This window comes from Mustela nivalis, assembly GCF_964662115.1.
Source record: "Mustela nivalis genome assembly, chromosome: 1".
Taxonomy (NCBI): domain Eukaryota; kingdom Metazoa; phylum Chordata; class Mammalia; order Carnivora; family Mustelidae; genus Mustela; species Mustela nivalis.
This window is the reverse complement of record NC_139020.1, coordinates 8,045,203-8,615,816: the sequence shown is the minus strand read 5'-3', so window position 1 is coordinate 8,615,816 and position 570,614 is coordinate 8,045,203. Positions and strand designations below refer to the sequence as shown.

The window sequence follows — 570,614 nt, the reverse complement described above, 5'->3', positions numbered from 1 at the left end:
TCTGGTGCTTAATCCATAACCTAGTTAAGCAGAGAAAGAGCTTGCCTCCCTTTCACGGGTACTCCCTGCACGGGGGTGGCCTAACAGGACAGGGGCACCGTCAGTGGTTTTGAAAGCCCCAGGTCATTCGGGGCCGCAGCCAAGACTGGGAAATCCTAAGGGAAAAGCTCTCCCCGGGTCTGGTCTCTTCTGGTTAAACCGTTTCCACCGACAGCTTTCTCTTGCTTATTCTCTGCGTCATCGCTAATGGGTAGACTGAGACGTTCATGGGTGGGAGGTGCCCTCAGCTCTTCAGAGAAGAAAGATGTTACCTTTCCTGCGGCCGGAGTGAGGGGTTCTGTGGTCACCGATCCGTGGGCAGAGGCATGATCGTGGGTCCTGCGTTCTCGATGCCTGAACCTGCTTTCCTGGCCACGCTCCGGACTTGGCTGCACGTCTGTCTCTTGTGCAGCAACCATGGGGGGAGCAAGGGCACCTTCAGCCCGAAGAGTGCATGTCTGGGCAGAACTAGTCTGTCAGCGGTCACTGAATATCAATTCCAGAATCATCCATAAAAGCTGTTGGATCCGTGTCCCGAGCCAAAACGGTCTGCTTTCAGCCGAGCACTTACTGGGGACCCTTCTGCAACAGGAGCCCGGGGGGAGGGTCCGGCGGGGTCCCTTCACACAATGTCACCATGAGCACGGCTCCCCAGCAGGGGGTGTGCCACCCGATGGGGTGCCTGTTCCTTGTGGCCCACAGCGGCGACCCAGCCCACACCCTCGTGTCCGAAGCCACCTCAAGCGGGCTGTCCACCAGGGCAAAGAGACAAAGAGAGAACAAGCGCTGTCACCAGGGACAGAGCGGTTGTCCCATCCAGTCCCCTTACTCGTTTTCGTCCCTCGCCGGGAGCACTCCCACCTGCGGGTTCACAGTGCTCAGGACCCTTCTGAGCAAAACAGCTGTCAGCGTCCACTTTAGCAAGTAGGTCCCGAGCCCTCGGCTCTGGTGGGGAGAGGACACCGGCCGAGCCTTCGCACCTGGGGCTTGAGAGCCGGCAAGTTCCCCTTGTCACCCTACTGTGGTTCAGCGCGTGGCCTGCCACCTGCTGTGCGCACACATCTCAGGGAGGCAGGCCTCGGACGATGACTTCACCAAAAGCAGTTTCTTGACGGCTTACAAGCTTTCACTTTGCCCACTGTGGCAGGGACCAGGGTGAAGAGAAGGCAGGACAACAGAGATGAGAAATCAAACAGGGTAAACAGGGTCTCATGGTGTCCCACATGTGGAAGGAACAGGTCCCTGCACTCCCACACGAGCTCTGGGGGCTGCCAGGGGTCACTGTGCCCCGCTGTCCCCTCGAAGGCTCTCCCAGCCATGCGGCCCCAACCCCTCCAGGGTGGTGGTCCCAGTCCTCGGAGCAGGCTTGGCCAGAGTGGCCCTGGACGTTGGTTTCAGCCCCGGGTGGCTTGTCCTAGAGGAGCGTGGCTCAGCAGATTGGGGCGGGAGCGGGTGAAGAACGTAGCGTGAGGCTCCATGTCTCCGTCCGTCCGATCATTCTAGAAATGTTTATCCAACACCCGGGTACCAGAGCACACATTAGGGAACAAGAGAGAACCCTCCTCCTGGAGCTTATGTTCTGGCTGGAGGAGACCAGCAATGAAACGGGTCAGCCGTGTTAGGACTATGGGAAGAGGGAGAGGCAGGCGTTGGGAGGGCTGGGTGCGGGCGCTTGCCACGTGCGGCAGGACCGGCCCCTCTGCGGGGGGAGCACCAAGCGGGTCAGGCGTCCCAGCTCTCCCAGGAGCAAGATCACCGCATCTCAGGGACAGGCTGGGTGCTTCGGGCTCCCCTGCACGCAGGCTCCTCCTGAGCGATGGGGACATGGCTCGGGTGGCCCAGCTCTGGTCCATGAGGACCACTGCCCCGTCGTCATTGGGGTCGGGAAGGCGCCTGCCACATTCCAGTGGCCACGAAAGCTTCCTCAGTCGTAACTCGGTCTCTTCCTTCAGCTCAAAGCCAGAGGCATACCTCACACAGCCTTGTCTCCCACGTCCTGCTTTTAAGCAAATCCTGGAAGGTTTCGACCTCTGAGTTGTCAGAGGCGGTGGCCGCAGAAGGCATTTCCTTCAGCTCGGCCTCTGCACCCGAAGTCTTGCCTTCCTCAGCACAAACGAGCAGCTCGCAGAACAAAGTACTCTAACTTGGGTCCCCACAGTAATCCCTGTTTATTCCCTTGCATTTTAGCTCAGAGACTGCCCCGTCCAAAGCTGTGGTAACAGGTGCTTAGCGGTTGTGTGGGGTTCAGGACCTGGCCTCGTTTCTTAATGCCCCAGGTGACTTGATGTCTCCTTCTGTCACTGCGCGTTAGCTGGGAAAGGCATTCCAAGGGTAACAACAAGAATTTGGAACATCTTGGGGTCTCCCCGCTCTGGGTCAGTGCCCCTGGCAGGTCCCTGGAGAAACGCGTGCCTGGGAGAAGGCGGTGCTGTCACCAGTCCCCCTAGACATTCTTTCCCGCACAGGTGCCTCTTCTGTCCCTGTCCCCACCTACCCGCCAAGGACAAGGAGCACCTCTCCTTCCTGTCCCTGTGCCAGGTCACCTGTGGGGCTTTACAGACAAAACAAAACCCACTCAAATCTAGGCTCTGTCTGGAATTGGCTTCCATGGGTGGGAAGACACCCAGCAAGGCACCCCTACATTTTTTTTTTTTTTTTGAAGATTTTATTTATTTACCTAACACAGAGAGAGATCACAAGTAGGCAGAGAGCTAGGCAGAGAGAGAGGCGGGGGGAAGCAGGCTCCCTGCTGAGCAGAGAGCCCGATGTGGGCTCGATCTCAGGACCCTGAGATCATAACCCAAGCCGAAGGCAGAGGCTTAACCCACTGAGCCACCCACGTGCCCCTAAAAGCTGTCTGAGAGATTCAACAGCCAGTCTGCCTGAGAAGTCCCCCTCAGAGGGCTGTGAGATCTGCAAGACACACGGGGAAGGGCAGTTAAATTCTTCGAACTTATTGATCATATAAAGAAATGACATGTTCAGCTACTCAAGAGGAGGCTGAAGCTTGAAGAAACGAGCAGATGCTGTGTTACTGAAGCCGCCCCCAAGCTAGCCACCCACAGTGGCTACCAGCCTGGTTTTGAGCTGGGCTTCAGGAATTTGGGTTCCTAATGAATGAGTACCCGAATAGGCCACTGGGGGGCGATATTGCTAGCCTTCACTCCACTGTCACATTTTTAGTCCCATTGTTATGGAAGTAGTATATTATCTATTTTATTTTTTTCCATCTTGGTTACTTTCTGTATAATTATGTGCTATTTTGTTGTTCCCAAAAGTTCTATAAATCCACGTCGTCTCCTGAATAGGAGCCCTCTGTGAGAACTTCACATTAAAAAATAGCTAAATATTTAAAAGGTGTTTAGGTTAAATGTAGTCAAAGGTACAATGAGTTTGAAGAAGCTAACCTTAAAAGGTTCTTTTCAAAAATTTTTAAGCCAAAAAAAAATTGTCTTGGTGACATTTCTATACATTAGCAACAAACATATTATCCACTGTGCCTTATAAATATACAAGGACATAGGCACACAGAGTGGTTGCAGTATTTTGAGATGGAAAACAAGACTGGAGACCCTCTAAGTGTCTATCAACAGGAGATCCATTAATTGCAGGGCGACCGTATGGTGGCAGGTGATGGAGCTCCGAGCCGCAGCTGTGTGGTCTGCTGTGGGGAAGGTTCAAGGGCAAGAGCAAGGAACAGGGGAAGCCTGGAGTGTGTAGATATCCTCCTCTTGCCTGTGAGGCACCAGGGAACAGAACAGAACAGGGTTGTGCAGCACCGTGCTGTGATAGGAGGGTGTATGGCTCCTGGACCTTAGCATCAGAACAGGGGGTTGGGGGGACTAGCAGGCCATTCAAGGCCCTTCCAGTTTTAGATCACGGCCAGCATGTAATATTAATATGAGGCCTCGGGTCACATGCTGGTGTGCATGGAAAACCAGGGAGGATGTTGTCCTTGATGGTGGCGGGGAACTTAGGCCAAGAAGCTGATGATTGTGGGGGGATGGTGTGAAGTGGGGTGTCGCGGCGGGAGAGTCACCAGGGAGGTGGGAAGGGCTTTGGAGTTGGAAAGGGTGGGGTTTTAATTCTGCCGCAGATGCTAGGTTGCTCTGACTGAGCATCCTGCATCCCTTCCTAGGCCTCAGTCTCCCCATTTGTAAAATACGGGTCTGCTTCATTTGGTGGTTGAAAGGACTGAGTGAGGTACAGACCTTCCTCTTCAGCTGAGCGCTCCACCTTCTCGTGGGAGAAATTCTGTGATTCTGTGATTCCTGGGGAGGTATTTGACCACTGTTTAGCTTTCTCCAGTGACACCAAACCAAGAGCACTATATATAAAATATATAAATTTATAAATATATATATAATACATATATATAAAATACATAAGTATACTTATGTATAAATACATATAAATATAATATGTCTATTAGATATAAATATTAATTAATTATCAAGAATTGGTTCACTGCTTGATGGAGGCTGGCAAGTCCAAAATCCACAGGGTAGGCTGAGAGCTTGGAGAGCCGGGGAAGGTGATGCTACAGCTCCATTTCAAAGGCCCTCAGGTAGAGACCTAGGGGAACTGATGGTGCAGATGAGACCGGGAGGCACTTTGCTGCAGAATTCCTGTGTGCTTGGGGAGACTGGTCTTTTTGTGCTTTTCAAGTCGTCAACTGATTGGACAAGGCCCACCCCCATTATGGAGGGCAATCTGTTCACTGAAAGTTTACTGATTTCAGTGTTAATTTCATCCAAAAGCACCTTACAAATTGACACATAAAATTAATCATCCCAAGCACCTGAAGCCAAACTTGGGCATTGAGAACACAGGTGTCCTGGCAAACTGACCAACAACTGCACTCTGAACAGCAGTGAGTCTAGATCCCTAATCCATGGCTAATCTGATCTACTAGACATTTCGTAGGAAGCCCACCCTCTACCAGAACATCCTAATCTATAGAATGAGAACACACAGTACTCTGAGGACCTCTAAGAGAGCAATTCGGGAACTGCCAAAGCAGCACCAAAGGGCTTTCCTGTGGGCAGGAACGACCACGGTCACCTGTGAGTTCATGTGTTGCGGCTGAACCCAGCAGAACGCAGGTTCTCAATCATAGCGTTTCAAGGTCCCGGGTTCTAGGGGCAGCCAGCTCGGGCTTGAATCCTGGCTCTGCCACTTGCTGTGTGGCCAAGGATTGGTTGCTTAACCTTTCTGAGCCTTGTCTTCTCATTTGTAATATGAGAGGACAGCCCCTGTCTGAAGGACTTGCAGTGTGGGTTAAATGAGAGACCATGGGTGGGATGCATGGTGCAGGGTCCCCCGCACAGTGAGCCTCAAAACACATCAGCCATTACTCTTCCATTCCCCTCACCAGTGAACAAGACCCGATAGGGGTATGGATCCAAAACCAAAGCTTTGGGGCCCCTCCTAGTTGACCTTCGAGATGCCAGAAGCTATAAAATTAACAGCTCAAATAGCTTTCTTGATAACTGGATACTTTGTCATGGGAAGTACTTGTCAACAGAACTCACACTAAACTGAGGAGGGAGTTCGCCTTCCGGGATGGAGGGCTTCAAACTGATCACCAAGAAAGGAGCACCTGCCCTGAAGGACAGCCTGGGTCCTGGGTGCTGTGGGGCGAAGGAGATGAACTCATTCTTGAGCTATAGTCATTGCTCCCCAGGACATGGGCTTTAGGGATACCTGCTAAGGAAGGCCAAGCCAAGCTGAAGTGGCTGATGGCCAGAGGAGTCAACCTTGGACCAGCCATATGAGCTGTGAATGAGCCTGTGCCAGCTGTAGGAGCTTCAAATGACAAAATCATTCACTTCTTGCAGGCTAACAAGGCTCCTACCTGTGACACTGTTTCTAGAGCTATGACAAGATGCTGAGCGAGGTATGCACATGCTCTCTCTCTCTCTCTCTCTCACACACGCGCATGCGCGCCTTTGCCAACAAGCACTTAAGACAGCTAGAAGTTTCTTGCTAGACACATCTCCAAAGGCAAGAGAAACAAAAGCAAAAATGAATTACAGGGACTTCATCAAGATAAAAAAGCTTTTGCACATCAAAGAACACAGTCAACAAAACTAAAAGGCAGCCTATGGAATGGGAAAAGATATTTGCAAATGACATATTAGATAAAGGGCTAGTCTCCAAAATCTATAAATAAAAAAATAAAAAAATCCAGTCAAGAAATAAGCAGAAGACACGAACAGATATTTCTCCAAAGAAGACATATAAATGGTAAACAGACACATGAAAAAAAGAAGTGTTCACCATCACTTGGCATCAGGGAAATATAAATCAAAACTACCACGAGGTATGATCTCACATCAGTCGGAACAGCGAAAATTAACAACTCAGGAAACAACAGATGTGGTGAGGATGTGGAGAAGGGGAGACCCTCTTAAATGGTTCGTGGGAATGCAAACTGGTGCAGCCACTCTGGAAAACAGTATGGAAGTACCTCAAGTTAAAAATAGAGCTACTCTACGACTTAGCAATTATACTACTAAGATACAAACATAGTGATTCAAAGGAGGCACATGCAGCCCAGTGTTTATAGCAGCAACGTCTACAATATCCAAACTGTGGAAAGAGCCCAGATGCCCACGGACAGACGAATGGATCAAGAAGGTGTAGTATATATGTGATGGAATATTACTCAGCCATCAAAAAGAATGAAATGTTGCCATTCGCATTGATGTAGATGGAACATGAGAGTATTATGCTAAGAAAAATAAGTCAGTCCGAGAAAGACAAATACTGTATAATTTCACTCTTTGTAGAATTTAAGAAACAAAACAGATGAACATAGGGGAAGGGAAGGAGAAATAAAAAATAAGATGAAAGTAGGGAGGCAAACCATGTATGATGCTGAACTCTAGGAAACAAATCGCGGGTTGGTGGAGGGAAGGTGGGTGCGGGTGGGGTTACGGGGTATTAGGCATTAGGGAGGGCACGGGTTACAATGAGCACTGGGTGTTGTATGCAACTGATGAAGCACTAAATTCTACCCCCGAAACTAATAATACAGTCTATGTTAACTGAATTGAATTTAAACAATTAAAAATAAAACCGCCAAACACCAAACTCTCCTACTAGGTCTAGGCGGTGTGCAGAAACAGGCAGAGAGGGCAAGACCCTTGCTCAGGGCTTGAAAGCACAGCTAGTAACTGGTGAGTAGCCATTTGGCTCTCAAGTTTATGCCTGGAGCCACTGACTACGCTGTCAGGATTCTATCTTTACATAAAGATGTGGCCACATGGGGCGCCTGGGTGGCTCAGTGGGTTAAGCTGCTGCCTTTGGCTCAGGTCATGATCTCAGGGTCCTGGGATCGAGCCCCGCATCGGGCTCTCTGCTCAGCAGGGAGCCTGCTTCCCTCTCTCTCTCTTTCTCTGCCTGCCTCTCTGCCTACTTGTGATCTCTGTCTGTCAAATAAATAAATAAAATCTTAAAAAAAAAAAAAAAGAATGTGGCCACATACTATTGCCAGAACCTGGGTTATTTGGGCAAAGAAGAAACTCCAGGAGGTCAAGGGCGGTTCATCCATCAACACTGGCTTCCCTTTCACTAGTAAAAGAATGAAAGTCTCTCCCCCTGGCAAGCCAGTCCGTCTGGCGGGCTCGGCTCCCAGCTTAGCTTTTCTGAGCCTCAGCTGTGTAAGGTCAGTGGACCAGGGTCATGGCTAACCCATGGGGACGATGCAGACAGCCCAGGAGAGGCACCTAAAGGAGAAAGGAGGGCGAGGGATGTGTGGCCGAGCTCTAAAGTGCACGAAAGATTTCTTGGCTTGACCTTGGTTCCTGCCCCATGGAGGGGGTCTCAGGGGGCAGCAGTGGAGAGAAACAGGGTCGGAGTAAAGGGAAGGAAGACGTTTCCCGAGTGTGTTCACCTAGGCTGACGCGAGGGATGCTAGTGAGGCAAGAGTTGAAATACGAGGGAGGGTGGGATGTGCATTGCAGCGGTGGTGGTGGTGGGGGCCCCTGCAGGGGCTCTGAGGCGGGAAGCCCCGACCCACTTGGGGAGTAGACAGACAGACAGACGCTCATGTGGCTGGCGCTTTGTGGGCCAGTGTGGGTAGATCGTATGCGAAGGGGAGCGTGGAAAGGAGTCTAGATGCATTCGTAGTGCAGAGGGGCTGCTTTACAGGGACTTGTCCCCCGTGTTCCAGGACCAGCCCTCTGCATGCCACATGGAGAACGGATTGGGGAGGAAGCTGCAGTCAGGAGACTACTGCAGGCATCGGAAGTGGGCCTGGACCAGAACGCTGGCACGGGGGGAGCAAAGGGGCAAGCCCACTTGAACAGGTTGGAGGTAAATCAAGAGGCTCGAAAGGAAGATATTTCTAGTTTTAGATAGGCAAGTCCTGGGATCGTAATCTATGGCATTGTGACTACAGTTCACAGCACTGTATTGTCTATTTCAAAGTTACTAAGAGAGCACTTCTTAAAAGTTCTCATCACAAGAAAAAAGCATTTGCAACTATGTGTGATGATGGATGTTAATGAAACTTATTGTGGTAATCATTCCATGCTAGGTGCCTATATTAGATCCTTATGTTTTATACCTGTAAGTAATAAAGTATTTGGTGGTGGCAGGGGCGACTACAGTGACTCCGTCTCTAATTACTATAGATAGTGAGGATAGAAATTCTAGAAGTCCATTGCTGGGGAGCCTCAGGGATTTGAGTTTCAGAGCTGGAAGCAGCCAGTCTGGTAGGCTTGCTCCTAGCTGCCCAATTTCCCTTTCCCTTTCCCTTTCCTGCAGAAGGAGGGACTGAGGCCTGGGAAGGGTAGGTGCCTATACGAAGGGTAGATGCCAAATTTTGCTTCCGGAAAATAGAGCCCCAGGTCCAGGCTTTTTACCATCAACCCCAGTTCTGCTTATGTAATTCACCCTCTGCCTCATGCAGGGACACCGTGCATTGCTGCTTCATCTCACTCACCCTCAGCTTGAATGCTTCCAGCACTGGGGAGCTCACCACTCTGTGGGAAGTCTGCCCCATTTCCACTTAGCCAAGCTGGATCACTCTCCCATCTATGGCCTCAGCCCCAGCTCTGGTTATGTTCTGTGAGCCACAGAGTATAGCCCATTCCCTCTTCCCAGAATTTCAGAATTTCCACCTGCCCATTTGGAGCCTTCTTTTCCAGGCTACACATACTTCCTGCACAGCAGGACCTCCCAAGCTGTAAGTTGCCAAACCACCCTGCTGCCCGGGCGTTGGAAGCTGCTGCTGCAGCGGAGGTAAAGACAGCTTCAGAGAGCAGCCTGGCTCCAGTGACAAAACCGGGTCTGTCTGGTATGGGCTCCAGCTGGGAGTCACCCACGATCCTTATTTCAAGGCCAGCACCTTGGCTTAATCGGGAGCTCCAGTTTCCTGGCTGATGAAGCAGATGGAAGAAACACGAGCTGGCCAGCTAGAGGTCTGTGCAAAATGCAAGACCAGGCTGAGTGAGAGTCACCTCCATGCCTCTCATGTGTCCGGGTCCACACTTGGCATTTGCCTTGGTCTTCTGGTGGCTTTCTTGTGCTTATCTCATCAGTATGGTGGGAAACCGTGCAACCAGTTTTATTTTCTGATGCAATGTGGGGTCGTCATATTGTACTTAACTAAATGAGATCATTGAAAACAGAGCGTGGGTTGAGACACTCCCAAACACTTTGGTGTCCCTGGACGTTTCCTTTTGGTCTGTCTCCAGGGCTCCGCTCCGGTGATGCTGGAGGAGTTAGGATTGGTCCTTCTTCACACATCTGCATCAGAACTTAGCGCTGGTGGAATGTCACGTGGAGGACCTGGGGTGAGCTCTGTGGAGCCCAGAGTGTTCTGTGGAGGGTCTTGAACATAGTGGGTGTCAGGTGGGAGACCGAACTTACCACCCAGCCCGCTGCCTGGTTTGGCCAAAGGCCCCCACCACCAGTTGCTGTGGTGGATCATCTGGGTTTCCACTGCCAAAAAGAAGGCAGCTGTGGGCCCAGAGAGGTAGCCCGGAGTCCTAGCCGCACCGCTGGATGACGTGGCATTGGCCAAATGATGTGGCCTACTGTGCCTCAGTTTCTCTTGGGAAAGCTGAGAGGACTGGTAACTCTTATCTCCTCAGTTCTGTGAGGATGAAATGAGACACCACAGAGCTTTCTGTATACTAGGCACTCAGTGAATGTCAGTTTTGCTTTTAAATTTGGAAACCATTGATAGAAAATCGAAGATTTGGGATGTGTCCAAGATGGTGACATAGGAAGACCCTGAACTCACCTCCCCCCATGGACACACTGAATCTACACCTATATATAGAGCAAATCCTTCTGAAGAAAAACTGAGACCTGATTGAAGAACTCCTGCTCAGCGGAGGACAGAGGGACCTCAGAGAATGGCAGCAGGAGAGACAGAGAACAGTAACAGTGGGAATGCCAGCCCTGATGCTGAGAAGTACAGGGGGCAGGGATAGCCCTGAGGGACCTACCTACGGATCTGTGTGCCCTGGGATGCGGGGGAAGGAAGGGGCAGCTTAAAGGGAGATGAAACTAGATAAGTGAAGGAAACTCACTAACTCTAGGGCGTCCACTGAGTGGGGCAGCTGCTAGAACTCTCTCTGGGTCAGAGGTGCTTGCAAGTGCCATTGTTTACATCACTCCTCTACATTCATAGGACAGACAGGAGCAGGGTCTGCGCCCTCCAGCTGGCCTGTTGCTTCAGTGAGGCTCGGGCCCCTAGCCCACACCAGCTTTAGCTCCTCCTCCAACCCCCCCACCCCGCCGCCACCCATACCTGCCCAAGCTTGAGCCATCCCACCAATGCAGACCCAACATGGTACACTCTGGAACACCTTCCACCAGTGCCTGCTTCAGCTCCAGCCACCCCAGCAGGGGGCCCCCTATACAGAACACCTTGGGACTGGCCTGCACCTGCTTCAGTTTCAGCCATATCACCACAGTGGCCGCAGTGTGGAGTGCTCCAGGACCCCCAGCTATGTCTGCTCTCGCTTCAGCCAGCCAGGCAAAGCCAGCTGGTACATGCACTCTACGCAGGTGACGTTCCTACATAAGACCAATTCCTTCAAGACAGGGAGAGGTAGTTATTTTACCTAATTCATAGAAACAAACACAGGAAGTCCAACAATGAGGAGACAGAGGAATATTCTCCAAACAAAGTGAGACAAACTCCGGAAAATGAACTAAATGAAACAGAGGTAAGCAGGGGCACCTGGGTGGCTCAGTTGGTTAAGTGTCTGCCTTCAGCTCAGGTCACGATCCCAGCGTCCTGGGATTGAGTCCTGCCTTGGTCTCCCTGCTGAGTGGGGAGGCTGCTTCTCCCTCTCCCTCTGCCTCTCCCACACCTGCTTATGTCCCCTCTCTCAAATACATAAAAATCTTTTTAGAAAAATAGAGGTAAGCAACGTACCTGGTGAAGAGTTCAAAGTCATGGTTATCGATGCTCACCAGACTGAGAAAAGAGAGAGAAAAGTGGAAGAACTGAATGAGAACTTCAAAAACGGGATGGAAATATGAAAAAGGGCCATCGGAGTTGAAGAACAATAACTGAAATGAAAAAGTACACAAGGAATCAGCAGTGGATTAGAGGATGCCCAAGAGTGAATCAGCAATCTGGAAGACAGGGTCATAGGAAACACCCAAGCTGAACAGCAAAAAGAAAACAAAATTTAAATTTAAACAATGAACGTAGGGCACTTCTAGGGGCTTCACCAAATACACCAACGTTCACACTATAGGGAACCTGGAGTGCGGGTGGGGTGGGGTGGCAAAAACTTATTTGAAGGAATAAAAGCTAAAAAATTCCCTAATTTGGGGAAGAAAACAGACCTCCAGGTCCAGGAAACACAGATAGCTTCAAATAAGAACCCAAAAAGCTCCATATCAAGACACATAAAAATTAAAATGTCAAGGAACAAATGTAAAGAGAGAATCTTAAAAGCAGCAAGAAGGGGCGCCTGGATGGCTCAGTGGGTTAAGCCACTGCCTTCGGTTCAGGTCATGATCTCAGGGTCCTGGGATCGAGTCCCACATTGGGCTCTCTGCTCAGCAAGGAGCCTGTTTCCTCCTCTCTCTCTCTGCCTGCCTCTCTGCCTACTTGTGATCTCTCTCTGTCAAATAAATAAATAAAAATCTTTAAATAAAAGCAGCAAGAAAAAAACACAACTAGTTACCATCAGGGAAGCCCCATAAAGATATAAGCTAATTTTTTAGCAAAAACTTTAAATATAATTATGCTACTCCTTTCTGGCCACTAAAGTTTGTGCTGAAAGGAAAAAACCCAATAACCAAAAATACTCTACCCAGCAAGGTTATCATTCAGAATTGAAGAGTTTTCCAGACAAACAAAAACTGGAAGGAGTTCATCACCATTAAATTGGCCATACATGAAATATTAAGGGGATTTTTAATTTTTTAATTTTTAATTTTAATTTTTTTTTTCTCCTTCCCTTCTGGACCCCCTAAAGGGATTTTTTAAAAGTAAGCTCCATGCCCAGTGTAGAGCCCCATGCAGGGCTTGAACTCATGACCAGGAGATCAAGACCTGAGCTGAGATCAAGAGTCAGACGCATGGGCGCCTGGGTGGCTCAGTTGGTTAAGCAACTGCCTTTGGCTCAGGTCATGGTCCCAGAGGCCCAGGATTGAGTCCTGCATCAGGCTCCCAGCTCCATGGGGGAGTCTGCTTCTCCCTCTGACCTTCTCACCTCTATGCTCTCTCTCACTGTCTCTCTCTCAAATAAATAAATAAAATCTTTAAAAAAAAAAAAGAGTCAGACGCTTAACCCACTGAGCCACCCAGGTACCCCTAAAGGGACTTCTTCCTTTTTTTTTTTTTTTTTAAAGATTTTATTTATTTATTTGACAGAGAGAGATCACAAGCAGGCAGAGAGGCAGGCAGAGAGAGAGGAGGAAGCAGGCTCCCTGCCGAGCAGAGAGCCCGATGTGGGACTCGATCCCAGGACCCTGAGATCATGACCTGAGCCGAAGGCAGCGGCTTAACCCACTGAGCCACCCAGGCGCCCGGGACTTCTTTAAGTGGAATAGAAAAGGCCATGACTAGAAGAATTATGAAAGGAAGAAATTTCAGATAAAAAGCAAACCCATAGTAAAGGTAGTAAGTCAATCACTTATAAAACTAGTATGAAGGGTGCCTGGGTGGCTCAGTCGGTTAGGTGGCTACCTTTGGCTCAGGCCATGATCTTAGGGTCCTGGGCTGGAGTCCCACATCAGGCTCCCTGCTGAGCAGGGAGCCTGCTTCTCCCTCTCCCTCTGCTTTCGACTGTGCCTACTTGTGCTCTCCCTCTGTCAAATAAATAAATAAAATCTTAAAGTCAATTATGTGTTAGTTAAGGGATCCACAAATAGGAAGATATAAAATATGACATTGTATACAATAAAACATTGCGGGGAGAAGAAAAATGTAGTGTTTTTAGAATGTGTTTGAATTTAAGTGACCAATGACTTAATATAGACTACTGTATACTTAGAACTTTATATAAGAGCTTCACGGTAATCACAAACCAAAATCTATAATAAATACACAAAAAAGAGAAAGAAAAGAATCTAAGCATAATGCTAAAGATCACAAGGAAAGAGAGCAAGAGAAGAAGAGAGAAAACATACTAAGACAACCAGAAAACAATTAACAAAATGACAATAAGTAAAGACTTAGCAATAATTACTTTAAATGTAAATGATCTAAATGCTCCAATTAAAAGACACAGCATTACAGTGTGGAGGCCAAGAAAAATTAAGGCCATCCCACCTCAGGTTTAGCCTTAGCATAAGTACAACCATCTCAGACCCCTGTGCCCCAGGGCTGAACTTTCCCCTACTTTATTTTAGTTGCAGGAAGCCCCACCCTGTGTTAGTAAGCCCCACCCTGCTTTAGTTCCAGAGACCCCCACTCTGCTTTAGTAACAGGAACCCATAAATACCCTGCTTTAAATAAGCTCAGGGTCCAAGTCCCTACCCCACTGTGCCGGGTATACTTGGGCCCAAGCTTAAGCTTGTCAAATAAACCCTCGTGTGATTGCATTGGTGCTTGGCTCCTTGGTGGTCTCTCAGATGGGAAAACTCAGGCATAACAACAGAATGGATGAAAAAACAAGACCCATCTGGGGAGTTCTGATCCAAGATGGACTTGTAGGAAGATACTGACCTCACCTCTTCCACGGACACACCAAATCTATACTGATTTATACAGCAATTCCTCTGAGAAAGAACTGAGGGCTGACTGAACGCTTTCTGCACGACAAAAGATAGACCACGTAGAGAATATGGTAAGAAGGGAAACCCCATCCCTGCCTGTGGACCGCAGTGGGGGAGGGATAGGACAGAGTGAGCTCCAAGAGCTTCATCTGCCCTCAGGCACAGAAACAAACAAACAAACCATGGCTTAAAACTGCAACTAGAATAAAGAGGAACCAGCCCTAGAACTCTGCCAGATGGCAGGGGAGCTGCTGGAACTTTCTCTGGATCAGAGGGACTGGTGGCCACCATGGCTTGTTTTCCCTCCAACTTAATAGCATGGATGGGAGCAGAGTCTGGGTTCCCTAGCCAGGCCTCAGTGAGCCCTGGGCCCCCACCCCATATCAGTCCTAACCATTGCACCAAGGTCCCAGTGGGGACAGCCAAGGTCAGCACTCACTATTGCTCCAGCCATTTTGCCAAGGTGACATAGGTGTAAAGCGCCCCAGAACACTCTAGGCCCATACTGCTTTGGCTCCAGAAAGCATGCTAGGGCACCCTTGGCACAGAGTGTTACAGTACCTCCCAGCTCATGTCTGTTTTGGCTTCTGTCACCACAGCAGGATGCACCCTGCATTGAATGCCTGGGATCCCCTGGCATGTGCATAGATTTAGCCACCCCATCAGAGAACCTTCTATGAAGAGAGCCTTGTAACCCTTTGGCTTCAACTTCAGCTGCTCTGCCAGGGTGCCTGCTGCACCAAGAGCCCCAGGTCCACCCTGGGCCAAGCCCATTTCAGCTGGGCCATCCCTGGTCGGGCATGCATGGCTTGCGCCAGACCCCCATGCAAGCCATAGCTCTAACCAGCCAGCCAGTCACCAGGCACATGCAGTCTACACAGGGAAAGACCACACAGAAGACCATTCCTTAAGGATAGACAGGAAAACTAGCTATTCTACCAAATTCACAGGAATGAACACAGAACGTCAAACAAAATGAGGAGAGGAATATGCTAAAAATGAAAGTACAAGACAAAACCTCAGAAAAAGAACGAAATTAAATGGAGAAAAACAATATTCTTGCTAAAGAATTCAAACTAATGATAATGAATATGCTCATCAGACTGGAGGGAAGAGTAGAACTCAGTGAGAATTTCAATGAAGAGACAGAAAATATGAAAAATAACCACCAGAGTTGAAGAATACAATAATTAAAATAAAAAATTCCTTGTAACGTATTAACAGTAGATTAGAGGACGCAGAAGAATGAATCAGCAATCTGGAAGACAGGGTAATGGGAAGCACCCAAGCTGAACAATAAAAACAAAAACCTCCAAAACATTAAAACTTGAGAGTTTTGCATCACAGCACATAATAATTAAGATGTCAAAGTTTAAAGATAAAGAGAGAATTGTAAAAGCAGCAAGAGAGAAGCAAAATGTTATGTACAAAGGAAAACCTATAAGGCTATCTGCTGATTTTTTCAGCGGAAACTTTGAATATTTCATCACACTTCCTTCTGGCCTGCAAAGTACTGAAAGGAAAAAAAAACCTAACAGCCAAGAATACACTACTTAGCATGGTTATAATTCAGAAAGGAGAGAGAAAATTTTTCAATCAACCAAGAAATCAAAGAAATAAAAAGTTACATGGAAAAAAATGAAAATGAAAACACAATGATCTAAAATCTTTGGGATACAGCAAAAGTGGTTCTAAGAGAAATTTATAACAATACAGGTCTGCCTCAAGAAACAAGAAAAATCTTTTTTTCTTTAAAGATTTTATTTATTTATTAGACAGACAGAGATCACAAGTAGGCAGAGAGGCAGGCAGAGAGAGAGGGGAAAGCAGGCTCCCCGCCTAGCACAGAGCCCGATTCAGGGCTCGATCCTAGGACCCTGGGATCATGACCTGAGCTGAAGGCAGAGGCTTTAACCCACTGAGCCACCCAGGTGCCCCAAGAAGCAAGAAAAATCTTAAACAAACTAACCTTACACCTAAAGGAGGTAGAAAAAGAACAAAACCCAAACTCCACAAAAGGAAAGAAATAATACAGATTAGAGCACAAATAAGTGATATAGAAACTGAAAAACAATAAAACAGATGGATGAAACCAGGAGATAGTTCTTTGAAAAGATTAACAATATTGATAAACCTCTAGCCAGACTTGTCAAAAGAGAGACAGAGGATCCAAATGAACGAAATCACTAATGAAAGAGAAGTAATCACCAACACCACAGAAATACAAACAATTATAAAAGAATATTATGAAAACCTATATGCCAATAAATTCAACAACTTAGAAGAAATGGATAAATTCCAAGAAGCATATAATCTAATAAAACTTTTGTTTGTTGGGAGTTTTTTTAAGTCCTCTCTACACCCAATGTGGGACTCAAACTCATGGCCCTGAGATCAAGGGTCACATGCTCTACCACCTGAGCCAGTCAGGTGCCCCTCTTTGTTGGTAGTTTTTTGATGACTGATTCAATTTTACTGCTGGTAATTGGCATGTTAAAATTTTCTATTTCCTCCTGCTTTCATTTTATTAGATGAACCTAAGGAGAGGGGTGCCTGGGTGGCTCAGTTGTTGGGCATCTGCCTTCAGCTTAGGTCATGATCCCGGGATTCTGGGATCGAACCCCATATCCAACACTTCACTTGGCAGGGAGCCTGCCTCTCCTTCTCCCTCTCCTTGCTGCTCCTCTTGCTTGTGCTCCTCACTCGCTCTCTGTCAAAAAAAAAAAAAAAAAAAAAAATCTTAAAAAAAAAAAAAAAGATGAACCTAAGGGGCTCACACCACAGCACATAATAATTAAGATGTCAAATTTAAAGATAAAGAGAGACTATTAGGAACTACAAGAGAGAAACAAAAAGTTATCTGCAAGGGAGAACTAGAAGACCATGAGCTGATTTTTCAGCAGAAACTTTGCAGATCAGAAGAGAGTGGCATGATATATTCAAAACGTTGAAAGAAAGAAACTTATAGTGAAGAATACTCTCCCCAGAAAGATTATCATTCAGATATGAAAGTAAGATAAAAAGTTTTCCAGACAAACAAAAGATGCTAGAGTGGAGAAACCAGCTGCAGAGATGAAGTCAAGAAGTGGGCGCTCATCTCAGGGTTACCTTAAACTGATCTGTGGCACAGTCAAGGCACTATTCTTTGAACAGGGACCCCATAAGTGGCAGAGGGGCATGGGAGCATGCTGCAGGAATCTGGGGTTTGGAGACTTCAAATGGGCTATGCACCAGAGATAGAAATGCTGGTCACAGGCTGGGTGAGCACAGAGTGAGGCTGGAGACCAGGGAGATGGGAGGAACTGAATGCTTTTTGTCGCTCTCGGCCCGCAAGAATGACTCGGAGACTCACATAGCGGCGAACCTTCTTCTTTAATCGCTTTTTTCTTTTTCCTCCCCCTTTACCCTCGGCACATGTGTTTTTATACAGGCAGTTTTACCCAATCACAATGCAGTGCTCATGCACCTCCCGCGAGAGTGGACCTAAATGAACAGCCAATCATATTCAGTCCCTTACGGCTCTTAGAGTAGGCCTCCTGTACTGGCTCCTGACATCTCCCCCTTTTTTATTTATTTATAATGGCTGAGATCGTGCCTGTCTTAGGTTGCCAATCCTCAGCACACATGCTTACCCGTCATCGGGTACTCTCCCTGGTCGAAGAGCCCCTGTCTTAGGTTGCTATGGTGTGGGATCAGTCTTACCCGTCTTTGACTACCGATCTAGCATACTTAGCCATATCTGGGGGGAGGTACCAGCTTCAAGAGCCATCATGGCTTGAACCATGAGGTGTTATTGTCGTTGATTGCGACGGACACGGCCACACACCCAACGTAACATTAGTACGTTAGCTGTGATTAAGAGAACAGCCATGGCACCAAGTCCGGCCCACTGTTTGAGGAACGAAACAGATTGCTGTAACATTTTTTCCCCACTCACTAACAGGTGCAATAGTTACTTTGGTAGAATTTATGGATATAATTTGAGCTCGTAATTGCCTAGTTAAATTTTGAAATTGACGGTTCCAGGTACCATTAAGCATTCTTCCCAATTGACGAGACAGATTGGCCGCTATTGACAAGTTATTGTAAGCTACGGGAGTAACACAAAGTCCCGCCATATTATGTATACATCCTGTTGAGATTATAGATTCTAAGACATCTATTTGTTCCTGTACTAGATCAACTCTTTGGTTTACAATAAGGATCCCAGCATGCAAATGTCCGTTAATTTGTTCTTGCGTAGCCAATGCTTCAGCGACCATTCCTGTGACGGTGTTGAGCATGGCGGCTGTTGTCTGTACCAAGGTTGTCAACGCTACCACGGCAGCAGTAGCAGTGGCAGCGGATGCTGCGTTAGCTGCAATAATGGCTGCTGTTATTCCAAAGTCTCATTTATGTCGAAGCAGCACCGGCAGGTTGTCGGGGTTCACCTGTACTGGCATCGGGATATACGTCGGAATCTTGGCTATTACTGCCAAGTCTCCCACCGTGGCGTTCCAACATTCTGATAGCAGACAATTCTGGGACTCACAAGAGAGACTAGATGACTTGTTAATAGTAGAAGCATTAAAAACTATGAAGAGAAAGGGAGCTCTAACACAGACGGGCATTGGTGAGTAACTTATGTGCTTAGCTGAGGTGCAATTGCAAGTAACATTTGTTTCAAATCGAGAGCCTACTTGATAGTTGTACGTACAGTTACGCCATGTAGACCCATTAATAAAGTGAAGGCTTTCCAAGCCTGTACATGCCTGTGCAGCGATGCAGAGCAGCCACCTATCTAGAAGGTGAGCTGATGCGCCTTGCGCCGGGTCTTGGTAGGTATAATTATAGCCAAAAAAAGGTGGAGTTAGAGTAAGTGGGGATTTTAGGACTGAATGAGAATCCTGTTCCCACCCAAACTCCTGAGAGGCTACTATGGCAGCCACTCATGCGGTGCAGCTCGCACAATAGCAGGCCTTGGTGCAGCAAGGTTTATACGGAGGAGGCCCCTCGTAAGGTGGCGCTGTTGGGGCAGGGCGCGTGGGCACAGGATCTAAGTTATCTACCACTTCCGTCTCTGTTTGTAACTGCGCCATAGCTCCTTCTTTCGCTTTTAATTTCAGCTGCGCCATAACTTCCCCCTGCATTTTGAGCTGCGCCATAGCCTTTTTTAGTTCCTCCTCCTTTTTTGCAAGCTCCTTTTGCATCTTGCTCACCTTTTGGCTTTTGGGCGATTTCCCTCCTCTGCTCCTTTCATCATCGCTCGAGCTAGATCCCTCACTGTCTGAGTGTCCGTTTGAGCTTTCACTCTCAGAGCTAGTGTCCTTCAAGGATCCTTTACAAGATTCCTCTTTCACTTGTTCTAAGATCTCCCCTCCCAGTAGCACCGCCTGGCATATGGGCTCTTGCGGGGATTGCAAACAAACTTTCACTAAAGACCAAATGGCCAGGGTTCCCAGCGTAGTGCGCGGATCGCGTCTAAGGTCTTCTCCTAAATGCTCCCACTGAGGGATGTTTAATATCCCTTCCTCCAAAAACCAGGGAGCTGTTTGTCCCACTTCTCTCAAAAACAAACGAGCTGTTTTATTTTTTTAAAGGAGTACCAATTGCTTTAAGGATATCAGAAAGCGGCCCCAGCATTTTATATGTGGCCATCTCGTTTCCCATCCTGGAAAGCTTTACTCTCGTCCTTATCCTAGGAACTTTGCAGCCATCTCGTTTCCCATCCGGGAAAGCTTTACTCTCGTCCTCGACTTGAGGAACTTTCCCTGTCACGGCCATCTCGTTTCCCATACCAGAAAGCTTTACTCTCGTCCTTATCCTAGGAACTTTGCAGCCATCTTGTTTCCCATCCGGGAAAGCTTTCTACGCTCGTCCTCGACTTGAGGAACTTTCCCTGTCACTAGACAGAAATAGGTGCACTCTTTACCTGATCGTCACCGACTCCGTGCGTCTCTCACGATGAGATTCCCGGGTCTCAGCACCACTTGGTGCTCTCGGCCCGCAAGAACGACTCGGAGACTCACATAGCGGCGAACCTTCTTCTTTAATCGCTTTTTTCTTTTTCCTCCCCCTTTACCCTCGGCACATGTGTTTTTATACAGGCAGTGTTACCCAATCACAATGCAGTGCTCATGCACCTCCCGCGAGAGTGGACCTAAATGAACAGCCAATCATATTCAGTCCCTTACGGCTCTTAGAGTAGGCCTCCTGTACCGGCTCCCGACACTTTTCTCTGAAGGCACATTGAGGAGTGGGCTCCTGAGCTCTCAGCTCCTCTGGCCAGAGATTGGGAGACTGCCATTTCATTGTCATCCTCCAAATCTGTATGGAGAGCATTCAGGGAGCTCTACAAAAGCTACTGAAAGCAAACTGGAGCAGATTGCTTACCCTAGGGCGCCTGGGTGGCTCAGTGGGTTGAGCCGCTGCCTTCGGCTCAGGTCATGATCTCAGGGTCCTGGGTTCGAGTCCTGCGTCGGGCTCTCTGCTCAGCAGGGAGCCTGCTTCCTCCTCTCTCTCTCTCTGCCTGCCTCTCTGCCTACTTGTGATCTCTCTCTGTCAAATAAATAAATAAAATCTTACAAAAAAAAAAAAAAAGATTGCTTACCCTAGTTCCTGGCAAGGGTGGTGCAATTCTACCTTGGGCAAAGACACTTGAGAATCACTGCAACAGGCCCCTCTCCCAGAAGATCAGCAAGAATATCCAGCCGAGACCAAGTTTACTGATCAAAGAGAACTGAAAAACACCAGTGCTGGGGGAATAAAGCACATAGAATTCATGGCTTTTCCTCTATGATTCTTCAATCTTTCAAAGTCAGATTTTAAAATTTTTTGTTATTCTTTTTCTTTTTCCATTTTTCTTTTAAAATTTTTCCTCTTTCCTACTTTAACCTATTTTAACTATTTTATCTTATCAATACCTTTTTAAAAGTCTTTTAAATTTTTCATTTTTATACTCACATTCTATCCTTTTGCTGTATTTAACCTTATTTTTGGTATACATATAAGTTTTTCTTTCTTTAAAATTTTTGGGTATAGTTTGTTATAGCAGACCAAAATATACCCTAAATCTAGTATATGGCTTTGTTCTAGTTTCTAGCATGATCACATACTTTCCTTTTTTTCCTTTTTTAAACCAACTTCTTATCTTATCAATTCCTTTTTAAAAATATTTAAAATTTTTATTTTTACAGTTGTATTACATCCTTTCATTGTGTTTACCCATGTGTGCGTGCGTACACACACACACACACACGTTTTTCTTTCTTTAAAATTTTGGGAGGCAGCTTCTTCTAACAGACCAAAATATATCCAAAATCAAGTGAATGGCTCTGTTCTATTCACCAGATTAATCAAAAATTTTTTCTCTCCCCCCGGTTTTGGGTCTCTTCTGATTTGATTAGTGTATATTTTTCTGGGATCATTGTTACCATTTTAGCATTTTGTTGTCTCATTCATCTCTTCTTCTCTGGACAAAATAACAAGGTGGAAAAACTCACCACAAAAAAGGAACAAGAGGCAGTAATGACTTTTGGGGACCTAATCAATACAGACATTAGTAAGATGTCAGAACTAGAGTTCAGAATGACAATTGTAAAGATGCTGGGCTGGAAAAACATATAGTGGAGAATCCCTTTCTGGAGAAATGTCTTTCTGGAGAAATGAAAGAACTAAAATCTAACCAAGTTGAAATCAAAAAAGGTATTAATGAGGTGCAATAAAAAATGGAGGCTCTTACTGCTAGGAGAAGTGAGGCAGAAGAGAGAATTAGTGATATAGAAGACCAAATGATGGAGAATAAAGAATCCAAGAAAAGGAGAGATAAATAACTACTGGATCATGAGTGGAGAATTCAAGAGATAAGTGATACCGAAAAATGAAACAATATTAGAATAATTGGGATCCCAGGAAAAGATGGAAGAGAGAGAAGGGCGGAAAGTATATTGGAGCAAATTAAAGCAGAGAACTTCCCTAATTTCAGGAAGGAAACAGGTATCAAAATCCAGGAGGCACAGAGAATCCACCTCAAAATCAATAAAAATAGGTCCATAACCCATCGTCTAATAGTAAAACTTAAAAGTCTCACTGACAAAGAGAAATCCTGAAAGCAGCTTGGGACAAGAGGTCTGTAGCCTACAATGGTAGAAATATTAGATTGGCAGCAGACCTATCCACAGAGACCTGGCAGACCAGAACGGACTGGAATGATATGTTCAGAGCACCAGATGAGAAAAATATGCAGCAAAGAATACTATATCTAGCTAGGCTGTCATTAAAAATAGAAGGAGAAATAAAAAACTTCCTGGACAAACAAAAACTAAAAGAATTTGCAAATACCAAACCAGCCCTACAGGAAATATTGAGAGGGTTCCTCTCTAAAAGTAACAGACCAGAGAGGAACAGAGACAATGTACAGTAACAGTCACCTTATAGGCAATACAATGGCACTAAATTTATATATTTGAATAGTTACCCTGAATGTAAATGGGCTAAATGCTCCAATCAAAAGGTGCAGGGTATCAGAATGGATAAAAAAAGAAGACCCATTGATATTCTGTCATCAAGAAACTCATTTTAGACCCAAAGACACCTCCAGATTTAAAGTGAGGGGGTGGAAAACAATTTACCATGCTAATGGACATCAAAAGAAAGGTGGGGTGGCAATCCTTATATAAGATAAATTAGATTTTAACTCAAGGACTATAATAAGAGATGAGGAAGGATATATATGACACTTAAAGTGTTTGTCCAACAAGAAGATCTAAAAAATTTTAAATATCTATGTCCCTAACATGGGAGCAGTAAAATATATAAACCAATTAATAACAAAATCAAAGAAACACACTGACAATAATACAATAATAGTAAGGGACTTTAACACCCCCTCACTGAAATGGACAGATCATCTAAGCAAAAGATCAACAAAGAAATAATGGCTTTAAATGACACACCGGACCAGATGGACATCACAAATATATTCAGAACATTTCATCCCAAAGCAACATAGAATGCACATTCTTCTCTAGTGCACATGGAACATTATCCAGAATAGATCACATTCTGGGTCACAAATCATGTCTCAACTGGTACCAAAAATACTAGCCAATAGGTTCCTACAGTACATTAAAAGGATTATTCACCACGACCAAGTGGGATTTACTCCTGGGCTGCAAGGTTGGTTCAAGATCTGCAAATTGATCAATGTGATAGAATACATTAATACAAGAAATGACAAGAACCATATGATACTCTCGATAGAGGATAGAGGCTGAAAAAACATTTGACAAACTACAGCATCCCTTCTTTTTTTTTTTTTTAATTTTATTTGTTTATTTGACAGAGATCATAAGTAGGCAGAGAGACAGGCGGTGGGAGGGGGAAGCAGGCCCCCTGCTGAGCAGAGATTCCCGATGTGGGACTCAATCCCAGGACACTGGGATCATGACCTGAGCCAAAGGTAGAGGCTTTAACCTACTGAGCCACCCAGGTGCCCCTACAGCATCCCTTCTTGATCAAAACTCTTCACAGTGTAGGGATAGAGGGTACATACCTCAATATCATCAACACCATCTATGAAAAAGACACAGCGAATATCATTCTCAATGGGGAAAAATAGACAGCTTTTCCCCTAAGGTCAGGAACATGGCAGGGATGTCCACTATCACCACTGCTATTCAACATAGTACTAAAAGTCCTAGCCTCAGCAATCAGACAACAAAAAGAGATTAAAGGCATCTGAATCAGCAAAGAAGTCAAACTCTCACTCTTTGCAGATGATTGATACTTTATGTGGAAAATCTAAGAGACCCCACTCCAAAACTGCTAGAACTCTACAGGAATTCAGTAAAGTGTCAGGATATAAAATCAATGCACAGAAATCAGTTGCATTTCTATACATCAACAACAAGACAGAAGAAAGAGAAATTAAGGAGTCTATCACATTTACAATTGTGCTAAAAACCATAAGATACCTAGGAATAAATCTAACCAAAGAGGTAAAAAATCTGTACTCAGAAAACTATAGGGTACTCATGAAAGAAATTGAGGAAGACACAAAGTAGTGGAAAAATGTTCATGCTCATGGATTGGAAGAACAAATATTGTGTAAATGTCTATGATACCTAGAGCAATCTACACATTTAATTCTATCCCTATCAAAATACCACCTAATTTTTTTCAAAGAAATGGAACAAATAATCTTAAAATTTATATGGAACCAGAAAAGATCCCCAATAGCCAGAGGAATGTTGAAAAAGAAAACCAAGTTGGCAGCATCACAATTTCAGACTTCAAGCTCTATTACAAAGCTGCCATCATCAAGACAGTATGGTACTGGCACAAAAACAGAAAAACAGATCAATGGAACAGAATAGAGAGCCCAGAAATAGACATTCAACTCTATGGTTAATCTATCTTCAACAAAGCAGGAAAGAAGGTCCAATGGGAAAAAGACAGTCTCTTCAACAAATTGTGTTTGGAAAATTGGACAGGCACATGCAGAGGAACAAAACTGGACCGTTTCCTTATACCACACACAAACACAGACTCAAAATAGATGAAATACCTCAATGTGAGACAGAAGAAATCCTTTAGGAGAACAGAGGCAGCAACCTCTTCAGCCTCAGCCACAGTAACTTCTTTCTAGAAACATTGCCAAAGGCAAGGGAGGCAAGGGCAAAGATGAACTATTGGGACTTCATCAAGATAAAAAGATTTTGCACAGCAAAGGAAACAGTCAACAAAACCAAGACAACTGACAGAATGGGGGAAGATATTTGTAAATGACATATCAGATAAAGGGCTAGTAATCAAAATATATAAAGAACTTACCAAACTCCATACCCAAAGAACAAATAATTCAATCAAGAAATGGGCAGAAGACATGAACAGACATTTCTGCAAAGAAGACATCCAGATGGTCATCAGACACATTAAAAAGTACTCAATATCACTTGGCATCAGAGAAATACAAATCAAAACCACAGTGACATACCACTTCACACCAGTCAGAATGGCTAACATTAACAATTCAGGAAACAACAGGTTTTGGTGAAGATGCAGAGAAAGGGGAACCCTCCTATAGTGTTGGGAATGCAAGCTCGTGCAGGCATTCTGGAAAACAGTATGGATGTTCCTCAAAATGTTGAAAATAGAGCTACCCTATGATCAAGCAATTTCACTACTGGGTATTTACCCTAAAAATAAAAACATAGTGATCTGAAAGGGCACGTGCACCCTAATATTTATAGCAGCAATGTCCACAATAGCCAAACTATGGAAAGAGCCTAGATGTCCATGAACAGATGAGTGGATAAAGAAGATGTGGTATATATACAATGGACTACTATGCAGCCATCAAAAAAAATCCCCGAAATCTTGCCATTTGTAATGACATGGATGGAACTAGAGAGTATTATGCTAAGTGGAATAAATCAATCAGAGAAAGACAATTATCATATGATCTCAATGATATGAGGAATTTGAGAAACAAGATGGAGGATCATAGGGTAAGGGAGGGAAAAATGAAACAAAGTGAAACCAGACTGGAGATAAACCATAAGAGACTCAATCTCAGGAAACAAACTGAGGGTTGCTAAAGGGGAAGGGGGTCAGAGGGTGGAGTGGCTGAGTGATGGACATTGGGTAGGGTATGTGCTATGGTGAGTGCTGTGCATTGTGTAAAACTGGTGAATCACAGACCTGTATCCCTGAAAAAAATAATACATTATATGTTAATTAAGAAAAAAGAAAAGAAACAATGTCTCTAAATGATACATTGCACCAGATAGAAATAACAGATATATACGAAATATTCCATCCAAAAACCAAAAGACTAAGTATTCTTTTCAAGTGCAGATGGAACATTCTCCAGAATAAATCATATATTAGGCCATAAAACAAGCTTCAATAAATTTAAGAAGATTGAAATCAGGGGTAACTGGGTGGCTCAGATGACTAAGTGTCTGTCTTTCTCAATAGAGAAAATCAATGAAACCAAGAGCTGGCTCTTTGAAAAAGTAAACAAAATTGCCAAGCACTTAGCCATAGTCATTGAGAGAGAGACAGAGAGAGAAGCCAAATAAATAAAATCAGAATGAGAGTAAACAACTGACATCACAGAAATACAAATGAGTAGAAGAAAATATTATGAAAAATTACATGCCAACAAACTGGACAACCTAGAAGAAATAGCGAACTCCTAGAAACATATAATCTTCCAAAACTGAACCAGGAAAGAATAGAAAATTTGAACAGAATGATTATGAGTTACAAAATTCAATCAGTGATCAAAAAACTGTGAAAAACCAAACCAAACCAAACCAAACAAACAAACTCCAGGACCAGATCAATTCACAGGGAAAGTCTACCAGGAATTTAAAGAAGAGTTAATATCTATTCTCCTTAAATCATTCCAAAATATGAAAGAGTAAGGAAAGCTTCCAAATACCTTCAACGAGGCCAGCATTACCCTGATACCAAAACCAGATAAAGACATCAAAGAAAAAGAGAACTACAGGCCAATATCCCTGATGAATATAGATGCAAAAATCCTCCACAAAATGTTAGCAAACTGCATACAACAATAAAAAGATCATTCATCACAATTAAGTGGGATTTATTGGTCATTTCTCTCTAATAGCAATTGTAAAAAGCATGCAAGGATGGTTCAATATTCACCAATCAATATCATATACCACATCAACAAAATGATGAATAAAAATCACACGGCCATCTCACTAAATGCAGAAAAGACATTTGGCAAGATTCAATATCTATTCATGAGAAAAGCTGTCAACAAAGTGGGGTTAGAGTGAACATACTTCAACATGATAAAGGCCATATATGAAATGTCCACAGCTAACATCATACTCAATGGTGAAAAACTGAGAGCTTTCCATCTAAGGTCAGGAACAAGACAAGAAAGTCCACTGTTAGCACTTTTATTCAACATGGCACTGGAAGTCCTAGCCACAGCAATCAGACAAGAAAAAGAAATGAGAAGTATCCAATATTGGTAAAGAAGTTAAACTGTCATTATTTGCAGATGACATGAAACTATTCATAGGTAATCCTAAGAACTCCAACAAAAAATAACTTAATTGTGCAATCCAGTGACATTAATTATATTTGTTGTATTGTACAATCATCACCACTATCCATCTCCAGATTTTTAACACGCCTGACAGAAACCCTGTACCCATTAAGCATTAAATTCTTATTTCTCCTCCCTTTGTTCCTGGTGGCTTCTATTTTCTGTCACTCTGAATTTGCCTATTCCAGATACTTTGTAAAACTGGAATCATACAATTTCTGTCCTTTTGTGGCTGGCTTAGTTCACTGAGTGTAACGGTTTTGAAGTTCTTCTACATCACAGCATGTATTAGAGCTTTATACCATGAATAGCGATGTTTGGACACACCACGTTTTGTTTATCCATTCATTTATTGATAACATTTGGGTTGTTTCCACTTTTTGCATATTGTGACTAATGCTACTATGAAGGCTGGTGTACAGTATCTGTTTGAGTCCTTGTTTTCAATTCTTTGAGGGTATATCCCTGAAAGCACAACTCCTGGGTCTTAATTGTAAAATGGGTTGGATTGTATTCTCTGGAAAAGATAATGTCCAAGTCCTAACCCCCAGTATCTCAACATGGAATTTTACTTGGAAATAGGTTTTTTTATAGAAATAAGTAAAAATGAGGTCATTAATATGGGTTCTAATCTAACATGACTATGTCCTTATTTTTAAAAAGTAGGGAGGGTAATTTGGTCACAGGATATACACAGAAGGAAGATTATGTGTACACAGAAGGAAGAAAGAAGACATGGGCAATGCCATCCATAAGCCAAGGAGTGCCCTAGGTCTCAAGAGGTGGGGAGAAGAATGGAACAAATTCTTCCTCACAGCTCTCAGGAGGAACTAACCCTGCCAACACTGCAATCTTAGACTTTTGGCCTCCAGAACCACAAGACAATAAATGTCTGTTGTCTAAGCCCTCAGTCTGTGGTACTTGGTTATGGCAGCCCTAAGAAATGATTACATATAGTGATTCTGTGTTTAGCTTTTGAGAAAATACAAAGCTGTTTTTCCTCAGAGCCTGTACTATCTTATATTCTCACCAACAACATACGAAGGTTCCAATTTCTCCATATCATCACCAACACTTGTTTTGTTTTTCGAAAAAAAAAAAAAAAAAAAAAAAAGTTAGCCATTCCAGTAGGTAGGAAGAGGTATCTCACTGGGGTCTCAACTTGCATTTCCCTAATGACTCATGGCGGTGAGCATCATTTCATGTGCTTATTGGTCATCTGTATTCCTTCTTCATTTTTAAATCTCCCGACTGGCTCTTTGCTGGCCTTCAGGCTATAGCTTCATTCTCTCCTCAGGTCGGCTCTGCTGACCTCTCTTTCTGGCGGGGGACTTTCTGCCCTTCTCCTTCACCGCTCCATGCTCATTGTCTTCATAGCATTTGTCAGTTTATGATTATAAATTCATTTGCTTGCATGCTTTTGTCTGTTTTCCCTAGACTGTAAGCATTTCCCTTTTATTAAAAAAAAAATAGAACTGACATGTTGCATGGTGCCTGACGAAAGCTAGCTACCAAACATAGCTGTTGAATGAGTGAATTATCCATTAAGGTAAGACAAGCACTGTGTGTGACTGTACAAATGGCAGCCGGGAAAGGGTAAAACTTGGCTGAAGATCCACATTCTGCAAAGAGTGAGCTCCACAAGCTGGAAAACATTAAACCCACAAGGAACACTTGTCTCTGGCACTGCTCTGGAGCCAGAGAGTTTGTTGGAATCGCTATAAATCATCGCTAAGCATTGGTCATTTCTCTCTAATAGCAATTGTGAAAATGGCCTCTTATAGTAGTAGCCTCTCCCTCATCTACCTGCCACCGTTCACCTGCCTGCCTCCCGTCCAACATCCATCCACCTAGGTACCATCTACCTGCCTATAAGCACCGCTCCCCCCCATTCATCTACCTCTCCTCTTCCACTCAGTTACCACCAACCTACCTGCCCACCCGTCACCTGCCATGCATCTCTCTATGCCCCTTACACACCCATCCGTGCTGCTTGGGCCCGGTCTTACAACCTCTACCGGTTCCCCCTACCACCTGTCCAGTTTATTTAACACAGTTCCCATTTGATGCATCCTAAGGTGAAAGTTACATGCATTCCAAACAGTGAGGTTTCTCAGGTTTCCTTCCAAACCTCACTGATTTGGGGATGCAGGAAGGCCCAGACCCAGCTGTAGGTTTGGTTCTTCCACTGATCAACCTGTGGGTCTGTCTGGACCCAGTAATTCTGTACCTGAAAATCTTTCACCCACGGACAGAAATGCAGGGCATCTTAAAGGGCCCCTGGAACTGTTCCCTGAACTGCATCCTCTTCTGTTTTTTTTTCCTTCCTTGCCCCCAGCCATGGAATGTGGACTTCAGACCTGCTGATGGAGTCTCATTTACAAGGAGGAACTGAACACCTTCCCCACCCCCCGCATCTTAATGCTCATCTGAGCCGGGGGCTACCATTCCCAGCATCTAGCTCGAAACACTGCCAGGCAGACGAGAAAGGACTCTGCTGCCAGTGGGCCTTCCACTTCCCTTCCACCACACTCCAGCTAGAAGAGTACTGTGCATTTGTGCCCTGTGGTTGGGAGAAAACAGGGCTATTGTCTTTGTGTCTTAAACACAAGGATGGTGACATCTGTTGAACAAATCACATTGATGCCATCTGTGGTTTTAACTTGTGCTGGCTTATGGTATCCCTGGGTAGCCCCTTTTGGAAGTCCACATCAAATGGGAGCCAAAGTCCTGGTTCAGGAGAGAGAGATTTCCAAGAATTAGCCAGGTGGTTTAAGGGCCTGACAAGTCCCAGTAATAGAGAGTGAAATACAGCCACGGGCTCTCCCCGCCTGCAGCTCTTAGCGTATCACTAACACCTTCTAGGCTGTCCTGCTGAGACTGTGTCTGCATCAAAGCATCCTGCAGAATGTTACTCCTCTTGCCAGACAAACTTGAGCTGTTTCCCAAACTCAAAATCACACCTCAGAAGAGATTGCTTTATCAATTCCCTGGCAAGTACATTTCCCCCCGCTCTGCTGCCAACATGTCCCCCATATCCTGCTATGGATTTGGCCTTTTGCAGACTTATTTAGCCCATTTAGAAAAAAAAAAAATGTACCTTGGAGATAAAAAGTAGGTTAAAGAGAGGAAATGACCATGGAAATGCAAAAAACCAAAAGGTAGAATCGGCATGTTAAAAGTCAATAAAATGCCATTTGAAAGGTTCTTTCTCATACTCCCTTGTAACAAGTCCAAGGGATTAACTGAGACCCCCACCTCCGCCCCCCCCCCCCAGGCAGTGCTAATGCTCAGTGGAAAGAGTGTTTTTACAAGTGGACTCCATTTGCAATGACATCTGAAACATGAAACAGTGCAGCCGATTTCACCAGTCACCTGGGCGTGCATATTTATGAGTTTCTGAACTAGGTTTCTCCTGCATATGTCTGTTATTGGCTCCCCATTTTCCAGCCTGAAGATCAGAGGTGATGTCAACTGTTGGACAGTTGGGACAGCTCTTAGATTTATGAATTTTCTTTTTTCCTTTTAAAAATCACTCTGCGGCAGACCAGCATCCAGGAAGATGAAGGAAACAGGAGAAGATCCCATGGTTTACTGAGCTTTGGGGACATCTATAAGTCTGTTTGCAGCTAATTTCTAATTTAGGGGGAGCCAGAAGCCAGACCTGGAATGCAGTAATATGATGACAGCTAATATTGGTCTTCTGGACAAATGACAACTGATCAAGGAAACTTTTCAAAATGTGGGTTTAAAAAAGACACTTCATTATATATATCAAAGTGAATAGCAGATAGTTGGACAGAAGATTTAAACCAAAAACTCAGCCACTTCTTGTATGATGCCTCATGGTGACAAGGTGGCTGCCCACCTTCAGCATCACATCTGTCATCTGTGTTTGAGGCATTGATAAAAGGCTGCTAAAATGACTTCCTGGAGGCTGTAGAAACTTCCACTTACATTTGATTGGTCTACATCTAGATGTGACAGATGCTGGGACCATTTGCTAGTCCCAAACAAAACTGGAATTCTCTGTTAGTAAGAACGAATGGTAGAAAGGATAACAGGTCCACAACTAGTAGCACCTTCCCTGTGTCTTACTGATTGTTTAAGAAGATGGAAATAAGAATGGCACTTAGGTTCTAGGACTGAGGGACTGAGAGGCTGAGGACATCATTTATAGGAAAGAGGGAAACATAGAACTGGGAGAAATCAACACTTCTCTTTTCACCGTGTCGCTTGAGACACCTAGGAGACTTCGGAGTAGAGAAATTGAGGCAGTGGAATGTGCATAGCTAGAGCTCCATGGAGTTACAGCTTTGAGAGAAAGCAGCATATGAATGAAATGTTCAAATCATGGACTGGATAAAATCACCTGACTAGGAAGGGAAGAAAGTCAAGGACAGATCCGGGTCTGGGAGGGAAGAAGAGCAAAGAGACTGCGCTAGAGGAAGCAGCCGTGGGAGGAGACAAGGTGATCTAGTGTCCACAGGTCCGAGAAAGAGGGCTCTGGGCGGAGGGAGTGATCCAGCGTGGGACATGGCTGCTGAGACAGTAAGAGGAAGACAGAAAACTGACCAACGGTTTTGGCTAAGTAGAGCCATGTGGGACCCTAAGAAAAACTTAATAGCTGCCTGGTGGATTTAGCATGCTTTACTTAACCATTCCCCTCTGGAGTCATTCTCTTTTTCCTTTTCTGTTTTGCTAATGAAAACATACTGCAGCGAATGTCTTGTGCTATGTTCTTACTCACAAGTGACAGCATTTCTTCTGGATAAGGCCTAGAAACCATTGAGCCAAAAGGCATGCGTATGTTTAATTAGTCCATATTGTCAAATGTCTGCTAAACGGTCATACTGTCTACACGCCAATTTTTTTTTAAAGATTTTATTTATTTATTTGACAGACAGAAATCACAAGGAGGCAGAGAGGCAGGCAGAGAGAGAGAGAGGCGGAAGCAGGCTTCCTGCTGAGCAGAGAGCCTGAAGTGGGGCTCGATCCCAGGACCCTGAGATCATGACCCGAGCTGAAGTCAGAGGCTTTGACCCACTGAGGCACCCCTGTGCATGCCAATTTAACACAAGTTAAATCTTTGGTAAGCTGGTAGTTGAAAAATACCTTGTTTTCATTTGAATTTCATTAATTTCTTTTTTATTAGTCATTTGTATTCATAGCTTTCCCATTTTTCTTTTCTCTTTTTTCTTGTTGATTTATCAGAGCTCCTTTACATATGTATTTTTTTTTTCCAGTTTGTGGTTTTCCTTGACTTTTTTAAGCTTTTTTTTCCTTAACTATATAATAAATGTGGAATTCAAAGTTAGCTAAGTTTGTTTGTTTTCCTTTCTGCTTAGAAAGCCTTTTGTCACCCTAAGATTATTAAAAAGATTCACTCATTTCCCTCTAGGTTTTACAATGTTTTGTTGTTGTTGTTTTCTTAAAGAGTAAATTTTTGATCTATATGAGATTTATTTCGGTATCAGAAATGAGGGTGATGAGCACTGGGTGTTATATTCAACTAATGAATCATTGAGCACTACATCAAAAACTAGTGTACTATATAGTGGCTAACTGAACATAATAAAAAAATAATATATGGAAGAAAAAAGAAGTGAGAGTGAAAGCCAAGCTTTATTTTCCAAATAAAATGTTTGCCAGCTCATTCAGTATCATTGCTCAAGTAAGTAATTTGTCTTTCCCCAATTAATGTGAAATCATTTTTATTACATATTTCCATATATTGGTCTTTTTCTGTTCTCTCTTGTCCCATGAAGCCATCTGTGAATTTGTCTACTGCTGGGCCAGTACCATACTGTTTTTACTATTAGAGCATTATATATTAGGATGTGTTTCTGTTGCCAGTGATGGATTTTCCATTAAACTGGTTTACATGACACAGATATATGTTGATTTCAGTAACTGTAAAAGACAAGGGAGTGCTACAGTTTCCAAGATGTTTCCTTTTTCTATCCCTGGACTTTGTTCTCAGTCTGGTCAGTGACACCAGGCTCGTGACTCTCAGGTCCTAGTCCACCATGTCCCTCTCTCGCTGCAACATAAGCCATGTTGCCCCCGGTGGCATTGACGGGGTCATGTGCTTATCCCTGGCAAGGCAGGAGTCCATGCAGGGGTGGAATCAACTTCACTCAAAGGACTTGGGTGGAGATGGGGACCCTGGTTGCCAGGTAAAGTGGACGGTGTCACCAGAAGAGACGGTAGAAGTGAGTGGATGTTGGATGACAAGAACAAGAGGTATCTGCTCTATGTTAAGATACTTTTAATATCTTGTACACCATGAACCCCTTTTTTCTCTTTAGAAGTCCCCTGTCTATTCCCAAGTGTTAATTCTTACAGGTGAATTTAAAAACATGTTTTTTTAATTTCTAAAAAAATTATAAAGCTTTTATTAGATTGAGTTAAATTTATAGATCGTCTTAGGGAAAAGGACATCCTTACCATATTGAGTCATCCTTCCCCCAAAACATGAGGCAATTCTCTGTTTACTCAATTTTTCATTAATTTCTCTCAGGAAAGCTGAAAAATTTTCATATGGGTCCTGTATATTTCTTGTTTATGCCTTGAGATTTAAAAAAAATTAATAGTCTTTTTCCCCCAGCAATTTTAGATTAGCAGAAAAATTGTGCAGAAAGTACAGAAAGTTCTGGTATGCCCCCTTCAGCCTTTCCCCTCTGCTCCCTGGCTAGATCCCCCTATTATCAATATCTTCCATTAGTGAGGTACATTTGTGACAACTGATGAACAATATTGATACATTATTATTAACTAAAGTCTATAGTTTACATTAGGGTTCACTCTCTGTGGCACATTCTCTGTCATACAGAGTGGTTTCCCTGCCCTAAAATTCCCCTGTGTTCCATCAACTCAACCCTCTGCCCCTCCGCACCAGCTCCTGGCAGCCACTGATGGTTTTCCTACCTGTGTGGTTTTGTCTTTTTCAGAATGCCGTACACTTGGAATCATATGCAGACTTTTCAGACTGGCTTCTTTGACTGAGCAATATTTAAGCTTTCTTTGTATGTTTTGTGGCTTGAGAGCTCATTTCTTTTTTATCATAGAATAATAATTCCATTGTATAGATGTACTACAGGTTATCCATTCCTTGGGATTTTTTCATCTATTTTTATGATGGCATTTGACGTGAAAGTTTTCAATAACAACTTCAAAGTTTCTCTGCCGGTTATTCACAGCTGTGTCCTAACTCCAAAGTTGCTTCTAGAGCTTTGTGATGATGGGGCTGGGAGTCTGGAAACTCTTTCTTGGATATATTTATATGTTATTATAGGATTGCTTATTGTAGTGGTACTTAGCGCCTCTATCACATTACATAAATATTGGGGTTTTTTTAAGTAAGTAGGTTAAGTTCTAGCCCCTTCGCAACCTGGTTGATTGTAATGCAATATTGTTGCCTATATTCGCTGTACTGTGCATTATATCTCTAGGGCTTATTCTACCTCTAGGGCTTACAAGTTACTACTTGTAACTTTATACCTTTAAACAATATTTGTCGTATCCTTCCCTCGGGGTAACCGCCATTTGATTCTGTTTTTATAAGTGTAGTTTTTAGAAATTCCACATATAAGTTATATATCATAAGTACTCATCTTTTTCTATCTGGCTTAGGTCACTTATATAATGTGTTCAAGATCGGTCCGTGTTGTTGCAAATGGTAGGATGTCCTCCTTTCTCACGGCTGAATAATATTCCATGGTATGTATGTACATTGTAAAAGTCCATTGATAACACTTAGGTTGTTTTCGTATCTTGGCTACTGTAAACAATGCTACAATGAACATGCTGGTGCATAGATATTTGAGTGAGTGTTTTGATTTTCTTTGAATACCCAGAAGTAAAACTGCTGGATCTTAGGATAGCTCTAGTTTTAATCTTTTGAGGAATTTCTATACTGTTTTCCACAGGGGTTGCATCAATTTACATTTCTACTAATAGAACACAAGAGTTCTCTTTTCTTCACATTCTTACTTGCACTTGTTATTTCTTGTCTTTTAGATAGGAGGTAATATCTTGCTGTGGTTTTGATTTGCATTTCCTTGATTACTGATGCAGAACATCTTTCCATGTACCTTTTGGCCATTTGGGGATCTTTTTTTTTTTTTTTTTTAATGCCTATTTAGTTCTTTTCCCCATTTTAAAGTGAATTGTTATTGGGTTGTAGGAATTCTTCATAGATTTTGGATATCAATCCCTTATCTAATATATAGCTTGTAAAAATTCTCCCATTCTATAGGTTGTTTTTTCTTTTGCTGTGCAGAAGTTTTTAAGTTTGATGTATCCCATTTGTTGATTTTTTCTCTTCTTTATGCTTAATGTCAGTTCTGAAAAAATCATTGCCAAGACCAATGCCAAGAAACTCCTTCCTTCATTTTCTTTTAGGAGTTTTATTATATCAGGTCCTATGTTTCAGTCTTCGATCCATTTCAAATTAATTTTTGTGAGTAGTATAAGACCTGGGTCCAATTTTATTGTTCTTCCTGTATTCATCCAGTTTTCCTAACACCATTTTTTAAAAAAGATTTTATTTGTGTGAGAGAGGGAGCACACAAGCAGAGGAAGCAGCAGGCAGAGGGAGAAGCAGACTCCCCACTGAGCAAGGAATCCAGTGTGGTACTTGATCCCGGGACTCTGGGATCATGACCTGAGACAAAGGCAGCCACTTAACCAACTGAGCCACCAGGCGTCCCCTAACACCATTTGTTGAAGAGACTATACTCTCCCCATTGGGTGCTCTTGGCTCCTTTGTCAAATACTAATTGACTGTATAAGTAAAGGTTTAATGGGCTCTCTGGGTTCTATTCTATTGGTCTATGAGTCAATTTTTGTGCCAGTACCACACTTTCTTCACTGTAGCTTTGTAGTATAATTTTATTTATTTTTTTAAAAAATTTTTTTAAAGATTTTATTTATTTATTTGACAGAGAGAGATCACAAGTAGGCAGAGAGGCAGGCAGAGAGAGAGGAGGAAGCAGGCTCCCTGCTGAGCAGAGAGCACGATGTGGGACTTGATCCCAGGACCCCGAGATCATGACCTGAGCCGAAGGCAGCGGCTTAACCCACTGAGCCACCCGGGAGCCCTGTAGTATAATTTTAAATCAGGAAGTGTGAAACCTCCGGCTTTGTTCTTTATCCTGAAGATGGCTTTTTGGCCCTCTGGGGTATTTTGTGGTTCCATACAAATTTAGGATTGTTTTCTTCTATTTGTGAAGATTGCCATTGGTATTTTGATGGGGATTGCATTGAATCTATACAGGGCTTTGGGTAATATGAACATTTTAATAATATTAATTCTTCTGGTCTGTGATGAGAGGTCCTTCCCTTTGTTTATGTTTATTTTGGCAAAGTCTTGTAGTTTTCTTATATAGATTTTTCACTTCCTTGTTTAAGTTTATTTTGTTTTTGATGCTATTGTGATTTGAATAGTTTTTATTTCTTTTTCAGATTATTCACCCTAAGTGTATAGAAATGTAACCGATTTCTGTATGTATTTTGTATCCTGCAACTTTACTGAAATCATTGCTCAGTTTCAACAGTTTTTGATTGAGTCTTTGAGATTTTCTACATACAGAGTCATATGATCTGCCACTATAGTGAGTTTTACTTCTTCCTTCTCAGTTTGGATGACTTTTATTTGTTTGCCTTGCCGAATCATTCTAGCTAGGACTTCTAGGGCTATATTGAGTAGCTGTAATAAGAGAACTGTGGTGAGCAAAGAGACTGAATCAGTAATCAAAAACCTCTCAACACAGAAAACCCCAGGAACCCCAGGACTAGAGGGCCTCACTGGCTAATTCTACCAAACATTCAAAGAAGAATTAATGTCAATCCTTCTCAAACTCTTCCAAAAAAATTAAGGAGGAAATACTTCTAAGCTTGTGCTATGAGGCCAGCATTATCAAAGCCAGATAAGGGCACCAGAAGAAAGTTTTATTTATTTATTTATTTATTTATTTTTTTAAAGATTTTATTTATTTATCTGACATAGAGAGAGATCACAAGTAGGCAGAGAGGCAGGCAAAGAGAGAGGGAGAAGCAGGCTCCCTGCTGAGCAGAGAGCCCGATGCGGGACTCGATCCCAGGACCCTGAGATCATGACCTGAGCCGAAGGCAGAGGCTCAACCACTGAGCCACCCAGGCGCCCCCAGAAGAAAGTTTTAGACTAATATTCCTGATGAACGCAGGTGTAAAAATGCTCAAGAAAACATTAGCAAACTGAATTCAAGGACACATGAAAAAGGTTATACACCATTGACCAAGAGTCCATAAGGATGGTTCAACAGATGCAAATCAATAAATGTATATACATCACTTTAATAAAATGCGAGATAAAAATCACACAATCATCTGAATAGAGGCAGGAAAAGCATTTGACAAAATAGAACATCTGTTCATTATAAAAACTCGCAGCAGTTTGGATAAAGGAGCATAACTAAAGTCCACATATGGCAAACCAACAACTAATATACTGAGTGGAGAAAGATGGAAAGCTTCTCCTCAAGATCAGAAACAAGGCACGGATGCTCACTCTTCCATTTCTGCTTTGAAAGCTGACTGTGTATTAGTTTCTGCTGGCCGTGGTGCAGAGGGAGACTGTGAGCCTGGAGGAGTGCACACTTGTACCTTCCTTGGCTTGCTCTCCTGGTGGCATTGCCTTGCAGGGCCCTCAACCTCTCAGAGTGCTTGGTGCACTCTGGACTGCACTGTCTGAGCCAGCCCCGGCAGGCCCCTCCGAGGGGCGAGAACACTGGCTCCAGCCCCAGAGGTCTGAGCCCAGCTCTGCAGACCTGTCCTCTGAGCTTCCAGACCTGCAGGGGATAGTGGCTTCCTGCAATTACTTTCTCTGTGTTAACCCAGTGTCCCCATATCGATTTCCCACGGCTGCTGTAACAAATGATCAGAAACATCTGGCTTAGAACAACACAAAGATGTTACCTTACAGTTCTGGAGGTTAGAAGTCCAATGCCTGTCTCCCTGGGCTAAAATCAAGGTGTTGGTAGATGGGGTTTCTTCTGGAGGCTCTGGGGAGAATCCATTTACTTTCCTTTTCCAGATCAAGAGGCCGCCCACATTCTTGAGTTCCTGGTCCTTCGTTCCTTTTCAAAGCAGCAGCAACAGTGGATGGAGTCTTTCTCATGCTGTTGTCTCTCTAGTTCTCCCCTCCGGCCTGCTCCCCCACTTCTAAAGACGCTTGTGATTACATTGGGCCCACCTGAGTGCTCCAAGCTAGTCTCCGTATCTTACCTTCGGCTGATAAACAGCCCAAACTCCACCCACAGCCTCCATCCCCGCTTGCAAGGGAACCCAACAGCGTACAAGCTCTGGGTAGAAGTGGGGGGACCCAGTGGCTTTCCTTTTCCTACCACATCCCATCCCCTGTTGCCCAATGCCCGTTTAGCCAATTCCTGATATGAACTACTCTCTCCTATAATAATGGGGCAGTGTCTGTGTTCCTAACTGGATCCTGCCTGAACTTGATACTTAATGGCTATTGCTTATTACACGAAAGCTTTTCATCTATCTATTATCTATCCATCCATTTGTCATCTACTTTGGATATTGGATCTGAACGGCCAAGGGGCCCTAGTCCTGGTATCTGGAGGACCACAGAGAGTCGTTTCCACCACAGAGACTGTAGATGAATAACGAACACCTGCAAGAATCGGGAGGTTTTCCTTCTTCCTCCGGCCTCTGAATGGCTTCAGTAGCCTCGAAAGCATGTGTTCTGTCCAAGTTAAAAAAAAAAAATTGCCATCCAATCATTTGAGTATGAGCCCTTTGTTGGGGGGGAATAATTCACTGGTAGCTTTTTACAGTTTTTACCCAAATTATTGAGGTAGCTTTTCCATCTTTTCCTCAGACCAGTATTATTGAGATATAGTTCCCTAGAAGAGAATTAACTGGCATAGAGTTACCTGAAATATTGTTTATAATTACTTCCCTACTGAGTTTTGATTTTACGTATTTGTGCTCTGCCAGCCCTGTCTTTTTTTTTAAAGTAATCAAACTACTCTGTGGTTTTTCTACTTTGTTTTTTGAAGTATGATCAGTTCTCTTGGCTTTTTTGACCCCTATGTTTTCTTTAAGTTTCGTATTAATTTTTCTAGTTTTTTCTTTCCTCCCAGAAAGCTTGATTAATTTTTGTGTGACGTGTTTAAGGATATGATTATTACTTTGCCTTTAGCTTTGACCTTTTCCTATGGGACTTGATATATAATATCCTTATTATTGTAATTTCCTAGTTATGCTGCAGTTCTAGTTCTATTTCCTCTTCGAAACAAGGGAAAACAGACTTTTTATAAAAACATTTCTGATAGGCTGGGTATTAATATTTTTTATTCAACTTTATTATTTTTAGTTTTATTGGCTTGAGAATGTGGTTTCTGTTTCACTTCTTGGAATTTGTTGAGGTTTCTTTGTAATCTAATATATTGTAAAATTGTGTGAGTCTTTTTTTTTTTTTTAAGATTTTATATATTTATTTGACAGAGAGAGTGTGTGTGTGCATTTGTGTGTGTGTGTGTGTGTGTGTGTGTGTGTGAGTCTGGGGAAGGACAGAAGGACAAGTAGACTCCTCACTGAGTGTGAAGCCTGACACAGGACTGGATCTCAGCACCCTGAGATCTTTTTTTTTTTTTTTTTTAAAGATTTTATTGATTTATTTGACAGAGAGAGATCACAAGTAGGCAGAGAGGCAGGCAGAGAGAGAGAGAGGAGGAAGCAGGCTCCCTGCTGAGCAGAGAGCCCCATGCGGGACTGGATCCCAGAACCCTGAGATCATGACCTGAGCCGAAGGCAGCGGCTTAACCCACTGAGCCACCCAGGCACCCCTCAGCACCCTGAGATCTTGACCTGAGCAGAATCAAAAGACAAACGCTCATTCAACTGAGTCACCCAGGTGCCCCTGTCTTCTGATGATGATTCTTCTTCTGCTTCTTGTTTTTCTTCTTCTTTTTTTAAAGACACTCTATACTGTATTTTATTTTTCTTTTCAGGACACAGAGTAGATATGTATGTACAAGATCAACCTTGCTCCTACTATTATTCAGACCATCTATAGTTGTTTGTTTGTTTGTTTTACTTAATAGGGACTGAAGGAAGTGAATTAAAATATCTAACGATTTATGTGTTTCTGCCATTTTTTCCCAGTTCATGAGAGATATCTTTTCTCTGTGGATTATAAAACCCATTATGATGAAGTGACTTCTATGGGACACTTAATGAGGTTTCCTTCAATTCAAATTTCTCTGATATTAATATTATACAACTTACCCTGCTTCCTTTTATTTCCCTTCATTTTGCCTTTTATTCATCAGTTTCCCTATCGTTTCACTTGTAATTTTACTTTCAGCTTTTCCGAGTCACTTTGTTTTATTATATTAGTATATAGTTAGATTTTATTTTTATTTTTTTTTAAGATTTTATTTATTTATCAGAGAGAGAGGGCGAGAGAGCAAGCACAGGCAGACAGAATGGCAGGCAGAGGCAGAGGGAGAAGCAGGCTCCCTGTGGAGCAAGGAGCCCGATGTGGGACTCGATCCCAAGATGCTGGGATCATGACCTGAGCCGAAGGCAGCTGCTTAACCACCTGAGCCACCCAGGCGTCCCTAGATTTTATTTTTTTAATCAGGTATGAGATTTTTTTTTGTATCTTTTATTAAATCCACTTGATTATACTATAATTGATTACATTTATCTGAAAAAAATTTTTTAAGATGGGGGAGAGAGTGTGTGGGTGGGGAAGGGGCAGAGGAGGAGGGAGAGAGAGAATCTTAAGCATATAGTGTATTATTAGTTTCAGGGGTAGAGTTTAGTGAATCATCAGTTGCATGTAACTCCTAGTGCTCATTCCATCATATGCCCTCCTTAATGTCCATCACTCACTTATCCCATCCCCCACCTACCTCCCCTCCAGCAACCCTGTTTGTTCCGTATAGTGGAGAATGTCTTATGGCTTGCCTCCCTCTCTGTTTTCATCTTATTTTATTTTTCCTTCAATTCCTCTATGTTCATCTGTTTTGTTTCTTAAGTTGAGTGAAATCATATGGTATTTGTCTTTCTCTTACTGACTTATTTGACTTAACATAATACCTTTTAGTTCCAACCACATCATTGTAAATGTCAAGATTTCATTCTTTTTGATGGCTGAGTAATATTCCTGTGTGTGTGTGTGTGTGTGTGTGTGTGTGTGTGTGTACGTACACCACCTCTTCTTTATCCATTCATCTGTCAATGGACATTTGGGGTCTTTCCATATTTTGGTGAATTGTGGACATTACTATAAACACTGGGGTACATGTGCCTGATCAAATCACTACATTTGTATCCTTTGGATAAATACCTAGTAGTGCAATTGTTGTGGACTCATCCTTACTCTTGTGATGATGCAAGATGATAAAATGCCTCCTGATGAAATGAAATAAGGTAAGTGACATAGACAAGTGATCTTGCCTTAGGCTGCTGTTAATCTGACAATACATCAGAAGGAGGATCATCTGCTTCCAGACCCTGGTTGACTGGAGATAATTGGAATCATGGGCAGTGAAATCTTAAATATAGGGGATCCAGTGTCTTCTTGGATTCTCTTCCCCAGTTTTATTTTCTTGTTTTGGAGGTTTTGTACTTTATATTATTATCAATTAAAAATAATTAAATAGACCCCTTTTCCCCAGGAATTGAAATAATTATATTCTTGTTATTAGAATTTCTGCATTATTTGGGTATAATTTATATTTAATAGATTCAATGATCAATGCTTTTTTTAATCCTATGACTTCCCTACTTCTGTGTTATTTTTCTCTCTAAAATAGATTATATCTTTATGTATTTTTAAAAGTTTTACTGAGGTATTATTAGAGTAAATTGACATATACAAATTATAAACTAAAAAAGTAAAAAAAAGTATACAATTTTATCAGTTTATGAACACACACATCTGTGAAACCATTACTGCCATCAAAGTAACATTTGTAAAAAACACATATGGAAAAAAAGATAACACACATTTCTATCTGAGGAAAAGCAATGGTCAATATGGAAGAGAGACAACCCAAATATCCAATATTTGGTTAATTTTGTATACCTAAAAAAATTAGACTAATTAAACAGAAAAACAATTAGAAGATATAATAAAAACCAGAATTTTCTGAAAGGAAGGAAGACCTGAATTTGTACATCAAAAGAGTCCTTTATTTTGAGGGACAAAAATAATAAAGAGCTATGAACTCTGAATGAAATTATTGAAAGATAAGGTTGAAGGAAATATGACAAAAATAAAGTTGTTTACTAAAGAAAAATTAGTCTAACTTCAGATTTCTCCTTAGCAATTTCAAATGAAAGGATAAAATGGAACAGTGTCCATTGAAGGTTTTGTTTGAAGGACTATTTGACCCAATTTTCCATACCCAGCCAAGGTATCATTTGTCTAATAAAGCAACAGATACATGCTCTCAATCGGTTGGGAATTCGTGAAATATATCATTCACACAGACATCTCTGAAATATATTTGGCTAAGCTAACAACACACCAAATGGTGAAAGACTGAGTTGTTTTCCCCAAGTTTGGGAATAAGTCAAGGATATGCATTTTGAACACTTCTATTGAATATTGTTTTGAAGATTACAGACATTGCAAAAAAGTAAGATGAAGAAATAAAAGGCATGAAGATAAAAAATGATACAGTATATTTATCACTGTTTGAATTTTCTTGAGTTTTATATAAATGGAACCACACAGTAGTTACCTGGGTATGGGGGTACAGATGGAGATGCTAAGGGTCACAGCTAAACTTTTGGAGATGATGGAAATGTTTGTTGTCTTGATTGCTCAAAAATAATATAGGTGGGATTTTTCCTTTCATGTGTTTCTGAGCACTATTTAAGTCCTCTTAGCATTTATTCTGAAAGTTTGGAGGTTAATAATTTATGCTCTCTGTTCAGATCTTCACTTGCTTGAGAGTTTAGGAGGACGACCAAGGTTGTGAGCAGATGGATTCTGGAAGCTCTTTTCCTAAATATGTTGAATCCATGGGAAACTGGGTTGATGTCTTATTTTGTTTTGTGCATGTGGGGTCACCCTTAGATTTTGGTTTGTTCCTCTGCACTGGTGTGAGAAGATGAGTAGGAGCGATGTCTGGCAGCCTGGATCTCAGCCAGAAATCTCAGAGCTCGAGAGAACGTGATTCTCTTAGTTGAGAGCCTTTTAAGTCTAATGTGCCTGCCAATCTGCAGGGAGACTGTTCTAAGTGAGGGCTTTTCTGTCCTTCCCCAGACCACACATGTCTTCAGCTCTTTCACATGAGGGGATGTTTTGGGGAGGGAGAGATTCTTTCAGAATTGCCTTTCTATCCTCTGAAAGCACTCATTGTGTTCACAACCTGGGTGTTCCTGTGTACGTTCTTGATAAGTCATGTCTCAGTGGTCTTTGAAGTTGAGAAGTGGTTGGGGCCTTCATAATTTCAGCCCAAATGGAGTTTTCTTTCTCATGGAACCCAAATATCAATTGTCCTGTGTCTTTTTGCTCCGGAATTCACATGTACCATGTGTGTTCCCTGCTGTGCCATCCCAGGCAAGGAACTTCTTCAGCTGCCCTCCAAACATTCCCAGTTGCCCAAAAGCATTTGTGATTTTGCAGATTTTACTGAACGTTTAGTAGGGGAGACAGAGGAGGGAGTTATAGCTTGTATTTCATTGCAAACCCTGAGAAACCATCGTTAGATGTTTTGTTCTTTAGGTCTCTCTTGAGTGAGGGCCAACGCATGGAGGTTTCTGTCTGTGGGTGGTCAGAGCAGAGCAGCAGGGCTGTCGCTGTCCCTTTTTCCTTGCTGGGCTGCAGCCTCAGGCTGTGAGATCCCCCTTTCCTTCCTAGTAACAGCCGTGGAGAACCATCTACTATAACATTTCTTTTAAATGTTTTAAATTTCTTTTAAAGATTTTATTTATTTATTTCAGGGAGAGAAAGCCCATGACAGAGCATAAACAGAGGGGAGGGGAAAGAGGGAGAGGGAGAAGCAGACTCCCTGCTGAGCATGGAGCCCAATGAAGGGCTTGATCCTGGCACTCAGATCATGACCTAAGCTGAAGGCAGATGCTAACCAACTGAGCCACCTAGGTAGTCCTCTATTATAACATTTTTTCAAAAAAAATTGAGGTAAAATTTATGTAACATAAAGTCAGCCATTTTATTTTTTATTTTATTTTATTTTTTTAAGATTTTATTTATTTGTCAGAGAGAGAGCGCAAGCGAAAGTGAGCACAGGCAGACAGAGTGGAAGGCAGAGTCAGAGGGAGAAGCAGGCTCCCTGCGGAGCAAGGAGCCCGATGTGGGACTCGATCCCAGGACGCTGGGATCATGACCTGAGCCGAAGGCAGCTGCTTAACCAACTGAGCCACCCAGGCGTCCCAAGTCAGCCATTTTAAAAATCACAGTAAAATAAAGTCAACCATTTAAAAATGTACAATTCAGTGTCATTTAGTACATTCACAGTTTTGTGCAACTACTACCCCTATGTAGTCTCAAAACATTGTGATCACCTCCAAAGAAAACCTGATACTTGTTAAGCCATCACTCCCTGTTCTTCTCCCTCACCCTAGTCCCTGGGAACCGGCAATCTGACTGGGCTGGCCCAGCAGGGAACACACAGCACTTGTAGTCTAACCATATGAGGGAATATTATTCGGTCATAAAGAGGGATGAAGTTCTGACATATGCCACATGGATAGATCCTGAAGATGTTATGAAATTTCATATAAATGCAGTCCTACAATATGTAACCTTTTGTGTCTGTTTTCTTCATTTAGCATGCTTTCTTTGATGTTCATTCACCTTAAAGCATGTATTCAGAACCTTATTCCTCTTTCTGGCTGAGTAATAGTCCATTGTATGGATAGACTACATTTTGTTTATGCAGTCGTCTGTTGATGGGCATTTGGAATTGTTCCCACCTTTTGTCTATCGTGAAGGTGCTGCTATAAACATTCGTGTACAAGCATGTGTCTGAGTATCTGTCTTCAATCATTCTGGGTATATGTTTAGGACTGGAGTTTCTGGGCCACCATTACATTGTAATTAGGGTTCTCTACTCTTCAAGATGTGCTGAAGTCATTTTCTGGGACTTCCTTTAAGACGCCCATCCATCCTACCACACGCTTTCAATTCTTCAGTCTCGCCTACTGGAAATGCTTCTACATCTGGACTCCGAGCTGCGTGTTGTTAGGGTTTCTTAATTCTGTAAGACCTGGGCCCTCACACACTGCTCTGGATTTGCAGTTTGGTACTTCAGGAGTGGAAAAAGGAGGTGCCAAAATGGAATAAGTCCATAAACGAGGAGGGCTACTCTGCCAGCGTGGCCTGGCCAGCGTGGAAGGGCCAGAGCTCTCGAAGGAAGCTGATTTCTTGGGCTCCCACTCGAGCCTCAGCTGCCACCGAGGGAGAGCGACTTCTGGAGACCGGTGACCCAGAACACCACCACACGGAAGGGAGGATCAGCGGTAAGACCTGCGGTCCTGGGGCTCCCGCAGGGGGTCTGACCAGAGTGTCTGCTCCTCACAGAGCCTCATCATGCCCGAGAAGCACGATGGGGTCTGGACACACAGGACGGGCTGAGGGTCCAGCTGCTGCTCCTGGGGTTCCCACAGTTTCCTCCTCGTGCCGCTGCCCCCCCCATCCGTGCTCCAACCTCCGCTACTCCAGACTTGATGCCCCAGCAAACCAGGCTCCCTTTGGAGTGCATTTAACCCAAACTTCAAAGACATCTTCTGGGCTGAGGCCTCTCCAAAGAATGTTCTTTACCAGTCTTGGTGTTCTGGTTCCCCCTTTGTGTGCTCTTTGCCCTTCATTCTCAGGCACTTGGACTTGGGGAGACGTCAGTCGCACCGTTGTGTGAGTCAAAGCTGCTTTGCTGGGATTGCAAGGAGAAATTCATGCTTCTTGCCTTCTCTGCTTCAAAGGGAACTCCCATTAAATCACAGACCTATTTTTAACCCAGAGCTATGCGAGGTCTTTCACAACCAACACTGATTGACGTTGACAAAATCCCTGCTCCGATTTTTAGACCTGGAGTCTAATGGAGGAGTCAGAAAAAAACAGGTAACAAGGGATAATTACTCACTCTGAGAAGGGCTGAGGGAGTGAGTGGACATTGTGCTGAGATGGGGTTTAACAGGGATGTGGGAACTGCCGCGGATGAGAAGGAACCACTTATTCTTTCAATATGATGTGGTTTTTTTTTTCTTTTCCTCTATGGAAGTTTTTTTTTTTTTTTTAAGATTTTATTTATTTATTTGTCAGAGAGAGGGGGGGAGAGAGCGAGCACAGGCAGACAGAGAGGCAGGCAGAGGCAGAGGGAGAAGCAGGCTCCCTGCCGAGCAAGGAGCCTGATGTGGGACTTGATCCCAGGACACCGGGATCATGACCTGAGCCGAAGGCAGCTGCTTAACCAACTGAGCCATCCAGGCATCCCACTATGGAAGTTTTTTAAACATCTTTTTTTTATGTTCGGAAATTTCATGAGGCTGTATCTTTCTTATTTGTGTCTCTATTCAGTCTACTTAATACTTGTTAAGCCCCTTCAATTTGAAAATTCATGTCTTCCCTCAGGTCTGGGAAAAAATTTTTTTTCAGTTTTTCAGATAATTTCTACGTGTCCATCTCTTTTATAGTTAAAAAAAAAGATTTTATTTATTTATTTGATAGAGATTACAAGTAGCCAGAGAGGCAGGCAGAGCGAGAGGAGGAAGCAGGTTTCCTGCTGCATCTCTTTTATAGTTTTAAAGAGCTCCTATTTGTCAGATGTGTGATCTCCTACAGGGATGCTCTATGTCTTTCATCGTCTAGTCTGTGGTCCCTTATTATTATAATTTTTTAAAGTAATCTCTACATCCAATGTGGGGTTTGAACCCTCAACCCCAAGATCAAGAGTCACATGCTCTACCAACTGAGCCAGACAGGCACCTTATTATTTGTATTGTAATCTTTGTTATGCTCTGAAATATTTTCTCTACTTTATGTTTCAATTCATCTATTTAATTTTTTAAATGTACTTTTTTATATAAAGCTTTTTAAAAAAATTAATTATTTATTTGACACAGAGAGAGAGAGATCACAAGTAGGCAGAGAAGCAGGCAGAGAGATGGGGGGGAAGCAGGCTCCCTGCTGAGCAGAGAGCCCAATGCAGGACTCGATCCCAGGACCCTGAGATCAGGACCTGAGTGAAAGGTAGAGGCTTAACCCACTGACCCACCAAGGCACCCCTTATATAAAGCTTTTAACTATTCTATTAAAATTTTTAACTTAAGAGCCTTTTCCATTTTCTATTTTTTTTTTTCATTGCATTCTCTTTGTATGGAAGAAATAAGATCTTGAATTTCTGTAATAAGAGAACAGAATAGAGATTTTAAAACATTCTCTTTTCTTCCCTGAACTACGGGTTTCTTCTGGTGTCTGTCTTTTTCATGCCGCAGGCTTTCCTCAAATGTCTGATGCTTCCTGGAAGCATGAGGCAATGCAGAAGCTAACAGGGAGTGTGGTTTGTGCAAGCAGGACTTGTCAAAAGGAAGGCTTCCCTTGTGCCAGAGGGAGCAGGAAGCAGGAAGCCGGACTTCCGGAGGACTTCCGCAGTGCCGGAAGTGGAGGGCTTCATGGTGACGTGCAGACACCTGTGCTCCTTGCTCCATGACTCTGTGGCCAGAACATGTGTTCAGCCACGTTAGCTCTTAGACAGATCCTTTGTGTGTGTGGTGGGGGTGAGGAGAAGCAGTAAATGGAGTAATCCCCTGGCATTTGCATTTTCAATCCTTTCCCGCTCAGCTTTCTTGTTGGATTCCCCCAGGAGCTCCACTAGCTCAGCTCTGTCGCCCCAGCTGCAGACCCTCCAGGTGCCCTCCTTGTCCTGCCTCTCACTACTCTGTTTGAAGTTTGTATTTTCACATCAGCTTTTTGTTTTCAAGAATTAAAAAAAAAAAATTAAAGAAAACCCAACGGCCCTTCTTTCATTCTCTTTGTTGTGCACTTCATTCTCTTATTATTTACCGTTTTTTATTAACATATAATGCATCATTTGCTTCAGGGGTACAGGTCTGTGATTTATCAGTCTTTCACAATTCATAGCACTACCATAGCACACAACCTCCCCAATGTCCATCACCCAGCCACCCCTACCCTACCTATATCACCCCACTTGCCTCCAGCAACCCTCAGTTTGTTTCCTGGGATTAAGAGTCTCTGATGTTTTGTCTCCCTCTCCAGTCCCATCTTGTTTCGTTTTTTCCCTTGCTACCCGTCTCGACCCTCTGCCCTACCTCTCAAATTCCTCATATCAGAGAGATCATATGATATTTTTCTTTCTCTGATTGGCTTATTTCGCTTAATGTAATACCCTCTAGTTCCACCCAAGTCTTTGCAAATGGCAAAATTTCATTTTTGATGGCTTCATAGTATTCCATTGTGTGTGTGTGTGTGTGTGCGCGCGCGTGTGTGTGTATTTATATATTCCATTATTATATATATACACCACATGTATATCACATAATATTCCATTATATATATATAATATATTCTATTTCACACACACACACACACACACACACATATATATATCTCACATGTTCTTTATCCATTCATCTGTCAATGGACATCTGGGCTCTTTCCATAGTTGGGCTATTGTGGACATTGCTGCTATAAACATTCGGGTGCATGTGCCCCTTCGGATCACTACATTTGTATCTTTAGGGTAAATACCCAGGAGTGCAATTGCTGGGTTGTAGGGTAGCTCTATTTTCAACTTTTAATAGGATCCAAAGAGGATAGGCCTTTAAATGCATAAACTTAGTCTGCAGTCTTGAATTGGAGGTTCCCAATTTAAAAGGATAACTGACAATGCTGTGAGAAGAAAGCCTAAGAGTGAATAGAACCCCAGAACTGTCCAGGATTCTTACGACCCCTTCATCTTTACAAAATGAACTTCTATATCCCTTTTAATACTCTTTGCCCTGGAATCTACTTTGTCTGATATTATTGTAACCACTCCACCTTTTTTTCTTTAAATCAATGTTAACATTGTATATTTTTCCATCCTTTTACTTTTAGCTTATTCTGCCCTTATTTTTAAAGTAGATTTCTATGCAGGCATCATAGAGTTGGGTCTAGCTTTTTTATCCAATTCGACAATCTCTATTTTTAAAACTGAGGCAATTAGTCCATGTATATTTAATGTGATTATTGATATGGTTATGCTTATATCAAAAGAACATAATTCTAATTTATGTATCTGATAACAGAGCTTCAAAGCACATGAAGTAAAAGCAAACAGAATTGCAAGGAGAAATAGGCAGACCTCAATTTATAATTAGAGATTGCAACACTCCTCTCTCAACAACTGGTAGACCAAACAGAAAAGTCAGGGCAGACATCAAAGAATGGAACAACAACAGGACAGAGAGATACAGTCAAGGAGGCAGTCTGGAGAAGTCTGGCGGGTCTGAGACCCCCAATTTGTGTGAGGAAGGCTCTTGAGAGGGAGAGAGGCAGAGAGGAAGCAGAACCAGGGATTAGACAAGTGAGCTGGAAGATTTGGATATAAGACGGGGGAAGCTTAAAGTCTTTTGCTTAAACACAAATGAAAAGATTTTACTTTCATTAAAAGAATTCCATGCATGGAAGACAAGATGTGCGAATGCTCAGAGCACCAGACTGGGACTTCTGACCACATTTGGGCCCAGTAGGGGACTGCGTCTCTCTGCTGTGTATTATTGACTCTCCCGGTGAAACGAGATTCAACCTCCACTTGGAAAAAGGGCTGGGCTCTGGGGCACTATACAAAATACATCCCTACTTTTTCTTCTCCTTTTCAGCTTTTTGGGCAAGTGGAGTTTCCAACAACTGAGAGGCCCATGATGCTCGGGGGCCCTGTTTTCCACACAATGTGGCCCTGGAAAGTTCTGTGCAAAGAGATTTTTAAAATAAACTAAGTCACATGTAAAATATGTAAGAAGAACTGCATATCTAAAGGGATTCAGTAGCTTTGGGGGAAGCACAAAGCCATGAATTCAACCGCAAGTCACTTGTTGAAGAACTACCTTGTGCAATGCCGTGGGAATAAAGCTCCCTAGATCAGGGAGATTCACAGTCTCATGGCAGACAGAGGCAAACACAGGGAGAGTTTTAAAGAAAACAAAACAGAATAAACATATCCCAATTAGGAATGTCCACCCAGATAAATGATCGTAGAGTGACTATAACTGAGTAACTACCACCCAGATCTAGAAAGGGGACATTAACAGCACCCAGAAGACACCTGAGGACCCCCTGCCCGTGACTGAAGTAATGGTACTGATTTGCCTCCTCCATTCTGGGAACAGAGGTCGCCATTGCTTTCCCTCCCTGTCAACACTTGATATGTTCAATCGTTTACATTTTAGCCATTCTACTGTACATGTAGTGATATCTCATTGTGGTTTGAATCAGAACCGGATTTGATTTCAGAGAATCAAAGTCGTGTGATAGTCGGTTATCTGGGCATCACCGACCAACTGATAGTCATTACAAAGAGGGGTGGTGAATTTCGTAACAGAAGTATCTACAGAGCTGTGAATGGAAAAACAGTCTGCCTCTCCAGCCAAGAAGGTTGTCTGGGGAGAGGCTGGGGACTGGGTTTGGTCTAGGCTCAGGGACTCCCGAACATAGCCCCGGATCTCCTTGTTACACAAGCTCGTCACTGTCCTGGACCCTCATGGCCTCTAGCTCTTGTTGACCAAGGTCGTGGTGAATAGCAACCCAAAGCAAACACCAGCTCCCCCAGACACCGGTTGAAGCCACCAGACCAAAACTCTCCCGCGTTTTCCCGGCTGTTAAATCCTGCCTTTTTGCTATTTATTAGGCTGGATGGGAAATCTATGCAAATGCTTTATTTTGGAAAAATGCCTGGGATGACTAAAAAAAAAAAAAATCCCAGACCTCCCCAGAGCTGGAGGCAGCTGGTGCTCCTGACCGGAGCTGGTAGGCTACCCTGGTGGGATGGAAAGCTTGGGTCAGTCAATCATTTACCCAGCAGGGAGGCAGGGTGACAAGCTTCTACAGAGAGAGCGCCTCAGCAGAAAGGAATTGAGGTGCATGCTGTGCATCGCGCTGAGCTTTCCTGAGGTGAACCTGCTGGAGAGGAGGTTTGAGGAGGACGCAGGTGAATCACCCCCGGGGGCTGGGCTCTCCCAGATTTATGGGGTGACCTCCGCTGGCCTCTCCCAGGCAGGAAATGGGCTGTTGGCTCTTTCCCCTGCCACGCACACCTGCAAAAGCCAGTTGGTAGTATTTTAAAATAATTTACTAGAATGAAATTTCTGTGTTTTCATTTGGATGGTTGCCCAGGAATTGGCTTTGTGCTTTTTGATTCAAGAAATAGCTTCAAATATCCAGGCCCTCCGATTTCGATCTCTCCTCCTCTGTCTCTGTCTCTGTCTCTGTCTGTCTCTGTCTCTGTCTCTCACTCACACACGCCCATGGCTCATCCTGGGTGGGAAAGGTGTGAGGATTCTATAGGAGACGCGTGAAGGCTTGAGTCTTCCAAGTCTTAGTTACACCTGCTTTACTCACCTCTCATTCCCCGGCATCTCCTGCTTGACCCTCCCTCTCCGGCGCATAGTGACTGTTAAGCAACTGAGCATCATTAAAGTTAAAGTTTCATTTGCCTAAAACTGATGCTTCTGGCAGAAGAAATGGGCGCTGGGTTTGCCTTTGCTCTTGGCCTGACTCAGCTCAGCAAGGCCGTTCCCAGGGACGTGTCTCTCTTTCTCTCTCTCTCTGTCCTGTCTCTGGACCTTACAAACAGCCGCCAGCGACACAGGAACCCCCACGCCTGTGTGCTTATGCCTAGTACTGCTCCGGCCACCGTGAGGAGCTCCTGCTCTGTCTACAACACGGGGATACCACCTGCGGGTCACTGGGATTCACTCCCCTGGGCCACCAAGCCGGCTCTAACTGGGTGGTTAAACGTGGAGCCGGGTTTCTGCTCTATTCAGGAATCGTGCTCAGGTCTCGGCTGCTGTTCTGGTGTCCCTTTACCCCCCAGAAATAAGGCCTCTGAGGTCCCCGGGGAGCTTTTAGGGTTTATATTATTTTAATTTTTAACAATTTTTCTTAAACTTATTATTTTTTAGCAATCTCTACAGCCAATGTGGGGCTCGAACTCACAACCTGGGGATCAAGAGTGGCATTCTCTTCCAACTGAGCCACCGGGCACCCCTTCTAGGGTTTATTTTAGTAAAACTATTACTTATGTGCAGAAGGAAATTTGAATTTCTGGTTCCACGAAGTCTTTTCAAGTGATGGGGTTTTAAGCGATGTGATGGGTCTTTACGTCATCTGAACAATTTGCTTTGAAAATTTCTTAAAATACTATTTATGCTGATTATTGTTTTGGCCTTGCAGTATTTATTACTGAGTATTGTCATGTAGTGCATTCACAAAGGAGCACGACTGTCGCTAGTAATGTCCTACTTTATAACTATTTTGACAACACATTTCAATTTCATTGGTTTCCTTTTTGAATCTTACGTAGCTACCTTTTTTTTTATATTCAAAAGTATTAAGGCGGCGTGGAGGCCCTGGGAGCTAGGACAGAACCTGGCGAGAAGACTCCGGATGCGTTATCTCGGGGGAAAATCCATGGTAGGTCTGCCTTAAAGCTTATGTGTGAGCTTCAGATTTTCCCTGAGGGCTGTTGCAACCTTATGAACTGGCAACAAGAGTGTTCTAACCTCAGGGTGTCCACTGTCCACTTGGGTAGCTTGCTGTCTCTGCCTGGCAACCCTCAGCTCTCCCTTTACTTTTCTAAGTCCAGTGCCTCCCCTGCAAATGAGGCCCGTCATAGAGCCCCCATCCCACCTGACTGTGAAGATCAAGTTCATTTAAAGCTTCTGATCACTCCCTTCTCCTTGGTTTCGAGAACATCCTCTTCTTAGTTCTTGCTCACTGGGCACTGCCCCTCTGGCTGCTGGCTAGAGTTATCCAAACCTGAACATCTCTGGCCTTTTTGACTCCTCCTCCGGGTTCACTTCCAATGGGATCCTTTCCAGCTGCTGACTTACGTGGCCTTCCTGGGCTGAGGGCCCCCAGCGTGACCTCTCCCCGGACTTCAGTCCACTCCACATCTGCACTGGAGGCAGCTCAGACCAAAGCCCTGGAAAATGGATTTAATCTACCTTAGCAGACCAGAACATTTTCTTTCCAGAATCTTCTTCACTTCAGAAAATAGTAACCCCATTCTTCCAGTTGATCCAGCCCCAAATCTTGCCATCAACCTTGAAGCCCTTTTTTTTCCCCCACACCCAGAAGCAGGACCTCAGTACATCCTACGGGCTCTGCCTCCAGGCACACCCTGGTCTCTTCCATCCTGCCACCTGGTCCACACCCACATCTCCTGCCCGGATTGTTGCCATTCATGCCTGTCCCTCTGGCTGGCAGGGAGAAAGCAAGGAGGGACCAAGGCAGGGAGAAGCAGGGTAGCATTGTGGCCAAGTATGGGCCTTTGGGGCCAGGCACTGAGGGCAAAATCCTGGCCGTCTTCAGTTTATCGCTACAAAGTAGTACGTGATTGTTGTATAGATCGTAAGTAAGCAGGAGTTCTCAGATTGTTTCCATTTAGAGTGACAATGGGTGACATGAAAGCAGGGTTCTCTGCGAGATGTCAGAGGCTTTTGATTTCAAGAGGCAAAATTCATGAAAGCAATCAGAGTGTGTTATCCAAGAGGGGGACACCCAGGAGCTTCAAGTATGGGAGGGGCGTGGCTCCAGCTTGTCAACTGGCTTCCCAGAGACTGGGCTGGACAGAGGTTCACAGGGTTCAGGTTTCCAGCGTCTGCTCACGTGGGGCCAGGGAGGCCCTGGGACATGACGTGCAAGACTGTGGTGATGGACGGTGATGGAGGGGCGGTGGCCAAGGAGGGGCGTGGAGAGGGCCTGGGCTGGGAAGGCATCGGCGCCAGCTGTCAGTAGGTAACAAGGCATCCCCCAGGACTAAAGAATGGCCTTCACCCCTGCACATCCAGGGCCTCCCTTAGTGCTGGGGCCCAGAGACATCCTAAATGCAGGGGAGGGAATCGGAAAACATGGCAGGCTTTAGACCTCTCTGGAGCAGAGCCAAACTTGGTTTGATTTAGAGAAACACAGAAATGTAGCATTTTTTAATCCCATGAGAGTCATCGTAATTTTTATCCATAACAACGGTGACTTACGTTTCCTTTTTATTCTGAAATTTGGGGCTGTGAGTTGTACCTCCAAAAAGAGATCATATTGTCATCAAAGCAAGCTTGGTTAAGAACACCCAGTCCTGGGGCGCCTGGGTGGCTCAGTGGGTTAAAGCCTCTGCCTTCGGCTCAGGTCATGATCCCAGGGACCTGGATCGAGCCCCGCATCGGGCTTTCTGCAGGGAGACTGCTTCCTCCTCTCTCTCTCTGCCTGTCTCTCTGCCTACTTGTGATCTCTCTCTCTCTGTGAAATAAATAAAATCTTAAAAAAAAAAAAAAAAAAAAAGAACACCCAGTCCTGAAGGTTTGGGCAAAAACGGAAAAAGGCATCTATTTGTTGGCCCTGGTGGTAATTTGGCAAAAGAGGGGCCTGCGTGGCCTGAGGTACTTGTCCTGGGAGTGAAGGAGGAAACTGGGAACTGCATTCTTCACCCTGTTACTTGAGAGAGAGAATCGAGGTCCTGTTCGGACCTCCTTCCTGTTGGGGCCGGCCGGCCAGAGGACAGAGCCGTCCCCGTGTCCCTTCTTGTGTGTTGCTTCCTGCTTTCTATGGGGCCCCAGATTTGGACCTCTGGGTCTGACATCACCATGTTTCACCAGTCCGGCTAGAGCCCAGTTAACAGAAGCTCTACGGAGAGATGATGTGGACGGAACCATACATGGTCATGGACTAATGTCTTAATTATTTGGAAATAGTCTGGATATAAAAGTAATTAGACAGTTGGTCATGACACTATTTGAGGGAACATATTTGTTCCCTGCTTACCTGTCTGGCTTTGAATCCTGAGCCTTTTACTCACAGGCTCTGCGACCCTGGGCAAGTAACTAATCTCTTTGTGCTTTAATTTCCCCCTTGTTAAATGGGGGGAAGGGAATAGTGTTTATCTTATCGGGTTCTCATGGTTCTCATTGGACCAAATTAGTAATCAGAAAGTATGCCTGGCATATAGTAAGTGACCAATAAAATGTAAGCACTATTGTTATTGGTCTTTCCCCTGAGTAGGAGATAGGGACACATTTTATTTCAGCAGTGACAGAATTTTTTTTTTTTTTAAGATTTTATTTATTTATTTGACAGAGAGAGATCACAAGTAGGCAGAGAGGCAGGCAGAGAGAGAGAGGAGGAAGCAGGCTCCCTGCTGAGCAGAGAGCCCGATGCGGGACTCGATCCCAGGACCCTGAGATCATGACCTGAGCCGAAGGCAGCGGCTTAACCCACTGAGCCACCCAAGCGCCCCAAGCAGTGACAGAATTAAAGAAAGAATTTGAAAAAAAAAAAGCCATTTTATTTTTTCCTTTCATTTGTAATAAGTCTATTACCTAGCGTAACTTCACCAGATACCTTCTAGACCGTGACCATCACGGCAGGACTGGCAGAATGTTGTTCAGTTTTTAGAAGATTTTCGTTCCCTTCTTTATTGGTTTAGATTGACTTATTTTTATAATTTAAATAGTAGGTTAAAATTGCTTGTTTTATCCTACATGAACGATGAACTTTCTGGTCTAACTCCCCGGCCTGACGGGACGCAGATCCCAGCCCTCCCAGCTTCTCTGTGGTCAGATGAAGGCTAACGCGTACTGCACCCCCACCTGCCAAACAGGCGTTGTCTGGGGTCATAAGGTCAACAAAAAGGGGTATAGGGCTGCTCCTTTAACCCCCACTTCTCCATGTCAGGAAGCTTCTCCTCTTGTAAGAACTCAGCAACGGGTAGTTTAAGGTAAGGCCTTAACTGGTAAGGCCTCAAGGAGCCAGAGGGTCTCTCAGTGGACACACATTACTCCCGAGAGCCTCTGTCTGCAGGAGAAGTACATGGTGGCTGGGTTTCTCGTTACCGTCTCACTGCCCTGGTCTGAGCGCCTGGAGGACGCCGTCAGGAGGAAGCAGGAAGTCAGCAGAGTATAAACCCGCCTCTGGCCTTGTTGGGTTCAGGGGATCCAGGCTGCGGCCGACCTGGCCCTTTGACTCTTGTCTGGGAGGCTCCCCTTCCTCCCCCACTGGCCCTGTTGCCGCACCAGTTGCCCGCGGGCTCCATGTTTGTCCTGACCGGGGGTGGCTCTCTACTTTGCAGACAGTGGCTGCTGGAGCCCTGGTGGTCTTTCTCCAACACCCCTTGAGAATGCAGGGATTTCTTTAATTGATGCCCCATGTCTAGGTGTGAGGTCCCCCCTTCTGCAGGATAGGGTATGTTCTTACCACGTTCAGAACTTGAGCTTCTGGACAGAGGCAAGAGCAGGGCACACCACAGGGCCCGTGATGGGCAAGGCTATGAAATGGATGGATGTAGCGGAGGACTACGGTCCCTAGGCTAATAGGTGAGCAGTGTGTGTGTGTGTGTGTGTCCATGTACCGCTCTCTGATCGTGAGATTTAGATCATAGCCAGAAAGCATCATCAGTGTTGTTAAAGCAGTCAGAGCTCATCTGGTTCTCTCAGCAGTTTGTTCCAGCTAAAGGAGAGGCCAACATATTCATTACCCCTCTGATGGCAGCTGCCATCCTGCCTCTGTCCCCAGTAAAAAAGCCAGAGGGGTCCCGTGCAGCCCTTGGGCACAAGCAGTGCTCCTAACTGGGCTTCTTGCCAATGCCCAGAGAGCCAAGCAACGAGGCTCCTTTTGCTGTGTTTTTAATGCTGACATTCGCTTCCTAACTAGTGGGGGCTACCGGTAGAAAACATTATCTTTACCGTGGGGTTTCTGACAGCTCGTTCCTCCTAGGAAGTCCTGTACTTCCTGCCCCGCCTCTGGGCTTCAGCTGGAGTGACTGTTTTCAGTGGGTGCTGCTCAAGCAGCTTCTAGACAAACGTCAGCCCAGCCCGTCTCTGATTTCTCATCATGTGTGGGCTGGGGCCACTCCCGGGGTGTCCCCATTGCTTTGCAACATGGGGCCCTGACAGCGTGCTGTGGTCGTAAGACCCCAGCAGACAGAACAGACTGGAAACGGAAGCAGATACTGTCGTTTTCATTAACAACCACATCCACAGGTTTATTCCTATATCGCAAACAAACCCTACAGACCAAACTCCCAAGTTGCCTTTCATTCAGCGGTTATTAAATCACCCACATAAATACATATAATAAATAAAAAACCAGAAAGGATGAAGTCTTTGGTATATAGAGCTTTTCTCCCCCTTTTTTCCCCTCCGTCTCTGTGTTCTAAGCCCACTCCCTTGTGTTCATATTATTCCTCTGGACGCCAAAGGGTAGTCCAGAGGTCAGCTGGCTGCCGGGACACGGCAGGGGTGCGAGCCTGGGTCCTGCGGCGTCTGTGCGCTCGGGGAGGGACAGGCCCTGGGCACTCACACGTAGTCGTTCAGTCTGTACCCGCTGAGCGAGGCCGAGGTGGCCGAGGGGGCCCGGTTGTCCTTGAAGGCGGCGGGGGGTCGGTAGGCAGGTGCGGTGGTGGCCGGGGCGCCCCTGGGCTGGGTCTGGTAGGGCCTGGAGGGCGCCTCGTCCTGGCAGGAGAGGCAGAGCAGTGCGCCACCGATGAGCGACAGGGACGAGGAGATGAAGCCGAGGTACAGGGCCTGCCCGATCTCGAACTTCATGCCGCTGGGCAGCAGCGGGTTGTAGAAGTTCTGCACCACGTCGTGGGTGGTCCAGGACACGGCCACCATGCACAGCAGGCCGGCCAGGATGAAGAGCGCGCCGCCCAGCGCGGCGAACGTGGCCTTGGCCGGCGTGCCCTTGGCGCAGCGGGTGCACTTCATGCCCACCACGGCGCAGGCGCAGGCCGCGCCCGACAGCAGGCAGGAGATGACCATGAGCGCGCGGGCCGCCTGCAGGTCTCGGGGCAGCGCCAGCAGCGAGCGGTAGATCTGGCACTGGTAGATGCCCGTGCTGTGCCACACGCACTCCATCCACAGCCCCTTCAGGTAGGACACGGCCGTCAGGATGTTGGTGCCCACGTGCGCCGTGCGGCGCCAGTGCGGCAGGAGGGTGGTGATGAGGGTGCCCACCAGGCCCAGGAAGCTGAGCAGGAAGCCCAGCAGCTGCACGGCCGCGCTGGCCATGGCCCCGGTGGCCGGCTGCCCGCTCGCTCAGGCGCCCGCCGCAGTCCTAATGAAGCCGGGAGGCGGGGCGGGGAGAGAGAGGAAATGGGTTAAAGATTATCTTGATGCATGCATTTCTGCCGCCGAAACTGAGTTTTCCATAGGCAGTTGGTAGAACAGTTAAGAGTTTTAAAAATAGTTTCTGCGACTTCCCTGGGTGATGGAGTGCGCTGCCCGTCAAAGACAGTTTTCCCCTCCAGGGAGGGGGCGAAGGCAGACATCTGGCTGGCCTGGGCTTCCCAAGGACCCTGAGCAAGGGCAGTCAGAGCCCCTCTCCTGATCTGTCAGCCCTGAGCAAGCCCTGTGGAAAGTTCTACCTTATGTCCACCCTAAACCACTAATGCTGCATTCGAATCTCATTCCGTACCCTCTGATTAGTGGTCACTTTAGTTGTTAAACCAACACAGGGACTGACAAGAGTTAAGGCGTGTGCTACCTACGACTTGAAATTAGCCTCGGATTGCGGCTCAGGATGAGATGTCTTCCAAAAGTGGGTGACTTCCCTGTGCTCTCGGGACGTGAGAGGGTTTGTACCCACAGGCAGGTCTGACGCTTTCTTCCAGAATTCTGGAGCTGGATGTGAACTTAGAGATTGCCCACGGATGCCAGGGGCCAGGAATGACCAAGGTCACTCTGCCTGAGGTGCTGGGGCTGGACCACAGATCAGCAACCACCCCTTCCAGCAGGCCACCTCCTGTCACACCTCTCTGCAGAGGGGTGGGTTTGCTGTGAACTGGGTACTGCTACCGGCCTTCCAGAGAGACAGGAATACAGAGCCATTTCAAAGGTTTAAAAATTCAAACCATGGCAAAATCCAGCACATTGTGTGGGGCAAGGACCCAGGACCTATGTCGTGACAGACAACTAGGGGACACTCGGGAAATATTAGAAAGGAGGAAGGAGAGAAGCAGGGAAAAGGAAGTGAGGAAAGAGTAGGGGAGGAAGAAAGGAAGGTGGGAGGCCAGCAAGCAGAAATACCCCAATGGACCCCGCGGTCTCCTCTCTGGCCTGGGGCACGGTGACCATCCGTGTTGCCACCCCCACCCGCTGGGTGACTCTCAGGGGGTCTTTCCAGGCTCAGCTTCTTTCTCTAATATGAGGGAGCTCGACTCGGTGGACCCAAAGTGTCTCCTGGTCCTGAGGACAGTAAAGGGATGGTTCTCTGCAGGTGAATAAATCTTTTTAAAAAAATTTATTTATTTGACAGACAGAGATCACAAGTAGGCAGAGAGGCAGGCAGAGAGAGAGAGGGAAGCAGGCTCCCTGCTGAGCAGAGAGCCCGATGCGGGGCTCGATCCCAGGACCCTGAGATCATGACCTGAGCCGAAGACAGAGGCTTCAACCCACTGAGCCACCCAGGCGCCCCATAAATACAATCTTTTAAAAAAACAAAAAAAACCCCACATCTGTGCAAGGATGATTTGTTCAGGACGCCGTATTTTTCACACACACTTCACACTGACTGGCCACCTGCACCTTGTCTCCCCACGAAGGGTTTTTCCTTCCACTCAGCAAGGGCACGGTTTATGGAGATGCTGGGCTCAGGGTGGGGGTGTGAGTGGGGGGGACCCTGGCAAGTCCCTGCCGCCCGAGGGCCGGCTGTCCTGCAGTCACTGTGAGGGAGGAGAGGGTCCCACCCAGGGGTCACTCTGCTGTGTGGGCCAGGGCTGCTTCTGCGACCCCCACCCCCCACCACCGATGTGCTGAGCAGGCTGGCCGAGCTGACACCCAAAGCGCCAACTTCCAGATGTAAGCGGTGCCAGGCGCTGTGCAGACACAGTGCCGCCCGGTTTACTCCCCATCGTAACCCAGGGATGCAGCAGCTGCTCATCCCGTTTTATACGCGGGGCAGCTGGGAGCAAGGGATGAAGTACTGGGCCTGCCTGGCTGGTCTTCTCTGTAGTTTAATTCCTCCTTCAAACACTTGCTCAAGTAAATAGTGACACTGCTATGAAGACCTCCCCAGGGGCGGGGGGAGGAGGGGACGGGTATCATCGGTGCCTTCTGGAGAGTTGACTTTTCTCCCCAAAGACGGCCCAGAACATTGGTCCCAGTCCTTTTGCAGTGGTCCAGGCAGCCACGGTGACTGACCATTCTGGTTTGCTGGAGACGGGGAGGCTTTCAGTGTGAAATCGGGATAGTCCCAGGCCGAACCGGACACTCGGTTCCCCCAGGAAGCCCAGAGGCTTCGGACTTTTCCAGGTGGCCTTTAGGATGCTTTCAGTCTTGCCTGGAGGCTGTCCCCAGGCTGAAGGCCGTGCAGCCTGTCCCTGGTCCAGGGCATTCTGAGGCTTCTCAAAGCTCTAGCTTGTCAAGGTCAATCATTAAGTACACTGATCCTCAAGAATGTGGCACAGAAGCTAAGCCTCCCTGACCCCATTAGTCTAGGGAAGTGGACCAGAAGTTTACTGGAGGTCTAAATATTTATGGAGAGCCATGAGTGCTAATTTTAGAAACCATTAGGTTTCTATTTTTAAACTTGTACTAGAAGGATTTGCTAATTTAAGAAGTGGGTGTTAATGAGCCCCCAACTCCCAGCCACCAGCTCCCTCACCCCTTCCCGGTAGTTACCAGCAGCTGCTACTGGCATTAGGTCATAACTCAACTTCCCTGCAACCACATTTCACTTTGGGGCCGTTGGATGGAAAAACAGCTTCAGATGAATGCATCTCCTTGGAAACCACATAAAACTCATCCCTGATACTCCGGAAGGATCCTGCCCAAGCATGCCTCCCAGGAGGGGCCGTGCGTGCAGAACTCAACAAGCCAGCCGTGTTGAAGAGCTGCGACTAGCTTCACCGATGAGCTACTCTTTTCCTGCAGATGTGTGTGTGCTTGTGGAAGCATTTGCTAGAGAGACGTGAGTCCAAGACAAATATGGTCCTAAGACCGAGTTCCAAAAAGACCCTGACAGGCTGGGCAGGTGCGGCTGAGCGTAACAAGATAAGGCACTCCAGGAATAAATGTTGGGTCTTGCACTGGGGTTTGCAAAGTCCCCAAAGCATCCTCTGGGTGGGTAATACGTGGCTTAGTTGTGTGAGCGAGCAGGATTTAGGATTTGCAGGATGTCTTGTGTGAGGAGTGTATGTGTCAGGTGGCTTTGAGAAGGGCTGGTGACTGCTGGTCTTCTCACCGCTCTGTGCAAGCCCTGTGCACCTCCCAGAAAATTCTGTGTAGCATTTGCTAAACTTACTTGACTAGGGACATCGTCTCTTGGCTCTTCCAGGAAAACCTTAAGTCAAATCACTCTGGCAAGCAGACCCAGAGGGTACAAGTCCCTTAAAAGTTTAATGGAGCAATGGTGAGCTAGAGCTGCTAAAAAAGGCAAAACCAAGTAATTTGATTTTCGGGAGGCTGAATGAGCACAGATAGGAAGGCCAGCAGGACGTAGGGTTTGCCCCCAGCAGAGTCTCAGAAAAGCCCGGGGGCTATAAAGTAACATGAAAATCCATGAAGGGCAGCTGTGGAAAACACCAGAGCACTGTCGGCCCCTCAAACTGGATCTGGTTTTATGAGCACCAGATCTGAAAGGTGAGGGGTTTTTTCCATAACTTTTATGTTGCTCCTTCCTCTGTTGTCTGTGAGCTACAGACAGCTTTAGCACATGGTGGAGTTCAACCTCCCAGCCTGCCTGGACTCCAGCTGTCTCCCAGTGGCCAGTGGGGACAGCCTGGCTAGGACAACAGACTGAAGCACTGTTCTCCCAGCCCCCTGCTCCTGCCTTTTTACTGTCCAGCAAAAGATGTCCTGAGCACATCTAGTTCATTCTTCATTTGCTGGAGTGTGAGCTCAGATCTCCCCCACCATCCAGATGGCCTGGAGGGGTGCAGGTGTGAGGCCAGTAAGACATTTGAGTCACATGATGTCCCCATGCCTTAGAAATCTCACCTTTGGCTACCTGTAGCTGTCACCTACCTCCCCCTCGAGAACTCAATCCCATTACGAGTAGCTCAACTGTGGGCAGGCGTGGCTTGCTGGCCCTTCCCCACCCACAGTGCGGAAGGGTGTGTCAGACCTGGCGTGGGGGTGTTGGGGAAGGAGGGTACAGCTGGGTGTGTGGGATTCTTTATCCTGTATCCCCTGGACACTCCTGTCTAGAGGAAGAGTTGGAAGGTTTGGCCACTCAGCCAATTTTCAACTTGGAACTGGCCTGCAGTGGGAACAGACTTATAGCCATCTGGGAATGAGCCAGCCTACACACGTCTGCCCCAAGGGCTCCTGACATGGTGTTGGGTCCATAGTGGAGACAGCATACAACCTGGCTTCCTAGAGCTCATCAAGGACAAGGAAGAGCTGCCTTAAAGAAAAATGGCCCTTGGACTTCGTAAGTATGCAGAGTTGTTTCAACTTTGATATTCAGCAATTTAAGAAAATGTTTGGTTCAAAAAACCCAACTGGACTGGCTCTTTTTTTTTTTTAACTTAATTTAATTTTATTTATTTATCTGACAGAGAGAGAGAGATCACAAGTAGGCAGAGTGGCAGGAAGAGGGAGAGGGGGAAGCAGGCTCCCCACTGAGCAGAGAGATCGCGGGGCTCGATCCCAGGACCCTGAGGACCATGACCTGAGCGCAAGGCAGAGGCTTAACCCTCTGAGCCACCCAGGAGCCCCTGGACTGACTCTTCATTATTGCTTAGCTATTTCATAAATGCTACACCTTAGGAACTAAGAATAAACTCAAAGTAGATTTGGATTCACCTTAATGAGATGAATTAACAAAATGAACATGAGAAAAGAAATGACTTTTGTGCTATATCCAAATGAAATAACTACACCTAGTATTTCCTAAGTATATGTTGGGCACTGTGTTTCTTATTAATGTACAAAGCAAACCGATCTCTTTTCTAGAAGCTCAGGTATACTCTGGAGGTATGTTATAGTGCATCCTCTTACCCAAATATATAAGAATCAAGAGAAAAGGATCAAGTAATATTTTGGAAAAAGCATTTCATATTCATTCAGGATGGGCCACACTGTGGAGTTTTGGGCTCTAAAAATAAAGTTTCCTTCATTACCATTCCAAACATTCTGTAAATTTTCTTGGGTTATTTTTCAGACTGGTAGGCATCTGTAGTTTAAATTTATGAAGATTTCTCTGCCATCTACAGATGTTGCAGAAGAATGGCAGTCTTTCTGTGACAGCCAGAGACAGAATAATTGTATGACTAACTTATTACTATCATGGTGGTTAGAGATTGCTTGTGCTAATTAGGGATATTGATGTGAAATATCATGCCCACATCATATAGATATGACAATTTACAGATTAAATTTTCCCCCTCTCTTTTGGATGACCAAAGAAAAATCTATTTTTCATAACAAGCACTGGTTTGGGGAGAAGCCTGTGTTAATACAGATGAAAACCATGGCTTTGTGGTTAGACCATTTTCAACTCAGTGAGATTGAACAGTCTATTGATTTTAATGAAAACTGTAAGTTTAAGTAACTGCAGCCATAAAAAATTCTAAACCATTTCTCAGGAGACATTATCTCTCTAATTTCAACTCACCGGATTTAATTAGAATCCATTACAAATACAGCAGATAAGTATTTCTAAATAAAATTATTGACTTTCATTTAATAAAATACACTGCTGCTTTTGCATAGCTGTTTTTCCTGATGAGATAGTTGTCTAGATTTGCTATGTTGTTGTTTTTCATTTTTCAAGGCATAGGTGAATAAAAACCTGTTACACAACAAATGTATTAAAAGGTATGGGGCACCTGGGTGGCTCAGTCATTTAGTGTCTGACTCTTGGTTTTGGTTCAGGTATGATCTCATAGGCGGTGAGACTGAGCCCTGGATTGGCCTCCATGCCCAGTGGGGAGTCTGCTTGCGAGTCTCTCCCTTGCTCCTCTCCCAACTTGTATGTCTGTGCTCTCTCTCTCTCTCAAATAAATAAATAAACCTTTTAAAAAAAAATAGGTAAGAAGATATGGGTATTGTCTAAAGTATTAAATGAGGGGCACCTGGGTGACTCAGTGGGTTAAGCCTCTGCCTTCAGCTCAGGTCATGATCTCAGGGTCCTGGGATTGAGCCCCGCATCGGGCTCTCTGCTCAGCAGGGAGCCTGCTTCTCCCTCTCTCTCTGCCTGCCTCTCTGTCTACTTGTGATCTCTGTCTGTCAAATAAATAAATACAATCTTAAAAAAAAAAAAGTGTTAAATGATGATTAGATGACTCACAGTTAAAATGTTTCAAGGGAAAGTCTTGTATAAGGGATGTTATAGGCTGAATTATGCTTCCCCCAAGAAGGTAATGTTGAAGTCCTAATATCTAGTGCCTCAAAATGTGACTTTATTTGGAAATAAGGTTGTTGCAGACATAATTAGTTAAGTGAAGTCATACTGGAGTAGGATAGGTCCCTAAACCAATAAGAATGGTGTTCTTATCACAAGATGACCTTGTGAAGACACAGAAAAATAGGCAGGACACCATATGACAGAGGAGGCAGAGGTTGCAATGATGTATCTTCAAGCCAAGAAATGCTGAGATTTGCCAGCACTCTCAGAAGCTGGGAGAGGGACATGGAACAGAGTTTTCCTCACAGTCCTCAGAAGGAACCAACCTTGCTGACTTCTTGATTTCAGACTCCTGTCTCCAGAATTGTAAGAGAATAAGTTTCTGTTTTTTTAAGCCACCCGATTTGTGGTACTTTGTCACAGCAGCGATAGGAAATCAATACAGGAGACTAGCTGAATGGCAGCATGGGACGTTGTAGAAAAGAAGCGCTCGTGTTTGAATATGAGAAGTGGATCCTTCCCAGAACAGGCATCGAGCACAGTCTGATCACTTCACATTTGTCATGGAAAACAACAAGGCAGTAATTCGCGTTATGTCCCAAAGTGGAGAGGACAGAATCTAAGGAGAGGTTAGAGAACACAGAGAAGGAAGAATCTGGAAGACTGTAGTTGTGGAAACTCAAGAGCAAGTGCCAACTACAGTAAGTAACCCATACAGCAATCAAATAACTCAACCTCTCCAGATTGGAAAAGTGTGTGAATCCATTGATCCCAGACTGCCAGGCTTTCCTGTGGAAATCCAGTAAAGCTCAGTGGTACCTCCCTTAGGACCTTAATGTCAAAACAGAAATGAAAACAAGCAATAGGACATTGTCCTAGCTGGGCCAGAAGCCTCCATGAATAAGGTAACTCTTCCATGAATTTTATAAGCTTGCGAAACTGAACTGGGGATATATTGCAGTGACTAAAAGTGTGGTGTCAAATGAAAAAATATGACTAGATTTATTAATGCTAAATAAAATATAGTTAAAAATGATGTTTAATGTTCATTCTCTGTAAATTTAGCTTTTTGATCCCAGGTGCACAGAAGCTGTTCGTTATTAATGCTAAGAGTAAAGCAATCACAGCTAAATGTACTGTTTGCAAAATGCCAAACATAGGCTACGTGCTTCTGTTGGCATTATCTTATTTAATCCTTTAAGAAATCTGTGATGTGCATGTTGTTGCCCCCATTTACAGATAGGGAAACTGAGGCTTAGAGAGGTAAAGTAACTTGTCCAGGATCACACCTGGGCTGAATCAGAGACCAATGCAGACTCCTGTAATGATCCAGTTGACGATGCTAACAGTAACAAAGGTGAGTGCTGAAAAGAGGTCGGTGAGGCCGACAAGGTTCACCGACAGGTTAGCTGTGGGGTGTGAGAGACGGGAGTCAAACACAGCCCCAGGGGTTCTGCTCAGGCAGCTTGAGGAACGCAGCTGCCAATTATTGAGAAGGTAGAGACAGTAGGGGATGGGCAGGTTTGGAGGGTGAAGGGCAGAAAAGAATCTTGTTTTGAACATGTTGAGTTTGAGATGGCTATCACTGCCCAGGTGGGGACACCCATGGTTAGATGAAGATGTGCAGAGTTCAGGGAAGAGACTGGATTGGAAAAGGCCATTTGAGACACAACAGCACACACCTGGGATTAAGAGCCATGAGACTGGATGACACCCATGGACACGGAAGGGCAGGGCCTGCCCAGTGACTCAGGAACCCTTTAACATCAGAGATTGGGTGACGAGGAGGAGTCAGTAGCATGGGGCACAGGAGTGGCCACGAGAGGGGAGACAACCCAGCGTAGTGAGTGAGGACAGAGATCCATGTTGGGGAGAGTGATGCGCCAGGTCAAGTCATCAGACAAATCAAGCAATCTGAAGGAATACTGAGAAATGTTATTTCTCAGTGGGATTCAGCAGCATGAAGGAAACTGTAGACCCTGGTAAACACAGTTTTGGTGGAATGATTGTAATGGGTTCAAGAGAGGACCAAGATGGGGCAAATGAGCCCAGAACATTCTTTCGAGGACTTGGACAATCAAGTACCCGCATAGCAAGTTTGTTTGGTTTGGTGGTAAGTTTGTTCTTACCACCCAGGCCGCTTTTACCCAGCCCCTCCTGGGTACTCAGCCCATGTCGTGTATCAATCTTGGCCAACATAGGCCATTTGTATTTTCCTGGATGGCCCCCTGAGAACAAATCTCCTGTCCTTGGCCCCAAAGAATATCACTCACGTCAGTAAAGATATGACTGGCTCAGCCCTAGGAGGGAGACCAGTGATACTTCCAGGTATGCGTTTCTAAAATATTTTAAGAAATTTGAAGTTAGGGGGAGCCAGGTGGTGGGTATTATGGAGGGCACGTATTACATGGAGCACTGGGTGTGGTGCATAAATAAGGAATCTGTTACGCTGAAAAGAAATAAATAAATTAAAAAAAAAGAAATTTGAAGTTAATTGAGTGAGGTATGAAAGTCCAGATTGCAGAAGTCTTCATTAAGGCAAAAGCCCGCTGATGAAATAGCGCACGGCGTTTCTAGCTTAGTCTTCAGACACACACAAAGGGCCGTGTTGTGTGTTTTCTCTGAAGAGTACAGGCCACTATAGGTTACATTTGCCCATTCTCAGGACGGGCTACATCATTGCCAGAAGCCAGTGCAAAATGAAATGCGGGGTTCCTTGTTCAAAAATCATTACGAATTTCAAGATGAATGAAATATAATGCAGTGCATCCAACAAGCATGGGCCACTCCTGAGGGTGGGGTCTTGTGGGACCTGGCAGGTGGCAGGCCCTGAAGCCTGTCCTACTGGTTATGGACAGAGCCAGGAGCTGGACGTGGGGAGTTTTCCTTAAGCCCATGAGCACGTCTCATTGAGATGTTGAACAGGAGACACTTTTGCAGTATGCTGCAGAATAAAAAAATATGGTTTCCTATGTTTATTTTTTCCTCATTTAAGTGTAGCCCAGATGCCTCTGTAAATGCCTGGCAAGGAGGAGCCTTTGGAAAACAAAGCTATTGCCGGCCTCCTGTGCCCGAGAGGGGCCTCCAATGGAAACAGACCTGTCGTTCTAAATCTGTTTTCACTTTCCTCTTGTTCCAGGGAAGCTGTAGGTGTGCGTGCCATTGGGTGTGCACGTCCAAGCCCAGGAGCGAACAGCTAGCTGCCTCTGGGTGGCTTGCTTCTTCTTGGAGACTCTGCTCCAAGCCCCTGGAGTCTGGCAGGGCCCCCAGCCCCTAGTGAGAAGGGGTGAGGTGCCTGAGCCCCAGCTGCTCCTCGTTCCTTCCAGGGTCCCCCACACGGAAGCCCTCCGAGAGCAAGCCCTGGGCCCCCTCCCGGCACACAGCCCCCAGTGGAAAATTCCCGATGCCTTATTGCTGTTGGCAGCCCCGGGAAGAAGCCTGTGGCCCTGGCGGCCGCTCGCCCCGCAAACAGTGTAAGGAGTATGAAGATCATCTGGAGGGAGGAATGTTTGCGTTTCAAAGCGCCAAGAATCACTCCTGAACTGGCAGGACGGACGGACCGTCTGTATTTTAAAACAAGGCATCGGAAGAAGCCTTGAAAACAGGCTCTTAGACTTCTTGTTCTGTGTAATGGAAGAGATTCCCTGATAGAAACGAGAGAACAATTTTTTTTTTAAAAGACAAGAATTGGCCTTCAATTGTATTGATTTTTAGCTAGAAAACCCTAGAAAACAAATATTTGCAGTGACATTTTCATGGTACCAAAGGAAGAATCTATGTTTCTTGCCCCGCCCCTTTTTCTGGGACAGGTTTCTCTGCAGATGCTTAAGAAGCATCCATCCCATTGTAGATGTGGGTAAGTGACACACAGTAACTGGTAAGTGACACACAGTAACTGGTAAGTGACACACAGTAACTGTCAGAGATTTTTGCAAAGCAGATGGTGCCAGATAAGAATGGAGGCTGACTTCAAGTCTCACTAATTCGAGCAAACAGCTCAGCCTTACATGACTCACCTGGCTATCTACCTCATAACAGCTGCTTCCCAGAACTGTCTGGAAGATGCTGAGATAATATATGTAAAAACCTGTAAGTGCGGTGAGGACGCCCGGCGCATGCAAGGCCTGTGCTGCAGATTTATGTCATCACGAATAAATCCGCTCCTGACTCCATCCAAGCCAGCCTGGACACCCGCACTGAGCCCAGAGCTGGCACGGAGTGGCCGGAGAACACAGCAACAGAGCTCTTCTCTGGTTTCCCGAGACTTCAAAACTAAACCGAGCGATTAAAAGATTTTTGGTCTTGAAAACTGCAGGAATTAAATGTCTCGGTGGGAATGTGCAGCCAAAAGCCAGTGTCCTGAGTGACTCCACGTTTGGGGACCCTCTCAGGGCACTAATCCCAGATCCTTTTCTACGTTGTCTGTGGCCCTCCCAGCAGGCCTCGGGAAGGCCGCCCATCCTGGGAAGACCGCGGCAGCTGTTGGGATGTGGGGTTCAAGGTAGTTGAAGGATTAACTGACGGATCAGATTGCATGGAATTTCCCCCCGTTTTACCCTTATTAAGAGAGATCTATAACTTTCCTGCCCCTTCTCCCATGCAGTGTGTGTGTGTGTGTGTGTTGGCGGGGAGGGGTGCGGGTTGTGGGGAGGATAAGTCTCCAATGTCTGGAAACTCTGGACGCTCCGCCTGGCCCTCTTTGCAGGAGAAACAAGCCAGTCACAGTGCAAAGGGTCAGGGACAGTGAGCTCAAGCTGACACTGCCTTGAAACACTCAACAGATTTCGTCCTTGCCCCCAGACCGGGGCCAGCCAGTGATGAAAGAGTTCTGCCCGAACACTCAAGAACGGGGTCTTGACCTTCCTGGCTCATTAGGAACCCAGCTGCCCTCACTTCTGGCTGCTGGGGTCCCCCCCAGGGGTCCCCAGGCCCCCTCCAGCTGCCTTCTTGCCTATCACCTGGAGAACACTTGCCTGCCCACGGTTCTGGCCGGTAGGGCCTCACAAAACCCCCAGACAATGGACTGTCAACCCCAAACCCTCCCGACTCATCGCCTCACCGCAGACTCACATGCAGAGGCTCTGAGTTCCATCTGCTTCATCAGGTCCCTCGTCAGTGGGGCTGCTGCAGACCCCGGCCCGGCCAGCCCGTGTGGAACCACAATTCCTCCGGGACGCCGCCACCTCCAGTCTTCCCTCTTCCACCAACTGGAAGCTTCAAGGCCAGAGGATTTGAGAGAAAAGTATTACCTTGCCCTTTGAGAAGGACCTGCGTGGGCACAGGTGTTATCGGTTGAATGGTTAACTGCCCTGGGCACGACAGGAGGCAGCCCGGCCAAGGCGGCCATTCAGGACCAACCAGAAATGTCATTTCTGCACTTTGGAAAAGTGCCCAATATATCTGAACATAGTCATCTCCTCCCTAAAACACCCTCCAGTGACTCTCCAGGGCGGCCGGCAGAAAGCCTTGACTGCCCCGCCAAGCGCCGAGGTCCACCCACTGTCAGCCAGGCCACCGGCCTGCGCTCCCTGCGCCGGGCCCATGGCCTGTGCGCTCCTCCTTGGCGTCGCTCCTGCAAACAGCCCGATGCCTGCCCATGATCCAGCCCCTCCTGTGGCCCTGACCACCCACCATCCCCGGGGCCGGTCAGCTGGCCGTGGTTCCCGTGCCGCTTAGGACTTTTATCAAATTGAGCAACCCAAGAGTTTCTCAACTTGCAGGCCGCTGTGCTCTGGACACAAGCCATCGAATTTTGGCCAACATGCAACCGCGTTTTATTTTTTCAGCCACAATTGCAGATATAGGCAGTTAGGTGATGTCTGCCGGTAGAGTATGGGACGGGGTGGGTCGTGGGGCACGTGTGGAAGGAGGGACGGTTTGCTTTGAGTTGGAGATAAGGGACAAGGCAAAGTCTGAAGCCGGTGCCAAAAGAAGAAGGTGGCTTTCTTGGGATTTATGAGACATTTGCCTGGAGAGCCTGAGAGGACTGGGCATAATCCTGGAAGGTAGGACAGCACCCAAGGGAACGGGGCTGTGCTGGGCGTTCTGGGATCCAGAATTTAGCTAGATTCGTGTGTCTGTCCCTTTCTCACGGATTCCATCATGATGCTCCAAGGGCGGGGACTTGGGCCCCTGTGTTCTCTTCACTGCAGTCCTCGGTCCGCATGGCTTTGGTGGGTGCTCAGCGACAACGAAGGAGCTCAGCCACGGGGGCAAATGGCTCTGAGCAGGGACCAGAGTCTGGCCTCCGTGTCGCTGGCAATGGGAAGGTGAGAGCAGAGGGCGTCTTATGGAAGCGCTGGGAGCTTGGAGCAGTTCAGACGGGTCTGTTACATTATTCCTGACCGAGAACTGACCCACAACCAAATCCACACAGCTTCTTTTTAAAATCTCTTCTTGAGAAGTAACTGTTGTAAACAAAACCACCTTCAGTTCTGAGCCCTCCCAGGACCCGAACCTCTTCTGCCCAGTGAATATCATCTACAGTAAAACGCACCCGCACCATCTGTAATTTTATGCTGGGAGTTTGGGGGGATGATTTTTATCCTTTTGTCTTTGGGGGTGATTTGGCTACGAGTAACACATTTCATTTACAACTGTCTTCGATATCTTGGTACTGATTGTGTATATTTGGGAAACCCTGCACAGACAGACAGAATGTGAACCCCAAATAGTTTCAAAAGATTATGTTTTTATAAATACTACATTTAACAAAGAACAAAGTGCACAGAATGTTATGTTTTGTAGACTTTTAAAAAATTTCCATTTTTAAAAAGCTTTTGTTTATTTATTTGACAGAGAGAGAAAGAGAGAAAGAGCAGTAGGATCCCCGCCCTGGGATCATGACCTGAGCCAAAGGCGGACGCTTAACTGACGGAGCCACCCAGGCGCCCCTATGCTTTATAGACTTTTGTTAAACCTTTGTTAATATCGATTTTCTCTGAAGCAATTCATTCCTGTTCTGGGCTGAAGTGTGAAAACTCCGAGGCCCATGGCCCTGGCCTATGGCTCCTGATGGACCAACGAGCCTTTCCTGGGCGAGAGGATGAAGACACAGGTTCATCAATTTATTGACTGATTGATTGATTGAGCTCAAACCTATGTGAGCAACAGGGGGCTTGGTGAGCAAGATAGACACCGCCCTTGCCCCGTCAGTGTGTGGGGGGTGCGGGCACACAGAGCCTGCTGCACAAGCGACAGTCGGCAGACAGGGAGGTTAGGCTTGGGGGCTCCGTCCCTCCTTTCCAAACAGCCGAGACCCTCATCCTCGTCTCCCCTACCTGCCATCAAAGCCCACTCTTGGATTCTTAACACTTTGTCCCGCCCAGGAGGTATTTTTAAGTCTAAAGGATAAAGGTTTAATCGTGAAATTTCAAACACCAGTCAGGGTACAAAGGCGGATTGGAAGAGGAAGGTTTTGAGCATTTTCTAATACTCCTAAAGTCACTCCATTGACTGGTGACTTCTGTCCTTGCAGATATGATAGAAGCTAGGAGATACTTCAGATTAGATGGATGGACAGATGCACGGATAGATGGATGCATGGACGGATGCATGGACGGATGCATGGACGGATGGACAACAGATGATGGACGATTCTATCACCTTTATTCTCTCAGCTTGTGTTGTGTTAGAAGCTTGATTTGTTTTCTGACTTCTCAGAGAGCTGGGCTAAGGTCTGACAGACATTAGGGAGTTGGTAAAAAGTTTGTTGAATGAACAATTTAATGAAAGGGAGGTTATATATGAAGGAGGCCTGTGTTTTTGGGGTTTCTGTTTTGGGCTCCTTTTGATTTGAGTAACACACAAGCAGGCAACTTGAGTCTGCAGTTAGCAGAGTCTTGGCTCTCTTCTTGGGGTAAAGGCCATTGAAAGCTTGACCTTGCTCAATTTATTGACAGCATATCCAATCGAAGCCACGAGACTCCCATGGAAACCTCTGTTTCAGATTTCATTTTAACTTGGCAGAGGTCTGACCTTGGTGGATTCCTCGTATCAGTAATAACAATAGTAAAATGATACCAAACACTAACATAGCACTCATTGTGTGCTGTTTGTGGTTTTAAGCACATTACATATATTTACTAACTTAACCCTTAAAATAGCCCTTTGCTTTAGGTACTACTATTTATACCATTTTATGGGTGGGGAGATGGAGGCTCCAGGAAGAGAAATGACCTGCCCAGGGTCACCCAGCTCTAAGGGCAGAGGCAGGACTTGAACCCAGGCAGATTGGCCTCAGTGTCTGGGCTCATATCACTGTATATATCACATCCCCAACATCAGCCGGCAGCTGCCATGCTGCCGTCACTGCAGGAGAGTTTTTGCTGCCCCCTCACAGAGAGGGCTCTTGTGGGCACCAGGCGGGTCAGGGGCTGGTCTGGAGTCCTGGCATCGACGATGGTGTAACCTATGGAGGGACCGGCGAGGTGGAGGCTGCTCCTTGCCTGCCTGCTGTCAGCTCAGGGGTGAAGAGAAGCCCAGTTGCAACAAGGAAACAACCAGCCTCGCATCCTTACCCCCCCACAGTGGGCTGAGCGGGGCAGGGACAGGTGTGTATCCATGTATCCATTAGAGGACTGGGCAGTCTGGTCTCTCTCCTGAGGATGACCAGGGACTCACTGGCCCTTCATGGGGAGGCGGGGGGGGGGGCATACCAGACCATCAGGTTCAGCCACAGTCTACTTCAGAATTGGGGGCCCTGAGGCCATTTGGGAGAAAAGATACTAGAAATTTACTCTCTCAATTCTGGAGGAGGCCAAAATCCAGGTGGCAGCAGGGCCACGCTCCAGAGCGCCCGGGTAGGATCCCTTCTTGCCTCTCCCAGCTTCCAGTGTGGCTCGCCATCCTAGCCCTGCTCTGCCTGCAGCTTGTTTCACTCCAATCTCTGCTTCTGTCTTCACTTGGCTTCTGGCTTCTGCGTCCCTCTCTTCACCAGGCATTTTCCTCTTATGAGGACACCAGACGTATTGAATGAGGGCTCAATGACCTCGTCTTCACTTGATTATATCTGCAAAAACCCTATTTTCAAATAAGGTCCCCTTCCCAGGTACCAGAATTAGGACTTAAACATCTTTTTTGGGGGGACAGGACTCAACCCATCACAGCTGGGGGTATCTGTGGCTCACCAGGTACTTCTTACGATTTCTATGCTGTGGGATGAGACTGTGATTTTCATTAGGACCAGGAAGTCTCAGCTGGCAGCATTGATACCTGAATGTCGGCTAGATCGATAGAGCAGAAGGTGCTGTATCAGTGAAGTTCATTTCCAAATACAGAGCAAAAGCAAGATGCCGTCCTAATCTTAGACTTTGCTTTGTTTTCTGAAGCTTCTGCCTTGGCTGCCTCAGGACCCTCTCACCCTGAGTTAAATGGCAACAAAGTGACAACAAAGGCAAACCGAGTAATTATCTGGAAGCCATGCAGCCTCATCGAGGGGAACCCCTCATTTCCTATCAACTGTAAATCACAGCATTTGCCCGTTTCTTGAAAGAATCTTACAGAAATAGCTAGGGTTAATAGTGCTTTGTAGTCTACTTCGAAAGAGTGTTGGAAAAAATTTAGTGGGTACATTTCCAAGTAGGAAATAGACAAGTGAACTGATGGCAAATGTATTTAACAGGGAAGACCATGGAGAAATGAATTAAATAGGATCCTATTCATGCTTTTATCCTAGAAGACGAGGTAGATTTTAGTTCAAGCAGGGCTTCTCTGGTGCTGTCTGAACATAGATATGTTGGCTAAGGCTGGTCTTTTGGTAGGAGATGGGAAGTTTCTGAAATTTAAACAACCCATCTATGAGACATGACCTCCCTTTTATTAATCTGGTGCCCCTAATGCAGCTGACCGCAGTCTCAGCAACACGTATTTCAATGTGATCTTGTATTTGCTAATGGCTCTTTTATACTGTGGACACAGGAAGATTTAACCTGTTAGATGAGATAGATACCAGGAACGCCACAGCCCAAGTGCCCAGAGATCATCTGATACGTAGTGACCACGAAAGAATTATGGCTTAAATACTAAGAGGCCACAAGAATTGAAATTGGAAACTCAAACAGACATTTCTACGCCCATGTTCATTCCAGCATTATTCACAGTAGCCGAAAGGTGGAAAGAGCCCACATGTCCACTGATAGATGAATGGATAAGCAAAATAAGGTTTCTCCAAAACAGTGGAGTATTGTTTAGCCTTAGAAAGGAATGAAATTGTGACACATGCTACAGCACAGGTGAACCTTGAAGACATTATGCTCAGTCAAATAAGCCAGTCACAAGAGTCAATATTACATGGTTCTACTTAAGGAAGGTCCCTAGAGGAGTCTGATTCATAGAGACAGAAAGTAGCAGGACAGTTACTGGGGCCTGGGGAGGGGGAAGGGGGAGTTGGTGTTTAGTGGGGACTGAGTTTCTGATGCTGAACAAGTTCTGGAGACAGTTGGTGGTGATAGTTCCATGAGAATGTGAATGTACTTGATGCCACCGAACTGTACACTTAAAAATGATCAAAATGGTAAGTTGGATGTTCTTTGTATTTTACCACAGTAAAAAACAAACACACACATACACATAAGATGTGTGTCTTGTCTTTGCCATTCCGTGTGGGGCCACCCCATTCCGTGTGGTCTTGGAGGAGTTTGTTAGTTTATGGGAAAGGAGTTTCATTGGGATAAAGGTTCTCAGATATGAACCGGGACAGCTCTGTCCTCTTATCCCTGTTCTAGATAATTCTGAGAGCGAAATGTCAGATCCAGACCCTGGCCCGCCTGGGAGGTTGGAGGACTGTTGGAGGATTTAAGGCCGGGAAACAGGGGCCTCCCTGCAGTGAGTCCTCCTTTCCTCGAGGAGGCACTGTGGGAAGGCCTGCTCAGCCTGGTACAGGTCGGGTGGGCCTTGCAGCCCTTTGCAGGACCTGGTGGAGAGCCCACGGCCAGGTGGGATCAGTGAAGATTGCCACGTCTTCCGCCTGTCATTCTGAACAAAGGCCTCACCTATGCCAGACTCCTAATTGTTACCCTCCCCACGCGCAGACAGTCGGATGACGTTGGTGCCACACCTCTGGGTTCCCCACACCGTCTAATTTACCGAGTGCTTGCGCACAAACTATCATCTAACCCTACAGACGGCTCTGTGAGGCATCTGTTATCAAGTTTAGGCATCCTGTCCAGTCTTCGCAGCTGGTCCTAGAAAAATCTGGGCCTCCAACCCAAGCTTCAGTTCTTTCCTCCACAGGCTGCCAGCTGGGAGCTGCCCGCCCTCTCTCAAGCCTTCGGAAAAGGCCTCGGTGATGAGCAAAGTGGGCTCAGGGCAGAGCCCTGCAGGCCGGCACGGAAGGCTCCATCAAGGTTTGTTGAGTGAACAAGAACAGGGCTCAAGCAGGATTCTCAGAAAGGCCTTGCTCTCCGTTCCGGTCCTGGCTAATGTTCGTTGGGGCTGAGTGACCAGCACAGCTTTGCTGGGGCCCAGATGGAAACTGTTCACAAATATCTCAGCTGCCGCGGATCAGGCAGCATGTGGATGGGAAAATCGGGTTCTCAAGACACACTCAGACACCATCAGGCCCCTTTCCAAAGGGACAGGAATATTCTCAATATTCAGTTTGAGAAGCACAGAGTGACGTTTGCAGGTGCCCTGACGGACCTTACTCAATCTCCCTTCTGAAGTGTGTGCCCTAAAATGAGGCCCTTGAATCTCTACCTTCAGCAATTAGTGATCCAGAATCTCCCTCCCTGACCAGAGGCCTCTTCCATGAAGAGGTTAACCAGAAAACAAGAAAGAACACACAGAGCTTGCAAACGCAGAGCAGCAAGGAATGCACTCTGTTTCAGAGAGTCGACGAAAATAAGAAAGGAGCCCGATGTCAAACTTAACACCATCATTTTAATTTCCAAGTGCTTTGGGGTTTTTTTCATGTTGGTTTCATGGAAATTTATGTTTGCGGAGAACACTGTATTTGCTACAGGATCTTGCTGTATTCATTTAGCCCGGTAATAAAAACCATCTGCTTGAAATCCCTTTTGGAACAAGAAACGGTATAAACAAATAGGCAAATAGGCATAAATGACCATGGGAAGGGGGGGCTGCTTCAGAAAGGGGGAGCGCGGGTGAGCCCGGAGCAAACGCTGCAGGCCAATATTTGCAGGAGCTGTTACCTTTGGAAGGCATGTGTGAGGCTATTATGAAAACCTGTACAGCTTTCAGATAGGTATGGTACATTTTGGGAGAACGGGCAGGCACCTTTCCCTTCCTGAACACTCACTCTGTGCTTGGGGTTTCACCACCAGAGTGAGAACAATATTAGGAAGTACTGACCCACGAGTCTCTGCAGTGGGTTGGGTAGTGTCCCTGCACCCCAAAACTCATATCCACCTGGAACCTGATTTGTGGCCTTGTTTGGAAGCAAGGTCTTTGTAGATGTAATGAAGAGGAGGTCATACTGGATTAGGGGGGAGCTGTCAATCCAATGGCTTCTCCTTGTAAGAGGAGAAGAGGAACAAGAGGAGAGGCGAGAAGAAGGCCATATAAAGATGAGCCAGAGCCTGGGGTGATTCAGCCACAAACCAAGGAATGCTATGGGGTGCCAAGCGCCTCCAGAGGCTGGAAGAGCTAAAAAAAGGATCCTCCCCTACAGCCTTTGGAGCCTCCAGGGAACATAGCCTTGATGACATCTTGATTTCACTCTTCTGGCCTCCAGAACTGTGAGAGAATCAAGTTCTGTGGTTTGGTGGGTCTCCTGATTTGTGGTGATTTATTATAGCAGTTACAGAAAATGCATACAGCCTCCCCCCCTTCTGCCGGGAGCTGTTTAGGCTGAGAGAGATGGGGCATATTAGAACCAAGGAGAACTTGGTGACATTCTTGGCCCTTAAGTTAGGAGCCGAGGTCCTGGAGTGGGAAGAACTGATCTTGAAAGAATCCATATTGAGCCAGTGTTTTGGTCAGCTGGTTTTTGTCTTGCTACCTGTGAGGAGATCGCCGGATGGCCACTAGCTGCTCCTGACCCCCAAGGAGGAAAGAAGGCGGCTCTAGAGCAAGCTGTTGGTCAGAGGCTCTGTCCTATCCTCCTGGACTTGGGGTCAGCTCCACAGAGTGGTGGGGCACCCTAGGAGTCCTGGCTGAGCTGGAGGGTCTGTGGGTAGAAAGGGCTGATCTCCCGGCTGTCCTGGAAGGCATGACATGGAGAAAAACTAGCAAGATACTAGGTTTTCTACTTTTGATACTCAACATAGGATTTTATGTTCTCAGCAAGTCAGTGTTCTTAAAAATCAGGCGTTGAATGGCCAGAGATAATTTTAGAAATTCCTTTAGCTCCTATCACCATATAAGGATTGAGGCCTAGAGATTCAATATCTGAAATTCTTATAATCTAGAAAACTCAAGACATTGCATACAAGTTTCTGCCCCGAGGAACAGGGGACCCTCAGTTCTTTCCAGCCCTGGTGAACAAGGATAAGGAAGACCAAAGAAGGGAAAGTTGGTGATCATATCTGCTTGTGCCAATCTCCGCCAAACTGAATGTTCTGGGGGTAAACCAAAGAAAATGGGCTTTTCTTCTGCTCTCTGTTTGGATCCTTGGAGGAGATAACCCCATCCCCACACGGGGATGCCTGGGTGTCGGGGAGTGAAACATGGTCACAGGAAGGTGGGATGAGTGAGCTCAAGTCGGGATTCCTGGCTCCCTTCACCTCCTCTGAGGCCTGCAGGTGTCCTGGGGATCCTCACATGTCCCCAAAGCAGGTACAGCATGTAGCCGAAAGCCTGGCTGGGAGTCAATGGCTGGAAGGAGCCCACCTTGGCCAGGGATGGAGTGGGCATCCCACCAGACATTGGGGGATCTCCAAAGTGGCTTGGTCGCACATGAGAGCTCCTATGCCTCGTCTCTCAGTCCCTTGCGTTCACAAGGACATCAGCTGGATGCTCAGAGGGCAAAGCCAGCCCATGCTTCCCCGACCGGGCACCTGTCGGTATCAAGACCAACATAGCTTCTTGGTAGAAAAGGCCAGTCAGTACAGGACTGGATGGGAGATCTGTCACCTCCGCGTGGGGACTGGGGGCTTCCCTATGCCCCGGCTGCAGTTCCTCTGTTGAAGTCCCAGCCCCCAGGACCTCAGAATGTGACTGGGTTTGGAGACAGCGCCTTTAAAGAGGCAAGAAGGCAAAATGAAGCCGTATGGGTGGGCACTGGTCCAGTCTGGCTGGTGGTCCTTCCCAGAAAGACACGCGGAGGGAAGACCATGTAACGCCAGGGGCAGAGGCCGGAGCGGTGCCGCCACACGCCAAGGGCGGGCAGGTCTGCTGCGACGGCCGGGAGCGGGAAGACGCAGGGAAGGGTCCTCCCCCGGAGCCGTCAGAGGGAGCGCGGCCCTGCTGCCGACTTCATTTTGGACTTCTAACCTCCAAAATTGAGAGAATAAATTTCGGTTTTTAAAATCACTCAATCTGTGGCACTTATTTCTGGCAGTCCTAGGAACCTGAAAACACAAACAACAACGACCAAAACCCCAAAACCCCATGTCATCAAAATTGGGGTTTCCGAAGGACTGTGCTCTATCGAAGTCTAAGTGCATTTAAAAGCCTTTCTCCTGAGGACAGATGCCTCCAGATTTAGGTGGAGGTGGCAGGGCATGTCCGGGAAGCGTCCCTTGCTCCCCCTTCCTGCTGTAAGTCACCTGGTCTGGAGCCCTAAGAGCAAACTCAGCATCCGGCAGGGCTGCCTCCGGCGGCCGGAGGAGCAAGCCCGAGGCGCGAAGGAAAGAGACACACGGCACACAGGCTGCCTTTGCCTCCCTGAAGGACGCAGCTCCAAGTCTGTTTTCTTTTCTCTTCTGTCAGATTGCTCTTTCCTATCTCCAACAACTCCTATCTTTCCGCAAACTCAAGCAGGCCGGCCAAGAGCTGTGAGGGTAGCTAACTTCAAAGGCTTCACATAAATCCTCTTCAAGCCCTCAGCCCAGGAAGCCGGATGGAGGCCGAGAAGTCACTCCGTATTTCATCGCTGTGTAACTGCGACTCTGTTCCCCCTGCAGGTCCCATCTGTCACCTTCATGGCCGCCACCAGGATCCCCGCCACCTCCGGACACCTGCATGAGCCACCCTGCAAGGGCTGAGGGACCGAGCCGCACCCCAGAGCTGCGGCTCGCGGCTTCCAATTATTCCAGGGGCGCAATCGCTGGGGCAGCCTCGTGGTTCCATTTCCTTTGCCGATTTCAGGGTAGCTTTGAAGCAAACGGAGGGACGCGATGGGGCTCCAAGGGGGTCCGTCTTTGGTCTCAACCCCTGGCAGTGACCTTGTTGGCAAGGGGGGAATGCCTTTGTGCGCAGGGACAAAGGTGAGTGGAGAGCAAAGGAAAAAACATGACATGATAATAATCATGCCTTCTCTCTGGTCCGGAGGGATGAAACGTGCGCTTTTCCTTCTACCCAGAATTTTGTCTTCCATCTCCTGTCTGGGTTTAGTTATCCAAGACCTGGAGGACAGCAGACGGCAGAAGCTGCTTGGCGGCGGGCTGGTGGGATAACATAAGGTTTCCAGTCTCGGATGAGGTATGTGCCCTGAAGCTCACCAGCTGGGTTATGAGGATGAGCCGTGTCTGGAAGAGACTGACAGTGGCAGGCAAGACAGGCCCGCAAGGCAGCCCACCGTCAGGCGGGAGCCCCTGGAGCAGAATCCTTGAGCTCCAAGGCAGAGATGACCAAGGATCCCTGGTTCTGGAGCGGGACCGGGCTTGCCGCGCCCTCCGGTGCCACGCAGGCTCGGTGCCCGTGGGGTCCTCGCGGGAAGCTGAAACCCAACCAGGGCTCCGCTCTCCAAGCCCCAGTCCCTGTCCCGGGGTCACGTCCTTTCCTCCTAAGTGACTGACTTACTCAGCACTGAAATATTTTTTGGACTCAGCCACCCAGACGGGGATGTCCTTTTGCAATCCGGCCAACGGGTGAGGCCCCCCCCCCTTTTTTAGAAACCAATTTTCAGTTTCCATGTGCATGAGCCGCCCTGATAGGACAGAAGAGAAACCTTTGTACGGTTGTTTTTAGGAAACTTCACAGAGGGCAGGAGGCAGAGCGACATGATATCAATGATGGCGAGTCGTAAGTGACTTCACACACGGGTTGGGGGTGGGGAGCACAGAAGCCCGCAACTCGCGGGAAAGCTATCCTTTGGAGTTATTGTGTGAATGGGGCCATTCTGCCCTCAGCCTTCTCCAATTTTGAATTTATAGGGGGAACTCCAGGGCTATAATTTAGTGAGGAAAATGGGGGCATTGTGTTTTCTCTTTGAAACGACCCAATACTTAAATGGAAAAACAAGACCTGCTCTTAACAATCATTTGGTACACATTTAATAACCAGAAAAATCCTTTAATTTCCGGAGGAGGCTCAGAAACCTTTAGGAACGAAGCATGTGGCTGCGGTGGTATCTGTTTAGGAAACGCGTGGAACAGGAACTAGGAAGATGTGCAGGGGCGCCGAGGGGCAAGCCGTCTGTCTGCAGGCTGCCTCCTGGGAGGACTTCGCCCCCTGTCTTCTGTGGATGGGGCTGGAGGGAGGCAGGCAGGGCTTCCTGCCGGCTTCCTTGCTCAGGTTCCTCTGCTGAGCCACTGCCCAGCCATCCTTCACTCCCCAGGGTGCCCTCACTTTCTCTTCTTCCTCAAGCCCCCTCCCCTACGCCCCTTCCTGGCTTCCTGGGGGAGGGGGCAGGCAGGAGCCAACACCCACAATCTGCATGCCTTCAAACAACAGAAATTTGTTCTCTGATACTCAGGAGGCTACAAGTCCCAAATCAAGGTGTCAGCAGGTTGATTCCTCAGGGGGACTCAGGGGGTTGCCCTCAATCACTGGCCCTCCTTGGGTTGCAGAAGCATCACCCCGATCTCTGCTTCCCTCATCATCCCTCTGTGTCTGTGTCTTTTCTCTTCTTAGAAGGACACCCGTCATACTGGATTCAGAGGTCACCTTCCTCGGGTATGATCTTGTCTTAACTCTATGGCCCTATTTCTAAATAAGGTCACATTCTGGGAATCTAGGAAGGACATGAGTTTGGGGAGGGGGACACTGTTCAACATAGCGTACCCTCATTCTGCACACACTGAAGTCCCCAGAACTCGGAATCCCAAGGACGTCACCCATGGGAGTTCCCCGCCTTACAGCCCTTCTCTGAACGTTATGCCCCAGCGACTAAATCCATTCCCCTCTACCCCTGTCGTTAGGACCAGACTCCTCTACCTCCATTTTCAACATCCCCCCCCGCCCCACAAGGTGCGTCCCCTACCGCCCATGCGTTCCCACGCCCTGTATCTCCTCTGCCCTGCAGCCACCACACCTGGTCTCGTGGCTCCTGTCCTCGCTCCTTCCAACCGTTCCTCTCCACTCCCTGTGCGCGTCTGTCTGCTGTGTCACTGGCACACAGTAGGTCTCAGTTCACACGTGTGTGGTCCATTGCGTGGGATCCCCTGCCGTCTCTCCCAGGCACCTTGGGGCTGCACTGACATAGCCTCTGTTTCCAGGACCCAGGAGCAGTGATCCGGCGGAGGTCCCTCCGTCCCTGCGCCACGCCCTGACTCTCCTGTTCGCAGGTGTTCCACTCAAAAGCCATCGCCCCAGCTACATTTTAGGCTTCTTGAAGGCTGAGACCCTGATAGACCTGTTTCTGGCCTCACAGCCCACTCCAAGCGCTGAGAACCCTCAAGAAGTTTTCCCTTCAAATGAGTCAGATTGAAGCCATTTTGCTTTATGAGCCTGGGTTCCTAGAAAGAATTACTCACTGGGGTTTGAGTCAGTGTATGATCTTAACACAGTACGAATGGGGATAAAATCAAGCTGTTTTATATGTGTTTTGAGTTCTAAGGGTGGACCTGAGGGCTGCCTGTATTAGCATCTGCACGGCTGCTTGTTAAAACCTGGGTTCCAGAGCCCTGACCCAGACCTACTGAACCAGAATTTCAAGAGGTGGGTCTGGGGGTTGATGTTTTTCACCAGCCCCGGCCCCCTCTGGGGGATTCTTATGCAGGGTAAAGCTGAGGGTCATGGATCTAGACATATAGACAACAAATATTGATTTTAGATATCCTAGCGGATTCAAGGACAAACTAGTGACTTAAAGCTCACAGACTCAGCCAGGGCAAAGCCAAAAAACGGCTTATTGCTTCCTAGGTGACCAGTCACATCAAGGACCGTCATAGTCTTCTGGTGCGGAACGACAGTCTCACAAAATCAGGTGGCTGGTGGAGAAGATCTGGGGGACTCTGGAGTGACCCCATGGGCGGTGTTGAGCCTGAAGCCTGTCCCCGCTGCAAACAGAGTCTACCTGTCTTCCTACACTGGTTTCCCCCAAGGAGGAGAATTAGAGAATGCTGTTCATTTATAATGTTTGCTTTGCTTTTGGAAACACCTCGGGGCAACTCAGGATAGGTTTTCACAGTGGTGTTTGACTTGGCTTAGTTGCAAAGTTCCCCCGTTTTAGTCTATTTATTGCAAGTTAGCGCACAGCCCCTATGCAGGAGTCCAGCACCAGGTCTGACAGAAGTCGAGGGCAGGCACCTGAAAGGAAATGGTGGGAGGGCTGAGTCGTGTGTCCCCACACCTTCCTTCCTGGCTGAGAGCTAAGCCGAGGTCCGACCTGTTCCTGCAGCCCAGTGATGCCTCGGGATGGAGGGATACCTCCAGCCACGGCCTCCCCTCCAAAGCATTATTTTCCAAGAAGGAGATGTAATCCCTTTTCTTAAGCTCCCGTTTGGCTTACCTGTTTCCTATTCTTTGTAAAAATTCAACCAGCTTTCACTAGTAAATTGCTGGTCCTCTTGATGTTTGCTTTCAAGCTCCAGTAGATGGGGGCGCCTGGGTCGCTCAGTGGGTTAAAGCCTCTGCCTTCAGCTCATGATCCCAGGGTCCTGGGATCGAGCCCCACATCAGGCTCTCGCAGAGAACCTGTTTCCCTTCCTCTCTCTCTCTGCCTACTTGTGATCTGTCTGCCAAATCAAAAATGAAAAAAAAAATTTTTAAATTTAAAAAATGCTCCAGTTACATTTTAATAATAACCTAACCTTCACCACTGTGCTAGCTATTTCATTTACACCGCTTCATTTAACCCACACAAAACTCTGTGTGATGGGTGTTATTAGATCTCATGTGATAATGAGAAAACAAATACAGAGAAGTTAACTGAGTGGCCCAAGGTGGCCCAGCTCATCAAGGGAGACCAAGGCTTGTGACTCAGCACCGTGTTTTCTCAGTGATGGGAGCGCGCTCTGCCTGGTGATGACCTACGCCGGCCTGGACCTTGTTTCTCTGCCTTGAAGAAGAAGAAAACGAGTTTGGCTGCGGGCTGGAAGATTTGCCCTAAAGCTAGCCCCTGTTTGCATGACCTGTCCAGCTCATATTAGCAAAAGGAAACGTGAGGAGATCTGCAGGCTTGTACTGACATGTCTGCAGAGAGTTTCTGTCCATATGATTCTTTTCGTAAACCTGAAAAGCGTGATTGAGATTCACTAGTTTGAGGGACAGAAACAGTTTAAGATCCAATCAGAACATACTCGGGACTATTAGGATATGGCCACCGTCATCTGACTCAGGGAGGACCGTGCACAAAGGTGTGGGTATGGGGTAGAATCTGGTACATTTGGGGCTTAGACTGGCGAACTGAGTTGGAACCTATGGACTTCAGTGCCCCACACTTCATACTTGAAAATTGCCTTCCGACTGCTTTCCTTCCATATTTCCTGCAGTGTGGCATGGGCGCAGCCTTCCTGCCCCAGCCCCAAGCATGGCCATTGCAATCCGTGGCTATTGCTGGCTCTGTTAATCTCTCTTATCAGCAGCCTGGGCCTGAATTACAGGACCCCTGCTTCTCTCTACTCCAGGGCTCACACAGCAGGCTCCCAGCCAACTCCTGTTCCTGGATAAAGGTTGTTCTTCGGGGGATGAGGAAGACTGAAGTGAGAATAGTTTCGGACTTTGTTACTCAGCCATGAGAGAACACTGGATAGAAAAAAGAGTTCTATGAATTTAAAAAGCCCAGTGATGGATGAAGCCCAAGGACCCCTAACGGGGCCCAGCTATTGTTTAAACATGAATCCCATGTCTGAACCTTGTCTACCTCAGTCGATGGGGGCCGGACCAGCAGGCTGGAAGGGGTTAATGGTCCTATTCTGCCTCGACTATGGCAGACCACGTTTTGACTTTCTGTGATGAGCTAAAAGCAGTAAGAATAAACCACCACGAGTAACAGTAAGCTCTCACTACCACAGCAGCTGCCCAGTATGTGTTCTGGTTTACAGATACGAATTCTAGTAGCCACAGAAGCTGAAGTCGGTGCTGTTACCCCAAGTTCGCAATGAGGGGAAACAACAGATCTGACTTGCACAAGATTACAACGTTAGCAAGGGGTAGGGCCCAGAAATGAATGGGATCCTTTCTTCTCCACACTGTCTCCCATGTAACACTATTGTTTTCCCTGCTGTGGTCTGATGCAGTATCACATTCTCCTCCTGCACTAGCCAGGTCAAGAGTCATTATGCCATCCTGGTAGTATGCCGAGGGGTCAGTCCCGGAATTAACAGGGTTCACTCTCAGCCAAGAAGAGAATATTCCGAGGAAATGATACCTTAGATGTTTCTTCCCCCCTTAGTGGATAGACATTACTTGGGAGGATTATGGTGTGTTACAAATATATTACTGTGACATCTTGTAAATTTCATAGCCACTGTTTCATACTTCATTGGCATTCCTGATCTCATCTTGGTGTTTACTCCAAATAATATTGTGTGGATGAATGTGTAAACCTCAAATGTAACATTATTTGATGAGACACTAAATGATGATGTCTACAGGAATGGATTTTTTTCTTGAATATCATAGCTTTAAGGTTATCCATGATTCCTTTAATACGTAGAGTTTCTTTGCATTCATATTATAATATGAATTATAATATGTAAGGAAATATATATAACAATATAACTCTTGTAAGAAACAAGAGTTGTTTACTCTTTGTTTATAAAACAAAACACTGAGTGTTTCTCAACTATTAAAAAATCCATTTAATCTTGAAAACATCTGACTTGAATGAAGGAACAAGTTCTCAGTCAACACAATGGAAATTAAAAGTTTGGTCTGATGCAGTATCACATTCTCCTCCTGCACTAGCCAGGTCAAGAGCCATTATGCCATCCTGGTAGTATGCCGAGGGGGGGTCAGTCCCGGGGCACCTGGGAGGCTGGGGCACCTGGGCGGCTTTCGGGGCACCTGGGCGGCTCAGTCATTACACGTCTGCCTTAGGCTCAGGTCAGGTCATGATCCCAGGGTCCTGGGTTCGAGCCCCATATTGGGCTCCCTGCTCACCAAGAAGCCTGCTTCTCCCTCTCTGACTCCCCTTGCTTGTATTCCATCTCTTGCTGTCTCTCTCTCTTTCTGTCAAATAAATAAATAAATTCTTAAAAAATAAAGTTTGGAAGCTTGCAAAAATTTTTCTTTAAATTTTATTTATTTATTTGACAGAGATCACAAGTAGTCAGAGAGGCAGGCAGAGAGAGAGAGGAGAAAGCAGGCCCCCTGCAAAGCAGAGAACCCAATGCGGGGCTCGATCCCAGGACCCTGGGATCATGAGCTGAGCTGAAGGCAGAGGCTTTAACCCACTGAGCCATCCAGGCACCTGGAAGCTTGCAAAAATTCTTTATGTGTCGGCTTCATCCCTAGACCTCACCCCTAGACCTATCATACTGTTAGGTCAGATCTCTGAGAAGTGTGGTTTGGCTAGTTAGAACTTAGAAAATTCTGCAGGCGATTTTAATATGTAGCCAGTGTTGAGAACTACTGGGTCTAGACAAAAATAGATTTTTAAATTTAGGGAGTTAGATCTGATTAATATCAATGTATAAATGTATCATAAAGGAGAAAGACCTACGTTATACTTCACAATGAAGAGTTTTGAAATATAATGCAATTAAAATGTACGCAATGAATATAATACATACAGTAAGTCAATACAATACAGATACAATTCAATATTCAATAAATATTACTGAATGAATGAATGTCCTACAAAGTTTCACATGGACATTCATATTTTGATGAACTTAAGAAAACTGTAAGAAGTATCAGTGAGAAAAAAAACTTTTAAACTATGATACACCATATATTATAAGCTACGCTCCAGATTAAAAAATGCTCAAAACAAAGGGAAATCGGTTTTATAATGGACTAGAGTACATATTAGTAATGACCACTAGATGTCGCTCTAATCTGCTGCTTCAGGTTTCAAAGGCAACCTGAAAACTATTTTTCTCCAAGTACTTAAAATTGTAATAGTTCGCCTTTTTTAAAGACAAAAGACTTAAAAATCTCACATTTTGGGGGGGTTGCTGCTCATTTTTTCCCTTGTATTAAGACCTACCCGAAGTATCTCACAAGGTGTAAAATTGTTTAAAATGTGAATTGAAAAGTTTGAATGACTTGATAGGAAAAGTGCAATTGCTTCCCTTTTATTCACAACCCTAAATTTCACATTTCTCCTGTTTGTAGTGAGTTATAGAGAAGACACGATAATAGCAAGGCTGATGTTTGACTTAAATCAAGAAAGTAAAATCTGAAGGAAAGAAAATGATGTCTTCTAATTTGAAGTCAGGAGATCATGGCACCCTAAACACATGATTACTGCTAGCCATGATGAGAAAGGCCAGGTGAGAAGGGGGAACCCGGGTCAATCGGACTAGACCCCGAGCTTAGCCCATGCCTGGTGTTAATGCTGGGAATTGACCCAAGGCCTCTGTGGTTGAAAGCCTGGATGATTTCCCCTATTGGGTGAAGATCACTCTCCCAGTAAAAAACATAAAGGTTTGGGGCCAAAAGGAAGTTCACAGAAGCTTCTGGAGAAGTGTATTAGAGCAGTACTCAAACTGTTCCAGATCACCAATGAGATGAGAACAGAAACTGAGATTAAGCATTTCAAAACAGTTTCGTAGCAAAACAACAAAGTTATTTTATGTCTGTGAAATGTAAGAAGAAATTGAACTTGCATTTTGTATGTATTTTTTAATTTCATTTTTCTAGTAATTCAGGATTTCTAGTCTTTTACAAAAGTACTAGTTCATAACAAATTGGAAATTTTTAAAAAGTAGTCTTTCATCCCAAGTAGCTTGGAAAGTACAGCTGCAGAGGTGGGAACCCTAGGACAATGACCCAATTAAACCCATTAATAATTTTCTAATGGACAACATAGGCCAAAAGGGGCTGAAGAACAGGGGCATCTTGACTGTGAAACACGGAATGACTGGAAAGGTGAAAGGAAATCCTAAGAACAGCACATCTCAGGGAGTCCCAGCCTCTGAGCCCACAGTTTGCAGCTCACCCCAGGACCCCACCAGCTCTGCAAGGCTCAGAGACCCCTTACCAGCACCCCTAAACTGCTCCCCTTCCACAATGCACACACACAACAAATCGGCCTTGGGCTAAGTGAAATTCAGGTGGCCACAGTGAAAAGAAAATGTAAAAACCACTCGGAATTGCTCATATCTTAAATATACAGTTTCATAAGAGAAATGCAGAGAGAAGGGCATATGTAAACTTCTTCCTGGCTTGACCCAGCCTAAATCAGCTGGCTTTGATGGAAATGAGGCTTAAAGCATGGTGGGTTTCCATGTACGGATAGCCGAGTTGGCAATTACTTCTCTACAAAAAAAAAAAAAATTCCTTGTTGTACTATCATACTATTGGTGTCATTTTTTGGAAAGCGAATTGGGAATAACTATCAAAATGTCAATTGTGAATACTCTTTAACCCAGCAATCTGCCTGCTAGAAATTCATACTACAGATATCCTCTTACAGCAAGCAAAGGCACACGTAACACAATATCCAGCACTCATTGGCTCTTTCTTCGAGGGATAAAACTAGATGAAACCAAGATGGCCTTCCATGAGACTAGTTAGCCGATGGCACCCCACACAGGAGAGAAGGCACCATTAAAAGGTTCAGTGCTCCTACAGGTAGTCATGCAGAAAGAGCTCCAAGACACAATTTTAAGAAGCCAGTTGAGTGCAATGGGTACAGTGTGATCATATTAGTGTAAAACAAGAAGTATATGCATTTTGATCATGCAAAGAGCCTTTCCGAAGGCTGTATAAAAATCTGTTCGCTGTGGTTACCTCTGGGAAGTGAAGTTAAGGGTCAAGACGAAGGAGAAAGACTTTTGTATCTGACATCACATGCTTCTGTTTCCTTTTTTAAGTAAAAACATGTATTAATATAACATGGAACAAGGTACCTATTGCAGAGAATAGAATCAAGAGCTATAAGAAATGGCAGCACATATCAGTCAGCCAAAAGTTACAACACGAGACAAAGGGCTGCATAAAAATTCAGTCATGCTGTAAAGGTCAAGAGACATCGACAAAGGGAAAAACACAACTCATAGATTGCCATCACCAGTGGCTGGTGAGTATTTTTAGTAGCAGGCAATGATCAGCCTCTGGGAACCATATAAACCTCAGTGGAAGGTGTGGCAGGGGAGCTGAGGCTTCCAGGTATCATAGCCATCACCAGGTCAAAGAGTCCAGGGACAACTGCCTCAGTATTTAATTACTCTGTGGACACAAAATGGGCAGAAAGGAGGTTGGGGTTGGTTAGTTGAATTAAAAAAAAAAAAAAGGTTATCTGGCCCTGTGTCCTGAATAGAGGGAGTGTCTTGGCCACCCGAAGCTCTGTTAACTTCTACAAATGAGGCATACGCATTTCCTGTTTAATTCTATTCTGCACGTGGCCAATTCACTGCGATACCCTTGGTCTCAGAAATAATATTCTTAGAAGTGGTATATAATCACTCTATTTATATATGTACATAATCCCAACCAGTGGGAGCTGGGGAGGGAAGCTCCCTGCCCACTTAGGGCCTTCAGCACAACACACTCTCCACTACAAGTCTTCTCAGGGCAGAGGCAGAATGAGTTCTACAAAACACACTGCTTGCTCTGCTTTGGGTTTTCTTCTGCCTTTTATCCCATATTCTAGGGAACAGTTTTGATTCGATGTTGCAGATCAAATGTGTTTAAGTGATCATTTTGGATTTGCTTCAGACAGACAAAGGAAGAATATTACGCTGGATATCCAAATGCCAGTTTCCAGGAAGCAAGAGCTGCTTTCATGGAAATGGTACAGGAGGCTGGAGCTGAAGTTCAGGGAGCCATAGGGGATGGGTGCAAGTGCTTTGCAATTGTAAGGAGCATCATAAGCAGAACTGCACAGCTGGGAGAGAGGACGGAGGGCCCCTGAAGGAAGGTCAAGGTAGAAGCCAGAATCAAGCTCATGAAGCCCTGCAGAGCCAGCTTTCCCAACTCCTACACACTGTCTGTGCCATGCCTACCCGATACTGTGTGTGTGGGGTGGGGGTAGGGGGTGGGGCCGGGACTGGCTGAGCCAGGAGTGGTGGGCACCGGCAGCCGGGCAAGCGGGACAACCCCCTCCCCCAGGATCATTACTGCTCAGGCCTCCTTCTACACTTGGAGGGAGGCTACACGTCCTGTTCGCCAGGGCAAGCCCGCTGAATGTCTGCTCCAGCCCCCGAAACGCCAGCAAGACAGAGACAACCGTCTTTTGCAGAACTGCCCTGGGGGGTGGGGTAGCTGGGGACAGGGAAGGTACTCGAATAGGGCCTGGAGGGAGGGGTGCCGAGGCCAGAGTGAGGACAGCGCCCTCTGACACAGGCCGGGTGCCCCGAATTGCCAGGCTTTTGTTTTGCTCACAGGGGCCTGCGGATTGGAGGCCAGAAATGAAGTCTCTGAGCCGAGGGGAGAGGCTGAAGCTGCCCCCAAGGGCCCTTCTTCCTGCTGGGCCCTCCCTTTGTTTATTCAGAGCACTCAGCCATTCCTCTGAGCAAATACTGAACAAATATTTTAAAAACCACCGTTTAAACAGTGTGGAATTATTTGCCTGTCTCCACCCGGGCCGGGCACAGCTGCTGCGCTCGCCACAGTGCACAACGCCTGTGGGCGGGAACTGCGGGGCTGGCAGCGGGCACTTCCGGCGGCGCCATCTTGCGAGGAGGCTGCGCTCCGACCTCCCGGAAGCTGCATGGACCAGACCTGCGCTCTGACCGGAAGTCACGTGCCCAGCGCCCCGGGGCAGCCTCGTTTTGGGCTAAGTCAGGAGAAGCTTTGATGTGTGGGCATGGAGCTTTCCAAGGGGAAAGGAGTCGGGATGAGATGGAACTTTTTAGACCCAGGGAAGGGGAGCCGTGGAGTGCTGGCTGTGGTGTTGTCTGAGCGTCTCCCGGGAAGAGGAGCAATGGACGGGCGGAGGCAGCGCCTGGAGGATGGGCTGCCGCTACCACATTGAAATTGTCTCTTAACAGCCTCAGGAGTCCGGAGGCGGTTCTCTCCGGGAGAGCAGTAGTGGCTCCCTCCGAGGCACTGGTTTCAGAGCGACACCCTAGAAACCGAGTCTGTTTGCCAGCCCCTGCCACGCTGCCCGGGGGAGAGATTCAGGGCCCTGCCTGAGACCCGCTTCCTCCCGCGGGGGCTCAGCAGAGACGTCCGGCCTCGGCTAGAGCCCGCGGTGTGAACGCCCAGAGCCCCGTTAAATCCAGGGCTCGGTCGTGTTGTTGGCCTCCGGATCCTCAAATGCGGGGTGCACAGCTCCCGCTCCGCTCCCCTGAGCACTGAGCTGCTCGGGGCACTCTCCCATCAGCCCGACTGGAAAAACCGGAAAAGCAAGGGTAGCTGCCCTCAGAGGCAGCGTGGGTATTTTCTTTCCTTTTGGCCAGTGCAAGTTTAACTAGAAACTGGAATAATAATTATAATGATACATGTTTACAGGTTTTAACTAATTGATCCCTTGGAGTCCTCTTCTGGGGGGAAAGCGTTCTACCCACCTCATACATCAGGAAAACAAGAGGCCATATGGTTGCGCTGGGCTGGGTGGTCGCTGGTGTCAGTAGGAGAGTGGAGACGTCGGTGTCAACAGTTCTTGACTTCTTGGCTTGGGTCCAGATTGCTGGGTCTTGCAGCCCCTGGAAAGGGGAACACATGAGAAACTGACGTGGACCAGACCATAAACTACCAGGAGCAGTTGGCTCTACTCAGGGCCCTGCCTGTGCCTGTTTCTCTTGGAAAGACGGGCTTGGAGAGGAGGAAAACCCATTTCTTCAGGAGTGTTTTGGCCATCTTTAATTACCAGTTAAAACAAAAACATTCTGTAGAGAAAACTCCACTTGAAAGAAAACTCCCAAGTTGCTGTGAAGGTTTCATCTTTCCCTTTTGAATTCCAGGGTCTGCAGCCATATAATCCAATGCTGGCCTGAAAAAATATTTGTCTACAGAAACACCCACATGAGGTGAGGGGGACATCGGTGCCAGGGCATGGAGGTGGAACCTGTATGGTAGCTCCCAGCCAAGTCCCTAAAAATCAGGCTCTGACCTATTTGTTATGAACCCTCTTAACCCTTTGTAACAAAGGTATCTAGATTTTTCTCCCGATTCTACCTTCCCCATCTGCCAGCAATAGCTTCCTCAACAAATTTGGGTGAGATGGTGAGTGTAAGTCTGGCCTGAAGGGCCATAAAGATCTTCAGTGATCATGACTATTTCAAGTTTGGGGAGGTGGTACAGACACAGAGGGGGCAGGTTGGGAATCCTCCAACCCTGACATATGAAGACGCACACAGAGGCAGGCAAGTCAGCAAAGAAATGTAGGCTGGGTTCCCAGAGAAAATTGCTTGTGTGTGTGTGTTTGTTGGTTTGTTTTTTTTAAATAAGTGAGCAGAAGGGTCAAGTACAATTCTTTCAGAGTATAACAAGACATACTCCCAGCCCTTTTTGGAAGAATACCCTTACCATCTCAATAGATTCTCACCCTGAACCCATAATAGGCATTTACTTAGTCTTGATCCCATATTACCTGGTGGTGGTGTCCAATATTTCATATATGGGTACCTTATTTCCCCAAACACTTGGAGACTTTTCAATAGTAGGGACCAGAGTTTTCATAATCAATACTAATTAAAATGATTGATCAAAAAGTTTCCCCTTGTGTGTTATCAGCTGAGGAACATAAACTAATTTCAGTTTCATTCCTATTGCTTGATTTCCTTTCATTGTTCCAAGTTTCCTGTTAAGGCCCAAACTTTGAGAGTCTTCCCCAATGCAAAGAGCACATCTGGGAGACATGTGTTTCATTTCTTTGCTTTTTCACAATGGTAATTTTTTCAGCTACCACAGGAAGCTCATGGATTCAGAAGTACAAGGAGCCCCACCAAGGCCTAAGACGATATCCATTGATGCTATCAGCAGGTCTGAATGCCAACATCTGCTTAAAGAGTGATTGCCTTGAGAGGTTCATTTGGTTGGTCTGTTTGCAAGTGATAACCTCATATTGAAGTAATTTCTCCCCACTAAAGGGTCTAGAATAGGTTCAGTTGTAATCTATTTTATGTAGTTGTGACTGCCTTAGGAAACCTGGAAAGGGTTATTAAGAATGTGTATCTAAGCAAATGGATAACTTTTCCAGCTCAACAGTCTGTGAACACCATTAGTAGCCATTGAAATGGTTCTCCAGGAAGTGTGGGCTGTTAATAACTCTGCCCCGATGTTCCTATGAGCTGAACAATGAGATAATGTATAACTTTGCAAGTACCCCAAGTGCTCTGAATTGACAACCGCTCAGATAGATTGAGATGTTGTGCTGTCCTGTACCCAGAAAATACTACCAAAGGAGCAGTGGAAAATTATCAACTCTCTCTTGCTAATAGATTTATTTGTCACTCTTGTTGGTAGACAAAAGAATTACAAAGTGATAAGCTGTGTACCTTTACTGGCTCAGAGAACAGCTCCTCGTCAGGCCACTAGAAGTACTAAGACAGCTAAGGGAGAGAGAATCCTCCCATCAATAGCTGTTAATTGACTTTCGTTTTGTAGGAAAATATTATATTAAGTGCCTGGATATAGAAAGAAAAATATGTCCTTGGAATGTTTGTGCTCCAGCTAGAAAGATAAGGCACAAGATTGAAAGGCTACTTAAAATATAAGGCAATGGAATATCTACCTTTGGGATAATATTCAGTCATTACAATGAATGAAGTGGATCTAGAAGTACTGAGAGCTAAGTGGGAAAAGGCCAGAAGCAGAGCAAGATACCACTTATGTAAAAATGAAAGTAAAGCATCTATGTGTGTATGAACATAGGCTTATAGGCAAATGCATAAAGGGGATAGGACAAGGACACACCAAAATTGAGACAGAAGTTCCTTCTGGGAAGGAAAGTGAGATTGGGGGAGGGTAGTGCAAGACACAGTTCATATTTCTACTCCACATACTTCCGTGTTGAATAAGTTACTCAGAGCAAGAAGATATTTATGTATTTCTTATGTAAAAAAGGAAAAGGGTAAAAAATATAACAAAGCACGTACATGATAAACAGCAAAGGGTGACCCCAAAGTTTAGTGTGGTGGTCTTGCAAACTCTGCAACTGCCCCCCATCCCTTCTCCTTGTCTTCAGAGCCCGGCTTTGCTCAGGAATGGGTGTATATGTCTCCAGAGACACCTGAAAAAAACCAAAATAATGGAGGTTCCAACTCTCTTCAGTGTTTCCTTGAGCTTGATCATAGGATATAATCAGGGCCAGTGAGAATCAAAGGGTTGCCCAGGGGACCACTGGTTAAGCTTCTCTCCTCTTGAAGAGAGGAGCAAAAAAGATAAAGCACCTCTTCCTTCTGCTAGGTACTGCAGTGTCTGGATGTGAGTACTGGCAGGTGGCGACCACCTTGTTCCTTAGGGAGCTACCCCAGCGACCAAGCCAAACACTGAGGATGCTGGCAGAAGAGAAACCTGAGTCCTTGAAAAAAAATTATTGAGCCAATGAATCAACTGACCCAGAGCTGCCCTGCCTCAGGACTTCTGCTCCAGTGAGAGAACACATTTTTCTTTTTGTTGAGGTGGGGTTATGTGTTGCAGCCCAATGCAACCTGATGGACATATCAGTCAACAGGAGTCCTGTCTGAGGCCTCAAACCCTTTGGGCACATCTGAGGGGACCTTTGGGTCCTCAGCAAGATGGCTTCTTGGTACTAGAACCTACTCCCAAATGGGGAAGGGGTCATGAAGTCTTTGGGTGGGAGGAGACTAGAAACTCATCCTGAGACAGAGACCCACACCCCTGGCATGTCAGTGGGTGAGCAGGGCTGCCCAAGGTAGGAGGATATAAGACAAATAGCCCCACAATTGCCCCCTGGGGTATTTGATACAAGTTCCTAACAGAGGCATGAACTTTGCAGGGCCCAAACCCATCACATCAAAGGCTGTTTGGAGGAAATGTTTCCTTTTCTTGGAGCAGAAAGCCCTCCAGTGCTTCTGGGGGAGTGGGAGAGAAGGACATCAGCTGATTCCTGAGAGCGGGAATGAGTGTGGGGTTGGGCAGTGGCCGCCCTGAGTAGGACCTCAGGCTTGCAGAGCCCAGGCCTGGCAGCAGTGAGATAAATCAGTCTGGAGGGAGCTCACAGCAGTGGACACTGAGGAAGAGGTGGGAAAGGCTGGGAGTCTGCCTGCTGCAGGTGTTCCCAGGATCACCCCCAACATTTCCCTGGAAGTGATGATCATTTTGACTGGTTTGTAGAAGGGTCTACCTGAATCAAACTCCAGCCCCCAAACTGCTGTTGACTTAAAATGTTTTAAACTGGGTGGGGGGCACCTGGGTGGCTCAGTGGGTTAAGCCTCTATCTTCAGCTCAGGTCATGATCTCAGGGTCCTGGGATCGAGTCCCACATCGGGCTCTCTGCTCCACAGGGAGGTTGCTTCCTCCTCTCTCTCTGCTTGCCTCTCTTCCCACTTGTGATCTCTCTCTGTCAAATAAATAAAATCTTAAAAATAAGTGTCTTAAACTGGGATAATTCCTTGCAGTGTGTTGGAGCTAGCCCCGGAAGGGAGGGCAGGGAAATGAAATCTTACTTATTGTGGTTGCTTGAGAGAGAGAGGGAGGAGGGCGTGGAGAGACAAAGAAAGAGAAAGATGATTTTTAGTCCCAAACACCCACCAGGGGGATGGCTGGTTTCGACTTGGGCTCTGAACACCAGACCTTGCATGGAGGTATCTGTTTCTTTTCCTAGTCTCACCTCCAGTTTGAAATCAATCACCCTGCTCACTTCTTGGAGTGAAGTCAAGGAAGGCTTACTGTTAAATCATAAACTCTGAGGTTGAGGTGGGGGCTGGTTTCAAACTGCTCTGTGGAACTCTAAAGTGATGTGACTGTGCCCCGGGGTCCTCACATACTCAACTCCAATCTCATTAAAACATTTTCCCACTCCCCACCCAGTAGGATGGCTATCAAATATATATAATCATATATATAACAGAAAAATTAAAAACAAGTGTTGGTGAGGATGTAGAGAAAGTAGAACCCTTGGGCATTGCTGGGGGGAATGGAAAATGGTACCATGTCTTTGGAAAATGGTACGGAGAGTCCTCAAAAAATTAAACAAAAAATTACTATCATATAATCTAACAATTCCACTCCTAGAGGTATATCCCCAAAGTTGAAGGCAAGGATTCACACAGACATTCATATTCCCATGTTCACAGCAGAAGTATCTACAATAGCCAAAATCTAGAAACAACTCAAATATCCATTGATGAATGAATGGATAAACAAATGCGGATACACACACGACAGACTATTACTCAGTCTTTAAAAGGAATGAAGTTCTGATACATACCACAACGTGGAAGACCCTCAGAAACATTTTGTTACATGAACTAAGCCAGACACAAAAGGACAAACTGCATGATTCCATGACATAGAAGGCACCTAGAGGAGTCAAATTCATAGAGAAAGAGAGTGGAATAGGGGCTTCCCGGCGCTGGGGAGGCAGCAATAGGGAGTTAGTGTTTAATGGGGATAGAGTTTCTGTTTGGTGTAATGGAAAAGTCCAGAAATGGATAGTGGTGATGGTATGAATATATTCAATGTCACTGAATTCTACACTTAAAAACTGTTAAAATGATAAATTTTATGTTACATATATTTGACTGTAATTTTAAAAATTAAAAGAATTCTAATAATTGAAAACTATAATAAAAACATCATAAGTGGGGTGCCTGGGTGGCTCAGTTGGTTAAGTGTCTGCTTTCAGCTCAGGTCATGCCTCAGGGTCCTGGGATGGAGCCCTACATCTCTACATCTCTGCTCAGCAGGGAGTCTGCTGCCCCCCTCTCTCTGCCTACTTGTGATCTCTCTTTGTCAAATAAAAAAATAAAACCTTAAAAAAAAAAACACAAGACATCATCAACATTCAGATACCCAAAAATATACTGTTTATACATCAGAGACCATTTGTGTGTTAATTTGGGCTTCTTTCTTGCTTTCTCTTTGTGCCCTCTCAGGAATGAAGCTTCTCCTGGCATTTGTCAGAGAGAGAGATCACGTTTATTACAAATATGCCAGTGGTTACGATGTTTGTATCTCCAGCACTAATCCTTTAAAAACTCAGACTTACTCTTCTCCACTCAGATAAAATTGTGGGAGCATAGCTGTGACCTGCTCTTGACCCTGCCACAGAGCTTGTTGTATAAAAATACCTGTGATGTGCACGATCATATTCTATTTGTCATTTATTTAAGTTTCTGGTGCATCATATATGACTTTTATATTTACAAATATGCGACTTTTATTATTTACAAATAAGAATATAAACTACCGTCAGATATTGTCAGTGCTCTGCTGTGTTAGAGAAGCTTTGCTCTCTCTCCTTTTTCAAGCATTGGACAGTTTAATCAAAGAGCATCTTGACACAGTCATCTGGAACTTTCCCTTGATTTTCATATTCATCAAAACATACAAATGTTATTCATTTGAACTCATAAAATAAAATTTTGCTAATAAAATACTATGTTTGCTTTAAATGTTGGGATTTCTATCAGATTTGAATTCCAAAAAGTTTTTGCTGAGAGAAGTTGTTTCCAAAGCACTGTATTTGCTCAAATCCCACTTGACTCAATTTGATAAATATTTATCGAAGCCCTTGTTCAATTGTTAGCTGAACACACAATAAGTTCACGGGGGATGAAAAGTAAGAGAGTTCAATTCACACTGACTGCAAGATAGAAATGCTTTTTACATTTTAAATGGTTGGGAAAAAATCAAAAGAAGGGTAGTATTTCATGACACTGAAAAATTATATGGAATTCAAATTTTAGTGTCCATAAATAAAGTTTTATGGGGACACAGTCACATTCACTCATTTTTGTATTGTCCTCACTGGTTTCATCCTACCACTACAGAGTTGAGTAGTTGTGACAAAGACTATGTAGTCCCAAAGCCTAAAATATTGACTATCTGGTCCTTTACAGAAAGAGTTTGCCTACCCTTGGATTAGACAATGGCTATCTATCCAGTGAAGTCTGAATATTGAGACCTGAGAAGCCCACCAAAAATCCTGATGTTGCCAGCATTGGTTAGGGGTAGAGGAGGAGAGGGATGTTACATCACAGGCAGTACATCTGGATCAGTGGTTCTCCAGCTTGGGCAAAACTAGCCTCCTCTGAGACATCCAGAAGCATGTGGACACAACTTCTGCTGTTCCAATCATGGGGATACCCTGGATGCTATGCGGACAGGGACTTGGGATCTTAAATACCTGACAGTGTATGGGAAAGATCTGCACAGAATTGTTCTGCCTTAAACATCAATGGCACGTCCACTGATAAACAGCGATCCAGAGTCACTGTGACGGTTGATCTTACGTGTTGACTGAATTGGCCATGTGACTGGATATTTGATTAAACATTATTCTTTGAATTTTGAGTAAAGCAGATTACCCTCCATAATATGGGTGGGCCTCACCCAATCACTTGAAGGCCTTAATAGAACAAAAAGTTACCTCCCTGAGCAAGAAGGAATTTTACCCTATAGATGGCCACTGGATTCAAACTGCAACTCCTCAGGAATTAAAATGTGGAAATCTGTTCCATCTGTTTCCATCTCCTCATCTCATTCTCTACTGCAACAAAAACCATTTTTCTGGTCAGCTTTTCCTGCTACCAGGGAAGGACACATGCTGATGTTGATGCCATTGACCAGAGGGGCTTCTCCATTGCCTCCTGCCACTCAGTTCGGAGCTTTCCCAAGAGGGAGTTTATAGAGCACAGAGTCACGGGAGGACACACGATTCAATGCAAGAGGTACAGACATCCAGAGAGCATTTCAGAGTCCTGGAGATGCTCTAACTATCACCACGAACTAAGTGGCTTAAAACAATAGAAACATACTCTCTCACAATGCTGGAGGCTGCAAGTCTGACATCAAGGTGTTGGTAGGATCATGTGCCTTCTAAAGATTCTAGGAGAGGGCCCATTCTTGTCTCTTCTGGGGCTTCTGGGGCTCATCCAAAATCCGTGGCACTCCTTGGCTTGTGGACTCAACACTCCAGTCTCTGAGTCTGTTTTCTCATGGCCATCTTCCCTCTGTGTGTCTGTGTGTCCAGATCTCCCTCTCTTTCTAAGGATGCCAGTCAATGGATTAGGATCAGTATTGCCTCATTTCAACTCCATTATATCTGCAGGAATCCTACTTCCAAACAAAGCCACATTCACAGCTATCGGGCTTAAGATTTGAGAACCTCCTTTGGGGGGACACAATTTCACCCACCACAGATGCAGGCTCCATACTTCTAAACAATCCACCAGAAGCCACATAGAGCATCTCTTTCTGGGGCCATTGAAGCCCCACCCTCCTGCCATTTGTGTGCACACAGGTGCCATTCCAGAGGCCCTGGGCAGAGAATGGAAAAGGTCATCCACTCTTATTGGACATCTGGTAGGAGGGAGCTAGTGGCTAGTATGCCCTCCTCTTACCTCCCCCCACAGAGCAGCCTTGCTGTTCTGCAGAGAGGCTCTTGTGGGATCCGATGCAAGGCTGGGCTTTGTAGCCTGGGCAGCAGGTCACTTCAATTCCTGAGCCACACAGAACAGGCAGCCCAGAGTGACAGTGGCTTGGGGGATGGCCAGACTTGCTCAAAAAGCTATCATTTCAGAAAGAAAGGGGAAAAAAAATAACATCTACCTTTTTATTATTTTTTTTTTAATAGGCACTGAGAATCAAAGCTTTAAAAACTTGGCAATGACCACAGATTGTCTGACGTGGAGCTGGTCTGTACAGATCAGCCTCTTCAACCAACAGGCCCTCCCGCAGGCTGCTGGTGGAAATGCCATTGGCTTGCCTGGGAGAAACCTCGATTCACATGGGTCCTGCTGGTTCCCGAGCAGGGGCAGGGAGGGCAAGAAGGAGAACAAAGGTAGGGAGTGAGTAGAAACATTTTCTGAAGGTGGTTTCATCCTCTCCCAGCTTCCTGATACGCAGGAGAGGAGAGTTAAGGGAGGGACCTGCTGAATATGTATTGAAGACGGAAAGACGGCCTCAGACATACCATCTTGTAACTAGAGCCACACAAACCTCTACTTCTGAATGTTCCCATGGCAAAGACACAGATTTTCACAACATTTCAAGAAAATCCTGAAATTGAGTCCTGTAGACGGCTTGGAATTTTTTTGGCCAAGGAAATAATATTCCATGCATCAGAGGTGCATCTGTGTGGGCAGATGTCCTGGGACCAATGGAGGGAGCTCCAAAGCTGGTGGTCACTGCTGGGGGTTGGGGCTGGAATGCAGGCGGGAGGGCCAAGTCCCCCTGCTGCAGAGGCACTGCTGGGCCGGGGGCCCAAGGCCAGAGATGGGGAGCAGCGGGGTAAGGATTCAGGAATGCGTTTATCTTCCCCAACCCCACTCCTTACTTCTCGATGGAAATGGCAGCATTGGCGTGATTTCCCCACCAAAAATCACATTGAAGAATATTTGGTGTTTTATTTAATTATTTAAAAGATTTTATTTATTTATTTGAGAGAGAGAAAGAACGAGAGAGCTCAAGGGAGGTGGGTGTGGGGGGAGGGATAAGCAGATCCCCGCCAAGCAGGGAGCCTGACGCGGGGCTCAACCCCAGGACCCTGGGATCATGACCTGCAATGAAAGAAGACACTTAACTGAATGAGCCACCCAAGCACCCCAATATTTCATGTTTTATGCACAGAGTCCAGTGGTCATTATCATGCCCTTAGGCTTTAGAATTTTCCATCAACAGCAAAACATCAGCTAAAAAAAAAATCCTTATCAAATCGTTATAGGAAGTTTATTCATGTTCTAACTTCAAAAAAAAATAAAGGCCTGGGCCTCCACGCGGAATCTTTGCACTCCTCCTTGTGGATTAAACTGATCCCCAAACTGAGAAAGTGGCAGGCTTGTGGCACCTAGACTTCTTATAAAATCCATCTTCTTTTCATGTCCAATATAATCAAGGCAGCCACACCCCACCCTCAGCCAGTCTGGCCTTTCTTTCTCCAACTTCAGACCCTACTTTATGCAAGAATATATATAATTACCCTGGTAGGCTCAGAGCCTGTCTTGAAATAAAGCATCAGAACCACAAGGGAGAGACTCAAACCCAAATTGTGCATCCTGACTTGGCACATGTCCTTCCTTGTCTTCACTTGTTAACTTGGGGAGGCCCTGAGAGCTCCCCAGGATGGGTGGGGTGTGTGTGCAAACATTCCTGCCCCAAGCCCTGCAAAGGCCCAAGGAGCAGAGCCCAGAACTCCCCTGGCCCGCACCTCAGCCCCTTTGGAGACAGAAGTACAGCTCTGCCCATTCCAGCTGCCTCCATGCTCACGCCACTCTCACAAACCCCAAGCAACAGCATCTGGAGGACGCTGTGATATATGGTGCCTTTCAGAGAACAGGATGCAGATGTGTGGGGGAGGGTAACCCGAGAACTGTGCAAGAAGATGCTTCTGTCCCCGGAGTTTAACACATAAATCACAAACCACAAGTTCAGATTGGAAGGAAAGTATTGACATTTCTCTCTTTCCCTAACTCTGGCCTTTTGTGCTCAAGGTAAGTTTGAGAGGACTATAGCTTGGACCCAGATGACCTCTTCCCGTCCTGTTTCAGCCCTCTGCTGGGTCTGCTACAAATAGTAAGTATGTCTGTCTCGGTGACAAGGTCATGAGCCGTAAGGACCGTGCCTTTATGGTCCCGCCACTGGCCAGCTACAGATCCCTAGTGTTGATGCGTGGTCTTTCTGGGGAGCAGAAGGGATTTGCTAGGGGAAGGGGAAGCTGAGATGGTACACACAGAGGTTGGTGGACATCCATAGCATTGGAGAAATATAGCCTGAAACCAGTCAGGGCATTCGGAATGGACCACCCCCCACCCCACCCCATCCTGTCCAGCCACACTCATTGTCGTGAATGGACACTTTCCCTACCTCGTGCTTCCACCCTCCCAACTACAAGGAGCAGGGAATGAGCCTGGGTGCACCCACGAGTCCCACACACAGAGGGCTACAGGTGCTGTCACCTTTGTGTCTTTCTGATCGCCTTTGCACAGAGCAAACAGACAGTTTCAAATAATAGGTTGGTGTCCTGTGCATCATGCCATGTCTGTCCCAGGTTTTAGATCCTTCTCTTGAAATTCCATTGGGATACAAATAAATGGGGTATGTGTGTGACAAATGGAATATTCTTCAGCTAAATTGTTTGGATGGTCTGTGTTCACCTAAACTTTGGCAAACAAGGAATTGCACTCAGAACTTCAACTGTATAATAAAGTGATTAAGGAAGTTTCCCACTTCAGGTGGAAAGTGGATTAGGCACATCCTATGTGATGGACAGTAGACAGAATGGAGAGACAGGTGACCTCAGTCCTGGGGTCAACTGTCCTCTACGAGCACAAGGAGCCCTCTTGTCAGTCCAACTCCTGCAGCAGGGCAAGCTGCTGGCCATGGTCATCTGCCACTAATCTTAACCTGCACCAGGGAAATGGGGAGTCCGTTACACTGAGAAATGAGGCTCCCCTCCCTGCAAACGAGGCTTCACATGACCCTGGTAGAAGATGAGGAACGAGGAGAATTGTTAGTATGGGTGCCACGTGACAGCCAGGATTATAAATCCATACCCTGTGGGACCTGGGCCCACTGGGGCAAATGCAGCCATTGGTGTTCAAATATTACATTCAGACACAGCCACGGTCACCTTCCAATAGGACCAGTAGGCACTGTTATGAGGAGAAATGGGACCCCTGCGGAGATATTCTACCCTATGCCCTCAGCACCGGGCCATGATACACAGTGGGACTAGCACCAGGGTGAATGAGGGGGCAGAAATGCTCACCTTCTCTCAGGTCATTCTGGGTGCATGCTGGGACCCAATGCCCAGATGCAAGGGGCTTTCTACTTGGCCTTCCCTCCAATGCTGGGCACCTTGACTCTCACCTTTGGAGTTCTGGGCCCTCTGAGAGCCTCTCCTGTCCTGCTGCCCATGGCAGCTGCTCTGTGCACCCTTACACAGCTGAGTGGACCGTCCACCCGCACAGAGGTGCTCTGTGAAACATACCAGTCAATCACGTCCCAGAGAGGATAAAGGCGGGGTTGGCCAGACCACTCAATAACCAATTACACACTGACCCCTAGTCGAGGTCCAATCCTGGGACCTCAAGAGAAATATAAGACGGAGACCCAATGGTCAAGAACATGTAGTTGTGCATGGAGCCAGAACTGAGGAGCACGTAACGAGAAGATGTCAGTCTTCTGGAATATGCTGGAGGAGGGGAACCGCGCTTGGTCTCGAGAGATGAAGTCGTTGAGCTCACAGCACGGAGAAAGGGAAGGTTCTGTGGCTGGGGAGCAACAAGTGACCAGGGAGGGGTTGAGCATAGGATGAGAGGCCCATAGCCAAGTGAGAAGCCCATAGCCAAGACAGGGAATGCTGGTGACAATAGAGGAGCCCACACAGGGCTGGAGGCATCAGGGAGGCTAACCTGAGGGGAATTTTGGAAACTGGGCTGAGACTCCAAATGGTGACTTTCTGACCGGAGGAGCAAAGGCAGGGAAGGGCAGCCACCTGTGGGATGCCTGGAGCGAGGTGCTCTCTGGACAGCGTCAGGGGTTGCCTGGTAAAGTTCTCCCTCCTCCTGACAAGATCTGACCCACCAGCTACAACAGTGCTGGGGAGCCATGGGTACCATCAGTTTCCTTCCTGGGAATCGTCTGCTGCAACTTTTGAACATGGTTTAGAACAGAGTTATTGCAACTTTAGAACATGAGCTGGGCCCCCTTGCCTGGCCCACTACCCCTTCCACTGTGGGCTCCTGGGCTGGAGGGAAGCACACCAGGAGGGGAAAAGGCACGTTTTTTTTTTGGCCAACCCAGCCTCCCCCTTCTGACCTTTTCTCCATCAGTGCTGTCCTTCCACTTGGGCATGCAGAAGCCTTCTAGTCTTTCCTTCTTCCCAGAGTCATAGATTCCACGGTTGGAAGGAACTTATAGGAGGGTCACCTAGTCCAGAGGTCAACAAACTTCTACCGTAATGAGCCAGAGAGTAAATATTTAAGGCTTTGCGGGCCATAGAGTCTGTTCCCACTGCTCAACTCCGCTGTTATAGTGCGAAAGCAGCCATGACAAAGAGGAAGCGAATGGCATGGCTACGTTCCAATAAAACTTTATTCATGAAAACAGGCAGGGGGCCGGGTCATAGTTTGCCAACCCTGGAGGTAGGATTTGACATTCTCATTCTACAGAGGGTAAAGCCGAACCCAGAGGAATGAATTGACTCGACCAAAGACTCGGGGAACAGAAGGTGCAGTAGAGCAGTCCTGATGTTTGTGTTTTCACTGAAGTGGAGAAAATAAAAAACAGATGGACTTTCTTGTTTGTTTCTTTGGATTAATTCAAATAAACTAACATCCTGCCAGGTAACTACAGCTCTCTGTACACGTGAGATGGGCCCCAGTGATAACACCTGAGACAAATTTCACTCCAGTTTAATTATGACCGATCTTGCCCCACCTGCTGACGTCTTCCACGTGCTGCGTGAGATTCTCAGCACCGGCGGGTCCCTTCCCCGGACCGCAGGGCCGGTATGCCTACTCCTGAGACGTGGGGCTTCGATGGATAAAACCTCCGCTCTGAGGACCCCTGGAGAAGCACTGGGTTTCCCCAGCGTTTTGGTCATGCTCGCAGTAAGAGCCTCTTTCTCTTGTCATTGTCAACTATGGGAACCGTGCACCCCAAATAAGAAGAAAGCACCACTCTCAAAGGGAAAACGTGGGGCTCCGTGGCACAAACGGACCAACGTCGTGATGCTTAACTGTCCTTCCTTTTGGACGTGATAATTTCGTATTTTTGGACCACCCTGTCAGCACGTCAGATTTAAAACATTACACGTGGAATAATGAAAAATTGCCAACATCTCACCACCGTCTTTTGATTAATGGGTAGTTCCTTAGAGATTGATCAGTTTGTTTGATTTTGTTACTCAGAGTGACGGATGGCGATTTTAAAAAATACTTAGCTTTAGAATTACCATACATGAGATAATTTTCCTACGCCTTGTGTAGCCCCGTCTAGAATAATTGGACTTTATTGCCTTCCTTCCATGCATGAACTGAGGTTCCCTGGAGAAGCAAAACAGATTCAGACTTTGTTGCTTTAATATTTCCACGTAGATCAGCTGCTGTATTCATAGAGCGGCTTTGGCCAGATGGCCAGCCAGCCTTGTAGTGACATTTCCCATTTCCCGTCCATTACTCACCCATGGAAAATAATGTGATGTGAATTCCCCATTTTGGGTCATATGTGGTTATAGGCTTGTTGTACCTGCACTAAAGATAAATGACTTATCATGCAATAATTTCTTAACTCTCTAGGGAGAAAATAGGAGAAACAACAGTTCACCATGTTTGGCAGGAAAAGGAACCGTCAATGTTAAGGTATTCACCAGGACAGCTAAATTTAATTTCCTAATTTTTTTTTTTTCATATTGCTTATTTTCTGTTACTTAGAGAGAAAGAAAAGCTTGTTTTTGCTGTTGAAGATAATTAAGCTCGGGTTTGAGAAGGGGTATCACCAGGATGTCCTTTTTCTAGACCCCAGTACGGTGCAGAGCTGGGGTGACAAAAATTAATGGAAAAAATTCCAATGGGATCATCCAGACTGACTCGTTGAATTCTTGTTCAACGTCGCGTTAGAATTTTTACTTTTAAAAATATTAGTTATCACTCCTCGACGTTTGACACAACGTTGTCATCCTTGGTTTTCAACCTCTCTGTTTGATTCGCCCCTGAAGTTAATTTTTTAAACTAACACTCCCTTTAATTACCGTTAAAGATGAGCAAGTAGTAAGGATAACATTAAGAATAAAGTATGCACAATCAAAGCTAACGTTTCTTCAATCCTTACCATGTGCTCGGCAGTGTGGCAAGAGTTTGCCCACTTAAGTCATGTCGTTGAGCCTGCTGTCCTTTGGGACAGGTACTGTTATCACCCTCCGTTTCCCAGCAGGACAGGTGAGACTGGAGAGGAGCACGAGCCTGCCCACGTCCCACAGTCTGGGTGGGATTTGAACTCACATATCTGATTTTAAGCTTTTAACTTCTGTGCACTGGGGTAGGCCAAAGTGGTAGGCCACCCTTCTTTCTGGAACATTCCAATTTTTCCCTGGTTTCTACTTCCTGGTTTCTGCTCTTCCTGCTGGGCTGCGGGTCCCTTCCTGACTGATTCTCACAGGAGGGCAGAGCTAAGGAGCCAGGCTGGGGTCCTTTCCCCATCAGTCAATTCCAAGGAATGTGGGTCCCTTGAACCATCCCATTTATAGAAGGGGCGTCTGTCCCTGTCCTGAAGACGGGTGACTCACCGGGCTCTAGTCTGGCTGCTGGCAAATCAGTTTTGCTCAATGAAATAATCTACAGGTTGGAGGCAGCAGAAGGCTCTGGAAGCTGCAGAAGTTTCTGGAAATGACTTCCTCCTTCCTCCGCTCCTCCATCCCTACCACAGGCAGAGTCTGTTACGGGGTGAGCTGCAACCTTGCCAGGACACTCCATCCACCAAGCCCAAGGAGAATGCGAGTCAGGCTGTACCTGACAACATTTAGCAACAGAACTCAAACAAAGAAGGTCACCTGCCCGCCAGTTTACCCCTTTTATAAACTCATTTGTATTCATCCAGACGGCTGTTTTGGCTAGAAAGAAATGCTTCCTCCTCACTAGAATTACAAATAATTTGAGCAGAAAGCTACAGGCAAGACATATTAATCATGTTTGAAAGGATGCATCTTTTCATACAAAGGGTTTGCTTCAACTAAGGGGGAAAAAAATAAAGACCAAAAAACTTTCCCTGATCTGTACCTATATTTACTGGCGGTTCTAACACAGAGAAAACGCACAGCTTGCTTTATTTCTTTATCTCCTCCCCACATCCCCCGCAGGTGAGAAATCCAGTCCTTATCCCATTGATGAGCCCTTTTGATCAGTCTGCCTCAGTAACTGTATGGGGTTCGGAGGAATGACCTACTATGGAAATTTTTCTATAATATTTTCTTTTATCCCTTATTTGTACTCGTTAGTCTAAAAACACAACCTTACCCAACAAATGAAATAAGTGTATTAAGGAATTAAGGAAATGCCTTATACTGCTAACATATAGTTCGTATGTTATGTTAACGTCATGTCTGGATGCCAGCTAAATCCGTCCCTCTCTGAGGATCGTGCAAAACAGATGCCCGAGTGAGCCACTCGCGGGAGGTAGATTTTAATAGGATGATTAAAAGGGTTAGCATTTCCATGATTGGTTTATGCTTCACCCTCCACTTCTGTTAAAGATTAAATCTTCACATCAGGCTGTAGCTCAAAGGCAGGTTTGGGAGGAGTGTGGAGTATTTTCTTTCTTTAAAAAAAAAAAAAACCGACAAAACAACAAACCCTCCTAGATAGAGTTAAGTTTATTTTTAACAGGAACAGAAGCACGGTGGGAAGCTGGTTTGCAGATTCCATTTCCTTCACAGACCGTGCTCTGCAAACAAAAAAAGCTGCCTTGAGTCTCCTTAGGGGAAAAGTGTGCTGGGGGGTGCTCTGGGGCAGCTCCCCGCTGTGCAGGGGCCCCGGCTGCAGGCCGCTCTTCACCGAGGCTGCCTTCTGTCTGCCCTCAACTTTGTGCAGTGGTTTCTCCGGACCTGTCCCCTTGCCCCAGCTCAAGCAAGCCCACCGCCCTTTACTGAGCACCTGTTACGTGCCCGACTTGGAGTGTGGGTGCCGGTGGGTGAATAAACACAGACAATGACCCCGTCTTCACAGAGATCGTCTGGTAGAAGAGGGGGGTTAGAGTTACGTGAAGATGTAATGAGGGAAGATGAAGAGCTGATACAGATGTAAACGAGGGGCAGCTCTTGGTTTTGGCTTGGGTGGTGACGTGGAGGTCGCGGGACGAGCCCCCTCGTCAGCCCCTCGTGCAGAGTCTGTTTGAGATTCGTCCCTTCTCCCTCAGCCTCTCCCCCTGCTCGCACGTGCACTCTCTCTCTCTCAAATAAAGCAATAAAATCTTTAAAATATATAAATAAATAAATAACATCTTTAAAAAGAAACAAGACCTAGGTGAAGTGCAAGGAATCACAGGACACGTGCGTTGATCACAGACGGTGCCGCGAAGGATGAATGCAGGCAGAGGCAGGCGGCAGAGAGGGCCGCCTGGGCAGGGCAGGGCTGATAGGGCTGTGCAGGCGAGCAGCGGGAAAGGGGAGGTAATTCAAACAGTGGGAGGACTGGGAGGATCCCTGCTTTAGAAGCACCTGGTAGAGGCAAAGTGCCAGCAGCAAGGAGGCGGCCCGGCGGAGGGAGGCCAGAACCAAATCTTCCAATAGCCCCCATAAAGAAATAAGGGCTTACATCTCTATAGACAAACAGAAAGATCTCCAAGACAGACTGTTGACCAAGAAAACAAGATGTGAAACCAAATAGCATTTTTAAAAAACCACTAAAAACAATATATATTTATGTGTGTACACATATATATTTTAGGGATATGTGTGTGTGTGTGTGTTTCTGTAAATGTGTTTTTAAAGGTCTCTATTATATATATTTCCCAAACCAGTAATAGTCTCTAGGAGGGACAGGAGGGTGTTAATTGGGGGTGTGGGACAGGGTGGCCTCCAGTTTTTTTCCTGTAATGTTGACTTTTTAAATTAAGGAGAATTTTTTTTTAATTAAGGAGAATATATTCTGTATTAGCTATGTAACCAATAATCTGTTTACTTTTTTAAAGATTTTATTTATTTATTTGACAGACAGAAATCACAGGTAGGCAGAGAGGCAGGCAGAGAGAGAGGAGGAAGCAGGCTCCCTGCTGAGCAGAGAGCCCGATGCGGGGCTTGATCCCAGGACCCTGGGATCTGACCTTAGCCAAAGGCAGAGGCTTTAACCCTCTGAGTCACCCAGGTACCCGTTTACTTTTCATAATCTACGCACTGAAGAATATTACATTGTCTGACCACGTTTAGGTTTGGGATTTCCAAGTTAAATGCATTCTGGAGAAACGGAATTCCTGGTCCATAAAACCTCAAGTTCACCAGGTCTAATTCCGTTATTTTACAAATGAGGAGATGTGGGTTTCTCATGGCCTTTTTGTTTAGAGTTATAGGAAGAAGTTCGTAAAATAGCTCATGGAGAAGTCATTGTTGCCTTTGGGTTTTCCAGGTAGCTATGAAAACTACATTGCAATGCGTTTTTTCTTTTTCCTTTTTTTTTTTTTTTAATAAATTCATTTGCCCAACCACAGAAGGCATTTCGTCTGCAGAGAGGATGCTCTGGTACCACGCTGAGCACCACACACTAGCAGTGGGACCAAGAGTCAAGTTCTGCCCAGTAGCCGCCACGTGACCTTGACTGAAGCCAACCTCAGCGTCTCCATCCTAGCCCTGGGGCACTTCCGAGCCCTCAGCAAATATTTTTACTTCACAACAAAGGGAGGTGCTGGCTTTCAAAGATGTGCTCCAAACATTTTCCTAGAGCAAGTCTCTAACCTCGACTCACAAGATCTCGGATACAAAAGCTTGTTTGGTGGAGTTGAGGAACAGGAGGATAGGAGGGGCTTCTCTGGGGAATATGGCGTGCGCGAGAAATCCGTATTTTGACTAAAGAAAATATTTAACTTATGATCGGAAATATATTTGCAGAGAAATAAAAAAAAAGAAAGTTTTCCCCATCCCTTAAATATTCACAGCTGGCTCTCCGGCCATATAAAGTTACTGTGCTACCAAATGACTCAACTTGCAACATCTGTATTGGTGACTGACATCATGTATTAAAGGCTATCTAACTCTGCGAGTCACGACACCCCTGTTTGATTGAGGTTTATTTTACTAGCACCAAGAGACTCACACATTTAACATCTGTGGTGCTGCTCCTGAAATTCCAAGCCGTAAAACAAGGAAATTCAGCATGGTCTGAAATTCCAGAGCAGAGCGTAGCAACCAACTGTACAGAAAATACATTCGGGCAGAGTGGGGGCGTGGGGTGGGCGCGCTGGTCGGAAATCGAGCAAGGCTTAGCTCAGGTGGGACTGCACATCTGGCCACATCTCCCTCACACCCCACACCAGCAGGCAGGAGCACGTGCCTGCCGCCTCCGTGCTCTGTTCTCACCATGCCACCCTCGGCAAGTGTGGGAAGGAGGAACTGGGGGCGTCGGGGTCCGGCTGAACAGCGAGAGATGGGGACAGTCAGCCTGGGGAAGGGTCTATCCTGATGCCATGCTGTTGGGAGGGGGTTCCAGGACTGCTCGCCTCTCAGTACCGGACTGTAGAGACGGGGCACTAGCCGCTTGACACCCTGTGTTGGGCTGTGTTTTCAGAGGCTCACGGTTTGTAACTGTGGGTTTACCTTTGTATTGAGCTTGGGAAAGAGTTAAGCAAAGGTGAGCTCCACTGGTCTCTGGGCTAGCACAGTACCTTTACTTTTTATTTTTCAAGATTTTATTTATTTATTAGAGAGAAAGAGAGACAGAGAAACAGCATGAGTGCTGGGAGGGGCAGAGGAAGAAGGAGTAGCAGACTCCCTGCTGAGCAGGGAGCCCAATGCGGGGCTGGATCCCAGGACCCTGAGATCCTGTCCTGAGCCAAAGTCAGATGCTTCACCGAGTGAACAACCCAGGCGCCCCACAGAGCCTTTAAAAATGATGGCTACCTGTATGTTGGGCCAACGTGGGAAAATGCTGATGGTCAGACTAAGCCAGAGACGAAGAACAGACAGGGGTCTGGGCAGCAACAATGTAATGGTAATAATTTGGCAAGACCTGATGTACACATGCAGCCCAGGGCTCAAGCCAAACACAGAAAAGCAGCAATAGTTCAGTTCACTGGGGTGAAAGGATTCTTTTAAAGAACAAAGTCTATGAATGGAAATGGAAACTTTTTTATTACATGAATGGAAGTTACGCTAATGGAAATTAATCGTTTTAAAGACATAATCCCTGCTTTTTAGGAATCCTAGAGTCCTGGGGGAGGTGTAGAGGCTCCATACGAAAAAAAAAAAAATACCACAAGGTCAATGCTGAAGAGTTATGGGAAAAGCGCAGGACAAGCCCCACGGGAGCTGGAGAAAGATCAGGACTTCAAAGCTCTTTGACAAGTACAGGATGATAAAAACACATGGCTTCCGGAGGCTCACAGCTCCCCATCTTGCAGGGGGCTGATACCCAGAGGTCCTTCAGGTCCCTCTTTCGTGCGAATACACAGTGTGCTTTGGATGCAAACATACTGGAGAGGCAGGGGTGGCTGAGTCCCCACGGCACTCTCCCATCACGGTGACACACAGACTCCTTCGCAGCCCGTCTCCCGACACCCCACAGCAGGAGCACGTGCCCTGCCTCCGCTTACCGCCCAGCTCTGGGTTCTCATTCACGTGACAGCCCAGGTCATCGCCCGCCGCCAGCCCTTGCATGTTAGTACCATGACACAACTTGAGCTGACCCGGCTGCGTCTTTCCCAGCAACGACCGGAGGAAACGGAATCGCCTTTCCCTCTAAGGAAGGCAGAATCGAACCCTCCCAAACCAGCAGGAGTGGCAGCCGCCCCTGCTCTTACCATTATAGACACGGGAGTGTGATTCATGTAGGATGAAAAGGAGTCATGAAACAACAAGTTTTGTCCAAAAATGGGGCAGTGGCTCATTAAATTGTAGTGCATCCATTGGGTGGAAAATCACCTATTTATTTAAAAAAATGATTTTTTAAAGATTTTTATTTATTTATTTGACAGAGAGAGAGACCACAAGTAGGCAGAGAGGCAGGCAGAGAGAGAGGAGGAAGCAGGCTCCCCGCTGAGCAGAGAGCCCAATGCGGGGCTCGATCCCAGGACCCTGAGATCATGACCTGAGCTGAAGGCAGAGGCTTCAACCCACTGAACCACCGAGGCGCCCCTAAAAAATGATTTTTTAAGGATTATGCAGTAAGGGGAAAAAACACATGATATGAAATTAAGTGAGAAAAGGTACTATATACAAATTATAATTACAAATATGAAAAAATATTTTAAAGACTGTAAAGGAATACGAGTATAGATATATGTATATAATATACATCTAAGTATAAATGCATGGAAGGGGCACCTGGATAGCTCACTTGGTTAAGCATCTGCCTTAGACTCCGGTCATGATCCTGGGGTCCTGGAATCGAGCCTCACATAGGACTCCTTGCTCAGCGGGGAGCCTGCTTCTCTCTCTGTCTGCCATTCCCCCTGCTTGTGCTCTCTTTCTGTCAAATTAATAAATAAGGTCTTTAAAAAATAAATACATGGGTAATCGCAAGTTTTACTGCAGAAGGGAATAAACAGGTCCCCTGATAGAGAACAGGAGGGCTCATGGAGATTCTGTGAGAGCAAGTAGCTTAGCTGATTTTCAGGAATGGTGAGTTTATGGGGGACTTTCTCTATTGCCCAGAATTTCGGTGACATCTTACATAATGTGTAATTGAAAGTTAATGTATTGTGGTTTTCTGGCAGACACATTCCAGAGTTTGAATGGGCATACTAAGCTGGGTAGTTGCATGGGGTACGCTTACAGTTAACCCACCCCGGTGGCCTGCCTGGAGGTGGAGGCAAGATGGCACGAAAGGGGCCACACATGTCCTCCCTCCTCCTGGAGAATAGAAATCCATCCTCATTCTCTCCTCTCTAAGTATTTTCCAAAGGACAGGGGAAAACAGCATGGCTGTGCTGTTCTGAGCTTGGGGTCTGCAGTTATCAGACAGAAAACAAATTCTCAGAAAATCTTGGTAGAGCTTGCAAGTCCAGCTGTGGCCACCTTCGTACAGAGGTAGTGGGGTGGGGACGGGCCGAGGGGGGCTGCCTGTCTCCGAAGCCCATGCTTCAGGCTCTCCCAGCTTCATCTTTGCAGCCACCCTTGCACTAGCTCTACCTCTATCTCCAGGGTTCAGTGGGGACTTGCCCCCTTCTGAGGACCTGGCCAGGGGAGGCCAGCATCCGCAGCGGGGAATTGAGGACAAGGGTCAAGGCCAGGCGGTCTCTCGTCTAACCATCCTCAGGGCGTGCCAGTTCTCTGCTAGTATCAGGAAATCAACTTACATAAACTGGACTCATTAAAAAAAAACAAAAAAAAACCCTTCACTGCATTCCATTTTAGTGTTGTGTCCTTGGCATTGACCTTGTGTGTACAGAAGCAGCTCAATGAAGAGTGTTCCCAAATCACGGATGAAACTGTTAGGAGATGCTCCTTGTTATTTTGTTTGATGTCATTTGTCTAATAAGACTCCCCGGGACAAATTATTTTTGCAATCTAGTACAGCCGAAGTTCATATTTCCTAAAGACAACGTTTTAGTGTTTTGGGTTGTTATTAAGTTTTTGCTTTGGCAGCCAGAAAACTCGCCGTCACATCTCATGTCGAGTCACGTTAACCACATCAGTGTGTGTTTCTGGCGTATTTGCCCCCTTCATCCTAGCTCCCACCCTCCTACATGGTAAAAAAAAAAAATTATCTTTTATTCAACAGGCTTCCAATTCTATCGTAAGCTGCCTTAAATTCTTTTTAGGTGTAGACAGTGTATAAATAAGGCCACACAGTACCATATCTTGAGGAAGCGGATCATAGACAGACGTTGTTTCATATCTTAAGGAAGGGTGTTCACACCGCTTAAGCAAAAGCAAATCCACAGCCAGGACAAATCCAGAACACTGGGCTTTCTATCAGACAACTGGATCGGACAGTTCAAAAGTCAAAACGATACCAAAAAGTCTGGGAGATTGTTCTAGATTAAAAGAGATAAGGAGACTCAACAACCTACATATGTTGACCTTTAATTGGATCTTGGTTCAAGGAAAAATAAAACAAAACTCTAGCTGTAAAAGAGATTTTGATGCAAATGGAAAAATTCGAACGGCAACTAGATGATAGGTGATGCTCAAATGAAGTTAATTTTAAGGGGTCTAACAATGCTACTGTGGCTATACAGGAAAATGTCCTTGGGAGAATGAAATATTTAATGTGAAGTTTCATGATTGTTTACAGTTTACTTTTAAATGGATAAGCAAAACAACATGAAACATACACGTGTGTACACACATATATACATGCAAAGAGGGAGCAAACAGGGCAGAATATCAGTAGCACCGCGCTGGAGGCTGAAAATAGCCCCGTCACATCCCTCCCAGTTCCAGTCATCAAACGAACATGCTTCCAACTCGTGCCTGACCCGTGAAGCTATGACCCAGCTTCTAACCATGGAATCAGAGCCACACATCTTATGTTGACTCACTCCAGACTGTTGGCTAGAGAGTCTCTCTTGCGCCTCACGTCAGTTTAAGGGATACTGAGAATGAGCTTCAAATCATTTACTTGAATCTTTTAAGAACAGTTAATGAGCACCTACTATGTTCCAGGCACTGTGCTAGACAAGAACTTACATCAGTGAATAAATCAGATGAGGGTCTTGCATTCATGGTGTCTAAGGTCTAGTGGGAGATGCAAATAATAAAACAGGCAAACAAACAATATGTGTGTGTTTATACCTGTATATATAAATACACCTCAGTACAAATTGATTTGTTCTCAAAAGGAAATAAACAGAGTCCTGTTGGGGTCCCTGGGTGGCTCAGTGGGTTAAGCCTCTGCCTTCGGCTCATGATCTTCATGATCTTCATGATCTCAGAGTCCTGGAATCGAGTCCCACAACGGGCTCTCTGCTTGGCAGGGAGTCTGCTTCCTCCTCTCTCTCTCTCTCTCTCTCTGACTGCCTCTCTGTCTATTTGTGATCTCTCTCTGTCAAATAAATAAATAAAATCTTAAACACAACAACAACAAAAAACAGAGTCCCATTGACTAGTGGTGGACACTGGGCAGCATCGCCCTCTGAAATCGCATCCCTACTCTGACGAGAACGAGGGGGGCGCAGAGGTTGAGGAGAGTCTCTGAGGAAGAACAGGGCACCTAGACGAGGGAAGGAGGGAATCAGTGCGGTGAGAGCTGAAGAGAATACTAAGTCCAGAACCACAGGAAGCAGGTCAGGAGGAGTCGGAGGAGAATGACTGAAGATGTGCCTCAGGTAACCTTGGGTCTGACCTTGCCAGTGACAAACAGCTCTGCATTATTCTAAGTGGATAAGAGGCCACTGAATAATTCCAAGATGTGCATGGACATGATGTGATTTAGGTCTTAAAACACCATCCTGCAGCAAGTCGATTACACGCAGGCAAGAGTGGGAGCTATTGCTGCCGTTTGAGTGAGTCATTTTTTCCTTAAGTAGGACAGTGACCATGGAGTAGGAGAGAAGTGGATGGAATCGACAAGTTTGGCTAATGGGTTGGATGCTAAGGTTGAGAAAGGAAGAAATTTCTGGTTTAAGCAAATGGTAGTGCCAGTTAGGGAGAGAGGAATAGCCTTAAGTGAACAGTCTGGTATAGAAAACACTGAAGTTAAGAGTTTAGACAGAGCTTTCCATCTTCTGAAGAATAACCTCCTCCCTTACTTGGTGAGGGTTCACCATGTATCAAACTCTGCACATTCACCTTGACCATATTTATTTCAATGATGATGATTTGAAAGGTCTCGCAATAAAAGTCACAAGTATGAGAAAACTACTGAAAAGGTGTGTGTGTGTGTGTGTGTGTGTGTGTAAACATAAGAGCCAAATAACAAAAGGATGGAAATCATAATGCCCTAGTCCTAATTCTGAAAGAAGTCACAACGATTGCAACCAAAAAACTTGGCTCTGAGCTTCCTAGCAGCCAAAGCAAAAAGGGGAAGGCGAGTTTTATGGAGTTCATTGTCTCCTAACAGGAAGCATGCTGGTTTACGTGGAGAAATAAAACTGTTCTTATTCTCTACTTTGAAAGCCTTTTTTTCACTACATAACTTCTCTAAGGGCCAGTGATCAATAAGGCAAAAAAATTCTGTCAATGAAAATTTAACACAAAATACAAAACCCTTCCCTATAAACTTGAAAAAAGCCCAAATGTCTGGGAGAATGGGCCATCAGGGGCACTGCTCAAGGGCATAGGTCTTTTTCTTTCTTTCTTGTTTTTGTTTCTAGTAGTGTCATTGTAGCAGCTGTCTGGTATCCACGGACCTAATTACATTTTTTTGTCCTAGGATGTATATCTCTTTTGTGATTCTTTCTGTGTGTGTAGCTGTGTGCGTGTGTGTGTACGCACATATGTGTGTGCGCGCGTGCTATGTGGAAATTGGTTGCAGACCTTCTAAGACGTTGTAATAAACCTCACACACTCCCACATTCCCTCCCCTTGGTTGGAAAATTCTGACTTCACTTGCCCTGGGAAAACAAGCCTCACGCAACAGAGCTGCCAGACCTCCTTCATGTCACAATGAAAATACTCATGAATTCCTTTGTTTCTGTCCCCCATCAGCGGAGCCGCCCGCGGCAGACTGCCAGGGAGCGCCCTTCCTCCTGGGGACCGGGGGTGCTGCAAACCCTCAGGGCTAGCCTGAACCAGACTACTCAAAAGCAAGGCGTTGGAAGCATCCTAGAGGGGCCTGGGATGGCCACGCCCAGGGGCACCCCCGAACTCACCGGTGCTGGGCGGCTTCGCACCGGCTCATGACCGCGCAGGGGTCGGTAGCTGGAGCGCGGCGGCGCCCCTCGCGGTCCCGGGCGGCGGGGAGCAGGGTGAGCCCCGGAGAGCCGCCGGCGCTGGGGCCCGAGCGGCCCGCGGGTGGCCCCGAGAGCGAAGCGCGCGGCGAGCGATGAATAATTGACGCGCGGAGTGGAATTACGGCTGTGGGTGCCCACGCCGCCCGCCGCCCGCCCGCAGCCCGCCGCCCGCCCGCAGCCCGCGGCCGCCCCTGCCGCTACCCGGGGGAGCGCTGCCTCCTTCAGAACCCGCTCCCCTGCCAGCACGCGCACAGCCACTGCCTTCTGGCTGGGAATACGTTTGCATTCTCCGTTTCAGGTTCCAACGTGTGCGCATAAAACAGGATTAATTAGCACAACCTGGCGAGGTTCCCCTGCTGCCTGGCAGGAGTGTGAAAACCCCAGCGGGCTGCGGCACCCCAGATCCCGGGGGCGGGCGGAGGGGCCCGTCTGCTGGGGCTGGGGCTGCGGCTCTCGTCTGCGGAGGAAGGAACACCCGTTTCCACCGAGGCGCTAAGGGACCCACCAGCTGCTCTTCCGGTCTCTGCCCTTTACCATGCTTTTTTTTTTTTTTTTTTTCCCCCCAACAGACATTTATTGAGCATTTGTTACGTGCCAGCTCTGTGTAAGCGGGAGGAAGGGAGGATGCAGCAGTGAAAAAAACAAGTCCCTGCTTTCCTGGAGCCTCCGTTTGGGTGGGGGTGGGGCGGGAAAACAATAAAGAAATAACAGTGGATGGGAATGATCTGAATAATTACCCGTGGAGGAATGTTGGAGGAGTCATTCAAGATAATCAAGAGATGCGGTTCTGTCTAGCAATTCTTGGATTTTTTTTACAGTAATTTAGTAAATGTTATTATTTGATGATGATATTTACCAAGCACTTAGCATGTACTAGGCGCTAGAATGACCGCTCGAGCACTTGTGCTTTATGCAGTTGTCACAGTGACCTCGCAACATGGATCTGTGGCCGTTTTATAGAAGGGGAAATGGAGGCAGCGGGTTCCAAGGCCACTTAGCTAAGGAATGGTCAGGCTGGGACTTGAACTCCAAGCAGCTGGCTCCAGGACCCCATTCTGAAATGCTCAGCTATGATTTACACATTCATATAGTTTTATATTATATATATATATATATATAATAAATTATCTATGTATAATTTTCCCCACTTTCCCTAATGTGTGGTAAGACCAAGATGATCTAATATGCATAAAAGCTCCTTGAAAAGTAATGGGCCACCCCATTCCGTCTCCTTCTTTCTTGCCCAGCTTTCTAGTTGATTCCTAAAGCAACAAAGAGAAGGGGGGGCGCCTGGGTGGCTCAGTGGGTTAAGCCGCTGCCTTGGGCTCAGGTCATGATCTCAGGGTCCTGGGATCGAGTCCCGCATCGGGCTCTCTGCTCAGCAGGGAGCCTGCTTCCTTCTTTCTCTCTCTGCCTGCCTCTCAGTGTACTTGTAATTTCTCTCTGTCAAATAAATAAATAAAATCTTAAAAAAAAAAAAAAAAAAGAGAAGGCATGACTGTAGGGGCCATTTACTAGGTGAATCGCACAAGAGTTTTCAAGCTGCCTGAAGCTGGGGGCCAGTGTCGCAGATTTCACCTGTTACTCTAAGCTGCGCCAGCGCTGGCTGCGATCTAGTAACTGGGTTTCAGTTTGGGGACCCAGTGGGCGACACCCGAGAAGACAGGAGTCACACCAGCTCCCGGCTGGTGTCAACCAGGTTTCCATTACAAGGGTGCTGCCTGCCAGTCAGGTGGGTGGTAGCACCCTCCAGGAACCGGGGTCACATATATGTCCCGCTCAGGTCCCCACCCAAGGCCCCACTTGGCTGCCATCCACCTCACTTTTCGAGGAAGTCCGTGCGAAGGACAGTGACCTTTCCATGGCGGAGAGCGCCAAGGAATCAAGGCCTTGAGCCAGAGAGAGCCAAGACTCCAAAGCACCCCACCCCATCCACAGGGAGGTCTGGCTGGATTCTGTGCACCCTCCAAATGGGACTCAGCCAGGGAGACTAGAACAAAGCTCTCCAGGAACTGAGAAAGTCAGCCCTGCCCCCACGTCCCAGGCTGTTCCCTTAGGAGGATTAAGTGGGGCTGGAGCTGGGATTTGGAAGGGCAGCAAGTTCAAGGCTGGGGAGAATATGGACTGTCCTGTGCTTTAACCACAGACAGCTATTCCCTCCCCCCAGACTACACTCTCAGACCCCCAATGAGCCAAAATGAAATTTCTCTGTGTTTTATCCAAATATGCCGTGGACTTTGGAATGAACTCTTCCTCCTCCTTCCTGCTGACCTGACTGCAAATCAGCTTTTGATGGGGTTGGACAGTTTGGAGAGATGGGCAGCGATCACGCTGAAATATGATGACAGGGGCAAGACTGGAAGGACAGCCTCGAGGTAAGGCATGTGAGTCGAGCAGCCATGTGAAAACAATTAGGACAATAAATTCACTAATTGCTGAAAGTAACTTAATAGCAAAACCACAATGGTCTCTGCTAGGAATCCCAGCTACCGCAGCGGGCGCCCTATTGCGTGGTGGAGGCAGTGTTTGTGGACATCAAGCAAACTGAACTGGGTAACTGAAAAGAAAAGGACTCTCTAGCCTCCAACCAATTCAAAGGGCCAGGGGTTTGAGGCATTTCTTAAGCCCTGGAGAGACAGGAAGGAGGCAGGGCCCCTGGTATGTCTCTCTTGTTCTCCATCACCTTCTGCACTTTCTACATTTGAGCTAGAGCCATAGGAGTTACTCAGATCTGGGAGGCTTAAGATGATTTTTAACAAGTGGTGATTCAAATGCAGTGTTTTGAGGAATGCCGGAGTTTTAAGATTGAATGGGTAGAAATGGGGTCGTAAGCAGGTGCAGGGAGCCGTTCTGAGGTCGGGTGAAGAGCCTTCAGTCTTGAGGTCCTCAGGTCTTCGGGACTGCTTGTTATAGGTGATTCTTCATCAGAAATTAAGCATCGCATCTTGGTATCAGGTATATAAATGCAGTATGTATGTTTGGGGCCTGAAAGAATCCTTCTCCCTCCAGAAGATCAAAGATTACCATCAAACGTGCCACATTCAAGAGCTCACAGACAGGCACAGGACTGAAATTTCCCTAAGTAGCTGAGCTCTTTGTGCCCACATTTCTCTTAAAGTTGCCTGAATCTTCAAGGGTTTGGATCACTGAATCCTCCTTTTTCTCTCTCTTTCTTTCTTACATATCCAGAAAAAAATAGACCAAAAAAATTTTTTTAAAATACATTTTTATCTGCTTTTACAGTGTGTTTGACTCTGTGTGTATGGGAAGGTAAATTTCAAAAATGGAGGGTCCAGTTGATACATTATTGTGATGTTTTTATCATTTCAATGATCAGTGCAACTATTTCTTTCCAGTTAAAATGATCATGGCCTAAAACTTTGAAATTTGGGGACACTTGGGTGACTCAGATGGTTAAGCAGCTGCCTTCGGCTCAGGTCATGATCCCAGTGCCCTGGGATCGAGTCCCATTTCGGGCTCCTTGCTCGGCAGGGAGCCTGCTTCTCCCTCTGCCTCTGCTTGCCTCTCTGTCTGCCTGTGCTCACTCGCTCTCTCCCCCTCTATCTCTGACAAAGAAATAAATAAAATATTAAAAAAAAAAAACTTTGAAATTTGAAAGACCAGGTTTGTTTCTGCAGGAACATCCTCAGGGGACGTCTGACCAGCCCTCCTGGGAGCCTGAGTGGGGGAGGGTCGGGGTAGGGTATCCCGAACATTCTGAGGATGCTCTGTTTTTCCACCGGGGCTTAAGTCCTCTCTCCAGCTGCAAAGCCAGCCAGGATGGTTCCCCCTGGACAGCTGCCTTAGAGGAAGCAGAGGTTATAACCTTGGACATTTTTTTAAAAAAGATTTTATTTATTTATTTGACAGAGAGAGAGAGAGAGAGCGTGCATAAGCAGGGGGAGCGGCAGGCAGAGGGAGAGGAAGAAGCAGGCTCTTGCTGAGCAGGGGGAGCCTGATGTGGGGCTCCATCCCAGGACCCCAGGATCATGACCTGAGCCGAAGGCAATCGCTGGACCAACCGAACCACTCAGGCACCCGGCCTTGGGCTTTTCTAAAAGGTCAGAGAGAAATTATCTTCCTGAGGCTGTCCAAACGGTGGCTGCTCTGAAGCGTGTTCTTGGATGAATCCAGATGTCCGGAGAGCTGTGTATGGGAGTGCATCGTTTTCATTCCTCGCGGAATTACTTTTACCAGGTTGCACGTTAATCTTGTCTCACTGACCCACTTCTAAAGAATACTCCTTAAGAGGACACATTCTCGGGCCCCATGCTGGAGTCTGATTCAGCTTTTCCGGAGGAGCTCGAGGAACGTGTATTTCTGCCGATTCTGAGCCAAGGCGACTTTCCCGTTCTATTGCCGTCATTACTAGGAAGAGCTGCGCTTGTTCTGAGCAACTGGGTTATTTTTTAATCACCAGTCCCTGGTGCTTCTGAGCAGGCTCTCCCTACGTTGGTTGTAGGAATCTCAGGACGAGATCTTAGGCACACATACTTGTTCTCCTTCTACTTACTGCCTCTGCTTTCCTTCCCCTCGGTCACACTCGCTTCAACCTACTCATTAATCATTTTTATTATGAAAAATTTTAAATATAACATAAACATTTATCTTTGCTATTAGAAAACATTTCAAACACACAAAATAGTGAGCGTGCTGTAAGGCCCCCTCGTATATCCATCACCAAGCTTCAGTGATTTTCGACTCGGAGTCAATTTTTAACATCTATAGTCACTCTTACTGGGGCCTTGAATCTTTGCAAGTCCCCCAGACCCTTCTTCTTAAGAGAGGGAGAGTACATTCTTTATAACCACAGTAAGTCAGTAGCTCTCATCTGGAGGTGATTTGGTCTGTTCCCGCCGGAGGACACTTGGCGACATCTGGGGACATTTCTCGTTGTCCTAACTAGGTGGAGGGCGGCGTTGCGCTGAAATCCCATGTGTAGCGGTGGGTATGCTGCCCCTCGACACGCAGGGCGGCCCCCACCACAAAGAGTGATCGGCCCCTAATGCACTAGTACTGAAGTGGAGGAATCTCGCCCTGAATGAAAAGGAGTATTTTCCAGAGTAGAAAATTGCTAGGAAATTGAGTGAACTCACTTTACTTGTATTTTTGAGTTGAAAAGTGCTATAGGTTTGGTGGTTTATAGTACTTTCATTGTACCTGTGCTAGAACACCAGTAAGAAACCGGTCAGCAGTTGTTGGGGTGGGGAGGGGAGTGGAGGGTCTGGGGACAGGGAAGAATATTTACTTTTTACCGTATTTCTCTTCGTGTCTTTTAGAACGCATGCATGTCTTACCTACTTAACGTAGTATGTTTGAATAACATGGGATATGTGACTATTTTCAAAGGATCGGAAAACACAGAATTCCTACTAAAAAAGAAAAGGTTTTAAACGGTTGTATAAGGAGCCTGGGAAGAACCTTCGGGAAGGGCTTTCCGGAGCACCGGGAGCCTGTGAGACGCCGCGTGGGGCTCGCAGAGCACAGGGACCATTAAGGGAATCAGAAACACGTGGAGGGGCCGCCGTCCAGTCCTGGCATGACGGATCGATTGTGGGAGAGGGAAGTTAAATGAGATGGTCCCCGTGCCAAGCTTCTGACACTAATGAGCCCTCAACTCAGGGCGCAGGTCTCCCAGGGCCGGGCAGAGAGACGTGGGGGTGAGGAGCAGCCTCGCTGGCCACAATGTAGGCGGGGACCAGCCCCCTCCCCTGACACTGAGTCCTTGAACTAGTAGCTCTGAACGCCAGGGAAATCACCTCACGTGCCCTCTGCCTGATCTTCCAAAGGAGATGCCTATGATGACCTCTAGATGGTGACAGAAGAGAGGTGAGCACCTTGCTCCTTTCCAAGTTCTTTACCAGTTCCCCAACAGGTCCAGCAAAGAGGTTGCTGCTGTGGGTGGGCTTAAAGGTCCTCCTATGTCAGTCTCCTCATCCTCCAGGCTCCCACTGGCCTCTCAACTCCAGCTTACAGGCCTTCCGTTAGCTCCTTGCATTTGTCAGGCTGCCCTCTACCACAGGGCCTTTGAACACGCTGTCCCTTCGACCAGGCACAGCCTTCCTTCCTTTCTCTCCTAGTTAATGTCTGATCTTCTCCAGAGAGCACTCACCGACTCCCCTAGTTGGTCATATCCTCTCCTTACAGGCTGTTTGGTCCTGGGTCCGCTCTCTCCTAGCACTTGGAAAGATGCACCTTCATATTTTATGTGCAATTATGTGATAAATGTCTGTCTCCTTGCTGGTCTGTAAGCTCTGTGGGAGCAGGGCCTGAGTCTAGTTTGTTTATCTGATTCTGAAGCAGCATCTGATACAAACTTGGAAGTCAACCAGTATCTGTTGGCCAAGTGACCAAATAAGTCACAGAAATGGCCCTGCCCCAAAAGTGTGTACCCCTAAGGACTTGTAAGGGCACTTTTGGAAGAGTAGGTGAGGAGTGAGGAGTACAGGGCCCCACAGGATGTGGAATAAGTGGACCTGGGCAGCCTGGAATTTTCTGTGACTTTGCTAGGAGTGGTGGACTATGGGTGGCCAGGTCTGGTCTCTGCCAAAGGACATGCCTGGTAGGTCCCCTGACCACTTCTTAGCTTCTTTCATTTCTCCCCTCTCCCACCTGGTCCTGATGGAGGAAGGCAGACGTCCCTGATGCTCAAGTGATGAATCAATTACCCCCTGGTGTTGGTCAGGAGTTGTAGGAGCCCAGGAGTGGGGGGAGCTAAGAGAGTCTCCAGGATAATAGGGGAAAACTAAACAAAACAAAAACTTCCAGCTTGACACATGAGAGGAATGAGGGGTTCTCCTCTCTACAAAGGTCACTGACTACAGTGACCCCAGACTGCATGGGACGTCCCCTTTTCAGAGTCCCATAATACCCTGGATGTATTCCCGTTGCTAAGCAACAGCAATAGTGATCTTGTTAAGTGCCTGGTACTGAACTATGCTGTGAGTCCCCCAGAGCAAGACTATGAGGATTTTCTCCTTCCTTTTAATTGCTACACAATCCCCAATGCCTCAGTTATCCAGGTGCTCGATAATGTCTACGGAATGGGATTCCCCCTAGATCATATGTCACCATGCCTAGATGATTAATTTTTGGAATTTTTTTTTTTTACTTGTCCATCTTGCCACAATTTCTGTTGGCAGGAGCAGAAATGGAGACCAAAAGAAAGGGTGTTTGCTTCAAGCCAGACCTTTCTATTCCTTCAGGTGTTCATTAAACACACACACACACACACACACACACACACACACACACACACACACACACTATCTCTCAGCTACCGACAATTCTTGTTGAAGCCAAAAGTGCTAGAAGTGTAAGAAAACACTGTAAGTTGAGAAAGATGTATTTGGTGTTGAAAAGTGAATTGATGAGCAGAAGTAATGTGTGGGCTCCTGGGTAAGGCGAGCCGCCCCCGAGAAGTGGAGGGCCCAGCCAGAGCCGAAGAGCCACTGGCAGGTGTGCGGGCCTCCCCTGGAGACCCCCCGCCGCAGAGACCCTGGAGGACATTTTTCCTTCATTCTCTTTCTACGGAGAACAAACCTCCTCCAGAATGCTTCCCAGAGGAAGGGCTGGTGGCGTGCGAGTTGCTTCTGGTGGTTGTTTCAGCGCAGGGATGAGCAGGGAAAGAGGAGGCTGCTCTCCCAGACTCCGGTCAACCGCACGACTGCTTGTAAGTGCTCAGTGGGTGGGCGGGAGGCTCCTGCGCAGCTGGGGAAGTCACCTGCCCCAGGTGAGCACATTGAAGCCAAGGCTGGACTCTGCTCCTGTACTTCCTCTCCCCTGTGGGTTTTCACTCAAGTGTCCCCTCGGGGAGCCCTCCCCTGCTCTGCTTCCCACCTACAACCCTTCCCTGGCCGGTGGCACACACATTCCCTCCCACCGAAGTTTAGTCTCCCCACTGAGCACGGAGGGCTCTCTGAATCCCATGCGTGTTGCTCATTCTCTAACATCCCTCTCTCCCCCAGGGACCGTAATTTGCAAGATCCCCCCCCATCGGCACAGCTCACTGCTCTGTCCCCAACCTCCAAAGCACTGCTTGGGACGTTGGTGGTGACCAGCTGAAAGAATGAATGATCTTCATCATTGACAGCTGCTTTGGGAATGGTAACAACCTGCATTCTGATTCATTTAAAGATGCTGCTTTTCGGGGCTCCTGGGTGGCTCAGTGGGTTAAGTCTCTGCCTTCAGCTCAGGTCATGATCCCAGGGTCCTGGGATCAAGCCCTGCATCGGGCTCTCGGCTCAGCAGGGAGCCTGCCTCCACCTCTCTCTCTGCCTGCCTCTCTGCCTACTTGTGATCTCTCTCTGTCAAATAAATAAATAAAATCTTTAAAAAAAAAAATAAAGATGTTGCTTTTCTAAATTCCCCCCAAGCACTAGGTGGTCCCAACTTATGGATAAATGTCAGTGAATTAAAAGAAATTTTTCTTCTGAAAATATATCAAGTGTTTTACCAGTGACCCCCTGAGATAAATCAGACTTGCAGCCTTTGCATTGGGAGGCTTGGCCGTTGTCATGGTAGCGACACTCTTAGCACCTCTTACTGGGACCTGACAGGTAGAGTAAACTCTGCGTTGGTTCAGAAAGGAGGTAGAGACATTTATAAACTTCGTTTTGCAGTTATTCTACATGGAAGCAGCTCAAGGCTGAATTTTAATAATTATAAGTTGAGGGAGGGTTTGAGTGGCCTAAGGAAAGAGATTTGCTAAGAGTCATCTAATAAAGAGAGATCAGTGAAGGAGTGGCCTCACCTCCCCTTTGCTGGGGCTTCTCAGGTGGTCTCTGGAAAGTTGGGTCCACGGCATTGGGGGCCTAGCCCTTGTGCCATTGTTGTTGTCCTTTATACACAGATGTCCCCTTTGTGATCTCATCCCCACCGGGCCTTGGATCATCTGCTCCCTCCTGGTGTTCTTCCCACTGCGCTTCTGTAGGGCTCGGTCCTTGTCCTGCCCTTCTCCAGTTCTTGTGACCTGTTCACAGATCCCTGCCCCCCACACTCTCTGCTTGCTTCCTCATGCCAGCCACTACCACCGTGCTGGGGGACACATGCACGTGCCACCAGCCACGTTCCCTGCAGAGATGGTGGTGGGCTGAGAAGTGTCCCCCGGGATGAGTGAACAGTCCTCGGGAGTGGCTGCCCCAGGGCTTTCTGCAGCAGGACAGCCCGCGAGCCTGGACAGGTAGATAAGGGCCTGAGCTTAGGATTCCTGCCCCGTGCTCCTGCTGTGCTTTGCCCGGGGCACCTTTTAAAATAACCGCTTAGGGGTGCCTGGATGGCTCAGTCAGTTAGGTTGCCAGTTCTTGAATTCGACTTGGGTTCTGATCTCTGGGTGGTGGGATCAAGCCCCCTGTTGTGATCCCTGCTCAGCGGGGAGTCTGCTTGATATTGTCTCTCCCTCTGCCCCGGCCCCTAACCCCTAACCCTCGAACTCACTCTCTCTTTCTCTCTAAAATAAATAACTACATCTTTAAAAAATCAAATAAGATAACCACTTAGAGTTGCCCCCATGAAAATTAGTGACCCCAGCCCAAACCACCTTATAAGTAGTAGGTGTTTGCTACCCTGCTGTCTAGACTCTCCCTGCTGGGGGCCTGGGGCAAGGGATGACCCTTCCCCTGGCTCATTGCCAACCACCTTCCTCCCCACCCCACCCCTAATTTCTGGGATGTGTAAGTAATGAACCTTGTGACTTCCCTTCCTTCGTGTGGGTGTACTGACATTGCTCCTGCAATCAAAAGACCTCGTGGTTTTCACGTTCCCAAAGTGGGACCCCAGAGGCCAGGGGACCTTCCTGGTCACCCTGGGTTATAATCTGCCCATTCTTCATTTAATTCACCAGCTCCAGCCCCCAAACACACCCAAACTCATGTCCTCTAGGACCTCAGAATGTGACCTGATTTAGAAATAGGGGCTTTGCCGATATAATTAGTTTAAGACGTGGTCACACTGGAGTAGGTGGGCCCTTATTCTAGTACGACCAATGTCCCTGGAGGGAGGCTCTTTAGAGACAGGGACACAGAGAGACAGCGGTAGAGGGCCCTGTGCACGGAAGCAATGCATCCACAAGCAAAGCCAAGGGTTGCTGGCAACCACAGAAGCCACACAGGAGACACAGAATGGACTCTTCCTCAGAGCCTCCAGAGGAAACCAGCCTGCCAACACCGTGATTGCAGACTTCTGGCCTCTGGAATTGTGAGAAAATAACTGTCTGTTGTTTATATCCTCAGATCCATGACACTTAATCGGTGGCCCCAGCAAACTAACACAGAGATGCAACTGTCTGATGCCTGGCAGACCTGCCCTGGGCCTTTCCACTGGAAGAAGAAGTGGCCCCCAGAGAGAGGTCCAGGCAGATACATGGCTGTCCGTGGACAGGCTTGTCCCTTGAACCTCGTCTTCTCCCAGCTGGCCATCCCCCACTTAGTGCTACTCTCGCTTCCCAGTTTCCTCGTCCATCTGCCCTCCTTTGAGGCTCCATCTTTATTTTGTACCACCTTCAGACCAAGTCGCTGGCCCAGGACAGAAGCACCAGGAACACGGTTGGATCATAGCCAGCCCATCCTTTGGAGGACAGATGGGTCACAGCAGTCAGGGAGGCTGCGTTTCTGATCTGGGTCAGAGATAACAACCTTGGGGTGGTGATCTAAACCGGTGGCATCATAAGGGCCCCTCCTGGAGACCCACAATGCACTGTGGCCCACAGCAGGGAGCAAGTTTCACAGGAAAAGAAAAAGGATGTGGAGTGAAATTCTCACCTGCTGCCCAGATCACGGCCCCAGACCAGCCCGGCTCAACTGTTTCTGCCCAGCGGCCGAGGTGAGCGTGGCGCATGGTCCCATCGGTCCTGCCGCCCCGGCCACAGACGAGCCATCCTTCTTGGCTGTCATCCTCATCATGTTAAAAGGACTGCTGGGGGGAGTGGGTGGAGGAGGAAATAGGGAAGGAGCTTGTCTCGTGCGAGATTTCTTCAGTTCGCTCCGAGTAAAAAATGAGCGAAGTGATAACGTTACTCCATTCATCAGCCGTCCGCTCGCAGACATTTGCAACTGATTATGCTCTGCAGAGCTGGGGGCGAGCCACGAGGTCTTCCTGCAGGCAGCCTGCGGCGTGAGCCAAATGCAGGGAAACTAGGAGGCACCCCTGAAACGCATTCAGAAGGAAAGTCTCCGAAGTCATAAAAAAGATACAGAGACTGGCAGTTGCTTTTCTCAACAGCAAAGCTTCCACCGTGGCTCCTTAAAAAACAATCAAATAGCCGTGACTCTAGCAAGCGCAAAGACGTGTGTGCTTTTCCTGCCCGAGTTGACAGACACGTGGACTTTCTGAATCCCTGTCCTGGTTTCAAGACGTCCGGTGTGCGGCCGGTGTGCGGCCGGTGTGTGGCCGGTGTGCGGCCGGTGTGCGGCCGGTGTGCGTCCGGTGTGCGGCCGGTGTGCGGCCGGTGTGCGTCCGGTGTGCGGGAGGGAGCTGATGGTTGCGTTAAACGGGCAAACCCACGCTCACTTGGCTGCGTTCCCGGCCAAGCCAAGTCGACCTGTTGGAGGATTCATTCTCCTGAAAGGGTCGCTATTGATATTTGCTGGAAATCATTCCCCAGAGAGCTGTCACGTCAGCCTTCTAGAGGCGGCCGCGGCTGAATGAGGTGAGATCAAGGCTCACCTGAGCAGAAAGAAAAACGACCGCCCTACTTTTGGCCACTGCTAGTTTTTACTGACTTACAGAGTGAACTAAATTTGAATCCCCGTCACACAACAGGACAGGAACCAACCCCCCAACTGACTGGAAAGGGCACCGGCGTTTGCTACAGTGGATGCACCGGCATGTCTGCCAGCCTTGGGTCGGTGTAGTCACTGCTCTGAAAACTGGATCTCTCCCCTGGAAGGAAGCCTTGCTCCTGCCCCTTTCCTGCTCTGAGCTTTGGGATTTCTGACGGATTCTGGCACTCACCAGCCATTTCCTGGGCGTGTTCCCTGCCTGGGCTTTGGGGCAGCAGAGGCCCCTCCTAGCCCCGTCTCTCCACAGGGTAACTCAGCTGTCCCGCCGCCTGGAAGCAGCCAAGGGAAGACAGGCCCAGGCAGACCTGACAAGACCGAGCTCGACAAATGCGCGCTATTCCAGTATTGGCTGGATGTGCACTGACTCTTCTAGAGGCTTCTAGAGCTGACAGAGGCGTTGTGTGTCTAGGAGGCTGTGGCCTCAGAGGACCCCGGCCATTGGAGGTCTTCCCACTCCCCACCATGGACGGGACGCTCGGCCTGAATACAGTTGGCAGAAGCTGGTAGAGGAAGATATGCTCACTCTTGCCGCAGTGAAGGCCACGGTGCCGGAGAGGGTCCAGGTGCCATGGCCGGACCACGCCTACCATGTAAAGCCCTCCTGGTCTGGAAGCTCTCATTCCCTCTCTGCGGTAGTTCCAGAGCTGCCCCTGCCCGCTCCTTCCTGTAAGGACATCGACTGCCTCCCGGTGCCACCCGGTCCCCGCCCCCCAGCCGCACAGCCCCGCCCCCAAAGAGGGACCTAAGGACCAGGATAGTAACACAATACATACTTAGGCCTGCGTCATTCTGAGTGTTTCTCTTACTTACTCTCTCTCTCTTTTTTAAAGGACTTTATTTATTTATTTGACAGAAAGAGATCACAAGTAGGCAGAGATGCAGGCAGAGAGGGAGGGGGAAGCAGGCTCCCCACTGAGCAGAGAGCCCAATGTGGGGCTCGATCCCAAGACCCTGAGATCATGACCTGAGCCGAAGGCAGAGGCTTAACCCACTGAGCCACCCAGGGGCCTCTCTCTTACCTATTCTTCACAACGTTCCTAGAAAATAGACAGTATTCTGATTGCTCTTTCACACATGGAGGAAATGAGGCACAGAGAGGTTAAGAAACTTGCCTAAACTCACACAGCCAAGATGGTGAACCCGAGATCTGAGGCTGAGAACTGGGATTCTGGTGTTTTAACCACTGCATGACCATGTTTCCAGCAGTCCAGGCTTGCGCATGTCCAACCTTTCCAACTACTGTTTCCCACTAGTTCCTCGTGGGCAGGGGGTGCTTCTATTAACACCCCCCCCCCACGCTGGGATGTATTATCACCAAGGAGGCACTTAATAAACACTGACTGTGTTCTGTCCCTACCTCTGCAGCATCGAGCGGCCTGCGGCAGGCTGGGGGGGGGGGGGTCTGCATAATCTGCCATGTCTCCCCATGACGCCCTCCAGTTCCGAAGCCTCCCCCCATTACAGCCACAAATGCCTTTTGCCAAACCCCTCGATGTTTATAGAACCATTTCTTCATTTGCTGGCCACCCCAGCACACTACAGGCCCCCTGAGCGCCAGGGTCAGCCTCTCTGACATTCCCAGGAGCCCCCAGAGCACCCAGAGGCCTGGCAGGCCATGAGCCATTGGCAGACATTTGTCAAATGAATGAAGGAATACCCCCCCCCCCCACTGCCTAACTCTGAGGGGCCTAACCGTGCCGCTTTCCAGAACCCCCCGTCAGAACGCCCTCTATCCAGAGAGTGCTGTTTTTCCAGTATTTGGAAGGTATTAGGAGGGGTTTCAGACAAATTGCCAAGATACATCAGGCCCAAACCGCCTTGGCTTTGCCAGAAATCACTGGAGAATACGAGCCAGAGGAGGGGGCTGTGGGCCGATGACCCTCGCGAGCCCTCGATGCAGGAATCTGTCCCCTGGAAAGTAGGATTTGGCTCCCTGCATCCCGCCCGGGGGTGAACGATTAGGCTTCACAACAGAACTTATCAACGATTTAGTCTCATTAAGTTGTAAGAAAACAGGCAACGCGTTCCAAGGTCATAAGTTTTCTCAAACTTTCAAGCGTTTGCAATGGTTTATAAAACCAAAGGAGTGCCGGAGTCCACTGGGGCTTGCTAGGGTGATGGATATATGTGGAGTTTTCGAAGAGCTTGTCCAGGCCGTCTTAAAAGCCCCTCATTACAACTCCACAGGCTACAGGCAGTTTCCCTTTCCTAAGTGAAGGCTGGTTTGTGGCGTGTGTGTGACGATCTCCAAGACGTGCAGGTCCCACCTAGCATTTTTAACCTTAATGGAAGCTTCCAAGACTGCTCATGTGACTGTCTAAGCAGTCTTCCTCTGCTTTTCTGTAGGGCAGCATGTGTGCGTGTGGGTGTGTGTGAATGTGTGTGCGTGTGGGCATGGGGACACACACCTCCGGGTCACTCTGCACAGTAAATCGGGGTTGTGCTGTCCTTGCCCAGGATCAGAAATTGTAAGAAGTTTTACTTTGAGCATTTCCCATCCGGAATCATCTGTCTTATGCCCAGAGAAGCCACTCTGAAAACATCAGCCCCCATACACTCGGTGTTCCGACAAGGACACTTTGCAGCGGTCCCTGCTGTCTGGAGGGTGTGAGTAATTTCATTACCTTACTTCCTGGTGCTGAGTGTGGCCGCCTTGTTTATGGGCTGGCAGATCACAGTGGCAGCTACAGCTCACCCTGGGGGGTGGGGGAGACACCTAGTCTTACAGTTTACATTCTCAGAGCAAAAGGACTTATCGTTCACTCCTCTGGAGTCCTCCATTGATCAAGGGTGTCCTCCAATATTTTCTTTTTTGACTGGCCTACATCACAGAGAGGAAAATCTCCCATTTGTATTGGACTGGACCAGGGCTGGAGGTGACCAAGGCTAGAAGTCTACACACCAACAGAAAAGCAAGCCACGGACCTTGCAGACCACTCAATCAAGTCCATTTTCTTGGTGTCTCATGGTCAACAGACTTTGTACGTTGTAGGAAGACTGCATTTTTTGAGTCCAGATGACGTGATTTGGAAGTCTAGCTCTGTACCCTCCAGGAGTATGACTTGGGCAAATTCCCGAACTGGATTCTGTGTGGTCTCACCCTCCCTGAGAGAATGGTGTTGGCTCTGTGGGTATCCATTAGCATTAAACAGGATGACCCACACCAAAACACAACAGCATTGTGTGACTGAGGCATACTGGCTACTATGAATTCTCTTTACCCACAGCTGTCGTCCTGAGAAAAGTGTCGGTGAACGGGATTGCCTTCTTCATTGGTGTACACCAAGTATGACCAAATATCTCCCTTGTATCTGAGAGAAAATTCAGTTAATTATCCCCAACGTTCCCTCTCATGTGTTTGGGGGGACACTATTTAAGGAAATAGATCTATCTGAAAGTGAGACATTCTCAAAATCCCAGAATATTTCTCTGTAATGACCAGCCTGGTGACTGAATTTTTTAATATGAGATCTGTGAACAGATATTTATCTTTGAAATGATTGCTTGACAAGGCAAGACCATGATCATGACACCTGGGAATGGGAGCTCCCGGAACTCAGAACTTGGTCTCTGTTTTGTGAAGTTGTACTTTGCTGGGATACCAGGCCCATACATTCTCCTAACTCTGCCCTCACAAGCTCCAACCAGCTGGGCCAACTCCGCATCTTCAAGTCAAATCTGGCAGCCTACTCCGGTTGAAGCCCCATGCTTCTTACCCCTCAGGACATGCCCCAAGGAGCTGATAGGTCCCGGGGAGGGGTGCTCGGAGGACATCAGATAGAGTCACCTCCCCTCTACAGAGCCATACTGCAGATGTGTTCCCCCAGTGGCCCAGCCATCCTGGGAGGAAAGGAATGACTTGGGAGATGAAGTGGGAGTAAAACTGGGAAAATATGTATTCTCGTTATTATATATTATATATATGTATATATAATTAAATAATCATATAATCACTATACATTTATATAAACTCTAATAATTTATATGATTATATAATATTATATAAATATATATATATAAACAAAATAGCTCAGACATGCAGGAAACATTGCAATGTCACTTCTTGAATTTTTTTAATTAATCTGATCTTCCTTTATAAGTCCCTATTCACTGATTTGAAGGGAAAAGAATGTATTTCGTCTGGTTTAAAACCTAGTTCCATCCATAACCCCATGCTTCTCAAGCTACTTGTAGTAAGGGACCATTTTTGTTGCTGTTTTTAATTTCCAATGAGTTGCAGATACTTTCATAAAGTCCATAGAAATGAACTACTACAAATAAAATTTAATAAGACCCACAACACACAAGCCACTTTTATGATGATGTCAATAAAATTATTCTGTCATATATTTTTTTAAGATTTTATTTATTTACTTGACAGAGATCTCAGGTAGGCAGAGAGAGAGAGGAGGAAACAGGCTCCCTGCGGAGCAGAGAGCCAGATGTGGGGCTCGATTCCAGGACCCTGGGATCATGACCTGAGCTGAAGGCAGAGGCTTTAACCCACTGAGCCACCCAGGTGCTCCTTCTGTCATATTTCTACAAGAACTTCTGAATGTCCACCCTCAAAGTTTTCACTTACTCTTAGTTTCTCAGTTTTAATGATTCTATTCTTTTATTTTAATTTTAGGGGGTTAACATTTTGACTTCAGGAGTAGAATTCAGTGATTCATCACTTACATATCACACCTAGTGCTCCTCACAAGTGCCCTCCGTAATGCCCATCCGCCATCTAGCCCATCTGCCCCCTGTGACCCACCTTCAACCCCCAGTTTGTTCTTTATAGTCAAGAGTCTCTAATGGTTTGTCTCCCTCTCTGCCTTTTTTCCCCTTCCCCTATGTTCATCTGTTTTATTAAATTCCACATAGGAGTGAAATCATACAGAATTTGTATTTCTCTGACTTATTTCACTCAGCGTAATACTCTCTAGCTCTACCCACATTGTTTTAAGTGACAAGATTTCATTCTTTTTGGTGACTGAGTGATATTCCATTGTGTATATATACCACCTCTTCTCTAGCCTCCAGTTTTCATGCCTGTGTCCTCCTATGATGGCAACAGTTGGAACAGCTGTCCCAGTGCTCAGATCCACTCAAGTGGAACTGATTTAAATAGTCTCCAAAGGTCTTACTTGACCTGTCCGATTTCATCCTCACCCCATTGCCGCTTCTGAGGTGAAATCTGAGCATATGGAGGGAGGAGGAGGGCACATGTCCCCTGAGGGTATTGGGCGAAGTGACCTGGTACTAATGCAGGTCTATGGGAGCGTCTGGCTGTTTCTCCCTGGGGTAGAGTTGGCCAGCTGATGTCCATGGCTTATGAAACCTTCTTGACCAGTCAGGACTAGGTTGTCCTATGGCTTGAGATAAGAATTCTGCTATGGCCTCCTTCTACCTCTGGACGTCCTCTAATGCAGGTCACGTGGTGCCCACCCTACTGAGCCTCTTGGCAGATCCTCCACCACTCAACTTAGTCATCGCTTAGTGCCAGCAGACTCTCTCTGCCCGTGAATGCTTCTCCATCCTCTTGGTTTCTCTGGGGCCTTCTATGGTGGTGAGGAGCTACCCAGCAAAATGATGTCCCCCAAATAGATAGCACACCAACTCCTCTGCTTTCTGTATCTTCCTCAACTAATGTATGTGCTTCACTCTCTCTGGGTCTCTGCCAGGAGAGATGAGTTGGACTCACACATCTCACTACTCATTCCTCCTTCTGCCTGCTGCCTGTGACCCACAATACTCCAGGGCGGGGGGGAACTGGCACCGCTCCTTCCTTCCCTCTGAATATAAAAACTCTATGGCTTAGTCCTCCATGTGTGGCTCTTGATATGCCAATGGGATAGAAAAAAATCGAGGAAATCCCTTCTCTCAAAAACACCTGATTTTCAAGTTTATTGTTTTGCTACAAAATCCTATTTTGAATGGCAGAAGCTTGATACTATTTTTTTCATTTTAATTGCATTCCTTTCATGGTACCCTTAAATCTCTCCATGCATGAAAATGCAGTGAAGAGTGTCATTATTACGATCTGCAAGAGGTAACATACCATCAGCTAATGTGTTCCATGGGGTAATTTCTCCGATTAATCTACTCAAAACCATTTTCCTTTTTTGTTTTTTAAGAGTTTATTTATTTGAAAGAGAGTGAGAGAGATCACAAGTAGGGGGAAGGGGTAAAAGGAGAGGCAGAGTCCCTCCTGAGCAAGGAGTCCGATGCAGGACTCAATCCCAAGACCCTGGGATCATGACCTGAGCTGAAGGCAAATGCTTTGACTGAGCCACCCAGGAGCCCCTCCTCACAATCATGTTCATGTAAGAAACAGAAACTGAAGAAATAGGGCTAAGATGAGTAATGTTTGATGGGGGTGGGAAATCTGGGACAATGGAGCTTTCCATAGGACCTGCATTGTGGGACCCTTTTAACAGACATGAGTCACCAGGACAACCCAAGATCAGGAAGTTGGCCACAGCAAAGAGTTGGGATCCAAGGGGAAATAGGAAACGCACAAGGATAAGCTTTACCCCCTTCATAATTCTGTTCATCCTTCAGATAAATACTAAACTATCCCCCCTACATTCTGGCTCTAAAAACATAACAATACCTCTTCTGGGGGTATTCCTGAGGAAAAGGATCCATTTAATGTAAAGCCCCACCAATCCTCCATCGTGGATAGCTTCCAACCCACGTGTCATCTCGTATTTATGATTTACTCATCAGCTTTGCTTTAAAAAATAATTTTCAGTAACCTCTAAAGAAATACTTTCTCTCTTATCTTTAAAATATCCAAACGACCCCCTACCCATTCCTGGCTCTTTTTGCATGAGCAAATTACATCTGGCCTCTTTCCCACCTGGGAAGTAGACAGTGCTCATGAAGGATGGAGGGCTGGCTTGTGCTTGGCACACTGTCTATTTGTCAAGCAGTGCAGTTTTGTGGCGAGCCCACTGGCCTGGGAATTCTAATAAGCCTGACTTCATGGGTAATTTGGGGTAAGTTATTCATTCTGTTCTTCATTTAGCTCCTCTGCAAAATGGGGTAAATAATAACCAGCGTGATTTTGAAGCCATAACAAGATGATGGGAATGAAAGCGGTCACCTTCATCTAACCATGATTTGGGGTGCCACACAAATGCAGAATGAAATGTTATCATTCTTTAGGGGAGTCACTTTTCGTGACGAGTTCCATGCTTTACTTACTCATTTTTTTAAAAGAAGAAGAAGAAACAAAGAAGATTGCAGTGTAGGACACTTGGGGTACTTTCTCTGCTGCTTGTTTGAACAAGAAAACTGCCACATTGTTTTGAAAATTTGATCACTCAGGACTTTGAAGGATTCCATCGAGGCCCGTGTGCAGGTACAATAGGAAAATATATTGTGGCCAGAGTATGTCCATGCATTATTTGGGTTTTAAATCCCAAATCACTACCTAAAATGCATGGTTTGGTTTAGGCTACCCAGCTAGACATGCTGGCCTGGCTCCTCACTCTAGAGTGCTCTCCTAATAACCCAACATTAAAAAGCAGAGCCTTTTTCAAAGTTGCAAGTCAATGTGCTGTAAATACGGGTCTGAGGTTGGAATATTGAATTCCATGAATATCAACAAACTGTCTTACCCCATTAATCAGAGGTTTGCAATCTCTACAGTCTTATGAGCCATGGGGCCGTCACTGATAATTCTCTGTCAAAGAGAAATGTAATCATCTAGACATGTGCTTGAAGAGGAATTTTTCCCCTTGTTGATTTTATGTAGGAAATGATTATTAGAAAATGTTGGCTGACTTGGTGGCTTAGAGGTTTGGGGAGGAGGCCTTATGTTGGGGATGGTAGAGACATGGGTGACTCAGAAGGCCCTTTGACTGGGCTCTGCAAACCCAATGATGTTCAACAATTTTGTGGGCTGGGTCTCCCTCTACATGGCCTCCCCTGGGACCCATTCCCAAGCAGCGAAACTAATAATACTCAAATCCACTCCCCCAAACACTATTACACCATATTTGAATTATGTTATCAAGAGAGAGATGTTGGTTCAATTCTGGTTGATTCCCCAAACTCAAAGGAAATGTACTCCTTCCCTGGTGGGAAAGTACGTTTGATGACCCAAGAGCCTTAAGTCTGGCACCCCCATCTACCTAGCCAGCTTCACCCCATCTTGAGGAGTCCTTGCGAATGCCAGAGACAATGCAGGTTGGGAAGTAACACTAAGGGGGAGGCCAGGGATGTGTTTCAGTCCCCTGAGGTCAGCACAATTAACCTTCTTTTGAGTTCATAAGTCTTCTATTACACACCCATGTTGTGTGTCAAGAAGGATGCCTGGTTCAAGTTAAGTGTACCTGCCATATGCTGGGCTTTAACATGTGTATAAGCATGTGAGGCACCAGACAACTTCAAGCTCTTTCCAAGCCAAGCAGAGCTAGAAACTAGAGACATAATTTTAAGAAGTCTGGATAGACTAAAAAATTAGGGGAGGAAAACAGTAGCACCTCTGATTTGCATCCTTAAGACTACAGAAGTACCTGATAAACCCATTCCCAGTATCTAGAACAGGTGTGGTTTTACCCCTACATTTCCCTAGCTGTCACTGAGGAAAGAGGCTGGGGTTGGTTTAGTCACTTTGGTTAGGTCCCTCCAGAAAAAGACAGATGTTGTTCTAAAGTCACTTCCAGGGCGTTTCACTGAAGACCTTAGCTGATATGTGTTGCTGTGATAGGCAAAATCATTTCTCACCGAAGCTGTTCATGGTGTGATGCCAACCTGTGAATGTGTTATGGTCCATGGCAAGGGCCAGTTGAAATTGCAGATGGAATTAAGACTGCTTACCAGCTGACCTTATAATAAGAAGATTATCATGGGTTATCTGGATGGACCCAATGTCATTACCAGGACCCTTACATGTGGAAGACAGAGGCAGTGTCAGAGTCAGAGAGATGCGATATAGAAAGCCTGGATTGCCATGGCTGGCTTTGATGATGGAAAGAGGGATGATGAGCCAAGCGTGTAAGTGGCTCCTAGAAGCTGGGGGAGGTGAGGAAATGTGTTCTCCCCTGGAGCCTCCAGAAAGGAACCCAGCCCTGCCAACTCCTGGATTTTAGCCCAGTGAGACTGATTTCTGACCCGCCAAACTGTAAGATAGTACATTTGTATGAAGCCAGTTAGTCTGTAATTTGTTAATAGTGGTGATAGGAAACTAATATAGTTGCCTCAAGGTTTTCTGCTGACTGACACAAGTGAGAAAAGAGCTAATTTTGTTTTCTCAGAATCACGAAAGTCAGGTAGGAACAAAGTTTAGAGCAGAGGCTGGCTGCGTGGGTAAAAGCAGGCACAGGATGGGCTGGAGGTAGCGGTTGGATAAATAGCGTTGTCTCTCTGCCTGCTTCTTCCTCTCTCTGCTTGTGAGGACAGCCATGAGGTCCCCAGGTTCTCTCTCTGGTTCCTGAGAAAGATAGCCTTCTTGAACACCAAAGTCACTGATTCTTCAAAACCAACTCTGCAATCTTCTTAGAGTCCTGTGGTTTCCATTTTCCTTTCTTCCCCACCTCTTTCTCCTCTTCTTTCCTTTAATATGTGACTTTGTCTTGCTCAAAAGATCCACAGAATTTCAGATTTCCTTTTCTGGGGTGTACCAGTCAGCTGGTTCTGGGGGTGGCAAGTAGCCCTGCTGTAACATCTGCCAATTTCTTTCTCTCTCTCTCTCTTTTTTTTTTTTTTTTTTTTTTTTTGAGAGAGAGTGGGGGGAGGGGCAGAGGGAGAGAGAATCTTAAGCAGGCTGCATACCCAGCATGGAGCCTGACATGGGACTCAATCTCATGACCCTAAGATCAAGACCTGAGCTGTCAAGAATTGGGTGCTTGATCAGCTGAGCCACCCAGGTGTCCTTAGCATCTGCCAATTTCTGCAGTGTAAATGTTTCTACTATGGCTGACATCAAGCTACCAACATCACTGAATGCAGAGGTGGGAAGAGATGTTCACAGGCTGAACTGGCCAGGCTTAAGCACACCCTGAGCATGTCTAAAGTCCCCCACCCTTCAAGAGGGGCCTGCAGAGCCCCAGGCCTTCAGAAAGCACAGCACATTTGCAGCAATTTGGCCTTTACCATAAACAGTACTGTGGAGTCTTTCAGAGCAATTACGTTTTGTTTTACAGATGGTCCTGTAACTAAATTCCCTCATTCCCCTACTGCAGCTGCTCAGAACCAATGGAAATCCTCAAGAGCCAAAAAGCAGTGTCACAAGTAGCCATGAGTCAATTAAAGGCCCTAGTCGCCAATTGTTAAGACCAGTTTTAACTCTGGAATGTGCTTTCTGTAATTCTTTTTTCCTTTTTAAGTTATTTTTCAATTTAGTTTGATACTATAACATTTACTTGAAAACCACTGAAACCTAAAATCATCAGTACTCAGAAAATTATTAAGAGATCTTTGATCATATTAACATGTCTTAGTTTATACCTATTACACCTAAGTAATCTAGTAAGTCCTATTTCTGTCATTGATTGTAGTAGGACCTGTTAGGTAGTAAATTGGTATGAATATGAAATATTTAAACCAGTTTGTGGGAGGAAGTTTAGCACACACACATATAAGAGATATTCTATGTACTTAATAATATCACCATTGAATTGCAATTGGTGTATGAGAAAGATACTTCATAGGCCCATAGTAGGTTTTCTAGGAGGGTCTGCTAAACAAATATAAACAAACAAATATTATTTTTAAGAACTGAGAACTTAAGAGGCCTGTGACTTAAGAGACTCAGCAAATATCACCCAGCCCTGCAAAGAAAACCATGGCATTCCCCTGTGTTTTTCAATCAAAACCTTTCTCCCTTTCCTCTTCAGTGAAATGGGCCAGCCGCAGTCACCCTGCCCTCTGAGGTGGGCTCCTCAGTCACCATAGCCTGCCCTTATACATAAGCTCTTCCCGTTACAGTTCATACAGTGCTCCCTGGAGCTGCTCTTCTGTGATTTGGATGGACAGCCCTCCATCCCTTCCAGATGTGGCACCAGCTGGCTGCCACGTTCACACAATGACACAGCACAAACCTAAATGAGGCGGCCCATCTACTCTGGACATCTCGTCCTCCACCAAATGAACTCCGAAGGCCAGGTGATGCTCTGGCCTCCGCAGGCCCTGCTTCTCAGGCTCAGGATTGTAAATCAGGGGCCTCCCGGTGATGGGCAGGGAGGCCGGAAGACATCCGTCTACCCGCAGGAAGGGGGCGGTGCCTGCAGCCGCTGCACTTCCGGGGCCGTGGAGGTTGGGATAAATGGAGAAGGAGGACATTAAAGATGCTGATGCTACATTTTCCAGAGAACTTCTTCATCCCGTAGTGAATTGATCTGCAGGCCTGCATTTCATCAACGACGGCGTTCCCCAGAGTCCCCGGGAACGACGGCCGAAGACGCGAGCTCACCGGCAATTAGGAGCCTGGGCCTGGGCCTGCCGGCTCGGGTTTGCGAGCCTGCGCGTTCACACAGACCCCAGTGAAGCTCTTGCCTCGAAATTGAATCCAGTTTATTTTTCCTCCGCTTGTTTTGCAATCCACCCTTGGAAGGGAGAGCTGATGGAGGAAAGCAATAATTCTCCAAGGCACACCGCTTCAATTAAGAGATAGAGAAGCCCAGAGGGGCCCCAGAGCCTCAAGAGGCTCCAACCGCAGATTAATGGATGTTAAGGAATGTTTCGTTCGAAACCGGAATTCCTGATTTATATGTATTCACGTATTCCAGAACATTTTACTCACGGCATTCCTTAATCATAGTGCGATTACACGACCGCTTTCAATTGGGGGTGTGGGGGTTGGGGGGGTCTGTTTACTCCATTCAGCTTTCATAAGCTCTTTACTACAATGCGTTTTTTTAAAACCCAGAACAGTTTCCACCCTGTCTGCTCTGTCTCTCTGTTCCTGGTCCCATATAGACTCTCCTTGGCTCTTCTTCTTCTTTTTAAAATATTTTATTTATTTATTTGTCAGAGAGAGTGGGGGCGGGGGGCACAAGCAGGGAAAGGAGCAGGCAGAGGGAGAGGGAGAAGCAGGTTTCCCACTGAGCAGGGAGCCAATGTGGGGCTCCATCCCAGGACCCTGAGATCATGACCTGAGCTGAAGGTAGACCCTTAAGGACTAAGCCACCCAGGTGCCCCCTCCTTGGCTATTCTTAACATGTAAACCACTTTCTCCCTTGGAGCCTGAAATCATCCAGGCTCTGTGCACCTCAGCGCCAGATGTAATTTACCCAGGGCAGTTTGGGCAAAGTCAGTTCAGCCTTTTACCTTATGGAAGGGAGAAGTAGGGAAGTCAATGTTTTCCTGAGGATGAGTCAAAGTCCTATATTCTTGTTGTTGTTGTTTTTTCATTCATTTGTTTCACTCAGAGGACATTTCCTTAGCACCTACTATGTGGCAGATCAGTACTGTCAAGACAGATTCAGAAAGAAATAAGATTGTCCCCCTTTTGTATGACCTCAAAGTCCAACCTGGGAGACGGATGAAAAAATCAGCAGTTACAATAGAGTGAGAGACCTTGAGGAAAGGCAAGTAGGAAGCGTTTCTGGGAAGCATTTCCAGGATTGTAAAAGCTGGAGCTGGACATGGAAGGCCAAATGCCTCGTGAGGAGCATGTGAGGGGACTCGAAGAGCTGTAGGAAGCCTAGGATGGGTGGAGCATGGGCAGTGGGCATGCAGCTGCTGAGTCAGACAGGGGTCCCACGTGCCATGGTGCAGTACAAGGTGGTCTACTCTCACCCCCTTCAAGAAAGGTCTCACTGTGGTGCAGCCACTGTGGAAAACAGTAGGATTTTCCTTCCCACATTAAAAATAGATAGACTGTATGATTCAGCAATTCCACTTGTGGGTATTTACTTGAAGAAAATGAAAACACCAATTCAAAGAGATATCTGCACCCCCACGTTCATTGCAACATTATTTCTAACAACCAAGATATGGAACCAACCTAAGTACCTATTAATAGATGGATGGATAAAGAAGATGTGGTAGATACACACAATGGAGTATTATTCAGCCATGAAAAAGAATGAAATTCTGCCGATTGCAACAACATGGATGGAACTTGAGGGTGTTATGCTAAATGAAATAAATGAGACGGAGAAAGAAAAATACTGTATGATTCACATATACGTGGAATCTAAAAAATAACAACAAAACAGAAATTCTCTCAGAAAAAAATTTGGCTGCCAGATGGGGGAGGGTTTGAAGGAATGGGTGAAATATGTAAAGAGATTAAGAGATACAAACTTCCAATTATAAAATAAATAAATCAATGGGATCTCATGTGCAGCAGAGGGAAAATAATCACTAATATTGTAGTAACTTTGTATGGTGACAGGTGGAAATGACCTTACTATGGGGATCATTTCATGATGTATAGAAATAAAGGATCACTATGATGTATACCTGAAAACAATAAGATATTGTATGTCAATTATACTTCAATTTAAAGAAAAGGGGGAGTAGAGTTTGCTGTGTCTCATCAGGTCTGTTTCAGCTCTTGAGCCAAGGTCATGTTGTCCTTGTGTTGTCCCAGCCAATGGCTGAACAAGAAGGAAGAACAAGGTCCCAGGCATTGCCACCTGACATGGGCTTCTCTAACGGGTCATGTGTGCTCTGGAGCTCCCCCCTGGGCTTCCCTAGCACCCATGGCACAGGAGCAGTAGGGTGAGGGAGGGGAGTGAACACCGTGGCCACTCAGACCCCTTTGGCTGATAATGCAACAGTTGAAATCCTGGTACAAGAAACAATGAGGGAAGTCCCTCTTCCTACATCCCCTCCATCTGTTCACAAACACACCTTCCCTATTATTCCTTGAAAAATTCAGACTGGGGCAGGGTCACTGTGAGGCTCCCAGACAAGTCATTTGATGGAATTGATCGTCATTTTAAACCAATACCCAATTAACTTAATTAACCAATTTGGCTTTTTCTTTTGTTTATTGTGAATTAAGGGATCCTGCTGAGTTTACTGGTTCTCTGGTGTCTTAACCAATGAGCCATCCCAGGCACCCCTCTCTGGTATCTTATACACCTGGAGTTAGATTGGTATACTAAAGCCATTTACACCAGTAAACTGAAAATAATGCAGCATTTACATTATAAAGACAGTAAATTATTTTATTTCAAAGGTTCCAGATAATAAGCCAATTTACTCTAAAAATTGGTAACTAGAGTGCAAGTGTTAGGTTATACAAAGGGGTTACCAAACAGCACTGATTTTGAGAGAAAACTCTTCATTATGAAAGAATGCTAAGAAATATCAAGTAAATGATCAGATTAGATCACTTTGGTGGTGTCTGGGTGGCTTAGTTGATTAGGTGTTCGAATCTTGATTTTGTCTTGGGTCTTGGTCTTGGGTGGGGATCGAGCCCTGGCCTCTGGGCTCTGCAGGTCTGCTTAAGATTCTCTCTCTCTGCCTCCCCCCCAAAATAGGTAGATAAATCTTTTGAAAAAGCAAGAAATAAAGGAAGGAAGGAAGGTAGGAAGGAAGGAAGGAAAAACCAGCAATTTGCAGCCTGGAATGAAATAAGTGATTTGTCAGGGATCGTCAGTGGACACTGGAAGTTCATAGGGCACCTGATAATCCACAAGGACAAAGTCTTGCCACACAAGAGACTTGCAAGAGTAAAAAAGACAACTTTGTAATAGAGATAGAAATCCATGGGCACCCTCTTCACCTAGCCATCAGTCTTGAGTCATGAAGAGTGGGGTAGCCTGGCACCGACGGGATGGACCATGAAGTGCACAGCACCATCGGTGAAGGGTTCTTGGCAAAAACACATTAAACCTAAAGTTAAGCAATCCTTGAGACCTACCCACCAGCAAGCAGGAATAGCAGGATAGTGCATTGCCAGTGAAGACCATGAAGGCAGTGTCAGCTACGTAGGAATGTGTCCATATACTCATGTAGTAATGTCACAGCAACAACCCAGACTGCTGCAAATGTGACAAAATACTAGTAATTATTAAATCTGGATGTCGAGTGCACAGGTGTTCATTATACTATTTTTTTCTTCCAGGTATGCTTGAAACTGTTCACAATATAAAGTAAAAGAAGGAGATCCTGAAAAACAAAACGTTTTAAATGAAAGCTTTTGGAGAACAGGCCTACTTTTTTTACCAAGGATTTTTATGGCACTGTGTAGAAAGCCACATATTCTTGGGGGTTTTGTGAAAACAAGATTACTGGCCCAGTTTAGAAACAATTCAAGTTGGAAAAATAAGCCATTCAGAAGAATAGCAGTGCACAGCATGTTCCCTATAACACCCTTATTGAAGTATATTCAAAAAAGTAATTCTCAAGTGTGGTTAAATTATACGAGGGAGGACAATTAAAGTACTTTTAAACCTCCTCCTATGTGCCTTGTAACACAGAGCTTATTCAGTGTAATGCAAAGTTTTGCCAACTCTTGATTCTGTGTTATGTTGTTTGTCCACAACATGGTTATGATGTCAGATGACATACAGGGTCCCAAGAGAAGGTGTCCTTTAATGTCTAGAAGCAAGCAGTATCCACTCTTGCGGATACTGCTTGTGGACCCAAGGTTCAGAGCACACCTCAGGCTTGGGGGGTTTCCAGTGGCTCAAGGAGGAGATGCCTGCAAAGGAGTGAACTGCCAACCCAACTGCCAACTGAAAAGATGGAGAATCTTGGAATGGAATGCCCTTTGGAGCGAGAGAACGCACTGTTACCCGCAGGTGCCCTGATTGATGTAGAAAGACCTTGCCAAATTCCGTTCCCCAGACTGGAAATTCCAGGAGAGTGCTGGTACCTGTGAGTGACATTTTCTTGGAACGTCACCAGGAGTTATAAAGTACTCTCCTCACCCCTACGTGTCTAAGGTATGAAGGGTAAAGGTCAACACAAAGAAAATTTAAATGATCATGAAAACAGTGCTGTGGAGTTCACTGGGAAGAGTCTGCAAAAGATGGGAGTCTGGCTGAATCGTCTCGAGGCCATTTCTTAAGGACTCCCTCCTCCCTCAGTGAAACCAGATACAGCGACGCGACTGCCAAGTTCGGCCTGCACTGAAGCACAACAGGCTTTGTTTTACAAGCGTCTCTTTATGATTCTAGACTCTGCAGCATACAGGGCAACCTTTGCAGTTCTGGTGCCGATGCTTTCCGGGCTTGTTATCCCAGGCTTTTACTGCCCTTGGTTGGGTTTGTTTTGTTTTGTTTGGGGGTCGCTATGTAATTCTAGTCCTGGCGTCATCAGCATCTGTGCAGGGGGCTTGTGTGGGTTGTGTACATGTGAATTGAATGTGCTCTTCCAATGGCAGGCGGCACCCCAAGGGAGCACCACACGGCAGTCCAATTCACTTGATGTGGCCCATCGTATATGGCACCTTGGGTGGCCTGCCCTCTGTGGAGGTTGGCTTTGGTGTTTTTCTCCAGCTATGGAGCTCTGCACCCCTTACACAGTTGCCGATGGTAACCAGGGATTACAGACGAGATCTTGGTCTTCCTAGTACCTCACTTAGGCAGCTGATGGAAGATATTACCACACCTCGACCATTACGTAGTAATAAATGGAAGCTAGTATCATTCCTTATTGGCCTAAGAATTTTCCAAACCTGGCTAAATTCCTTTTCAACAGATGATTTGGAAGACACTGGTCAACGCCGGGGCTCCAAAGTCCAGAACTTTGATTCAGATCTCAACTCTGCCGCCCATTAGCTGTGTGGCCTGGCAAGCAATTGGATATAAGCCTCAGTGTCCTGGTCTGTAAAAGAGTTTTAATGATGATTCTTACTTCATAAGGTCTTTGAGAGGAATAAATGAAATGATGCATATTAGTTGCTTAGCTCAGTTCCTAGTATGTGGTCGGGGTGCCCTAAGTGACAGCTACGTGCTCCTCCAGCTCCATGCCAAAATGAGCATGGGATTTACCAAATAATAGTAGAAGGGTATTTCACAACAGTGTCTGCTGTGCGTGTGCAGGAAATAGATGCTGTAAGAATTGGAGAAAAGTTATTGTACTAGATAATAACACTGCAGCTATTTCAAATGGAAAATTCTCTAAACAAAGGTATAAATTATAAATAGTTACAAAACCTCGGGACTCAATTAAGTTTAGGGGCTATTTAGATGCTTAACCACAAGGTTTTAAAACCTTGCAATTGATATGAAGGATTTGTTTTATACTTTTCTCTGTGCAAATCACCCCCATCAAAACTATCACCATATCCCCACAAAAAAAATTCCTTTAGAAATAAAGATGTACTGACAGAGGGTTAAAACTGTAACACCTAACTTTCCTAATTTATTTACTGTCTAGTTAGTTATTAATTATATTATATCAAGAAAACACTATGGATGAATAAATCACTGGGATTCATCAAGGGTGTAAGATACAAAGTCAATATAAAAAAATCAGTTTTATCACTCTATACCTTAACATACACTTGAAAATGAAATTTTAAAAATCAGTACAATGGCATCCAAAACTTCAAATACTTAGAAATAAATCTATGAAAATACATGTAAGACCTTTACATAAAGACTACAAAATACTTCTGAGAAAAAACAAATGAGACCTAAATAAATGGATATGCCATGTTTATAGGTTGAAAGACTCAATATTGTGAAGATGTCTCTTTTCCCTAAACTTATGTATTGGTTTAACAAAGTCTGTATAAAAATCCCGGCAGGCTTTTTTTTGAAGAAATGAATGAGTTGATTCCAGAAGGATCTAGATTACCCAAAAATGATTTTGAAAAAGAGATACCGATTTGGAGGACCCACACTATGTGATTTTGAGGTATAGTATGAAGTGACAATAATTATGACAGCAGGGTATTGGCATAAACATATGCATATAAATCCATTGAATAAAACAGGTAGTCAATCAATGGACCAATACACAGATGGTCCGTTGATGCCAAAGTCATGAAGAAAGGAAAGTCTTTGTAATAAATACTGCTTAAGACTGGATGTACCATATTTATACAATGCAATACAATTCACCACTGAAAAATAGAATAAATTGTTGATACACCCAACAACAGGGATGATTTTCAAATACAATATGTCCAAGCAAAAGAAGCCAAATTTGAAAGAGTATATACAGTCCGATTCCATTCATAAGAAGTTGAAATAAAGCTCAAAGTAATCTCTATATAAACCTATAAATAAGTCAGAAAGTTATGGGTGGAAAGGAGATGGCTGGAAAGATTCAGGGGAATTTCTGATGTGATAAAAAAATGTTCTATATCTTATTTTGAGTGGGAACTACCAAAGTATATACAACTGTCAAAAGCCTGTTGAACTAAACATCCCATTTATGTTAATTATGCCCAAGTAACACCTTTAAAAATAAGAAATGAAAAATTCTTAGAAGTTAAAATGTTTAATTAGTGAACTGCTCTCACACATGTGCTTGCAAAGAATATACGTATCGTGATGGTATTGATCATACTGTGAGACTTCTGAAATTGTAGACGTATTTGAAATTTTTAGAATTCTTTTCATGTAGAAGAATTTTGAGTTATGAAAACAAAGTAGAATACACTGTTCATGGTGAAATAGTTTCCAACATAAAGAAACTACGTTTTCCACTTAACTAAATGACAAGGCTTTGATTGGACTGTTTTACCATCCTGCTAAATTTCTAGGGGATTCAGGGAATAAAACTCTTTAAAGCCACTGACCCACTTTCCGATGCTGTGGTTCCTTCCCCTTTGCCCCTTCTCCCACACCTTTAGTTACTGGTAGAGACTATTTTAAGAAATAAAATCATATTTAGCAAGGTAAATCAAACGAAAAACAGACATCTTTGTGTCTCCCTAAAAATGAAAATACTAGAACATGTCATCATATTAAATCATTTTATAGAATTCTCTATACCATATTCTTTTTTATAGAATTGAAGTTTCTATTTTGCAAATGATCTCAGATTACCAACGTTGGTCACGCTGTTTATTTGTTGTTTCATTTACCATCAGGCAGCATGCAGGGGTCCCTTGGTCCACACTTGGCTTCCCTTTGGATTTACCAACTCAAACTGATCCTGATGCTTAGTGAACTCAAACCATGACAATCTACCAAGAATAACTGATCAAATGAATGGAGCCCATGCTATATGCCAGGTACTTATGTTAGTATTCATCTCTGTAACTATGGAGGTAGGACTATCATTATCCCCATTTTTCAGATGAGAAAACTTGAGGCTCAGGTAATATAATTTACATCTACTAAATGGTAGAGCTGGGGTCTGAATCCAGGTGGTTTGTTCCCAGAATTCATGTTTTTGGCCATCATCTCTTGCAATGTCACTAGTGCTTTAGCAAAAAGAACGAATAAAAACACAAGCAGTGATTCTGCCCTGTGTGGTGTTTGGTAATGGAGACAGTCTTGGGAGTGGGTACATTGTCCACAAGAGTCACAAACAGCATTTATCAGCATAGACAGACACTCCCAAACACAAGTTCCCAGGTGTTTATGGTCCTTGAACTTTACAACATCATAGCTGTTAATGAAGTCCCTCATGATTTATACTTGGTTTCCCTTACTCCCTTGAGGATGGAGCCATATTGCTTTTGGAACTTAAAATGCATCACTTGCCTTTTTCTGGCAAGATGAGCTCATAAACCCAGAGAACAAGCTTCTCTGGAATTCCTTAATAGAGAATGCAGTGACATTTGTGCAGTGGCTCTCCCAGAAACCCCCACACAGTCCAGAAGTGCAGTACAGTTTATCTTTCCTTTGGAAACTAATCTTGCTGTTAATCTACATGAAGGCAAAGCCTATGTATCCCAAAATCATTATCTCATTTTCATGTACTCAGTGATGGAAAAGTAATTAAGCCATCTCTTCTTAGCAAAGTAAGGTAAGAATAGGAGTATGTTTTGCTGATATCCTCTAGAGTCTAGATAAATAGATTTGTCTAGATTCTAGGCAATCAGAGTCACTTAATAAAAAAGCTGGTGAATTAATCATTGGCCACCCAGCTGGCTCGTTAAGAAGCATAGACATTTCTCATCATTTTCTTCCTTCCATCTTTTTCTCCTTTGCTTACTTCCTTGCCCATCCAACCGCCGGCTAACCTGCCTGCTTTAATTATTCTAAACCTCCATGGTCAGCAAACTCCGACGTCAAGATAAAGTTGAGCAGAGATATAATTTATAAACCAGAAGTGCAACTCACCGTGCTGGTGTGTGTCCCACCCTGTTTGGTGCTGTACCTGAATGTTTTTCGGAGCTCCTCTTGAACATCTTACTCAGCCTCTTGCTCAGGTGCTCCCGGTGCCTGACTTTTGCCTGGTCAGGTCGTGCGTTCTCTCTCCGTAGCTACTCCCAGCTTGACCTCGCCACCAATCAGGTCCCCTCAGTCTCCAGTCGGACTTTATTTACTCATCATTCCTGAGGCCGCTGGACTTTGGGCCGGTACCCCGCCTACTCCTGCACAAGATGTCTCTCAGACCCTCCGACAGTCCCAGTGTGTGGCACAGTTAGTTTCAGCTGCCAACCTTGCCCTTTCAAGACCTGCCATCCTAACTCTGTCCACTCTAAAAAGGGGCCAGTGTCTCTCTCAGGCCTGGCTTAAAGAGTCACTATTCTCTTAACAAAGGGACAATCAAATACTAAGATGGTTTCACTGACGTCTCTCTCAGCTCAAATAACCTGTTTTCTTAGGCCTCATTGTTTCTGGTCACTGCTGGTGCCTCTTGGTGTTCAAATTCAGAAGAAAGCCCAGACTGAGCGACATTAGGAAACAAGAAGGAAAAGCAAGGAGGTGAACGGGGCCCGTGGAAGAAAAACATGCTACGGAAGGGCTGGCAGTGAAGCCTTCGAGGAGGGAAAGAAACACGGAAGAGGTGGCCAGTGGGAAAAATCCACCCAGGAAGTGAGGAGAAATACACACAGGAAGTAGCTTCTTAAGGAATGGTGAAGTCTGGGGAAAGACAAGAACATGCCCCGCCCCCGCAAAAACAAAGGAATAAAACTTAAAGATTAAAATTAAAATGTTTTGTTGTCCAGGAAAGGTGAAGGGAAAAGAAACTTCTTCCTTCCATGTGTTCTATGCCCAGGTAACTTTCCCAAGCACATCCACCTCCATTTTCCCACATGAACCTTATCCTAATGACCAAAACCAGTCAGGTATTATGGTCTTGGTTGTTCAGCTGAAGTCCAGGATCCAGAAAGATTAAGTATTTTCCCATTAGGAGGTTCCAATGTTGTTCTAGAGCTTAACCTAAAACTTAGTGTGCTTATCTTTGTTCATTATTCATTCCTATCTTGTAGAGTATGTCCTCCGATTGAAAGCCAGTCAACACTTTAATGTATATTGGTACATCTGGTGTGTAAGATGTGTCCTGTGCACCAGAGTGATTTAGCATGGCGGCCTGGAAAGCAAAACCATTTAGGAGGTGAGTAGACTTGGGTTTGGGTCCCAGCTCTGCTACTCATCAACTGTGTGCCCTCGCATGAGCGCCATACGCCCTCTGAGTTTCTGTTTTGATCTTTAAAATGAAGCTGGAAATACTTGCAGGATTAAGGAAAAGAATGGGTATAAAGTGGCTAGCACAGTGCCTTCTTGCATTCAGTGATTATAAATGGTGCCAAATTCTCCTTCTGCATCTATCTCTCTGATGTGAGTTTTCCAACACCACTAAACAACTCTCCAATTCTCAAAGGACACTGACTGGTGTTCTAGAATTTAACTCAATTCTGACACTATCTACCTGGAGATAATATCAGATCTCCCAGGTAAAGGCCTAAGTCCCACAAGACTGTTCCCATCCCCTTCAGACACCAATCTCAAGTCCATGTTGTAACCTGTGCTCTGACTCATTGGCTATCAGAGGTTCCCAAGACCTCCTCCTTGGGTTTGATCAATTAACTAGATAAGATCACTGAAGACAGAGAAACATTCGCTTATGTTTATCTGTTTATTATGAAGATATAAAGGATTCATATGAGCAGTCAGATGAAGAGGTATATAGGGAGAGGTCCTGAGAGTAGAAGCTTATGTCCCCACTCAGGTGCACCAACCCCTGGCATGTGGATGCATTCACCAACCAGAAGTTAATCAAATCTCATTCAAGAGTTTTTATGGGGCTCAATACGCATCCAACCTCTTCTCCTTCCTAGAGGTTAGTGGGTGGGGCTCAAAGTTCCAACTCTGTCATTATGTGGTGTCTCTGGTGACCAGCCCCAACCTGAGGTTGGGGTCACCTCATTAGCACTAAGCTCAAAAGGGCTCCTAATGAATGACAAAGGCTCTTCCACCACTCAGGAAATTTCAAGGGTTTGAGAAGCTCCATATCAGGAATTGGACAAAACCCGAACATATCTCTTATTATACCAGCAACCTTCTTATAATATGACATGGCTGATTTTCCCATCAGAAGACAGAATTTATTCCTCCAGCCTCTGAGCTGGCCTTGGCCATGTGACTTGCTCCGGCCAAGGGGATGTTAGAAAATGTGCTGGATCATGGAGATCAGAAGGGTGGATGTACTGGGACTCTCCTGCACCACTGCTGAAAAATCCATTAGCCACAACAAAACAAGTGCAGGCTGGGCCCACGGAGGATGAGAGACCATGCGGAGAGAAGCCCCAACCATCTCAGCCTTCCACCTGAGGTCCCCGACACAGGCAAGATGGTATCCTGGACCATCCCAGCCTCAACTGAGCCTGCTCAGATGAAAAGAACTGCTTGCCCAACCCACAGAATCATGAAACATAATGTTTATTTTAAGCCATTAAGTTTTGGGTGGGGGGTGTTACATAGCAAAAGCTAACTAGTATAGCAACTTACAGCTGGTAATAATTACCAACACTTATTTAGGGTTTATTTACACGAGGTACCCTGCTGGGCACATCCCAGCCCACCATGCTGAATCTCCCTGATATCCAGGACAAGACTTCCAGACCAGAGACACTCAGTAGATATCACTGTAAGAATTCTTTAAATTTGGGGTGCCCGGGGGGTTCAGTGGGTTAAGCCTCTGCCTTCGGCTCAGGTCATGATCTCAGGGTCCTGGGATCAAGCCCCACATCGGGCTCTCTGCTCAGCGGTGAGCCTGCTTCCCCCACCCCCCGCCCCGCCTACCTCTTTGCCTACTTGTGATTTCTCTCTGTCAAATAAATAAATAAAATCTTTTTTTAAAAAAGTCTTTAAATTTATTTTTCTTGTGCTTGAATTCAGAAAGCTTAAAAGGAAACGAAAACATGACTGAGTTGCATAAGTTAAAAAGTAGATGTAAAAGAAGAAAGTGCAAGTATAAGAGATAGACGATGAAATTAAGAATAAGGCAAAAAACAAACACAAAAATATATATCTATATAGTGGTCGCAAGTAGGTATATTAGTCTGATAGAGTTTTCTAATAAAGTACCACAGACTAGGTGGTGTAAACAACAGAAATTTATGTTCTCACCATTCTAAAAGCCTAATTTTCAAGATCATAGCGTCCCTAAGGTTGGTTCCCTCTGTGGCTTCCTGACTTTCTTGCCTGCCTATGAGTGGCCTGAACCTACATTTTGCAGACTGTGTTCAGAGTCAGAGCCCATCCCAAAGAATGTCCTGCAAAAAAGGGATCCCATGGGCAGAATTTATGAAACATTGTATACTCTATCCTGCCCATTAAATGTTCTGAGAATTCCTTCAGTAAAACAGGCCCTGCATAATTCTGCTTAACCCAGCCTTTCTTACACTCCCTTCAACACAGAATGTTTTTATTAGGTGTCAGCACATTTGCAAATGCTCCTCCTGTGATGGTTAATTTTATGTGTCAACTTGGCCAGGCCACAGAACCCACATATTTGGTCAAATGTCATCCTGGATCTTTCTAGGAGGATACTTCTGGTTGAGATTTACATTTAAGTTGATGGACTTTGAAAGTAAAAGCAGGGGCGCCTGGGTGGCTCAGTGGGTTAAGCCTCTGCTTCGGCTCTGGTCATGATCTCAGGGTCCTGAGATCGAGCCCCGCATCAGACTCTCTGCTCAGCAGGGAACCTGCTTCCCCCCACCACCCGCCTGTCTCTCTGCCTACTTGTGATCTCTCTGTCTCTGTCAAATAAATAAATTAAAATCTTAAAAGGAGAGAGAGTAAAGCAGATTATCCTCCCATAATGTGGGCCTGGATCAGTTGAAGTCCCGGATTGAACAAAAACGCTGACCTCTCCCGAGTAAGATGGTCTTCAGACTTCATCTGCAAGATCAGCTCTTCCTGAGTCTCCAGCCTGCTGGCCCACACTGTAGATTTGGGACTTAATCCATAATCATGTAAGCCAATTCCTTAAAATATCTATCTATCTACCTATCTTTCTATCTATCTATGCAGTGGTCAGGGTTCTCCACAGAAACAGAACTAATTAGATATATAGAAGAAGACTCATTATAAAAATTGATTTATGAGATTATGGATACTGAGAAATTCCAAGATCTATCATCTGCAAGCTGGAGGTCCAAGAACGCCGTTGGGGCAGTTCCAGTCCAAGCAGGAGGGCAGGAGAAGGTGGACGCCCCAGCACGAGCAGGGAGCAAATTTGCCCTTCCTCTGTTTTTCTTTTCTATTTGGATCCTCAACAGATGGGATGGTCACCCCCTTCCCCAACTGGTGAGACCGATGTTCTTTACTCAGTCTTTACTCTGTCTACCAATTCAAGTGCTAATTAATCTTTTCACAAAAACACCCAGAATAATCTTTTACCAGCTACCTGAACATTCCTTAGCCCAATCAGGTTGACACATAAAACTAACTATCACAACATATAAATACAAGTCTTCCTGGTTCTGTTTTTTTGGAGAGCCCTGACTAATGCACCCACAGAACACAACTGGGGAACATCGGGGTGCTGACTGCAGCCTCAGCCAGATGAATGATCCTGTATTTGATGCCTTGCTTGTCTCCAAGTGTCCCACCAAGCGGGCTGTCATGGGACAGAAAGGCTCACAGACCAAGTCAGGATGTTCAAATCACATGATTTATTAAATCAATTCAAATCACACAGCAAGAAACAACGAGAGAGATAGGGAAATAGCTGATGCATTCAGGATAGGTGCCCGTGGGGTGGAATGACCACACACCCCGAACTACGCCATGTTTACATGTCTTGTCCGTCGGCTGTGTCAGCCTTCTTAACTGATGGAGGGGCTACAGGGACCAGTCTAATAAAGAAGTCCTTCAAAAAAGGCACTATGCCAAGATTATTCTTATTTCGTATTTTTCTTGTTTCAAGTAAATGGCCTTGATTTGAGATGCAGGAAAAGCAAGTGGTTTTTCTTTCATGAAGATTAGAATCTGCTTTGCTTTCAATCCATTCCAGAAGTTGTGAATATGAAAAGGCATATCGTCTTTGGGCAGAGTGAAGACATTTTAGAAGGTGGTGCATTTTGATTAGAAGGATGGCTTGCGCCAAGCCAAGGAAGGGAGGGTGCAGTAGAGCACACATCATTGCGTTTGGGCTCCACCAAAGACTCACAGTGGGCAGGCGGGGTGGATGCAGAGGTGTGATAGGAAAGAGAAGGCAGTACAGTAAATTTAAAGAGAGAGATGTATATGTAAGTCATAAATCTTGGAAAAGAGAAAAGATTAGGAGTGAGACATGGGAAGGCTGAGAGGTGTTATCTGAATGAATCCATCGAATGAAGGGGAACATTTCACAACAGGATTAGGTAGAAAAATGCAACTTTCCCCCTTTAGCCCAAACAGGCAAGATCCTGCCAAGGAAATCTATTCTGCTTGAGAATGGCAATTTTTTAGCAATAGAATCAGACAGTTTGTGGAGAGGAACCTGATAAATGGATTCTATCTCAGTGGTCAGGAGGTAGCGGGAAAACAGATGCCAATGGCAGGCACTGAGCTCCCAGAGAGAAAGGGAGAAAACTGAGCTGGGAGTCAGGCCAGCACTGGGGTCTGAGAGGCAAATGCCCAAGGTGAAATTCAGTCTGCTAATCTCTGCCTTGGCTCCACAAAAGGACTGGCTTCCATAACGCAACTCATCAGCCCACCAGCATGTCCCACTGTTGACCCAACTGCCACTGCTTTGCCTCAGACCAAGAATTTCACACAGCTTCTATCTATGACAAACCAGCTGTAGGGAATGGGTTTCACGTCTCCAGGAATGAAAGTTTCTCTTTCCAGAACATTCCATTATCTTGAAAACTAAACTTGGTAATGACCTAGCAAGACCTGCAGCTCAGGTCTCCTGTCTCCAGCCCTCTTTAATGTCAAGAATGATAGAAGAGCACCTGGCCAAGGCCTTGAAGGAGCAGTCAGGTACTCAGCAGCATCTGGAAGGGTACAGTGGCATCCTGTAACAACTGTCCAGTAAGCCCCAAACCTGCTCGGTCCACATGGGACTACCCCTCACCACCTCTTCCCAGCCCTCGTGTGCTGTAGAGGAGCTAACAGGGTCTCAACAAGGTTTCCTTTCCTGCCAACCCTGGGAAGAGAGTGGGTGTTGTTGGGCTGGATGGGGGGTGAGAAAGCCCTTCCAACTACACATGAAACTCAGGGAAAGCCACCCCAAGAGTCTGAATAACCTGTGGGTCCTGCCTGGAGACTATTAACAGAAGCCCAGGTGAAATCTAGCAGTTTTGCAGACAAATTGCGCCAGTCAGGGATGTGATTGACAGACTAGAAAGGCTGCAAGCTTCGCAGAGACATGGGGCCCCTCTGGACGTTAAGCCATTGGACACCCATCCCATGCTGCCACCTTGTAGTCTGGGTTTTGCCATTCCTTCATCTTCACTCCACCAAAAAGACTCTACCACCCCTTGCCTGAAGGGGCCAACTAGGTGGCCGCATGTTGGAACTTGCCAATTTGGAAGGCTCGAGGCAAGAATCCTTGCTTTCCTCTTCTAGCTCCTACATCTTGCTGGCAATCTTTGGCATTGCTTGGTGTCGGCGACTGCATTCCTGTCTCTGCCTTCATACTCACATGGCATTCTCTGCGTGTCTAGGTTTTCCTCCTCTTTTAAGCACACCTGCCATATTGGATTTAGGATCCACCCTAATTCAGAATGGTTGTTTTTTGTTTGTTTGTTTGTTTTTTGTTTTGTTTTTTTTTAAGTAGACTCCATGTCCTGCGTGGAAACCAACATGGGGCTTAAACTCACAACCCTGAGATCAAGACCTGAGCTGGGATCAAAAGTCAGATGGTCAACTGATTAAGTCATCCAGGAGCCCAAGGATGATCTTATCTTAACTTACCTCTGCAGACACCCTATTTCCAAATCAGCCCACATTCTGAGGTTGCCGGTGAACATGAATTTTGCAGAGATATTACCCGACACAGTATGGTAACTTATGGATAAAGAATGCCAGAACTTTTGACTTTTTAAGTATAGCCGACTTTAGCTGCAATATCCCATTTTCCTCCCCAAAGCACTCTGAAATGACCATGGGTCTCCTTTTTCCATTCTATAAACCTGGTCTAATACAGGCAGGGCTCAGTTTTCAAATAAAGGAGTTTTCCAGAGCCACTACAGGCAAGGACATATGCTCACAGTGTCTGCTGGCCGGGCTAGGCCCCTCAAGATGACAGAGTCCATTAACAAAACTCTTGGCTCCAAGTGAGGGAGTGCATTAACACAACACTGGCTCCTTCTAACCCTGGCTCCTGGTGAGAGGGTGCATTAACACAACACTGGCTGCCTCTGCCCATCATTCCCAACCTCCTGATTGGTACATTGGAAAGAAGAATCCAGACGTGTACAGTGAGAGGCCCCAGCTTCTTGGTTTACTATTAAGAGTGAGCTATACCTCCAGGAAGGCTCTCTATGGGGCAAGGGGGATATGCCCAGATCCCCCATATATCCTTGACTAAATTGGGTCTTCAGAATTAGGAAGTTTATTTGCCTGCAGATAGATATAAGCCGTATCTTCCAACATAGACTTTAGCAGTGGTAAAGATGATCTGGGGATGCCTTACTCCTTGACTTCAGTTCTGAATTGGTTCAGGGGAGAGCAGGGAGAGCACCCCATGTATCAGGCACAGACATGCAGGGCCCACTCTTCGCACCAATTAGGTTCTCAGCACTTTACACACCATCCATTCATGCCAGTCTCCTTCCCTGTGTGCCAAAAAATGTTTATACCTGAGGCTGAAAAGGAGAGTGCCCAACCCAAGGCAAGCTTGAACTTTCCATAAAAGGCCAAGCAGTGAATTGATTTCTCTTCTGGTATTGTTTCCCCCACAATAGCTGGTATGCATTCCAAAGAAGGCCACAAAGAAGGCAGGCCAAGTTATGGAAAGGAGTTTAAGTGAAAATCTTCCAAAGACCAAAATCTCAAAGGAGAGGAAGTCGCTGGCCAGCCCCCTTGGCCCCGGTTCATCGTACCAGAGCCTGTTTCTATAGACTAGGCTTCCACGATTATCTATTTGCAGAAATGTACAAACACAGCCAGAGTACTCTGTTTCTGTGGAAAGACCTAGATCAATACAAGTAACAGAAGAATGAAGGAAAGAGAAAAGGAAAGATTTTATCAAGCCTATTTACTTTAAAGTTACCTTGAAGACCTGCACAAACACACCTGCTTCTTCAGGGCCGCGGAGAACAGAGCAAACACGTCTCATTTCACAGAAACATGCAGAGAAAGAGACACGGTAGCCCCAAAGCCAGTCCCCGCAGGAGGCGCTAGCATCTCGGGCCAGTGAAGCTTTACACCCAGATCAACCTTCAGATCAAAGTCTTCAAAAATGAACCCAGGCTCATTGTATCAGTGGGGCTCGGAATTAACCCCAGGTCAGGCTTGGGACAGTGGTCTGCGGGGGAGTGTGGAACACCTGGATTGCTAGCAGGGGCTTGGGGAAAGCTGATTTGTAGCATCTGCCCATCTCTGTGGTATAAATCCTCCCACAGTAGCTGATTTCAGGCTACAGTGAGACTCACTGAGGGAGACTTAGAAAGATGTGAAGTTGCACACTGCTGGTTTACACGAGTTCCACTCACCTACAGCTGAGCAGAGGTAATAATGCTGGTCAGGGGCACCCCATGCCCTGCTGTGCAATGGAAAAGCCGAGCTTAACTTCGGACTTCCCCAAAATCTAGCTACTCAGAAATGACTGTTGACTGAAGTCTCACTGATAAATCAGTGTAAACAATCAATTAACACATATTTTGTGTGTTACACGTATTAAGTATTGTATTCTTACTAATACCTACTTTTTCTTATTTTGGGGGTTTGTATTTCTAGGCTAGGTGGGTTTTTTTTTTTTTTTGAGATTTTATTTATTTGACGGAGACAGAGATCACAAGCAGGCAGAGAGGTAGGCAGAGACAAGGGGGAAGCAGGCTCCCCGCTGAGAAGAGAACCCGACATGGGGCTAGATCCCAGGACCCTAAGATCACAACTCAAGCCAAAGGCAGAGGCTTAACCCACTGAGCCACCCAGACACCCCAGTTTGTCTTTTTTTTCAATTTTTAAAAAAATTGTCACAAATCTCCAAAAAAGTTTCCAATATATTTATTGAAAAAAAAATCTGCGTATAAGTACAGTTCAAACCCATGGTGTTCAAAGGCCAACTACAAAATGTCCTAAAATAATGAGGAAGTGGTGGGTTTGAAGATTTATAACTTTTGCTTGAAATGTAATTTATTTAATTGTAAGTTGATCTATTTTAATTTTTAATAATGACTCTTCAACGATGAGCTCACAAAATTTCCGATTTAAAAACTGGCTTGAGTTAGAATAAGCCCTTCTAGCACATCACTGTCTGGGAGTCTTTTTAAAAATACCCAAACTCCCCACTCTCCCCCCACACCACACAACTAATTGCCAGAGTCCCCCAGAATGGGGAACAGCACATGGGTATTTATAAAAGCTCACCAGCGTGGTTCTAGGATACCTTCAGCTGAGACACTGATGCAGCGCACCCTTCGTTTTACAGAAAGGGAAACTGAGGGTCGGACATTTAATGTCCTGCCTATTATGTTATAATTTGGCAAAGCTGGGGGATGATGATGATTTAGCTTCTGTTTCTGCCCCCGCTCTTCCCACCCTGGTTTTGGGCAACTTTGAGTCTATTTTTGAAATATGAAGACTTGTCTGAGGATCCAGCTAGCAAGATCTCATTCCTTTTTAATTATTTTAACAAAGACTGAAGTCAAGTTTACCTTTAGGCTGTCCATGAGAAAATGAGAGCCTAACCAGGAAAATCAGAGGTCAGCAAGATTCAGAGGAGGCATCTATGTTCTCAAGAGTCTTTTAAAGCCAGCTTTGCATCTCGGTTTATACAAACCACCTACATATTAATGACAAATGACTCTCTGTTCCCCACAAAGAGAGGGCTGACTGGACGAGCCATGTTTAGAAGTTTCAATTATTAAATGGTTAGTTTAAGTTATTCCTTTAACTTAAAAAAAAAAAGTTGTTTTTTTTTTAGCAAGACAATGCATAAATTTCAGTTACTGTGATTTACTCCTATATTTTTTCTAAATTGTCTTCAGCAAGGATAATGTTGTAACACTGGCATATACTTTAAAGAATTGATTAATTAATTAGAGAGAGCCCACAAACAGGGAGGGCAGAGGGACAGGAGGAGGGAGAGGGAAAGAATTTCAAGCAGACTCCACACAGAGCGCCCAGACCATCGAGGGCCTTGATCTCACAACCCTGAGATCACGACCTGAGCCAAAACCAAGAGTCGGTCGCCTAACCGACTGAGCCACCCAGGCGCCCCTGGAATATACTTTAAAAATGTCTTTACATTCGGGGAAAAGTTGCATTAATAATAACCAAAAAAAAAAAAAACCAAAACCCACAAAATCAATACTATTTCTACCCCCAGGTTTTTGGCAAACCCAGTCTGGCCTTTCCCCTGAATATTCTAAAGAGAGCAATTGAGGATTTTGCTGCAGCTCCAACTCCCTGAAGCTTTATTTTCTGGATTTTTTTCCCCTTTTCCTTCCCCCTGAGAAGTGAAGGTAATGTCCTTTAATTCCCCACCCCAGTCTGAGGCTGCGGGGTGCCCACGGGCCAGGACCTGGTTTCCTGAGTGTCCCTCTCAACTGCTCACAGTGGAGACCTCAGCCTCCAGTTGTCTCGTGAGGAAGCTGTCGGTCCCAGAACAAGGTCTCAGCTCCTGTTATTTGAGAGAACATTCCAAGACTCATTGTGAGCTCATCCCCCAAAGATACGACCTCTGAGTTTCCGTGGAAGCCGGTGCAGTTAAGCCATGTGCAAATAAGAACACACCTCAGCTAAGAATGAGGCCTGCTGATTCCAGCAGCTTCCCTGTGCTCTTTGTCTGTGTGAGGGGGCATTCGCAGGGGCCGCGGGGACCCCACTGAGTACCTTCGTTCACCCACGGTTAAGAGAGCACCCCATCTGTGAGGAGCCACATGTAAACCCAAAAGACCTACTCCTGAAGGGGAGAAACTTCTCCCCAGCGCAAGGCTTCCTGAGCGGTCCTCACGTATGGGCTGATCCCACAGCATCTCGGGAGCATGTCCTGGCCTCGTCCCTGAAGAGGAAGGGGTTGGTAAGGAGGCGGTGTCAGGGCCGGGAAGCTGAGTGTGCAAGACTGTGGGGGCTGGGCTGGGCTGGAGGCACCTGCCGAGGGGAGACCTCAGACCATGTACAGACCTTTTATCCTTTTCTCTTGGTGGTGGTAGGGGGCACCCTTCTTGGTGCAAGAAAACTTGAAAGCAATTTTCTTCTCATGGTCCAAGCACCGGGCTTCTGCAGCCCTGCGGACCCTCACCCCCGTTTCTAAGCCCGCTCTCCCTAAATCCCAGTTCTCAACCGGGCTCCTGACACTCAGGAGGCCGCATGCAGTGGCAGGTTTCCCGCCAGGCCTCTTCCACACCCGCCCTTCCCCACGGCCCTCTCCCAACCCTGGGGTGTAGACGGTCATAGGGAGCGCTCTCTCAGTGTCCCCTTGATCCCAACCCTACTGGATGTGTGTTCAGAGGAGTCAGGTGACCTCTTAGTACCTTGGTGGCCTCACTGGCCAGCTGGGGAAAACGATGTGACCCTTGGCTTAGGTGGGCATTCAAGGAGCGACAATGGATTACCAATGCCAGAAGCCGTCACCAAGTCTCCGTTCCCGCAGACCTCTCCTCTGAGACCCCTCAGTCCCTGTGCCAGCACTGTCATCACGGCTCCTGGTCTCTGTATGACCAGGACGGTTGCCAGATCAAACACAGGGCATCTTGTTAAATCTGAATTTCAAGGAGACAACCAATAACTTTTGGTGTATGTCCCAGGCAGTATTTTGACTTGCTAAATCTGGCCACCCTCACGTAATGTTTCTTGGGCTGGGCACCAGACTAGATTCGTTTGTACTCCCAGCCTGGCACAGAGCCTGGCACGGGAGTGAGGAGCCAGAAGATCTCGGTTCTCAGCAGGGGCGGTACTGCCCCCTAGGGGTTATTTTGCAGATCAGCGAAGGCGGTTTTGGTTGGCACCTTAGGGTGCAGGGAACAGGGGCTCCTGGCATCCAGGCGACAGCAGCCTGGGACCTGGTGGTGCAGAAGAGCAACGCTGGACAGAAAACTGGCCGTTTGTCCCACGCACCATTCGTGTACATGAAAACCTACACGAGTGCTTGAGCCTGGAGACTACCTCCATATAAGGTGAATTTTGCGCCACACTTTCCGGGAATGCAAACATCGGGTAAATCAAGGAAAGACTCTGTTTTGCTTTGTCCATAACCGAAAGCGCTTCACTGCATCAGAATTCATCGCATCAGTGTTTTGAGAGCGTCTGTCACAGCTTGGACAGTCGGGCTCTGAAGTCTGCCCTTGGTGGAAGGACACCCTTTCTTCCCCTCCCCCACTCCTCAAGGCTCTTTGCTTCTCCCACTGTCCCTTCCCCCCCACTCCCTCTTATTTCCCTTCCTCTCTCACTCTATTCCTTTCTTCCCCTTCCTGGGGGAAACCCCTATGTGCACGCGGATGTCTAAGAGGACTCATTTAGTGTATTATTATGAGACTGGCGTGTGACACCAGCCCCCGATGCGATTCACAGTCAGGAGACCCAACAGTGGAGGCTCATCAGCTCAACTCAGTCTGTCCTCCTCCGGGAGGAGAGCCCTGCCAGCCCTGCAGCCCCCTCTTTGCCTAAGGAGCCACCTCCTCCTGACCCGGGCAGGGGGTCAAACCCTCAGAGGCCCCACTGCACCCCAGTTGGCTGTGGACAGAGCCATTCCCCTGAGACTGACACGGAGGTTACTGGCCGGATGAGGAGGAGCTGTTTGAGGATGGTCTGGGACTGACCTGGCCTGAGGCACTGGCTCTAAGAGCCCCATCTTCTGAGGACCCCCAGGTAGCTGGGGTTAAAGGCCACACATCTGTAGAGTTTCTGCTGGAGACAAAAGAGCTCTGAAGGTTCTCTGATCCCAAGCATCCCTGAGACAGCCCCGCTTCCCTTCTCCCTCTAACTCCACCTGCATCCCCGGAACGCCCGTCTCCTACCTGCTCTAACTGAAGTTCGCACCACAAGCCAGGGCTGGAGCTTCCTCCAACAAGCTCCAGCCCTGGAGCTTTCTTCATTCTCTGTGTTCCTCCGGTAATCTCACAGCCCGGGAAAATGCCTCCTACCTTTTCTTTACAGTCGATTCCCCCTTTTTATTGCCTACAACAGGGATCAGCAAATTTTCTTCTGTCAAAAGCAAAATGGTAAGTATTTGGGCATTGCATGCCATACAGGGGTCTCTGCCACAGCTGATTCATCCATAAGTAAAGGGGTGTGGCTCTGTTCCAATAAAACTTTATTGATAGAAACAGGCAGTGGGCCAGATTTGGCCGACAAGTCATAGTTTGCCGACCCCTGGCCAATGAGTTTAAAAGATCAGAAGCTTTCCTGTTGGAGTCGTGGAACAAAGCAAGGTGGACCCCCTTTCCACTTTTACGATAGGGTCTCTTGGGTTCTTCCTACCTTCTACACCCCAAGAGAGGCGGTTGTCGCTTCAGCTGCTCCACTGGTCACCGGTCACCGTGGCCTCCATGTCTCGGCTGCTGGCGACACTGGCTGTTCCTCATTCCCTACAAGTTCTTTAGAACGTCCTGCTGCTCATTAAAAACCCAGAACCTCCCAAAGGAATGCACCCTCTCTGGTGTGTCGTTTATAAACTCTCAGGAACTGGCCTTGTTTGGAGAATGTTTTATTACTACCTCTTGCTGAGCGAGTGCCAAGCCCGTAAAGATGAAGAGAGGGGAGATTCTGCTCATTTTGCTTCATAGGAAAGAACAACCTCCAGTTTCTCGACTCAGGAGCTCTTGTGCCTGCCTCCATTCTGGTGCTCCTTCGGTGGCCCAGATAGGACCAGCGCCAGTGGCCACACCGGTGATAGAAGGGTCTACAGCAGGGAGGGAAACTGGGCATCTGGGGATCTTGTTACAACAGAGGCAGTTCGAAATGCAAAGGATCCCTTGGGCTTTATTAATGTACTTTCTGGCTGTTAGACAAAACAGCAGTGTTTCGAAGCCAAAGAAACAGAGTCTCTTCCTAGATGACAGATTGCGTTTTTAAGAATGAGCCCTTCGATCTCCCTTCAATCTCTTTGATGAACAAAGGTATGAAGTTGAGTGTTTTTCCCTCAGAGCAAAGATTCTCCAGAACAGGGTCTTTAAACTCCTTCGGGTGGCTGAGAGGGAGACTTTTCTGAGTGGAAGACTGTGTTCCACACTCACTAAACACACTGAGTTTCCTGAGTAGGTGATCTACCACCTCGAAGGGAAAGGATGGTTTCTGAGGGAACTCTGAAGAGACGCACGAAAGGCGAGGGAGTAGGGAGCAGGCACGAGGGAGCCAGAGCATTCACTCCGGGTTTTCCTCTGTTTTTTAGACGATTGACCCGCGAGAATGTAGAATCAAGACTAAGACATAGACACGCCTGGGTGGCTCAGCTGGTTAAGTCTCTGCTCAGCGGAGAACCTGTGTCTCCCTCTGCCTGCCCTATGTTCTTGCTTTCTCTCTCTTTTTCTCCCTCTCAACTAATAAATAAACAAATAAATACAATCTTAAAAAGAAAAGACTTAGAAATGATTTCAAAACAGAGTAAGTAAGCCAGCCTTCATTGTATCTCCAACCCAGCTGGTTATTTGGCCGCATACTTGGCTTCCCTCCCCTGCTCTGGCCAAGAGCACATAAGTCCTGTTAATACCCACAAGTGTCGCTGGGGCTGCGGGTGGAGAGCAGCTCCCCCGGCCGATGAGCTGGGTCCTAGCCCTAGTTTTAAGGCACGACCTGAACCCATCACTGTTCCTGGAAAGGGTAACATGGCATTTTCAAGAGCATTTGAGTTTAGTGATATATCGTTTTTTTAACTGAGTTCAGTGGCCTATCCAGAGGAGGACACAGTCGTCTCAGCAGGGACACGTGGGCGTCAAGGGGGCAGCTTGGCATCTCCGGGTTTCCTTGGTTTCCTCATCAGTTAAATGGGGAAAGATCACCGGCTTTACAGAATCGTGGATCTTCTTAGTATATTAAGGATCCTTAGTAAAGGGACTCATGCTCTGTAAAAAATAGCCAACACCAACAGCGATCCTGGAAAGGAAGACACCCCCACCCCTCCCGGAAGACACGGGCCATTGTCACCACCAGCGTCTCCTGCTTCCTGAGTTCCTGGGCGCTCCTATTCTTGTGGCCAAATGAGCTGCCTACTCTCTACCTCTCCTTGCCCCCAGGGACAAATGTCCTTCCCCTGTGACCCCTCCACCACCAGCAATCCACCTGCAGGATGCCAGGAGCACCTTGGTCTTTTCTCCCGGGGAACCACCCCATGTGCAAGCTCGGCTGCTGCTCAGAGGTACTTCTGGTGCAAGAGTTGGGCACGGGATGGGTCAGAGCTGGCCCCCCACAGTCTCTCTCCTGAAAATCCGAATTTTGGGTGGTGGGACCCCAAGATGGAAAATGGTCCCTTACGCTTCTCCCTCCCCTTCTACCAGCCCCACTCTGAATCCTTTTCCCACCTAGAGGCAATTCTAGACCTTTCCTCCAAGAATGCCCCCCTCTTTCCGAGGGAGGCCCCTGCCCCTGTCTTCATGAAGCCTGCAGGGTTGCCTTCTTGAGGGGCTGGTTCTGACTCCCCAGGTGGGCAGATGCCCCCACTGCACTGTGAAACACTCACCAACGTGCACCACTTCTTAGTATGCCCATCTGTTCCAAACAACATTCCATGCTCTGGAAGGGCTGGGACTCTGTTTTAATTACGTTCATACCCCAGCCTCTGGGACGTTGGCCTGTGGGCTAGGAAAACTGTGCTCTGAAGGAGGTGGCCCCGTTGCTCACAGGAAGGCAAACACCAGCAAGATCCCACAGCCTGGCCAGTGTGGCCTCCCTCCCCAGGCAGGAAAGCCTCCCTGTGCGGTTGTGACAAAGACAGCCAGCCCCAGGGAACAGAGACTGATCTGTGTGAGGTCGCTGGTTCCAGCGGGAGCCCACCCCGCCCAGACTGCATCTGGAGAGCCGACGGGGTGAGTGCTGGGAAGCCAGCACCCTCCCTGGAAAGAAGCACCTCCTACGGGGAAGCTGGGCACCACCCATGCCTAAACACAGAGCCATAGGGTTCGGGAAACCACGATCCTGGGTGCCTGTCCCGTTAGACAAACCCTCCAGCCCATCCCACACACCGCATCCTACAGGGAGGGGCTATAAGAAAACCCAAAGAGCTGCCAGTTTGCACCAAGAGCCAGAGAAGCAACCCAGCCTGGTTCCTGCCACCATAGCATCTTGCAGAGCCCAGGGACCCAGAGGAGGCAGCTTCCAAACCTGCCCCTAGGACTTGAATCCTGGACGTGGGATCTGCCTTCTCCACTGTGTCCCAGACCTCAGAAGCCCCACCCTTGTCTCCCCAGAGCCAGGAGGGGCCCGGGGTCTGTGTGGGCTCCCAGGCCTGCCCACACCCCCATGCCCAGGGGCCTGCAGAACCCAGGCCAATCTCCAGATGACTCTGGCAGAAACTCAACCACAGCCAAGTGGTGCTTAGGAAACAGAGGGGCTTTTGACCTAATTATTCCCAATTGGTTGTCTCCATCGATCACACTCTCTTGATAATTGCCCAGCTCCCCACTTCCAGATGGGGGTGCAGTTCTCGCATGGGATAAATGGGGTGTGACGCTGAGAAACGTGCAGCCCCTTGCTTTGCACACACTGGGCCCTTTGTGGAGGAGTGTTTTGTTTACTGCCATTAAAATGGAAGGAACACAACCAGGGAGTGTGTGGGGGCCGCGGAGGGGCAGGGGCTGGCTCCTCAGGGAGACACTGGGCTGGTGTAAGCTGATCTTGGGCCTGGCGGCCGGTGGGAGCCCTGCCATCCGGCCCAGACCCCACTCACTCGGTCACTTGGTGTTTGCAAGCCCTGAATCTGTGCGGGTCCTCGGTCATGGTTCCCTCCCTGACTTCATATAGGACCTCAGCCTCCTCGGCCTGGCACTCAAGGCTCCCCCGCACTAACCCTGCTGTCCCCCTCACTTCCTCTGCCGCCAGTGCCCCCTATGAAGGACCTGCTCTGCTCAAGCTCAGTCACGGTACCCGGAAAGGACACCGAGGCCAATGTGTCCCACCTGACCCTGCTTTCCCTCCTGGCCTCTGCTCATGCTCTCTCCAGCTCTGTGCAGCTTGTGGGGCTCAGTTCAGCGCTCACCCCCTCTGGGGATGCTCGCCCAGCCCCCTCCAGCTTTGCGGAAGCCTCCCCTGCAAGCTCCCAGCGCCGGTCCCTTTTGCCCCTTGTGGGTCTGCAGGTCCTGCTGTTCCCTCCTCTCTGCATCCGGGCTCCCCAGCTGGCCTGTGAACTCTCGGGGGTTCCCCAGGTTGGTCTGGGTCCCTGCACTAGAGCGACATCAGTGTCACTCAGGGCTCAACACCCACACCTGTTGGTTACTAGAATAATGGGGCAACTGATGCTTTCCAATGGCATTGACCTCACTGGAATCCACTCCCTTTGAAGAGCAGGGCCAGACCTGCTGTCTTCTCCCTCCCAGGCCTTCCTCTCTAACCTGCAGGGACCCATGTGGCTCTGAGACCTCTGAGACTAACGAGAGGCTTCAGCAAATGGGAGCCTCTCCTCCACCGGTGTCTGCTTCCCCTGCGCCAACAATCACACAGACAGTAATCGGCAATCAGGAGTACGCTAAGTGGGCGGGGACTCAGGACGCTTCCACCAAACACAGAGGACTTACAAACTGACCTCTCCTTTTTCCCACCTTCCTCCCATGGTCACTCTAAATTGAACTGATTGGACCTCGGGGCCATGACGGTCGCTAATGTCAACGTCACCCAAATGCACAACTCCATCCCTAGAATGAGTTGGTGGCTTTGATGACCCTCGTAACTTCTGTCTTATAAATTCTCTGTTCCCCTAAATTGGAGTATCTCAACCAGGGCTGCTTTAGCAAGCTCGTCCTCTGCCAAGGGGAATCTGGAAACACCTGATCGTCACAACTGGGGAGAGGAGTGTTGGTGGCACTTAGGGGACAGAAGCCAGGGCTGCTGGTAAACATCCTACACTGGACAGGATTACCCCCACTGAGGGGTCCGTGGTGCCGAGACTGACCACCCCACTTGGGTTCTGTACCAGATTTAGGTACGTATCACAAATTGCATCTTCTAGATGATCAGTGTGATTTCAACTGCAAGTTGACGTCTGCTGCTTGTCTTTGCCGAGGGAAGTCATCAGCACCCTCCCAGGGGAACGAGGAATGAAGAGTCAGAGGAGGCTTCTAACTTGGAGACCAGGCAAAGGGCGCACGACATTCCCCGCAGATGCATGCGAAGGGAAGGGCTAGCAGTCCCTGCGCTTCTGCCCACCCCCCTCGGAATTCAGAGCTCTCAGTCAGGCCGCTCACAGGAAGGCTCCCGAGGAAAGGGTGATGAGAGACATGGAAAGAGAGCACTTTTGTTTCTAAACTTACGGGGAAGGGCAGAGGATTTTGCAACAGAGCCAAATCACACACATCACTGCTGGGCCCTGAAAAATGTGTGCATCAACAAGACAAAATAATGCACGTGACTCAGCTTTTCATGGGCGCTGCACACGGCTTACCAAATGAAATGTGAAGGCTTATTTGCTCAGTGGAAATTCTCCAATAATGGCTCGGCCTGTCGCAGCAGGTAAAACGTGCAGTTTCATTGTATGAGAGTTTTTCAACACAGGATTTCTCTGTTTGACAATATTTGAACAGATGGGGTGTGTGGCGGGCACTTAGGACAACAAGATGCCTGAGCCATTTCCAGCCTGAGCCCCGGATCCAAATGTCTCCCACTGTTGGCCGACGCATTCACAGAACTTGGAACACCCAAAGATCTTGCCTTCTGTATTACTTATGTTTGACTGGTCTTAATTTTGCCAGCATTTCCCCCCTACAGTTCATTGACTGTATGAGTTGGGATCGCTTTCAGCTGCAAGTGATGGCAAACCCACCGAAGACGGGCTTACGAAATCCAGACGGTCAATTATGGCAACAACAAGAAATAGGAAGTTGAGAATTCCCAGGGTCGCTCTCATGTGACTCAGTGAGATTGTGGAGGACTCTGAGTCTGCTCAGGTATTTCCAACAAGTTAGATTTTCATCCTTAAATCTGTCGCCTCATGGGTGTAAGATGCCTCGGCAGCTGCAGATACAAGATCTCCAATAAGAAAGAAGGGTGGTCAGCATCTAAAGTGACCAACCAGCCCCCCTTTATGCAGGACTGGAGGGGGGCCTTCCCTGGAAAGTCCCAGGCAGACTCGGGCAGGCTGGTCACCCTCTGGCCCCCTGTTATTAGGGAAGGACATCTCCTTCAGGAGCCCCAGCAATTTCCCCTGTGTCCCCCTAGGACACGCCCTCACCACCGGGCAGCAGAACAGAAAGATGCCTGGGATCCCATATCATGATTCACCCTCTAGGGCAGGGAGGAATGCCTCCCCCAGGCTTGCCCAACACTTGAATGGATTTGAGGTTCTATTACCCGGAAAGAAAAGTGAAGACCGAACATCTTCTAGAGTGCTCATGAAAAAAATGTAATTCTCCAATGAACCATTTGAGCAAAGTCTTAAAGACTGTTCATTCATTTATTCATTCATTGAACAAATGTGTATTGAGCCCTACTGGCCTGCATGCTGGGAATATAGCCTCTGTTTTCTCGAAGCTTCCAGCCACATGAGGAATTATCTGCACCGAACATGTAAGGTCAAGTGTGATGAGTAGTTGCAAGAGTGAGTAGCTGCAAGAATCAGAGTTCTAGGGCCCATGGAACTGGGAAGTGAACTAGTCAGGGGGGTCTTCCTGGAGGAGGTGACTGTGAAGTGGAGATCTCCTGGGTAGGCAGAATTTGCTAGAAGATGGCAAGGGGAGAGAGGCAGGAGAGGAAGAATAAAGGGAAGGGCCACACAGGAAAGGGCCATTTCCCTGCTCTGAGTGGGTGGGAGGGAGGTCGAAGTGGGTGGGTTATGTTGGGGGTGTCTAGAGGGCACAGGGGGAGGTGCGAAGGGCACTAGCGAGGGACTAGGTTGGGTACCCACTTTCTAGGGCCCTGCTGTGTTCTTCTCCATCCCCAATCTGAAGAGTTTCATTGCTTCCTTTCACTTTTGCCTTGCAGCCTGAAGCAGAGCAGGCTTCGCTCCCCACAGGGCTTCCCGAGGGGCTGAGCTCTTGCGCTGCTTGCGCTCCGCTTCCCAGCTTCTCGGAGGAGAGCGTTCCGCAGCAGATGGCTCCCTCCCACTCTTCCTCTGGAGGTCCTGTCTCGGTGACACCTTCACCCAGTGCTTCTCCGACTTCAATGCACATAAACCCCCTGGGGCTTGGGCACGACTCAGTAGCTCCCGGGGATATCGATGCTGCGGGTCTAGAGGCTGCACTTTGGTAACAAAGGGCTTGGTCTGATTCTGGAAGCTGCTTGCTGCTCACATCCTGCCCAGCTCTGACCCTAACAGCCATCTCCAGCTCCTCTGCTCTCCTACCTTATCTCTCTTTCCTCCTGTGTCCTTAATTGCTTTAAAATTTAGGGTGGGCCTCTCCTCGAACCCCAACCACCATAAAAAAATCCCCATATATTAAAGTACTCATTCATTGGGGCACCTGGGTGGCTCAGTGGGTTAAGCCTCTGCCTTCGGCTCAGGTCATGATCCCAGGGTCCTGGGATCAAGTCCCACATCGGGCTCTCTGCTCAGCAAGGAGCCTGCTTCTTCCTCTCTCTCTGCCTGTTTCTCTGCCGACTTGTGATCTCTGTCTGTCAAATAAATTAAAAAAATTTTTTTTTTAAAAAGTACTCATTCATTGAACTAATGAGTCCTTCCTATGGCCATTGAATGGTTGGAACTCTGGGCCACCTTCACGGGGCCACTACGGCTATGAGCAGTTCCGTGGGCAATGACGTCATCCATCTAATGATCAAATCCCTCCTACATTCTGGGTATTCTTCTAGGAGCTGGGGATAAAGCAAGAGACAGAAATATCTGCTCCCATGGAGCTGACATTTCACTTAAGGGACCGTCCATAAAGAGGAAGAATGGTATGTGCGAAGGAAAAAAATATAAGGCTGGAAAACTCTAGGACACGTGTAGGACACCCAGGGAAGTCTCCGCAAACAGTGTAGACTTCATTGCAAACTTGTATGGAAGCAGGAGGCTTTGTTTCACGTTCACAGCACAAACCCCCTTTGTGGGCCTGTGGGCCTGTCTCTCCCTGGCAGTCCTAGTCCCCAGGGCGGCACAGCTGGGCATGTCCCTGAGGAATGGTCACACAGGCGGGGCAGCCACATGAGGTTTCCCTGGAACCCCAAGGAAGACAGTTGCCTCCGTTTTGTTGCAAAGGGTTACGGGCTTTCTGGTTACAGCAATGGAAGTGTTGTGGGTGTTGAGCCGGGACGTGGGGGAGTCGCATATGTCTTGGAATCATGCCGGCTTCACTGGGGAGACAATAGCCCCCTGGATTCGCGGACCACTTTATGCCCTTGACAAAACCACCTTCAATTCTTTACAAAACAGGATGGCTATAAAGAAATTACCCTTTTTTTTTTTTAAAGATTTTATTTATTTGTCAGAGAGAGCGAGCGAGAGCGAGCACAGGCAGACAGAGTGGAAGGCAGAGTCAGACGGAGAAGCAGGCTCCCTGTGGAGCAAGGAGCCCAATATGGGACTCGATCCCAGGACGCTGGGATCATGACCTGAGCCGAAGGCAGCTGCTTAACCAACTGAGCCACCCAGGCGTCCCAAGAAATTACCCTTTTAAAAAGGGCTTTCACACCCACTCTGACTTGAGCTTCAAAACAACATTGTAAGGGTACAAATCCCTCCACCCTGCTTTCCCAGATGTGTGACTTTGGTGCATTAACTTCTCTCTCCTTCAGTTTTCTCATCGGCAGGATGGGGACTATCGCACTGATTTCAGAGGACCGTTTTAACAGTTAACACAAACGCAGTTGGCATGGCAAACTTTCCAAATACGGGGGAATACGAAGAGATTCCTGGCACATAAGAAGTGCTCCGTGAATGCTGGCTTTTGCTGCTTCTGGTCATGTTATTTATCTGTTTGTTTACCACTTCTGTAATTATGCAGACCTTTGCACCATCCAGTGACCACCTCCGCTCACCATTCTCAGCACCTAATTTTCTCTCCCTTTTCAAATGAGAACTACAGACATATTAAACTCCCCACCCTGACCCGACACTCCACTCTGGGCACGGTGGCCGACAGCAGATCCCGAAACTGACCCCCCGTTCTCATCTGGGCTCTGGCACATGTAAGCTGGAAAGCGGAGAGAAAGCAGAACGTCCCTTCTCTGTGCAAGCAGGGACAGTGATAACACCTACGTCTGTGGTGAGAACTATGAATAAAGTCTCAGACCATTTTGTTGTCCGTAGTCAACACTCTAAAAATATAAGCTGGGGCACCCAGGTGGCTCAGTCGGTTGAGCATCTGACTCTTGATTTCAGCTCGGGAGATGATCTCAGGGTTGTGAGATCCAGCTCTGCGTTGGGCTCCTCGCTGGGCGTGGAGTCTGCTTGAGATTCTCTCTCTCTCTCCTTCGCCCTCTGCTCCTCCCTCAACCCCATGCTCTCTCTAAAAAAATAAAATAAGATACAAGCTACTATTATTTTTATTGTGCACTGCCCAGTGATTCAGAGCTTGATTTTTTTTTTAATCCCCATCACCTATTCCCCCATCCCCTCTGCCCCGGTGACCATCAGTTTGTTCTCTGCTGTTTAGGGTCTCTTTCATGGTCTCTCTCTCTCTCTCTCTTTTTTTCCTTTGCTCCTTTGTCTCATTTCTTAAATTCCACATAAGAGTGAGATCATCTGGTATTTGTCTTTGTCTGAGTTAGTCCACTTAGCACGAGTCTATCTGAGCTCCACTCACGTCATTGCAAATGGCAAGATTTCATTCTCTTTATGGTTGCTTAATATTCCACTTATATATATATACACACACACACACACACACACACACATATATTCCATTTTTATATGTAAGGAATATAATTAATATATATATTAATGGAAATATATGATGGAATATTAAGCAGCCACAAAAAGAATGTGTGTGTGAGTGTGTGTGTGTGTGTGTGTGTGTGCATATACATACATATGTATATATAATATCTTCTTTATCCATTCATCTGTCAATGGACACTTGGGCTATTTCCACAACTTTGTTGTTGTAAATGATGCTGCAATCAACATAGGGTGCATGTATGTTTGTGGTGATTTTAAAACAGGGCTATAATATTTTTCACTCCTTCCTTTGCAGGGGTAGAGTAAGAGGGGATGTAAGTCTGCATCTCCTCTGCTTGAGTCTGGGTGAGCTCTCTGACTCCCTTAACCACTGGGATACAGAAAAAGTGTGACTTCTGATATTGCGTCATGAAAGTTTGTGCCCTTCTTCCTTGTTCATGGGGACCCTTGCTCTCGGAGCCCTGAGCTAGGGCTGCGGAGATCAGCTACCCTGAGACAGCCAAGTGGGGGTGCTCTGGACCACAGTCTGGCTCCCATTCCCGCATAGTGCCAGACATCATAGTCCCTCCAGATTAGCCCACTGGCTAGGTGAGTGCCACCAAGGACCTCCACCCAACAGTACCACATGCAACCGAAGAGTCGCCCAGCCCGGCCCCATCTGAGTTTATGACTCACAGAATTGGTTGCTAAAATAAAATGATGGTCGTTTTAGGCTGCACAGTGTTGAGGTACTTTGTTACACAGCAATGGCTAATGGCTAACTGGTATACTACTAGTACCGTTATTCTTATTAGTGGTATTTTTACTACCATTATCAGTATCAGTACTAAAAGACTGATAAGCAGGCACTAGAGCCCCTTCCTAAGAGAGCAGGAACTAAAAGGAGAAAGTTCTAAGGTTTTGAGCAGGGAACTTTTCAACACAACTGGTTTTCTGGGTTCGGCATCCTTCCGACCGTCCGGCACGACCTCTCTGCGAAGTCTTGCACAAAACATTTCTGCCTGGTAAACAGCCTTTGGGAAGCCACAGGAATAACCCTGTTAGCTGTTGCCTCAGGACTCACCCTCCAGGAGGAGGAGTCATTTCTTAGGATCTGGCCCCAAAGAAACCCATCACACATCACACTCTGTAGATGGTAAACCGCACTGTGCTGATCGTCCTCATTAAAAGCACTGCAAAATGCAAGCCAAACGAGTTGCCAAACTAACAACAACACCCCTCCCCACCCCCACACACACTTTTTGAATTAAAATAATATAAAATCTAAACTCCTGGTTTCCCCTGAATATAGCACAGGAGCCTTGGCAAATCTGATCTCTGTAATGTAGCAGCCAAGGAAGAAAGGCTCTGATGACCTATTTTTTCTATCTGTCAGAGTGAACGAAACAAACACAGGGCTTTTAATCAATATTTATGTAACACTCACCAAAAGCTGTACTTGTTGAAGTAAAATATAACCTTTCTCTCTTTAAACACCTTTTACTTGTTATTCAAATAGGAAGTTATTCTTGCAGAATTAGCTACATCTGTCAACCCAGCATTCCTGAGTGCCACATATAAAGCTCTTACCATGTCCCACCTTCTCAATAACTTTCTCTTTAGCTTAGATTTTTATTTATTTTTGACAACTCCCTGGGGTTCCCTGACAGGAGAAATCTTTAGGACTGGGGTAATATGGTTTTTACATTCAGGGCTACATTATTTTTTTTATTAGTGTTTTCAACTCAGCCGAAGACAGTGGGACAAATCCGTGCCAAAGGCAGTCCATTTTTTATTAATGGTTCCACAGACCAACATTTATTTTAAGCCTTACTGTTCCAACTTTCTTGTCTCCTCCGTCGGCTTAAAAGGTGCCGGGTGTGTTCTCAAATGTGCTTTTGTTGGATCAGCCTAGGGTGCAGCCCCTTGGCAGGAAAGCATGGGTTAAGGAGACGAAAATCCACTGGATGCTCTCTGCAGAAGTCCGTGCGGGACTCCTATTGTTTCCTTACGAGGGCCATAAATTGATCAGGATGAAACCGTCTCCTTTGCGCCATTGATCATGGTTTGTAACCCCTGATCAATGGATGGGTTGTCCAGCTTTAGGCAGTGGTTGAAAACACTCAGATTATTTCCTTCTGCATTCTGTCCCGCGTCTAACCCTGTTTTTGAGCTCTCCCATCTATGGAGGGCCCTACCTTGTCACGCTAACTCTGTCATTGGGGCGACACAGAATTAGCTGGGTAGCTTTGTGACTTCCCTAGATCCGGGCAGGTCAGAAATTTTCCTACTTGCCTGAAAGGACGTTGCACAGAGGAAGCTTGGTCCCGGGGGGGGAGGAGGGTGCTGTGTTCGCAAAAGAATGGGTTTGACTAATCTTGACCTCAGAAACTCTTGTGGATGCACAACCACAGGGTTCTACCAGGGCTCTGGTTGGGGTCCGTCTGGTTTCAGTGGAAGCCAGGGAGGTAGAAACTGAGCTCTGTGATGGATTGGCGAGGTTTCAGGCCTGCTTTTTCCTTTTTAAAACATTTGCCAACCCTCTTTGCCTGCCACATGGACACAACCATTGCTAGGTTTTCTTGAACACCTATGTGGCCCAGGCTCTAACTAGCAGGCTTACTGTGATATTTTCCAGATTTAACTTAAAATGTACATTATTTATTGTACCCTGCCTTGATCCAGAAAGGGCTTAAGGCAGCTGACTGAAATATATAATCATGAAAAGCCAATTCAACTTATTTGGTTGAAGACATTCTGCTGTAAGTGGAAAAAAAATTTTTTGAAATCCTCCTTTTCATTATAAGGTGATTACCTGATTTTACAACAAACAGACGTTTCTCGTAAGTGAATATAGTTAAGTATCTGTCCAAAAATTTCCTTTGACCTTGTAACTTACAGCTAATATATATAGTGTTTTCATTCCTTCCTAACCAGGAAATTTGATGTCATCATATAAATTATGCACAAGAATCGTCTTGTATGGGCCAAGCTGGACAGTCAGGAGAGGGGGGTCAACTCTGATAGAACGCACCAGCCTACAGCATGCAGGGTCCTCCGTTCCCATCCCTCCAAGGATTATTTTATTTTATTTTTAGTTTATTTTATTATTCACTTATTGTTATTTTATTTTGTTTCCTCCATCATTGAGACACATCACTTTCTCATTTTTTCCTTCCGTTGGCCCTTTGAAATCCCACTTTTCTGTGATTTATTAAAATATTCAAATATCACTCTCTTGTTTCAAGTCTATAAGTGAACTTTTTGGCTGTACCTCTAAAGCAGAACGGAATTTTCATATTCTCTGGCCAGCTCAGGCTTTGGTAGGAATCGGTGGCAGTCGATGGCCATGAGGTCGTTCCTCTCGACTGGTCATTGCTGTTTCCTGACGTGTCTGCCATGACCCCTCCCAGATAGCCCTCATGGATGGGCAGGAAGATTCTGGAGGAAGAAGGAGGGGGAAATGCTCCCACCTCCTTTCTTGTGTGCAGGTACATGCGGGGGAGGGATCCAAAGCCATTTGGATTGTATGTTCCCATTTAGCGGTCACGTGTGGGACAGTATATACTGCTCACCAGTGTGTGTGTGTGTGTGTGTGTGTGTGTGTGTGTGAAATCTGAGGTTAGGGGCTTTTACTTTTCTTTTTTGTGTATGTCTTATTTTTAAAAAAAAAGTGTAACAACAACAAATTACACAACAAAGTGGAGAAAGAGAATGAAATCATGGAGGGGAACTTCTTTTAAAAAAAAGTCACTCTCCATGTTTTGAGCTTTGTGGGAGATGGGGTTGTGCTAAGTGACCTTCATACACAGGATCTCCCTATTGGGAGGACACCATCGCCCCCATTTTAGAGACGAAGGAGCCAAGACTTAGGGAAGACAAGATGTTCTGAGGATATGTCTGGGATTGTTTTAGTCGGGTAAGCAAACACAGAAGTAGTTCTGGAGAGGACTCTGTACTCACGGTTCCCTAGAAATGGGAGGCGCAGATGCCATGCAGGCTGGGGGGAAGCCCCAGGGTCCGTCGGGAGGCAGAGGACAGGGAAGGGGAAAGCCTGGTCCACAACCCTTACTGGGGTTTTGTGGGAAGAGAAGGCAAGGTAGAGTAAAGCAAGTTTCAGATTTGCTAGTTTGAATAGTTATGGCAGTTTCTGGGCTATGGAACTGTCTCTCGATGTCAGGTACCTGGCCCTGGGGTGACAAAGGACCATGGTGGGGGGAGTGGCGTGACATCTGAGAGTCAAACATAGGATATGTTTGAGGCACCGGCTCTGGATTGGTTCATTTCTGATCAAAGGCATGCTTGTAGGGTAGTCGTCCCTGACTCCAGGAATTGGCCAGCCCTGGAAGGGGCGTTTTCTCCAGGCTCAAGGCCCCACATGCCGGAGCATCAAGAATACACCCAATAAGAAAACACAGTCACTCAGGTGTATGCAGGTAGTAAGGGGCAGAGCCAGGGTTCAGACCAGGCTGCCTGCCCCCGGTCCTTCATGGGATGCAACCCGTGAACTGTCTCTTTCCCCCACTACCCACAGCTAGCTAGCGGGGGCACAGGAGATGATTAAGGATGTGTCCTCCTCTTGGGAGCTTATTCTTGTCAGTGAAAGACAGACAGAAGGCTGAGACTCAAGGTTAGGATAAACTCCACTGGTCATTACCAAACTTGGCCCAACAGTATTGTCAATGTCTCAGGGACATTTACGTTTTCAAGGAAGCTTAGGATTCATCTTTTCTTTTTTTAAAATAAACTTTTATGGAAGTATAATTGACATCATATTAGCTTCCGATGTACAACATGATGATTTTCAGTATTTGTATATAATGTTAAATGATCATTGCAAGTCTAGCCAACATCCATCACCATACACAACCACAAAATTTTTTTCTTGCAATGAGAACTTTTTAGATTTATTCTCTAAGCAACTTACAAATGGGCCATACAGTATTATTAGCTAGGGTCATTATGGAGTCCTTTATTATATCCTATGACGTCTTTATTTTATAACTGGAAGCTGGTGTCTTTTGGCCATCTTCACTCATTTCCCTCACCTGCTGCCCCGCACCGCTGACAACCACCAATCTTGTTCTCTGCATCTATGAGCTTGGTTGGGGTTTTTGTTTTGTTCTGTTTGTTTTTTTGTTTTTTTGTTTTTTTTTGGGGGGTGGTAAGTCTGCACGTGGATGATGGCACAGGGGACACGGAGGACAACACTTCTTCCTGCCTCTTGGGACCTCGAGCTCTGACAGCCTCTGCAATCTCACAGGCATGCACATCAATGTGCCTAAATAAATGTGTTCTTATACACTTGATTCTCTCCAGCCCCAGCAAGGTGGGTCTGAAGAAGGAGGCCATAAAATATTTGTCTTTCTCTGACTTCTTTCACTCAGCATAATGCCCTCAAGTTCCATCCATGTTGTTGCAAATGGGAAGATTATCTTCCTTTCTTATGACTGAACAATACGGCATTGTTTTATATATATATATATATATATACCACATCGTGTGTGTGTGTGTGTGTGTGTGTATGCACAACATCATCTTTATCCATCCATCCATCAATGGACACTAAGGTTGCTTCCATACCTTGGCTATTGTAATTAAGGCTGCAGTCGACATGCGGGTCCCTATCATTTTGAGTTAGTGTTTTCATTTTCCTTGGAAGAATACCCAGAAGTCAAATTGTTGGATGATAGGGTAGTTCTATTTTTGACTTTTTAAAGGAAACTCCATACTGTTTTCCACAGCGGCTGCATGATTTATTTTTTCTGCAAATGAACAATTCACTTCTCTTGCTTTCCTTCTTCAGACCTACCTTGCTGGGGCTGGAGAGAATCAAGTGTATAAGAACACATTTATTTAGGCACATTGATGTGCATGCCTGTGAGATTGCAGAGGCTGTCAGAGCTCGAGGTCCCAAGAGGCAGGAAGAAGTGTTGTCCTCCGTGTCCCCTGTGCCATCATCCACGTGCAGACTTACCACCCCCATGACCGACACTGGATGCGTGGAGATGTGTGCAGCAAGCCAGAAGCAGGTGAGCGGTGTATCGAGAGAAACGAACGAAGTTGGTAGATCTGGATCAGCCCAGCCCAGCAGAAACATAATTTATGTTTTCCAGTAGCCGCATTAAAAGATAAAAAGAAACAGCTGAAGTTAATTTTAGTAACCTATTTTCTATAATCCTGTTTATCCAAAATATTATCATTTCAGCATGTAATCATTATAAAAATTATTTACAAGAATTATCATTTTTCTTACTAAGTCCCTGAAATCAGTGTGTATTTTATACTTTGCAGTGTATCTCAGTTGGCACTGGCCACATTTTAAGGGCTTGGATCTCATATTTCATGTGGCTGATGCCAACCACAGACAGACCAGTAAAACCCAGGCCATTTGTTCTCTCCGTTTCCATGGGCAGGGAGGGAAGGACTGTTGTCCATCTGGACACAAAGAACTTATGGAAGACAGTGGGCTGACAGGAGCATCGGTACAGAAATGAGACAGGAAAGCAAAATTTTTGAAAGAGGGAGAAAGCACAGGCAGGAGAAGCCCAGAAAAGGAAGGAAATCTACAAGCAGTCCGTTCCCTGCGTTTGTTGGCTTGGGTAAGCACAGGGCCGAGCTCCTGGCGGCTCCCATCGTGGAGTTCCTCCTCTCCTTGCTTCTGAGGAAGTCAAGCATGGCACAGGGACAGCTCACAGCTAGGAACCCATGATTACAGGAGTCAAACCCACTCTCGCGTGACTGCAGTGCTGCCCCTAAAGTTCCAGCAACGTGACACGGACATCAATTATGTTTGGGCCAACGTGGAAGATCCTCTACTGGCAAGATTAATAAATGAGTTACCATGAATCCAAATGTCATTTGTTCTTCAGTGTTCACCCCAACATCAAATAGAAAAACTAGGCAGGATGACCTCCTCAACATCACAAGAGGCCAGGAAGCCAAGGCATCACTCACAGGCAACCCCATAGGCATCTCACTGGATAAAAGGCACATTTTCTTCCTCCCAGAATGGAAATATCTGTATTTTTTTGTTTTAGGGAGGCACGTGTTTCATTATAAAATGTCCACAAACATACAAAGAAGAGTCCCTATAATTCCTCTCCCCACTTTGTAAGAATCACTGTAGATGTTTGTGCATAATTAGAATAAAAAGAAGCCACGCACTGGGCGCCTGGGTGGCTCAGTCGTTAAGCGTCTCCCTTCGCTTCGGGTCAGGGTCCCAGGGTCCTGGGATTGAGCCCCACATCGGGCTCCCTGCTCAGCCTGAAGCCTGCTTCTCCCTCTTTCTCTACCTGCCACTCCCCCTGCTTGTGCATGCACGCTCTATCAAATAAATAAATAAAATCTTAAAAAAAAAAAAAAAAGAATCCATGTAATACGTACTATTGTGTATCTGCCTTTTCCATGGTGCACCGCTTTTCAGATCTTTGTTTCCACGGCAACACCCTTCCCCCGTGGTTTATCCTTTTTGGGGGCTGTAGAATGTTCCATCAGTGAATGGATCCCAGTTTAACAATTCCCCTTTGACGGGCAGGCAGGTTGCGTCCAGTGTGTGAGGTAGAAACCACCCTGCAGGGAGCATTTCCTGAAGTTCACACATCTCCATGTGTCTCCAGGTGTTTCATCAGGACAAACAGATGTGGCAGGTTTTATGATGCTGCTGTCTCCATGCATGTTATGCTGGGCAGGACCCCCTGGGGGTAAAAACCCCACATGCTAGTAATGATACAACCTGCATTCTTGGCTATGTCTGTGCCCACTGGCTATGTCTTGGGAACCCCCAAGCCTCGTTGATGCACCCCCCCTAAACTCTACACCTGGGGAGTGTGACACAGGCCTCCAAGCCACCCTGTGGTCTTCTTCCACTTTCTTCTTACCTTCCCTGTGCCCATCTTACAAGATGTCAACAGCCCAGTACCCTGTGCTGAGGACCCAGCTCCCGTGTCTGGAACCGCAAGGCTCTAAGCTGACAGAGGAAGGGCAAAGTCGTTCCCCAGATCTGTCCCATAGTGTCCAAGCTCAGCATTGCCCTGGCTCTTGCTGTCCGTGTCCCTGTGCCCGTACACAAGCAGTCCTGGAAGGTTCCAGAACCCTCGCTCCAGAATCCTCACTTATTATTATTCTAGACTGGGCTGGAAGGTCTGCTGGCCCTTATCTTTGGATGGGTTCTTTCCTAAGGGACTTCTTAGGCCCCAGACCACTAGACTCCTGCCTCAGGTACCCACAGGCTTTGGAATTGCCCAAACCCATCAAAATCCTACAGTGAGTGGGCTTAGATTCTTGCTTTGTCTCCACCCCAGGCTGTTGACCCTCAGTCTCTAGGGAGGTGACAGGGCCTCTTGGAGATTTTGTGGGAGGGCTATCATGGGCATCTCCATGTGCAGGAGACTGAGGAGGTTGGGGAGACTGGAGGGGACAACTCACAGGTAGAGTTCACATGCATTTAAGAATGTTGGAGTATCTGAGCTGGAGGAGACTGGCATGGGTATATCAGTCAGTGTTGCTGCAGTAACAACCATCCCTGAATTCTCAGAAACTACAGCAGCAAAGACATTGTTCTTACTATGTTATGGGGTAACACTATGCCACTATGCTGTAGTGGCCTTGCTCCACCCACCTTCTCACTCCAGGACATGGCTCAGGGAGCAGACCCATCCTGGCTCTCAAGGCAGGGGGAAAGAGCAGGAGAGCTGGTGGAAGCTCCCAGTGTTTCCTAGACAGAGCTCGTCCTCACACATGGCTCAAGCCCATGTGCTCATGTTCCATTGGCCAAAGCATAACCCAAGGGTAAGCCCAAAGCAATGGGGCAGGGGTGTATAATACTATCACAGAGGAGGGGAGAGTGAGTAATTGTGAATACCAAACTCTTAACTACCATACAGAGCACATCCCTAACTCTGTGATACGCCTGGAGGAACTGAGGCACAATGAGGGAAGGTAGCTTGACCAAGTCCACAGACCAGAACTAGGAGGAGCCCTAGATCTCCTGGCAACCAGCCCAGTGCTCTTAATCCTACTCCAGAGCTTTCCAACATGTGCTCCAAGAGATATTATCAAGGGTTCATGTCATAAGACACCTCAGAGCCTCAGATAATGCCATCAAGATTTATGGCTGTGCATATCAGGCTGTGCCTTCAGCCTTTCCCAACTTTTTTGACCACAAAACCCACAGAACCAGCAGACGAGCAGTCTGTGGCCCTCCTGGGAACACACTTGGGGAAACACAGCAGCACCCCACCAGCCAACCACGCTTACTCTAACTCACCATCGGGAACATGAAACTTGAAGTTTTATGTTGCTGTAAGGAATGCTTTAAAATAACATAACCTTTGTATAAATTCTTCACAGATTAGAAGTTGACAGAGTTTTCATTTTCAGAAAGTGCACATGACTTTGTGAGGCCATCATTAATTTTGATTATTTTTTCCACTTTCATTTCTTTTCCAGTCGCAGCTGAAAATGCAGTAACTAAATGAAACAGGTATTCATGAAGTCTTGGGTGGATGAATCACGGCTATCTGGAAAACGTGCTTGCCGCTGCTACAAGCCTTCCTTCCTTTTTTCTTTGACAAAGACAACAAACGTTACATATCATTTCTCAACCATAAAAATATGTTTTAACACAACAAAAACCTGTACTTTGGTGTAATCATGGCCACACATCCAGATGTTCTCAAGACATCGCAAAGGGTCATGTGTGGCCTCTGCTTGGGTCCATGGAACCATCGGGAAAAGGCTACGAAGATTAGATCATCTCAGATCATTAGGGTATTTTTTTTCCACGAAAATTCATTTGTGAAATTAAAATAAACTTTATACAGTGTTGGGTTTTCCCAAACCCTTCAAAAAGTAAAATCCTATTCAAATGGCTCAAAAATCAAACTGTGGAATACACTCCAGTCACTCTTTAAAAGAATTTTCTGACATGCAGGGATCATAAGCAGAGTAGGAGGGCCGGTACCTTTCTCCGGGCCTCTCAGGCAGGAAACCCCACAGATCACAAGCTCTTGGGTTGGAACAGTTTACCTGGACCCTGAGTCCTCTTGAATGTGTCCCTCTAGGTCACCACACAGCTCCTGAGGACAGACCCTTTCCTTGAATTAGATCACATGGTACAAAACTGTCCTGTATGTCAACCTGAACAGACTTCCCTACAATTCCCATCTCTTGGGGAAGGGTGAAACAAGTCTAATTTCTTTGTTCCATGACCATCCCTTCAAATATTTCAAGACTGTCACCTTCCTCCTAGTCCTTCTCTCAAACACCTGCCATTCCTGGCATGAAGGTTTCTGAGGCCCTTCAGCGGCTGGACACGAGTATCCGTCTAAAGGAGCCTCATGCACCCATGAGACCAAGACTAGGCAGACACCCCCTCGGGCATCTGCACTGCAGGAGGTGGGGACAAGTGGAGGGCAGGTGACATCAGAGCCACATGTGACCAGAGGGAGGGAGCTTGTATCCTTCATTGCACTGGGTCACCATGACTATATCCCCATATTGCCATGATGTGGCCTTTCTACCCAGGGCCACACACTGAAAATTTGGCCCTAAATTTGTTCCTGCAGTTATCCTGATTAATGGACCACCAGTGTGTGTGTGTATTATATGTCTTATATATTATATTCTAAACACATTATTTAAGTCACCTTCACAGATTTGTGCAATATCTCTATTTCTGTGGCGCTTGGGTGGCTCAGTCGGTTGAGCCTCTGACTCTTGATTTTGGCTCGGGTCATGATTTCAGGGTCATGAGATCGAGCCCCGTGTCAGGCTCCACACTCAGCGTGGAGCCTGCTTCAGATTCTCTCCCTGTCCCTCCCCTGCTCTCTCCCTCAAAAAAAATTCCTACTACCTACCATTCCAGGATTCAGCAGTTTGTCATCTTTCTAAATGGTCTACACTAAGTCCAAGATCTTAGGTTGTTCTCCAGACAGCATTAAAAATATACATAAAATAATATAAATCTTTTAGATACAGGGTCAGAAGAAAACCTCAGCCAGATTCCTGTCTGATGGGCTCACAGACTCCTGCATCTAATACAGGGGCGTCTTTTCTCCCCTGGATGGTCTTCATGTCCCATGCAACGCCGCTTCTGGGATGAGTTGAGAGCAAGAATGAAAAAGAAGCTGGAGGAGAGAGTCCGTGGGCCTCCCTGCCTCCGTCTGGGCCTGCCCGGGGAACCCCGCAGGTTTGCCCTCTGTGAGTCCCGGGGCCCGCCATTCCCACATGCACACCTCAGTGAGCTGGAGGCCTCTGCCCGCCGCTGGGGTCCTTCCACCTCCCGGCCTGTCTGGGAAGCAAGCAGGGAGCCGTTGTTTTTGTGAAAGAGAAAATCGGGTTTTAATGAACCTGTGTGCACCCTCAGCCTCCTGTGCTCCCCGTTCCAGAGAACGAATGTGGGTGCTGGGGGGACCCCATGGAACCCCCACACCGCAGGCCCCAGCTCTCCTCCAGTGCCCCACTGCGGCAGACACGGCCCCGTGGGACCCCAGCTGCCCCCTCGGACTCGGGGGGGTGCGACTGCAGGGTGCACTGAAGGCAGCAAGCAGAAGCCGCAGGCCTTTTCTCACCGCAGGAGGGGAAGCCACTGTCTATCGGCTGCTGAACTGACTTGCAGAAAGTCACAAAAAGCTAAAATACCATACGGGTTATCACCTCGGGTGCAGCGTCTGCTTTACCAGGAGAGCCCCAGACTCCCCAGGCTGACGGCCCGGGTGCCACGAACACTCCCGCCACCCAGCACATGCATTCTGTTTTGCTCACAGCAAAGGGTGCGTAAAGCAAACAGCGTGTGCCCGGTGTGTATCTTTCTAACAGAGCAGTAAGAAAATACATGCTACCTAAGATATTTCTGGAAGTCAGGGAAGCAAGCAGTTCCACATGTGGGTTGCAGAGCCGAGCCTGCCTTTCTAACACACCCTGAACAGGCGTCGGCTGGGGGGTGTGTCGACTAAAACCTGCAACTTTTCTGGAGCGCTTACGGGCAATAAAGACACAAGCATCTCATGGGCGTCAGAACAGGCTAACTGCGTGTTCCCACATCCCTCGATGAGGGCTGTCCTCCAGGAAAATAACCCTGCCAGCTTCCACGTATGGCCCACGATGAAGATTTTGAGGCATCGACACACATGTGTGGGGGGAGGTCCTGAAGTTTCGCTCCTGAGGAATGAAGCTTTGTGCCACTTGCTACTCCCCCCATCCCGCCGCGTCTCCTCGGCCCCGCCTGGCTGTGGTCTCCTGTCCTATATGGGTTTAGGCTCCATTCCTCCATGATGCTCACGTATGAGGAAAGGGCCTGTCGGGACCCCATTAGGTTAGCCCTGGCAGAGTTGCTTCAGTGTGTTCATGTTTATGGTCATGCCCTTAGATTTCATTGAGGTCATTACAAGAAGCAGCTGGATGACGATTGCTTCTGCATTTGGGCTGACATTGCGGTCAGAGGCGGGGTTCCTTCTGTCACCCAGCTCCAGCGTGCCCAGGGGAAGACCCAAGAAAGTTTTGTTTTGTTTTAGGAATGTAATGCCACGGGCAGAGGAAGTGTATTTACCTATTTATTTATTTAAGAATATAATGTCAGGGCACTTCGCTAGCTCATTTGTTAAGTGTCCAACTCTTGATTTCAGCTCAGGTCCATATCTCAGGGTTGTGAGATCGAGCCCTGCACCCCCACCACTCATTGGGGAATCTGCTTGAAATTCTCTCTCTCTGTCTCCCTCCATCCCTCCCCCACTCCTGTAACTCTCTCTTTCATAATTATTATTATATAATAATATAATAATAATATATAATATATAATATATAATATTTCATAATTATTTCATAAATAAATAACTATATAATGCCATGTGTGGGGGTGGGTTTGGGAAGCCCCTTAAGGATTGCTGGCTCCCCTCTTCCTAATAACGAATGTTATGTAAACCAGTGACTTCTAGGAAGTCCGGAGCCAAATTCAAGGGTAAGTCCCAGTAATGACTTGGGCTCTGCTTATGCTGCCTGCTTCCTCCTCTTTTGCACGATCTTGGTTTTTCTGATGCATTAACAGAAGTTTGCCACGTGTGTTTGTAGCGGCTTCCAAGTTTGGGGAACGAAATGGCATATAAGTAACCACTGCTGGAGAGTGCTACCTCTATAAAGAAGGCTTCTTCGGAGCATGATAATTTAGTATCTCCTTGCAGAGCCCATATTGTTTTCTCGTTTTGAGTTCCTGCAACTTTAAAATACACTGATACTTTTCTTTGCTGACCTCCTTTGCATGGTATAGAAACCACTGACAGTAATTTCTTTTCTTTCTTTTTTATTACAGCAGCATTGACACGCAATGCTACTTCCGTTTCAAGGGCACAACCTCGTGATTCGACATGTCTGCACATTCAGCTATGCTCACCAGAACAGGTGTAGTCACCTGACAGAGTTATCGAGACATTGTTGAGTCTATTCTTCAGGTTGTACTTCTCACCTCTGTATGTTGAGGTATATTCCCTCTAAACTCATTTTGTTGAGAGCTTTTGTCATGAATGGATGTTTAATTTTGTCAAATGCTTTTTCTACATCTATTGAGGTGCTCAATAGGGGTTTTATCCTTTGTTTTGTTAATGTGGCCTATCACGCTGATGGACTTGCAGGTGTTAAACTACACTGCATCCCCAGAATAAATCCCACTTGATTATGGAGAGTGACCTTTTTAATGTATTGTTGAATGTGGTCTGTTAATATTTTGTTGAGAATTTATACATCTCTGTTATCAGGGATATTGGCCTGTAGGGTTTTGTTTGTTTGTTTTGTTTTGTTTTGTTTTGTTTGCAGTATCGTTGTCTGGTTTTGGTATCAGGGTAATACTGGCCTCATAGAACGAATATGAAAGCTTTCCTTCCTCTTTAATTTTTTGGAATAGTTTGAGGAGACTAGGTATTATCTCTTCTTTAAATATTTGGCTGAATTCATTTGTGAATCCAACTGGCTCTGGGTTTTTGTTTGTTGGGAGTTTTTAAATTACTGATTCATTTTGTTACTAGTAATCAGTCTGTTCAGATTTTCTATTCCTTCTTGATTTAGTTTTGGGAGAGTGTATGTTTCTGGAAATTTGTCCATTTCTTTTAGGTTGTCCAGTATGTTGACATCAATAAATGAGCTTTGCTCTGCATGTCTCCACGAGTCCCTTGCATCTCCAGGTGTGGAGACACCCTCATGGCAACAAAGAGAGGTGCCCACTAATCAAAGTTTCCAAGAAATTTGCAAATTGGGGTACCTGGTGGCTCATTCAATTGAGTGTCTGACTCTTGATCTCAGCTCAAGTCTTGACCTCAGGGTTGTGAGTTCAAGCCCCACACTGGGCTCTACCTTGGACTCTGCATTGGATATAGAGTCTACTTAAAAAAAAATAAATAAATTTGCATATCCTGTACATATGAAGAAGAGAAATCCCTGTTAGATCTGATTTCATAACTGGAGGACAAACACCAACAAGTGATTTTGAGAATACCAATTTTTCTGCCTAGTCCTGGGAAATGATGGGACAGATGCAGTATTTTCTGTGAGAAGCATTTTGTGTAAGAGTCCACCCTGAACGGCCCCTCCCTAGAAAATTCATTTTTTAAAAAATGCCCAATTTGGGGGGCGCCTGGGTGGCTCAGTCGTTAAGCATCTGCTTTCAGCTCAGGTCATGGTCCCAGGGTCCTGGGATCGAGTTCCGCATCGGGCTCCCTGCTTGGCGGGAAGCCTGCTTCTCCCATTCCCTCTGCTGTGTTCCCTCTCTCGCTGTCTCTCTCTCTCTGTCAAATAAATAAATAAATAAATCTTAAAAAAAAAAAAAAAAAGTCCTACTTGGGGCACCTGGGTGGCTCAGTGGGTTAAGCTTCTGCCTTCGGCTTAGGTCATGATCTCAGAGTCCTGGGATCGAGCCCCGCATCGGGCTCTCTGCTCAGCAGGGAGCCTGCTTCCTCCTCTCTCTCTCTCTCTTTGCCTGCCTCTCTGCCTACTTGTGATCTCTGTCTGTCAAACAAATAAATAAATAAATAAAATCTGAAAAAAAAAATATAAAAATGTCCTATTTAGAAACTCTACATTGTCACTGATTAAAAAGAAACACCATTTCTGGAAGAGGAGTAGCACCCTAAAACAGAAGCCTCTCAAAAAGGTGATTAAAATATTGTAGTTTCCATTATTTCCCATGACCCCACCTAATAACCAAACTATCAGCCACACACAGGAGCTGGGAAGGAGCTTAAAATTATTCCACCCCAACTTCAGGTTTTTCCAGTTAAAGAGAGGTAGGAGGACCAAGTTCCACATGATAAATTATCTTTGGTGTTCTCCTAGCCAAGGATTCTAACCCAGGCTCTGCTCTAGCAGCTCTGTCATTTTTTCGTAGGCATGTAGTAGACATTTAATAGACATGTCATTTTTCTTCTTGACCTCCATTTCTAATCTTTGAAATCAGGAACATGTCTTAGACGATCTTAATGTCTCCTCTTATTCTGAGACTGTCACATCCAGGTAGAACCAATCCTTCCTAGACCTGCCAACGTGCACCTTCCTAAGGAGAGTGTTAAAATGTCCACCAGGGGGCGCTTGATTCACTGCAAACCCTGGCCTGGGGTCAGGACAACCTGTGGGCAGGTAGGGTGACCCCGATTTTCCCATCCAGCCCTGGAAGGATTCCAGACATTCAAGAAGGTTAGGTCTTCCCAGGGTTTAGGCTAGAATCACACCATCTCTTCTAACAGCCTGTTTTGCAATTTATCCCCGCCTCTGAGCAGCTGGTCTGGATAACTATTTCTGAAACTTCCAGCATTTGATAGTTTGGGGCCATCTGTCTATGTGGGAAACATCTTTCCAGTTCATTCATTTATGATTCCAGTAGTAGCCGAGGAACTGGGAACTGGTTGAAATTGAGAAAAAAAAAAAAAAAAAAAAGGTTCTCTTGTCTTTCGCCCTCAATCCCTGGACACTGAGAACAGGCCCAGTGGCCGACATGACCACTGTGACTTAGAGAGGCTGGTCAAGGAGGGCCCCGGATGGTGGGAGGTAGACAGCGTGCTGATATTCTCCTGAGATGTTCCGAATACATCTCCTTTCTCTCATGGAAGCTTTAGTCAACTATGTTTAAAATATGCTGTTTCAGCCACTGCTATTTGTTGCTCGAGTCTCAAGCCAAATCAGAATTCCCAGGGTGTAAGTACACCCAGACACCAGATGCTTCTGTGCCCCCACTGAGGCTTCTTCAATTCTTTGGGGTGCCAGATGTAAGGCTTTTGAAGAAACTCCCAAGCACTGTAGACCATCTTCGCTGTGGGTCACGTGTCCCTCAAAAAGATGTGTTGAAAGGTAACCTTCTTTGGAAACAGGGTTGTTGCAAATGTAATTAGTTAAGATGAGGTCACTGGGGTGGGCCCTTAATCCATTATGACTAGTGTCTTACTGAGAAGAGGGGATTAGGGCTTGGACGCAGACACACAGAGAGAAGGCCGTGTGATGACAGGTGGAGATGGGAGTGAGGCTGTCCATGCCGAGGAATGCCGGGCTGAGCCAGCAACACCAGAGGCCAGGAGAGGAAGGAAGCTTCCTCCCCTGCAGGTTTCAGACTGAGAGATGATCAATTTCTGTTGTTTTAAGTCCCCCAGTTTGTGCCAATTTGTGCAGCTCCGAGGGAAATGCGTACAATGGTTGCGTGTTCTGCTCTAGGTTGATCACTGTCCCTATCTAAAATGGTCTCCAGGGGCGCCTGGGTGGCTCAGTGGGTTAAAGCCTCTGCCTTTGGCTCAGGTCATGATCCCAGGGTTCTGAGATCGAGCCCTGCATCAGGCTCTCTGCTCCGCTGGGAGACTGCTTCCCCCCCCCTGCCCCCCGCCTGCCTCTCTGCCTACTTGTGATCTCTGTCAAATAAATAAATAAAATATTAAAAAATAATAACTAACTAAATAAATAAATAAATAAATAAAATGGTCTCCAAACTCGGCTGCTAAAACTTTGTCCCAGTTTTCCTTCCTTCACTGAACAAATACTTACAAAGGACCTACGGTGTGCCAGGCGCGGTGCTCGGCCCAGGGCTATGGCTGCCATGACAGAAATGGCCCCCGCCTCCAGAAGCTTATGATCTTCTCATTTGTCTCTCTTCCCTCCTTCCTCTTTTAACCAACTAAATATGGAATCTCCCAGGTTCTGCAACTGCCCTTTCTGCCCCTCTGCTCTTTGAAGCTTCTGTTACAGGAACAACCCCCAAATCTACAACCTTGCTATTCCGGGGCCTCCAAGCTTCCAGACCTGCCTTCAGTTGCTGCTCTGTGATCTCCCCCAGTGCCTCCGGTCCAGACGCCTTCCTCCCTCCCAGTGTCTATGTCCCCATCAATACAAGGGCCGTTCTCCCAGTGGAGCACCCCACACATGGCCGCTGTGATTCCTCCCTCTGACTTGACCACACCCAGACCCAGCTTCCTCTCCTCCCGGCTTTGCCCCTGGACCCTGCGTCATTCTAATCTGTCTGTACCACTCTGATGTGCATTAGTTGTCTGAAAACCTCACTTTCACATGCACATCTCGCATCAGAAACCCAACTCCAGAGTAAGTCCAGTTTCCCAGCAGGGTGTCATAGCCCTCTTTAATGGCTGCCCAGCGCCACATGCCCCTACAGACATCCCCGGCTCCTGCCAGCCCGGGCCGCTAGCCATCCTGAAACACACCCAAACCCCATCTTCCTCACTGCCTCCTTTCCCAATGCCCTCAAACTTCCCTAATCCAACCCTTCCAGCCATTGGCCCAGAATCAATCTTGCCTCCCAGGGAACATGTTCTCGCCTTCTCCAGAAAGCTTATGGACCTCTGAAGCAGGCTTGTGCCTGTCGCTGGTGCAGCAGGCTGCCTCCTGCCTCCTGTTCCTAAAACCTGAAGGTTGTGGGAGCCACCCTAGGGAACCACGGCAGGACCATCTGTCGCCCTCTTCCAACCACCATTACAGAAGTGGACCAGTGACCAGCCTCAAGTGAGGCCAGAGTTAGACTGAGAATATGGAATCTGGGTAGGAGATTGCAGCTCTTGGGGCAGATTTTATCCACCTTCAAGTTAAACATGAATCTTTAAGAAATAGATGGAAATAAGGTGACAAGCTCAGGGTGACAATGAGCGGGCTGTCCCCTGAACATGCACACTCCTCCTCTCCATGACCAGACTCTGCTGTCAAAGATGCCAAGGCCCCTGCTACTGAAATGTGTCCCTCCCCTAGATCCATATGTTGATGTCCTAACCCCCAGAACTGCAGGATGTGACCTTATTTGGAAACAGATTCGCTGTAGCTCTGTTGAGTTCTGACGAAGCCATAGTGGAGCAGGGAGAGCCCCTCATGCAAAGTGATTGGAGTCCTCATAAGAAGGAGAAACTTAAATACAGACATGCACAGAGGGACAGCCCTGGGAGGACGCAGGGAGGTCTGCACGACAAGGACAGAGGTCTTGGAAGAAGCCAACCCTGCTAACACCTTGGTCGCAGACTTCTAGCCCCCAGCACTGCAAGACGTTGTACTTCTGTTGTCGAAGCCTCCGGTTTATGGCACGGTGCTGCAGCAGCCTCAGCAAACAGACACAGTAGGGAGGACCCTCTCCAGCAGCCCCGGCTCTTGGGAGTGAGAGGAGGGGCTAGGACGGAAGGGAGAGGTCAAGCTGGGAAGGAAGCAGAGAGGGACACCTACCAGCGCCCTCAGAAACATCTCCCATCCTCTGCCCTAGAGGACTGCATTTGCCGCCCAATACCCCCAGTTAGAGACAGGCTGGCTTCCTACAGGACATGACTCCGCTCCGCTGGCGGCTAATTACTATCCCACTCTTCACAGAGGCTTCGGGAACGCAGGTCCGTCTCCTCTTTCTCTCCTCCCCCTTCTCTTCTTCCCTCCCTTGGGCACTTCGCAGTTCAACCCATGCTCAGGGAGGGCCTGCTGCACTCACACATAGTGCTGGCAGCCGGCCCAGGGGAACGGACATCAAAGTGCCCTCGGAACCTCTGCATGATGGCCACAGGTCCGGCGGGCCAGTGAGGGGAGCACCCTCTGGACCCCACGGTCAACCCTGGAGTGGAAATTGCCTTTGAGAACACAGATCTTCTTGGGGACACAAATATTGCAATTTTATGCTGTTCTTCAAAGGCAAAGTGGAGATCCCTCCTCTTGGGAAATTCCAACCTGCTGAGCAGGAGCCCGGTGTGGGGGGAGGGGGGGCATGGCAGCCATCAGGAGCTACAGCCGTGGGGCTCGAGACAGACATGACATGCAGCTGGAGCAGGGCAGCCCGGAGGTGCTGAGCCCTGCGTCCGAGGCAGGACAGGGGATGCAGGACTGATAGGCTCCAGAGCTGGAGGGGAGGCCAGCCTGGAAGCAGAGTGCATTGTGCAGAGAGCCAGGGAGGGACAGGCATCCTGGACAGCAGCCGGAGGCCTAGCCCACCTCTGTGCAGGCCTGGGGAGTCCTGTTATGGGGCTTGGGGAGAGGGGAGAGCCCAGGATCCAGAGAGGCGGGCAGCTGGGCTGGGAGACGTTCAGGGCAGGTTGCAGGTTACCAGCCACAGTTCCAGAGGGACACATCAGACCCAGAGAGAGGGCAGGCGAGACCAGGCAACGCCAAGTCTCCCTTCTCCTGAGAATGGTTTGGAAGCTCGCCAGCATAAGGACCACTACCCTGGGAGCAAGACCTCCATCTAGCCTCCTGGCCTGGGTGATGGAAAATAACTGTGTCTCTGGAAAAAAAAAGAAGAAGAAGAAGAAGAAGAAGGAGAAGGAGAAGGAGAAGGAGAAGGAGAAGAAAGAAAGGCCCAAGTTTTTAGGAGTGAACTGGCAGAAAGAATGAGAAGCCACACTCCTGAATGTAGGGCAGGCATAGCTGCCTGAGGTCAGGACCCAGCCGGGACGGGTGCGGAGGGGAGGGGAAGTGGGGAGACGCAGAGCAGGTACAAGCTGCAGAGGAAGCAGGGCCGGGAGCAGGCCTGAGTGCGGCCAGTCCCACAGCCATGCTCTGGGAATCCAAATGGTCCAGTGGTTTTTCAAACTGTCCCCAAAGCTACTGGAATGTCCCCAGACGTTTCTGTGTCTCAACACCGTCACCCAGATGGCCTTTTACTGCCATTGGCTCTGAGGCTGGAGCTGGTGGGCAGTGAGCCCCCAGCCAATATAGGGCAGCCTGTGAGGAGCATAAGGCAACCCAGATAAGGAGGGGGAAGTCTTATCTGGTCTCCATCGCAGTTCTTGGGAAAGATGGAAAGCAGAGGTGGTTGAGCAGCTGACATTCAAAACTGACCCGAGTTGCTGTTTGAGTTGCAAAAACCCATTAACGAGAAGGCTAATGTTTAGCTTTCTGCTGCCAATGATAAGAGCGGGGAGCTTAGGAAAGTCATACCTTTTACCATTTCCTGACTTGCAGTAAAAATAGCTTCTTTGTCTCCACCTTTAGACGGACAAATTTGGGGTTGTATCCCTTAGTGAGTCTGATCAACTGCAAATAGTTCATCTTTCCCTGGAATTCTAAAACAACAAAAACAAAAGGCAAGCCAGTGCGACTGTGGAAAGGGAGAAGGTAATTGCTGCAGGGGTCTTGTTTTTGCAAGATGGGGGTGTCCCATCCTCTCCACCAACCCTCCGCCCCCCTTCATGGAGACGTGCTGGCAGCGGTGACTCCTACGGGACAAATGCCCAGACTCATAGCCCTGTGGCCTCAGCAGACAGCGCTCATGTATGCGAGGAGGTGAGTGACCGGTTCTTAGGAAGTCTGGATGCCAGAAACTTCTAAGAAGAATGGACCCTTCTGCTTCTGGAACTGACGGTTGAAGGAACAGGCAGTCGGGCTGACAGCAGTCGCTGCCCTGCCTTCCCTGGGAGCAAGGGCTGGCCTCCATGGTGACAAACTTGGGTGGGGGATGGAATCTCGGACCCCCCGAGGCCCCCCTCCTCCATCGACCCCTCCAGCCAGGGAGCCGGGTTCCCTCCAGTCACCGGGACAACGAAGACGCAAGGTTGCTAGAGGCAGAGGCAAAAGCAACACAAGCGTTCGGGTGGGAATTATCTGAATAATAACCGCATTGGGCTCTGAGTTGATTTTTTTCCCCAAGAAGGGTAGAGCTAAGGGGCAAGGGAAGAAGATCCAGGGACTGACATCTTGGTCCCGGAAGACGTCAGCCTCTGGAGAATTGCATCATTATCTCGGGCTGTTCATGGAGGCCCTTGAGCCGCAGTCCGTGTGGATGGGCGTCTGGAACGGTGAAAACACGCCTTTCTTCCCAACCCGCTCTGACTGGAGGCCTGCACCTCACCAGGCTTCCTCTCCGCCGCCAGGACCAGTAAGACTAGGCCTTCATTCCTCTCCTTCCCTGAGCCGCCCCGTGTGGCTGGTAGGTTCCCCCGCCTCCTGCACTGGAGCGTCAGCTGAAACACAACCCGGTGTAGACTCATGGGGTTGTGTAAGTAAGTTCTGATCCCGGAGGGCCCAGGGGAGGGCTGACTTCCTGACTCACTTCACGGGCCCCAAACCATGCAATAGGTCAGGCTGCTGTGCACGAATGGTGGCAGGTCATGTGCCTGGGGTGGCCATGAGTGCTGTGTGACCCCGGCCACACAGAAAAGGCACCTGAGAAAACAAGACTCTGGGGGGAAAGTGGCTGTGGGAAGGAGGTTGGGGAAGCAGGTCCTTGCTGGTGGCAACTTAGCTCACCGTTCCCAGGAGGTATCAGGATGGTGGCCACGAGGTCCCAAGTGACAGCGGTGCAGGGTCAGATGCAGATGTCCCATCCTGAGACCCCAGTGGCCCTTAGCATATCCACTCCCAGCCCAGGCCTCCTTGGACCTACGCACAATGAATCTCACCCCACCCCCACATGTCACAGTCACCCTGCCCTCCCTTCCAGGCTGGCCCAGAAGAACAAAAACACCCATGTTAGATATATAAAGACCCAGTGCCTACTTCCTGGGCAGGAGGCCTGGGACAAGTCACTGAATCTCTCTCAGCTTCACCTTTTTCTCCAGCGCAATGAGAAATATTATACTTGTTATTATAAAAATCAAATGCATGAAGCATGTTAAGAGTCCTTGCTAGTGCAGGGTACAAATAGAAGGCTCCTCTCTCCCAATGCAGAGTGGTCTTGGCTTTACTGCCTCTAAAACCTGGGCCCACTGGGCTTGCCCTTGGAATGGGAAAAAAATAGCACCGATAAAGAAATTAGGAAAATCTTCTCAAGCCAAATTTTACCTCCTTGCACTGCTTCTGAATAAATCCAATATCCTCATTGGCAGATGATCTTTGGGGCAGGCCAGAGCAAAGATAACCAACGGGGTCCACTTTTGCATTCTACATTAAGTGTTGTATGTTAAAGCTTGCCAGCCCAAGACCTCCAGGAACATACTCGTGGGCAAATAGAGCTAGGTGTGTTAGGCTGGAGTGGAGAACGCATAGGGAAACTGTAGAACACCTCAGGTGTGGGAGCCAGGAGGGGTAAAACTGTAGGAACTAGCATGGACCCATCCATAGGCCCATTGCAGGAGGAGACTTGAGACCGTCAGTCAATTTGTCCACGAGGCAACGTGCTGGAACAACGCATCCATGGTCTTCTTAAGAACAGAGACCTGAACGAGCTTGGTGGGTCTTGCATGTCACGGTTTAGGGCCGTCTATTGCTTATAGTCATACCATGGTTCTGCAAGTTGCGGGCTTCTGCTTCTTTCTCCTCATACAGCCTAGCTACAGGAGCCTCATTTTCTACTTTATTACACATAATTTTCAAAATATCCCGTGAAAATTATGGTGCCTTGTCTTGATTTATCAACTTTAGACCAAATCTTATTAACATAGATATGAGAGACGAGTGGTTTAGCTTATCTATAACCTGCAAAATCTCCATCTCCTCCCAATTTTTGCTAACTTTATCTCACTTTGAGTACTTCTACTGATTTTATAACTCTAAACCAGCAGTTCTCAAACAGGAGCAATCCCCCTGGGTGTGTTGGTGGGGGCACTTGGCAAAGTCTAGAGGCGGGTTTTGGCTATTACAGCTTGGAAGTATTATTGATGTCTAGTGACTAGAGACTAGCAATGCTGCCAAACATCTCAGGGTGCATGGGACAGCCCCACAACAGAGAATTACCCAGCCAAATTATAACAGTGCCAACGTTGAGAAACCCTGCTTTCAACAATGCATCAAAACCTCTTGATTCATCAACCCAGACAATATAGGACTTGGCATCGTTATGAGGAAGAAACGTGGTCTCTCTACTTCATTCCGCCTCTTCCCTCTCATTCAGCCAACTCAAGCTTTGATCCATTCAGATCAATAACTGACAGTTTGGTCTAAAAAATTGTTCCTCAAATCCCAAACCCAGTATAGAGTGTTTACAATGCCACGATTCTGCAAATGTTGATCTCTGAAAACCATGTGATACGACTCAACCACGGAGAAGGAAATGCCACCCTTTGCCACCCACCTGGGCCCCTCCAGGGAGACTGAGCAAAGGGTCAGGGTCAACTGGATTCTCTTCTTACCCCTCATCAATAGTTCCAATCATGCCCCCATTTCAGCTTGCTCCACATTTGAACCATGACATCCTTTTACAGTTCTTGGTTTCGACAGGCTTTTAACTGTCTTTTAAAACATTTGTTCACAAAAGAAGCATGTTCCTTCACTCCCTCGTAAGATCATTCAGCTTTCTCAATCACATACTTGTTAAGAGAATCTAGTTTCACTGTAGAGTCATGCTTCCACAGTCTGTTCTTCTTGTTCTAGGTTGGAACGCTTGCTTCCCAGATCCACTGAGTGACTCCCACCCTGACACATCTTCTCCATTTCCTCCTGGGTGAGGGTCACTTGTGTCTGCAGACAGGCCTTCCCTTCCTTGGATTCTATCTAACTCTGAGAGTCACTGCATCATGGTGAGTAAGTGCCAGGCTGGAGCCAACTCTCAGTTCACTTTCCACGGCCTCCACATAGTAGCTGCATGACCCTGGGCAAGTTACCGAATCTTTCTCTGCCTGATTTTTTGTACATAGAGTGGGGATTATGACAATAAATCTGAGAACAAAACTCAGGGTCGTTGTAAGGGTGAAATTACACATGTAAAGTGTTTAAAACAGTGCCTTGCATTTAGTACACCCTCAATAAGTGCTAGTGATTACTGTCATTATTTTACTGGAGTGTATGCTTAAGTAATTTTTCCAGCAGATTATATGGAAGGGAAAACTTTCTGAGTCTTGGGACGCCTGGGTGGCTCAGTTGGTTAAGCGGCTGCCTTCGGCTCAGGTCATGATCCCAGCGTCCTGGGATCGAGTCCCACATTGGGCTCCTTGAGCCTGCTTCTCTCTCGGTCTCTGCCTGCCACTTTGTCTGCTTGTGCCCTCTCTCACGTTCTCTCTCTCTGACAAATAAATATATAAAATCTTAAAACAAACAAACAAACAAACAACTTGCTAAGTCTTTTCATGTATGAAATGTCTTTTTTTTTTTTTTTTTGCCTTCTCACTTGATCAACAGGTTAAAATTCTGTTTAAAATCACTTTCCTTCGGCTCTGAAGGCATTACCTCCACTGTTTTCTAACACCTGCTGTTGCTGATGAGAAATCCAGTACAAATCTGATTCTAGTCTCTTTGTAAATAGCTGCTCTCTGTGAGTTTCTAGCGTCTTCTCTTTATGTTAGGTTGTTTGGAAATTTCACAACGATGAGTCTAGGTGGGAGACTTGACCCTTTCAGTGTACCCAACATTTGAGCACTTTCTCGCTGAGCCCATGTTTCTCTTCAGTTCTGGTAGTTGTTTTTTTATTTTTCCTAAGCTCTGGCAATTTCATTTGATTATTTCCTTGTGAATATTTCCTCCTTTAGCCTTTCTTTTTCTGTATTTTTGAAAGGCCACTTGATGAAATACTGGAACTATTGAGTTGGTCTCCCTGTCTTTTACATTTTCTCCCTGATTTCCCTTTTTTTTTAAAAAAAAAAATTCTGGAAGATTGCCTTTACTTTTTTTTCCCCCCAAATCTTTTATTAGAGATTTCATTTCAATAATAATATTTTTATTATTATTTTTTTAAAGATTATTTATTTATTTATTTGACAGACAGAGATCACAAGTAGGCAGAGAGGCAGGCGGTGACACGGGGCTCGATCTCAGGACCCTGGAATGCTATTTTTGATACTTTCTGCCTTTCATACATAAGGGGGAGGGATCTCAACATACTGAGGACTGAAGATAGAACTGCTTCTAGGGATAGCTATGTCCAGTATCAGCATATTCCTGTGATTAACACAAAAGACAGTTGGATGTGCTCTCCACTCCGATGGGGCTGCCACAGGGATGGACTACAGGTTATTTACTCGCAACTAATTTACTCTCAGTTTCTGCATCAAAGCTGAACTGTGAGAGGCAAGAGAAAGGGTACTTCCTAAGAGGGGTTTTCCAGTGAAAGAGTAAAACACAATTGGTTTCAATGGCAGTAGTAAAATAAGAATTCAAAGTTCATCTGCATACTCCTGTCCAGGTTGACCAGTTCTCCAGCTAACTAGTAAACACCAGGTACCGAATTGAGAGTAAAAGCTGTATCTGTGCCTTCTTTAGTGCTTTCTTTTGATTAAAAATACAAATACCTGTATTCTACCCCCTGCTGTCTCTATTGACCAATTCATGGGATCCATTTGGCCAATGTTGATAAGTTTTCCCACAGTTTTTAAAATAGTTTCTATTTCATTATTCTGGGAGTAAATATGTTTGGCTCTCAGTTTCTCCTAGAAATTGGAAGTGAGAGAACCCTTTGTTGCTCTTAATGAGCTCCTGTATTAGTTTCCTAACTCTGCCATACCAAAGTGCCACCAATGAGAGGGTTTAATACAGTAACATATTCTCTCATAGTTCTGGAGGCCAGAGGGCCAAGATCAAGGTTGGCAGGATTGACTCTTTCTTAGGGACTCAGAGTCTGCTCTATGCTTCTCTCCTAATTTGTGGTGGGTGCGGGCAACCCTCACAGTTCCTTGGCTTGTGGTGGATAACTCCAGTCTACCTCTGTTGTAACATGGCCATCCGTCTTCCCTCTGTGTCTGTGCCTCACGTGGTGCTCTCTGTGTCCAGTATCCCCATCTTGTAGCTTAATTACATCTGCAAAGAACTATTTCCAAATAAGGTCACATTCACAGGTACTAAGGGTTAGGACTTGAGCATAGCTTTTTGGGGAACACAACCCACAGCAACTGCCCGTCAAGTCCCACAAACACTGGTGTGGTTATATTGCTCTAAGTGGGACCCAAGGCAATCAGACAAAAAAATCCTAGATCCCAAGTTCTCAGCCTAGATCCCAAGTTCTCATGACTACACATACAATTTCTAGAAATGACAAGGAATTCCTAAAGTTAATTATGTTGAAATTCACCCAAAACCTCTAACCTTGAGACCCAGAAAACCCCAGAAGTCTAAGCTCTCAGTTCTGATCCCAAAAGCAGGCCATCTTCTCAGTACTAGGGTGCATCTAGACCTGCCTGACGGTCTCCTTGCCACAGAACCAGTGCGTGCAGCCTTCCTCTGCTTTCCCAAAAAGCCATGCGTGGCATATGGGCTTGTTCCAGACATCTACAAAAGGCAGGATGTGGCTTTGCATGGTACTTTGAAATGATCAAGAAAAAATACGTTTACCAAAAATGAGCTAAGTGTCAATGCACAGTCAATCCGTGTTTAACAACAGGGACAACAGGCCATCGGTTTCACAGGACTAATTCGAACAATGTTTCCAAGTGTACAGACAACACAGGAAAAAGTGGTGCACAGACTGACTTAGAGGGAAAGAGAAAGGAAGGGGAAAGAAAACCAGCTCCAGGGGAAAGGGAAAAAAAGGAAAAAGGCTAAAAGAAAAAAAAATAAATGCACAAGTGTACCTCTTAAGTCCCACAAATCTGTAGGGATTTGTAACTCAGGAAAACCCTAAAGTGAAACACAAATCAAAAAGTGACCAAGAGCCATAATCCACATTCCTAAATAGTTGTCTTTTCCGGTAATGAAAAAAGAATAAGACTGTAAATATATAATATCTCGCTCCATCATTGCAGCTTCTTTCATTTCTTTCTTAAAATATTACAAAGCAAACAAATCCTGCATTCTAATCCATTATAAACCAGTTCCATATCTAATCAAGTTGAAGCCAAAGCCATATGGGCTGTGCAAACATAAAAAAAAAGTAATTCTAAGATAAGCAAAACAGGAAATTGGAGGTCGGTGATGATGAAACTGATATCCGCACGGTAATCTGAGCAGTAAAGTCACTAAACCCTTCCTGCTCCATAAACAGTTTCTCGGGATGTGTTTCATTCTCCTTCCCTTGTGATTTGGCAGTAGGTTGCACCAGTTAGTGCAAATCATCATCTTCCTCTTTCTTACCCCCTGTCAGTGAAATGTGCCCGGCTGCAGGATCCGAGTGCACCAGGCGTTCCCATCTGCTCCTGCTGAGCTCTGTGTGGTCTACCCTTCAGCCTGAGCTGCCAGGGAAGGGACAGATGGATGCATCTTGGTTTCCCAGTGTTTGCTGCAGAAGCTGGTCTGCCTGTCTAGACCGGGGCTCCCAACCTCGGCACTACTCCCACTTGGGTGCTGATGGTTTTGTCCTGTGCCTTGTAGGGTATGTAGCTATGTCCCTGGCCTCCACCCTCTAGATGCCAGCAGTATCCCCTTCAGTTGTGGTGATCACAAATGTCTGGGGACATTGCCAGATGTCCCCAGGAGGGGAAGGCCAACCACCCACAACTGAAACCGCTTATTTAGAAGGAACCTTTGCTAGAAAGAGCTCAGATCATTCATTTTAGATAGTCTTATTTCATTAGCCTTCACGGAGGGAATTCATTATGTTGCTTTGGACTTGAAAGTCTCCTTATCCATAAGACTTCTCCTGACCACCCTATTTTTTTTTAAAGATTTTATTTATTTATTTGACAGACAGAGATCACAAGTAGGCAGAGAGGCAGGCAGAGAGAGGGGGAAGCAGGGGCCCTGCTGAGCAGAGAGCCTGATGCGGGGCTCGATCCCAGGACCTTGAGTTTATGACCTGAGCCAAAGGCGGAGGCTTAACCCATTGAGCCAACCAGGTGCCCTCTGACCACCCTATTTACACTCACCTAAGACTCCCCATTTCTACTTTATCATGTTTATTGTCTAATATTCTTTTTCTACTGCCAGAGTATATGCAATTCTGGGCACATAGCAGGTGCTCAAAAAACAATTGTTCAGATGATGTATAAAGAAGATATGGTGTGTATATACACAAGGGAATGCTATGCAGCCATCAAAAAATGAAATCTTGCCATTTCCAATTATGTGGATGAACCTAGAGAGTATTATGTGAAGCAAAATAAGTCAACGAAAGAAAGATAATTATCATATGATCTCACTGATACAAGGAATTTGAGAGGCAGGGCGGAGGGTCATGGGGGAAAGGAGGGGAAGATGAAACAAGATGGGACTGGGGAGGGAGACGGACCAGAAGAGACTCTTAATCTCAGGAAACAAAGTGAAGGTTGCTAGAGGGGAAGGGAGTGGCGGGGTGGAGTGGCTGAGTGATGGACACTGGGGAGGGCATGTGGAATGGTGAGTGTTGTGAGTTATATAAGACTGATGATTCCCAGACTTGTACTCCTGAAACAAATAATACATTATATGTTAATTTAAAAAAGACAATTGTTCAAGAAATGGGTAGATGATCACTAAATTCCACATGATGTACACAATGAAGAAATACATTCTTTTCTAAAAAAAAAAAAACATTTTATTTATTTATTTGACAGACAGATCACAAGTAGGCAGAGAGACAGGCAGAGAGAGATGGAGAAACAGGCTCCCTGCTGAGCAGAGAGCCCAATGCGGGACTCGATCCCAGGACCCTGGGATCATGACCTGAGCTGAAGGCAGAGGCTTTAACCCACTAAACCACCTAGGCGCCCAAGAAATGCATTCTTCACATAACCAAGTGATGGGTGAGGTGGCTCCAGGGTTCTCTGTCTCAGCAGAGTCACAATGATAGGCTCGGGGGTCTTTCTTTCCTGCTCTGCTTCTCACCCAGCTATATCAATGCCCAGTGGGAGAGGAGGCATGGTCTTCTCCCCATCTCTCTTCAAAAGCAAGGAAACCTTCCTATAGTCCCTGGGAAATGTTCCCTGTCCCACTCTCCAGTACCTCATTGGCCAGACCTGAGTCCCTTAAGCTCACCCTTAACTCAGCCCTTTGCAAGGAAAATAGACCAAACTTTACTGGCACAAGCCAATCAGGCTTACTCTTCAGCAGTAAATGGAATACTCTCCCCAAAGACTGGAAACCTGAACAAATGTACAGATGTGACAACAAGGAGGAAAAGGGAGGTGTTACCAAGTGTGGTTGGGCTACTGCCAGAAATGAAGGGCCAGAGAGGGTCAGTGTTGTGCAGATCGCACCACCAACAGTCTTGCTCTGAGCACCCTTGTTCTTCCTTGGGCCCTGGCCCCTCCTGATGTCATTTCATTTTAGCCCACAGCCTGTGTACTCTTGCTTAGGTATTTACTAACCCTGATTCTCAAGTAGCAATGGTGCGTGGTGTTACCATACTCTGATGACATCAGGACTTTTCTGAGAGTCTATAAACCTTTAAAAGTCTTTCATGTCCAAAGGAATTCGTCTCTAATAACCAAAAATCAAGTTAGTGAGTATAATATGTAAGGACAAAAGAGTTCTCCAGGTGTCCCTCAGAGGCCCAGCCTCCTCTACCACTTCAGCAAGTCAATGCAGAATTCCCATGGTCTATGGCCAAGTTCACTGATGCCTCTCTGGGTCCCATCACTGCCTTATTCCCACAGAACACCTAACACCTGCTCCATGGGAGGCATTCAGTGTCTTTGTTGAGTGAATGGACCAACTCCTTTTTCTTGAGTCAAGGCTTTTCTAGTGCAGGGTATTATAGGATATGAGATATTAATTTTTCCTCCTTTTTCCAAGATATGCAGTACCTCGCTGGAACCCTCTGATCCTATCAGTGGAAGAAGACAGGATCTAAAACCTGGGCATAATCCAGACTGTTATTACCAAAACCCTTTCCACCCCTTGTATATGGTCAACAATGTCTACAAGAAGACTGACAACTTGGATCCTTGTCCTAGGGCTACATGTCCTCCTCCCTCAGCACTCCAGGCCATCTGGAGAAGACACTCCTGCCAGAAGATGTGAAGCATGACAGAGCCTTAGCTGAGGACCATTGAGGGGCCTTCAACAACCCAGAGCAAGCAAACCTGCACTGTTCTAGATGAAAAACCATCTCCAGTCTTCTGACATATGTTGAGGCCATCTGGAATAGTGGAAACCATTTCCAGATGGGACCCAAGCCAACAGAGTTACAGCTTCCCAACTACCTATGTATGTTAGCCAGGGTTCTGGGTTCTCTAGAGTAATAGAACCAACAGAGTATGTGTGTGCATGCACATGTGCATGTGCGTTTATGTGTGTAGAAAGAGAAAGGGGTGGGTATTATAAGAAATTGGCTCATGCAATTCTGGAGGCTGTGAAGTTACATGATCTACATTTGGCAAACTGGAGTTCCAGGAGAGCTGATGATATAGTTCCAGTCCAAAAGTTGGTAGGCTCAAGAGCTAAGAAGAACCTGTGTTTTAGTCCAAGTCCAAAGGCAGGAAAAGACCCAGCTCAAGGCAGTTGTGCAGGAGGAGTTTCCTCTTATTCGTGAGAGAGTCAACATTTTGATTAGGCCCACCCATCCTGAGGAGGTCAATCTGCTTCACTCAGTTTACCTGTTAAAACGTTAATCTCAGGGGTGCCTGGGTAGCTCAGTCAGTTCAGCATCGACTCCTGGTTTTGGCTCATCTCATGGTCTCAGGGTCATGGGATCGAACCCCACATCGGGCTCAGTGGGGAGTCCGCTTGAGATTCTCTCTCCCTCTCCCTCTGCCCCCTCCCTGCTTGTGCTGCCTGTGCTCATGCACACGCTCTCTCTCGCAAATAAATGAATCTTTAATAAAATAAAATAAAATAAAATAAAATAAAATAATCTCATCCTAAAACCCCCTCACAGAAATACTCAGAACGTTTGACCAAATATCTGGGCACCCCATGGTCCAAGCAAGTTGACATATAAAACTAACCATCACACCGGGGTGACTTTGGCCAAGGGAGTCTCAGTTTACTCATCTACAAGGTGGACATAATAACACCCACTTCAAGGGCTACTGGAGATTAAATGAGATCATAGACACATGGTGCATGACATCCAATGGATGTCCTGCAAATGTTCTTGCCCTGCCCTGCTTTCGCCCAGAAGAGCGTCAACAGCATCTCCTCTGATGGGGCTCTTTGCTGTATGGGCTTTCTGGGCCTGGGCCAGACACTGCTCTGCAGATGACCTGGGGACTTGATCTTAGCAGCCTCTTCCTACTTTGCCCTGAGGCCTGGGTTGATGGTAGCAGATCCAACCTGCCAGCCCAACACTTGGCTTGTGAGCTCAATCTGAACAAACTTTGGCCAGCATTCTGGACCCTTATGCAGCCAGACCTGCCGTGGAGCTCCTTCTGCTACCCTGGGACATCCCAAGGTGCCTGCCTGGCCTCCACCAGATATTCTCCATCCTTCTACAAGCATCTCAGGCTAAGAAAATCTGGTATCCAGCCTTGTAAACTCCATATGTCAGGCAGGTATGTTCTTTCTCAGACCTATATGGCTCCAATGTCATAGTGTGTGTCTTCTCTATTAGTTGGGGCAGTGTGAGTTCTTGTGGATTTAGATTACAGAAGTTTATTTCTCTCTTACAAAGAGTTCCAGGTGGCTGGAGCTGCTAAGCTCCATATGGGCACACAGAAACTCGGGTTCCTACCTTTGTGTTGTCCCCCCATCCCACTGAGCTGAGTTGCCACCAAGCCTGGGCTCCAGAAAGCCAGGAGGGGAAAGAGTATGGACACCAAGAGATGCCGGTCCCAGACCCACATGCTGATGTCCCCACTCACACTCCATCAGCAGGAATGAAGTCCCATGGCCACACCTCACGACAAGGAAGGCAGGGGATACGGGTGGAAGGTGCCTGTCCACTCTTCCTGGACAGCCAGCTGTCTGCACGCCTCCTCCCACTTATCTCCTGAGTGGTGGCCCAGACTGCAGGGAAAGAAGGACAGTGCTGTGTGACTGTGTCCCTGAGAGGGAACTGGGCCACCAGGGACCTCAGAAAAAGGGCAGGACTGCTCAGAATATGGTGGCTACATGACCACACCCTGTTCTAGGGGTTCGCCACTGAGAAACACTAATAATAATGAACACAAAACTATAAATAAAAGAATGCTTTCTTAACAAATAAGAAATTTTTTAAAAAATGACCCTAAACCATTATTTAGTCATGAGACATTTAAATCCACTTCCGATTCCTTAAATCTCTCTCCTCTCTCTCCCTTTCTCTGTTTATATACCCGTATCGTACTGGTTATATACATATCCTAGATTTATCCCATCTCTGTGTGTGTCTCTTGCTGGTTCTCTTTTTCTGGAGAGCCCTAGCACAGGTGTCATTTCTATTTTGTAACTCTCCTCCAAATCAGAGAAACAACTGACATGATAAACCTTTCCTTGTCCTCTCTATTATTATTATTGTCTATTATTATTATCATTAATTACCTCTATTTTTTTTTTTTTATGGTCCTGGGTTGACCACAAGGAGACAAGAATCATTCTCCTCTTAAGCAGCACACCAGAAACTGTTCGTAAACCTCCATCTAGACTCAGATGCCACGTGGACTCCACGGACACACTCACGTTCTACTTTAGTAAGGACAAGCAGCATCGAACCCAGCTACAACTGATCTAATTCAGGGTGACCTCATGCATCTACCTCCGTGTCCCCTAAATAAATAAATGTTCCTTTAAAAGTTTAGCCAAAACTGACTAAACATAGTCAATTCATTGAAAAATTCCTCTTTGGTTGTGATGCCACAAATGCGTGTTACCTCTGTTCTGTCTGAAACGTACCTTGGCTCAGCTAAGAGCATCCCCCAGTCCTGAGAAGCCCAGAATTGTCCCTGTTTGCTCACAGCTGGCCATCCAGCCTCTGACCTCGGGGCTTCCGAAAGTTCCAGAAGGTGGGCTAGGCTCTGATCTGTGGCAAAATGAGGTCTCCTTCCGAAAGTTCCAGAAGGTGGGCTAGGCTCTGATCTGTGGCAAAATGAGGTCTCCTTCCGAAAGTTCCAGAAGGTGGGCTAGGCTCTGATCTGTGGCAAAATGAGGTCTCCTTCGCGTGAAGAGAATCGGCCTTTTCTGGCTCCGGTAAAGCCATGCATGACATTGCCATCAGGAACACCCTTTGTCACCCTGGGAGTAGCTGCTTTTTCTTTTCCCTGTTTTGGCTTTGGTGTTCCAAAGAATAGGCCTTGTTACCAGGCCACTCTGGCTGTGTTCACTGTTGTCCTTATAGAGGGGGCCCATGAGGGGCTCCAGAGGGGACACAGAGCTCCTCGCTCCCCAGTTAGGCTGCTGGGCCTGGCCAGACTGAATTCCGTCACGTCGTTTCACTTTCCTGTCTGGCAGGTACCGCGGCTGGCCAGGTTGAGAATGCCCACTTCTCACCATCCCCACATGCCGGCGGACGTGGAAGGCTTACAGAACGGCCGGAACCAGGAAACACTGAGACAGCCACGCAGGTGGTGCATTTATCGCATCTGTCAGCATCTACGAAGCACCTACTGCGTGCCCGGAACGGGGCTAGATGCCGGACAAACACGGGCAGAAGGGAGGCACGAGTCATATTTATTTATGTTCTTTTAATAGTCTCAGAATCCTACTCACAGAGCAAAGATGCAATAAAGGTTTTAAATTGTGTGTGTGTGTGTGTGTGTGTGTGTGTGTGTGTGTGTAAGAGAGAGAGAGAACAAGAGAAATCAGGAGAGGACGTGAGGGAGTTAGCTCCTGACATGCCCAGTAGGAACCATTAAAAATAACCCCCCGTCATTAGTTTCTGCAACGACTGTCTCAAACACTTCATTAGGGGGAAAAACAGCTCATTTTCCTCCTGAGAGTCAGTACAGTATTGATTTTCAATGTTTCAAACCCATAAACAAACACCCCCATTTATAAAACCCCATTTCACTCAAGAATTGTATGTCTTCATCTCAAACGCACATTTGTGCTTCTTGGTCAAAAAAAGAAAAACACTAAACAGACCTCAGTGACCATTTCTTCCAATCCGGGAGGACAGAGGGGGCTCAGCTTTCAGACTTTATCGATGGAAAGCGGTTCCATGCTTGGGTGTTATCTGATAGCACTTACAGAGCACAGGAAATGCCGTCAGCTGGGGACCATGGGAGTGACCGTCACGGGAAGAAGCAAGAGCGTAAGGAAATTTCGAGCAGGACATTGAGAAGTTGAGTCGAGTCCTTCATCGTCAAAAAATGAAATAACAGGCTTACAGCTAGTCTGAGGTGAGGGACCCTCCTTCCCAATGAGGGACTCTGTTTATTTACCTAATTCCACACCAGCAAGAGAGTTCTCCAAATAGCTTATTTTAGGAGCACACTCCAAGAACACTAACTGAATTACCTTTCCCCTGACCTGCCAGAACCCCAGCCCCAAATTTATTTCTCTACTTAGTGTTTGCTTAACTCCATGGGGTCAAAACTTCATTCCTGGTAACGATGACTCGCAAACTCAAGATGCCTGAGTCACAAGCCTCACCAACAGCACGATCTCGCTCTGCTCCTAACACTCCTCCTGCGCTGCTGCAGAAGCTTATGAGCTTTCATGATTTGCCCGACTGTGGTTCAGAGTGTTACAGTGTCACTTAATCACTTCCCGACCAGGGAGACACCTTCCTCTGTGTGCATAAAACCGGGCGGAAGACATAGTGGCAACAAAACTTCCTGGTCACAGAAGACCAAGGCAACAGACTCAAAACACGTCTTAGAAGTGGAAACCACGTATACTCCATGGACATGCCCTGGAACCTAATTCAGCCGTGAAAAGGAATGAAATTCTAATACACACTGCAATGTGGGTGAGCCTTGAAGATCTGATGCTGAGCAAAAGAAGCCAGTCACACAAGACTACGTGGTGTGATTGTGTTTGTACGCAACATCCCAAATATACAAATCCATAGGGATGGAAAGCAGTGTTTGCCAGGAGCTGGGGGGAGGAACAATTGCCTAATGGGTTTCCTTTGGGGGTAATGAGAAGGTTTTGGAACTAGATAGGGGTTGCACAACATTGTGAAGGCTGTGGAATGTTTCATTCTAAATGGTTAATTTTATGTTACATGCATTTTACCTCCCTAAACACACACACTCATTACTTGCAACCTAAAAAGAGGCCATGATTTTAAACTTTCAATTTCCCGTGGATTTCTTTTGTAAGTTGTACTTATGTCTCAAGAAAATTCCCTTTCCAAACACACAAGACACATCCCTGGATTCTGATAAAAATTTTTTTAAGGAGAGTAACATCTGGAGTAGGGGCCCAGCTGCTGAATCTTCATCTTTGGTGAGTCATACACAGAAAAGTCTTGATAAAAATAATTTGCTAGGAGTGGGGTACAATTCCAGAACATTCAGGGCTCTCCTCTCTAGGACAGACATCAATAACTCAGAATTGGGGTGATTAGGGAAGGACACATAATCCTCAGGGGTTCCCACCCAGCCTGTGTCCCTGATGTTCCCTTAGAAAAATGGGACCATAACAACAGTCTCCCTGGGAAGCCACACTCTGACTTCCACATCTGTGCTTGGGTTTGAATGACATGGGGTTTCTCATTTCAGTGCTAGAAGAGTGATGCGGGATGTCAGATGTCACAAAGCGTTAAATAAAGCTGCACAGAGATGGAAATTGGTACCGTGTTTATTTGGAAGTGCCAGTAGCTGCTTAATTGCAAATTTGTAGAAACAAGCTATTGGCTGAGAGCTATTTTTTGCAGTCAGGTTTTTGGTTTCTGCCATTTCCAGGGTGAGCCTCAAGTACCGAGTCTTATCTGCTGATGTGGCATGATTTCCCGGTCAGGCTCAGGGCTGATGGCATTTGGTGAGAGCTAAATCACAGGTCCTGCGGGGACCTCTGCTTTGCCTCACTGCTGCCTCAGAGGCTCCTGCCCTAAGTCTTCCAAAGAAACTCATCACTCTCATCCCCTGCATCAGATGACAGACCACCACCAACCGTCCACCTTGACTATCCCAAAGAAGACTTAACCAATTTAGGATTAACTCAAGGTTCTTGCTTCCTCTCTCTCCCCTCCTCAACTCCCTTTTGGCTTAACAGCACCTCTGCTGAAGGGCTTAGGCAAGTCAAAGAAAGGAGAAGAAAACCAACTGAAACCCATTTGGCTGCATTTCTCTCTATGGACATTTCTCTTCTAAGAAAATATGAGGGGGAAGTTGCTACACAGTTTGCAAGAAATAGTAGTAAATGACAATGTGGGAGCCTTTATTCAAAAATGATTAAGGAGACGGCTAGATGGCTGGGTCGGTTGGGTGTCCGCTTCGGCTCAGGTAATGATCCTAATCCACCAAGCATGGGGCCTTGGAAGAGCAGGGCTCTGTGGGTCCACACAGGACTCAGGCCCGTGACGCTTGCCAGGCAGTGGAGAGAGGGGAGGTGGCTAGGAGGGAAGATACACAAGAAAGTTTAGTTAAGCCTCATCCTGAGTTAAGGGGTCCCAAATTCTAGAAAGATTCCCTAAAATTGGCTGGATTCATCTCTCTGTGTTCTAAGCCCAGACTCCACTCCCAAATGGTGAGACAGGATAGATTTAGAGAGGGGCTACTGAGCTGAGAAAGAAAGAAGCTGAGCAGCAGGCAACTGTGGGACATCCCAGAGGAGAAGTCAGCTGGGGGAATTGGAGCAGCTCCAGCATCCACCCTCCTAGCACAGCAAGTCTGGAAGAAAGAGCTGATCTCCCCCATCCGTTGCAGAATAGTTTCTAAGGGAGGTTGAAGGCAGCAGCTTCAGTCACATGACCATCCCTGAACCAATCACTGGCCAGGAGACAGTGTATTCTGATTGGCCAGGCCTGGGTCTTGTGCTCCACCAAGTGGGCAGCAGTGGGGGCGGCACCTTGGGGAAAGCTCTGTCACTTTGGGAATTGGGTATGGTTCCGGAAGGAAAAGCTGTTGCTTCTGCTAGAAGGACAATGGGAAAGTGTGTTGGATGTACACAAAATAAAGCAAACAAAACCAGCTATAACAATTCAAGCCAAGTGATACAAAAAAGGAAACTTAATTCTATGAAAAATTGGAAATTCCTAGAGCTAGCTTCAGAGATTCCAGGGACACATGTGTTATCACCAGATTTCCCGTCTGTCTGACTAACTACACATGTATTCATCCACCTCTCCATTTCTCTCAAGCTCCTGCTTCTTCCTGTGAAATTGTTCCGGCATGGGGCTCTGAAACCCAACTACTGGAGTTTAAGTCCAGATTCCATAACCTGTACTCTTGTAGCCTTGGGACAATTTACTTATGCTCTCTACCTCAGTTTCTCCATCTGCAAAATGGGGATAATAACCTATCTCATAAAACTGGTGTGAGGATTAATTGAGATCTCTGGCATTCTGAGAATAGTGACTGGCACTGACTGACTGCCCCATAAACATCAGCTCACACTGTTATTACTGCAGGGCTCTTTGCAGGTGGTTTGGTGGGAAGGGCTGGAAGAAGCATCAGGAATAGCCACAGATACCTCCAGCCCTATACTAATTCATCTCAGCAAGACTAAAGGACAGAGAACTCTTCAGTCTTCCAGCATCTATACATAAAACCTTAAAAAGGGACCCTCTGGCCCTGACCTTGGTCCCATAACCATGTCTAGGTTCTGGGTCACTCACTGATACTAGGATTGACCAAACAGGCTAAGTGTCCATAACTCTGCCTAGAAGTGGTGTATGTGATTGGCAGTCTTGCCGGAACCAAAACAAGGGAGCAGCTGTTACCAGGAGGCAGGGGAAAGAACACTGTGTAGACTAAAGCCACAGGTATCCTTTAGACTAATAAACCTTTTGGGAACACTTCAGTACCTCTTACCTCTTTCATAAATAGTTACAGGATGGGCTGTGGTTGGCCATTATTTTGGACCCATCCTCCAGGTTCCAGGGGCTTCTGTATCCTATATGGCTTACAATCTCCCCCACCCCTGACAAAATGGCTGATACACAATGGGTCTTTATTTTTGCTGACTCTGCTGTCAACCCATGTTCATGATGTCCTGTCCTAGAGTTGTTATGAGCTTATCTTCATCTGGGATTGTTTCTTCTGAGGAGATTATTTGTTGTCTGGTTTGTGGGACCAATTTTATGTCCATCCTCAGATTAGGAATTATTACACAAATGAGATAAATTCATATTATAAATGGCTTGGGATTAAAGTTTTAATTTCTCATAGAATAACATTTTCCCCACTCAAAGCTTTGGATAGATACAAAAAAAATTTTTGGGGGGGGGGTCTCTGAGTACTCCATTCAGTAGGTGTTCCCTTTAGAGAGTCTTAACTTTATGGAGAGGGTCTGAGTTCCAGGTATGCTGAAATTTAAGTGTGTGTTAAAACTGAATGCTAATATCAAATTCAAGTGAGACTCCATCCCAGTAGCTCTGACCTTAGTGACAGATTTTCCCCTTTCCCTCTGATTTCTGATCCCCTTTGAGTTTCTAGCACTGGGATTTCCCCCCTTTTTTCAGCTATGGCTTTTTAACTGCTTCAGTTGTCCAGATTTTATGGGCATTTGTATTTAGAGCTATTCCATATCTGCTTGGTCCACTATGTTGCCAAAACCAGAAGTCTATTGTAGACACTCAGTAAAATATTGTCAAATTTTAGAATAATGGAGAAATGTACCAATGACCTATCATCTCAGGGAAAATAAGAGCATGGTTAAGTTGCTTGACAGACTGTTTTTCTCTAGCTATTTGAAAGAGGATATAGAGAGTATTATAGGTGCCACTCATCTTTTCCTTCCCTATCAGCTAAGAAATAAGAACAGCCTAATGTCACCATTCTTAGCAACGATACAGATTGCCATCTGGACAACATTTATTCACCAGGCACCAGACTGAAGTCAGTGCTATATATGCATTATCTTGTTTCACCTTCATTATAAGTCTGTAGGGTAGCAACAGTATTATTGGTCACACTTTACAAATGCTGAACCTGTGAAATCCAGAGAAGTAAATCCACAACTCGTAAATAGGTGTACTAGATTGAATTCAGGTCATTCAGACTTCAAATTCAGCCTATTTTCAGTAAAGAAAAATAAATGCAAAATGGCAGAGTGAATGGAAAATGCTGGATCTCTTCTGACTTAAATTTCCTTGGCATTCTCAGACTCCATGTTGTTGAGAGCACATGTTGGTTAACTTAATTCAGTCCCCCATCCGACCCCCACATCTTCCTTCCAGCCCATAATTGCATTAACATTTTTGGATGATTTCCTTGGCTCACCCTCAACCTTACCTCACCCCCCACTTAACCAACTTCTTTTCCCTGCCATAGATTCAAGCCGCTGAATCCCACAATCTCCAGTGCTCTTGTTCATGAATCAATAGCTCATCACTAGAACCTTCACAAAGTGATGAATATCAGTGATGCTCTACCATCCCCCTCAATCTCCCACCCCTTCCCCAAGCCCAGGTCCAGCCCAGGAGCAAACCATGGTTTCTGTGTCCACCAGAAGGTAAGCTGGGTCTTGTGGTATGCCCTCACACCTTGGCACAAACACAGAATTAACGGAACCTTCCAGAGACCACACTGCCAGGGATAGGCCAATGTCAGAAGCGGATCCCAATAGCTGCCTTCCTTCCGGAGGGGGTGAGCTTTATATTACAGTAGTCTAGACTCCAGTGAGATCCACAGAGACCTCAAGAGTATCCATCCAGGATATTTTAGGGAGTTGGATGAAGGAGGGGACAGAAGAGACCCAAAGGGTCTTCATGCCAAAGTATTCGACACACTGGATTAGAAGCACATGGATACACGTCCTGCTGTTGGTCTCTGTCATCCCTGCCCCTCATTCTCAGAGCTGCCCAGTCCTCTTTTCCAATAACTTCCCTTTTTTTTTGGATTTGTTTTCCCCTCCAAAGCATTATAGCTCATTCATGTCCCAGATCTGAATCTAAATGAGAGATACTCAGACAGTTCTTTCTCACTTTATCTGCAGCAACACTGCTGCCCAGCCCCCAACGCACACACCTGACAACTGACAAAGGTAGACCTCTTTGTTTGTCATTTAGTGGAGACCAATGGCATTTTCAAAGGTTATATTTCTTAGAGTAAATTGTACAGCCCAGGGACAGTCACCTTGTGAGCTTCTTTATTCATGAATCCTCACTCTTCTTCACAGGATTGATGGGTGACAGCTCCTCATTCTAGGCCTTTCTTATATATATTTACAGTAGTTTCCAAAGTACATCCTTAATCAAAGGGGCCATGACTCATTGACACATCTTTGGAATATTACTGAGTAACTCATTAAAATGTTAATAGCTTCTGTCCAGATATATTGATCATGGTGTCAACTATTCTTGGAACAATAAATAAAGTTGATTCTTTAAATTTTATCTTTTAACCATGCTGAGTGATAAGTGAGCCAAGGAGCATTTGAAGGGGAATAAGTCACCTTGGAGGTTTCCAGGTGGACTGGGATCTAAAAAGAAGGTTCTCTCAACCTCTGTGATGGAAAATGTTAGGGTAGACAGAGTTAAACTCAAACCCAGAGTAGTGGAAAATACTCCAAACCCATGGACTCTGACTGTTTCCAAGGATGTTTCTAAGTAGAATGATGAGCAAGGGAATTTTGAATCAACAACCTGAAAAATACCTCCTGGCATTCCTGAGTGTTCTGAGTATGGATAACTTTAGATTGAGAGAAGCCAGCATTCCAGTTGCCATTTTCAGTTTCCCAAGACTACCATCCAGGGTGGACATCCTCCGGTGCTTTGGCCATCTGCCCCTTGCCTGTGGCTTCTGCCACACTAATACTTCTACCTCTCTGATTCTTGAGCATGCCAAGTTCATGCCTCATTGTCCTTCTGCCCTTGCTGTTCCTTCTAATTAGAACATTCTTCCAGCCTCAGATGTGCACATGGCTGTGGAAGGCTGGCTCCTTCATGAAGGCTGCTCTCATACCACCTGTCATTCCTGAAGATGCTTCCTGGACCCCCCATCCTAAAACACCACCCTTCCACTCCTAACCAAAACCTTACCTAATGGGACCTGTTTGACTTTGATGACATGTCCCTCTTGAAGTCATCCTTGTTCTTTGTTGACTTGTTTTTTATGCCTCTTCCCAGAAGGATGAGTAAGAACGATGTCTATCTTACCTGTCACTGTGGCTCCAGCATGAAGTCCATGTCTGGCACCTAGTAGGTGCTCAATAAATATTGGTTAAATAAATGAATGAAAGCCTCCTACAGGGCGCCTAGGTGGCTCAGTGGGTTAAAGCCTCTTCCTTTAGCTCAGGTCATGATCCCAGGATCCTGGGATCGAGTCCCACAACAGGCTCTCTGCTCAGCAGGGAGCACCCCCCCCCTCTGCCTGCCTCTCTGCCTACTTGTGATCTCTGTCTGTCAAATAAATAAATAAAATCTTTTTTTAAACATGCCTCCTACAACAAGGAAGAGATCCTGGGATGTCCAGAAGAAATTAAGCCAGGAGAATCTCTACTAAGCAAAACAAGGAAGAGGCTGGGAAGGGGCAGATGTAGGAAAATCCCCAGGAAATATTTCCTACTCAGAGGGTGGGGAGGAGGGAAGGATTTAGTTGGGATGCACATCTAAAATTCCCATTACTTCTTGGAGCTCAATTTAACTGGGGAAAATCCTTTATTTGGCTCCATGACTCAGGTCCTAAGCAATATAGTTTAGAGCAAGCTCAAGCCCTAAGTCAATGTTTCCAGAACAAACACCCACAACCAGAAGTGGCTGGGGCCAGAGACACATCACACCACTCTCTCAGGCCAGGGCGAGTCCTGTCAGGAACATTATTATCATTCCTGACGATCCGCCATCCCAGTCTGGCTGCTCTGATACCCCATCAATGGGCCCATTCAGAGGGAGCCCCGTTTTGCATATTATTCTTAATAAACATTCATAGTAGAAGCCATAATGGCCCTTTCAAGGCTGCTGCTTTGAATGTGTGTTAACAACAGAGTGACTTTGTGTGCTTACATGTAAAAATACACTGGCCACCCTGTTGATATGTAGCATATATATTTATAAATATTTATCACCAAGTCATGGCTGACATTTTCAAAATGCTGCATTTGAACTAGGCCTCGTTTTTTTCCGTCTCCCAAGCTGAGAGGCCAGACGAGGTTAATTAATCCAATTTTGCCTAATAATGTGCGGCGTAATGATCTCCATGCCCTGGTTTTATTTGTCAAGGGGGAGGGGGACTCCGAGAAAAGGCCTCCGTGACTCAGAAAGGAGGGGTTTCCTGACTCCAGGCTTGATCTCAAGCCAGCCTGGGGTGATGAGACGTGCCCACCGCACCTTCAGAGGAAGCAAGAGGGAGAAGAAGCAGGTCACTAAGGAAATCCAGGATTCTAGACTCGAGTTATCCCCCGGGTGGGGAATAAAGTCATGCAATCAGCTTCTCTCCCCATTCCATCCCTTGTCTCCTGCTGAGCTACGAGGAGACTCCAATGAGTCAGATACGGCATCCCAGATGTACCCCTTGCCCCTCATGCTGTGGTTGATATGAGAACACTTGCCCCCACGGCAAGGGCAAAATGAGTATTGGATTTGATAAGGATTGGCCAACAGAAACACCAGGTCTTTAAAAAAACTGATGAACGGCATGATGTAAACCCTTTGACTTCTTGCATTGGGCTGGTTTTACAAGCCACAATGCACTAAAGACTTCTTTGCAAACCAGTCTCTCCAGATTATCCCAGCAATAGCATCCTGGTTTGTGCATTTTTATCCATAGTTAGACTTGCCTTCTAACTCTTGGAGTCAGGAGGCATGTAAGCCAGGAAACCATTTTGAAAGGAGGTCTTTAAACCATATCTAAATTCTCGGAATGTCCACTTGTCTCCACTCAGCTCCCGTGGGACTCAGTCCTGCCTCAGTGTTGTCAATGTCTGACTCTTCCCTGTAATGGCTCTTGGCGTTTTAGGAATCCTGTTAGCCAGCCCCTGCTCCCCATCCCCATGCGCCTCCTGATGTCCCAGAACAGACCTCACAGACAACTGCTCCAAGCTCACTCTGCCTCGTCACCTCCAGGCTGGTCCCTGTCCAGCTCTAAGGGACCAGCAAAGCCTTCAGCCCATACCACCCTCCAGCCTACATCCACCGTCGCCCTCTTGTCACCTGTCACCTCCATCAGATAAAACTAGGCTGTCAAATCCCACAGGGCAATTCCATTTAACACTGACTTAAACAAAACAAAGAGGAAAGTGGATTTACTTTAAAAAAAAAAAAAAAAAGATGCTGGCCAGAGTCAGTTTAGCTTTTATTTATTTATTTTTACGATTTTGTTTATTTATTTGACAGAGATTTATTTATTTGACAGAGATCACAAGTAGGCAGAGAAACAGGCAGAGAGAGAGAGGAGGAAGCAGGCTCCCCGCAGAGCAGAGAGCCAGATGCGGGGCTCGATCCCAGGATCCTGGGATCATGACCTGACCTAAGGCAGAGGCTTTAAACCACTGAGCCACCCAGGCGCCCCTCAGTTTAGTTTGTAAACCATCTATTCGTCAGATCACCAGTGTCCCAGAGCTCATCAGCACCGGGGCTCCCAGCTAGAGATGCTTGAGTCATGGACCCCTCTCTCAATATATCCTCGAAAATTGATTGTCAGGTGGGCCTTCACTGTACCCTTGTCCGCTTCCTCAGATCGTACACAGCAAATGAACTTGAAATCAGAAACCTGGAAAAGAATCCTTTCTTGCCTGAAAGCTGCACAGTCTTGAGCAAATTACTCTAACCTGTATGCAGCAGGGATCGTAAACCTGCTCCACCCGGCCACGGTGAGTCCTGAATAAAACACCCTGCATGGCCATAGTAATTCTCAGCAAATCTCTGTGGGAACAGTGACCGAGGAAGTAAAAACTAGAGATTTTTTTCTGTTATTTAAAACCCCGTTAAATAACACCTTGATAGTTCCAGTAGCAAAACCTTCAAACTTGTAAAGCTAATAAGCATTTGTAAACTAGTGAATGTTGACATTTCTTTTAAACAAATGTTCCCCTTCACCTGGATCCCATGGCATTTTATTGGTGTTATTGGGTGTATATCTTATGCCAGGCTGGCATCCCCCAGATTACATGTGTAATTAATGCCTGTGCCATGATTGTTCCTCATAGGCCCTAAGCCAAGGAGGCATTAATGATTATTTATTCATCAACATGTGAATGGGCTCACCTAATATGCCTCTTTGATTCTCAGCCTCACCTGCCTCCTGACCCCTTGGCTGTTTGCTTGGCCTCAGAGGCAGACAAACTCCACTGGGCCCAAGAGGTTCTATTGCTTGATGCCAGGCAGCTCCATGCCCAGTGTCTCTGGCTCCTCCTGACCCTTGCGGACTCACTGAAATAGGATGAAATCCTCACTGCAGGGCATAGGGTCTGACTTCTGCCTGGCTGGGAAGGAGCTGGAAGAGACACTTGATTGAACAGTGAAGTTAATTCGCCATGGGGTCGATGTGGACCAAGGGAAGCAGGAGAGCAGAGGAAGCCAGGGAGATAAATGTTTTCTCCCTTTTTCCCTCCAGCAGACTACTCTTAGACACAGTGACATCCGTGGAGCTGATGAGTATACGGAGCTGACGAGTATACCTGTCAAGCAATTGTTCTGTCTTCATGGCTCTCTGCACTGCTTCTCAGTTCCCCTTTCCCTCACTCTCACAGCCCTGAGACTGTAGCTTGTAAATAAAGCATTAGTACTTAATCCTTGCCTCAGGCTCTGTTTTCTAGGGAACCAAGACCGATTCTTAAAAAGATGCACAAGTTGAAGAAAAAGGGAAAAGGCTTCTAGGTTGAGATAGAAGAGAAAGAGGCTGAGATTGTCAATATGTCCATTCAGCGGATTTCATTAAACCCCTGGTTGGCATGTGCAGCAGAGTGAATGTTTGCATCCTCTCGAAATTCAGATGGTGAAGCCCTGGTCCTCAATGTGTTGGTATTTGGAGGTAGAGTCTTTGGGAGGTGATTACGTCATGAGAGTCATGAGATTAGGTCACTGAGAGAGAGCCATAGTGAACAGGATTAGTGTCCTTATAAGACGCACAAAAGCTTTCCCTCCCTCCGTTCTTCCCTCCCAACTTCTCCCCACTCCCTTCTCTCCAGGAAGTAAACACACAGCAAAAAGGCAGCCATCTGCAAACCAATAAGCAGGCTTTCACCAGGGACCCAACTAGCCAGTACCTTGAACCTGGGCTTCTGGCTCCAGAACTGTGAGAAATAAAGGTCTGTTGTTTAAGCCCCCCAGTCTGTGGGATTTTATTACAACCGCCCAACCTGACTGAGACACATGGTCAAGCCAGTTGATCCCTGCCCCATCTTAAAGCCCAAGTCATCAGAAAAACAGGAGCACCGGGCTGTGGGCCCTATGTACCAGCTCACCCCACTGGGCACTGGTGCAGCCCCTCCGGGGAAGTGCAGAGAGCCCCGCTGCCCCCAGCTCATCTGTGTTTGGGACTGAGTCTGCAGCTGCTCAAATTCAGTCAAGAAAACCCAATCAAGGGAAGAGCATCAAAACATTTCTCTTCTTTGCCTCTTGTTATTTTTTAATAATCAATACTGATGTGGTCACGTACTAAAGAGTTTTGCTCTCATGCGATGAAGCAGATGTGGTCAGACTAATGATAGGTGAGTGGGTTAGACAGGCAGAAGGGCCCCTCCACCCCAGGCACACCTGCTCTCACTTGCTCTCTCTTTGGGGCAGGCTGATCCACAAAGGAATCTCATCTTACTTCTGTCCGTGGTAGAGTTCCTGAGCTGTGCTCCTTCTTGACCAGGCCCCCACTCACCACCACCCCACAAGAAGAGAGAGAGGGGTGGCTTCTTTTAAAAGATCCCAACTGAGGGCTTTCATAAGTAATCACTGATTAATTCCAGAAACAGATAGGTCATTGCTCTTATAGTAAAAACAGTACCACGCACCTTAGATATGTAGCATTGCACTGTTCTCAAAATTCTTTTCTGGGTATTGTGCAGTTTGAAGATAAATGCAAAGGCCTTGAAGCTCTGTAGCAGCTTTGTATTAGGTTGAAGACCCTGAAACTTACCAGCGTTGTAGTCAAAAATAGTTTGACTATCACTGGTTTCACACAGTTCCATGTTATTTGGCAGCCAATGTACAAATCTGGAGGAGAAAGCAACACGAGTCGGCAAGAGGCCTTGAGAAGGGAAGGGTCAGAGAAAAGTTGCAGAAAGAGGGGAAGGACAAGAAATGGTCATTAAATTAAGTTGTACCAACAATGACCGCTTTTCCTAGTAATGGGAATTCAGTGTGGTTTTGAGGTTTGGAATTCGATCTGTATTCTTTCAACCAAAGAATCTTTTTCCTACAATTAACACATTTTAAGGTAGGCATGTAAGTATCTGCTGACTGATGAGTGGACTCACAGGTCAAATGGGAAAGAAGGCTAGCAGCTCCCAAAAGTAAAGGAGCAGTAATGAAGAGGGAAAACACGGGCATGTTTGTCTAAGCAATAATGGAACTTAAGCCACTGTGTTCCTAATACAGAATAATTTGTCAGGTGACCTTGAATGAGACTATTAACCCTCTTTTTGTTGCTACAAAAAAGGGGGATAATACTTATTCCATACAGGGAAGTTCTAAAGGGGGGTAAACATGATTGATCACTGTAAGTTTGGAAAAGGAAGACAGTATAATAAATACTAATTATAATAACTACTACTGCCTTCTGAGAAAAATGCCTTTTAAGAAAAGGAAGAAAGGTTTAAAAAAAGAAAGAAAGAAGAGAAAAGGAAGAAAGGAAAAAAGGAAGTAAGGGAGGAAAGAAAGAAAAATTCCTTCCAGAGGGTCTCCTGGGGTGGCCACAAGGTGTCATGGCCTCACTCACACCTGAATGAATCCAAAGGGAAAACCTTATTTCTAAAAATTCTTATATAAATTAATTCCATGTTTCAACGGTCACATTATCACAGTTTTGGACTACTATATTTGGGGTCAAATTTGGGAGACTTAATGCTGGAGCCACAGTGACAGGTAAGATAGACATGGTTCTTACTCACCCTCCTGGGAAGAGACATAAAAAAACAAGTCAACAAAGAACAAGGATGACTTCAAGAGGGACGTGTCATCAAAGTCAAGCAGGTCCCATTAGGTCAGGTTTTGGTTGGGAGTGGAAGGGTGGTGTTTTAGGATGGGAAGTCCAGGAAGCATCTTAAACTTACAAGAAGGTAAGTTTCTTTAAAAATAATAATACATTTCTTTATTTATGCAAATGCTAAATGTAAACATTTAAAACACAAGCTTCCGAAGGTGGCCGCATAGAATAACTCTGATATATACAAGGAGAGATACTTTATCGGCATCTCTGGCCTCCCGCCAGATGGTTGTATCCTTGAGTGAACTCCTCCGGCTCCCCGGGGCTTCGGGAAGGTAACTCTGCCTGGTACAACACTCCACAGGGCAGTCTTCACACAAATGCAAGCGCGGTGCCTGGATTTTCAAGATGGATGTACCAACCCATTAGCCCTCCGCTCTGAGTTCTGTTTCCCCTCCACTTCTCCCCAACAAGCACACAGTTTACAGAGCGTCCAGCCCAAACAGAACGTGCTCCACAGGGAAGGGGGCTGATTGGTTTAGTTTTCGGGCAGCCCCGTGAGGGGTGGTAATTGACACTTTAACGTATGACATGTTGCATTCCTTCATATCGCCGCAGTAATTGAATACACATGAAACCCCCCTGCACTGGTGACCTCGGAGTGTGCCACACACCTGGAAATAGTGAGGTTCAATTAATGTGTCACCGCCACTAATAGCGGCTACCAGTGAGAACCACCAGCAGCCGTGGAACAAAGCAGAGAGCAGAGCAGAGAAAACCCCAGGAAAGGCTGCTCCCCAGCAGAGCTGCTTGGGACCAGCTCTTAAAATCTGGGCTTTCCAGGAAAACAATTTGCTTTTAATTATGCCAATTAATTTTACCTAATGGCTCTGCTCATCTCTCAAAGACCCATTTTTGGACTAAAATACCAAATAGTCAATTGAGAGGAAATCACAATTGGCCCAAGTAAGTTTTCATGATAATGTGCTAAATAATAATAATAATATGAGAAATTGAATATGATCTGAAAGAAGGGACTCAAACTAAGGAAATGCAAAATTAATACGATGAATTCCACCTTCTCATTCTTTAGTCCATTCCTCGTGTGTGTGTGTGTGTGTGTATGCAGTGCTTACTATGGTCCAGGGAAACTGCAGGGGTGAGTGTCTGGCCCCTGCTTTTCACAGAGGAGGGGCATTACTGGCTAAGGACCCCCAAGTGACCTGCTTCCAGGTCTGCAGACTCAGGAGGCTCGGGAGGAAGCAGCTCCTAAGCTCCAGGAGGGGCAGGAGTGGCCAGGGGAGAAGGTGGGGAATCAAAGGCTGGGATGTCGAAGACGAAGTCCGAGAACTTGGGGGTAGAATAAGAAGGAAGGGAGCCAGACAGGATCTATAAAGAACTCCTCAAACTCAACACACACAAAACAGATAATCATGTCAAAAAATGGGCAGAAAACATGAACAGACACTTCTCCAATGAAGACATACAGATGGCTATCAGACACATGAAAAAAATGTTCATCATCACTAGCCACCAGAGAGATTCAAATCAAAACCACATTGAGATACCACCTTACATCAGTTAGAATGGCCAAAATTAGCAAGACAGGAAACAACATGTGTTGGAGAGGATGTGGAGAAAGGGGAACCCTCTTACACTGTTGGTAGGAATGCAAGTTGGTGCAGCCACTTTGGAAAACGGTGTGGAGATTCTTTAAGAAATTAAAAATAGAGCTTCCCTATGACCCTGCAATTGCACTACTGGGTATTTACCCCAAAGATACAGATGCAGTGAAAAGAAGCGCCCTCTGTACCCCAGTGTTCATAGCAGCAGCAGCCACGGTCGCCAAACTGTGGAAAGAACCAAGATGCCCTTCAAAGGACAAGTGGATAAGGAAGATGTGGTCCATATATACTGTGGAGTATTACACCTCCATCAGAAAGGACGAATACCCAACTTTTGTAGCAACATGGACGGGACTGGAAGAGATTATGCTGAGTGAAATAAGTCAAGCAGAGAGAGTAAATTATCATATGGTTTCACTTATTTGTGGAGCATAAGAAATAACACGGAAGACATGGGGAGATGGAGAGAAGAAGGGAGTTGAGGGAAATTGGAGAGGGAGACGAACCACGAGAGACTATGGACTCTGAAAAACAATCTGAGGGTTTTGGAGGGGTGGGGGTTGGGAGGTTGGGTGAGCCTGGTGGTGGGTATTGTGAAGGGCATGTATTGCATGGAGCACTGGGTGTGGTACATAAACAATGAATTCTGGAACACTGAAAGTAAATTTAAAAAAAAAAAAAAGAAAGAAAGAAGGGGGCCAAACAGGGGGTATGGATGGTGGGGGCTGGAAGCCTCTGGAGGAAGAAAGCGACAAGGAGAACCCAGCAGGGAACCATCTCCCAATCTTCTTGGAGTATGGGAGTTTTGACTGGTTTCAGAATCTCATTACACTTTTTCCAGAACCAAAAGCCTTTCTCTTCCTTAAACACACACACACGCGCGGGGAAGGTGGGAAACATTGGCATATTTGAATTCAAAAAAGGGTAAGGCAACAGTTTGGGCATATTCTTGGAGGAAAGAAAGGAAAATCACACTGCATTTCATTTTTTTATCATTTCCATTTAATTAATTAACAAAACCTTGCAGGAACTTCTGAATGAATACGTCCAAGTTGAAAGGCAAACCTGTTCCTCAAAATTTGACCTCTTCTCCCCCACCATACCCCATCTCCTTCTCTCTGGCCATGCACAGTCTTCTTTCATCTCTGACCACGCCCAGTCATTGTTCTTCTGGCTACGCTCTGACCTTGTTTCTCTCTGGTCACACCCAGACCTTGGTCTTCTCTGGCCAAGCCCAATCCTCGGTCTCCGTGGCCACGCCCCAACCTTCGTCTTCCCTGGCCCTGCCCAGTCTCTGCTCTCCCTGGCCAAGCTCTGATCTCCTTCTCCCCGGCCGCCTCAACCCAGTTCTCTCTGGCTACACCCAATCCTCATTCTTCCCTGGACACGCCCCATCCCTGGTCCTCGCTGGCCACGCCCAGACCTCGTTCTTCCTGACTACATCCATAACGCAATCATTTTGCCTCAAGTCATTGGTTGTGGGGTGCAGGGGATTGCTTTGTTTCTCTGCTCTTCAGGCTCTCCTCTAAAACAAGGGGGATGTAATTTGGGTTAAGTATGCACTTTAGCATTTTGGTTGGTCTCCAGGGAGAGCAGAAGCTTTACAGGACCCCCAGTGCTCCCTCCCGGACCCACTCCGGGCCCTTAAGGCCCCTGGGGAGGAAGGCCTCCTCCACATGGGAAGCAGTCTAGACTATCCTAGAGGTGAAGGTATTGCAGCACACACATATTAACTTAGCAGCTGCAACATACATATGGTAAACTCTGTGGTCTCCTCAAATCCCACTAAAGTGACAAAAAAACCAAGAACAGAAGGTTGGGAGAAGAAACATCAGAAAAGAGGAGAAATTCATAATATTTTGAAAAGTGAAAACATAATGGACAAATGCTATCTGACTTGGCAGGAGGGAGAAAGTTGAACCCTGCTTGCTGGAGGGAGGTGTGGGGGGGTGGTTATAAGAAACAAAAGGCTCCCTGCCACAGAGCTGCAGAGTCTCAGAAACTGGGAGCAGCAGGTCCATATCTCCAGGCAAGAGTCCAGAGTCATGCTGGAAACAGCACTGGTTGAAAGATTGTCCAGGAGTGGCGGCACACTCAGGTTCCTTCCTCCCTCGCACATTTGTTCCACACCCTGAATGCTAAGCCACTTTCTCCCTTTCTGAATGTCTGCTCCTTGCCCACCCTTCAGAATACTAGAAGTTTCCTCTGACCAGTCAAATCAGAGGGTCTCAGGGCACCAGACCCAGCTGAGGGCAGGACAAGTGACAAGCATACTCTCTGAAGTGGGAGATGAGCTCACCTCATCAGATGACATTGTCAAGTATAGTGTAATCTTGGAGGGAAAGGCATTCCTAAATTTGCAGTTTGGAATTCATAGTTTGGCCCTTTTGGAAACCGGTAAGCTGGTTGCTCTTCTCACATCAGTCTCTGTGTGTTAACTCAAAAGAGAGCCTTTGTGGGGGGGGGGTGTTTGAATCAAAGTGGAATGGTATATTGACACTGAGATTCTCTGCATGGGCAATGTGCCTTCAAGCCTTCCTCGTGCCACTATTCAAAGTATTTTCTGCCCCCGCTGTGGGACGATTCTACCTCCTCACCCTGCATTGGCCTTGGCCAATGAAATATGAGTGGAAGTGATGTGTGAGGCTTCTGAACGGAAGCTTTGTGCAGCCATCTGCTCCTTCTTTGCCACAGAACCAGTTTGCCCCGGAGGGAAGCAGAATCCTGGATCTTCAGCTCGGGTACCAGGATGAGGACAACATGAGACAGAGTGAATGCAGTGTGCACAGCAAGTAAACCTTTATTGTTGTAAGCATCTGCAGTTTTAGGGAGTGTTTGTTCCCTGAGCATTTGAGAGCCAAAGGTGCCTACTACTTCCCTGGGAACAGTTGCAGCCAGGATTGGCGGGAAGGGCATTCTGTCTTCTGCATGATATCAGTGCTCCTGGCTCCTCAAAAAGAAGGGTCTGGACTACACCTGAAGATGACACCTTTGGCCTAGACCCAGCCCCCTTCACAGAGCTCCCCGGCCGGCAGCCTGAGGAGAGACCTCCATCTTTTGGGCTGCAGATAGCATAAGGAGGCTAGAGTAGGAGGACACAAGTTAGGGCATCTCCCTCGAGGGATCCCAGCCATACCCCAGGACTTTGCAAGGCCTGGAGGTGCCAGGTAGGAAGGTGGGAACAATGAATGTCTTGGTAGAAACCCGGTCTCTAATTGTGGCAATTATTAAGCCTTTCTGTCTCAGGGCTCTACAGAGTCCATTGTTTCTTTGCCACGTGGCTCTGTCAGGCTCTGCCAACAGGAGACTACAGGGCTGAAGGAAGAACTGGAAGTTCCTCTTCTTCTTGTTTGCTGTCCCTGGCATGCACCTCTCACTCTGGTTGGGGGCAGCAGTTGATTCCTGACCCTTCCATGCTCCCAGGAGCAGCCTTTTACACTCAGCCAGAAGGACAGCACAGCCAGACAAGCCCCTCTTGCATGGGTCCCTCCTGCAAGCCTTTGCTTTGATAACCGCCCCATCCTGTTTTCCTGACCACACCCTGCCTGATACAGGAAAGCAGACACCACATGCAGCCTCGGCATGTGGTGATTGGGGATATCTAAGATAACTACCCAGAGGCAGGGGGGTCTTTAGTCCTAAGCCCTGTGAGTCAGAGGACTGGTGCAAGTAGTTGTTGAGCACTCCGCCCCAAATTGTACTGGGTGTGGTGCAAGATACAGGACATTTAAACTCTGGTCCTCACCACCTAAAAAGCTCAGCGGGAAAGAAGGGCTTCCTAAGTCCACATGCAGATCCAAGAAGGGACAATTTGTGAAAGCCAGAATGGTCCGAAAGGTCCTTATAGTCTCCAACCCGCAATTCGCTCCTGGGAACTGAGTGCTTGGGTGTACCACAGAACACATACAAGAAGCTTTATTCCCAAAAGCCTGAAGAAGGAAACAACCCAAATGTCCATTAAAAGTTGAAAGAATTTCTTTAATTGTCTGATATTCATACAATAGAATATAACCTAGCAGTAAAAAATAGCAATCAATTTCTATAGGCAATAACATTCACAGATTCAATGTTAAACAAAAGAAGCCATACCCCCAAAAGGACTTACTGTGTGATTCTATTTGTATAAAGTCCAATAACAAGAAAAGCTCCTCTATGGTGATAGAAGTGAGAACAGTAGTTATTTTTCAGGATATTATTGCTAATAGGGTGGGTGAGAGAGCTTGCAGACATGTTAGGAATGCTCTATGGCTTGGTCTGAGTGGTAGTTACAGTGGTAGTTACAGAGGGATATGCAAATAGAGAGTTATTGGGGCACTTGGGTGGCTCAGTCGTTGGATATCTGCCTTGGGCTCAGGTCATGATCCCAGGGTCCTGGAATCAAGCCCTGCAATGGTCTCCCTGTTCAATGGGGAGTCTGCTTCTCTCTCTCCCTTCCCCCACTGCTCTCTCTCTCCAATAAATAAATAAAACAAAAACCAGAGAGTTATTGAGTTACTTGCTAAATTTCTGTATACTTTGTTGTACATACTTTATATCTCAATAAAAAGGTGTGTGAAGAGAAAAAATAAATTGCTCAGACATCCGCTATCTGGTTTGGGTTCTCTTGCAGGCAGATCACGAGACTGGAGTTGGAGGCATTTGATTTATTATTCTGAGGTACAAGAAATGTACCTGGCTGATAGGAAGTGGAACAGTGACAAGGGGAAGACTGAAGGTATGCTGGGAAGCCAACTCTCAGCTCTGGTAGCTGGGCTTACTTCCACAGGGAAACTGGGAGAAAACTTACTTCAGAATTATCCCATGCAAGGGGCGAGAGACCTGGGGTATTTATACACCTACTCTGGAGAGGCACAGCTGGAAGGCCACCCAGGAGGTGTGCAAGTGTACTAGGTCTTATGGCCTGCAGGCTGCTGGGGCCAAGGGAGCCCTTGGGCAGCTGGAAGTCAGACAGAGCACCCAGAAAGGACACAAGCGGGACATGACTGTGTCCGTCACACAAATGTCCCATTTGTAGCTCCCATCAGTTTAGAGAAATGACCATGACAAACAATTAACTCTGAATTCTCAAATGGTCTTGAAATAAATGTGCATTTAATTCCATTATCCCTGTCTGCCCACATCTGAATACTGGAGGCACTGATGTGTGGGTGAGAAATATCATTCACGTAGATTCTCGGGGCCCTTGCCACGATCCCGGGATCTCATGGAGGGTCTGTGGTCCCCAGGATTCAGTGTGTCCACCATTAATGCTCTTTCAGTGGTGGAACAGGCCAGCTGCCCCCAGGCCGCAGCTGTTAGGGCTGGGGTTTGGGGCCCATAGCTCTGTAAAACCCCCTTCTTCACCTGAATATAAAGACACATTTGGTATTATCAGTGTCTAAATTAAATGGGCACCAGTGCTAGACTGAGGAGGAGGAAAAAAGTGCTCCTTATTTTTTTAAAAATGTTTTATTTAATTATGTAAGAGAGAGAGAGCATGAGAGAGGGAGAGAGAGAGAGCGCACACAAGCAGGGAGGAGGTGCAGAGCAGAGGGAGAAGCAGACTCTCTGCTGAGCGGGACTCGATCCCAGGACCCCGGGATCATGACCTGAGCTGAAAACGGATGCTTAACTGACTGAGCCACCCGGGTGCCCCAAAGTGCTCCTTATGTAGTCACTGTTGCCCTCACTAGCACAGAACTGTGGCTCACCAGCCCCAAGAGAGCCAGCCCTGCAAAGGCCATGGCCACCTTTTTTGCTCACAGCTGCCGGCAGGAAGCACTTCAGCACGGCCGAGGGGTGCCATGCACACCCGCCACAGTGCTGTCTCCAAAGTTCTGTGAAAACCTGAGTGTTCCGCGAGCGGGACCTCCACTGGCCTCTCCCAGCCTCAGACCCAGCTGTGAGCCTGCCCGAGAGCAGAGGCAGGGGGGTCTCGAAGGGCTGTGGAGCAGAGTGTGTATAAGATCTCTGCTGACCCTTGGGTTTGCAAGGCAGATGGCAGACACTCCTTCTGTAATTTTGATGACCCCTCGAGCCTCCATTTCTGTTGGTGGAGGACCTACTGATCTTGGCAAGTCAAAGTGAATTCCAGCTACTTGCCATTGAAAACATGCTTGCTTTACAGTAGCTCTTCAGATAATTTAGGCTGCTCAGGTGAACCCCAGGCTTTAGTCTTGGGCAGTCCCAGAAGCCCCCAACTTTCGGTATGGCCACTCTTGTCAGCCCCTTGCTTGGCTTTGGTGACGTTCTCCATCCGCAGCAGCCCCGCCCTTGTTCTGATCTCGCTTCCAATCCATCCCACAGCCTCGGCCCACAGGACCCCCTCCCCTCAGGGACCCGGTGGCTGGCATCATGGAAACCTCCCTCCCAGGCACCCGGAAATACTCACAGTCTTCATTTCCAGGCTCCAACTGGGCTGGAGACGGAACAGCCAGGGTCCCATTCAGAGCTGAATGCAGGGTCCACCTTCTCTCTTGCCGTCCGCTTGCATTCTGCGGCCTTCAGTGTTTCATCTGAACAAAGAGGCCATCCCCTCATGTCTGGCTTTGTGGATCAAACCTGAGACCCCAGGAGGGGTCCCACAGTTCAACCATATACACACGGCTTACATCTGCACGAGCTGGACCCATTCTTCATCCTACAAAATTCAATTTAAAAACCACTTAAGTTCTCTTCCCTCTAAGTCTTTTCTTCTGCTTGAAGTATCAAAAGAAAACAGTGTCCCTGATGCCTATTTTGTCTGTTACAGAACATTTTTCTCATTCCCAATTCCCTATCTGTGTACTAAGGGGAATTTCTCTTACAATGTCTAACCCAATGCCAAAATAGGACAGCCACCTTGAACCCGAAGGATGGCAAAGTTGGACAGACAATTAAATAAGCTAGAAGACGACATATATGCAAACAAAGGGACAAGAGGCGACAGAAAAGGCCGGGCAGCTGGGGTGAGGAGCAGGGAGCTGAGGAGAGAAGGCAATGAGCAGAAACTAGTGACAAACACCTCTGTGGACTCACGCGCCTGAGTCGTCGCACTGGGGACCCAGGCGGGGTGTTTGTGTTTGGGTCAAATGAGCCCTCAGTTCTCCCCCATTTTTGTGGAAGTCCATAGAGCAAGAGGAAGTTGACCCTGGTCACCCACCCAGAGTCATCCTTCCTTTGCCTTGGTGGCTTCCGGGAGTCCCCACAGTCCTTGGTGATCCTTGGCTTGTGGCTACTTCGCTTCCACTCCACCCGCCCCCTCCTCCCTGTGTCGAATCTCCCTTTGCCTCCCCAAGAGCTCCTGTGATGGCACCGAGGGCCCACCTGGATAATGCAGGATGATCCCACCTCAGGCTCCTGAACTTGATCACACCTGCAAAGTCCTTTTTCCAAACAAGGTCACGTTCGCGGGTTCTGGGGATTAGGACGTGGACATACCTCTAGGGCACCATTTCACGACCAACGGTGCCCTCGTCACTCTCCTGGCTGGAATGCACCACAGAGAAAGAAAAAGAAAAGAAAAATCACGCAAAATCAAACTTCACCCACCAGACAGCTCTAAGAGAGAGAAGCGTGGGCGGGAAAAAGTGTTCATGTTTCCATCGCTGGGACCGTCTGTGGCACAAGAGAGAGTCCACCTTCAATCTTCACATCAACGTGTGTTATTTCTTTCTTGAGAGAAACAAAAACGAACAATCCAGTGTTGCTGAGTGAGCGAGCTCAGGGACGGAGGAGCTGGGGGCTGGCTCCGTGCCCCTGGCTCGCGGTGACCCGATCCAGCCCCGCCGGCCTCCCCTCTGTCTCCCACCAGCTCACTTCAGCTCCTCCGGGCCGAAGGGCTCCCCCGGCCCTCGCTGGAGTGAAACTGTCAGTGCCCCCATTTAAAACCCATTGTGGAAGGCTCATAAATCACACCCTCGGAAAGCTCACTCCTCATTATAACTCAGCAGAGAACAACTCTGTTCAGAGATTTAAATAAATGTGAGTGCGTAGTTGGCTGTTTGTTTCTTCAGCCGGGGTCATGTGTAAGAGGGTTCTGCATGCACTCTTTCAGCTATTCCTATTACTAAAGCCAGGAATGATTTTAGACCATCTCTCCAAATACAGCAGTCTCGATTGTCAGATTCAGCAAGTGGCTCAGAATTGCAACAAGTGTCCCCTTGGGTCCTTGTAAGCAACAAAATCAGTGTCCCAAATTTTGCAATTAGAGCTTCCTTCCTTTGGACCTGCCCCTGGTCAAAACACTAGTATTGTTGCAAAAGGCCACGCTTGAAGCATGGTTTTATTTCTACATTTACCCTAACATTTTATCAGAGCAAGTCTTACGGGAGTAAGACTTATGGGAGTGTAGGATAGTCCACTGGACAGGACAGGGGGACAACACAGAGGCTGGAAATGAATAATCAAGGGCTTGGCTGGTCCCAGGCAAATGCCTGGAGAGAGTCCCTTGCGATTCTAACTTCATAGGTGAACTAAAAATGTAACCTTGTGTCCAAGGATATGTTCTTCCACTAGATCCCCATCTGGTAGGCACCAAAGCTCCTCCATTTATGAGCAGGGTGAGATCTAAGAGGGTACACCCAAGCCCATTTGTTCCCATCCAAAGTTACAAGTTACCAAAGTGTGTATGTCCACATAAGTTGTGTTGCACGGAAAAGCTGTCTCCAGACCATGAAACACTAGTTGCCTTGAGGCTGACTTGCTCCCCAGCAAGATCTCAGATATGATGTATTTCTGGAAGTGGGACAGATTTGCAAGGATGTGATAAAATAGACAAAAGGAGGGCACCAGGGTGGCTCAGTCGTTAAGTGTCTGCCTTCGGCTCAGGTCATGATCCCAGGGTGCTGGGATCGAGCCCCACATCGGGCTCCCTGCTCCCAGGGAAGTCTGCTTCTCCCTCTCCCACTCCTCTGCTGTGTTCCCTCTCTTGTTGTGTGTGTTTCTCTCTGTCAAATAAATAAATAAATAAATAAATGAATAAATAAATAAATAAAATCTTTAAAAAAAAATAGACAAAAGGACACAGACAGACTGACAGAGAAAGCTGAGTTTTTCCTGGGAGTTTGGGGGAGGGGACAGGGCGGGAGGGGACAGATGTGTGTCACCAGGCTTCTGTGACTAGAAGCTGAGTAGGAACCACCAAGGACCAGGGAAGGAATGCTCAGGGGTTGGCTTAAAGGCAGAGCGATGAGATTGGGAGAACTCAGAATCCGAGTGGCAGGAACTAGCCTAAACCTAAAGTGACAGGGAGGGGTGGGGCTGTTCTGAGGCAGGATCCCCTAGGGGGACCGAAATCTGAGATTCTTACTGTAGGAAAAAAAAAAAAAAAGTCTTCGAAGGACCGCTCAGTGCTCTGGCATGGGAGAAAGGGGGCTTCCATCTATTGGCAAAATCAGATGTAGATTCTCTCTGGTGGAAAGCTTCCCAAATTAGTTTGCAGGAATCCCACAAATTAAAATGAAGCACAACCTCATAAACAAAAATCAACAAATACTTGGAAAAGCAAGTCGCTATTGAATGAAAGGTAACAGAAACAAGAAACAACTTCAGAATCCCAAGGAAATAGACGTTTCTATGGTAGCAACTGGCATGCAGAACTATGAATATGAAACATCTAAAGGAAAAAGGATACATTTATAATGTGTGAATGAACAACAGGACTATCGGGCGAATTGGTAGAGCCAGGTCAGGGGTGTGGAGGGTCGGTGAAGAACAAACAGATTGTCTAAAAATTAATAAGATAACTGTTGAAGAAAAAACCCCAATGGATAAGTTAAACCATAGATTACACTGTTATTTCTTTAAAGATTTTACTTATTTATCTGAGAGAGAGAGAGAGAGAGAGAGAGAGCACAAGCAGGGTCGAGGGAGCAGAGGGAGAGAGAGAAGCAGATTTCCCAGTGAGCAGAGAGCCCGACACGAGAAGGGCTAGCACAGGGGTTGGCAAACTCTCGCCCAGGTGCCAACTCCAGTTGGCCACCTGTTCCCATAGAAAGTGTTATTGGGGGGCACCTGGGCAGCTCAGTCATTAAGCATCTGTCTTCGGCTCAGGTCGTGATCCCAGGGTCCTGGTTCAAGCCCTGCACTGGGTTCCTGCTCAGCGGGAAGCCTGCTTCTCCCTCTCCCACTCCCCCTGCTTGTATTCCCTCTCTCATGGTGTCTCTCTCTGTCAAATAAATAAATAAAACCTTTTTTTAAAAAAAGAAAGTTTTATTGGAATACCCCCACACATTGGTTTATGTATTACTCACGGCATCTTTCACATTATAAAGGAGTTAGGTACTTGTGACAGACATTGTATGACCTCCAAGCCCAAAATATTTACTCTCTGGCTTTTTACCCATTCCCCAAAATTGCCCCGGTCTAACATATATATGAACATGAACCCAGAAGAAAAATATAGGAAAAAATATATTTTAAAAATATTGACTAAAATTTCTGGAACAATTTAAAATGTGAAACCGTATACCCAGAGAGTGGAATATTTTCTCAGCAGGGTACATAAAAAGAGTCATGCTTGCTATGTAGTTTGAATTGTATCCCTCAAAAAGATATGTCCAGGTCCTCATCCCCTGTACCTATGAATGTGACTTCATTTGGAAATAGGGTCTTTGCACATGCAGCCAAGTTCAAGGATCCTGAGTGAATTCATCCTGAATATCAGATGGGCCCTAAATGCAGTGGCTGGTGTCCTTACAGGAAAAAAAGGGGGAAAGAGATAGAGAAGGGGGTTGGGTGTCCGTGAGACAGAGACACAGGGAAGAAGCCACGTGAAGACAGAAGCAGAGATTGGAGAGCTGCTACCACAAGCCAAGGGTCAGCTGGAGCCAAGAAGCTGCTAGAGACCTTTCTTGAGAGTCCTTGGAGGCTGCACGGCCCCGTTGACGTCAAGCCTGGATTTCAGGCATTTGGCCTCCACAACACTGAGAGAACAAGTTTCTGTTGTTTTGAGCCACCTAGTCTGTGGCGATCTATGATGGCGGCCCTAAGCCACACATAGATTCTGTTTAGTTGGGCAGAATAAAGATGACTCCAAGTTTATTGTCATTCTCCATACCAAGAGATGTTAAGCACCTTCTATCCTCTCGGGGCACCTGAGTGGCTTGGTTAAGTGTCTGACTGTGGATCAGGTCATGATCCCAGGGTCCTGGGATTGAGGCCCACATCAGGCTCCACACTCAGTGGGGAGTCTGCTTCTCCTTCTGCCCCACCCCTGCTCATGCTCTCTCTTTCACTCACTCTCTCTCTCTCTCTCTCCAATAAATAAATAAAATCTTCAAAAAAAATATTATCTTCCATCCCCTTGAATCTGGGTCGGCCCATGACTGTCGAAACCAACAGAGTATGGCAGAAGTGATGCCATGCCAGTTCTAAGCCTGAGACATCAGAAGTCCTGGCAGGTTCTGCCTTTACATCTTTGGGAGCCTTGAGCTGCCTCACAGGAAGTGCTGACAAAAGTACATGGAGAAGCCAGAGGAGAGAGAGGGAACCAGGACTCCATGGAAAAAGAAATGCCCAGTCCCCCAGATTCAAGCTGCTCCAGCCTTCTAGATGCCCCTGATACCCAACGTTCTGGAAATTAGCCTCCAGCTTTGTTTCCCTCCTGTCCCATCCCAGAGCCTGGTTCTTCAGTCTAGAGACCCTAGTACCTTCTCAATCCCAGGCACTCACCCAGAGGCAGCTCTCCTCAACAAGTCCTACCAGGGGCTCCTGTCACAGGTGGGTGAACCATCTGGATGTCTCAGCCTGGTCGAAGGCCAAGAGGACTGCAGCCCCAGGCAAGATTACATTGAGCCGAAGAGCCACCCAGCTGATCCCCAGTCTACTCACAGAACCACAAGCAGACGAGGTATCAACCAACCTGAGAAGGATCTTCTTGCAGATATAGGCACTACAGGCAAAACCATGTCGAGATGCACGGTGGGTTCTCGGATCCTGTTCTCAGTAGATGAGCTGACAATAATAAATTATTTAGACAGATATGAGTAGGAGATTTATAGAGCATCCAGACAATAGTTAACTCTTAGGTCTTAGTATCTAGGACTCCAATTTTGTTAACCACACACAAGGAGTGCTGCTTCTTTTTCTTCTTCTTCACCTTGTTTTACACCTGTGTAAATAAAACTACAAATCAAATAAAGAAAATATCAAGTTAATGAATATGGAAATGAAAATATCATAAAAACAAACCCATGTGGTTAACTGTGTGCCTTAGGGCCAGAAACTTGACCACTAGGTGGAACTGTAGAAACAAAACAACATCTCATTTATGGGTAATCATGGACATCTCAGACTGTGAGGAGAAAAGCACCTCAGATCTGAGACAAACAAACTAAAGCAGGGTCAGCAAAATCAAGGGAACCTTGTGACTTCCCTGTAAGGTACTAACTGCCAAGAAGAAATAACTTGATCCCAGACTTTTGTGATGCTGCTGTTCGGAAACTGGTCAGGATCCTTGTGGATGTGAGAATCATGTGAAATATTTGCTGTTTTTCTTTTTTTTTTAGATTTTATTTATTTATTTATTTATTTGACAGAGAGAGATTACAAATAGGCAGAGAGGCAGGCAGAGGGAGAGGGAAAAGCAGCTCCCCATTGAGCAGAGAGCCTGATGCGGGGCTCGAGCCCAGGATCCTGGGATTATGACCTGAGCCAAAGGCAGAGGCATAACCGACTGAGCCACCCAGGTGCCCAAAAATTTTGCTGTTTTTCTACTGTGCACAAACTAACTATAATCTCAGTAGCCTTGGTAGTTTTTTTTTTTTTCCCTTTAAATTCCTGTTGCATTTTGTATGATAACCTCAAGGAGAAAATATTGACAAGAAAGCAAGAGTAGGACCTGAAAGGAAAATATGAGAATTAAGTGAGTATCTATGCTGGACAGCCATATTACTCCCTCTCACTCCCCAGAACATTGGATAAAAGGTGTTTTTTCTCCAGGCAAGAAACTGGAGGATTTGTCCCTGAAGAAACTAAATAGGTCCAGTGAAAAGACACAGGTATTAACAATTGGAACCCCCCCCCCCCATGAGAAAACCAGATAACCTCTCAATCACCCTACAATGAAGCCCCACTACCCACATGTCCCACCTACATCTATAGGGCTTCCAATCAGAGTTCTTTTCTGACATGCGGACAAACCAGCATCTCTCCCTTTTGTTTTTGTTCTCCATGTTTTCCTCTGTTCTGTTTTTTTGCTTTGTTTTGTTTTATCAAATAAGACATCATCCTCTAATATCATGTTAGCCACTTTTTTTCTAGCATTCTAACATGAGATGGCAAAAAAAAAAAAAAATAGAAAAAAGAAAAAAAAGACAAGTGTGGGAGCAGAAGAAAACATCAAGAATTTATATAGCAAAATTCTCCAAGAGAATATAGTACATCTATAAAACAAGAATAGGGTGACAGATAGTAAGGCATAGCCAAAGAACAAGAATGAGGTCCTAGAAAGTAATGATGTATCAACTAAAATGAAAAATCCAATGGTTGGATGAGGAGAGGTGAAAAAATATCCCAGAAAGTAGGATAAAATATCAAAGAGGTAACTAAGAGAAGAAGGTATGAATGAAAATCAGAAAACCAATGCAGAAGTCAACATGCAACAACAGGAATTCTGTAGAAGACAGATAATACAAAGAGGAAGAAATCTTCAAAGGAAGAATTCCCACAGGGCACCTGGGTGGCTCAGTGAGTTAAGTGTCCAACTCTTGATTTCAACTCAGATCATGATCTCAGGGTCGTGGGATTGAGCCCCACAATGGACTCTGCTCAGCATGGAGTCTGCTTGAGATTCTCTCCCTCCCTCTGAAGCCCTCCCCTCACTTGCTCTCTCTCTCTCTAAAAAATAAACAAACAGATAAAATGTTTTTAAAAAAGAAGTTTGTAGACCTTAAAAAAAGAAAGAATACCCACAACAATTGTCATCACCAAAGAGCATGATTTTCCAGATTGAACAGCCCAGAGAGAATCCAGCACAATGAAGGGGGGGGGGGGGCGACCCCATCAAAGATTAAAAAACAAGAACACATAACTTTCAGAGAGGCAAAAACAGTACAATTTTTAGGAATTAGAATGACATCAACTGCTCAATAGCAACATTAGAAGCTGGAAGACAGTCAAGGAATACACTCACAGTTCTGAAGAAAAATGTCCAATGTAGAATTCTGTAATTAGTCAAACTAGCAACTCAAGGAGGAGGGAAGGATGAAGACACAAATATGTGAAATCTTAAAATTATGTCCTCCCATGCATCCTCAGGAAGCTAATTAGGGTGTGCTTTACTCAATGAGAAACAAGCCAAGGAAGCCAAAGGGAGGAGAAAGAGAGAGAGGCAGAGGGAGAAGGAGAAAGAGAGAGAGAGAGAACTAACGCAATGGGAGACACGGGGTGTCAGAGCCTAGTAGGGTTTGATGAGAAACAAGGTTTTATACGTCCTCAAAATAGTTCCCTCACAAATACTTATTAATGAAAGAGGGAATAGGATTCTTTTATGGTAGACAAGCCTTAATCAAATGATTATAATTAAGTATAATTACAAAAAATAAATGATCATATCACCTTAATCAAATTACCAAATTTAAAGTCAACAGGCAATGAAAGTCATGCACCCCTGGGTGGGAGGCAGGGAGCACACAGCCCTCGTGCGAGAGATGTGCTGCCTGGATCTAATCAGGAAAAACAACAGACAGAAAGGTTGAGGGACTGTTTCAGATTAAAGGACGCAAATGAGACACAACAGCTAAATGCAACACATGATCCTGGATTAGATCCTGGACCCAGGGTAGGGATGGCGGGGGAGGGAGAGTTATAAAGAACATTATTGGGAAAATTGATGAACAATGAATATAAACTCTGGATTAAATAATAGTACCAGGGTTATAACATTAAATTCCCTAGTTTTAATCACTGTATTGAAGTTAGGGAAGGCACTATTCTTGTTCTTAGAAAATACACATTGAGTATTTGGGGGGCAAAAGGGCATAAGGTCTCCAATTTATTTTGAAATGATTCAGAGAGAGAGATGAGTGAGTGGGTGAATAGTCAAATGGGAGGAGAGGAAAACTAGTACTGCATCTAGGTAAAGGGCTCACGAGGGCTTCTCACACGATTCTTTTAACACTTCTGTAAGCTCGTAAATCTGTAAAAAGTAAAAGTTACAGAAAGTCTCATTCTTTTCATTCAGAGTTCATGTCCATTAAAGCTTGCATTTTATGGTTAAAAATGTAGCTTTGCTAATCATAAACTGAAATGTGTTACCTGTTTTTAAAAAATAAAGTAAAATGTGTTAACTATAATTGAATTAAAATGTACCAAACTTAAAAATACATAAATCAATAAAATGCAAAGTACCTGAGAGGTTAAATAGTATCCACCCAGGTGTAGGCTGCAGGCTACTCAACTTCCCTATGCCTCACTTTTCACATCTGTAAAATGGACTAATAACAGTACCTATTAGTTTAGATGACAGGTTTTGAGGACTAGGTAAGGTAAAATGTGTAGCATCCACTCCACACACACACACACACACACACACACACACACACAAGCTCACTCCGAGAAACATACCCTCATAGACAGAACTCTTCCCTTGCTCTGGCATCTCAGACCTCAGCACACAAAGTGATACTCTGTGACTTATTCATGTATATGCCTGATATTAAGAATCCTATACAGGGGCCCCTGGGTGGCTCAGTCAGTTAAGCACTCGCCTTCAGCTCAGGTCATGATCGTAGAGTCCTGGGATTGAGACCCGCAGCAGACTCCCGGCCTCTCCCCTCTGCTCCCCACTCACGCTCTCTGTCGCTGTCTTTGTTTCTCTGTCTCAAATAAATAAAATCTTTTAAAAAAGAAAAAAAAGAATCCTTTGCAGCAAGAATGCGACAAGAGCCCTGTGTCGTTCTGACATGTTCCACTAGTTCTTTTTCCCCCCATTGATTTCTTTACATTTCTGAAGTGTCCCCAAGCAGCCGTTCATACAGGGAACAAAGGCGAGCTTCTGGGCATGTCTGTCTCTAAACACAGTACAAAGGAGCAGGTGGGTGGGGGCAGACTAAGAGGCACATCCCTCAGTCACTGCGCTTCCGAAAGCGATGCACCTGAGAGTCAGCTGGTGCTCTGCGCGACATGAGCCTCGAATACCGGAAATGCCATATTTGACTTCTATTTATGATGAAGTGTCAGAAAAAAACTTTGTGCGAAGAATGACTACAAAAACCGGCTAAGAGACAAGAAGCAACTGTCTGAGAACGTAAAGAGCAGCCCAGACGGGCCGGCTTTATCCTGCGGAGATCCTGGAGTACAGAGAAACGCATGGAGGCAGAAGCCAGACTGACCCTACTTTCTCCCTTGGAACCTTCCAGCTTGAAGCACTGGCTACGCGTGATGAGTGAAGTGTTGGGGTCGGTCTGAGGTTTGCATCGGTCTCATGGAAAAAACTAAATGAGTTTAGGACAGCCAAGACAGCCAGTGTTTGAGGTGCAAAAATCCCAGGAAAGAAAAACAGTGGAGATGAGAACTTGACATTCTACGTGGCTTTGGCCTGCGGTATATGCCGTACGGAGGTGACACACAGATCGGGAGGTGGCTTGTCAAGAGGTTAACAATCTAAGTGGAGCTATCGATGGTTTAGTGGATTCAGTAGTGTACCTCCCAAAATCATGGCCTCCCAGAACCACAGCAAGTGACCTTATTTGGACACATAGTTCTGTTAGGATCTTGGGGTGAAAGTATCCTGATTTAGAACGGGCCCTAAATCCAATGACTGGCGTCCTCAGAAGAGACAAGGACACAAGGCAAGGCTGTGGGATGGCGGAGGCAGAGCCTGGAGGGACCCGAGCACAAGCCAAGGAACCTGAGGGTCACCTGAGAAGCTAGAAGAGGCAAGAAAGGATCTTCCCACCGATCCTTAGAGGGAGCATGGCCTGGTGGCCCTTGATTCCTGGCCTCTGGAACTGGGAGAGAAGATACTTCTGTTGCTTAAGCCACCAAGTGTGTAGTGATCTGTTAGGGCAGCCCCAGAAACCTGCGAGCAAGGGAAAGCAGGTTCAGTGTGAACTCCAGGCTAGACCTTCTCAAACATGAATATTAGAGAAAAGTCCGTATGGAATGTGTAGAACAGGGCTGCCCCAATGGGTTGGGCCTCTGCCTTCAGCTCAGGTCACGATCGAGCTCGGTCCTAGGATCGAGCCCCGCATCAGGCTCTCTGCTCAGAGGGGAGCCTGCTTCCCCCCATCCCGACTGCCTCTCTGCCTACTTGTGATCTCTTTCTCTCTCTCTCTCTCTGTGTCAAATAAATAAATAAATAAAATCTTTAAAAAAAGAAAGAAAGGAGGAAAGAAAGAAAGAAATGTGTAGAACATGGCGTAGGGAGCTAACACAGGTTCACCGCATCAGGGAACACATGATGGAGAGGATGGAGAGAAGCAATACTGGAAGACAGACCAGCTGAGAAGTCCCCCAAATGGACAAAAAACATCAGAGAGGATAAATTATGTGTGGACAAACCAGTCAAACTGATAAAAACCAAAGACTGACAAGGCAGAGGGAAAAAACCATCATATTCAAAGGGGGAATAATTATGCAGACAACTGAATTTTCAAGAGGAATAACAGAAGCCAAAAGATACTGAAATTGAAAGAACCCTATTCACTCCAGGGGTGAAAACAGCCTCTACCAAAACCCCGCAGCAAACATCAGAAATATCCCAAGCTTCCCCTGGAGACCGAGAATAAGGAAAGGATGTCTGTTCTAAGCACTCCTCTTCAAAATTTTATTGGAGGTTTAGTTACCCCAGTGGGCAATCAATCAATAAAAGATACAATGATTGGGACGCCTGGGTGGCTCAGTTGGTTAAGCAGCTGCCTTCGGCTCAGGTCATGATCCCAGCGTCCTGGGATCGAGTCCCACATCGGGCTCCTTGCTCAGCAGGGAGCCTGCTTCTCCCTCTGCCTCTGTCTGCCATTCTGTCTGCCCGTGCTTGCTCTCTCCCTCTCTCTCTGATAAATAAATAAAATCTTTAAAAAAAAAAGATACAATGATTGTAAAGCATGAAAATGTAACTATCTGCAGCCAACATGCCTTTGGGTGACCAAGGAAGTGCCCTGTCTCCAGTCCCTGAAGCAGGTCACAGGTGTGTCCTAGCATCGCCTCTGTGGGATGCCCTTAGCTGTGGGTTCCAGCAGCAGGTCCGTGGGAGGAGACATGGCCGGCTCCACGGAGCCCCCTGGGGCCCCGGCGGAGTCTATGGTTCCCGTGGCTGGAAGGAGGGCCGCACGCAGGCTCACTGAGTCCCATAGTGGGGCCCTTGGGCACCTCTGAGGTCTGTACTCACCCTGAAAATACACACATCCCCAGCGGCGAAAGTGACAGTAAACAGCAAACAATACACACAAACACATATCATGGTGACAGATGGAAAGGCCACAGGAAAGAGGAAAAAGATGTATAGTTTTATTACCTTCAATGTCAGTTTTTCCCGCTTTTTGAACAAGAGGTCTCACGTTTTTGTTGTGCACTGGGCCCCGCAAATCTTGTAGATAGCCCTGCGTCCCTTTATTCCTCAAGGCACGGCCTAGACCAGCTGAAGTCTCAGGGATAAGAGAGGGGGAAGCGGGAGGCCACACCCAAGTGATCGAACCCCGGGGACTGTCGTCTGGAGGGGGTCCGGAAGTCACCTCGCAGCCCCGGCTTTGGTCTCTAATGAACTCCTGAAACCGGGCTCAGGGGCCGGACATGAGCAGCTGAACTATCCATGCTCTCCTTCAGACGCGTCTTTAAATCTCCAGCTGGCTTGGTCTGCATTTCTTATTTTCAAGATTTTATTTGTTCATTTGAGAGAGAGAAAAAAAGGGGGGGCAGAGGGATAAGCAGGCTCCCCGCTGAGCGCAGAGCCCGACACGGGGCTCCATCCCATGGCCCTGAGATCATGACCCAAGCCAAAATCAAGAGTCCGTCACTCAACCGACTGAGCCACCCAGGCGCCCCAGTTTGCTATGTGTTTCTAAAAGATAAGCACATTTCGAAAACAGATGGTCACAGTACCATTATCATACCTACAAGACGGACAGCGATACTTTGTCAACATCAAATCTGCAGTCTGTGTTCACATTTGCCTGGTTTTCTCCTACATTTTTACCAGGTGATTTTCCTGCGTTCAGATGCCAAGTTTCTAGCTTGCATGTGGGTCATTTGTCTCTCACGGTCCTTCCATCCTGAAGTTCCCTCCCCGCCTGCCGCCCCCTGCCCCGCTGGCCTTTTATCCTTACCATTTATTTGTCAAAGAAACTGGAACGAATCGCCTATAGTCTTCCACATTCTAGATTTGCTGGTAGCAGCCCCTGATGTCTTTTAACATATTTCTCTGTCCCTGTGTTTCCCGAAAACCGGTATTTGGTCTAGATTCAGAGTTCATGTTTCTCGGCAAGGCTCTTTTATAAGGGATGTATTTACTCCATCAGGAGGCAGGTAAGTTCTCTGAATTTTCCTCAGTGCAGTCTCCATCTCTTTCCCTCAGCCTCCTCGGGCCCCCTTCTGCCCCCAAAGTTAGCAGCCACGGACAGGTAGGTGATAGGAGATGAAATCCATAACTTAATCAGAAGTTTTAAAAATGGTATCCTAATTCCATCCTCTCTTCTTTTATATTAGTCAGACTATTTCTATGGAGACAGAATTTCCCCTGTTAACCATTTGTTTACCTGGAGATGTAAATCGGACGTATTTCCAGCATACGTGTTCTTTACTATTGTTTTTTTCCTTCACAACTGAATCCACAATTGGACAGTTCCATTTCTTGAGCTGTCTGGTTCAGTCTAAAGACCCACATTATCACAACATCTGATGATTCCTTTCTGAGTCTTTCAGATGCACTCACGGGTTCTGTGATTTCTTGTCTTCATTTTCCACTAACTTTTCTTTTTTTTAATATTTTTAAATTTTTTAAGTAATCTCTACTTCCAATGTAGGGCTCGAACTCACAACCCCAAGATCAAGAGTCCCAAGCTCTTCTGATTGAGCCAGCCAGGCGGCCTCACTGACTTTTCTTAATTCATTAGGGAAGGATGCAATAAAATATTCAAAGAATTGAGCAGACCTCACCGAACAAGCCAAGAGCACAGCATGCTGCGTCTATACCGTGCACTAGCCGGGGGACCACCACCAGGCAGCAGTTCAAAATCATCTTTCGTCCCCTAAGGCACCGGAGACCAGGGGTGATGGGTTATGTCCAGCGTACGAGCACACGCTGAATAAAGTCAGGTGCGAGAGAATCAAGGGCATGTGTGACCTGGTCATAGAAGAGGCACAGATCCTCTCAGAAGGCTCTCAGATGCTCGCAGGCATCCTGAATGTTGGATTCGGGATGGACATTCAATCATCTGCCGGATGGCCCTAACCCAGGGACACCAGGGCAGCTGTGAATGACAGCTGGGACATTCCTCCTCCTGAAGGACAGGAATCCCCCTCAACCTGGAACTTCCTCATTTTCTACCGGGCTACCAGGAGAACCTGGGAACGAGCATGGCTCTGTGGACACGCACTGCCTGAATCCAAGTAGTTAATATTCGCCCTGCGCGTCTTCCCACTCAGAATATCCAGGGACGTGCAAGTATTTTGTTTATTCTATGGTTATTACTTTAGCCTTTTAGCATTTGACACTGTGAGTCGAACTCATGTTTAATGAATGAACCCTGGGAAAATGTGACTGATGGGACAAATGACTGAATTTTTTTTTTTTTTTTAAGGGAGAGTTTGTAATTTTCAGACTAGACTCAAAACGGCAGAAACTGTCTTCGAGTGAAAGCAGCGGGAGCAAGTCTCTGCAAACTGAGTTAACTCACCAAGGACTGTGCAGGAAAGGACACCTCTCTGAGTGAGTAATCTTGGCTTGTGCTCCTCCTGACCCATTAAATTATACAAGGGCATCAGTCACTGAAAGCTAAAAATAACACTTCGCGGGGCTTGCCAGAGAGTTCTGGTAGCTCCAGTGGGAACTTTCCATGCTCTTATGACAGACCAGCATCCACTGGTATAGCCATAGGAAAAAAATAAGAATTGAGTTTCCTGCCTTCGTTTTTCTAGCAATTGCCACGTGGACAGCCTGCTTGGCCTTTGATGATAACCCCACTCTGGTCACATTGATTCGGCAAATATTTACTGGCCATCTACTGCGTGCCTGGTACAGCGCTGGGGGCTAGGGGTAAAGAGGTGCATGTGACGGACAGAACATGGGCCCCAGGGCCATGAGATCTGGCCCCTAGACCAGCCTCAGTACTTACTGGCCGTGTGGTTTGGAACCAAGTCTCAAAAATCATGTCGGCCCTAGGCATTGGCAGGGATCCTAGTAAAAGCAACACTCCACGCTAAGTTAGTAAGAGCTGGATTACATCCCAGCTCTGTCCCTCACCAACTGTACGGCAGGAACCTGTGGTCACTTAGAAACAGAAAGGAAGCAGCAGCCGAAGGAGATCGAAGAGAGGTAGGACGGAAATCACATGTTATAATTTCTTCTTCTCTTTACTCAGGTGTACCTTTCGTGTATCAAATATAACAGCGCATGCAAGTCTGAACTACACCGCTCGATGCATTCTTCGTACCAATCCCATGTGACTACCACCTAGATCAAGATATGGAACATTCCCAGCACCCCAGGAGATACAACTTTGAAAGTGAAAAGTACCAAAAGTCAAATCTCGGGACTTACGTACGGTTCAATGTCCATCCTGCCAGCTTCGGAGCCACTTTCCAAGCGGTGGAGAGGAGTCTGCAGTCTCTCTTCCCATCCTCCTGCTGACCAACAGTACTACTTAAGGGCTGGTCTGCTGGACACGGGGATGACACTGTCAATGTCTCCTGGACATTGAGGCTGTGAATCCGGCTCTGAACAGAGTCGGACTGTGTACTAAGCTAACTGGCCCATCGAGGGAGGCAACCCACCATCTTGCCCTCTTCTGAATATAAAACTCAGAGGTACTAGTCGCCCCAGCCAGACTTTCTTTGTTGTAAAATTTACTAAATATTTATCATAAAATGACTACATGGTCAGAATAAAGGTTGGAGGGGAATACCAGTATTATCCTCAGCAGCTGAATGACAAAAACAACTTAAATGTTCACCAACAGATCCATGGAGGAACCAAACGTGGACTATCCCCAGCAGAATCTGATTTGCTGGGGAACCTGGGTGGTTCAGTGGATTAAAGCCTCTGCCCTCAGCTCAGGTCATGATCCCAGGGTCCTGGGATCAAGCCCCGCATCGGGCTCTCTGCTCAGTGGGGAGCCTGCTTCCTCCTCTCTCTCTGCCTGCCTCTCTGCCTACTTGTGGTCTCTCTCTGTCAAATAAATAAATAAAATCTTTTTAAAAAAAGAATATGATTTGCTGTAAAAAGGAATGAAGTATTCATACACACTACAACACATATGCTACAACTTTGATGCCATTATGCCAAGTGAAATAAGTCAGACACAGAAGACCACATGCTGTATGATTCTATTCATATGAAAGTCCCGAGCAGGGAAATCCGGAGAGAGAAAGTCGGTTAGTGATGGCTTAGGGCTGGTGGTGGGGGCAGGAAGATAGGGATTTAATAGCCAATGGGTATTTTTTTGGAGTGGGCAATGGAAAAACTGACTGTGGAGATGGCTGTACACATCTCTGAATGGGCCAGAAACCACTGAATTGTACATTGTAAATGGGTGAATAGAATGGTCCGTGATTGTATCTCAGTAAAGTTGCCTTTTTAAGAAATGAAGGGAACAAAAAGTAAATGGAAAGATTATTCACAGTCTTTCTGCCCAAAGATACTCATGATCAATGCTTTGGGGGATATCTTTCTGGTGCTCATCTCCCTATAGTTCTATTGTTTTTTGCTGGTGATCACACAACATTTCATAGTATTGGCACACTCTCCAACATATGTTGGTCAGGATTTAGCTGCCAATGAGAGAAAGTGGTTTTTTTAAGGCAGAAAGAGACCTGATGGAAGAACTTTGGTGCTTCTGGAACTACTGTTAGTCCTGGAGGAGAGGCTGGCTCTTCAGGGTGGAGAACACATCAGGAAGGGTTGGCTGAACCCATAATGCCCACGTGAACTACCAGCCAGGGATGAGAAAAACCACCATTGGCACTGCCAACTTCAGCACAACTCAACTGGGCTCCATGCTGACAGACACACACTCACACACACGCACACACACACACCAAAAACATATTCACTGGGGCGCCTGGCTGGCTCAGTCAGTGGAGTGTGCTGACTCTTGACCTCGGGGTTGTGAGTTCAAGCCCCAAGTTGAGTGTAGATAGACCTTCAAAATAAAATCTTAAAAATGTATTTATTTATTTTAGAGAGAGTGAGAACAGGGAGAGAGGCAGAGAGAGAGAATCTCAAGCAGACTCCCTGCTGACCCAGGAGTCTGACTTGGGGTTTGATCTCGTGAACTATGAGATCATGACCTGAGTCAAAATCAGGAGTCAGATGCCCCACCAACTGAGCCACCCAGGCGCCCCTACAAGTAAGCTCTTAAAATAAAACCAAACAACCATATTCACTGACCGTGCCAACCAGCAGAAACCACAGAGGTGTCAGAAGTGTGACTTCCACTTTAGTTCTCAAAGAAGTGCATCTTATGGTCACACTTAATTCACCCCAGGAACCCTAGCTGCCAGGCAGCCTGAGAAATAGGACGGCGTGCTAGCATCCATACTCCAGGAAGGTACTTACCATGCCGTGTTGTTATAAACTTACCATTTTTAATAGCTACATAAGTTTCCATTAACTATATAGATGTATATCAATCCATATATAAGGATATACATCTATGTAGTATATAGAAATTTATATTATTGGATCCAATATATCAGATATTCATCCATTTATATATAGATAGATAAGTAGATCTATTATACATAAGTATGGATAGACTGTTTATTATTATATATGTTATATAGTATATATATAGACTGTGATTAGATATTAGGATAGACTGAGCTTAATATTATCATTATTAATATTCCAAAGCTTAATAATAAAAATAATGCTGTAATGATAATGCCAGGAGTAGCAGCTACTGTTTACTGGATACTTCCTTTGTCTATGCAGTAATTGAGGCCCTTCACATTCACTGTATATGTCTTTGTTTTTTTCGTTAAGCTCATAACCTCCTTAGGAGGTAGCTCTTAGCCCCATTATACAGATAACAAAACTGAGGCATAAAGAGAAGTTAAAGCCCGAGGTGACACAGCAAAGCTTATGCCCTTAACCATTCCACAAATACGCATGAAAAAAGGTCTTTTTCATTTTGGAAATGCTTTCTATATCGCAAATAATCAGAAACAGAATTAGTGATTCCATACCTGGGGACATGTGGAAGGCCTCTGGCACTTAGTAGCAGGTCAGAGTCTTCATCAGAGCATTATGGGGACTGAGAATGACCTCTAGGGCAGGAGCTCACTTTTATCATGCAAATGCCTGGCTGGGCACCTGGCACACTGTGGCCACCCGACGGATGTTTCCCCAATGAGTAACAGCTCCTGTGCAAGCAGGGGTGCGTGAGGGCTCCCCGATTCAAAGAACTGCATTCCTTTCATGGGGTAAAGTACAAGCAGCTTCTAATTCAGTCCAGCTCTAGTCCGCAGTGAGTAACGAGTGCCCGGAACACACAGCCCTGATCCGTTTCTTTCAGCCGCCCTCATGCTGAGTCATCGAAGGGGCTGTCACTTTGTTGACTGTGAAGATTCTAAAATGACCAAATAAGTCACACCACATGCACCCGACGGACCACGCATGCGGCTGGAAAGTGCATCTGTTCTTTTAGGTATATGCATGGGAGCATTTTTTAACAAGTGCAACTCCTTCCTCGGCTTGGATTATTTAAGAAGTCGACTGTCTTATTAAATGCTGATTCTCCGTGGAAACATTAGCAAGGGACATGCATTGTCCCAGTCCCAATGCCGGAATAAGACCGTAAATCTGATACCCTCGCGAGCTGCTTCACCAGTGGAGGCCACTTTACAGCCCTCAGATGCCCAGCTCTACTCTGCTGTCAGGAAGCAGCTGTACCCACCTAACTAACTACCAGCTTAAGAGGTTCATAATGCTGAAACCTCGGGACCTCCATATACTGCTTTCCCGGCAGAGCAAAGTTCCATGACAAGATGGTTTGTCTTGGAAGAGTCACCGCAAAGGAGCCAAAAAACCTGCTGGACATCAGCTGACCTATAGCCAGGTGGGTTTATATTCCAAAAGATTCATTCTGTCTTTCCAACTCTGTCCCATGGGATTGCCACCGTCTTTATCTCCTTAAAAAAAAAAAAAAATCCTAAGATGATGAAAGACACTCCTTTCAGAGCTACCTTACCTACTTCTTGGACTGTACTATTCAGGGGTCTTTGGAGGGATGGAATTATAACTTTCATTACCAATGTAGAAATACCTAGAAGGGCGCCTGGTGGCTCAGTGGGTTAAGCACTGCTTTCTGCTCAGGTCATGATCCCCGTCCACCACCTCCCTCCCCCCAACAGGCTCCCTACTCAGCCAGGAACCTGCTTCTCCTTCCACCCTCTCCAGCTCATGCTCGCTCTCTCTCTACTCTTTCTCTCTCTCAAATAAATAAATAAAATCTTAAAAAGAAAAGAAAAGAAATAAACTGGAGAAAGCAGGGATGTCCTTTGGCTGCTGTCCCACTGCCGCTCTCACATCTAGAAGCTCTATCAGGTCCTCCTGGCACAGAGTAGAGCTGGGAGGCAGTATGACCCAACCAGACCTTAATGATTTTATTTCTTCCACATGGCCAGAGAATATGTGTGAACATCACTTGCCATAATTTTTCTGGTGATTTCTATGAATCATTTTTTTTAATTATGAATAATGTCTTTAGAGACACTCCTGAGAAATTTCACCCCAAGTTCCCTTGACAAACATCCCATAAAGTATCTGAAATAAAGCAGCTTCCACGACCAACACAGAAAATCAATGCTAAAGCATGAATTCCTAAAAGATCCATTAGTCAACTTTGCAGAGAAGGGAGCTCAAGATTCACACATGCAAAAGGTTGCTGAGAAATACAAGAACAAACAAAACCAGAAGAAGACATTTACTGTCAAATAACATTCAAAGGATTTTTGTACAAATGCAGATCTTCTAACTACAGATGGAGTCTTTTTTTTTTTTTTTTCTTCTAGCTGGAAATTTTCTGTGTCTAAAATTATTGCCTTTCTACCCTCAGCTGAAGGTTTTCAGCTCTTTGAGGATCGGCTATGCCTATGGCACAAATGACCCTATCCTCTTGGTTCAATCCAGGCCACTCAGAAATTAAAATATTTGTGTAAGATAGTGAGCGTGAATTTCCATTTCTGGGATTTACTTTCAGAAAACCCAACTGCTGGATCTCAAACAATCAAGCAAGGTCCAAGTACCCTTAAAGGACAACCGGACTGGGTATTGGCCCTGGGATTCCAGCACTTTCTGCAGGCACGGCTCTCCTGGCTTCCACTTTCCTTGCTTGTCAGAGTTGACACCTTCTCCAAAAACATGGTGTAGACTACTGGCTAAACAGAAATGCAGATAAGCCCATTAGATTTCAGTGGAGTACCCTTTAGGTTTTACCCAGGGAGGTGTTTTCTGGTCAATTATTTTAAGTAGACGTCAATAAACATTGAGATTATTTGTGCATGGGTAATAGTGGCACTGATCTTTTTCCTCCGTGGCTTCCAACTACCCAGGAAGTAAAGCCGAGTCACATAGGCGCCTTCCAGTGCTCACTACCTTGTTTAAAGTGCTTAAAAGGTGTTTGGAGCTGTCGCTCCTCCCACCCACCCCCTAAGGGCTGACAGTTCCCAAACAAGTAGAAAATGACACCTGTGGCCTCCCCCGGTGAAGCCGGCCTGTACGTTGTCCCTGAACCGTGCTCCTGGGATGCAGGGGCACCTTCGCTCTTCCTGACACCAGCCCTGCTTACATTTGTTCAAAAGTGAGATTATTTCAATAAAATCTTCCAAGTAGCCACCTTTCTGGTGCCCGCATTCTCCAGGCAGAGGCTAGAGACTATAGGATCTGTCCCCTATTTTTTTTTTTTTTAATCTTTCCACTATTAAAAGCAAGAAAGATAGAGGGGCCCCTGACTGACTCCGTCCGTAAGGCATGTGGCTCTGGATCTTGGAGTTCTGAGTTCAAGCTCCACCGTGGGCGCAGAGTTTACATTAAAATAACAATAATAATATAAATAAAAAAATAAATAAAATTAAATGCAAGATTAAAACTAGGTCTCTCACCCCACCCTAATTAAGCTGTTTTAATGGGTTTCGACTTGGGGAGGGCAGTAGCACCTGCACAGTTCCACCGAGCCACGAGCGCACCCTGACCACCCTCTTCCCATAATGGGGAAAGCAAGGAGAAGGGTGCCCTGAATCCCTGAATGTGCAAACTTGGGCATCCGGCGAGGAAGGCGCCGGAGGGCTCACCCCGGAGAGGGGGTGGGGTACAGAGTATTCCTCAGTGAGATTAAATAATGCCTTTGTCGACACCCGCGGGGCGAAAAGAGCGTTAGTGGAATAACCAGAATTATTTTGTTTCCTCCCTCTAAAAACCGAAGACGGTGCTGGACTTGGGGCTTAAAATATTCACAAGTCGCACGATTTGAATTTGCCTTGTAGTTTGCCAGCTAACCGCTCCTTTTGCCAGGGAAAATGTCCTTGGATTGAGAAGAACTCCTGATTTTTAATTATTCGTTTTACGCGAAAACGTGTTTTATTTACCCCGTGCCTTCTCTTCCAGGGTATTTTCTCTGGCACATAAAAGGAATTGTCTCAGTTAACAGAGGGCGCGGGACGGTGCAGTCGGGGACCACGCGGGAATTCCCTCCAAGAAGGCTGAGCCGCTGACACTGAGAATTTTGACTCCAGATCCGAGCTAAGTGCGCGTGAGATGGGACCGGCCCACGGGGCTTTAGAGAGACCCAGATGAAAGCACAATTTCATCTTCAATTTCCCCTAGATAACCCCCCCCCCCGGGGGGGGGCACCGGGTTCTGTCGTTTCCCGCCGGCCCCGCGCGCACCCAATCTTCCTCTGGTCTCCACTTTCCTCGTGAAAAGAATCTGGGAGGGAGGGGCGCAGCCGAAGCCAAGCAACCCGAGTGGGAAAGGTGGAGATGGGCACCAGCGGCAAGTGCCAGGATGGGGACCATGTCCTGACGGCCTCCAGCAGGCACCGGATCCCCACACACACCTCCCATCCGAGGCGCACAAACACTCGCTCCCCAGCGCGCCGCACGCCCCTCGCCCCAGGCGAACCGAGGCCCACCCCCGTAGACGCTGCGCCCTCGCTGTGAGCGCTGAGAGCGCGCGCACTCGTGGGCTTCCCACTCCTTGTGCAATGCGCCCTCTCCGTGCGCTCGGTGCCTCCCAACCCGCGTGCGTACTGACACCACCCCCGACACCCGCGGCGCTCCGCGCTGCCAGTGCTCACTGTGCCTTCCACGCTCCACGCGGACTGAGCCCCTCGCACGGCCGTGCGCAGTGCGCCCCCTTCCGCCAACCCGCGCACGCAGCGTTTCTAACCACGCGGACAGTCCCCAGCCTGCGCCCGAAAGAGGCGGGACCACGCGGCAAAGTACGTCTGAAATAAACCGATCCTGAGCCCGCACGCAGCGCTGGGAGCCCCGAGGCATTTCTGCAGAATCAAGACCTCTAGGGTCAGAGAAGCCTGACTCTTGTCCCCCTCCTGCCGCCGCTGTCCCCAAGTGTGGCCTGAAGCTCCCAAAGCCGGGTTTCGGCCCGGGGTGGGGAGGGCGGGAGAGGGGTCCCGCCACCGCCTCCCTGCCTGGCCAGGTGGGGTGCGCTCTCCATGCGGCCGCGGCAGATCTAAAGTCGGGCTTTGGCGCGCCGGGAACCTCCGATGCGGGACTGCTTCTGCCGTGGGAGTCGCCTCCTTCTCCTCCCCGAGAGAAGAGGGTGTTCCTGGACACACACCTCTCAGGAAACCCGCCTACCGCGCCGGCCTGTGCAAGAAAATAAAAAAATGAAAACATTTTCTAAGTAGTAAGAGGCTCACGACCCGGGATGGGGCGGCCTCGCGTCCCAGGCCGGGCTGGAGAGGGCCTGCTCAGCCGGCCCGCCAGCTTCTCTCTCTCTAATCAACCACAAATGAACTAGCATACCTCTTATTACAGAATTGTTTAGATTAGAGCGAAGGTTCCCCCGATATTCACTTTGCTTTGCAAATAACCCTGTTATATTAATTAAATGAAACGCGTTTGTATCCTCAAAGTACAGTAATAGCCGTATTCTGTAGTTAGCCTTTTGTTCAAGACCTGTTAGGGGAAAAAACAAATTTAAGCCCATCAGGTTTCTGCTCTTTGATGTGCAGAAATATTTATCTCTGGTGGATATTTTCTTTCGTTTTCTAAAGGAAATTTTTGGTGGATGTTTTTGAAAGGCGGCTTCAACGCAGTCGTTAATGAACTAGCTGGTTCTCAGATTTCAAGGTGGTGTGTAATTGGTATAACCACTGAGGAATTTCAGCGCATGCCGGACTGTTAAGATTCCTCCAGCTCAAAGGTTTCCAGGCATGACCCCCAGTTGGCTGGAGGCGAAAAGCGGGGCGTTGTGGGGAGCCAATAGGTAACCTCTTCCCAGAACTATGATTTTGAGGCGCTGTTTCTGTTAAGTGAGGCCAGGAGTCCTCAGGAGGAGGGCTGTGGAGACTTCAGGTGGCCGGGTCCCGGAAGGGTGGTGTTAGGTCGGTGCAGGTCACTCCTTACCCATCTCTCTCTCTCTCTTTCTCTCTGCCAAGGATTCCTTTCTGTCCCTGAGCTCTGAACTTGATGTGGGACGCTGCCTGAGCTCCAGGGGTAAATCGCCCTCCCTGAAGAACGTTGGGAGTCTGAGTGCATTGGGAAGGGCACGGAGAATGGAGAGAAATTGGGGCCAGTCGTGGGAGAAAGGGAAGGAAAATGCATAGGACAGACTACCCTCTCACCTGCAGGTAAAAGTTAGAAGAAACGGGTGGCTCTCTTTTACCCGAAACCAGTACGCCTTCTGTGGCCCCCTGTGTCCCATGCTGAGGGACTTTGCTAATCACTATAATTAATTAACCAGTGACACTGTTTTTCTTCTCTTAAATGCATCACCCTGAGGGAGGGAGAGAAGTGGGCAGCAGCTATTCCAGTCCTAGGTCAAGAGGCATTGCCGTGACCCAAGGCCTCCAGACCCCAATCTCGGGACCCAAAATTGTCCTAGGTAACTGAATCCGAAGAAAAGGACCATGCTCTTTCAGAATCCCAGAGAACTGAGTCAGCTGAGAGCAGGCCCAGGTGGGAATCCAGAAGATGGGAATTACCCCCCAAAGCCCCACTCTGGAATGCCCCCTTCTCTTGCCTCCCCACCCCAAAACCATACTAGGGCACCATGCCGAGGACCAAAGACCGGCAGGAAGAGCTCCCTGGACCCCAAGCTCAAGGGTGGCTCTGCACTCCTTACTGCATATAATCAGAGATCCTGCCCACCGAGCTGAAAGCTAACACTTTCTCCAAAGGAGTAACTTCCAGTGAAAATTTCTTAAAAACAAAACAAAACAAACAAAAAACAAGTAAACTTCTCTTTCTCTACTTGGAAATACATGAGCAGAGCCAGTTACTATCTAGACCTCTGGAGAAATGGATTCATTAAGAAATGGCTCTGGCTACCTCGAATTACTTTTCAACAATGAGCGGCGATATTGGAATTGTCCCCTGATCCTTTCCGGCAGTAGCAATGACTCCAGGAAAAGCTGGTGATACCTCCATGGGGCTTACCCAAGCAAAGGAGTGAAAAATCAGAGTACTCTTTCTGAAAGCTCAGACCCAAAACGCCTCCAAGCCATGGTAGTCATATATGTGATGCCAGAGCCAAGCCAATCTTCTGGAGTAACCATATCTTGCTAATTGTGTAGGAAAAGGCTTATAAATGGAAGGGACTCTAATTTCTCTAGTCCTGGATTTTCTGTTGCCCCGTTTTGCTCCCGCTGTTGGCATTCTCCTTAACTACCACTCAGAGAGGATGGCCACCATCTCCCCACACCGCTAGGGATGGGAGGAGTTCTCTCCCTGCCCCCACCTCCTTGGCGACAGTCTCTGACCCTCTTCTGCCACTGCTGCAGCCTCTCGCGGAGCCCATCCCCGGCAGAACATCTGCGCGTTTCCCCCTTGATCTCACTCAAAAGTCGGTTTCCGCGGGGGATGGGCCTCAGGTAGGCGCCGGGCGCGGCCTGGGCAAAAACAGTTGCGGAGCATCTGAAGCGGAAAATCCAAGCAGATGTGGGGCGGCCTGGGCCCGCCCCTTTCCTCTTGGGGCCTCAATTTCTTCCAGATCACTTTCCTAATGGAAAATTTCTAAGAGGTGGCGGGTATGTAGAGGCGTGCTGGTGCACCTCGGGGTGCGCCAAAGCGTGTGAGGCAGGACTGGCGGGGAAGGGGGGGGGGGATAGGGGGGGGTGAACAGGCCGTCCTCCCCAAGCTTGCTGATCTCAATGCGTCGGCCCCCCACTCCTTCCCACAAGCCCTCTTTCTGCCTCCATCTTCCCTTCATTCTAGATTCTGCAGGGTCCTTCCAGGCCAACAGGGAAACTGTTTTTGGGTGATGCCCCGACTTCAGGGTCTTTCGTGGCTGCTAAACTTCTCCGCGGCAGGCTCGTCTCTGTGCTCTGGGGGAGGCACTGGGAGGTAGCCCCAAAGCATAGACCTGGAAGTCCTCCCTACACAAAGAGCTCTGAGAAAGGGACATGCAGCAGGTGTCCCAACCAGCGGCCACCTCTGACGCCCTTGATCACTCTAATAAGCACGATTAATGCTTTTCCCACATTACACAGCGTCTGTGGGTGCCCCTATAGAGGTCCGAGGATTTCCTTCCGAACGCACGGGGGAGGGGATTTCACTATTCCATGCAGAAATATTTGCATGGAAATTGCAATCACTGTCCTTACCACCCAGGAAACCTCGAAGTCTGCGTCCAAGGGCTTTGGGAACTTTCGATGATGGGGGCGGAGGAGGGAGCCCAGACCCGTCCTGGCCTGGGTGTGTGTGTCTCTCTTGAATGAACGTGTTGGGGGTTTATACAGTGCCCGTTTTGGCGTCTGCTGAGGCAGACTCTAGGGTTGGAAGTGTCCCACACCCACAATTCTACTAGTCTTCAAACGCTCCCTTAATGCCACCTCTGGAACCCCGCGACTCAGACCCGTCCGGCTGTTGCGAGAGCATCGGCGATGAAGATCAGATCGTGAGATCTCAAATACTCTTTCCCGGAAAATCCGGGAAATTTGGTTTAAGAAAAGTTTCTGTTCTTCTCACTTGTTGGCTCTCTCCCACTTCCACTTAGCCATGTTTCTGCGCTCTGAGTAATCCCTTTCAAGCCTAGGAGGAATTCTCTAGGGTCCATAATTGAGGATCGGAAATCGTGGGGGTGAGGAAAGCGTTAAATCCTCCCGAAGCCAGGAAAGTGCCGGAGCACACTCACAGGCGGCCTTCGCAGCCTGCGGCGGGGCCCAGCCCGCATCCCCTTCTTCCTGGAGCCCCTTCGCCGGGTAGCCTGGAGACGACCACAGTCTGCGGACTCAGGCGCGAGATTCCGGGCAGGGAAGCGGGCCCCGCGCCCTGCGTTTGGGTACTGCGTACCCTCACCTCTCGCGCGCCGTCCAGACCCTTCTGAACGCACCGCTGGAAGCAGGAAAGTCTGCTAGATCCAAAACCCCAAGGGAAAGCGCTGCGCTCCGCATGGGGGCGGGGGGGGGGGTGCCACCAACTCCGAAACTCGCGCTGCTTGGGGATTTCGGAGCGCCAGGCCCGGGAGCCAAGGCCACCTCCGTGGGTTCCGCCGGGCGCGGGGCTGCCGGCTCGTGGTTAAGCCGGAGTCTGCGCACACGGTCTCGCCCACCGAGGGAGCTAAGACGCCTTCAAAGGGATCCCCGAAAGGCCAGGAGCGCCCGCAGCAGAATTGGTGGTCCATTTCTCGGCCCCCACGGCGTGAGGGAGGGAGGCGGGTCCCGGGTCAGTGCGAGCGAGGAACAGCAGGCTCCCACCCGGCTGGGAGCGGGAGACGGGGCCGCTGAAACGGAGATCCCAGAGCGGAGCACCGCGGCCCCGCTTCTCTCCTCCTCCCCGAGCCAACCTCAAAATCCGGCGCGCCACAGTCGTACAGTCTGTGCCACTCGGCCGAGGTACCCGCAAGACCCCGTGCCCTGAGTCCATCACAGCTGCCCTCTGACCCCACGCTCGGAGGAAGCCAGCGTCCTCCTAGCGCGCGGGTCCGCACCGTGGCCGTAGTTTCCAGCTGCTACGAGGGTGAGAGTCGGTGCGACCGTCGGGGATTGGAGGAGAGCCGTCCCGGGGGCGGCGTGACAGTGGGTACGAGGACCCGCGGCCCAGTGTGGCCGGAGGGCCGGAGGACCGAGGGAAAAGCACCAAGACGCCCTACGGCTGTGTCCCCAAGTGCGCCTCCCTACTCCAACTGCCTCCTGGCCCACCTTCTCGGGTCCTACCAATGCTCACTGCATTACTCCCGCTCGGCCACCCCCGGCCCTGAAGAACCCGCCCCAGCCGCGATTCCCCGCAATTTTGGCAGCACCGAGACGGCTGCGGGAGAGCGGACGGTTGGGCCGTGTGCCCGCCAACGCCCTGGGCGAGGCCTGGTCTCTAGGCTTGGCTCCCCTGCCCCGTCCCTTCGCCCGGCCCGCGTATCCCCGCGGCCTGCAGCCCCTCCGCGAAGGCGCCGATCTTCTTCGGCTCCGCTGCTTCGAGGTGGGAAAGGGCCGGAGGGGCAGAAGGGGCAGAGGCTCTCTCCCGCCCTTTCCTGAGGGAGGGGGTCTTCCCTTCGGGCCTCCCCCCTTTCTGCCCTCGGACCTGCAGAGTGGGGAAGGAAGGGCGCGGGACCCGCGCGAGGCTCGGAGGACTGAGTCCTCCCCGGGACGGCACAGGCCGGCGGGTCAAGCCGCCTCCCTTCGGCCGCGCGCGCCCAGGACTTGTCCGGGAGCCACCGGAGGCTTGGGCACCCCTCCCTCCCTTCCGTCCCTCCTCCGCTCCTCCCCACCGCCCGTCCTAGCGCCCAGGTCCCGCGAACCGCTGGCGGGAGCCGGTGCCCAGGGCGCGCCGGGTGCACTTACCGAGACTTCCTCGAGGCCGGGAGCGCGCGGGCCTCTCCTGGGAGAGTCCCTGGAGGCCGCGACGCGGAGGCGCGCCTGTGACTCCCCGGCCGCCGCAGGGTCGGGAGGCGAGATTCGCCGCCCCCGCCCCCGCCACGGTCCCTCCCCCCCCTCCGCCCCCCCCTCCCTGGGCCGCCGCGGCCGAGTGCTCCGCCCGAAGGCGGGTCCGCCATAAACAAACGCGGCTCGGTCGCACGTGGACCGCGGAGCTGCTGCGACTCGCGACAGATCGCGGGCTTCGGGCGCCGCGTCTCCGGGCAAAGGGAACCGCCAGGGAGGGCAGGAGAGCGCGCCGGGGCCCGGCCCCAGCCGCCTCCGCCCCAGCTCCCCTCCGCTCCCCTCCGCTCCATGGCTCCGCGGTCGCCGCCGCCGCCCGTGCCGCCCTCCAGCCCGCAGGGGCCTCGCGGCAGCGGGTACGAACACTCGGTCAAGGACTAAGCGGCACCGCTGCCTCCTCGCTGGCTCCTCTCCGCTTCCTAAGGAAAGCCGAGACGCGGGAGCCGGGAGGCAGAAGGGAAGAGGGAGCAGAAGCGAGCGGAAAGTCGGGCTCTGGGCACCGCGGGACCGCACAGCCCGGAGGAGGCTGCGCCCGGGGCGGCGGGCAGAGCGCGCCGCGGCGCCGCCGGGTTGCGCCGAGCTCCGGTGCCCGGCGGCTGCGGAAAAGCTACTCGGTGCCTCGGGCCTCCCCGCGCACCTGCCCCGGGCGGTGCCCCCGACTCACTTGGCCCCCGGAGTTCCCTTCCCCATCCCCGCCGCTGCAGCCGGAGCGGGGCTCCGCGGGCCTGGAGCACAGCCGGGTCTAATATGCCCGGAGCCGAGGCGCGATGAAGGAGAAGTCCAAGAATGCGGCCAAGACCAGGAGGGAGAAGGAAAATGGCGAGTTTTATGAGCTGGCCAAGCTGCTCCCGCTGCCGTCGGCCATCACCTCGCAGCTGGACAAGGCGTCTATCATCCGACTCACCACCAGCTACTTGAAGATGCGGGCCGTCTTCCCCGAAGGTGAGGCCGCAGGTGGGCGGCCGAGAGCCTCGGCCCAAGCGGGGAGCTGGAGCTGGATTGAAGCTCCAGTACAGGAGAGTCTTGGGGAGGCCGCGCCGGGAGCTTGGCTCCTGTTAGAGAGAGGAGCCAGGGTCTTGGCGCCGTGGGGACTAGCCCGTCTTCTGGCCCAAGTGTGGACCCAGCGAATCAGGAATTGTTTTGTGCTCATGCTGCGCCCTTCTGGTTTCCCTCCCTCTTTTCTTTTCTCTTGTTTCTTTTCTCTTTCCTTTGCTTTCCTTTTCTTTTTCTTTCTTCATTTCTTTGACTCCCCCCTTTTATTTCTTCCTTCTTTCATTCCTATCTTTTTTCCTGCAGAAGGGACGCATGTGCCCCCCAGCCAGAGGTGAGACGGGCTTGCTGCTCCTGGCCTGGGAGGGAGTGGAGTGCATGAGGAGGCCCAGGCCCTGAAGGCCCTTTGGGGCTCGGGCCTCAGATTTGGGCCTCTCCTCCAGACTCTTCTTTGATCCCTTGGGGCTGGGCGGGGCAGGTTAGGATAGAAGAGACCGAAAGTAGGTGAGCCTAAACCTTGCCGGAGAAAGGACTAGGACGAAAATGGCAGGCGGGCGGGCCAGAGCACAGTCTTCTTTTCCTGATCGGAATTATAAACCAGAGGGGCAGGTGCCACGGGGAGCAAAGGTCACCAGGATCTATGGGGTCCCGCACACTGCGGTGGTAAGTAATGGCGTGCTGGCCAGTACTCCCTGCTTAGCACATGGCCTTTGGGGAACCTCGGCTGCCAGGCTGGGCACTTCCGAGCAATGGGGCTGGGGACCGCAGCACTCCCTTTGGTGTCCGGGTGTTTCTGAACTGATCACCTTTCAGCCTGGCCGCAGTGGTCGCAGCCTGGCCCGTGAGATTCTGACACTCAGGCTGGGGCTGGGACGCTGTGAGTGGAGGCCTGCTGGGCACTCGGAGGCTTCTGGGCCGCAGAGCCACTGGAGCCCGTGGAGCTCCACAAGCCGGTGGGGGAGTGGAAACAAGTTCATCTGCAGGACGCCAGGCAGCGGTTACACCGTAGAAACAGTGTCCTTTGGATGCAGGGTGCCTCCATTAAGGCGGTGCCTGGTCAGGCCATCGACCAGAAGTCAGTACGCTTGACCTTTGCGTTGGTTGCTTCTTAAGCCTGTTAGAAGTAATTGGCTCCGGGTTGGAGCTGCGTTTCACACTGCCTCTCCTGGGTGGAGCTCAAAGGGCCAGTTATGCTGCTTGACCTGCAGCCCTGCATCTCAGCTGGCCAGAGAATTTAGGGGGGCCCCCTCCCAGAAGCAACTGGTAGCCTGGCTTAGCCTTTGCCTCCCAGCTGGGCCATGCGGCCTCCAGCTCATTCCTCTCTGGTGCAGGAGCCTCTGACCTGAACCTCCACCCCAGCCCCACACCCCTTCTTTCCTCTTCCAACCCCAGTATAAAGCCCTGTCCCACTCCAGCCCCTCCTACTGGAAGTTACCAAGCTGATGGTCACTATTAGTGTGCCCAAGGGTGACCCCTTTACCAGCGAAGTAGACAATTAAAATTAGAAGAGAATTGGCTTTTATGAGAGCTGAGTCTCCTTCCCAGTCAAGAAGGAGTGGTGGTGAGCCGGGTTTTGTTTTTCTTTCTTTCTTTTAAAATTTTATCTATTTTCTCCCCTCTCCCCAAAGTGAGTTGTTTCTTAATTTGCATGCCTGCAGGCAGGTGGGGAACCAGGACAGGACCCGGGCCTCCTCTCACGTCCCCACTGGAAATAATCACATTAGAAGCCAGAATTGGGATATTAAATGATTTGTTACCAGTGATTTCCAGTAAGCCAGAAATTAGAAAGGAAGGCCTGAGGAAAGAGGGCTAATTGTAAGCCATTTATTGTTTAGAGAATTTCCAGGAAAACCTGCTAAAAATTGGGAAGTGTTGGGTATAGGGCAGGTTTTTAAAATTGGAGCTGGGTGTCCTAACTCCAAGAAGTGAGTCTCCAAAGACTTTGAGCCCAGAATTACTTGGCCCTGCGCCCTTTGCAGGGGTGGGCTTGCAGAGATGGGCTTGCAGAGGTGGTCCAGGATTTGATCACAAGGCCCTTGTGCTTTGTTGGGTTGTGGTCTGGTTGAGGAGCGGCCTGTATGCCTCCTGGGGGTGACTATCCCTGTTGGAACTCAGGGTGGAGTAGGGGGCCCAGGACTCCTCGTTTCATTCAGAGGCCTCTGGGACCTGCAGCTCTGGGTGGCGGCACTGCTCCCCTCCAGTCTGTCTGGGGCCGAGAGTTGGAAAGCTGGGTGCCTAGGTGGAGAAAGAGGCGTTTAGAGAGACCTCAATTATGCAAAGCAACTGGCTCACCATTCCGGTAGCTCCGCGAAGGGCGGCGCGCGGAAGCCGCGCTGTAATTGATTTAGCCTCTGGTCTGGAGCCTGGGTGTGCGCGGGGGGAATGGAATAGGGCCTGGGGGAGCCGCGGGGATCCGGGCGTCAGCATCGGGGAGGTTTAGGGCCAACGCAGGCTGGCGCGGCGGTGGGACCTCCCGGATCTCCTCCGACTCTCGGCTGCGGACTGAGAAATGCGGAGTGAAACGCACATCTGGAGCTTGGTCTTGCTGATCCACAGCCACGGAGGAAGAGGGATGCGCGGGTGAAGAAGGGTCTAGAGGCCAAGTTAGGACTTCGGAGGCCAGGAAATGAGTAGCACAGTCGGAAGGAACCACAGCATCGCGAACTAAGCCTCCGGCCCAGAGGAAATTGAGGCCAGAGAAGGATAGGCTTTTTTCAGGGTCCCACAGCAAGGGCGAGAGCAGGTGATCACTGCGCGAGGAGGCCACTGGCCATGGCTCCTTTCATCCTGAGACCATCTGGGCCAGAGGAAAGATAGAGGAGCTCGGAGGAGTCCCACACGGGCAGAAAGAGGCCAAGGTGGACACTCCCCATGGAGGTCAGACTGCAAGCTTGGGGTGGCTGACAAATTACACAGTCTGTTCAAGGTTCTGCGCCGTTAAGCTGCCCCACCCAGACCTCCCGCTCCGTGTCTGCAAAATGGGCCCATTAAGAACTCCATGCCTGTGCAAGTTTCCTGGAAATAAGTGTGAGGAACCAGGCAGAGAAGGTGCAAATCGAAGGCGTTCTTACTCCACTCACTTTGTCCTGGGAGTGCACGCTGTTTCCGGAGCCAGCATGGCCTAGAAGGCAGGGCGTCCCGTCTCTGTGCACCTCTGGGACTCACCGTGTACAGTTGGAAGGCTGCTATTTTCTGCTCCCCTTAATAGCTAAAAAATGGGAGGTAGACAGGGAAGAGGACAGGCTGGCTTTGGAAGTGTACTCAGAATTGAAACCTCAGTGCGTTCACTGGTGGCTGGGAAGGGCTGCGGCACTCAGGGCTCAGGGAAGGGTGGGGGGTGGGGGGCACGATTTACCTCCTGCCCTCTTTGCGCTGTGGCCTTCCCTTCAGGAGAGGGGGCTCTTTGGAAGCACAGAGGCACCCGGTGGGAGGGCGCTGCTGCTCTCTGGCCATAACTGCATGGTGATGGGCTGAGCAGGATGCAGGACGAGTTTCTCCCTCAGGGGATGTACTCGGGCCGCAGGACTTGGAGTCAGAGCCCCAAGAACTCCAAGGCCCATCCGGTTGCTTAGGCTTCTTCCTAGGAGCCAGGACTCTGGATTCGGATTTGACCCCCAGCAGTGGGGTAGGGGGTGGTGTCCCTTTTGGACCCCTGCACGCAGACAGCGGACGGGAGGGACTGGCCTGTGGTCTGAGCTGAGGAATGGAGCTGGAAACTGAGGCTAACCACCCCCCCAGAACACAGCCCCTCCCCCTCCTTTCCCAGACCTGAAAACTCCGGACAGGTGGGGAGGGAGGGAGAACAGGGGAAGGGAGTGCCACACTGTCAGGCTCACACAAAAATAATGGGGGTTGAGGCCGGAATCATTCCAGCGGTGGAATTCGTCTGGGTTTAGAGTCAAGCAGACAGCTAGAAATTGTTGTCCCGAATGGAAACGCTTTGATTTAGAGGGTTCGGTGAGAAGAAAACCGCCCTCAACCTAAACAGATCCGAGCCCTTTCTCTACGGAAGCCCCAAATCATGTAGATTTTAAAAAGAAAACAAGCGAACTTATTTTTTTTTTTTTTTTAATAATGTGGCGCTTGACAGCCACATTGGGAGACCTGCCAGCCCCCGAGCAGGAAGCTGTGAGCTGTGGGCAGCGGCGAAGGGAACTCCGGGGTACGGGGTTGGGGGGGGCCCCGGCCATTGGAGGCGGGAACCAGAGCGCGCTAGAGCCCCGGATTCAGCCGCGGGCGGCCAGAACCCGGGCCGCGGCCGGGGCGCTCGGAGGCGCGGGCGGAAAGCCGCTCGGGGCGGCGCCGGGCCCCCGCGCTCCTCCGTGCGGGCCGCGGCCGGGCCTCCGTCCCAGCCCCCGAGGACTGGGCGTTAGGCGCTGGGGGCCCCGGCCTTGCGTCTGTTGTCTGAGCACGTACTCTGGCCGGCGGCCGGGCCGGGCCGGGCTGGAAGCCCCCTCCCTTCCCCGCCCCGCGGGCCCGGCGAGGCCTTCTTGGGGCGTCCCCAGGACCCCGCTTCACACCCCGCTCCGGGCCCGCCGTGCGCCGTGGGTTTGGGAAAAGGCCCAAAGGCCGGGCTTCTCGGGGACCCCGGGCAGAACGAAGCATTCCGAGGCCCGACGCAGAAGTGCTCGGAGGAGCCCCAGAACCGTGACCGTGTACGGGGCCCTGCAGTCGGGCAAGGAAGGGGCGCCAGCTACGGGCTCCCCCGGGGTGGGAGGCGGCAGCACGGCCCCCGGCTCCCGCGTTACAACCTCGCCCGGGCGCGCCATGCCCCGTAGCCCCGGGCCGAGCCCCTGAGCCGGCCGCCCCGCGGCTGGTAATGCTCCGGAAACAGGGTTACAAACACCCGCGGGGCGGCCGGCAACCCACGCCCGCGCCCTGGCCCCGGCGTGGGGGGGGGGGTCGCGGTAGAGAAGCCGAGCAGCCGCCCGTAGTCCCCGCCTCAGCCCTGCGCGCACCCTTCTCGACTTTGGAGTAGTCTGCGGTCAGCCGCTGTGACCTTGTGTCCTCAGACGGCCCACGATTGTCAAGAGGCCACACTCCCCGATAACACGCTTCCTTCCCCCGCAAGGGCCTAGTAACTTGGGGGACGGGAGGAGGAGGGGCGGGCCGGAGGCAGGAAGGAGTGCGGAGGCCAGAGAAGGCGGGCCCAATGTGGTGGCCGCACCGCCGCCTTCCAGGGGACCCAGCGCTTTGCTCAGCACCCTCCGGTTTCGTGCGTTTAATCCTACAATATCCTCCCTCACTTTAGAGTGGAGAAATCAATGTTAGAGGTCAGGGCACTTGCTGGAGATCAGACCAGCCAGAATGGCCCAGCCGGGGAGTGGGGGCAGAAGGGAGTGAGATACCCCTGTGTCCCCTGGGGGCTCCAGAAATGTCCTTCCTGGATTTTGGATTTTTCTCAATCTCAGATCCAATTTTTTCATGGACGGGTGGTGGCAGGGTTAGAAGATCCCCTATTAACCACCTTTAGTTTTCACAAGAGCCCTCTGAGGAGTGTTCTTGTCACCATGTCAGATCCCCAAGGCTGCATTCCAGAAACCGCTGTCCATCTCGGGAGTTCTTATCAAATCCCAGACCCTTTCTCTGGGGCTGGACAGCAGGTACGCAACAGCTGTTTGTTGACTGACTAACTGAGCACCCAGCGAGGAAGGACCACATTTAGACAGTTTCGGTGACGGGAGAGCCTGGTAAAGTTGAAACCAGTCAGCCAAGTAGCTAAGTTTGCATGCTAAGGTGTGGGTACCCACAAATGGGGGAAAGAGGACTCCTGGCTCCTCTTCTCTTTTGACCCAGTGGCTGACCTCCTCCCCCAGGACCTGGCCATCTAGATTCCCAGTAGCAGGGAGTCCCCAGTGGATTTCCCTGCTGACACATGTAGGGCAACTGGGATAGCAAACCTTTGGTAGGGGAACGCAGGCCAGGTTTGGGCAGGTTTGCGCCCCCCACAGTAAGTGGAGGGTGGGCACTCCCAGGATCTGGTGAGGCCACAAATGAGCTTGGAAGAGCTTAGCTCAGTCTTACCTGTCTCTCATTTCTCAAACAAATAAAGCCCTTTGTTAAGCCCAGATATGGGTCCCATGCCCAGCGCCTCACTTTTGGGAGAATATCTATGGCTTTACAAGTACCAAGACCGATTTTTGGTTCTAGTTACAAACCTTACCTTATTTTGTCTCTGCGTTCAGCCCAAAGTAGATTTTTATGGACGGAGTGTAAAGGTCTCACCCACATAGGTTTCTAACACAAGTGCTGACAGCACCTTGCCTGGGCTGAGATGGCTCGGGGACCAGATCCTTGAGGGGAAACCTAGCTGTGACCGCCGCCACCTCAGGCTAGGTCCAGAAGGGGGATTCAGACCAAAGATTTACTGGCAAAGCAGAGGTCCCAGGACATTATAGGAAAAATTACAATGATATAAGAGAACAGGCTCTCTTGAAGTATCCAGGTATTTGATTTATATGAAAAACTGTCCTGTGTACTCAGTGCAATTTTGCACGTAAGGCCAGAGCCTTCTTCCACAAGGCTTTTGGGAGAGCTGGGCAGGGCAAGCCTGGTTTGGGTCTGACCCTGCCCAGAGGTACGGACTTTCCCATGTCACCTGGCTGTGGACACTGCAAGAAGCCTAATCTGGGAGGCCAAGTTCACTTTTCCCACTGAGCCAGGCAAGGCTAGTGTGATGCAAACCAGGGGAAGGACCCAGGAGTTGGGTAGAGGACAGGGCACGGTGGTCCATTTTTGGAAATCAGGATTCCTGGGTCTTTATTAAATTCTTTTTTCATTCAAGTCCCAGGGTTTTAAAATTTTGGTTCTTAACATTTCTCCTTAATGGAGTAAACGTTGACTCCACCAAGCCATCTTGCCCAGATGGGGGCCCTGAGAAGACCTGCTGTTGAGAGCCAGCGGTGCCCTACTATGGTCACCTTCTAAGTGAAATTGGGCAAACAGTGATTAACTGGGATTAAGAAGACACGTCTGTTCACGTAGTGGTGGCTGAGGGGCTGCGACACTGTTTGGGGGATCAGGATATGTGGAATTTAGTCACTTACTTATGGATAAGGATAAGCTCCTAATTCCTACAGTTTAGGAGGAGAAATTAAAGGTCATCCTTTTTTTTTGCTGAACAGAGTTTGCAAGGAAGGATCTCCAAAACCTATTGAGGGGGGGGGAGGTGGGCTGGGCCCCCAGGTCCTCTGGGGCCAGGCGGCTCCTTCGTGCTTGGGGTGGAAGCCTCCAGAAGCCCAGATTCTAGATACCTGCGAAGACAGCAGGGGAGACCCAGAGTTTCCAAGCGCCTTTCCAGGCCACCCGCTCACCGCAGCCCTCTTTGGGGAGTTTTGTGGTCTGGGGAATGGTCCCCAAATTCGCTGAGACTAGTGGAGGTTCCCCATCCTGCCTGTCCTGCTCTGGCTTCACCACCAGCACTCCCAGGGCGCAGCGGGCAGGGGCCAGTCTTGCGTGCAGTTCTGGGCGAAAGAGAGGAGAACCAACCTACTCACCTGCAGCGGGACCCACAGCTCACCCCGCAGGGGTCGCAGCCACGGGGCGGGGTGGTCGGTGCCTGAGTGGGCCTGGAGCCTGGGGCCACCTTCTCCACTGGAGGCAACGGCAGGCTGAGGACTGGAATCCCCGACCTTTTCCACCACACTCCTGGGTGGTGGCTCTAGGATGGTTGCTGCTGAGGGTTCTCCCACCTGGCCCTTAGTACTGAACCCCTGCCGGACTTTCCTGCTTTCTTTTGAATATGCAGAAGAAAGCCTGGGGTTTCTGGGGGTCACAGCAGTTGAGTCGGGAACACAGGGGAGGAGGCTTCTCTGAGCCGAGCCACCGTTCTGCTGGTGTGCCTCCTGAAGCACTTGTGACCTTCAAGGAAGTGGTGGGGGGAAGAAGGAGTTGGGGGGGGGGGCTAGGAACTGGGGAACCCTAATTATGTGGCAGCAGATCCCTTTCAGTTAGCCTCGAGTACCTACAAGACTCCCACCGCCTTCGGCCTGTCCCCCCCCCCCCCCCAGGCCTTGGGTGCGTTTGGAGCTCGCTCTCGGGAAGGCGGCAGGTAACCCGTTCACGAGGCGCCTGCGAGGGCTGCGGAGTCCGAGGGGTTATGTGAGGTTTAAAAACAAAACAAAACTTTTTTTTTTTTTTTTAATGCCAGAAAAACTGCCTCCTGGCCGGCTAGGGCTTTTCGCCCGGGGCCTGTCTTTAGGAAAATGCAGTTGCCAGCGACACAGTGAAGGGAGGGGGTGTGGGAGGGTCCTTGGGGAAATATTTACAGGTCAAATCGATATCCCCGTTTGGCTTCGAGGATGGCCGATTTCAAAGCAGATTAGATTACTTTATGGCATTTCAAATAAAACGGCAATTTCAGAGCCGTGAGCACGTGGGCGACCCACGGGAGCGATGGGCCCGGGCGAGCTCAGCGCGCGCTGGGGGCGCTGGGACCCAAGGCCTCGGCGGGAACAGCTCCTCTGGCCTTTTTTTTTCTCTTTAATCCAGGGCAAAGGGGCGATGGCAAGAACACAGACGGCGGCCTGCGGGGCCCAGCGGACGGCAGGGGCGACGCTCGGAACTCCGGCCGGCCACGGCGCGCGGTGCCCAAGTTCCGCGTGCTCTGCGGGGCGTGGGGGCCTCTCGATCGGCGCTGCGGTTTACTGATTTGCTTTATTCCCCAGGTTTAGGAGACGCGTGGGGACAGCCAAGCCGCGCCGGGCCCCTGGACAGCGTCGCCAAGGAGCTGGGATCGCACTTGCTTCAGGTAAAGCCTCCTTTGCCGGGGAGGCGGGCGGGGAGCGCAGCCACTGCCTGAGGCGCTGATCCGCGCCGGGTGGGGGCCTCCTTCTGACTCCGCCCTCCCAGTCTCGGCGTCCTTCCCCAAGGACCCCCGGGTGGATCCCGAGGTCACCATCAGGCTGCAGAAGTCCTCAAGGCGAGAGACAGCTTCTGGACCTCGAGGCCATTGGCTGCCTCCCCACTCTCTGTCCATGCATGCTCTTTGGAGGTCGGGACTGGGGTGGACTCAGTCCAACCAGAGTAACCTCCGGTCAGCCCCACCCTGACCCCGCATCTCACCGCGTCCTGACCCCGCATCTCACCGCGTCTGGCCCTAGTACTCTCCAGCTCACGAGACCTAGGCCTAAGGACGCCCGTGGGCGCGCCGTTCTTTCCAACCTTACTTCCTTTAGCAAACTTTTATGGAGCGCTTGCTCTGTGCCAGACGCTGTGCCAGGCGCTTGAGCCAAAGAAGAAGTGATCCGGGTGCTCTGAGCCAGAGTGCGGCAGTCCTAAAGCCTTTGACAATTGTGCATGTTTGGAGGGGATGCAATAAAAGAGATCTAAAATGGTACCTGTAACAGAATATTAAGTTAGCACTTACTGAGCACTTACTACTGACCAGATTCTGTTTTAAATCTTCTTGAATCCCGGTGCGGCATCACCCACCTAGAGTAGGTTCTATTTTGAGCTCCACTGTCTCAAAGGAGGAAACTGAGGCACAGAGAGATTAAGCACCTTGCCTGAGGTTACACAGCAAGTGCTGGAGCGTGGTTCAACCCAAGTCCTCCAGTTCTCCAGAGCTCCAGGTCAGGACCTGGTGCGGCCTCCGGGGTCACCTGGCTCAGGGAGGGACCCCTTGCTTGGTTTGTGGTCAGCTGCTTATAGCCCTCAGCTCGGAGCCTTTTAGCCCTCCGTGGGTAAACCGCTCGTGGCCTGGGGTTTCCCCCGCAGGGTCGGCGGCTCTGGCCGGCAAGGCGTGCGCAGAACCGACCATTTCCAAGCCAGCGGCTGGCGCTAGGTGGGGCCTGCAACGCCTCTTGTCTTCGAATCTTTCAAGCGCCCTTTACAGAGCCTCATCAACGGCCCGATTCATTCCCCGCGCCCGTCATTTGTCTCTGCCATCGAGAAATGCTTACCAAGAGCTCTTTTGCATTTCCTCCTTCTAGTTTGTGTTTTCTTTAAAAGAAAAAAAAAATGTTGGCGGCAGTACGCAGTGGCTTGGGTCAGCCCGTCAGCCAAGAGCACCGCATTTCGAAAAAAGCGGATCTTTTCAAAACCCCTTTCCCCAAATGTGTAGTATGACTTTTTTTTTTTTTTTTTTTAAATGCATGCTCGGGGCACGAGAAGATCCCGGGGAATACTTGAAAACTGAAGCTTTGACAGCATAAAGCAAGCGAGGTGGCGGCCGGGCGGGGAAATGGCGCTCTTGGAGTCCTTCCCGCGCCCTGCGCTCACCCCCTCGCTCGCTCCCAGCTTCGTGCGCCGCCGCCGTATTTCGCTGGTTTGATACTCCTGCCGGCTAAAAGTGACACTAACATCAGGGACAAGTGAGTGAGAACCTGGCGGGCACAGTCATCACGCCTGGGTTCCTCCACCGTCCATTTCTTTAACTCTGGAATGCTGTGCCAAAGGGCGTGTTTACTGTTAATATACCTTCAAGCGAATCAGGTCATTTGAAGCTATGAAGACATACCCCGAATTTTCCATTAAGGACATTATTTTTTTGGCTACTACTGGCAACTCTCAGAATTTAATTATGATGTATATATATTTTTTCTTTTTCTCCCGCATGGCTGTCAGATACCGTTTCAATAAATGTATCTCTTTAAGGATTTCGGAGTTGAGCAAGGGTGTAAAATGTGCCAAAATGTTTATAACTGTAGAAATTGCCGTATCGTTTATATTTCTGAAACGGAATTTAGTTGGGAAAATACTTTATAGCTGAGTTAGACAGGAGAAAGTAAGGCTTATAATCAAGAAGTTGATTCCAATGTCCGTGTAGGTTAGGGTGTTGATAGTTTAGCTGGCAAAGGATTTTCACAGTAAAACTGTATTTGAGAAACAGAATGTAAGGATATCTTTCAAGTTTCACTTCTACTACATTCTTTGTAGGCCCCCCTCCAAAGAGGGGACAGATTTAGAAAAACCGAAGGTAATCTGGTTTCAATTACATGTTGTAAAAATAGAATTTGTGGCCAGAAATTAATTTGGAATATTTTTTATGGGGGCAGCGTTGTGGGGTGTATGGACCGCTCACCAACTTTATTGCTTTTCTTTGGTTCTGGATCTAAAATATGAATGGGTAAATAAAAATGCAGTTTCCTTTTTCAAAAATAATTTACCCTTTTCATCCTTGCCACATATAAGTATAATCACTACCCTTTTATTTGTCTTAATTAGCTCTTAAAATTTTACTTTATTTTTTTGAGGGCTAGCCAATTTAAGCAATATCATTTAGGTAGTTTTAATTTTTCAGAAATTGATACTTTTTCTCCTCAAATTTTGCAAAAGTTATTTGATCTCTTGCAAATTCTAAGTAGTTAATTCTGTAGACATAGTCTGTTAAAAATAACCGGGTAGTTTATTTTCAGGGGAGTGGTAGTGTTCGGAATTTATTATTCAAATGGTACTTAGGGGGTAACTAGAAAATTGTGGCAAATAAAGTATATGTCCTGGTGGTATAAAGGACTGCCAATTATGACATTAAATGGTCTATATAGTGGTGGGTTTCCCCCTAAGTACCATAGAACTCCGGATTTGCGCTAAGTGCTAAAATAACCCTAAACAATAAAACTACTGCATTTAAACTGAGCACGTTAGGAGTTCTCCAGTGTTTTGCATGATTTTTGTGAAGTGGATGTTAGATGGTTTTTAAAGTGCTTTAAAAGCATTTGAGAGCCTAGCCCCAGAAATTAAACTTTCAGTGTTATAACCTGGAACCCTTTTTAGGGCCCTGGGCTGGTTTTGCATTTGACAAGTATGTATGGATGATAATATGGTATACATTCCTCTACCTCAGTGACAGTACAATTATGAGGTTTTACTCTACTGTGTTACTATCACCTCTTAACCTTCGCACTCTCTTTTACAGACTTTGGATGGATTTGTTTTCGTGGTAGCATCTGATGGCAAAATCATGTATATATCGGAAACAGCTTCTGTGCATTTGGGCTTGTCGCAGGTAGGTATTACCTGGTTTTAGATACAACCAAAATATTAAAGCGAGCGTCGGCAGATCTTAACCCAGCCTGTAAATGATTCTGTTCAAGTGTCTGCTTTTGTGTATGAAATAATCCAAAATTGCAAAATCATCTTCTTAGGCGATCCCGCAGAGCTTTTCTTCATGTTGCATTTCCCAGTTTTACTTTCTTTTTTCCTTTGGGATTAATGAGCGGTGTTAGGGCAGCTTTGTTCTGAGATTCTGTTTGATAGCCGGGACTCTGCCTATACAGTAACGGTCTGCTGCTAACAAGAGCTTCACAAAGGGAGATTTTTTCAGTGCACACTTGCCGGGCTGCACGTGGTCTTGTGAGTTGCCACGAAAGCGAGAGGAAAACTGATGTCGAACATGGATTTTCTGCAGACTGTGCTTTGGGGAGAGAGAGAGAAGGAGTGGGGGTAGATTTATGAGTGTTCACATGGAATTCAGGGTAATTTTTCCTGAGTTTTTCCAGTTCAGTGGTCGTTTCAGTAAAGCATTTTATATGCTTGTGATAGAAACTCGTAAAACTCCGTTTACTACTGTTTTGCACAGCAAGGTCCTGTTTTCTCTAGAACACTTAAATATTACCGATTTTTCTGGAACTGTCTCCTAAAAAGAGGTTCATCCCGTCAAGGAAAGAGGTGCCCTTGGCTTTATCTATTCCCATCAAGCCAAAGGTTTTGGGGGAGGAAATTCAGCTGCTCTCTGGGCTCCTCGGAATGGAGGGCGGGGTGGAGCCCATGGTGGCCTTTCACGTTCGTTTCCGATTTAACAAGCGCGGACTGAGGTTCTCAAATTCACATTTAAAAAAATACATCTAGGGATTAAATGCTTCTTTATAGTGTGACTTATCAGAATGCTTTTTTTTTTTTTTTATCACGACAGAAGACGCACTAGAATTAATTAGAGACAGGAAATGGGCTCCTGGGAGGCAGATGATTAATCTGTGTTACACCAGCCCCCTCTGTAGTTAAGCCAAAATAAAACACGTCAATTAACAGGGTTGGAGTTTTTTCATGGAAAAATAAAATTCCCAATTTGGGAAACCTGCATCTGGTGTATTCCTTTTCTTTTCCTGCCAAGGCATTTTTTTTTAAACTTGCCATTTGTTTACAACCATCGCTTCTAATGTGGGTATATCCTTATCCCTGTCCAAAGGGGTTTCTGTGCCTCTTTTTCTTATATATAGTCCTTTAAAGAGAATCTCATATTAAAATTATTTAGTGTTTCCTTTTCCTTTCCTCTTCTCTTCCTTTACTAAACCAAGTCTCCCAGCGAAGATTTGCTGAGGCTGGGTTCTTACAGTTCCATGACTGATTGTGTTAGTATACTAGTAGGAAGGGAAATACTGCTGGGAACATGAAATCTACTATTTATATGTTTTTCAAGGTTGTTATGCTCTGAATTTCCACGATGCCCTATTTAGAATTATTTAAACCCCTTTAGTTGTAACCAATCTGATGTCTAACCCTCGTTCTATCTGTGGCTGAAAGATTTTGAGCAGATTACTTGATTTTTCCATTGTAATTTATCGAACCTTTAGTTAGTCTTATCATAATGTCACAAAAACTTAAAGCATCTCACCTCCTTTAAATAGGACTGGACAAAGATAAAACAGGTACAGTCACTATTTTCAGATATTAAATTTAGATCTGAGCTCCCTAGCAGTCAAAGCAAAAAGGGAAATGCCCAGTTACATGTTTTCATTGTCTGGTAGGGCAGGTTCTTAGCCTCTCTGAACCATCACTTAAATAAGAAAATCCTGCCTGATTTTCTCTTTCAGGATTGTGGTAAGAACTATATCAAAGTACCCACTTTATGTGTTTTATAAATAATAGGGAGCTATGCAAAATCCAAGTGTCCCCAGTTTCATTAGAACTGTATGTCCAGTAGCACAGAAGTTGCTTCGGATAGTGTCCTGTGGCGGGCACATATTGGGGCTGGCTAGTCCTGTGGAATATTCTGGCTCATCACAAGGCCCTCTGCATGTCCCAGGACTCCAGCTGACTCAGTCGGGCTACTCTGTCTAGCATCCTACAACTCTGTCAATTTCCTCTTTTTACGTGGGAAATGAAATTGACCATTTGTGAGCACAATAATTAAGAATGAACAACTTATTGGAGAGGTGACAAGTCTGCCTCCTGTTCCTGAGTGAACTCTACAAAAGGAAATCTAAGGAGAATCCTAATTAAAATTACATTTCCTTTTGGTCATAATGCAGCAATAAAACCTGGTGTCCTCATTCTGAAAGAGGAGGGAGTTCTACACTCCCATCATTTTTTTCAGGTTTTCAAGAATGTCGTAGAGATGCCTTTTGTCTGTATGTTGCCGGCCAGGAAGAAGTGTCAGTTTAAAAAAAGATAAACCAAACTGACTGCGTAGAGTGACTGATCCCCCCCCAACCCAGTCTCTTGGCGGGACTGTCTCACTATCAGTCTCCAGCTACAAAAACACTTTAATGCAGACACGAGCCCTCGTTTGTGTCTGGGGAGTGTTCCACACTGAACTGTTTAAATAAGCAACAGCAAACCTTTCCTTCCAATCTGCCTCCTGCTCACGATTAACTCTGCAGAAGGAAATCTAGGCAGAATCATGGTGTGTATTTTTTTCTGTCTTCTTTACTTAAATAGTAAAATGAAGTATTAAAGGGGATGTCAAGAACTTCTCCCCTTAAAAAATTTTTTATACCTTTTAAATTATTAATAGTAAGAAGTCAGGCAAATATGTCAAACATGAAAACTTTATTAAAATAGGCTTAAGGATTTTTTTTAAATCCTCAGAGATGAAAGTGTTAAGAAAATTCTATCCAGTAGGCCCAGTAACCCTTTAAACAGATTTTCTGATGGAGAAGGATAATACTATTACTTATATTTACATAGTGTCCGTCTGTGTTCCAAGAACTTTCAATTACTCTTAGTGACATTATCCCATTAAGTAGCAATATCTTTCCCATTAATTCAGGGTTAAACTCTACATTAGCAGCTCCTGGGGAGCTTAAGCTCTTAGGTTTGTCATAACTGTGTGATAATTCACAACAAAGCGGTTTTTAAAAAAAAAAAAAAATCTGCACTACCTAAATAACTATCTGAATCATCTATTTGAGAGTATAAAAATCATTCTTTCTGTTATAAGTCCGTCCTAATTCTCAAGGCCTTTTATTGAACTTTCTTTTTTTAAGATTTTATTTATTTAGGGGAGCCTGGGTGGCTCAGTGGGTTAAGCCTCTGCCTTCGGCTCAGGTCATGGTCTCAGGGTCTTGGGATTGAGCCCCGCATCGGGCTCTTTGCTTGGCAGGGAGCCTGCTTCTTCCTCTCTCTCTCTCTCTCTCTGCCTACTTGTGATCGGTCTGTCAAATAAATAAATAAAATCTTTTTAAAAAATTTATTTATTTATTTGACAGACCGATCACAAGTAGGCAGAGAGGCAGGCAGAGAGATTGGCGGGGGGGGGGGGGGGGGGGGGGGAAGCAGGCTCCCTGCGGAGCAGAGAGCCCGATGAGGGCCTTGATCCCAGGACCCTGGGACCATGACCTGAGCTGAAGGCAGAGACTTTTTAACCCCTGAGGCAGCCAGGCGCCTGTTTTATTGAACTTTTCAAAAACAAGTGTGGGAGTAACAAATCTGGCAGTGTTTATTATTTTTGCTTTTAAATGAGTAATCATGGTGATCCTTGCTGTCAGACTTCAGGACCAAAAAGTGAGAGAGAGAACCACGAAATCCAAGTTGTGTCCTCAGCTCACAGTCTGAGTATGGGGAAACAGAGTAAGACTACAGGCTTGAAAATTCTCCCTGGTCTATGTGTACATAGTGATACATAATAATTCATGTAGCCAGATTCAGATCTGTTTGGAAGAGGTAGAGTTGATGAAGCACTCTTCACCCACGCAAGTTTATTAGGTGGTTCGTTCCATGGGTTTTGGTTTATGTAATTAACTTACTTATATTGGAAGAAGGGGGGGAAGCCCCCTGTATACCCGCTGTGTATTTCCGTGGACTCTTGGAAGCATCCCTGTGTTGAAATTTCTTCACCAGAGTCACGTATGTTACATAGCCTCTAGGTAACTAATGCAAATTTTCAAATAACTGTAGATATGTGTGAAATGGCCGTTTATAAGACATGTAAAGGAAAATATAATATTGGAGATTGTGGCCGGAACTACAGCCGTAAAAATAGCCATGGTATTGTTTGGGGCCATAAGACCTAATCCTTTCACTTTGGAAATAAAGAGAAAGGACAGCGTTTTATGTTTGTTGACATAACTTGAACTCTGAAATCCAAACCATCTTCTTTTTTTAATGCTTAATTTACCATAGTCAGCAAAACACCCAAAGCAGAGTAATGTGTGTTTCCCCTTCCAACCCAAAATATATCCATTTAGTGCAGTATTTATCATATGTAGTTTTCTTGGCAGGAAGGAAAGCTATTCAGCAAAACATAAAAACGTTCTTAGTAGGAAAGCAATTCATTTTGTAGTTAGCAGGGTCTTACAAATACTAAACTATCACATTGAGGTTCTGTTTTAATAAGGTTGATGTATGAGACCTGGGGAGTTTTATAGCGACAACCATAATTTTTTTTGTGTGAGGTAGTCACATTTCTTCCAACCATTCAAAAGCAGGAATAGATATGTAAATACAGGAAACACCATGTCAACCATAATTTTGAGTCAAGGTCAGCCCTGTTTTATCATTCCAAAATTTGTTCTTTAAAAACATTTCCGTTACGTGAAGACCACTTTACTTCCTGGGCAGGCTTGGAGTTTATAATTGAAGCAAGGATTCAGAAAATCAAGCCTCTTAAATCATGGACTTTCTCTGTCTTCATTCTCCAAATGCATGTGGTGAGAATGGGGTCTTTGAGGACAGATGAAGCTACTTTGGAATTAAAATGCGAGTCGAATCCTTATAAGGACAGTTGCAAATGTTCTTGCCAGTACATAAATATACTTTCTCTGAAGAGACATGGGTACTTTTTTCTGATGAAGAACTTGGAGCAAACCAGAATGCTCTTTTTTTCCCCCTAAAAACATGGGTAAGGGAGAAATGATAGACCTGCACACAAAAAATTCTCTCTCATTATTTTTTCATTTTAAAAATAAGCCATTGAAATTGTGAATCAATTTTTTAAAAAAAACTCCCTTATTGATTAGTCTGTCGCTCTCCACATGACAGAGTTTCACAAGGAATTTCTGTCACTGGCTTCAGGAAAAGAGGACATGGTCCTGTCCCGAAGGGCTGACTTAGCACTTGCTGGTTTATCGAGATTTTTTTAAGGATGAAATGATTTGAAAGATGGCTATGTAGTTCTTAATCCTTACTGTGTTTGATGAACTCACATAATAACTTTGGTCACTGGCAAATCCCCTTTAGGGTCAAGTGGGGAGGGAGGGAGGCTCTCTGTATCACGTGATTCTCTCTGTTCCTCTGTAGGCATAACATTGGCAAGAGACATCCCATGAATAATGCAGAAAACAGAACTGCCAAAGCCGTTTCAGGGACAAGATTACTTAGCAGGCCAGAAACCTAATTTGTTCTGAATAAAATGGTAACTCCTATGTCTTAACAAATGGCAAGACCTGGCTCAGAGGACTGGGGTAAATTCCATCACCTCTCCATGGCCGCTCAGTCCCAGGGAAGGAGCTGGTGGCCCTGATGCTAATTTGGAACAGTGGCTCCCAGGAGAAGCTGGGCCTCACGTTGCCTGGCTGCAGTTGTCCTGCTGCGTGAGGTAGCTGGGTCAGAGCTGCCCCCTGACTGGAGATCGTGTTGTCTCCACTCTGGCGGAGACCAGGGAGCCTCCCAACAAAACACACACGGCACGATGCACTTAAAAATAACAAGGGGGTGCTTGGGGACAAGACTGCCTTTGCTCTTTTAGCTTGCCCTCTCCCTGTGAGGCAGAGCTGAGAAAGACAGACGGAGTCGGAGTCGGACCTGCCTGTGGCTCCCTGCCCCCCAAGGGCATTTTCTCACCTCTCAGTTTCCATCCCCCTGGGCCGTGGGGATCCTTCAGGGATGCTTCAGGCCGTGGTGGAAGAGAGATCCCTGCCCTGGGCTCCCCCTGCCTCACTCTTCTTGTCTGCAGCTTCATCTCTAAGACAGGGCCCGCCCACCACTGCTCAGAAGGCCCTTCTGATGGTCTTAGTCTCTGGAACATTCTCTGGCACCGCCCATCTTGGAACGATGGGCCATCGCATCCTGGCCAGGGCATCCTGGCCTATCGTGGCACTTATGTTTGGGAGAACAATAGGAAAGTTATCAAACTTCGGCACTGAATCGCCAGGAACCTCTGTGGAACAGTCGTCATGCTGGGGTTGTCCTAGAGAACCCCGTCCCTGCAAAGCAGGGTCCTGTCCCACACGCACGTGGGCTCGAGGCCTGCTGTCGTGTCCTCTGCAGGGTGTGTACCTGGAATTAGGTGGTGTCCAAGGGCTGGGGTCACGACCCCCGGAAATAACCACTGTGTCACTTGGCCGTCTGGAGCAGGCCCAAAGTCCCCACAGGTCACACCGCTGCCCTGCCACACCCGTGGGCGGGAGCCATCGGGTGACCAGTCACCCCAGAGTCAGAGGGCTGGGACACGTTTCTGGCAACGTGAAAGAGGCCTGGCGGTGCCCGAGGGGCGCAGCTCGGAGCTGACGGAGAAAGGGCCCCTGTGGGAAGGCGAGGTCTCCTCAAGGGCAGTGGAGACCCTGCGGGTCACTCCTGCTCAGTCTTGGAGAGGACACGACTCGTGCAGGGACCACAGTCTGGACTTGGCAGCTGGTGTCCGGCCGGCCAGGCCCCTCTGGCTCCACCCGGGCCCTGGCTCCGGTCTGTTGTAAGCTGCCTCTTGTGTAAAGGACCCTGCCCGGGGCCGTGTCGGGTGTGTGGGGGGTCACCCACCTGCAGGACCCACCTTTTCACCCTTCCTGTCCCAGGTCCTCCTGCTCCGGACCGTCCCCGCGTGGTGGATGGCAGAGCGCAGCTCTTTGATGCAAGACCCATGTTTCTGCATGTGGAGAGGGTGCGGCTGTGAGCAGAGGTCGGAGCTCGGACCCTGGATGTGTCTCCCTAATGCGCACCTTCCCCTCCCCGACCCGCGCGGCCCCGGGAGGATTTCTGACCCCTCCCTTCCCTCTGTGGCAGGTGGAGCTCACCGGCAACAGCATCTATGAATACATCCATCCTTCCGACCACGACGAGATGACAGCCGTCCTAGCAGCCCACCAGCCCCTTCACCATCACCTGCTCCAAGGTATTTCCTCCAGACGCAGAGAAACCAGAATGAAAACCATACCGCGCTCTTCTGCGTCACTCGAGGGTTTGCTTCCCGCGCTGCCAAGGGGAAACGGGACTGGGGCTGCCCAGCTGGGCCTCCCCAGCACACACGCAGCGTGGGGGGTTTGCTTTCATGTCTCTGTCCTTTGAAGCAACACTATTGATCCCATGTCTCGTGCCAGAGACCAGGACAGGCGCTGGTGGGAGGTAAAGTGAAGCGATCAAGATGTGCTCTTGGTTCAGAATTCCAGGAACGCACGTCTGTCCCTGGGCTTCCTGACCAGAGGGTCCCTGGTAGAACTCAGGGGGTCTGTGAAACGGCGCGGGGAGAATGACATCTTTACTCTATCTGCTTGGAATGCAGCATTTCCTTTGCTTACAGATTATGGGCCTTCTCACTCTCACTCTGCCGGTGGCTTCGCCAACCACGAGTCACACACATTCTTCATTTCACTTCATAGTTCTCCCAGGTGTTGAATCACTGACGCTCATCGCGACTTCAGAATTCCGGGAGTTACGAGGCCGGCTGCTGGCTGTTGTTATTTAATGTGTGAATAAAGCAGCACATTTATAACAAAATCACCACTTGTTTTATTGCCAAAAAATATTATACCAAAAATACTTTGGTAACTGTTTGAATACAATTGGTTCCATTTGTGATCTCTTATACTTTTATCTTCTGCACTTAAAAGCATTATTCTGGGGGCGCCTGGGCAGTTCAGTCAGTTAAGCCTCTGCATTCGGCTCGGGTCATGATCCCAGGGTCCTGGGATCGAGCCCAGCATCCGGCTCCCTGCTCTGCGGGAAGCCTGCTTCTCCCTCTCCTACTCCCCCTGCTTGTGTTCCCTCTCACTGTCTTTCTCTCTCTCTCAAATAAATAAATTTAAAAATCTTTTTTTAAAAAAGATTTTATTTATTTCTTTGACAGACAAAGATCACAATTAAGCAGAGAGGCAGGCAGAGAGAGAGAGAGAGGAAGGAAAGCAGGCTCTCTGCTCAGCGGGGCTCGATCCCAGGACACTGGGATCATGACCTGAGCCAAAGACAGAGGCTTTAACCACTGAACCAACCAGGCGCCCCTAAAAAATCTTTTTTAAAAAAGGTTTTATTTATTTGACACAGAGATAGAGAGCACAAGCAGGCAGAGCATCAGGCAGAGGAAGAGGGAGAAGCAGGCTCCCCGCTGAGCAGAGAGTCCGATGGATCCCAGGGGCTGGATCCCAGGACCCTCAGATCATGACCTGCGCGGAAGGCAGACGCATAACTGACTGAGCCACCCAGGTGCCCTTAAATTTAAATATCTTTAAAAAAAAAAAAAAGTTATCCTGGTTAGGAACCTAACCAACGTAACTGCCGCGCCACGGCATGAATGAGTTAAGAAGCTCCCGTCCAGATGGAGGCAGGTCACCTCCCCAGCCTGGCACGACATGGGGACACGATCCCCCACCTGACCGTCCCATTACTGAACACGGAGGGATCAGGGTCCTACCACCATACGCGCGTGTCAGGACATAACGTGTGATTGTTTGGGGGAGGATGTGGAACACATCGTCACACAGATGACTCCCTAAGTTACAGTCACCGTGCATGCTAGGAAGACGGCCTTGTTCTGGGGTGCTGGCCCTGTAACCCCCTCTCTCTGACAAGCCAATGACCCCAACCAGTATGACGCTCAGTGGGTCTCTTGTCTGCTGGGGACTACAGCATCCCAGCTGGGCCAAAATTCCCCACAGAAAAGAATGCAAAAGCAGAGACCTCAAGCATGGTAGAGTGGGGTGGCCCACAGGTGGAAACGGCCTCCTCCTGCGAGGGGCTACTCTAAGGCTAGAAGGACGGACGGCAGAGAGAGCACTCAGCTTGAAAATCACTGCAGGTACAGCTCTTGGCTCCCGTGTTCTCAGCCCCAGACGTAGTCATTGGGCGTCTTTACCTCACCGAGAGGGATTGCTGTGCTGGTTTCTGAAATGAGGTGGGGGCTTCCTTGTAGCTATGGTCCGTAACTCTCTCTTTTTAAAAGATTTATTTATTTTATTTAAATATTTAAATAAATAAATATTTAACATTTAATATTTAAAAATAATTATATTTATATGCATAAATATTTATTTATTTTATTTTATTCCAAGATTTATTTATTTATTTGAGAAACAAAAAGAGACCGTGAGCGTGCGATGGGGGGTGGGGGGCAGAGGGAGAGGGATAAGTAGACGCCCCACTGAGCAGTGAGCCTGATGTGGGGTTCAATCCGGGGACTCGATCCCAGGACTCTGGGACCATGACCTGAGCAGAAGGCAGACATTTAACCAACTGAGCCACCCAGGCACCCCACTATGTTCTGTAACTCTTGAGTCCTTGCAAACAGTCTGGCCACCTCAGTGCACACAGATAAGCTCGGAAGAAGTAATTTTTAGCCAAATGAGGGCTGGCCGGGAATAGAGTACCTGAGTCTCATTCTTTTACTGCGGGGTTGTTTAATGCTGGAAAAGGCCACAGGAGTCTTAGAGAACTCCTAAAAACATTGTGTTGTTATTGTTCTAGAAAGTTCCACAGTGTGTTAGTACGCAGGAATGGAATTTCTCCCATGAGCTCTGGTTTCATGTCAGCCTTCCATGTCATAGCTATAAATTGTTTATAAAATGACAGCAAACGGTATCTTGGAAACACCATAAGACCCTTCCAATCCCAGTCCCCGTGGGGTTTATGTCTGAGGTGTAGCAACCACACAAGAGAAGCACGGCGCTCCAGGAGAGATGGGGATGCCACCCGACTATGCAAGGTCTGGGGTTCACGAACACTGGGACTGGTCCCCGGCTTCTCGTCCACAGAGCTGGTTTTCTGCCTCTGAGCTCCCCCCCTGCTGCTTCCTGGTTGTTGTGCTGTTGGCTTTTTCCATACTGGATGTTTCATTACTGGGTGAAGGTGTTTAGCCCTGAGTGTCCACACCTCAGTGCATAGCTGGAAATGGTGCAGACAGGCAGGCGTGTTCCCGAGAAGCCTTTATGCCTTGTAGACCCTGGCCCGCTGCAGAGGAATTGTGGATAAATGTGGCCGCCCCTCTAGTGGGGGGGCAGGGCGTGGGACAAGGAGCCTCAGGGGCCATTCCCCTGCTCCCCCTGGGTAGGGGCAGGGAGCACTGCCTCCACTCCTATGGTAACCTTTCTTTAAAAAATTAATTCATTAACTGCTACCAAGTAGCTGTTCATTAGGAGTGGACTGACCTCACCCTTACCCAGGGGCGTGGACGCATCATTCCCGAGAATGGGCGTCTGCTCACTGAAGCATGGGGTGTTTCCTTAGGGAACTCACTTGTATTTGCAATAGTGAGGTTAGAGATGGGTGGGTGAGGCCTTCGGACCAGCCAGGCAAAGACTGAATGGGGAGGGTCAGAGCCATCAGGAAAGGAGGGGTGGTCGGACTGGGGCTGTAGATGAGGGCAAAAGCTTTGATCTGGCCGACCGAGTGGGTCTGTTGGGTTCTTCTCCCCATTCCCTGGCAATCTCGGGCAGGATCGGTGCTCATGGGCACAGCTGGCAGGAGTCCTCTGTGCCAGAGGACTGTGCCTGTGAGCCCTGACCTAGCATCCCCATCCCTGAGGAAGTCAGATGCCTCTGGGCCTTCCTGGCCAACTCAGACATCCTCCCCAGGGCTGGCCAAGGAGGTTCATTTGGCACCAGGCCTCTGCGCACCTGCCCGGAGGGGGCCACGGACGTGCGATCGGGGCTGGGCCTGCTGCTCTTAGAATTCTCAACATCGGCCCTGGGCTGGTGTCCCCCGAGTTCCCGCCATGGCCACGTTTCCGGCTGCCTACCTCTGGAGTACGTAGAAGCCACACCGGGACAGGGCCGGTGTCCCCACCCGACCTGGGGCCCAGCCGCAGGCGGAAGTCCCTGGGTCAGGGGCTGGGCGTTCTGGGATGGGGCCTCTGGCTGCCTGGTCTGGTCCTGAGGGTTGACTGAGGTCCTGAGGTCGTGGGGACAAAATCAGGGCAAGCATCACCGGACAGCTGGCCCATCTAACGCCACTCCTGCTTTCAGAGTATGAGATAGAGAGGTCGTTCTTCCTGCGGATGAAGTGTGTCTTGGCGAAAAGAAACGCGGGCCTGACATGCAGCGGATACAAGGTACGAGGAGCCTGGCGTGGCGGGAGGGAAGCGGGAGTCGGCGGTGGGCCTTCGCGGCTCTAAGGGTTGCTTCCCGTGCGAGAGCATCTGCAGACAGCACGCACCGGGACCCAGACATCTCGCCCTGCCCCAGGCAGAGCTAGTTTCTAGGGAGGCTGCTCGCCCCAGCTCCGGCAGCAGGTACAACAGCTGGTGTCCCGCGAGGATATTCCAGGAGGACTGGATTTCATCGCATGAGACCAGGAATAAATGTGGGCAAGGGCAGAACTTTCCTTTCCTGCAGTTTCCTCTTTGCCCGGGTCTGTGCCCCTGGAGCCTCCGCCCTCTAGTTACTGAGAACCCGTTTGGCGGGGTCGCAGTGACTATGCCCAGCACAGAGACGGTGCTCCTGCCCTGGAGCCTTTGACCAAACCCAGCGATGGCTGTGAGGTGCCTGACTAATGGCAGAACCCGTTCTGAGGGCCAGGGAGCTTTGGTCCGCAGACTCTTCATCTCCTTCATCACCAGTCATCGCAGCCCGCAGAGGGGAGTCTTCCTGTCCCCACTTTATGGTCATTAGGGACGCAAGCAGAGACGGGACGAGACCAGCAGAAGGCCCTTGTGCTAAGGGGCAGAGCTCCTCCTGGCTGCCTTTCTCTGCCAGACCTGGGCCCCTGCTCTGGCTCGCTCCAGAACTCAGGAGTCGGTCCCCTGACGCGTCCAGGGGTGGCGTGGTGCCTCCGTACCAGAGTCAGCCACTCCCGGGCGGATGGGCAGGTTGGGGGACATCAGGGCTGAGCATCATCGCCTTCCGAGCTTCTGAGTCCTCTCTGGAGCCTGAAGTGACTGTTTCTCCCACCTTTGTCCTCTCTTTCCGGAATGCTGCCCCCTCTGCCCTCCTCCATACCACAGCGGCTGCCTCCCCTTCAGCTTCCCCTCAGCACCCCCCCTTTGAACCCCACACTGAGCTTATAGTTTGGGGACACATTTCTTATTTGCTGACCCAGACTCGAAGCCCATTTCGACCAGGGGTGGAGAACCCCCAGCGCTGTCCTCTACCCAACAGACTTGGGTCTTGAGTTATGCCTGCCACTTATTAACTGTCTCATCTTAAGCAAGACAGATCACCGACCTTGTCCTTGGTTTCCTCATCAGTAAGATGGGACAATGGACTGGACGGATTTTAAGATTTGTTGGAGCCCTAAAGAGTGAACGCATCCAGGAGTCCCGGAGGAATGTTTTAGAAAAGAGATTTTAAGATTTTAGCTGTTCATTGATTGGGATCCTTTCAAGATTTTACTGACTCTCACTTATACAAATGCTGCCAACAGTGAGGCTGAAGGTTGCAACAATGTTTCTCTCGGCCGTTTGAAACCCTGTACATTCTCTCCGGCATGGTTTTTGGCTATAACTATCACAGGTTTCCATAGAGCCATTCCAGCTTAGGGCTCATTACAAGGCGATAGAATCTTGAGTTACAAACAAACAAAACAAAATAAAAATACATTAAAGGAAGACCCTTGATTCTACTGAAAGAATTCTTCATTTACTGGTGGAATGGTGTAGCTTGTCAAGTGGTGTGTCAAGTTAACATGTTGTCAAATCGAGTCGCACCGGGAGGTGATGAGCATCATGGAGCCAACGGTCAGCTTCCCACGGTGCTTTCGTTGTGCCTCTGATGGTGACTTGGTGATGAGTTGATTATAGACAAATGCATTATGATTGGAGTCTTACCTTGTGGAGTTACTTGAGCAGAATCAATTGGGTGAGACAACCCTTACATTCTATCATGATAGTTTCCTGAGAAAGAAGCATGTTGGCCTGACTGCTCAGTAGAGGCTGGGCTGGGCACTATCCAGCATGCTCAAGAAGGCAGGCAGGCTCCAAGCCAGGAGGAGGGGGTGTCAGTCTGACCCCTGGGCACCCGGCGGCTGACTCTGCTCTCTGCTCTCCCAGGTCATCCACTGCAGCGGCTACTTGAAGATCAGGCAGTATATGCTGGACATGTCCCTGTATGACTCTTGCTACCAGATCGTGGGGCTGGTGGCCGTGGGCCAGTCTCTGCCGCCCAGCGCCGTCACAGAGATCAAGCTGCACAGTAACATGTTCATGTTCAGGGCCAGCCTCGACCTGAAGCTGATCTTCCTGGATTCCAGGTGAGTTTGGCTTCTGCTGCTCCTGCAGAGTTCCGGAAGCCCCCAACGGTGGAAACTGCCCCAAGAGCTCCCCTGTTAAGCCAAAATGTAAGGAGGAATAAGTCGTACTAAGAATGCAAGTGAGAGAGGTGCCTGGGTGGCTTGGTCAGTTGAGTGTCTGCCTTTGGCTCAGGTCATGATCCCGGGGTCCGGGGATCGAGCCCCGCATTGGGCTGCCCGCTCAGCGGGGAGCCTGCTTCTCCCTCCCCTTTACTGCTCCCCCTCCTCATGCTCCTTCTCTCTCTCAGAATGTGAGTTAGAAAGCGATTTAGTGAACCAGGTCATGAGTTAAAAGACCTGCTATCAGCCGTAGGCCTCAGAGCATAGCCGCTTCTCCAGGTACCAGGTTTTATATTATTTTATATTATTTACTTCTCCCTTCATCATCTCACTGGAGTAGGAACTGGCAATACGTGTTGTGGATACAAGGTTTTGAAGGCCACGAGGTCGGGATTGTCTTGTATCTCCATGAAGTCGATAGGACCTTACGATTGAAAGAATGTAGGAGTGTGGGTGGTGGGGCGGGGGGCTGCCCACGCAGGCCGGTGGGAGGCCATCCGAGCTGTGGCGGCCACCGGAGCTGAGGCTGCGAGCAGACAGGCAGCCTTCCCTGGGGAAAGCTGTGGCCGTGACCTCAGTGGGAGCCCCCGGCTGGCCCTGGCCTGGGAGGGCACCTCCGGCGGGCGGGGAGGGTCACGATGCAGTGGCTCCAGACCCGGCTCTCTCAAAAGTCCTTTCCCTTCTTACTTGAGGATGCCTGCCAGTCGGAAGGTCTGATCCTCGAGAGAAGGGAGCGTGAACCAGGCAGAAGCACTGATTTGTGTTCGCTGGGCCCACGACAGCCTGCTCGGGGGAGGGGGGTGCTGGAGCAGCCCCGCCGTCCCCCAGGGCAGCCCAGAGGACTTCACAAGCCTGGAGGCCTCAAGCCTGTGGGGCTTCTCTGGGCTTCCCTTTTCTCGTCTGTGAAACAAGTCAGCCCTGCCCTGCCCACTGGGCTACCCACAGGCTGTTTAGGGCAAGTGAAATCTGAACCCAGACAGGAAGCATTTGTAAAAGTAAAAAGCCTGATGGGCCTGCAAGGTGAGTCTCTCTGCCGCCTTATAGCCCCCTGGAGTCCTCAGCCGTACTGGGAGGACTCCATGTTCAGAGACCCCACTTCTGCTTTTTGGTATGTGTGGCTAAGGTTTCTGGGCGAGAGGAGAGAGATACATCTATATGTTAACACACACACACACACACACACACACATATATATGTTAAATATATTGTTGTTGTTAAAATTTGTTGTTAAAATTTGTAGCTTTTTCCCCCATCTTTTTAACTGTGGTAAAATATACATGCCATAAAATTGGTCATTTTAACCAGTTATGGGAGAAAACCACACATATTTGGTTAGGGCTGGGAAGAGAAGATGCCAGTTAGCTTAGTTCGTCGTTAGCACACCTCAGAACCTCAGAACCCTGCAAAGGTAGAGAAGTGACAAGGGTTGACATGATGGACTTGGCCTTTGTGCTCCCAGGAGCTCCAAGCAGAGTATGCATCACTCTTTGGGGAAGGAGGCCGGCCCCTTTGGGCAGGCGGACACTGACAAAGGCTGTTTCCTGTTTCCTGCAGGGAAGACTGGCACCTGCCTGGAGGGGCGGAGGGGAGGGGGGTGGGGGGGCGGGGGGGCTGCCTGGGGTGTGGCGGAAGTGCCAGCAGGCAGTGGTGGGAAGGGGTTCTTTCTGGATTCAGGAGCCACTTTTAAAAGTGAACTGAAAAGAGTTCCAGTCCTCCATGTTCATTATTTTAGACACTTGGGGGAGGTTCTCCCTTGTTCTGTCTGTCTCCTCCTCTGGTTTTCCTTTGAGGGTTCCAGGAAAAGCCTCTGAGGCTCAGTGAATTCTCTAGAAGAGGGAGGTGTCCCCAGAGAAGAGACTTCAGGTCTTAAATGGCTCAGTGCATGCAGCTTTGAAACAAAAAGGACAAACAGAGGGCTCTGCTGACAGGCCAGACTGCTCGGGGAGGGAGCCTCAGGCATGGGCTTTCTTGAATGCCAGCAACCTTCCACCTCAGTGTGAGGGCCAGACCCCTGAGGTGAGTAGGAAAGAAAGACTGTGAACTTGCAGAAGACATCCTGTCTCTGCAGAAGTCCCCGCGGTTCTCCCAGCTAAGTACCAGGAAGCTTCTAGCAAAGCTTCTGAAGTCCAGTCATCTAAGAGATGCTTAAGAGAGAGATGAGCTGGAGATTTCTTCACCCCACTCTGGTCTCTGGTCCATTGTAGCTCGGTCTCTGAGAGGTCTCTGGGCTGGGGGACAGAGGGGCTAGCCCAGGACCCAGAGGTCAGCAGAATGGCCCGGCGGGGTGAGAGATGTCAGCTCCTGCATCCAAACCCCAGAGGCCACTGTGTGGGCTTGGCTTGAAGCCCAGCAGCCCTAGAGTCACAGGGACCTGGGGGGTGGCCACTGGGCCCCCCACCCAGTGTAATCCCAGACACAACTGAACTCAGCGTAACCTGAAATTTGGTTCATAGGGGTTTTGTGGTATTTCACTTTGAAACTGTAGCTGGTGCTTTTGCTAAGGATGGGTGAACCCAGCCATGTTTGGGGTTTGGCAAATCCGTCTGACAGGTCTTCAGACACTGGAGGTTTGGAAAAAACCAGGAGGGCATGCTGCCAGACCCTTCTCTTTCCCTTTAATTTTTAAAACCAGCGTGCACTTTGATGAGAAACTTAATACATGTGTTTCTGATTCATTTACACGTTTGGGGCCGTTGTTCTGTAACTTTGCTTCCAAAGGGTCTGGGAAGCCTCTTTCATCCCCACACCGTAGAGATGCCTGGTTTTCTTTCTGGGGGGATGCCAGGTCTCAGTTTTCCTGCCACACAGTTCGACTCCAGTGGGGCCTGAAGCTCTAGGTGGCCCTTAGACACGTCCCCCGAGCCCTGAAAGGCTGTGGCAAGTTCCTTTTTCACCTACCTCCAGCTCCATCTCCTTCCCACCCTGGAGGAACACCATGGAAATGTGTACACCAAATAGTGAGTAATTCCAGGGAAATATGAGGCTCCCGGAGATTTACAACCCGAAGCCCGCACAGAACTCAACAGAAAGGGAAGCAGGTTACAGAATGAAAGTGAGGTCAAGTTTCCCTGTTTCATTTCTAGCCAACATTTCAGACAGAAATCAGCGGGACCCCCAGTCCGGGCCCCACCTCTGACCCCCAGAACCGCCTCCCTTCCCTTAGAATCCTTCTCGCCCGCCTCTTTCATCTGTTCTTGAATATCTGTCACCAAGACGTTAGGGCCACCTCCTCCGAGGGCACAGCTCCCAGCTCAGCTGCCCAGGGCCTGAGGGGCAACACCGTTGCTGCCTGCCCTTTTCACCTCCGGAGGGAGTAATCCGAAGGCCAGTGATGATGTGGGCTTGGACCTTTGAGGGCTGTTTTTCCTCACAGAGCTGATGTGGGGCCTCTTGAAGAGAATCTTCATTCCTGGGGCTTGATGAGAACAGAGAGGTGACAATGGCAGGAAAGCCCGGGGACATGCTGCCCTTTCGTCAGCAGATTGAAGGTTTACCTTGCAGTCATGCTATTTGTGGGGGCTGTTCTACTGTTTTCTGGGGGCTGCACCACCATGCTCCACTCATAGGAGGGGTCACTGGCTCCAGCTAGTCTGAATGAGCCACTGCCCAACCAGGGCGTCCGGAGACCACGGCATCCGGCAAGACATCAGGGCTCACACACCCCGTAGCCCACCTCCGGATGTGGATACCTCCCAGGTGGCCAGCAGTGGGTGAACAGCCAAACCTAATGTGATATCTACATGCGCTAGAACATTACCTAACCGTGAAAACGAACCACCTCTATCACAAGCCACAGCATGGGCAAACCCTGAAAACATGATGCCAGGTGAAAGAAGCCAGACAAAGGGACGTATGCCACAGCATTCCACCCCTCTGCGATACCTGCTTTTTAAAATTTTTGTTTGTTTGTCAGAGAGGGAGAGTGATCGCACAAGCAGGGGGAGTGGCAGGCAGAGGGAGAAGCAGGCTTCCCGCGGAGCAAGGAGCCCAAAGTGGGGGACTCAATCCCAGGACCCCAGGATCATGACCTGAGCCAAAGGCAGCCGTTTAACTGACTGAGCCACCCAGACACCCCACTTGTAAGATATCTAGAATAGTAAGATTCATAGAGACAGAGGGAGAGTGAGGGTTACCTGGGTGCAGTGGGGAGTTCTGGAACTGGAAAGGGTGCTGGTCCGACAACGTTGTGGATGTAGTTATTGCACTAAATGTACACTTAAAAATGGTTAAAATGGCAAAGGTTTTCTACTATGCATATTTTACCATAATAAAAAAACAAAGGTTCCCATTGGACTGTCACCCAAAAGCTCTAGGAGAGTGGGTCTTTCTCCCACTATCGGCATCAAACTTCAGGTGTAAGCGCCCCCAGAGAAGCTTGACCCCAAAAAAGGAAAACATGTTAAGCCATCAAATGTTCTTCTAGACGGTGGTTTCAGAAGAACATTCCCGCTCACAAACACTGCTACATCCTGCACCGGGCTAGAGTTCAAAGACTGTCTTCTTGTAAAAAAGATCATTCTCGGTTTCCAAAACCAACATCAGCCCCCCTCCCCTGAGCCTTTTAGCACTTGATGCGTTGGCCAAACCAGTATTAGTTTAAATGAAAGGCGATCAGCAGAGCCGCGTAACCCACGGAGCCACTGTCCCCCTCCCCCCAGGGTGACCGAGCTGACCGGGTATGAGCCGCAGGACCTGATCGAGAAGACCCTCTACCACCACGTGCACGGCTGTGACGTCTTCCACCTCCGCTATGCGCACCACCTCCGTGAGTACAGCTCACTTTGAGCAGACGTTGGGCTGTGGGCGGGGCCCGCCGTGGGCGGGGCTCGCCGGGGTTTGGGCGGAGCCAGGAGGCCCTTGTCGGGTACCAGGGTCGTCCGCTGTGCACACGTGAATTTTAAAAGTCCTGCGCACTCCATCCACCCCTCCATTAAGCACAGCTACGGGTCCGATCTCAGCCGTGCAAGCTCACCTTCCGGTGATGTGGCTGGGGTAGGATGGTAGGGAAGCTGCTGGGTTGGAGATGGTGGATTTACAACCTGAATGTCTCTGTGACATCTGGACACCGGCTGCAAATGAGGGCAACCAGCGAAAGAACCAGCACATACTGGTTTAAGTGGTTAAATATGTTGCCAGCCCCGTGAGGGAGCTTCTCCTGTTCATAGCTTTCTTTTACTGCTGAGGAGGAGCTGAGGTTCAGAGAGGTTCCGCCACTTGCCTGGGGTCACACAGTGAGAGGCAGCAGGCGGTCTCTGACCGCTGTCCACCACCTGGTTGGCAAGCTCAGGGGAGACCCCAGGTTTCCAGGGTGGGGAGAAGTCAGCATGGAAAGAGGGAATAATCAGTATTCGATTCGCCAATGCAGACCGTTGGGTGAACATCTGCGTGGCACCGAGGTGGCTTCAAGTCACTGAAATGTTTAAAAAAGTGACACTTTTCTTCCGGAATTGGCATGGAGCAGGATACCTCATCTTCTCATGGTCCAGCCTTCCGTGCCAATGGCCGGCACGGGGGTGCTTGGTAAGGGGGTGGAGAAGCTTCGAGGAGCCGGATCTTCTCCTGCCCCCATTCTCGCTTTGCTTTGTGTTGATGAGGAGGCGTTCGAGGACAAGTGGCTGGTGTCAGGCTGAGGGTGGACGGCAGGTCAAGGACTGCTCGTTCTGGCCGCATCGTCTGCATGCCCAGCCGTCTCTCATCCCACTGGGCATGGCAGTCACTAGGGTGTCGCTAGGCAGACTCACACAGCTTCTTGCTGCTCCCTTTTGATTCACAACAGCGAGGAGAGGTCGCCGTGCATGGACAGACTCAGAGTTGTGAGCCGCCTTTATATTTCTTGTGTTTCAATAACCAAATCATGATACAAACATCCCTGTTGTTCTTGACAGCAGCTTGGTCAGGAAGCAAGTGCTGACCATTTGGACGGGATCTATAGGTTGGCCTCGTTCCTACGGGGGCTGGTACAGGGGTAGGGAGTGTCGATTACAGAATGAGTTATTGGGGAGACTTGCTTGGCAGAGAGTAAGCTGAGAGTATGTGCTCTAGAGTCACGAGAGGGGTCGGGAGATGAAGAGGCATCTGCTTTGAGGGTGTGGAGCAGCAGCATCACAACGGAACAATCTAGAAGGGAAGAGAGGCTTGAGGGTCCTCATCTCCACACCGCCGGGGGGATACCTAGGAGGGACATTCCTAGTCCCCACCACTGCAGGTGGGGAAGGCAGGCAGCTGCTCTGAGAGCCTCCACCCCACAGGTCCGCAACCCCCTTCTATGGAGGCAGGAGCTCGTCAGGACCCCGATACCCAGCAAGCCCTGATATCCCCCCAAATTACCTGCAGGAAGAGTTGCTCCTCAAAGTGGGGCTATACTGGAGGACATTAGGCCTCTAAGCCCGGAGAATGAAAACTTATGGAATTAAAAGTCTTCATTTTAAATCTCATTAAAAAAAAAGATTTTATTTATTTATTTGACAGAAAGAGATCACAAATAGGCAGAGAGGCAGGCAGAGAGAGAAGAGGAAGCAGGCTCCCTGCTGAGCAGAGAGCCTGATGTAGGTCTTGATCCTAGTACCTTAGACCATACCTGAGCCCAAGGCAGAGGCTTTAACCCACTGAACCACGCAGGCGCCCTCATTCTTTTTTTCTTTCTTTCTTTTTTTTTTTTTTTTAAGATTTTATATATTTGTCAGAAAGAGATAGAGAGAATGCACAGCAAGTGGAGCACAGGCAGACAGAGAAGCACGCTTCCCACTGAGCAAGAAGCCTGATGTGGGGCTCGATCCCAGAACCTGGGATCGTGACCTGAGCCAAAGGCAGACATTTAACTGACTGAGCCACCCAGGTGTCCCTTAAATCTCATTTCATATCTCTTTTGCTGCCTGGCTCATAGAGGGGAGCAGGGTTTTTTTCTTTTTTTCCAGGGGAAATAAATATAATTTGTGCTTTGGAAATGTAATAAAAGCCACAGTGATGATCAGCGTGAGGCTGTTGTGACCCCGACACGTCTAGATGCTTTTCATGTGTCCATTCTGACCTTTCGTCATTGAGGGGAGCTGGGCGGCCCTTATGCCCATTGCCCAGCAGAGCAGATGAGCCCCAGGGGTGGAGGCCTGCGGCCGGACAGCAGCTGAGTCAGACAGGACTGGGGTCCAGGCTTGCTTGGCTCTCAAGCCTTGAGCGTTTTCCGCCACAAGGTGGCTCTTAGACGTGGAGACATGGGCCCGTCTTTGCTGCATCAGGAACCCCAAACTTCCCAAGCTCACCCGGCTTATGAAGGGACTTTATTTATTTGCAGTTTGTATGACAGATTCACCTTATCCCACTTGGAACTTGGTATTTCTAGATACCTCGACAGGGAGCCCTGAAAGGGAACACATTCACAGGCTTCCAGGAGACACAAGGAAAAGACAGAAGCCTTTAGAAACCAGAGGGAGCACGGTTGTTTTTAAATTTTCTCCAAATGGGTAGAATTGGTAAACCAAAGAAAATTAAAAATGGCAATACTGACAATGTATTGCTATTGTACAGTGACCTTCGCGACAGTGGAAGAGCCACCACTGGGAGAGGAGGTAGCGAGCATACCCCAGCCAGGCGGCCGGGAGATGGGGTGCGGCCTGGGGATCCGCCATGAGCCCCATGTCTGTCTCAGACTCCCTTCCCCAGCTTTCCTGACATAAACTAGAGCACCTTCCACAGTGAGAAATAGCAGAGGCTCTTACCACAAATAGGGGTGGGTATTAGTCTCCCAGAGCTCACCCCTTGGCTCCAGGATTGGAACATTCTTTGGATATCCCCTTCAGGAAAGCCATGCATTTCGCCTCCAAAGCTGGGACTCTCGGACGAGGAAAGGGGACGTATTCAACGTGCAGAGCGTGGTTTCTGGAAGCCGGGTCTTTGTGGGTGTGGAGCTGGGGCAGTTTGGAAATCTCTGTGTTGTGAGGTAGCTGGGGCTCTGAGTCTCCTTCCCACGCACAGAACTGGGGCCAGAGGGGCCAACTCCGGGAGCCGACCCTGAGCCTAGAGTTCAAGGACAGCAGTTTATTTGGACCGCGGCCAAAACATGGTCAAGGGAGAGAGAAGTAAGTCACGGAGGGGAAGGAGTCTTAAGAGGGGCTTGTCTGTCTGGGACTCGGTCATGGCGCCAAGGCGGGGGAGCTGAGGCATTTATGTTCCTGTTTCAGTCATCGGCTGATGGCCGCTCTCGGGGCTGTTAACCCCCCAGCTCCCCCACATCTGTCAGTGTGGGCTCTGCCAGAGAAAGGCCTCAGGGAGGAGGTGGGGCCGTCAGAAGTTGCTGGGTGCGCTCCCTGGTGAGGGATGCGATGAGGCATCTGTCAGAGCAAAGGTCCAAAGGGCTGTGTCTCGTCAGCCTACCCCCCGCCCCCCGCGTTGGTCTCCAGGCTTCGAGAAGGTGTTCTCCGTCCAGCCGTCCCTCCACAAGCTGCTCCTCACCTCCCAGCCCAGGCGGTCATCTTGTCCTCACAGGCACTGGTCACCTCTCTCTGAGGGGCCCTGTCGCCCCCACAGCCCAGGGGCCCAGTTGGTCAGTTTGAGTGTTGTCCACACCCAGACTCCTGCCCCGTAGGAGCTGGGGGAAGCCAAGCCTCACCCCACTCTTTCCAGTTCTGTCGTCTGCTGTCACCTCTCCTCCAGGAGGATGTGTCCAGCTCCTTCCAGCCCTGCCTGCTTTCACCTCACGCTGTTCGGATCCTTATGGGGACCGTATTGGTCTGCTTGGGCCGCCATGACAAAATACCGCAGGCTTAAACCACAAAAGTGTGTTTCCTCACAGTTCTGGAAGCTTGAATCTGAGATCAAGGTGTTGGCAGGGCTGGGTTCTCCGGAGGCTTCTGTCCTTGTCTTGTAGATGAGCGTCTTGTTCCTGTGGCCTCAGAGGGCCTCCTGTGATATCTGCGTCCTCATCTCTTTTAATTGTAAGAACACCGGCCATACTGGATTAGGGTCTCCCCCCGCCATTACTTCATTTTATTTCGGTTACTTCTTTAAAGCTCCTATCTCCAAATACAGTGACTTTCTGAGGTACTGTGGGAGGGGGCTTCAGCATATGAATCTGGGTAGAACACAGTCAGCCCATGACGAGGACTTCTCTCAGAGCTCTGTGTCCTTCCCCAAGTAGTAGACCCAGCTGGACAGGCCGGCTTCAGGGAGTCGGGTGAGAAGTCTGAGAAGGCAGGATTCATCATTTGGAAATGTGACTTTTTGGTCCTGTCCCGTGGTACTCAGTAACTGATGGCAGGGCTCTGGGCCGGGCACCAGCCTCCTGCCCTCTAGGCTTCACCTGGCCCCTGGATCCCCAGTGGGCCACACCAACCTAGGACTCAAGTCCTTCACTCTCATAACAGCTGGAGCTGGCTTGGTGTTTGCCCCAGGAGGGTAGGCACGCCACTTCCTTTCCGCCACAACAGAAGGCAGCCAGAGGTGGTCAGGACTATGGTGACCCTCAGAACTCCAAGGCCTTGGGGGGGCGCTGGCCTCCTCTTCCAGGGGAACACACAGACACATCCGTCCTCGTAGTTCATGAGGTCACCGAGCACAGGAAACATCTGCCAGCACCCAGGGAAGTCACTGTCCAATTTTCCAAGGCCAGATTTTCTCTACACTGGCGTCCCAAATCCAGGAATCCCGGGAGATGGGGGCGAAGGCCTCTGCCAGCAGCAGGGTTAGACATAAGGCCGTGGTGGCTCTGGAGGAGCACAGTCAGCCAAATGGTTTTCACACATTGTTCAAAATATTATCTTAACCCAGAGCAGGGACCCACAGGGTCCAAAGAAAGCACAGCCCCTAAAGAAAGAGAACTCAACACCTTCCAGAAAGTTAGTTTCCTGAGGAGAAGCAGAACACGGGCTTCGTGAGGCCAGCAAGACAGGGCTGGCATGGCCCTGGCACCTCGGCCTCTGTGTCCCTGTGGACCTGGGCCTTTCTCACCAGTCAGACTGGGCCAGCACTTTCCCCTGAAGCTTCTGCAGGGTCAAACAAACCCAGATCCTCTAGGGAATATATTTGACCCACCCACCCCCGCCAAGCCTTCTCCTGACCACCATCCCGAGGTGGCTCTGCTGAATGTGGGCCCCGGCACAGGCCTGACAGTCATGTGGCCTCATGCCAATACACAGCTTGGGAAGGGACTGACATCTACGAACCCGATGATTTCTGTTGAGGGACACGAGACAGATTTCTTGTGGACACAGCAGTTCAGAAGAACTAGGATGTCCACAAAGCTATTTGTACAAGACGGGCAGAGAATGTCCCCCTAGCTCTCTGGTTAGGCCTCTCTCCACAGTGGGCCCAGATCACAGAGAACACAGGCCATGTCCTATTGTCAAGACATTTCGATATCCCAGAAAGGCTTCGAAGTCTGAATGTGTGGTCTACAGAGTTCAAGAAATAACTGTTATAGCAATATGATAGTAGACACCCATAGAGAACGTACCTTAAATGGCACAAGCCCAAATGTTTATGGGGTTAGGCCGGTGACACGTATGAATGGGCAGCTGGAGAGCAGTAGGGAGTAGCAGAGCCTGTGGCTAACACCTGACCAGCCAAAGGCACCCAGAGTAACAGCAGCACTGGGCCACCAGCAGAGCCCATCCATGAGCTTGTGTGGTACATGGGACACCAGTTTGCCTAACTCTATGGAACAGGGGACAGAGGTCTTCAAATGAAAGACAAAGTTGAAAGGAGTTTCTAATCTACTGTGACCATTGCATTTTAAGTGATACTAGCCTTTGCTGCTGGCCTTGCTTGTCTCTGGACTGGGAATGGATGACTACATTTAATTCATACCCAGATCCTTTTTTAGATCCTATCCTCCAAGCAGAGTCTGGAGGTGGAGGTGTCCTGGTCCTGCAGGTGACAGTGTGGGGAGCCTGTGCGTGAAGGGGGGACCACGAGCGATGGAGCAGTACAGAATCCTAGAAAGTGCAGCGTGATCCACGCATCATCCTGATCCCTGGAAGCAGTTTGGGACATCTAGACGTGTAGACTGTACCTTTGGGATACAGATGGGTCAGGCTCAGCCCAGCTTCAGTGGTCGGTGCCACAATGTGGCTCTTGGGGACATTCTTCCTGAAGGTGCTTCCGTGTTGTCCTACCCATCCTACCCTCAGCATGGAGCAGGGCATTGTGTGGGGAACATGCACACCCCCTTCATGGGGCTTTCTTGAGTCTCACCGACTGCACACCCACCCCCCCCCCCCAAGGCAGAGCCAGCCCAGAGGATAAAAGCAGGAGGAGCACTGGGATCGCACTCACCAGTTTCCCCATGGAGGGTGTTTTCCTGGTGGGGGCTGAACACAATGGAAATGCTCTCATGCACAGTTCTGGAGACCAGAAGTCCGAAGTGAAGGTGTCGGCAGGGCTGGGCTCCCTTTGGGGCCTCGAGGGAGGATCCTTCCTGCCTCTCCAGCATCTGCTGCTGCGGGTCCTTCCCTCTAGTCCCTGCCTTGGCTGCTCCTCCCCCAACCCCCTCCGCCGGCGTATGTCTTCTCCTCTTCTGTCTTAGAGGGGCATTTGTGTCGAGGTAGAGCCCACCCCATTCCAGAACAATGTCGTCTTGAGATCTTTAACAATGACACCTGCAGAGACCCTTTTTCCAAATATGGTCACATTTGTGGGTTCCTTGGGTCAGAAGGCAGAACATATCTTTTGGGGGAACACTATTCAATCAAGACAGGCCTTTCTGGTGTCCTCTTCAGCTCTTCATATTCAAAACCAAATAGAAATTACGCTCCAGGCCAAGGCTTACTGTCCTCTCAGAGGCCGAGAGGTCTAGTTGTGCCTTCAAGAGGAATTCCAGAGGAACCGGGCAGGCCACCTACTTTTCTGGATAGCAAATTCACGGAACTAGAATCTCCACCCCAAAGTGGCCTCAGAAAACCATGACCACTGGCCTCCATGCCAGCATGGGCGACCCTGATTTTGGAAACATCTTGGACCACGATGTTGGGGATATTGTGTTTTGGAAGCTCCAGAGCCAAGACCTCTGCCCCCAGAGCTCACAGCTTAGGGGAGTCTCCAGCCTGGCCCCGTCCCTCACCTCCAGGCAGGGCCTTAACTCATAGCCCTCCACCTCGGGATCATTTCAGGCAGCCAATTAAGAATGACGGACTGGAGGGGGAGCTAGAGCAAACCAAGAAATGTTGTGACTAAACATCTAGGATTTCAACTTGGGTTGATACGTGGACTATCACCATGGGTCATAGAGAAGAACAAAAAAATTCAGTGGCTATGTTTGTTTGGTCTCCGTATCTAAGCCCCATCCCAGCAGAGGTAGGGAGGGTCAGAAATAAAATCTCAGCAACTTCTCCCATTGGAATCCTAATATGAAATATTTGGGATAAACTGGCTTTATTGTATCTGGCTTAGATGATTACGGATAGGTTTTAGGAATGTTGGAAGAAGTAAGGGAAGTATGGGGGCACCTGGGTGGCTCATTTGGTTAAGTGTCCGACTCTTGATTTCAACCCAGGTCCCAATCTCAGGGTCGTGGGATTGAGCCCCACACTGGGCTCCACGATCAGCATGGAGTCCGCTTGGGATTCTCTCTCCTTCTCCCTCTGCCCCTTCCTGCTGCACATGCGCACTCGCTCTTTCTCAAAGGGGGAAAAAGAAAAGAAAGAAGGAAAGTATGAAGTACAAGGTAGGAAAAAGGAAAAGCATACGGTCTTATAGCCAGGGGCGCTATGGATACCACTAGGAGCAGACTTCAAAGTTGAGGAGCCTCATCAGCATTTCTGTTGAGGAAGGAATGGCCACTTGGGAAATCCACATGTGGGACCCTTATTGGATCTTACCGCATCTCTTCTGGGGCCAAAGGCAAATTGGTTGAGTCTTCCTTAAACTTCCACCTCTCCTTTCACATATAGCTATAGAGAAGCTTTTGGAGACTGCAGCCTCCTCCTCCCACAGGGGTCACTTGGAGGAAAGGGACTCAGGACACCCAGCCTGGGGTCCCAGCTGTGCCCTCAAGATTTGTTGGCCCCACCTTCCAGGGATGCCTGGCTCTCACAGTGGCATGCATGCAATGCCTGCAAACCTGAGCTGGAAATAGAAACTGTGGATTGTGCTGGTAAAAAAGCAAACCCCAGGGGCGCCTGGGTGGCTCAGCAGGTTAAGCCTCTGCCTTTGGCTCAGGTCATGATCTCCGGGTCCTCGGTTCAAGCCCCACATTGGGCTCTCTGCTCAGTGGGGCCCCTACTTCCCCCTCTCTCACTGCCTGCCTCTCTGCCTACTTGTGATCTCTTTCTCTTTGTCAAATAAATAAATAAAATCTCAAAAAAAAAAAAAAAAAAAGCAAACCCCAAGAGGAGAAGCGTTAGAAAGATAGCTCTTTGCTGCTACCTCTGTCTGTACTTTTCAGCATGGAATCTCACTCCTGTCAAGGCAGCCCGCGCAGGTGAAGAAGAGAGCTCGTGTCTGCCCTGTCCCAGAGAGCCCCACCCCTCATCTGGGTGGGTTGGCAGTCCTGGAGCTAAGTAGGGGGCCTGTGGCCTGATTCATGCTGCATTTCCAGTTCCCGACCCCCATACAAACAACTTAATCATGGGAAAAATAAGTGTTCACTTTCATTAAAAAATGAATACCTCCTTATTGTTGGAAATGTAGACTATCAAGAAAAGCTGAGGGGACGCCTGGGTGGCTCAGTTGGTTAAGCAGCTGCCTTCGGCTCAGGTCATGATCCCAGCGTCCTGGGATCGAGTCCCACATCGGGCCCCTTGCTCCACAGGGAGCTTGCTTCTCCCTCTGACTCTGCCTTCCACTCTTGTCTGCCTGTGCTTGCTCTCGCTCTCTCTCTGACAAATAAATAAATAAAATCTTTAAAAAAAGAAAAAGGAAAAGAAAAGCTGAGAAGAAAATGAAACTTACTTATAATTTGACCAGTCAGATAACAAGAGTTAATATGTATCAAATCCTTGCTGTGGGTCTTTGCCACTGTTCTAAAGCTTCAAACAGATGATCTATCCTCCTAGTAGCCGGGTGAGGTGGGGAGTATGATTATCCTCTTGTTCTAAATGGGAAACTGAGCCACAGGGGGTTAGTAACTTGTCCAACATCACACAGTTAGCCGGGGTATATGTGTGTGTATGCGTGTGTGTGCACTTTTTCCTACAGGTACTCTATGCCCTTCTGAATCTTGTCTTTTTTTTTTTTTTTAATGAGACATAATTGACATGTAACATTATAAATGCTTCAGGTGTACAACATAATGATTTGACATCTGTATGTGCTGCTACATGACCACGATGAGTCTAGTTGACATCCATTACAGTATATAGTTATAATTTTTTTCTTGTCTTGAGAGCTTGTAAGATCTACTCCCTTAACAACTTTCCATACATAATACAGTGTTATTAACTAAAGTCCCCATGCTAGACAGTACATACCCAGACTTATTTACTTTATTTTTTTTAAAGATTTTGTTTATTTGAGAGAGAGATCAAGAGCACTAGTGGGGAGAGAGGCCGAGAGAGAAGCAGACTCTCTCCTGCACACAGAGCCCAACTCTGGTTTGACCCCAGGACTCTGAGATAATGACCTGAGCTGAAGTCAGATGCTTAACTGACTGAGCCACCCAGGCGTCCCTCCAAGACTGAAATAAATATTTCATAACTGGAAGTTTGTACCTCTTAACCCCTTTCACCCATTTTACCCGCCTGCCACCCCTCACCATGGCAACCACCAACCACCGGTCTGTCTCTGCATCTATGAACTTTTTTTTTTTTTTTTTTTTTTTTTTTAGATTGCACATGTAAGTGCGGTGACATGGTATTTGTCTTGGACTTATCTCACTGAGCATAATGCCTTCCGGGTCCACCCATGTTGTCCCAAATGGCAGGATTTCCTTCTTTTTTTAGTGGCTGAACAGAATTCCTCTCTCTGTGTGTGTACATACATACACCACAATTTCTTTATCCGTTCATCCACAGATGAACACTTAGGGTGCTTTCGTTTTTTGTCTTTTGTAAATAATGCTGCAATGAACATGCAGGCACAGATGTCTTTTCAAGTTAGTATCTGTTTCCTTCAGAGAAATACCCAGAATTGGAATTTCTGGATCAGATGGTAGTTCTGTCTTAAATTTTCTGAGGAATCTCCTTACTGTTTTCCATAGAGGCTGCACCAATTTACATTCCTACTGATAGGGCACAAGGGTTCCCTTTTCTCTACATCCTTGCCAACACTTGTCAAATCTTGTCTTTTTGATAATAGTCATTCTAACAGGTGCGGGGGCGGGTGTCGCCTGTGATTCTGATCTGCATTTCCCTGGCAATTAGTGATGTGATGAACTTTCTCGTGTACCTGTTGCCCACCTGTATATCTTTGGGAAAATGTTAATTCAGACCCTCTGCCCAGTTTTCAGTTGGGCTGTTTTATTTATTTATTTTTGCTACTGAGTTGTGTGAGTTCTTTGTATATATTGGATATTGACCCCTTATCACATATATAATTTGCAAATATTTTCTCCCATTCGGTGGGTTGTTGATGGTTTCTTTTGCTGTGCAGAAGCTTTTCATTACGATGTAATGCCACTTTTTATTTTTGCTTTTCATCTTTTAGGGAACTTTTGGGGGTTCCGTACAAATTTTAGGGTTGTTTGTTCTGTTTTTTTGAAGGATGACACTGGAATTTTGATAGGGATTGCATTAAGTCTGTAGATTGCTCTGGATGGTATGGGCATTTTATATGAATTCTTCCACTCCATGAACATGGGATACCTTTGCATTAATTTCTGTCTCCTTCAGTTTCTTTCATTAGTGTGTGTAGTTTTTAGGGTCTTTCACCTCCTCAGTTAAGTTTATTCTTAAGTATTTTATTCTGTTTGATGTAATTTGTAAATGGGACTTTTTTTTTCTTAATTTCTCTTTCTAACAGTTCATTATTAATGTATAGAAACTTTAACAGATTTTTGTATATTGATTTTATATCCTGCAGTTCTACTCAATTCATTTATTAGTTGTAAGAGTTTTTTTGATGGATTCTTTAGGGTCTTCTGTATATGCTGTATCATCTGCAAATAGTGACAATTCTACTTCTTCCTTTTCATCTGGGTTGCCATTTATTTCTTCTTTTTCTTACCTAAGTGCTCGGCTAGCCCTTCTGATTCTGTTGAATAAAAGTGGTGAGAGCTTTCCCCTGTTGAGTGTGGGGTTAGCTGTGAACTTAGCGTGAATGGGTTTTATTATGTACAGTGGGCATTTATATCCCCACTTTGTTGACAGGGTTCTTTTTTTAATCATAAATGGGTGTTGAATTTTGTCAAGTGCTTTTCCTGCATCTATTTTTATCCTTCACCTAGTTAGTGTGGTGTATCCTACCGATTTATTAATTTATTAATATTTATTAATTTATTAATATTACAAAATTCATATTAATCAGTATTCCAATAGCTGCATAGTACCCCAAAATTTATTTACCATCTTCCCTAATTCTTAGGCATTCAGGTCTCCCCCTCCCTTTTTTCCCAGAATTATAAACAGAATTGCTTATAACAGGATCAATTATTAGAAGTGAAGTCATTGTGTCAGTGGATATGAGCCATCAAACTGCTTCCCAGATGGACTGTACCAATCCATGCCTCTCTCAATGCATGACAATGCCTCCCACCATACTTTAGCTGACATCACCCATTGTCAGTTCATTATTTGAGATACAATCCACATAGTATGAAACTCACCATTTTAACCATTTTCAGAGGTTTTCCGTGTATTTACAATGTCATGCAACTCTCACACTGAACTCTTTACTGAGTTCTAGAACATTTCCTTCATTCCAAGAAGAACCCTGGTACCCATCAGCAGTCACTCCTGGTGCTCCTCAACCCCCAGTTCTGTCAACCACTAAGCTGCTTATTGTGGTCTCTACAGATGTGCTTATTGTGGACATTTCACATAAATGGAACCATACAATATTTCTTTCTTTTTTAACGAGTATTATCTAGCTTTGAACTAAGCAAATACATTGAACACTTGTTTCTCATTTATCTTTATTCTTTGATGAATTGTTTTTTCAGGTCCTTTTCTCATATTACTCTTAGGGTCTTAATGTTTTCATTGATCCATGTGAACTCTTTATATATTAAGGCTTGTAGCTCTTTGACTATCATATTTGCAATATTTTTTCTTCTGCACCAGAATACTTTAAAGCGGGTGTTAAAATGGATGATAAAGAGGCATCCTTAATATGAAAAGCCACAAAAGGCAGTGGAGAACCCCAGGAGTGTTTGGGCAGATGGTGAGGAGGCTCTACCTAGTGGCACAAGACGAGGGCTAAATTTCTGTGTCTGTGAGCCCCCAGGAGGTCTTTTCAGTGCCAACTAGTGCAAGCACAGAATTTTGGCCACCTCTCCAAATCCCTGTTCAGGTGGCTGCTAGTTAGGGCCCTAGGGCCAGCCGTGCTTTGAGAAGCAGGAATGCTCTATAGCCATGACCTGGGCATCAAGGGATGCATTTTAGATTTGTGCTGGCATCCCTCTCCCTGGAGAAAGCTAACTGGGATTTTATCCTCTTCACTGCCCACCCAGAGCTTCTGGCACTTTCCTTCCCCTCCAGCCTGTGCTCTCCAGGCCCTGGGAGAAATGAGTACAGAGACTTTGGATGGGAGTGTGGCTTAGCAGTCTGGAGTTTGCGCCCATGCGTGGAAGATGGGCCTATAGGCCCAGTGTTAAGAGACTTGTCAAGCAGAGTTCTTTCCTACATATGCCACATAGGAAATTGACAGGCCCAAGGAAAAGTGGGGCTGATGGGAGGAAATATAAAAGGCATCAGAGCAGCAGTCTCTCTGGAAATACACACGTGTTCTGGAGAGTAGCAAATACCAACAACGATTTGACACTTGGTTGAAGGTACTTATTATTTTGTTTAAATAACTACACCATCCCCTCCCCCTGGTGCCTATTAAGGGTTTTGGGGATTAAGGGTTTGGGGGATTATAACATAATCATGGCATTTGGGAAACCGAAAAGCAGAACCAATTTTATCGCTCTGCCAAGTGTAAAGGTTGTATGGGGACTAATTGTTTTTCCCAATGAAATCAGTGACTGTTACATTTGATGGGGGAGGGGAGTGCTACTGAGACCCCTGGAAGCCGTAGGTAGAAATCTTGCCTGCGTGCGTGTGTGCGTGTGTGCGTGTGTGTGTACGTGTGTGTGTGTGCATCCAAGCATGCACCTTCCTGTGGAGAAAGCCCATTCCTTTGTCAAGTTCTCAGAAGCGTCCTTGACCCCGAAAAGCTCCAGAATTGGGACTGTGGGTTATTCATGGGGGGCGATGTCCCCAAGCTGGGGCCTGCTAACTGCCCCTCGGGGCTCATGACATCTTGTGCTTGCAGTGCTGGTGAAGGGCCAGGTCACCACCAAGTACTACCGGCTGCTGTCCAAGCTGGGCGGCTGGGTGTGGGTGCAGAGCTACGCCACCGTTGTGCACAACAGCCGCTCGTCCCGGCCGCACTGCATCGTGAGTGTCAATTATGTCCTCACGTAAGTCAGACGTATTTGTTTCCTTGCTCTCTCTCCTCCTCCTGTCCCTCATCAGCCCGCTCCCACAAGCACCATCGCTCCCTCCCCCTCTCTCTCTCTCTTTCCAAAACTGTTCATTTGTCTCCTGTTCTGTTTTTATTTGAACAATCTGTTCGTTTGGGAAGAGCCAAACTATTTCTGTACTCGGCACGGAGAGCCAGGCGCTGGGCATTGGGTGAACGCTGGAAAGGGAGCCCTGCCCCAGGCACAGCTGAAGATCAGACCACAGAGACCAGCTGTGGGGGGCCGGGGCAGGGGGCAGGTGCCCTTGCCCTCCATCTTGCACAGAACGTATAGGCGATGTACCTCCGGGACCAGGAATATGAATTTATGCCCTTTGTGCCCACAAATGTCGGGGTCATCTTGCTTGCTCCTGCCATGTGGGACAGGAGATATCTCACATCTTCTCCTGTCTTTCTAGACAGCCCTTTGCAGATAATTATGAGCGTTTGGCCCCTTTAAAAATCCCCGAAGGTCAAGTTCAGTTGCATATACTTTTTTTTTTTTTAAAGATTTTATTTATTTGACAGAGATCACAAGTAGGCAGAGAGGCAGGCAGAGAGAAAGAGGAGGAAGCAGGCTCCCCGCTGAGCAGAGAGCCCCATGTGGGGCTCCATCCCAGGACCCTGGGATCATGACCTGAACTGGAGGCAGAGGCTTAACCCACTGAGCCATCCAGGCGACCCATCAGTTGCATATACTTTCAAGACCATTAGGCACAGCAGGACATGGGTCTCCCTGGGACCATATATTACTGTGGACCCACCATGGCTACTGTATGTGAAATCACCTCTACCCAGCTCTGGCCCTGAACTTGATGTCCAGGCCGTCCCCCAGCCCCACAAGGTCCTCAAGTGTGCTCTAGAGTAGGAAGGATTTAGGCTCTCAGATCTTTCATAGAATGACTGCCAGGTTGCTGGTTTCTTGATTTTGTTTTTGGTTTTGTTTTTTTGATTTTTTAGAGCTAGAGGTGAGTCTAACAAAACTGTAGGGAGGAAAGCATTTTGGCCCCTTCACGATTCTTCCCTAGCAGCCAAGTGTGGGCTGGTACTCCGGGCAGCTTCCTCACCCCCTCCAACCACGAACATGACATTGCCGAGTTAGCTCTTCAGGGTACAAACTGGCGCCTGTTGTGGAAATGGGCGAGGCTGGCAGTCAGGCTCCCGGACCCTTGGTGGTCCCCCACCCACGCCTCCCTGGGTGCTAACTGAATGATAAGTAGTGCTTCTGCCCTTTCCTTCTGCCCTGACACACTTCCTCATGGCCCACCATGTCGCTGGGAAACCTGTTTGAAAGCTACAGGATGGAAGAGCGCTAAAGTGACACCCCCCCCCCACCCCGCTATTCTTGCCAGATAACACTGATGTCACAGCATTGCCCAAGCCTTCAGGAGGGCTTTTCTCACGAGGGTGGGCTGCTCCCTGCTCAAGTCCTGTCTCACCCAAGCTCAGTGATCCGCTGTGCTGGAGGTCCGGGAACGCACTCGCTCAGGGGCTGGGGCCAGGGAAGCCGCCCTTCCCCCGCAGCCCGCTGGACAGGACTTGTCCTGCTCTTGCTTCTCAGGGAGATCGAATACAAGGAACTGCAGCTGTCCCTGGACCAGGTGTCCACGTCCAAGTGCCAGGACTCCTGGAGGACTGCCTTGTCTACCTCACAAGAAACTAGGAAATTAGCTAAACCCAAAAACATGAAGATGAAGACAAAGCTGAGAACAAACCCTTACCCCCCACAGGTAACCCCCGGGGAACTGCTGGGGCTGGGTGCAGCAGGCACCCGGCCGGGGGTGGGTGAGGGTGCTCAGGGCCACCAGCCTGTCGGAGAACGCCGAGCCTCTGACCGCAGAGCAGGTCTTCCGGCCCAGAAGTTTCCCTGTGGAGTATGGCCAAGTCCCCTGGGGATATCCGGGGCACTTGGCAGAGACACCGCCTAGAGGCACATGAAACTAACGTCTGGGAGGGCTCGTGAGGTCTAGGAAAAAAAGACTAAATTAGGAAGGCACATCAGCTTGCTGGGATCCGCGTTAAGGTGGCTTAGCGCATTGTGTTTCCATCGCATTTATTTTCTAATGAGAACCTTCTTTTTTTTTTTTTTTTTTTTTTAAGATTTTATTTATTTATTTGACAGAGAGTGAGCGAGAGAGGGAACACAAGCAGGGGGAGCGGGAGAGGGAGAAGCAGGCTTCCCACTGGACAGGGAGCCCGATGGAGGGCTTGATCCCAGCACCTTGGGATCATGACCTGAGCCGAAGGCGAGTCGCTTAACGACCAAGTTTTTTGTTTTGTTTTTTTTGTTTTGTTTTGTTTTTAATGTAGTTTGTAACCTCTAATAGAAAGTGTGTGTGTGTGTGTGTGTGTGTGTGTGTGTTTGTAGCACATGTGGTCAGCTCGGGCTCGGGAGACCTCCTCCCACACAGGGACTGGGTCACTGTGTACTGTTGGCTGTGCACCTGTCCCCAGTGGGGCCTCCCTGCTGTGGCCGTGCCCAGGGATGCAACTAAGTCCTAGAGGGTGGGGTCTGGTGAGGCCGGAGGGCAGTCTCTCACCGGCCCCTGCATCCGTCTTCCTTCCCATGCAGCAATACAGCTCGTTCCAAATGGACAAACTGGAATGCAGCCAGCTGGGAAACTGGAGAGCCAGCCCCCCGGCGAACGCGCCGGCACCCCCGGAACAGCAGCTCCATTCAGAAAGCAGCGACCTTTTGTACGCCCCGTCCTACAGCCTGCCCTTCTCCTACCGTTATGGACACTTCCCTCTGGACTCTCACGTCTTTAGCAGCAAAAAGCCAATGCTGCCGGCCAAATTTGGGCAGCCCCAAGCATCCCCGTGTGAGGTGGCACGCTTTTTCCTGAGCACCCTGCCAGCCAGTGGTGAATGCCAGTGGCATTACGCCAACCCCCTAGTGCCTAGCAGCCCGACTCCAGCTAAAAGCCTTTCTGAGCCGCCAGTGAACGCTGCTCGGCACAGCCTTGTGCCAAACTACGAAGGTGGGTCATGTTTGCACGAGGGGAGGGGGCAGGACTGTGAACAGCGGCGGTGCCGGCGGTGGGTGCCAAATGGAAAAAGGATCCTCACACTTTGGGCCAACTTTTCCTTTTTCTGTTTGTAAGTAGGAGTTGCTACACTTTCCTGCTCTCAATGAAAGGAGCTTCACGAGAGGGAGAGAAGCAGGGTGACCGAGTCCGTGTGCCTCTCGTGGCACTGAGGACAGCACAGAGGGCAGAGGAACCCAAGGGTTCAGCCACCCTCGATAGAAACCCTGGCCTCATTTGCTCCCCAAGAGGGAGACAAAGTGATTTTCAAACTCAGCTCCTGGGTTTGAGAATGCTGCAACCGCAGTTATTTTACAAGATTACTCTCCCACTCCACCCAAAAATGAATATGGGACGCCGCTGGTTTGCTTCCCAAGCCAGTTTTCAAAGTGTGGAAAACAGTGCTCAAAGACAGAAAATTCCTGAGCTCAAAGACAGAAATATCACTCAGCAACCCAGGGCAAATAACGTAAACACTCCATGACTCAGTTTCTTCATCTGTAAAATGGGATCATAACCCATGCGATATGCCTACTACCCCAGGGATTGGCACACAATAGGTGCCTGGCCAGCACCAGTGGTTCAACAACAGAGAGAGGGGAATGGCCCCTCCCCCAGCCCTTCCTGGTCGCAGACAAGCAAATGTCCTCCGTGGATGTGCCATCAGTGTCCCCAGGCCCAGAGAGACTCCTGTTTGCTCACTGGACCAACCCCAGGCAGAGGGTAGGTGGGGGTTGAGAGCTAGCTGCGAGAGGTACACTCCTGTTTCATGCAGAACTAACTACTGCTCAGAGGGTAGCCCACGAGGGTGTGAATTTCCTGCAGTGACTCCTACATTAAGGGTAAAGGTGACATACTCAGAAAAGAAACACCTGCCTCAAGAGGAGAGCTTTTTGGAGCCCCCTCCTTCCCCTCTAACTTTCTCTCTTTGGAAGCAGGTAGGGCTCTGTTCCTCCTTGGGTTGCTTGGGGGAATCTCTTGCCCAGACTCTGTCTTTACAAGGCACATTTTTTTTTTTCTCTAAACCTGAGAAGAGGGGTAGATTGTAGGAGAAAGCGAACCATGTTGGAGATTACTAGGACAAGTTTTTCCGAAGTAGGCAGCTTAGAAAAGAGCACACCAGCGACTAGGGCAATGCAAACCTGTCTTCTGGTCTGGGCCATGCTTGGAGCCACCAGGTCCTCAGTTTTGGACAGACAGCTGACCGCGCACCGGGTCGCTCCAATAACCAAGGAAGGGATTTCCCCCAATGACCAGAAAGGCAAAGCTAAGAGGTTTGATAACGGCTGAAAATATTATTCACTTGAGATTGCTCTGAAAGAATTCTTTTTGTTTGGCTAATGATATAACCAACACACAGTATCATATATATTTTTAAATTGCTATTTTGAAAGTGAAAGAGTTTAATAAGGAGCTCGTTTGTCATACCCTTGGTAAAAATGGGCCAAATTTGGGGGCAATTCGTGATCTACTTCCTAGTCTTCTTTGATATTAAAGAAGACAAAGATTGTCTTAAAGGAAAAAAAAACAAAACAAAACAACCATGCTAATTGTTTGCGGGACCTGATTAGTGAGGGTGGTTATGACCTTTAGTTAGGACAGCACGTAATTACCAGGCGTAATTACCACCCACTGAGGGCTAAGCAGCAAAAAATAGGTGTGAGAAAGAGAAAAAAACAGGGTTGGCTGGGGGCACCTTACCCGGCAGGCAGTGGAAGCCTCCAGACCAAGCTGTCCAGCATGGTAGCCAGGAGCCACGTGCAGCTCTCGCGCACGAAAATGTGGCCCGGGCACCGAGAGGTGCTGTTGTGTGTGCGCGGCACTTCGAAGACAGAAACCAAGAATCAAGTATCTCGGTCATTTAAGGGTATTGATTCCACATGGGAAGAACCTGTTGGATACGTGGCATTTACACTGAGCAGCGGTTTCCGCGAATTCCACCTGTCCCTCTCCGCGCCGCAGCGCGACCTCCGGAGCGCGGCCGTGTGCAGCCTGCACTGGACGGCGCGGGCCTGGGCGCGGAGGGGAAGGGGCCCAGGTGGCCGCGGGGGGGGGGGGAGCGCCCCCCGCCCCGGAGCGCGCAGCGGGGGGCCGAGGGGGTGGTGGCGGCGTCCGGATCCGCCGGGTTGGTGCTGCTTTGGGCAGGTCCCCTTCCTTTCCCGCGCGGGCGTCTAACGTGTCGCCTGTCCCCGCAGCGCCCGCCGCCGCCGCCGCCGCGCGCAGGTTCGGCGAGGACACCGCGCCGCCGCCGCCGCCACCGCCGCCGCCGAGCTTCCCGAGCTGCGGCCACTACCGCGAGGAGCCCGCGCTGGGCCCGGCCAAGGCCGCCCGCCAGGCCGCCCGGGACGGGGCGCGGCTGGCGCTGGCCCGCGCGGCGCCGGACTGCTGCGCGCCGCCGGCCCCCGAGCCCCCGGGCGCGCCTGCGCAACTGCCCTTCGTGCTGCTCAACTACCACCGCGTGCTGGCCCGGCGCGGGCCGCTGGGGGGCGCTGCGCCCGGCGCGCCCGCTCTCGCCTGCGGCCCCGGCGCCCCCGAGGCGGCGGCCGGCGCGCTGCGGCCCCGGCCCCCCGGCCCCGCCGCCGCCTCGCCGCCCGGCGCGCCGCTGCCGCACTACCTGGGCGCCTCGGTCATCATCACCAACGGCAGGTGACGTCGCGCTGGGCTGCCCGCAGGGAGAAGCCATAGGCCAGGCCTCGGGCTCCGGTTCTCCAGAGCGCAGCCGAGTGGCGAGGCGCGAGCTGCAGACGCACGGTTTAAATTAATTTATGCAGAGACGACTATTTTACTAGAACTCCGCGGCCGCCTTCTAGATTTTTACGTAGATCCCGCAAACGCCGGTGCAGGGGACTGCAGCGCGGCCCGAGGCCGGGGGCGGGGGGGAAAGGCCCGCCGGACCTCTGTCCTCCCAGAGCCGGGCCCCCAAGGGGCGGGGTGGAGCGCCCCCCGCGTCCCGCGTGTGACCTCGGACTACCCCGCCGGGGGGCGGACTCGGGTGCCCCACCTTGCCGTCGGGCGCGCGCGCCTCGCCTCGTCCCCGGGGCTCAGTAGCCGCCCCGCCGGGGGACCCGAGGCGCTCCCCCCAACGGAGAGCCCCCCCCCCATGCGGGGAGACACGCCCGGCGGTGGCCCCCCCGGGAGGAGGAGGCCTCCGGAACTCAGCGCTCCTGGCGTCTTAAGGCAGGGTGTGACGTCTGAAGTCCTGCGCATCGACGACAACTCTGACTTTGCAGGTCATTCACGAGGCTCATTAGAAGTTGTCGTTTTAATTTAAGCCTTTTCTCAGTTCAAACATCATCAAGCCGAAACCAAGGGGGTGAAGGCACGTGGCGGTGCCCCACAAGCACGTTCATGAGCGTTCACTTCCTCCCAAGCCCTGTGAACTCTCGATACCAACAAGAATAGCACCTTCCGAATAGATGAAATAGGCATTAAATGCAGAACGAGAGAGAGCCAGGTGTTTCGGAGAATGACACGTTGGATGATGTGCCCAAGGCGACTGGCTACCCCTGTCGGGTTTGATTACGAGGCAGCATCTCTGTGGCCCACACAGACCTGTAACTCCCTAGGCTCGGGTTTGCTACAAGTAATGCTAATAAAGTTAGTTAAATTGCATGTGCAATATGGAAAATTGTCAATGGACTGTGCCCTCGTGGAAGAAAGCTCGCTAGAGGGATGGTATAAAAATGGTGTATACATTTTCTTCAGCATTTCCTGCATTTTCTGCATAGCAAAAAAAAACAAAAAACAAAAAACAAAACAAAAAAACAAAACAAAAAAACCAAAAAACCCTTGAACATGTCCTGTAACAGGTGAACAGAAATCCTTTTATAAAGCACCAGCAGTGTTTAAAAAACAAATTTCCCTTCATTTTTGTCTTTTATATTTTTGCTTCAAGATTTCACCATTTAAAAATCCCACCGTGCCTCTGAAACGGATTGGTGCATGGAACCACCGTCTTTCAATCTTTTCCCCGCTCTAAAACACGCCCTCATCTCCCTGTTTCCAAAAGGGTTTTCTTTCAGGAAACTCTGCGCCTTTCTGAGTGGAAAGAGTTCACAAATGTCTTTTTAAGTCCTCGTTGGCAATTCGAAGTGCACCTATATATAATTGACTGTTTGCAAAATCTGAGACGATTGCTTGCCAACCTGGTGTCACACTGAGGGTCCGCCTCATTCTTAGCAGGGCATCGGGAGCCTGATGTAGGGGGTGACACTTGCAAATTTAGGAGCTGGAGTCTGTCCCGCAGCAAAGGGACTGAGTCATAAGTATCCACCTCCCGACTGCACTTAGCGATACCTCATGAGCAGCTCTTTGTGCACACAGAAAACAAGCCTGGGGTATTATTATTATTTTTTTTTATGCTCACTAGTCCTGTCATTAAACCAGGATTCCTGAAAGGTGCGGTTTGATGAGCAGCTATCACCTTTTTCAATAAAGTACCACAAAATGCGTTTGTGTCTCCCTTGTTATTAATCATCGGGGGCTGTGTTCATGAGTAAATACAAACCCCGAAAGCTTTCAGCTTCCCAGCAGTTTAGGTTACTGTGAAAAGATAAGACCATGATAGATTTGCAAGTGATAACGTAAACAGTCTTAATTAACAATGAGTGTGTGTGTACTTGAAAAATGAAACGTGTACTAGGGAAAACTTCCTTGTCTAAACAAACCTTGGGGTTTTCATAGCCTAGAACACGAAGGAAGATTGCTACGCAAGCCGGCTTCAGGGCAGCTCAGTGCAAAGTTAACAGGAGTTACCATGGCAACCTAATATTGTTACCTCCATCTTCAAGAGTCTGCACGTTTAAGCTGGGGATATCATTTCTTGACTTCTGGGAGGCTCTGGCAGGGGAAGAGGAAGCATTTTAATAAATATGACTCTCTTTCACAAAAAAAAAAAAGAAAAAAAAAATTGTAGTGGGTCCTAACCCGTTGACAAAAATGCCAGATCAAAAGGATTTGAGAAATAAACCCAGTTCAAGACTGGCCCGGCCCTCCAAGGGGCCTCCCAGGGAAAGGAATTCCTTTATGTTCATGGAAGCCCTTTCTAGAAAAGCCATTCCATTCATACCTTTGTAGAGAAGGGAACAGGGTGTGAAGAAGGCTGCTCTGGGGAAATCTGCAAGAGCTGGGTATTTTGCACCCCCCCACCCCCCACCCCTTTGTCCTTTTTAAAGTCCTATGGCCAAGCCTTCCCCCATGGACCCTAGGGGCGGGAGAGCTTTATATAGTCAATGAATCCTATACAAAGTCTACCTGAAGTTGTAATTTTGTTGTAACTGTAAGACAGTTAAGGTACACTGTGGGGCTGCTACAAATAAAATGGGATAAAAAGAACATTTTCAAATAAATGCCAGAAAATTAGAGTAGTTTAAAATCTTAGTGAATCGTACCCCTTGGGTTATCGAAGATGCATTATTCAAGCTGTTCTAAACTTAAGTATGATATATAAGGTTAAAATCTTGGGGAGAAAAAAACTCAAAAGCTAAGCGGTTCTTATAAAAAAGGAGTAAGAACAATTCTACAAGAACAAAATCTGTTCGTATAGTAAATTTGTTGTTATATTAAATTTTTCAATTTAAAAATTTATATTAAATGGTTATATTAAATTTATTTCTCACCTCAGTTAAAAGGGGTCTTTTTTTTTTTAACTTTGGGTTTTGCTAACTTTCATTCTTTGGAGTAGTAAGATTTCTCTTTTGTATGACACTTAATACATTTGTCAAAAATAAATCAAAAACAACAAAGAAAGCACCCAACTTCTCAATACTTAGAAATACATACATATTCCTTACTATGTAAAACTATTTATTTTGTAAAAATGTTTAAATATGAATAAAGATACTGTAACCAAGAGTAGTTGCCTATTTTGAAAAATGAAACTTGTGGTCAAAACAACAATGAGCCCAAACTGTACAGAAAAATCTTAAAGTTTATTTTGGTAGACTTGCTTTTTATAGGCATTGGCTTAAAGTGATTACTTTTCTGAGACAGTTCTTTGGAAAAGGTAAAAATGCGAAGGTTTAAAATTTCAGATGTGCATAGTAATAACCCAGGAATGAGGATTCTCCCGTTCTGCCTGTTAAGAGCAAAGAGATCTTCCAGAATGCAAGCCGAAAATGTCCGCCTGTGTATCCTGAAGCTGCCGGATGAGGCTGGCTTCTCTCCTGGTTACCAGGCTCGAGGGCAGGGGCAAGTACACAGGCCATCCCCGCGGGTGTATGGGGGTGCACGGACTGGAGGCTGCATGCAACACCCCCTCCACGTTTGTCCCCCCCCCCATCACCCACTTGATCCCACATCGGGCCAAGTTTGCAGCCCACCGGCTGTTTCAGACCAGAAACGAATCCTTCAATTTCGCCCAAGGTCAAGGGGCACTGCTTCAGCAGGGAAGGCCGTCTGGAAAATAAAATATGAACGAGGGAAAACTTTCTTGTGCATCTTCAGGGGGCGCTTTCCCACAGTTTCCCCTGAAATCTGCAGCCAACCCGCAAGGGAGGAGGTCTTGTTTTGTTTTTTTTTCTTTTTTACATAACCAGGTAGATGCTCAAGGGCAGCCTCTAAACTTGGGAGCAAATCCAGTGTCCTGGCAACGCAGGCCAATCCTGAGTTCAGTTGCCATGTTTTAAAGACTAGGAAGATAATGGAACGTTTCTGTTAAGACCTGAAAGTTCCTTGAGATCGGAGATGGCCGGGTGCCCGAAGGCCCCCAATCCATGAGGGTAGTGTAGCAAGTAGATAATTTCTCTAATGCGAAGAGCTCTAAGGAAGATGCTTTTATTCAGCTGTTCTCTAGGAAGCAGAATTTCATAAGTCTTTGGTTCACAGGCGGCAAGAGCGGGTTTACGGAAAATGTAGCATCTGCTTCGAGTCTCTATTTTGTCTCCCCCAAGACAACTGTGTGGCGGCACACGTAAGGAACAGTCTTGAAAGCACAGAGAACAAGCCGTATGCCCGGAACATCTCCCATCTGCACTGACACGGCCACACATCATTAGTTTTAATTTACAGAAAGGAAATTAAATGATAACATTTTTCCCCCAAAGCAGAACTGTCTAGAACGGGACTTCAGCTTAAAACAAAACACAGCATGTTTTTCATTAAAGAACCCCCCAAAGAAATTCAAACAGTACCAATGGCAGAGCCCTGAGAGACGACTGGCCTTATATTACAAAGTTTGAGAAATGAAACTTGCAACATTAGCCTGGAGATCTTTCCTCCGGACGATATTGTGCAGATGCCCTCTCTAAAGTGAGTCCATTTGGTGATTCTGGGGGTGCTGTGGGCTTTGACTGAAACTTGTCACTAGTTCCAAACGAAGACTTGGACACTTAGGAGAGAGCAGTATTTTGGTGTTTTTTGTTTTCGTTTTTTGTGGTTTTTTTTTTTTGTTGTTTTGAGAAAAATAGTTCTAATGGAAGCCTTATTTGCAAAAATTACTTCTGAAGTTCTTTTAAAGTTACATTTCCAAAAAAACACATATGGGGTTGGTGTACTTAAGCAAACATGCTGTTTTCCCCCACTTCCTATGGTGCTGCTTATGCCTGGCTAAAGGTAGGCACATTTTATACTGAAAACCACAGTTTCTGGAATTAGCCCGACTGGAGGAAGCCGGTACTCGTGAACAATAAGGGGATTCTGTTCAAAGCTGAGAGCTCCATCCAGTTTTCCTTCCACTAATTTCAGTTGGGACTGGCAGGAAGAGAGAAAAGTGGGCAAAAAAATCGGCCTTTTAAGGCTGAAAAGTAATGTGTCTGATTCCCAAGTTCAGCAGAGATAGGAGTGACATGGAAAAAGCATGGAGTGCATCTGGAAATCGCAAATGCATATCAAAAGGTTTCCTTTCTTTTGTTCTTCCAAGGAGACTTTTAGGGCATCGATCTTGAACATCTTCTTTTAAAGCTTCACACACACACACACACACACCCTCCCTCTTAAATGATGGTGTTCGGTATCAGTTGCATTTTGTTTCTCGGCAATTTAGGGAAGGGGGGGCAAAAAAAATTATGACTTACAAATAAAATGCCACGTACATGTACATTCTGTACACCAAATGGTCTTTCCGGAATGCTGCCAATTTCAAAGTGAGCCTAAAGCTCCAAATCCTCTGTGGTGTGTGGGATGAGGGAGTCTTCTCTCCAGCTGCTGGGACCCCAATCATCCACCCCACAAGCACGGGAGGCCTAATTGTGGACCGTGAACTTGATCCTATCCCTTCAGAATCTGCAGTAATTCAAACTTACGAAAAAGAAGCTCATAGATTCTTGTCGAAGTCAGTCACTGATTCCCTCCACAAGGTCACTGCAAGCACGCCGGGGACACCCATCTCGGGCACCGTTGCTGGACCGCCAAACCCCGGGGCTCAGAGTCAACGCTCCGAAGTCTACCAACTCTTTCCTCATTAACAAAAAAAATAAAACCACCACCAAGTGCCAACGTGTGTTCCTCTAGGAAAACCCCTCCCTGAATGTTCATAAAGGGTGTTACCAAACCTCTGCTCCATCCCCGGCCTGGGCCCGGACGCTTGTTTTGATTTGTTTTTTAATAGTCTGGAGTGCAGGTCTTGGCTACTGGGGAAACAGCTGAATTATTCCGTTGCTGTTTTCCAAATAAAAACTTTCTTCTTTTTTTTTTTTTTTTTTTGCCAATACACACACATCCAAGCCCAAGACGGGAAAGGATTTCGCACGTGCGGCCGCGCCTCACTGAACGAAGTCTCCGCTTGCCATCTCTCTGCCTCAGGACGTCTGCGACCGCCAAGGGAAAGGGCAGCAGACAGAGCAACATGAAGGAATTATGCGGGTTAATTGGAGGGAGAGCACTTGCGCTCACAACTTCTAAAACCGTTTTCCAGATCCTCGGGCTAGGAAAGGGCAGTGGGAATGACCTGGAATGCTCGCTGGGGAGGCGCTGCGGGCCCTCTCACTGCCCGGGGCCGCCCCCCGCAGGCCCCCGGGGCCCCGCTACTGCTGTTTGGGGAGGATGAGGTTTCTCAGCATGTCGAAGGAGTTGCCGTCGGGATGCACGGTCACCACCTTGCCGTCCTTCTCCTCGACCTGAAGGAACCCGGAGTCATCCAGGCCGACTATCCACACCTCTGGCCCCTCCAGGCCTCCCAGGCGGACGCGCTGGCCACTGTATGTGAGGAATAGCAGAGAGTCAGCGGGAAAAGTAATGCAGCGTCTGCAGACAGGCGGCTAAGTACTCACCCCTCCGGCGGGGGGGATGGGGAGGGGTGAGTGGGAGAGAGAAAACGCTTTGACTTTCACTGGTCCCGCCTGAACTGTTTTGCTAGCTACTAGAAAATCAGGGTGATGGAACTGGGGATGGGAACTTCTACCAATGGGGAGCATAGCCTTGCTCCTAATTCTGATCATCTGATCATTCGGATGGTGATTTGTCCAAGCTGTTCCCCCCCCCAGCACTTTTAAGAACTGCTGTGCCATTCTAGGTGTTTGGGCTGAAGCAGCTGAGCTGGAAAGTGGATTTTCCAAAACAAAGCTGGTACCATCAATGGCAAGTTGAACCCACTCTAACGCTGCTGCTGCTTCTTCTTTTTTTTTAATACAAGGCTTTTTTTTTTTTTTTTTTTTTTTTTAAGATTTCATCTATCTGTTTGACAGACAGAGATCACAAGTAGGCAGAGAGGCAGGCAGAGAGAGGGGGGGAAGTAGGCTCCCTGCCGAGCAGTGAGTCCGATGCGAGACTCGATCCCAGGACCCTGGGATCATGACCTGAGCCAAAGGCAGAGGCTTAACCCATTGAGCCACCCAGGCACCCCTAACGCTGCTTCTTTTAATATTTTCCAAATTCACCTGTCAAGTCACATCCCTGTTAATAGTTTCTAAAATAGAGGGTGCACCCCAGTGCTCCCCACCCCCCCTTATTTTCATTTGGAAGAATTTTAAACCTACAGAAAAGTCGAAGACACAGGACAAGGACCCCAGAATCCCCCTCCGCTTACATTCATACCAACTGAGAACATTCTCCATACTCGCTTTCTCTCTTCATGTGCACACACACACACAGGCTTTTTTGCTGACATTTAAAAATAAGTTGCAGGCATCATGACACTTTATACTTAAACACTTCAGCATGTACCTCCTAAGAACCATCTCCCACAAAACCAGAATGCTATTATCACCCTCGAGAAGCCTAATCTCCATACAGTAACATCTAGCAGATAGTTCATGTTTCAATTTCCCCATTGCCCCATTAATATCATTTGTGGCGATTTCGGCTCATCCAGGAGCTAATTATGAATCACATTTTGCATTTAGTTGCCATGCCTCTTTACTCTCAAACAAACCTCCGACCTTTTTATTTTGTGTGTTTGAAGACCTGGACGTTTGTGATGTGTTAGCGGCCTACTGGTATCCACCACGCTTCCCAGGCTCCAAGTGCCCGCCAACCCCCCGAGCACGTGTTAAAACGTGAATGTTCAGCCAGCCTCAGAGTTTCTGATTTAGGACGGTCCGTTTCTAACAAGTTCCCAGGTGAAGGTGCTCCCATCCCCCTGGGGGATCTCACTTTGAAAATGGTTGTTATCTAGAATGTTCTAGAATTTTTTTTTTTTAACAATGTTCTAGAATTTAACAAGTGTTTGTTTCCTCACGTTAGGCTCCACTTAAACATGCTGGAAAACTCTCAGGTGAGGCTGTGTTTTGCCCAGAGCATCCCACCAGCAGGCACGGGATGTCAGTCCTCCACCCCCCGACCCCCTCACCCCTGGTATTGCTGATGGTAACTGGCTTAACATGGTAGATGCCAGTTTTCTCCATCAGAAAGGTAAAAAATAATTATCTAGGGGTGCCTGGGTATCTCAGTGGGTTAAAGCCTCTGCCTTCGGCTCAGGTCATGATCTCGGGTCCTTGGATCGAGGCTCGCATTGGGCTCTCTGCTCAGCAGGGAGCCTGCTTCCTCCTCTCTCTCTGCCTACCTCTCTGCCTACTTGTGATCTCTGTCAAGTATATAAATAAAATCTTTAAAAAAAATTATCTAGGGGTACCTGAAGGGTGCGGTCGGTTAAGCGTCCAACTCTTGGTGTCAGCTCAGGTCGTGATGGCAGGGTTGTGGGATGGAGCCCCGTGCTGAGCTCCAAGCTTGGTGCAGAGTCTGCCTGAGACTCTCCCTTTCCCTCTGTGCCTCCCCCTGCTTGCGCGTGCTCTCTCTCCAAAATAAATAAATCTTTTTAAAAAATTACCTAGATCTGTGTTTAATTTCCTGTTTTAGGATACTGAACAAGTCACTTAATGAAGACATTTTAAAAGGAAGATGGGCCAGCACTGACCTGTGTATCCAATACTTATAATAAAGGGGAAGGACGCCATTGGGCCCTTTGTCCTGAAAGGTGTCGATCAGTTTCTCCAGCACAGTCACAGTTCTGGCGATGAGACTGTCGGTTCTTAAGGGCTTCAGCTCTGCGTTGTGTTGCTTATTGTATTCTGTGATGAGATCATTGATGCAGATGGTGGGGTTGCTGTTACTCACGTTAAATCCGCAGCCTGCGCAAAAAAAGTAGAAAAACATGAGCAGCTCAACGTACGGAGGTCGTCGCACGTTCCTCTCAACCCCCTGGAAGAAGTTCCAGCCTTTATAACTGCCTCTCTGCTTCCTTTCCCTTATTTCAAATTTACCATCTCTGGCCACTTAAAGAATGACTTATTGGGGCACCGGGGGCGGGGGGTGCTGCTGGTTGAATGCCCAACTCTCAGTTTTAGCTCAGGTCGTGATCTCAGAGTCATGAGATTGAGCCCCACGTGGGGCTCCCCGTTCAACGCAGTGTCTGCTTAACGTTCTTTCTCCTCCTCCCTGTGCCCCATGCCCTGCGTCCTACTCTCGCTCTCTCCAATGAATGAATAAATCTTTAAAAAATAAATGAATGACTTGTGTCTTTGGGACCATCTTCCTTTTCATTGTTCCTTTAGTATCCTTGTCCAAGGATTATCTTCATCCACCCCAACCTTGCTGCAGATCGGTTTGGTGTGTGTGGCGGGGGGAACCCAGCCAGATTCGATTCAGTTACACAGAAGCTCTGAACGGGGCAAAGCTCCTTGGAATGGCCTCTGAAACAGTGCTTCCTGGGGTCTCGCCAAGAACTGTGGCTCTGCACCGAGCCCAAGAGAAAGTAAAACGTCCCATTTCTTTTCCGACTTGAATAACAAAACACATGCCTGAAAATACAGAATCTCCCTCAGGTCTTAAGGCATAAACTCTGGATTCAGAGATTTCAAACCTTGGTTATGGCATAACCCTAGAACACATCCTTTCCTGCGTGATCCTTGGAAGTCTTTGGTGCTAGGGTTACGCTGCTGGCAGGGGGCCAACCCATGTTCAGTGGCTCTTTCATAGGACTCCTAACCCAGAGCTCAGGAAAGGGAGTCACCAGCAGTGGGTCTGAATGGGCTTGTCTCTGCTGATACTTAATACCGCCATCCTCTCCAGGAGAGTGGGAGTCTTTGAGAAGCCGAACCTCGGTTTTCAACAGGGCCCTCAATCAACCTCAAAGAGGTCTTCCATAAGAAATGAAATATTGCAGGAACTAAGCAGTGAGACGCTCTTGTTTTCAGTGCCTCTGAGACAAAAATTCCCTAAATCCTTGCCTCCGACAGAATGATGACATTTACAAGAACGGTGGAGAACAGTATTCTTCAGAAGATGTTCTGGGCCATTTTCAGTGTGAAGGGAAGGACTGATTGGCCTCAGTTTGCGGGGGGCGGGGGGCTTAAATATGCTGGCTATTAAAATATAAAGTAATGTAAATTACATCTGGAAAAAGAGAATAAGTAACTCTGGCAACAGGAAAGAATCGGCAATTCTTCATTTGTTCTCCAACAACACACAGTACGGGCACGTAAGGCATTCAATTAAGTGCATATGGTGCTGAAAAACCTCCCTTCTGTTCAGAAAATTCAGAGTCCTGGGGAAAACAGCCGCACTGACTACTGCCAGCTCGGGCCATGTCTTTCCAAGGACAAGAGGGCACCCCTCCGGGGGAATGACTCTTTCCTCCTGTCCCCCATCCCATGGCCTTAAGAATTGAAATAAAAACCATGAATTCCCCCCTACAGGACCATGTTTCCTTTCCCCGACACTGACAGAAGCCATCCCCAGACCTCCCTGATATCTCTGGGCGCTGGCTCTGGAACATTTGCATCTAGCCTAGTGAATGCATTTAAAAATGGGACCCAGATCAAAAAAAAAAAAAAAAAAAAAAAAAAATGGGACCCAGAGCTGGAGACTGAAGCAGCTGGCCCAGGATAACATTGCCAGTTGGTGGCAGAGCTGGAAACCAGCTTTGCACTTTCTGGCTGGTACTTCCCAAAGACACATCATCACACGTTTTCCTGCCCATTACTCATTTCTGAACAGTAAGTTCTCCCGGACATTAGGGAGAAGCTGAGAGTCAGAGGGGCAGGAGCCCAAGAACTTCTGAAACTGTGTCTGCATCCTTCTTGCCTGATGTGGATGTGCTGAGGGGAAACGGGATTCTGCACCTGACCTTCGGTCTGACCTTGACCAGCCTGGAGCATCTTCTGAAGGTCAAATAACAAAAAACCAAAAAAGTCCAAAAACCCACACAACTTTTTCACGGCTGGGGAAGGTTCAATTGAGAATGCAAAAAGCACCAGCAGCCCCGTCCTTGAAGATAGCTTTCTTTTCTTATTACAAAATGGCATGTTAAATGTTTATTTTCACCACTTCTAATTCGACAAGAAGCCGGCGTGTGGAGAGGTGCAGGAAAAAGCCTATTTGATGTGGTACCGATTTGGTGGTTTCCATGGCCAGAGACAGGAACGCTAAACCTCTGGACGGGGCTTTCAACCAATCTGGCCTGTTTTGCATACATATTGTGCTCCGTAACTCAAGAGTCAAAAGAAAAAGTAATCCCATATGATAATCCACTCCCCTCAAGGTAGTCATGTAGAAACCATTTTTATTTTTGTTTTTCTTCATTGAAAAATGTGGACGAAAGGCTTTCACAACTCACCAATGAGTATATAAAATGTTTCTCCCAAAAGCGTCGAGTTAACCAGAACTCCACCAAGCTTCATGAGGTCACTGTAATAAATATCATTGGGCCATTTCACGCGTAGGTTGATATCCTAAAGGGAAATGTGCACGTTAATCAAGCCATCACGGGACACAAAGGGGCCGGGAGCAGTCATCCAGCTAAAAGGAAGATGAGTAGGAGACTCTGGAATCTTATGGAACATAGGATCTCATCCTTGCCTCTTGTTCTGATGGCCAGTCCCTTTTTTGGGACAATCCAGTGGTCAAGGACCACCTTGGGGCCAGGAGAGAGACCTACAGATGACACCTGGCATAATAAATCTGGCATTCTCGCCACAGCCCCGCACTCTCCATTATCCCAGGTCGGTGGCAACCCTGAGCCCAGGAAGCCTAGTGGTGCCATTTACCCAATGGTATTTGCTCCCCTTGGGTCTCTGTGTCTCGTTTTGGTAGTTCTCACATTTCAAACTTTGCAGCCTTTGTATGGTGATCTGTGGTCTGCAGTGATGACTGGCTGAAGGTTCCGATGATGGTGACCATTTTGGGGCCATAACGTATCTTTTAATCAAGGTATGTAAGTACACTGTTTTTTGGACAGAATGCTATTACACACTTAATAGACCACGGTGTGGGGTAAATGTGACTTTTATATGCCTCAGGAGACCAAAACTCTATTGTGGTGATTTGGAACCGAACCTGCAATGTCTTCAAGGGGTCCCCATGTCAACAGCCACCCCCGCGGAGTGCCTGCTGTGTGCGGGGGGCAGGGTGCAGAAAGACCGAAATACGCGCAAGGTTCTTTTTCCTTAAGGAGCTCACGCTCAAGAGAGAAAGATGTCCCAAGTTAACCACTGTCACCAAGGGTGGGTAGAAATGTCTCAAGTAGAATCCGAGAGAGATACAGAGAAAGAACCTGGTTCACCAGGTTATCACCAAAGGCCTCAACCAACTGCCTACAGCCAACAGGTAACAGAATGGATTTGTTCTGAGGCTCGCTACCTCTGTCTAGAAGCAAACCTGGGCAGTCCGGCCTGGGCCTTCCAGTCATGGTCACAGTGGAATGGTCCAAGGGCGGACACTGCCTTGAGCTGGGCCCCCCCCCAACCTCCACCTCCTGCTGCAAATCTTAAGCAGGGACACAGAGACTGACTGGGTGAGACCCAGTGGATGCCAGAGCTGCCGGGCCTCCAGGGCCTGGGGTTGGGAGCCAGGTAGGGCCATGTGTAGGGAAAAGAAGAAAATCTGGAAGAAAAACACTCCGCGGAATAAACCAAAAGACTGCAGAATATCAGGTGGTCTCCGATCCCACAATGCTGGCTCTTCCTTCCCTGAGGGCCTGCCCGGCACTGAGCCCCACCTCAGCACTGGTCTGTAGGTTACTTACCCCAAACCCACGTGGCGGTACTAGTTTCACTTCTATTTAACAAGGAAGACACTGAAGCGGGGAGAGACTGGCCTGGCTGGCCTGAGGTTACACTCAGAAGCGGCAGAGCTGAGATTTGAACCCAGGGCTTTCTGATACCCCCGCCCACCCCCGCCAGGTGCTTAACACTAGCTATGTAACCTGCTGCAACCAAGAAATTCCTTTCTTTCCCTCTAACAAAGCCTTCTTTGCATGGTGGCCAGACAGAATGCGTTTCTGTTCTTCAGAAGCTCGTCTGCCTTAGCAGAGCGCTCTAGGTGGGAGAAGAAAGCAGAAAAAGTGTAAGTAAGCGGAGGGTGTGCACCAGGACCTGTAACCGGCAGGGAGTTTGGTGGTTTTTTCTGTGGTTGAACAGGGATCTCAGTGGGGGTGCCTGCTGCCACCTTGTCCCAGGGGACGCGGGGCAATACAGGAGGCGTTTCTGGTCACTCTCCCAGGTCCCTTTCTCTGTCCTCTCTTGCCCTTCTATTTTATTTCACATTTTCAGACCTAGTTAGTTAAAGCTGCAGCTTATGGAATCGTGGGTTCTCATGCACGTAAACAATGCCCTCTATTTCAAGACACAGAGAAAGGCTGCATGCTTCTGTCTCACTATCTCAATCATTTATTCGAACAGCTGCAGCGGGCCTCCAGGCATATAGCACTGTGTTAGGCCCTTTGGAACAGGCAGAAAACGAATCCTGCGTTCAAATCGCTGGTTACTTTACAGGAGATGGCACAGGGACACGAATCACTCTGCTTCCGAGCGATCCATGCGAGACACCGTAAAAGCAGCTCAGAACTGCAAAATGCCCAAAGGTTACTCAGAGGAAGGAGTTTGTAGCCAGAGGTTTCTGGTAATGGCACCGGAGCTGGGCCTCCAGGGCAAACAGAACTTGCAGGGGCGGCGAGGAGCAGAAGCAGGAATGTGGGGGTGCAGGGCTCCAGGCACCTGGCGGGGACCTCGCGGACAGAAGGAACTGCGGGACAGACAGCAGGCAACGCCACTCGGATTCTGGAAGGAACAGCAGGCGTTCCCGGGACACCAGCTCTGGTCCAGGGAGACGGTCACAATCTGTGTGCTGACAGGGACATCTGGCCAAGGACGTAAGAAAGGCAAACTCTATGCAACTGGGGCCTATTCCAACCATCCTGGAGCTGTACTGTGTCGGCCAGACGGCTCTGTCCAAAAGCAACACTGAGGGGGAGGGGAGGCTGGGGATGGGGTAACTGGGGGATGGGCATTAAGGGGGGCACGTGACGGAATGAGCACGGGGTGTTGTAGGCAACTGATGAGTCACTACATTCTACCCCGGAAACTAATAATACAATATTTGTGCATTAAATTGAATTTAAATAAAACATTTTAGAAAATACTAAGAAAGTGAATGCTAAAAGTTCTCATTGCAAGGGGAGAAAATGCTTTTTGGGTGACTTGATGCAGTAATTAGTCCCCAATATATGTATGCCAAGTCATTAGGCTGTACACCTCAAATTTACTCGGTAGAGTTTGTTAATTCTATCTCAGTAAAACTGAAAGTAAAATAAAACCAGAATAAACCCAATCCCAAACCAAAGTCCACCACACAGGTGAGATTGAGCTGCACAAATGCAGAAACAGGACAGGAACCTGGGTGGGAGCTCCTCAAGGAGCAGGAGGAGGCATAACGCCCCCCCCGCCACCCCCCTTCCCAGAGGGCAAGCTTCCCACCTCCCATCTCGCTGCCCACAGTGCCTGGCACAGCCTCCCGGCCCAGGAGGCGCTCAGAGAATGCTCGCTCAGTGAACATGTGAGGCTACAAGGTCATGATCAAAGCCAGGAAAAGCTAAACAGACTCACTGAAATTTTAAATTTTATTTATATATTTTTTTCTTGTTTCCTGCCATTTTTTTCATTTCCTTTTTAAAATTTAAATTCAATTAATTAACATAGTGTATATTATTAGTTTCAGAAGTAGAGTTCAGTGATTCATCAGTTTTATTGAACCCCCAGTGCTCATTATACCACATGCCCTCCTTAATGTCCATCACCCAGTTACCTCTTCCCCACCTCCTCCCATAATTTTACTTTTTTAAAGAAGATAATAATGCTTTATAATAGTTTGCATGAAATGATTAATATTGTTTTTTGCATGCTTTTCTTAATATTCTTCTTTTTAGAATATAATGCTTTATGATACATGAAATTAATAAATTTTTTTGCATATTTTTCTTAGCATTGTTCTTTTTTAAAAAACTTATTCAAATTCAATTTAGTTAACATATAGTATACTCTTAGCTTCAGGAGTAGAATTAGTGATTCATCAGTTGCATATAACACTCAGCGCTTGAGGGTTGCTGGAGGGGAGTGGATGGAGGAATGGGGTAATTGGGTGATGGGCATTAAGGAGGGCACTTAATGTAAACTTCAAATTTTTAAAAAAGATTTTATTTATTTACTGATCAGAGAGAGTGAGCGAGCACAAGAAGGGGGAATGGCAGGCAGAGAAGCAGGCTTCCCGCTGAGCAGGAAGTCTGATGTGGGACTCGATCCCATGACCTGAGCCCAAGGCAGACGTTCAACCAACTAAGCCACCCAGGCAACCTGATGTAAATTTTAAATTATTTTCCTAAGACTAAGGAACATGCTGCTAGGATTAAAAATACGTGCCCCATGACAGAGCTTTATCTTCTCAACTGCCTTCTATGAGGCTGACCTGTGAAGGTGTGTGACAGCTGGCGAAGCCCAGGCCCTCCTGACATAGAGCACAAGGATGCTGAACCCTGCTATAAACGTCACATTCCAGCGCGCGCACCAGGGACTCCGCGTGATCTGGGAAACACACACCCTAGTCCTACACACGGTGACCATGAGGCCACGGACCACGTCGGATGGGAGGACAGCTTCCCTGTTAACACGAGGTCAGGCCCCTTTGAAAGTAATGATCTTAGCCTCTTGCTTCAGGAATTAATACTATAATTGTGTTCAGCCTGATGCAAGAAATGTAGGTGGGAGGGAGGCTGGGGAGGAACCTCCTTTTGATATGATATTCACATGAAATTCGTCTAAGAAAACTACATTAATCACCCTCTTCCTTGTCTCCTTCCTAATTGATGCAGAAGCATCGATGGCAATGATGAAGCAGGCACCTCTGTCCCTACGGTGGGGAGCAGACACCCCAAATGAACCCACATGTTGAACCTGGGTAGCCATAGACAAGAGCTGTTCTGCTGAGCACAGACGGTGCTAAATGAAGAGAGGGACTGAGAAGGCTGTTGAGCTCCACACGATAAGCCTTTTCACCAGAAGACACAACAGTGTGGATGGCAGTCTGATGTGCTTCAGTTAAAGGAGGGGGAAAAAAGAGGCTTGCGCTAAGATGCTTGAGCAACCTGACAGTAGCACACAAAGGGAATTCTGGGAAATAAACCCATCCTGGTGAACCTGGAGCCACTGTAAGAGCTGACTGTGCTTTTAAAACTCCAGGAGCGAGGACTCTGCTGCCAGCTTGGCCAAGAGCCGCCTGCAACTCTACACGCAGGGTCATCTGGACACACCCACACACCAACCCCAACTGAGATCTGCACCCAGGGTGGGTTTGCAGGGTGGGCGGATCTCACATACCTGGTACTCAGGGATGGACCTCACCGCCTCCACCACGGCCAGGGACATCAGATGCTGGACGAATGGGATCCTCTGTCCCAGCTGGGATCTCAGCGGGATGGAGATGAGCAGGGTGGACAGGGCACACCCCAAGGGGCTCAGCCAAGCGTTTGCTCCCCGCCCTGGAACACAGAGGTCCCCATCAGGAAAGTGGCCACCTCGCCCCGTGGACAGTCCCATGCACCGTGCCCGAAAACGGGCCCCAGACTCAGAGCCCCACGTGTGATCGGCCCACACTGATGAAGATGCTTGGAGTTTCTGGGGCTGACTCCAGAACAGAGAAGCGTTTTAAAGTCTGGTGCTGTGTTGCTGAACGGTTTCTGGTAAGTCGTGGAGTGTTCTGCCTCAGTGAGCAGATCATTTACACTTTGATGATTCAAAGTCCTACAGGGTCTGAACATGACTGTGCGCTTAATTGTCACCATCTGGTAATGCCGGCAAAAACAGAGACAGCAGGGAAACCGGGCCGGGTCTGTCCTGGTCCAGGAGAGGTCCTGGACACCACCGTTTAGAAGTGACCCGTATTGTGGTGATGGTCCCACGACCCTGTGAAAATACTAAAGACCTCAGAATTGTATACTTTAATTGGGGGAACTGTATGGTCTGTGAGTTATATCTCACTGTTATACGGGGAGGAAGAAAGGAAGCAGACTTTAGAAAGTAATTATTAACTCTCAGAGTTATTTTTCCAAAAATAGAAGAAAAGAAAATGCTCAAAATGAGAGGAAGTTCTTTTACATTCTTTTTTTTAACCACCATATTGAGCCGCCCTACGCCACCCCAGCTTTGGATAAAATGAATTTTCTCTTTGAGTTATGTCCAAAAGACGTGTTCAAAGGAAAGAAGTGGGAAACAGTGAATTTCTTATTTCGTTCCTCCTTCTGAGAAAGGCATAAGAGCCTCTGAGAGTTAAAAGCACGTTTGGGTTGGCCTGGCACCACGGGGGCGGGGGCAGGGGGGCCAAGTGGCCCCCGAGCACAGAGTCTGCTTGTGGTTGGACCCCGGGTGGATTCTGGGAGGATGCGGGCTCTCGTTTCCGAGGGTCAGCAGGTGGCGGAAGCTGCGGGCAGCTTAGTGAAGGGGCACTGACCACTGGTCATGGACTTTGCCGTGCAGCTGGGGTGGGGGCTGGCAGACGAATGGGCTCTCCACGGGACACTCAACAGGGACCCAGAAGGCACCTCCCAGAGAACCTTCGGGCAAATAAATGTCTCTGTAACACAGTAACGATTCACACACTTGCAATGCTTACAATGTGTCTGAAAGAATTTACAAGATGTAGGTGACGGAATGTTAAAAGCATCCCCAGCGAATGTCCCGCGATTAATAACCATCCCGGTTCAAGAGAAAGCTTTAATTGTACCAAGACTCAGCCTTCTGATCAGTTTCCCTCCCTCTCCCTCCATTTTCGGGGGTCTGAAAACAAGCACTCCCGGCCTGAGTCTTCTCCATGATCAGCTCACCCTCCCAATCAGCAATCTGGCCACGAGAGGCGCAGATTTTAGAAAACAGAACAACAGAAACAATGACAAAAGATGACTGACCTTTGCCCTGCGTTTGGCGGACTGCGATGGCTATTAACCCCATTTCCTGCGGGATCTCAAACATCAACCTGCAAACGGTGGGAAAGACTGGTCAGCCAGAACAGGGACACGACCGCGGAGCTTACAGACCCTGTTTGCACTCATCTGCAGGGGTGCGTGGGGAAGAAAAAGGGCCATTTTCCGGGTCTCAAGGACTACTGACCCCATTCCCAGCCTCTGATAACAAAGGAGAAGAGACTAAGAAAACACCCTTGAATCAAAAAAGAGTGGGGTTGGGGGTGCCCGCCTGAGCTGTTAGTTCATTTAAGATGTTTTTGACTGGGGGCACCTGGGTGGCTCAGTCCTTAAGCCGCTGCCTTTGGCTCAGGTCATGATCCCAGGGTCCTGGGATCGAACCCCACATCGGGTTCCTTGCTCAACAGGAAGCCTGCTTCCCCCCTCCCACTCCCCCTGCTTCTGTTCCCTCTCTCATGTGTCTCTCTGCCAAATAAATAAATAAAATCCTAAAAAGAAAAAGAAAAAAAAAAGACATTGTTCGATTCTATTTCTTTGGAATATCCTATTGAGACGTTCTTTCTTTCCCCCCTGATGTGGTGTCCCTTCTCCAAGTGACAACTAGCAGTTCCTGACATTTGTTTCTACTTACGGTGTGTTTCTGTCCGAACACTAGAACATAATCATAACAGAAGTTTCTGATTATTCAGAAAGCCAATATGGTGGCAATAAAGCCGTTTAAAAGATACACTATCCCTTGAGAACTAATTATGTTTTAACTATAGTAAATAAATCTACACCTTCTGAGAAGTCCGAGAACCTTGGATCATTTCAGGCTTGAGTTCTGCTTTTAAAATGGTTTCATTTAAAAGAATGCAAACTTCCCTTTGGGGATAGGTAGGAAAGTGCCTTGTATCTCCACCAAATGAGTCAACATTAACCTTTTTTTTTTTTTCCCCCAGAAAAGGAAAGTGTGGGGGGTGCGGGGGGGGAATCCCTCACACCGAGAATTTCCTTTCAGCTACTTTCTACATATTTTAAGTCTGCGTTGGGAAGGCTTTCCTGTGCATTCCCAGAAGGTGCTGACCAGGTCCTGAGCGGGCATGGTTCGTGGTAGGATTTATGAAACAAGCAAAAATCAGGTTGGTCCACTGTCTGTGCAGGTGCTGGGGACTCTCTGAAATACTTTTGGGGGAGGGAGGAGAGAGAGACAGAGAGAAGGTATTTGTAGGAAGCTCCCAATAAGTTTCCAGAGTTCTACAGCACTCCCCGAGCGGAGGAGAAAGCGCCCTGAACCCTGATCTGGTGGTTCTTCCGCTGCTCTCAGGGCTCAGGGTAGGGGGTGGGGGGGTCTACAAGGGGTAAGAGGAGAAGCACACTTACAAGCAGGGAACAACAACACAGTGCCTCCCTGCACACTGCCAGCCGGCAGAGCTCGGCACCGGCGTGTGCAGACCGTGGTCACAGGGAGCCCAGAAGACCCCCTCGCTTGCTAAGAGGAGCTGGGTGGGCCATGTCGGGCGGGGACGGCCGGTGCCACGGGCACAGGGCATTCCCAGCAAGCAGGCCGCCTGCCTACGCGTGCCAAGCCCACTTTCCTCGTGCAAGAAGCACAGCTCCAGAAGTCTCTCTCTTGGACCCCATGAATAAGCCACTGACACCGGCCGTTCTTCTACACGGTTGAGCTCCAAGAATAAAGCGTCCTTTTCTTGGGCTGGACCAGCGGAAAACAGAAAAGGAATCTTTGTCTGTGCGGGGACGTAACACTGTCTTCTTGGAATCTCATGCTTTCCAGAAAGCTCCTTAAACCCCTCCTTCACCTGGGCTCCGAAGGCTGCGGGGGGTGCCGCTCATGCACTTTTCTAGGGGAGCGTGTGGGGGATGACTTAGCACGTTGTGAGCAGATTGCAAAAGCGCTCTCAATGGCAGGCCATCTAGGATGTTCTTTAAATAAACACGTAGACAGTCGTGTGCCCAGCCAGGGATGGTGATGGCGGAATGAGGCGAGGGGGTGGTGGGGGGGGTGGTTTAGAAACCAAACACAGACTTCTAGAACAAAGAGAAATGATTAAGGGAACATATGCAGTCAACGGCCGGAGGTTTGGCAGCAGTTAACAGGGCATATTGATGAGAAGACGGAGTTTGTGCAGCTGAAGGCCAAGAGGAAATTTCTGCAGGGAGGGGACAGCGGGGGAGGGAGGTAAGCTCAGTTTGAGACAACTGGAGGCCGCCAGATTGATTTGCGCTATCTGAGATAACTCCAGGGCCCAAACCACACGGCTCACGGTCAACAAAGAGGCATTTATGAACTTCACGAATTTTGCATTTCTGAAAATGAAGTCGCTGGAGTTTGCTTTAGCAGAAAGGAGACCCCAGGTATGCCTTCCCACCCCGGCCTGCGGATGTTCTCACAAAAGGAAACAGAAAAAGGAAAAAAGAAAAAAGAAAAGAAAAAGAAAGAAGGGACACAGCAATCGGGTCCCTGCTGCTGTGGAGTTTCTTTTCTGGTTTGCGAAGGATGTGGAATGAGAGGTTTCGGAGACCGGCGATCAGTGCGCTCCCCCGAGTTTGCCAACGGGGCATGCGGGAAAAGGGCTCTGTCACTTTGCCAATGTGACCACTTTGGTTCCCGAGGACTTCACAGCAGCTAGTGGGTGCCCTGCCAACGGGAACACGCTCCATTTCACCAGGTGGCTGGAATAAAGCTTCAAGAATTAAGACGAAGCTAGAGGACAGGCCAGTAGGAATGTGTGTGAAGATTCTGAAGGAACAATTTAAACTCAGACCCAGGCGATCCACTGGGGGGAATTCGAACCCAAGGAAACAGTCCACATTCCCCACAGTGCTACGGACGTAAAAATGTGGGAATAACTTAAATGTTCAACAGGGAAACACTGAGTACGTTGTGGTAGGTGAGGTCAACCGAATAATTCACAGTCATTAAAAATGATAGTTATATAAAAAATTTTAAAAAAAGATAGTTATGAGGAGCATGTGGGAAGAAAGGCTTGCAACACTCTGCTAAATTAAAAAACCTAAATATACAAAACGACATATACTTCTATTCCAGCTACATAAAACTCAGAGAAAAGGGAGGGAGAGAGATTTATTTAAGCTTCATTTATTATTTATTAGGCCTTATTATGATGATTTTTTTATTTTTATATGTTTATATTTTATTTAATTTTTATAAGATTTTATTTATTTATTTGACAGAGAGAGATCACAAGTAGGCAAAGAGGTGCCCCGATGATTTTTTATTTTAAAATTCCTTTAAGATTAAAAAAAAAAATTTCTTTAAGATGATTGGTTATCCTTAAAAATTATTCCAAAAAATTCTGGCCAAGAAAAGCATGGTATTTAATGTTTAGAGATATTATTAGTAATTAATTCTTCATAAATATTTCTAAGAAAAGAACTAAAAGATCTGCTTTCAAATTAAATAAGACAGGGGTGCCTGGGTGACTCAGTGGGTTAAGCCTCTGCCTTCAGCTCAGGTCATGATCTCAGGGTCCTGGGATCCACCCCCGAATCGGGCTCTCTGCTCTGCGGGGAGCCTGCTTCCCCCTCTCTCTGCCTTCCTCTCTGCCTACTTGTGATCTCTCTCTCTCTCTCAAATAAATAAATAAAATATTTTTAAAAAATTCAATTAAATAAGACAGTAAGAGTTATCTATAACACCCATTTTATTATGAGCAAAAGTGTATTTGATAGTATTAAGGAGTAGAAATTCTTAAAACCAATCTGTTCATTTACTTGCAACCAAAGCCTTAAAAATTTTACACCTTCTGACCCAGTGACCATCTTTCCAGAAATGCATCCTGAGCAGTATTCAGACAGGGAAACAAAATAACTCAGGGGCACAACTGTTCATCACAGCCTCACAACGGGAAAAGCTGGAACAACATGAAAACCTCATAGCATCGTCACATGAACACTATCCACTCGCCATCAGTGATACAGGCAAGAAGCCCATTGGACGCCGAAAGGTGATTTAATCAGAAGGCAAAACCCTATTCACAGCATGGATCTAATGATGTCTCAAAATATACTTTTTTGAGTTGCTAAGAAATACAGCACAAGGGGCGCCTGGGTGGGTCAGTGGGTTAGGCATCTGCTTTCGCCTCAGGTCTTGATGTCATGATCCAGGGGTCCTGGGATCGAGCCCTATGCTTAGCAGGGAGCCTGCTTCTCCCTCTCCCCCTGCTTGTGCTCTCACTCTCTTGAAAATAAATAAAATAAAAAAAAAATACAACACAGTATTAGCTCTGGTTATTTTGAGGAGTGTAATTATTTGGAAAACAAAACAAAAACAACCACCAACAACAGAAAAGTACAAAGCAGAAAATAAGTCCCCCTTCTCACTAAAAGTGTATTATCTTCTAAACTTTCTCCTCTTTTAAACAAATACACAGCTACGTTTTACAAACTTGGTTTCTGATGATTGGCGCAATTCCTCACTGTGGAGCTATGAAAATGATGCTGTATATGAGGTCCGGTTCCGGACATTCTCATCACACGGACAATAAAGACGAACGCTTGGAAGTAGCATGTTTGGTCCCACTTATGTAAGCTGTTTCTTCCCATGTGCATTTCTAGAAGCACACAGGACACACGGCAGCATCCCCAGAAGGTGGACGTGGAACCAGCACATCGCGATTTCAATTTCTTCTTCACGTTGTCCCCTGTCATCTCTGGATGGGAAGATTTCAAGCGGCTTTTATTTTCTTCTTTATCCTTTTCTGGGTTTCCTAGTATTTCTACACTCGGGGTGCATTCATTTTACAACCAGGAAAAACATTATTTTAAAAAAGATGTGTTTAAACTCAGCTTTGCTCTAAGTGGGTCAAGCACACACCCGCCCGCTTCCTGGTTGAACAAGCTCATCTCTTTGGAGAGACCGCAGTTTTGCGATGCAAGGGCAGCCCACCCACTGGGTTTTTGCCAGGCTCGCTGCATGGACCCCCCCGTCCGCCCCCCGAAAAGCACACGGTGCACGTTCACTGGTGCCTGCCCCTCACTCCCCCTCCCTGGGGAGCCCGAGCCCGAGCCCGAGCACTGCTGACAGGCTGAGTCTGCTCACTGTCCCTGCACAGGCGGCCTCCCGGCTGGGGAGGCGGCGGGCCCGAGGCCGCCGGCATCCTTGGGCCATGGAGGAGCTTCATCAGCTCGTGTTCTGACGCACAGGCTGTGTCTTTTCTTTGATATCTTTCCCCCTGGGAGTTTCAGCTCTGGCATCTCCTTTATTCTCGGTGTTCACAAAGACACACTGTCAGACAGCACCCCCCACCCGCCATGCTTTCTGTGAAAAAGAACCCAGTTAAGGGCGTAGGGATGAGGCAGGAGGAGAACCCAGAAAGTGAGACGTTTATAAGTCCCTATTTCTGATTTTTAATTTTTAAAGACTTTCTTGGAAGATAAATCCCGCTATTCATAACCCCACTGACACCTACGTAGTTCAAAGGAAACAGCGCTAGACCTCATTTCAGAAATTTTTAAAAAATACATGACATGGCAAACGCCAACCATCATATTCAGGCAGTACTTTTTTTAAAGTTAAAAAGCTAAAATTTCAAAGATATTTTTGTTTTTAAAAAGTCGGATTCTATCCATGCAATCGGTTTTTTTTTGTTTTTTTTTTTAATTTTAAAGCTGCCTTCAATGTAAGACTGTTCAGCACTGTTTTTAGGGAAAAAAGCACAGCGGCTTCTGTAACACCGCGGGAAACGGAGCGAGGAGCGTGGAGGGCTCTGGATGCCGCAGTGACTTCTGAACGGGCAGCGAGGCGTGTGGGTGCAAAGCTGGGGTTGACAGTCCCAAGGAAGCACAGTGCCACCCAGGGACCTGGAGACGTTGGGGGAGTAGGAGGGGAATCCTGGCAGGAAAGGACTGGTTCCCCAGGAACTTCGCAAACACCCCAGCAGAGCAGAGTCACGCAGGGAATCAGATCAAGATTCAAATTCAAATCCCAGCGTTGGCGAAACTGACATCGAGGACGGGGCTCCCCCCTCTCTAAATCTCTCGGGTCACTCGGGAAACGGAACATTTCTTCTGGTTTCCGTAAGAAGGAAACAGAATACAGGTGGGGGGTTGGCACTAGGTGGGTACTTAAACATACAGCTTTCTCTTTATTGCGTGGATCCTAGAACTTCCTGCTGTCAGAAGACCTCCCGTGACTCTTTCCTGGGCTTAAAGAAGACGGTGGTCAGGAAGAGGGGGGAGCAGTGGAATGTGTGCGTGTTTTAGGACACTTCAAAAATGCTAGAAATAATGCACACACACCCCCATTCTTATCTAGACATGCACTGGCATCTGCACACGGGGCTACAAAGCATTTAGACTGACACTGGTAATTGCGGTTGGAAAATATTCCCTTTCAGTTCTCGGGTCTCTGAATCCCCTCAGTGAAGCTATAAGCTGTTGGCTGAACTAGCTATTTGGCTGAATTTTACTTATTTATTTATAAGGTGGGTTTTGTTTGTTTGTTTGTTTTTTGTTTTTTTAATTTGAAAGAGAGAGAAATCACAAGTAGGGGGAGTAGCAGAGGGAGAGGGAAGCAGGCTCCCTGCTGAGCAGGTAGCCCAAGGTGGGCCTCCATCCCGGGACCAGGGGTTCATGACCTGAGCCGAATGCACTCTACGACTGAGCCACACAGGCGTTCCTAATGGGCTGACTTTTTTAAAGACAGCACTTTCTTTAGGTGATCACTTGCCATTAATTTTGGTGGCTGACGCACAGAGGCACAAAATACGGTGGTTTGGTTAACATATTCTTCCCTTATCTTCTTCTGGCTTTGACATTTAAAGCTCTAACAACCTGTTAGCAGTCCACTCTAGGAATACTGTAAATAAATACACTTTACATCCTGTTCGCTGTCCCCTTTCTTGCTGTTCAACTGTAGGCGAAATGGGAATTTGGACGATCCCCCTCTGGGACCCCCCAGAAGCAAAGGCCCCACCGGTACCTCTGCTGAAGGAGGCCGGTGCGTTGGACCCTCTGGTCGAGATGCTGTTTAATTCCCGTATCTCCTAGCATGGCAACCACTCCGGGTCTTCCGCTAACGTTCCCCCGCTCCCACAGCATGATGGAACCTCCACTACTAAATCATTTCATGGCTCGCATGGATCCAGCATTCAGAACGGGGCAACTGTCTAGCAGACCAAGCATTTATTGATGCTGGTCAGTATTATTCAATCCAGATGAACACACACCACTATGTCTTATCCCGACATTGGACCTGAGCATCACCTCTTTCTACCTCTGATACAGTTACAGAATTTGCAGGTGGACAGGAGGCTATGTATTTGGAGACTGTCACAGCACCGACAGCTATGACCTTGACCGTGTCCAACAGCGGTCCCGACCCTAGATCCTCCCCTCCTGGACGCCAGCCTTCCCTGTACAACCAAACGCAGGAACTCCAAGACGATATGCTAAGCCCTCCACTGAGTTACAGGATCTTCTCAACCCACCACTCAGGCCAATCAGAGTGCATCCCCTGCAGCTGGATGTGGAGGGGCTCCCCACATCGCCACGAGACGTCTACCCCAAGAGAGGGCCTTCTGCTGGGAGGCAGGGCTGCCAGCTCAGGAGACAGACGCTGGTGCTTCTTGAGCACGTAGCGAGCCGACATCTGGGAACCGCTTTCCTGCAGGCACTGGGTAGACTTTCAACATATGAGGAATTCCTACATGACTCTCCGTTGGCACCCAGATTTCCCAAATATTCACTCCTCACCACACAGGTTGCTCCATCTGTCTGTCCATCCCTCATTTTTCTGCCCTGAGCTATGTGAGTTGCAGCCATCACCTCTCTTTATCCCTCTGTATGTCCGTGTGTCTTTCCTAAAAATTAAGGGCTTATTCTACGTAATCAGAGTACAGTGATCAAAATCGGGAACTTCATACTGTGATCTAACACTATTATCTAATCTGGGGGTCAGCAAACCTATTCTATGAAAAGCCAGGCAGTAAACAGTTTCATCTTTGCGAGCCACTGGGTTTCTGTAGGAACTGTTCAGTCCCACAGTCCAGGCACAGAAAGCAGCCACGGACGACACATAAATAAGTAAGTGTGTCTGTGTTCAGCAAAACTTTTTAGACACCGAAATTTAAATTTGGGGGCACCAGGATGGCTCTATCATTAAGCGTCTGCCTTCAGAGAAGGTCATGATCCCGGGGTCCTCGGCTCAAGTCCCGCATCAGGCTCGCTGGTCAGCGGGAAGCCTGTTTCTCCCTCTCCCACTCACCCTGCTTGTGTTCCCTCTCTCGCTATGTGTCTCTCTGTCAAATAAATAAAACCTTAAAAAAAAAGAGAGAGATGTAAATTTCATATACTGTTCATGTGTCACAACATAGTATGTTTTAAAAAATTAACAGACTTAATTAAAAAAAATTTTTTTAAGATTTTATTTATTTATTTGACAGAGAGAGACACAGCGAGAGAGGAAACACAAGCAGGGAGAATGGAAGAGGGAGAAGCAGGCTTCCTGCCACTGAGCAGGGAGCCCGATGCGGGGCTCGATCCCAGGACCCCGAGATCATGACCTGAGCCAAAGGCAGAAGCTTAACCCACTGAGCCACCCAGGCGCCCCAGGGCCGTGGTTTAATATTAGGTTCACTCTTTGTACAGCACAACCTCACAGGTTTGGACAAACGTACACCCCCTACGTGGAACAGTTCCCAGCACCCCAACTATTCATCAACTATTCATCCTCCCCCTTTTCCTTCTCCCAACTCCTGATGGCTTCATCGTCTCTGCAGTTCTGCCTTTCCTAGAATGTCGTAGAGATTTTATTCTTTACATTTTGTTCCCAATCATTTAAAAATGTAAAAACCACTCTGAGCTTGTAAGTGGTACAAAGTCGGGCAGCCGGCCAGATTCGGCCCGAGGACCACAGTCTGCCAAATCCTGATCTCATCTACAGAATGTATCCAAATTTCACCCACTGCCCGAACAATGCCCTGGACGGTAAAGCACAACCTTCCTTCTGGTTTGGGATCAAACCCAGATCACTTGGTGAGGTTAGCTGTCACCTCCCTTGACTGGCTTCCATTCTTTAGTCTTTGTCTTTCATGATTGAGACCTTTTTGGAAGAGTGTTAGACATTACGGGTATTTTGTTTTTTCGTTTGTTTTTAAGATTTTATTCATTTACTTGACAGAGATCACAAGTAGGCAGAGAAGCAAGCAGAGAGAGAGAGGAGGAAGCAGGCTCCCTGCTGAGCAGAGAGCCCGATGTGGGGCTCCATCCCAGGACCCTGGGATCATGACCTGAGCTGAAGGCAGAGACTTTAACCCACTGAGCCACCCAGGCACCCCACGGGGATTTTGTAAAATGCCTCTTGATTTAGACGATCTGGAATCTCCTCCTGATGGGACTCAGGCCAGCATCTTGGGCAAGAACAAAGCTCTAAGCGAGGCTGCATCCTTCCTGGTGCATCATGTCCGGAGGCCCTCCCAGATGCGGGGTCCCGTGTTGGTGAGTTAATCCTGATCCACCTGGTTAAGGTGGTATGTGCCAGGTTTTCCACCACAAAGTTACTGTTTTTCCATTGTAATTAACAAGTACTTGTGGAGAGATCAATATCCTGTTTTTCATAACATGCAACCTACTAGTTTTAGCATCCAGGGCCCAATCTCACTTGAATAGATTATTTATTGCATGGTTGCCAAATAATGATTTGATTTCACGAGTTCTTCTGTGTTTACTGGGCGGGATGCTACTGTAAGGAAGACCCTGTTTCTCCCTCACTTATTTATCTATTTAGTTATGTCAGAATGGATTTATGGATTCATATTTGATTTAACAGATTACATGTTTTCCTGTCATTATTTATTTTGATGCTCAAAACTGCCCCAGATTTGGCAGGTGGAAGCTCCTTGACCCTGCCTGGATCCTGTTGACATGTCCCTGTCATCTTTCAGTGGTTCCTCACTTTCTGGCATAAGAAGAGGTTCCTGACTCACTTTCAAATTTCTCCGTCCCAGCCTTGGAATCAGACTTTTCTCCATACAGCTCTGGTTCCTTTTAGCAAAAAAATAATATTTATGTATTTATGTATTCATTTGGAGATAGGGGTGGGGAATGCAAGAGGGAGAGAGAGAATCTCAAGCAGACTTCACACTGAGCACAGAGCCCAAGTGGAGCCCCATCCCACAACCCTGAGATCATGACCTGAGCTGAAATCAGGAGTCAGATGCTTAAACTGACTGAGCCACCCAGGCGCCCTGCATAATAATGACATTTATAAAACAGATCTGGATACTAGGAAATAGCAAAAAAGTATGTTCCCTTCCTTACTTCCTTTTTCCCTTCCTTCCTCCCTCTGACCCCACCTCCCACCCCATCCATCCATCCGTCCATCCATCCGTCCATCCGTCCATCCGTCCGTCCATCTGTCCGTCCATCCATCTGTCCATCCCTCCATCCATCCGTCCATCCATCCATCCATCCATCCATCCATCCATCCATCCATCCGACCATCCGACCATCCATCCGTCCATCCGTCCATCTGTCCATCCATCCATCCATCCATCCATCCGACCATCCGACCATCCATCCGTCCATCTGTCCGTCCATCCATCCATCCATCCATCCGTCCGTCCATCTGTCCGTCCATCCATCCGTCCATCCATCCATCCATCCATCCATCCATCCATCCATCCGACCATCCGACCATCCATCCGTCCATCCATCCATCCGTCCGTCCATCCATCCATCCATCCATCCATCCACCTTAAAAACCGCTGAAGTCCATTGAAAATTCTAATTCAACACCACACGGTCCATTCTATTCTCCCTCTTTCTATGTTTGTAACTTCCTTCCCCAGTAATGAGAAATCTGGCTCCCATTATCTCGGATATTTTTACTTATTTGCTCAACACTGTAATACACAGAGAGTGGCTTCAGAACTGCGGACCCCATGCTACTGTGAAAAACAAACTCACTAACCAGCCTTGTATTTATCCGCAGTTCTTTTTTGTCTCTAGCCTGAGGGTACACGGTCCAACTCTGTGTTTACAAATTCCTTGGGCTCCTTCTTCATGTCTTTCACTTTAGTGTGGTTACCTTATTCATCTAAAATAAGGCCAGGCTTCATTGTACTTCTGTGTCCCATTATAGGGTCACTCCTCCCATCCTTGTTTTTTTCCTATTGTAATTTCTTGTTTCTTTCTTATTCTTGGTTCTGAGAATCAGAACTACACAGAAAAGCCTACTGAGAAGTGTCACCTCGTCTATACCGGGAACTCTCCCTCCAACTCCTTTCTGTAAATAACAATTCAACTGATGTCATTAGTTTCTGACTTATTCTTCCTGGTCCTTCCTTCTACACAAATGAATGGATATGTGCACACTATTTCCTTTTCTCCCTTGCAGAAAGTTACCATGCTGCAGATACTCCTGGTCTTTTGGGGTTTGTTTGTTTGTTTTTTTCCCACTCACTATGACCTGAAAACACTCTGTGAAATCTTAGAGCTCTTCCCCATTCTCTTCCAAAGCTGAGGAGTGTCCCCCTGTGTTCACGTAGCACGGCTTATTCAACAACCATCTTACAGATGGGCATTTAGGTCATCTCCGAGAGACAGCAGACTGAATACCTTCATTCTCACATATTTTTGTGTTATTGAAGTGGATCTTCGGGTAAATTCCTAGGACTGGGATGCAGAGTCAGAAGGCGAATGTGTATGTAGCTTTGTGAGATGCTGTGGGAGTTCCTACATTACGAATGAAACTACCACACGGATGGCACACCTGTGCCCCCACCACCTCACCAGTACAGCATGACGTCACACCTTTTCCATTTTAGCCGTGTGAGCTGATGTTCAGTGTAGTTGTAATTTGCATTTCTCTTACCTGTGAGCTTTTCCTATGTGTAAGAGCCATTTCTATATATAGTATGTGTGAATTACCTGTTCATGTCTTTTGCCCATTTTTAAATGGGCATTATCTATCAGGGAATGGTCTGGCTTTATCTGTGGCGTCTTGCCAATATTTTCTCCCAGGTTATTGTCTTCTGATTTTGTGTATGGTGTTTTTTATTTTTTACCATGCAAAAATGTTTGATTTTTTTCTTATATTTATGTAACTGACTGTATCACTCTTTTACTGCCTCTTGTTTTTGTTTCTTTAGAGCCTACACCCAAGTTCCATAGGAACTCATCCACTTGTTTCTGGTATTTATAGGATTTTACTTTAAGTTTAAATCCCTGATCGATTTGGGGTTTATTTTTATGTATGGTGAAGAGGATGGGTCTGATTTTGTCCTCTTCCCCCCTGTCAAATTGTCTAGGATGATTTGTTTAAAAGTCTACCTTTGGCCTACAAATTTGAGATGTCACAGTTATCGAATACTACATTTCTCTATGCACTTGGTTCCATTTCTAGACTTTCTATTTCATTCTGCTGGTCTTCAATTTATTTATTTTACTTTTTTTTTTTTTTAAAGACTCCATTTATTTAATTGAGAGAGAGAGAGAGAGCATGAGAAGAGGGAGGGTCAGGGGGAGAAGCAGACTCCCTGCCATGCAGGGAGTCCGATGTAGTACACGATCCCAGGACTCCCGAATCATGACCTGAGCCAACGGCAGTCTCCCAACCAACTGAGCCACCCAGGTGCTCCTGGTCTTTCCATTTATTCACATGCCAATATCATGCTGTTTTAATTATAGAAGCTTTATAGTGTGTTTTAAGATCCAGCAAGGCTAGTAACACCTCATGGCATTTTATTTTCATTGTTTTCCTGACTTATTGCATATTTACTTTTCTAAACAAATGTTAGCATCCACTTGCCTAGCTTATTGATTTTAAAAATGGTATTTTTTGCATAAGTGCATTAAAGGTATAAATTAACTTAGGGAAAGGGGTACCTGGGTGGCTCAGTCAGTTGAGTATCTGCCTTCGGCTCAGGTCATGATCCCAGGGTCCTGGGATCGAAAACCACATCAGGCTTTCTGCTCAGTTGCAGGGAATCTGCTTCTCCCTCTCCCACTTCCCCTACTTGTGTTCCCTCTCTTGCTGTGTCTCTCTCTGTCAAATAAATAATTAATATCTTTTAAAAGAATTAACTTAGGGAGGACTGATATTTTGGTGATCTCAAACTGTCCTATCTACCAGCAGGCAACATCTTACATTTTTTCCAGGTTACTTTTGTGGATTTCAGACATGTTTCAAAATCATCTCATGTAAATTTTACACATTTTTTTGGTTAAGTTCATTCATTAGGTATTTTATCTTATCTCTTGCTATTGTGATTGCATACCACAATATCTTTTGCTGGTTACTGTTTGTATATACAAAGACTATAGATTCCCACACATTAATTTTATATCTTGCTCTCTCATTGAATTCTTTTAGTGTTCGAGTTAGAGAACCAATGATTCTCTAAGGTGTTCCAGGCATACTATTATAACATCTGCAAATAGAGATAGTTTTTCTTCCTTTTCAATTATGCCTCTGTTTGGATTGGCCAATACCTTACGTGCAATGCTAAGTAGAAGTAGAGCTACTGACTATCCTCCTTGCCTTGTTTCTGTCCTCAGTGGAACCCTTAGTTTTTAGGGTTCCTCCACTAAGACACTATCTTTAGTATTCACACACACATGCAATCACATTAAGAAAAAAACGATTAATTCTTATTTTGGGAATATATTTATCAAGACAGGATGTTGAATTTTATGAAATCCTTTTTCAGCATCTATGGAGACAACCATGTGTTTTTCCTCCTCCACTCTATTAACATATTAAAGAACTGATATAGCTATAAATATATTAATTTGTTTGTTCCAATATCAAACTCCTGGAAAAAAATATTTGATCACGGTATGTTATTTTCTTAATGTGGTGCTGGATATTTTTTATTTCCATATCAAGGCTCAGAAGTGATACTGGTCTGTAATTTTCTGTGTTGTCTTTAACAGATTTAACATATTATCTACTTCCTTAAAGAGGATCTGAGTTTTTTTCTTCATTTGCTTTGTGGCCATGCTCTCTCTACTGAAGTCTTGCCTATCAGCAAGAATTAAAAAGTTTTGGCTAATGATCCTATAGGACAATTCCTAGAGAAGCCTTTTCTATTTCTTCTTGAAATGGCTTTTGTACTCCTGGTCTGCCTCAAATCTCTTTGCATCTGCAGTTCTGTATCATTCACAACATGTGGGGATCAACCAGTGAGTCCCATTACCACGGACTAAGTTAAGGAATTATGCCTATGAATCTGAACTGAGGCTTCCCCCTCACCCGCCCACTGTCAGGCTAGACACGTACTAGACTTTCTCAGGAAGGTATGCACCAGGTCTGGTAGAGATCAGCCAGAATGATCAGGTCTCCTGACATTTCACAGAGCATTCCTCACATTTAACAAGACACAGGTCACATGGGAAACCATTTGAAGTGTCTCAATCATCTCCATTAAAACTTTAGAAAAAAACTGAGAACATACTTAGATGTTTTGTGCTGCCTTTTTCACTCAGTTTTAACAGAGGACTCAGTCTTTATTAGAAACCACCAAGCTCAACCGAGGTGGGATCCTGACCATAGAGTCAAGATCATAGAATCAAAGGTGCCTCCAGGGTTAGGTCCTCTAACAAAGATGCACGTTGGAATCTGCTGTGGAGTTTTAAGGAAACAAAAACAAAAACAAAACACATAGATGTTAAGGCCTCATCTTAGACCCATCGAATCCCAATCTCCAGAGAGATTGGCTATGCCCTAAGTAATCAGGATACAGGTAGTCCAAAGGCTGGTGTCCTGAAACCATTTCACCAAAAGCTCTTTCTCAATAATTTTTTTTAAAAATTAAATTTCTTGAAAAATCTCCAGAGCTACAACATTAAAGGGTGCCCTTCTCCTCTGGCCATCACAGCTCCTGAAATAAAGTATTGCATTTTTTTTCTATCCTCTAAGATAACACAGAAACATGCCCACAAATGAGGAGATTTTATTTTCTAGAGCTAAGGTGGTGATTGGTAGTTAAGGACAAGGGGAAAGAGGGAAAGGCACGAGGGATTGGCAATCAGACAGAAAGTGTACACCAGTGAGTGCCACTGTATACAAGACTGTGACTTGGAAATGTCTGAGTTCCTTGTTAGTGTTCTGTTCCCCTAGATTGACTTCTTTCACAGACACCAGAGGTCAAGCCTGGGTAGTTTTCAGCCCCATGAAGCATGTTAAGGGACAGGGCAGTCTCAGTCTCTCCTTCTCCCTCTCTGTCTCTCTCTCTCTCACACACACGACACTTGCACTCGTGGTCACTACCTCATTACGAAAGGCTTCCAACAGCAAGGATACCAGCCAACACGCACCGTCTTCCCCTCACTATAAACATTTCTCCAAGCCCGGGGCGCCTGGGTGGCTCAGTTGATTAAGCATCTGACTCTTGATTCCAGCTCAGGCCATGATCTCAGGATTATGGGATCGAGCCACGCATCAGGCTCTGTGCTCAGTGGGCGGAGTCTGTTTGCTATTCTCTTTCCATTTTCTCCTGCCCCCCCCCACCACTCACAATTTTGCTCTCTCTCTAAAATAAATAAATCTTTTTTAAAAAAGGAATTTCCTCAAGGTCTTGTGAGCTAATTAATTAATGAGCCATGTATCTTCAATCACAGGTAAAGAATAAGTCTTTAGGTCCTCGGAAAGTATAGCAAGGTTACTGCATAATCCAATGGTATCATTTACTAAGCACCCAACCATGCGATTTTTTTTCACTTCAACAATCCAGTGGCTCTCGTGATGGTCACTGGCATGTGGTCTCATTTTACTCACGAGGAAGTGGAGGCTGCAGAGGTTAATGGCCTGGTGAGGTCCCAGAACAGTTAAAACTTTGCCTGGATCAGAGGCCCACTCTGTGAGTCACTACCCAAAAAAACCAAAATAAAACAAAACAAAAAAACTCTCCTTTTACCAAAACAAAATTTGAAGGCAGAAATGCCACCAGTCTCTTAAAATGCATTTTCAAGTTGTGGAAGTCTGGCGGTCCTGGGGGTTACACCCTTTCCTGGAAAGTTATGAAAATGTACACCCAACATGGAAAATCAGAATGGGGTTCCCGCATTTTTTTTTAAAGAATTAAAATAGAGTCATCTTAAATTAAAAAAAAAAAAAAAAAAGAAAGAAAGAAAAGAAAAACCAGCACACTTGCCCCAAAGTCCGTTTGCTCAGCGCTTGCCTGCCCGAGTGGGCGCTTTCCCTACTCTGTGTGCATTCTTGTTTCAAAAATGCCAATCTTTCTTCACCAAATTTACATCAAAACTTGCATCGTTTCTTTACCTACAGAGCCAAGGGGCTGCTGACAGAGCCGGGCACACAAAGCGACGAGAAGGTAATGAATTTCTTCCTCTAGAAAGGGGGGCTCCACCCCGCCACTCAGGCCCTCCCGGGGGCCCCTCTTTCCACCCCAATACCACTGCCGCTTGGAGGATAATTAGGAGCACGGATTTCCTGCCCTGCCAGTTGGCCTCCAAACCATTGCTTCTTTCACCACCTTGCTGCCCCCTAGATCACCCTTCCCTCTCTCTCTCCCGGCCCAGGCCTCTCTCCAGGGCCCTCCTGGCACCCCACCCTGCCGGAGATCAAGCAGCGTGTCAGAGCTCGTTCACCAGGAAGCTTAGCACCAGCTTAACTCTCCATTCACTGGGACAAGGGGCCCCTTTCTTTAATGCACGGCTTTGCTCCGAGAGACGCTGGGTTTACGGCCCCTGTGAACTCAACCTGGTTCAGCATCCAATTCTAGAACAGGGTTTTGTGCAAATGGTTATTTTCCGACCCGCCCCACTCCCCAGCTGCATTTTCGACCCAACCCTGCTGGCCCCCTTGAGGCCGGCTTCTGGGGAGGCTCGGTGCCGGCAGCCCACCTAATATCCTGCTCCTTTGCTCAATTCTTCGATTGTTTCGGCAAATGTTAGCATTAATTCTCCAACATTTCCCAGCTCTACTATCACATCAACTGCAAAAAGAGCGAGTTTCTCATCTTTTCCGATTTGTACTCTCGTAGTTGAGGTCTGTCATCTACTGGGATGATATCCAGCACCGGGGGAGATAGTGGACTTCTGGTCTTGTTACTGGTCTTCGTGGAAATACACTGAGCGTGTCTCCATCAAATGGGACGCCAGCTCTAGGGTCCGGGGGACCTCACTCACTTTCTCCCAGCACCGGGTCTCAGCCTCTCCTCTCACAGATCCCCCCACGGGCTCTGGGAAACACTGTTTCAGGCTCAGGAGTAGCAAAGGATCCCCTGAATGGCTGGTCTCTGGAGACACCCTCAACCCAAATGGCTCCGACCTCCCACCCCCACCTCGGCAAGCTTTCCCTGCAGCTCAGCTGGAGAACGTCTGTCTCCCGGACAGCTGCAGGGAGCGACCATATAGGATGTCATTACAGGACGGGCAATATCCTTGCCCTGATTCCAACAAGATACTTGTGCTCGGAGAGGAGGAGGAGGAGCGGATGGAAAGTCCGTTTTCCTGGGGTTTCCCGGGAATTTTCTCTCCTGATAACTACCTTCATCCTGCCTTTTGCTGCCCCTTTAAAGAGAAAAGGGCTTCCCACGTGTTAATTGTTGAGCGTTTTTACTGCCCTTTTATTTTGCTTGACATCTGATAATCAATCTTCTGTATATGTTTATATACGCTTTTCTATTTAAACTTTTTTTTTTTTTTTTTAAATCTAAAAAACATAGTACCATACCGCCAAAGGTGTCAGGAAACGCGCTCAAATAAGGACGGGCTCCAAAGACTGCCCTGCCAACGAAATGCCAGTAAAACCTGAAACCCGGTTCAGACACACTGGGAAGGTTCCAACATTTAAGACTTAAAGAACTTCTTTATTCCAGTAAATCAGCTTCCCTGTGAATACCATCAAAATCCTATGCTTTAATGGGTGAGGGACTATCAGAGGAAGGGGCGGGAAGGAAAGGATGTGCACAAGTACAAAATTTAATTTAAAAACTATTATGAGAAGTTTAATCCCCCCCCACCCAAATACATAAATCTTTCCCATGCATTTTCTTTGTTTCATTTTTCTTCAAACAAAAAACAAAAAACAAAAAACAACAACAAAACTTTTTAAAAGCATCCTGAACCATTAGAAGCCATGAACAGGGTAAGTCAGTGGAATAGAGTTTTTAATTACAAATATTTATTTACTGGATTCCTAATCATTAAAACGCCACATCAGATAGGGGAATGCAAAGGAATTTTGCTTCCCCCTTACCTCCCCACCCCCTATCCCGCCCCCCCCCCCAATCCATGAGGGATGAGGTGCCACTTTGATCTCTACACAGAAACTCAATGATGTCCCCATCTTTTGGGGGAGGGCTGGGCCACTGACTAAGCCCAGGGGAGGTGCTTTCCTGGGGGCATCCATGGGGGCACCCTGCTGATGCTGAGCCCCAGTCTCCTCGCAGATAAATCTGGACCCTACCCTTTAACCCCCCAGGGCCCCTCGAGGAATGAGTGTATCACACTGCCACGCATGCTGCGAGCACGTAGCTGATGTCAGCTCCTTCCTGCCGGCAAGGGGACATGAAAGAAGGTACACAAGGCTCCTTGGCTGTACCTTTTCTAGGAAAGGAGGCGGCTCCCACCTTCCAGTTTGAGCCAGGTATACAACAGGGCACACCGCGCCCTCGTCGGAGGTGCTCAGAATGTTCTGGAGAAAGAGGAACAATCTGGCCTTCCGTTCCTACCCCATCGGACTGAAAGGAAGCTTCAAAGAAAAGCACCTGACCAAGCTCTCAAGGACTCGCTAAACACAGTGTTGTTCCTGGTCTGCGGCTGGTACACAGGGCACCTGTGCTGATGCGCGGGCTGGGGGCGGCCTCAACCACCCCCCAAGAGGGGGCGTCAGGGCTCCTTGGGGGAACACCGCTGCCTTGTGCTTATTTCTTTTGCTTTCACCCCTCAGTGTGGCTCGGTTCTGATCCCAGTACCGTCTGTCGTCTTTTGTTAGACTCACTCCTTTCCCTCAAGCCCCTAGTTGACTGTTCGGTGACCACGTCCCAGAAAAGTCAAAGCATTTCGGGGGTGCCCAGGTAGCTCAGTCAGCAAAGCATCTGCTCTCAGCTGAGGTGATGATCCCGGGGTCCTGAGATCCAGCCCTGCGTCGGGTGCCCTGCTCAGTGGGAAGCCTGCTTCTCCCTCGGCCCTGCCACTCCTCCTGCTTGTGCTCTCTCTGGGTGTCAAATAAATAAATAAAATCTTTAAAAAACAAACAAATAAACAAAACCGTGGCATTTCCTGGAGACGCTACTTTGTCTTCCTGACGCTGTCTGGGTGCAGGCCCCTCTCTGTACCCATGCTCAATCCTTCGAGAAGCACCGTGCAGCAGGTCCCCGAGGAAAACACAGAAAAGTCAGAGCTGGGGGCGCACTGAGCTCACAATGGGTTGGGCCACACATGGGACAAAAGTGACACATCATGCTACCCTGTGTCAACAGAGTGGGCCCAAGTGACTTCAGCAGAAACGTGGGGATGGACACACCTGTAGACCTACTGCTACACGCGGTCCCAGCAAACGACCCTCATAAACCAAGAACAGTAAACGGAGCTTAACGTTCTAATGAAATCGAGATTGCTGGGTGTGCTTTCACAAAATGAAACTGCCTGGAACTTCTCATAACGCTTTTTACGATAAGCATTAAAATGCAAAGAGGAAGATGGAAGTTCCTGGTCCAGACCCAGTCTGTAACGAGCGGGAGCAGAGGCCTCGCAGGCGGGGTCCGGGAGAGAGGTGTGTGCACTGCATTACAGTCGGAGATTATGATATAAAATGAGTGTGTTATTAAAAGGATCCTAAAGTCATAAAAAGTTGAAGTTATTTTTAGTGAGGATGAATAATTTCTTTGGTTAAAAAATGAATAACTTGTATTATCTTGCTCCAGAGCACGGGGGAGCCCCGAAAGCTGTCACCCCGATTCCTCTACACCAGACGGCTTTTGTTGCCAGTAGTTGGGTTTTGTTGTTTTTGTACAGCATTTTCGTCTTGGAAAGATTGAGAGCTCAGTCTTGAAGAAAGTTGGTGAGAAAGAATCCCTCCAGTTAGCAAATGTGGACCTTGATTATCCTACTGGGAAAAGTCAACAGAAAGACCCATCTCCTCCAGCCACGTCAGCCACGGACATGATGTGTTGTGTCCTTACTTCTCAGACACCACACGCCACCTCAACCACTTGATGCCACACAGAGAATGAGATCATTGGGTCAGACGACTGTGGTCTGATGCGGCGGGGAAAGAAAAGTTTTTCATGCGGTTCTCCTTTCAAATACATTCGATTAATTGAACATATGCTAAAGAATGACTCTGGGCTTGAACTCCTCCAGTAATTTAAACATATTCCCCATAATTTTGTTTGTGTCCATAAACCAAGGGAATTCCAATTTAATCTCTGACGGGATAATCATAAATTCTAAATGAGTGGAGACAAAATAACGTTCTCCTTTACATGGTCAGGGGGATGTAGGATATTTGATTTAGGAACATACTCATGCTATAGACAGTTCAGAAAACAGAATAAAAGCTGTAATCATTCATCCTAACACAACGTAACCACTTTTCCACATTTCCTAGTCCTTTGTCAGATGTGTGTTTTAAGATTTTAATCTATGGGGCACCTGGGTGGCTCAGTGGGTTAAGCCTCTGCCTTCAGCTCAGGTCATGATCCCAGGGTCCTGGGATGGAGCCCTGCATTGGGCTCTCTGCTCAGCAGGAAGCCTGCTTCCCCCCTCTCTCTCTGCCTGTGATCTCTGTCAAATAAATAAATAAAATCTTTAAAACAAAACAACAAAAAAAGATTTCAATCTACTACTTCCTTATTTTAACCTACTTTTTAATTGATCTAAGATTTGCTCTATATTGTTAGTTCTTTCTGTTGATGGTTGGAAATATCCCATTGAGTATGGGTTTCCCCATATATATTGCTATACATTTTCCCATATAATTCTTGAGTGCAGGTTGCTACAAAGTAGGGTTACGGGATCCAAGGCTGGGAACTTCTTATCTCCCCAATGCTCACTACCAAATCGCTCTTCAGAACATTGTTCCAACGTGGACTCCCATCAAGGTTTAAACTTGGTTTCAGAGTACCTGTCTCATTGTATCCTTGCCTATCTTGAATAGGATCACTAAAAAATTAACAAAAACTAATAAAAAATTTAAAAACCCATGGTTTTTGGTCATTTGTTTTTGTTTTTTTTTTTTGTCTTGGTTTGGTTTTTTTGGGCTAATTTAGTGGGTGACAAGCGTGTTCAGTGAATCATGAAGTACTGTGAGGAAGTCTTATCTCGGCTCCTATATTCCAGAGTAAAGGCATCAAAATAATCACAGAGAGATATCGTGTATCTGCCTGTCTTTCTCCGAGTCTTAGGCTTCTGCTCATCTGCAGAGAAAGATCCAGAAGGCAGGAGGAATGCTCCAATCTGACTGTCAAGACTCAGACAGCAAGGGGGCCTGTCTGTCCTGGGAGGCGGGTCGGGCTATGCTGTATTACTGTTCTGGCGTCATTTCGCTCGGCCTGCGCCACGCTTGAGTTTCCAGAAGCAGATGGCAGAATTTTGGTGTTCTCTCCACTTAGAAAAACCATGAAGCCGGCAGAATTTTCTTCAGTCGTTCTGTTTACCACCATTGCCTATCTGTGCGGATTCGGCACAGATATGGCTTCTGGTTCTTCTTAGAGCTGAGAATTTGGGTGTTGGGCAACTTGCTTTGTATGCAGAATAAAATAAAACAACAAATTAAGGTGTGCCTTAGTGAGGTCCGGGCTTGCTTATACTTACAGTGGGTTAAATAAATACGCCTTATTTAGATCTTCTGAACACGAATCATTATAGGAAAGATTTTGCACGGGGGAGAAAACAGCAATGAAGGTGTCCACAACAAAATCTGCACACATCTCATGGGCCTTGGGTGACCGTCCAAAACACTCTCCATTATAAAAAATTTCAAACCGTCAGCAAGCAAAAAGAATGGTGTAAGGAGCCCCCATGTGTGCGATCACTGTCCACAACCAGTAAGGCCTTTAATGTGCGCAGACTGGAAGGAGGCGCCCCGCGCCCCCAGGCCCCGGCCCCGGCCCCGGCCCCGCATCCAGGCTTCCCAGCAGCCGCTGACTCTCTGTGAGGCAGTTTCCAGCATTTGCGAGAAGCAGCTCTGCCGCTGCCAAATTCCTGCTGGGTCGGCCAAGAGGTATGAACCAAAAATGAAAAAAACACGAAGGACTTGTTTTTTAAAAGCAATACATCAAACATAAAAAGAGCTCTTTTGTATGAATTTCTGGTGTGGGAGCCAGAGAAGAGAAAATCGTTCTCCCTCCCGGGAGGAAGCGGCTTGACCTCACCTGCAACTTTTCTCTTACGGTGTGGGTTTTTCTCACCCCATTAAATGTAATCTACTCTAGGTGGGTTTGTACCGTGTGGGAGAAAGAGGGAGTGATGGAGACAATGCCCAAGGGAAGCGAAGTGCCCAAGGGCAGGCTGGGGCTGCCACCATCGCTCTAGAAGGCGGGCCCTCGAGCCACATCCACGTCGGGGGGGCAGGGCCACGTAAGTGGGGGAACACATACTTTGGGGAGCACAGGGCCATGGGGATGTGGCTGCTTCAAAGGTCCTGTCAGACACACAAGGGCACAAGGATCATGTTTCCATGGCCTCAGAAGTCATGTACACAACCCCCCACCCCTACCCTACAACACTCTTTACAAAAGGAAAGAGGGGGAAAAAAAAAAAAAAGCAAAGAACAGGAAGAAAAACCAGGTTAGAACGGGGCCTCATCCCACCACTTAAAAAGAAACGGCCATTTGGGATGGTGGGAACAGGTTTCACACTGAAACCCAAAGGAAAAGCAGCAGAATCAAACCAGTGTTCTCGAAGGTATAGAAACAGGAGCGTGAACCCCTTAAAACCCAGCCGGGGGGCCCCACCAGCTGTCAGGGCCTCCAGACTGTGCCGCACGGAGCAGGAAAAGACTATGTCAGTACTGCGTCCCTAAATCCCCATCCCATTAACCAGGTGCCAATAGTGAAACCTACAGAAGGACCCCAGTTAAATCACCTGGCGGCCGCTCAGCAGGCTCCCAGCACTCATCCCTGGGGACAGGCAGCCTTTTCTTCGGTCACACAGTCACGTAGCAGGAGAAAGAGCTCACTTTGGCATCCGTGTGAGGAGGGACAGTGGCCATCTGCCTACACACTGTCCCCTGTAGACATGTTGGAGCAGAGCCTCAGGGAGAACTGACAATCGGCCGTTTTAGACCTGCGTGAACGGCACTTTCCCGTGACTCAGACCAAGGAGGAGGAGAAGCAGCATCCGCTGATTTTTCTGACATCAGCGCCCAAGGGAACTGCTGCACTGCGATCCTGCTGAACCCTTGGGACAGTGCTGCAAGGTGGGGACCTTGCGACCCCGTTTGTGTATGAGATCACGCGAGGGATTGATCCCGGACCGCAGCTGGTAAGAGGCATGCCTGGTACCCACGACAAGTAACTGTTTCCAAATGAGGAAACCAACAGCCAGTGAACGTCTCATCACAGAGCTGCTGGGACGGGTGGCCCGCCTGGAACCGCGGCACAGCCAGAGGCCAGTGGGCGAGGCAATAGGGAAAGAAGGCTTGTGGTGCCAGATCCTGGCCCTTTCAGAAGGACTGAGACCCAAGGGCTATCTCCATCTTAACTGTGACAGTCACGCTACTGGTTTGCTTTCACTTCACTTTCCTTTCCTGGCGCATGCGCACGCTAAAACACATCCTTGGTGGGAGCCGCATCTGCGCTCTCCAAAACATCCGTCCGCTTAACCACACTGGGCAGGGAGGGAAATGCGTGGCAATGCCTCTCGGTTCCCGTTGCCTCATTCCCGAGCTTTGCCCTTGCCTCCCGATCGCACAGACATGTTCACAGTCGGACCTGAGCTCCTAACATACTTCATCTCCGTTGAGATGACCTGTTCACAGGCTCAGCTGGTTTCTACAAGAGAAACCTTGACTCTTTAGGGACAAGTAAAAAGTTAAAGTCGTTGAGACCTTTAATTACCCTTTCTAATGTTAATGTTCTGTTTGCTTCTGGACGTTTCCTTAGGGACAAGCTCCTTTCTCTAGGCCCCTGCTTCTCCGGAGACCTTGAAGGCCACGCAGAGGCTTGTGTCCCCGGAGACTCATGGAGACACAGGGTAACAGGGCGCATACTCAGCCGTGCGGCAGTGTGACTCCCTGTGGCAAAAAGCTTGGGCGAGGGGATAGGTTAAAATATTGTTTTTATATTAAAACAAATACACACCAGATTTACGGAGTAGAATTACCAATGGAGTAGGTGAATTCATAAGGTGACAATACAATGAAAACAAAATAAAGCAGAGTAAAAGCATAGAGAGGGTCAAGGGAGGCGGTGTCTGTCAACTGTGTGCGCAATGGTCCGGCAGGGCCCCGTGGGTAAGACATTTGTTCAAAGAGCGCCAGGAAGCCAGAGAGCGTGCCATGAAGGTATCAGCAAGAGGAATGTTCCAGGCAATGGAAACAGCAAGGCCAAAGGCCCCGGTGGGTATGGGGAAAAACAAGTGGCCTTGTACATTGTGAATGTGTGGAGGGGACAGGGCCGGCTACCGGAATGTGGGATGGGGGTGGGGCTGGGCAGGTTGAGGGCTTTGAAGATCTGGATTCTGGATTTTATACTGAATGAAATAAGAAGCAATGTTGAGGCATTCTAAGCAGAGGGATGATATAATCTTTTTGAAAAAAATTCACCTGGCTCCTGTATGAAAAACACCTGGGTGGGGGGTGTGCAGCGGTGGTGTCAGTGGTCACAGGGAATCGACCAGGAAGCCCTACAACCATGCCGGTGAGAGGCAAGGCTGCATGGGCTGGCCTGGGAATGCCAGAAGCTGGAGGGGCAGCTGCATTCTAGATCTTTCTAGATTGAGTTCCTGAAAGAGAGAGAGAGAGAAGGAGGGAAAGAAAGGAAGATAGAAAGGAAGGAAAGAGTCAAGGATGAGTCCAAGGTTTCTGGCCTGCACAGCTGGGAGAACGGGGACATGCGGTTTGCAGCAAGGAGGAAGCCAGGCACCGAGCAGGTGGAGGGTGGGTTGGGCACTGGGTTCGGAAGCGGCAAGTATGAGAGGTCCTACTGGACCATCCAGTAGATCTAAAAGGCCGTTTGGACTTGAAGGGAGAAATCTGGACTAGGTTCTTCATTTGGGAGCCATTACTGTGGAGACGGTACACAGAGCCAGGGGACCCACTAAGAAAAGCTAGGTAATGAGTTGGACTGCAGAGGGAGGACGTCCAATCGCACGTCCTTGACTTTGACTTTGCTCTCTGGCAAAGGCTCCAGGCTGAGAATTCAGAACCCACAGCCCTGATTCCTTTCTCAGAAACACAAAGCGTGGTGACCATGTCAGGTCGACACACCTGAGCTGTCAACGCTGAGGAAAGGCGGGAACGTACCCCACCCCCGCTCTGAGACGTGGACAGTGCTTGTTAGCAAGTGCCCCCACACACACGCAGAGCAGGGCAGGAGGGACACAGGGGTCTGCTCCTGCGTTGCTCCTGCCTACTTTTTAAATACATTCAGAATCGGGAGTAAATGATGACCATATGCATCTTCCAAAATAACAATGACCTCTGACGCAAACTGCTGAGATGACTTCAGTTTCTGTGCCACACACGCTGCCTGCATATAGTAGGTGCTCTGTAAATATAGGGTGTATGAATAACTATGTACATTTCTAACTGAAACCAGAAAATTTGGGGCCGTGAATCCTCTGCAGCTCAACAAACATGCAAAATTACTATTTGGTGACAGGCAAATATCTGAAGGATCCTGGCGATCCAATACCCCCTCCTGCACCCCCCGTTCATAGAATGAGACATGCTGCCTTAGGTGAGTGAGCTCTGCCTCCCTTCCAGAAACAAGGAGGTTGGGACTCTTGCCATTGATTTCTCCCCCGGTGCCCCGTGCAGAGCAAATGCCCCGTAAATCGTAATGAATGTCCAATGAAGGAGTGAATAAATATTCATTGAAAATTAACTGGACAGTTAATTTAGGTCACTCACTGGAAAAAAGAAAAACAGTGAAACTAGAAAAGTATCTTTTTAATTTGAAAGGTTAATTAAGGATAAAATTTTAAAAAAATATTTTGGTGGCTTAAGTAAACCAGACACAACGGGGGTGCTAAACAGTGGTGATTTGTAACTTGGAAAACATTCCATTATGCTGCACAAATGAGAAAAAAAGCAGAAGTTTCCTGACTTATTTCATGGTTTTAGTACAATTAATCTCAATCCTGAGTTAGGTAAGTAAGAAAACAAAATAACGCCCTCTTCTCTTATAAACAGAGAAGAGAAAATCCTAAATGAAATGCTAGCTAATTGAGTTCAACTACACGTCTTATGTATAATGCATTATTATAATCAAGTCATGTTGATCCTAGAAATGCAAGGATGGTTTAACATCACGAGGAACAGATCACGAGGGCAGAACGGGAAAATCACAAGACTATCCAGTGGATGCAGAAAACAGAAGTGATACATGTCAGTGGGTCTGGGTCAATTCTCCAAGTGACCTATTAGTCAGATGACTGATTTCCTAAATCACCAAATGTTCTGATTCCCCAAAGCATGTTTCTGTTAACTAAAACGGTACAGCAATTCGTATTAGATCCATCAGCGGGCCTGTGGGAATGGCAGGGGACTAGAACTCAGATCATCTGCGACACAGGAAAACCCAAAGCCAGCAGGCTCCCAAACTGGCAAAGAATCCCAAGCACCAGTATATCCCTTCAGGCTTCCCGAGGAACCCACCAGCCTGACCAGGGCCATCCCCAAGCAGGGAAGAAAAACTATTCACGGTTTTCTCCAGAGGACGTGCGTGGGTCCATGCTAATGAGTGGTTACTTCCAGAAGGAAGAATTCAGGAATGAGGAAAAGTAATGACGCATCTACAGAAAATATCATTGGACCTAAATTAGCAAATTTATTATGTAAAAGTGACTTCTGATCACAGTCTCTCTAAATACTGTCCCTATATGATTCATGGAGATGCCATCCAAAGGCAGTATTTTGTGCTATGTCTAAAACCTTCCAATTCGGCTTTAAAACAAACACATCTTTAGCAACAGAACAGAGCGAAGTCAGAAAACAGTATCGGTTCTATGCCCACAGTTTCAGTAGCATTTAAGTCCAACATTTCATAAACATTATTACATTCATTTTCTCCTCGTTTTGCCATACATTTTTGTTTTTATAAAGGTGGGGGGACAGGTGTGCAGAGGAAGACTTACAATCAGCCTAGCATGCATTGGTGAGAATTTTCCTACGTAAAAAGCCCTCTTTTAATACCTTTGCAAAAATGTCGAGAATTTCCCTTATGAACAGATTAAATGGGGGATTAAATGTGCCGGCACTCGTTTCTGGTGTGTATTTCGTTAGTTCGGTTTCTCAAAGCTCCACAGAGTCCGAGCCCATTCAGCACACGGATGAATGAGAAGGCTAGGGAAAAGCCGCCAACACAGAATGCAGCCGTATATATCTTTTTTTTTTTTTTTTGAAGATTTTACTTGTTTATTTGACAGACAGAGATCACAAGTAGGCAGAGAGGCAGGCAGAGAAAGAGAGGAGGAAGCAGGCTCCCTGCGGAGGAGAGAGCCCGATGTGGGGCTCAATCCCAGGACCCTAGGATCATGACCCCAGCCAAAGGCAGAGGCTTTAACCCACTGAGCCACCCAGGCGCCCCAGCCGTATATATCTGGACGGAGCTCAGGATTCCAGAGGTCTCATCCTAGCCTGCTTCCTGTTTTCCTATTTTTGTGCCCTGGCATAAGTTACCCGACAATGATCTACTGCGCACCTACTACGTAACAGTATTCCAGAGAGCAAGAAATGTAGCGATAGACAAAGCAGGTTTACCTTCTCGCAGGAAGAGGCAGATACGAAACAAATATGCGAATAAACATATTCTATATCAGGCAGGTATGCAGTAATATACAAATAAATAAATATACAAATAAATACATTCTATGTTGGGTTGGGGGGTGACAGAAGGGGCAGTGTTTGCAGAACGTTGGACATTCTGCAAAGACGGTTCAGGAAGGCCTGTCTCAGGAGCTGACCTGCGAGCAGAGTCCTGGAGGAGTGAGAGCAGGAACCGCATCTGGGAGAGGAATGGTCCAGGCAGGGCAAGGAGAAGCCCGAAGGAGCTGAGGCGGGGAGGGTGCGCTTGCCCTGTCCGAGGCCCAACCCCCACGTGTGTGTGCATGGGTGCCGGTGCATTAGGTCTGCCGGATGGGGGTGGGGCGCCATCAGGTAGGGCTCCCGGCAGGTGAGAGCAGTGGATTTTCACGCAGCGTAATGCTTCTGAGACGCACCCGTGCTCCTGTGGGTGCGCAGCTTCTGCCCCTTGATACTGCTGGGGAGCAGCCCAGCCGTTTGTTGGAGATTAGGAATAAAAGGGCTATGAACATCTGCATCCGGGTCTTTGCGTGGACACATGTTTTCATCTTGGGTCAACCCCTAGGAGCCGCACTGCTAGGTCACATGGTGAGCGTGTATTTAATTTCGTAAGATACGACCAGCCTGCTTTCAGAAGCGGTGGCATCATTCTGCATTCCCACTGGCAATACACAGGAGTTCTAGTTCCTCGGCATCCTTGTCAACACACGGTACTACCAGCTGCCAAGTCGGCCCTACAAATGGATGCAATGGTATTCCATTGCATTTCCCTGAGGACTTGTAATACGGAGCATCTTCCTGGCATTCATCTTTTCTTTGAAGTGTTTGATCAATTCTTTTGCCTTCTTTTTTTTTTTTTTTTTTTAATGGGGTTGTCTTCCTAACACTGAGCTGGAAGGCTTTTTATGTATTCTCGCTGCAACCTCTTCGCCAGGTATGTGTTTTGCAAATATTTTCTCCCGGTCTGTGGCTTGCCTTTTTGTTTTCGTAACTCTGTCTTTTTTAGAAAAGGTTTTAGAAGTGTATATACGATGGGATATTACTCAGCCATCAAAAAGAATGAAATCTTGCCATTTGCAACAACGTGGTTGGAACTGGAGGGTATTAGGCTAAGCAAAATAAGCCCGTCAGAGAAAGACAAATACCATGTGATTTCACTCAGTGTGGAATTTAAGAAACAAAACAGATGAACTCAGGGGAAGGGCAGAAAAAAAAAAATAGGACAAAATCAGAGAGGGGGAAAAACCACAAGAGATCCTTAACTCTAGAAAAGAAGCTGAGGGTTGCTGGAGGAGAGGGGGTGGGGGATGGGTAACTGGGGGATGGGCAGTACGGAGGGCACGTGATGGAATGAGCTCTGGGTGTTCTAGGCAACTGATTTCTACCTCTGAAACTAATAATACACTCTATGTTAATTAATTGAATTTAAATAAACATTTTTTTTAAAGTTAAATAAAATATCATTCTTTTCGGGGCACCTGGGTGGCTCAGTGGCTTAAAGCCTCTGCCTTGGGCTCAGGTCATGATCTCAGGGTCCTGGGATTAAGCCCCACGTCAGGCTCTCTGCTCTGCGGGGAGCCTGCTTCCTCCTCTTTCTGCCTGCCTCTCTGCCTACTTGTGATCCATGTCTGTCAAATAAATAAATAAAATCTTTTAAAAAAATCATTTTTCTTTTATAATTCATACTCTTTCTGTCTTGTTTAAGAAATTGTTTCCTACTCCAATGTCACAAAGATTTTCACTAACATTTTCTTCTAGAAGTTTAATAGTTTAGTTCTCATATTTAGGCTATGATCTGTTTTGAGTTCATTTTTTTCATATGGTACCAGGTAAAGGTTGAGATTCATTTTCTTTTTTCCACACAGACACCCAGTTGTTGGGTGTCAGTGCGTTCAGTGCGTTCCCCCCACTGAATGACATTAGCATCTTTACCAAAAATCACTTGGCCACGTAAATGTACGTGTGTTTCTGGGACTTCTCCTCTTCTGTTAACCTATACCTCGACCCTTCTGCCACTACACACACACACACATACATATCTGGATTACTGGGGCAAGTTGATTTTAAGCTGTCACTTAGATACATAAAAATTAGATCTCCACATGTAATTATAGTTTATTTACCTATCCAATCAGTGAATAAATGTGAGTATCTGAAGACCAGGGGAGAGATTGGAGGTGTAAATTTGGAAGTCATCAGTTCTGAGAGGATACTTATTTTATTTTTAAACATTTCATTTATTTATTTGAGAGATAGAGGTGGGGGGGGGGGGAGGCCTGACGTGGGACTCGATCCTGCGACTCCAGGATCATGACCTGAGCCAAAAGCAATTGCTTAACTGACTGAACCATCAAGACGCCCCTGAGAGGATATGAAAGGCAGGGGACAATCCCCAAGGCAAGGATGTCCCCAGACATGCCCTTTTTATCACACTCTGAGCTGCCCACACTAAGAAAGTGCACGACTTCTCTGATCCGTAAGCAGGGAGGATCCTATCCCTAGCAATCCCTAGCAATGTCAGCAGGGCCTGATGCCTGCTAATATGCACTACCTAATGCCTGATGCACTACCTAATTTGGATCCGCTAGATTTGCACGGAGCAAATCGAGTCCCAGATGTAGCCTGGAGGCTTAGGGATTCACTCCAGTCCCCACAACCTCACTTCTCCAATTGGGGGGTGGGGTGGGGAGGCAATTCAGTAACAAACCAAAATCACAGGGTTGTGCATGAACAACTAACAACAGAAACATCTACACAAAATCCAGCCATCTTTCATTCTACGGAAGGGTGTCTGAGAGTCACAAAATTCATTTCCACATTTGCTAACTGTGCTTAGTATCAGCGGCAGAGCACACACACAAACCATTTCTGGACCGTTCACCCCCAGCCTGAAAGAGCCCACAAGCTCTGAGGCCCGCCTGGCCCCATCACCGCATCCTCAGAGGGGCGCGGGGGGCGCCTGATGTACCAGCCGGACTGGTGTGCGGAGGTCAGCCACGCAGAGCATCTCCTACTGAAAACAGATATCACGGCCGCGGCCACTGTGCTCAGCACACAGCAGGCACTCCATAAATACTCGGGGAGCAAATAGACGTACGTGAAAACAATTTGTATCACAAGCTAAGACACAGAGAGTCTGCAATCGGCCTCCCCAGTAAAGTGACCATCGACATTACAGATTACAGATGTGAACAGATGTCATTGTAGCAGTGACGATGACAAGAACAGCTGAGCACCCCATCCCTGTGGGTCCATGTCTCAGTATTTCACACGACATGACTCAATCGTCTTAGCCAGACAGGTCGTACTATCGTTAGCTGCGTTTTACTGGTGAGGAAACAGGCTGAGCGGTACCGGGATTCCCGGGGCAGGTCTGCATGTGTGGGGACTCCCCAGCCTACGTGTCAGCCACCAGCTGTCCTTCCAGCATTTCCTTTACCTCAAACCTCAGATCCTATCTGCGAATTCCATTCCCATCATTCGTCATCTTAACACAACCTAACTCACATGACTTCAGGACGCAAGCCCACTGGTTACAGAACCCACTCGGAAGCTTAGGGTTAGCTGCAAGTCTGTACCCTGGGTCGTGAATTCGGTCCACTTAGTTTTGGGGGCGGGGAGCAGTGTTGAAATAAGGAGGCACAATTCGAACCTGAGGTCAGTTCATTAGAAAGCACGTGTGGCCACTGGGACCGAATGGTCACGGCAGTACCTGTCTCCATGGGAGCTGGGACATTTTAGAACTCAGGTTCTTATACATGATTAGCGCCTCGGCCTAATTCACGTGGACCACATACTATTATAACACAGGGGAAGGGAGCGTGACAACCTAGAAAAGGAATACATACGCTTTTGTCTGATAACCCAGTGTTAACAGGTATGAAACCGTGTTGAGAGAAAAAGCACAAGTCTTACTTCCTGTGAACTCCTGTCGTCTCGCAGACTGTATGTCTGACGCATCGCGGGAAGGGCTTCGTCAGCGACTGTTAATCTCCTTTTATGATTACGACTGTTTCCGGAAGGAACTCCTCTTTCAGGGAGTCTATCTTCTCTTTTTGGTCAAGCTACGTACAGAAATTTAGTCAATCCTAAAGGATAGATCCAGTTCACTGTGAGCAATTATGTTGTATTTATAAAAATTGCAAACAGGTTGATTTCCATGTGTCCTCTGGTAACAGTCTTATATATAAGACTTAAATGACAGTACATTATGTTTATGATGTATGTAAAAACACAAGTACTCGGAGCGCCTGGGTGACTCTGTTGGTTAAACACCTGACTCTTGGTTTCGGCTCAGGTCATGATCTCGGGGTCACGAGATGGAGCCCTGTATTGGGCTCCGCACTGGGTGTGGAGCTTGCTTGAGATTCTCTCTCTCCCTCTCCCTCTGCCCCTTCCCCCAACCCTGCTCTCTCTTCCTCTAAAAAACAAAAACAAAAAACCAAGTACTTTCTATGCTAACAGTGGCAAATAATACTCTTTTCCAAAACTGTGATTATTCAGGGTAGGCTAACATTGGGTCAAACAGCCCCAAGGGCAGTGTCCCAAGACCAGCTGTTAGACAGCTCTCCTCCAAGAGGTGACTCAGGGACAGGCCTCTTCCAGCTGGTAACTCTGCCGTTTCCCCGCACGACACGGGAGACTCTACTGGCCCAGGTCTGGAAGATGCATACTTGGGTCCATCCTGCCTGCCGTCCATCCATGCGACACCAGCCCCCGAGAGCGTGGCTGTGTGCCCAGGAGGAAGGAACGTGAAGCAGATTCGGGAACCACATCATAGAGTCCCCGCCACATCTGCCTTGTATTTCACAAATGCTGGTCCGGCAAATAAGTTATGTCTTATTTCCTTATCGTTAGAAAAAGCTACAAGGCTACTGTGGTCACTGCCACTTTAAAGAAGAAGAAATGAAGGCCTGGAGAAGTCATTTAGTGTCCAAGCAGATGAGTGACATGGCGAAGACATACGTCCCCACCCCTGGATCCAGATCCTGAGCCCTGGCCACTGCTCGTGGCCCTGTACCGAACACCGAGAAGGCTGGACTGATGGAGTTTCTGAGATAGAACAGACTCACAAGAGAACTGGGGCTCGGTGTGATGTATCCCACGAAACAAGTCATGCGGGGCAGGGGGTGCCAACAGAACGGTGCAGGCTGCCTCCTGTGAGTAAGAAGTGGTGCGTCAACCGCTGCATGGAGTGTTTCAAAAATGAAAAAAGAATTACTATGGCAACTACCCCAAAATGTGACCTCTGGTTCTTATTTAGGAATAAGGTGCAAATACAGAACAGTAAGATTCAAATGGAAGTTAATGATGCGAGGGGTGCCTGGGGGGCTCTGTTGGTTAAGCGTTTGCCTTTGGTGCAGGTCATGATCCCAGGGTCCTGGGATGGAGCCCTGCGTTGCTGGGCTCCCAGCTCAGGGGGGAGCCTGCTTCTCCCTCTCCCTCTGCCCCTCCCCCTGCTGGTGCTTGTGCTCTTTCTCAAATAAATAAAATCTTCAAAAAAAAGAAAAAGAAAATTAATGATGGGAAAGAGAAACTCTGTGCAACTGCAATCAGATCCCCGGCCCTACATCTTCAACGAAAAGTGAGTCTCAAGAGTCACTCTCATTGTTATGGTGACAAGGAGATGACAAGTGCTTGGAGACCGGACAGAACACACAGCGAGGGGATCCGAGCCCGTCAGAGGAGTGGCCGGTCCTCCATGGACAAGATGGCCTTCCTGGTGGGAAGCGGTTCAAAGCACGAGCTTAGAGAACGAGGTCTGTACTGGTTGGCCAGGAGCGGGGCCGATGTACCTTCCACGGCTTCCTTCCCCGTGTTCTCTGTCCAGCATCAATATTTCCACGTTCAGGATGAAACAGATTTACCTCACATTTAAAGGAATGATTTTCTCCTTTCAAAACAAGAAGGCATGTGCAGTATCAAATCTGGGTTCCAGAAACCCTGGTGAAGGACGACCCGGTGTCCCAAACTTTCTTGCCAAGGTTCCAGTTTATGCCCACGAGGCCCGGAACAACGTTCCGGATGTGGCGGCAGCCTTTGGCTCTGACGGGTTTTGGCTGCTAGATCTACCTGGTGACTGATTTACTTCTCAATTTCAATTCTTTTTTTTTCCCCTCCATCAAAATAATTCGACGAGAATCATTTCCATGGTTCCAAGGCAAAAATAGAAAAAACAAAAAGCTGTGAGTAAAAAAAAAAAAAAAAAAAAAAAAAGAGAGAGAGAGAGAAAGCCTGCAAACAGGCTTTGCTATCCAGCGGATGACTATCCAACATCCCTTTCAGGAAACCATCAGGTAGAACCAGGCCATGTAATGGGCAATTTGGTCCCAACTTCCCCATCAGGAAAAACGCCTGCACATACAAGTATATACACATCCGTTCCCAGGAGAGCCCCGCACCAGACCATGAGCTTCTAGGGAGACCAAATTCCTGCAGGAGGGCAGTTTCCTTTTTGCTATACCAACAGAATGCTTCATTACACCAAGACATAGCTCTCCGATCTGCCAGGTAAGCAAAGAACGAAGCTTAAAATTTATAGTCACCTTTAATGTGCTAAGCGTTTCCACCCAAAAATCAATGTGTCCTACCAACCCCTTCCCATTCTGCATTGGATTCCTCCCATGGCTGAGGTGCAAACTGGCCTTCCCAGAGGCCCGCTGGTTCTAGGCCAGTCCCCCAGGCTCAGTGCATGCTCCCCAGTGATACTATGACGGCCACACAGCCAAGCCCCCAGTCATACCCTGAGCTGCTGACACGGGCACAGGGCATGTCTCTACCTTTGTTTTATGGGTGTTACCAGAAAGAACTTCAGGCCACCTTTGGTCAGCAAACCCCGTTATTTATCTGGGTTGAAGAAGATGCCAGAGGTAAGCCAGTGGACCTGCTCAAGGCCTCTTGAGTGGACCGTCTCCAAGTCCCCCGCCCTGGGCTAGGAGCTGACAGACTGACCGAGCCCAGCTTCAGCTTCCCCAGGTGAGCGGGTCTCATGACAAAGCAAGAGGTCACCATGAGCTAAGAGACTCTCACCCACGCCGATCCCTCTGTCCGCCATGGTCCTCCATAGGCATGGGAGTCCCTTAGCCGGAATTGAGGAGGCATCTGTATTTCTTTTTTATGTATTAAATGTTGCAATATTAGGTAGGCTCTCTGATAAAATGTAAGACATCTCGGGTTCTTTGTGGTTCATGGTGTTCTTTATGCAATCACGGTTCCCCTGTGGAGTCGGCGAGACACAAGCCAACCCTGGCGGTGTCATTCCACCTGAGGTTGGCGGTGTTTGACAGCTTACCAACCATTTCTGTATTTTGTCTTCTCAACAGCTCTGCCAGCCAGAGCTGGGGACAATCATCTCCATTTCGCCGCGGAGCAAACCACGACACGGGGACACAAGGGCGGCCAGCAGGTACAGGATGCGGAGCTGACTTCCCACCCCGACAGGCTGGCCCCATACACACAAAGCCAGGCCAGAAACGGGACAACAGGTCAAGGTTTGGAATCACACAGAGGCAACGCGGTGGGATGTCCACCTTGGAAAATATGAACTTGGCAAAGATGAAAAGATGCTACCAAATTTCAAAGGGAAAATCAGAAAACCCCTCACAGTGAACCCTCACTACCCTGTTGAAAATAAAAGCAATGTGGAGGTAACGCCCCGAAAGGGGCTCAGATCAGCGCCGTCTCCCTGATCCCGGGCCACACGGATGTCCGAGCCCGCCCGGGGCTGTGTGTGTACGGGAGGGCGGCAGGGAGGACATGACCACCTCGGCTCCGTGGCGGGTTAAGCAGCCTGATTGAACACTGCTGCTAATTAAGGGCCCCTCTCGTCTGGCAGGACCACCGGGCTACCTTCTGTACTTGTTCATGACCACGGCCCCTCGCTCAGAAATTAACTCTTGATGAGTGCAGACAGGGGCCCAGCTGGTCCTCCTGAGTCCTCCCAAATAGATAAATGAAGTGTAATAAGAATGCCGCTGGCTGCCAAGGCAAGAAGGGCTCTCCGTGACCTCTTGGTAAAATCCAGAGTATACTTTTACAGTGACTTAATTCTCAGCTCTGGGGACGCTGAACGCAGCCAGGAAGGGTGTGAATAGGCTGATGGCCACAGGGACAGCGCTGAGAAGTCCATCCCCAAATGTCCACTCATTAAGTACGAGCAGAAAGAATAAAGAGGCAATGGATGAGAAACTAATTTTCAATTGGTCGGGATTTTCATTGGGGGTGATGGGCTGTTTCTCTCCGTGACTCTTCACAGGTCTAGGGACAACGGTGGCCTTTATTACAGCTGCAAATTGTACAATCGTTGCGCTCAGGTTTAAAATATTAAACACTCATTTGCTACCACTTACAGAGGAAATCTTTTCCTCCAGCTCTGTTTAAGGAGAGGGAGATGGTGGCCTTTATTGTCCGGGCGTTATAGAAACTAGACGGAAAGATGTGTTCTGGTTCACACACCAAAACCACCGGGTTGGGTGGGGCCAGAACCCAGAGGTCTAGCCACTCGGTAGGTCAGAGAATTCTCCCTTTTATCTCAGTAAGTCAATGGGTGGCGACTGGAGTGAGAATGCTGGGGACCATGCGTGGTCACTGACAGTCCCACTGCACTGGCCCACCGTAACCAATGCTGAGTGTGGCCCGTGTGCGACATCCTCCTGGAGATGTGGCAAAGGACAGAGGGCGGCTGTGAACCACTGCTTTGGGCTCTAGGTCACACTGAAGTCACACTGTCCTGTGACTTTTGACAGGAGCAGGGGCGATCTCCAAAGCAACAGGTGAAATGACAGCACTAGTCAATTTGGTTTTTTGTTGACACGGCACAAAAGTGGTGACTGGGCCGGAGGCAAGACAGCAAGATGACGGACTGGGCAGGAAAGGCATCTGATGCCTTGATGTAGAATCTTAACAAGAAAAGGATGCCACGGAGAACGTGCCAGAGTTCCCCAGGGACCGATATGGAAAGGATGGAAGAAGGTAGGGGAAGTCCGTGAAGATACCTCATTGCTTCAGAGAATGTATTAGTCACCGACTGCCGTGTAACAAATTTACTTCAAAGCCGGCAGCTGAAGACTCATGTATTTCCTCCCAGTTTCGGAAGGTCAGGACCCTGAGAGGTGCTCAGTGGGCCGCTTCTGGCTCAGTATCTCCCACAGGTGGCAAGGGAGGCGTCAGCTGGGCTGTGGTCATTTCAGAGCTTGACTGGGAGAAGGCTCACACTTGGGTTCACTTCCACACCTGCCGGCAAGCCTCAGGTTCTCACAGAATAAAACATCAGTTTCTAGCCATGTGGGCCTCGCCACAAGGCGACTGACCACATGTCTGGCTCACCTCTCCCAGAGCAACTGCTCTAAGAAGACGGAGTGAGAGAAGGCCGGTGAGACAGAAGCCACCATCCTCTTCGTAACCGACTCTCAGAAGTGATATCCCATTCCTTTTGCCATATTCTCTTTGTTAAAAGGGGGCCTGTAGGTCCAGCCCATACTCAAGGGGAGGGGCTTACAGAGGACCTGCCTACCGGAAGGCAGACATCAAGGGGACCCTCGCAAAGGTGGCTTACCAGACACTCCTCCTTCCTTGTTCCTTGGATAAACCCAGATGGATTCTTCCACGGTGAACCTCTACAGAGTGTTTGTGGGCCACCATCATCATCTTCCCATTCAACGTCCTTTCAACATAAGTGACACTATCTTCTTCCAAGGCATGGAGTTTGAAATATTTGGAAAACACAACACACACGCCAGCATGACGCCATATTGGGGCACGGCTGCCCAGAGCTGGCGGCCCTGACAGTGAACTCTTCGTGGTCCCAGTTCCATACACCAGTAGCTGCTTCCCAGGGCTCAGCTCTGCACCCTTCCAGAAGTAAAGTTTGTGCAAGAGATACATCCTCACAGCAGTAACCACTAACATTTGTCGAGAGAGTCTGATGGCCAAGGACTGAGTCAGGATTTTGCACCCATCGGCACATCTAATCCTTACAAGGAGCCTACGCCATAAATGAGAAAGCAGGGATGGACCCCAGACGTGTAATTCCCACTGCTTGGGACCCCCCCAATTTGTGTGAATAGTGATTAGCTCCTGGGGGCTCTCCGTTGCATTAAGGTGAGCATCAGACACCAAGAGATCTCATGACTGAATGGTTCTCTTAGATGTCCATCACACAACCATAGGCTTAGAAAATCTAAAGGAATTAGTAAAAAGCTATTCAAATAAAAAGAAATTTTAGTGAAGTGTCAAAATAGAGAATGTAGAAAAGCCAAGTGCTAATATGTAACTATGTACTTGTAACAGCTAAAAAATGAATCTTGTGATAACCCTCATTTGCTTATTGTAGAAAATTTGGAGAATGTACCAAAGTAAGACTAGGATATTATGTCACCTAGGATTCTACCACCAAAAAACATGTTGGTATATTTCCTTAAACCTTCTTTTCTATAATGTGTGGGTGTGTGAATTTTGTTTTGCTTCGTTTTAGTCATATTACAGTGGCTGAGAATTCTTTTTTTTTCACTTAGCACAACATTAGGAGAATTTTACTCATATTAAAATGTTTTTCAGGGAGCCTGGCTGGTTCCTTCAGTAGCACATACAAGTCTTGATCTTGGTGTTGTAAGCTCAAGCCCTACATTGGGCATAGAGCCTAATTTTAAAAAGAGAGAGAGAGAGAGAGAGAGAGAGAGAGAGAGAGAGAGAGGAAGAAGAAGAAGAAAAAGAAAAGGAAAGAAAAGAACCAGGGCAAAATAAATGTCTTAAAAATTAGCTCTTCAAAAAATTCAATTTTAAATGGCTACTATCATATTATAACCCAATTTTAAAAATGATTTCCTTTTACTCATTTAATGGGTCACAAAATAAATAAAAATTTTGTTCCTGTTTCTCATTTCCTGCCTTTAACAAAAATTCTTTGAATATCCATTTCAATTCTTATGTTGGTTTTTTTAGCTATATTTCTTTGCATTCTTAAGTGGCTGCACCAGGGATTATAATATACATCATAACTTTTCATTGCCCACTTATACTCAATATTGTACCACTTCCTGTAAAATACAGAGATCTCAACAATAGAGGTTCATGCTGACCCTCTCGGTTGTTATAGGTACCATAGCTGTAAATGTTACAAGCCCCACAAGACTGTTACAATTTTTGCTTTTAGTAGTTACAGGATTGACAAAGAAATTGAGAGAGAAAAGCACAAAGGAAAAAAATAGTATTTTGTATTTACCCCAAATATTTACCATTTTGGTTATTCCTCATTTTCCCCCAAGGGTCCCAAGTTCCCATCTGGTGTCATTTCCCTCCAGCTTTAGGAAATTCCTCTAGCACTTCTTGAAATTTAGGTCTGCTGGGGGTGAATTCTCATCATTTTCTTTATCTAACATGTCCTGATATTCTCTTCATTTTTTTTTTTTTTTAAGTAGGGGATTGAACATACGACCCTGAGGTCAAGACCTGAGCTGAAATCAAGAGTTGGGCACACTTAATTGACTGAACCCAGGCACCCACTTCATTATTTAAAAATTTTTTTTAAAAAGTGGTAAAATACATACAATGAAATTTACTATTCTATCCATCATTAAAGGTAAAATTCAGTGGCACGAAAAAATTCATGTTGTTGCGCAACCATCACCACCAACCATCTCTGAACCTTTTGATCATCCTAATCCTTCACACTTGAAGGATTTTTTAATAGATGCAGAATTCTGAGATGAAAATGGCTGTCTTTTGGCTCTTTAAAGATGTGTTCCCTTCTCCCGTGGCCCCGTGGCTCCTGAAGTCATCCATTAATTGGACTATGGTTCCCTCGTATTGTTTCTCTCTTGTTGCTTTAAAGGTTTGCTCTTAACCTCTGGTTTTCAACAGTGTGAAAAAGTCAGCACAGGCTTCGCTGTCTGTACTCAGTGTGACCCTCTTCAACCACCTTCTATCTGTACATTTCCACTTTTTGTCAAATTTGGAAATGTTCAAGCCATTACTCATTCTAATATGTTTTTGCTGCCCCATCTCTGCTTTCTCTCTGCCATTTCCACTCAACCGTGAAGTCCACGTCAGTGACTATTTTATTTCAGGTACTGTATTTTCAGTTCTAGAATTTCCATTTGGTTCTTCATTGATCATTTCCACTTCTCTGCTGAGACAGCCTTTTTCCTTCATGGTGAGCTTACACTGTTTTATTTCATTGAGCACAGTTCTAACAGTCACCGCAACACCCTCCTCCTCTGCTCCTCCCCGTACCTGCTTCAGCTTGGGGCTGGGCTCTGTTGATTTTCCTTTCCCCTAAGAGGATATCCTATTTTGGGGTTCTTCAACGGTAGAATATTTTAGCTTCATATTCCAGACATGACAAATGTTAAATTGCATAGATTCTGGATTTTCTTATTTTTCTTTGATGAATGGTTTTCTTTCTTCAGGTTTTCAGAAAGATTTTATTTATTTATTTGACAGAGAGAGACACGGCGAGAGAGGGAACACAAGCAGGGGGAGTGGGGGAGGGAGAAGCAGGCTTCCTGCTGAGCAGAGAGCCTGATGTGGGGCTCGATCTCATGACCTGAGCCAAAGGCAGATACTTAATGACTGAGCCCACCCAGGTGCCCCATTTTCTTTCTTTTCTTTTTCTTTTTTTAAAGATTTATTTATTTTATTGTAGACAGAGAGAGTGTGCATGTGATGGGGGGAGAGGCAGAGAGAGAAGGAGAGGGAGAAGCTCAAGGAGACTCCCCGCTGAGTGCAGAGCCCCAGGCAGGGCTCAATTCCAGGACCCTCAGATCATGACCTGAGCCCAAACTGAGAGTCAGACGCTTGACTGACTGAGCCACCCAGACCCCCTGAGTGTTGTTTCTTTTGTTTTGGTTGACAAGTACCCTGGCTGAGCCGGAACTGCAAACTCTGTCCCTCTGGGCAGCAGCTTTAGTCTTAGTCCCTATCTTCTGTCATTACCTGAGGAGCTTTTAGTCTACTCCACGCATGCGTGGTTCAACAGTTGAAGAGGTACATAGAATTTGGAGATGCTTCTCTGACCCCTTCACTGTACTGCCAGCACCTGGCCAGGGCTTACTTTGGCTGGCTCTAGTCCTTCCCTTTCCCAGGAGGGAGTCCCACAGAGCTGCCTGCTTCTGTTCACTGTTCAGTGACTCAGGGTAACTGCTTTTTGTATTATTCTCAGTTTGCCCGGTTATTTTCGGGGTGAGAGGGAAGAGTCTGGCAAGCTCTTGGTGCATCATTCTCAGAAGGAGAAGTTAAAGATCTCCACTCCTGAGTATCATTTGCCACCAAAAAGAACCAAATTGGTCAAATGTGGACCAATTCCCTAAAGAATAAGAACTGTGATCAATTATAAGATAATATTCCCAAGTCTATAGCACGAGCTGAGAGAGAGAGCCAAGACAGAGAACGAAAAAGAAGTAAATCATTCATTTGCTGCTCCTGGAGCAATGAGTGTATCAACTTCCTACTCTGAAAACAATTCTTTACAGAATAATATCAGTTAATAAATGAAGAAGGAAAAACAGGTAAGAAGAATCTCCATTTTTGCAAACCTTAGAGAACTGGTTCAAGCAAGGATCGCTAAGGTTACCAGAGAATAAGATATTGCCTGGTGTGCCAGTGCGAGGCTCTGTAGATTACTCACAGAAGGAACTTAACCGTGGAGAGAACAGGTAGTAAAGCTCCTCACCAAGAGGCTGAACTTCGTTATCAGTGAGAAAGGTACAATATGACGCGACATGAAACGTAACACACAGCATCGCCTAGGAAGCTTCCCTATCCAAAATATTTAACCTGAGTCAAATCAAAATTTTTTTTTAAGATTTTATTTATTTATTTGACACAGAGAGATCACAAGCAGGTAGAGAGGCACTCAGAGAGAGAGGAGGAGGAAGAAGGCTCCCTACTGAGCAGAGAGCCTGATGCGGGGCTCGATCCCAGGACCCTGAGATCATGACCTGAGCCGAAGGCAGCGGCTTAACCACTGAGCCACCCAGGCGCCCCTCAAATCAAATTTTTAGACCTAACTTCCAGTTTACAAGAAATCCAGGGGCCACAGGAACAAAAACGTCACCACAAGGAAAACAGCCAAATCCAGAATGTGGTGGATCCTTTCAGATAACTGCCCTGGGCTCTCCATAACCCAGATGTTGTTGTTTTTTTTCTTTTAAGGAACAAAAGAAATATAACAAACAAGTGTGATGCAAAATGGTGATTGGGTCCTGGTTAGAAATAAACTGTAACATAAGACAATTTTTATGCAATTGAAAAAATTTAAATACGAACTAGATACTACTGAGCTAGCATTTATATAAGAAATAGTGGTCTTGTGCTTATGTAGCAGAAAATCTTTATTGGTAAGAGATGCATGTTGAAGCCTTTGGGGTGCTGCATAAAGAAGTCTACAATGTACTTGCAAATGCTGTATCTCAACAAACAAGCAAACAAAGGGAAAAAAGGACAAACTATAAACAGCTGCTGAAGCTAGGTGTTGGGTATTACTTACTGGTACACAGCATACTGCTTCTTCAACTTTCCAGTATATTTCAATTTTTCCATCATAAAAATTTGGAGAAAAAATTCCAGTTGACTCTTTTGGATGGTTCTGACTCCAAATCAGAGATGAAATCCAGATGAAAGTGAGTTTTGGAGTCAGCCTTGAAAGGGCATCTAGGTGACCAGCCAACCACAGCCAGTCTCCACTCTGGAAGGAGCCGAGGAGAAGAATGGCTGGTAGGTAATGCCTGTCCCTCCAGGGTCTGTAAGTTGCGGACCCAGGCCTTTGGGAAAATAACATATAGCACCTCTGAGAATAAGGCTGGTCGGGATCACTGGATAAAAGTGAGGTTTCAGTGCTATTAATTCACATATTCACGATGTTCACGTATTGACCTACAATATGCCAGATGCTGAGGTAAGCCCCGAGGCTATGTCCCAGCCTTCGTAGAACTACAGTCTAGTCAGAAAGAGAAAACAGGCTGTTGCAAACCAGTAGAATAAGCAGGATAAGGAGTCTATCATGGAGTGCTCGGGAATGCAAACATAGAAGGGGCAGCGGGGAGAAGGGGAGCACTACCCTGGCCACGGAAAGAAGACATCAGATCTCCTTCAGGAGAAACTAGTTGACGGACAGCGTCCGGCCACTTCCAGGATACAGTACAGCTCCAGGTCCACATATGCAGCGTTAGTGTTGAGTAAATGAATTCGTGAATCTCCATTACCCATGCCTTCTCTGGTCTCCACGAGTACATCAGATACAGTGATGCCTCACATAGGTCTCAGTTCCAATAATCTAGTGCTCCCTAACTAACCATCCCAAACATTAGTGGTTTAAATCGCTCCGTTATTTATTTTGCTCACAAATCTGCATTTGGGGCAGATGTAGATAGTCTGGTACAGCTCCACTGGACGCAGAGGATCTGTTTCTAAGACGGCGCACACTCATGGCCAGCAGGTTGGTGCTAGCTAGGAGTTCAATGAAGCTGGGCCAGAGCTCAGTTTTCCACAGAGCTATATAGGCTTCCTCTCAGCATGATCACTGGACTCAAGAGCAAGTGTCCCAAGAGACAGTAAATGGAAGCCACCATTTCTTAAGGCCTGGTGGGCCCAGAAACAAGCACATTGTCACTTCTACCATTCTATTGGTCAAGGCAGTCACAGAGCCCACCCAAATTCAAGGAGAGGGGATATGGCCCCGCCCTACTCATGGAAGGATCAAGCCTAGCCACAGCCCACTTCTGAAATGGGCTGTTTAAGAACAGTATTCCCTCAAACCATAGTATAGTATATGCACACACACACACACACACACATCAATATCCACTCTGTCTGGATTTTTACCTGGAGGTTGGTAACAAATCACGGGCTTCCCTCACCAAGTCAAAGAAGGCTTTGAAAAGAATGCACATTGTCTTAAAGTGAGGGAACAAAACTGATGCCAGTTTCCTTAACTAAATCCAATGTTCATTCACTTATACAACATTTTTTTGAGCAATTACTCTATGTTGTCTTAGGGAATACAAAGATTAAACAAATATGGCATTTTCAAATTGCTCACAATCAAGCAGGAAAACAAATACACACATTACAATGAACTCCAATGGGATGGAACTCAGGGATGCCAACGATGAGCAAAACCCAAGGAGTGAAAAAGAGAAGGGAAGCAAACACAGAGAGAGCTGACATTCCCACATTCACCCCAACAGAAGTCAACTTAAATCTTCATCTCTCTCTCTCATCTCCAGCTGGGTTCCCAGCCCTATGAGCTAGCCAGACAGAACTCCAAAATCCAAAAATATTTAACCTAGGATCCCTTTAAATTACACATCCTTAATAACATCAATATGATTTGGAAAATGACCATTAATTTTATATAGTACTTAAAAACTTAAAAAATCTATTTGTTGGGTCACCTGGGTGGCTCAGTCATTAAGCATCTGCCTTTGGCTCAGGTCATGATCCCAGGGTCCTGGGATTGAGCCCCGAATCAGGCTCCCTGCTCGGTGGGAAGTCCGCTTCTCCCGCTCCCACTCCCCCTGCTTGTGTTCCCTCTCTTGCTGTCTCTCTCTCTCTCTCTCTGTCAAAGAGATGAATAAAGTCTTTTTTTTTTTTTTAAATCTATTTGCTGAAACAATGTATGTATGTATGAGGTATAAACCCACCCCTGATGCCTACATGCCAGTAACTCTGACTTCTCTCAGTTCCTCACCCTGGTCTTGTCACCTCCAATTACAGACCCGAAACCAGCTCAGAGTATTAACATCTCACTGCCTGCCCCTAAATTATGTTTGGCTCAAATATCAGCTAGAAATTGACATTCATGTGCTGCTGAGACTATTCACTACCCAGGAACTTTGGTTGATTCCAGGAATCAACAAGGAGAATAATATCCTAAAGAATTATTATTATAAGCATCAGGAGAGATCAAAGGTTAAAGAATTTACTCCTGAAGATTTAAAGTACTTTATTTTTGTGACTTCTCTTAATCCTATCTCTCTATAAGATCCCCATCAACTCCTTCTGTCATTCAAAGTGTTAGCCATTAGGGAAATTCAAATCAAAACCATACCAAGGGGCACCTGGTGGGCTCAGGTGTTAAGTGTCTGCCTTTGGCTCAGGTCATGATCCCGGCGTCCTGGGATCGAGGCCCACATTAAGCTCCCGGCTCAGCGGGAAGCCTGCTTCTCCCTCTCCCACTCTCCCTGCTTGTATTTCCTCTCTCGCTGTCTCTCTCTCTCTGTCAATAAATCTCAGTCAAATAAATCAATAAAATTAAAAACAACAACATATTGAGACACCACCTTACACGAGTTAGAATGGCAAAAATTGACAAGGCAAGATACAATGTGTGTTGGAGAGGATGTGGATAAAGGGGAACCCTCTTACACTGTTGGTGGGAATGCAAGTTGGTGCAGCCACTTTGGAAAACAGTGGAGAGATTCCTCAAAAAAGTAAAAATAGAGCTACCCTATGACCCTGCAATTACACTACTGGGTATTTACCCCAAAGATACAGATGTAGTCAAAAGAAGGGCCATATGCACACCAATGTTCATACCAGCAATGGCCACAGTCGCCAAACTGTGGAAGGAGCCAAGATGCCCTTCAGCAGATGAATGGATAAATAAGATGTGGTCCATATATACAATGGAATATTACTCAGCCATCAGAAAGGATGAATATCCAGCTTTTGCATCAACGTGGATGGGACTGGAGGAGATTATGCTAAGTGAAGTAAGTCAAGCAGAGAAAGTCAATTATCATATGGTTTCCCTTATTTGTGGAACATAAGGAATAGCAAGGAGGACATTAGAAGGAAGGGAAAAATGAAGGGGGGACCTTAGAGGGGGGAGACAAACAATGGACTCCAGGACTCAAACTGAGGGTTTTAGAGGGAAGTGGGTTAGCCCAGTGATGGGTATTAAGGAGGACATATATTGCATGGAGCACTGGGTATTATACATAAACAATGAATGGGGTTGTGGGATCCAGCCCCACGTCAGGCACTCTGCTCAGTGGGAAGTCTGCTTTGCCTTCTCCCTCTGAGCTCTCTCAAATAAATAAACTCTCTCTCTCTCTCTCTCTCTCAAATAAATAAAATCTTAAAAAAACATTTATGAAAAACAAAACAAAACAAATTTACGAAGCTCTCTTCCCACTTATGACACCAATATATAAATGTGTGAGTAATAATTAATCTCTAAACTTTCAAAATACCTGCTTTTTGAGCTCTCTCATGCTAGTGAATGTCAGGTCTGAAGCACAAGATGGTATGAGATAGTAGAAAGGGCCCAGGATGGGAGTTGAGATTCACAGTAGCTAGTGTGGACTGGCTATTGGCCAGGTGACTGGAGACACACGCCAGCCCCTCTCCTGTCTTGGTTTTTTGTTTTTTGTTCTTTAAAAGATTTTATTTCTTCAAGTAATCTCTACACCATGTGGGGCTCAACCTCATAACTTCCAGATCAAGAGTCACATGCTCCACCAACTGAGCCAGCCAGGTGCCGCTCTCTGTCTTGTTCCTTAATGGGTAATACCAGAGGGATGGGGAAGAGCTTGCTAAGTCCCTTCCTCCTCTGAAATTCTGTGATTCTTGATTGTTCTAGGAATGGCCAGCACCAGGAACACTGAACAGCTCCTTCTCATCCTACCACGATCACTTTGCTTTAGTAGCAAATTGCAGGAGACACACGCTAGCGTCATGAACCCAGAGGAAGGTGTCCTACAAAGGACAAGGAAAAAGCCAGGTCCAGGTGAAAACTACTGAGGTTTTATAGAATTGACTCTGCATTTAAAATCTACTTAGTAAAATTCCCCTTCCACTGACCTTCTTAGAGTCTGATCAAATTGGGAGATAATGGATTCCCAATGGAAAAATATCTGCCTCCTATGGCATCATTTATTATTTTTGTAACACACACAGTATATTAACTAACAACATTTTAAAGTTCCAGATATCCTTTATATCACTCCTGCTATAGTTTATCCTTTGACCTCTGAAAGACCGTGACTTGCAGGATACAACTGCCTAATACCAAATTATGTCTTAGAATTTTAATTTTTGAAATAAGTTTAAAAATAATTGTTATGTGAGTCCTCATAAACTCTAAAATGTGTATCTCATTATGTTGACTCAAACTGTTTGTTTAAATGGCTAAGGAAATTATTTCCTCAACAAACAAATAACACTCATCAAATTTAGTGAGTTTAAAATAAGAAATTGCATAAGAGTGAGCCAGAGACCATAAAACCGGGGGCGGGGGGGAGATGGAGAATGAAAAGTTCTTAAATTTTTCATCTCTGAAATGAGATATACAAGGAGTCTTGGGTTCCTGTTTCGTGGCAATATTATGCTTTATGTATTTGCAAACATGTAAATGACATGGGTAACTTTGCTGTAACTAAGAAGATCTCTTTACCAGATTATAAATCTAGCCAGCATTTCCCCACACAACCTTCATGATACTAAGCAACGCAAACACACAGCCAAACAACCAGTGTTTTAATATTCGAGTTCCCATTTCTTCCACCACATAATTTCCTGCAATAATCTCATTCATGTCTGAGGTCCAAAGGCATTCTTATTTATGCTTTTCAGGTCAGTATGCCAATAGTAAGAAGACTCTTAGACTCGTTCTTGAAAGGTTGAGCTTCTCGAATGAGTCCTGAAAGAATTCTACTAACACTGCATATTTCCTCAAGAGGGATAATGTAAAAAAGCAAAATTTTAAGAAAATGGCTCTAATGCCATTTTCAGTTAAAAGCACTGAGAGATTTACAATGATCAAGTAATATGTCAATTTCTTTCAAATGTTGCCAACATTCGATGCCAACACAATTACAAGTTGGAAAAATGTGTAATGAATAAGGCAGCTCATAATTTCCTTTAGAATATGTATGTACAACTTATTAAGTGGCATAAAAAGCAAAGAGTCATGGCAAATGTTGAAACCCTAAATCTGAGTTTCATTGCTTTGGGGCATTGGAGTCAAACTCCATCATCTGGAAGTACCTAACAATAAGAAATATTAGGTCACGAGCTGTTTTAGAAACACCTGCAGTACTTACATCTAATGAGGTGAATAAATGAGAGCTTCATGTTCTCCCATCAAATAAGAAAACTTAATAGTTAAATCTGACATAATAAGCCCAAACTCGAACCCCGTAGAAATGAAAACACTCACATGGAGGGCATTTTCTCTTCCAAATTTTGTGGCTCAGCTCTGCCAGCTCCCTTACCTAAAGCCACCTGGCAGAAAAGTGTGCCCCCAATTCTAGAGCAGTATGGGTTTTTCCAGAGTAGGGCTTATTTATCTGACAGTCTTTGGAAGCTCAGAAAAAATGGATGGAGCTTTCTCTTGATGTCTCCTGTCCTCACCCTCACCCCTCAAACATACCTACAGCCTCCCTCAGAGGCAACATGCCACTGACATCTCATTCCAAATCCCACTCCTTTCAAAGTACGAGTCAAGCCAAAGGCAGGACATGAATGGATGACTCACGAGTGTTCCCTTGGAACATGCCTGCGTACCTTACCTACTATCTCTTTCTCCCAAAGGGGAGATACTTTTGTTTCCTTCCAATGACAGTTGCCAGATCTCGCAAATAAAAAATACAGAATGCTCAGTTAAAGGTGAATTTTAGATTAACAACTGATCATTTAGTAGTTTAAGTAGGTCCAAAAAGACTGTTTTCTCTGGCAAACCTATGTAGAATAATCATAATACCAAGAAAGTGAAAATAACACCTTGACTTCTTCCTGGAAGTCCAGGAAGAAGAAGAGAGAGGCAGCTAGGAAGAGTTAGAGGAGGGAAGTTAGAGGGGAGGAAAGGGAAAACATAAAGAGAGAAGAAAGTCTTTGGCAGAATGGCCTGTGGTGTTTCTCAGACTTCACTATGCATGCCAATTACCCAGGGATCTTGTGAATTTGACGTGTGGACTCTGACCTGGTAGGCTCAGGGGGCCTCGGGTTTTCATCTTTTCTTAGGTGAAGCTGATGCAAAGATCATGCTCTCGGAAGCCCAGCCAGACAAGATCGGGGGGCATGCCAATGGTGTGGGCAAGCAGTTGGTGAGGAGGAAGAAGACCAGTTTAAGCAGCTTTTCTAGCAGTTAAGGTTAAACACAAAGATCTAGTCTCTTCCAAATTCCCTTCTAATTTCCCACTTTGAGAGATAACCACTATCACCATACATACTAAGAAACAGCTTCCAAGCGAAAAACAAGAACACACATAAACAAAAGCATCAAACAATTTCAGACACGCACGTTTTCCATATTGTTGTTGGAAAACAAAGCAGCACACTTAAGAATCCAGCACAAAAGCCTTGTCACATTTAACACCCCCCACCCCAGGAAAAGCAGGGTGTATGTTGCGCCGAATTTATCAATTCAGTGCTCTTCTCTTCAAGACCAGCTTGAGACCTCAGGCTTTGGCCACGGCTTGGCCCTTGGGAGCAGCCTTTTGAGAGTCATCTAGAAAGCTCTCCAAGTCTCTCCCCTGCACAGACCTGTCGCAGACACCATCTCCTGTTACTCTTTTGCCTCCTGGAAGACAGGAGAGGCCTGGCTCGCCAAAGAACATCATGACGGCCATGAGCCTGGTGTGTGTCTATGTTCCGGATGACGCTGTCCCCACATGAGCTCAGATCTCAGGAGGCAAGGACTCCGTGGCTCCATGCTCTGGCCACCCAGAGCCATGGCCACATGTAAGTGCAGGCTCAGTGCACGCAGAAAAGTGGCTTGAAAAAGAGGCAGACGTTCTCTAAACTCTCTTTAGGTCTTAACTAGGAGAAAACACGCCAACATGTAAATTTCTCATGGCCTGACTAGGCAGAAGGGAGTGTTTTTCCCTCACAGGCACTTTTTTACAGATCTGCACCCTGTTCAAAGGTGTTTGTATTTGTTTGGTTTCCTGGGGGCAAAGGAGCAGGGCTGCTTCTGTTTTGGAGGTAATAAATGGAGACTACAGAAAAACGGGTGCACTGGGAACTGTCAGAACACGCAGGTAGGGAATATAGTGGACACCGCGGTGTGCACCCATGCCGCTTTCCAAGAGTGATTTGGAGAAAAATTTTCCTTCTGGTTCAGCGGCTTAGCTATGGGCCAGGGCTGGGCATCTATATTCAGGGACATAGGCCTATGAGATTCTTCTAGTGTCCTTGATGCCTTTGACTCGGAACAAAATAAACCCACTGGGAACCCGGGTAAACCACGGACCAGTCACCTTAGATTACCTTCTCCTATTCAGCTTCTCTAGTCCTAAAGCCAAGTCTCTAGCTAAGTCCAGGGACAGAGAGTTTGTATGTAAGTCGATGCTGCCACGGAAGGGGGTTGATGGAGATACTAACCTATCATAAGTATTTATTCTGGGAAGTGGAGACACACAGCTCTGGTTGATGCCCAGAGTCCTGATTCGGTAAGTCCTAAATACAGGCACATACATTTATTTTATCATAAACACCCTATTTTCCCCCTCACGAGAATTCACTATTCCAGAACCAACTGATGACCCCCCTCCCAACATTTCAGAAATGGAAATTACTTTTTTCCAGATGACAGAGTGTTCCCTCACTAGCACGTCAGGACGTTACATCCCAAGAAGAAAAGAAGGTAAGAGACACAAACTGGTTTTATCGTTGTCATGTCCACCAATAAAAGGAGCAAGAAATACTTCCCAAAGTTCCTTTCTCTAAAGACTCTGCTAATGACAGCGCGATGTCATTTACGATGGTACAAAGGTACGTGCATTCATTAAGAGCCATACTTCACATTTGGAATCTGTATCTTTTCCTGGGCTTGTGATATAGGCTAGGATCCTCCCTTGTGACGGTGGGCAGGGACCCACAGCTCCCAGTCACAAAGTCACGGGGGGACAGGACCCACGCACGTACAACCATTCTGTACCCGCACAACCATTCTGTTGTTCACTTTTGGTAGTTTTCAGTAAATTACATGGGCTAGTCAACCCTTCGTTATAAAACAGGCTTTGCATTAGGCGATTTTGCCCAACTGTGGGCTAACATAAGTGTTGTGAGCCTGATTCAAGGAGGCCAGGCCCCGCTGTCACGGTCAGTAGGTTAGGCGTCTTAAACACATTTTGGACTTAGGAGGAGATTTTCAACCTACAATGGGTTTAATGGGACAGAACTCCATTGTAAATCAAGTAAGGGTAGAGTTTATCGGAATGTGACCCCAACAGAAGTCAAGGAAGAGCCGTAGTGATGGAAGGGACAGCCTAGCACCCGCACAAGGCTGTCCCCAGAAGAGGGTCAAAACATGACTGCACTCTCACGCAACAGCAACGATGTCGCCAAAGGTGGGCGGGTCACGGCCCCCGGTAACCCGAGCACCCCCCTTCCTGCTTTTTGCTTTATGCTCACAGATGTGATTTAAGTAGGTGGTAGTGTTTCCTCTTCCATGACCAGTAACCTTTTCTTTTTTTTTTTTTTTTTAAAAAGCCTGACGATGACACTAATTACTTAAGCGAAGGATCACAGAAGTCAGCTGTCCCCACTGCTCAGATCCCAGTAAGACGCCCATGAGCAAAAATTAAAGTTGGCTCTCCTCCTTCCTGGCAATCATCCAGAGCAACCTTGTGTGGCTGTAATACACCATGGCCGTTGTAGGAACTTTCCAGAGCAAAGAGTGAGCATTTGAAAAAGGCTAAACTTAGATTAAAACGACTGACGAAACCTTAGATAATAGGCTGTGTTACATGCCATATTATTTTCAAAATGGGGAAAAAAAAAAGCCTACTTAATGTGGACTCTCCGGATATAAAGGTAGATTATAAACACGGACACTTTCCTCTTTTCACATTTGGAACTACTCCGGTCTTCCCGTTCGTGCGTTTGCTCAGTCGGGACCTCACGGCTTTCCTCTGTCCTTCACTCTAAAATTGAGTCTTTTCACCACATGACCCCGAATTCGCCTTAATTTGATTTTCTGGGTTTACTGTGTTTTCATCTTCTAAGAACCGCTACTTATCTTGTGCCTTCGCTGGGATCAGTTCTCCAACATTTGTTTGAGAGGGGCTCAAGACTTAAAATTTTTTAAAAAGAAGAAGAATTTAAATCTCTTAATTCTCAAACACTCACCCACTCCGCACCCACGGGGGATTCTCCCTCACCCCTTTCCTCCACCGCCTTCCCCACCCACGGCACTGGGCCTTCTTGTCTTCGACATCACGCAGTTCCCTGAATAAAGGAGGCGGCAGTTTTGTTACCAATGAAACGAACTTTACATTAGAGACATCCAAATTGGGTGGATTTGGTATAAGCTTCTTTCAAAAAAGTACTACTCCATTATGGGGAATGTTTATGCCTAAAAAGAAGATTCTGTGTTCCATTGTGTCAGAAGCTTTCAGAGCGCAATTGTTCAATTTGCAAACTGCAATTGGTTAACCAAGCTAAACTTAATTAGTCCAACGATCCTAGAGCCCACATCAAACCCCACTGTTTGATGTATTCTGCGAGGTGTCCAAGCCGCCTACAGCTGTCTAAGTGCCACAATGAAAAGGCAGCTAGGCTTAGGTCTGGGAACTGAAATGAGCTGTTCTAAGTGGGGCTTTTCTTCCATTTTCTGAGGCTGCACTGCTCTGACCTTCTCCAAATCAATCCTTTGCGGATTAACATGTAAAGCAGTGTCGAATTAATTTCAGAAAGGGAATATGAGATCAGCCTGGGATCATACAAAACATCTAACTCCTAAACACACTAATGCTTCTCGCCATTCAATGAGAAGCTGTCAATAAAGGGAAAAAAGTCGGGGAGGGGGGCGGCCAGAGGATTTGAAGGTTGGGGCAATCTATCAGACTAGTTAGCGCACTGCCTACTTCTGTGGCATAGCTAATGCATTCCTCTAGAAGTTAATCCTATTTCTAAAGACCATCCCGCTAGGGGCACATAGGCCGTGATGAATGAGAACTAAAATGCATTAAAATTCTCAACAACTTCACCAAAAGGCACACTATTAGATTCTGAGTGTCTACAATAAGATGGTTCATTAAAAGTGCAGGTCTTAAAGAAACCGCTTTTGTCCCGACATACTGGGGAGAGAGGGTCCAGCGTGTCACTCCGGACACCTGCAGCCAAAATATTTTTACATCAGGTCGTCCGAGTAATCACATGAGAAACGCTACAGAAGACACCCAAGGAAGACCTCTTTTCCGAGAGCTGGCTTTAATACCGTTATTATGCGCCTACACTCGGGGGAGGCTGTGTGTTTCCACAGCATTAGCCGCACAACAGTGTCATTAAACCCACTTTTAAAAAATCAGACATGAAAGAGCACTTATTCAATTTCCCTTGAAGAAGCGGCCGTGTTTGAACATGTCCCTTTTTCTCCCATTGTATTTTGCTTGTACTCAATTAAGAGATAATTTAGCCATTTATCACGGCGTAGTTGGGGCTGAGCACTCATAGGGGCATGGAGTCCGGCCTGTCGTAGAGGCAGAAATCTGGAACTATCTCCGGAAGAGAGCGGACAGTGGCCAGCCTGAGACTGACTGGAAATTCCATCTCCGAGTTAGGTTTTGGTCCCTGTCAATGGGCATGGGGAAAGGCTGAGAAGCTTCAAGAATGGGGCTGCCATGAATTATAATGCAGCAATGATTCTAAAGTCAGAAATGCCAGTGATGCAACACTGGGGACACAATGGAGCCCACGGGAAGCAACAGACGAGGAGATGCCCCAAGACAAAACGGCGGGGTCGGGGCGCACACCCACAGATGGGAGGGGCCCCACGCAGAGTATGTGTTGAATGAATGAATGAATGAATGGACCGAGTTGGACTTGGGCTCAGGACAGTTGACAGCGACTCAACTGGCTCAGGTTTTGCAGAAGTTCATCCTCCATGTGAAACACACGGTCTGGAAGAGGGGTTCCCTGTGGAGGGGAGCAGAAGCATGGGGGGTGGGCGAACCACAGAGATGGTTGGGTGACCGTGTCCACTGTGCTTCTGGGCTTCACACCCGAGGGGTATGTCTAATCCTCACACTACTTCAGGAAGCTGGCATCTCTGTCTTACAGATGAAGCCCCTGGAGCTCAGAGAGGGCACGTCGGATGTTAAAGGTCACACAGCTAGTGGGTGCCAGAGACAGGACTGAACTCAGATCTGTCTGACTCCAAAATCCAAGCTCTTTCCACTTCTTGATGAAGAAAAGTCCTGCCCCTTGTAGAAAAAATACAGTATGGACTAACAGAATTCTTTAAGACATCACTGGTAATTCTATCATGTCACATGAGGATGTGAGTGGAACTACACTGAATCTTACCCCCAAACATGTGCCCCCCATCAGGCGTTCGATGTTACTCCCGTCTTCCATGCCATGGTCTGAGCGGCTTTTGTCCTTTGATTATCCCAAGAGAGGCAGCCCAAACCGCCCAGGACCCAGAAGGGGGCTGCGCGTGGCTGCGCTGCCGGATGGAGGAGAGGCAGGAGCAACATCAGTGCAAACGCAGCACGAGGGGTGCACAGCTGGGAGGTGACCTGGTGGCCAGCTCTGGGCCAGCCCCGGAGCCTGGGATGTGAGGGTGCTCCAACAAAGCATAAGACCATAAACCGAGTAGCACTCGGGGAGGCACGGTCCCCCCATAAGAACGGGGGCAAAAATCCACTGAGCTTATCGCTTTACAGCAGAAGAGGTTGTGAACTGGGACACAGGCCACCTGGGGGGTGGCAAAGCTAATTTCCCTGTAGTCTTAGGGCATCCCAGGCAGGTGGGCACGGGGCGGCGGCGGACACAGTTTGCCTTCCGCAGCTCTGCCCTTCCTTCCACACACAATAGGTGTGCACGCGGATTAGTAAGAAGAGAGAAAACAACCGTCCGTACTTCGCAGGTTTTGCTGACCCACGGCCACGAAGACTCGTAACAGTGCGCTGACGAGCTCCTAGGCACTTGCGCCTGCGCGCGCGCTCATTCATTCATTCCCTCCGTAACTGGCTACCGCGATCACCATCGCACCCACCAAAATACACTGCCTGGGAGACCGGGCCTTTGCCAGCTCGACAGCACCTTCCTTCCTAAATGCCCTGGCTTACGTTTTGCTCTAGTGTGACCTCAAGGTTATGCTACGAAAGCAAGGTTTCTGTAAGTTTTTAACCCGGATGCTCACGCTGCCACCTCCTGGGCCCCTCATGGGTGGCTTGTATGATGCTTAAGCATTTGTTTAAAACAAACAAACAAACAAACAAACAAACAAAAAGCCCCTTCAAGAATGTAATCTGAAGAGACTGAAGTCAGAGATTATCCTAAAACTGACATAAGGTTTAAGACATAAAGTCTAGGCTGTAAGAAGAAGACTCAAGAAGAATTAAATGTATTCTTTGCAGCGGTCCATATACAATGGAATATTACTCAGCCAGCAGAAAGCATGAATATCTACCATTTGCATCAACCTGGACGGGACTGGAGGGGATTATGCTGAGTGAAGTAAGTCAAGCAGGGGAGTCAATTACCATATGGTTTCACTCATTTGTGGAACGGAAGGAATAGCACGGAGGACATTAGGAGAAGAGGGGAAATCAGGGGGGAGACGAACCATGAGAGATTATGGACTCCGGGAAACAAACTGAAGGTTTTAGAGGGGGGAGAGGGGTCTGGGGATGGGTGAGTCCGGTGATGGGTGTTATGGAGGGCTGGGATTGCACGGAGCACCGGGTATTATATACAATGAATCATGGAACATGACATCAAAAGCTAATGATGTACTGTGTGGTGATTAACATAACACAATAAAAAAAAAAAAAAAAAGAAAATGTATTCACTACAATAAGAATTATGACTGGGACACCTGGGTGGCTCAGTGGGTTAAGCCTCTGCCTTCGGCTCAGGTCATGATCTCCGGGTCCTGGGATGGGGCCCTGCATCAGACTTTCTGCTCAGCAGGGAGCCTGCTTCCCCCTCCCTGCCCCCGCCTGCCTGCCTCTCTGCCTGCTTGTGATCTATCTCTCTCTCTCTCTCTCTCTGTGTCAAATAAATAAATAAATAAATAATTTTTTAAGAAATTGAAAAAAAAGAATTATGACCAACACAAAGGAAGGGAAGGGGAGGAAGAGGAAAGAGCCAAGAGGGGCGAGGAGGGAGGGAGACGCAAACACGTGCGTGCGGGTGCGGGGTGCGGGGTTCCCCAGTGTAAGCGCCAGACCATCAGCTGGCCACCCTGATGAGCGCAGACCCTGGAAGCCAGGTGTCCTCACGTTCCCACCCGCCAGTGAGCGACTGTCTCGCCATATACAAGTGATTTACAATGGCCCAGGTGTGGGTCGCTGACCCACATAACCATATTTTTAAAATACCATGAGCGGTAAAGGAAGGATTAGCCAGATACTGCCGCTCATCTCACACAGATTAGGTGGTGATAAACGGTCAGTCCTCATCGAATGGGTGAAGCAGGCTTAACACATATCCATCAGACCTGATGTACTTTTTCAAAAAAGTTTTATTTATTTAAGTAATCTTAACACCCAGCTTGGGCCCCAAGCTCAAGAATTAACTGTATGCTCTTCCAACTGACTAGGCGGGCATCTCTGATGGTTTTTATTTCTTTTTCATAAATGTTTGAATTTGGAAAAAATTTACACTTACATCGTTTTTAATGATACAACAACTGCAGCCGTTTTCTTTGTGATGGGTTTACTGAGTGTGAGAGCCAGCAGCACACATTCACAGGTCACCCCAATCAATCCATCAACAACTCGTTCGCGGATCCAGAGACGTAGATACAGAGAGAGTATCTACCTAATCCTTACCGTGAACTTTACCGCTCATGGTATTTTAAAAATACAGTTATGTGGGTCAATGACCCATGCCTGACAAGTGCCCAGAAAACGGAAGAACAAGAAAAGGACAAGAATCTAAGTGTTTAGGTTTAGTCATAGCAGGATAATGACTTAAAAGGCAAGTATTTTTAGAACTATCCTTAAGTATAGCATTTAATTCACAGGAAGGGTAAAAGAAATGAAAATACCCAAGTAAAAGTTAATATATGGATTTACCTGTGCTATAGGCAAGGGCGCAACTACTCGGGTTTTCTTCTTCTCTGCTTTTTCCCCCCTTTCCTTCTTTTTAAGGCACTGCCAAATATAATACTAGTGACGATAGACTTTTTTATCTAAGCCCCCACTGATTGCAGCATCCATCTCAATTTCAGAAGTGTTAAAATGTATATTTTAGAACTGGTGAAACGGTCATCAAATGAAATCCAAGACAACCCAACCACGTCTCTTATTTATTTGGATCATAACGCACAATGCCAGGCAGAGAATGGAAACTGGGTAAATATTTACCGAATCAATGGATGCTCTAGGAGGCAAGACTCACGTGTTCAACCACGATTACTTGCATTTTGCTGACACACCACCTTCTCTCCCCTCTGAACTTACCTAGGCCTGGGCCACCCCTCTCCTATCTGTTTCACCATAAGGAATTAGGTTAATCGTTACAGATACCTCTTCACTCTTTGTTGTAATAATTTCCATGTCAACTGCAAATACTAATGTGTTAACTTTCTTCCAGGACTCAGGAAGACTCACCTGATCCTTTCGGGTGCTCCAGACTTGCAAATATGTGTGTGTGTGTGTATACTTGGTTTTCAGATGCGTGGGCTGCACGTGTGCTCATTATCTGCGTCTGTCTTTCTGCATCTCATCATGGAGAGAGAGACAGCGTGTGTCCCAGGGTGCACCCATGTGCTGCAGGGCGAGGCACCTGCTCTGTCATTTGCTTCCTTGGTCTCCTACCACCGGATGCACCGAGTCAGGTCGCTTGTGTAAATGAAACTCAAAACTCAAAAACTGGGTTTTTGTGTTTGCGATATCTAGATAAGTATTTTTCTCTGCATTTGAACTATGTAGACCAGGCCTATTTGGCTATTTCTTCCTCCCATCCACAGAAGACAAAACCCAATTTGTTGTCCTCAGAGGTTCTCTGTGTACCTAACACCATGACCTCAAAAGAAATGAAAGAGAAGGCTGGTGCCATGCTTGCTGGAATACCAAGAAGGAGGATGGGAGACAGTGAATATAATTATTGCCAATTCTCAATAGAAAAAAATGGGGGTACTAAGATACTATCAGCTCTCAACAGAAAAGTGGGGGTACTAAATACTAAGTATTTACTAAGTACTTAGTACCTAGTACTAACATATTGTCAATTCTCAACAGAAAATGGGGGTATTCAGTACTAAGTATTGTACTTAGTGCTTAATACTAAGATATTGTTGACTCTCAACAGGAAAGTGGGGGTACTAAATACTAAGTATTTACTAAGTACTTAGTACCTAGTACTAACATATTGTCAATTCTCAATGGAAAAAATCAAGGTACTCATGAACAGGCCACTCCACCTGCTGGCTCCCAGGCAGCACAGATGGAAAGAGAAACCTTACAGTAGATGTTGTTGATGAACTCCCATTAATAAGCCATCAAAGAGGCATTTCAGCAAACAACCCATGGACTGCTGGCCTCCTCACCAGGCTTCCCTGCCACGTGACCGGATGCCATCTGGGATGGTCAAGGCCACACAGGATGCCACCTCTGCCATCCCATGCGGAATTTCAGCTTCTCCTAGGTTTTCTCCTGCCCACACATACATGGAGACTTTCTCCTTCGGGGACTTCACGAGAGCCAGAACCAAAGACAGAACCTAGGTGAGAGGTTCCAGCCCAGCAAAGAGAGTACAGACACACGCGCACTCCGCCTAACCAGGGCAGCAACGGAAATGACAACAGCACAGGGCAGCGTTTTCCTCCCATTCCCGGGGCAGATTTAAATCAGTATCTTAGAGCTCGGACATCGAGGTGCATCCATCTGAATGCTGGTTATGCGGTTTTGTTAAAGCTCTTAACCATTATATCATGGAACCCACGGCAGGGGGGGCAGAGGTCTATCTTATTACCGAGCTCAGACTGGGCTGGGGAGAGCAGCGTTTGTGGAAGCATGGTACACATACCATGGTGGTTATTGAGGGCCATCTGAAATGACATTGAACTTCCGAAGCCTGGCTGTCAAAGGCCACTGGAACCCATCTGCAGTCAGAGTGGAGACTGTTGGACCTGAGGCGGAAGGGAGTTCACAGAGGAGCCACGGAACACCCCGGTAAGAGGGAGCTGGGAGCCACCTACCACAGACTTTGGGCTTGTGCTGACCGCTTCTACGGGGTGGTTATGGACGGAACTGTGTCCCCCTCCTAAAAACTCTGAGGGTCAGAGTTCTGACCCTCAGGAGCTCAGAAATCTGAACCTATTTTTGGAAGTCGGGTTTTCACAGAAGTAAGTTAAAATGAGGTCAGTAGGGTAGATCCAAATCCAATTTGACTGATAGCCTTATAAAGAGGGGAAATCTGGCCAGACACACACACACAGGGAAGGTGACGTGAAGAACAGAAAGGAGCTGTGGGACTGGAGTGACACAGCCACAAGCCAAGGGAGGCCAAGGACGGCCGGCCGCCACCAAAAGCTGGAAGGCACAAGAAAGGCTCCTCCCTTAGAGCCTGGAGAGGGTACAGGGCCCTGGCAATACCTTGATTTCAAATTTCTAACCTTGAGAACTATGAGACAATAAATCTCCATTGTTTTAAGAAAAAAAAATTGATCGGCCATTATGAAACTCTGAAAACTATACTGCCTAGATTTCAAATTACTTTAGCTTCCTATGAAAAAAATAATTACAGAGGCGCCTAGGTGGCTCAGTCAATTAAGCATCTGCCTTTGGCTCAAGTCATGATCCCAGGGATTGAGCCCCAGTTGGGCTCCCTGCTTAGCGGAGAGACTGCTTCTCCCTCTCCCTCTGCCTGCTGCTTCCCCTGCCTGTGCTCTCTCTCCCTCTTAAAAAAAAAATTAAAGCCTGTGTGCCAACAATTCTTGAGATTGGTTTGGTTCTGACATGTGTGTGCACCTACATGCATTTATATTGTTCTAAGTGACTTTTCAGAAAGATAAGCTACTTCCGTTTTGCAAATCAGTTATACTTCTTGACTCAGTTAAAAGTCAGGAAAGTGGTTTGGGGTCTCTCAGGGCTGCACGGGATCTTGTGGATCCCCAGGTCCCTCCCAGTTCCTCCCAGTACCAGGATTCCGTCATTCTTTGAGTAGAGCTAGCATCGCCATGAGCACAGATGAGTGACTGTGACCATCACCCGTAGACTCCATCAGAACATCAGTGAAGCCACAGAACAGCTATGGGGATTTGGCTACGATGGAACAAGCGACAGGCTGGAAATCAGAACTACTTCAAGGATGAGAGACGCCTGCTGATGCGATATAGCTCGAGACAATGAAGACTCGAAATCTGGCATTCTGCCAAGCCGTACTTGGAGGGAAGAGGGAACAAGGAGCACAGCAGTGAAGTGAGGGGCGTCCTCTCCACACCACTGAGGACCGGAACCACCTGGAACTACTGGGAAGGGAGAGGAGAGCTTGTTCAACCACTGCAAGGGGCTAGAATAAATGATATACAAATACGAAGGAAATTGAGAGATTCCTACCTATTTCCATTCTGTTCATTATGATTTTAATGTGAGAGGGACAGTGATGGGAAACCCATCAAAAATCGTGTTTTTGCATTACACTGCCCACCGAGTGAAATGATGCTTGACAAGTCTAGATGAATTTCAGTTCTTTTAGGCTGATATTTAAAATATATAATCACCTTTTACTACTATTGATTTAAGTATTTTTCCCAACGAACGAAGCTTTTAATCTTTCTACCTCCCACTCCTAGCCCATTCTTTATTTTTCTCACGTGCTTAGACTTCCAGAAATTGAGATTTCCCGTAAGAAGGTGGGTCACCAGACAGGAAGAGCTTCTCCGATGATCACACAGTGGTTTTTTCTTTATTTTTGTTTTGTTTCATTTTGTTGTTGTTTTGTTTCGTGTTGTTCTTACTTCTTGATCTTTAAGATTTGGTGTTGTTTTTTCAATTCCCCTAATTTCCATTCTACTATGTTGCTGGTGAGTTGTTTGTTCCAAATATACCAAACATCAATTTTAACTTTTTTTTTCTTTTAAGATTTTATTTATTTATTTGACAGGCAGAGATCACAAGTAGGCAGAGGCAGGTGGGAGGGGGTGCAGGGGGGAAGCAGGATCCTCTCTGGGATCATGACCTGAGCTGAAAGCAGAGGCTTTAACCCACTGAGCCACCCAGGCACCCCTGATTTTAACTTCTTAAGGGACAAGCAAATCAATCCCATGCATGGCTGTTTATAATTTAGCATGAAAATATTCATTAAATGTAACTTAGAATATATACCTCCTCGAGCATAACCCTTCCTGCGAGACAAAAGCATGCCGGTGCTCCTGTAGGAAGACATCCCTGGGAAAGGGGTTTCGGGAGCTGCAAAGCTGCTCAGGGAGCAGACGAGGAAAGGGCACCCCGGGCGTGCAATGCTGCTGTTTCAACGAGGACAAAAAGGCAACAGCAAGGAGGCACAAAGAAGGGCTGTCAGGCACTCGGGCCTGAGATGAAAGGAAAAGCCATACTAAGTGTGCAACGGAAGAAGCACAGGAAATGATGGATCTCCGGTGCCTCTTGAAACGCAAAGAGGAGCCTGGATTAGGTCCAGAGTCGGATGAAAATCTCTGTGGCACGTTATGGAGGAACTACCCCAGGAGAAGGGTTAGGGATGGAAGTAAGGCCAATAGGAGAAGCCTCTTCTGAAGATGAACTTCGGGGCCAAGAGGAGAGGCTAGAAGGGGAGGAAGGACCTGATGGCCCGACGACACACAGGGAAACAGACCAACAAAGCAGAGCCAACCCAGAATATGTGCCTTTGATCTAAATCTCACCTAAGGAAGACTTTGCTGACCACTGGAACACAGGAGGAGGCCTGGCACCCCAAATGCTTCCATCTTCCCTCGAGGCTGACTTCCTGCCCTGCAATGGCTAAAAAACTTAAAAATGGCATTCCCAGACTCCCTAAGGTAAGGCTTTGGAAGCGACTGACATAGATTTGCCAGTAAGACGTACTCGCAAGAGGTTTAGAAGGAAGAAGAGAGGCCGAGCCCCCCACTGTCCACCTCCTGCCACTTGGGCTGTTGTACATCCAGTCCCCAAGCTGTTGGGAATAGCCAGATTGAGTGTCCCAAGGCCACAAGGTCCCTGGCTTCCTGGGACCTGCCCCCTGGTCCCAGTTTTGCAGTGTACTCCTGAGGTCAGCAGTGCTGGTGGTTCCCCAACCCCTCCCCTTCCTCAGGGTAGGCAACTTTGGTTGAGGTTAAGGTAGGGCATGAAATCAGCCATCACACCTGGCTTGCTAAGATTTAACACGGAGCCAGTGGGGTGGGGTGGGGGGAGGTTTCGGAGAAGGGCATCGGCCTTTGGAATGCCAAGGCCTGCATGACCACCCTGCGGTAGGAGTGCCACGAGGAGTTGCCTTCTCCAAAGCTTTCTTAACCCAAAAGACCAAGCAACCACCCTGTGATCTAATAGATGTATGCGATGTCCCCTAGGATATGCTTAGCAGAACTCACAGAACACGCAGATTAGCATATCCTATCCTTCCGTAAACAGACCCTCCCGCTCCCAGTAAGACCCCGTGTCACACATCACATACTTGAGATCTGTGATTCCCCTGAAGGACCAATGAAGGTGGGAACAGGAAGAGCAGAGGGTCTTCGTCTCTGAGCGTCGACCCCCTTGGCTTCTCCTCTCTTTGACAGCAAAGTTTGGAGTCATCTTTCATCCATCGGTACAGGGATTGCTGGCCATTCCTGGCAGTTTTCTAGGTCATTCTTGGAGCTAGCCCAGAGTCAGCACCTCAAGCCTTCTTACAGATCCCCCCAGTACTCGATCACCAGCATCCAGGCCCTTCCCCCTCAGGAGACCTGGAAGCAAGCCTGACCACCGCGTCCCCACTGCGTCCTCCTTCATCTCCAAGCAGACAAAGCGTCAAGGTCTATCGTGTGACATTTTCTAGAATGGTTACATCCAATGTGACTTTATGTCACATCCTGAAAGTAACCTTTTCACAACAGCATGAATAATACAGATCATTAATACCATTTTACCAAACAAGGGAGCTTGTCCAAGTTTACACGCTCAGCAACGGAGCAGAGGTTACTACCTCCCAGTCAAGGTTTACACGGTGAATACAGAACAAATAATCAAATGAGAGAAAGAGAAGTAATTCACGTAATAAAGGGCCCAGGGTTGGCTTCCTAAGTATAAACACAAATTGGGCATGTTTGTAGGCAAGAGGAAAAAAGAAGAGCAGAGAAAGGACAGTCACACGTGTGGCTGAAAAGACTGCTGATGGGCCATCTATTAACGCAGAGGGGACGGTGCGCTCCGGAGGAATGAAGAGATATGGGAGGATCCAGAAGTCTGGGGGAGCCTGGGAAAGGCAGGTGCCTGGTACGAGCCACGGGGAGGTTACGCTCAAACTCTGTTGTGAGGGTAAAAAAAGGGTGAGGGGCGAAACGTTACAGAGAATATTCAGGTCACCCAGAGCTCTTCGGAGAGCATATTCAACTGGGAAGTGTAAAATACTGCCACACTGGAAAAGATCAGCAACTAATCCCCAAAGAAACTCAGTTGACGAGCGTGTGTCTACAGAATTCCCATGTTCTGAGAACTGAAGAAAGGATACTACATTTTGTTGTCTGTGTGAGCTCCAGGCTGAGTCAGGAGGTTCCAACGGAACTGAGTAAAACCAGATACCAGGACAGAGTATATCACCAAAGGGGTGAAGTACCTCTAACAGGACTAAATTTCTTGACAGAATCTTTACACATCTGTTTCCCAAGAGCTCAGTGCTTGGGACGCTGGTGGTACTCAGAAGTCTGTGGAATGAAGGAGTGGTGATGCTTTGCTAGGGCACCCAGGACCAACACTGCGCAAATGCTGAAGGATGTGTCGAGGGAAGCTGCTCAAGAGAGACCTTTCTTTCCTTCATTATTCCTTTTTTACAAAGTGGTAATGGCCTATTCAGCAAATTTTTTTTTTCCTGACTATAACAGGGCACGAACGTAGTACCATATTTTCACTCATAGCAAAAACAATCCACATTAGAAGGGGTCCTTCCGTCCACCAGAGCTAATTTTTTAAGTGGATAAGCCATTAAAGATGCCAAGTAGATTACAATTGATCCCTAGCATAAAAGTTGTGATCAATAAAAAACAATCTGTAAATTTGATTGCAGAAATCCTTTTTACTTAAGTCCACCGTGAGTATAATTTTCAGGATCACTCCTTTGATCTCACTTACTGGAAAAGAAAATGTAATGAAAATATGGCCGCAGGCTGAGTTTTCAAAAAATTACAAAATGCCTCTCTTTAAATGTTGAACCATTCATGGAAGACAACTCGGTAATCATCAGACCACACCGCTAATCATGGAAAATGTATGATTAAAGAGCCCCTTGGGATCTAGCTGAGCTCCTAGCATGCTTTATTTAACTGGTTCCAACAGACCCTTACTGGTTTTCATGGTTTGGCAAATTTACACATTGTCCTTTGGCTCCATCCAACGAGGATTTAATTCACCTGGTGTCCATTTCTTCTCCCCTCACGTCTTATGCATCTGTTGCCAATCCTTGGACTAAACGCCTGTGAAACTTCAGATAACATACCAAACCATAACGTTACTGCTTTACCTCCTCCCACCGTGTCTGGACACTGAGTTTGCGAGTGAGTGACATCAGTGCTCACCTTCCCACTGCACTTCCCCCCCACTCAGCCACCCATACGTCACCAAATTTCATGACTTAATAGTCTCTGTTCAGTAGCAGCCGTTGTATCTTTTGTTATCTGGTCTACAGGTTAATTTTAGAAGTTGAAACATATCAGCTGTTTATGTTATGACACATAATTGACATTAGTACCTACACAGATATTATTGGTTACAGAGCCAAAGAGTGAGCTAGGATTACATTTCCTTCTCAATGGGATCACTGTGCCATCTAATGGAGAATGTCTCTCATTTCAAAATAAAATATGTACCTTTTTAAAAAATAGTCTAACAGATACTCTTATGTAGTGGAGCGGGAATGGTGGCCTCCCAAAACATATGTCCATGTGTCCTCATCCTTGGAAACCGTGAATGCTACCTTATTCTAAAAAAGTTCTTTTGCTGATGAGATCATGCTGGATTACCCATGAGGGCCCTAAAGCCAATGACTAGTGTCTTTATAGGATGCAGAAGAAGGAAAGACACAAACACACAGAGGAAGAGGAAGGTAGAGACTGGAGTGACGTGGCCACAAGCCAAGGAAGCCAGCAACCACCAGAAGCTGAAAGAGGCAAAGACCGGATGCTCCCCACAGAGCCTCCAGAGAGAGAGAGCACAGCCCTTGACAACAGCTTCATTTCAGACCTCTGGCCTCCAGAACTGAAAGAGAATAAATTTCTGTTGTTTTAAGCTGCTCTGTTTGTGGTGATTTGTTAGAGCAGCTCTAAGAAACTAGGATACACATCCAGGTTTTCCTAAGCTCCTAATCACAGTACGTACATACACACACCATCAGTTTCCTTTTTGTTTCAGAGAATTTTCTCCTGGAGTAGTCTCTCCTGTTGCATTCTGAATGGGCAAATTTAGGCCTCCTGTATCAGACTGTCTTCCCAGAACTGCCTTTCGATGCTTTCATGATTGGACCCTTGGACCCACTATTTTCTGGACCTGATGCTTTCATCTTTCCTGGTTTCTTTTTATGTTTTGCTACAGCATAACCTCAAGTAACTGCCTTAAAAAGGATATACATTTCTGAGTCTTCGAGTGTCCCCAAATCCTTTTACCTACGTTCAAATTCAATTGAGTATTTGGGCAGAAACAAAACTCTAAACTTAAAACCTGGAGGGTATCATGTTAAGTGAAATAAGTCAGACTAGGAAAGACAAATAGCATATGACTTCACTCATATGTGGAATCTAAAAGGAAAAAAACAACAAATGAATAAACAAACAAAAAGCAGAATCAGATGTATAAATCCACAGAATAAACGGAGAGCTGCCAGGAGGGAGGAGTGATGGACTTGGTGGGTAAAATGGGTGAAGGGCAGTGGGAGATACAGGCTTCCAGTTATGGAATGAATAAGCCATGGGAATAAAAGGTACAGCACAAAGAATATAATCTATGCTACTGTAACAGAATAGAATCTATGATACTGTAATAGTGCTCTGTGGGGACAGAAGGCAGCTGCATCTGTGGGGGACATAGTCTAATGTACAAACTTGCCCAATCACTAAGTTGTACACCTGAAACTAATAAAAAAAATTCCAGAGTCAAAATTATTTTACTTTGGAACGTTAGCACTACCAATTCTCATTCCCTTGTAGAGATTTATATTTATCCTTCTCTGGAAGTTTTTAGAATATTCCCTTTATCCTTGGTTCCTAAAATTTCACACTGATATGTCCAGGTACGTCTTTTTTAAAATCCACTCTGCTTGGTTTTACATAAGGCCTCTCAACATGAAGAGTCAAGTCTTCAAGTATTATTTATCTGAAAAGCACCCCATACCTTTTTCTCTAGTCTTCCTCTTTCTTATTGGTTGCCAAAGGCTATCCGATAGAACTTTCTGCAAAAGAAATTTTCTGTATGTCTTCACTGTCCAATTATATAACTGCTAACTACCTATGGTTATTGAGTCATTGAAATGAGGCTAAGGCAGTAAGGAACTGAATTCAAAATTTAGCATTTATTAAATTTAAATGGCCATGAGCAGCTAGTTTTAGCCCTTATCTAGAACATTTTCTGGATTGTATCTTTACTCTTGACAGTTGCCATAAATTTCCAATATTATAACTCTTTAATAAAATTTTATTGCGCCTGGGTGGCTCAGTGGGTTAAGCCGCTGCCTTCGGCTCAGGTCATGATCTCAGGGTCCTGGGATCGAGTCCCGCATCGGGCTCTCTGCTCAGCGGGGAGCCCGCTTCCTCCTCTCTCTCTCTGCCTGCCTCTCTGCCTACTTGTAATCTCTCTCTGTCAAATAAATAAATAAATCTTTAAAAAAAAAAAAAAAGAAGTGATAAAATTTTATTGCTTTAAGAATGAAATATTCTAGACTATTCATACCCTAATTAGAGGTTTGTAAATTCTATTCATTTCATTAAATTAGCTCTTTTTTATCAGTAGTCATTTTTCTTGTTTATCCTGGTCTTTTTCATTGTAAGGTTTAGTAACACATTTGGTGATACTTGGTTTTCCGTTCATATTCAAATCTGCAGCAATAAAAAGACTCATGGACATTAGAAGACAATTCTCCAGAGATATTTTCACGTTTCTGCACAGTCCAGGCATTCACATCAAAGAGTACTGGCCAATATGATCGACTAGAAAACATTCCTTGGAAGCTACAGACAGTATATTGCTCTGGAGAAATTTAGACACATCTCCCCTGCGGCCATTTGTTTACATTCCAGGTTAGTAAATACCTAGGGATCTTCCATGTTCTTCCCTTCTTCTCCCCGGCCCTCCTCTTCTGAGGGAAGACTTGCTTGTATTCTAAAGTCAGTCTCTGTCTCTCTCTCTCTTCCCCCACAGGGAAGGAGGGGGGAGGTCACGCCAGCCACCCCATAGAGGTTCCAAGCCTCATAATTCCAGGATTCCTTTCCTGTGGCACAACGCAGCTGCATATGCAGGGTCCCATGGACAGAACTGTGTCCCCCACACCAAAATTCATATGCTGAAGTCATAACCGCCAGTGTCTCAGAATGTGACTTTGTTTGGAGACTGCATCTTTATAGAGATGATTCAGTTAAAATGAGGACCTTGGGGTGGTCCTTAATCAAATATGACTGGTGTCTACTACCAATCCATAACAAGAAATTTGGACACAGGCACTTACAGAGGGGAAACAATGTGAAGACACAGGGAGAACACGGCCATCTACAAGCCAAGGAGAGAGGCCTTCCCTCACAGCCTTCAAAAGGAACCAGTCCAACCGACACTTGATCTCAGACTTCTAGCTTCTAGAATTGTAAGAAAATAAATTTCTGTTATCAAGCCACCTAGTCTGTGGTTCTTTGTTACCACAGCACTAGAAAACAAACACATAGGGGTAATATTAGCCTTGCACGGTGTCATCCAATGTATACTGGAGCATCAATAATCTCTGTATTGCAAGGTCTGCTCTCTAATTCAGAAATCTCACGCTTCCCTTCAAAACAGATCTGTCTACCTGTGTGGTGTGTGTGTGTGTGTGTGGGTGTGTGTACACATATGTATACATTACATATATTTTATATATATATACACAAAAACAGCAGGGAGTATGATACACAGGGTTTGTCAACAGACAAGTTTCACTTTACTGAAAGTGGACACTGGGGACCCCTCAATTCCAGGATGAGGAGGGCTTTACTCTGTGATACTCATGTCATACTAACTGCCCTAGTTATCATCAGAAGGTCATTTCACTTCTTTAAAGATAATAATCGGATGAGTATTTTGCTTGGGATAAAACTACCTGCCATTCTGCAGAGCGGGCAGAGAGAGGATATTGACAACTAATACAGCCAGGCCCTGTTTTCAGCCTTCTGAAGCAGATACTCTCCAAGTGCAGAGCTCCTGAGCGCTCTACCAGAAAGATCGACCCCTCCACAGTCGCAGGTCTCCACGTGTCCCCTAGGTTTCATCAGCACCAGCTTTCCATCTGCTTTCCATCTTCCAGATATTGATTTAAATCTCATCTGCTGATAACCACCTTTTACATTCTCTGATGTTGTAGATGTTTAACTCATGTACAGTCATTTTAATGGGGGCTCAAGGACAGACAATAAACATGCGTGCAGACTGCCATGTTGAACTACAAGTGCCAATCGTTTTTCTTAAATATTATTTCTTTATATGAAATCAAATATAGGCCAGTTATCTTAACAACAAATTAATCTTCTCAAGTAGCTTCTCAACAAATTAATCTTCTCAAGTGACCTGTTATACAATACAATTTTTCAAGTGATATGGAAAAATCTTAAGAAAAATAGGAGAATCAGGGGCACCTGGGTGGCTCAGTGAGTTAAGCCTCTGCCTTCAGCTCAGGTCATGATCTCAGGGTCCTGGAATCAAGGCCCACATCGGATTCTCTGCTCAGTGGGGAGCCTGATTCCCCCTCTCCCTCTGCCTGCCTCTCTGCCTACTTGTGATCTGTCAAATAAATAAATAAAATCTTTAAAAAAAAAAAAAAGGAAGAAAAATAGGAGAAACAGAAATCTTTGGGGGTAACCCAAGGAAGGAAAGCGGTTAAAAGTTTCAGAATATAGAAATAAAGCTCTTCCATCAAAAGAGCTATTTTTGTCTGGAAACTGGAAATTATCATATATTATATATATATATCAGCATTTAGGTATTGAGTAGTTTGGAGTTAGATGTTTTTTACAGGTAGAAGGAAATAACTTTAAATTAAAAAAAAATAGTTTCTTATATCCTCAGTTCCAGAACTGGGTTCTGAATCATCCCCTCTCAGGAAGTTTACGAGTAGGGTTCCACAATGATCTGTCTTCTTCTGTGAGCATCAGAATAATTGAGCAGATATAAGACAAGCCACCTGGGACACCTGGGTGGCTCAGACGGTTAAGCGGCCACTTCTTGATTTCAACTCAGGTCATGATCTCAGGGTCCCAGGATGGAGCCCCATGTTGGGCTCTGCACTCAGCAGGGAGTCTGCTTAAGGATTCTTTCTTTCTCCCTCTTCCGCTGCCCCACTCAAACATGTGCTCTAAGTAAATAAATCTTAAAAAAAAAAAAAAAGACAAGCAGCTTGAGATATAAAACACAGCTAAGCTCTATAGCTCAGATGTTCAGCCCTTCAACCGCCATGGTGAAAGGAATAAAACACCTCTCAATTCCCCAAGGTTTGTGTTCTTGCACATAAACTGACATTTAGGCTCAGGTTGATCCCGAAGGCCTGGTCCTTTGCAGCCAAGCAAGCAAGTCCCAGCCAGGCAGCCAGCAACAGTGCTCACCAGTGCCCTGTCCACTGCTTGGTGAGTGGCCTTCTGGTTTTTGTGTGACCAAACCTATAACCTAATAAAAAGGTGAGAAGGTCAAAGAAATGCCTCAAGAGGAGGAAGAGGAGGAAAAGAAAAGAATGTAAGGATTCACCCCACTGTCTATTTGACCAGAACCCCAACAAGCAGAGTGTCACGCTAGAAAATCTTGATGAAGCTAATGGAGATCACGGAAGTGGGAAGTTTTCTCTTTATCATCGGACTCAGTTAAAACCTGAACAGAGCCGGTTAGAAATGAAACAACAAAGTCAGTGGATGCCAGAGCTCCTGACTTCACCTGCAGCCTAGACCAGGGTTCCTCTGGCCAGAGGCAGACTATTGTACCCCAGGCACGGCTCTGGGCACTTTTTCAGCCACTGTTCACTTAATACAACACATTATCCTCGCTTCACACACAAGGGAAACGAGGCACAGAGAGATGAATAACTCAACCAGCAAGCTAGAAGTCGCACAGCCAGTGAGTGGCAGACCCTCAGACCTGACACGGACAGTCATGCCCTAACTCCTTGCTCGTCATTTGCTTTCAACATTATCTTTACTCTCATTTAAAAAATGGATATTAGGGGTGCCTGAGGGCTCAGTGGGTTAAAGCCTCTGCCTTCAGCTCAGGTCATGATCCCGGGGTCCTGGGATCCAGCCCCGCATCAGGCTCTCCGCTCAGTGGGGAGCCTGCTTCTCCCCCTCTCTCTGCTGCCTCTCTGCCTACTTGTGATCTCTGTCTGTCAAATAAATAAAGAATAAAAAAAAATTTAAAGTGGATATTATGCCAACTTGAGTCAGCAAAATGCGTCCTCCAAAGAAGGCAGGGGCAAAAACCCAAAACCCAAAAACCATTTTCCCTCAAAAAGTAGCCCCCATGGCAGCACGGACCTCCTAAGAACCGCGAGTAAGTCCCGATTCACAGCCGCCTGCTCTAGCACCGACCTCTGGTCTTCCTGTTTGGATGACTAAGGGACAGGCAGGACTTCGCTCATTTTCCAGCTTCTGGAAAGGCCAAAGACGTGAACTTTTTCCCCTTGGAGGGTAAGACACAGAGATAGCACAGAAGCCCCCGGGAAAAGTAGGAAACCTTGTCACAAACCTTTTGAAACAAACGTAAAAATAACTTGATTGGGACCTGATCCTATAGGGAGATCTCGATATAAAAATGATACTCACATTCATGAATATAATAATATGCGATGAACAGTAAGGGGAGGAGGAGGGGGAGGAAGGGGGGAAGAGGAAGAGGAGGAGGGAGGAGAGGAGAAGGGAGGAAGGGGCGGAGGGCACAGAGCGGCCACGCCGGAGGGGAAGCCTCAGATAAAACGGAGGGGAAAGTTCCACAGTAAGAAAGTGGTCGAGGACCAGCCACTCCCACACCAGAATTATGACCGAAGTCACCGCCCCTCGAAAGTATTTCCAGCGACCAAAATTAGCCCAGAAACTAGGGGCCTGAGTTTTGAGAAGCGAAGATGCTCCTTCCCGTGCTTCCCGGGACCGCAGAGACTTGCTGGATTCACGACTTATCACCGGGCACAGGGCGGCTCTGCGGGAACAGCAGGGGCCCCTCGTTTCTTCACACCGAGGTTACCGCATTCTAAACGCGGAAGTGCATTTTCCTTTTTCCTCCGTAGTTGTGAGAAATATGAAAAAGGAAGTAACTCAGCGCGCGTGCGCGCCAGTCTGACCCGCCGCAGGTCAGAGACCACGCAATTCAAGCCAGGGAGCATGCGCAATGGACTGCAGGAGCAACCAAGTCCATGTGCGACCTACCATGAGTAAGACCGAGTGTCTGTGACTTATGATCGCGAGAAGACCGAACATCTCTGACCTATCGCGAGACAGACCAAGCGGCAGTGACCTATCGCGAGAGTGCCATGAGCAAGACCAAACAGAAGTAGGATTCTGCGAGCACGTCTGAGCGCTGTAGGTGAGCCGGCACCTTGAGGCTGTATAAGGAGACTCTTCCAGCTCGTACTTCTAAGGCTTCAGGTTCTGCATTCAAAAATAAGTTGTAAGGCTGAGAAACAAGAGCAAATTTTTAAGAAATGGGGACTTATCGATCAGGAGCTGCATGAGATCGCGAACAGGTGGAGCGCGCTGCCCCCCAGCCTGGTGAAAGACTTCTCAAGGAGACGGCGGTCCTCCTAGCCGCCCCGAGGAAGGTCTTCGGCCTCCTGTCTGCATTCCCAGGGTCCTGACCGTCAAGAACCCCATTCGGAACCCACGTACTGGGGAGAAGCTGTTTTCCAGCAGAGCAGGCAACTGCTTCCAACATGAAAAACCCAAGGATTCCAAGGCGCCTGACTCAGACTATCAGTAAAGCAAATTACGGTTTTGTCTTTTCTAAATATTGTGACAAAGACTTTAATTTCACATTATGTCAAGAGTTTTATGGAGCCAAGAAATTTTCCAGTACTGAATACTCCTTATACAAATCCCGCAGAAATCAGGCGGCAAAAGAAGCAATCATAACGATCACCTTTGGGGTCAAAATTCTGATTAAAACCAACTGACAACTAAAGTGTATTTTATTAGCAGTAAGATTAAATGCAGAGCATATGTCAAAGCTGTAATATGAAGTCACAATGTCTCTAGATTACAGTTGGAAGCAGTAATTTTATAACTCTGCCCCTCCCTAGCCCATAAATCCAAATATAGTTGAGACAGCTACTCTGGACTGCAGGGCGCTATCCCTGCTCAGTGCAAGGCCCAGGGAAGGCGCTGCTCTCCGTGGGGCCTCAGGCCCTCAGCAAGGCCATGCCAGCGCTCCCTGCTCCCCTTGTTTATGGGCCTGGGCATGTCTCCCAATCCAGGGCTGAGATCAGGTGTCACAGGAGTACAGGGCTCCTGCACGCCCGGATCAGCTGTCCCCAGGCAGGCCTGCCACTTGAGTGGTCTAATTAGCCACGATAAAGAGGCCCTGTTTTGCCAGCAATAATGAGCACCAGGACATTTTTAGACACAAAAATACCTGTTCAAGCTTATCAGAGAGGTGCCCTCTTTCTGTGGTTTTCCGTGGGCCTCTTCATGCTTTAGTCACAGTGGCAAAGGGCTGATTCCCATCTTTTTAAATCCAACCAGGAGTCACCTGGCTTCTATTCATTCTCTAGCTACCTCTACCCATATCCAACTCATCTTCTTACTCAATAATGGCATGCAAATATGCCCGTGGCCTGTCCCAATCCCTATGCCCAATGCGTCTGAATTTCAGGTTTGTTATGGTTTGCTGTGATTAGGGAGACAGTCCCCCAGAACTTCCCCTGAGTCCATCAACCACTACTCCCAGCCACTATCACAAGATTGTTCTGGAACACAGCCCTGCTTACATAGTTCCATTCTCGGATGGATGTATAGCACATCACGGTCAGCCCTTCCATCCAGGAGAGTTACTCTGTTTTTCCACTGTAAGACAGGAACAAGAACCATGCTCACTCTGAGGCTACGACAGGACTGCTCTTTTGTTTACCAGTACAGTGAAAATCTTGATGTGAAAAAAGAAAAAAAAGGGGGGGGGGGCAGTAAGTGTCAAGGAATGATCGAAAGTTCTTACTCATGTAGGAATTGTACCAAAGATGTCTGCTGACCAACGATCGACGTACACAATCTGGATGGTACCTGATGTTCTTAGTACTGGGATCTGACCTTACTGTTCAGAAAAATCCTTATAAGGGTTTTGTGATGTGCTCATTCTGGCAGCACACATACTAAAAGTTTTGTGAAGACCTAAAGCGTGACAAAAACTGTGTACTATATTAGATGGGTTTTTTATAATCTGAAGACCCCTTTCAATAGAAATCTCTACTAATAGGTAACTCAAAATCTCCCCAAATACACTGGAACAAGTTTTATACCTTTAAAAATACAACACCCAAGACAATATCTTGGCTATGTCCATGCCAAAGAAAAACCCAAAGAGAATTGAAAGTGGCTGAATCCCAGAGAAAACATTTTCTTAATCAAGAGGGAATTAATGTTTAATTTACCTAGTGGGTGCTGTTACCGTAACCTCTTAATATCAAGCTCCCCAAAGTACCAGCAGGAATGGAATGATAATTAAAAAAAAAAAAAATTCTCTTCGCAGGAAGGTTAGTCCATAGAAGAACAAACATGAATAAGATCCACAGTGGTCAAACACGAAGAAATGAGTGGTAATTTTTACACATTGGAAGTGTTGGTTTTTCATAAAAGTATAATTTTGGAGAAATGTGCAAGTCAGCTGCAATCAGGAACCCTGTATCAAGCTCAATAATGAAAGCCACTTTTGTCTTGGTGGTCTCAGACCAGCCCAGCCCCTGCTGAAACCCTGATATGCTGTAGAGCTAATAACCAAGTTCTTACAGTGGGGGTTGGGGGTCAGAGGGTGGGGAACGGAACAAAATATAAGTTGAAAACAAAATGAATATGTTTCCTGAAACAAAGCCAAAATCTGAATAATCCTTAGGTAATGACCATTTATGCAGTCGATAGTTTCCCAAGTTTTTCTTTCCCCACTTCTTAAGTAACATGGGACTCTGGGCCAATTTTTCAAGCCAGAGAATACTTAGGAACTATTTTTAGGTCATTTCATCCTCCTTTTAGTTGACTAGTGTAACCTGGGTGGCAGTTGGATTTCAAAGCAGCAAAGGCCGGCATGCCTGGGCTCTCCCTGCCCCCAGCACCAGGGTGTAAGCCTTCACCCTCCCAGGAAATTGGCCGGTGAGATTTCATTGCCCTTCCTGCCGTCAGCTTCTTGGTAATGCGAGTTTTCTTTCCTTCTGTAGTGGGTTGAATGGTGGTACCTCCTGTCCCCCATATATATGCTCATGTCCTGATCCCCAGACCCTCTGACTGTTTCCCCATTTGGAAAGAAGGTCTTAGCAGATAGAACTAGAGATCTTGAGGTGAGGTCATCCTGAAACCCAAGGGGGGCCCTAAATCCAATAATATTTATCCTTGTAAGAGACAGGAGACGAAAAGACACAGACACACAGAGAACAAGCCCACATGAAGACCCTGGCAGAGACAGAATGATGAATCTACAAGGCAGGAGAACTCCAGGAACTGCCAGAAGAAGCTGGAAGGTGCAAATAACAGATATTCCCCAGGAGATTTCAGAGGGAGTGTGACCCTGCCAACATCTAGATTTCAGACTCCTGCCCTCCAGAACTGTGAGAGAATAATTTTCTGTTGTTTTAAGCCACCAGTTATGGTAATTTGTTTCAGCAGCCCCCAAGAAACTAATACATTCCAGATACACAGATAAACTATTCTCATTTCTCAGCAGCCAAGAAATATCACTACAACCGTAACAGGAACCAACCTCTCATCTTTATGGCAACCTAAGCATTTGGTCTCTAAAATTAAATGGAAATGAAATGAACACTGCTTTACGGAGTCAACCGCTGTGCAAGTACCCCTGGTTGGAAAGACACAAGAAGTCCGTGGACAGCACTAGTGTGTCCCTTCATGAAACAATGACACACTTTTCTGTGCTGCTTTAGTAAATACTGGATTAAAATGGGGAAAAGCTTGTTTCACTCACATGTGGACTGCTACCTTTCAGAAACGGGTCGGAAACTATTGACCATATTCCTTAGAGTCCCATGTTAGGAGGTGGGCCTGAAAGGGGCCCAACACTAAAATCCCTCCATACACATTTTTAATATTTTGTGAGAATTTGCTTTTCTTTCTATAACAGTCCCCACCTTATCTGCAGTTTTGCTTTCCGTAGTTTCAGTTATCCGGGATCAACTGGAGTCCGGAAGCAGATTCCCCTTCTCACATGTCATCAGAAGGTCTATAGTAGCCTAACACTAGGTCACGTGCCTACATCACTCACCGGCCTCCATCTCCTCACAGAGGCACTGTATCATCTCCCGTCACCACAACATGAAGGGTGAGTACAGTACAATAATGGATCTGGAGAGAGAGACCACATTCACGTAACTTTCATACAGTATCGTTACCACTGTTCTATTGTATTATTCATCACTGTTGTCCATCTCTCCCTGTGTCTAATTTATAAGTTAAACTCTATCACAGGTACGTGTGTACACGAAAAAACACATTACATACAGCTGACCCTTGAACAACATGAGTTTGAACCACACGGGTCCACTTATATGTGGATTTTTGTACAGAGCAGCATTATAAACACATTTTTTCCTTATAATTTTCTTAATAACATTTATTACTTTATTCTAAGGATACAGTCTATAGTACAACATACGAAACATGTGTTTATTGTCTATGCTGTTGGTAAAGTGTCAGTCAACATTAGGCTACTAGTAGTTAAGTCTCAAAGACGTCAGAAGTTATGCAGGGATCAGTGCCCCAGTGTCTGCGCTGTTTAACGGCCAACTGGGTAGGGTCTGGTACTATCCACAGTGTCAAGCATCCACTGGAGGTCTTCAAACATACCCCCATGGGGGATCCTACTTTATATACACACACAGGCACACTTTAGTTCAATTAAAAGCGCAATTCTTGGATGGAGGTAGAAGACAGGTAGCAGCCCAGGGAGGAAAGTCCAGCGGGAGGACAGATGTCAGGAGAGGCTTCCGAGTCCTCAAGGAGAAGAGATGTACACAAGATAGAAGAACTTGAAAGCCAATGCTCAAAACGTGTGCAAAGGAAACTAAATGGCACATCCTAGAAGAAATCCAAGTGGCCAGAAAGCTCACAGGAAGATGGTTCAACTCAGTATTCACATCTTACATGCATGTTTTTGAAAATTCCACAGTGTTTGAAGATACAGGAAGAGTCCTCAAACCCAAGTATGGATCTGAAATGATGTCATACGGATGTTTTCCAGCCCAACTGCATTTACATGAGTAAAACTCAAGAGAGTACAATACTGCCCATTAGCTTGATAAATTCTAAAGCTAACATTTATTTCACTGGGTGCCAAAACTACTGAATAACAAAAGTGTTATTTAGCTTATAAATGGTCTCCTTGTAATTTGTTAGCACAAGTGCTTTCCAAGGGAGGAAGAAAAAAACCCTCAAAATATAAACAAACTCTAATATTAGTAAGACCCCCATTACTTACAAAACAGGTAAAGGATGGATCTGAAATAGCTCATAAACAGAAAAAGTATGTGTGGCTTGATTTACGAAACATGTAACACGTTAGAGATTTACTTATCCTGGTAGGAATTTCATGGCTAATTTTTACATAATCACAGAATGAGATGGGCACATTGCCTAACACTTAGATTTGGTTTCAGACAAAAATTACTAGTCCCAAATATAAAAATCACCTCTCTCTAGAAAAAGGGAGTGGTTTTTAAGTCCATCTATCTTTACTGTTTTTTTTAAAAGATTTTATTTATTTATTTGACAGAGAGAGAGATCACAAGCCGGCAGAGAGGCAGGCAGAGAGGGGAGGAGAAGCAGGCTCCCTGCTGAGCAGAGAGCCCAATGTGGGGCTCAATCCCAGGACCTTGAGATCATGACCTGAGCTGAAGGCAGAGGCTTAACCCACTGAGCCACCCAGGCACCCCTATCTTTACTGTTGAAGCAGTTTTCCTTCCATTGCTATTGATGGGAACTAAATTAACAGTGTCCATAGGAACATATTCAAATATCTTAAAAAAAGAGTCCCCTGCATCTTAATATATTATTATTGATTAAAATGGATAAATTAATTATTTCTTTTGAAGTATTTATAGATTGTTCATGTTAGAATTATGATATGCAAAGATGATAAATTTCTCCCACATTCTTTTTTAAAGATTTTATTTATTTGAGAGAGAGAGGAGCAAGAGAAGGGGTGGGGGAGGGGCAGAAGGAGAAGGAAAAGCAGATTCCCTGCTGAGCAGGGAGCCCAAGACTGGAGACTTGGGGCTCAATCCCCGACTCGGAGACCATGACCTGAGCAGAAGGCAGACACTTAACTGACTGAGCCACCCAGGCGCCCCTCCCATATTTTAAAATTAAAGCCGTCATCGTGGTAAAGATAGAAGGAGATTATAAAATAATGTTCCTAAAGGATGAGAAGGAAATACATATTATAAATAACAGTATTGCTTTTAAATTAAGTTTGTAATCTTGTAAAAAAATCCATTAAGATTTTCATTTTTCTCAGAGGGATGGGGAACCGATATGAAGTTACAACTATTTGGGAAGGGTGAATTTTATAGTATGTGAATTATATCTCTATTAAAAAATGAGAAAACCTTAGACACACAAACACGTGCACAGAACACTCAAGGGATATTTATTTTCCATCTAACTGCTATAAATTAAAGGTATTTCTTAAGTTGCCAAAAATATTTAAACTCATTTGGCTTATACTTAAGTAACTGTCCCATCTGCAAACAAAATAAACAACACAAAAGTAAGCCACTGTCTGAATATTAGGAACAACTTGGAATGTGAGTGAAGATAAGACAATAAATTAGTCCTAGACCATCAGCACATTGCTTACTATTATTACAGGAACAGTAAAATGCTATGTATGTTTGAGGTCTGAATAAAGAACAACAATAATGGGCTCCTGTGTTATCTAGAAGTCACATACTGCAAGTTCCTTTGGGCAGGAGGATTTAGTCAGCCCCTGAATATGGCAAAGGGCTGCTCAATATGGTAGCTAAGAGCATAGGAGTCAACGGCCTAGGCTGGGATTTGGGTCTGTCCTCAGTCCCATACGACCTTGAACAAATTAGATCACCTTAGTTGCAAGTCTTCTGATCTGTAAAATGGGCATAATATAATTTACAACTCTTGTGAACTAATGTATGTGAAAGTACCAGGCACGACGCCCAGCTCATAGCAGACAATTACAAATGCTGGTTGTGTCCCATGGTTGGACTGGCTCTGCTCCACGGCCACCAGGTTAGGCCAGGCATCCTAGAAATAACACGAGGTCATCAAACAAGAATGCCAGTGGTAACCTGGAAAGTCTCCCGACCCTGAATCACATACACAGCTGGCAGGGAAACTGTTTTTGCAGACTGAGCCCCAAACACTGAGGCTGACGAGTGTATACCTTATAAGCGCAACAATTCCGCTCCTGGAGGGGCGCCTGGGTGACTCATTCATTAAGTGTCTGCCGTCAGCTCAGGTCATGATCCCAGAGTCCTGGAATCGAGCCCTGCATTGGGCTCCCTGCTCAGCGGGAAGCCTGCTTCTCCCACTCCCACTCTCCCTGCTTGTGTTCCCTCTCTCACTCTCTCTGTCAAACAAATAAATAAAATCTTTAAAAAAAAAACCTTCTGCTCCTGGATATACAACATACAATTCTATTTATTCACCCAAAGAACCAGACTGTTCATAACTGGTAATAGCTCCAAACCAGAAATGGCCTGGGAACCCATCAGTAGTAGAATGGATAAACAAATTGTGGAATTTTCACCCAGTGGAGTACAAAATAGCAGTTAGGACAAACAAAGTGAGTACATGTACTGACAGGGAGGAACACAGAGTCCCCGCTGTACGTTTCCACACCTGTTGAGTACAAAAGCCGGGCAGACCTTAGATGGTGGCAGTGCAGTGCCTCTCAGAGGGGAACAATGACCATAAGTGATAATGACAGGTGCCTCTGGGATGCCAGACCCTGTTAATTCTTATCTGGTTACATGCATGAGTTCAGTATGTAAAAACTCAAATGCTGCCCCTTAGGATATCCGTATTTTTTCTGTATGCGTATTACACTTCCGTAAAAAAAATTTTTTTCTTCATCTACCTCTATGGCTGATAAGAACAGAAAGTCTGTACCCACTCAAGGCCACACATCGAGAGCAGCCTGCAACACTCTAGCCCCAGCCCTGAACGCCAGGCCTACACCAATCAGCCTAAGCACCTGCTGAGAGGGGACACCTGCCAGATGCAACACTTTCTCCCACCCATGATTTTTTTTAAAAAAAGATTTTATTTATTTATTTGACAGAGAGAGAGATCACAAGTAGGCATAGAGGCAGGCAGAGAGAGAGGAAGGGAAGCAGGCTCCCCACTGAGCCCAGAGCCCGATGCAGGACTCGATCCCAGGACCCCGAGATCATGACCTGAGCTGAAGGCAGCAGCTTAATCCACTGAGCCACCCAGGCACCCCCACACACACACACCCATGATTCCTTCACTCACTTCTAAGCCCGGAATATTCCTGTGGCTTTCTGCATGTTTAAAACCGGGCATTTTTCCCTGCCGTATTTCTTCAGTTCTAGACTTTGGCTATCATCTGTATGGGTCCAGTCCTCAGATAAAAAAACACAGCTCAGGCGCCTCTCTCTCTCTCAAATAAATAAATAAAATCTGTAAAAAATACATTAAAAAAGTTTTTTTAAAAAGGGTAATTTTTAAAACACACACACATACACACACAGCTCAGGATACAGAGCTAAAACGAACCTACTGACACCAAAGTCTTTCCATTAACCACCCCTTACCTCGGGCAAGTCATTCAAAATAAGTATCCATGTTGGGCGCCTGGGTGGCTCAGTGGGTTAAGCCGCTGCCTTCGGCTCAGGTCATGCTCTCAGGGTCCTGGGATCGAGTCCCACATTGGGCTCTCTGCTCAGCAGGGGCCCTGCTTCCCTTCCTCTCTCTCTCTGCCTGCTTCTCTGCCTACTTGTGATCTCTGTCTGTCAAATAAATAAATAAAATCTTTAAAAAAAAAAAAACCTTCAGTCAACAATGCCTCCTCCCACAGGTGGAACAAAGGGGAATCTTTAGGGCAAAGGAACTACTGTGCGTGATAGTGTAATAGTGGACATTTGTACAAACCCAAAGACAAAGGGAACGGTAACAATGTAAATGATACTTACAATTAACAATGTCTCAGTATAGATTCATCAGCTCTAACAAAGCACTAACATAAGATGTTAATAACAGGAAACTAGAGGCAGGGAGAGAAAAGGGAGGAATTCTGTACCTTCTAATTTTTTTGTAAACCTAAAACCTAAGAAATGAAGTCTATTCATTAAAAACAAATGAATCAATAACGCTGCCTCCCAGCTTTTAAGATTTTCACATTTCTACCTTGCTGGTTTTTTAGGAAGTGCCTCCTTTAGAACACAGAAATAAAGAACAGAAGCTTTCACACATTGTCAAGGGTTTTTACAGTTGTCCACGCAAACATCTTTCCCCCATGGTTAGTGACTACACAAAGGTCATTTTTAAAAATTCACTACAGAGGACGACTGTCTTGGGGTGTTTTGTACCAGACTGGCATGCCGTTCTTCTGTGTAAGAAAATATAATGCAAAACGTATTCAAATAAAAGCGAGAATAGGGGTCGACTTTAATACCTCAGGGAGAAATCCGATCGATTGGGTCCATAAGAAAAGATGTATGCATTAGGTGCTCCCTAATTACGGCTGCTTTGGTGGGCAGCAGCGTTGGTGAAACAGATGTTGCAGACCTATTAAAGAAGCGGTTTCAAACATCTGCTTACAATTTTAAGGCAATTGTAAATACAGCAGGGAAGGTCAGTTGGGCCAATTAAGGCCAACGTGCAAATCCACCACCGCCGCTCCCTTTTCAAGCTTGCGTGGACTTGGTTTTTTATGCTATTTTCAACCACATTCTTTTTTAAAGCATGGGAAATGGGTTTAATAACAACTTCTGTCCATTTTGATTGTGATAGGCTTTTTTTAAATAGCAACAAACTGTCTGTTCCTGGCTTAGCTGCACACCTTTTCTGTAAGGATGACTCCGTTTTCCTTTCCTTTCCCATCCACGCTCACAGCTGCTGTTCAGCCCCCGGCCGGCCGCGGGGGTCTGCTGCTACAAGCTCCCAGGGAGGTAAGGAATGAGCAGAATGAACCAGCGCAGGCGTCACTTCCAGAAAAGTCAGCACTGTGACATGCAACTTAGCAGTCTTAGCTCGGCTGACCTTGCAACGGGGAGCGGCTGCTGTTTCTACCATGAGCATCCTCACCAGCCCTAGTTAGAAAACCATCATGTGTACGACCAGCGAAACAGGGGCAAACGTTACTCCCTCTAATCTCACTGAGCAAAAACTGAAACTGCCCTACAGTATGAAAGGCTCAGGCACGTCAGAGGTAATACTGGGAACACGCTTCTAGGAAATTCTAGGCCAGTGCTCCAAAGCCCAAGACTCCTGTACTGCCCAACAGCGGGACCCCGGAGTGCAGCCAGACACAAAGGGAGACACACGCCAGCAAAGAGGAGGGGTGTCCGTCCCCAACTCTACGACGTGATTTTTCCTAAAGCTGAAAGTTTAGTGGTTTTATTTTTAGGCTGGCTAAGTAGATATAAAAAATAAGCCTGACCCACCTTCTTTTCCATAAGCTGAATGATGGCCCTCGGGCATATTTTACCCCCCACCCCTTTTTTTGGTGACCCAGACCACTGAATTATTCTCTTAAGAGAGAAGGAAACAAAGCAAGATTAAACAAACCTGAGTTCAAATTCTGCACATTCTAGCTGAGTGACCTTTTGTTTCCTCATCTATAAAATGGGAGTACAGCCCCCGTCAGGAGCATTACAAGCTGATACACAGTAGGTACTCAATAAATGTTCTTCTCCTAAAGTTGTACACAGTAAGCATTCAATAAATGCTAGGTTTCTGCCCTCCTTCTAAGACCCTCAGGACTTCCACCAAGACATCTGCAAGGGACCAGCATGGGTCCCTTGAGTTTCTCTTTGTTTGTCTGAGGGGAAGGGTCGGTTCCATTTCTGCTGTCAATGTTACTATTATTGTTTGCTCTGCTTTTGATGAAACAGAAAAGAGACGGGATAGCGAGAACACGAATGAGTTCTAGAAAAAGATTCCTTCGGGCAGGAGGGATCGGAAGAAACGGCATTAAGAACGACAGCAAAAATGCTGAACGAGAGTCAGGAGAACGCCGAGAAACTGAAGTTGGGAAAGAACTTTCTCCTGGTTCCCCTTTTCCCTTTTCAACCTTGAGGCTCGGCTCACTCAGGCCTGCACAAGAATAAAGAGGCCCGCTTGTCTACACAACTGCTAAATCTGAAGGCAAACAGCTCAACTCCGTGCGCTTCTTCAGCAACATTCCCGTCAATAAGCCCCGTCTCGGCTCAGTCAGTCCGACAATGCGGGCGCGTTTCCACAAGGCCAGTCCACGAACAGCCCTCGCAACGTTTGTAGCCTTTTCGAAAACACAAAAAATCTCATTCCTTTGGCTCACTGTGTCGGATCCCCAGCTTAAACTTATTTGAACCCCCCTCCCGCCCCCCGCTTTTAAGACAGTGATAGCTGGGACACCACCGCGACTGCAGTGTGAGCGACTGGACTTTTCTCTCTTGCAACAAGTCACCGCAGTCCTGGAAGTGAGGAGCTTTGGGCTGGAACGTCAGGGGTGCACCAGACTACCTGCGGTTACAGTGTACCCGTGACACCGGATGCTAGGAATCGTTTCAACATCGAAATAAAAAGATTGCCTTAAAAAAAAAAAATCATGGGATTAGCACAGGAGCCGGTATAAAAGTGATGGGTTAGAAGAAGCTGCACACTAAATTCAAGATCATCTGAGCTCTAGTCCAGACGCACATCTAGAAATCATTTTTTTAAAATGTCATTTGCCAATGGAATCAGCACAGAAAGTTCTACGCAGCATTAAGAGTAGATACAAATTTTAGCATCTTACTATCCAAATAAATTAGTCTCAATTTGTTAGAACAGCAAATAAGTAACAGATATCCAAGGTACCTCAGCAGAAATTCTCAAAAACCATTTTTATTTAGAATATTGCATAGGCGTGATGCAACATGGGGGCTTAAGTGGGTAGGAGAAGAATCAATGAAACAAGATGGGATTGGGAGGGAGACAAACCATAAGTGACTCTTAATCTCACAAAACAAACTGAGGGTTGCTGGGGGGAGGGGAGTTGGGAGAAGGGGGTGGGATTATGGACCTTGGGGAGGGTCTGTGCTTTGGTGAGTGCTGTGAAGTGTGTAAACCTGGTGATTCACAGACCTGTACCCCTGGGGATAAAAATATATGTTTATAAAAAATAAAAAATTAATTAAAAAAAAAAAAAGAATATTGCATAGGCTAAACTGCAAAGCCCAAAATAATATTTGGGCTGAAACTCCAAAGAGCTGGGACATCCCTGAACTAGAAGACCAGACCACCAACTTCCTGACACTCTGCAAAAACCCTGGCTCCCCATTTTCCTTCAACAGGATTTATTATTTTTTCTTCCTGTGTTATACCAACAATATATACTCACAGAGGAAATTTTAGACAATTCAGAGAAATCACAAGGAGGGTGGGGATGTCTCCCATAATCCCATCACCCAAAGAAAACTGCCTTTCACATGCTCTAGCCAACTTTTCTCCTCTTTCAAGGCACGCACAGACCTTTTTATTAAGTAACGGGGTCATACTATGGGTATTGGTCTTTGATCTTGTGTGTGTGTGTTTTTTTTTTTTTTTTTTTTTTGCTTATGCCCATTATACAACAGTTACATAGATATTAAATCCAACCTCCTATTCCTAGGCACCGAGATGGTCTCTGGGTTTCTGTTTACTAAAAAGTAGAGCAAATGAATGCACAGACTTGTGTGCCTACTTTATCTTCTTGGGTTAAATTCAAGAAATAGAATTATTGGGTCAAAATACATGCACCTTCTAAGGCATGCGTTACACAAGACACACCAGGAAGGCTGCATTAACTCTGCACCAACAGCATGGAAATACCAGTTTTCCCACACCTTTGCCCAAATACTTCTTAATCTTCACAGTTTAGCGTGCAAAAATTATGTATTTTTTCATTTTTATTAATAATGATATTCAGATGTGTTTCCACGCTTTTACTGGTCACCTGATTGCTTCCATTGGGAAGTGACTGATTTACTTCCTTTACCCATTTTCCAATTGTGGAACGTTTTTTGTGTACTGAAAACATTAACCCTTTGATTACTTTTTGTGTTCCAAATATGTTTTCTCCATCGGTCACCCACTTCATAGTGTTATTTGGCATACGGAATTCTACTACGATGGAGAAACGCACCAACCTTTCCTTTTATCATTTTTCCTTGGGTTTTTAAGCTTCAAAAGAGCTTTCCTATCCCAAAAGCAAATAAACAGTCTGTTTTACATATTGAACTAATATCAGGAGGGCACGGATTTTGATTGCAATGATTGAGAGGGCAAAGCAGAGTTAAGGAAAGAAAGAAGAAATCCCGGAGGAGCGAGAAAGAGGTGAGAAGGCTTCTAAAAATAACATTTGGCAGACATCGACTAAATGCAAGTCTAATTTGCTTCTTAGTTAATGAAGGAGAAACCGGAGGTGGTGAAGGAATGAAAGGCCCATTCTAGAATGGAAATAATAAAATCCCCTCTGAAGACAATAACAACATTCTTGTTATACACGGAAAGCTAATCCTAAAATAATAAAGAATATATTGATATAACAGCCTTGTGAATAAATTCCATTTAAGCGATGTTATTTTAACAATGACCCAGAAAATGTTGAACGAAAGTAGTTTGTTACGTGCCCAGTTTGGGGGGGATAAAATCCCACTCAGAGAACCCCAGGTTCTCAGTAACAAACCTGGAAAAGGCCTCTTTGTCTGCAGTCGGTTCATCAATAATTGTGTGCCAGGAGGCACACTCGTTGCTGTTTACAAAGAGACTAGCCACAAATGTATGTGCATATACATACAAATGTCACTGATTTCAGAAGGGGAAAGATCTATGAAATGTCATCATTTGATCCAGTTGTTAAACATAATCATAATCTTGGGGCGCCTGGGTGGCTCAGTGGGTTAAGGCGCTGCCTTCGGCTCAGATCATAATCTCAGGGTCCTAGGATCGAGTCCCGCATCAGGCTCTCTGCTCAGTGGGAAGCCTGCTTCTCTCTCTCTCTCTCTCTCTGCCTGCCTCTCTGCCTACTTGTGATCTCTCTCTGTCAAATAAATAAATAAAATCTTTAAAAAAAATAATCATAATCTCAGCAGGGTCAAACAGAAAAGAATGACTTTGGCAGCTTTCAACCAAAGCCCTGCACCCCCTTCCTGTGGCTAGAGGGGCCCTTGAAGGCGTCTGGGAAAGAGGCGGACATGGAAGCCAGAGGGCATGGGCAGAAGTGCCCAAGCATCCTCCGGCCCAGCTGCTGGATTGTGTCTTCGCCCCATTCACTTTCGAACTCACCCCTCCCAGCCTCATCCTCCGAACGCCCCCATGCTTTTGTCGGCTACCCAAGGTCCAGCTTCCAAGCCATTCCTTTTCTGGCCAAGTGACACAAGGCCCTCTGTTTGGCCGGCAATCACCAACCCTGACTTGTACAAACTCTGAAGTCGTTTCTGACACAAATTAAAGCTCACGTTGATGCAAAATGTCCTCAGCCAAGAAGTACACACACTCTATTAAAAAGCTACCTTGAGGGCACCTGGGCGGCTTGGTCCGTGGAGCATGTGACTCTTGATCTCAGCGTTGTGGGTTCAAGCCCCACACTGGGTGCAAAGATTACTAACATAAATAAATAAAATTTTTTTTTTAATTGGGGTGCCTGGGGCGCCTGGGTGGCTCAGTGGGTTAAGCCGCTGCCTTCGGCTCAGGTCATGATCTCAAGGTCCTGGGATCGAGTCCCGCATTGGGCTCTCTGCTCAGCAGGGAGCCTGCTTCCTCCTCTCTCTCTCTGCCTGCTTCTCTGCCTACTTGTAAACTCTCTCTGTCAAATAAATAAATAAAATCTCTAAAAAAATAAAATAAAATAAAATAAAATTGGGGCGCCTGGGTGGCTCAGTGGGTTAAAGCCTCTGCCTTCAGCTCAGGTCATGATCCCAGGGTCCTGGGATCGAGCCCCTCATCGGGCTCTCTGCTCAGCGGGGAGCCTGCTTCCTCCTCTCTCTCTGCCTGCCTCTCTGCTTACTTGTGATCTGTCAAATAAATAAATAAAATCTTTAAAAAAAATTTTTTTAATAAAATAAAATCAATAAAAAGTTACCTTGTCTCAGCTCTTTCTTTCCCTGTACATCTCACAAGGTTTTACATTCGATTTTGTTCCTTTCGCTGTCTTCTGTTCATGCTCCGCTCCCCTCCCTAGAATGGGTCTGGTGGGGGAGGCGAGGGGAGAGAGCAGAGAGGTCCCTTTCTGTTCTTTCTCATAAGGTATGGTATGGCTGCAGCAGCCTTCCTGCAGTACTTCTTTCTTTCCTGTAAGTATATTAAAGAGTGTGTCAGACGTGGATTTATACCTAGACATTGCTATTGACCTTTCCATACGGATGCACTCTCTCTGCGTGCAATGAAGGACTCGGAACCGAGAGTGGGCAGAAGGCGGATGTGGCGGTGATCCCACGGCAGCTGGGGGGGGGGGGGGGTTCCAGAACTCAGAAGGCTGCAGCACAGGTGGGTCCTCAAGCCTGCAGGACCTCCACCCCAGCTGGGGAGTTAGGGAAAATGAGGGAGACCACCCTCTCTGCCCTGCACTTTGGGGGTCCTGTCCCTCCCCAGACAGACTGGGCTGTCCCAGGGAGCCCGCTCCTGGAGGCCAGCCCTGGGATCAGCCCAGAGATGGATCCACTTCCCCCAGCATGGAGCTGTGGGCACGAGCCGAGCTGGGGGCGGGGGGCAGTCCTCCGGCCCCGGGGTGACGAGGAAACCAGTCAGTTGAAAACCGGTTGTATTTTCTCCCAGCAGAAGCTCTTCTGTGCACCCCTCTCCTGACCCTCCTCCAAAAACAAGGCTACGGAGTAAAGCAAGATTTTCAACAGTCCGGTTAAGAGCGTTCTACATTTTAGAAATATACATTTGAAAATTTAAAACTGTGAAGAGTAGAACCCAATTTACATCATGATTGCATTGACTCCTAAGCAAAGTTCAGAGAGTTTTTAAGCTAACATTGTACGCTCTGGAGCCACTGCATGAACCTTGTCGTTCCTCCTACTGGAAAGACGCTCCTGGGGAGCTGTTCGTTCTCATCAGATTTCTGTTAGGAAGATCCGGAAGGAATTCCTGTCTGGTCTCACGGCTAAGAATTCTACTTTCACCTAAGTATCTCTTTATTTTAATCTGCGACATGCTTACAGAGCAGACTTTGTCCTTTACATTAGCTGTTAGCAAATTCAAAGAAAAAAATATATGACTCTGATAAGATACCTAAGATTAAGGGAAAATTACCCAGGAATTGCCTCTGGCTTACCTCGACAAGAAGCCACATGAGACTGGGGGTTCATTCCTTCTCTCAGCCTCCTGAGAGATCAGAGGGCCACAGGAAAGGCCTCCCCAGCTTCCTGTGGGCCCCCAAGCTTCCTGTGCAAGGTAGCTAGATTTCCCAGACAACTAAACAGCTGTCGCCTGCGGTCCTGCCGCTTCGTGCCAGGCCATCTGCTGTCCCACTGGGGGTACAGCACTCTCCCACTGCTGTCCCACAAGGGGGCTCTTACCTGTCCCATATGGAACAAGAGTAAGAGGGGAACAGTGCCCTTCCCCAGAACGTATACCCACTTCATTCCAGCACAGCGCCAGTATGCTTCTCCCCTAGCGACCAAAAGGATCAGAGACCTGATCCTGGGCTGGTAAGTTTCCCTCTACAACCTGATTCTTTTTTTGTCTTTGTCTTTTTCTCTTTTTAAAGATTTATTTATTTATTTATCTGCCAGAGAGACAGAGAGACAGACAGCAAGAGAGGTAACATAAGGAGGGGGAGTGGGAGAGGGAGAAGCAGGCTCTCCACTGAGTAGGGAACCCAACGTGGGGCTCGATCCCAAGACCCGGGGATCATGACCTGAGCCAAAGGCAGACGCTTAAGGACTGAGCCACCCAGGCGCCCCTACAACCTGATTATTAAGCCATACCCTGTGGCCTTAAGGCGCCACCCATAGCCTGGTGCACAACAGGCACCTTCTGCAAAGGGACCGCCCTGCCTCACAGCAAGCCTTGGGGACAGATAGCTCTGTTATTATTTTGCCTGTCGTTTTTTATGCATTCCTACCACTGCTGTAGTGTCTCCGCAAACACTGTATGTCTCCACCATTGCTTCTCCTCTCTCCCTCCCAATTGTAATTCAGGATCTAATAGATTTTAGCATCCTCATAAATTGCCTTAAATAAGTCTCAGGAAAGAGCAGAGCAGAAGAGGGGGAGAGAAAGATAGGAAGAGGGAGAAAAACCACAAATTCTCTCACTTCCAAATGCAAGCCCAACTTTTTACACATTCTTTGGCTTTCTAGGACTCAGTGCACACCATAGCTATGAGATTCTCGAAATCAATGAGGATTGAACATGTTCTAAAATACAGCCATCTTCAAACGGGCAAGGTATCTTCTTTTATTTTATTTTATTTATTTGACAGAGAGAAAGATCACAAGTAGGCAGAGAAGCAGGCAGAGAGAGAGGTGGAGGCAGGTTTCCCGTTGAGCAGAGAGCCCGATGTGGGGCTCGATCCCAGAACCCTGGGATCATGACCTGAGCTGAAGGCAGAGGCTTAACCCACTAAGCCACCCAGGCACCCCATGGGCAAAGTATCTTTCTAAAAGGGCATGAGGGCACATCAGCTTTAAGGGCAAAATATCCCCAGAGCTCCCAACTTGCCATAAGCATTCTCTCTTAACACAAGTCTATTTCAGAATGGGCTTGGAGTCCAGGCATACACAAGCTCTACCTTTAAATCTCCTCTTAAAACCACTGCCTCCCTCCCGTGTGACAAGGAAAGGATAACCTCTCATCCTCCCCAGGCCTATTGGAGGGGTACAGCCTGAGATATAAAAACCTCTTACATGGGTAACAAAGGGGAAATGCAAAATATTGATGACTGTAAAAAGATCCTTTAATCAAACACCACTAACCAGAGATCATTTCTCATCATAGACCCATTTTGGTAAGTGCAAAGTGTGGCATTTAGAAATGAAGTATTTTGATCCATGTCGCATTGTTCCAGATTGAGGAAGGTCCTAGGGTCGGGCAGAGGGAGTGAAGACAGCTTTCACTTAATCCTGCTTCTTCCGTGACTTTGCTGCTAATCAAGAATGCTTTACACCCAGAGAAATGCCAAATAGAGCTATTGAAGATCGGGCACCTTACTCCATCCAGGGGGCAGACTGCATGCCTCATTTCATCTTCAAATTGGAAAGAAGTGAGATGTGGTCACTGAGGCATAAACACTAACACGTTCCCCTGAATTGGAAAAGGAAGGTGGACTTTCTAAAGAAAGTCTTGTTTGGCCAAGTGGTTTGTCTGTGAGGACTGGCTTTGCCAATTAGATCACATGGCAGGGACTCTCCCCAAATCAGAAGAACTAAGTCAGTAGCTCCGATGTGTTTATGAAAGTGTACTTTAAACATGGGATAAAATAAAAGCATTTTGTTTAAAAATGTCTATTGTGCTGATGAGGATGTATTAAAATGATTCCCAGTTTCTCAACTACTATTGAGTAGAGGAAGCAAGGTGTCTTTAATTAGCAATAATCGCGCCTCGGATAAACCTCATTGGCTACGATACTGCCACTGCGCAAAGCTAGCAAGGTGTCTTTAAATGAACCAATAACCAGTGAAATGATAACAATTCGGTAATAGTCGAGTCTCTCAGATATCCTTGATAGGTCAGGTAGTTTCCAGTTTTTTTGTATTCAACAAAACTGGCGGCGGACCTTGACAGATTGGTAAAATTAGCCGAGAAGAGAGAAAATTTAATTTGTAGCATACAACTTGAAAACCTTTTAAAAAAACCCGAGTTTTTTAAAGCATTTTGACAATGTTATTCAAGAAGAACAAAAAACCCTTCCATTCCCATCTATGTTTTTATATGAAGAAAGTTTCTCATTGGCTGCACATCTAAAAAAGAAGAAAATTAATGCAGAACAGTCTCATTCTGTCAAAAAGTCATGTCCGTCCACAGAAAACAGAACTGAAACCAATGACCTGATCCGTTTCATTCAGAACTCTATTCCCAGTAAAAACTTAGGTATGCTTAATAAGCATTTGTCAAAATTTATAGTATATTTATTCTTTTTATGTTGTATACTATTCATCTTGATAAGGAGAATTCAATCCATAAGAATTTTTTATCTTTAAAGCCTGACATTCACAGAAAATTGCACAATGTTATTGCACAGAAACATATTAGGATGATTAGTAAAAGACTTTCAAGCACCTATGTGTATTACATTAAGTATAAAATTCTATAGGGAAAGGGGCACCTGGGTGTCTCAGTGGGTTAAGCCTCTGCCTTCAGCTCAGGTCATGATCCCAGGGTCCTGGGATCAAGCCCTGTTCGGGCTCTCTGCTCAGCAGGGAGCCTGCTTCCTCCTCTCTCTCTGCCTGCCTCTCTGCCTACTTGTGGTCTCTCTCTCTCTCTCTCTCTCTCTGTATCAAATAAATAAATAAAACCTTTAAAAAAAATTCTATGGGGGAAGTAGAATGGCAACAGGAGTTCAAAGAGATAAAACGATGACATAAACTTTTGACTAGCAAAGAACAGCTTCATATAGTTTTTCACGGATGACGACAGGCCTAAAAGAGGTACGGCATTTAGGTGATGAACATGTGAACATCCGTGTTCATCATATGTGGAAAATCATATCCTTTGCAATGATTTAAACTTCAGATGAAAACTGTGAGATGTAAATAAGCCACGTGTAAGGGGATTTACAGATTTTCAAAATTATTTTGGGGGACACAAGTGAGAGAGAGTCTGACAACCACAGTACATCAGTGTCCCATTCACACCTCCACCACAGCCCCCTCCCACCCGAAGCAGGCGGGTCCCAGGCACAGCAAGGGACGCGTAGGAAGATGTCCCCATCAAGTGTCACAGTAAGCATCGGAAGGAGATGCACACCGTAGGGTTCGTTGGAGCTCTGCAGGAGTGACTTCTTGGTATTGCTCTGACAACACAGTGTTTCAGAACAGAAGTAGAACTTGAGCAGACTCATGGGGCGGTGGGGGGCAGGGACGATCCGACCAAGAGCACTCCCTTTTCATCATGCCTGAAGAAGGCACCAGCCTTCCTCCTCTTTGTAAGAGGATGGCCAATAATTTGAACAAGTTGAGGGAGGAAAAAACTGAATGAGAGATATTCATTGATGAAACCCACGTCACAAAGCAGTCCCCAGAGCAGAGGTCCTCAATGGGTGGACTGCCCCCTAGGGAACATTTCAAAATGCTATTTTTTTTTTTAAATTTATTTATTTGTCAGAGAGAGAGAGAGCGAGCACAGGCAGACAGAGTGGAAGGCAGAGTCAGGGAGAAGCAGGCTCCCTGCGGAGCAAGGAGCCCGATGTGGGACTCGATCCCAGGACGCTGGGATCATGACCTGAGCCGAAGGCAGCTGCTTAACCAACTGAGCCACCCAGGCGTCCCTCAAAATGCTATTTTTGGGGGGTGTCCTAGTGACTAGAATTTAGTGCTCAGAAGGTCGAGAGACTCCCACTGTCCTACAGTACACAATCAGACCCTCCCACTTGCTAAAAGAAAAATGCAATGTCCTGCTGGTCACTCACAAAGATGAAAAACTTGTTCATACTGATCTGCCACGAGAACCTCATTTTATATTTACCTGTAAACAAAAAGAACTTTCTGTACAGTTTTATCACACTCTTAATTTCCCAAGGATGTTACCACCATATAAATCAAGGAGACATGGGTGAAGTCAAACAAAGCAGAGAGATGTTTCCCATTATATAAAATCACATCACCTAAGGCAACACCATTTGCAGTGTCTGAACTGCCAAAGGCCACACGCCATCATGAGCTAGTCTGCTGCTCGGCCATCATACGCCCAATTTCCGTGCAGGTGCATCAAACAACCTCACTGTCTGCTCCAACACTCGTCTGTGAGCATGTATTAAAATGCACATTTCCGGGGGTGCCTCAGTTGGTTAAGCAACTGTCTTCAGCTCGGGTCATGATCCTGGAGTCCCGGGATCGAGTCCTACATTGGGCGCCCTGCTCGGTAGGGAGACTGTTTCTCCCTGACCTCTCCCCTCTCATTCTCATTCTCTCTCTCTCTCTCTTGTTCTCAAATAAATAAATAAATAAAATACTGTTTTTTAAAAAATGCACATGAGTGGAGCACCTGGGTGGCTCAGTGGGTTAAAGCCTCTGCCTTCAGCTCAGGTCATGATCCCAGGGTCCTGAGATGGAGACCCGCGTCGGGCTCTCTGCTCATTGGGGAGCCTGCTTCCTCCTCTCTCTCTCTCTCTGCCTGCCTCTGCCTACTTGTGATCTCTGTCTGTCAAATAAATAAATAAAAATCTTTGAAAAAAAAAAGCACATTACTTTTTGTCTGTTTTATTATGTATAGATTATATTAATTTTTCCTTTTCCTTTTTTCTTTTTAAGTAATCTCTACACCCAACATGGGGCTCGACCTCAAGATCCCAAGATCAAGAGCCAGGCGCTCCTAGGATATTATATTAATGTTTAAAGTTATGTGTGTAGATTGGCTAGATGGTCCAAGAATTTAACTTTAAGGGGTTAAATGACAGCAATACAAAATATTGTAGCATAGGGACAAGACGAACCTTTCACTTAGGCTAAGGGAAAGAAGCCAGGCACAAAGGGCCAAGTGTGATAGATTCCACCCATATGAAACATCCAGATCAGGCAAATCTGTAGGGCTTGCGGAGGCCTGGGAGGAGGACTGATGAGGGGGATGGGGTTTCTCTTTGGGGCGAGGAAAACGTTCTCAAATTGACTGTGGTGATGGTTCCACATGTGCAAATACACTAAAAACCACTGAATTATATAGTTTAAATGGTTGGATTGTATAATTCACAACCTATTATCTCAAAAAAGCCGGTGGGGGAGAAAAAAAAACAAAAAAACGTTGGTATGGATCTAATTTGGTTGGCAACCACGACTTCATGGAGAGTCACTCCCACGGCAAGTTGCCGCTGGAGACAAGGCAGGCCCGAACACTGTGGCGGGATTCCCGCCGGGTTAAAACCGTGCTTGAATTTAGGAACATTTCTGGTATTTAGCCTGTGGACGGCTTCAGTTTTAAAGGATATGCAAATGGCAATAATCCTGGGTGAGATTTTCTAAAATGGGATCTGTCTCTGATTAGAAGTAAACTCCGCGGCTTCTCTGGTCGAGAAAGACATAAATAACACACACCGCGCCAACAGCAGCCCTCTGAAAACCTCCAGAGCCAATTAACACTCGGAAAAAGCATTAAAACACAACCTGTTGTAGGAAGTACATCGTCAGGCGACATAATGAAGCCCCCACAGCAACAAAAGGAAAAATAGAAGGAAAAAAAATACATGAATGCCCAAATAGCACCCACCACCAATAATCACCTAGTTAAGAGAAAACCACATCTAGGGATCGTGTTCCCTCACCTCTAGTTATGAGGTGGGTAGGAGCCAGAGCATGAAATGGCTAATGTATTTTGAAATCAGAAAACTAGCTCCGAGGAACTAAGAAACCACACAGACACGCACGCACACAGAAACACGCATACCGCGTACTTTTCCCGGGTGACGTCATACTTTGCCTACAATGCATGTGTTTGTTAACGCAGGCCGTTCTCCCGTCACGTGCTGCATGTGAGCAGGACCTCACGCAGGTGGGAACCGTGTCCCTGTGAACCCTGCCAAAGCAAGGTCACGGCCCCTTCCTAGTCAGGCACCCAAGGCATGACCGTCCTACGTTAGTTGCTTCAACAACAAGAAACAAACAAACCTTCAGATCCTTTCTCCTTCCCTTTCTTTCTGTCCAGCTCGATGGCAGAGCTGGAGCTGGGAAGGCAGGAGGCAGGCGTAGGGGTAGAAGCACACAGGCCCTCAAGCTCCTGGCTCTGCCCTCTTATCACTCGTCCTGTTCCAAAGAGGCCCCTAAGAATTCATGTTGACATTCTGTCTGCGCTCATATGTGATGGAGTCTGGCCTGGCTCTGAGACCAGCCAGTCGGGGTGAGCCCTTGGTAAAACAGTGCCCCACTTTGTGCGCCCACCACAAACCTCCAGGGTCCTCCTGGGGCTCCCTACATGCTCAGAGCTCTGTCCCTGTTGGCATATCAGGGGCTCAATTTCTACTTGCTTTGTACAAGCTCCCCTTGTCAAAGCGAGGTGGCCCTCTCTGCCCTATAGAGGCCCAGCTCTTAGCTTGCCATCACTGAGCTGGAGGCCTGGTTAGTTTCTAATTTATTATCATACTTGAAACATTTCCACTAAATAGTGATATTCATTAAAATTTCTGTTAAAAAAATCCCATTGGTTCCCCTTATGCTTAAGCAACCTTATCTCATCATGGGCATAACTACGTATCCTGTTTGTGGTCTTCTACTTTCTCCCGTTTTCACAGTCAATTCTTCAACCCAGCTGGAATCTGTTTGGATGTATCTCCAAAACACAGAAAATTCCAAAAGTAGCTACTAAGCTAGGCACGGCTTGAACTATAAAATTGGGACTCTCCCTCCCCACCTAAGAGGAGTCTCAAGGTTGGTAAAATTGAGGTTGGAAAGATCAATCTCTTATAAAACACAGAGGATTGAGGACTAACCATCCAAACAGCCCTGAGTGTGTTTTCTAAATGCATCCGCTCATTCAACAAACATTTGCAGAGTCCCCGCCTTGCCCAGGCTCGAGGGACACGGCAGTACACAAATCCCTGACCTTGAGAGCTTTAAGTTTTGGAGAGAGAGGATAAACAAGCGCAGAAGGTTAGGGAGAAGCGTGGACAGGGGTCTCTGGGGTGGGTCGGCACCTGCTGTCATCAGGGTGGCCTTAGGGACATCTGAGATCCACAGGGAGACAGAGCAGCCAGCATATGCATGGGCAGAGCCTTCCAGTGACCAACCGCATATGCACCACACACTCGTAGCCTAACACTCACCTCCCAAGTGAATGGGCTCATTAACTCTCCTCTCGACCCTCTCCAGGGTCGGATCTGCTGGGACCAGTTTCCCATGGGGTTTGTGATTGCCCCTTAGCCCACCCCTTCTGGTGGCTTGCACTTCACCATCTCTTACCTGACTTGGTTTTCCATCATCTCAGCAAAATGCCCACGAAACTCTCTGGCTTTTCCCAGTTTCTGGGTCTGGACTTGCCCCCACAACTCCCCACCCTGTGCCCCACAGACTCTCATGTGGTCCACAAAAGGAGGGAAACTAGGACGGCAGCTGCCATCTCGTTGTTCTGCTTAAGAGGACTGAAACGTCACATAAGCAGAAGGACCGAGGATTTTTTTTTTTTTTCCACTCTTTTAATCTCAAGAGTTTGTCTCAAAACTACAGCTGGTAGGGCCTCACTGCACAGTGCAGGGTCCTCCCTGCAGAACAGCCCAACACCCTTTGCTTTTTATTAACTGCTTGTGATACAGGCTGATCCCTCAGCCTTTAGATAGAGTTTAGACTGAAATTGTAAGGATGGTGAACAAGGAATATTAAGTATCAAAGTTGGGCTTCGTGAACCACCCTTCCCGCATGTGTTCATGTGGAAGCCTCTGGCAGCAACAGGGGCTTAACTTAACTGTGCGAGAAATGGGGAGATGGTCTAGGAATCCTGAGTCAGGCCACGGCAGCCAACGGCTGCCACAAGGTCGATCGACACTGACCCACACCACATCCTAGAATTGCTCCTTGCAGGTCACGTTATTTATTGAACCAGCATTTATCCAGAGCCCAGGACTCAGGATTCAGGTCAGAATTAGCAGGACAAGGACACTCACCTGTACCCTGTGCAGAGTACATGCAGGGGGAAGGGTAAATTTTCATGGAGGACCTGCTCTGTCGCTGGTATCAAATTTTATGTTTGATTTCATCTTATTCTGTCTGGGTAGGCATTATTATTCCTGATTTTTCAGGTAAGGAAACTGAACAGAGAGAAGTCCTGCCAGTTCCCCCAAGGTCACCCAGGTAGTACATGGTAGAACAGGTTCAAGACTCCAAAACCACGCCCCTCCAGGAAGTCAGGCCCTCCAGGGAGACCACGCCCCCAGAAGACCACGCCCCTCCCAGAAGCAGTGCTCCTTCCCCAAACTGGCCATCTAACACTAGGTTTGAATTAATGAAGTGGGAAGAACTAGTAGAACCAACGGGTAGGGAAAACCACTGATGCTTCATTGTTAATAAGACCCCGCAACCTCAAGTTTTCTCTGGAGGCGTTCAAATTTTAATTTAAGCTATTTTTAATTGAGAAAAATATGCCATAATGTTCCTGTTAATTTTTGTGTAAGTTAAAAAAAAAAAGCTGAATTACAACTTGAGCTTTATTTTAAAAGGAAAAGTGGCTGAAGAAACAGGTAATAAGTAAAAAAGAAACGTATTTCTCTTAGAAATTCACCTGATACAGGGATTACGGCATTTTTTAAACCACGTCTAGTTTAGACATGGCACGTCTGGTATGATAGATGCTGTGTATGAATGGAAACAAGTTTAGAGTAATAAATGTTTCCCAGTGTTAAAATAAACACCTCAGCGGTTCAGATTTTGGCCAGGCAATTTCTCCACAGTAGGAGGCACTTATCTACTTTAACACTTTGCTACTTAGAAATTATCACTCAATCAATTACCATCCGCATGGGTTTATTTTTACAGAGAGCTTCAATAAAATGAGTGTGAAAATAAGTTAAACATATTCTATTCATTTTCTCAGTTTTTCACCTCTCCCAATGGTAGATATGTTGACAGAAAAATTACTTCATTTTATTTCAGCAGACGTTTATGGAATGCTGACCAGGTTCTGTGTTAAGGGCTTGGAGACAGGATATGACAAAGAGGAATGAAATGCAGTCCCTGATCGTTAAGGAGAGCGTATAAACCTACCTTATAACATGGCTGTGTCTCCACAGCCCAACTAGAGGCGAATGCAAGGAAATTCTGGACCCATAGCCTCAACAGCACCTCCATTATCCTCACGACCACAAACCCTCTGCGCTCTGCCCAAATAATCTGCCAGTGACTGGTTATTCCCCATGGGTCGTTAGTCACGCTGCTTGGCTGCTGCTTCCAGATACGGAAATACTTTTTCATAAGAGATGTTTACTAGATTTTTAAAGAGTACCTACCTACCTGTTGCATCACTTTTGATGTACACTTCTGAATTTGTACACTATTTACTTTGAAAAAAACAGCTTCATTGATATATAATTCAAATACCATACATTTACTCTTTTAAAGTGTTAAGATTCAGTGGTTTTAATATATTCACAGAGCTGGGTGCCTGGGTGGCTCAGTTAAGCATCTGGCTTTCTTGATTTCAGCTCAGGTCATGATCTCAGGGTCCTGAGACTGAGCCCCAGGACGGGCTCCACACTCAGTGGGGAGTCTGCTTGAGATTCTCGCTCCCTCTGCCCCTCCCTGACCCTGCTCAAACACATGCACATTCTCACTCTCTAAAATACAGGTATAGATATATTTACAGAATTGTGCAATCGCACTACCCGAATTCCAGAACATTCTCACACCACAAAAGAAAACCCCTACCCATGAGAGGTGCTCACCATTCCCCCACCCCATCCCCTGACAACCGCCCATTTACTTTGTATCTCTATGGATTTGTCTGTTCTGGACATTTCATATAAATAACACCATACACGATCCGGTCTTTTGTGCCTGGCTTCTTCTACTTAGCATAATGTATTCATGGTTCCTCCATGTATTGTGTATCACAACCTCATTCTTTGTTATGCCTGAATAATATTCCGCTATACAGACAGCGGAATATTTTGTTTATCCATTTTGTTTATCCATTCACCCATGGATACTGATATGGGTTGTTGGCTATCGTGGACAGTGATGCATGTGTGCACAGGCAGCCAGACCATCTCCCAGAGGATCACCCCAGTTTACACACTCCCACTAGCAGCATATGAGGGTTCCAAATTCTCCACCTCCTCACTCTAATACTCCTGTATTGGAGGGCTGACAGGGCATCCCCCTGTGGGACCACTCGTCTCGAAGGCAGTCCCTATCGTCACATCCAGCTGCAGTGGGGAAAGGACAGTGTCCTGCTGGAGGGTGAGAGGTCTCCCTCCAAGCTCTAGAAGCTCACGCCCAGCCTTCCAACTCTGGTCAATTACTCTCCCACCAAAGCAATGCTATCTCTGCTCGTATAAGGAATAAAGAGGTGCATGTGTTCAGGTAGGTATTTTAAATAATTTGAAATACTGCTTGTGATCGTCCCAAGAGGTGAAGACTAAATTTCTCTCCCCAGTGCCCTCTATGTAATACCTAAGCTGAGCACGGACAGAATGCCAGGCATCGTTCTAAAACATCACATAGTACATTTAACCCAAATGACAACAGGAAAGTAGATATTCTTCTTTTTTAAGATTTTATGTATTTATTTATTTAAGAGAGAGGGGAAGAGAGAGCACAAGCAGGGGGGTGGCAGGCAGAGGGAGAGGCAGAAACTGGCTCCCCATTGAGCAGGGAGCCCCATGCAGAGCTGGATCCCAGGACCTCAAGGTCAGGACCTGAGCCGAAGGCTGATGCTTGACAGACTGAGGCACCCAGGCGCCCCTGAAAAGTAGATATTCTTTCTCTAATTGACAATCCAGAAAATGAAAGAGAAAAGTTAGATACTGTCCACCCTGCTGCGGTCACCCAGCAGCCACAAAGTCAGCTGTTGATCCTGGGAAGCCCAGTTCCACAGCCCCAAGGAACGAATGAGCCTTTGACTCTCATTGCTGATTCCAGGGGCAGATGTAACTGTGCCGTTCAAGAGCCAGAAACGGGCTTGAGGGAGTGAAAATGCACAGAGTGGGGTAATTCTCCAGCCTTTTCTTGACATCCAAACAGCTTACGGGATGGAGGCTGGAAAGGGGTAAGAATAAGACGAAAGAAGATGAGCCACACGTTGGTAACGCCAATGGTGGGTGATAAACACACAGGAATTCAGTGGAATATTCTGTCTGCGTCTGTACATACTGGAGATTTTCTATGCTAAAAAGTAAACTACGGTCTCAAAATATCTCCCTCAAGATATTCAGCAATCACAAAGGGAAAAACAGTAAGCCTACAGCAGAGAATCTTGGCCAACTTAACCCTCACCTGGGGTTAGCCGGATGTAACAGACAGACATCGTGCACCAAGAAGAGTCCAGCATCGGGATATTCATCCCCTAAATGCACAAGTCAACCTAATCATGAGAAAACCCCAGACAAACCCAAACCGAGAGGACTTCTGTAGATACCTGACCAGGACTCTTCATAAGTGTCAAGGTCGTGAAAGACACGGAACCACAGAGGAATTGCCACAAACTGAAAGAGACCAAGGAGACATAACAAAAACACAGGTGACATCCTAGATTGGCTCTCAAACAGAGAAAAGGTATCAGTGGAAAGACCAGTGAGAACCAATAAGTTCTGCAACACTGGTTAATAGTTGTCCAGAAAGGAGTAGACATAGGACCCTATGCTACCCTTAGAAAGGCCTGCTTGCAAGGTGGTCTTTGCCTGGCTTCTGGGAACTTGGACTTTGGGGATATTCTCACCATTGCCTAACTTCTAGGGTGGCTTACTGTGCCAATGCTGTCTGTTCAAACAACATGGTTTATGCTGAACATTTTCTTTCCCTCTGGGAGTCTAAAATGTTGATGTGAACCAGGCAGAGGGGATCTACCTGACCCGCCTCCCCAGTAAACGTCCTGAGCACTGACTCTAATGAGCTTCTCTGGTAGAGAGCTTCTTTATCTGTTGTCTACTGCTCATTGCTGGAGAAATTAAGTGTGTCCCATGTGAACCCGTAGGAGAAGACACTTGAAGCTGGCACCCAGTTTCCTCCAAGCTTCACCCATATACCTTTCCCCCCTTTTTTTTGCTCTGTATTTCCCCTAATTTTGCTCTGTATCCTCCCAGCGTAACAAAGGAAAGCCATGAGTAGGACCGCATGTCCTGTGGGTCTCCTGGTCAATCAGTGGGGGTGGTCCTCGGAACCCCCAATACAGTAGCTGTACCAAGAGGAATTTCTTGCATCTGATACACTTTCTGTGGTTTTGTCAGATCTTAACATACAGGGAAGTTACGTAGGGGAAAGCTTTACAGAAATTGTTTTTGCATGATCTATTAATTATCTCAAAAAGTCAATTATACTTTTTCTTACTCCACCAGTAATTCATGTCTGAGATGCAAAATTTGGAAAATACAGGTAAGCCTAAAGAATAAAATAAGAATTCCTAAGAACCCTCCCTTTCCAAGAAAAGCAGTCAATGGGAAAAACACCGCCTCTTCCCCTGATGGGTTTCTTACCCACCGATCGCTTTCCCCAGAAGGCTACGGAGAAATCCTTTGGGGGGATCCAACAGCGACGGCTGTGGGGAAGTGGGTTTTGGTAAAACGAAGTCAGACTTCATGGGTCCCCCCAGGTTTAGTCAACACAGTTCAGCTGTAGACAACCTTCCCCCTTTACCAATAAAAAATTTTGTCTGAAATTAATGATGGAAAAGTGAAATATAAACCAGCAGAGCATATAAAGACGCCACAGCAAACTGGGATCAGTAGTAATATAAAACAACATCTTTGTTTTAAGGTGATTCCTGGGGCGCCTGGGTGGCTCAGTCAGTTGAGCGTCCGACTCTTGGTTTCAGCTCAGGTCATGGTCTCAGGTCCTGAGCTCCACCCCCGCATCGGGCTCTCTGCTGGGTATGGAGTCGGCTTGGGATTCTCTCTCTCCCTCTTCCTGTCCCTTCCCCCACCCCACAAACAAACAAACAAAAGACTGATTTTTGTAACAGAAAATAACAATGTTCAGGGGCGCCTGGGTGGCTCAGTGGGTTAAAGCCTCTGCCTTCAGCTCAGTCATGATCTCAGGGTCCTGGGATTGAGCCCCGCATCGGGCTCTCGGCTGGGCAGAGAGCCTGCTTCCTCCTCTCTCTCTGCCTGCTTCTCTGCCTACTTGTGATCTCTGTCTGCCAAATAAATGAATAAAATTAAAAAAAAGAAAATAACAATGTTTCAAGACCTAGTGCACATAGGTCAAAAGACACAGGAATTATCTTGAAGGGGAGGCGCCTGGACCAGTCTGGGACAGTGTGTGCACCAAAATAAAAACATCTAATGCATTAAGCCCTTGAACAAAATAAAAATCCACACATTTGTATTGACATAAACGAATGAATAAAGAATAAGAAAAGCTATTTCTTTTTTTTTTTTTTTAAGATTTTATTTTAAGTTATCTCTACACCCAACATGGCGCTCAAACTTACAACCCCAAGATCAAGAGTCACATGCGCCACTCACTGAGCTAGCCAGGCTCCCCAAGAAAAGTTATTTCCTTCACAGAAGGTCAACAAATAAATACCAAAGGAATAAAAGAAAAACTTACCATTTTGCCACCTTATTCCTACAAGAATCATAATAAAAATCTGGGGTGGAAGTTTGGAAGGAGCCTTGAAGCACCCCCCCCCCCAAGATTACTTATTGATTACTAATGGAAAACGGTGATCTGTGGGTTCCCCCTTCAGCAAGGGATGAAAATGAAGCTCGCCAGTGCGGGACAGGGTCGGCCTGAGCCCGCTGATGGGCTGCTCTGAGGACAGGACTTCACATGGCTTGTGTTCCTGCCCCCAAACACCTGACTCGAACCCTGTGTCCCTCCCGTCCATGCCAGGACGACAAAGGAAGGTTGCAGCGAACTCTGGACACACGAGCGTCAGTGCAGCGCGCGATCCTGGGACAGGGCCAGACAACCACAGCGGACACGCCTGGGCGACGGGCAACGTGTGAACGCACACCCTTAGCAAACGGCATTGTACCAACCCTAGACTGCCGAGTGCGACAGCTGTGCTGTAGTGACGTGAACAGAAGGTCTTGTTCTTCGCATATCGGGGCAAGAGGGCGTGACAGCTCAGGACGGACAAACACACACGTGCGCGCGCACACACACACACACACACACATACACGGGTGTGTATTTATTTACTCATTGAGTGCAAAAGAGAAAGCAAATGTGGCAAAATGTTAGCAATGGGTCAATCCTGGCACTGACCTTGATTTCAAAGGAGAAAGTTTGACGTAACACAAAACGGAAAAGGAAAGCAAGTTGCTGCTTGGGGAGGTCCCAGCAGACTCCGGGGTCACACGGAGGTCCCCGCACAGGCATGGAGCTGAACGGCTCGGGTGATGGGGCTGGAGCCGTGGGTACAGCGTGAAGCCACACAACGGAGAACTGAAAGTGTCAAACAGGGTAGCAGACCTGGGTGGCTCAGTCATAGAGCGTCGGCCTTCAGCGCAGGTCGTGATCCTGGGGTCCTGGGATCAAGCCCCACGTCAGGCTCTCTGCTCAGCAGGAAGCCTGCTTCTCCCTCTCCCACTCCCCCCGCTCGTGGTCCCTCTCTCACTGTGTCTTTCTCTGTCAAATAAATGAATAAAATCTTTTTAAAATTTTTTTTAAAAATTGAAGTGTCAAATACAACTGTATGTTCATAACTGGAATGTAAATAAAAACATTAAAAAAAACAACAACAACACCACTGTCGAAGACAAAAGGGAATAGAAGGCATGGGGCTCCTGCCCCAAGAGGCCAGCACCGGCTGCCGCCAAGAGCCACAGAGGCCACCTGGGAGAAGGCGTGGCTGCTGGCGGGAGAGGAGATGACCGTGGCGTTCCACCGGACCAGCAGGGAGGCCCCGTCTGGAGACGGCGCTGACCGAGATCCACGTCACCAGCCGGACTCTGCGCCCTCAGGCGGGAGAGCAGGAGGGAGGGAGACATCATCACTTGTGAGCGATGAATCTACTGACCTTCTCCGGCCTTGGGTCCCTCACCGGCCCAAGAGGAAGAGGGAGGCCCTGGAAAGCCCCTTGGGACAGCACAGTACTCAATAAAGGTCTCTTGACTTGCTGACTCCTGCAAAACTGGGAAGTCAGCCAAAAAGGAGGCTTGGGATCCGTGAAAGAGGGGACCTCACAGAAGAGACACAAAGCCCTGTCCCCGGATGGTGGCAGAGGGGGGGTCTCCCAAACACAACAGCGCGGCAGGCCTAGAGGGAGGCTGCAGGAGAGGGGAACAGAAGCCGGCAAACGCAGTATGTGGGAAATAACCTTGGTAAGTTGCTTAAGTGTTGGGGTGTGTGTGTGTGTGTGTGTGTGTGTGTACACAATTCAGTGGCTCTTAGCATATCCTAAAAGCTGTACAACCACCATCATTATATAATTCCAGAATATTTTTATCAACTCCCCCCCAAAAATAACCCCATGCCCATCATTAGCATTCAATCCCTGTCTCCCCCAGCTGCCAAGCCCTGGCAACTACTAGTCTTGCTTTCTGTCTATAAGGATCAATCTATTCTGGACATTAATGTAAATGGGATCCTACAATGCACAGTCTTCCGTGACCGTCTCAGCATAATGGTTTCAAGTCCATCCATGCGGTATATCATGGATCGATCGGGGCTTCCTTTCTTTTTATGGCTGAATCATGCTCTGTTGTATGGACGGACCCCATTTCATGAATGCATCCATCTACTGATGGGCCTTGGATTGCTTCCACCAGTTGGCTACTCTGAATAATGGTGCTCTATATATCCACCTACGGGTTTTCCTGTGGATGTATGTTTCACTTCTCTTGGGTAGATCCCTAGGAGTCCAGATGCTGGGTCATACGGGGACTCTATGTTTAAATTTTGAGGAACCACCCGTGTGTTTCGCAAAGCCACTGTCACATTTTCCATTGCTATTAGCAGTGTAGGAGGGTGCAGAGGGTTCCTCCACACCCTCACCAACACCTGTTACTGTGTGTGTCTCTTACCATAGCTATCGTGGAGGGTACGAGGTGGGATCTCCTCGTCGTTTTGATTCGCAGTTCCCTGATGCCTAATGAAGTCGAGCATTTTTTTGTGTGCTTACACAAGTTTCCAAGATTTTCCGTATCCTTTCACATCTCCCATTCTGCCCTACCAGCTCAGAAATGCTCGGCACCCATGTGTCTCACCCCCCTGGTCTCTGTGTCTTCCCGCCTCCTAGGCACCGCCGGGGAGCCCTACAGAACCGGCAATCTCGGCTTGCAGACCCAGACGGGGATCGGAGACCCTGTAATCAATCACGTATGGGTTTGACAGACAGAAGGAGGCAGAGGCAGGGCCCGGTGGCTCACCAAAGCAAAAGCAACTCATGATGGATGAAGTGAAACCCCAAGGTCTCCAGACAATTCTTTCTGCCAAGCCAAGCCACACCCCTGAGTCAACACCTGCCACAAATTCCGCATATCCCACGGGCCAAAAATGTACATGCAACCACAATACGAGTGCTCATTCATCTCCCAGGCCTGATGTGGCACAAACAGAACACAGATCCTGTCCTTGGGAGAGCACGGGGAGTGGCAGCACACAGGAGCCCGTGGGATGTGGATGCCTGGGGGTCGAAGGAGAGCACTCCGGACGCTACCCAGGGACACGGACGAGGCATCCAGAGCAGACCGCGGACCGAGCTTGCCAGGAGGGCACAAATCAGATAGGAAATAGTGGGGAAGACGTTTAGGCAGTGCGAATAGCACATTCAAAGGTCCAGTGTCAGGACACAGCAGGTGTTTTGGTGAGACTGAAAGGAGTAGCAGGGTTACGGGCAGGGTCGTAGGCAGACCCCAAGGCTGAAAAGAAAGAGATCGCTGCCTCCCTGAACATCATATAGACTTTTTTTCAGCAAAGTTACAAGAACTGAAAATCACTATAAAACCACCACCTAAGTATTCTCTTTGTATTATTTCTTCTTGGACAAGTTTTACTGCTAAAGACCAAAGAATACACGTTAACGCCCTACCACAGGGTTAAAAACTGCTAGGATAACTTGGGGAACGCTGCTGTGTGCCCCAAAGCAGTGGTCTTCAAATCTTCAGCTTGCATATCACCCTAAAAAGTTACAAGAAACTATGTCTCATATATTTTTAAGTTGACATATAAAGGTTTTCAGTAGAAGCTTGGATGGGTGCAAAGAATGGAATTTTTGGCTTAGGGCAGAAATTGGTATTTTATTTTATTTTTTATTTTTTATTTTTTAAGATTTTATTTATTTATTTGACAGAGAGAGAGATCACAAGTCGGCGGAGAGTCAGGCAGAGAGAGAGAGAGAAGCAGGCTCCCGCTGAGCAAAGAGCCCGATGCGGGGCTCGATCCCAGGACACTGAGATCATGACCTGAGCCGAAGGCAGCGGCTTAATCCACTGAGCCACCCAGGCGCCCCAGAAATTGGTATTTTAAATAGAACTATTTTATCACTCTTTTAAATGTATTCCAAGGAATCAAAGTGTTATATTTTAAATGTATTCCACGGAATCAAAGTGTTGTGTTTCCCACCATCATCTATTTAAAAAGTACATGAACAGGGGAGCCTGGGTGGCTCAGTTGGTTAAGCATCTGCCTTTGGCTCAGGTCATAGTCTCAGGGTCCTGAGATCCAGCCCTGAATCAGGCTCCCCGCTCAGGGGGGAGTCTGCTTCTCCCTCTCCTCGGCTGCTTCCCACCCCAGCTTGTGCTCACTCTCACTTGCTCTCTCTATCAAATAAATGAATAAAATATAAATAAATAAATAGTACATGAACCAATTTTGTCAGTCAGAAATTTTTCTTCCTTTTTCTCCATCAACAAAATTCCATTTCCCCTCTGGAATCTCATCCTAATAAAATCATCTTCTGCTTGAAAGTCTTAACCTCCCTGCTCTACTTGTCTACGATAAAGATATGTAGGCAAAAACTGACATTTTTAATTGTTTCACTTCTGTGACCTATATATTAAATTTTTTTTATTCTAGGATGATTTATAGTTTATAATTAGCAATAGTACAGAATTGATCAACACATCAACGCTTCAAATTTTGATAAAAACATAACACATAAAACTTGGAATCCACTGGAAATATGTATGTTAAGAAATGAACCCACCCGGTTGGAGATTACTTACCGCTGATGAGACGGGAAACAAGCCCGAGTCCGTCCCTACGTTCCATTCTCGTAGATTAAACGTTGGGAAACCTTATTCACATAGGTCAGTATGGGGAAACTGGACTGCAGCAAGGTATTGCAGCAAGGTCACTCCACTCTTTAAATTCCTTCCAAAGCATTTGCCAAAAATCACACCCTTATCTATCATCAAAGAACCTCTTTGAATGAGGTCAGCTGACACACCGGTTAGGTTCTCCTTCTGCTGGGTCTAAAGGGCTGGAAACTACCCGGGGTGGCATTCAATGTCTCACCTCAATATTTTTTTTAAAGATTTTATTATTTATTTGACAGAGAGAGAGATCACAAGTAGGTAGAGAGGCAGCAGGCTCCCTACTGAGCAGAGAGCCCAATGCGGGGCTCGATCCCAGGACTCAGATCATGACCTGGGCCGAAGGCAGAGGCTTAACCCACGGAGCCAGCCAGGCGCCCCTCCCCTCAATATTTCACACGGCACTTGTGTTTGCCTCCCCAGAGGCTGCCGCAGCCGGGGCAAGCCTCCGTTCATAACCAAACCAAAAGGTGGGTGGGTGAGTGGGTGGGGGGAAACCGCACCTGAGGCCCCACTGCAGGCATGGGTTTCAGGCAGGAGTCTGCTCAGAGGCTGCGGGTCTGAAACCTGAACCTCCCCACTCACACCGAGCCCAGAAAGCGCCACTGCAAGACCACCGCTCCAAGGCACATGTCTGCAGATCCCTGGGCTACTGCACCGGTCCAACCTGGAAAGGAGGCTTTGTTCCTGTGGACACCAAGACCAGACAGGGAATTGAGGATGAAGCAAGGACAGAAAAGGATGATAAAAAGACCAGGAAGGGCTTTAAAACAAACAAACAAACAAACAAAAAAACCAAGCCAAGCTGCACACATCCGAATTCTGCTGCCTGCCCCGTGGAAAGTACACAGACCGAAAGCGTTTGCCTTCCTTGGCTGCCTCCTGACACCCCCACTTCTCCCTCACTGCACCCCAGAATCTCCTCCGTCTTGGCCCGCCGTGTTCTGCTCTCGTTGTTCTGGAAGCAGAGCGCCACCCTTTAACCGCAGATTTTCCAAACGAGCAGTCAACAGGATAGAACGTTCTGACCATTCCGTCACCAGCATTCTGATGTGGTCTCATAACTCAAAATTATTCGCTCTCATACGCACTTGATATGACATCAGCTACCACACAAGTTTTTAATACACAGTAAGCAGACGGCCCAGGAGCTTCCTTCGTCTCTCACATCTGGTATTGTACTCCATATAAGGTGCGAGTCCGATTTTTTAATAAAAACATGGCCTGAGCTTGTAAAAGTTCAAGTAAAATATACCTCTAAAACTGCTGTATTTAATTTCCAGTCATGAAGGTCTAAAACTATTGTAAAATAATACTCAACCTCTTTCATAGATCCGTTCAACAAAGCTTAAAACTGCTTTCCTTTCAGAAAGGCAAAGAGCTTCATAACCCACAGCTTCTTGAATTCACATGTGCTATCTTACTTTCGTGAGTCTGAACTGCATAGATTTTATAACCTTTCAATCTGGACAAAATTAGTTTGGTTAGTAGCGCAGAGTAATAACATACTGACATTTCTGGGGAGTTGGGGGTGCGGGAAAGGACGGGGGAAGGGAAAAGCAGAATCGCTGAAAATGAAATCACGTCGGTCACCCGACACTTGGAAGAAATTAATCTTGGTTTCGGAAATGAAATTTAAGAAATTCACGCTAGCAAGATAAAGACATCAACAAACACGCAGGTGGTCGTAAACAGGCTTCTCTGATTAAACGCCCATTTTCGGCTATGTCACCGCACTTTCCGTGAGGGTGGTGTGTAAGGAAGTGTGGCTACCAGAAACCTGTGCGAGTTCAAGCTCACAGCCGTGCAACTGACCAGACGGACCTAAGCGGCTACGCCCGCGCTGCGTCTCCCGCTCCGGGCTATGAAAGGCGCAGTTCCTTTAATTAAGACGACTGTTAGGATCGAAGCAAATCCACAGCGGAAACTCAGGGATCACATTCCTTCGATCATAAATTCCTCAAAAGCAATCTAGCTCTAAAGGCAGCTGGTTCTAAATCAAAAGGTAACTTTCATTTCCTTTAAATAATTCGGTTTCATCTTTAACTATCATCTTCAACCACAGATTTTTAAATCGTTACTAAATTGGGTAACTAAGTAGAAATAAATGAGTATTAGGCACTGGCTATAAAACAAAGCCAAAAAGTTGAGCAGTTTAAAAAAAAAAAAAAGTGTTCTGTTCTAACGAATAGACTCTGTAATAAATATTTCTCCAAAGAACTTTCATCCTAGTGTTTCATTTTTCTTTTTTTGGGAGGGGGGCAGGCTGTGGGGCAGGGAGGGTGCTGTTAGCCTCCCTTGTCAGAATTAAAATGCAAGCATCAGCCGACAGGCCACTGTACAAAACAGGTTCTCTCAAATTCTGAGGGCCCAAGTATAAACTGGCATGTGCACTGGGTTTGGGAGGCAGTTTAAGAAAAGCTATCCAGACTAAGACACCGTTGATGACCAGCTCCCATGGGAGAGAAAGGTTGCCCATGTCTGTAACGACAGTGTGATACAGAGGGCATCGCAACACCCAATCTAAGAGCAAAAGGTAGAAATAAGCTAACTATGCATTAGAAAGAAATGACTGGACAAAAAAGTGGCCTATTCTTGCTGTGGAATATCATGCAGCAGCAAAAAGGAAACACTGTAACAAGCAAGTCTCCAAGATGTCTGGTGAATGAAGGAGTAATGCAGCCTGGAAGACAGAGAGCCATGCACCCAAATCTATTCCCCCTTCTTCCCGGCTCCCCCCGCATCTCTTTTCAGCGGACCAGGCTCTTGCCAAAGGATGGCCAGGGAGTGCCACTTTAGGCCTGTTTAAGAGAAAATCTCTGGCCCTCTATTTCCACCCTTCTGCCATGCCCACCAGCTGGACAATGACCAGACTGACCTAGAAAGCCACATGTTAAAAGACACAGAGCCACTGTCAGCCTGGGTCACCGAATGACTGCAAGGAACGCAGCAGCCCAGTGACCTTGTCTACTTATCCTGGACTCTCGCATGAGGCAGAACTAAATGTCTTTCCTTTAAAGCCAAATTGTTGGGTATCTCTGCTATACAGCGACTCGGACTTTTATCTCAATATAGAAGCATAGCATCAGATACCTCTTATATAATACGATATAGGAAAGCCTTGAAAAAGACAGCTCAACCTCCCCACAGTGCTGGGAATGAGGGACGGAAAGTGCCCAGGAGAAAAACGGGAGAAACAGGATTGTGGGGAATTTTAACCTTAGTTGCAATGTTTAATTTTACGAAAGCAACATACATCCGTGTATAACAGTGATCATTTGAAAAATGAAAACAATCTACACAATTTTACGATTTTCAGTCCTGATGACACCGTTCCTCTGCATCCCCACTGAGCTTATATTTTGATCTCAATATAACTCTAGCAAATACATCTTTCCACAAAGCAGAAAGAAAATGACAACCAAATAATAACTGTAATGGAGAAAAGCATCAAGAAAAGATTGTTTGCCTGTCGCCCATACCCCCGAAAGGAGTGCCCGGCACAAGCAGAGAACTTGGCCTTGATGGAGCGTGGTCCTGCCTGTCTGGGGTCACCAGACCCTGGAAGTGGCCCATGACCCCAGGCCAGGAGTGGCCCCGGACTTCGCCAGGAGCAGAGGAGGAGACACGGAAAGGTTTAGGGCAGCCCCTCCTCCCTGCAAGCTGCACTTTTCTTCCCATGAAAAATGGAGAGACTGTTTCTGGGCTCTGACTCCTTGGATTCATGCTTTGGCTGGAATGTTTAAGGGCAAAATTACAACTTTTTTTTTTTTTTTTTTTTTAATGATCTGAGTCCAATTTTTAGGGGAGAGAGGTTTAGGTGTGGACGAGTTCCTTCCAGCTATCTCCTGGCGATCCAGAAAAGGGATTTTGATTTCCAAATCCCATTTCTTTCTACAGATTACCTACGTAAACTGCATTTTGCGTTTTCACAACCCCCTTTGCCATTAAAAAGAAAACACACACACACCACTGGGAGAAAGAGATGCCACGCTGAAGAAGTTTCATGAAAAACTACCTTGGGTGGTTTTTGTCTTTACCAGATGCACTTATTCCTATTAAACCAGCCACCCCATAAGAAAGTTTTTTTCTGATACCATAGCCTGATTTTGTTAATCCTTCACTCTCAATTTGCTGACATCCTTAATCTCGTGTCTATATTGGCGGAGTTGCAGGCTGAGAACTTTGGCGTTCCCTCCAAGGAGTGCATCAAATCCAAGGCCCCTATTGTTAAAAGAAGGGGGGTCATCCCTTAGAAGGACTTTATGAACAATTAGGGAGCCTGATTTCTGGAGGACTAGAGCAGGGGTAGGAGTAGCAGAGACCCACCTTCAAAATAAAAGCTTTGACCCCAGTTATCTATGGCAACCCCAAACGTCAAGGACTCGGAAGACTGAAAGCTGCTTGCCGCGATTCCTAAATTAATTCCACACCAAAGCACGTGCTGTTCCTTTAAGGACTTCGGAGATTGATCTTGAAGGACTGACCATGGTGGGATCTGGCAGCTTCATTTGTGAGCAACACAGTGTCTGGCCACCAGCCCGGCCACAAGCTCCATCTGACCACCGGGTCCCCCTGGATGTACTCTGAACACCACAGAGGAGCAGGCAGGGGGATAAAAGAGAAATTTCAGAACATTCTTATCCGTGGGCCTTGTACAGAGTCTCAGCAAACAGTCCCTCTCGGGGGTATTAGCCATTCGCTTATTACCTTTATTAGCTACTACTCACTGGGATCTCCACCCAAATGAGCACACTGCGCCTTCCCATTTCCTAAAATATCTTCCCAGAAAAGAGTTCACAAATAATGTAAAAACTAAACTAGCAAGGAGAAAGCAGCAGCATTAGTACCTGGGTCATTGTTCAATCAGCTGTTGGAAAAGCTGCTCGATTTGGAGATAAAAGGGTTTTCCTCTCAGTCTCCTCCCAGAGGTCACCGTTAAGGAATCAAAGCTGAAAGTGGTCCTCAAAATCGTAAGGATGGGGGCGAGGGGGGTTTGCTTCACAACAAAACATCGCATAAGGAAAAAAAATTTTTTTGAAGATTTATTTGAAAAAGAGAGAGAAAGCAAGGGGGGGAGGGGCAGAGGGAGAGAGAATCTGCAACTTGACCGCAGAGCCTGACTCGGGGCTGGAACCCACGACCCTGAGATCATGACCGGAGTCAAAATCAAGAGTCGGACGCTTCACTGACTAAGCCACCCCCAGCCCCATTATCTTAAAATATCTTAAAATTATCTTATTTTTAATAATAAGATAAGATTTAATAAATTATTATCTTAAAATATCTTAAAAGAGGGGCACCTGGGTGGCTCAGTATGTTAAAGCCTCTGCCTTCAGCTCAGGTCATGATCTCAGGGTCCTGGAATCAAGGCTCACATCGGGTTCTCTGCTCAGCAGGGAGCCTGCTTCCTCCTCTCTCTCTGCCTGTCTCTCTGCCTACTTGTGATCTCTCTCTGTCAAATAAATAAATAAAATCTTTAAAAAAATATATCTTAAAAGACCAGTTACGAGAAGAATTCCCAGTAACATTTTGAGCTAGAGATATCCAACACTAAAATCTGAGCACTCCAAGAAGAAGGCCACCTCCTCCCAGGGCCACCATGACTGCCTGAAAGGACGTTGGCAGGAGGGTCTAGAAAACAGCCTCTGAGGACGTAGGGAATTCGGCACCTGCCCCCCTCGCCCGCCTCCGGCTAGAGCCTTGGAGAGGCTCTTTTGAGCAACTGTGGAGTAAAATTACCTCAGAATATACATTAATGAGAATATTTGAAATAACGAGAACGCTGCTAATTAGATCTTCTCTTTTTTAACACTAGGCTGAGCGCTTTACGGCAACCCTGAGACCCGCCGAGTGCCCGGCAGGGAGCCTCCCCCGCGGCACACACTTGTAAAGGCCATGACAGCAGGCTGGGCGATACGAGGTGTGAGAAATGAAAACTTTACGTGCAGACAAATTTAGATTTTTAAAATATTTTCACGAGGGGCATAAATAAAGAGAAATTAGGCCACTGGGATTTCAGAAAACGAGAATACAGACTGCGATTTTTGTTTTAAATTTTAGTACTCAGAATACCCAGTACCTAAGGAGTAAATAATCCGGCAAGTCACCAGAAGGAACACTTCGGTGTTAACTTCATACTTTTCATCTACCTTGAGCTATTTTGTTCAAGGAAGGGGGAGGGAGTTGTGCACAATTTAAGTAAATGAAGGACGACAAGGAATGCGGGAAACGACACGCATTTCCTTTTACGATGCGGCTGTCATCTACAACCAAGCGTTTACACAACTGCAATTTTCGCAAATTCATTTTGAGTATACTAGCGTGACTACTTTTACAATTCTTCCGCGGCGAGTTGCTTATTACAAAAAATAAGGGCACATTACGGCAAAGGTAAATTTTGAAGGGAACATGCACGTACCACCCAGCGATAGTCTACTATTAATACTCTATTATACTTGCCTTAGTATATATCTATCAACTAGACTAGGTGTCTACTTAACTGCTTTTTGCATTTCAACATCAATTTCAGACAGCCCCCTCTTAAGACTTAAGCCTGCATTTAACCAGAGTTCAGTATTTTAGTTCATATGTAAAACTTACCTGCAGTGATATTGTAAGATCTGCTGGTTGGTTGGTTGGTTGGTTGGTTGGTTTTAAAATTTTATTTACTTATTTTAGAGAAAGAGAGAGAGCATCAGGAAGTGAGGGGTGGAAGGTGGGAGGAAGAGGGAGAGAGAGAGAGAGAGCGCGTCTGAAGTAGACTCCCCACTGAGCACAGAATCCAACACAGGGCTCGATCTCATGACCCTGAGATCACGAACTGAGCCGAAACCAAGAGTCAGATGTTGAACAGACAGACGCCACCCAGGTGCACCGAGATCTCTGCTGGGTTTTGACAGATGTATACAGCCCGTTACTAAAAGCTCTACGGAGCTTAGTATATATATTTTTGGACGGTGTAGGGCTGTTGGGTCAGGAATGAAGTCCATGTTTACTTTTCTAAAAAACTGTCGCATCGTTTTTCCAAAGTGGGTGCATCACTTTAAATTCCCACCAACAATATGATGTTTAGGAATTGCGGTTGTTTCGCATCCTTACCAATATTTGGTGTGATCAGTCTTTTCTATTTTTAGCTAATCTGGTAGGTATGGTGGGCCACAGTGGTGGTGTGTATCTCATTTTGGCTTTAATTTGCATTTTCCTGAAGACATAAATTGTTAAGGATCTTTCCACGTGCTTACTTGGCTGCTGGCACTCCTATTGGGTCACGTGTTGTTCAAATGTTTTAACTGAGCTGTCATCTGACTACTGAGTTGTAGGCGTTCTTTATGTATCAGAGATGCCGGGTTTTTGTCAAATGTGTGTTTGTGCAAACATCTCCCAGCATGTGGCTTATCTATTTGTTTTATCACTAGCTTTTTGAAGAGCATAGCGTTTCATTTTTATAAAGTCTCACTGTCAATTTTTTATTTTACAGCTACTGCTTTCTGTAACCAGTTTATGAAATCTCTGCCAACCACTAAGTCATGAAGATATTCTCTTTTCCTTTAGAAGTATTATAATTTTAGCTCTTGGTTTAAGGTCTGTGATCCATCTCAAATCAATTTCAGTGTGTGAGGTGGGTGAGGTAGGGGTTAAAATTTACTTATTTTCCTATGGACTGTGTTTTTGGTTATGCTAACACCATTTCCTTTTTCTTTTTTTTTTTTTTTTTTGTTTTTTAAAAGATTTTATTTATTTGACAGAGAAAGAGCAAGAGAGCACAAGCAGAGGGAAGAGGTAGAGGGAGAGGGAAAAACAGACCCTGGACTGGACAGGGAGCCCAACAGGAGGGGGTATGGTGAAGGCTCCATCCCAGGACCCCAAGATCATGACCTGGGCTGAAACCAGACGCTTCACCAACTGAGTCACCCAGGCACCCCAGTCGGCATCATTTCTTGAAAGACCTTCCTTCCTCATTTGGATTGCTTTAACACCTATGTCAAAAATCAAATGGCCAATTAAGGGCAGGTCTACTTCTGAAATATTCTATTCTATTGATCTATTTCTTGTTAATGCCAATACTACGTACTTTGATTACAATTTTACAGTAAGTCTTAAAGTCAGAGAATATGATTTCTCCAACTTTGTTCCTACTCAAAATTACTTTCTTCGTTATAGTGTCCTTGCATTATTTTATGTAAATTATATGCAAATTTTGGCATCAGCTTATACATTTCTACTGAAATGCCTCCTGCGATTTTCATTAAACTTATATTGAATCCATAAATCAATTTAAAGCAAACTGGCATCTTAATACTGAGTCGCTCTTCCAGAATCATGGAATCTCAATTTATTTAGATATTCCTTAACATCAAAAAAGTTTCTAATTTCTATTGTGATTTCTTCCTTGCCCCTTAGATTTAGATGTGTGCTGTTTGATTTTAAAATATTTGTGATTTTCCTAGATACATTTTTGTGCTAACTTCTCATTTGATTCCATTGTGGACAGAGAAAGTACTGGCTCTATGTGAGTTCAATCACTTTATTTTTATGGAGACTTATTTTATGGCCCAGCATATAATGTACCTTCATGAAGATACCATGTGCACTTGAAGAGAACGTGTTTTCAGTGGATGTCATGTTCTATAAACACCAATTAGGCAATGCGAGTTGAAAGTGTTATTCAGATCTTTTATGCTTTTCACTATTTTTGGTTAGTTGTTCTACCACCTGTTAAGAAAGTGGTATTGGGGCACCTGGGTGGCTCAGTGGGTTAAAGCCTCTGCCTTTGGCTCAGGTCATGATCCCAAGGTCCTGGGTTCAAGCCCCACATCAGGCTCTCTGCTCAGCAGGGAGCCTGCTTCCTCCTCTCTTTCTCTGCCTGCCTCTCTGCCTACTTGTGATCTCTGTCTGCCAAATAAATACATAAAATCTCTTAAAAAAAAAAAAAAAAAGAAAGTGGTATTAAAATCTCCAGCTGTGATTGTGAACTTTTCTATTTTTCTCTTTAATTCTGTCATTTTTTTGGAAGCTCTGTTATCAGGTAAATACACGTCTGTGACTGTTAACATCTTCTCAATGAATTGACCCTTTTATCATTACGAAATCCCCTCTTTCTCTCTCCGACTTCTTTGTCCTGAAGTCTGTTATACTGGATGTTAATAAAGTCACTCCAGCCTTCTTAAACTTGTTGTTTGCTGTATCTTTTTCCGTCCTTTTGCTTTTAACCTCTTTATGTCTTTATAAATAAGTGTGTCTTAAAGACAAGATATACTCAGGTCTTGCTTTTTTTTTTTTTAATCCATTCTGACACTCTGACTTTTAACCACAGTGCTTAGTCGATTAGCACTTTGCTGAATTAGAAAAATGACTTTGTTCATTTTTGGCTTTTCCTTCTATTTTTCATTCCAATATTCCTTTTTTTTGTTGCCTTCTTTTGGATTATTTGGATATTTTAATTTACCTATTGGCTTTTTAGCTATACCTCTTTGCCTTATGATTTTAAAGATTTCTTTCAGTTAATTTATTTAAGGAGAGAAAGAGGAGGGGCAGAGGGAGAGAGAAAGAAAAGATCTCAGGCAGACTCCCTTTTGAGCCCGGAGCCTGATGTGGGACTTGATCTCATGACCCTGAGATCATGACCTGACCCTTCACTGAATGAGCTACCCTGCTGCCCCTTTGTCTTATATTTTTAGTGGTTACTCCAAGGATTACAATATGAATGCTTAATTTACACACCTGCCAAGTTTATACCATTTTGCATCAGATGTAGAAATACTGCCACCACATATAGTTCCATTTAGCCCCTTGTCTAGTGTCCTTTATTGTTTATGTCCTAGTTGTCACACGCACGACATCAGCATGCACAAGATTATGCAGGACGATGTTAAAATTTTTGCTTTGAACAGTCATATATGGCACGCCTGGGTGGCTCAGTTGGTTAAGTGCCTGCCTTGGGCTCAGGTCCTGATCCCAGGGTCCTGAGTTCCAGTCCCGCATAGGGCTCCCTGCTCAGCAGAGAGTTTGCTTCTCCCTCTGCCTGCTGTTCCCCTGCTGGTGCATATTCTTTCTCTGACAAGTGAAATCTTTAATAGATAAATAAATAAAAATTAAAAAAATAAATTCGTGTGTGTGTGTGTGTATTTAAAGATTTTATTTTAATTATTTGAGAAAGTGAGAGCAAGAGGGAGAGAGAGCACGAGCAGGGTGAAGGTCAGAGGGGCAAGCATACACGCCGCTGAGCAGGGAGACCGATGCGGGGCTCGATCCCAGGACCTTGAGATCATGACCTGAGCTGAAGGCAGAGGCTTCACCTCCTGAGCCACCCAGGCGTCCCAACAGTCATATGTGTTTTAAAGAAATTAAGTGGAGGGAAGTATTTCAACTTTGCTTGGACATTTGCCATTTTGTTCCTTCTCAAAGGATCCAAGTTTCCCTCCGGTATATTTCCCCTTGCCTTCTGGAACTCCCATTGGCATTCTACGCAGCAGATCCACACTATAACAAATCATCTTGGTGTTCTCTTACCTGGGGATGTATTTTGCCTTTGTTGGTGGAGCCTTTTTTTGCTGGGTGTAGAATTTCCAGGTTGATAGGGGTTTTCTTTATGCCCTTTAAAAATACCATTCCGCTTTCTTCAGGCTTCCATGATTTCTGATGAGAAATCGTGCACATTCAACTCATCATTCCTCTGCATGTAAAGTGATGTTTTCCTCAGGCTGCTCTCAGTTTTTTCTTGTTATCTTTGTCTTCACCAGTTTGACTCTGATGTGCCTAGGTGTATTTTCGCCAGCTTTATGGGGCTCGCAGTTTGCTAACATACTGAACTTGCCAATTCGTGTCTTTTACCAATTTGGGAGATCATCTGGCCATTGTTTGCTCAAATATTTCTTTCTGCATCATTCTGTCTCTCTTCTTATGGGATGCCAATTACTATATATTGGATATTTTTAGATTATCCCACAGGTTCGTGAAGTTTACTTTTTTTATTTTATTTTTTTTAGTCTTTTCCTCTCTTCTTCAAACTGGGTAATTATTATTATTCTATTTTCAAGTTTACAGAACTGGAGAACATGAGGAAGGTCTAATTAAATTCCTATGGCTGATCTTTGAAGAGTTACTATAAGCTCGAGAAGTTAAAAGAAACATGCCATTGTAATTTGCAAAGGAAACTGTACTAACCAGAGATGTCCTATCCCTGCTGAAATTCAAGGAAATAAGGAAGTTACTACTATAGAGTACTTAGGACTGCTTGAGTACCAGAAACTAAACTGGGACTTTAACATATACCCTTGTATTTAACCCAGATAATAGCCCAGTAATACAGGTATTACTGTCCGAGTTTTACAGATAATGATACAGAAGAACAAACAAGTTAAGTAAGATGTCCCACTAGCAAGCTCAAAACCTGAGAACTTCAACTTAGGACTCTTATTGTATCCCTTTCCACAAAAAAATCTCCTAATCTACTAACTTAAGAAACTCATCAAGAATTAGATATGTCAGCTAACTTGATTTCCTTTACAACAAGATTAGCATTTACACAGATGCTAGAAGGATGGAGGATATGGTGTGCTAACATTTCAGCAAACCACCTGTAGTATTAGGGGCTAAGAATCTAGGATCTCTAATAAACCTTTTAAATGCTGGTTCTACCATTTAACTCATCATGTGGCCCTGGCCAAGACATTTCAACCCTCTAAGCAATTGCTCCCTCATTTCTTAAAATGGGAACTATAATGGTACCTACCTCCTAGGGCCCTGGTAAAGTGAATGGGAAAAATGCACATAAGACCCAGTACCTGCCACACAGCACATGCCAAGTTAATGTGGGCCGTTATGAAGGCACAACATCGCTGCAGATGGAAGATGAACTAATGGGAAATAATTGTACCATCATGATGAAATAATATGAAACATTAGAAACAACAAGTATTATTAGTCTCATCCTGTTCAACTTCTATCAACGTCTACTTTTGTTCTATAATTTTCCAATTATCTTCTGGAAAAGAAATATTATAATGGGGGTCACTAAAGAATTATACAGAACCGCTGCTTAAAAAAGAAATATGCTTGTTATTTGGAATAGAAAAACACTGGAAATGACACGAGAACATTCGCTGGAGATTGCTTAAATAAATCATGTTCAAACTGCATCTACGGAACAAAAGCCATGTTTGTAGCAGACGGTCTGATTGCCTGGGAAGTGATCATTTCATAAACAACATAATCCCAGTCTTACATATATCGTGTAGGAGGAAAACAGACTAGAAGAAAATATACCAAAAGATTAATATGATTATTTATAGGTGGTGGGGTTATAGATGATTTTCATTTCCTTAGCAGAAATTACTATATTATCTAGTTTCCTAAAATGGCCAAGAATTCTTTTTATAGCCAAGAAACAGTTTCAGAAAAAATAATTAGTTGTATGTACCTTGACTGGCTTTATTGTCAAGGCTCTTGGTCCTGCAGACCTAAAGTTTCCATCTCCAACACGGCGACGGAACTGAATGTTCATTACTGGAGATGCTTAGAGAAAATGTGATATAGGGATTAATGGACCCAATAACAATCTTCAAATATTTTAAACTCTGAACTAATTAACAGATCCTTTACGTATCATTCGGGAGAAAGCTAAATACATTTTCTCTTCTTGGATCCATGGTCAGATTTCCTTCTTTGGAATGAGATGGGTTTTGAAGGACCCGTCCTGGGAGACAGCACTCACCCTGAGATGCTGGAATGAGCTGCCGGAAGGTCTAACAGCTCAATAAGTGTTTGTAAATTGGACAAGGGCCAGAAAGTTGCTCACTGTCCAGGACTCGGGACACATCTGAAACAGTGCAGAGGGCACTGAGGAAGCAGAGGGTGACGGGGCACTGGCCTTTTGGGTATCTACCCCCCCACTGATCTGAGAGACCACAAGAGTTTTGGTATACACAGTTGGTCTGATTTCAGGTTTGTAAGAATTGGTCAAACCCTTCATCCTATCCCAACTATGACCACATTGTGCTGAACAAATCTGGTCTGTTTCATGACAGTTTTCCAGGTGCCACAGCAAAAAAGTAAACCTGCCCCCCCCCATCTTAACCATGGCCTCTACCTCCACTGGCCCACAGCAGAGCCCCAAGAGGGGCCTCCGAGGACCTTCAACAGTTGGGAGGCACCACACTTTGCAACCAAAAGAAGGGAAGGGAACCGAAAAAAATGCCACCTAAGCTGAAAGCTATAGAAAGCCTTTTAACTGAGCTTCTAAACAAAAGCAGAAACAATCCTCTGTAAGTGGAGGTTCACATCAGAGATCCACAATCCTGACAGGGAACAGGCAAGTGTCCTGCACTACCCTCATGGATAAGAGCAGAGTGTTAAAAATCAAATTACATTTAATTTGGGTGACGTTTAGAAAAGAGCAGATGCCATAGGGTATCTTCAGAAGTCAGGAGGATACTGAAGGGGCCCAAAGAAAATCTCCAGGAGAGCAGGATGAAAGCCCCTCAAACTCCGCACCATCGTTCAAGTACACACAACCCGCACCCTGACTCCAGGGTTGGTTCTAGGCTGTGTTCATGAGCCAAGTGAGCTCCAATGAAAGTTCAAAATCTGAAATGTTGACCAAGACTTCATAGAAGACAACTATGCACCTGCCCCATCTCCCCCAGCCCATTCCCACCACTGCCCCCCCCAGAGCACTGCTAAGGGGTTCAGGAACTGAAGGGCATTCTCCACCAAAGCTGAGATCCCCTCTTGGAGCCTGGGCATCTGAGACCCAAGCTAGTCCAGCAGAGAGGCCCCTCTCAGACATCACTCTTCTGTAACCGGAGACATCTGAAGAAGCAATGGATAATCACCCCAAGACAACAGCCACTCAGCTTCACAGGGCAGGGGACCCGCCAGGTTTCCCTGGGCTCCAGAGGGGGGCCACGGTCACTCAGTCCTCATTGTCAGTCTGAGGAAGTCGGGACACCGAATGGTGCTGAGTTTATACGAACGCGTATAACATTGACGTGACATATAATAACAACCAAAGAAACATCGTATAATCCCTTTGTCATACAGTTGTACCTTACAGGAGGAGACAGTCCTTATCTTGTAGCAGATAAACTAAAATCCCCATTGCCTTGGATCTTCTTGAAACAAGGCAGGATATAAAAAGAAACAGTCCAGGGGTGTCTGGGTGGCTGTGGGTAAAGCATCTGACTCTTGATTCTGGCTCAGGTCATGATCTCGGGGTCCTGGGATCGGGCCCCACGTCAGGCTCCACACTTAGCACAGACCCCGCTTGAGATTCTCTCTCCCTGTCCCTACCCTGCTCCACTCTCTCTCTCTCAATACATAAATAAAATCTTTTTAAATAAATTAATTACTTAAAATTAAAATTTAAGAGCACTTGGGTGGCTCGGTTGGTTGGGTGACTGCCTTCGGCTTAGGTCGTGATCCTGGAGTCCCGGGATCGAGTCCCGCATCGGGCTCCCTGCTCAGCGGGGAGCCTGCTTCTCCCTCTGACCCTCCCCCTTCTCATGCTCTCTCTCTCTCTCTTTCTAAATAAATAAATAAATAAAATAAAGTTTCATCCCTCTGGCATACATACAGCTCCTTCTTTAAAAAAAAATAAAATAAAATTTAAAACAAAAGAAAGAAGAAAGGAAAGGAAGTCCAGCCAACCAGTCAGCCTGCCACTAAGATTTAACTGTCCCCATCAGCTGGGCCCGAGTGTCCAGGTGACAGGAACTTGGTACTTTCTTGGCTAGTGGTCCCCACACCCATGCCCTAAGAGACGTGGGCTCTAGAAGGCTCCCCAGCCCCATCTGTACAGGTGGGTAGTTCTTGTAAAAACGGGCTCTACTGCTCAACATAGATATACATAAGATTAAGCCACCGATCTAGTATAACCCTCTCGTTTTACAGATAAGGAAACAGATCCAGAGAATTCGGTGGGTTCACCCAACATCACACAGCTGGTGTGTGGGAACGACACAGATAATATTACAGCCTAAGCTTCCAAGGTGACTGACACTGCAGTCCCACCGCGTACTTCCATTTTTGGGTAACTTCTGTACACACCTATGAGCCAATTTTAACCTGTGAAAACCACAGTAGCATCCAGGTGACCTCCGGAACCAAAGGCTAGAAACAGAGGTCGGGACAGACCTCATGAGGAGCCCTTCCTCTCCTCTCTGTCTCCCTAACCTTCCCACATCCCGAAAAAATGCTTCTCTGCCAGGCAATGACTTCATCATTTTCCTCCTCACTAATTTGAATACTCTTGTGGGAGAGCCAAACGAAAAATGAAAATGATGAATGACCCCTTGTGCAATGCAGAAAAAATGCGGTGTCTGGGTCTCAGGGTGACGGAATGCCCCTCATGCAGAAACAGAACACGCTTCTCTCCAAAACAGAAAGCAGGAACAAAGGCATTTCAGAGCTCCGAGTGTGTTTGGACACATGGTAGGTGTGTAAAAGATTTTAAAGGGGCAGATGAAAGCAAATCAGCCCTCACCTCCAAAGCAGGTAAGTGTTTTTATGTGAAAGGAAAACAGAAATTTTTCTAAGTGAGTCACAAAGCCGTATTGGGGGAGAAATGGGAATGGGGCAGAGGTATGCAGAACAGGGTGAGGGAAAAAGATCTGCTTGATCACCTAACACATTTTTACTAAAACAAATGTTTGACCCCACAGCTCAGCCTCTACCCCCTCCCCCCGTGTATTCAGGTAAATGGCCATACTTGAAGGATCACAAACACCAAATTCGAAGAGTATTTAAAATTTTTCCACATAGAAACCAATGTTAATTCATGAACTGAGTTTCACTTTTCTTAACTGAAGTATATTTGACATAACACAGTATATACATCGGAGATGTCGATGTTAATTTGATACAAGGATATACTGCAGTATGATTGCTATCGTGGCGATAACTGGCACCTCTAATACATTACTTATCATTTCTGTTTTTTCATTTTGTTTCATTTTATTGTCTTAAGTATAGGCTCCAGGCCCAACACGGGGCTCAAACTCACAACCCTGAGATCAAGACTTGGACACTTTACTGACGAGCCACCCAGGTGCCCCTCACATTACTAATCCTTTCTTTTCAGTGGTTGGAGTGGTTAGGTTCTAGTCTTGAAGTGAGTTTGACGATTACAATATGGTACTGTTGTCTCCATTCACTGTGCTGTGCATTAGGTCATGAGGACTTACTTGAGAGCTTGAGGACTTCTCGTCGCAAACCTGTGCCCTTAAACAACACCTGTTCTAGCCCCCCACCCCCACCATTCTACCTCTGTTCTGGCTGTTTTCGATTCCACACAGAAGTGACAGCACAGAATGCTTAATCTTTCTCCATCTGACTTCTTTCATTAACAGGACATCCTGTCCATATTGTCACATAACCAAGTTTTCAAAATGCTGCTTCCTTGCCATGCATCTTTTCTGGCACGAGAACATGGGGACACATTCTTAATCTTCATTTTCGCAGTTTCCAAGGAGGCGGCTGTCAGCAGTCGCCAACTGGAGAGAGCACCCCTCTCCCGCTCCATATCGGACACCGAGGCAAGGGCTCCCCATTTCAGCCCTCCCTCTGACCCTCTCAACGTGAGTGCCATTCCTATGAGGGGGCATCACGACAGTTTGTTTATATATTTTAAGATGAGAAGTCATGGAATTTGCCAACGATGCTCAGGGGCCTGTGACGCTGTCACTGTCCCGGGGTGCCCTGCCCAGTGTAAGCCAGATTTCTCGTCCGCCCGCTCTGGGCCCTGCCAGGACACGTCGCTAAGACAGCACTCCTCTGCACTCAGTAACTGAGAGTGAACACATTCCCAACCGTCACAGGACATGGCTCACGTCTCAACTGCAGCCAGCCCTTGGCTTTCTGGCTCAGACACATCTGAACTGGGGAGAAACAAGTTGGGAATCGGCTATCACCTTCTTTACTGGAGGCCTTTTCCAGCCCCAAACCTTACTCTATTTCCCTTTGTGAAATAAAGTATTTATTATTAAAATATTATAATGTAATATAATAATCCCCTATTTTATCACTCGTTCGAAGTAACAGAGGCATCTGACAAAATGAATGTCAAGTATAGTATCCAGCAAGCCATTCTGCAGAGTAGGAAGCATGCGAGGTGTTTAACACCACTCAGGACCATCGCGCCACATCAAACGCACGCACTTCCAAGCAGTGCGAGAGGTCTGGGGGCTCAAGGAAGATGTGGGACTGATGAAAATGTTCAAAGTGTCGAAGTTCTGGCTCTTTCCAAATGACTACTGTTATCTGTGCAAACGATAAATTGTGAAGATTTCAAAAAAGAATAACTCTGCTTTAAAAGGGGAGGGGTAACTGGCGCCACGTATTTTAAGAGTAACACAAACACAGACAACGGACTATGTTTTCTCATCTTTCAAGAAAAGCTGGACTAAAACAAACCATTGCTGGCAAAAAAAAGTAACTCGTGATGAGCCCTCATGCTTCTTGCATGACGAGAAAAAGCTGCCAAAATCTTCCACAAAAACTCCACCCCAAGAAAACATGGATTACAATCGGGGGCGAAGACGATGCCGATTTGTTTCACGGGCACTCACGGCACTGCCACCGAAGAGCTCAAAAGAAACAATGAATGACTCCGAAGTTTAAAGAATAGTGAGAGGGGCGCCTGGGTGGCTCAGTGGGTTAAGCCTCTACCTTCGGCTCAGGTCATGATCCCAGGGTCCTGGGATCGAGCCCCGCATCGGGCTCTCTGCGCACAGGGAGCCTGCTTCCCCCTCTCTCTCTGCCTGCCTCTCTGCATACTTGTGATCTCTGCCTGTCAAATAAATAAAAAATAAAATCTTTAAAAGAATAGTGAGAGTGCGATCAACATGCACTCTTTGTACTGGGAGCTTTGCAGACGAGTCTCAGTACCACCACCCTGGATCCCGGGGCAGATGCAGGCTCCTAGAAGGAAGGTGTCACGTGTCTGCTGTCTTTCCCCACTGGGTCCCAGAGTCCACTGTAAAGGCCTGCAGACGGCTGGTGCTGAAGAGAAATCAGCTGATGAAGAAAGCAGAACCTGGGATCAGGGACATCGCATGGATGAGGAAACAGTGGCTTGCGTGGTTTCTGATTTACCCAAGGTCACTCATGTAGTAAAAGGCGGAAGTGGAATTCCAACCCAGGACAGGAATACCCCATCCCAAGATCTAAGCCCCTAGGTCAAACCAAGAGTCTATCCTCAGTAATCAGAAGGCTCAGTAATCAGAAGGGAGTGAACCATGGGGAACTAAGTGTTTATGCAAATATTTCCCACAATGGATACCTTACCATCGTGTCTAGGGATTTTGTTTGTGGTTTTGTCTGATGTTTTCCTATTTGTTTGTTTGTTTGTTCTGGAAATCTGGTATACCAAGAGATTAAAGCACCACCATCGAGAACATGGAAGGACTGTGCTGTGTGTTTGGGAGAAGGTGCCCAAAGAAGAGCTTCCACTGGGTGGGGTGCACGGCAGAAACCCTGCCATAGCTGGGCAGCCCGTCCTGTGTGCCCCTGAAACCAGTGATGTTCACCGCTCACATGGCTTCCCCGGACAGTGACCTTCTCCCTCACTCTTCTGAACCGTAAAACCTGGGATGCTTCAGGTTATCCAACCGCTAAATGTGCTTAACGGTAGGAGAGAGACAAAGAAGGTCCAATTCTAACGAAGCGCCCCCTAGAGAGCACATGCTGCCACTACCACAAAATGGCACCCTGAGCAACTGAGCTCACCCTAGTTAAAAAGAAAAATCAGCTACACGACGTGAAAGCCAACATCCTAAAGCACTAGAAATTAATGTGGAGGCATCTCTGGGAAAATAATGGGCCACTTCATAATTCAATTCCAGGAGCGTGGCATGTGAAAGGTTAACTTATTCAGGTGTTGAATTGGGGCAAAAAAAAAAAAAAGGCATTTGATGGAGAACTTGCCAGAAGAGCCAGCCCTTCAGTCGTGACCTCTGGAGTGAAAGGCTGGAGTTATATACGAAACCTCAATTTAGAAGTAAACATTAAAATGAAGGTTTCTTTAAAATTCCCCAATAATTTTCACTTTAAAAGTATCAAATTGGCCTATAAAAAAAAAAGCTCACACTAATTACGCCAAAGCAATCAACTTCTTAAAAACCCTTTATTTCACAATTACACCAACATCCCATTAATTTGGGACACTTGCCCTTGTATTTATTCTTCGCTCATTACCTGTGTGCACATTAAGAGTACACCAATAACACAATACAGGCATTAATATGTAAAACATCAACAAAAGCCATCTGGAAAGCTAATGAATAATCAAGGGATTTCAAATTAAACTACAGAATTTTCCCTTAGAATCTTTAGGACAACACTGTCAAGTTCAATCTATTCACTTCGCCTCCAGAATCAATTTTTCAAACCTTATGACAGGTCTAATCGCTTCCACCTGTGTCTCTCGCTTGACTCTTGACTGGCATGCTACCAGCCAGGGTGGAAATGTAGACAAAGACCCCTATTAGGATCCGGCTGTTTCTCTACTGTGAGGTCACTCAGCCATTAAATTAGTTCCAGCCCAATTTCTGTCTCTCAGGCCTCGACTTCAGGGGAGGAGGGCGCGCAGGAGAGCGGTTAGGGGAGCAGAACGAGAAGAGCAGAAAAGGGGAGAGAGATGTTTGGGACTGAACGGACACACATGCAGAGAGGCGAAAAGCGAGCACGGGCCCCAGATTCTGAAACAAAAATACTCTTTCTCAAATGATGGTGGCCATTCTCTCCAGTGCGATTTCCCCCAAAATGTTTTCAAAAATGTTGTGCTGGGATTGCTTTTCCTCTTCGTTCCCTTTGCTCGCAGAAGTCCACTGTCTCCCATGCGAAGGGAGCCTACTTGCCAAAACCCATTTCAGCCCTCCAGAGGTGCTGGGGAGAGGCTGGCTGCTGGAAGAGGCAGACCCGGGAAGATGACCCGATCATGGGAGCGTCCAGCGCCCCAGATCTCACAGCTGAGGAGAGCAAGGCCCAGGGAAAGGATACTGCCCTAGTTACAGAGCCAGATGGTGATAAAATCTTCAGTTCCGGCATTTTCCCTACCAGACCGGGAGATTTATGGCATCGGGAATGATGACTGACACACAGTAACGGCTCATAAGAAAGTCACCGACCAGTCTATTTCCTCCCTGTATCACCTTACCGACTGCACACTTCTCTCTGCCCAAAGCCCTTGCACTCGGAGCAAGAAGGGTGCACACAACGTGTCCGAGCTGAATGTGCACGGTGAGCTGATTCTTCTAATGCACTGTAAGGCCCATCATTCTCCCGCAAGAGCCTAACACAGTACCTGGCATAGAGAAGGTACGCCATAAACGCTTACTCTATGAATGAAGGCCAACTTAAGCCGGAGAAATCAAGGGACTTAAACAATATTAAAAAAAAAAAAAGTATTTAATAAGGAAATCTGTATTATTCTTTACAAATAAAAGGAGTCTGCCCTTGGTCTGTTTACTGAGCATATAGAAGTATGCGGAGGAAATCAGTATCAACAAGTCTGTGGCCATCTGGCTCCCCACAAACCGTGGCTTCACATATGCATTACTTCAGTATCTGACAGCGATTCAGTGAAAGTCATCAAAAAAGATGATATACGTCAAAATCTAATAAGGGACAACTCCAAAATTATCATGACTCAGTTACTCCCAAGCTCTCGCTCTACGACCTAGTCTAATGCCTTCCCCACAGCAGAGACTTCTCACAAGATGGGACAGAAGGTGATTTCCCAACCACGCCGCACCTCTCCATGCCGGCGATGGACCGTGCTAACCTATCGCCCCCGCCGGTGCAGGCCCCCCCCCCCACCTGTAGCTCACATCTGCAAACAGCTTCCGGGGTGCCCAGCTGTAGGATGTGACCGGGGGACACAGTAAAGTTCACTGGCCCGGATGCAGTACCGAGCCCACGTCCTTGGGACTCCATCCAGCTCGCCGAGCTAACTGGTCACAGGAAAACCTACCAGGAAATTGGGCAGAAGGAAAAAGAAAGGTGTCGAATGGCAATCAAAGCCAGCATCGCATCCAAAAGGTTACCATGACGACACAGCAGAAAACATATTTCAGGGTCAGAAACACATGCCAGGAAGCACAACTGGAGCAAGGAACACAGGGTGAAATTATGCGTCCTCATGGCCCGGTGGGCAGCTGAGCCAAGTGTGACTACTAGGGGACCAGCGCTCGCAGACATGTTGAAGGCGAGCCCACGGGCCCTTCAACTGCCTTGATTTAGTTGCTCGGAGCAGCTGCCTTATCTCCCCTGGTTGCTCCCTTTCCCCCGAGCTCCTGCCCCTCTCCCGGTTTACGGACTCCTTTAACACTCCCAGCTCAGGGGCAGAGGGGAGGTGGAGAGGGGCTCTCGCCCCTGCCTGCTTTCATACCTGGAGATCAGATGAAAACTTTCACCGTCTGTCTCAGGGCCACGGTAGCTTAGCTGGGTTTGTAGCCAAAGAAGAACAGACAGTGCCCTCCAAACTGTCTGTCGGGAGAGAAATTTCCAGATCGCCCTAGATTTGCACTAGTGACCTAAGAAAAATACCTCTAACGACACCGAGTAAGCAGTGAGACAGAATCAGTGTGAGTATCAGAGTAACTGTTTGCAGCCACGATGTTAGACCTTGGAGGCACTGGGGCTATCACGACGTGAATGCTATTTAAAGGTCTCCAGCTACCTTTCTGAACAGTCTGACTAATAAAAAGTACATGCTTGGGACAAAGGCTTCTAATTCTCCTCCATATCTGTTCTCTACTCCTCCCTAGTGCTCAGACCTCAATTTTCAGTGGATTCGTGGATGCTGAGTATAAAGACCACATTTATTTCTTAGCCTTCTTTGTGGGTGGATATGGTCCTATGCTTAAATCCCAGCCCGAGAATATATACAAAAATGTCATAAGCGATTTCTGGAAGGAGTCCTAAGAGTGGAGCCACACCCTTCTCACCCCTCCTCCCGAGTGCTGGCTAAGACGAGAACATAAATGTCGGGGTACCACTTGCTGAGGGGGGCCGAGGAACTCAGTTGCAGCCTTGACACGGTGGGCCACACGCTGCCCGACCCTGGGCTGCCCGTCTCGGCCTCTCTGGTTTATGGGACAGAGAAATAACCCTAAGGCTCAAACCAGTTTGAAACCCTTTGACATGGATGGATGCCTGTCTAATCCTAACCGACCCAGAGGCTGGCACGTGGATGGAGTGTGTCGAGGCTCCGGTCTCTCGCAGGTCACAAGAAATGCAGCCTGAGAGGGAGGGTCATCGGGGCAGGGAACGGTAGACGAGAACATACGTCTCGAAGGTTCATAAGTGGACTCGGCTCCCGTCAAACAGCTGAAGAGCACCTGCTAGGAGCCTGGCTGTCTAGAGCTTGGGAGGAAGACCGTGCAGCTGTTAGAAGCGATACCATCACAGGGACCAGCTCGGAACACTCACCAGGACAGTGTTTCCACCCCTGACATGCTCAGCAAAGTTCCCTGTAAGAGACACGACCTCCCCAAGAGCTGGCCGGGCTCAAAGGATGGAAAAGAAAACAGATGCGACACGCGGTCGGCCACCAGCAGGCTGCACTGGAGCCTCTGGGTGGCGCCCGCAGCACCCACAGGTGGGAAGACAGACGCCTCGCCATGGACAGACCGCAGCCCGGACAGCCCGCAGCCTCGCGCCAAAGATGCCACCCAGGGATCACCCCGGCACGGTCTCATTCAGCTAAGGGACCTGCCATCGGACTGAGAGAGAAGGGGTTGGGCAGAGTATCAGGGCCATTAAAAGACCAGAGTTTATAGGCTAAAACTCTCAACTCCTGGTGAGAGCTTTGTTGGTTTTTCATACAGAACCATTCGAGGCCTACCCGAAGTCTTCAGAAACTTCTATCTCTTCAGAAACCATAAGGCTGACCTAAAAGGCTGCCATTTCACCCTAAGAACAATAATACTCAGAACCCCCAAACCCTCACTGAGAGTGGGTGTCAGAAGCCCATCCCTCTGATGCACAGCTCAATGTGTTACAGTTCAAGACCCTCCCAAAAGGCAAAGGCCCGACCCCAAGGACACCAGGCCCAAGGGCACGACTAGGAAACCTACCTACCGCCTGGGGGGGGCATCCGTTCTCTCCCTGCCCCGGGAGATTCCACGGTCCCCATCTCAGCCCCTGCAGCCAGGGGCAGAGAACACGTCTGTTGCAAAGAAGGTTCCATCCCCCGAGATCCTGAATCTGCTCAAGAGGAAGTAAACGAGCAGGCTGGTAGGGCTGCCTTCCTGGAGGAGGCGGTGAGAGTTTTAGATGGAGGGAGCGGGGAAACAGATATTTGGGACTGTGGCGGACATTTCTGGCTGTTCCCGGGGTGGACTTCCCACTCCCTTCTCAGGAAAAGAACTCCCAATTTTTAGCTGCCCCAAGTCTCCACGGGTGGGCGGGAGAGCCAGAGAAAAAAGATTTTGGAAACTTTATAATAAAGATCTATTATCTAACTTAAATTTTATTTCTATTCCAGACCCCAAGGAAAGAGGCACAGAAGTGACCGATACAAAGACAGAAACGTGCATGGAGTTCAAACCCAGGACATGCTTTTGGAAATTCTTCTTCTGCATAACGGGCCTATGGATGTGGTCGGTTCACAGAATCAATTCCGTATATGGTAAATTCTGATACGGAGCTTTCCACAGGCTGGTATGATACTAGAGTTGGACTCTGATGACCCTAGGCACTAAAAAATACCATATGAATCTGGTCAATACATTTAAAGTATATTGAAGCAGTGTCTGGAAGATAAAAGCTTTCAATACATGTTAGCTGCTATTATTATTAATGCCATTATTATTATTATTATTATTATTATTATCATTACCACAAGAGACTGCTTCCAGGAGGAGAGCCCTCGTGGGATCAAATATAATATTAGCTAGAGACATGGTTTTGGTCTGGGGCACGAGGGTGGCTCAGTCAGTTAAGAGTCTGACTCTTGACTTTGGCTCAGGTCATGATCTCAGGGTCGTGGGATCGAGCCCCGCATCCGGCTCCCCACTCAGTGCGGAGTTTGCTAGTCTTTCCACAGTCTCTCTATCTCTCCCCCTGCCCCTCCCCTCTGCTCCCTCACACTCTCTTTCTCTCTCTCAAATATATAAAGAAATCTTTAAAAAAGAAGAAGAAGAAGAAAAGAAATGGTCTCTGGCCTTACTCTTCGCAGGGAATAAGCCCTATGTTTCATTTATCCATCTCCCAGTCCCTTTGTGGACAACTGAGTTTTCAGCATCAAGGTGACCTCTTCAAGCTCCTTCTCCTAAAAAAGGCTAAAGCCCATCCACCCCACCCCACCCCCAGGCCCTGCTCAGCAGGCTTGCTGACGCACGAGGCTGCAGTGAGTAACTTTATCTCGCCAAGTTCGGAAGGAAGCCATGCGAGCCATGGAAGAGGACATCTGTACGTTTCGGTGAACAGCCATGATTTATTTATGCGGGATCTGCTCTGTGCCAAGCGGAGGGATTAATCATTAATCATCAAAGCTATTTCATTCTCCATGCTTTACAGAGACCAGGCAAGAAGAGAGACAAAGACGCTTCCTAAATGCCCTTGGAAAAACCAAAATATTTTCCTCTTTTGTAAAAATAAAAACTCGTAATCCTACAGAAGGTTCTGACTCTGCTATTGTCCTGCTCAGCTATATACTTTTACAGACTTAAGTTGCCTAACACAGAATGTTTAAAAAAAAAAAAAAAAAAGTTCAGTATCAAAAAGGAACTTACCACTGTTCAAGGGTGCTAAAGCAGTGTATTTACATGGCATTTTTTTCCTATCCTAAAACAAGTGCTCACCGGCATGTAAGGAAACCCAACCGTCTGATGACACAGGGGACGGGCCATCCACTCAAGGCTTGCAACCCGCTTCATAATCACTGCCCACTACACGAGCTCAGAGACTGTAATTCCAGTGGTTCAAGATTGTCCCAATATAAAATATTCTTCACTTATTGCCCAACAACAATGGGCAAGAAGTGACAACGTTTTGTTTTTTTTTTTCTCTTTTTTTTTTTTTTTAAGATTTTTTTTTATTTATTTGAGAGAAAGAGAGAAATTGAGAGAGCACGAGCTGGGGGAGGGGGAGAAGGAGAAGCAGACTCCCCACTGAGCAGAGAGCCGGACGTGGGGCTCAATCCCAGGACCCTGGGATCATGATAAGCCAAAGGCAGATGCTTAACCAACTGAGCCCCCCAGGCGTCCCATGATGTGCCAATATTTCTCCCCATCAAAATTTAATCTTCCAAAATCTTATGTCAAATGCCATATCTGATTTTTTATTTGGAAAATATGATGATAATGGGTCACCTTTTCAATACAAATGGTGTTCTCCCGGGCAACAAAGGATTATCACAGAGTTCCCGGCCGCAAGCAATGATTCTTCCATATACAGACACAGGCTTCCTCCTTCTCAGAGGAGGGCAGGGGACCGGGTAGGAGGAGAGGCAGGAGAGGGAAGGACCCTATGACAACACAAAATAACACAGCAAACAAAAACTGTTCGCGACCATGGCTCCCACTGCCCCCCACCGGCTATACCCACCTCGCTCCACGGACTCTGCTCCACGAATGCCTTCTCTACACACTAGTCACACAGAACCACTCCATCCATGGCTTTGAGGATAACAGTCAAGAAAATTCTAAGCTGATCTCATCATTCCATGTCAACATATGATCAAATTCCAGAAATTACTAAGAAAGACTAAAATATTTCCCTATGGTGAATTATGTCTGCATCTAATTGTACAGTCCATGAGTGAAAATGCCCAGAAACTGTGAATCCAGTGGGGTTTTGCGGGGGGCGGGGGGGTTACATTCCTGAAATTTTAGTCCCATGTTGAAGAAGATGCTTTTTTTTTTCCCCCTAAAGATTTATTTATTTATCTGATAGAGAGAGACACAGCAAGAGAGGGAACACAAGCATGGGAAGCGGGAGAGGGAGAAGCAGGGTACCCGCTGAGCAGGGAGCCCAATGTGGGCTCCATCCCAGGACCCCGGGATCATGACCCGAGCTGAAGGCAGACACCCAATGAGTGAGCCACCCGGGCATCCCAGGAAGACGCCTTTTTTATTCACTCCCTCTATAAGCCAACTTTTTAAACGAACTATCTCAAAAAGGAATATTGGTTAATACTAATTTAAGACTAAAACAAATTCCTTTCATCTGTTTGCCATTTTTTAAACTTTAACCAAAGTCCATGAAACAGAAGAAATAAGAAAGATAACTCAGTAAGAATAAATCTTGAATATTTAAATGGGATTAGAGAGCGCCTGCAAAACGTACTGGATAGGGAACATATCAAAAGGGGTTTCCAAAAGTACAGTTTCTGATTCGTTTCAGTCGAACACAGCTCGTGGGTCCTTGAAATGCCCTGTCCAAATGCCCCCGCAGAACATCTTCCACTAAGTGTTGAATGCTGATTACAACAACACAAAAATAAAATGATGGCCTGTGTAATAACACCACTGCTGAAAGATATTTTTCCATAGTTTTCTCCAAGGATCATCTGCAAGGCCAACCACTAAGGGAAGAGGTCACAAGACACAAAATCCCCTTGCTTTCAAATACAAACCTAGGATCAAGGAACATTTTTAAGCTTTTCTTCCTACGTTTTACCCCTCTAGGACAAGGGTACTCCCCCTTGCTAATGGGCTCACTGAGAGTTCTCCTTCGTTTCTACACCTTCTCCCCCAGCACTGGCCAGACGGGACAGTCAACGCCACTGGGCTCCTCCGACAGGTGCACCATGTCTGGCCAGAACTTACCCGTCTAGAAGATTCATCGTGGTGGGCGCCACTTCAGCAAACAGAATCACTTTTCCGAGTCGCTTAGTCTGCAGATTCTGTCGGTAGATGTCTAGGTTAAAATTTTCCGAAGAGAAGGCCTCCACATCAGTCACCACAGGTAGAGCAGATGGCGTGATTTCCATTTCAGACGTGTAGGATGAAAGAAACTTAAGGGAGAGCTTGCTGGATTTTATGACTCCTTCAGGATCTGCATGCTTCCCCAGCCACTGCCTAAGAGGATCCCAGATTTCCTGTGTTAGAAAGAAATGAAAAGGTTGTAATTCAGCAGTACATGAGGAGATGGTAGCCTTTCCCTAAAACGCCATTTCGGTAATGTAAGTACCTCCTAAGTCATGATTAGTAAGAGCTGCGGGAACATATTCTGGATGTCTGTGCGATCATACAGCAGACATCAAGTGTACGCAACAGGCTTTTCTCGGTAAATACAGTACAGGGCTGTAAATGTTTTTTCTCTTTCTTACCCTTTTCTTCATCACCTTTTCTTTACTCTAGCGCCCCTTCTCGTGAGGATATTGTACAGAATACATAGCACACAAAATGCATGTAAATCGGCTGTTTATGCCACTGGTAAGGTTTTTGGTCAACAGTCCACTACGGCTAGTTAAGTTTTCAGGGAGTCAAGGTTATATATTTTAGGGGAGTCAAGGTTATATGTTTTTGGGGAGTCAAGGTTATATGCTGTGGACTTTTGGCAACACTGGTGGGGGGCGGGGTGGAGGGGGTCCCTTTATCCCCACATTGTTCAAGAGTCAATGGTAAATTGTTCAGAAGCCACGATCCAAAGAAATACATACAGCACCTTATTAAACTTTCTATCTTACATAATATCCCAAATCCTTAAAAGTCTTCTCCAGGTCTAGAGTCCATCAGTAATTCTCTAGTCTGTGCCTTTTGCAGAAAATGTACAGCTTTAAACTTTCACGCCTTAAGGAAATTCATTATCCTAGTTGGGGAAATATTGTAAAATGCCTCTGACAGGAGTCACAGAAGACAAGGGACTAAGGAGCATCCGCTGTCCCACTCTGGAGGACCTCTACCTCCCCTCCTAGACAAGCTGACCCCCACCAGCCACTGATAGGGCACCAGCAGGGAGGAACGTGACTTTCCCATGGGGAAATGATGGGGAACCCAACAGCTGCTTTCTCTTTGTCCAAATACGAGTCCAGGGGGTTGGGAGGGAGGCAGAACCTACCAGAAACCCTGCCTCACCCAGAACGGAGCTCTCTATTCTTATCTCTACCGCAAGAAGGGGTCCTAGAGCCTCCCAGAAGCCTGTGACTTCCTCTTAGGCCCTGGAGGGCCTCTCTCTGGAGTGGGCTAGGAGGTGGGAAACCAGGGAACTGTGGGATCAGGGGACTCATCACCCCGAGAGGCCAACACCAAATGTGTTCAGATCAGACAGTCACAGTAAACGCAGATCCGGGCTGTTAGGCCACCTTCATGCAAACGCCAGGCCTTTCAGAAGACAAATGTGCCCTTCTGTTAGCACAAGGGTACGCCCCACAGGTGCACATGGCCACAGAGAAGCAGCTTCCAAGATGAAACTTCACTGAGCTAAATTCAAGTAGTGTACCACTAAAACTCACTTCTTTTTTTTTTTTTTAAAGATTTTTATTTATTTATTTGACAGACGGAGATCACAAGTAGGCAGAGAAGCAGGCAGAGAGAGAGGAGGAAGCCAGCTCACCGCTAAGCAGAGAGCCTGATGCGGGGCTCGATCCCAGGACCCTGGGATCATGACCTGGGCTGAAGGCAGAGGCTTTAACCCATTGAGCCACCCAGGCACCCCTAAAACTCACTTCTGCTTGGTGAAACATACAGAGGACAGAAGAAGAAGTTAAATAACGTCAGGAGGAAAAAATCAGAAGAAATCGAGAAGGTGAGACATGGCACAGAACAAATGGGCAAGTCAAGGTTACAGAGGCCCCGGGGGCGGAAGCGGGGGGGGGGGGGGGGGGAGGGGGGAGGGGTGCAAGTCCGCAGGAGGAGAGACGTGAAAGACTTGATCAAATGAAAAGAGCGGCTCCTCACCACACTCTGGTTTGAACAGTGGAGCCGGAAGAGACATTTTGAGGCGATCAGACACGTGAATCCGGACAGTGCGGCTCATACAACAGAGGTTCACTGTCAGGTTCAGCAGGCGTGATCACGGGACCAGGGTGGCGTAAAAACACGGCCTTAATGTCAGAAATGCGCATGTGTCACAGTATCTGTGGTTACCCCCAGAACAAATGAAGCAAATAAGGCAAAATGCTAATAACTGTTAAATTCAGCCCATGCATATTTGGGATATCTATTACACTATTCTATTTTTCTCTAGATTTTAAAACTATTGTAATTAAAAGTAAAACAAAGCAGGGGCCCCTGAGTGGCTCAGTCGGTTAAGCGACCAACTCTTGGGTTTGGCTCAGGTCATGATCTCAGAGTCACGAGATCAAGCCCTGTGTCGGGCTCTGTGCTCAGCACAGAGTCTGCTGGTCCCTCTCCCTCCCCTTTGGCTCCTCCCCCTACTCACACACACGCTCAGTCCCTCAAATACATAAAATCTATAAAAAATATTTTAAAAGGTTAAAAAAAAGGTAAAACAAAATACAGAAATGGTAAAATAAACATTAACTGTTATAAAAATATCAGATTCAACCAAAAAATACAGAAATGGTAAAATAAACATTAACTGTTATAAAAATATCAGATTCAACCAAAATGTTTGGTCAATCCATTCAGGCGACAAATGTTATGATATTCTGGGGTGCCTACCATATGGCAGACATTTTCATAGGTTCTGACATTCAGTAATGAACAAAGGCGCCAAAGTTCCCATCCTCAAAGGGCTTATATTCTAGCATGAGAGTCAGATCATTTTTAAAAAATTCATCGGCACAAGACATAGAATGCTGGACAGTCACGAGTGCCAAGGAGGGATGATACGCAGAGAAGACAGATAAGAAGTGCTTGGAGGAAGGCCATCGTGGGGAGGACAGACGAACCCCGGCAGGAGGGAGGAGTGGGGGTGGGACAACATAAGCCACACAAGCCCATGGCTCTTTAGTGATGTAGAGGCTCCAAGGGGAGCATCAGGAGGGACGGGCGTGCCCGGAACACAGAGCAAGCCACGAGGCAGCCAAGGAGCCCAGAGGACAAGCCGGAGGAGCACCCACGCTGCGCAAGGCCTGAAGGGCCACAGTGGGGACTGAGGCTTCCACTCTCGGGGCAATGAGGAGCCGTGGAGGCTTCGAGAAAGGGAGCGTGGCGACCCCCTGGTCACAGTCACTGTGGGATCACTCACTCAGCAAGCCGCCCTGAGCGCAGATCAAGGGGGGTACGTGGAAGCGGACACCAGCCAGGACACCTGCAGAGCTCCCGGGAGGGAGATGCCAGCAGCTGGACAGGTGTCACAGTGGCCTGTGACTGAGCCCAAGCCACCAAGTCAGCCAACGGTATATGTAAAACAAGGACATGCAGGCTTCTATTTAAAAATAAATAAGGGGCGCCTGGGTGGCTCAGTGGGTTAAGCCTCTGCCTTCGGCTTGGATCATGGTCTCAGCGTCCTGACATCGAGCCCCGCATCAGGCTCTCTGCTGAGCAGAGAGCCTGCTTCCTCCTTTCTCTCTGCCTGCCTCTCTGCCTGATCTCTCTCTTTCTCTGTCAAATAAATAAATAAAATCTTGTAAATAAATAAATAAATATAAAATAAATAAATAAATAAGCCCAACACTTCGGGCCGTAGCACCTGGAAGGAGGGGGCCAGCCCCCCGAAGCACCGAGACGGGAGGGAAGGAACAGGCGTGGACGGGAAGAGCCGGTTCTGCACACGTCACATTCGAGACCCTGGTTAGAAATGCATGGAGGCGGGGAATAAGCAGTAGGACAGAGTCAGGGATTTGGGGGGCGAGGTCCACACCAAGGACATAAATTTGGGGATCTCCAGACTGCGGATGATACTTAGAAGGCAAGAGACAGGCTGAGAGCAATGAGGGAGTGACTGTAGGTGCAAAGAGAGGTTGCACCGGTTTCCTGGGGCTGCCACTACAAATTGCCCCAAAGTGGGAGGACTCAGACAACAGAAATCTGTCCTCTCACAGTCTTGGAGGCCAGAAGTCCAACGTCAAGGTGTTGGCAGAGTCACACTCCCTCTGAAGCCTCCAGGAGAGAATCCGTTCTAGGCTTCTCTCCTGGCTGCTGGTGTTGCTGGCAATCCTTGGCTCCCTTCCCTGGGTCTGTGCCTCTTGTCATCTTCTTCAGAGGACACTAGCCCTATTGGATCAGGGCCAGCCCTAGTGACCTCATCTTAACTGGATTAGGCCTACAAAGACCTTATTTCCAAAGAAGGATACCTCCTAGGTCCTAGAGATTAGGACTTCAATGTACCTTTGTGGGGAGACAAAATTCAACGCACGATGGTGTCCATGTTTAGATGTCAGGGAGACAGGAGGAGTCTGAAAGGAAAATCAAGCGTGAGTGTATAGGGTACAGGAGGGTCTTGGGAATCCTGGAGCCGGGTTTCACGGGTGGCAAGAAGACAAGAAGATGGTGGCAGGGCAGTAAGGAGAGGGCTGAGCAGTTCCCGGGGGACTCTGCAAGGCAGAGCCCATCAGGTGCAGACAAGCCTGACGGTAACAGTGGGAGGAAAGAAACCACAGACTCCAAGAACTAAACTTTGGCAAGGAGTTTCCTCTAGGGGAAAAGAAAGACTGGCGTAGTGGCTACAGAGAGGAAGGGAGCCCCCCAAATAGGTATGTTTTGGTTAAAAGAGAGAAATAACAGCATATGTTTTAATGATGATGTGAATGGTCCAATCCAGAAAGGTAACAGGTGAACAGGTGAGCGCTGGATCCCAATGTTCAAGCAGAGAGGTCAGCTTCCGCAGCAGAGCCCTCACACACTGGGTGCACAGGGGTCACATCCCCACTGGAGACACCAGGCTGCTTCCCCCCTGGGTCGCAGCCCTCCCTCACCCCCGCTGGCTGCACAGCCACCCAGGACAGCCCTGGGAACTCATCTATGCTACCACTGTTCTGCTCCCAGGCGGCAGGGGAGTAGGTAGGAGTCCTGGGCTGAAGGCTGTTGACGTCATCTTCAGATTCCTTCTATTTTTTTCCTCAATAAATAAACAGCAAGATCATCAACTAAAAGTGAAAAGGAAGCAAGAGGTTTGAAAAGGCAAACTGAGAACATGAGGAGAACAGGGAAAATAAAAGGAGCACGTGGAAGTGTCCAGGGTGCACTCCAGGTTAGTGTTTCTGAATTCAGAGTGTGCAGGTGGCACAATGCTGTGCTTTTATCCAGATACAGTCAGCTACAGAGGTGCGTGGAACAGATGCGGAGGAAGCTGAGGGGCACGTGGAGCAGCACTGTAACTGCCCTACTGCAAATGAGGCCCTGGTGCAGATGTAAAGAGAAACAACGGGTAATCCTGGCCCAGGAGCTCACACCTCAGTGGGGAGGACAGCAAGAGGAGCACGCCAGGACAAAACAGGAGAAGACAGTTCCAAAGGGGAAAGCAAAGTACCCAGGAGGAGTGCAAAATAGGAAATGATTCTGTCTGAACAGGAAGCAGAAGAGCGGTCAGAAGACAGCAAGCAGAAGTGAGCCACCGGAAGCTCTAACCTTCCATCTTTGCATGAAGAACTAAGAGAAATTTTATTTTTTTTTTTAAAGATTTCATTTATTTATTTGAGAGAGAGAGGACGAGCACACAAGCAGAGGGAGCGGCAGAGGGAGAAGCAGGCTCCCTGCTTGGCAGGGAGCAGGGCTGGATCCCAGGACCCCGGGATCATGACCTGAGCCAAAGGCAGATGCTTAACCTACTGAGCCAACCCAAGTGCCCCTCAAGATAAATTTTAAACCAAATATTCCCGGTTCACGGTTATTTCTTTGATATAAATTCTATTAGAGGAAGAAGACAGAATGAACTCATAGCGTACAAAAGTAACTCTCTGTTATGGACGGAACATTTGTGTCCCCCCGAGAATTTACAGTGAAACTGAAATCCCCGGGTGCTAGCAGTAGGAGGTGAATAGGTCATACAGGTGGAGAGTCCTCCTGAATGGGACATGGGAACGGCTCTTCACAGAAGCAACTCCAGAGAGAACCCCCACCCTCTCCACCAAGCAGGGACATGGCGAGAAAAGACAGCTCTCTGCACCCCAACAGAGGGTTCTCACCAGAACTGAACATGCCAGCCCCTTGATCTCAGACCTGAAGACTCCAGAAGCGTGAGAAATAAATGTATGTTCTTTAAAAGCCACCTGGTCCACGCTATTCGGTCTTAGCGGCCTGAACTAAGCTACCTCCAAACCTCAGATCTGGCCATTAGTCATAACCGAGGCCTTCAACTCTGGCCAATGCCCTTACGGCATAAAGCGAACAGATCTGAATTGCCTTCATCACGTTCCCCAGGGCAGTCGGATGTCACAAGGCCACCACAAAGGCTAATGACACATATCGGTGAATAGGTGTGGGACTCAAAAATAAAAGGAAAATAACCTGGATAACAAGTATTTCTTAACAAACTGCAGTTTTCATTAATCCAACCAGAGGACTACAGGGTTATTCGGCAGCAACAGGCAATGTTAATCTCCATTCAAAGTCGATGAAACCGACAAGAAACAGCTGGCACCGGGTGTCTAGCTGGAGAATGAACGGGAATAAAGAATCCAGGAACGGGAATTTCAGAACGGGAAAGAAGTGGGGAATCTCCTCTATGGGGAAGTATCCAACGGGCCACGTCTATAGCATTCATCTAAGAAATACGCAGGGAACACACGCTACGTCTCAAAAATAGGACCACAGCATAGAGACGGGTGGGCATGGGTATGCACACACACGACAACCTAGTAGAAGTGCCTAAAAAATGCGTTCAAACTAGTCAGATACACACATCCTTTGGCAAAATGGATCAACCTGCCCCGTCAGATTGAACGGCTTCTTCCTATCTGCATGGAGCCAGATTCTCAAGGAATTACATTGTCACTGTTAAGGTTCCTGAGCCCGAAAGGGATATTCCAAATTGTTTCTGAGAGCAATACTTCCAAGATGCACGAAGATGCAAAATAAAATCGATGAAAGCAAGGCACACGGGGTTCTGTTCTTAGCGTCTCTCACATAATCTCTCAAGACTCAACCAGAGCCAAGGAAATTGCTCAGAATAAACGTAATCTAAAAGATATAAAAGGAGGCCTGGAACCTCTTTTTTTTTTTTTTTTTAGATTTTATTTATTTATTTGTCAGAGTGAGCATAGGCAGACAGAGTGGCAGGCAGAGGCAGATGGAGAAGCAGGCTCCCGCTGAGTAAGGAGCCCGATGTGGGACTCGATCCCAGGACGCTGGGATCATGACCTGAGCTGAAGGCAGCGGCTTAACCCACTGAGCCACCCAGGCGTCCCTTAGACCCAGAACCTCTTAAGAAAGATAACTGTATACCACCTAAAATTCTCGTAAGTATTTTTTTTTAAGATTTTATTTATTTATTTGAGAGAGAGAGAGAATGAAAGAGAGAGAGCGTAAGTGGAAAAAGGTCATCAGGAGAAGCAGACGCCCTGTCAAGCAGGGAGCCCGATGTAGGACTCAATCCCAGGACTCCAGGATCATGACCTGAGTCGAAGGCAGTCGCCCAACCAACTGAGCCACCCAGGTGCCCCGCATAAGTATTTATATTTGCTATAGTGAAATACAACTTTAAGTCGCCAAGTACAACGGAGTACAGACGATGCCCTTCAGCTCCTCCTCCCATCATCCCTGGAAAGCAGAGTAAAATTCTGGTTCCAAAACATTATCAAAGCTACTACCTGTTTGATGCCAGCCAGCCTGATACGTCCTCTCAGATGCACTCAAGTTACGACTTACTGTAGAAGGGGCCACTAACATATGCAGGAAAAAGGATTAATTCATGATTTTTGACTTAACTCTCCTAACGACCACCAATGCCGTATGGAAGTGCTACCCACAAATCTACCTAATTTTTTAAATTCAATTACCAGAGTGTAGCAAAAATGTCACCTCTTTTGGGAAGACTATATATATTCCAAGAGGTAAAATGCAGAAAAGGCACCGATAAGAGACGGTCTTGATACAGATACATAAGCCTCAAAAAGAAATCCGAGATCTTTGAAAGCCCTATCAGTCCTTTTGAAAACAAAACAACTGTTATCAAATTTCACCACAATGAAATTCATAAAAGCCTTCTAATTGGTGTTACTTTGTTAACATTTAAACCATAAGAATTTAGTTTTTGTCCTTCTCTAAGATTTCAAGCTATCTGAATACAATTCAGGTGAAACTGAAAACGGAATGTTTTATAGTCACATAAATGCTGGCCCTCTGAGTTAGCCACAGCAGTAGGGAAACACTAGCCAACCTCAAGAAAGGTGAATATGGCTTTATTTCTTATTGGGGCATGCTGCACGGGACATGAAAACCCCAAGGAATCCACACACAAAAATGGTAGTAGACTAGTAAGCGAGCTTAGCAAGGTTGCAAACTACAAGGTCAATATACAAAAACTGGGTGTGTTTCTATATACTAGCAATGAGTACTTAGAGTCTGAAATTTTATTTATTTATTTATTTTTAAAGATTTTATTTATTTTTTCAGAGAGAGAGAGCGAGCGTACACACAAGCAGGGGGACTGGTAGGCAGAGGGAGAAGCAGGGAGCCAGACATGGGACTGGATCCCAGGACCCTGGGACCATGACTTGAGCCTTAGTCAGCCACTTAACTGACTGAGCCACCCAGGTGCCCCTGAAATTTCTTTTGTTTTAGATACCATTTTCAATCACATCAATAGATCTGAAACATTTAGGGATAAATTAAACAAAATGTGTCAGGGGCGCCTGGGTGGCTCAGTGGGTTAATCCTCTGCCTTCGGCTCAGGTCATGATCTCAGGGTCCTGGGATCGAGCCCCATATCGGGCTCTCTGCTCAGCAGGGGGCCTGCTTCCTCCTCTCTGCCTTCTCTCTGCCTGTGTCTCTGCCTACTTGTGATCTCTGTCTGTCAAATAAATAAATAAAATCTTAAAAAAAAAAAATGTGTCAGACCCATACACTGAGAACTACAAAACACTCCTGAATTGAAAATTTTAAAAGCCCTAAATAACTGAAGAGCTATACCATGTTCATGAATCAGGAAACACCTTACTGTTAAGGTGTCAATTCTTCTCCAAATTGATTTATGGATTCAATGCAATCCCAATAAAAATCCCAGGCTTTTTTTTGTAGAAATTGATAAGTGGATTCTAAAATTTGCACAGAAATGAAAAAGAACCTAGAATGGCCAAACAATTTGGGAAAGAAAAGAGTTGGAAGTCTTACATTATCTGATTTCAAGATATTCAAAACCTGGAGCAACCCAGATAGTATGATATTATCATACAGATACAAATGCTGAAGCAGAACAGAGGCTAGAATCAGAGCCTCATATAAATATTCAAAATATTTTTGACAAAAGCACTGAGGTAATTCACTTGAAAATGATATGGTGCTGAAACAATGGAACATCCATATGCAAAAAAAAACAAGACAAAACAAAACCGTGACCATTACACCTTCTAGGTACATAAAACTTGAAATGTATTGCAGAGCCAAATATAGAACTTCCAAGATAAAATAAACGAGAGAAACTTCCTGACCTCGAGACAGGTAAACGCCTCTCATAAATCAAAAGGATGGGCCATAAAAGAAAAAAATTATAAATTGGGTTTCGTTAAAATTAAGGATTGCTGCTCATCGAGAGATAGTGTTAAGAAAAAGGAAAAGACAACAGACTGAGAGAAACTATTCTCACTACATGGATCTGACAAAAGATCTGAATCCATACCATGAGAAGAACTCTTACATCAGAATTATAAAAAAAATAAACAATCCAACTTAGAATACCAATGAACAGATTTTAACAGACACAACCCAAAACAAAACATCAGCTGGCCAATAAACACATGAGAAACCGCTTGGCATCATTTTCAATCCAAATCAAACCCACAATGAGCTACCACTACACACCCACTAGAAAGGATTAAATTCTGACAGTATCTAGTTTTGGCAAAGAAGTGATAACTGGAACTTTTGGAGATCACTGATGTGAATATAAAATGGTACCATGAGGGGCACTGGCATGGCTCAGTGAGTTAAGCATCCAACTCTTGATTCCTGGCTTAGGTCATGATCTCAGGATGGTGGGATGGAGCCCCGTAGTAAGCTCCGCACTCAGTTGGGGAGTCTGCTTCTCTCCCTCTCCCTCTCTCTTTGCCTCTCTCCCTGCTCAGGCACGCGCGATCTCTCGCTCTCTCTCTCTCAAATAAGTAATTATTTTTTTAATGGCATGATTCTGGAAAACAATCTGGCAGTTTCTTACCAAATTAAACATACACTTACCATATGACCCAGAAATCTATTCCTAAGTATTTACCCAAGAGAAAAACACACACCTACAGAAAGACTTGCACATGAATGGTCATAGCATAACTTCACTCACAATAGCCCAAAATCACAAACAACCCAAATGTCCACTAACAACTGAAAGGGTAATAAAGTCACGGCTTATCCACATGATGCCAACACAATGTGGCAATAAAACGGAACAAATGACCCACATATGCAACAACATGGGTGAATCTCAAAAACAGAATGCGGTTTTTATTTTATTTTATTTTATTTTATTTTATTTTATTTATTTGACAGAGAGAAAGAGAGAGACCACAAGTAGGCAGAGAGACAGGCAGAGAGAGAGATGGGGAGGCAGGCTCCCCGCCGCGCAGAGAGCCCGATGCAGGGCTCGATCCCAGGACCCCGAGATCAAGACCCGAGCCAAAGGCAGAGGCTTAACCCACTGAGCCACCCAGGCACCCCTGCAATGCTGGTTTTTAAAAAAGAAAAGACAGAGAAGTATATATGGTATGGTTTAACTCGGATGAAATTTCAAAAAAAGAACAACTGAATCTATATACTGAGAGAAAGCAGATCCAAAACGGCTGAAGCCGGTCATGGGGGTGCAGAGTGGGTGAGGGCTGACGGAGGAAGAGAAGGACGGAAGCTTGTAGGATTCTGGAATGTTCTCTATCTTGAGGGTGATGATGGTTCCTCAGATATAAGCCCTACACTGAAAAGGGTACATTTTCTTGAATATAAATCATATCTAAGTTGATTTTTTAAAAAAATGAATAATGACCAGCTCACACAACACTAAAAAACTAAAGTCCGTGAGCCTCCCTAGTCACTCACGCCCAAAAAACTCCAGCATCCCAGCGTCTGAAGAAATGAACGCTTCCTTTTCCACTGAGTGCGAACTCACCGGAGTGGCTACCCGAAGGTGGGTTAACCTATCGTAACGTCTGCTACGGGAAGTGCGACTGAGATGGAGCGTGGGGTATTCTGTGCAACATCACATCACAGCATCTCACCCCGTCTCTCGTCCTCTCCGCGGTGTCCACGCACCTAACAAGACCCACCGGCTGAAACGCAGCCACACGTCTAACTCAGCGGAGGATTCAAAGCATTTACTGCCATCTGTTTGCGGGGGGTCGGGGGGTCTCCTTTTCCCAAGAAACGCCAAAAAACCAATCGTAACCAATAAAGGTTTTCTATCTCAGAGAACATTTGCCTCCTTGTAAATAATCGAATTAGTTGTGCTTGCCCCATAACACTGCCCGTTGCTAGGCAACCAGAAGTGGGCCAATCAGAAAACGAATCCACCAAGACACGGGATACAAGCTCTTTTTATGGGTGTCTCATGCTCCGTTAAATAGCCTCCAGGAAACGGGAGCAGATCGTCCTCTACTCTCATGGAATTTATATGAAGCAACCCAATTCTTAGTATTTTCCAAACAAAATATTCACAGCCAATTTCACATGGATTCAGCGTCTGCATGCAAGTGACGAAAGCACACAGAACAGTGGATCTTTAAAATCAAAAGATGTCCCTCCTGGAAGGGCAGGACAGCTTCCAGTCCTGACCTCATTTAAGGCAGGGATTGCTCATTCGGCGACTTCGGGGCCGACTTTTATTTTGAGCAGCACGACCAAGCAGAGGAGGGTCTGAGGCGAGTGTTCTCCTCCTTACCTGACCGGACCCCTATGCAGGTGCTTCTGTTCCAGCCCCACCAACCCCACTGCAGTTTGATGCCTAACCTGTCCAGATTCCTCTTTGGATAGCACTGCATCCTAGTCTGGGTTCCCCAGACCCCTGCTTTCCTGTTCCCCCAATTATGCTCAGCCACCCGTCCCAAGCACCGTTCCCCCGGAATGAACGGACTGGACCTGGAGGGGTTTCCAGCTTTAGTGACACACCACAAAACCCATCCAACCCCACCAACATCCAGGTCACCCACTGCCAAAAGACACCCACATGGCCAAAGGAACCTACAAGGGATGCGTTTTCTCTGGGCCACTCATTTTGAACTAGCTGCTAACACTTAAAAATCAGGACATTTCACATCAAATATCCTGTCGCTTTGGAACAAATGCAAACTCTTTCCCACATGGCCCTAACTGGCTGGGGCCAAGCGGCACCACCCTCATTACTTGGGGTCACACTCTCCAGCTGGACTCTCAGATGCCACCTCTTCTGCCCCATAGGCATTCGGGTTCGAGACCAGTCAACTTGGTCCTACATCTGGTGTCACATCAATGAGGCAAGATGTCCCAGGAGACCCTCAGGGATGCTTCTTTCCAGTTAGAGCCATCTCGATTCCTCAGAGTGACAGAAGGACTCCAACTGGGAAGCCCCTCAAAGGCTAAACAGAGTATTGACATAGGGTCCAGCAATTCCATTCCCAGAATATACCCAAAAGAAGTGAAAGCAGGAACACAGAACTTGAACTTGAACACCAATGTTCACAATAGTGATACCTGAACACCAACGTTCACAGCAACATTGTTCACAATGGCCAAGAGGGAGAAATAGTCCAAGTGTGACAGATGAATCGACAGACAAATGGACAAATGAAATGTGCTTGATACATACAACGGAGGATGAATGAAACCACACAAAGGAATGAAGTTCTGACAGATGCCATGTCAGGAATGGACCTTAAAAACATGATGCTAAATGAAATAAGCCAGATACAAAGGGACAAATACCATGATTCTATTTATGTGAAATACCTAGCACAGGCAAATGCACAGAAACAGAGAGAAGAAGGGAGGTTCCCAGCAGCTGCAGTGAGAAAGGAATGGGGCGTTACTGATGAATGGGTTCGGAGTTTCTGTTCGGGGTGATGACAGGGTTTTGGAAATAGTGGTGATGTTTACACAACCCTGTAAAGAAATCAATGCCACTAAATTCTATACTTAAAAACGGTTAATAGCATATTTGATGTTTCAATTATTTTAACACAATAAGAAGAAGGGTCTTTGCTCTGCCCCCTTCGATCTGCCCAGCATACAGAGAGGACACGAAGGCACAGCATGTGCGCTACCCAAGCCCTCAGCATGAATGCTGCCCAAAGCACACAGGTGGTAAGTCAGAGCTGAAAGTGCACCCAAGGAGCCCCGTCTGCCTCCCAGATCCCCACGCTAATTCCTATCTCACAGTCCCCAGCAAGAGGACCTAACCCCAAGTAAAGCGACACGGGACCCACCTACTTACTGTAAGCAAAATGCTGCGGGTACCACAAAGAAAGACACAATTCAGTATAACAGGGAACTATAAAGTTGTGCTGAAGTAGATATATGTGGTTTGGGGCCAGAGTGCATGGGAGGGAACAGAATGTTTGGCAACAGAAACTTAAATCTGGAGCCACGCAGGTGGCTCAGTGGGTTAAGCCTCTGCCTCGGCTCAGGTCATGATCTCAGGGCCCTGGGATCGAGCCCCGCATCGGGCTCCCTCCGCAACGGGGAGTCTGCTTCTCCCTCTCATTCTCCCTCTGTGTTCACTCTTTCATATAAATTAATAAAACCTTGAAAAAGAAAATTAAATTTGAGCTTGGATCTACCATTAATTAACTCTCCCCACTCAGGCAAGCCTAGACTAGGACATTTTCGCAAAGAAACGAAGTTTTATCATTTCCATGAGTTATCCCTCACTACTCTCTGCTTTCCACTGGAAACCCTATACCCAGAAGGATTCCCCGGAAGGGCTGCTTAGGGAACTGCGGGCAGTTAAGAGAAGCAAAGAGCTAAGGGAAGGGGAAGGACCGGGGCCAGCACTGGGCCTGAGGGGGCAGGAGGCCAGAGCTGCCCACAAGGGTGGGAAGCCAAGAGGGCGAAGGAAATCTGTCCGCTTGCTCACCTGCTCCTGCAGCCTGGGAGCCGAGAGCCACCAGAGCCTGGGAAGGGGCAGAGAACGGGGCGGGGGGCGGGTAAACTGGGCAGGGGCCAACACACCTGCATAAAGAGAACCCAGAGCTGCTCGGAGCCGGCTGGGGTGGGAGCGGGGGGCGACACGGGGGGAGGCCTCTCTCCGAAGTGACTGCCTCTTACAGACTGGCCCTGAGGCCCGGCGGCGAGATGAATTTCCACACGTGCCAGTGCTTGGCTAGACCACACCTGGGGCGGTAACTCAGCAAAGCCCAGGGACTTAGGACAGATCCAAGTACCTCAATCCCAGCGACAGGAGTCCCTCCTGGGCCGGACCTGTCGCAGTCATTCCAGGTCCCCCGGACTGGGACACAGTAGACACTCAATAAACGTCTGTTGAGCGGCATTCCTTTTATTATGTGAGGGTATCGCCGGGTCGGATTTACTGCATTTTTTGTTACCTGCCAACTAGTGAAGACCACAAAAGGCTCGTGCGAGCAGTGAAACAGAGGTAATGAATCAGGCGTTTCTAACAAGGCTGCTTTTACGGGCATCACACCTCCGCGGGGCCAAACATGCTCACGGTGGAGGTGCCGTCCATCCCGCAAGGGCGCGCAGCCCAAGCCAGCCGGGCCGGCACTGACACGGAGGGAGGCGCTCGGGGCAGGGGCTCCAGCACGGCTTGCACGCGAAAGCCGCTAACTTCCACCCATGGGGCCCGCGGGTTCGGGCTCAGCATCTGCAGGAGCCCCCAGGGCCTTCATTAAGCCCGCCTGTGCGCACCGCCCGCCCTTCGTTCCCGTCCAACACAAACAGGCGGAGCCGGGCCGTGGGCTGGAGTGGGGCCCAGCGCCAGTGGGGATGCCCAAGGCGGCCCGTCCTGCCCACACGCCCGCAGTGGTGACCCACAATGCCGGGCCAGGCGCCGGCTGACGGCGAGGACCCATCTCCAACCGGACGCACTTCCAGCCAGCCCGGCCTCTGGCCCTCAAGTGCGCTGGGAGGGGAAGCCACAGACCCCGAACCCCGGTGCAGAATCGGGTTCAGCAGCTGGGCTACCGGCCAGCCGGCTGGTACTGCCTACTCCGGGCCTCAGTTTCCTCAAATGACCAATGCTGAATGCTCAGTGAAAACCATGCTGGCATCTTGGGGATTCCAAAAGGAAGAAATGCATGGTACCTGGAAAGGAGCGACCGAGCCGGCCGGAGTGACTTTGGAGAAGGCCAGGAGCCTCCTGCTCCAGGCCACTCTTAGCAAAGATTCACCTGCTCCAGGGCTGTCACAGGGACAGCTCAGAGAACCCCCGGGCACACCATGGGGGCCGGGGAGGAGCACAGGACACTGTCCTCCATGCGTTCACAGAAGGTACTCCTAGTTCCCAGCAAGGAGCCGCTGACTCACCAGCATGAACACAGTAGTTTCTAGATAGGAAAGCAGGTTAATGACAGATAAAACCCTTCCGCAGTTCTCCTGAACTCCGCCTTGTCACTGGTCCTCAACAGCAGATTCTTTTAAACGGTTTCACGTGGTTGTTTATGAAATGCCCATCATACCTGAATAAATGGTGACAGAACTAGAGTGGACAGGCAGTCAGTCTGAGCTGGGTGGGCTGTTTGCTGCAAGCCTGTCCCCCGAGGCCCCTCGGGTGTCCCAGACCCCGGAGCAGGGGAAGCGTTTCAGGACACATTAGTGGGAGAAGCCAAAATGCTTCGTAAGTGTTCAAACAAAACGCTCTCACTAAATGCCTGCTCTAGGCCAAATACTGGGAAGGGGCATAAAGATTAACAACATATGGGCCTTGCTTTCCAATGATCTTGTGTTACAGTTTAATGGGGCAGACAGATAGTCACATAAATAATACAACAACGTCCATATACTACTTACGGTTTACCAAAAAGAAAAAAGTTCTTATGGAAGCAAGCAATCAGATCTAAAGTTCCCAAGTCACAATACTTGGTTTAGAAAGTTGAAAGAAAAATTGTAAATCCTGTACTCATGACGTGGACATCAGTGGAGTTTCCCTACATCGGGGGTAGAAAACCTCTGCTGGGCATAAAAGATCAACCAGTTGCCCTCCTAACACGTGGCTCCAAGATGTTTTATGTTTTGTAATTCAGGATTTTTAAGATATCGCGTAAGAATTTTAGACACGCTGGCCAGTGTGAGGATGGGCTGGCACAGCCCCGTTGGGTGATGACCAGCCATCCTGAACCACTGCAAACCAATAAGCTACCGGCTTTACGTCAAAGAAAGAAAACAAGCCCAAGGCCAAGTACAAACTAGCACCGCTCTCTTGCCAAGTCCTAGAAGCAAAGATGTCAAGGCATCATGTGCCCATAAATAACTTACAAGTTGTGTGCTTTGTGTTTTACTTAAAGGCAGTAAAGTATACATCTTCCCCACCCCCCCCAAAAAACCCTTAATTTTATCAAGAAAATATAGCAAAATGTTAAGAAGGGTGAACCAAGGTGAAGGCTACATGTGGTTTATGTACTGCCCTTTCACCCTTTCTTAGATTTTCTTTCTTCTTTTTTTTTTTTTAAATAAAAAGCTGAAGTCAAACGAAGGGATTTGCTCCTGAGGCTCTAAGTGCCCTCTGGCTCCGGCATCCGCCGTGTATTTTGTTCTGCCATCAATCCTGGGAATCATTGGAGACACAGCCTTTGTAACAAAAAACTAAAAATTAAAAAAAACCCACAAAACCACCACCAAAAACACCTTCTAGCGTTTCACATTTTAGTTGACTCAGCATGACCCCTGCCTTGGGGCACGGATGCTAAGGCCACTCTGGGTGAGAGCGCCTCCCCAAAAATCCACATTGCCATCGCCATCGGCCCTTCCTCCAGAGGCCCGGATCTGGAACGGTCCAAACGCAGGACCCGCTCTCCCTGAACACAAACCCCAGTACGTTCGTGAAGCTTTTCTGTCGATGTGGAATCAGTGTATTAATAACAGCTTATTGGCACTGAATGAAAAACACACAAGTCTTAATCTTGGGTCTTGAATTGGGTCCAGGCCCTACGTAATACCTGGCTGGAAGGAATACAGCTGTAAGCAGGCTTGGTGACTGGAGGCTACGGCGTGAGACCTGAGGTTTGCAACCAGGATTGGTAGCTTAACAAAATTTACTGGTTGTAGAGAAAGTAAACTTGCCTCTGGGGAGGTGAGCTCAGACTCACCATTCTGACAGCAGCCCCTGGTGGCCAGTTTAGTGAAAAGTGTTGGCTCTGATGCTTGAAAGCTCCGACCTTGCCTTAATGAAGGCTGCTGCAAGCGGACAGTCCACTCCAGGTAACAGCTGGGGGGTGATTAGGGAAGCAGCAAAAATTCAAACTACGGTGCACCTTTGGGTCATGTAAATCACCAAGTCATTTGCATTAAATGGTCACTTGCATTAAAAAAAAAAAAAAGTGGTACTATCTTTCAAAAGTAGAAAAAAAAAATGAGAATTCATTTTGAAAGGGCAAGGTGATAATACCAGGCAGGTAATACTGATCTTGGTTGGAAAGTTCACCTCATTCCTTAATCATGTAGAAAATCTGTACCCAGTCAAGGAGCGCAGACTCCTATGGAAAGTAAAGTGTGTCCTGTCTGCTTCCTGACACAGCATCACCCTAATTTCCACACACCGAAGACTGGGAATTCTTACAGGAATACAAGGAATTGCTCCATGTGGCAGAAACTTCTAGAAAATGCTATCAGTCCTTCAAAGAATAAAATAAAATAGTCAAGACTGTAAGGGAAGCCCGATTTCTCGCGCTGTGGATTCACTGTTTTACTGAATGCAACTCGGAGAATGTTCTTGGGCTGACAGTGAGCTTCAGAGGGGGAGACCCTGTAAGAAGGGGAAGCCACAAGCTCCGAGCCCCCTTCTTCGTAAGGTGCACTCCGTCCTCAGCCAGCAGAGAACAATCTGGAAACAATCTGGTGGGCAGCTGCTCTCATCAACAAACTGTTTATTGTAAGAAAGTGGCTGGGTCAAAGGCCAAACATCAACCTGAACTGAGAGCATACGGAGGGAAAATCAATGCCGTCCCCGCCAAAGAAACCAGGGCTTCTCGTGCAGAAGGGAGAGAGAGAGAAACTCCTGCCCAGCTCGGAACGCGCGGGCGCCAGACACATCGGCCGTATTTGTAGGCACGGTTGTGTTGCACGCTACTGCAAATGACCGTTTGCTGCTATTTTCAGAACAGCCTCATAACGAGGGCTAAAAAATGGCATTTCAAGTGACACAGAAATCTACTTTCTAAATCACTTGCCCCCAAAAGTTACACAGGCTTGTACCGAGTCGCTTCCTTCTTGCATCTGTTGTATAAGCGAACAAACGTGCCACTACACACTGCACGGACAACACGGCCCGGCTTTAAAGACGTCTCATCCGAAAAGGGAGCGCCAGCTGGGTACAAGATTACACGAAGGAACGGATTTATTCTAGGCGTATCGGCGGTATGCCAGTTAGGACTTTAAACAGAACTCTCGTCTTGTAGAAACACACGCTAAAATATGTACAGGAGAAAGGTCTAATAGAAGTAGGATTTGCTTCAAAATAATATGGAGAAGGAGTAAGCAGGAGGAGACGAAGTAAAACTGGCCAGAATAGAAATCTGTGAAGCAGAATGACTGTGTTCTTGAGTTCACTACATTTTCTGTTGACTTCTGCACATTTGAAATTTTATCTTTTTCTTTTTTTTTTTAACATTTTTTTTTTAATTTGAAATTTTCTGTAAAACGCTTCCTTTGACGTGTGGGTACAGTCCAACAGTTACTACGAAAAAGAAAAAAAAATTTTTTTCTTAAATATGAGGAAAGTATTAACCTCCCAACACAAATGCACGGATCCCCTGTAAGGACACACATGTGGCACGGTTATTACAAGGTGTCCGACAGGGCCGTTTCGGGGACGTCGGAAACAGAGCTGTTGCGTGCTGAGCCAAAGCCTGGAGAGGTGGAAAGAGACGTCCTGTGTGCTCCCAGTGCATTTGGGATCCGCTAGGCCAGCTTCGGACAGGGACAGCATCACAAGATAGCACTGAACAGTACTGGGGGCGTGAGAACATACGCGGGCTGGTAAGGAAACCCCATGGACACAAATCACCCCATTTTTTTTAAAACATTTTTTTTTAAAGATTTTATTTATTTATTTGTAAGAGAGAGAGAGTGAGAGAGCAAGCACAGGCAGACAGAGTGGAAGGCAGAGTCAGAGGGAGAAGCAGGCTCCCTGCGGAGCAAGGAGCCCGATGTGGGACTCGATCCCAGGACACTGGGATCATGACCTGAGCCCAAGGCAGTTGCTTAACCAACTGAGCCACCCAGGCGTCCCCAAATCACCCCATTTTTAAAACAGCCAATTTAGCACACAGATTTGGAGACTGTAACTTGGTTGTAAATTTGAGGCTCCTATGCACTGCATTGATAATTCTTAAGTTAACAGCAAAACCAATCTGAGAAAGAACCCGAAGTAAAGAAAAGAAAGCGGAGGGCAAGACAGTCTTTCACTTAAATTAACTGTGCAAAGGCACCTACCGATGATTTCAGACTGAATAAAAATGAAAGATGAAAATGGTATTAACCACAAACTCTTACCAAAAAATGCATCCAAAGGAACTATTTAAAAGTTTTGTTTGTTTGTTTGTTTGTTTGTTTTGGGGTTGGTTTGTTGGTTTGTTTTGCATCTGATTGTTTTGCTGGGCCCAGCATCAATACCAGAGTTCTGGAAAGAATGTGAAAGGTCATCTCATCTGCCCTCCCACAACACAACAGAGAAGATTTGGTCCTGAGAATCTGGTGACACTGGGCTGTCCTTTAAAAAGCCGCCTTGCGGGATAAACTCGTTTGGCCAATCGGAGACAGCACGTGTAATCCCTCCCGTCACCAAAACAAAATACATGCAAAAGAGGAGACTCTTCAAAATCACAGACCTTGGACTTTTAAGACACTTCACAGACTAAAAAAGCCAGAGGAAAAACTTCAATCTTCACGCCTGCAGAAAGCACCAATCTAGACAATTCTAAGGCAGAAAGATCCCTCAAAAAAAAAGAGCATCGGGGTGCCTGGGTGGTTCAGCTGGTTCTGCTTTTGGCTCAGGTCATGATCTCGGAGCCCCCCTGGGACGGCCCGTGTTGGGCTCCCTGCTCAGCGGGAAGCCTGCTTCTCCCTCTCCCTCTGCCTCTGCTCCTCTCCCTGGCATGTTCACACGCTCCTTCTCTCAAATAAATAAAATCTTAAAAAAAAAAAAAGGAGCATCTTTTTTTAATTTATGGAACCACAATTTGGTGTTTCTTTTAAAACCCCTATTTCCTTATTTACTGAGGATAAAAACAGGGAGGCCGATAAATGGTGCCATCATCCAGTTACTGACTAATAAACGGCCGTGTGGAGGATCTGTTTCTCCTCAAAGACAAGAAAACAACTTGTCAAATACTTTCCTATGGCGTTAGAAAAGGAAAACTTTACAAGTTTTCTTAGAAGAATACCCACTTCTAATTTTCCTTTTCATTGCCAAATTTTACTTTGCCTACGGGAGGCAAGTGGGTTTAAACTACACGTTTCCATAGTTCAGGGCACAGAAAAGCCTCACCCGGTACCAGTCCGTCTTTGCAAGAGATTCCATTTACAATCTGAATTTAAACCGTGGAGGTATGAGAGCCGAGTGCCAACACGACCCTTCTCTTACCCAGAAGCCCTATCTCCCCACACCCAGACACAAGCGCAAGAGACCCGCACGAGAACTTACACCCACAGCACCAGATTCTGTTGTCCATCTCCGTGTGCCAGTGGGAAAGTACGTTTCCTTCTTAGTAGGAATCTATAGATATTTTCACCTAGCTCTTTTCTCATCCTCGGGAAAAAGACCTCTCTGCATAGGAAGGTTCTATTTCAGCAATCTTATAGCATTTTCTAGAAGTTTTAGTTAAGGCAAACACAGGAATATATATATGCACATATTCAATTTATTCATTCATTTATAATTTAGTTATAGGTTAATTCACATGTTAAAATTGTAAAGACTCAAATACCACTAAAAAATATCCATTGAAACAAATATTCTAAAGGCTAGAATGTTTTCATTCAAAGCCACATTCCTCAAGTCACCCAATGGGGTCTGACCTCTAGAATTTTTTATGAGGGCCAGGATCTCCAACAAGCAATAAGAACCAAAATTACAGTCTATACTCCAGTGCTTCCACTGATTATATAATTAAACCAAAGCCAGAAAACGTTTTAAGAAAGAAAAATACAACACAAGCAGGAGAATAATAGAGAGTTTTTCTAGAAACATCCAGTATCTGGAAGGCTGCGTGTGGCCAACCTCGGCCCAGCAGCATCGGGAGAAATGCACCCACTTATAGGCAGCTACGGGGAGCCAGAACGAGAACACACGGAGCGTGATTACAGCATTCTCTTATCTCCAAGAACAGGAGACAGACAGACAGACTAACCTTAGCCGAGTTTTCCTGCTGCCAAGCTGGCCCGCTTTCTCAAGGAAGCCAGAGAGATCTTCGCCTGGACAGCCCCAGCCAGTCTCCCTGCGGAGGTCCAGGACCACCACCACCACCCTGGCACCCGGCTTGTCTCTACCCGCTCAGGCAGGGAAACGAGATCACACACCGTCCAGGGCCACAAATCCCGGTTTTGAAACCCCAGAACGTGATCAGCATTTTTTCAAGACAGCACAATTCTCGGAGCGACATTCCCAAATTCGGAGCATGAATGGCAACAGAATGTGCTCCCCGTCTGTCATTCCCACACCTGAAAACTGCAGGAGGGTTATGGACGGTGCTCAGGTCTCGGTGCCCAGTGCCACGGCAGCCACCACGGGCCCCACAGCTCCACACCTGAGCTCCAGCGGGCCCCGTGGCCGTGCCCTCCAGCCCGGGGCCAGCATGGGCTCATTCCCTGGGATGCACTTTTTAGGCCTGGGAGATAAAAATCTGCCCCTAAGAACATTGCAAGACTCCTAGAGACAGCTTCAATCGGCTTCCCCGGGAGGCAAGGCCATAATCCGTACCCGCTCACACATGGCAGCTATTAGGGGAGCTGGTGTAGGAGACAGAAAGCATTTGGTCTTGGAGGACTTTTTATTCCAAAAGGGCCTGTTTCCCATCCACGGATCCGTGACTGCATAAGCAGTGGATATAAATAGTCTGAGGAAATAAAAGGGCCCTTCCTAGATAGGGTGCTACCCCCCGCAAAGGAATCAGCAGGGAGAGACACTCCCCCTCGCCTGCCCCTCTTTCCCAGGCCAGCTGGGGAGACCTGAACTAGAACAGCACCCACTCAGAGTGGAAAACACCCAGAACTGCGCCCACCGGTCTCTCCCACGAGCACCTTATCAGTCCCTGCCTGGGCTGCGGCCTGGACATATTTACTTTGCAGGAGTCTATTGGAAACACGCTTGTGAAAATAACATGCAAATAACCAGTCGGTCTCTACAGTAGCTGTTTAAAAGCCTCCCCCGGAGAAAGCCAGACTTAAACAGAAAGGCAGCTAAGGAAAACGCCCCGCGTATTATCTCTTCTGCATGTCAGTGTCAAAACCCATCCATGTCACCTTTGCCACAGGTATTATGTTCCACAACAGGAAGTCGGTTAACAGAAACAAAACATTTCCAGTTTAGACAAAGGAAGAAAGAAAGGAGAGAAAGGTGTATGAAAGACTCCTAAACATTCATAGCTATAAAAGCTTTTAAATGTTGGCTTTAATCTGCCAGCTGCTCGGGCCGTATTATAAAATAGCTCTCCCACCGCCGTCAGCCACATGTCAGACGCCATTCAGGGCACACCTGGAATTCTGAGTTTCTCTCTAATTTGGATCTCGAAAAATTATTTTCTAAGCTGTGTGCTAAAGTAACACTAGAAGTTTCCATCTCACCACACTTATTTGAGATTCAGAACTAAGAGGAAAGGCGGAGGGAGGGAGCGTGTCGTGCCGAACACTACGCTAAGACACGAAAAGCAAGTTTTGTTTTCTTTTAAATTAGAGAATTTTAATGAACTCCAAAAAATACATGAGATGCTTCCCTTCTCCACAGCCCGGCTTGCTCTCCCAAGGGGTGAGGACCCCTGCCCTGGCTTCCCACCTGTCAGGGCCACCGTGAGAGCCAGACGAGGCTGTAGACACCTGGGGAGGCACCTGGTTACCTACACCGCGTGCCACGAGATGGGAAAGTGGCTGTTTTCCAGAAACTTCCACAGAAAGGTCTCAAGCACGGTAGGCCCCCAGATGTTTGCTAAACGAGGAGATCAATTAAAGAAGGAGGAATAAGGACCCTGTGGTATGATTTAGTCTCGGTTTCTTCCTAAAGCAACCAGCATCAGAAGAGCAACCCCCAGGATGGAAGGGACCGCACTCAGAAATTTTAATACATTTACAGATATCGGAACGACTCCTACCTGCTTTCTGGGTGGGGGAGGGGCATTCCACGGCAAATGATCTGGGGCTGAATCCAGATGAAATGTGATACTAGTTTTTGTTTTAAAGAGTAGAGGACCCATCCCACAACACCCACACTAGCGAAATTACACACGTACACACAACATGACAATCTCTGCATGGCTGCATTAAAAAGAACCCCAGTTGTCCCTTCTTGTTATGGTTATATCTCCACCTGGAGGCATAGGAACAGCATGCCCTCTCCGCATCCCCTCTCTCGGGCAGGACTCCTGCCAACATCCTGCCTGCCTCCAGATGCCTCCGGACCATCAGCTACCAGCCATCAGGAACGCCCAAAAGAATGGCAGCTTTGTCGTTTCAGAAAGCCCCAGACCCCAAGCAGTGGTGTCCCAGGCTAAGGGAACGTGCCAGGCAGGCTGTGTGCAGTCCCATGCTCTCCCCTCTCTCCGGGGTCAGCCTGCAGGATCAAAAGGACCTTCTGCGATCCCATCCTGGCTTGCCCCCATCAACCAGCTGCCCCTCCAAGTGCAAACCCTCCAGCTCATGCACACCCTCGCCCGGCAGAGACAAAACTGGAAACAGAGCCCAAAGAAATGGAAATAAGAGGGCCAGTTTTTCCATGGGACTTCAGTGCTGCAAGGGAATGAGCTGTGTTTTTCTATCCAATTGGGGCCACACACACACACACACACACACACACACGGGTCCCCTACAGGAAGGTGTATTCCTGCTACCTTCCTGCAGCACCAGCGGCAACACCGGTGGCAGGAGGTCAGTGTGGTGGCCGCCCAGAAATCTGGGGTCAGCCATGTGTCCTCTGAGCCTCTCACTCTGGTCTCACCTCCAGGAAGGAAGTTAATCTGTTTTAGAGGGCTCCCTGTGTAGACGTCAGCACAGCTGTGGTCTTCTCTGAGAAACAGTGAAAGGGTTTCCTTGAAGGAACATCCCAGCAGGGGTGGGGACACTCAATGACGAGCTTCCACCAGGACCCCCAGGACCCCCAGAAGCACCTTCCGCCCACAGGTGTGAATTCAGTGCTGCGGCCCCCGGGGCACCCACACAGGAAAGAGAGCCGCGATTAAACCCAGCAGTGTAGCCGTCACTGGCCGTCCACTAGAGTTAGGTCATTACTAACAAAGCTAACGCCGTTAGAGTAATTAATAGATGCGAAATATTAAATAAACCATCAATACCTACACACATCTTTTTTTTTTTTTTTTAAATCCTTGCCTCTTAACACTCAAGCTGTGACTGTTTCTGGGATGCCTTCAGAGTCCAGTAAGAGTACTCCCGTGTGCATTTTGAATAAGTGGTTTTGCTCGTTACAAAAATGATACATGTATGTTACAGAAAATTTAGAAAATATAGAAGTTTAGGGGCGCCTGGGTAGCTCAGTGTGTTAAGCCTCTGCCTTCAGCTCAGGTCATGATCTCAGGGTCCTGGAATTGAGCCCCGCATTGGGCTCTCTGCTCAGTGGGGAGCCTGCCTCCCCCCTTCTCTCTGCCTGTCTCTCTGACTACTTGTGATCTCTGTCTGTCAAATAAAGAAATAAAATCTTTAAAAAAAAAAAAAAGAAAAGAAAATACAGAAGTTTAGTATCACCACCCCGAACCCACCATCCAGAAATATACCCTAGAATCTGGATTTCCCTCCAGTCCCTTTTCTATAGACACGTCTGTGGTGTCCACGGGTGGGTTTTGTTTGCTTTGACAGAGCTAATTTTGCTGAGACCTGAATTTCAATCCTGCCCCTGGGAGTTTTGGTTAAAAGGGAAGTCCCTGGTCCCCCAGGGGCGGGCCTCAGCAGAGCCCTGCTTCCCCGCGGTGTCGTGCATGGGGACGCGAATGAGGCCACACGTGACTGGATTTTACAGGGGAAATCACATGCTGCTGGGGCGTGTGGGTGCAGGGAAAGGTCTCAGAACACACCCCCAGCAAAGGCCGAGAGTGGACTGTGCTTTGGGGGAGGGTTTTTTCCTACCTCGATCACCATCTTCCTGTTTTCCATTTGTATGGCAGTAACGGGGAAGCTCCCAGGTACCTCGTAAATCTTCTGTACTTTGCACTACAAGAGTGAGGGCCTCGGCACCGGCACCGAGCTCTGCAAACACAGCTGGTAGGCAGCGAAACCATTCGGGTCGCGTGCTTACTGTGTTCTTTCACGTTCCATCCTCGAACGGTGCTAGGACACAGCAAGATGCCTGAGGAAGGATGACTGTTAACTGTGGCGCTGAAAGATTTCCTGCAGACCCATAAGAAAGTGCCACCAATACAGCAGAATATGCGGAGCTGGTGCAGAGAGGGAAAAAAAGTCTCGGAAGGGCTTCCAGTCCAGGGGTGTCTGTTCCCCGGGCAGCCTAGTTCTGCAGCGACACCATGCGGTGAGAGGCGGCCGATTCCCAACAGCACAGCGTGGATTCCGGGAGCCTGAGCCGGCGCAGGCATGGAAACTGCCGGGCCTGTAGGGGACGGATCTAAGGATGGGCCGTGGGGTACAGATGCCAGGAAGCCAACATCCTCTCCACGTGCCTTAATTCCAGGCAGATCCATGAGATCTAGTAGGAAGGCTGCAGGAAAGAAAACTAAACAGAACGTACCACCCAGCTCTCTTCCCAGTCTGTCATCCCAAACGCTCTGCAAACGCGGAGCCACCCGCACAATGAAGGGCTAGAAGATGCTCCCAGATGTCTCCAGGTTGGCATAAGGAGACGACCCCGAGGAATTATGCAGCTGCCTCCAGAAAGGCCATCGAGGTGGGGCTCAGTCTACCTTCACATTCATTGCACGATTAAGTGTATTTCGGGAAAACATACTCTAACTCTCTGAATTCTTGTATTTCCTTTAACCGCAGGTTCAAAATCTTCTAGCAGGAGTCGATAAAACGAAGAAACGAGGACACACACAGCAACCGCACGTTCACACCCTCGGTGCCTTGGGCTCCCCAAGAGAAAAGGAAGTTGGAGAAGAGCAGTCGGGAGAAAAAGCAATCCGCAGTAAAGATCTGAGAGCAACCAGACCAATGGGAAAATCCGAAAATGGAAAAAGAACATTTCTGAAACTTGCTCTTTCCCCAAGTTATTATGTGAAGAGGAACCTGGTAGGCTTGGAGTCTGTGTGAGGCATCTGTGTGTCCACATATAGAACAAATAACTTGCTTTAATCTCATTCAACACTTCATTCCCAAGGTTTGTGAGTGAGGGTCGCCAATCACTAGGAGAAATGTATCCCCACACCCACAGGCAGTCTGAAGAACGGAACAGACAAAACTAGGAAGCATCTACTGGTACAGTAATATAAGCAGACATACAACACAAACCCTCTGCTTAGGTGTTTCAGGTCATACCCACCCTAAAGAACCACAGAAATGCCTAGAGTTTCAACCTTGAGAACACGGTTTCCTCCTCACTGATACATCCAGACGGGTGAGTCCCATGACCAGTGTGGCCGGAACTCCCAGGAAAGACCATAGAGCACTGCCAAGGGCCAGCCTGGTCTATCTCGCTCTGGGACCTCAGAACAGCAGACCTTTCCTCACATATCCAGTCTTGGCCCTCTAAGACCAGGAAAGGAAGGAGAGAGAAGATTTAGGAAAGTAATAGTCACAGCTCCCCTGGGACCAGTAACCCTTACCCACGAGGCTCTGCCCCATCCCTCCACTGTGGGAGGATGGCAGGGGGGCTATGTATAGGAGGGGAAGTTCTGAGGACCCACTTTATTTTAATACAAGTCACAAGATGGATCTGATGCTTTTCCTCCTATTAACTGAACATTAAAAATAGAGACAGACGATGTGGAGTCCTGAGTCCCGAGATAAAGGCACAACCAAAGTCATACCATGAATCCCCAAGAGCACCCATTAAAAAGAGTCCTGGGCACCTGGCTGGCTCAGTCAGAAGAACATGGGACTCCTGATCTTGGGGGTTGTAAGTTCGAGTCCCACACTGGGAAAAGAGATTACTAAAATAGATAAACTTGAAAAAAAAATTTTAATAAGAAAATAAAATGAGAGTGCAAACTGACTAAAAACCATAATGAAAATGCAATAAAGGGATACTTCCTAAATGCAAAAAAATCATCTGTTACAATATCATTCATTTTTAAAATTTACAACATTACCCAGCATCTTTTTAGGTATCAGGCACTTTTGGGTATATTATACACATGTAACCTATCAATTATCTAGTAATATTAATAATTGGACTGTCTTTTAAATTATATAATTAGTACCAAACTTTCACACATATTATTTCTTGTGAACTTCAGACAATCCCATAAGGTATCCTAATTTTTTTTTTTTAAGATTTTACTTATTTATTTGAGGGATAGAGATCACAAGCAGGCAGAGAGAGAGGAGGAAGCAGGTTCCCTGCTGAGCAGAAAGCCCAATGCGGGGCTCGATCCCAGGACCCTGGGATCATGACCTGAGCTGAAGGCAGAGGCTTTAAGACTAAGCCACCCAGGCGCCCCAAGTTTGTTCTTTTCAAGCGCGAGCAGGTACGTCTGGTGTTTAAATTCACTGCGATGATCAAGCACTTGCTGAAACTGCAGGGTTGTATCACACTAAATTCACAAATTTCCCTATCAGGGGAGATAGAAAGAAGACCTCCAAATAATTTGCCACAATTAGTAAGAAACCGACAGCTTGGCAAAGCCAAGGGGTTAGCAGGAGGAGACACCCCAGCGAATCTGGCAAACTGCCCAAACCAGGTAACAACCACAGGCATCAAATGCAGACAAAGTCCAGGAAAACTCCTGAATACCTTCCCAGCTCCGCGGGCATTTTCCTTTTAGACACCCCTAAGCCCTAGGAACTGAACTCGGAGCCCCTTCTGCCACAAGATGGCAGACATCAGCACGAATGAAAGGAAACTTGGGATTGTTCCCATCCAAACATTCCCTGAGAAAGACCCGGATCAAAACAAAGGTCTTTAATCCCAAATGAATCAACTGTGGTTTCCAAACACACTCTTGATACATGAAAGAGTGACCCTTTGCCCCCTAACGTGGATAGGCCGTGACCTTTCAGACAGAACAACTTCTAAACTCCAACAGTCTTCCCTCCTTCCCTTGCACACAAACCCCCAAAATACCAGTTATACTTGGATATCTTTAAGATGGTTCCCGACCCCAAAGGCTAAAGAGAAACAGAAATCAAAATCGAGACCACGGAGAAACAACAGGGACACCATTTGGAAGAGAGACGACCGAGGTGTCCCCTTCCGCCGGGGCAGACACTCACCTCGGCCACAGGCAGCAAGTAAAGAGGTGTTAAGGCAGGAACTTGTTTTATGTCACAGTTTAGGCCGAGTGTTGTCAGGATCTCCCTAAGGACTTCATATCTTCTGATATTGCTTGATTTGAGCAGATCAAAGTCTTCCGGGGCTCGCACCGCTGCAGAACTGGGAGGCAGTTCTAAGTGCGCCTGAGAAAAAAAGGCACCAATTCGTTAAGTCGTGAATTGGGGACACCTGCCGACCTTAGGAGAAACAGCCTCCTAACCTGTGTTTCTGAAAACCTCAGCAGAAATCCTTCTGATCATCAACAGTATGTAAACGTTGAACTTGACCGTTTGGAGAGTCATGACAAGCAGTAAAAAGATTCAAAGGCGCCGACTGAAATCACGGCTGTCGGGCGGAAAGGCGGTGCTGGAACATGAGCCTGGACAGGAATCAGACTCTGCCTGGGTTCCGACTTGTACCACTAACCAGCCGGGCGACCCTGGGCAAGTGGCTAAACTTGATTAGTTGACAGACCACAAACCATAAGAGACTCTTAATGCTTACTGAGGGTTGCTGGCTGCGTGATGGCCACTGGAGAGGGTACGTGTTGTGGTGAGTGCTGTGAATTGTGTGAGAATGATAAATCACGGACATGTGCCCCAGAAATAAGTGATGCATTATGTTAAAAAAAGAAACAAAAAAAAAAACTTAGAAATAGGATTGTGCTGAGACGCCAACTAAAGTCACTCTTGAAGAGGCGCCTGGGTGGTTCAGTGGGTTAAAGCCTCTGCCTTCAGCTCAGTCATGATCTCAGGGTCCTGGGATCGAGTCCCGCATCAGGCTCTCTGCTCAGTGGGGAGCCTGCTTCCTCCTCTTTCTCTGCCTGCCTCGCTGCCTACTTGTGATCTCAGTCTGTCAAATAAATAAAATCTTTAAAAAATAATAATAAAGTCGCTCTTGAACTCCAGGAGGCGCGATGGGTCATTTGAAAACTCGCACCCTACCTGTAAGTCATGACCACTGGGAAACAATATCAGGAAGGAGAGGAACATCGTTCACCTTTGTAAGCGTGTTTGCAGGCATTCAAATCAAAGATATGCCCGTCCCACCACCCTCTCTCACCTGGATTGAATTTAAGATTCAGGACTTCATTTATCTAGTTCAGGTTTTGTGGTCCACTTAAAATTAAAACAGCCCCATCTAGCGGCGCCTGGGAGGCTCAGTCAGTTCAGCATCTGCCTTGGGCTCAGGTCTTGATTTCAGGGTTTCTGGGACCGAGCCCCACATCGGGCTCCCTTCTCAGCAGGAGTCTGCTTATCCCTCTGCCCCTCCCCCTGCTCATGCTCGCTCTCTCTCTCTCTCTAAGAAATAAAATCTTTTTAAAAAACAATAATAAAAGAGCCCCAAAAATCAACTGTCTGTCTTGTTCTGAAGGAACATGCTAGAACTTCCAGCTCCTTTCAGCTAGAAATTTCCAATCAGTGGTATGTGCTTTGGTATAAAGAAACAGACTAGAACTTCTCGTCCTCTTGAGATCAAATTTTAACTGGCCATTAGAGCCTTGGAAGGTGCCAGAATACTGAGCAACCTAAGCATGTTGGCTTTATTTTATTTCGCTTTTGCCAGGGATGAGCTGTGGATTTCTGTTGTACTCAGAGCTCCTGAACTGATGTTACAGGAGCATGATGAAAACAAAAAGCAAGAGGTCAGCCTTCAGGCAATGTAATCTCTCTCGATTCCCACCAAAGACTTAACCAAGTCAAAAACACTGTCCAAATGTCCTGTCCAAAATGGTCCAAATGTGCAAAGCTGATGTCAATCTGAAAAGGTTCATAGAGACGGTCCAGCATGTCCCACGCTACGGCAGGCCCGCGGAGGGCTGTTCCTGTCGTCCAGGGGCAGGAGTGAGTCTGTCCTCCAAACAGCTGTGGAGAGAGACTCAGCAGAGGAGGGAAATCCTTCAAGGCATCCGATTCCGGGTCCCTTTCATCCCTTCATTCTCCCTAACTGCGGCCTCTCCTCCCCAGCGGACAAAGCCAGTGGTTCTCCTGGAGATGACCCCCTTACAGGTGGCAGAAATATATGTGCTGCCGAAGCGAGCACACAGGTGGCAGAAATAAAATGAGTGATGTTCTTCCCCGACCTGGGCCCAGAGGAGAGGGCGTGAGCGTGAGGAATGGCACACGAGCACCCCAGGCTGAGTGAACACAGAAGATCCAAGAAGCACCCGGAGTGAGATATGTGGAACCCACAGTCACACATGAGCGAGGCCCAGGAGGAAAAGGGGGGCTCACCCTACAAGCAGACCTCCAGAGCTCCAGGAGGTAAGAGAGAGGACAGCCACCGGGGGCCTGGGGGCTCAGCGGGTTAGGTGTCTACCTTCAGCTCCGGTCACGATCTCAGGGTCCTGGGATCAAACCCCACGTCAGGCTTCCTGCTCAGGGGGACTCTGCTTTTCCCTCTCCCTCTGCCCCTCCTGCTTGTGTTCTCTCTCGCTCTCTTTCTCAAATAAATAAAATCTTTTAAAAAAAATTAAGAGGGGCCCCTGGATGGCTCAGTGGGTTAAAGCCTCTGCCTTCGGCTCAGGTCATGATCCCAGGGTCCTGAGATGGAGACCCGCGTCGGGCTCTCTGCTCATTGGGGAGCCTGCTTCCTCCTCTCTCTCTCTCTCTGCCTGCCTCTCTGCCTACTTGTGATCTCTCTCTGTCAAATAAATAAATAAAATCTTAAAAAAATAAAAATTTTAAAATTTTAAAAAATTAAGAAAGAATGAATGAACAACCACTGGCATTGTGTGAGGAGGGCTTTTGCAGGCTTTGGACAGTTGCTGCTTTGACAACAGAAGCAGTGAGACCTCCTCCTGCCCTATACCTCAGGTCACAAGACGGACAGCGCCTGCTTCGGGATTTGCACTCCTGGTCCTCCGTGGGCCCCAACACACACCTCATCCCCCAGCTAGAATACTGTCTCCCATCCAAGTACTAACCAGGCCCGACCCTGCTTAGCTTCCGAGATCAGACGAGATCGGGCGCGTTCAGGGTGGTATGGCCGTAGACCCCCAGCTAGAATACTGTTGCCATACTGATGGGCCCATTTCTACACCTTGGCTTCTTGTAAAGTTAAGGCCTTTTGAACTAAAACGTCTCCAATCCCAGATGGACGGAGTGGAAGGCGGTTAGCTGCTTGTCGGCAGTATCTAGTGGGTAGCAGGCCGCTAACACCCTACAGAGCATGGCCCGGAGGGCTCCATGACAAAACGGGATCCGCCTGAAACGTCAGCAGCGCCAGGGATGAGGAAATAAAGTACTTTTAAGTCCATGTGGGCAACTTCGTGCCAAAGTCCTGGTCCATTCAATGATCCAATGTCAGCATTAACCTTCAGCCGTAAACCTCCCCTGCAAACGCAATCGTCACAGCAAGCACACCAGAACGTCCTTCCTCCTCGTGACTGGCAGTCAAGGCGTGCCCATGCCGCTCCTTGGCCGCCAGACCACTGCCCACCGCATGGCTGTGGTTTGCCCTTGAAGTGCTCTGCCCCTCTTACTGGGTTACATCACTACTCAATTTATTAGAGATGAAGACTGTGAAATTGACCAGGGAAAGAGGAAACTAACCAGCCCACAGGAACATTCACTGGCCGCTCCCGGCAGCGAGGTATTGTCTGAGCCAAAAGCAGTGACCCTGTCACACAGAGACTGGAAGTCATTTAAAATCAAAAACGACATTCTAATCCTCTGAATCTGATTTTTGAAGCTGCATCGTATTGCCTTTTTTTTTTTTTTCTAGACCAATGCCTGCAGTATCAAATTTTATGACGGTAACGGGGTCAATTTAAATGGTGCGGCAAGTGCAGTGGCCACGTCACTCAGAGAATGGATTGCAGCGGTGCCGAATCAATTTTCTAGTACAAGTCTGCGCACCGGGGTGGTAAAAGTCACTATTCAAAACTGAAATACGGCTCTAGGAAGTCGGGTTTTTAAGTGGATTTTCTGAGAATGCACGGTTGCTATAGTTACCATCTTCACAGAGAAATGATAAGAGGAACATGTATTAGGCCTCCAAATGGATTCATGTGCTTTGCGGCCTACGTGAAACCTGCTTGGCTTGTATCGTTCATCTATCCTGCTGTCCAGATTTCTTAATTATATGCATCTTTGCCTGAGCATTATCTTAAGAACAAATGAATGGGCTTTGGGATAGTAAAGGAAGAAATTTATGACCCCCTGAAGAATGTTTGGTCAGAAAAGCCAAGAGTCTTAGCTCCTAGGACAGCATATGAAATGAAAATAAATAACAAGAAAAGGAGACGATTCTCCAACTCAATAAAAAAAAAAAATCCCTATAATAAAATAAAATCTCTAACACTCATCCTGGGAACTACTTTGGGTAAAATATCTACATCTACTTAACTTTCTGTTTAGATAACAAATCCTTAAGCACAAGGGCTCATCTAACTCTAACAAAAACTTTCCACCTTAAAGCATTAAAAAGTTTGCAGTCGATGATCAGGAATTTGGAAACAGTCTATCCTGCTCCCACCAGCTTCACAAACAAAAAAGGAACAGGAAAAAGAAAGTGGGGACAAAAAATCAGGAGATGAGCCAAAGGATTTGGGAAGGGGGGGTAGCCTGTCCTTTCCTTTCCCTTTCCACTTTCTCCTCACCTATATAGAGCTGAGCCTTGAACAACTGTGGGGGTGAGGGGCACCGGCCTCTCTGTGCAGTGGAAAGTCCGCATATAACTTCAACTCTCCAAAAACTTAACTACTAACAGCCTAGTGTTAACCGGGAGCCTCACCGATAACATGATGAATCATTTTGTATATTATACATATTATATACTCTATTCTTACAATAAAGTAAGCTGCAGAAAACTATTCAGAAAACCATGCAGAACAGAGAATACATTCACAGTACTATATCGTATTGAACCCAAAAATGCCGCACAAGTGGACCCACGTGGTTCAAAGCCATGTTATTCAAGGGTCAGTTGTATTAATGTGCCATAAATTTAAGCCGCTTCAATATCCTACCTGAAATTTTCTCGGCACTTAAAGACTGACAAAATCATGAAAGAACTAGGACTTGGTAAGTTTTCCACACTCACTACTGCACAGTTGGTGGGCATTCACACAACCCCCGCCATCGACTACAAGGTTGTAATGTGAGGGTTATTGGCACCAAAAATCACCAGCCCAAGGTGCTCTCAACTCCCCACATTAATTAAAAGGTTTGAGTATATCAATCACAGTGTGCTTTGAGATAAGAGAGTAGACAAATGCATTTTGGAAAGCTTATTACCAGCACAGATCAAAATGAGAGAATTTTCTAACTCTCGGTTAACCAGCAGCCCTTAATCAACCATGACACCTTCTGCTTTGTTCCTCCATCCCGAGTGTTTTGGTGAAATCGGATATTCATGTGGCAGGAAAGCCCTCATCTAAACCTATTCAGCATCAGCAAAAAGTCCCAGCCAGGGATCCAAAGTGCCCCACAGAGCACAGACTCTTAACCCTTTTGGTGTTCGGTCTTAAAGAGCAAACTCGCTGTCAGGTCCCCAGAGATCCCCACACGATGCCAGCTCCGTACCTGGCAAAGGACAGCTTCTCCTCCATGTTCTCCGAAAGGCACCTGCACTATCAGCCTGTCCTTGTCTGCATTCTCCAGGTGACCCTGGAGCTTGCCCAGGCTGCGGCGCTCCCCGGCGCCTTCCTCGTAAACGTAGCCACTGCTCAGGATACTGAGCTTCACCTGGGTCTGGTCAGCCTTGGAGAAAACCAAGTTCTGGACTGTTTCCTGGAGCACGCTCTTCCTCACCACCTGGAAGCCAGCAAACGCGAAGGAGGAACACAGGCCTAACACCTTCCCTCCCTGGGAAAGGTAGGCCATGAACTTCTGGGCCAGGTCTTCGGGAATAGCCTCCCGGGTGGCAACGACCAACAACAGACAGTTGTCTGACCACGGGTCTCTGAGAGCACTTTCCCGTGACAGGTGGTAGAGTGTATAGCTGTCAGCGTCCACACAGTCAGCCAGAACAGACCGGATCTCCTGGAACCTGCCCAGGGATTCCTGGGGGGCAGAGCCCACGTAGAAGAGAATGTTGGGGGCCTTTCCCGTGACGTTGACTCTCCTCCCTTCTCTCTCCAGGTGGGTGTCACCAGCAACATCCTCCAAACTGCCACTGTGATCGTAGGGAAGATCTGGAATGTTCTCTGCAGATGCAAACTTGACAGATTCGATGGTGCTGTTCTCAAGCTCGAGACACTCGTGGCAGCTAGACAGATGGAGGGGACAGTGCTCGACGGAGCCCACTTCTCTGTCACGGTCCCCAGCAGGCTCGCTGCCAGAGGCACCCCCTTTCCCCAGAGTGGGTTCTGCACCAAGAACCTTGGGGTCCTCTCTACCCACACATGCCATAACGTCGGACTCAGGCTGAGTCTCAGTGGAAGGTTTGCGATTCAGCTGTAGGGTCTGGGCTTGCTGGTCTGAGGCCTGATCTTCAAGGGCCTTCAGAGTACAGTCCTGCAGGTGCACTGCTAAAACACGAACAGAAAAGACAATCATCAGTTCAAAACCGGCCGGCGCTCTCCGCACTCCGTGACACCCGCTGCAGGGCAGCCTGCCCTCGGCGCCCACCTGCATCCCCACCACAAGTCTGCGGCCTTCACTGGAACCTCTCCGTCGGAACCGGAACCCGGCACTGCTCCCACCTTCTGGGAGGGTGCGCCCGACCTTCCCCGGAGTGAAATTCCAAATCCCACATCTCCACAACACCTTTCCCTTGTGAATCAGGAAGCCCCAGGTCCCCTTCCCGGCTGGCGAACAAAGTGGGAGATGTGAGAGGGAACTGCCTACTTACTTACAGAATCGACTGCTTGGGTGTCCGTCTCCTATAAGGAAACTGAGAAACAAAAAAGGCACACATCTAGCATGCCCAGGCAGAGCCCACGCAGAAGGGGCTGTTGGGAGGGACACTTCTTAGGATCAGTGTGGGGGAAAGGGTCGTCCCAGGATCCTATCTCGGGACCTGAATAGAAGTTTACAATCACTGATTCAAAACACACTGATGGACCCTTGCTATGCACCTGACATCGTATCAGGCACACGAACATGCCAAATGGGGAGATTAAATGAGTTACAAGATTTCCGGAGCTGGTAACACTCATTTGCTCAAGATACCAATGAAGACTTTCAAGGACATAGAAACTCAATTTTTAAGTCTAATTAAGAAAGAATATTTTGGGGGCGCCTGGGTGGCTCAGTGGATTAAGGCCTCTGCCTTCGGCTCAGGTCATGATCTCAGGGTCCTGGGATCGAGTCCCACATCAGGCTTTCTGCTCAGCAGGGAGCCTGCTTCCCTTCCTCTCTCTCTCTGCCTGCCTCTCTGCCTGCTTGTCATCTCTCTCTGTCAAATAAATAAATAAAATATTAAAAAAAAACAAAAACAAAAAAAGAAAGAACATTTTCATGTTTCCTGAAAAAAAGATGTATCCCAAAATATTGTGACACACACACACACACACACACACACACACATATATATATTTATAAAAAAACTCTTAGAATTAGAACTTTGTAGTAACACGGTGCTTTCCATTCAGTCAAACTCCAGTCTAGGAACTTGTTACACTGTTTAGACTGTGGAAAGCAAATACTATATGGGTTCTACATTTGCACGCCATCTTGTGGATAATGCAATTATGGGAAATCCTTGTTGTTTTTTTTTAAGATTTTATTTATTTATTTGACAGACAGAGATCACAAGTAGGCAGAGAGGCAGGCAGAGAGAGAGGAGGAAGCAGGTTCCCTGCTGAGCAGAGAGCCCAATGTGGGACTCGATCCCAGGACCCTGAGATCATGACCTGAGCCGAAGGCAGCGGCCTAACGCACTGAGCCACCCAGGCACCCCCTTGTTTAAAAATTTTAAAAGCACTGGGGCGCCTGGGTAGCTCCTACGGTTAAGGGTCTGATTCTTGATCTCAGTTCAGGTCTTGATCTCAGGATTGTGAGTTCAAGCCCCATGTTGGGCCCAACATGGAGCCCACTCAAAAAAACAAAAAAAAAAGAATTTGAAAAACACTATCAATATACTTAGGGATATTAAGATAAATATCTAAATAAAAAAAAACTGGGGCGCCTGGGTGGCTCAGTGGGTTAAGCTGCTGCCTTCGGCTCAGGTCATGATCTCAGAGTCCTGGGATCGAGTCCCGCATCGGGCTCTCTGCTCAGCAGAGAGCCTGCTTTCCTCTCTCTCTCTCTGCCTGCCTCTCCATCTACTTGTGATTTCTCTCTGTCAAATAAATAAATAAAATCTTAAAAAAAAAAAAAAAAACTAATACACATGTATGAATCTCATACAGTTATAATTCTATCCAACCTACTGACCATATTAAACTGAAGATAAGCATTTGCTTTATGCCACATTGAACACGAGGGTTCAACAGTCTTTAAGCTAATAACCAATGGTCTCCTGATAAGACAGAAATATTTCTTTTTTTTAAGTTTTTATTTAGTTAAGTAGTCTCTATACCCAACATGGGGCTCGAACTCATGACCAAGAGATCACGAGTTGCCTGCTCTTCTGACCGAGCCAGCCAGGTGCCCCCAATGGAAACACTTCCAGGGTCACGTACAAACGATCTTTTGAGGTACCAATCCATCAGCCATCTGGAGTCTGTCTTCCAGGAACGCCACGCCCAGCTTACTGAAGTCATCCACGCTTGCTTCGGCGATTAACTGGTAAGGGTCCCCAGGTCTGTAAGCTAACGGCAAACAGCAGTCCGACCACTTCACAGTCTGAGAAAACACGAGGGAGGGAGGAGGAAGAGAAAGACAGTGAGATTGTTCTTCTCTAAAATAAGCAGATACTTTTCCCTTCAGTTCCCACCCCGAAGTTACGGTCAAACCTAGTGAGTTACTGGAGATTGCATTTTATTACCATCAAAGTTGTCCTGGCTCTAACATTCTTGTTTCTGACAACACGGCTCCCTAAGCACTACATACAACCCTCTCTCTTATTTTTTTTTTTAATTTTGTATTTAAATTCAATTAGCCAACATGTGTGGCGTTCAATAATTGATTAGTCGATGGGGCGCCTGGGTGGCTCAGTAGGTTAAAGGCTCTGCCTTTGGCTCGGGTCATGATCTCAGGGTCCTAGGATCGAGCCCCACATAGGGCTTTCTGCTCGGTGGGGAGCCTGCTTCCTCCTCTCCCTCTGCCTGCCTCTCTGCCTACTTGTGATCTCTCTCTGTGTCGAATAAAGAAATTTTTTTTAAAAATCTTTGGGAAAAAGAAAAATAATAATTGATCAGTCACGTGTAACACCCCGCGCTCATCACCTCCTGTGCCTCCGTGATGCCCATCCCCCAGTGACCCAGTCCCTCTCTTTTAAGAGCAAGCAGTTGAAGGCTGCACCGCTTTGCAATGAGCTGAAAGGGCCATTTTCCAGACATGGAAATACATCGGTGTGCCCTTTAGTAACAGGAAATAGGAGAAAGCAACTGGTCCACAATATCCAGTGATTTATAATGTAACCTGTAGACCAGCTTTGCCCTGGTGTGGTCTGAGACCAGCTGCACTGGGACCCCCAAGGCACGTGTGTGCACTTCCCCGTCCTGGGCCCCGAGCTCTCTCTGGCGCTCCCACGCGCTGCACGCCTCAGCCCTGCAGCCTCAGCCCAGCAAGTTCCACATGGGCCTTCCCCTACAACTGGGAAAACAACTGACAAGGACCATCCAGAGAGCAACGGCCTATCCCAATGCACATTCCCCCCACAAGGGGGCAGGGAACGTGACAGCAGAAAAAACTCCGTCCTTGACAGGGTCCAGTTTTTCTAAGAGAAGGATGTGAACCCTGGATGAGAAGGCGAGCTCGGGGGTGGGGGGTGGGGGTGGTTAGGAGCCTGACTCTGGAGTCAAGGACCTGGGTCTGGGTCCAACTGGATTCTTCTTAGTTGCGCATCCTCAGGCAAGTCTCAGAATGTCTGGAGTCCCAGCTTCCTCATTCATGGAGCTGGAATAATGATATGAGCGCCAGGCATCCTGTGGGTTTGCTGCGTTAACGAGATGCCAGAGTACATAACGCCACCAGCAGAGAGCCTGGGACAGCAGAGTGCTCAACTGATGAAAGCCACCATTTTTGGCTATTATGAATCTGGCTTTATTTTTTTTTTTAAAGATTTTATTTATTTATTTGACAGACAGGTCACAAGTAGCAGAGAGGCAGGCAGAGAGAGAGGGGGAAGCAGGCTCCCTGCTGAGCAGAGAGCCTGATGTGGGGCTCCATCCCAGGACCCTGAGATCATGACCTGAGCGGAAGGCAGCAGCTTAACCCACTGAGCCACCCAGGTGCCCCGAATCTGGCTTTAAAAGCAAGTGGCTAGGTTGCGTGATGGACACTGGAGAGGGTATGCGCTACGGTGAGTGCTGTGAAGTGTGTCAGCCTGATGATTCACAGACCTGTACCCCCGGGGCAAATAACACATTATACGTTAATAAAAATAATTTTTTTAAAAAAAAGCAGGTGGATAGAGTGGTCTTTTTTAAAGGTGCCATGAAGAATTTCCCTACTTCCCAAAACAAATCATCTCAGGAATACACTGCCCCAAATCTCATAATTGGAAATAAATAATTTTGAATTCCATTTTTTATACCGATAGGTTAAGTTTTTAGAACTAACTTCTGCTGAACAATGAGAAAGTGCTGATAACATCAATAAAACATCACCTTGAAAGCACTGAAGAAATGATTCGATAATGAAGCATGGCGGGCCCAGCACTGGGGTAAATCGTGACCCTACAAGGGGAAAGGGAATTCCCATGAGGCAAGCCACCACTGCCTTGAGGGAACTTGCTCACCCAGGAGACGAGGGGTTTAAAAGTCAACAATTGGCATAAGGACAGGAAGACAGATCAATGGAATAGAACTGAGTACACAGAAACCAACACACACCTACAGAAAACTGATTTTGGATAATGTTGCCAAGACAATTTAACAGCGACAGAACAATTTTTTCAACAGACAGTGCTGATACAACGGGATATCCATATGCAAAAGAATGAAAACAGACCCCCTACCTCATGCAAAAGTCAAGTCAAACTGGGCCAATTCCTCCACATCAGAGCTAAAACTATAAAATTCTTAGAAGAAAACAGATGTAAATCGTCATGACCTCAGACAAGGCAATGGTTTTGCCGACAGCACATCAATCTTGAACTTTTGAAAAAACCAGGTAAATGGGACTTCATTAAAATCTTTGTGCTTCGGGGCACCTGGGTGGCTCAGTGGGTTAAAGCCTCTGCCTTCAGCTCAGGTCAGGATCCCAGGGTCCTGGGATCAAGCCCCATATCGGGCTCTCTGCTCAGCGGGGAGCCTGCTTCCTCCTCTCTCTCTCTGCCTGCCTCTCAGCCTACTTGTGATCTCTTTCCATCAAATGAATAAATAAAAAAATTAAAAAAAAAAAATCTTTGTGCTTCAAAGAATAGCTTCAAGACAGTGGGAAGACAATTCACAAAATGGGAGAAAATACTTGCAAATAACATATCTGATAAAAAGACTTGTACCCACAATGCATAAAAATGTAGAAAAAAAGAACTCCTACAACAATAAAGACAAAACATCCAATTTAAAAATGGACAGAGGCAGGGCGCCTGGGTAGCTCAGTCAGTTAAGCATCTGTCTCCAGCTCAAGTCACGGTCCCGGGGTCCCGGGATGGAGTCCTGCACTGGGCTCCCTGCTCAGCAGGGAATCGGCTTCTCCCTCTCCCTCCGCCCCTGCCCGCTGTTGGTGCCCTCTCACACATGCTCTCTCACTCTCTCCAATAAATGAGCAAACTCTTTAAAAAAAACGGACAAGGGATCTGATCAGACATTTCTCCAAAGAAAATATACAAATGGCAATAAGCACTTGAAAATATGCACAACGACCCTGATTAGTCATAGAAAAGCACAGATCAAAACCACGATGAGACACTTCAGCTCTGCTGGGATGGGTATAATCAAAAGGATGGATTCCAACAAGTGTTGCTGAGGATGCTGAGAAATCAGAGCCCTACTGCACTGCTGGTGGAAATAAACAGAACGGCGCGGCCTCTTCGGGAAAGAGTGGTACAGCTCGAAAAGTTAAACACAGGGGTGCTGGGTGGCTGGAGGGGGGCGCGGTACGCTCGGTTGGCTGAGCATCCGACTCTTGATTTCGACTCAGGTCATGATCTCAGGGTCAAGGAAGAGCCCCAGGTCAGGGCCTAAGCTCAGCATGAAGTCTGCTTGTCCCTCTCCCTGTGCTCCTACCCCCGCTCGTGCTCTCTCTATCTCTAAAACAGATAAAATCTAAATAAATAAATAAATAAAAATTAAAAACTTGAACACAGAATTACCAAAAGACCCAGCAATTGCACTCCCAGGTATATAACTAAAAGAACTGAAAATACATGTACACACACAAAAGTTGTATGTAGATGTTCATAGCAGCATTATTCATAATAACCAAAGAGGGGGAACAACCCAAAAGTCTATCAACAGATGAAGGATACATAAATGTATCTCTCATAAAATAGAGAGACATAAAATAGAGATACATAAAATGTATCTCTCCATACAACAGAGTATTATTCAGCCATGAAAAAGAATGAACTACTGATTCATGTCACAACGTCGATGAATCTTAAATACGTCACACTAAGTGAAGGAAGCCAATAACGAAAGGTCCCATACTACAGGTCTCTACGTATATGAAATATCCAAAACAGACAAATCTAAAGAGTTAACAAGTAGATGATGAGTAGTTGCCAGGAAATGGGGAAGTGGAGGTGGCCACTGATGGATGTGTGTTTCTTTCTGGGGTGAGGAAAACAGCATTAGATAGTGGTAATTGCACAACCACTGAATTGTAATTGGATACTTCAAAAGGATGAGGTTTATGGCATACGCATTATATGTCAATTTTCTATTTTCTTAAGATTTTATTTATTTATTTGATAGAGAGAGCGATCACAAGTAGGCAGAGGGGCAGGCAGAGAAAGGGGGGAAAGTAGGCTCCCTGCCGAGCAGAGAGCATGATATTCGGGGCTCGATCCCAGGACGCTGGGATCATGACCTGAGCCGAAGGCAGAGGTTTAACCCACTGAGCCACCCAGGCGCCCCATTGTAAATTTTAAAAAGAAAATAATCGAGGTAGTTTGCTTATTCCCACACTGCTCCTGGACAGCCTAGACAGTGGGAGAATCCAGAACCCAAATGTTCCAGCTCCTCCTGCTAACAGGTGTGTGACCCAAGCAAGTCACTCAAATTCTCTATTCTTGGGTTTCCCGTCTGTAGGGTGGAAATGTAAGATCACCCACCTCACAAGGTGACCGGGAGAGGTAAACGGGAATGATGGGCAAAGTGCCTGGTCCGCAGAGAGGCACTTACTATGCTGAACATGACATCCTGGAAGCAGGTATTCTCGACGGGGACCATATCCCCCGAGTGGTCAAAAACTGATTTGAGGGGCACCTGGGTGGCTCAGTGGGTTAAAGCCTCTGCCTTTGGCTCAGGTCATAATCTCAGGGTCCTGGGATCAAGCCCCGCATCGGGCTCTCTGCTCAGCAGGGAGCCTGCTTCCTCCTCTCTCTCTGCCTGCCTCTCTGCCTACTTGTGATCTCGGTCTGTCAAATAAATAAATAAAATCTTTAAAAAAAAAAAAAAAGGTTGAAACCCACTAATGGGTCTAGAATATTTGGAGGAAGAGAACCGTCGGGATTTTCTTTAAGCTCTACGGGTAGCCTTGCCTCCACCTGATCGCACACTTGTCCATCTGCGGGTAGCCTTGCCTCCACCTGATCGCACACTTGTCCATCTGCGAGTAGCCTTGCCTCCACCTGATCGCACACTTGTCCACCTCCCGCCAGACCTGGAACGAGAAGGAGCAGGACTCCCCTGACCAGCGACTTGATGGGGCTCCGCACTTCAAATCCTCGCCTCTGATCCCAGGTGAGAGCGGAAGCGGACAATTTGGGCAGATCTTTAGCTGATTTCCAGCTTTGAGGATGGAGGAAGGACGCCAGCTCAGGGGGATGAGAGGATAAACTCTGGCCTGGGCAAGAGCTGACTCTGCAGGGGAGGGAGGGTGGGAACCGTGAAAGGGACAGCACCAGGCTAAGGCGTCTCTGTTTTCGGGATTGTCACAGGCAATGCATGCATGAGGACAAACACTCAGCCAGAGGAGACCCAGCCCCGAGTCCAGTTGTTCCAAAGTTGATTCAGCCCCTGCTGGAGCGGGCACGGTGTGGGGCTGGGCCTCAAAGCAAGCGTATCGTGTAAAAGGAGCCAATTATTAAATTCTCAGACACCCCTGAAGAAGAGACGTGGGAGATAAACGAACCAGGGGAAGGACAGGAAGCGCCCAGAGAACAATACACACACACACACACACACACACGTCCTGATCAGGTTTCTCAACTCCGCCAGCTGATTCCCCACCTAAGTGCATTTCCTCTTTGTAGAAACGGGTCTGGGAGCCGCTGACCATGCAAACTCCCCAGGCAGCACCGTGTCCTCCATCAAAGCGAAGCCAGGCTGTCGCCCAGGCATCCAGCACTGTTTGTCTAAAAGCAGACAGTTTGCACTTCAAGGTGGAAACAAAGGGATTGAGAAAGAAAAGGGAAGTCAAACCAAAGGCTTACCCTGAAGATCAAAGGAGAGGAAGCCCCGGTCAGCCCCAAACAAAGGGATTTCCTGGCAGAAATCCCTTCCATAACCAAAGCTCGGACTTGGGGTTACCTCGGGTTACCTCGATGACAGGAGGCGGTGGTGGACCTGCTCTACTCAACTCCAGGAGGGCCGGGGCCACTGGATTCCATGCTCCGGGCGGGGCAGCCTCCAGCGAACTGTCCTTCCCACGGCTGCCTGCAGCACGTTGGGGGGGGGGGGGGGTAAGGAGGGGAGGATGAAGTTCTGCAGCAAATGTGGGGGCAACTGTGGGAGCAGACGTGGCGACAGGCAGCTGATCGTCCTCCGCGGAGGAGGCGATGCTAGACCACAGGACCCGGATATGCACCCAGTTTCAGGCCAGACGTGACCCGGAATGTATTAGATGTCATTAACATTTTTTTTAAAAGAGAGGGAGGTGACAGGCGGCAGAGGGAGAAGGAGAATCTCAAGCAGGCTCCACACCCAGATGGGGGGCTCGACCTCACCACCCCGAGATCATGACCTGAACTGAAATCAAGAGTTGGACACGCAACCAACTGAGCCACCTAGGAGACACCAAGTCGACTGATTCAAACATTAAAGATCTTCTGAGAAAAAGACTGAGCTCCCCCAAGGGAGAAGACCTCGTGACTCCAGTAGCCACACCTACTTGCCCTGAGTGTCCCACCTTTCCGCTGGCCCTGCAAATTCTGGACGTGCACACTCCACCATCAGGGGAGCCAATTCTTTAAATAAATGTTTCTGGATCTCTCTCCCACCACCTCCCTCCCCCCACCCCCGCATGTTTGTATATTTATATATACACATACACGTATATGGGCATACACGCGCTTTCTTTCTTTTAAACCAACTTAATTATAATTAATTATACATGAGGTTTTTAAAATTTGTAGCGACAAACTGGAGGAAGGAAGGTGAGACACGCAGAGACAAGAGGAATGTGAAACTCAGAGAGGGGGGAAAGGGGTTACCCCTGCAGCCTTCAGTTCGCAAATACAGAAGACAAAGGATGGCTACAAACCCCATTCTCATTCTCTGTCATTTGAAAAGATAATGTGCCCTACCATGTTTCAGGAGAGGGGTGCTAGAAAATCAAGCGACGGGATAAGGGACGTCACAGCTGCACAGTAAGCAAAAGCTGACATGATCAGTGAAACCACGTCGTACTGCAGAACCGGGACTGACAAGGCACCCCAGGAAAAAGGAGGTCCTGGGGCCTTAATTGGCCGAGTACCGGAGCCTCCGTCAGAAAATAAGAGAAAGACCCTTGCTGTCACAGACTGTTTACAGTGCTTGGGTCCTGGAGGAGTCCCATAGGCCCCTGAGGCCCCCGTCTAAGGGTAGACAGCATTAGCCTCCCCGACTGGTCATGGCCCACTTCCCGTGCCCATCCCACCGATGCCGGTAAGGTGAGGAAGAAGTTTTAAAAGGCACCCCCGGTGTGGCACGCCTGGGTGGTTCAGCTGGTTGGGCATCGGCCTTCGGCTCAGGTCTCAGGTCATGGTCCCGGGGTCCAGGATTGAGCCCCGTGGTGCTCCCTGCCCAGCAGGGAGGCTGCTTCTCCCTCTCCCACTGCCCTTCCCGCAGCTTGTGTGCATGCACGCTCGCTCTCTCGCTCTCTCTCTCTTTCTCTCGAGTAAGTAAATAGATAAATCTTTAAAAGAAAAAAGAGAAAGAGACATCCCAAGTGTTTTCGTTACCCACTGCGGTGTAACAAACCACCCAAAATGTAGCGGCTTCAGCTAATCATTTATTTTGTTCAGTCTCAATGCGGGCAGGGCTTGGCAGGGACAGTTCAACTCTGCTCCAGGAGGCTCGGGTCCAGTCCCTCCACTGGGCCAGGATGCTCTACTTCCAGGACGGCTCCCTCACCCGGCCAGTGAGAGCTGCCCACCGGCTGGAGCTGCCCACTGTCCTCGCTTGGCAGCAAGGGAGGTGCATTCCCAGAGCCCAGGCAGAAGCTGCCACGTGTCCTACGATCTAGCCTTAGAAGTCCCGTGCACCACATCATATAGGACAATCCACTACCCTGAGTCTGGCCAGCTCCTGCTCCTCCCCTCGGTGTGAATGGCCCATCCAAAGATGGACTTGCTCCTTCAACCCAGGTCCCTGCACGAGAAAGATGCACAGAGCAGAGCCCAGAGCAGAGTCCCAGCTTAAAATCGCTGCGGAGCCCACACATCAGCCAACCAAGAAACCAAGATCTGTTGTTAGAAGCCACTGAGATGCTAGGGTCATCTGTTACTGCAGCAAAGCTGACCAAAACAATGCACGAAACTGCATTCCTTACAGCGGCCCCTCCCCGAGCCCTTCCGCCCTACTCCCAATCTCCACGAGTGATCCCCGATCCACCAAAAACTACCGTCCCTCGGATAAAGCCCAAATTCTTAATGAGTGCATATAAACCTTCTGTGATCTTTGCATTATGTGCATTCTCTGACTATCGAAGAATATTCAGCTCTGCTACGTGGAAAAACAAGAGCGTGGGCGAAACCCATACATGAAGTATGTAACTTACAAGACATGCTAAAGATCGAGGACATCAGTGCAACATACGTGTAATGAACACAGGTAAAATGGAAAGAACAAAGGAAAGCACTACCCCTAGTCGGAGTCATAGACATACCAAGTAAATCTTAAATATTATTATTTTTTAAGATTTTATTTATTTATTTGACAGAGATCACAAGTAGGCAGAGAGGCAGGCAGAGAGAGAGGAAGGGAAGCAGGCTCCCCGCTGAGCAGAGAGCCCGATGCAGGGCTCGATCCCAGGACCCTGGGACCATGACCTGAGCCAAAGGCAGAGGCCTTAACCCACTGAGCCACTCTGGTGCCCCAAATCTTAATTATTATTAAGATACAAATCATGCCACCTTGAGACTGACAGTTCAGTCATCCCTGAATCAGCCACCCCTTAGAGTCCCACGTATACTCTGCCTAGAAACAGATGAAAAGCACAGCTGGCACACAGCTCTTCCAGGACACAAGTCCTGAGTCTCCCCAGCAGAACAAGTGTGTGCCAGCCACACACACCCTCCACCTGACAAGCCCCCTGCTTTAACCTCCTCTGGGCCCTTGCAGCTAATCCTAAGGGTCAGCTGACCCCAGATCTCTCCACGTGCTTCTTGCTGCATGTTTTGAAATTAATCCATGAACTGTGTCATTCACGTACCTTAACTTGGTCTGCAAGCTTCTCTACTCTGTGACTGCTGGGAAAGCCTGCCTGGTCATGCTCTTTTTTTTTTTTTTTTTTTTTTAAGATTTTACTTTTAAGTAACCTCTACACCCAATGTGGGGCTCAACTCCTAAGCTCAAGATAAAAGCTGCACGCTCTACGGACGTAGCCAGCCAGGTGCCCCGGTTTTTAAAAGCTACTGCTGCATCCAGATAATTTTCCACACGACAGTCCAGCCCATCGTTCTCCTTTGGCCTTATCTTGGGCCACTCCCCCAAGTCATGTTACTGCAGATGAAATTGTACTGACCCAGTCCTCAGGTGCAAATCTCTGTATGCTTCTGCACCTGCCGTTCTACTGGGAAGCCCTTCCCTCCTCTGCACCAAATCCCTGTTTTTCCTTTGAAACTCATCTATCACCTTCCCCGGAAAGTCCTTCCTGACCTCACCCTCCTTGGGCATGGAGCCCACTTTAAAAAAAGGAATGGATCTCATAGTTCACTGTCTTCTCATTAACTCTGCAGTTCTTATTTGGGTTGATTGCTTAATGGGGTTTTGCTTTTAGGGGGGCGTCTATGAATCTATGTATCTTGCACTGGACTCTCAAGTCCTTTGAGTTTAACGGGACCCTGAGATGGTAAAGTGAAAATCTGTATGTAAGAAAGACTTTGAACTTGATACATGTCACATTCTGTCCTATTTTTAGGATTATGGAACTCTTACAGATATTTAAAATATCCTTTTTAATTGTGGATATCTCAAATGACTTTTTAAAAAAAAAAACTTTTTTAATTTTATTGACTTATTTGAGAGAGAGAGTGAGAGAGAGAGAAAGCATGAAGGGGGAGGGGCAAAGGGGGAAGGAGAAGCAGACTCCCTGCTGAGCTGGAGCCCCACACCCTGGGATCATGACCTGAGCCAAAACCAAGAGCTGGACCGTTAACCAACTGAACCACCCAAGCACCCCTCAAATTACTTCCATTTGTGGTCATTCTATAGACTCCAACAACAAATAAATGAATCTTAGGAATTCAGTTTTTATTTATTCTTAAAGATTTTCTTTATTTATTTGACACACAGAGTGAAAGAGAGAGAGAGCACAAGCAGGAGGATGTATAAGGCAAAGGCAGAGGGAGACGGAGGGCCTGTACTGAGCAGGGAGCCTGATGTGGGACTTGATCCCAGGACCTTGGGAGCATGACCTGCGCCGAAGGCAGAGGCTTAACTGACGAAGCCACCCAGGCGTCCCCGGAATTCAGTTCTGAAAAAATTGTAGCCTTCATATATTCATATTTTCATTAAGTCATTCATTAAAGTATTTACTGAACATCTGCTGTGTTCCACTTATTTTACTAAGGTGCCACAATAAATGCCAGTGGAGCATGGTAGCTTCAGCTCAATTTTCAGTGCGTTCTGGAATAACATTGACAGTCTTGTTTAGTAAGAACTGATGACCCAAAAGTCATACATAATTCTTTTGTTGCCAAAAATTCACTTGCTATGAAGGCACTCATCCATTCATCTAGGGTTTATCAAGTGCCTATCATATGCCACACTGTGTGCCAGCGCTGGAGTGACGTGTCCTATGGAGATGCAAGGTGCATTCAGAGATGATGGTCCCTGTCAACTTGGGGAGCTCACAGTGTGGGAGGGACAACAGCTAAGTAAATGAACAGTTAAAGTTCACCGAGACAAGCACAATGGGAGGGCATGGATTGGAGGGGTGGTGGGCAACCCACTGAGCCAGGTGCCTGACATCAATTCCTTTTTAAGTTTTAAAACCCAACTTATAAAATGAAGTACAGTGTAATAGCCAGAGTGGTCCAAAAAATATCTCGGAATGTCTGGCTCCTGGTTGCGAGACCCACTGAAGCCTCTGATCGTAAATAAAATGAATTATCTGGACAGTAGTTGTCTTCCTTGGGGGGTAGGAAGGGGTACGTTCTTTCTCCCTCAGAAAATTAAGAAATAAGTCATTGCCATTAAGCAAGATCTTAAGTAAATCTTCATTAGAATGTATATTAAATGAAATGAAAACTGTGAGAAATGTTAATTATCTCCCAAAATCTGGTCTTCTGTTCTTCCCTTCCCTTCCTTGTCCCGCGAGGACAGCAGTTCTGCAGCCTGCCCTGCGGCTAAGGGGACAGGTACATGAGTGGCCCGTGAAACTTCCGATCTCAGTTTTTAAAGGGGTAGCTGACTGGCCCTGATCCCCTCATCCCCCAACCTGAGGGCGAGAATGTGCAGGAGGCTGACAACAGCAGCGGGGCTAACAGGAACCAGCCTCTAGCAAGAGAGTGAACAAGGGGCGCCTGGGTGGCTCAGTGGTTAAGCCGCTGCCTTCAGCTCAGGTCATGATCTCAGGGTCCTGGGATTGAGCCCCGCATCAGGCTCTCTGCTCAGCAGGGAGCCTGTTTCCCCTTTTCTCTCTCTGCCTGCCTCTCTGCTACTTGTTCTCTCTCTCTCTCTGTAAAATAAATAAATAAAATCTTTAAAAAAAAAAAAAAAAAGAAGTGAACGAGGCAGGCAGAGAGGAGCTGAGGGCAACACACAGAAGGGAACTGGGTGCCTGGATGGCCTTACACAGCAGAACCGCCTCCCTGAGAGAGAAAGAAACTTATAGCTTTTTGCTCTGCGATGGTTCGGGGTCTCTGATACAGTAGCTCTCTACATTAGCCTCTACCCTCCATAACACAGTAACGATGTTCCCTCAGATGCGCCACGTCTTTGAACCCCAGAAAGGGGTACAATTAAGGAACAATAAGTTAGGAACTCAAGAACAGAGCAGTCACATTTTGTGTTAAGGAATCTGCACATACTTTATGTAACGGTAATATTTTAGACATCCTGGTGTTGGTTTTAAGCCAAAATCTTACTACATACCAAATAATATTCGCATATCTAAGAAAACATCAAGCTTACTCTAAGTTTAATAATTTCTAAGAATTATGTAAGTGTTCAGTAACATGATGTTTGGTCACTCGGATGACTTATGTTATCTAAAAAGAAGTTGGTTTGGGGAGGGAGAAGGTAGGGGCAGGGGAGGAAGAATGTGTGGATAGACTCTGGGGGCTCACATAGGTACATGTTCCATTTCCATACTCAGTGGTGAATTCGTGGGTATTTATCATATAATTTCAAATTCATCAGCGAATGAAGGCCATGCATGAACCAATGACAAGAGTACACTTTTGATCAAGGATTAGGATTAACCCAAGTCTGTCTGGCTAGAATCCAAAAATAAAATACAGTGTTTTAAGATATTTGAGCTTCTGAACAGGACAAATATTATTCAGAAATTCCATTAACCGTGATCACAACTTTTTGTTAAACTTCTAAGAATGGTAAATTAGGACTTAAAAGCCCAAATCGGTTAAAAAAAAAAAAAGGTTAAAAAAAAAGCCAAGTATTGGCACTTTCACGATTCAACCTAATTGATAACTTAATTTGTAATTTTAATACACTGAAAATCATTGTTTTAAACAAAAAGGACTTTCTGAGTAGTCTTTTCTGCTTTGGTGAATGCTTGAGTTCACCAAAAAATTTCACATCACCAGTTGGCGTCCTTCTACTGAACACAGGAGAAGAGCCATGAGCATTGCTGGCTTGGCCTCGGGTTAATGTAAGCTTTGTTGTTATGACTAGGAAAAGGCAATGTCTAGATCTCTTTAAGTCTAGATCTCTTTAAAACTACTAATGCATCCCTCTGGCTACTAGAAAGGGTATGGACACTGGTTAAAACTTCATCTGCCATTTAGCAGCTGGTGGCTTTAGAAACGCCATTTAAGGGGCGCCTGGGTGGTTCAGTAGGTTAAGCGTCTGCCTTCAGCTCAAGTCATGACCCCAGGGTCCTGGAATCAAGTCCTGCATCGGGGCTCCCTGCTCAATGGGGAGACGGCTTCTTCCTCTCCATCTGCCCCCCAAACCCAGCTTGTGATCGCTCTCTCTTACTCACGTTTACTCTCAAATAAATAAAATCTTTTTAAAAAAAAAAGAAAAGAAAGAAATGCCATTTAATCTTTTTTTTTTTTTAAAGATTTTATTTATTTATTTGACAGAGAGAGATTACAAGTAGGCAGAGAGAGAGAGAGGAGGAAGCAGGCTCCCTGCTGAGTAGAGAGCCCGATGCGGGACTCGATCCCAGGACCCTGAGATCATGACCTGAGCCGAAGGCAGCGGCTTAACCCACTGAGCCACCCAGGCGCCCCAGAAATGCCATTTAATCTTAAGGCTTCAGTTTTCTTCTCTTTAAAATGACAAGAATAGGGGCACCTGGGTGACTCAGTGGGTTAAAGCCTCTGCCTTCAGCTTAGGTCATGATTCCAGGGTCCTGGGATCAAGCCCTGCGGTCCTGGGATCAAGCCCTGCATCAGGGAGCCTGCTTCGCTTCCTCCTCTCTCTCTGCCTGCCTCTCTGCCTACTTGTGATCTCTGTCAAATAAATAAATAAAATCTTAAAAATAAATAAAATAAATAAATAAAATGACAAGAATAATATCATATAGAATTGGCTGGATAAATGGCATTATTATTATTATCCTAAGTCTATATAAGGCTCGATAAAACATCAGGAGGCTGCCCAAGGACATGGAGCACCACAGCGCAGGGACGGCTCTCAGGCCACCCAAACATAGTTTCTTGCTCTCCTTTAAATATCTTTACCCATCTCATGGCCTTTACTTCAGTCTACCCTGAATTCTAGTCAGTTTTTCTCGTCTTCCTCCTCTCTTCCTTTTCTCTCATCCCAATACAGTGGCTTGAAGATGGTGTTTGTAAAATGGAAATCCAGTGACGACAACGGCTACCATCAGCAAAACCCCTGCTGGAGTATCCGGGGCTGGCAGGGATCACATGGTGGCTGAGTGAAGGCGGCGAGGCAAGGACTCATGCAGACACCCGAGGGGAAGAAACCCACAGGGGGCTTAGGGTCGGACTTCCACGAGCCTAAGGGCATGACCGAGTCTGGTGAGAAGCCATCCCCTGAAGCTTGAGCCACAGTGAGCTTCCCCGGATTTGTGTCTAGGAAGAGAACTCCAGCCATCAAGAGGAAAACCCACGGACACAAGACAGGACTACATTTCCACGGTTTAAACCAAAAGATCTGAAGCGGAGCACGAAATGAGGAGTGGAAAAGAAGGAGGCGAGTGGAGACCGCCGGGGGTGGGGGGCCCTCAGTGAATTGGGACCTGCACAGCGGGAAGGACGCAGGAGATGAGAGGAAAACCAGGTTGGGGTGTTCCTCTGAGACTGTCTTTTTTTTTTCCAGCAGAGAAATATATGCAACTACTTTTAGACAGGTTATGAAGTTGGAAGTGTTATCAGAATACTCCAGCAGAACTGGGTATTTACCCTAAAGATACAAACGCAGTGATCTGAAGGGGCACGTGCACCCGAATGTTTATAGCAGCAACGTCCACAATAGCCAAACTATGGAAAGAACCTAGATGTCCATCAACAGATGAATGGATAAAGAAGATGTGGTGTATAAACACAATGGAATACTATGCAGCCATCAAAAGAAATGAAATCTTGCCATGTGCGATGACGTGGATGGAATAGAGCGTATTATGCTGAGATATATAAGTCAATCAGAGAAAGACAACTATCATAAGATCTCCCTGATATGAGGAAGTGGAGAGGCAATGTGGGGTATTTGGGGGGTAGGAAAGGAATAAATGAAACAAGATGGGATTGGGAGGGAGACAAACCATAAAAGACTCTTAATCTCACAAAACAAACTGAGGGTTGCCAGGGGGAGAGGGGTAGGGAGAGGGTGGTTGGGTTATGGACATTGGGGAGGGTCTGTGCTATGGTGAGTGCTGTGAAGTGTGTAAACCTGGTGATTCACAGACCTGTACCCCTGGGGCTAATAATACATTACATGTTTATAAAAAATTTTAAAAATTAAAAAAAAAAAAGAATACTCTAGCGGAGGCATCTAGGAAATACATAGGGATAAAAGTTAACCACTCGGGCTGATTTGAAGAAGTGGAGGGACGGGCTAGATGTTCCTCGAGCAGCGCTGCCCAGTGAAAACATGACATGAGCCCCAAACACAAGCCACTCAGGCAGTTTTTCTAGCAGCCACGTTCAAAAAAGTAAAAAGAAACAGGTGAAAATGATTTTAATGAGATTTTTTTCTTTAACCCAAAATGTCCACAAAAGAAAGGGGGTCACAGAGGCCAGGAAAGAACAGGGGGGAAAATACAAATTTACTTTTGGTTAAGACATAGTTTCCTTCTGAGACACAAATTAAAAACATGTTACTCACGGTTTCTGAAGAGGACGACGGTCTCTGTAAACTATCACCTTGCACCCAAATGCTCTCTGTCACAAATGCGATGTGCTCTGCTTCAAGTATAAAAGGAGACACAAGAAACAGGGCCCATTTGTTCAAGTCATCAATGGACTGGACAGAGGGAAAGAAATACACAAAAAGAGGATTCAATATCACTTCAAATCACAACAGCCACTTACATCAACTCTGGGACCTCCCCTCCTCTGTAATTCCAGGCAGCATCAAGATAAGGTTACCAGACTCTCTCCTCCTACAGACCACATTAATCCTGAGCCTCTGGTTGAACTGCGACTATTTAAACACCTGCAACATCCCCTTTTTTCACAACTTTAACATCTCTAGGTATGTGCGATCCACCATTAATTCTGAAGCTGGGCTTACCTCCACCATTCCTTACTTCTTAGAGCATGAGGAGTTCCTCCAATCACAACTCAGACGCACATTTAAAAGTGGGGAGACTCGGGGCACCTGGGTGGCTCAGTGGGTTAAAGCCTCTGCCTTCGGCTCAGGTCATGATCTCAGGGTCCTGGGATCAAGCCCTAAATCAGGCTCTCTGCTCAGCAGGGAGCCTGCTTCCCCCTTTCCTTCTGCCTGCCTCTCTGCCTACTTGTGATCTCTCTCTGTGTCAAATAAATAAAATCTTTAAAAAATAAATTAGTTAAATAAATTTAAAAATAATAAAAGGACAGTAAGTGAATTTTGAAGGCTTTAACCCACTAAAAACAAGGCATATCCAGAGCAGAAAAGCTGACACATTAGGGTACACAGGGTGAGCCCTTTCAACATCACCAAAACAGAAGGTCAAGGCACCACAGCCCGTTTACCAATTCAAACTTGCCCTTTTGATCTGGGAGGATCAAAAGATGTTTCCACCTGGCCCAGTAACCTGGCACATAGTAAACTATTAATAAACATCTACTGAACTAGTGAATGAATGAAAATTTGGAGGAGAGAAAACTCCTCTCCATGGATTAACATAATTATCATTATAGCAGTTAACAATAAACAACAGACTGTCCACCTTACGCAAACACAGAACACGTGTATATTCAACAAAAAGCTTAAAATTTCAAATGTGTTTAAAGTCTTCGATATAGTTATCAATATCGTGGGAGCGTCAATTACATACACATATGCATTCTATGCATCTGATTCTAAATATATGAAGTCAAGAGACGACAAAGAAAGAAGATTCATTTCTTTTTTTTTTTTTAAGATTTTATTTATTGATTTGACACACAGAGAGAGAACACAAGTAGGGAGAGAGGCTGGCAGAGAGAGAGGGGGAAGCAGATTCCCTGCCAAGCAGAGAGCCTGATGCGGGGCTTGATCCCAGGACCCTGAGATCATGACCTGAGCTGAAGGCAGAGGCTTAACCCACTGAGCCCAGGTGCCCCAGAAGATTCATTTCTGTAAAGTCACTTCAGTCCAGGTAGACTGACAAGGTAGCTAGCCCAAATCATTAGCCCCACCTTATTTTATAGCTGAAATCAACAGTAGCTAATCATTAGTCAAATTTTCCAATCGTGGGCCTTAACCGTCAGAGCTGAAACCCAACGACCACTAACCACTTCTTCATTCACTGAAATGAAGTCACTGAGTGACTATTCTAGGGCAAGCTGGAAGCTAAGCTAAAAAGACCCAATTCCTAGGGAGGAAAAGATAAAAACTGGAAATATGAAGGTTGATTTAAAGTGGATGGTGGCGGGGCCGGGTGGGGGGCGGTGCCTGGGTGGCTCAGTGGGTTAAGCCTCTGCTTAAGTCTCAGGTCATGATCTCAGGATCCTGGGATCATCCATCAGGCTCTCTGCTCAGCAGGGAGCCTGCTTCCCCCTCTTTCTGCCTGCCTCTCTGCCTATTTGTGATCTGTCAAATAAATAAATAAAATCTTTTAAAATAATAATAATAAATAAATAAAGTGGACGAGGGCACAGCGCAGGCCTGTGCCATCTGGTGTGAAGCATGAGAAACAAGCCCTTGAGACCACGATACCTGAGCAAAACTCTAGGGTGAGGCAAGGTTAACTTCAAAAAGCAGAAGCACATCAGGTCATAGAATCCCTGAAAACCCAAGGCTAGCTTGGCAGGGGTGCCCCCACGGTAGGCTGGAGCAGTAGGAAAAAAGCTGAAAAGCTGAAAAGCAGTTACGGTAGTTAACAGATCAGGAAAGTCATGGAAGTCTTCCAAAAGTAAAACTTCTTCCAAGAAAATTTAAAATATTTACATCTCAACATTTTTGAATGTTCAAAATGTTTACTCTAACTGAATTTTTTTTTTTAAGATTTTATTGATTTGACAGAGAGAATGAACAAGCAGGGGGAGCAGCAGAGGGACAGGGAGAAGCAGGTTCCCCACTGAGCAGGGAGTCCAATGGAGGTCTCCATCGCAGGACCCCGGGATCATGACCTGAGCAGAAGGCAGACCCTTAACGGACTGAGCCACCCACGCACCCCTCTAATGGAAATCTTAAAGGTTATTTTTTTTTTTTTAAGTACACGAACCCAGATTGGAAACCACTGCAATAGAAAAAAGCACCCTTCAATCTTTCCTCAGTTTTCTCTCTCTCTCAATCTTGGTTCCTTGAGAGAATTAAGCCCTAATTAATGAACAGGGCCCTTCAGTGGAAGGAGTGTCTCCTGACTCGCTTCTAAGTGGTCCTAGCTCGGCACTCTCAGAACGGAGACAACAGTTACTCACTTTCGGTGGGTTATGGTCTACCAACAGGGAAGGGTACCTGATGATACCCACAGAACTCCATACTTAGGCATACAACAAAGTATTCAAACCTGAGATAAGATTTTAATTCCCATGCGGGTGCTGTGGTTTCGCACACGTAGAAAATCTTACTTTAACGCTAAAAGGGAACCGACTTTCCGGAGGGAAGAGGGAAGGGAAACAAACCGATTAAAAGCAAATACTTCTAAGTGTTCATGAAAACAGTTATGTCAGCGGAAATCTGCGCAGACCGCAAGGGGAGGTCCAGTCCCCCTCCAACAGCTGAGTGGACAGAACCGCGGTCCCCTTTACAGAGAGGGGACGGTTCTGCACAGACTGGACGACCGGCAGGTGAGCGGCTGCACCAGGCAGGTGTCAGGCTCAGCACCGGGTCCAAAACGAAGTGTGTGCGCAACCGAGGTCAAACAGACGCGGAGACCATCCGTGGGGCGCCCGGGTGGGCAAAACTCGCGACCCACAGGGCCATGTTTGTGCCTCGGAGATACGGGCAGAGACTGAGGATCCGGGTCTCTCCGTGAAGTCAGGCTCAAGCCGACCGCAGCCCGCAGTGCGGGAGGCCGTCAGAAGCGCACTCCGGGTGCGCGGCGCAGCAGCAGCCATGCCTCCCCATACCCTCGACCCGGCACGCCGGGGACGGGGGACGTGTCGCCTGTCGCAGCAGTTCCGGACCTCTGGTCCCCCGTCCGGGCTCCCGGGGATATCGCACGCAGAGGTGCCCCCAAGCCCGCCCTCGGGACCCCAAGCCCGCGACCTCCCGCCTCGCAGAGACCCGGCGCAGCGCGGGGCGGGCGGGCGCTTCCGGCAGCCTGAGCCCCGAGGCCGCGCCTCCCGCCGGCCCCGCCCCCCGCGCGCCCCCGGCCCCGCCCGCACCCCGCCGGCCCCGCGCCCGCCCACCTGGCTCTCGCCGACGCAGAAGACGCGGCCGCCGCGGCTCAGGCACACGCGGGCGTCCCGGGGCCGCGCGGCCGCGCCGCAGAAGGTGAAGGAGCAGCGCGAGGCGCGCAGCCGCTGCACCGTGGCGCGCACGAGCGCGGCCGGTCGGCGCCCCCAGCGCGCCCACAGGTACAGGTAGCACAGCGTGATGAGCATGACCGGCCGGCCGGCGGCGGGGCGCGAGCCCCGCACGCTCGCACCTCGGGCGCTCCCCTCCCGCCCGGCCCCGCCCCGCGCCCGCCCTCCGCGGGCCGGAAGAGGCCGCGCCATAGGGGTGAGGCCGCGCGGGCTGGGGAAGGCCGGCGGGGGCGGGAGTGGGGGCGGGGGTGGGGGTGGGGGGTGAGTACGGAGGGAGGAGCGAGGCCTCGCTGGTGGGGGAGGGGCGGGGGAGGATGGAGGGAGGAGGGAGGCTTCGCTGGGGGCGGGCCAGGATGGAGGGAGGCCTCGCTGGGGCGTGGGTGGGTGTGGATGGAGGGAGGCTGCGCTGGGAGCAGGGGGGCCGCGCTGGGGGCAGCGGTGCGGTTGGAGGGAGGGAGGGAGACCGCGCTTGCGAAGGGGGGCGGGGGCAGGGAGGGAGGAGGAGGGCCTCGCTTGGGGATGCTGAGGCTGGAGGGAGGCTGAGCTGGGGCTGAGGGTTGAGGGTGGAGGGAGGCTGGGGGCGCTAAGGTGGGGAACCGCGAGCTTGGGTGCTGGGGAGGGGGGGTGATGGAGGGAGAACGGAGGCATAAGGGAAGAGGCTGTTAAGGTTGGCGAAGGACCAGGGGATTAGGCCCATTTGGCTAGTTTAAGCCAAAGTCCGGCTTCCCTTTCTTGGAGAGCTGGGAGGCAGATTGAAGAAGGGCCTGTGGGCATGTGTGCCTTAACTAGTAGTACCGTATGGGATTCAGCTAACATGGCCTCTACGCTGTACAGCTGGGAAAATAAGGGGAGACTGGCTTTAATATATTATTCTAAGCCTTCTTGCAAAAAGGAATTTACAATAAATTACATAAATTAACAGTACAATTATACACACACACACACACACACATATATGACTCTAAATATTTTAAAATAAGAACTGAAAATAAGTTGAAGATAGACCAGCACTAAAAAGACTGCCTGGTATGGTATTCATGTATATGTGAGTTACCAGTGTGTGAGCATCCTAAAACCAGAAGAAGAAGAGAAACTCATCAATTATGATTCAAGGTTCTTGTCCCCTAAGAGAAGCATAATTATTGTTGATGGTGACAGAGATCTCTCCCATGGAACCTCATTTGTTTTAAAAGGCAGTTTTCCAGGGCGTCTGGGTAGCTCAGTCGGTTAAGCATCAACTCTTGATTTCTACATAGGTCATGATCTCAGGGTCGTGGGATTGAGCCCCCTGTCAGGGTCCACATGCCGCAGAGAGTCTGCTTGAGATCGTGTGTCTGTCTCTCTCTCTCCCCTTTCCCCCTCTCCCCACCCCTGATACTTCCCCACCAGCTCATGTGTGCACTCTAATAAATAAATATTTTTTTAAAAATAACAAAAGGCAGTTTCCAAAAAAACGGTGTCCCCAGCAACTCTGAAATGTAGCAAAGATTTTCCCTGTGCTGCTTCCTACTCTGGCCTTTGCTATAAGTAGAAGGCCTAATGCAGTAGCAGTCAGGGACACCAATCCCAGGTCTTACTTAATCCAACCATAGACGTTTGAAGTGCCCTGACCATTTATTCATCTACGTTAAATCAGTGGTCCAGAAAACCCACTTCCAGAACTTCAGATTTACAGCCAGGTGACAGAGGAACTTTTTCTCAGTGTATACAGCAATAATAGATTTTAAACCAGAGAGAGAATCGGAAAAGAAAGAATCAGCCTCAGAAACAAGGTAAGCATCACAGTGGACCAGAAATAGAAGGACAGTAAGTGATGGGCAGGGCTGAAGCCGTATCCTCCACTTCCCTACAGGACAGTGGCAGTTGGAAAGGGAGTTCCCGCGTGGTCACAAGGCCTAAAATTGTGTCATTGGGTCCCTGGCGGAAGGAATGAGTCCTCCTGAAGAAGGCCTTGGCCGTTCCAGGATAACACAGGCCTAACAAGTTAGGAATAAGAAAATGAAAAAGCTTTACAAAGTGATAAACCCTGAGGTTTTACCAGGCAAACCCTTCAGATAGCCTTCTTAGAATTCTTAGAATTAGCTGAATTATGATTCTAAGGACACACCCTCTCCACTCCAGCTAGGTATGAAGAGGTCATCTCCTCTACCCAAAGGTCACAAGCATCTCTAGTTCTTCCAAGTTCCTTAAGAGCTTTGCAGTTCCACCTTCCCAGATACCGTAACTCTATCGAGCCAGAATAGGAACTTTCCAGGTTAGCCCTTAGATACTTCAGGATGTCATGGTCTCAGAAGACATCATGGGGAAGGGTCAGGGTCAGTTCTGTGCACAGCTCTGGGTTATAAAGAATGGGGACCATGGTGGGTCTGAGAAGTCGGTGAGGTCCTTTCTTGACCCTTGGACTGAGGAGCCCTGTTACCATTCCAGCCCAGGAAGGAGCACAGGAAGGCAGAGGAGTAAGAGAAGTTAAACAGGCACATGGCGCCCTGTTTATGATCCCACCTAAAATAAGGATAACAGCTCAAGGATGGAGCTTATCATTCCTGGATAGCAAAGGGAAATGATGCAAAAATAAGACATCAGGGGATCTCAACTATGTGCATACCTGATTCACCCCTTATAGTCCCTCACCACTCAGAAGTGTGGTCCCTGGACCCGTAGCACTGGCATCCCCCCGGGAACTCACAAGAAATGCAGAACCCCGGGCTCCACCCAGACCCACTGAGTCAGCATCTGCCCTTCCACAGCATCCCCCAGGTGATTCACAAACATATTAAAATTTCAGCAGCACTGTTGAAACCCGCCTCTGTCTCTCCCTAGATTTGGGTTGCTCTGGACTCTGCGCTAGACTATTCCAAGCTGTGTGGAGAACAGACTAGGAAAAGAACACAGACGAGGGATTCAGAAGCAAGACTGTCCTTCACCAGAACGTCACTGCAGAAAGGAATTGTGGCACTCACCTGCCAACAACCAACTCAGTAACCCGTCACCATGCCTGGCTTCCTACAGGAAAAGCCGACTCCAAGTCTCCTGTCTGCCCCGAGGAGGCATGCCCTGGAAATGATGGTTTGGGGATGAGACAGAGTGTTAACCAAGAGTATCCCTCACCCAGAGGAGCTGTCCTCCCCGCCCCCAGCCTCCATTAAATAGATCAACTGTTCCTCCCCAGGGGAAGCCTATCTTGCTGACAGTGGCTCTGTCTGCTTCTGGAAAGCACCCTGAACCCAAATGGTCAGAGCTGAATAGGACAGTTTGCCAAGGGATCCCAGACTAGCTGGAAGCGTTTAGTAGATGCTGAATTTTAAATAGGTCTCACTGTAAACAGCTCACATTTAGCAATGGAATTAGGGTCTCCACTTTATGTAGAAGAATTTATTCCCTCCACATCAGTGTTGGAGAGCTAAAAAAATTATATTCAGAGATTCCAGGGTCTCAAGAATGACCCATCTGTTTGAAAAAATATCCTGCGTTGGGCACCTGGGTGGCTCAGTGGGTTAAGCCTCTGCCTTCAGCTCAGGTCATGATCTCAGGGTCCTGGGATCAAGCCCCACATCGGGCTCTCTGCTCAGCAGGGAGCCTGTTTCCCTTCCTCTCTCTCTCTGCCTGCCTCTCTGCCTACTTGTGATCTCTGTCTGTCAAATAAATAAATAAAGCCTTTAAAAAATATATTCTGCATAAAAATAATTTAAATACACATTTAATTGAAATCATGAGGATTTTGTTGGTAAAAGCTGTAACTTGAAGAGCTTTTCTTTGACTACTTGAATCTCTATGGTAACGTGTGTTTATGAGCCAGAAAGTATCAGGGAAACTATCCGCATGTGCAGTTAACTGTTAAGTAAATTAAACTGTTTTAAACCAATAATCCTTTTCATTATTGGTTTAAACCCAAAAAGAAAAATTCAGTTGGGATTGAAAGAAACAAGCTACTGGCAAAAGAATAAATTAGAGGCTTGAGCTGTGATCAGGGCCTCGAAGCGGGGGAAAGATGTCATTTTAAATCTTGCTGATTAGGAAATGCCAGGCCCTATGGAGGAAGGAATCAAACCAACCACCATCTCACCCGTGGTCAAAGATCAATTTTGGAATCCCAATTTTTAATTGGAATTCTGTATTAAATTCCAAATAGGAAAATTTTATCTTAAATGCCTTGTCTGTTTCCATAAATTATTCCTTATATAATTAAGAAAGCTCAGAATGTATTGTTTTAATTGCATTTTATTTTTATAAACTTTGGTTATTTTTCTAATAATGCTTTTGGAAGTTTTATATTTATCAAAACGACTCTAAGTTGTACACAGTCTGTAATTAAGGGACACCTGGTTGGCTCAGTGGGTTAAGCATTTAACTTCTGCTCAGTTCATGATCTCAGGGTCCCGGGATGGAGCCCTGCCTGCCTGTGGAGCTCAGAGGAGTCTGCTTCTCCCTCCTGCTGGACCATCACCTCATGCGCGTACACACCCTCTCAAATAAATAAATAAAATAAAATCTTTTTTTAAAAATACAGATAATAGGGGCATCTGGTTGGCTTAGCCAAAAGACACTTGATTTTGGGGTTGTGAGTTTGAGCCCCAGGTTGGGTATGGAGGTTATTTAAAAAATAAAATTTCTATATATATACAGATAATAAAGGCAAGATGTAAGTTGTGACCCAAAAATTAAAGGATGCTTTCACATAAAACCTTAAGAGCCTATATTTGATGTGTCATTATTTCTTAATTATATGGAATGCCAAAATACTACCTGTCTCCCTGCAGCAAAACTAAACATATCAACTGGTAATAAGTAGGTCAAAATAAATGCTAACTGGGAAAACCATTTGAATTTATTCATTATAAATCTTGGTATAACAATATGTAACATTGGTAAGAGAATGTTACATATATTTTAAAAGAACTAAGTTTTAAGATAGGATTTATTTACCAACTACAAAAATGTATTGATTCTAATATTATCAGTAATTCAGTAATAGGCAGAACCAGTTAGTTTGGCTAGAGATCACACACGTATCTTACAATTATATTTTAGGTGACAGTACATGGACACAGTGATGAGGAAATGAAACACAGTGTACAACGCTGTTGTAGACTGCGCTGATTTCAAAGTGGAATGGCGAAGGGGCTCCCTCCCCACTCCTGCACCATCTGGAGGGGGCTGGGGACCGCCTGCTAAATTTCACTGCCTTATAAGAACTTGAAAGTGTCAACTATTAGAATACCAGCACCCTTAAGCTGAAAGCAGGATGAAAACAGTGGAACCAAACTCTCCATCAGGACAATATGTAAGGAGCCACACCAAACCAGAGCTTATGAATTACTGGGATGCCTGGCTGGCTCAGACAGTCGAGCTTGTGACTCTCGGTCTTGGGGCTGAGTTCGATTCCTCATTACGGAAAGGAGGTAAGCTTCCAAGAAAAATAGGGTCATGTCAGAAGATACAGGAGCCAACCCAAAGGGCCCCCTGCTAGCCAGGCATTAAATTTATGAAAAGCCATGAGATCATGATGATCCACAATAAAAGTTTTAAGTATTCTAAAAGAATGTAGAACATAGGGGCGCCTGGGTGGCTCAGTGGTTAAGCCGCTGCCTTCGGCTCAGGTCATGATCCCAGGACCCTGGGATCGAGCCCCACATCGGGCTCTCTGCTCAGCAGGGAGCCTGCTTCCTCCTCTCTCTCTCTGCCTGCCTCTCTGCCTACTTACGATCTGTCAAATAAATAAATAAAATCTTAAAAAAAAAAAAAAAAGAATGTAGAACATAATCAGCACCACTCATTTTTATTGATTATGTTTGTGTTACTGACTTTTTTATCCTACCGATGAAATTAGTACATTCTCCCTTTAGAAAGCTGTTTCTGAGCCAAGGGAGAATCATCCACACAAAGGCCTCGGAAGCTGTGATACCAAAGCAGAGAGAGCCAGAATGCAGCCGCATCTCGTTTTAAGGCTCCAGAAGAGTAGGGCGCCTGGGTGGCTCAGTGGGTTAAGCCTCTGCCTTCAGCTCGGGTCGTGATCTCAGGGTCCTGGGATCAAGTCCCAGTCGGGCTCTCTGCTCAGCGGGGAGCCTGCTTCCCCCCTTCTCTCTCTCTGCCTGCCTCTCTGCCTATTTGTGATCTCTCTCTGTCAAATAAATAAACAAAATCTTGAAAGAAAGAAAAGAAAAGAAAAAAGAAACAGGCTCCAGAAGAGTGAAATGGTCCTACTGTAACACAGTACAAGATGTCTTAGGTCCAAAGACCTTAAAAATCAGACAAATTTTGAGACTTGATCAGCCAGTGTGGTAAGGACAAGCTTCTCTGGGGCAGAATAAGTAAGGCTTTGATTTGAATCCAGAGAGGGGCTAAGTGAGATGACAGAATCACCGATGTGACCACAACAGATTCAGATTTCTGGATTAATTAAGGAATCTGTTGGTATCTCAAGGTTGTTACCTCAAGTGCAACATGAACAAAATCAACTGTATTTCCCCCCACCAATTTCCTCTTTATTCTGATTTCTCTAGCCACAGTTAGTGACATCAGTCTTTTTTTCACATGGACCCAGAATGTAGTCCTCTTGGAGTCCTGCCTTCGCCTCATGTCCTCTAGATCAGTGGATGGCCTCTCCACCATCTCTTGAGTTTCATCTTTCCATCCCACCTTCTTCCAGTCCAAGCGCCCATTCCGCTCTCATCAGAACTAACATAATAAATAGCTTTCTGATGAGTCCCCTTGGGTCCCCTGCTTCCCGAGGTTCTGTAATCCAGAGTTGTCCAGGTCAACTCTGATCTCATCCGCTCCACTACTCAAACCCTTCATTCCAGCCCTGCCCACCAGGGAGTTCAACGTCTCACCTGGCATTCAAGACTCTCCACTGTACTCTACTAGCCGGGTCTCCCCCCCCGCCCCACCCCCCAATCCGCCATCCAGTCGCTTGCTTACTCACTCCACATCAGCACACCTTGCACTATGCTAATCACTGTGTATATTCTTACATTCAGACCTCTCAACTCTGCAGGGAGGCTGTTGTCCCCATCTTGCAGAGGAGCAACCGAGTGACTTCCTCAAGGTACCACAACTGGGTGGGGAACCTGGAGGCTGAATCTGTGTCTTTCTGACTTCAACGTCCTTCACCAAATAAACCAGGCACCTGAGAGCAAAGAATGCTCTAAGCACAACAATAATCACCAGAAATGAGACTCGAGATGAAGAGGGAACAGTAGCAGAAGGTTCAGACAGTGGCTCTGCTGGCCCGGAGGGCAGCCTCTTGTACTCAGATCAGACAGGCCGGGATTGTCCAGAATTCGCACACATCCAAAAACCGTAAATGAAATTTCATCAAGATCCTCCTGGCAAACAGCTGGCTCTGGAAACAGCCTGTTCCAAAACCCAAAGAAACCTGGGACACAGTTTCTGTACAACAGCTGAATGTCACTGGTTCAACAATATCTTAAAGAACCTCAAGTACAGGAAAATCCAAAGTTAAAAACTACAGTGTAAATGCTATGATACATTTTTTAGAAATCTAAAAATAATAATAATAATAATAATAAATGCTATGTGGTATCCTGGATTGGATCCTGGAACGAAGTGGACATTAGTGGGAAAACCAGCGAAATCTGAAGTCTGTAGTTTAGCTGATGTACTAGTTTTGATAAACCCATGGTTGTGTAAGACATTAACACTGGAGGAAGCCGAGCAAAGAACTCTGTACTATTTTTGCAACTCTTGTAAGTCTAAAATTATTTCAAAATAAAAAGTCATAAGGATTAGCGGATGACCTTCTACTGAATTTCTTTGGGCATTTTTCTTCCCTGTCCCTAACTAGCCACATACGGCCTTCAGCACATCATATCTCTCTGCATGCCAGTTTCCAACTATTTTAAAAAAGAAGGAGTGACACAAACCAGATCATCTCCAAGCTCTAAAGTTTTGGGATCCTGTGGTGCTTGGGTTTTGGGTGGGCATCTGCCTTCAGTCCAGGTCATGATCCCGGGGTCCTGGGATCAACACTGCCCCCCTCCCCACTCTGCATCTGGCTTCCTGCTCGGTGGGAAGCCTGCTTCTCGCTCTCCCACTCCCCCTGCTTGTGTTCTCACTCTCACTGTGTCTCTCTGTCAAATAAATAAATAAAATCTTCAAAAAAAAAAATTAAGTTCTGGGATCCTAATATATTTATGACACGATTCTCTTTACAAAGAACTGATCTGCAGTCTTGTTCACGTGCACAACCCTGGCGTTTAGCACTGTGCCAGCACGTGGTGGGTGCTCAATAAAAGTTTTTGAAACTAAACTGGCTCATACCTCCATTTGTAAGATGAGGTAGAACTATTAACTCTCTTGCCTAGTTGGCCACTAGAGAGCGAAATGCTCACAGAATTTTCTCCACTGAATGCAAATTTAGCTCCTCCAACAGAGGGGAGTGGCCCTTGGGTCCCCTACATATAAAAATCTATCCCTGGTTGGGGGAAGAGAGTCACCATCTGTGCATAGTTTTCTGCCCATCAGAGGGAAACTCTCGCTCGTTAGGGTGATTAGTACCATAAGCTTCCAGAAGATTAGGCAAACACGCATAGCACTCAGCAGGCTCAAAAGTCTAAACCACCTCCATAGATCAGAAGCTGAACCGCAAAAAGGTGGCTCCCCCCACCTCAAGTAGTTGTTGTCTTCCTACTTCCTGAACAAAATGGACTGCACTTTAAAGGCTGGTTAAAGAGCTCAAATGAATGACTGGAAATTGACTAAAACCTTTATAACCTGAATGAAGAGAGCCTCAGCATCGCATCCTCTTAGCAGCCCAGGGCTGAGCCTGTTTGAGCTGAAGTTTGCAAGGCAAAGCAGCAGAGGCCTCCATCTGGAGTCAGGCATCCTGGGTTCAAATAGTGTCCCACGACCCCTGGCTCCCCCCCCATGGGCACAGACACGACACAAACAGTGACCATGTGACTGTGGACAGGTGCCTTTGTTCCCACAGTGGTCCTGGAGGATAACCGCATCCCCTAGGGGAGTTGCTAGCAGCAGGATCCAAGGCAGGAAACCCGAGCCAGAAGAATCTGGCCATTTCTTGGAGAACCCCTAGAGGAGCGTGCGCCCAGGGCCCCGTGGAGGGGACCCGGGCACTCTACCTGGCCAGACCCAGCACTGCCATCTGCGTGGCACATACCCAGGTTCAAGAAGGTGGCGGGCACACAGGGCCGAGTAGTGACCGATCTGATCGAGGAATGGCTCACCTGGATGAGTCAAAAGCAAGGGAGTAGAACAGCAAAACACTTTCATTTCATCTTCCTAACTCTTAGGGGTGAATATCACAACCTCCTTCTAATAGCACAGGAAACGGGCTATGGTCTACCCAAAGCAGAGCTCCCTTCAAGTAGCTCAAGTTGTCTTTCTCAAGCCTGGAAAAGGGTGTCTGTCCCCAAATGTTCCTGAGCTGGCTCGTCACAGTGCCTCCCGTCCCCACCATCCGACCCTCTCCCTCAGCCGTTGTCATCTCATGTCCCGACAGAATGAGATTTAAGTTGAAGTCACGGTCAAATACTGGACTGTGGCTGCTGTCAGTGTCTACATTAACTTAGAAAATTCAGAGTAGACATCCTCCCCCGAGCCCCACAGGTTGTAGGAAGGAGGACAGAAACCTTGTGATCTAAGTTGCTGCCTCATGATTTGCCGAGTAAAATCCCAGACAGAGCCTGAGCCCTGAGAAAGGGACAAGCAGAGGGGCATTGAGGGAAACCGGGAGAGGGACAAAACCGAGGGTCAAAAACTTCAGGGACCATTCAGCAGAGCGCCCTAGGAATGTCACCCAGCAAAGCACAGATGAAGATAATTTATCAAAAGGCAAACTCAGCCTAAAATTACAGCCACTTCGGTAACACCCAGCACCCATGGGTCCTCCCCTTGTGGCTGCGAGGGGCAGATGAGTCACATAACTGAATTTTCTCTTCTCCCTCAGCCAACCTGGACATTTTCTCCTAGGAACTGAGATTCAGGGAAAGTGAATCCCTGCTTTAAAAAATAATACTAATAAATAAAAGTCACACCTGTTACCAGGTTTTCCTACTGGAAATTTCATGAGTCTGGAAAGCAAAGATTGGAGGAAAGAACAGTCAGGAGAGTGGGAGCTTTACTCGCAGACATGCAGCGGCTTAACATTCCCCGGCCAGGACGGCTTTGCTTTCCTGTTTTCACTGAACTGTGTTTTCACAGACATACCAGCATCAAGACTCCAGGAAGGCTCCAGAAAAGCTGCCATGCCCCCTTGTTGGTGTCCGCTGTTTTGCCGGTCACCTTGTGATTTTTTAAAATGCAAACGTATTTATTTCTTAAATGCTACATTCCTGGTGAACATAGCTAATGCATAGTGGTCAAGTCTGAGTTCAGGTACTGATCTCAGGGTCTCAAGCTATGGTTGTGATGGGTTCCTTGCTGGGCATGGAGCCTACTAAAAACAACAAAACGAAAAAACCCAATAACAACAACAAAAAAAACTAAACCTATAATATAGATAAAAAGTGAGCTAAATAAAATGAGTTTATGCAAATCCTGCTTCTTAGGGTCAAAAGCATGGCAGGCAGTTTACAGTAAAATAACAGTAAATGTGGTGGATTAGAAGAAGAAATTCACTGTGCAAAGGGAAGCAGCAACTCTGTAACCACGGGGCTAGCTCGTACCGGGTTTATCAAGCGCTTTTAAATCCCTTAGTAGAGTAAGGGCCGTTTCCCGGAGAAGCCAGGAGCAGATGACGCAGCCGAATGGGAACTGCTTTATACAGTCCGCTTTGAACAAGATTTCAACCCTGCAAAGATGATTGCATCCAGCACCCCCCACCTTCCCGGTCAGGAGTCCTGATTAAGAAAAGCAAAACCAGAGGAGCAGGAGGTGATCAAACCATTCCCGTCTATAAATAACTCCCCTAGGGGAGTTGCTAGCAGCAGGATCCAAGGCAGGAAACCCGAGCCAGAAGAATCTGGCCATTTCTTGGAGAACCCCTAGAGGAGCGTGCGCCCAGGGCCCCGTGGAGGGGACCCGGGCACTCTACCTGGCCAGACCCAGCACTGCCATCTGCGTGGCACATACCTGTTGCCAGAGCCCGTGGGGCCAACACCCTAGGTCGGGCCCTGCACCTGCACCCGCGCCGCACCACTGGGTGGCCTGTCGCTGCTGAAACGCACCGGAAGGTGTACCCAGGACAGAGCAGGTGGCAGCGGGGGAGGGGGCGGGGGGGGGGGCATCGGGAAAGGCCAGGTCGGAAAACCCCTTGGTGGGGCCCCACTGCCGAGAGCAACCCGAAATCCTGTGTTGGCCACCGCTGGCCACACTGGCATGGACTTCTGGCTCAGCCTGGGCACCCTTCTCCCCGCCCTCTTCTCCGCCCTCCTCCGCGAGGTTGCCCAGAGCACGGCCTGGCCTGCCCCCAGCATTCTCCTCCCTGTCCTTAGGTTTTGCCTTAAAGATCAAAATGTCACCTCCTCAAGAAGGTCTCGCTCCACCCCCTAGGCTAGGTGAGGGCCCCCTCACGCCCCCCCACAACTCTCTCCAGCAATAACACTCACCCACCACCTTGTAATTGAACCCTTGTAATTGAACCCTGTGTCTGTCTTCTCTTGGAGGCTGGAAACTCTCCCGGGCAAGGACGAGATCTGTCTTTATTGCAGGCACAGAGTGAAAGGAAGGTAGCTGAAGGTTTTGCTGAATGAGAAGGAAAAGTGGCCAAATGGGGCCCCTCTTGATAGGATGTTTCAGGAAGGAGGTGCAGATTATGGGTTTAAATTGCTTATTCTCAGGCGCCTGGGTGGCTCAGGTGGTTAAGAGTCTGTCTTCAGCTCAGGTCATGATCCCGGGTTCCTGGGATGGTCCCTGCACCAGGCTCCCTGCTCACCGGGGAGCCTGCTTCTCCTTCTCCTCCCCACCCCCTATATTGTCTCTTGCTATCGCTTTCTCTCAAATAAATAAATTAAAATCTTTTTAAAAAATTTTTAAAAATCGCTTATTCAGTGGATTTCTTGTTCCTGTGCTAGGTGCTAACTGCTTCGTTCATCACAAGAGTAACTGAAATCTGGACTTACTGTTCCTTTACTAGGGGCACTTAATACATTCCCACTGCTGCCTCAACGATGAATGGTCATAATTTTGCCACCTAATCCCTGAAGCCTTCACTGTCAGCACAACAGTTTCAAGCAAGAACTTGAGCCTTCCCCAGGGCGCCTTGGTGGCTCAGTGGGTTAAGCCGCTGCCTTGGCTCAGGTCATGATCTCGGGGTCCTGGGATCGAGTCCCGCATTGGGCTCTCTGCTCAGCGGGGAGCCTGCTTCTCTCTCTCTCTCTCTCTCTCTCTCTCTACCTGCCTCTCCATCTACTTGTGATCTCTCTCTGTCAAATAAATAAATAAAATCTTAAAAAAAAAAAAAAAAGAACTTGAGCCTTCCCCATCTGTGTTTTGGGGAATAGGGAATTCATTATTCTGTGGTTCTATGGTAGGACCTAGAATGCCCCATGGTGTCGATTAGGAATATGGCCACCCGCCCCTTCAAAAAAACAAAAACAAACAAAAAACCAAGGAGATAAATGCAAAGCATCTGGAAAAAGGAATGGAATCCGACCTCCAGTTAGGTGGTTACGGAAGGCCTCCAGGTCAGAGAAAACCTCAAGTTGAGATCTCCTGTCACTGCTGAGGTTTCTAGAAACACAGGAAAATTCAAGAATGATCAGAGTAAGTGCCTTCAAGAACACAGTTGTTGACAGCTGCAAAATATTCTACATTCGAGTGTTCCATGATTTGTTCACCCCTCTCCTGTTTTTGGATTGTTTTCTACCCCAGTAACTGCTCACACAATGCTGAGGAGAATTGTCCTATACAAAACTTCTTAGCCACCTTTCTGGTAATTGTTGAGGATATATTCCTACGTGCCTATAAGTGAAATTACTGGATATAAGGATATATGCCTAAGACTAAATAAAGGATATAGGCCTAAGACTATGGGAACCTAAGGCCAAACTTCTTACATTGAATGTTGTATCATTTTATCTCCTAATAGAGGACAAACTTAAAAAAAAAAAAAAACATCTTTACTACTTTTAGAGGCACCTGAGTGGTTAAGTGTCCAACTCTTGATTTTGACTCAGATCATGATCTCAAGTCATAAGATTGAGCCCCACATCAGACTCTGTGCTGGGAGTGGAGCCTGCTTAAGATTCACTCTCTCCCTCTCTCTCTGCCCCTTCCCCCCCTCTAAAATATAAATCTTGGGGGCCTGGGTGGCTCAGATTGTTTAGAATCTGCCTTCCGCTCAGGTCATTGTCCCAGGGTCCTGGGATAGAGCCCCACATAGGACTTCCTGCTCTGCGGGGAGCCTGCTTCTCTTTCCCCCTGCCCCTCACCCTGCTTGTACTCTCTCTCTAAGTCAAATAAATTTTAAAAAAATTTTAATAAATAAAAATAAATCCTTACTACTTTGGTTAATGAAAAATGGTATCTTAATTTTTTTTAATTTTTTAATTTTTTAAATTAACATATAAGGTATTATTAGCCCCAGGGGTACAGGTCTGTGAATCGCCAGGTTTACACACTTCACAGCACTCACCATAGCACATACCTTCCCCAACGTCCATCACCCAGCCACTCTCTCTCAACCCTCCTCCCCACCAGCCACACTGTTTGTTTTGTGAGATTAAGTCTCTTATGGTTTGTCTCCCTCCCAATCCCATCTTGTTTCATTTATTCTTTTCCTACGTCCCAAACCCCCCACGTTACCTCTCAACTTCCTCAATCAGGGAGATCATATGATAATTGTCTTTCTCTGATTGACTTATTTCACTCAGCATGATACCCTCTATTCCATCCACGTCATTGCAAATGGCAAGATTTCATTTCTTTTGATGGCTGCAGAGTATTCCATTATAGATATTGGTATCTCTCTTTAAAAGAGTGGTTTTTCTTTCCTTTTGAATTACTGGAAAAACTTTTTTTTCAATGTTTTACTGATCATTTGCATTTCTTCACCTATGAAAGAGATTTACAGTGCACGTTAAAAAAAAAAAAAAACAGCAAAACTAGAATACAGCCAATACCTTTATACTTCTTATCTTTCCCATCCCATACCGCTGCCTCCTCATTCTCAATATTCCATTTATCACTCCCTTGCTTTAAAAAATACAGCTTAGGGGCGCCTGGGTGGCTCAGATATTAAACCTCTGCCTTCGGCTCAGGTCATGGTCCCAGGATCCTGGGATTGAGCCCCGCATCAGGCTCCCTGCTCAGCAGGAAGCCTGCTTCTCTCTCTCCCACTCCCCCTGCTCATGTTCCTTCTCTTGCTGTGTCTCTCTCTGTCAAACAAATAAATAAAATCTTTAAAAAAAATACATCTTAAATACAAATGAGTATATCCCTATATAGTATGTGGTTTTGTTTTAGTTTTATAAAAATATTATTCGATATATATACTTCTGAGCCTTACCCTTTTCCATGCAATGTTTCTGTGATTTACATACATAATTTTGCATAGCTGCACTTACATTCATTTTCACTGCTATATGATATGCTATTGTATGACTACAACATTGTTGGTCTAGCCCTTGTCCAGCTGATCGATACTGAGTTATTTCCAGTTTGTTTGCTGTGACAGATAGTCCTGCTCTGACCAACCCCTTACTTGTCCCTGGAGCAGATGGGCAAACATTGCTCTGGGTGTGGACCCAGGAGAGGGATTACTGGGCTGAGCTAATTAATATTTGGTTTTATTTTTTTTAAGATTTTATTTATTTATTTGACAGACAGAGATCACAAGTAGGCAGAGAGGCAGGCAGAGAGAGAGAGGAAGCAGGTTCCCCGCTGAGCAGAGAGACCGATGCGGGGCTCGATCCCAGGATCCTGAGATGATGACCTGAGCCAATGGCAGAGGCTTAACCCACTGAGTCACCCAGGTGCCCCAACATTTTGTTTTAAAAGGTAATACTAAACTATTTTCCAAAGTAGTTATACCAATTTACCTCTGATTACCAGCAGATTTATTTGTTTTCAACTGAATATATTTTAGGGCAAATACTTGTTCTTTTTCAATTTGCAGTTTATACAGATTTTTACAGCTGCCTTGGAGAGTTGTGAGGTTCCCGAACACAAAACTTCACACTGTGGTTCTTGAGAAAATCCTCTAGAGGCAATGAGCCAGATAGTCACAAATCCCTTATTGTCCAAATCTAGGTTTAGGTCACGGTGGCTTGGAGTAGCCCCCTCGTTCACAGGACAATGGCAGGGGTGTGACAAGCCTAAAGTCTGCTATGAGTTTGGTGTGGGGAGTTTTCCTAGCCACACAAGAGTCCTATGCACAATAGCGTAGCCGCTTTCAGAATCTCCTGCTATTTGTAGCTCAATGCTGTCACCTCCCCTATTACCGTACAACCTTCTATTTTAAATCAGCCACTCTTGGCATCTCAAGCGGCTTTTCTTCTTAAAGGCCAAAAAACATTTACACTCTTTGATATGGGATTCAGAGTTGTGGGCATTCATTCTAAAAATGCTAACAAAAGAAGGAATTAGATTCATAAGGATATTGATAGCAACATGGAGGTATGGGTGATTTTTTTAAATTGGCAAAACATTTTATAAATTATTTTAAAACAATCTCTACACCGACATAGGGCTCAAACTCATGACCCCACATCAAGAGTTGGATGCTCGGGGCGCCTGGGTAACTCAGTGGGTTAAAGCCTCTGCCTTCTGCTCAGGTCATGATCCCAGGGTCCTGGGATTGAGCCCCCAATCGGGCTCTCTGCTCAGCAGGGAGCCTGCTTCCTCCTCTCTCTGTCTGCCTCTCTGCCTACTTGTGATCTCTCTCTCTTTCTGTGTCAAATAAATAAATAAAATCTTAAAAAAAAAAAAAAAAAAGAGTTGGATGCTCTACAGATTACACCAGCCAGGCACCCCTTCACTGGAAAATTTTAGATGTTCCACAGTAGGGAACATATTACGCAAGTTGGGGTATATCCACTAAGGGGTACGAAGTGTCCCACAGACTGTTCTTCTTCCCTGAACCATTTGAGATTAAGTTGCAGAAATCATAACTCTTCAGTCCTAAGAATTGCAGGGTAAATTTCCTAAACACAAGAAGTTTCTCTGCGTACGCATGTTGCAATGTTCAAATTCAGAAGATCTAACACTGATCCAAAGCCAATCTCTCGTGTTCAGTACATGCTCACATTCTACCAATTGTCCCAGTAACAGCCTTTATGGCAATATTATCTTTTCCAAAGTCACACATTTCATACAATGTTCATGTCTCTTTATTCTTCTTTAATCTGGTCAGTTCCTTAATCTTTGGCTTCTGTGACCTTGACGTTATTTGAGAGTCAGGCTTGTATTATTATCCCTCAATTTGTGTTTGTCTGTGTCCTCATGATCTAATTCAGGGAATATATTTTTGTGACATGATGTCAGGTCACTCTTGATGATGCCGACTTTGACCAAGGGTTAAGGTGGTATCCACCAGATTTTCCCACTCTCTAGGTGTCGATGGAGGGTGACTCTGTAATGTCTCCCAACAAGCTTTCACGCAGGGGTGTTAGCATCCATGAGTGATTCCCGCCTGAGTCAGTTATTGCTGTAATAGTTGTCACACAGTTACTTTTCTAACTCTGCTGTGCCTTCAGCATTTATTAGCTGGTACTCTACTGTAAAGAAGAGCTGTTCCTTTTACCTCTATTTATTTATTTATTTGTTTGCAAGACTGTTTTTTTAGTATCATTCTCGACTCATGGATCCTTTTTTTTCCAATGTCATAATTCACTACTGTCATTATTCATTTTGATTTCACATTCCTCCAAATTTGGCCACTGGAAGCCCTATCAAGCTGGCCTCTATGTCCCTCCTGACCTGTCTCCGTCCTTTCTGTCCGTCCTTGCTTTCAGCAGCCACAAGCTGTTCCTGAGTATCTTTCACTTGCCCTGCCCCTTCCCAGAGTGAGCCACAGATATGGACCTAAGAAATGCTCATGGCTCTTGGAATCGCCCTATTCCCCAGAGCTATTTTCTGCAGGTAGATCTAGGAAGTAGATTCCAACCCACAAAGTTCTCCCTTGCTGCCCCTCCCTCCATGATTAACACCCTACTCCAAGGGAGAATCCTGACTCCCACCCACAGTACTATCATCAATTTACTTAATCCTACAATACGCAGACAATATTTTCAGAATTGCTACCCCAGACCACTGCCAACTAAGTACAATTCAAAATTTCTTTGTAGTTTTGTTTGCTTGTTTACACACAAAAGGTATACAGAGATTTGTGTTCAAAAGTAATTTGGGTCTACTTCTTCCGCGGTTAATTTACTATAGCATTTAGTTCATTAGCTTACTTCTGCTTGCATTCAATTTTAGTTTTGTCTCCCCCTTCTTTGTTGATTTAATTTAAACATTTTTTTAAAGATTTTATTTATTTATTTGACAGAGAGAGATCACAAGTAGGCAGAGAGGCAGGCAGAGAGAGAGAGAGGAGGAAGCAGCCTCCCCGCTGAGCAGAGAGCCCAATGTGGGACTCGATCCCAGGACCCCGAGATCATGACCTGAGCCGAAGGCAGCGGCTTAACCCACTGAGCCACCCCGGCGCCCTAATTTAAATTTTTGAATATAAAAACATCCATGTTTCTACAAGTCAAAGCTACCCCAAAAAAGTATGCTTGATACATCTTTCCTCTTAGAGTTTTTCTCCATTCCCACCCATCCACTCTAATTAACCAATTTGTTAGTTTCTAGTTGATTCTTCCTAGTTTTCTTTTTTAGCAAAAATAAGCAGATCCTTGAATATTTTATTTCTCCTCATTTTACACAAAAGTGGCATAATATATGTACTTTTTTTGTATTTGACTTTTTTCACTTAGCAGTATATCCTAGAAATCACTCCACATCAGTTCATAGAGATCTTCCTCCCTCTCTTTAACAACTGCAGAGTATCTCATTGTATGAATGTCCCAGTGTATTCAACCCCTTGTCTATGTATTGGCACAAAAATTGTCTCCAAAATTTTGTCATCGCAAATAATGCTGCAATAGTTAACTTTGTACATATACATACTTTCATGTTGGCTTAAGTGTTTCTCAAGGGTGAGCTTCTGGCTGTGAAACTACTGGGTCAAAGTTGTAAGGACATACCAACTCTTGTTAGCTGTTGCCAAATTCCCCTCTGCGGGAGCTGTACCATCTTGTATTCCCACCAGGAATGTATATGAGTGCCTGTGTCCCCACAGCCTGTCCTCTCGCTTTTGACTTTTGCAAACTGGGTTAAGGTAGAAACGGTATCTCAGAATAATGTGCTTTTTCTCTTACTGTAAGAACCTATGAACCTAACATCTTTTCTTTTAAGGAACAGTTTCATACTTTTTTTTCCCCCTGGACTATCCATTCATGTCTCTTGCCTTTTTAAAAGATTGATTGGAGGGGTGCCTGGGTGGCTGAGTGGGTTAAAGCCTCTGCCTTCAGCTCAGGTCATGATCCCAGGGTCCTGAGATGGAGCCCCGCATTGGGCTCTCTGCTCAGCAGGAAGCCTGCGTTCCCCCCACCCCACCCGCCGTCAAATAAATAAATAAAATCTTTTTTTTTTAATTGATTGGAATTCTGATCTTTGGTTCCCTCAGTCTCATTTACTTATGTGGGATATTAAGCTTGTATCTGTAATATACGGTGCAAATGTCTTCTCCCCATCTTCTACCTTTTCCATGGTAGGCTTCTGTTTGCCCATGACCCGACTTTTGTTTTTCGGTGCTGGCAAACGTACCATCTTTTTACTCCCTGCCCTTGGACTGGGTCATTAGAAAATCTCCGCCAAACCCACGCTACGGAGACCTCCCCCGTGTTTTCCGGCCGCGCGCGGGCGGGCCCTGCTCCCTCCCGCTATCGCTCGCACCTGGCACACATGTGCGTTAGAGACGGCGGCCGGGGGCGGGCGGGCTGCGACCGTGGGGGCCGCGAGGCTGCGGAACGCGGGCCGCGCCTGCGCACTGACAGGCGGGCCCAGCCGGCGGGGGACCCGCGGGGAGGAGCGCGAGGGCGGGCGGCGCTGCCGGGTCGCGAGGTTTCCTCCCGGCCCTTCCGGAAGCGCCGCCCCCTCTCGCGCGCCGGGGAGGGTCTCTCGCCCGCGACCCCGCCCCCGGCTGCGGCCCGCCGGCCCGCCCTGCCCCGCCGCGCCCCCACCGCCCCGGGACGGACGCGAGCCGCGGGGTTCGGGGCCGCGGGAGGGCGTGCGATCGCCGGGGCTGTGGCGGCTCCCGGCGCTTCTCCGACGTTAGACGCGGGAAACGAAGACCTCGTTTGCTGCGTCTCTACCAGCCTTCTCTCCCCAGCGTCGCCTCCTCCTGACGGTTGTTCTAACCCTCCTCCGTGCAGTCCTCCAGTCGGCCCCCCTCCTAACTGCCGTCTAGACCCCATCTCAAGGTGCTCGGCAAAAAGGGGGGCTCCTCGCTGGCCTGCGCCATCGTCCTCTCTACGGGGTTTCCGGTCCCCGGCACGGGGTGTCTTGTCTCCTCCAACGCCAGCAACCGGGCTCGGGTTCTCTGTCCCCGCTTCAGACGCCACCGACGTTTCTGCCACGCAGGCGACAAAATCGTGGGTTCCCCCCCGCGCCCCTCCCGAGTGACGCTTCCTAGACCACTCGGAGCTCGGGCAAGGGCTTCACCCACCCGTGCGCTGGGACCGGTACCCGTCGCGAGCCGCAGGTCCATGGACGAGAAGGCCGGAGGGGGCGTCCAGAGCTTCTAAGACTTTTGGACGCTCCCCCCCCCTCCCCGGCAGCGCCCAGCCCTGAGCCTTCTCCTTGGTGGTTTTCATCATTCCATTCGGTAAGTGGAGGCTGAAGTAAGTGAAGGTTACAGCCCTCTGGGCGCTTGGTTGGTTCCCCAGCTCCCATCTTGTTCGGAGCCATCAGGGAGCACACAGTTCCCACCTCTTTCCTGTAACCTCAGCCCTGCAACTTCCAACGGTTTGGGAGCTATGGTCCAGACCCTAGGGACAAAGACCAAATAGGTTTTTATTATACCACCGCCCCCCAACCCACAAGTGCATGTAATCATGAGAAAAACGTCAGGTAAGTTCCAACAGAGCCTCACGCTACGAAATACTTAACCAGACCTTAGAACTGCCTAGGTCATTAAACTCAAGAGGAATCCAAGAGGTTTTCACAGACAAAAAGAACTTATATTAATGGTTAAATGTAATGTATCTGAATGGGCTCTTGGGACAGAAAAAGAGCATTAGGGAAAAACAGAAAATTTGAATAAAGTACACACTATAGATAATAATATCTATGTAGCTCTATTAACTGTAACAAATACACTGTAATAACATTAACAGGGAAACAGTTTATGAGGTCTCCACCCATCTTGCAAATTTTCTGTAAATCTAAAATTATTCCAAAAATAAAGTTTATTAAAAAAAACAACAACAACACGTATCGGGGCAGCTGGGTGGCTCTGTCGTCAAGCATCTGCCCTCAACTCAGGTCATGATCCCAGGGTCCTGGGATCGAGCCTCTGCATCAGACTCCCTGCTCAGTGGGAAACCTGCTTCTCCCTTTCCCACTGCCCCTGGTTGTGTTCTTCTCTCTCTCACTGTCTGTCTCTCTGTCAAATAAATAAACTCTTAAAAAAAAAAAAACCAAACAAGTTTTGAAAGACCCTTCAGTTATCAGGACACACCTTTAAAAGGCAGGGAGAGAATTTGTAAATCACTCTTGTATTTATGGTCAGTATGCTGGCAGGTAAGAAGAGAAAACTAAAATGGAATCTTCTGTGGGACGCCATGATGCCCGTGTATCAGACACAAAGAGAGGGTGAGGAGACCCTCCACGGGCCAGAGCTGCAGAGGAAGGAATGCTTCCCTGGTCCCCCAGCACCTCAGCCTAAACGAGGAAATACAAAGGGTCAGAGTGTGAAGAGGGGTGGGGTGAGAGCCCTGGGCCTGCTGTGAGGTGTCTTCTCCTGGTCCTTCCTTCAACCAGGAATAGCCCAGAGTGTGTTAGTCTGTGTCCCTGCATTTGGAGGACCCGGTGGACATGCGTCTGACATCCCGTGGGAAATCCAGTTGGACTGACCCAACTGCTTTGGTGGCAAGGCTGGGAGCACGCAGCTGTCTGCAGTTCTTGTAGGGGTCCGTGACTCCCGTGTGGGTCGTGGGCGAGAAGAGCGGAGCGGGCTGGCAGTGAGTCACTGAGGGTCCTGCCGAAAAGGGCTACCTAGGAACAGAGGGAAGAATGTTGGATTTCTAGGGCTGAAAAAGAAGTTGAAAGTTAATTCCCCAAATCAAATTGCATGTGCCAGAATTCTCCAAGTTGGAAGTCTTCAAAGAAATTCCAAAAGTACCCATGAGAGGAAAAGGAGCTGAAAAGTAGCCCCTGAGAGTCTGGAGCCTCCCAGCAGGTCAGACCTGTCCTGTCCACCCACTGGCTGGAGACGGAGCCCATGGTGGGGAGTGAATGGGCAGGACGCCAAGGAAGGCGAAAGAAAGCAGCAACCTCCAACCACACCCCCTCCTGCAGGCAGGCAGTTGCCAGCCCCTCACCTACCTCTGGCCTTGGAATGGAACTTAAAAGGGACTGATCCATAGCTAGGACTGGAAATACCAGTTTCTGAATTGAGGATGAACTTGTGACTTAAAGTAACCCCTAACATTGTGTGTCCTACCTGAAATGAGCAGAAAAGTTGTTGAGTCTACATTAGGGGTTGAATTCTATCTTCCTCACCCCTGCCCCAAGAAGAAATATTGAAGTCCTAACCTTCGGTACCCTAGAATGTGACCTTAATTGGAAGTGCAGTCACTGCAGATGTCATTAGTTAAGACAAGGTCATACTGACAGGAAGAATTGGGCATGATGACCAAGGCAGAGACGGGAGGGACCCAGCTAGGTGGCCACCAAAACGGGGAAATGGCGAGAAGGACTCCCTTACGGGTTCCACCGGGAGCATGGCCCTGCCAAGACCTGGGTTTTGGACTTCCAGCCTCCAGATCTGTAAGAAAATAAAATTGTTGTTTTAAGACATCCAGTTTCTGGTATTTTGTTACAGAAGCCTGGGAAACTAACTCAGTCTCCTAGAGTTTTTGTCTGGGGCAGGTCGGATCATTTCCACGGGATGTACTTCGAGACGGTAAAGTCGTGTTCATTATGTTCCAAGAGTCATGTATACAGTGTACCCCATTCCTCCAACCCTCCTGTGCCGTAAATCTCTCCGGGACCAAGGGACTGTAATGGGCTCCTGGCACAAAAGCCTAGGCCCATAGAGGACCTGGTTAGTGGTGACCAACTCAGGTACTTCTTCCAAGAATGTAGTCTCAGATAGAGTCATGAATGGGCATAATGGTGTACACCTAAGGTTAGTTGCCGAGGCATTGCTTGTAGCAACAGAAGGTTGGAAACCACCTAAATGTCCCATCAGGTAGGGATAGTTAAATAAATGTTAATACTCCACACACTGGCACATTGTACAACTCTTAAAAAAAAAAAAAAAAAGATGAGGCAGCTCTCTGTGCATTGATACAAAAAAGGAAATATCTAGAATACGGTAATCTACCTTTTATATAAAAGGCAAGGGGGTGATAAGAAACCATAAGTGTATTTGCTCCTATTTGCATAAAGAACCCTAAAGCCTGCAAAAGAAGCTTTGGAAAGGGCGGAGGGGAACGTAGTGGTGAGGCACAGGGGTGGGAAGGAGGCTTTCCCACTCTGCCACTTTTTATGCTGCGTTGTTTTTTGAGCCGTGTGAACAGAAGATCTGCTGATGAAATGAAAAATGAATAAGGAGGGGGTGCCTGTGTGGCTCAGTGGGTTAAGCCTCTACCTTTGGCTCAGGTCATGATCCCGAGGTCCTGGGATCGAGCCCCACATTGGGCTCTGCTCAGTGGGGAGCCTGCTTCCCTCTCTCTCTCTCTGCCTGCCTCTCTGCCTACTTGTGATCTCTCAAATAAATAAAATATTTTTAAAAAAAATGAATAAGGGGAACATCAAGACAACTGGTTTCCTAGAGTGAGGGGTAAATTGAATATACAGCTGACCTTTGATACACATGGGTTTGAAGTACACAGGGGTCCAATTATATACAGATTTTTGTGGCTTTTTTCTGTAAATACAGCACAATACTGAACTGTATTTTCTCCTTTGATGTTCCTTTATTTATTTATTTATTTGTTTATTTTTAAAGATTTTATCCATTTACTTGACAGACAGAGATCACAAGTAGGCAGAGAGGCAGGCATAGAGAGAGAGTGGGAAGCAGGCTCCCTGCTGAGCAGAGAGCCCGGTGCCGGACTTGAATCCAGGACCCCGAGATCACGACCGGAGCGGAAGGCAGAGGCCCAACCCACTGAGCCACCCAGGTGCTCCCTGATGTTCCTTTTTTTTTTTTTTTTAAAGATTTTATTTATTTATTTGACAGATCATAAATAGGCAGTGAGGCAGGCAGAGAGAGAGAGGAGGAAGCAGGCTCCCTGCTGAGCAGAAAGCCCAATGTGGGGCTCGATCCCAGGACCCTGGGATCATGCCCCAAGCTGAAGGCAGATGCTTAACTGACTGAGCCCCCCAGGCGTCGCAATATTTGGAACTTATATTGCCACCATAGTTAAATTTTAACGTCCTAAGATACATGCTAACTAGTTTGAAGTTTTTTTCTCTACACTCTAATGTTTAGATACACTTTTTTAGAGTTGTTTCCTCAGGTTACAGAAGGTAACAATACTTTCTGTTGTGTTCAGTGAAAATCTTTGGCTCTCTGTATGGTAAATATTCCAACTTACATTAATCAAAACTTGCCTCGTTCTGGTGTATCTTTTTTTTTTTTTTTGAGAGCTATATTTACTTATTTATTTTTAGATTTCATTTATGTATTTGACAGACAGAGCGCACAAGTAGGCAGAGAGGCAGGTAGAAGAAGAGGGAGAAGCAGGCTCTTTGCCAAGCAGGGAGCCCAACATGGGGCTGTATCCCAAGACCATGAGATCATGACCTGAGCCAAAGGCAGAGTCTTAGCCCACTGAGACACCCAGGTGCCCCTGTACATTTTTTTTTTTTAAGATTTATTTCTTTGAGGGCGCCTGGGTGGCTCAGTGGGTTAAGCCTCTGCCTTCAGCTCAGATCATGATCTCAGGGTCCTAGGATTGAGTCCCGCATTGAACTCTCTGCTCAGCAGGGAGCCTGCTTTCCCCTCTCTCTCTACCTGCCTCTCTGTCTACTTGGGATCTCTTTCTGTCAAATAAATAAATAAAATCTTAAAAAAAAAAGATTTATTTCTTTAAGAGAAAGAGAGCAAGGGTGAGGGGTGGAGTGAGAGAGAGTCTTAAGCAGACTCCACACTGAGTGTGGAGCCTGACATGGGGCTCGATCTCTCGACCCTGAGATGATGACCTGAGCCAGAACGAAGAGTCAGACATTTAGCCAAGTGAGCCACCCAGGCACCCCGGTCCTGGTGTATTATTCAAATTAAAGATCCTCCTTGCCCCCTGGAGCATTATTATCACCTCCATATATTCTTAATTGATAATATTTCATTAATTTAAATATTTATTGAGCACCTATTATGGAACATGGTAGAGCAAAGGTTTCTAGTTGTCTCTTAGTGCCCCTTCTCCTCTTCCTCCACAATGGCAGAATTTGCAGCTGGATGCCTGGTAGTCCAGAACAATGACTGTGCTTCCCAGCCTCTCTCGCAGTTAGTGGGGCCCCGTGGCCAGGGTCACAAGAGGAGGTGAACAGAAGTGCCGTAGGCAACATTTGGGGCTATCCTGAGAGAGAGAAGCAACGCCGTTCCCCTCCACTCTCCGACCCGCTACTCTGGACAAGGACAGAGCAAGAAGCCCTCTTGGATCGTGAGGTTGTTGGCAGCACCTGGGGAAGGTGGAGTAACAGGACAGAAGGAGGCTGGACCCTGCACAACTGAGTGGAGCTCGGCTCCCTCCCAACTCCGGACCGCCTCTGTCCAGCCTCTTACGTGAGAAACAGGCTTCTGTCACATGTAAGTCACTATTATGTGGGGTCTCTAAAGCACAGCCAAGCTTACATCCATGCTAATACACAGACTGTTCGGGGCTTGGGAAAGGAGTGAGGGATACAGTCCTGCTCTACTTGGGAAGATAGATGCTGTAAAAAGTAACACAGCTGGTTCATTTAAAAGTCCTGTCATAGCACAGACCTGTTCTAGGAGTATCCAGCCAAAGGTGAGATAAGGCTGACAGCAAGAAATGAGGCAGAATCAAGACTCTGCGGCTTAACCGACTGAGCCACCCAGGCATCCCCTAATCTCCTCTTACGAGAGCACCCGTCATGGCATCTGGCTGGCTCAGTTGGAGAAGTATGTGACCCTTGATCTCAGGGTTGTGAGTTCAAGCCCCAGACTGGGAGCAGAGATTATGTTAAAAAATAAAAACTAGGGGCGCCTGGGTGGCTCAGTGGGTTAAAGCCTCTGCCTTCGGCTCAGGTCATGATCCCGGGGTCCTGGGATCGAGCCCCGCGTCCGGCTCTCTGCTCCGCAGGAAGCCTGCTTTCTCCCCTCTCTCTGCCTGCCTCTCTGCCTACTTGTGATTTCTCTCTCTATCAAATAAATAAAATCTTAAAAAAAATCGCCACATTTTAAAAAAAATAAAAATAAAAAAATAAAAACTAAAAGTATTTAAAAAAAGATAGGGTGCGGGACGCCTGGGTAGCTCAGTGGGTTAAGGCTCTTCAGCTCAGGTCATGATCTCAGAGTCCTGGGATCAAGCCCCTCATCAGGCTCTCTGCTTGGCAGGGAGCCTGCTTCCTCCTCTCTGCCTGTCTCTCTGCCTACTTGTGATCTGTCTGTCAAATAAATAAATAAAAATCTTAAAAAAAAAAAAAAAAAGATAAGGTACCCGGGTGGCTCAGTCTGTTAAACATCTGCCTTTTGCTCAGGTCATGATCTCAGGGTCCTGGGATCCCTGCTCAGTGGGGAGTCTGCTTCTTCCCTTCTCTGTACTCTCTCTCAAATAAATAAAATCGTTTAAAAAAAAATAGAGAACACCTACTTGTATGAGAGTACAGCCCACCCATATGACCTCATTTGGCTTTAACACCTTCTTTAAAAACTGTCTCTGGGGTCCCTGGGTGGCTTAGAGGGTTAAGCCTCTGCCTTTGGCCAGGGTCATGATCTCAAGCTCCTGGGATCGAGCCCCGCATCCGGCATCTGGCATCCAGCTCTCTGCTCAGCAGGGAGCCTGCTTCTCCCTCCCTCTGCCTACTTCTCTACCTACTTGTGATCTCTGGCAAACAAATAAAATCTTTTTTTTTTTAATTTTTTAAAAAAGAAAAACCTTATCTCCAAGAAAGGCAAACCCCCTTATACTGTTGTCGAAATGCAAACTAGTGCAGCCCTTCTGAAAAACAGTATGGAGGTTCATCAAAAAGTTAAAAATAGAGCTACCTTATGATCCAGCAATTGCACTACTAGGGATTCATCCAAAGGACACAAATGTAGTGATTCGAAGGGGCACATGCACTCCAGTGTTTATAGCACATTATCAACAATAGCCAAATTATGGAAAGAGCCCACATTTCCATTGACTGATGAGTAGTTGAAGATGTGGTATGGGGCACCTGGTTGGCTCAGTCAGTTAAGTGTCTGACTTCAGTTCAGGTCATGATCTTGGGGTCCTGGGATCAAGCCCCACATCAGGCTCTGCACTCATCAGGGAATCTGCTTGCCCCTCTCCCTCTCTCTCTTTCCCTCATCCTGCTTGTGCTCTGTCTCTCTCAAATAAAAATAAAACAAAAAAGATGTGAAATAAACACACACACACACACACACACACACACACACACACACACACAAAATGGAATATTACTTGGCCATCAAAAAGAATGAAGTCTAGGGGTGCCTGGTTGGCTCAGTGGGTTAAGCCTCTGCCTTCGGCTCAGGTCATGATCTCAGGGTCCTGAAATCGAGCCCCACATCTGGCTCTCTGCTCAGCAGGGAGCCTGCTTCCCTTCCTCTCTCTGCCTGCCTCTCTGCCTACTTGTGATCTCTCTCTGTCAAATACATTAAAAAAAAAAAAAAAGGAATGAAGTCTAGAGGTGCCTGGGTGGCTCAGTGGGTTAAAGCCTCTGCCTTCGGCTCAGGTCATGATCCCAGGGTTCTGGGATCAAGCCCTGCATTGGGCTCTCTGCTCAGCAGGGAGCCTGCTTCCTCCTCTCTCTCTGCCTGCCTCTCTGCCTACTTGTGATCTCTCTTTGTCAAATAAATAAAATCTTAAGCGAAAAAAAAAAAGAATGAAGCCTTGTCATTTGCAATGATGGGGGTGGGGCTATTATGGCTATTATGGCTATAATGGGTATGGGTATCGGTAGGGTATTATGCTAAGTGAAATAAGTCAGTCAAAGAAAGACAAATACCATATGATCTCACTCATATGTGGAATTTAAGAAATAAAACAGGCAAACACTGGGGAAGGGAAAAGAGAGAGAGAGAGCTAGGCAAACCATGAGACACTGAACTCTAGAGAATGAACTGCAGGTTGAAGGAGGGCGGTGGGTTGGGGGATTGGCGAGGTGGGTAATGGGGATTGAGGAAGACACTTGTTGTCATAAGCACTGGGTGTTGTATGGAAGTGATGAATCACTAAATTCTATTCTTGAAACCAACATTACATTATATGTTAACTAACTGGAATTTTTTTTTTTTAAGATTTATTTATTTGAGAGAGAGCTCGCACACACAAGCTGGGGGAGGGGCAGAAGGATAGAGAGAGAGAGAGAATCCCAAGCAGACTTCCAGCTGAGCATGGAGTCCAGCGTGGGGCCTGATCTCAGGACCTCAATGTGATCATGACCCGAGCTGAAACCAAGAATCAGATGCTTAACTGCCACCCAGCTGCGCACTAACGAGAATTTAAATAAAAACTGAAAAAAAAAAATGAAAATGCTATCTCCAAATACAGTTATATTTTGAGGTACTGAGGGATTAGGTCTTCAACATATGAATAACAGTCTCCTTTTTATGGGGTCCTGGTTGCAAAGCACAGGGCTGTGCCTGTCACACCATGCAGACAGGACAAGAAGAGATCATTGAAGCAGGCTCCGGTGAGCTGTGAAGATTCTTGGGCATCACGAATTCAGTCCACCTCCTGGAGAGCCAGGCCAGCTCCAGTTGGCATGTTGCTGGTGTCACTGTGGAATCCCAGTGGCTGGAGACAGGTGAATGAACTGGTCCCTGGAGCCCCTGGATGGCTGTTGAGCCCTGGGGCGAATTACGACAGTGTCCACAGGAAAGAGCAAAAAAGCAAAGCAGAGGTGCCAAGTCATCAGATCAGAGGGGTAGGACTGGGGTTTAGGACAAGGACCGTTGTCACACAGGCAATGGGGACATCAGAAGGGACTGGGGCCCGGGAAGGGGGTATTCATCCAAGAACCAATGGAAAGATTAGCTATCAGATATAATTAGCTCACATCATGGAGTTAGATGATGATCTCAGGGTCATGTCCTGGGGGACAGAGCCCCCATCTTCATGAGCCCCTACAGACATGCTATACCCATCCTTGAGGACACGATCTCCCTGGCCATGTGCTTGAGCTTTCGCCAGCCTTGGAGAATAAAATGGGCTGATGCCACGTTAGGAAAAAAAATTACTGTACATTTCCAGGAGCCATAGGTTGTCTAGGATTGTCCTGCTTTTTTCTCCTCATGTTTTCCATACCTCACCGAGCTCCATCCACAAAAAAGCATCTTCACTTTCAACAGAGAGCCAGAGAGGCAGAGTTTACAGGGAGGGTCTGAATTTCAACTTCTCAGAATAGTAGCAGTTTCAGCATGACCCTACATGGTTTCACCTGAGAATGAGCTACGGGTCTAGCTGCCCTCATCCGTTCAACTCCCCACCACAATTTATCTGTCATATCGCTAGTCCCATGGGAAGCCAGTGTGACTGCAGAGGGACACCAATTCTGACAGATGACAGGGAGTTCTGGTTTCCCCAGAACATGCTTGCCAAGCCTCAGATTCAAGTGAGTCTGCCTGGGTTCGTGTCCCAGCTCTGATTTTCTGGGTGATCTTGAAGAAATGATTTAACTTCTCCATGCTTTGCTTTCCTTACCTGGAAAATTTAGATAATGTTCTCTCCCTGGGGCACCTGGTTGGCTCGGTTGGGGCAACATGTGACTCTTAATCTCAGGGTTGTGAGTTTGAGTCCCATATTGGATGAAGAGATTACTTAAAAATGAAATCTTAAAAAAAAATGTCTTCCGGGGCGCCTGGGTGGCTCAGTGGTTAAGCCGCTGCCTTCGGCTCAGGTCATGATCTCAGGGTCCTGGGATCGAGTCCCGCATCGGGCTCTCTGCTCAGCAGGAAGCCTGCTTCCTCCTCTCTCTCTCTCTCTGCCTGCCTCTCTGCCTACTTGTGATTTCTCTCTGTTAAATAAATAAATAAAATCTTTAAAAAAAAAAAATGTCTTCCTTACATGTTCTTAAAGACAGTGAATTGATATCCATAAACCATAATGCCTGGCACATAATAAATGCTCAATAAATATTAGTCAGATTTAATATTACTACATTAGCTATTACAGTTGTCATAGGCAAGTCATTTCCTGAGCTTCTGTTACCTCGTCTGTGAAATGGAGAGGAGCCAGGAATGACAGCCACGTCACTTCCTGCTCTGGCATCTTGATTTCTGCTTCTTTTATCCTGCAGGGTCCTTTTTTTTTTTTTTTTTTTTTTTTAAATTGTTGTCATTTCATTTTGGTTTTGGTTTTGGTCAGGCACACTGCGAACAACCGGGCAAGCTGTAAGTAATAGGAATTTCTTCATTCTCCTCTAGACACAACCGGAAGAGTGAATCTCATTACAGTCACCACCTCGGGGGCCAGTTTACAGATGCCTCTGGGGGGGGGGGGTTGTTAATGTCCTGGAGCCACTGGAACAAATTACCACAAACTAGATGGCTTAAAATAACAGAAAGTTATTATCTCACAGTTCTAGAGACCAGAAGTCTAAGCTCAAGCTGCCTGCAGGGGCTTTCCTCCCGGAGGCTCTCTGGGAGAATCCACTGCATGCCTCTCTCCTAGCTTCTGGAAGCTGCCTGCCCTCATTAGTATCCCTTGTCTTGTGGATGCCTCATTCCTGTCCCTGCCTCGGTCCTCGCAACTCCTTCTTCTCCACGTGTCTCTGTGTTTCCAGTCCCCCTTTGCCTTCCACTTACGATTTCTCTGATAAAGATACCTGCCACTTAATTTCAGGTTCACTCTAAATCTGGGGTGATCTCCTCTAGAGATTGTTAATTACATCTGAAAGAAAAAAAATTTTTTTTGAGGAATTTTCTTTTTTTTTTTTTTTTAAGATTTTATTTATTTATTTGACAAGTAGGCCGAGAGGCAGGCAGAGAGAGGGAAGGAAGCAGGCTCCCTGCTGAGCAGAGAGCCCGATGCGGGGCTCGATCCCAGGACCCTGGGATCATGACCTGAGCCGAAGGCAGAGGCTTTAACCCACTGAGCCACCCAGGCATCCCAGAAAAAAAAAATTTTTAAGTAAGGTCATTCAGAGGTTCTAGATTAGGACTTGGGTGTATCTTTCTGGGGGACACTATTCAACCCACTACAGGAGAATAGCACCATGCTTACTTTGGGCCCAGTCTAAAGTGAGAGTCTCATATTTATCATGTGTCATAGGCGGATAAAATGGGCTGCTTTCCAGATTCTTTCATTTGAGGTGTTAAGTCAAAGTACATAATTAGGCAATTCCAAAGTACTTAAGTGCTTCTTCCTTTTCATCCAAAGTAAACTGTAGGCACAGCTACACACCTGCCAACACTTCCTGGGCATCATACTATGTCAGATGCTGTTCTAGGTGGCGGGATACAGTAATGAACAAAAGCAGACAAGAGCCCCATCCCCGTGGAGCTGACAGCCTAGTGAGAGAGGCAGATGATCAATGAAATACATACATATTAAAATATAATGTGTTAAATGTGATAGGTACTATTGAGAAAAACAAAGCAGAAAAGGAAGGGGGAGAGGCAATGCCAAGGGGCATGCATCTGTATGTGTGTGTGAGTGTGTGTGCATGAGAGACAGAGAGAGAGAGGTGCTTTAGACAGGTGTCTAGCAATGGCTTCATCTTCGGGGGACACTTGAGTAAAGACCTGAAGAAGATGAAGGACAAGCTATGTGGGTATATAGAAGGATGCTGTTCGGGGCGGAGGCCCTGAGAGGTGCGACTGTCTGGGATCCTTCTGGTCCACCAATAGTCCAGAAGCCTGGGGCTCTAGGGGATGGGCTGGAAGGGAGAGCAGTAGGGGGATCTGAGAGGAGGTCAGGGAGCTGTTGCAATGGTCCGGGCTTTATTGCTGGGAGGATCTGGACTTGGTTCCAGCACCCAGACATTTATCATCACACAGTTAAGCTAGAGACGTCTGCAGTCACAGGGAGAAGCTTGGTTACAAATGTTTATAACATCTCCTCTTTCACGCCTTGAAAACAAATTCCTTGTTAAATTTTTTTTTCCCCCAGGGGCGCCTGGGTGGCTCAGTGGGTTAAAGCCTCTGTCTTCGGCTCAGGTCATGATTCCAGGGTCGTGGGATCAAGCCCCACATCGGGCTCTCTGCTCAGCGGGGAGCCTGCTTCCTCCTCTCTCTCTGCCTGCCTCTCTGCCTACTGTGATTTCTGTCTGTCAAATAAATAAATAAAATCTTTAAAAAAAAATTTTTTTCCCCCAAAACAAACTCAAGCTTTAAGAATTCAAAACCCAGTATGTCTCATCTCACAATTCTACTTCTGAATACATACCAAAAGACGTGAAGGCAGGGGCTCATATGAATGCTGTTCTTAGTAGCAGTATACACAATCACCAAAAGACTGGAACAAGCTGTGTCCCACGATGGATGAATGGAGAAATGGAAGTGATCTACATATACAATGGAATATAGCCTTGAAAGGGAAGGAAATTCTGATGTATGCTACAGGTAGGTGAATGAACCCTGAGGACATCATCCTTAGTGAAACAAAAGGACAGGTACTGCTTGATTCCACTTACAGGACATACCTAGATAATCGTTCAGAACAGAAGATAGAATAGAGGTTATAGGGGCAGAGCAAGGAGGCAATGGGAATGTGTGTTTAATGGATACAAAGTTTCAATTCCAGATGATGAAAAAGTTCGAGATGGGTGGTGGTGAGTGGTTGCACAACAATGTGAATGTACTTGATACCACTTAAAAAAGACTTAAAAATCCAGTTATGGAATACATACGTCACAGGGTAAACAGTATAGTGCAGGAGCATAACTTACAGAGTTGTTGAATCTCTGAGTTGTACACCTGAAACTAATGTAACATTGTGTCAATTACACTTCAATTACAATTACTTAAAGTGTTTAAGATGGTAGATTTTTATGTTATTTGTATCTTACCATGATTTTAAAAAATAAAAATCAATTTCTTAAAAACAAAAATGTCCCAATGCATCTTATTCCCATAGAAAAATAGACTTTTTTTTTTTTTTCTGGTCTCCAGAACAATCTCTTAGAAAATAATATCAACAGCAAGACCATCTTGAAACTTCTAAATCAGCTTTGGGAATTGTGGAGCCACTTTGTGGAGCAGAGAACAGGAAACAGGTTCTGTCTAAACACAAGGAAAGGAAACAGTCATTTCCCTGCTTGTCTTCAGCACTGTTTATGTAAAAATATTCTGCCCTCTGAGATGTTTTGACTTTTGGTATCCTCCTCCTAGGCAAGCCGGAAACCCTGAGGGTTGACATCTTCACTCTTTGTTTCTAAGCAACAACTGAAAGTCAGCATACGAAAAAGAATTTTTAATTAAAGAGAACAGAGCAAGAAATAGAACCTCAATTTTATCTCTTTCCCACATCACCTCTGAGGCAGGAATCCAGGCACTTGAAGCTATGCAATTTCTCCCAGTTTATAAACCAAGAGTTTAATTAAGTTTCTTAAGATTTCTATAGCTTTTGGCAAATTATTTCCTCTATCACAAACATCTTCCTTGGATTCCCCAAAAGTTTAAGGAATAATTATAACATATTTGATAACACAAAAGTCCTTTGAGTTGAAAGTCCTTGACTCAACAGCAGTTTATTTCTGTTACTGTATTTTAATTCTACCTGCAGAAAGAACTCAAAACACACACACCCCACACACATCCCTTTATCCTGCATTACCAATAAACTTATTTTTCATTAAATATATTTTCAGTAGAAACATGCATAGCTATTAATTTTCAGTATAGTTTCTGGAGTTATATCCCAAGTCCTTGAGGGTGAGTATTTACATAAATCTTTTGGAACTTTTCTGTAAGGAGACTTGCTTATGCTTGTCACTTGATTTTTTTTTATAAGATTTTATTTATTTTACACAGAGAGAGTGATCACAAGTAGGCATAGAAGCAGGCAGAGAGAGAGAGAGGCGGAAGCAGACTCCATCCCAGGACCCTTAGATCACAACAGGAGCTGAAGGCAAAGGCTTAACCCTCTGAGCCACCCAGCTGCCCCTTGATCTTTGTTGATATCAGTAGGAACTCATTGATATTTATTATATACTTTGGGTATAGTCCATAACTACTTGATATCGTCGCTGAAATGGTCGCTCCAGGCCATGTGTTCCTCCATATGCTCGGCGGAGGAAGAACAAAAGAAAACAGGAAGACAAAACTGAGTGTTTACTATGTGCAGGCGCTGTCTTGGGTCCTTCTTATCTTTGAAACTTACTTTCGCAGCATTGTCTGAATTCCAAGTACCCGCAGGAGCACAAGTTCTGGTATTCTAACCAGATGGTGACTTTATGCCAATTACCCTACCTCCCTGAACCCCAGATTCTTAATCTGTAAGATAAGGATAATGCCTATTTATAGGGTTGGGATGAGGATTATGAAATTAACTAGCTTATGAAATTAATTATGGGCTTCACAAAAGGAACAAATGAGTCCAATTATAGGAGGTGCCTAGAATAGTGAGAGCCACAGGAAGGAGAATTGTTGTACCAGGAGCTGGAGGAGAGGGGTGTGGGGAGTTTGTGTTTTATGGCACAGAGTTACTGGGGCTGGATGCACAACAGTGTGAATGTACTTAATGCTGCTGAGTTGCATTTGAAAATGGTTAAAATGGTAAATGATGTGATGTGTATTTTACCACACAGAAATATATGCTCATTGTCGAAAATTTAGAAAACAATTTTTTTAAGTGTTTTAAGTCTTTAGTGGGGGACCTGGCTCTGTCAGTAGAGCGTGGGACTCTTGACCTTGGGATTATAAACTTGAGTCCCATGCTGAGTGTAGAGATTACGTAAAAGTAATTTTAAAAATCTTTTAAATTTTTTATTTTTAATTAAATAATTTATTTTTTATTATGTTCAGTTAACCAGCATATAGTGCATCATTAGTTTTTGATGTAGTGTTCAATGATTCCTTAGTTGCGTATAAGACCCAGTGCTCATCACAACAGATGAATAAAAAATTTCTTAAAAAAAAAATCCCTGGTAATCCCGGTACTCAGTGGCTGCTTCTGTTTTGTCATTTGTAGCCCCTGTATACTCTGGATCCTACTTTTTTTTTTTTTTTTTTTTTTTTTTTTTTTTTTTTTAGATTTTATTTATTTACTTGACAGACCGAGATCATAAATAGGCAGAGAGGCAGGCAGAGAGAGGAGGAAGCAGGCTCCCTGCTGAGCAGAGAACCCAACTCGGGGCTCAATCCCAGGACCCTGAGACCATGACCCAAGCTGAAGGCAGAGGCTTTAACCCACTGAGCTACCCAGGCGCCCCTAGATCTTACTCTTTTAACACTATATGTATGTATTTCCCCAAGCTGGTGAAAACTCAATGACCATTTTATTAGCTGCATGATGGTCCACCATCACTGATTAGTCATTGATTAGTCATTAGTCATATTTTTCAGCATTATAAATAACACTATAATGAACATCTTTCTGTGAATTAATACATTTTTAATATAGACCCAGAAGGAGAATTACCGAGCCAAGAGGCGATCATGTTTAAGGCATGTGATATACGGTGTCATACTTAGGAAGGTAATCCGACTACCTTGCCATAGGCTACCTGAAAAGACACTAGATTGAGGCGCCCACAGAGGCTGCTCAACGTTAATGCAGTACGTTTTTGTTGTTAAGTTGTCTGCTAATGTTGTTCTTCGATTTCCCCTCCCCCTCTCTTACACTTAGTCTTTAATCATTTGTATGAAACCGTTTAGTAAGGTTATTAATTTTCCCTCTCTGCCTTTAATTGGCGTTAATTATTGTCAAACATCTGTTGCTTTTAAGAAAACAAAATGTGGAAGTATTTTTATTTAAGTTCGTTGATTTTCCCCCCCATACAGCACGCGGAAATTCCCACAAATCACATACAGCAAGCTCCAGTTCTCAAACGCAGTGTCAGTGGGGCGCGGAGGAGCAGAGGCTATTTAAGCAAATACTGCCCCCCACCCCTGCCCGCCCCGACTCCAGGCCCGCCGCCGCCTTCGGTGTTCTGTCGCCGGGGCAACTAATAAACCAGCATTCCTTCCACCTAACCCTGCGATTGGCGACGGTGGCGGCTGCGCTCCCGCGCGCCCTCGAGCCCTGCAGCCTGGGGAAGTGTCCTCAAAGCCCGGCGTCGGCGCCTCCAGGCTCATCCGGGCGCTTTCTAAGCGCGGCCGCCGGCTAACTGGCGGCAGATCCCTCGCATCCCCACGCGGAGTCATGCTCTTTCCCAAGACCCGGACGGTGGGCAGCGTCCTCTCTACTCCTCTCCTCTCCGCGGCCTTCCACCGCCTGGAAGCGCAGCCCCGTCTCCAGCCAACACGCTTCGCGCAGCGCCGTCGGGGCATCCCGGGCGCGCGCTCCGGCACCGCAGGCAGGGCAGGTCTACGTGGGTCGCGAGACATCCGCAACTGCTCCCCGCCCCGCAACCGCGCGGCTGCTTAAAAGCGTGGACGTGAGATCCTCCGGAAATCTGGGCACCTAGACGCTGCCGCAGGAACCAGAACCCCTAGGCCTGCGGGGAGCCCCAGAGGGGCAGGAAGAAGCCAGGGACCCCCTTCGCTCCAGCGCCCAGCAGGGGAGGCCCCTGAGCAAGTGCTCCGTCACCCCCGACCCCATAGGGAGGGTGCCCCATAGAATCCCCCCACCCTAACACGTTTTCCCCGCTTTCCCCGAGTCACTTCCCGCCGCCCATTCCCCAAGCTTCCTTGTCCCCGCCCCTGGCGACCCTCCCTGGGTTTCCTTTGTCCCCTCCGCACCCTCGCCCCGAGCTTCCTGAGTCCTTTCCACGGATAGTTTCCCCCTCCCCCACTTCACTCCCCGCGGGGCGCCCCTTCTGAAGCTTTTCTCCTCCCCTCCCCCTCTCCGGCTTCCCTGTCCCTTCCCGCAGCCTCCCTGCGCCCTCTCCGCCCCCTCCTCCTCGGTTTCCCTTGTCCCCTCCCGCCCCGCCCCCGTTTTTAAACCTGGCGCGGAGCGCACTGGTAGGTGAGCGCCCTCGCCCGAGCGGTTAGAGGCGCGGCCGTGTCGCTGGCGCCGCGGGAGAGGCGCTGGCTGCGCGGACACCATGAGACCCGAGGCGGCGGCCGGAGCCCGGGAGGCGCGCGGGCGCGTCTGTCACTGCCCCGCGGATGGTCCCCGGAGGCCACCGCCGCCGCGCGGGCCCGAGAGGTGAGGGTGTCCCCGCGGCCCCCTGGACGCGTCGGGAGGCGCGCAGCGCGTCGGGGCAGCGAGCGCAGAGCGGGATGCCAGCGCCATGGAGCCCCCAGAACCCGGGCAGAGCCCCGGAGCCCGACCGCGACGTCAAGCAAGTTCCTTAGCCTTGGATGGGGACGCACGGTCCTCTCCATTTTCCGCGCACAGCGCCGAAGTGTGGGGGCCCGGGAGGCGCACACCAACCTAAAGGGCCAACGCTTCCATTCATAGATCTGAAATTCACCGGGCTGGGAACTTGAAGTCTCGGGGCCTCCCAGCTAGCCTTCCAGAGAGTCCCCTCACGCGGACTGTCACACTCTTGATGACAGTCTTTGTTTGCCCTGCACTTGGGGCTCAGCCCTTTCAAGATAGTACAGTTAAAGTGTGGAAGGGGTTGGGTGGCTAGGCAGCCAGAGAGGAGAAACCCATGCCCCAACCCCCCTTTCGCGTTGTAGAACCCTGTGGACTCATCTCTGCGGGGTTAGATCCTTCAACAGCCGAGGGGGTGCAGTCGAAATTAATGAGCAACAAAGTAGCCAGCTACAGTGGGGAATCAATTGGAGACTCCATTTGGGTTGGGAGCGGGAAATCTCTCAATTTATATGTCCCCTGATAATTGCATCAGATTATTTTCTCAAAGCCGGTGAAGGCAGAGAAGAGTGTGGCAGGAGAGAAAAAAAACAAAAACGCAAATGGCATCAGTTTATTCAGACTGAGAACGTGAAAGAACTTTCTATGGTATCCAGGGACTCTCAGTCAAACACTGGAATTGATAAGAACGATAACTCTGATGATATAATTTTAAAAGACAGCAGAAAATTCTGGGGTTCACCTCTGGTCCCTGCCTTTCCAGCGCCACACCATGGAGACCTTGGATCCTCACATCCCAAGAAGCTGAGCTGACCAGAACTGGAAGCCGGGTAAGGCTAAGGCGGGCATTGTGGTATCGAAGGGTTCAGCCAGAAAGTGGCACAACTCAAAAATGACCATGAAAGGCCTCCTCCGCCTGTCTCTCCCTTGGTCCCCTAATGCAGAACTCCTGTGGGCCTGGGAGAGGGAACCTGGGTGAGCTGGTTGTTGATCAGACCTGAGTCACATGTATAGAGACTGGGCTCCTGCTTTCTTTCTTGAAAAGCAACGCCACTATGGCATAGCTCTTTCTGGCATTATAAGAGAATTCTAGAAAAGAGCGAGTGAGACATTGAGTTCCCCTGCCGCAAACCAGCAGGTGGAGGAGAGAAGAGAAAGCTGCTCCAGTCCCCCTTCTGAGTATGCCATTACTGGTGGGCTCGTACCACAGTGCCAATAAGGGCAGAAACCAGTCTGGAGTGCCCAGAAGTGGTGGTTAAAAGCCCCCACCCATCATCTGGCCCTTCCCGAAGCGCTTTTGGCCAGTCTGCAAGCACTCCTGGGGTAATTCATGTTGTCTGAGCAAATACACTCCCGCCAAGGCTTTGTGGGTAAAGATTAATCTCCACCACAATTCTTTTGTTTCCTGCATTGGTACCTAAATTGCTTTATACTTATTGAAGTAATAGCTTGCTTTCATAGACTTTACCTTTCCTTTTCAAAAATCTTAAAATGTAAGCTGATGACTGTTACAATGCTGGAGAGCTAATCAGGCTGAAAAGGACCATGCATTTAACTTACCCAACATGTGGTATAGGTTATGTGTACAGTTATTTGTAATATGATAAGAAACTCAGGTGCACGAAAGCTGACCTTTGACTGTATTTTGATATTCAAACTACTTTACTAAAACAGCTTGGATAATGGAAGTTTTCATTGTTGCTTTTATTTAAAAAAATTAAACATGCAATCTGTATCAGATTAACAAGGTATATGATTTTGTAACCCAAGTGACTCTTAAATACGTGAAATATCTAAATAATGGAAAATAGTTAACACCTTTTGCATTCAAGCTCAAGTTCTTAAACAAGATTTAAAAAGTGCTTGAGAGAGGGAGAAATGATAGAAGTTCACAATTATCCATTTTTTTTGTTAAATGAAATGTATAAGGAGCCTATCCGTTGTTGCAAGAATAAAAATACAATAGCACAGTATAGTATGCAAGGCAGATGGGTTTTTTTTCCTCCTAGGATGAGAAGGATATTTGTGAGAAAAATGATTACTTGCAGGAAAGTGTTAAACTGGAGGGAGTTGCTAATTGATCGTCAGCATGGCAGGGTTGTGTCCGTGGATTTGGGGGGGAGTTGCTCTCAGGGGGCTGGCTAGCTTTTTGCAGAGCCCAGCTGGCCAGGCGGAAAGCACAGCAGCGGGCGACCGCAGACCGCAGGTTCCCTGTAAGGCTTAGGGTTCCGGGACCCCGGGCAGGGTGAGCGCAGCTTAGCGCTGGAAGAGAACGCTTCTTGCTCAACAGCGCCCTCTCCCGACAACGCGGGAAAATTCCTTGGCTCCAGAGCCCTGTTGCGTATTTTTCAGAGAAAGAGAAATTCGAGGGCGGGTTCAAAGCCCTGTGCCCTGAGCACCTGGGTCACCCTCAATCATTGGGTACCCCTACTTCCCCTTGGGAGCTGTCTCCCTCCTGCCTGGGGAAAATGAACCACAGCCCAGGCCTGTGTTGACCTCTGTTATACTTCCCTCCTGGCCCCTTGCCCACCTTGCAAGGGAGGTGATTTCCTGAAAGGAGACGTCTGGGGCTGTGTCCTGCTGGGCTCATCTTCCCATATTACAGGCTTCCCACCCCATCGCTTTATCGGAGTCAGAGGCTGCGTGGGGAGGAGAACCGGAGACTCCAATGGAAGGAAGTCTACTTTTATCTCTTCTCTTACTCCTAAGGACACACACACCTTTCCTTGTATACATTCCTGATCCCCTTGAATTACCCAAGTGTGAATGTGTAGACATTTCTGCCAAGAGAAGATGATCTTTAATTAGAAGATATTTGTGGCATAAAGCTATGTATGTTGGGGGGGTAAAGTTTTAGAGTTTCTAAAGGTGTATTGTATGTTTCACAGAGTCTGGTTAGAATGATTCACTTAAAGGAAGCTTTTTTTCTGTACTGACACTGTCTTTTGGGGTCCACCAAAGTTTGCCTTGTTGCTTTAGATGCTCTCCCCTCAGAGGATGTAAAATCACCTCTGACAGCGCAGGATTGCTTTCTGTGTTAGTCGGCAGTTAGGGGTATTTTATAATTACAACACAGCTTAGCACAGACATGATTCTCTGGAGTTCTCAAAAAGTGAACTTCATTTTGGAGAAGATTTTGTTCAAAGAACTTCATTTTCTTTCCCTGACATCGCTCATCACAGCATATTGTAAAAAATATAATGGTAAAATATAATGACATTTGCTCGCAAAGGCTACACAGCTATCGCTGTGGGACGGACAGGGTGTGATGATCGTTGGTGAGGAACCATCCTCAGGATCCTGCTGAGCAGGACCTTTCTTGTCCTGCTCCAGCAGGTTTTGTCTCACTCCCGATCTGGTTCCTGCTAAACGCCACACAAACCCAAGCGCTGGGGTTTCTGACCCATTGCCCTAGCTCATTTCAGCTTACTTTCAAGCAAAAGCGTCTCTTCCCGCTTTACATAGTAACTACAACTTTCGGAGCTCTGAGATGGAGGAGCTCTGAGATTGAATGACAGTCGCCAGCTTTGTAGCCCATCAGATCATCTGACCACAGTTCAGGCCAAGTTCATTGAGATTCAGGACCTCATGAATTTGGGCAGAACGGGGTCAGGCCTGGACAGGCAGAGTGTGGCTGTCCCTTCACTTCCCTAGCACCACCGCTGGTCACCGCAAGGACAAGCCTGGCGTGCGATCTCTCTCTCTCTCTCTCTCTCTCTGCTTATATCTTAGCTCCATCAACGTAGCCTTTCGTTCCTCAGACTGGCTTCCCTCTCCTCCACTCGTGACATTCAAGTGGTCAGGTTGGTTTTTGAATACGACTGAAGTGTCCTTGGAATCCACCTTTCCTTTCCCTTCCTGTCCCTGTTCAGTCCTTTATCCCTTCTCGACCCGTATCTCCGAGTCCTTACCTCCCCAAGCTCGACTGTGCGCTGGTCCCTGGGGCCACCATATCCTTGAACTACAGATCTGATGGTTGAACTCCTGACTCAGAAATCAGTGACGGTCTCTAGTGCTTCTCCAGAATGAAAGCCAGGCTGAGAAGTAGGTCCTCAAGGCATCCTGTGATCGGGACTCAGCTTCCTGCTGGGGCCCATTAAATACCACAGCTTCTCCTTCGTTCTGCACTGGGCTCCTCACCCTTCCCCAACTACGATCTCTGTTTTCTGGCCCCTCAGAATTTGATGTTCCCCTCCGCCAAGAATGGTCTCAGACTTGCACACCCAAATGCTGCTGATGTCTCCACGAGGCCCTCCGTGAACTTTTTCTTCCTCCCTGCTTAGAATTGTTGGCATCTTGCTGTAAGAGGCTTTGTAGTGTAGTCATTTTCCTACGTGTGTCTTTTCCCATTAATTGTAAAAGCCTGGGGTCACCTGGGTGACTCAGTCATTAAGTGTCTGCCTTTGGCTCAGATCCTGATTTCAGGGTCCTGAGATGGAACCCCACATCAAGCTCCCTGCTCCTCCCTCTCCCTCTACTCTTGCTTGTGTTACCTCATTAGCCGCCTCTCTCTGCCAAATAAATAAATAAAAACTTAAAAAAAAAAATGCCTGAACTGAAGGACTGTATGGGACTCATCTTCCTGTCTTTGATCCCTCACGGTGCCCAGGACATCTCTGACAGCAGGAAGAGAAAGAGGCTCGTGAAATACCGTAAAGGTGTTTAAACTGTCTCTAAATTCGTATTGCTACTAAGAAGTGCAAACCACTTAGATTTTCTTTTCTAGAATTTCAAGGTGCGACCTCAGAGGGATGTGTTTGACTATGTCTGTGTTTGTACGTTTCTGTCTTTACAGCTTGAACCTGGAGGTGACCCACAAACTCCGGGATCAAAGGGGGCCTTTGGGTTTCAGCATCCTGTAAGGTAACATGACCTCACAGTAAGAAATAGATTATTTTCTTTTAATGGAGACATAAATACAGTTTCGTGTCTTCAACTGTGCACATTCTTGACAAAGTAGAAAATAATTCCATATATTGTCCAATATTTAGTTATTATGACCTCCCAAAACTTCAAGGATATTTTGTTGGATTTCTGGAATCCATTCATTCATTCATTCATTCATTCAGCGTTCTAGTTGCAGGTTGGATTGATGTCTTTCCTTTAAGTCTTTTGTTCATACCTCTCATTGCATTTCATGTCTTGGGTTAAATTCAGCGGAGTATGACTTGTACGTGTGTATCTGTTTATTTACTTAAGTATTTAAGTTTATTCTGATTTGTCTCCCGGGTATCAGTTAGTATTCTGTCTAAAGCAAAGTAAACCTTCCAGATACGTGTGTGACTGAATGAAGGGCTGGGGGATGGCTCCACCACGGTGGCCCCTCTAGCCTTTCTGTGCTTCCACGGTCCTGGGGGTGACAGCGCCCCCACTGCTGTGTCCCTCTTACATTCATCCACTGAGGCAGGTGGCTCTTGCTCAGGACTTATGTCTGTTTCTCTGTCTCTTTCTCTCCCCGTCTCTTATTCCCTTCAGCAAAAGGAGCCACTCCTCCTCAGAGTATTTTTACCCTGGTTATCCCGGAAGACTGAAAGCTTTAGTAAGATCCAGAGATCCTCATTGCCGGAGATGAAATCGAAAGCCCTTCCGACTGGTCAAAGAGTGATTTCTGGAAAAGGAAGCTTTTCCATCCCCATAGGATCACTTGGGAAGCTTTATTTTTATTTTATCTTTTTATTATAAAAAAATTTCAATCTTACACACAAGTGGAGAGAAGAGTCCTGGGACCCCGCCCCCAACATGCCCATCACCAGCCTCAATAATTATCAACAATTTTAGATCTGATGGTGTTTATCACCCTCTCCCAATTATGTTTTTATTGTTGTTAGAATTTTTTTTTAAAGATTTATTTATTTGAGAGAGAGAGTTCGAGTGGGAGGAGAGAGGGAGAAGAAGACAGAGAATCCCAGCCAGACTCCCTGCTGAGCACAGAGCCCAGTGCTGGGCTCAGTCTCACGACCCCCCACCCCGCTCCCCACCCCCTACCCCTCCACCCCCCACCCAGATCATGACCTGAGCGGAAATCAAAAGTTGGAGCTTAACTGACTGTGCACCCTGGGCGCCCCTGTTAGAATTTTAAATCAGTTCCAGGCAACTTACAAATTCAAATTCTCCTGTAAATAACTTCAGCATTACAGGCTAATTTTTAATATGGCCAAACCCTAAACTATGTTTATATTTCTGTCGTTATCTGTAATTTATATCATATAGAAATACATATAAATTTAAAGAATAACACACACACACACACACAATAGAGAGAAAAAGAAACCCGTATAATGGTTTTATTTGTTGCAGTGGTCGTTTGTTGCAAAGTTCCTCAACCCCAGCACTGCCAACACTTTGAGCCGGACAATTCTGTGTTGGAAGGTGCCACGGTGGGCATGATGGGATGTTTACCACCGTCCCTGGGCTCTGCTCACTCATGCTGGTAGCTCCTCCTCCGTCAAGGCCACCAGAAATGTCTCCAGACATTGCCAAACGCGCTCTGGAGGTTGAGAATCCCTGATTTCTCAGGAACCTTAGGAAGGTCAGAAGGGTGCTTGGGTGGCTCTGCTGTTAAGCATCTGCCTTTGGCTCAGGTCATGATCTGGCCCTCCTCCCCCTCGCTCGTCCAACTCCTTGCTCAGCAGGAAGCCTGCTTCTCCCTCTCCCACTCCCCCTGCTTGTGTTGTCTCTCTCTCTCTATCAAATAAATAAATAAATAAAATCTTAAAAAAAAAACTTAGGAAGTTCGGAATCGTCACACTTTATTTATAGTAGGGCATTTTCTTTCTCTCTTTTTTTCTCCATCCAAGAGAGAAATTACAATCAGCTCTGCAGGGGTGCGTGGTTGGCTCAGTTGGTAAAGGATGTGATTGGATGTCGGAATTGTAGGTTTAAGCCCCATGGTGGGCGTAGAGATTATTTAAAAATAAAAAAATAAATCAGTTTTGCAAATAAGTGGTGGTCAAATAATAATCCCTCTGAGTTCCTCAGAAGACCTCAAGAAAAAATGCAAATAAATTAGTGAATGAAAGGTGTAAGAATGAGGGATTATGGGGAGACTGAGGGGTATTTTAAACACTTTACATGAGGGGCTCCTGGATGGCTCAGTGGGTTAAGCCTCTGCCTTCGGCTCAGGTCATGATCTTGGGGTCCTGGGATCAAGCCCTGCATTGGGCTCTCTGCTCCGCAGGGAGCCTGGTTTCCCCTCTCTTTCTGCCTGTCTCTCTGCCTGCTTGTGATCTCTCTCTGTCAAATAAATAAATAAAATATTTAAAAAATAATAATAATAATTAGCTGCTTCTCTAGACTGGGGTTTCAGAGCCAGATTTCCTCCAGAGCCCAAAAGGTCACAAGATTCCCCAGACTTGGGGGTGTTGCGGGGGATAAGGACCTAACCTAAATAAGACATATATTCTCCAGGATATATGACATTCTCTCTTTGATCAAAATGAGACTCCTCAACGTGAAACTCAGTGTTTTAATTTCCTTTTACCTTCACGGAGGCACACCCTCTCTCCCATGGTGGTCTAAATCAATCTGTTCATCCCGATTATAGGCTCATTTCTGAACTGGTGTGTAGGGTTCCTTTGATCAGGTCTCTCCCCCTGCCCACGGTTTTGCGTTCTGATGATTTAGGAAACACTGTGCGCAGCGAAGGCAAGATCAGAGAGGGAGACCGGGGGTTAGCCGCCTCGAGAGGAGAGGACCCGCTAGATGGGAGTTTGCCTGTTTCTGGGTGATTAATGGTGTATTTATTTCTTAAATATTAGACTTTATTTACCCATTTCAAAGCGCCAAGAGTATCTGCAAAGTTCTGGGGAAAAAGTGCTGGCCAGTTTCCCAGTGCAAGCCACAATCCACTTCTACAACGACGAGTCCGATTCAGATGATGACGAGCAAGAGGCAGAAAACCAGACTTCCCACCTTCAGCGCTGGGAGACGCAAGGTCCGGCGGAGAACAGCCCGGGAGGGAAGGGCAGAGGTCAGCCGACAAACCCAGGATGGAGTTCTGTAGGACACAGTGGCCTCGGTGGGAAAGGTCCACTCCCTCATGGTGACCCTCTGGAGGGCACAGATCCTGCCTCATCCAAATAAAGGGGGTCTCCCTCCCCCACACCAGACTGGGCTCACATGCACTCTGGGGGACAGCTGTGCATTTCCCCTGGTGTATGGGGGTCGGTGACTGTCTCTGACCAGCATTCCAGGCACAGCAAGAACTTGGCTTGTAACTTTCCTGCTCCTGGTGATTCTCTCGAGGGCACTCATGCACACCGTTGGAAAAGGTTTCTAGAACCAGGAGGTTTGTGTTAACATGGGGTATCATCAGATGGAACCAGATTTCAAAGTGCGTTCATCTTGTCGCTCTGTCCTCAAATGACAGGTCATTCCTGTATAGATTAATAACCCACCAATGCCTCCCACTTGACCTCAGACTCGTTATGTAGCTAATTCTACTTTTGTAAGCAAAAGGATTTAGACGTTGTCCAAGGGTGGATGTGTTTGCTTCGTGGCATTTCAAAAATATTTATGAAAAATAAACAAAACTGAATAATTTTCGTAAGAGCAACAGAAACTTTAAATATGGATTTTTAGGGGAACAATTCTGGTTAAAGATTTATGATCCTTGTCTAAAGTCCGAGCGTATGAAGATATAGAGAAAAGAGCTTTAACTCTTAGTTGGGAACTGGTTTGGGCTTGTTACTTGAATAAGATAACACTGTTTTCAATCAGATTATCTAATATAAGATTATTTTCATTTTTTTATATTTTGATGATCAAATGATTATGTTCTACAAGTTTATTATATGTGATTGTCTTCCTATATATAGTACATTACATAAGTTTATACTTGAAATAAATATTTTGAAAGACAAAATGTTTGATAATCACCTTTTTTTGTGTAAAGACAATTTCATTTATTTATTTATTTAGGTTCTTTTTTTTTTTTTTTGAGTGATCTCTACATCCAATGTGGGGTTCGAACTCCCAAACTCGAGATCAAGAGTCACACATTCTCTACCAACTGAGCCACCCAGGCATCCCATGTTTAAGACAATTTTAGTTTTTTGTTTTTTTTTAATTTTATTTAGTTACTTGACAGAGAGAGAGAGCACAAGCTGGCAGAGTAGCAGGCAGAGGAAGAGGGAGAAGCAGTCTCCCCGCTGAGCAAGGAGCCCAACATGGGGCTCGATCCCAGGACCCTGGGATCATGACCTGAGCCAAAGGCAGTTGCTTAACCAACTGAGCCACCTAGGTGCCCCAAGACAATTTTAGATTTAATTAGTGCCTGCATTAAAGTTTTCATAAGTTTGTCTGAATGTTTTCATATTTAACTCTTTAAATGATATTGTTTTTAAAAATAAAAATATACATATAAAAAACAAAAGAAATTATAACCTCGGTGCCCAAAAAGTCCACTGATATTAAAAAAACCAGCGTAATACATGCAAATATTTTAACAATCCAAACAACATAGAAAAGTGTACATTTGCAAAAAGTCATGCTTTCCTGTTTTCCTCTTTCTCTATGCAAAGGTACCAAACATCAATTGTTTTTGATTGCTGCTCCCCTTTAGAAATTACTATTTGTTTTTTTTTCTTTCTTTAAAAAAAATAATAACTGGAAATTTGTACCTCTTAATCCCCTTTATCTACCCCCCCACTTGCCTCCCGTCTGGGGACCAAGTTACTCTCTGTATTTAAGAGTCTATTTTGTTTGTTTGTTCACTTGTTTTGTTTCTGAGATTCCGCATGGGAGTGAAATCATACGGCCTTTGCCTTTCTCTGACTTACTTCACTTACCATAAACCCCTTTAGTTCTATCCGTGCTGCTCTAAATGGCAAGATCTCATTCTTTTTTTTTTTATGGTTGAGCAAATTCCGTTGTGTGTGTTCATGCACGCGCACGCACACACAGACACACACACACACACCCCTCTATACCACATCTTCTTCATTTATCTATCAGTGGACGCTTGGGCTGCTTCCATGTCTTGGCTGTTGTAAATAATGCTGCAATGAACATAGAAGGCCATCTATCTTCCCAAATTAGTGTTTTTGTGCTCTCTTTGGGTAAATACTAAGTTGTGGAATTACGGATCATATGGTAATTCTACTTTCTTTTTATAAAGATTTTTTTTTAATTTATTTATTGACAGAGAGAAATCACAAGTAGGCAGAGAGGCAGGCAGAGAGAGAGAAAGAGGGAAGCAGGCTCCCTGCTGAGCAGAGAGCCCGATGCGGGACTCGATCCCAGGACCCCGAGATCATGACCTGAGCCGAAGGCAGCGGCTTAACCCACTGAGCCACCCAGGCGCCTGGTAATTCTACTTTCAATATTTTGAGGATCCTTCATAACTGTTTTCCGCAGTAACTACACCAATTTACATTCCCACCAACAGTGCACAAGGGTTCCTTTCTGTCCATATCCTCACCCACACGTGTTATTTCTTGCCTTTTTTTTTTTAAGGTGTTATATTTATTTATTTATTTAGAGGAGAGGGATAGCATGGGAGAGGGGCAGAGAGAGAAGAGGAGAATCTTTTTTTTTTTTTTGAAGATTTTATTTATTTATTTGATAGACAGAGATCACAAGTAGGCAGAGAAGCAGGCAGTGAGAGAGAGGAGGAAGCAGGCTCCCCGCCGAGCAGAGAGCCCGATGCGGGGCTCAATCCCAGAACCCTGGGATCATGACCCGAGCCGAAGGCAGAGGCTTTAACCCACTGAGCCACCCAGGCGCCCGAGGAGAGAGAATCTTAAGCAGACTCCACACCCAGTATGGAGCCCGACTTGGGGCTCGATCTCACAACCCTGAGATCACGACCTGAGCCTGAATCAGGAGTCAGACACTTAACTGACTGAGCCATCCAGGTGCCTTGTTTTAAGATTCTTTTTCAGTAAATCTCTATACCCAACGCGATGCTCAGACTTAGAACCCTGAGATCAAGTCTCATGCTCTACCGACTGAGCCAGCCAGGTCCCCTGTTTCTTGTCTTTTTGGTATTCACCATTCTGACAGGTGTGAGGTGGCATCTCATTGTGGTTTTGATTTGTATTTCTCTGATTTGTATTTCTTTGATTTGTATTTCTCTGGTGTTGAGCACTTTTCATGTGCCGGCTGGCCATCTTGATGTCATCTTTGGAAAAACGTCTATCTCTGCTATTTTTAATCAGATTTTTTTTCTTTTTTTGGTCTTTCTTTTTCAGATTTCTTCCTAAAATTCTTTTTATCAGTTAATTTTATTGTTTCTTTTACTTGTTTATGGTACCTTTTTTCAGACTTAAAAACAATTCTACCTGGGCTTATTTCAGAAACGATATAAGATGGCCTTCTATTTTGCTGGGTTTTAACAAAAAAAAAAATTAGAAGTCTTATCCTTACTGCCCCTCTGTGTGATGCATGAGGGGAAGCTTCAGTCATCACATTTGGCTTTGTTTGTTTTGTGTTTCTTAATAAATCACTTTTACTGAGGAAAAAAAGAAGATCTGGCTCAGTCTCCAAGTTCCCGTTAAGAAACCAAACTCAGTCACCGGACATTCACTTAAAAACTGCACATTATATGGAACCATTTGAAGCTGCTGATGTTTTGACCTCCATTTCCATACGTTTTCAAAATGAACAAAATCATCTCGGTGGTATTTTCTGCACCCTGCATTTCTTCTTCCTTTTCTGCAATAGCTTGCCTAATAATGATGCAGACAGTAGATTTCACGTGCGGAGCCAGCTACATACCTTTCCCCTGAAATCTTTTTAAAAATTTGAATCAAAGCAGCCACTCCAACAAAGCGTACAATTAGCCAGGTTTCCATGAAATATATTATTTCAAATAAATAATCTGTGGTTCAGGCTTTCTGTGAGGCATCTTTCAGTGGTCCACCAAACATAGCTCCTAATGAATGTGATTATTGAACAGAATCTTGCAAATACCACAAGCTGAAGCCTGTTAGGAACATGTGTACTTTCAGCCAGCTGCATGGCAAACCTCCCACACGGGGGAATTTGTTGCAATATTTGTTTCCGCCCATCTCCAGCTTTTCATAGTCTTCCAGCTGTGTGGCTAACAAAAGAAAGCAGTTCCATGTGTTGACCCGATTGTTTCCTGTTCGAGATTTTAACCGCTTCAACTGTGGTAGGAAGAAAAAGTGTTTTCCCAGGGCTATTTCTTTGTGAACTTCTGTATTAACAAGAAATTGCAAAGTAATCTGCTAAACGTTAAGTTTGGTGACATTTTGTGGAATACTGATTGAAGAGCCCATAGTTTTAAACATATCAGTAATGTCAGGGGTCATCTGTGCTTTGCTTGAGGTTCAATGATAACGTGTTAATAACTCAATTATTTTCCTTGAGAATTTTAGTTATTTTTTGCTTACTTCCTATCGGATCTTTTCACTTGTGATATGCCCAAAGATGAGCTTGTTAGAAAAGCATGGGCACCTGGGTGGCTCACTTGTTAAGCATCTGCCTTCGGCTCAGGTCCTGTTCCAGGGGTCCTGGGGGTTCTGGGATCGAGCCCTGCATTGGGCTCCCTGATCAGCAGGAAACCTGCTTCTCCCTCTCCCACTCCCCCTGCTTGTGTTCCCTTTCTCGCTGTATCTCTCTCTGTCAAATAAATAAAATCTTCTAAAAAAAAAAAAAAAAGCATAGGTTTCAGTGTTAACATTTTTTTGTTGGTTCGCTTGTACTCAGATTACCTGTATTATTTTCAACTCAATTTCAACTGAAGTCAGAGGGATTTTTCAATTTGTTTGTTTATTTGGGGAACTTATCATTTTTTTAAAAAGATTTTATTTATTTATTTGACAGAGATCACAAGTAGGCAGAGAGGCAGTCAGAGAGAGAGGGGGAAGCAGGCTCCCTGCTGAGCAGAGAGCCCAATGCGGGGCTCCATACAGGGCTAGATCCCAGAACTCTGGGATCATGACCTGAGCCAAAGGCAGAGGCTTCAATCCACTGAGCCATCCAAGTGCCCCTGGGGAACTTATTTTTAATCACCATTTCCTCCTTGTGATAGCTCATTAAAGAGGAAAACTACCTGTTTTTCTGGGTCTGCATGAGTCATTTCTGTAGACTTGCTGGTGAAAATCCAAGGCATAAATAAGTAATTTTTTATGATGCTTTCGAAAATGGTGACTGTTTGGGGCACCTGGGTGGCTCAGTGGGTTAAAGCTTCTGCCTTCAGCTCAGGTCATGATCCCGGGGTCCTGGGATCCAGCCCCGCATCGGGCTTTCTGCTGTGGGGAGCCTGCTTCTTCCTCTCTCTCTGCCTGCCTCTCTGACTACTTTTGATCTCTGTCAAATTAATAAAAAAAATCTTAAAAAAAAAGAAAGTAAAATGAAAATGGTGAATATTTATAAAAACAACTTCAATTCCCTTGGAGTTTGCTGGGCAAATCTAAAATATGATGTCACGGGGCACCTGGGTGGCTCAGTGGGTTAAAGCCTCTGCCTTCGGCTCAGGTCATGATCCCAGGGTCCTGGGATCAAGCCCCATGTCAGGCTCTCTGCTCAGTGGGGAGCCTGCTTCCTCCTCTCTCTCTCTCTCTCTCTGCCTACTTGTGATCTCTGTCTGTCAAATAAATAAAATCTTTAAAAGAAAAAAAGCACTAACTATATAACCTATAAAAAAATGATGTCACTGTCATATTCCATTATGTCATTACGTGGTAACCTTTACAAACAGATTTTAAAATGCTGATGAACCAAAAAGAAAAAACAATACAGATTTTATTTCTATTCATAGTTTGAAACATTTCACAAAGATGCTCAGCATCCTTAGCCATTACAGAAATGAGAAACGAAAACTACAGCTACTGTCACACTCCTACTGGAATGATTACAATTTTTAAAAGACAATGTAAAAAAAAAAAAAAGACAATGTAGAGTAACTGGAAGCCTCACACGTCACTGGTGGAAATGTAAGATGGTCAGAGTTTGGAAAACAATTCGGCAACTTCATTAAAAAGTTAAACACAGACTTGGGTCACAAGCCAGCAATTCCACTCCTAAGAGTCTACCCAGGAGAAAATGAAAACGTTTGTCCACAGAAAGACATGTAAACCAGTGTTCATAGCACCTTTATGCATGATAATCCCAAACTGAAAACATTCCAGGGGCGCCTGCGTGGCTCAGTGGGTTAAGCCTCTGCCTTCGGCTCAGGTCATGATCCCAGGGTCCTGGGATCGAGCCCAGCATCGGACTCTCTGCTCAGCAGGGAACCTGCTTCCTCCTCTCTCTCTGCTGCCTCTCTGCCTACTTGTGATCTCTGTCTGTCAAATAAATAAATAAAAATCTTAAAAAAAAAAAAACCCTGAAAACAATTTAAATGCACATCAACTGGTGGATGGATAAATAAAATGTGGTCTATCCTCGTGATGGGATATAATTCAGTAACAGGAAGGGATGAATTGTAATATCAAGATTTTTAAAGATTTTATTTATTTATTTATTTATTTGACAGAGAGAGAGAGAGAGAGAGAGAGATCACAAGTAGGCAGAGAGAGAGAGGGGAAGCAGGCTCCCTGGTGAGCAGAGAGCCCAATGCGGGGCTTGATCCCAGGACCTTGAGATCATGACCTGAGCCGAAGGCAGACGCTTAACCCACTGAGCCACCCAGGTGCCCCTCAATATATTTTAAAACAAGGAGGGACCATGCCAACATGATGCTAAGTGAAAGACCCCAGATGCCAAAGACTACACTGTATGATCTCATTGTATGAAATGTCAAGAAAAGGCTTGCAGCATGCTTGGAAAGAGAGTCATTGTCCAGGAACCAGGTTGTAGGGTCTTCGGTGGCAAGCCTGGGGCATCCGCCTATCTACAGAGGGCAGTGGAGAGAAGAGCATGACAGAGTTTTGAACAAGAGAGTGATACGATCCAGCTTGTGTTCTGAGCAGTCTTTCTGTACGGAGGAAAGTCTGGGTACAAGAAAATCAGACAGGAGGCTATCACAGTGGTGAGAGATGCGGGCTTGAACCCCAGGAGGAAGGCGAGAGAGGAGGACACCTACTGGAGAATGTACATTTCTGGATGTACATTTCTAGGCTCTCGTTGGAAGATGATGCACCTTCTCACTAGATAACTAACTGCTGTTGCTTTCCAAATTCATGCTGGCCCATTTATGCAGGCGATGTCCTTTAGAAAACCCCAATGACTCACTATTCCCTCTGTCTTCCTATGGTGTGATTTCCTATCACCTGCTCCATGAAGGAGATCTGTTCTCTGTGGATAAAGAAAATCAAAAGCTTTATGTGAAGCTTGTGATGTCCCCTCTCTTACTGCGCCGGAGCTCTTCAGCACGCTGGAAGGCATGCTTCTTTCTCCTTAATAGTCCTAGACCATAAATCTAAGTATGCAAGAAAAAACAAAGAAAAAAAAGAGAGAAAAGGCAAATCTATAATGATAATTCTATATAAACTGCATTATATCTAATTACATATAAATATGGTTATTATTATATATCAATATAATTTATATTATATAATGCATTACATATAATGTATATATGCACATAATGCATAATAGTTGCTTAGCAATGGGAGTGGGTGCCTTTCTATGACAAGGATTGACTGTCGATGGGTGCAAAGAAGCTTTTTGGAGTGATGGAAACATTCTAAAACTGGGTTACGGTGATGGTGGCACAATTCTAGAAATTTACTAAAATTACTGAATTGTGCAGTGCCGTGAATGGGTAAATACATGGTACATAAGCTACACCCCCAATAAAGCCGTTTAAAAAAAAAGCTTAAGACTCTTCTACTAAAACAATATTTTTTTGTTGTTTTTATTAGCCACTGAACCAATGATCAAACAATGCAATCTTTTGTTGGCATGAAAAAAATTTATATTTTTTAAGGAAATTAATCCAAAGGAGAAAGCTCTAAAGAAATCATTTGGTTTCTTAGTTTTTGACTCTCTGAGCTTCTCGAGGCCCTGTCTTCTGCACACTTGCCATGACCTCGGAGTCATCCATCACAAAACGGGGAAGAAGTCTCAGGTGTGTGCTCAGATGAGGGCTTCTGTTCCAAAGGAAGACACGACAGGGAGACTGTTTACTGAGACCCAGATCGTCATAAAGCTAGATCTTTCCATGAGCAATTACTTTAAACTCCAAGAATATATTGTTAAGTGATGAGGTAGGGCTCTGACCCAGATTTTAAGTTAGGTGTAAGAGTTGGGGCTTGTGTTACCGAACAATACCAAACAATGATGGTCACCAGCTATCATAAGTTGGGGTCTCTCCAAGTACATTGACTACTCCTACAAATGCAGAAGTTTTACACGGTTTTCTATGATACACTGACCCTAGCAATAGTTAAAGCTACAATCTAGCTCATTCCAAGGATATTTTTAAAAATGTATTTAAAAATGTATTTCTGGGGTGCCTGGGTAGCTCAGTGGGTTAAAGCCTCTGCCTTCAGCTCAAGTCATAATCTCAGGGGCCTGGAATCAAGTCCCACATTCGGCTCTCTGCTCAGCAGGAAGCCTGCTTCCCCCCTCTCTCTGCCTATCTCTCTGCCTGCTTGTGATCTCTGTCTGTCAAATAAATAAATAAAATCTTTTTTTAAAAATAAAATAAAAATGTATTTCTTGGGGTGCCTGGGTGGCTCAGTCAGTTGGGTGCCTGACTCTTCATCTCAGCTCAGGTCTTGACCTCAGGGTCATGAGTTCGGGCCCCACATTGGGCTCCATGCTGAGTGTGGAGCCTACTTAAAACAAAAACACAACATTTCTTATCAATGTATATCAGGTACAGAAAAGAGAGCAAATCATAAGAGTTTGATGAATCTTATTTAAAGATTTTTTTAAGCAGGCTCCCCACTGAGCAGAGAACCCGATATGGGGCTCGATCCCAGGACCTTGGGATCATGACCTGAGCCGAAGGCAGAGGCTTAACTCACTGAGCCATCCAGGCGCCCCTAATTTTTATTTATTTTTTAAATTTATTTTCAGTGTTCCAGAACTCATTGTTTATGCACCACACCCAGTACTCCATGCAATACGTGCCCTCCATAATACCCACCACCAGGCTCACCCAATCCCCCACCCCCGGCCCCTCCAAAACCCTCAGTTTGTTTTTCAGAGTCCACAGTAAGAGTCAGACTTTTTTAACTGATTGAGTGACCCAGGCACCCCGGGTGGCTCCTAGTAGCATTGATTTTTGTTGCCCAATTTTGAAATTTATACAAATGGAATCCTACGTAAGTGCTTACTTGTGTCTGGTTTCTTTTGCTCAACATTGCGTACATAAGAGTCACTCATTGTTCTGTGATATTCTATTATAGGACTATATCACTATTTATCCATTCTGTTGCCATTGGGCATTTGGATTGCTTCCAGGGTTTTTCCTTTTATGAATAATTCTGCTAAGAACTCCTTTGAATATGCCTTTTGTGTGTGAATATGCCTGTTGCGTAGGCACCAGGAGTGGTTGCTGGGTCACAGGGTATGTGTATGGTTAGCTTAACATAAATCATTTTATTTTGCTAAAATCTAGAAAGCCACTTTAAGTGATTTAAGAGTAAACACACCCAAATGCAGAAATTTTCTAAATATAAACAGACGTTCATTCTTCTTCAGAGTTGACCTGAGCAAACACTGTCATAGGCAGGACAATTGATTATCAGTCACGAAGTTACTGGAGTGTGATATCTCACAAACATGACTTCTGAAGACACCATCTCCTGTGAGTTTTGGCCCTCAGGAAATGAGGTCGATGTGAGCTTTCCGGCATTCCTGCCTGCTCCGGGGCTGGAACCTGGATGAGCACAGCTTGTATCCCTGCCTGGGCTTTGATCCCAGAGAAAAGTATCACGTTTGTTCAATTTCCCCTTACAATCTGGAAATAAATTTATTTTGGGGCTAGTAAAAAAAGTCTAAGGTAGTTATCAGCGCAGGATACCAGGCTGAGTCTCTTGGTTCCTAGACAACACTTCTGTGCTTTTCCGTGGGGCTCCCTGGTTGTCTCCTAGGAGAGGCCACAGGCTGTGCCTTCGACCAGTTCTTCTGGGGTGGCCTTGGGCTCATAAACAAGCCCTGTCATAGCCCATCCCTGACCCACCACCTTGAAATTTGAATTCAGGCCAAGGGAACCCTGACTCAACCCATGGCCCTTCCAACCAGATGTTCTCATGGCCTAGGTTAATTTTAGAAATATGGAGGCTTTGCCCCCAGTAAAGAGAACCCCCCAGGGAGAATCCATATCAGTTTCATTTCCAGGTCTCTAGACCGGTTGTCCACCGGGATTTGGAGAAAACTTTCTCTCAAAACAAGGAAACTTCTTGCTTGCTTCCTCCCCTTAGGAATTTGAGGGGCTCACCAGAATTCCCGGGCCTCAGGTTTTTATGCCCTAATGGACCAGACCGTAGTGAGGTCTCAGGTCTCAGTTTTGTTTTCTTTCTATCTGGATTCCTTCTGTTGCTGCCTGATCTTTCCCAGGTCTCTGAAGTACTTAGTACATAGAAATGGCAGTTTTCGGAATAGTGTCCGTGATGTCTTTGTGTTTAGATGGCAAGTGGTGACCGCATCTTTTATTTCTTTTCACAACACCCTAGTGCCCCAAAGAGACCCACATCAGCATAAAGAGAATTGACCATATGCTCTTTGCTGTGTGCTTTGGTTTGCTTTAAAAATCGCCACATTTTTGGGGCGCCTGGGTGGCTCAGTGAGTTAAAGCCTCTGCCTTCGGCTCAGGTCATGATCCCAGGGTCCTGGGATCGAGCCCCCCGTCGGGCTCTCTGCCTCGCAGGAAGCCTGCTTTCTCCCCTCTCTCTGCTTGTCTCTCTGCCTACTTGTGATTTCTCTCTCTATCAAATAAATAAAATCTTAAAAAAAAAAAAATCGCCACATTTTTGTCATTCCCATTTGTCAGTGGCAGAACAGAAATTCTGTTCTCCACATCAGATGGTCTTCCTGAATTTGGTCCTACTGACCCTGTTTTGGACAAACCATAGCCGTGTTCTAAAGCTCTACCCAGAACATGTTTTGTGGAAAACTTGTTATTTGTAGAATAGCAAATATTTAACCCAATGAGATAGAGGACCACTAATGATCTACTTGCTCAGGTTTATGAAATGGAAAGTAACTATTTGGGATCCCATACTTCGGGGTAGCTTAACATTTTAAAAGAATTATTTACTGCCTAAGAATATATATTCTTATAACATATAAGAAGGCAGCTAGAGGGTTTAGCAAGACCAGAGGAAAAATCTGCATCAAAAGACCAAGTTAGCCAGCCAGTCCTTCTCAGTTTTCCATAATTGGGTTGATCTAAATGTGAATGACTTAGCTTTTTTTTTTTTTTTCTTTCTTAAACCATTTTTCATCCATCTATCCATCCATCCATTTTTAGCAGCTTTATTGAGATGGAATTCACATGCATTGTAATTCAACCATTTCGAGCATACAGTTCAGTGGTTTTTAGCATATTCATAAGTAAGTACAACCATCGGGCACTTGGGTGGCTCAGTCGGTTAAGTGTCTGACTTGGGCTCCGGGTCCTGGGATCCAGCCCTGTGCTGGGCTCCCCGCTCAGCAGAGAATCTGCTTCTCCCTCTGTAGCTCTTACTTCCCCTGCTCGTGCTCTCTCTTTCTCAAAGAAATAAATCTTTAAAAATATATGTTTACAACCATCACCACTGTCAATTCTAGAACATTTTGTCAAAGAAACCCCATAATCCTGATATCTCAGCTCCCTACCGCCCTATCCCAACCCTCAGCAACCACAAATCTGCTTTGGGTTTCTATTGATTTTCCTCCCCCCCACCTCCAAGTTTTTATCTAAATTCCAGCTAGCTAGCAAATAGTGAGGTATTAGTCTGTTTCCATAGATTTTCCTATTTTAAAGTTTCATAGGAATGGAATCATAAAACATGTTGATTTTTGGACAGGCTTCTTTCCCTGAGTATCATGTTTCTAGGTTCTTTCATGTTCTAGCAGGTGTCAGTGCTGCCTGCCTTTTCACGCTGAGACATATTTCATTGTATGGTTAGACCATAGTGTGCTTATGCGTTTGTTTGTTGTGGACACTTGGGTTGGTCCTCTGCATGGCTTCTTAAAGTTCACCCTAGCCTAGTAGTCCTACTGTTTTGTTTTGTTTTTTTGCATTTTATTTTATTTCTTTTCAGTGTTCCAGGATTCATTGTTTATGCACCACATCCA

General features: G+C 46.9%; 4 protein-coding genes and 5 long non-coding RNA genes across 15 annotated transcripts; 5 read left to right on the top strand and 4 right to left on the bottom strand.

Moving 5' to 3' along the window:
* Positions 1 to 57,528: 57,528 nt before the first annotated feature.
* CLDN14 (claudin 14) lies at positions 57,529 to 94,351 on the bottom strand. 2 transcript variants are annotated; one of them, XM_082722792.1, is made up of 3 exons: positions 94,247 to 94,351; positions 91,715 to 91,852; positions 57,529 to 58,631 (listed from the first exon to the last, which is right to left on the bottom strand). In XM_082722792.1, the coding sequence occupies exon 3, from the start codon at positions 58,583 to 58,585 to the stop codon at positions 57,872 to 57,874; it is 714 nt and encodes a 237-aa protein (XP_082578918.1). In that variant the 5' UTR covers positions 58,586 to 58,631; positions 91,715 to 91,852; positions 94,247 to 94,351; the 3' UTR covers positions 57,529 to 57,871. The 2 variants fall into 2 exon arrangements, with proteins under 2 accessions (XP_082578918.1, XP_082578917.1); XM_082722791.1 differs by lacking the exons at positions 91,715 to 91,852; positions 94,247 to 94,351 and adding an exon at positions 69,936 to 70,060.
* On the top strand, positions 70,170 to 80,953 carry LOC309860581. Of its 2 annotated transcripts, XR_014309458.1 has the most exons (4): positions 70,170 to 70,870; positions 79,892 to 80,194; positions 80,322 to 80,408; positions 80,898 to 80,953. It is a non-coding gene; the product is annotated as an uncharacterized lncRNA (long non-coding RNA). The 2 variants fall into 2 exon arrangements; XR_014309459.1 differs by having other exon boundaries at positions 80,322 to 80,924.
* A 65,391-nt stretch (positions 94,352 to 159,742) lies between the features above and the next one.
* LOC309860589 lies at positions 159,743 to 181,514 on the top strand. The gene is made up of 3 exons (XR_014309465.1): positions 159,743 to 160,033; positions 177,714 to 177,939; positions 181,358 to 181,514. It is a non-coding gene; the product is annotated as an uncharacterized lncRNA (long non-coding RNA).
* A 37,802-nt stretch (positions 181,515 to 219,316) lies between these two features.
* LOC309860572 lies at positions 219,317 to 236,179 on the bottom strand. 5 transcript variants are annotated; one of them, XR_014309453.1, is made up of 6 exons: positions 236,031 to 236,179; positions 232,512 to 232,634; positions 229,299 to 229,415; positions 228,030 to 228,353; positions 227,092 to 227,340; positions 219,317 to 219,491 (listed from the first exon to the last, which is right to left on the bottom strand). It is a non-coding gene; the product is annotated as an uncharacterized lncRNA (long non-coding RNA). The 5 variants fall into 5 exon arrangements; XR_014309454.1 differs by lacking the exon at positions 219,317 to 219,491 and adding an exon at positions 226,085 to 226,643; XR_014309455.1 differs by lacking the exon at positions 219,317 to 219,491 and adding an exon at positions 226,086 to 226,643 and having other exon boundaries at positions 232,543 to 232,634.
* Positions 236,180 to 254,960: 18,781 nt separating this feature from the next.
* Positions 254,961 to 308,871, top strand: SIM2 (SIM bHLH transcription factor 2). The gene is made up of 11 exons (XM_082722776.1): positions 254,961 to 255,835; positions 264,550 to 264,632; positions 267,741 to 267,830; positions 274,979 to 275,087; positions 279,145 to 279,230; positions 281,166 to 281,365; positions 286,123 to 286,229; positions 299,804 to 299,951; positions 301,554 to 301,722; positions 302,565 to 302,973; positions 305,214 to 308,871. The coding sequence occupies exons 1-11, from the start codon at positions 255,661 to 255,663 to the stop codon at positions 305,666 to 305,668; spliced, it is 2,031 nt and encodes a 676-aa protein (XP_082578902.1). The 5' UTR covers positions 254,961 to 255,660; the 3' UTR covers positions 305,669 to 308,871.
* LOC309860584 lies at positions 257,753 to 260,929 on the bottom strand. Its single transcript, XR_014309460.1, has 3 exons — positions 260,842 to 260,929; positions 258,964 to 259,091; positions 257,753 to 258,118 (listed from the first exon to the last, which is right to left on the bottom strand). It is a non-coding gene; the product is annotated as an uncharacterized lncRNA (long non-coding RNA).
* Positions 308,872 to 308,929: 58 nt separating the features above from the next.
* Positions 308,930 to 513,939, bottom strand: HLCS (holocarboxylase synthetase). Its single transcript, XM_082722771.1, has 11 exons — positions 513,655 to 513,939; positions 509,999 to 510,136; positions 494,501 to 494,663; positions 491,457 to 492,403; positions 485,889 to 486,071; positions 456,987 to 457,258; positions 323,618 to 323,685; positions 322,035 to 322,195; positions 317,006 to 317,120; positions 314,306 to 314,519; positions 308,930 to 312,150 (listed from the first exon to the last, which is right to left on the bottom strand). The coding sequence occupies exons 1-11, from the start codon at positions 513,847 to 513,849 to the stop codon at positions 311,979 to 311,981; spliced, it is 2,628 nt and encodes an 875-aa protein (XP_082578897.1). The 5' UTR covers positions 513,850 to 513,939; the 3' UTR covers positions 308,930 to 311,978.
* On the top strand, positions 513,685 to 517,435 carry LOC309860567. Its single transcript, XR_014309452.1, has 2 exons — positions 513,685 to 513,822; positions 516,592 to 517,435. It is a non-coding gene; the product is annotated as an uncharacterized lncRNA (long non-coding RNA).
* A 31,578-nt stretch (positions 517,436 to 549,013) lies between these two features.
* RIPPLY3 (ripply transcriptional repressor 3) lies at positions 549,014 to 559,335 on the top strand. The gene is made up of 4 exons (XM_082742503.1): positions 549,014 to 550,358; positions 551,236 to 551,302; positions 555,268 to 555,335; positions 558,230 to 559,335. Exons 1-4 carry the CDS (start codon positions 550,255 to 550,257, stop codon positions 558,552 to 558,554), a joined length of 564 nt encoding a protein of 187 aa, XP_082598629.1. The 5' UTR covers positions 549,014 to 550,254; the 3' UTR covers positions 558,555 to 559,335.
* The last annotated feature ends 11,279 nt before the right edge of the window (positions 559,336 to 570,614 follow it).

Excerpts from the sequence above, each read along its gene's own strand:
- RIPPLY3 (XM_082742503.1), top strand. The coding sequence starts at position 550,255 with ATGAGACCCGAGGCGGCGGCCGGAGCCCGGGAGGCGCGCGGGCGCGTC. Across the intron at positions 550,359-551,235 it reads CCGCCGCGCGGGCCCGAGAG|CGCCACACCATGGAGACCTT; the intron begins GTGAGGGTGTCC and ends CTGCCTTTCCAG. Across the intron at positions 555,336-558,229 it reads GGGTTTCAGCATCCTGTAAG|ACTTTATTTACCCATTTCAA; the intron begins GTAACATGACCT and ends CTTAAATATTAG.
- HLCS (XM_082722771.1), bottom strand. The coding sequence starts at position 513,849 with ATGCTCATCACGCTGTGCTACCTGTACCTGTGGGCGCGCTGGGGGCGC. Across the intron at positions 494,664-509,998 it reads CGTCGTCCTCTTCAGAAACC|ACTGTGAAGTGGTCGGACTG; the intron begins GTGAGTAACATG and ends GTGTTTTCTCAG. Across the intron at positions 492,404-494,500 it reads GGTACCTCAAAAGATCGTTT|CAGTGCACCTGCAGGACTGT; the intron begins GTACGTGACCCT and ends TTCGTGTTTTAG.
- CLDN14 (XM_082722792.1), bottom strand. The coding sequence starts at position 58,585 with ATGGCCAGCGCGGCCGTGCAGCTGCTGGGCTTCCTGCTCAGCTTCCTG.
- SIM2 (XM_082722776.1), top strand. The coding sequence starts at position 255,661 with ATGAAGGAGAAGTCCAAGAATGCGGCCAAGACCAGGAGGGAGAAGGAA. Across the intron at positions 267,831-274,978 it reads TGCATTTGGGCTTGTCGCAG|GTGGAGCTCACCGGCAACAG; the intron begins GTAGGTATTACC and ends CCTCTGTGGCAG. Across the intron at positions 301,723-302,564 it reads CAAACCCTTACCCCCCACAG|CAATACAGCTCGTTCCAAAT; the intron begins GTAACCCCCGGG and ends CTTCCCATGCAG.